The following is a 576716-nucleotide window of genomic DNA, read 5'->3' on the forward strand; positions in this document are numbered from 1 at the left end:
TTCCAGAAATACAATTTTTTATTTGACGAATACTGTGCCATGATATATTTGCTCTTCGTTATGATGTACCTCTGAGTTCAGAATTGGCAGAGCAACAGAAGACTGATATAATATCCACATAAAAATTCTTACAGATTTGCAGTCTTTTGTTTAATTCTGTAAAAATACTGTAACTGTGCAAACATATTTTTGCTGTTGTAATGTCTTAAAAACTGACTAAATTTATACACAAGTTTCTTGAGCGAAATATGGGTGGCACCATCTTGGAAAATTTCTGCTTCGAACTTCCGGTTTAGAAAAAAAACTCATGAGTTGCTGTTGAAGTTAGCAGTGTGTTTGCGAAGTTAAAACTGCAAAATCAAGCCAGAGGAACCTACAAAATTACGAAATTGATTCAGCACAAAATAGATGAGACGTAGATGAGATTGTATGATTGTTGTTTTCACTTCGTTGATCATTCGTGGACAAATTATAACAATCTGTCAGCCTGTGTTGACGTGAGGTACAGTATAGATTGATAAACCGGCCAATTGAGTGACCAAAATGAAATGAAATTACATATTATATTACATTTGCCGAATGCAGAAGGGCTGACACAGATTTTGTTGTTGCAAGGAAATACTACAGGGTATGTACATATAAACAAAAATACTATGTTCTTTTTTATTGCAGATATTGATCGCAATAAAAAAACATTTAGACAATATGATCCCATTTCTTACTTTATTTAAAACCATTGGTCCATGTGCAAAACCGGTCAATAAATCACAATTTATAAAATTATTTGAACATTTTTAACGAATGTTGAGCATTCGAGGAATGTGTTATCAGACAGCAGAGTTTAAGGGAGCTTCTCCAAACTTTCACCCGACATCACGGAGACCCTCGGCAGCATCCACACGAACTTTATCCCGCTGTCCTCAGTAATTCCAGGTCCAATAGCGTATCTTAAAGTTGCTGCAGTTAAGAAGCTTGAAGTTGGATCTTGGGATTGAGCTGACAGTCCGCCACGAGAAGAGCCAACGTCTCCAGGTCCAGCCTCTCTACAGCCCCCGGGTAGAACGCACGTAGTCTTGATATACTGTATGTCCATCCACGTACAGGAGGTGTTGTTGCGAGGCACACTTATCTTCCCTTGCCTAACTACGTTTTCCACATGTAAACAAACGAACAAAAAACTTGTAACACTTGCATTTATACGATACCATCCAACACGTACTGATTAGCAACAGGCTAGCAGCAGCAGTAGTAGTTGTAGTAAAAATGATTAAACTTCAAAATTACAATCATCATCATAATATCAATAGCAAAGGCTCCTTTTTGGAGCACATACCTTCCAGAAGACAGCGGCAGCATGACTATACGAATGCCCGGGACCCGCGATACATGTACAGCCTGCAGTTTCGACGTCTCCCTCCTCTGTTACCAGCACCCATGCTTTGTGGTACAGGAGCAATGAGGCACCAGCTTGGTTCTACATCCGCCTTCATGAAGACAAAATTCCTGTGTCCGTGTATGAGGACACATCCAACCTTGTGGCTGTGCATGTACTGGAATGCTTCGGAGCTTGTCAGGTTCCTGATGGCGTTTCCATCCACTGCCATAGAGTGAATAAAATACGATAATAATTTACTAGTGGTCACCCTTGACCATTTATTGATGTTGTCTTCCCATGTTGAGATGGCAGAATGATGCAGTATTTCCAAATCGTGTTTTTTCAGCGTTTTTAGTGAGAGATGACACTCCAGCACTATTGAAGTCAGTGGTAAAAAACTTGAAAACGGATGTCGCTTGCAGAAATGCGGAAGTAAAGCAGAAGTACCTCAGAAACATGTCTATAATAATGGATGATTTCTTAGTGTTTTCTAGATGTCTGCTAAATGTTGTGCTCGATGTTCACTCACATCCTGTGGATCCCCTGGCAGTTAAGCGCCCGTATCCTTTAATTCTTAGTGACGGCACTGAGCATGTTCCCTAAACTTGACGTAAAAGCTAAAAGAAAACAGGTAAATTTTAGGTTGACAGGTGCAAATCTGCCGGTTTGCTCGGTGCGATCTATTCAAATTGTTTGTGGTCATTTTTGGAGGACGTTTTAGGCAAAACTTTTTTTTTTTTTTTTCCAAATATGCCCAACATGGGGCCTTTTGAGGTGGATTCACTGACGCAAAGTAAATGTTATATTCCTTTACATCGATTTAACACTAGATTATACATCCCGACGCCATTTTAAGATTTTAAGATGGAAGTTGCGATGGACTTGTACACAGGTAAAACAGCCGTTGTACCTTGTTGATGAAACTAAATAAAGCTGTGGGGCGCTGTAAAGGCACCCCCCAAATCACATTTTGGAGGTCGGGCACATTCGTGCACCTTAAATGACGAGACCGAGGTATGACTTATAGATTGGCAATGTTCACAGGTTGGATCGATGTGGTCCGTGAAGTCAACTTGCATAAGTACCCGATACCAATACTGGATTTATCGGCCCCATATCTCATTATCTTCAATTAAAAATCGCTAAATCCTATCTAATTGTGCCTTTAATGGCAAATGGCACACTGCAACTGAACGTGCTTTAAAATCTAGCTCTTCTCTTTTAAGGCAAGGAGGGGGCAGCATTGTTACTAACAAATACACAATGTATGTAAAATAATAAATGTACATTTGGAGGTGGCTTTGCTGCAGTCCCCATCTATTGGTTGTATTCTCAGTTACATAGTTTTAAAAATGTATTGTGAATGTACTTCTGACTTGTCCTGATTCCATTCCAAGAGAATTGTTACTGGGGGGGGGGGGGGGGGGGGGGGGGGGGGGGGGGGGGGTGACATTGAATAATTCATGAAGACGCTGCGGATTTGCAAGGATCATTAAGTCCATGAGCCGGGTTTGAGTTTTATTTCAAGTTAAATGAAAACCTATCAATTCAGATTATAAAACTGAGGTTCTTATAAGAGAATTCAAGCAAGCGTAAGTGAAAATCCAGTAAAACGTTGACATAAAAACATCCAGTGACCTAGTTTTACTTTTGTTACCAAAGAAACGGGAGGAAAAACAAAACAAAGTGAGGCGTATCGTATGGTGACACATGCTTTTTGCTTCTTGCACACACAGACACACATTCTTTTTCTCGGTGGGTTTGCTAATCGTTATATAACTAGAAAATGCAATTTATGGGGAAACATTGCTCTCCCATGGGTCACTCCTTATTAATTTGGGGGAATTTTCAAGTCACTTCCTTGTTAACTCATTAGTTGCTATTGATGAAGCGAGACGTCCAATCTATTTGGAGTGGGACTATTCTGGACTCCTAGTCAAAATGGTTTGGACATCTAGCGCTATCAATGGCACTGAAAGATGAGCATTCACACTAGTCCTACCAGTTTCAATGAATAGGATCTCTTCCATTGTCAATGGTGGGCATTGAGTTAGCTTTGTGTCAATTCCTTGTCAATTTTAGGCTACTTACAGATAATTTCCTGTTGATTTTGGGTCACTTCCTGCACATTGGGACATTCCGGGGTCAATTCCTGTGCATTAGTCACTTCCTGCAGATTTTGGGGCATTTGCAGGTCACATCTTGTTGATTTAGGGTAGTTTTCTGTTGGATTTGGGGCACGGCCTTCCCCCACATTTTGGGGTATTCTGTGGTCATTTACTGTACATTTTGAATCATTTCCTGTTGGTTGTAGGGTATTTCTAGGTCACTTTCTGTTCTCTGGTCACCTCCTGTAGATTTTGGGGCTTTTTCAGGTAATTTCATGTTAATATTGAGTATTTTTGCAATTGGAAATAAATGGCGATGTTTATGTCAAATTTTGGTGGCATATGCGGTTTTGGCAAAAACTAGAGAACTTTTGTACGCCTTGATTCACGGAATTTTTTAATATGTAAATTATGTGAATCAGATAAAATAAGTTCAAAATGTTGCATTTTAAATATTTTAACATTGGAAATGAATGAGGCTTTTTAGTTAAAAAAACAAACAAACATGTTTTTACCACAACCGTAAACGTTAGGAGGCAAAATTGAAAGAGAGCTTGCGTCGGGTGAATTTGGGGAAAGTTTGAACGAAGTTTGAACGGTGAGAATCGGTCAGAGTGTATGGAAAGTGGACAAGAAAAAAGTACAAATTTTGTATGTGGAAAACTTTGCAAAGCATCCCCGCAATGCTCGCTCATTTCGTCATCGACCTTTATGTCCTTCCCCAAATTCCTTCTATCATTGTCCTCTTTTATGGCGTTCTTTATGAGAGAAGAGTGTGTAAAAGCCGCAGGGAAGTTGTAAATAAATAAAAAAAAAAAAAAAACAGACGAGCAGAGGTGAGTAACTTAGGAAGGGATTGTTTTAAAAAAAAAAAAGTGTAACGCAAAGTGAATAGGTAAGAGGAGGAGCTATGTTGGAGGAGGTATTTTACATCTCAACCTCTCCTTAAAAGGTAATCTAGTCCAGGTAAATACCTGCAGTTAACAGCCAATCACTGCAAAGAGTTGTCGACACTAGAATCTGTGTTTACCGCTCCTGATAAGACACGTTCAAGACGACATACTGAGCATACCAGAAATTTAAAGTTGCACATTTCCTTCTGCCTGTGCCTGTACATTCAGACATCTGATGTTGCACTGCATACGTGGAAATGTGTGATTATGTAACAGCGCAACCAGGGGAAGTAGTGTGACTCTTGACCTGTATCGTTGGCCCCTCAAACAATGACCGCTTGGGCTCAAAACAGCTGGGGGAATCCCACAAAATTAGCTACATTATGCTCTCAAGCATGCACACGCTTACCGTGTCTGAACATACAGAACAAGCTGTGCCTCTTTTGTAAAACAAGAGATTCCACTTTACTACCCTGCTCCTCTGCAAGAGGAAGTGAATACCACAGCTTGTGCAAACCTTCTCAGAAACTGTGCCGAGAGAGAAGCCAACGTCTTGCGATCGAGAGAGGGAGACGGAGGGAGTGGTGCTTTGTTTTACTGAACACACTTGTAAGCTAGTCTTGACACAAATACAAGCGTGTCACAGTGATAACTACGGTTGTTGACAATATATATGATATATCGCGATACTTTGTATCCCAATAGGTTATTGTTATGCTCCTGCCAAGAATTGATATATCACTTTAAGAAGATGTTACTGTTTCATAAAATAATCAACAGGTTGCTACCAAAATTCCACTAGACCGAAATTCGCCACTAGAATAGTGTCTATGTTAACTCATTGGCTGCCATTGATGGTGGTAGACATCCAAATTCATTTTGACTTAGAGGGACAAATGAACGAAAGTCATCAATAGCAGGTATTTAATTTAAATAATAAATTAAAATAATAGATAAAATGCTAAATGTTATGTTAGGCTAAATCAGATAGGTGCAGTATCTGAGTCAGAGTTCTTGCCAAAGTTGCCTAAAACATCCTTTCTCATGACTAGCATGTATGTTGTCAAAGCAGTAGATGAAAGTGGTGACAATCCTAAGTCCACTCAGATCCATCTATGTCAATGTCGTAAAGACTATACCTGCAGACTTCTCACCTTATATGGTGCCTTGTCTTGAAGGAAGTGGAGGAAGCGCCCCACACAACTGCAGCCAAAGGGGAAGGTGTGTTTTTCCATGTCTTTTAACAGCACACCCACCTGAATGTATATACAGTGGGGCAAATAAGTATTTAGTCAACCACCAATTGTGCAAGTTGTCCGACTTGAAAAGATTAGAGAGGCCTGTAATCGTCAACATGGGTAAACCTCAACCATGAGAGACAGAATGTGGAAGACAAAAAACAAAACAAAATCACATTGTTTGATTTTTAAAGAATTTATTTCCAAATTAGAGTGGAAAATAAGTATTTGGTCACCTACAAACAAGCAAGATTTCTGGCTGTCAAAGAGGTCTAACTTCTTCTAACGAGGTCTAACGAGGCTCCACTCGTTACCTGTATTAATGGCACCTGTTTTAACTCATTATCGGTATAAAACACACCTGTCCACAAGCTCAGTCAGTCACACTCCAAACTCCACTATGGCCAAGACCAAAGAGCTGTCGAAGGACACCAGAGACATAATTGTAGACCTGCACCAGGCTGGGAAGACTGAACCTGCAATAGATAAAACGCTTGGTGTAAAGAAATCAACTGTGGGAGCAATTATTAGAAAATGGAAGACATACAAGACTACTGATAATCTCCCTCGATCTGGGGCTCCATGCAAGATCTCACCCCGTGGCGTCAAAATGATAAAATGTGAGCAAAAATCCCAGAACCACACGGAGGCTACTATCAGTAACACAATGCGCCGCCAGAGACTCAAATCCTGCACTGCCAGACGTGTCCCCCTGCTGAAGAAAGTACACGTCCAGGCCTGTCTGTGGTTCGCTAGAGAGCATTTGGATGATCCAAAAGAGGACTGGGAGAATGTGTTAAGGTCAGATGAAACCAAAATAAAACTTTTTGGTAGAAAGACAGGTTCTCGTGTTTGGAGGAGAAAGAATACTGAATTGCACCATACCCACTGTGAAGCATGGGGGTGGAAACATCATGCTTTGGGGCTGTTTTTCTGCAAAGGGACCAGAACAACTGTATAAAGGAAAGAATGAATGGAGCCATGTATCGAGACATTTTGAGTGAAAATCTCCTTCCATCAGCGAGGGCATTGAAGATGAGACGTGGCTGGGTCTTTCAGCATGACAATGATCCCAAACACACAGCCAGGGGAACAAAGGAGTGGCTTCGTAAGAAGCATTTCAAGGTCCTGGAGTGGCCTAGCCAGTCTCCGGATCTCAACCGCATAGAAAATCTGTGGAGGAAGTTGAAAGTCCCGTGTTGCCCAACGACAGCCACAAAACATCACTGCTCTAGTGGAGATCTGCATGGAGGAATGGGCCAAAATACCAGCAATAGTGTGTGAAAAGCTTGTGAAGAGTTACAGAAAACATTTTGCCTCCGTTATTGCCAACAAAGGGTACATAACAAAGTATTGAGATGAACTTTCAGTTGGACCAAATACTTATTTTCCACCATGATTTGAAAATAAATTCTTTAAAAATCAAACAATGTGATTTTCTGGGTTTTTCCCCCCCACATTTTGTCTCTCATGGTTAAGGTTTACCCATGTTGACAATTACAGGCCTCTCTAATATTTTCAATTGGGAGAACTAGCACAATTACTGGTTGACTAAATACTTATTAGCCCCACTGTACAATAGTGTCAAGATGACTCATTAGGGCAAGAGCAAAGGCAGAATTTTCTACTATGATTGATAATTTTGAAAAAAACAAACAAAAAAACCTCCCTCTAGTCTCAGGGTTTGAATTTTTTTTCTCTGAGGGCTGCTTTCAGAAAAACTGAAAGATCCAAGGGCCAACTTGAAATCCTTCTGTTTTCAATTGTTAAACATGACGATGTATATACCATCATATTATACAGCACAAATAATGTATCTATATGAACATACCGTGGTACCTTGAGATACAAAAGTAATTGTAATAATAGTAATAGATGTAATAGATAATTCCCACTCGCAGCAATGCAATAATATAACTACGCTTGACTATTAATGTAAACAAATGAAAAAACAAACCTTATATATATATATTTCACATGACAATGAAATGAAGACTACTCTGTTATTACATATCTCGGTTTCCTACCTTGATTTCAACATGATGTAAAGTTTTGACCCCTGAGCTAAAGGAGAAACAACATTCAGGCGACAAGCTCCATGTAGTGTTGAAGCTGAGAAGAGTAAAATATTGTAGGCTGAACTCTAGCTTCTTGTACAAGCCATATTCTTTTATTTATTTACCGTATTTATAAACCTGTCCTGTTCAACTGCTTGACACGGAGAAAGGGAATCTAGTGTCCGATTGGTCTGAACCGTTTTAATGTATCACATCATTCACATGGGAGTATGACATACTCCCATTGTGATCATTTAACATGCCTCGTATATAAGGAGAAAATAGCGAACAGGAAGGGGTAATGGGGGACAGGAAAAAAACAGAATAGGAGAGGGACAGAAGAAGCACCAACAACAACAAGAAATACATTGAGTGCCTACTCTAACTATGAATATGTAGGTGCTATCGTTAGCTAGTTGTACCGTATTGGCCCGAATATAAGACAGTGTTTTTTACATTGAAATAATACTGAAAAAGAGGGGGTTGTCTTATAGTCGCGGTCTAGACATTATACCCATTCACAACGCTAGATGGCGCCAGATATCATTGAAGCGATGTTCTGTCATGACAGATCTCAGCTACTCTCCCCATTCACGACGCGAGATGGTGCCAGATATCATTGAAGCGATATTCTGTCATGACAGATCTCAGCTACTCTCAAGTTTAACCAGTTTGCATTATTTTATTGCAATGTTTTTCCTTGTTCAGATTTGTTTCAAGACTACAGTTACAGTTAGACTTCACTTTGATGGTTAATGCAGTTATTGCAATTTTGTTGTTTTATCACAATAGATTGGTTTATTTCAAAAACCAGAAGCCATTCATTTACGAATGTGATTGCACTTTAGTTTACATCAGGGGTCCCCAAACTACGGCCCGCGGGCCGGATACGGCCCGCAGCCACATTTGGTCCGGCCCCCTGAACAAAACAAAAAAAAAAAATTGTAAAAAAAAAAAAAAAAAAAAATTTTTTTTTTTTTTTTTTCAATAGAGTTATTTATGTCCTGGCTTTTTTCTGTGAAGAACTGAGTAATGGTTATTTGGTTATTATCTATTTAATTAATACAGTATTATTATATTATATTATATTACATGATATTATATTATATTATATTCAGGGGTGCACATAAGTGGTCCGCACATGCGTACTGGACGTAGACAAACGCGCTGGCCCTCAACGGCTTCCATACGCTTTTGCGTACCGATGGCTGACCACTCTATTTGCGGCAGACACGAGAAAATAACTTCTCAAAATGTCGATGAGGCAGGCCACACTGAGTAATTACTTCCGTGTTCCCCCACCCCCGTCAAAAGACAGACAGACGACAGAGACGTCACCGGAGCTACCGAAAAAAAGGACTTTTGCTGAAAAGTGGCTACAGGAGGTACCGTGGCTAGAAGCGAATGATGCTCGCACGGAAATGCGGTACAAAATGTGCCGTGAGAATCCCAATGTCGCCGATTAGAGCAACGCATTTTATGTAGGGTCAAAGAATTTCAGCCATCCAAACTTTGAAAAGCACGAAAAAAACAGAAGCAAACTATCGATGTCAAACAGGACCCCACTCGCCCTATGGACATGTGGCGGAATAGGGCGGAATAAAGGTAATGAACAGCGACATGCACTGACAAACGTGTTTTTGCTCACATTTTACAAAGCTAAACATGCACGTTCAATGAGGTCTTATGAGGAGGACATCCCACTTTTAAAAAGGCTTGGAGTTAATGTGGGAGCCGCATAATGCCCTTTATTTTGAATTGGTGCTTTTATGTTTATTTCTTTACATTTCACTTCAACGTAATGGCAATTTTGTTGTGCCAGTTGATGTTAATCAAGCATTAACTGTTAATATAATTAATCAAAGTTAATTGGCTCTAAGTAAAGCTTGTCATAAATTTATCGCATCAGGTGGGTCGGTTCTCAAGCTCAATGAGGACCAAGTCACATCTCCAGGTCCTCCTCTGAGAACCTGGGCAAAAAAATTATGTGCACCCTTGATTATATTATATTATATTATATTATATTATATTATATTATATTATATTATATTATATTATATTATATTATATTATATTATATTATATTATATTATATTATATTAAGGGCTGTCAAAGTTATCGCGTTAACGGGCGGTAATTAATTTTTTTCATTAATCACGTTAAAATATTTGACGCAATTAACGCATATGCCCCGCTCAAACAGATTAAAATGACAGCAGTGTCATGTCCACTTGTTACTTGTGTTTTTTGTCTCCCTCTGCTGGCGCTTGGGTGCGACTGATTTAATGCACCATGAGCATTGTGTAATTCTTGACATCAACAATGGTGAGCTACTAGTTAATTTTTTTGATTGAAAATTTTACCAATTTTATTAAAACGAAAACATTAAGAGGGGTTTTAACATAAAATTTCTATAATTTGTACTAAAATCTATCTTTTAAGAACTACAAGTCTTTCTATCCAGGGATTGCTTTGACAGAATATTAATGTTAATGCCATCTTGTTGATTTATTGTTATAATAAACAAATACAGTACTTATGTACAGTATGTTGAATGTATATATCCGTCTTGTGTCTTATCTTTCCATTCCAACAATAATTTACAGAAAAATAAGGCATATTTTAGAGATGTTTGAATTGCGATTAATTACGATTAATTTTTAAGCTGTGATTAACTCGCTTAAAAATTTTAATCGTTTGACAGCCCTAATTATATTATATTATATTATACTATATTATATTATATCATTTTTATTTTATTTACTTTGGTTCCGTGAAGAATCCAGAAAGGGTTATTTGATTGTGGCTTTCTGAAAAACAATACATTTTTACATTTAGGCACTCCTGCAATCGTCACACTTTTTCTGTTACAAACTGACCCCGGCCCCTCATCAGAGAAGAGAAGGGTTATGTGGCCCTCACAGGAAAAAGTTTGGGGACCCCTGGTTTACATATTTAAATGCTCAGATATTAAGATTTGAATGAGGCAAAATAACATGCCTTTTTCTCACAAATATGTTGTTATAATCATTTGTTTCGGATGTACTGTAATTATTTTCTGTATAAAAATTAATTTGGTGTTCAAAAAGTCTTTTTTCAAACTTGAGTCTTAGGGCCATCTTATATTCGGGCCAATACGATATTTCTGGTTGACACCATGTGGGGTGCCCGATGACCAAGGAGGGTGTGTGTGTGTGTGGGGGGGGGGGGGGGGGGGTTCAGAAAGGTGTGAGGTGCAGAACCCAGTATGAGTGTGGAAATGTTGCCATTCTATTCTATGCTACCTGATCTCTAACCCTGACACCGAGTTTCTCTACTTGGGTGTGTGTCTAATTACACCTCGTCATGCAGACGAGTGGAAATGCTGCGCAGGAGCCGCCCCAGGGCCACAGCCCTTCCCCAGCCAATTGGGGGAAGGTGTGAGCCGGCACAGCCCATCCCTCCTCCCGCAGCGCCACAGCCCATCCCTCCTCCCGCAGCACCAGCAAGAGGGCCTCCGTCATTCCCCCGGGATCCAGAGTGGTACCCCAGATCATTCGCGCCACCATCAACTGGCCTTCAGGGAAAAATGATTGGATGCCCCACCCCCCCAAAGCCACGCCCCGGGAGCCACGCCATAAAGAAAAAGTGTGGGACCCACCTACCCCTCTATTATTGTGGCTGCCAGGTCCCCGACTTGCAGTCATTACCCAGCACCGTGATGGGATTGTGTGGGGAAGGTAGTGCATTGTATGCCTAAAAATACGAGAGCCCGGCTTAGGGCAGTGGGGCTGCAGCATAGACGTTCTTCCCAGCCTGTGCAGGCCATATTCAATGATATGAATTTGCTGCAGGCCACTAAAAATTGGGCTATGGGCAACAGTAGGCCCGTGGGCTGTATTTTGCGCACCCATGCTCTAGTCAAAATATACTTAGTTGCAAGCAACATTTAAAGCAAAAAATTACTCATCTGATTATGAAATTACACTTTCAATAGGTGGAACAGCTTCTCAAAGAGAAGTGAAAGTTTCATTCGCACACGCACATACACAAACACACACACACGGCATGACCATAAACTCAGTACAAGCACAGTCACGGTGTGCAACGCAATGACGTGCACATCGTTTCATAGTCCTGAGGGGATTTGAGATTGCACCCCATGTGACCGGCCTTGCATTCCTCAAATTACTGTCATGTGACAAACCTAAAGATCTCCTTTTATGGACGTGAGATTTAACAAAAGGGTGTGGTCCCTGCTCATTCACATCCAAATCAACAAATACATATAGACAAGATTGCGCGGAGGTTTTGCACATGCTAATTCAAACACTAGTAAACAAAGACACAGTGGTGACATCATGACACTGTGCCTGCTAGTCTGATACCAGTGTGATTTTTAATGTGTTGCATTGATGACATTAACTGTTTCAGGACCAATGATAATGATAGCTGTCCAAACATGTGGCTCAATTTCTTCTTTTTGCTGTGAATTTCAATAAGTTTATCACTACTAGACGTCCAATCCGTTTGAAGTGTCGCTATCATTGGCAGCCAATGAGTTAAAATCAGCATTTGTTCTGTTTTTATAAATTGTAATTTGTCGAAGTTACTCTGTGGTCAATATAAAAACAATTCATTTTTAGAGCAAGTCTGGTTTGTCTTCATCTTTACTGGCATTCAATGAGTAAATGACTCTTAAAAGGACTTTGAATACTTTGAAGGGTGATTTATCAAGAAAGTAGTGAGCATGAGTACATGAGTTGAAAAAGATGAAGAAAATGTTGAAATGACACGCTTTCAGCCAGGGCGCGGGTTCACAGTTCACACTTCCCTTCAACCAACTTCCTGCCTCCGCTGCTGCTGCTGTCGTTCCCTTATATGGCAGGCGGTTTCAGCCAATCAAAGCAAAGTAGCTAGCGCCACCAACAACCAATCAGATCAGAACATTTTGTTCATTCAAACTGCAAAGAACCGCAAGTGGAAACAAATGGCGATGCTTTTACTGATACGTTCAAAGTGCTTATGAGTCCGGGAAAATTCTACTCCTCTTCATATTTGCAGCTATAGGATAGTTTTCTTCACTTTGCTCGTTCTTTGTAAGATAAACATCTAATCTCTGGTTAGATGTCTACAGAAACAGAACCCTAAAGTTGTTGTGGGGGAAAACAGACTGATAACATACTACTGTGTAAAAATAAGTTGCCTCTGTTACGTCATACAAATCAAGAACATTAGAGAACATCAAAGAGTTTGTTTGAAAATATCTCTGTGGTGCGTCACACAAACATGAAAGAATCAAACAGGTTTCCTTGTCCACGAATATTATTTAAGCTATTCATTTCTCGTGCTTGCACATTCTGAATTCCACTGGCGCTGAGATCGTCGCTGCTTCGATTGAGAACCCGCAGAACTTTCTCCTGTTTTCATCTTTTCAAGCACCTGACTGAGGTAGGATGGATGTATTTGTTTAATGCTGTGGCTGTCTTTTGTGTGTAATTTGACTCTTATGTAGTAACTAATCATGATTTTATTGAATTTTTAACTCATTCATATTCATTTGCCCGTCCTATCACCGTAAATGTTAGCCAATGAGTTAAATTACCCAAAATTTATTATCATTATAAACGCATTTGCTGATGAAGGCTTGTCTAAGGTCATGTAAAGGAATTTATTTGGTGCATATTACATATTATAAAATCAGTGGTTATATTCATTCATGTTTTTATTAATTTATTTTGTTATTATTATTTTTTAAACACAATTTGAGAATTAAATACGTCTTAGACTGATGAAAGACAAGGTCTGTGATGTTATGTAAATGCAAGACCAAACGGGAAGGATGTGCTCATTGGCCAGTGTAGGTGGCGGAATTGTGTCATTTGTTGGTCTGTGCTGCTGATGTGAAAGATCAGAAAATTACCATCTGTATTAATGCAAATCTTACATGCAAAAATCTAATGAATACTTGCATTTCAAATATCTCACTTTGAAAAGTATCGCTAAAGTTTTTTCAAAATACTGCATGATATGGAATCTGATGGAGTTTTACTGTTTCATTGTGGAGGTTAACTCATTGGCTGCCACTGACAGCGCGAGACCTTCAATCCAATTGGACAGGGAGTGGTTTCGCCCCTCCCAGTAAAATGGATTGAACACTGAACGCTGTAAACGGTTTGAACCCTGAGCATTCGCAGCCAGTGATTTCAGTTTCAATCAATTGGACGTCTAGTGTCGTCAGTGGCAGCCAATGAGTTAAAAGTTGCTCAGTCTTGTTGGGTGACAGACTTCAAAGGCAACAAAGCCTTTTACTAAGGAAAGGGTCGCTATTGTGAGTTTTTGAGGAACCAAGGCCTTAAAGCGCTGCAAGTGCTTATTATGTTTGCTTGCTACACAAAAACTGGGTTATGTTCTTAAAGCATGTGATCATTAGGTCATAATAGTCATATTGTACTAATAAAAAATTTCAAACGGGCTGAGCAGCTTTTGTGATCATTAATTATTAGTTAAGATGCTCATGTCCGGTTTTGATCCTGATTAACTGCCAAAAGTATTCAGACTTTATGAGTGGTTTCTTTGATATGTATTATGTTCGAGATTGGTCAGAATCCTTGATGTGCTGTTTGTGTTGTAGTGGGTAAGAGGTAAGGGTTGTAGATCAAATTGGGCCTAAATGGGAAGCTAATCCAATCGTAGGAAGGGAACTACAAGCCAGCTGGCAGACGCATGCACGCATACACGCCCCCAACACACACACACACAGCTGGTAACTGGCCTGTGCCTTGGAGTAAGACTATCGCTGTGGTGACCCACGGATCAATGACGCCGCAGATAACTAATCTATTGGCTGTTTCATGAAAGGCTGGGCAGAGATGAAGGGGAGGGGGGAGGAAGGGGGGCTACAGATGCAGCAAAGTGAATGGTGTTTCCCTGCAACTAGGCACAGATGGCAAACAATAGGTGACTCGGTTGATTTGCATCTGGCTTTGGTTCCTTGCTTATTTTGTACGATTGAAGAAAAAAGTCAGAACTTGTGAGTCAGTCTTGTGAGTCTTTTTTGTGTACACATATGAATCACTATCCTCTAATCCGGTGACAGTTGAGGTTTTTTTGTCATTATTGCAAATAGGTTGGCAATTTACATTGTACTGCATGGCTTTTTTGAACAACAGTCTTTATTGAATGCTACATAGTTGCTAATGGAGTTGTCAAAAGTATCAAAGTGTCAAAAATCTTGTATCCGGGCATAATATCGGAAATGGGAGGGCTAGCACCAAATGAAGTTTAAGTTAGTTTTTAAGAGCCACATGATTGGACGTCTATCATCGTCAAGGGCAACAAATGTTGATTTATGAAATAAAATTAAAGACGTTTTGCCATTAGGCTGGTTGTTTATGTGTTTCCTTAGTTTGACTGTTTGAAGTGGTAATTTTGACAAAGTGAGGTCAATGTAAAAACAACTCTTTGTTATAGCAACTCAATATAATATATCAGTATCAAGCATGATGCAGTGATTTTCTAGACTGCAGTAAAGTACATTGAATGTGTAACTTGTAACAGCCCAACCCCCCTCCCCATCTCAGTATTGATCAGTGTGCCTTTAGGCGTGAATAGAAACTTGTAGCAGGGAGTGGCAATGATTGCGTGGCCCAACTTGGCTGACAGGCTAGTCGGTTTTGCTCATTTGACTTGCGCTGATGACGTCATGCGAGAGTGTGTTGCAACACTTTTTTTTTTTTTTTTTTAAACAAAAGCAAACTATTTTCTCTGGGGAATGCACCGTATATAGCTTGGTAGATTTGTTAGTGTGTGGGTTGATGTGGGTGTAGTCGTTATATATTGTTTAGCTGACATGGGTCAGCACAAACCAAGGCTCATTTTGCTGTCAGAATGCAAACACATGCACTGTCATCAGAATGGGCTTGTGCTTATTATTGGCTGTTGCCCTTTTGAGTTGCACACTCATATAAACACACGTGCCTCAGTGGATAGTTACTCATTGACTTATATATTGACACAACAGCTGAGCGATCACCTGTCAATTGAATAGGATTATAAAGTCATATAAATTATGTACTAGATCCCTAAGTCAGCTTTAGTAGTATTCTACAGGTAATACATTGAACTTTTTATTTTTGTTGTAATTTATCGGGATTTCAGTTTTGTAAATTACATTTTATTGGTCTTCGAGTTGAAAATGGAATGGTCATCGTCATATTGGTCATTGATCACATTTCAACAACTCGTGTGAACTAGGCTTGTCAAAGGTATCGAAAAGTAAAAAAGGATCAAAATATCGATACTGAAATGTTATATCTGAATACAATATTTGGTTGCAAAAGTACAGCTACTCATTGTTTTTGCACTACTACATAGAGGGAGGTCACCAGAAATATGTTGTCATGGGGTAAATTTTTTCATTTTCCTTGTTAACTCATTGGTTCCTAGTGACGGCGCTCTGACTCAAAATGAATTGGGTGTGTAGCGCTATCAATGGCAGTGAAAGATGAGCATTCACAGCTAGTCTTCCCAGTTAAAATGAATCAGATGTCTATTGTTGTCGATTTCAGGCAATGAGTTATTAATTTGGGGCACTACCTTGTTTATTTTAGATTTATTATCGGTCACTTCCTAGGGATTTGGGATCATTTCCTGTTGAATTTAGGGCATTGCCTGGTCAATTCCTGCTCATTGGTCACTTTTTTTTGATTCTGAGGCATTTCTGGGTCACTTGCTTTTGAGTTTGTGTCACTGTTGATAGTCTCTAATAATTTTAGGGCAATTAGAGTAAGTTTTTTTTTGTCAAAGATATTGATCACAAATGGAGAAACACTAAAAGAGTTAATTTATATAATAATAATGTAGTATCAAAAATTGCATCGAGTATTTTTTTCAGTATCGATATTGAGTTGAAAATTTAGTCGTATTGTAAAAACTGTAGTTCAAACTAAAGCAGTAAATGTGACATTCTGATATAGCGTATTATCCGGTGCTGGTTAGGAGAGTGTGACGTTATGCTGGCAGTCAGGTTGTAAATACTCACACACACTGTTATGACACGTGAGATGAGTCCGCTCAGGACACTATGCCCAACACTTGACTGGATAAAATTCCTTTTAAGAGGTGTTGACAGCACACCACTTGGGCTGAACAGCTAGCCACATAAAAATAGCATGCATATCCAAAAGCCTTCTCACTTACACCCACTGGCAGTTCATTTAAAACAATGATTAAGTAACATTGTTAAATTTTGTCACATTGAGGTGTGTTTCATTATTGTCACCATTATCGAAGTGGGCTCCACAGGAACCATGAGTCAGTCACCACTCATATCCGTGGAAACCTCGGGGCACTCCCTCTTGACTAGTTAAACATTTCCCAGCCAATCCTCTTTATTCTGTTACAGCGGCAACATGGAGGAGAAATCCTCTTCTGAGTGTCATTGAGATTTATCACAAGTCAAATTAATAGCATCCCCGTAAAATATGAGGCAGATTATTAGAGTACTGGGTAAACGGTTGAGTTTAAGGCCTGTAAATCAATAAGCGGTCCCAGTAGACCTTTGGACAAGCCTCTAACCTTGCGCTTCTTTAAAAGTATCGAAAAGTATTGCATGTTGATTTTAGGGCACTTCTGGATCGCTTCCTGTTCATTGGTCTCTTCCTGTTGATATTGGGGGCCTTTTCAGATCACTTTCTGTTGATTTTAGTAATGACCAACAATGAAGGAAACAAAGTTAACATTTAATTAAAAAATATATATATATTTATGAAGTACCAACAATGTTACTGAACTATTTAGTATCGTAGCACCCATAACTTGTCACTTGCAGTATGAGTGAACAGCTGATAGTATTTCCTGTTTGGTGTAATATTAATTTAATTGCATACATTATACTGAATTACAGACTACATTGAATGTATTGGAATTGTGCTGCTTAGGTCATCATGTTTGGTCATTATTTTGCCTAATATTGTTTTTGGTATTGGTAAACGTGTCATGGCTGTAAAGACAAGGAGCTGTTGCAATGTAGGTAGTAAGAGGAAGTGGAAGTGTTAAGAGGAGGAAGAAGAGGTGGAGATGCTTCTCGCCGCAACTTTAAATGGCAGTACAGTATTCTTTAAATGTGAAGGCTGGTGTATGTTAAGTGGGTTAAAGTTGGGGTATAAGATGGAGCAAAAGGGTCGCACTGCTTTAAAATTGGTTAGATAAATATTGTAAACACGTTTCAATATTGTGAACATACCCAAGCAGGCAAGGGGTGGCCGACATATATGGTAGGGTTGTCAAAAGTATCACTGTAGAACTGTTGTTAATGATAATGGATTGCGAAAGTATAGATACTCAGCCATATTTTTATCCTCCTAGCATTTGAGTGTGTTGCAAAGGATTACTCCTTAGTATTGTTCGAATTGGTGACATTTGTTTATTTGTTTTTGCACAGGTCATCAGAAATTTGTTGTTTTGAGATACATTAGATTTTGCTCTACTCTTGATAGTTTTGGAAGATATCTTTTCCTCACCCCTCCCAGTCAAAATGAATTGGACGTCAAGCGCCGTCAATGGCACAAGAACAAGTGCAACAAATGCTCATTTTAATTCATTGGCTGCCATTGTTGGTGCTAGATGTCCAATCCATTTGAAGTGGGAGGGCGAGCAGGGAATGAAAAGTAACATGTACTTGGGAGTTTTGATGGATGGACAACAGTAAGTCATTATGTGTATCATACTAGTAAATTGGCGATGCTGTGTCTCAGACTGATCTCACAGCAGCTTTGCAAAAGTGCACAGTAACATCAGCATCACCTCATGTAAATCTGGTGAATCAGACAGCATTTGGTTATTGCTCACTTTGCCCTCTTTTCCATCTAAATGTAAAAAAGACCGCTTTCATTCTTGTGACACTTTATGCGTGTCTTACTTTAAAGTGTAAAGTGCTCTTAATCGAGGGATTAAGTTTGCTATGTTCTCGAATCAATCCATTACCACTTTATTTTCTTCAATCCATGCGCTATGATGGCCTCCCTCTCTTCTCGCCCTCAAATCGCGAGCGCTCAGTGCAGCGCGGCGTGCACGCGACGTGCCCGGCGCATGACGCTGAACCAATCAGAAGGCGCGATTCCCAAAGTTTACCTTATATGGCATGAGCCGGGCCACGAAGGCGGTATAAAACCCCGCGCCCTCCTCTCGCTGATTCACTCTGAGCACCATCACAAGCAGCTCGTGCGGGATATCATTTGCCTGAAACCACTTCCCTGAAAGCAAAAAACAAACAAAAAAAAGCAACACCCAAAGGTAAGGAAAGGCAACTTGCGTTCTATTTAAATATTTACACAGTTTTGTTGAGTTTGTGCTACATATTTTAAATTGGTGTGATGTACGGGTTAACTAAATGCTACCACGAGGCGATATTTTATGAACAAACGACACTGTGCTGATATGACTCCCTAAAAATACTTGAACTCGTACTTTGGGTTAAAATTTTGATCTTTTATTGGAAGGCTACCGGCCTGCCTAGCAGGCCTTGGCGTCGCTACTCAATCAGCCTTGTAACCGGCTTATGCTGAGTGCAACCTTGCGAATTGCGCTTAACTGTGGCTTAGCCGTTATTTGACGTCGTGTATTTGCAGGCAACCAGTCTGGGGTAACTACGGCTTAATAGTTACTGTCGAGCAAGGTGCTTCTTAATTGAGCTTGTGTCTGGACCCCGGCTGCTCCCTTTGTGCGCGCTGCAGTGGGGTGTGACCTACTTTAGCATGTTAGCTTAGCGCCGCCATCGTGCTGTCTGCCACCGCCCTTCATTCAACTTGCTTCGATTCATCCAGTTCCGCTTCCTGGTGCCCATTGGGCCTCGATTAACTTTAAATGAGCACGCTTTCTACTGAAATTCACTTAAAGGATGCCAAGAGCGACATGAAGTTAAAGTTAAAAATAAAAATTGCGAACCACATTGACAAGACTAATAATCACTTGAACATGACTCTGGGCAGCCGGTGCCGTAGGCTACCTAAGATAGCGTCAACTCTAAAATATGAACTTCCGAATGCCAGTAGTGAGTGACGACGGCTTCTGAGACTCCTTCCCTCCTAAAAAGGCAACGAGCGTAAGGTCGGAACAATGGGCTGGAGGGAGTGGTCGCCGCAGTACTAGTTGACTGCTCTCAGTATTCTACCGCCCTGGCTGTGCGCCATGGCGCCGGTAGCGGCAAAGCTGCTCAAAACCCGAACCATGCCCTTATATGGTAACAAGAGCACACAGCGCCACTTCCTTTTGTCTGGCCACAAGGAATGTAACTCGCGCGCTCCCCCTAGTGGTGCATCGTCTCAACATCCTTACGCAAGCAGGAAGTGAGACAAATAGGGAAGCTCTCGAAATACGTGAGTTAATGGGTTTTTACTTTTTTCTTTTTAGTTCAACCATGTCTGATGAGGAAATTGCCGCACTTGTTGTTGACAACGGATCCGGTATGTGCAAAGCCGGATTTGCTGGAGATGATGCTCCCCGTGCTGTCTTCCCCTCCATTGTCGGCCGCCCCAGACATCAGGTGAAAATTTTTTACATTTAAGACAAATATGTATTTTTTAATATAAACTTTTGACATTGGTAGTAATTCCTTTGAATTCTTGCAGGGCGTTATGGTCGGCATGGGACAGAAAGACAGTTACGTTGGTGACGAGGCCCAGAGCAAGAGGGGTATTCTCACCCTGAAGTACCCCATTGAGCACGGTATTGTGACCAACTGGGATGACATGGAGAAGATCTGGCATCACACCTTCTACAATGAGCTGAGAGTTGCCCCTGAGGAGCACCCTGTCCTGCTCACAGAGGCACCCCTGAACCCCAAAGCCAACAGGGAGAAGATGACCCAGGTATGTACACAGAAACAATGTAGGCATACTCATTTCCTCTTCCTCTATCTGGGTCTCATTTGCCTTCCTCCCTCTCTCCAGGATCTCTCTATGAGATGATCTGTCATCAACAGGTCTCTTGACTGTGTGCCTTTTCCTCCCTTAGCTATACAATAGATTGACATGCACATGCACAAGTGTGAAGGAATGTTGAATTTCTGCACCTTTTTTCTACTAACTTCAATCTGATCCTCACCATTTATGCATGTCGAAATGCAGTGATCACTGAAGGTTTAAGAACATCTTGTGATGAGTTACTAAAGTGTTGTCTTCTGCCCCACAGATCATGTTCGAGACCTTCAACACACCCGCCATGTACGTTGCCATTCAGGCTGTGCTGTCCCTGTACGCCTCTGGTCGTACCACCGGTATCGTCATGGACTCCGGTGATGGTGTGACCCACACAGTGCCCATCTACGAGGGCTACGCCCTGCCCCACGCCATCCTACGTCTGGATTTGGCCGGCCGTGACCTCACAGACTACCTCATGAAGATCCTGACAGAGCGTGGCTACTCATTCACCACCACAGCAGAGAGAGAAATCGTGCGTGACATCAAGGAGAAGCTGTGCTATGTCGCCCTGGACTTCGAGCAGGAAATGGGTACCGCTGCCTCATCTTCCTCTTTGGAGAAGAGCTACGAGCTGCCAGACGGGCAGGTCATCACCATCGGCAATGAGAGGTTCCGTTGCCCCGAGGCCCTCTTCCAGCCTTCCTTCCTTGGTACGTTCAGTCTTAAAAGTGCTTCTAAAATGTCTTGCACGCACACTTGTTAATAAGTGCTTGTGCTCTTAGGTATGGAGTCCTGTGGCATCCACGAGACCACTTACAACAGCATCATGAAGTGCGACGTTGACATCCGTAAGGACCTGTACGCCAACACTGTGTTGTCCGGTGGTACCACCATGTACCCTGGCATTGCTGACAGGATGCAGAAGGAGATCACAGCCCTGGCCCCATCCACAATGAAGATTAAGGTGCGAAATTATTGTTTAATAATATCGAAGCAAATGGAAAGTGATGGCAAATATGCTAACTGTCATTTTGTCGCCTCTGCAGATCATTGCCCCACCTGAGCGTAAATACTCTGTCTGGATCGGAGGCTCCATTCTTGCTTCTCTGTCCACCTTCCAGCAGATGTGGATCAGCAAGCAGGAGTACGATGAGTCCGGCCCCTCCATCGTCCACCGCAAATGCTTCTAAACAGACTGTTCCTCCTCCCCTTCCCCCAACAAAATGCCCAACATTTTCAGCTCTGTGCAAAACTACCACATTCTCATTCATATTCAAGCGCAGAGCCGGTTGACCAATTAATTGGCATGGCTTCTGTTAGTTTTGGCGCTTGACTCAGGATTAAAAAAAAAAAAAAAAAACTGGAACGATTGTGACAGTAATGTTTGGCAAGGTTTAATAAAGCACCCCAGAGTTTCTGCAGTTGCATCTGGGGACTTAAATGTACATGCTTTTTCTTTGAGTCATTCCAAATGTCTAACTGCGTATTACACACGAATTCCAAACGGTAACTGCATTGTTCAGACACGTATTTGCCTCTGTGAAGGCTGCCCAGTGGTTGGTGCATACTTACATGGTGGTAGTATCGCTTGTATGTAAATTATGTCTGGGTTTTTTGTACTTTCAGCCTTAAAAATATCTTGGTCCTGTTTAATTTTTTTTGTTTTATGCAAAACCCAGTTGTGACCTGTTCTTCCCCCTGTTGGCAGTTACATCCCCAGGGTGGTGGGGCAAGGGGTCTAGAGGTGGGGTGCCAGACAAGTACACTGACTATCCCAATAAAGTGCACATGTGTTCAGACCAGAATGTGTTTTTCTTTTTTTTTCCCCCAAATGTGCATTTAATATGTAAACTATATGCAACAATTTGACATGCATCATCTTGTTGGTTCTGTTTTTAATCAGATTTATTTCGGTACACCTATATTCAATGTGTAAGTTAATATTTTAATGAACTGGCTGATTCTGATAAATTTAACCAGTCTGTGGGCTTTTCCTAGATTAAACATAAGGGGCTAATTTTCAGCAACCAATTTGAGTAACTTGCTACAAATCCTCTGCAGGGGCGCATTAAACCTAAAATGTCAAGTAGATCAATATTCTGATTAAATGGGTTTATTCCTAACTGCAGAATACAGAAGTTCAGAAGGTGTATACATTTTTTAAAAGCATGCAGTTGCAACTTTGGACCACCAAGTGGAGCCACATTAAATTTTAAATCCGCGCATTGGTTAAAATACTGTTGTATAGTGTCGCACGGCGATTACGACCACTACTTATGGTTTGAAAAACCACTAGGATGAGCGGGTAATATTGAAGCTTTGTAACAGTTTACAGGTTAACTCCCCAAAATGATTCCTACATTTCGAAATCTATAGCAAGCAACGACAAGGTATTCTAGCAGTAGCTAAAGTCACACGGAGCCCTTTAATCAGGCGGTCTCAGTCCTATTACAAAGTACGGTCCAACTGCTGCAAAGTGGAACCTGATGATGAATGACCACCCTAGTTTGCTGTTTGAAGAAAGAAATGAGCGTGAGCGTGCATTTATATACCAGGTGCATACTTGGGTTGTATGCAGTGCTTTTATGCATCTATTATGGTAAGATGCATGCAAGCTGCGTGCTGCCTTCACTTATACGCTGTGTGAAGTGGCTTCAGTATTGGAAATGTATTTAATTCCACTGCAGCCCCCACCGCCCTATGATTCTGCTGAGATTGCTTCCCTCTGATATCCTTTTACTGCCCTGCCAGCAAAACACAAGCAGAGGAACAGTGCTTGCTGGGCGTTTAGTGCAGTGTAGTGTATTTTTGATGTGATGGCGCATACTTATACCTATGTGAAAGATGTTTTAAAGACTAAATACAATGAAGATTTTATGTGGTCATCCGTTCAGTTACTACAGCGGCAAGGCCTGTTTGCTGTACAAAGCCTACGACAGGCTGCACATGCAGTACTGATTTTACCCAGCAGATGAAGCCAATGCTCTGCACAAACCGAGTTTTGTATGTAAACTAGAAGGCAAATAGCAGACAGGAGGCCTTCTGAAAATAATACATCATTCTGCAGCTCCTCCTCTTCGTATTATCCTCAAGAGTGTTCAGAAGTACACTGAATGAGAAAGTACTCCCCCACTGCTCAGTTTTTCTTGAAAATAAAATTATTTCGATTGACTGACGGCATCAGATGTGTTTTTTCCCCCCAGTGAGGTCAAACTGAGAAAAATGTCTGAATATTGAACAGTAGACACAAGCTGTGCATTTATTTTATCTCCCTTTCCATATACCTATTTGACAGCATGCTTTGCATAAATGTGTTGGGTAAATAATGCATGAACAGAAAGTAACTGTGACTTCAAAATTCCACTGGGCGAGCAGGGGTAAAAGTACTTGACCAAATACAAGTACTAGTATAATTAGTGAGTACATTTTTCCTGCAGAGGTCACAAAGATTTCTATAAATAAATAAATAAACTGACATCTAGGGCCGGCAATGGCAGTCAATGAGTTATAAAATGTACAAAGATTATTTAAAATAATTTTAGGTTTAACCTTTGAAGGAAAAGTTATATAATGACGTTTTGTGGTATCTCTTACATGTCTGACATTATCCATCCCGATCTTTTAGCCCAGTTACAATAAGCTTATGTTGCAGGTTCCCCTAAACATCGAGTATCTTATTCTTTGTGATATTTTCAAAGTTGTGTCTCACAGTTCCGAGATTCAGGGTTTTAATCTCATGTGCCATTTGACTCCCTGTGCTTGAGTGAATTTTCTAAGGGTAATCCAGTCTCCATCTGGGTTCAAAATAACCTTCAGGTTAAGTTGGCGGACGAATGTATACCTTGCCTCTCCCCCAAAGTCGTCTGGGGATCAGTTCACACACTATTGTCACTCAACTGGGGAAAATATCTTTAATACAGAACGGAAAATAGTAGTAGTGGTCATTGTTTTGTTTAATGGAGTGACCAAAGCAAAACAGTCCAATATTGCAGCATCCTCGCTACTGAACGGGAGCCAAAAACACTAGAGAATGTTAGTTTCAATTTAATAGATTGCTTATGGCCCTTAGTTATTTAGTCTTGATCATTTTCGATTGAGTGTCTTGATTATTGCAGCTTTTCATGGCTAAAAGCAGTGAGCTGGAAACTGTAATATCTATCTGTTGCCTGGCAACAACAATAAGACAGTAATCGAGTCAGAGTGTTGAAGATAATTAGAGAAGGAATGAGGACTGTGCAAATAGAGGAAACACAAATATAACAGCAATCCTAATGGGAAACTCCAAAACAATAATAGAAAAATAATGTGAAATTTGTACCGTGTTGGAAACATTGCAGATATTTTTGAATGCATCATTGTACGACAGTGTGTCACACGTATTAGGAGTATGACAATATATCGATCTGGTGATATATCATTATATTTTGCATCCCAATATATGATCACCAATAATCGATATATTGTATTGATGCCACTATTTATTAAAGGAAACAATATATTGTTACCAGAAATTTCCACTAGAATAGTGTCTATCATAACTCTATCTAATTCATTTTGACTGGGAGAGGAACCCCCTTCCCAACGTCGAGTTCATTTTGACTGGGAGAGGCCCCCTCCCAATCAAAATGAATTGGACGTCTAGCATTGTCAAAGGCACTCAAGCATGAGCATTCAAAGCCAGTCCTTTCATAAATGAATTAGACATCTAGTGCCATCAATAGCAACCAAAGAAAGACTCTCTTGTGTACAAGAATGTTCCAATATAATAGTGTTTTTATGTTTTATTTGTGTATTTATTCACAGAAATGTTGAACTGAAATAATCCCATAGTTCTGTGAGAAAGACAAACATTTTTTGTCAGATTTTCTGCAACAATGCAAAAAAAATATTGGTAATTTTTTCCATTTAGTAATACCTTTTCTCTCTAATAGTTGTATCTTAGAATATCGTAGATTGATTTCCTGACCCATCTATTGATAACTGTTGTATCGCCATAATGTGAGATAATCATTATCGTCAGCCATATATCACAAATTTTATTGTATCGGGAGGCACCCAGATGTTCCCACCCCTATCTTGTATTGCATTTGTGCATGTTTGTGCTTTAACAATTGTTGGTTTTAGACTAAGAAACCAATGTTTTCTCAGAATTCTGACCACACTCCTCCTGCGCAGGAAGACACATGACTCAAAAATAATAACAGTTCACTGAAGGCTTGCTAATGTGCCTTGCATGCAACTGTAAATATTATAAAGTCGATTGAATGGCTCACGCAGTTTTGTAACATGACTAAATATGTGTGTGTGGCCACAACCTCACATCTAAGCCCCCAAACACACACACTACTGCCACCACACCCACTTCCAGTAAAACCCTGCGAGGCACCATCCAGTGATTGACAGGTATCCCATGAGACCAGTTTTGTTTGTCCAATTGCTTCATATTGGGGGTTGGTGTCACTCATGGCAGAGGGTCGTTTCTATTCTGTTCATATGTTTGTTCTTTGTATATCTCTCAGCCCATCGGAAACCACATTGCTACAATTAAGCCTTCCTCAGATTAGTCGTGCTGCAATGCAGTGGTACTTGCCTCTAACATAACAGTATGGACTGGAGCATGTGATGGTGAAGGATTTAGCCCCATGGGCATGCAAGCTCTCTCTCAGTAAGTCTATGAGGGAGCAGAATGGGTGGGGTCACCTCAAAGATATGCTATTTATTGCCTCTCCAGTGGTTGAGCAAAATATCTGTAAATGTGTCTCTTCTGGCTTTATTATGAACTGAGGGGTTGGGTGCTTATGCAGGGGACACATCTTCATGTATTTATTTATTTATACATCCCTTCCAGAGAGCAGTGAACCCCCAACTGAATTAATCAATGCTGTCTCTGTGCTCTGTCCCTGTGGGTTTATGCAGCCACATGTCCAATCAGATATTCTTGTCACCAACTCTAATCATTTACAATGTATTGACAAGAAAACCCCAACAATATTATTTGAAGATGTGATTTCATTAAGGTGGAATTGGTAATAAACGTGGATTCTGTGTAGCTTATGTTGTGATATTTACTTACTGGCATTAAAAAAAAAAAAGAGAAAAAAAAAAAAAACTGGTGGGGGTTACGGCTTCTGCAGCATTTGTGGCTATCAATCATGATTAATATGCTGTTTTCTTCTGTAGCTCGACAAGGATTTGTGTAAGGCAGTGAAATGAGTAAGTAAATATGAAGGGTAAAAAAACATTGAATATACTGTATGTTCCACCGTATCAACCTTGAATGTATAATAACTGAGATGTTTCTACCATTACATCATATAACAAATGACGTTTTGAATTATATTGCACGAGTCTGTCTTGCATGGACAGTTAGTTACATTGTTGCCATCCAATGCAGCATCTAGTGACATACTTGAGTTTTTAAGGGTCAATTTTTGTCACAAATAATACCAATGAGCGTGCTTTAAATGATATGCATTATGTAAAAAACGGCCTATTTTGTGAACTGTTCTTCGTGAATGAGTTGCACAAACCACGCACCTCCAAAGTGGAGATAAGACCACCGCCGCAATATTTGACAAGAAAAACAAGGAGAAGATGAAACCTGCCACATGCTTGTGGGGTGAAGAGAGCAACAATAGGACCCTAATCTGCACCCATTGTCTGGATTCTCGGTTGGAGGGAGGAGAACAAAGGGTTGCTTCGGTCCCCTCGGAGGGCTAAGCGCGGGACATCGCGCACATCTGATCCCAATCTGGGCACTCCCTCCCCGGTTCCCGTCGAGGGTGAGCGTCGCCGTCAGGGCTCCGGATGATCGGCCTCTACTTCTACCTCATCCGTGATATAATGTCCTTTTTGTGACTAGTAGTGATCTCATAGAAGCGCGTGTATGTAATTTGGGGTTGTTTATCCCTCCATTTACTGACGAACCAGGACGCGACTCCTTTCACCGACAAGCAGGCTCCTGGTTTACGCTACCGGAGGATCGCCTTGAAACCGACACTACCAAGAGAGGAGGGGCTGGAGGAGTGGGGTGGGGTGTTACATGGGCAGCTTGAAACCGTGTAGGATTTTTTAATCAACATTTGTTGGAACTGCGTAACGCGCACTCGCGCAGCTTCGGAGGCAGTGGGAAGAAGTAAAGGATGGGGAGCGCAGTGTGAAGTTTCGGGGTCCCTTCGCGGTTTAGATTGTGCATAAGGAAAATAAGGCAATAACGACAGTTTCCTCCTCTTCAGATGCAAATTTGAAAGTGCAAAGGAGGCATACAGCGTTGCACCACCTTCCTTCGGCCTGATATGGGACATTTGCATCTCGAAAGCACCGTTGGTTAAAACCTGAAAAGCAGTCACTGAGGTTTAGCATATTCCTCTTACTATGGTAAAGACCCTTGATGGCTTAGGTTCCATTTAGATGACTTGACAAATGGTGCGCAGATGGACTATATGCACTACATTACTATAATGTATATACACAATTTATGTGCATATGTACAGTCATGGGAGAAAGTAAGACCACCAATGTTTCTTGTTAAATTTCAATCCATAGTGCAACAAATGTAGATTGCTTGGGAATTATATTTCAATAACAATTTAAATAACTCATAAGAATGTAGTTGAAGAGTGAACCTGGACATTTTCCATGGTTTCCCAACAATATGCAAAATCACCTACGCTTACATAATGACTGCAAATCAAAACAAAACCAATAAAGTCTTTTATGCATTTTTGTCATTTTCTGCCTGTATGTCATGATTAACCTTTAGGTATCAGACATTTAAACTGACGAAAAATAGAAGAAAAAAAAGTGGCCTATTTCCCACCATGACTGTATATACGCACACACATACTATGTAGTTCATAAATGGAGGAAAATCAATAAAACATTGATTAATGCCATCGCAGTATGTTTAGTACAGCACTCACAAGTAAAACATTTTAAAAGCAATGCAGTGTTTTCCTCTCTCGTCCATTCTGATATGCGTGATAATGGGGGACGTGGGGGTCGTTTTGCAACCTTACTACTGTTCCCAACCAGCCCAGGCTCCAGCACCCCTTAATTTTGTGCAGCCCTAACAAGCGGAGAGAGAGGGGACCTTGAAACGGCCCTGCCTTTCTCGCTCCATAATAGCTTTTATAGTGCTGGGAAGAGGCCAGCGTATGGAATTTGATTGACGTGCATTTCAGCCAATCAATGAGAGGTTTACACTGGCTAATAGGCGGGGATTTCTAAGAGGGCGGTGCTAATGAAGAGGGCGGAGCTTGTAAAACAATGCTATGTTTCATTGCCGAAGAGTAAACGGACGAGACGAGGGCTCTCTCTTCCCCCCTTTCCCCCCCAATTCACCTTCGAGTGAGCCAGGAATGGACTACAGCAGTTTTCTGAGCAACTTGGACACACTTTGCGAGACTCGTTGGCATTTTTGAACCGCGTCCTCGCTTCCTCATAGCACCCCTCCCTTTTCAAGTAAGCGCTTTTGACTTTGTTTTCCTACTTTAATTTCTCGCCTTGTACAATTGTTGTCATTCCTCGCTATTTTTGACGTGCTACTTTTGTTTGTAGTCGGGCGCGGAGGCTCTTGGCGCTTCTCTGAGCGGTGAAACCCGGATTTTTAAAACACCCCCTCTACGATCGAGCAAGTTTAACCGTTAACGGAATGGTTGCAAACTTTGAAACGTGGCTCTTATGTCGTGTTTCCTTGCCACCGAACCACGTAGATCACAGCCCCCTAAAATACACTTAAAACTCGGGTTCATTAATGGTTGTAAAACGCGTCTTTGCTGTGTCGCCTTGAAGAAAACAGAACGCAAGTCTGTGTTGTCGAGGAGCTGCGTGGAAGCGATTCAGCCTGCCTGGATATCACGAGTCATTGCTGTAATGTTTGCTTGCAGCATTCGAAGGTTTTAAGTCCACTTTCGCTCTGTTTTTCCCCACTTGTAAACACGTCGTGTTCAATCACATTATGTTAAGGGCTGACTTTGCCTTATTTGGGTTTGTTTAGATCCATTCTATATAATTTTAAATGGCTCATAAAGTACCAATTACACAGCGCCTCCTATAAAGTTAACTGGAGTATTTCGCATATAGAAGCCTTTTAATGTATTTTAAATTTTATTTAAAAACGCCGCGCTCGCTCGCGCACAGAAAGCTGATTTACATTACAATGTAGGTCAAACTCCTATAAAGATATCGATTCAAATCATATACATTCGCGACGTCGTTTGATGTTAAAAAAATGACATTTTATTGACTGTATAGAAGCACATATACACGATTGCGACTAAAATTGTTTGCAACAAAACGCTACATCGGCTCTTATTAACGACGGCAGCCTGTTAACAACTTTATTTTTAACACGTTCGGAATGTGCATTTGCTTTGTACAGTATTAGGCTTCGTTGAGTTAAAGTGTTACTTACGCTGTCTGATGTGAAAATGCATTAATAGATGGATTGCCGTTCAATAATCGACGTTTATGTTCATGGTGGTTCGGAGTAACTGACCGGTACGTGCTGGTTATGTTTCCCCGGGAAGAGAAACCCGGTAGCGGCCGACTACTCACTGCGCATCGGGGGGCGGAACCCCTCTTTTACGCTTAAACATGGAAACACAACGTTGTTGTTTTGACTATAATCGCGATAAAATGATCTAACTGGGGGTCCGATCGTATAATAGCGAAACAACAAACCGTTTTAAATGTTTTTTCCGAACTGCGTCATTGCACATATGCGCCGCACGGTCGCTGAAATAATTAAAAAAATACTTAGTCGAATCGATCGCTTTTTAAAAAAAATTAGATTTTGCGTTACTGTGAATAGAGTGATTATTATTTTTTTGTTTGTTTCTCAGGTCAGCAGAATGGCTGAAAATCAGCACGAATCTCCCGGACAACTAAAGACATTATTATTATTTTTATTATAGCCACAAACGGGCTTTTTCGGAATAATTCTTCTTTCCGAAAGGACAATTTCTTTTCCTAACTTTCCCTGTTCTGGATAATGGATGGCAGAGATTTTGGAGCTCCCCGATCCGTCCACGTTCCTCCCCCGTTGTTGTCGGGGCTCGCCGTGGAGCCTCACCGACTCGGGGCTGCAGGAGCAGCCGGGAGGATAGCTTCTTCACCCGGCCACTTGGCAGCGAGTCACCCGCCACCTCTCCACTCCGGCAAATTCTTACCATCGGCCATTAACCTGCACGCGCACCACAGTGAGTAATATATAATCGTTCACTGCTTTTTTGCCGTTAAGTATACTCCATTGAATTAACTATTAACTTTAAAAGCGGAGAGTTTGTGTAACTTGGCATGCTTGTTCATGACTAGATTATACAAAAATGTTCTACTCGATATAGATACTAGAAAAAAAAAGCTCCATAACATTTTCGATACTGCAGTAAAATAAAGAAAACAAAGCGTTATTTTTCTTACGAACTCTTTCAGCGCTTTTGACTATGATAGAGGTCCAATCATGTGTAGTTCTTAAAAACAAAAGTCTTTCGACGTTAACTAGTGATAGGATCATTTAATCTGTTTGAACTTGGTGGGTGGCAGCGACTGAACGAATCTCTCACACTTTTTAAATCGAATTTACCCCATGACCACAAATTTCTGTAGACCTGAGGTAATGAAAAAAAAAAAACAGTAATTGAGTATCGATAATTTTAGAATCAAATATTGTATCCGGATACAGCATTGCAGTATCGATACTTGATACTTTTTGGTACTTTTGAAAACCCTATTAGGCTATGTTATAATGTGGGAAACTAGACCAGATGTCCACTTGTTTTATGAACAGCAGTGGCAGTAAAAATGATAATAACAATAAAAAAGAACCCGGGCCAAGTTTGAGATATGAAAGTAAGGCTCATGTGGAGGATTCCCACGGTTTTGGTGGGCAACACATGAGTGGAAAAGTACAAGTACTTGGCCCAAACAGAAGCATGGCAGTGGGTAGGCCAGAGTGCAGTGCTGTTGGATTGCACGTGAACCATTAAACCGCCGTTCATGATCCAAATCTCGCTAGTGCTTGTTTGTCAGAACTTGACTGCTTGATGTGTGATGTTGCAGCATTGTGATACTGAACAAGATTGCAGTGTTTATTAAAGTCGAACAGTGCATTTGTACAGATCCGGAGAACTCTGTCAATTCCTCCTGGTCTGTGAGCTTAGAATTCTAACATTGAGAAGTCCAACTGCATGTTTTAGATCTTTTGCTGGATAAAGGGAGTTTGATGTCACCCATTTAAGTAATTTCCATGCATTGTTTTAACAGATTAGTGAGTGTTTTTGCATTATTTGGCCAGTCAATAGATCAAATGCAGTGTGTTTGTTCCCTTGAGCTAGTGATTTATCTTTTAGTTGCACAGCCATGTCATGTCTGTTCTGCTATTAGTAATGGAAGTTTTGTATATGTGTATAGTCTTGTGGTGAACCAGGGGAACGTCAGAAGCCTTTAGGTTCTAAACATACCTTGTACGGAGTAAAGGTTACAGCTGTGGGGTTTTTTTTTTTTTTTTTTTTTGAAAATGGAAAGTCTGACAAATACTGTCATTGTGTTACATGCACCCTGAAGTCATGTAGCTGGAGACAGATATACAATTACAGTTTCTCTGGTTTCTGTTCAGGGGTAAACCCCAAGAGATGCTAATGTTTCAGATGAGCACCATTCTTCAATCTTATTGTCGAACCCGGTTTATGTGTAGTTTGTGTCACGTTGGGTGCTTTGTATGATGAAACCTATGTGGTAAAAACAGTACTTTTTTAAAATGCTGGTTGATTGATGCTGGTTGAATCCAGACATAACTTAAACTGTCACCATTATATTCTTTATGAAGTGTACCGACATTGTTTTGTGTCATAGTCTTAACTTCCAAACAAGTTAAAAATAAATCAATTACAGTTAATATTCTGATGTAAAAACAACACAAATCCGTATTGGGGAGGTCACTTTAAAGGTGCACAATCTAGAATTGATGGGCGAAAATGGTACTGCAACTAGATCGAAATATTGGCTAGCACAAAATGCCCACCCCCTTTGGGTTGCCAGAATATATCACATTGGAGAACCTGCAGGGAAAGAAGTGGCAAGCGCCGAGTCCTCTGCAGAAAGGATATATTTTATTTTTTAATTAAAAATTTCATTCAAGATATTTTCAATTTAACAATGCCAATATTTAGAAATGACGACTAAAAGAGCCGTGATACGAGGTCCAAGTTAGTTTCTCACCATGACTGAAGCGAGGGAGGGCTGATTTTCTCATTTTATTAGCACACTGGCAAAGAAATGCTGTGGTACCTCTACATAGGAAGTTAATTCGTTCCAGGACCTTGTTTGTAAGTCGAAATGGTCATATGTCGAGCAGGATTTTCCTATAAGAATACATTATAATTCCATTAATTTGTTCCACAGCCCAAAAACTTACACTAAATCCTTAATAAATACTGCTGGTACTATTACAAATGGCAATTACACACAGCAAAACAAATAAATTACAAATAAAAATTGGGATAATAATATAATAATAATAATAATAATTCCTGTAATAATGTAACGAATCGGGTTCTAATGTGGCGGACGTTTTTTGCTGTACCTCAGACATGTCCAAAGTGCGGCCCGGGGGCCAAATGCGGCCCGTGGTCAAATTTCATCCGGCCCCCAGCCACTGTCATAAGATCAATAACGTCTGGCCCACACACAGACTTAATAAATCGGCCAGCAGTACTGCTACCAGCATATGAAGTAGCTTACACATTAAATGTTGCTCCTCATTTACCCACTAAAAGGCAGCAGTACTCTAAGCAACATTACCTGGTGTGACCCTTGACCTCCCAGTTTTCTAAAATGGCAACAATCAACAACAACAAAAAGGTTAACTGCGACGGCCGACGCTTCAAGGATAGGTGGAAATTGGACGCAACATGCAATACGCAACAACTGTGTCTGCCTCATTTGTAAAGAGACAGTCACTGTTTTTAAAGAGTTCAATGTGAGGCGATATTACCAAACAAGACACGCTGACATGTACGACAAGATTACAGGGAAGATACGCAGCGAGAAATTGAAGCAACTTGAAGCTAGTTTTATTTCACAGCAGCAAGATCCTGAGAGTCGAAAGAGAACGCCACAAAGGCTAGTTGCGAGATTGTTGAAATTAGTAATTAAAAAAAAAAAATAATAAAGCAAATGTGACACACAGAATGGCTAGCTAAAATTTGCATAAATATATTGTTCTACGTAAAGGACGTCAGCCGAGGTCGGCCCCCCACATTTTTACCACACCAAATCTGGCCCCCTTTGCAAAAAGTTTGGACACCCCTGCTGTACCTGAACGCAACGCGTGGTCGACGTGACAGAGAGAGGAGGGTGGTGAGGTTGAGAGTTTACTTTCACTTTCAATGTCTTGTTGAGAACACCGTCAACTGCGGCGGAGAGTAGGCGTTTTGTGTTGGATAAGTTCTGAAATAAATGATAAAAACCTGACGAAGCTGGCGATTTCTTTGGCGAAGTTACCACAATAATAATTGTCACCTTAACTTATAAAGACTGGCGAACGGTGGTCTGAGGAGGACCGTTGAGATGTATTGTTGAGCGGGTTCACGGATGCGCACCCCACGCTCCTATTTTTCTATAAATTGCATCATTATTTCAATGGTAGGCTTTGTCCTTGTTTCACCACCTGTACCAACCTTTTTGAAACCTATGGTTATTTCTCTCAGAAGAAAATCCACCGTGTTATATATAACATATATATTTCGAGCATATCGTCTGATGTAGAAACAAATGGTGAGTCAAATTTTACATCGGATGTTGAAAAGATCGTGTGTCGAAGCGATCGTATGTCGAGGTACCACTGTATATAATTTGGTAATGCAATGACAGCATCCACGAGGATGATTTAATGGCTCCATCCATTTTAATTTTAATTACTGACTAAATATATACATGCGTAAAGACTTTATCTTTGCCCCGGTCAATGGATCCATATGCTAAATAGCCTAGCACAACCACGCCAAATGAATGCATATCCTTGTTTTGCTTCTCTTGTTTTCATGAATCCTTTGAGATTTGTAAAGGAGTTTTTTTGTTTAAGTGGTAGACATAATTTAGACTTTCAAAGTTGACGCAGTCTTCGTTTTCGGGGCATACAGAGCTCTGGCAACCCAGATGTAGACTGGAAACTGGTCTCGTGATTGGCTGATGATGAACATTGAAGCAAAACAACAACAAAAATTGCGACGTGTGAATCTTATTTTAAAATAGGAAAATCTCCGCTTAACCACTAAGAAACATTTCAGAAATATTTCCCCCCAAAAATGTTTCTCTAATGTCTATTGAATGGCCATTTCATGAATAATTGAACTGAAAACTTACATTGTGCACCTTTTAATGTGACAGACATTGCAGATTTCACAAATTTCCTATGTATAGTGATACCTCAACATACGATCCCTTTGACACATGATCTTTTTGACATTCCAATGTAAAATTTGACTCGCGGTTTGTTTCTACATCCGGCAACATGCTCGTAATGCGACGATTTATGACAGCGCCGCAGTTTCTATGTTTTCCCACAAGACTGATGCACGGCGGATTTTCTTGTGAGGAAAAATCAACATGGGTTCCAAGAAAGTTAGTGCAGGTGGTGAAAAAGGAAAAAGTTACCCCTTACCATTGAAATGAAGATGGAAATGATAGAAAACTGTTAGCCTGATGTGCGCATCCATGAATTGGCTCGACAATACCCTTCTGACCTCTGTTCGCAGTCTTTATAAGTTAAGGTGACAATTATTATTGGTGTAACATCAGCAAGGAGGTAGCCAGTTTCGTCAGGTTTTTAATCATTTCTTTTAAACTTGTGCAGCACAACACGCCTACTGTCCCCCGCCGTATACGACAAAAACAACAGTAATAGTGAAAGTAAAATCTCTACCGCACGCACCTATCTAACTGTGACGTTAGCCAAGCGGTGCGTTCAGGTACAGCACGCAAAACGCATCCGCTGTGGAAAGAATTAATGGAAGTATAATGTATTTTTCTGGGGAAAAACCTGCTCCACATACGACCATTTCGACTTACAAACAAGGTTCTGGAACGAATTGACTTCTTATGTAGAGGTACCACTGTAGTCTTTCATCAGCGACATCTCCGATCTAGATTGGTAGACAAAGAGTACATTTTGTCAAACAGGTCTATTTCAAGGGCACCGATGGTAGATTGTAGAAGCTCTGCATATGTGGAGTTCACAGGCCCCAAACCAGTACCGTCAATCGGGCCTGCCGCGGCTTGATTTGTTTGAATCCGTTTTAGGACGGGAGGAAGTCATTGCTTGGCGAATCTTGGAGTTATCGCTCAGAAAAGAATATAACAAAAGTTTCAGGCAACAAACGAGCCCAATAGAGTCTACCCACGCACCACGTGTTCGCTGTAGGGTTCCGCCCACTTGTCCGTCAAAACATAGTGTTAACCTATTACGGCTACGTACATTTCTCCTATTTACAGCGTGTTTTTCTGCTCCTTAACATTAATAATCAAAATGGTGAAGGCGTGTGTGGCTGTTGGTTGCACTAACAGAGAAGATGGAAGGAGAGACTTGAAATTTTACCGTATTCCGAGGGATCCAAATAGAAGAGCGAAATGGACGGCTGCAATTCGACGTGAAAATTGGACACCAAAAAATCACCAGAGACTATGTAGTAGTCATTTTATATCCGGTAAGATGCATTTAATATATATTTAGAGGGTTTTGGCCTGACAACCACAATTAAGATCATTGCTAGGCTAATCGCCGACAACATACGACGTAGTACGACATAGTTTCAAATTCAAGATGTTTGTGACTTCCCTATCTTCCACCATCGTTATTTTTTGAACAATATTTAGCTGGTACCAAGTAAAAGAAACTGGCCTCGTCTACGGGGCTGACAAATAACCACAATTAAGATCATTGCTAGGCTAATCGCCGACAACATACACGTATGTATGTAGTGCGTGCTATCGCTAAACCATATAAACATTGAAAGCCTTAACTCCATTGACAAACGACATGAAATACATTAGACTTGACAGTGGATGTTAGCAATAACAGAAGAATTCGAATGGAAAATTTCGTAACTCACCTTTCCAAGCACAAGATAGATTCCTGCCAAACGAGGACCTGTTTCACCCAACCAGCAACGAAGTATTTATAAGCGTCCAAGCTCTTGAAGTTTTTCGTGAGAATAGGCTGATTTTGTGTGGACAAGATCATTTTAAATATCAGCGTAGCAGATGTCAGGCAGACAGGGCGAAGACATTGGGTTGAAAAACATCGATTTGGGCATCAAATATGGATCTGGCGACTGTATAGAACGAAGCTTTTCCTCATAACGCCTTTTATGCAACAGATCCAGTGAGTTTGCGGCATCAGAAAGCACCGGGTCTTCCATGAAATGCATTTTAAATTGCGCCATCAATTGAAATCAATGCAAATACAGAGTCAAAATGACGGACAAGTGGGCGGAACCCTACAGCGAACACGTGGTGCGTGGGTAGACTCTATAAAGCACGGTTTGGCAAGTTTAAATATATAAATTGGTCATCAGCTCAGGTTGTAACGTGTCCTACTCCTCGCCCATCCCCCTCTTCTGAGGTACCACTGTAGTCTAAAGTCAACTGCCATTGACCAATTCAGTACTAGTGATAAACACATTTAAAGAGTGTTAATTTATGATTGGACGCCTATCACCGTCACTGGCAGTGAAAGAGTTAATTGCCAATGAAAGATTTCAATGTTCAAGTCCTTCACAACTCTTATGAAGTCATGAGTTTCCTATTCATTCCAAAATCATTTCATGTTGTCTTTCTCCATCGGTAGCAAGTTTACTTGGCAAGATATTCGCTGTAGAACAGTTTAACCTAGGCAAAGTTATTTCTGAATAGAAATGCATACAGTTTAAAGTCCCATAAATTTCCATCTGTGATTTCACTTCCATTACTGATGTTATATATTTTTATGGTATTATTTTCGTATTGGTATTGAGTTGGGTTGTCCCGATCACACATTTTTCTACCCAAGTCTGAGTCATCAGATTTTTTAGGATCTGCTGATACAGAGTACCGATTTGATAATTCGGCAGTGTAATAATGAGAAAAAAAGACATCGAAATGTAAAATATTTTCTTATTTCAGACTTTATCACTCTTACATGATGCTATCTTACTGTTAGCTTCCAGAGACAGCTAGCATAACATTCTCCTATAGCAACATTTATTTCTGCTTCTGCTGTATCCGTTTGTGTCGTGATGTTGCGTATTACAAAAGATACATTTTTTGATTACTTTTGAAAATATCCTTGTACATATTGATTATTTTGTAGCCCTTTATAAAATACAACTTCATCTTGAAAACCCGATCTTTTTCACCTGATTTTGATCCTCTGATGAATACGTGATTGGGCCCGATTTCTGATCATATGATCAGATCGGAGGCATCCTAAGTATTGAGGTAATTTATGCAGGTATAGGATCAAGAAACATAGTTGTACTATCATGAGTTGAGACATTACTATTTTTCCCTTTGAATTTTTTGCCTTGCATCGTGTTGAACATGTCCATGTTTATCAATAGGAAGGGCTGTGAATTGACACTGGCCCAATCACTGTTCTACTTCAGGCTGGCAGTTCAAACTCTCCTCATGAAACGTGGCTAGTTTTTTTTTTTTTTTTTTTTTTTTTTTTGTCCCTGCCTACACACGGACCCACTCACATGCTGAATCTTCCCCTCTGCACACTCGCCAGCCTACACACTACCGTATGAAACAGGTCGTTTGGCTTTATGGCTTCTCTTCAATATCAAATCCCTACAGATTACATCAACCAAGCAGGATTGAGATACCAGTTCCACTTGCAATGATAAAAACCCTGACTCCGTGACATGACAGTTATTTGGTAATTGCAAATGATTGCACTGTTCCACTTTTAATTATAAGAGACTGCTTGAATCCAGAACCCAAGCACCCAGTGAGCAATCATATAAACCCAGATTTGTTTTTTTGGACTATCTCACAGAGGGTCTGCCTCAACGAGGGTTGTCAAAAGTATCGAAAAGTATTGATACTGAAATGTTGTATCCGGATAGGATATCTCATTGCAAAAGTATGACTACTCATTTGTTTTTTTTTTTCACCACCAGAAATTTGTTGTCATGGGGTAAATTTGATTTTGCGCTACTCTTGATGGTAATGTAGCACCATGTCAGTAATCCTACTTTAATGAATGTGATTGGCAGGCAATGAGTTAATTTTGGGTCAGTTCCTTGTTCATTCTGGGTATTTATTGGTCACTTCCTGTTGATTTCGGTCGCTTCCAGTACATTTTGGATCATTTCATGATGATTTTAGGGCATTTCCCGGTTATGTCCTGTTGATTTTGGGGCACTTATGAGTTACTTTTGGAGTAATTAGAGGAAGTTTTTTTTTTTGTTGGTAAAAAATAACGACTTACAATGCGGAAAAACAAAGATTCAACATTTTAATTTAGGTTTTTTTTTGTCAATGTACTGTCAAAAATGATAGTTTTTTTGTGTATAGTTATGGGCAAGTTGTTTATTCCGCGTAAAACCATGCTGTGGCACAACATGCAATTCTACTTCTGTTAGCATTAACACATTGGCTGCCATTAGAAGTCCAATCCATCTGAAGTAGGAAGGTTGGCAGCGAATGAACAAATGTCAAATAAATTGGACATTTACAAGTAATAAACTCATTTGAAGAGTTCTAATTAAGTTTTTAAGAGCCACATGGCACCTATAGAGTTCAATAAGAAATGTAATTTAAAAAAATGTAGTATTGAATTTAGTTTTGTTTTTTTTTTAGTATAAATTTCTTGAGTTGAAATTTTAGTGTTGTGACAACAATTGCTTTAATATCCTTTGACACTACCTAAGAAACCTGGCAAGCATCCAACTTTTGTCCATGCTGCTATGTGGAAAGGGAAACCAATTTGTTCAAAGTTACTATCGGAGCTATAACAGAGCTGGGCCGCCGCCCTTGTGCAGTGGTATTCTGCAGTGCCAAGAACGATATGTAATGTTTAGCACCTGACACTCACTTCTCCTTCCCTGTTGAAAGTAATTGTTACTGTACCGCAAGTATATTATACACACCAGATGCTGGAGTTTATGTCGTCCTGTGTTTAATTATGTTTTGTTAGTTGATATGCGGCTGCATGAAAGCACGTACAGTTGTGGTAAGATCTCGCTTTACTGAGTTATGTGTGGAAGACACAGACAGATAAATATCTTCTGTTATTCCTGGTAATTCATCCATTTTGAGAAATGGCAGTGCAAAAGAGGCTTTAAATTTCTACCTGACACGATTAGGCACACTTCTGATCCTTAGCTTTCCTTTTGATTTACTTTGAAACTGTAAACAACTTCACATCTACAATGTTTCAGTCAGAGTTGTTTTTTGTGGCTACACATTTTTTTCTATCTACCAGAGGTCTGATGAAGCCTCTCGTTACCAGATTGAAGCCATCTGTCCTGCTAACCCCCCCTGTGCGGGGAGGGCAACAGATGTAGAACCTACACAAATGTAACTACACTGATGAATGAGACAAGGCCAGAAATATCTCTGCTCACCGTTACAATTAAACCTAAAGACATTTGAAGGCTATTAAGTGTGCTAACAATCAAGACGGTGTATATTGTAGTTGCCAAGTCACTAAAAATGCAGCCTTTCCCACCTTTAGCAACAACCATAAACCTATAGGCTGCCCCCCCTCCCACGTCAAATGGATTGGACATCTTGTAGTGATAAACTCATTTAAATTGCTTTTAGTTTTTAAGAGCCGTATGATTGGGTGGCTGTCATGTTCGACGGCAGTGACATTGTTAATGCTCACTTGTGCTGCATTTCCCAGAAAGTGTGATGTGTTTTTTCCTTTAAACAGCTGCTGTAGACATGGTGCACGACACCACCACAGAGCAATGAGTGTTGTGGGTATAAATTCCAGATGCAGACTAACTGGATGTCAGTTAACTTACTGTTGTTTTACAACAATTGTGTATTACGACCAATGATTAATTCTAACCAGATCTAAACACAATTTTTAGAAGTAACTTTTGGAACAAAGACAGGACCGAGATGTAACTCATGATGCTAACATTTTCAAGTCAATATCGGTACTCAGAAAAATATTCGATACCAGTGTCGATACAACATAAGTAGAAAAACAGGAGGTCACCTGAAAATTCCTCAAAATCATCAGAAAGTGTCAAAAACTAACAGGAAGTGCCCTGTATGTGTCCCAAAACCAACATAAAATGACCTTATATCAACTGTGCCCTTTTAAATGCCCAAAATCAACAGGAAGTGACCAGCGAACCGGACGTGACCGATAAATGCCCTATTAACAATAGGAAATGATCCAAAATGTGCAGGAAGTGACCTTTGAATTTCTTACAATGTACCAGGTTTGATTCAAAATTACCCATTCTGCAGCGCTTTGTTTACATTTGCAGCACTCGCGACATTTGCTTTACAGCAGATAAACTGATACACGGCAGTACTATTTGGACGGAGTTGGAGCTCGCAAACCCGTGCGTGTTGTTTTGTGCTTGAGTTTTGTTAAGCCGAAAATAAAGGCAGTGTTACAAAGTCATCTGACCGCTCGTCATTTTACATACTGAATGCATTATTGACTGTCTGACTTCGTTTTCTCCATGTTTAAATTATCATTTAACCACTGTGCCGTCATGATAAGCTTGCTTACTGGACATCACTTTTCCAAATGTCCGTGTTGAAAATGTGATTGGCATGTTTTTCATAAAGAATGGTGGTCGTATAAACTGCATTATTTTTTTATCCAGGGCTTTGGCTCCCGGGTCATTTCGGTAAAAAAAAAAATTGTGTCTTGACTCGGCGGCGGCAGCTACGTTTGCACCGGATAATCCGGCCGCACCGGCCGGTTCGCCGCGGCGTATTCAGGGCCTGGCTCTGCTCGCACGCCGTGGGGGAACGCTCGAGAAACCGGGGTGTTCACCGGAGGTCCCAAAGCTGGGGGACCAAGCCCCATTCCCAAACAACCCGACTCTGTATCGTCACAAGCCCCGTAGTTTAACTTAGTTTGTGTTAACAATAGCTTTAGCATTCCCGCTAGCAGCAGCCTCGTACTCGTTCCAAAAATCGTTGTGATGCAGTTTTAAATGGAGGCTGGGTAAGTGGTTTTGAATGAGGACACTTTCTTTCCACCTCGTGGAACTTCTGCGGTACATGTTTCGCAGATGGCGAGAGCGTCGTTTTTTTTTTTTTTTGTGACAGCCGCCATAATATTCAACTACTTGTTGTCGTGTAACTCCACCTCCTCAGCCCCTTCTCTCTCTGGGGCTTCAGAGAGGGGAGGGGTTGAGGAGGCGGCGTGCTGAATTCTTCGGGTTTGCACATTTGGAGGCTAAATCAAGTATATAATTATCGGATTGCATTACCGGTTGAATTTTTTTATTATCTGGATTATCTGTGTGACGTCATAATTGCCATTATCAGCCGATAATTATCGGTGACCGATATTATCGTGTATCTTTATTCAAAATCAACAGGAAGTGACCCAAAATTAACTCATTCCTGCCAATCCAGTTCATTTAAACTGGGAGGACTGGATGTAGATGCGCATATCCCAGTACCGTTGACAACACGAGATGTCCAATTCATTTTGACTGGGGGGGACGAATGAAACCCTCGCCCCTCCCAGCCAATAAGCTAACAGGGAAAATACAAAAATATCCTCCATTAATATCAAGAATAATGCAAAATCAAACTTGACTCATGACAACAAATATCTGGTGATTAATAATTGAGTTTCGATACCTCTGGAATCAAATATCATACCCGGATACAGCATTTCGGTATTGATGTTTCGCTACTTTTGACAACCCTACTCTTCTGTGAGGCTGTTCTGCAGCGCCACACAGTGATCAAATGACCCTGGTGAGAATGAGGCACCAATGAAGGTGTTGAGGTGAAGGCTTTTGAACAAACTGTATAAGAAGACTCAATTGGCACTAAATCCCCAAGGTGCGAAGCATCGTTTTTTTTACCCCACTGGATAAAATCTGAGATTTGTTTGTGTGGGAAGCGATGTCTTGTGCGTGGGAATGGGAGCATGTGATTGTGCTTATTGCTGCTCCGGCCAGGGGTTTCCCCTGGGACTTGCTGCAGAGAGATTTATCCTGACCACAACACAGTTGTATACAGTCAGATGAATATGGTAGCCCTTCAAATGCTCTTTCTGACTCACTCTTATATACATGCACACCGAGCTACTCAAGTGCAAGTATAATTCATGCAGCTCGTAGGGCAGGCCCGTGTTGTTTCAGCCAATACCAATTTGTCTTCCATGGTGCTTGGATTGCGTCTGTTTACGTTAATATTAATGTAGTGACTAGTGAGTGTGTGTGTTTTCATATGTGAGCAAGGCACAGTCCTGCGTGTGTTGGGGTGTTCGTGCGCACACGCACGCAAGACGACAGAGGACACGTCGCCTCTCAGATAAATTGAATCTTTCAGGAAAGAAAACAGGCTCTTTAAGAGAAAGCGCAAGGCACTGCTGGCCTGCTACAATAAACCTGTCAGAGGTAGACAAACGGCACACAAGCATACCTAGTACACACAGCTGTCAAGCAGGAGACTGATGAATCCATGTGTGCACAAATGTGCACACACGCACGCGCCCATTGGATGAGACACAAATGAGCATGCTCTAGCATGTTGAAATATCCAGTGTGTTAGCTAACTTGTCCTCTCTGCCAGAAACATGCCTTAAATTCAAACACACAAAGGTCACATGCAGCGTGGTGTCTTGTTTTTTTGCTTGCCTACTGGGTCTCCGCAGGTCCCTGTACAAAAGGTTACATATTTGTAATAAGACTCTAGAATTACTGTAAAGTAGTGTTGTGAAAGCGTCAGAGAAGGAAATGTGTTTATCCAGCACACTGATCCCTCCTTTGTTTAGTCGACAAGTAATTGTCATCCCTGTATTGGAAGAGTTTAGTGTTTATTATAAGTGTACAGTAAAATGTAGGAAGAATCAGTACAGTATTACCCCCACCCAAGGTAACCCATATAAATTTAAATGATAATGATGACGATAAATTTGGTAAATTACATTGGTTTGGGTGGTGAATGGTCAAAGTACGGAGTTCAGATTTTGTCGGTAGATCTGACAATTTGACTAAATAAACATGTCACAAAAAGATGAAAAAATAGCATACCGTAATTTCCCGAATATAAGGCGCACCCATGTATAACGCGCACCCCAAATTTACTTGTAAAATCTAGGGAAAATTATTGTACCTGTGTATAACGCGCACCCTAATTTTAGCACCTATAAATAGAAGAATACAAGAAAACAGAGCTCGTGTACAGATACAGAAATGTCATTTTACTGACTGGTGAAACACAGCACAAGCATAGCACATTGGTAGTTTAAAACATTACCGTAAATTGACAATATGTACGGTAATGATATGATCTGACAACTTCAATTGACCAGAATCCAGGAGAAAACAAAACAGCTGTGTCTTTTCTTTTAAAGGCTGCTGTATAACTTGCTCGTTTCATCATGATGAATAAATGTTTCTTCCATGGATTGATACGGTAAAATAAAAGTGGTGATTTAGGTCGGAAATCAGAAGAGCGCATTGCTGTTGACTAGAATGTAACAATAGGAACTATTGTTATTTGGATTTGAGTTTCCCGAGGGACAGATATAGTTGACGGACACAGAAAGTGTGTTGTGTTACTTTTGTTACCGTCCGAGTTGCGGAGCTGCAATAAAAGTTGACTCAAATGAGTTCAAGAAACTAAATTCTGTGCTTTACGAAGAGTGAAAAAAGCAGGATTTAACACAGACGAAATCATTTGACCAATCAGAGTGAAGTATTACCGTGTAGCGAGTTACAACAGAATTTACCGGCGGAACTTGTGTTGGCATGTTGTATAGTTCCCGGGGGGAGGTAATTTGTTGAGGGAACAGCCGGAAAGATAGTTATATTCTGCGAGTTGCATGTGGGACAGACATTGCTACCGTATTTTGTTGCAGTCTAAATGTCAATAAAGCAACGTGGATTAGCTCAGTTGTTTGATACTCCGCCTCCAACTTCTTCCCTAGCTCGCCACGACCGAAACAAAATGGTGACGTCAAGTACCATAATGGTCGGCAACAGATCGCCGCATAAGTTTCTTCAACACAGCATGGCCATGTCAAAAAATAAATAAATAAATAAATAAATCGGTCTTATATGTGTATGTATGTATGTATGTATGTATGTATGTATATGTATATGTATGTATGTATGTATGTGTATATGTATGTATGTATGTATGTGTATATGTATATATATTTTTTTATTTGTGTCTCCATCCCTGTACCCGTTTGTAATGCGCACCATGATTTTACAAGTTGATTTTGGGGGAAAAAAGTGCGCGTTATATTCGGGAAATTACGGTATATTCAATATGCTATTGTCATCTCAAGCTGTTTAATCGAAGAGCATTTTAATGGTCTGCGTGCCAATATAGATTCCTGCCAACTAGACATGTGCTGATTACCGGTTTCAATGTATACCATGGTATGAAAACGTCACTGTTTCAAAACCGCAAAAATTTTCCATCATACCGGCCCTAAGGTATTAGCTATTTTTTATGTCCCAAAAATGCAGGGAGAAAATCCTTCATTTGCAGCTGCAAAGCTCAACCCTCCCCCATCGGTTGTTGCTCAGTCTGTCAGCTGTGCTACACAATGGCTGGAGGAGGTGAAACTCCTGAAATTTTACCCCCATCGAAGAAAACGAAATCGCTGGTATGGGAATACTACGGCTACGGAAAAGTTACAGACGGCCGCGGCTTAGAGGAGGAGGGCCAACCGACATGTAAATAATGTATGCGGAGGGTGGCTGCCAAGGAGGCAATACCTCCGATATGATTTCGCATTTATACAAAATTAAAGGTTACTAAACACCATCATGAACATTTCCCACCAGCTACGAGAGTTGACTCCAGCGTGTTTAGCGTGTCTAGCAGTGGTAAACATGCTTTTTTCTTTCTCTGGCAACTGTCTGTGTTGAGAAAGAGAGTGTGTGTATAATGTAAACATGATGAGTCATACACACATGCTTTTTATAGAAAATATTTCAATTATTTTTGTTCTGATGGTAATAATGTAACACATTTTGGAGTTGTAATTGCAATACTGGGAAACCGTGATATTTTGGCTTAAGGGAATCATGCAGTCAGAATCTCATACCGGCACATGCCTGCTGCCAACAAAGATAGAATATTTGAAATGAAGAAAAAAAGGTAATTTTTGCAACAATTAAGTGAGATTGCATTGGAGTTTCTGTAGCACACTATATTCTGTCACTAATCTATGGTGGTTAAGGATAATCTAATATATGGAGTTACTGATAGATGTAATAATGCCAAGACGTGTTGTATTTATGTTATTACATTGATGCATTTACATGGGTGGACCTCAAATGCATACAGACACATTACGTACGTTGCATTGATCAAAGAGTGAATATTTTGGTGTTAGTATTTTTGCATACTGTGTGGCTACCACTTGAGTTCAAATATACTGTAAGTACTGTATTTTTTGGACTATAAGTCCCACCTGAGTATAAGTCGCACCAGCCCAAAAAATGCACTCTGAAAAGGAAAAAAACATAAGTCGCACCGGAGTATAAGTCGCATTTTTGGGGGGAAATTTATTTGATAGAATCCAGCACCAAGAACAGACATGCCATCTTGAAAGGTAATTTAAAATACAATACAGAACAACAGGATGAATAGGTGTTTGATATTTTAACATTACATGACGCTAGAAGTTAGATCAGGCCAAAAAAATCCAGCCCGACCCGACTGGCCCGCGGGTATTAAAGCCCGACGCGGCCCGAGCCCGATCAATGAACTTAATTTGCTCGCCCGAGCCAGAAAACCCCCCAAATTTTATGTTTTATTTGTGAGGACTCAGGAGAAGGAGGAAATGCGGGGATGCGATGCGTTGTTGCGTTTTGTGTGATCACGTTTGTGACGATGGCGGTGCATACAGTGGGGAGAACAAGTATTTGATACACTGCCAATTAGAGGTGTGCAAAATTTCCGATTCTTAGATTATTCGCGATTCGGCCGTGGAAGATTCGAGATTGATTCACAAACATTCAAATTCCGATTATTGAAATATGCGAAGTAAAGCGGAAGTACACAAAACTCAGCGCGCCGCGCGGTCTTCGGAACGGAACGGAGCAAGAGTAGCTAAACATCATGCTTCCCATTACCCGGCCCTTTGGGTAATGCCAATTCGCAACTCACGGCTCTAGCTCAACTCATGCAACGAGATAAAAAAAAACAACAACATACCTGACTGCTGCAAAGTACATTCATATGTTACCGTGGATATCATTTATATAGGACTAGATGCAATATAGATTTGGTAGTGTTAGCAGCACATCAACAAAAAGCTAGATGCGGACGTTATAAACGGCCGCCATCTTAAAGCAGTACACTTCCCTGCAAAGCTGTTGTAGCGAACCTTCCAAGCAAACCTAATTAACTTTTTATCTAAAATACTCCTAAATCGGTAAAATATTGACTTGAATCTATCTTTAAAATAGTTTTAAAACTTTCACATGTCGAAAGTAGACAAAAGGGAAATTATGGAATAATGGGAGCAATTTTAACAAATTTAACGGTTGATTCACAACATTAAATTAATTGAATGTAGTTTAAAGCTGCTGATGCAGAATGGGGACTGGAGTTTTTTATTTAATGTTATTTTTGTATATTTGTTTACTGCTATATGTTAACTTGATACTGAAATGGTAGTGTGGTTTAGCCTGAGAGTATTTTTGAACAATTTTGGAACTAATGTACAAAACATTAAAAAAAAAAAGAGAAAAAAAAAGGAGGGGGGTGCATCAATAATCGTTTTATAATCGAATCGGAGCCTCTGAATCGTAATCGTAATCGAATCGTTAGGTGCCCAAAGATTCCCAGCTCTACTGCCAATGGGTTTTCCCATTGTAGTTCAATGGGTTTTCCCATTGGCAGTGTATCAAATACTTGTTCTCCCCACTGTATATGCATAATGATAACAAATTAAAGCCTGTATTTTGTAACTAATTCTCCCATTTAACTAGACTGTAAGATGGATAGTCAATAAACATTTATATCTTTTATATTTGCGTGTCTGTTGCAACAGGCGGATGGTGGATTTGACATTTATTTTAATCTCCTCGAGTTGGCAGAAAAAAAAAACGCAAGTTTTAGTCTACACATTTTTATGATCATTATAAATGCATTTACACAACAAACTAACACTGGAAAAGTTTGTTAAATATATTTCTCGTATGAGACCAAAGCACCAAATTCGTTTACATTCAGCGAAGCCGACACAGGTTCCCGTATAGCATCTTGAAAAATCAATTTGAATCCTTTTCATATCCCACTCCTACCGCAGTTGTTTGCTTTTCAATTCCCATGTCTTTAGTTTGTTTTTCACTCCTAGCTGCTCCATGTCGAAAAGGAAATACCAGGATGCTCGCGGAGGGCGCCAGGGCGGGAGGGGAAGATTGAAAAGAGAGTGGGGTCACTGCATGCACGTGCGCAGGCATGCACAGTGCCTTCTCTGTTTTATCCAAACTATACCATTTACCATTTATTTTATTTAACATCCGTACATCGTTTTAGTATAAATATATGAATATATATTTATTAAAAAAAAAGTTAGCGAGAGAGAAGTCGGCCCGACCCGACCGTAAATAATCGCACATAAGTCGCTCCAGAGTATAAAATGCATCCTCTGCCAAACTATGGGGGGAAAAAAAAAACCTGCGACTTAGTCCGAAAAATACGGTAGTTGAAAAGGTTATCATTAATTATTGATGATACTTTTATTTGGCCGTCCACATCATTTGGCATTGTTTTGCAGGATTAAGCTAATGAATTTACGTATGATAAAATTAATGTAATTCACAATGTTCAACTAAACTTAACTAAAGCTTTAAACAAAGTTTTGTCTGAGATAATGAATAGATTGTAAGGCAAATTGTCAGTAACAACTCAAAATATAAAATGTTACTTATCAAGACTAGTATTTCAAAATTTATAAATCAAGTTAATTCAAATTTTGGTGCACATAGAAAGGCACAGTTCATGGGATTTATTTTTACTTTTTGTTGTCACTATCTGCTTGCATTGTAGTTTCCTGCAGTGAACTATTAAATCCAGCAGCTGGAGCACTGGTCAAAAAGCTTTGTGTGTGTGAGACGGTCAGTGATTTCGTCATCTGTATTAGGGTATTTAAAGGATACTGAAATGTTGTATCCGGATACGGTATTAAATTGCAAAAGTATTGATGCTTTGTAATTTTTTTGTGTTTGTACGACCACAACTCACCAGAAATTTGTTGTAATAGGAGGTGTATTTTTGCATTTTCTTTATTAACTACTTGTCTGCCATCGCTGGCGGTAGATGTCGAATCCATTTGAAGTGGGAAGATTGACAGCGAATTAGCAAAAGTTATATATAAATAACATATATATATATATATATATATATATATATATATCGTTTATCGTAAATAGCACTGAAAGAGTTCATGAAAAAATAATAATTTGAAGGTTTTAATTTATATAGTACCAAAAATTGTATTGAGTATTTTTATTTAAGTCGAGTTCAAGTTGAAAATTTTAGTCTCTTGACAGCAATGATTAGTATTACCACCACGTGCAGGATCGGAGTGTAAGCGTATCGCTGAGCATGGGGTGGTTTTAAACAAAAATTCAGACGGTCATAAGACTGAGATGATTGATTGGCCTTGGCAGAGGCCTACGCACTACTGACTAGCTTTGTTTGTGAAGAATGTGGTGTAGATATTTGAGATACCAGGACGGTCTTGTCGCTGACAAATGCCAACTTTTCAAATTTTCAAATACTAACTCGGAAAATTGTCTGTGCTGTGGATTTAAAGCTTTGTATCAAAGGGCTGTAAATGGCAGCCTGTGATAATTTAAAACACATCAGCTGCGCGATATTTTCGGTAATGCCACTCTGTGCTTACACGTCTGTGTTGTAAATCTGCATCCGCCTTCTCTTGTTTAATGGAAAAAGTTTCTTGTTACGGCTTCCAGTGGCAGTGTAATCCACAGTGGTGGCAAAGACTGAAAGCAGAGCAGTTTTATAGTTTGTATGTTTTTTTTCACAGGGAATAAAAAACAGAACTCAATTGATGCCCCCCCCCCCCCCCCCCCCCCCCCCCCATTTCTTCGACTACTGATGAATAACAGATGGTGCGAGTGTGTGTCTGTGTCGGGAGAAAATTTCAGTGTTTTTAATTTTTTATTTATTTATTTTTATCTGTTACGGTATTGCTTTTTGTGATCTGAGATTTTTATTTAATCTTTTATTCATTTGTGCTCGTGATTCTTGTTTAGCTTAAGTCTAATTTGATGATCCCGCAGATGTCCATGGCAGCATTGTCCCTCTAAATTTATTTCCAGAAGACCTTTCAGTCCCTTTTATCGAGGATCTGAATATTGAGGCTCAGAAGATGTTTGGAGTCCTGCTAGCTCACTCATACCAATATAGCAAAGTAACCTCTTGTGAAGAGGGAGTTTGTGTGTTTGTTTTTGTGATTTTATTTTTCTGAGGGGGGGGAAGGGTCTTAAAAAACTGAAAGATGAAAGATAGAATAGCTTGTGAAAAGTAAAAGAGGTAATGAGACTTAAATTGCAAAACATTAAAAGACAAATTTCCCTTCAACCTACTTTGGATGTTGTTTTTGGAACGAGGAAAACTATTATTTTTTCTCTCACTCTCTTACCCGCCACTCCACTTTGCGGAAAGACAAAAAATGGAATATTGGATAGTATTTTTCCCACCTTTCGTTGTGAGCCAGACTATCTAGCAACACATCGACCAAGAGATCATGCTTCATTCATCGTTTGAGAAGAGGGGAGCGTCGTTCCATGACAAATCACAATGAAAGAGCTTTGCCCTGAGCAGCCAAAAGCCATGTTGGAAAAGCGTCCTTGCACACCTGGCCTTGGTCTGTGTGACATCAACTCCCATCTTTCCTAAGCGCAATAGGTTTATGAAGGGATCTAGTTTTGAGGACATCAAGATAGCCATGGATCCCAGAAGAGTCCATCAGGAATGCATGATGAAGGCTAGCATAGTGTGTTTGACTCCTAAAATTCGGAATAATTGTAGTTGGTACTAGAAATATATCTGTTGTGACACAAGTCTTGTAACTGTTTGCCACATAATGTGTGTGAAGATAGAGCTTGTCCCTGTAGGCATCATTGATGCTTCGCGTTATCCATCCTCTACTGAGGTAACTGCAATGCTTAATTCACTGGCTGCCAGTGGACATTTATAGACTTCCGATCTATTTTCGCCACTTCAAATGGATTGGACATCTACTAGCGATAACCTCATTTAAAGAGTTTTAATTTAGTTTTTAAGAGCCACATGATTGGATCCCTATTACCGTCACTGGGAATGAAAGAGTAAATAATATCTGTGTTTTTGTTGAAATCCTGCTTTTTGGACATTGTTGTGATAAAGGGGTAGATAAATAATAGAGGCAACCCTGAGCTGATTGTGTTTTGGGAATTCTGGCCCGCATGTTATTTTCCCGGGATTTGAATTGAGTGATCAGGGTTTTAAAATGTAGTTACTTACCGTACTTTTATTTTTAATTTTTGAGGTCCACAAAGCAACAAAATAATCAAGATGTGCAAGCATATTGTCAAAAGAAACATATTTTTGTGTACTACAAAACACTATGACACAGCAGAATCGTAACACTGCCTGCCGGAGAATTTTATGCTGGCTGTCGTGGTTAGGGAATGGTAAGATTAGTCATTTCTTTATACGGAAATATTTTACATTTTGATGTGTTTTTTGCTTCCTCCTTAATACATTGATGAAGTATCGGATTGATAATCAATATTGGCAGATCCTCCAAATCAGGTGACTCAGAGTCAAACTCGGGTGCAGAAATTTGCAATCTGGACAGCCCTAATAAATAAATGTGAATTGACTCTGACATTTGCAGGTGGTGATTGGCTGCAATTTCTAAACATACAAACACCAATACATCTTTTGAACTCATTGGCTGCCATTGACAGTTCTTGACGTTGAATCCATTTGAAGTGGGAGGGCTGACAGCACATGAACACTCATTCACTCGCTGCTACCATCCCACGTCAAATGGATTGGACGTCTTCTAGTGATAAACCCCATTTAAATTCACAGCAAAAGGATGAAAACAGCCACATGATTGGACATCCGTCACCGTTAATGGCAGCCAATGAGTTAATAGTTCCTTTATAAGTCAATTATTACGATTTAGGCTATTTTGCTGTTGCAGTTTAGTGTTGTGATGCAGGTACAATTTACTTGTTGTGATGTGACTGTAACAGGTTCTTAATCTGTCTTATATTTACGCTATCAGAGATGTTACTGGCAGTTTTGTTTTTTTCCCTTTTTTCCTTTGTTGCTGACTTGTTGCTGCTTAATTGACAAGAATGGTAATGAATGAACAAGAAAATTCCTAGTAATAGCACAACCACTTCTTTACAACAAAAGAGTTTGTGGGTAAGAAAAGTGGAAAATGTTTTTGAATGTAAACCTGAAATGAAGTACTGTAAACAATTTGCATTTGTTTGGTTGGTCAAAGATTCACCAAGCAGCATTTTGATGCTTAAGAAGTGTTTCCCACAATAAACTTAAAAACTGAATAATAACCTCTCATGTAAGTCTCTGCTTTGATAGTCATTATTTCCCCTCAAAACTCCATAAATTCACTCTACATACTGAAAGAAAAATTACGTTTGTCATTACATGAAGAATTCACAGAATAGTATAATGTGAACATTGCTTCAGATTAGGAATGTTTCACGTTTTTCTTTTATTTGGAAAGATGTGTTTTGGGAAAACATCATGATATGTGCTATTGTATATTAACATATTGATGAGCCATGGAAGAATACATTTTTAATGATTTGGTTAAAAATGATACAACAATTATGGTTGCTATACACATTATTTTGGAATTGATATCAAACTGACCTGCCACAAATGTTAAATGTATCAATATCTAATTATCTACTAATACTTGATACTAATGGTTTTGACTTTTAAGACTGCTGAATATTAGCAAATTATCATTAATATTGATATTGGAACAAATTGTGTTGTCTGTGTTCTTTGTAGATTTTTTGGATTTGTGCTATTTTCAATTGACTTGAATGCATTACTCATGTACGGTTAGCAGGGGAGCCAATTTGCTAACTCTTTTGTTGCTATAGCAACATCTTGAGGCTGGTTGGTGGTACAACTATGGTATATGGAATTCCAAAATGTAGCAAGTCTCAAATTAGGCGCTCTCCGCTGTCAAAAATGTGCATTGCAGGAACAGGTCGCTTTATGGCGATCATGACGATGGACATAAATGTCGATAGAACATGGTGACTATTTGAATTTGAGGTACATTTATTGCCTTTTCATTATTTGCAATGGAAGACTGGTTTTGAAATTGGAAAACCTTTGAAATCAACTGTCGCCTATGACTGGTGTTCAACTTTGGAGGTTCTGCTGTAGTTCAAATGTCCAATGATGCTGTTCCCTCCTGAGGTGGGGGAAGTCGGTGGATTGCGTTGCAGTAGAGTTAACCGACTGAGACAAACTGAAGGTTAATCACACTTCTCTCTTTAAGAGCATTCATTTCGAAAACCACACAGAGCTGTTTGCACATGTTGGTGATCATACAGTTTCCTTCTTTATGTCTCACACATGCACACTAAACGTATACTGATGTGGCAGAGACCTGATACAAAGATGGAGAGTCTTGACCATATCTGAGTGTGATGAGCAGTTCATGGAGGGATCCACGTAACTGCTGAATGCGAGTGTACGTGTTTGTCGGGGATTATTATAGTTTTTTTTATTAATTGAAAAAATGCCTTGGTGTGCTGACAGTAAGGATTGTCAAAAGTATAAGTACTGAAATGTATCCGTACAAGATATTAGATATAGAAATATAGATATAGAAATGATCAGTTCCCTGTTATTCATCTGTTTTTGCACTACCACAGTCACCAGATCTTTCTCGTCATGGGGTAAATTTTGTATCGCACTGCAACTCCTGATAGTATTCAACATATATCCAGGTGAATTTTTTAGTATCGTGACAACAATAACTGTAGACTGTAGTTTGAATGTACTTATAGTACTTAGATGCAGAATTCCATAGGACTGTTATACACGTGTACACACAAATTCCCTCTCCTGCCCCCAACCAAAAGAGGCGAAGCACCCTTTCCCCTACACACATGGGTAGTTTTATCAGTCTAATGGCTGTGCACTGCGTTTAGTTAATGGTCTGGGTGGGGGTGGGGCGGGATGGTGGTGGGACACCTCAGTTGAACACGAAACCCTTTTCCAGCTCTTGAGATGTTCGACTTGGGGAAGCATAGTTCAAAGGTTCAAAGCTTGCGAATGATCTGATAGTGGTAGGAGGAATGTACTTAACTCATTGGCTACCACTGACGGCGCAAGATGTCCAATCCATTTGAAGTGGGAGGGTGAAAGCAAATGAACGTTCAAAGTATGAAATGGGTCACATTATTGGATGTCTATTAAATAAATTCTTCACTCGGCACTGATACATTTATCAGGCTAGTTTTTATTACGAGGATTAGGACTAAAGGTTGTTTAATTTAAGCATTCTTTGAACAGAATGTCCTGCGTGTGTCTATAATAAGGTTAGTGTGAGTTAAGTAGACCCAGTGTACATCATGATCTGACTGATATCTGTTTGTTGTGATAATCGAGTTAGGAATGATGTCTGCTGAATCTGAAATAAACTTAATAAAACCTAATTAAGTTGAGCCCTAATGGGAATACTATATAGTAGATAGACACAATAAAATATCCCAGTTATACTTTCTCCGTTCCTGTATAAACGTTGCCCACTGATTTGTCTATATTTAAAAATTAATCGCTATCTGTTCCAAATGCCAAATCGTCTCCATCATAACTTTGTTTTAATAAAAATTGTGACATTTGCAATAACATTTAAACATTAACTGTCACAAGTATCAAAATAATTTAACTGCAGTATATGAATGAAACATTTTCAATCCAAACTTTGATATCGACAAATGAGTTGATAATGACAGCGGTGGGACCTTTGGGATTTTGTTTTGCTCTTAAGTGCATCAAAAAGTACTACAACCTAAAACTATCCAGTGTAAACACAAGCAGCACAGTAGCATACAAATTTTTGCTGAAATATAAACATATCCATCTATGAATAGATGTGACTAATGGTTTTGACTTTAAAGACTATTTTATATTAAGTTAGCATAATATCATTAATAATAAAGTAATTAACATTGATTTTGGAACAAATTGTGTTTGTGTTCTGTGTGGATTATATGTGTTGTTATTTTCAATTCTCTAGCATGCATTACTCACAGTTGACACGTGGAGCTGATTTGCTAACTATTGAGGGGGGATAGGGACATCTTGAGGTGGTTGGTGGTACTACCACGGCATATGGAGTCCTATCATTGCAGCACATCACCGCAAATTGGTTGCAGGAACAGGTTTATTTATGGCGATAGATATGTAAACTGTCGCCAGTTTCATTTTTTTTATCGTCATATTGTACAGCACTGCCTAAAAGGATTGTTTTAATTTTGAATGGCATGACCTTGGCAACGTCATTAGAGGTGATAAGCTAATACGGTTGTTACACCTTGAAATGTCTGTGAAGCATTAAACTTGCCGTTGAAATGCAAATCCTTGCGGCATAGTTTGGCTTGGCTCAGCTCAGCGCAAGGTGCCCTTCTGTTAAAAAAGAAACTTTGTCACGTTGAGTCAAGCCAAATTCCCCCATATTTTCTCCCCATAAAGCTGGCGTTTCTATTAGATATATTTAATGTGATTAACTCATTGGCTGCCATTAACGCTGATAGACAATCGTGTGGCGTCCAGTCATTCTTCTGCTGTGAATTTAAATGAGAATCATCACTAGTAGACGTCCAATGAATTTCAAGTGGGATGGTGGCAACAAATGAACGTTCGTTCATTCACTGTCAACTCTACCACTTTAAATGATTTGAACATTTACTGCTGTCAATGTCAGCCAATGAGTTAATTATATACACAGGCTACTGCCGTATTGTCTGTAAGAATGATAGGTATACAGTACTGTATTCTGAATGGCTTTTCTAGTCATTGTTACCAGCGAGACTGACACGCATCATTCTTGTTCGCAGGTGATGCCTTTCCAACAGGAGCCAATCCCTTCCTGGCGGGTTATCCATGCCCCTCCCCCTTGACCTCTGACCCTGCATACAGATCAGCCAATCCCAGTGGCTTGCCGATGGCTCAGCTCTGGGCATCACACGCTCACGAAGGTAAATACATGCCATCGAGTCCATCAATCCTCACAATAAAAGACACAAATGGCATTGCGTTGTCGAGAGGTTGCTGTCACTCGGCACTTGCCATTTGGCCCCAGAGGCCTTTTCCTCTTTCTCCCCGTCTCATCACCTCTACTAGTGGGATTCTTTTTTTTTTTTTCTCATCTCTGGTGGTAGTACTGTTCCTGGCTCTGTCCTAAATGTGTCTCACTTCCCCTTTCCTCCAGTCAGCAAGTCTCACTTTCACCTGCCACATCTTTTTGTAATGTGTTATCTTCTTTTGTTCTTTTTCTTTTAAAGCCTCCTGCCTAACATGCTCTCCAGCTCTCTCTTGCTGTCCCACTTTTCAACTCTTCACTTCTCTCTCTCTCTCTCTCACTGACCTAGCTTTATAACACATACGTGTATGTCTTTGTCCTGTGTCCTCCATTTTTTAAAACTCTACTAAGTGATTGAATGTGTGCCCTCCTTACATGTCCCCTGTTTAAGTCTCGCTGGATTGATAGATAGTATTGAATGAGGAACATCTTGTAATGCATGTGGGAAAGCTTATAGAAGGACAAATCTGCCAAACATAGTAGTGCTGAAGGATATAACACCCGTACGTGAGTAATTCATGCAAAAACAATTGAAAATAGCAAAACATAAAATCCACACACTCAGACAAAATAATTAGTTCCAATATTAATTAATGAATTATTAATGGTATTATGCTAACTTTAATATACAGTAGTCTTAAAAGTCAAAATCACCAGCCACACGTACTAGAAGATAATTAAATATCATTACATTTCAGCAAAAATTTGTATGCTACTGTGCGGTTTTTGTTTACACTGGATAGCTTTAGGTTGCAGCACTACTTGATGCATCAAACATTTGTGGCAGGTAAGTTTAATGCCGATTTAAAATAAAGTAGGGGTAAAGCTGTCAAAATGTATTATTACTCACCAATTAAAACTATTATATCGTGGAACATCAATATCTTGACTCATACTTAAACACAAAAATAATATTTTAAATAAAAATTTAAAAAAGGCAGAAGGTAAGCTTACAGCCACAGCTCAACATTATTACCATCAGAACAAAAATAATTTAATTATGTTATGTAAAAAGCATGTGTATATGACTCGTATCATGTTTACATTATACACACTCTCTGAACACAGATAGTTGCTAAAAAGAAAAAAAGCATGTTTTATTACCACTAGACACACTAAACATGCTGGAGTTAACTCTCATAGCTGGTGGGAAATGTTAATGACAGTGTTTACTAACCTTTAATTTTGTGTAAATACGAAATCATATTGGAGGTATTGCCTCCTCGGCAGACACCCTCCGCAAACATGTTTTACATGTCGGTTGGCCCTTTTCTTCTAAGCCGCGGCCGTCTGTAACTTTTCTGTAGCCGAAGTATTCCCATACCAGCGATTTCGTTTTCTTTGATGGGGGGAAAAGTTCAGGAGTTTCACGTCCTCCAGCCATCGTGTAGCACAGCTGACTCACTGATACTGAGCAACAACCGGTGGGGTAGGGTCGAGCCTTGGAGCTGCAAGCAAGGGATTTCTCCATTCATTTTTGGGACATAAAAAAATAGCTAATACCGTAGGGGACGGTATGACGGAAAATTTTTATGGTTTTGAGGTATACCTTGAAACCAGTAATCGGCACATGTCTACATCATAGTGATAAGTAGAGGCGTGCGAAATTTCCGATTCTTAGATTATTCGCGATTTGGCCGTGGAAGATTCGAGAACAATTCACAAATATCCAAATTCCGATTATTAAATTATACCAGGTAAAAGCGGAAGTAAAACACGGTCAGCGCGGTCTTTGGGACGCAATGAGGAACGGACCGAGAGTAGATATGTTCAACTCATGCCGCTAGATAAAAACCAATCATACCTGACTGCGACTGACAGCCGCTACAAACAACGCCCAGTTGCTAGTTGCTACAAACATACGGCTACAGTAGATATCATATATATGTAGAACTAGATGCAACATGACAGACGACGTCGGTGTTAGAAAATGTATTATTGATCAGAGATGCGAAATGACAGACTTTCCGGTGTAAGTAAACAGCTGCCATCTTAAAGCAGCAGACCTCTCTAGAAGGCTCTGTTGTAGCAAACCTAATTAACTTTTTATCTAAAATACTCCTAAATCGGCAGAATCTTGTCTTAAATCTATCTTTAAATGATGAAATAGTTTTAAAACTTTGACAAAAAAAAGACAGAAGGGAAATTATGGAATAACGGGGGCAATTTCAACAACTGTAACAGTTGATTCACAACATTAAATTAATTGAATGTGGTTTAAAGCTGCTGATAGAGAATGGCGACTGGAGTTTTTTATTTACTCTTATTTTTGTATATTTCTTTACTGTTATATGTTAACTTGATACTGAAATAGTAGTTTGGTTTAGCCTGAGAGGATTTTTGAACAATTTTGGAACTAATGTACAAAACATAAAAAAAAAAAAAAAAAAGAGGGGGGTGCATCAATAATCGTTTTATAATCGAATCGGAGCCTCTGAATCGTAAACTTAATCGAATCGTTAGGTGCCCAAAGATTCCCAGCTCTAGTGATAAGTAATGGGTTTGTCCCACTTCATCCCTATTTTTTTTCAGTTAAGGCAAGTCATCACTGTCATGTGAACCTTCCTAAGATTATTATGAATTGCGTACAATAAGCTTTTGTACATCAAAGAAAAATTGAGACAAATCCTATCAGACCTAATATTCAGCGAGATGATGGAATGGATGGAAATTTGACTTAAAACCCAGCCTGAATTATCTTGCTCAAACCCCACGCTGACTCAAGAGTTCACAGACATGGATATAAATAGAATCCTTCAGGGTCTAAAGGTTCTTAAAACCCTTGCTGCAGTAGCAACTGAAGGTAAAAACTAAAAGCATTTCTGGGCAGCAGCTAAGAGTCAAAGTTTGGATATGGTTGGAACTCACCCACGCTTTGCAGAAATGAAAGCTGAGAGAGACAGAGATCAATGCTAGCTGTTTGTTGTGTTTAAATGAAGCTTAGTGATTAAGCTACCCTGCGTTCATTTCCCCTCTCAGTGAAACACTGCCGTTTAATGTTTTAAGTTTCGAAGTAGCGATTCTGAGATGTTGTATCCAGATGCGATATTTGATTGCAAAATTATCGACATGTAGTTATTTATTTGTTTTTGCACTACCACAGGTCATCAGACATTTGTTGCCATGGAGTAAATTTGATTTTGTGTTTCTACTACTACTACTAATATTAATGTAATGGAGGATATTTTTTTACATTTTCCTTGTTAACGCATGGCTCAATTCATTTTGACTAAGAGGCCTGAATGAATAATCATTCACCCCCTCAGTCAAAATGAATTGGTTGTCTCTTACCGTCAATGGCACGGAAAGATGTGCATTCACAGCCAGTACTCCCAATTTTCGATGATTTCCTTTTGATTTTAGGTCATTTCCAGGTCACCTCTTGTTATTTGGTCACTGGAGTTTGGGGTTTACGAGTCACTTTCTGTTCATTATGGGATACTTTCTGATCTTTTTCGGGCAATCCCAGGATCCTTCCCCTACATTTTGGGTCACGTTGTTAATTTTTAGGCAATTCTAGGAAGTTTTTTTTTTTTTGTCAAAAATAATGATCACCAATTGAGAAACCTGGTGAAAACAGATAAATGTTATTCATTTATTTTTAAATTGATGTTGTATCAAAAAATGCTTTTGAGTACTTTTCACTTAGTATCGATATTGAGTGGAAATTTTTTGTATCGTGACAACATTACTGCCTTTTATATATCCACCTCACTGTGCGTTCGTCTATGAACCAGCACAGCTCGTTTCTCAATTTCTGCCTCTCACAGTGTAGACCGATTTATATGCCAGTTCTGCTTCTCAGTACGTCATGCTGGAATGACTGCAGCATCTTTGTAAATGCCTTGGCAAGGCGGTTTGGCCATGTGCAAATGTGTGGCAACACCAGTCAACATAGGAGTTACACCACTAGCATGGAAATAAAGGGCAGAGCCTTTTTTCTATATTAAGAGCTGGTGTCTGAGAGCAACAGCTGGCTTTGAGGCAAACTTGAACCCACTGCTGACCCCACATAGGGAACAACTAAGTGAAAGGTGGAAAAAATACAAACCAAATACAAAAAAATAAAAAGAAAAAGAAATGAGTGAAAAATTTGTTCGGTACGGTAGTGTATATATAGTAACCAAATTGTAAAAAACATCCAACACTGAGCTAATATTATAATGATCCAGGAGCTCTATGGAATAAATGCCATTAAAAATTCGTGCTGTAATTACTCTTCTGCATATTCATGAAAACAGCAATCTATCTTTGAAATCTGTTGCTTTTGCCAGATACAATGTTCTGTAATCAGGCCAAGTTTCTTGAGTGGTTCGAAGCACAGGCACATTTTCTAAAGTGGATCTAACCCGCAAGTATTTCTTTTAATTAGTGTTTTCTCCTTTAGGCACTTAAATATTAAGACTAGTTGGTAACATATCAAGTGAATGAGGCTAATCATTAATGCAAGGATAAAACCTTCTACCAATACAAAAGTGCCATGGGAAATCCTTAATATTCTAGTAAACCTTGTATTTTGGAATGTCAAGAAGATTTATAATACTGATAGGTTATTATTGTAACAGCCCTGATTGCCATTCTTGTCTGTTCTGTCTTCAAACAGCTCAAGAAAATTCTCAGAGGACCCAAAAAATTTAGTGTTTGAATTATTGTGAATATTTTTACTCCTCTAAATTGAAATGTAGCTTTAAAGTGGGAGTTAGTGCTGGCTGTTAATACTCTTCATTTAGTGCCATTGACAGCGCTAGAAGTCGAATCTATTTTGATAAGGAGGGGCGAATGAACATTTGTCTAGTGCCGTCAATGCTAGCCACTGAGTAAAATATAAATCTGCTGAGTTGAACTTATTTATGTAGATCTATGTACATCATAATTTAAATGATTGAGTGTATTAAATAGATGAAAGGTAGAGTTCTGCTGTAATATTTTTAAACATAATCGAATTATGTGTTCCGTTTGTATCTAGCCTACCCTCTTCCTGGCAGCCTATACTCAAGCCCCTACCTATCTCTGGGGCACTTGGACGCACCATCAATCTCCCAGAGTCACCTATATGAATCACATAAAGGTCAGTCACTCATAGGTTTTTCCTTTTTACCTCCACTCATTTTAATATGCTTTGCACTAATGTAGTTTAGCATCAAACATGCCCCAATGTCCAAAGATTTGCATTTGAGATTGCTGTTCTTGTTTTTTTTTCTTAGAGAGCTTTTTTCTGCCAGCTGCTATCAGCCAGTCGCCCCTCCACCCCCCATCGGCTCCTCAAAGCACACTGCCCAGCTTGACACCGCCCCAAAAGGCGTCCCGAGACGGAGGCAGAGAAAGGTCCTGTCGGGGAGAACGTGAAAGAGACCGAGAGCGATCACGAGAGGAGCTGCGACCTCACAATGTGGTGGATCTCACGCTGGATGGGAGGAGCGAGGAAGACCGTCGGGGACGCCTTGGGGATAAGGAGCGAGAGAAAGAGAGGGAAAGGGACACACAGAGAGATGGTTGGTCTTTACATCCTCACCACCATCAACAGAAATCAAACCCGCAGCCCTCCACTGCGGAGTCAAGGTCAAGGCCATCACCTGCGCTTCCCTCAATGTCTCCAAGCAGGGGTGGAGGGATCACCCGGCTTCATGGACACGAAACGGACCGGGGAAGTCGGGAGGGGGAGGGCGTCTCAAGAGCCCACCATCACTCTAACCGTTACTCGAATAACTCAAACTTCCTGACAGCCTCTGTCTCAGAACGCCAAAGGAGGAATGACTCAACACTAGCAGGGACACTCCAGTTCTCCTATGCCCTTCCTCCTTCCCTGCAATCCTCCATCACTGCGGTGCCCCTCCCTCATCTACCCAGAGAGTCTACAAGAGAGCAAAGAGTTAGCGCACCGACATATGTACCTTCTGTGGAGGTTTATGATGAGCGGGTTGGCCCTATCCAGATTGCGTCGCAGGCACGAGACAAGCACGGTGACAAATACAGAGACAGGGAACGGGAGCATGATAAAGAGCTGGACCGGGAAAGTTACAGGTTTCCTGAGAGGAGCCTGACAGAACATCCTCGACTTTCCCAGTCTGGCGACTCAGGCAATCATCGGGAGGAGGGTTCTGTAATTTGTTCCAACGGTTCCAATGGAAAACGAGGCCAGGACTCTTCTCACTCTACTAATCAATCAAGGTTTAGCCCAGAGGCACGGGACATGTCCAAATACTCAAGTCGTCTGGGCTTAGAGCAGACTGGCACGGACAGGAATTGGAATTCCATTAGTCCACTGACTAACTATGCTACCAATCACATGGCGGCCCTCGCTGCCCAACACGGACGCACGCTGTCTTCTCCACACAGTCAGCAATCGCACACACAAATTTCCCATTCCCCTCACACAACCAACCGGCCAACCACTAACTCAAACTCACACAGGCATTCCCCGCAAACAGAGCGTGGACAGAGCCGTACGGGTGAGGAAGGGAGTCAGAGAATCTACCTGGACCCTTCAGCCCTTTACCGACCAGGAGTCTCTGTTGGGGCGGAAAGACCTGCTGGCCCCTCGGAGGTGTCAGCCATGCAGAGTCTCATCAAATACAGTGGGAATTTTGCTTCTGAAGGGCCTTCCTCCTCTGGGCTCGCGGCAGACACCCGAGGGCCCTTCGGGGGTTTGGCGAGTATTGGGCTGGCAGCTGATCGAGAGCGGGAAAGAGACAGGGAGAGGTCAGTCATCGGCTCAAATGCTTCTGGTTCCTTACGTGTGCCACCTCAGCTGAAAAGAGAGCAGGATCGGCCCGACAGCGCCCGCTCCTTTGGTCGAGAGATTGAGGGAGAAGTGCGCCACCCGCCAGTTGGCATTGCTGTTGCTGTGGCCAGGCAAAGAGAAAGCACCAGCAGTAAACAGGCCCCTGGATCTTCAGACCCCCAGAGATCTCTTCTACCGACAGCTATTAAAGGTAATGATTGCTTTTTCTTTGCGTTGGGGCTAAATTATTTGCGGTACATTTCTTTTTCACACTTATATATCGGATAATTAGTCACTTCAAATCATACATTATGTGTATTTAACACTGCATGGTCAGGAACAAGCACCTAGATTTTGTGATATTTTATAATAAACATCCTTTCACGTTCTGCTTTCAAATCGCATGCTCCTCTACAGCTGCCCCAGCGGTACTGCAGGGAAATCAAGATGTACTTCGTTAAATGAACCAAGAGCAAATGATCCCTCATTTTGCTTTCTATGAATTAATAATGATTCATTTTTCTTTGGCTCAAAGTCATATTTTCTCAGCTCTGTTTGACTTGAGGGCATTCATTGCCATTATATGATTGGACAGTTTTTTTTGCCCAAATGACTAATTGCGTCATGTGATGCATTTTTGTTTTTAGGTCCTTTTTGGCGAGTCAGTTGGCTCTCTCGTTCTACACCCTTCTGTCTGCGGTCTTCTTTTTGTCTCTATCCAAATGTCTCTTTTCAGTCTATCACTGCTCCAAGTGCTTTTTCATCCTCTACTCTCTTTTCATTTCCTTCAATGTCTCTACTTCTGAGTTATTTGGCAAAGAACTCCCTCCTTGTCCCACCTCAGGCCCCCCCCCCCCCCCCCCCCCCGCTCTTTTCTGGGCTGCCTACAGTTCCCAGCCTCACCTCCACCCACTTTGCATTAAACATGGTATTGCAGAGTGCAGCTAAAAGCTACAAATAAGCCTTGAACGACAGGAAGACCATTGGGTTGTTGCTAAGCAATGATGCTCCTCGAGAGTGATGGACTTTGTTAATGTGTGAAAGACTATTGTGAGTTTTTGTGAGGTACAATAGATGACTCATGGAGTGTTTATTAGCATGTGCTTGTGCATGCACGTCCATCCCCGACAGAGGCTTTAGTCTATGCCTTGCTGGGTTACACATCGGGTTACACATTTTCAAATAGTCCCCCTTTCTAAAAGAAACTCTGTACAAACAGCTGAGGATTTGCTTCGGAAAAATGCAAACAGATGGAGATGGGCAGCACTGTTGAGATGAGACCCGCTGATGGATGAGATGAGAGAATTCTCAGGGGTGAAAAGAATTGAGTATTAGGGAGGTGAGCAAGGGAGAAAAGGTGGTGGCTAATCACTGGCTTTGTGATGCACAGAGGAGGATAGCATGTGGGGCAGGCTCCCTGTAACCTTGGTAACAGTCTTGAAATCTTTCCTGCGGAGCATGTCAGGGTTGGTTAAAGTCTCTTGTCCCTACACACACACTCTCACTCTCGCGTTCTCTCTGAATGGTTCAGCACAGTTGTATAAAACCTTTCTCTCCATCTTTGTACCTTGGGGACCTTGAGTCAGCTTAGCTGGGTGGAGAGCGAGAGTGCAAAAAGATCTTCATGTTTATTCTTTCCTGGATAGAGTGAGAGCATTGCCCACTGAATTATCGTAGTTTTAGCAGCATAGTAGGTTTAAAGTTCACTGTGTATACAGACAGCCATTAATGTACTGTGACGCTTGGCTAATTAGCCATGAAGGTTGATAGACCAGAAAGACCACATTGAAACTGAAGTAGTCCTTTTATTTGATGCCTATGCTTTTGCAATATGGAAAAAGTATTTAGAGCTGTTACCTAAAGTTGCCGAAAATTGTTTGAGCTAGAGTAGCTAGCTGGATATTTCAGTCTTGGTTTAAAAAATGCATTTCTTTGACTCATTGGTCTTAACCCGCCTGTTGCCCAAATTTTTGTCTGTTCTCCAGTTTAAATTGACCTGTCTTCACTAAACCCCGATTCAAGCAGTTTAATTGAACTTTAAACACCAAATTTCATATTGCTTGAACCAACATCTTGTCCTTTGCCACAATATGTGTAAATGCTCTCCAAAAGAAAACACATTGGCGGGTCATTTTGGCCAGTGGACAACATGAGGGTTAACCTAGCTAAAGCTAAAGACACAAAAACAGAAGAAAGAAGGCTATTGAAGGGATTTACCGTAATTTTCTGACTATAAGGCGTAAGTGACTATAAGCCGCCACCCACCAAATTTGACCCAGAAACGACATTTGTTTATAGATAAGCTGACTGGACTATAGGCTACAGCTGTGTACTCACTGTATTATGAGATATTTACACCAAAATATATTAACCGGTAACACTTTATTTGACAGCGGCATCATAAGACAAATGAACCACAATGAAGCTTTGAACCAACTGGCTAGCAAAGCTTCATTGCTTCAAAAATCTTCATTTGGGCATCACTGCTCGGGGGAGGCAGTCAAACTCTGCTGCTACCTGCTGTCAACGCTGTTGTCGTCCAACATGCCTCTTAGCATGCATTACAGGTGTAAATAACAGTCAAAATTCATGTTGTGTGCTAATTATTTGTTCAGTTACTGTTCCAGTTGTTTCATTTATTGCTAGTTATGGTATTTGGTAACTATTTATTTGACAGTGGCACCATAATACTGTCATTAGACAATCATACTTAAGACATGAATCTTTCATGTGCATTAATGAATGGTTATAACAAATGTTATTCAGTGTTATCTGGCAAATGATCTCACTTTTGAATGGATGTAAGATCCGAGCTAGACATAAATGTAGTTAGTGACATGATTTGCCGGATGACACCTAATGAAATCGGTCATAAGCATTTAGTAATAGAGGTGGGAATCTTTAGGCACCTAACGATTCGATTACGATTCAGAGGCTCTGATTCGATTATAAATCGATGATTGATGCACCCTCTAGCAGCATGAGTTGAACATGATATTTACTCTCGGTCCGTTCCTTATTACGTCTTGAAGACCGCGCTGACTGTGTTTTATTTCAGCTTTCGCTGGTATAATTCAATAATCGGAATTTGGATGTTTGTGTATCGTTCTCGAATCTTCCACGGCCGAATCGCGAATAATCTAGGAATCGGAAATTTCGCACGCCACTATTTAGTAATTAATGCCCATGATAGTGTCATGTCATAATTATGACGGTCTTATGACGCCGCTGTCAAATAAAGTATTACCTACCAACCCAAATAAATAAATAAATTAGCCGCAGTGGACTGTCAGCCGCAGGATTCAAAATGAAAGAATGTAGATGCTTATAGTCCGAAAATTACGGTACTTGGATAGCCATATACATCAAAATAATTGCACATCTGAATTACTGTTGTGAACTTGTCACAATACAAAATGTTTCAACTTGATATTGATACCCAATAAAAACAACTCTATACTCAATACCATTTCTGGTACTACAGAAATATATAATGCTCTTTTGGTGTTTCTCCATTAGTGGTCATTGTAAAAAAAACAACAATTAATTGCCTCCTAAAGTCTTGAATAATGCTTCTGAGTTCCGGTGAAAGCGGAGTGACTGCGTAGACCCTAAGCCTTCATTGCTCATTCGAAGTTCTGCCTCAAGGGAACGCGTTGCTCTGTAATTAACCGCCATGCCACTAGAGGGGTGTGGCTTTGTCTTTGTATGGTTTTGGGGGACTCCTGTCGAATTCCATTTTCCTCCAATCATTGACAGTCATGGCAATGGAGATGGAATGTGTGGATTTGCAGCTGCAGCTAATCAATATTGAACAACAAATTTTGTTAATACAAATGTTGAAGTGTAGGCGACACAAAAGATGTTTGTGAATGTTTTAAAATGCTGGAGTTGTGCTGAACCAGAAAGGTCCGCCGTCACAATCAGCTTTAAAATGTACAGGAAGAGACTCAGAAATGCCCTAATATCATTGGAAAGTGGCCCAAAATCAACAGAAATTGACCTGGAAATGCACTAAAATCAACTGAAAGTGACCAATGTACAGTTCTGACACAGAAAACCCATAAAATCAACATGACATGATCGTAAATGTAGAGGAATTGACCCCGTTCGCCCCAAACTGTAGCGGAAGTGACGCAAAATCAATAGGAAGTGACCTGTGATTACCCTAATATTAACAGGGAAGGCCTGATCTGAATGCAAGCTGAATTGTATTGTGTTGTCAAATTATTGACCCAGATTTTTAACTTTTCTGGCAAGACTCTCTAGATTTTGCTCCAGCAATTTTTATCCATTCATCTCTAAGAAAATTTGTGAAGTCAACAGTTGATGATGTTGAATTTAAAGGGGCCTTGGCTTACAGTTTGTTCTGGTTCATCTCAAAAGTGTTCAATGATTTTAAGGTCAGGGCTTTAAATTTGTTTGAAATTGACCGTGGTTTGATTCATTAAGGGATTAATTATGTGTTCCAATTACCCTTATTTGTACTTTATAAAGTATACTCTCTACTCTGCAAATACGCCATTGTAAGACTTCAAACTGCATTCAGTTTGAATTCATGCCTGACTGCTCTGCAGAATCTATGACAAATGGTTTGAGCAGAGCAGCAGGAAGCTGCGAGACATCAAACACTGCATCCTGTCAGGTCAACATTGTGACGATGCTTTTTGATGGTCGGCCAGATTGAGGTCAGCAAACTGACCTGCAGTGAATTAACCTCTCGTGCACACTGCCTTGTTGTCGTGTTCTATAATGAAGCTTTGATATTCAGTGGTCTATACAATTTGCTTCCTGTGTTGTCACTATAGATGAAGAACGAGGAGAAGAGCGTGCGCGTCATCATGACGACAGACTGCTCGCAGGCCGATTGGAACGTAATGACAAAATGCTCAGGTGAGGACGACTTCTAACCTGTCTAACATATTAACGTCTTGCATGTTTTTAATACAGATGATAGAGATGGAAGTTTGATACAATTTCCCTACATTATATTTGCAGCCCAAAAAAAATCCTTAGTTTGATATGATTATGTAGTTTGCTTTTTGATTCATTACAGAGACCCCAAAGAACTACCCGACTTCACCCAGTTGCATCCGCCACTGCTTTCTAGTAGCTTGACACCTAATATGATGACAACCAGCCTCATGACCCCCAACCTTATGGTGACGGGTGGAGCAGGGCGGTGGCATCCCGACCCATCAACACTGACCTCTAACCCCTGGCTGCCTCGGCCTGGAGCCCCTCCAGTCTGGCTCTCCAGCTCACCATACAGTACGTAAACAGCATTATCTGCTTTTGTTGGTTGTTACACATTTGTCTGTCTTACACTTCGCAAACACAAGCCATCATTTCTAAAGTCGTTTATTCACTTATGCATTGTAAAGTAATACTACTAGTTTTATGTGTACATTAGGCCCCACTGCAACAGTGGACCTTTCTAAATAGTTTGTGTGTTAAATGGGCTACCAATTCCCTTTTCAGCTGTCGCCCTCTTTGACATTTGAGTTATTCAACCCAGTGCTAAAGACGGGCTGATTCCATTTAAAACTAGCATACGGCATGCTTGCGAAATTCTACATGTGGCTGCTTAGCAGTCTTCAATTGGTGTAGTAACAGAGGGAAGTGTTGGCGTTCTTTCAAATGGCAGCAGCAGCAGCCTCCCGGGGTCAAGTACCGCAGACATTCCTGAACTTTGCCGGACGTTCCAGATCTATGTCTCATTCCCATTCCAAAAATAACCATTTCAACACTCAAATAGTGCTTCAGGCTTGCATTTTAACTGTACACACAAAACATGCAGGCGTACAGTGTTCTCCAAGGGCCATTCCAGTCTAGACACTTGGGGAAGAAAAACAAAATCTTAACAAAAGGAGCTAATTTTGGCGTGAGCCTCCTGGTATAACTCATTACATCCTCAAACGGAGTATAAAACCAGGATTAAAAGAATAGTTGTACAAATGTTAGTTTTCAGCTTTGTTATGAAAATATTGTCCTTGTGTATTCTTGGGTTTCCCGTCTCTGCTCTTTAATCCCCACTCATAACCTTCTCTTCTTCACAGATTTGAGCTCTTCCTCCCTTCACCAGACGCTTCCCCCAGGCTATCCACCATCCCTACCAGGCTCCATACCTCCTCCCTTCCAGTTTGTCAGAGATTCACAGACTGGAAAGCTTATAGTGATCCCGACAGAACACCTGCCACATTATGGTATAAAAACCCTTTTCTGGTTCTCTCAATGTAATTCTTGTAATTTTTAACAATGGTCATTTGGCATCCCGGACCTAAAGTAATCAATTGTGATCTTGTTATTACACAGTACAAAGCACTAAGATTTTGCATTTGATGCTAAACAAACTGCTGTTTTAGTAAAGCCACGTTCTAATGTTCCCCTTATTTCCATTCCATTGCGTCCAGGTGGAGACGTATTGGAGCGCGGGACCCCTGTGTGGCCTGGGGTATATGGTGCGGGCACTTCCCTTCAGCATGCAGCCCAGCTCCAACTCCTCTCCCAGCAGCAGATGCTCCGACAACAGGAGCTGCTCATGATCCAGCAGCATACGGCGCAGGTTTTGGAGCTGCAGAGAAATGCACAGCTTGTTGTAAGTGCTTCTTGTTCTCCTAAAACACAAAACGGCCTTATTCACTAAAGTGTGCAAGGAGTTCATGCAAAAAAAAAATAATTCAGCATTTGCAATATGTTTCATCAAATCAAAATTGAATTGTGATGGCTAATTTTGTTTAACAGTGCTTTTGAAAGATGGCTTAAAACCAGTATGTGCAGTGATGACAATGTAGCACAGCGAAATGACGGGCACTATTGAGAAGCTTAAAACCAGTATGTGCAGTGATGACAATGTAGCACAGCGAAATGACGGGCACCATTGAGAAATTTTCTGCTTGTATGAACATTTTTGAAAAGATATCACGACATATGGTTTATTCAGCGACGCAATTCTGGCACATTGAGTAATTGAAGGGCTGACCTATAGCCAGTTGCGAGAAGGAGTCATGCAATTCTATTTCAGTTCTGTTTTGTTTAATGTTGCCGATACCGATACTAGTGTCGGTACCGATACGGCACAAAAATGACGTCATCAGTATCGGGGAGTACTAAGTAATATAAGAATAACACGCTGATGCTGGGACATTTATTTTGGGACCTAAAAAATAGCTAATACTATAGGGACGCTATGACGGAAAAAAATTTCGGTTTTGAAACTGTGACGTTATCATACCACGGTATACCTTGAAACCGGAAATGAGTACATGTCTAGTCTCCTACTAATACTCAAATTCAGTCACATTTCAATGGTAAAAACCACCTACTGTACTTCCAAATCAAAAAAATTTAATATATGGCGGAAAACACTCAGATGACTTGAAGTTCCGCTCTGAGACCCCCAATTTCATTCATTCATTCATTTTCCATGACGCTTTTCCTCACGAGGGTTGCGGAGGTGCTGGAGCCTATCCCAGCTAACTACGGGCAGTAGGCAGGGTACACCCTGAACTGGTTGCCAGCCAATCAAGGAGTCGTACGACCATTCGCACACACACTCATACCTACGGTCAATTTAGAGTGTGTTTAGAGTGTTCAATCAGCCTACCATGCGTGTTTTTGGGACTTGGGAGGAAACTGGAGTTCCCGGAGAAAACCCATGCAGGCACTGGGAGAACATGCAAACTCCACACAGGAAGGCTGAAGCCCGGGATTGAACCCTTGATGTCAGAACTGTGAGGCGGACGTGCTAACCACTCAGCCACCGTGCCGCCCCCAATTTAGCCAACTTTCAGAATTGTCTGATATGCATGTTTTGTGATACATCATTGGAAAGCTTAAAATCTCAATTTTCTGGGGGAAGAAACATTTTGAGCAGGAGGGCATTTTTTAAAAAATATATATTTTTGAAACAGTAAAACCCTATATGGAGGTGAGAGCACACGAGAACAGAATTACAGACGCCAGATATTATCACGTACTTACTTCGTTTCGATCCAAAAACTCCATGTAGCATGTATCACTGAGTGTCAAGACAGCTGTGAATGGCCACAGCTGGATTTTTTGGGGATTTTATGGGTGAAACATGGTAATATAGAAAGGGTCGCGATGCAGAAATCGCAGACATGAAGGAGTGGTCGAGATTTTCTTTTTCATATATTTACCCTTTTAAACGTTGTTTTCCAACTTTTTTATGTTTGGATCAATTATTTATCATCTAACATATCGGAGAAAATGCCACAGTAACAAAAAAATACAATTAAGCGATAGTAATGAGGTAGATATCCGTGACTTTTTTACAGACGCCATTTTTTTCATTGTGACATAATTTGTTTAAAAGTTTAAAATAGGTGAGTGAATAATTTTTTAAAGTGATTTTTAAAAACAAAACAAAATATGAGACATCAAGGAACGATTCTAAGCTAAAAACGACAGACATTTTGAATAATAAATATATTTAATTACCTTCGTTTCATGGCTGGGTTGAAACAAAAGCGTTTGTGCGACGTCTGTAAACGGGGGTTTTCAGGGTAAAACGGACAAATTAAAAATAGTTCGGGGGCCTAATGTGCCATGAATCTGCTATGGCAGCATATAGACATATTGTTCTATTAAACACAACAGTTGTTTTGGCTTAAAACACAGCAGTTTCTTTTGAAGAGGAGTGCAAGAGCAGAAACTGCTTTTTCAGTCGTCTGTGCTTTCCGCCATATATATAATATATATATATATATATATATATATAATATATATATTAGGGCTGTCAAACGATTAAAATTTTTAATCAAGTTAATTACAGCTTAAAAATTAATTAATCGTAATTAATCGCAATTAATCGCAATTCAAACCATCTATATACTATGCCATATTTTTCTGTAAATTATTGTTGGAATGGAAAGATAAGACGCAAGATGGATATATATATTCAACATGTGGTACATAAGGACAGTATTTGTTTATTATAACAATAAATCAACAAGATGGCATTAACATTATTAACATTCTGTTAAAGTGATCCATGGATAGAAAGACTTGTAGTTCTTTATGAAAAATGTCAGTACAAGTTATAGAAATTTTATATTAAAACCCCTCTTAATGTTTTCGTTTTAATAAAATTTGTAAAATTTTCAATCAAAAAATAAACTAGTAGCCCGCCATTGTTGAGGGCAATAATTATTTACACTATAAAATCAGTCGCACCCAAGCGCCAGCAGAGGGCAGCAAAACTCCGCAAAACACAATTAACAAGCGGGCCTTTCACTCTACTGTCATTTAAATCTGTCTGAGCTGGGCCAAGTGCGTTAATTGCGTCAAATATTTTAACGTGATTAATTTAGAAAATTAATTAACGCCCGTTAACGCGATAATTTTGACAGCCCTAATATATATATATATATATATATTGCTGGTCTCCGCCTCTTTACACCTTTTTCCATTAGTTAGCCACCTCTTAGATTGATTGAACTTGCAATTTAGCACATGGCATTCGAGAATTTTACTTTAATCCATCTTGGAAGTAAGTAAAAAAAACAAAAAACACTTCCATTAAATTGGAAAGCACATTTTTTTCATTAGTGTATCATATGCTTTTCAGGAGCATTTAAAGGCCACTGAGCATCGGCCAAACACTGATGACAAAGCAGAAAAGCAGAATGCTGAACCCAAGGCGCGACAATCCTCCACATCTTCCCCATCTCCCTCACCCGTCCTCCAACCCCGCAAGCCACCCCCTTTGTCTCGCTCGCCGACACCCTCAACGTCTTCCCTTACCCCGCTACCGCTGCTGTCCTCACCAGTGACCCATCTGAAGTCAGAGGAAGGGAGGCAGAGAGTATTGTCTCACCCTCCCACACCCCTGCCACGCACTTCCTCCCCATGTTCAGCCTCACCACCTCCATCCTCACCGCGGCTGCCGAAACACGAGTCTGCTGACAACGCGCAAGCGGATAGGGGAGAGCGGAGAGATGGACATAAGACTGCTTTTCAAGACATCTACTCAGGTAAGTATTTCAATCACAGTTTAGTTAGGGCTCTTCCTTAACTCTTTGGCTGGATTGGGAGGAGCCAAGTCTATCGTCTTCAGTGTTGTTAATTTTACTTTAAAAAAGTAATTAATTACAGTTACAAATTACTTCTCCCAAAAAGTAATTGCGTTAGTAACTCAGTTACCTGAATTTAAGAGTAATTAGTTACTTGGCAAAGTAACTAGTGATAATTTTCATGTTTCAAAAAAAAAAAAAAAGGTCACACAATGTGAAGTTTAAAGGGTTTTTGGGACAATTGGCCCTAGCACAATTCTTTACCCCCCACTTAACTAGACACAAGAGTATTGCGATAACTAGATAGTAACCTTTGCTATGTGTGGAAGACATTTAAAGTTTTGAATCAACCTTTAAAGTTGTTAAAATTGCTCCCGCTATTGCATTAGTTCCCTTCTGTCTACTTTCAACATGTGTAAGTTTTAAAACTGTTTCATCATTTAAAGATAGATTTAAGTCAAGATTTTGCCGATTTAGGACCATTTTAGATTGAAAAAAAAAAAAAAAAAAAAATGTAGGTTCGCTAGGAAGGATCTCTACAACAGAGCCTTCCTGAGTGGTGTACTGCTTTAAGATGGCGGCTGTTTACTAACGCATGTAGTCTTTAAACATGTTGCCAATGCAGCCGTGTCTAACATTTGCATCTAGTTCTATTATATGTGATATCTACCGTATCATGTGGGCGTAGTTTGTAGGCTACAGTCAGGTATTATTGGAGCCACCTCGCATCGCCTTTGCAACGGCGTCTTCCCCACTCCTGCTCTGCTCTCTCGTCTCCGTGAGTCCGTCTCTGACTTTTTTTTATTCAACCAACTTAGTAACGCATAGTAACACACGCCTTTCCCGCCTCAGTAACGGTTACGGCGTTGCCAAGATGAGAAAAGTAATTAATTAGATTACTCACTACTGAAAAAAATAACGCCGTTAGTAACGCCGTTATATTGTAACGCCGTTATTAACAACACTGATCGTCGTCAATATGAGCATTTAAAAGAAGCTAACACTGTTTCTTTTACTAACTACTATAACACGAGTGGAGTGAGTACACACATTCTAGCCACAGTACACTGTCAAAAAGGGATTTATTTGACAGTAGTGCTGTACGATATGTCGATATATATACTGTGTATTGCCAAGATGATATAAGACTATCGACATTTTACTTGTTTATAGTCATTATCACCATAAATAGACCTGTTCCTGTAATGCACATTTTAGCCAGCCAATTGCGCCCAATTTACTCTGACTTGCCACATTGATTCAATTTGCCATAATAATAAGACAATTGAAAATAGCAAAACATATATTCCACACTGAACATAGACAACACAATTAGTTCCAATATCTATATTAATTAGTTTATTATTAATGTTATGCTGACCATATACAGAAATATGACATATGATACTCAAAAGTATTGGTAGATGATTGGGTATCTTTAGATTTGGGCATAAAATAAATACTACTACGCTGCTGTTTACACTGGTTTTACATTACTTTTAACATTTGTTGCAGGTCAGTTATGTCAATTAAAAAAAAAGTGAGTGGGGTAAAAGCTGTCATAATTATTGGATAATTTTTCACCAAATAATTAAAAATGTATCATATCGTGGCATAACGATATTGTGATAGATTTTTCTCTATATCGCATAGCACTGCTACAAATATACCTGAGCTGGCAGTGAATGAGTAAAGAAAGTCAATATTATGCTTAGAAATATGTGCACCTATTGACTTGACTTACATAAACATTAGCGGTATGCCATCTATTGCACCCCGCTATTCAATTACGATTCAGGCTGCTACGATTCGATTATTGAACGATCATCACGGTATTAACGATGATCAGAATTATTAAGATTTTCGATGCATCTTTCCATCGTACCTTTCAAGATGTCTTTTTTCTTACTTCTGGCTACTTCATACAGGGTGACCCAAAAAAAAGTTTACACTGCCATAATACAACTTAAATGCCATGTTTATTCAGTTTAGAATTAGAATTTAATCACAATTTATACATTATTGTAAAGAACATGTACAGTACACTCTATTTTTCAATGTGTCCTCCCTTAAGTGTCACAACAGCCTCCAGGCGTCTGCGGAACGCTTGACAGGTCTTCTTTATGTAGGATGCTGTCATCTTTTCCCAAGATCTAACAATGGACCTCTCCAAGGCTGCCACAGAAGTTTGTGGCTTCTTACAGGCACTGTCCTCCACAGTTGCCCATATGCTATAATCCAGGGGATAGAGATCTGGAATCTGGGTGGCCACATATCACCTTGTCAATCAACTTTTTGGTCCCCACCAGAGGTTGCGCTAGACATTTTCGTTGTCTGTCATTTTGACTGACAGGGTCATAAAAATCCGGTCATAGTCTATTTTTACCCGTCACTTAAATTTTTTAAATGATAATGATGACATATTCAATAGTATTTAGTTTTCATTCATTTTTAATTAATATTGTAACACTTGCTTGGCGGCGAAAAATTAGACACGGAAGTCGTGGTATTTTTCTCCCTTTTTACTCTGCTTACCAATAACTCCGCCCCCAAAGAAAAAGAGGCAACGATATAGACCCCAATCACCAACGTCACACAATGATCTTAATTGTGGTTGTCAGCCCAAAATCTTCTAAATATATATTAAATGCATCTTACCAGATATAAAAAGACTACTACATAGTCTGTGGTGATCGTTTGGTGCCCAGACTTCTTGTCGAATTACAGCAGTCCATCTCGCTCTCATCTTCACCATTTTGATTATTAATATTAACGAGCAGAAAAACACGCCGTAATAGGAGGCATGTACGTAGCGGTAATGTGTAAATATGACGAGCTGACACACAATATGGCGGCTCCGGTCAGGGGGGCGGAGTTGTGACGTCATGTGATTGGGTGATTGGATGACGCGCTGGCACACCGGGTGCACCAATAAGAACCTCGCGTTGATGTGTCAATCACGGTGCCGCCGCCAGACCCCGGTGACGCTACAATCTTCTGACAGAAGAGCCAACGACGTCATGCATTAAGAGGGACAATAGCTAATATGCTGACTCGCCACCCTGTGGTCTGGGGTGTGAATTGCAACCTGTCAAAATGACGGACGGATTTCAGTTTTTTCCGTCACCGTTTTAAAAAACCGGTCAATGACGGAAAATATCCGGTTAACGCGACCCCTGGTCCCCACAGATCGGGCACTTCCAGACCCAGGTTTTCGTGAGGCTGTTCCAGTATCTTTCAGCTTCTTTTTAACTTTGTAGACTGCACATCTGGATATTCTCAGATTTGCTGCAATCTCAGTAGGTGTCAGACCGGCACGCAGCAATTCAGGTACAGCTAAAGTTTTCTTCATTTTCAGCAGAAGCACAGGAATTGTAGAGACGAGAGATTACCAGCTGCATTGAGTGACCTTAATGAATCACTTAAGCCTGACAACCTATTTAGATACGTATGTTTCAATGGCTTTTAAACAAGCAGTCAACTGAGTGTAAACTTTTTTTTGGGTCACCCTGTAGTTCATACTTTTAAGCTACTTTTAAGGTATATTTTTCAGTATTCATTAATTAAAGTAGCCCAACAAATTTATGTCTATTACTTTTTATTTCCAATCGCCTCATGATCCGACAGGAACGATGGAAACATGTCCATACATCACAAAGCTGCCCTTAAGCTGCTCTTTTTCACAAGAAGGTGCAAAAACATTCACTGTTTTAAATGCAGTACTTATTTCTCTATTAACAAGACAACAAAATTTACTCTGGTGGAATAAATTCCAAAGCATAAATCCCTCAACATATTATGCAGTTTGCTATCCACACTCAAAACTGCTTTAAAAACAATATTCTACAATATCAACTGTCTTAACATACAGTATAATGCAAGTGCAACATGGGGACAAATCATCTCCTACTCATCGTCCTTGTACTTAAACCTGGTGTACGTGTTTTACATATGGAGAAACTTTTGTCAATGCCTTTTCCATTGTCATGTTGATAAAAAACAAATTGTTCTAAAACGCTTGGTTTTAATCCTGAGGAGTAAATCTCTTGCTCAGCAACTTTCGCTGCAGCCATCACCTTGTGGGTTCCTTTAGGTGTATGGGCAGCAGGCGTCTTTTACTTTCGTTCTGCTAGCAGTAGTAGGGTTTTGTTGTTAAGTAATTATGGAAAACAGTTGTTTTTGGATATTTATGAATCTAAATCGAATGGTCACCTGTGGAATCTCGATGAATCTAATAATCGACGTATTGGCACACCGCTAATAAACATGTATTTGTGCTTATTTTTTTCTTTGTGATCTCAGAGCTCTCACCCGGTTACCCTTACCAGTCGATCACTACTCCTTTTGGTCAGACCGTCCCATCTTATCATATCCCAGGAAACACAGAAGCGCTTCCACGGCGCCACTCCCACACTTTGGACTTGAGTGCCTCCTTGCCCTCAACCCACCTCCATTCAAGGCTGCTGGATGCTGATATCAAACCACAAAAACTGACAACAGAGAATGAGTCATTCCTGAAACAGGAACCGACCGTAGAAAAACATCAATCGGACTTGATGCCAGAACCACTAATTCCGCTATTGCGTAGCTGCAGTCCCGTCGGAGCTCGACAGAATAGACGGGATGAAGGGGCTCCGTTGAAACTTCAGTCGATTCCTCAGGTTCCTAGTCCTTCCCCGCAGCAGAGTCAGATTGTTGATGATGTCAGATTAGATGACAAGGATGGACAAATCAAAACAGAGGTGCAATCATATCAGTGTCAAGAAGCTTATTCTTCTCCACGCAATGGAGCTGAGCCTGAAGCAGTTGTTTACAAGGATCCAGAGCGAATGCAATACCCGTTGAACCTCACAGCAGATCTGGACAGCCAGGAATCTACTAAGCAAGCTGTAATTGAATCCCAACAGCGGACTACACCAAAGCAACGCACTCCAAGTCAGAAGGAAGACAGGCCTAAAATTGCAGACACCTCGGAGTCACCGCTCCCTCTGATCCTCGGTCCTGAAGATCCAATGTCGGGGATGCTCGCTCTGCTCAAAGCCAGCGAGATGTCTCAGCCGTATCCTCTTAGTCAGACCACGTCAACGCTCATCCAGTCGAATCAAATTTCTGTAGACTGCGGCAACGCTGGTCCGCTAGAGATTGTGGCACTGGAGGGCATGGCTTTGCTCAGTCAAATGGCCCAGCAAGAGATGGAGAATATCAGCACAGAGCAGGGTAAGGAGACTTTTAAAAGTAGAGATGATACACAAAAAGCTAGGGATACTTTTCTGAGATTAATTTTAGGATGAATCTTTAATGCACTATACCCTTTATGAGTGACTTAATTTTACTTTGTCTCAACTTTGGAATGCAAATATCTTTGTTGAATGTCTCAGTATTTTATTTAGAAATTGCTAGAGAGCAGCACTTGACACATTTGCTGGTTTAGAATTTATATTTTACTCATTGGCCGCTAATGACCAATAGATTGCCAATCACGTGGCTGTATTCAACATTTTGCTGTGAATTTAAATTAGTTAATCGCTAGTAGACGTCCAATCGAGTTGAAGTGGGACGGTAGCAGTGAACGAACCCTCTCACTTCAAATGGATTGGATGTCTTGTTTCCATCAATGGCAGCGAAAGAGTTACCAAATATACAGCGGAGCAAATAAGTATTTAGTCAACAGCTAATTGTGCAAGTTCTCCCACTTGAAAATATTGGAGAGGTCTGTAATTGTCAACATGGGTAAACCTCAACCATGAGAGACAGAATGTGGAAAAAAAACAAGAAAATCACATTGCTGGATTTTTAAAGAATTTATTTGCAAATCATGGTGGAAAATAAGTATTTGGTCAATATCAAAAGTTCATCTCAACACTTTGTTATGTACCCTTTGTTGGCAATAACGGAGGCCAAACATTTTCTGTAACTCTTCACAAGCTTTTCACACACTGTTAATGGTATTTTGGCCCATTCCTCCATGCAGATCTCCTCTAGAGCAGTGATGTTTTGGGGCTGTCGTTGGGCAACACGGACTTTGAACTCCCTCCACAGATTTTCTATGGGGTTGAGATCTGGAGACTGGCTAGGCCACTCCAGGACCTTGAAATGCTTCTTACGAAGCCACTCCTTTGTTGCCCTGGCTGTGTATTTGGGATCATTGTCATGCTGAAAGACCCAGCTACGTCTCATCTTCAATGCCCTTGCTGATGGAAGGAGATTTTCACTCAAAATCTCTTGATACATTGCCCCATTCATTCTTTCCTTTACACAGATCAGTCGTCCTGGTCCCTTTGCAGAAAAACAGCCCCAAAGCATGATGTTTCCACCCCCATGCATCACAGTGGATATGGTGTTCTTTGGATGCAATTCAGTATCTTTCTCCTTCCAATACGAGAACCTGTGTTTCTACCAAAAAGTTCTGTTTTGGTTTCATCTGACCATAACACATTCTCCCAGTCCTCTTCTGGATCATCCAAATGCTCTCTAGCGAATCGCAGACTGGCCTGGATGTGTACTTTCTTCAGCAGGGTGACACGTCTGGCAGTGCAGGATTTGAGTCCTTGGCGACGCATTGCGTTACTGATAGTAGCCTTTGTTACTGTTGTCCCAGCGTCTGTAAGTCATTCACTAGGTCCCCCCGTGTGGTTCTGGGATTTTTGCTCACATTTTATCATTTTGACGCCACGGGGTGAGATCTTGCATGGAGCCCCAGCTCGAGGGAGATTATCTGTGGTCTTGTATGTCTTCCATTTTCTAATAATTGCTCCCACAGTCGATTTCTTTACACCAAGCGTTTTACCTATTGCAGAATCAGTCTTCCCAGCCTGGTGCAGGTCTACAATTTTGGTGTCTGGTGTCCTTCGACAGCTCTTTGGTCTTGGCCATAGTGGAGTTTGGATTGTGACTGACTGAGATTGTGGACAGGTGTCTTCTAAACCGATAATGAGTAAAAACCATTACTACAGGTAACAAGTAGAGCCTCGTTAGACCTCGTTAGAAGAAGTTAGACCTCTTTGGCATCCAGAAATCTTGCTTGTTTGTAGGTGACCAAATACTTATTTTCAACTCTAATTTGGAAATAAATTCTTTAAAAATCAAACAATGTGATTTTCTGTTTTTTTTTTCCACATTCTGTTGCTCATTTTTGAGGTTTACCCATGTTGACAATTTCCTGCCTGTCTAATCTTTTCAAGTAGGAGAACTTGCACAATTGGTGGTTGACTAAATACTTATTTGCCCCACTGTAGATAAGCAGTGGAGAAATACATAGTACATAAGATTGTAAAAAAAAATAAAATCCTAAAATAAGAAAATACGAAGATTTAAAAGTAAATAAGAAAATTCTATAATAAATAATAAAGACAATAATAATATAAATTTTTATATTTGCCAATCATTTTTTCAACATGTAAATGTTTTACATTTTTAAATTTCCATTAATTTCCCGTGTTTTATTTTCTTTTTTTAATGTTTTGATTTTGAGTTTATTTTTTTGTTTTTTTTCTATTTTTAATTTATTTTTATAGTTTGTTCGATTTTCTTCTTTGATCTTTTAAAGTTAGGATTATCCATTTTTTGAAAAGTATTTTTCAGTTTAAATTTCCTATATTTTGATTATTATTATTATCATCAGTACAGTGGTACCTCTACTTACGACAAGAATCGGCTCTGGAAGTAGTCTCATAACCTGAAAATTGTCAGTAGACACACATTTTACATGTATATGCCCTAAACCATTAAACGTTGAATTTTATAATTGTGGTAAAACTGGAATAGAAAAACAACCAAACACATTTGAATCATAATACCTGTAATGAAGTAGATAATAGAACAAAATGCAAAGAAAAAAAAAAAGGAAAAATATATATCTTACCTTTTCGAATGAGGCAATTTCACGAGATCGATGGTGCCTATCGCCTATCTCACTCCTCTTGACACAAAAATGCAAGGACACCTATGCTCTAATGTACTACTAATGTAATGAACCATCTGTGGGTTTAAAAAAAACTCTTCATGAGACAAAAACACGAGGAGTCTTGTGTTCATTTGGCTCAGACATCGGCCCGCAATATCAACAAAACACCGTCGCGTCTGTGCACGTCATCATACTCCGACACCCAAATTAAAACGTCATCAACAATAGGCCAATAGGAGAACGATATTCCATTACTAAGCAGGATGGTAATATTCTGACCAATAGGCAGCTGGATCATATGGCGCGATATTTTAAAAGCAGAAAGCAGGGCGTACATATGTATCTTTTACAGTATTGTTTAGTATTTTTTTAGGGCTGTCAAACGATGAAAAATTTTTAATCGAATTAATCACAGCTTAAAACCGTTTGTGTCATGTCATTGCTGTAAAAGCGCCTAATTACCATTTATTTACGTCGATGCAAACCTGTTTGGTATTGAGGACGAAATTGATTCAGCAAATTATACGGACGTCCAGCATCGTCATTTGGGAGTTTAGCCCGCTGAATAGCAAGGACCGAGCCGTAGCGTCCTGGTGAGGACATTATATTTGCATTTCGTTGTTCATGCACTGTACACTTATTCAGCATGTTGTTCTCTATTGTATTTTTATATTAAATTGCCTTTCAAGATGACATGTCTGTTCTATGTGTTGTATTTTATCAAGTAAATTTCCCCCAAAAATGGGACTTATACTCCGGTGCGACTTATGTTTTTTTTTTTTTTCTTCGCTGGACATTTTATGGCTGGTGCGACTTATACTCAGGTGCGACTTGTAGTCCGAAAAATACGGTACTGTATTTGTTTATTATAACAATAAATCAGCAAGATGGCATTAACATTATTAACATTCTGTCAAAGCGATCCATGGATAAAAAGACTTGTAGTTCTTAAAAGATAAATGTTAGTACAAGTTATAGAAATTTTATAGTAAAACCCCTGTTAATGTTTTAGTTTGAATAAAATTTGTAAAATTTTCAAACCAAAATTAAAGTAGTAGCTCGCCATTATTGCTGTCAATAATAACACAATGCTCATGGATGGTGCTGAAACCCATAAAATCAGTCGCACCCAAGCGCCAGCAGAGGGGGCGACAAAACACACAAAAAAACACGAGTAACAAATGGACATGACACTGTAATTTTAATAGTTTGAGCAGGGCATGTGCGTTAATTGCGTCAAATTTTTAAAAGTGATTAATTAAAAAAATTACCGCCCGTTAACGCGATAATTTTGACAGCCCTATTATTTTAGCCTCTTGTAACCTGAAATGTCTTCAACAAGAGACAGTATTTACCCGTTCAAACCTGTCGTAACCTGAAAATAACATTTGTAGAGATGTTCGTAGAGGTACCACTATAATTCAAATGGACTGTTTGTCTCTCGCTATATACTATATCGTTTTTTTTTCGTCTTTTTTTTCTTTATCCCATTTAGATTTGCCAAAACAAGGTTTTGACTATCTTCTTGAGGCAAGCAGACAGATTCTTCTGGAGGCCATAGAGAAACAGTCCTACATTGATCTGCCCCGAACACTCGATCCCAACAGGAAGTACAGCTGGAGGCAGAGGAAGGAGGAGCCGGTAGGAAGATAAATATGGTCATCCACCAAGGAAAATGTGGAGAAAAGGCTTTAACTTTCTTTTTCCCCTTTTTCCCCCGCAGCTCTTTAGCAAAATGTCCATGGATGTGTTGGATGCGGTGGAGGTGGAATACCGCATTCGCTTGGCTGAGCTACAGAAAACATACAAGGAAAAGCAGCGAGAGATGAGCAAGCTGCAAAGACGCAGAGACAAGCAGTGAGTGCACACTACGCTACTGTTGTCATATGCTAAGATTTTTAACTTGACATCGATACTCCAAACAATACCATTTTTGCTACTAAATGAATAGAAATCAAAATGTTATGTTTTAAATGAACTTTTTCAGTCCAATTGGTGATGATAAATGAGTTTATCGCTAATAGACTTCCGATTTATTTGAACAGGGAGGCTGGTAGTGAATGAATATTCGTTTATTTGCTGCCAGCCCTGCCACTTGAAATGACATGGACATCTAGTCCCCTTAATGCTAGCCAATGAGTTAATATTATTTTATAATAATCACTTAAAGACACTGTTTGAATTTATATTTTCCACTTACAGTAATGTTTGAGCATCTTCTGCACTGTCATGCTCATGAAGGGATGAAAATTAAAGATTTTGACCCAGTTCATCGGAAAAAAACCGACAAAAAAAATATTGCGGTACTCAATTATTAAAAATAATTGTTAGTTGCAGCCAATGTTCCCTCTAAGCTGGGCGCGTGCGCGATCACGTACTGCTTGACCATACTCTGCGCACAAGAAAATCTTTGCAGTGCACAAAATGAAATTCAGCATAAACGTATTGTAGCGTCACTACTACTGTCAGCGGGACACTCCTATAGGTGCGTTCGATACGGCAACGCAACGCTCTATTTGGTGGTGAAAAGAGAGCTACTCCTGTGCTAATTTAATGAAGCAACATTCCGCTGTCAATCTTCGCAAGCGCTACAGTATTAATTAATATCTAATTTTAGAACTGATATAATCTAGTTAATTAGACCAACCGATCACCTTAGAAAAAAAGAAAAAAAAGGATCACCAGGATCACCGTAAAAACTTTACCTCTTCCAGAGGGGCCGCTGCAGCTGTATTATAGTGTATTTAGTAGAGGTGTGCAAAATTTCCGATTCTTGGATTACTCGCGATTCGGCCGTGGAAGATTCGAGAACGATTCACAAACATCCAAATTCTGATTATTGAAAAATGCCAAGTAAAGCGGAAGTACAACACACTCAGCGCGCCGCGCAGTCAATGAGGAACGGAGCGAGAGTAGCTAAACATCATGCTTCTCATTATACGGCCCCTCGGTTAATGCCAATGCTCAACTCACGGCTCTAGCTCAACTCATGCCACGAGATAAAAAAACACAACAACATACCTGACTGCCTCCGAAAAGCTGAGTACATCCACATAATGTTACGGTAGATATCATTTATATAGGACTAGATGCAATATAGATTTGGTAGCGTTAGCAGCACACCTACAAAAAGCTAGATACGGGCGTTAGTAAACGGCCGCCATCTTAAAGCAGTACACTTCCCTGCAAGGCTGTTGTAGCGAACCTTCCAAGCAAACCTAATTAACTTTTTATCTAAAATACTCCTAAATCGGTAAAATATTGACTTGAATCTATCTTTAAAATAGTTTTAAAACTTTCACATGTCGAAAGTAGACAGAAGGGAAATTATGGAATAACGGGAGCAATTTTAACAACTTTACGGTTGATTCACAACATTAAATTAATTGAATGTAGTTTAAAGCTGCTGATATAGAATGGGGACTGGAGTTTATTTACTGTTATTTTTGTATATTTGTTTACTGCTATATGTTAACTTGATACTGAAATAGTAGTTTGGTTTAGCCTGAGAGTATTTTTGAACAATTTTGGAACTAATGTACAAAACATTTTTAAAAAAAAAAAAGGAGGGGGGTGCATCAATAATCGTTTTATAATCGAATCGGAGCCTCTGAATCGTAATCGTAATCGAATCGTTAGGTGCCCAAAGATTCCCAGCTCTAGTATTTAGTATACCATCATATACTGTATATATGGCCTACTGTATATATGGCCTTGTCATGATGCTAAAACTTTCAACTCGAAATCGATACTCCAAATAATGCTGGATACCATTTTCAATTTTAAAAGTAAATAAATAAATTAATTTAAGAACTCTGTTGACGATGTGGCTCTTAAAAACGTAGGTAAAACTCTTTAATGTGTTTATCTCTAGTAGATGATCAATCCATTTGAAGTGGGAGGGTTTGGACATCTAGTGCCATCAATGGCAGCCAATGAGTAAACAAGGAAAATGCAAAAGTATCCTCCATTACGACCGAGAGAGTGCAAAATCAAACTTGCCCCATGACATCTAATTTCACGTGAAAAAACAAATAACCAAGTATCGATACTTTTGCAATCAAATATCGTATCTGGATACCAGTGGCGTTCCTAGCCTGTATAGTGCCTGGGGCAACACGACGCTTTGGCCCCCACCTCCCAATGAATAAAAAATAATCACAAAAAAAACCCAACAACAGTTGACCCACAAAATACAGCGCATGAAGTATACTTAGCACAACCCAACAACCAAAACGCAGTATTTGCTAAGAATCTTACATTTATTAATGCTATCAAACCAGTTGAAGTTGCACAACAATAAATATGTTCTAGCAAATATTAATTTAACATCACAAAAATGAATAAAATATTGTTGAAACACTAAAAGTGTGGAAGTTTCTACTTGTGAATAGTTGGCTCTGATATGTTGACCACTAGAGGGTCTCCGGTTAGGGGGCACAGGAAATGAAATTGAATATTTTTGGGGCTTATGTGCAGGTGTGCATGCATTTAGTATCTGGTGAATGACATGGAGATATATAGTTAACATTCACAGACCTCTTAATTTGATAAGCTTATTAAACATTAAACTACATCATTTTAACTGTAAACCAACTACAGTGGTATGAAAAGTATCTGAACCTTTTGGAATTTCTCTGCATAAACTCACCATCAAATTTGCTCTGATCTTTGTCAAAACCACACAGATGAAAAAACAGTGTCTTCTTTATCTAAAATCATCCAAACATTTATAGGTTTTCATATTTTAATGAGGATAGCATGCACACAATGACAGAAGGGGGGGAAAATGAGTAAGTGAACCTTCTGCCGAGGGAGACTTAAAGAGCAATTGAAACCAATTTTTACCAAATACTTTAAGTCAGGTGTGTGCTCCAATCACCGATGAGTGGTTTAAAGCTGCCCTACTCACTATAAAACACAAACCTGGTAAGAATTGTATTGATGAGACACATTGTCTGATGTGCATCATGGCTTGGTCAGAAGAGTTGTCTGAAGACATTGGAACAAGGATTGTTGATTTGTATAAAGCTGGGAAAGGATATAAAACCATCTGTAAAAGTCTGGATGTTTATCAGTCGACAGTCAGAGAAGTTGTCTACAAATGGAGAGAGTTTGGCACTGTTGCTTCTCTCCCAGAGAGTGGCCGTCCACCAAAGATGACGCCAAGAGTTCACGCAGAATACTCAGAGAGGTAAAAAAATAACCCTAGAGTGTCTGCTAAAGACTTACAGAAATCACTAGCACAGCCCAGTATCTCTGTGAACACATCAACTACATGTATGGCCAACAATGGTGTTCATGGGAGGACTCCACAGAGGAAGCCACTGCTGTCTAAAAACAAAACAAAACATTTTTACTCGTTAAATGTTCGCAAAAAGGCACTTGAACACTCCACAGATGTTTTGGCAAAATATTTTGTGGACTGATGAAACCAAAGTTGAATTGTTTGGGAGTAACACACAACGTCATGTGTGGAGGAAAAATGGAACAGCTCACCAGCATCAACACCTCATCCCCACAGTTAAGCATCGTGGAGGGAGCATCATGATTTGGGGCTGTTTTGCTAACTCAGGGCATGGACAACTTGCATTCATTAATGCAAGAATGAATTCAAAAGAATATCAGGATGTTTTGCAGGAAAACCTGAGGCCGCCTGTCAGGCATTTGAATCTAAAAAGAGGATGGATGCTGGAACAAGACAATAATCCAAAACACAGAAGTAAATCAGCTTCAGAATGATTTCAGAAGAACAAAATATACGTTCTGGAGTGTCCAAGTCAAAGTCCAGACTTGAACCCCATTGTGATGCTGTGGCATGACCTAAAGACAATGATTCTTGCCAGACATCCCAGGAATCTGACTGAACTACAGCAGTTTTGAAGCGAAGAATGGGCCAAGATTAGTCCTCTTTTATGTGCTGGACTGATCTGCAGCTACAGGAAGCGTCTGGTTAAAGTTATTGCTGCCAAAGGGAGGGCCGCAAAATATTAAATGTGATGGTTCACACACAGTTAAAGCAGACACTGTTTAAAAAAATAAAAATAAAGATTTTCACGTAAGAATCAAAGTAAACCCTATGTGAGTGATCGATGATCCACACTCGATGTGGCGTTGCGTACAAACAGTACAGACTAGTATTTACAATTACAATACAGTGGTATCTTGACATGCAATTGCATCGACATATGATCCTTTCGACATCCGACGTAAAATTTGACTCGTCATTTGTCTCGTCAATTTATAACAGCTTCACAATTTCATTGTTTTCCGCAAGACGGACGCATGGCGGATTTTCTTGTGGGATAAATCAGCAGGTTAGTGCAGGTGGTGAAAAAAGGAAAAAGGTGACACTTGCCATTGAAATTAAAAAGGAAATGATGGAAAAATATGAGCGTGGTGTGCATGTCAGTGAACTGGCTTGAGAATCCGGCCAGAATGTGTCTACGATCATGAGGACGACTCATTATTATTGTAACATCGGCAAGGAAGTCGCTAGCTTCCTCAGGTTGTTAATGATTTATTTCAGAACTTGTGCAGCACAGCACGGCTACTATGCGCTGTAACCGTGCTGTGCTGCACAACTAAAACAGAACATGGAAAGAGAAAGTAAAAATTCTGCCACAACTCTCTCACTCTCTCGTCAGTCACACGGTCTGTTCAGGAGCAACATGATAAAACACAACCGCCACACTAGTAACCAATTTGTTACATTATTATTATTATTAGTGCGATTTGTGTTTATAATATGTTTTGCTATGTGTAATTGTACCTGCAGTATTTATTAGGGTTTGACAGGTTTTTTTGAGACGTGGAGCGAATTAATCGAATCATAATGTATTCCTTTGGGAAAATCCTGCTCTTCATACGACCATTTCGACATACAAACCAGGTCCTGGAACGAATTAAATTCGTATGTAGATTTACCACTGTCGTACACAATCACAATCAATGGCGTGCATGCGTCCTATCAATTTGCTACCCCGGGCGACCGCCCAACCCGACCGTGCTAGTAACCACCATTGCTGGATACATGTAAATAATGATACTGCGATACTTTTAACAACCATACACTACACATGACGTGTACGCCTCTCACTTTTATATCTTCTTGTCTCGTCAGTGAGCGGCTTCAGGACGATGACAGACGGACACTAACCAGGCGGGGCAGAGGCCGACCCAGGAAGAGAAAACACTTGGCCACGCCTCCCAAACTGGACGGCAGGCCTGCAAAGTGAGTGTGTCCCACTTGCTTTTGAATCTATAAATTGCAACCTGGCAGATTTGACCCATTTTGCAGTTTTGACTGTGTCCTAATGTACAAATATTTCCTTGTCTCAGGGTGGGAAGGACAGTGCAATACTCTGGGGATTCTGAAACGGGGGAAGGACACAGAAAAAAGTTTCGGCTGTCCAGAGAAGACGAGGAGACAGAGTTGGGAAATTTAGGCGTGAAAATAAAAAAGAAGAAGATATACAAAGGCTGGAAAGACCAGGATGCATCTTGCAGTCATGTTCCGGAGGTAACACACTTTGTGTTAAACAATCATGCATTGTTTTTAGATTCCCAACTGGTCTACGCTTGAGATTAATGATGTATCTTTGCCGTTCTCAGGGGCTGAAGGTGAAACGTGGCCACTTGTGTGAGCAGGAGCAGCTCGCGTCCGACCTTGATAGAGCGCTTTCGCTCTCGCGGCTTGACTCCATGGGCGCATCCTGTAAACTTGCTTCTGGCTCGAAAGGAGATCGGCCAAGGGGCAAGTCCACGGACAGCCAACCGAAGGAGCGAACCCTCCACTTGACGTCTAAAGGCAAATACAAGGTCTCTACGAAGGCTTCGGAGGCCACACGGAAGGTGAAAGGTCAGAAGAAAAGCGCTTTTTGCTCCCCAATGAGATCAGAGCTCAGCAGCTGCTCTAATAGTGAGTACCAACTTGGGAAACAGTGTCAACACAAATGAGGCACTTCACCATCTTTTAAAAAAAATACATATTTTATGTTTGGTCTTGGTTTGTAATAGACTAATAACTCATTTACTGCCATTGATAGTGATAGACGTTCAATCCAATGAGTACAAAAAAATTGGGCAAATGCAATAATATATCAAAAGCATTGCTGATAAAAACTAATTCAATAATAGCATTGCAAATATTTGATTAATACAAAAAAAGGAATGTAGCAATATTAAGAAAAATTGTGATTTTTTTTTTTAAATATACAAAAACTCCATAATTATTAGGGTTAAAAATATTTGATGGGTATTAAAAATTGCTGGAGTAAAAATAATATTAGTAAAAAAAAAAAAAAAACATGAATTTTATCACTATACAGTGCCTTGCAAAAGTATTCGGCCCCCTTGAATCTTGCAACCTTTCGCCACATTTCAGGCTTCAAACATAAAGATATGAAATTGAATTTTTTTGTCAAGAATCAACAATAAGTGGGACACAATCGTGAAGTGGAAGAAAATTTATTGGATAATTTAAACTTTTTTAACAAATAAAAAACTGAAAAGTGGGGCGTGCAATATTATTCGGCCCCCTTGCGTTAATACTTTGTAGCGCCACCTTTTGCTCCAATTACAGCTGCAAGTCGCTTGGGGTATGTTTCTATCAGTTTTGCACATCGAGAGACTGACATTCTTGCCCGTTCTTCCTTGCAAAACAGCTCGAGCTCAGTGAGGTTGGATGGAGAGTGTTTGTGAACAGCAGTCTTCAGCTCTTTCCACAGATTCTCGATTGGATTCAGGTCTGGACTTTGACTTGGCCATTTTAACACCTGGATACGTTTATTTTTGAACCATTCCATTGTAGATTTGGCTTTATGTTTTGGATCATTGTCCTGTTGGAAGATAAATCTCCGTCCCAGTCTCAGGTCTTGTGCAGATACCAACAGGTTTTCTTCCAGAATGTTCCTGTATTTGGCTGCATCCATCTTCCCGTCAATTTTAACCATCTTCCCTGTCCCTGCTGAGGAAAAGCAGGACCAAACCATGATGCTGCCACCACCATGTTTGACAGTGGGGATGGTGTGTTCAGGGTGATGAGCTATGTTGCTTTTACGCCAAACATATCGTTTTGCATTGTGGCCAAAAAGTTCAATTCTGGTTTCATCTGACCAGAGCACCTTCTTGCACATGTTTGGTGTTTCTCCCAGGTGGCTTGTGGCAAACTTTAAACGAGACTTTTTATGGATATCTTTGAGAAATGGCTTTCTTCTTGCCACTCTTCCGTAAAGGCCAGATTTGTGCAGTGTATGACTGATTGTTGTCCTATGGACAGACTCTCCCACCTCAGCTGTAGATCACTGCAGTTCATCCAGAGTGATCATGGGCCTCTTGGCTACATCTCTGATCAGTTTTCTCCTTGTTTGAGAAGAAAGTTTGGAAGGACGGCCGGGTCTCGGTAGATTTGCAGTGGTCTGATGCTCCTTCCATTTCAATATGATGGCTTGCACAGTGCTCCTCGAGATGTTTAAAGCTTGGGAAATCTTTTTGTATCCAAATCCGGCTTTAAACTTCTCCACAACAGTATCTCGGACCTGCCTGGTGTGTTCCTTGGTTTTCATAATGCTCCCTGCACTTTAAACAGAACCCTGAAACAATCACAGAGCAGGTGCATTTATACGGAGACTTGATTACACACAGGTGGATTCTATTTATCATCATCGGTCATTAAGGACAACATTGGATCATTCAGAGATCCTCACTGAACTTCTGGAGTGAGTTTGCTGCACTGAAAGTAAAGGGGCCGAATAATATTGCACGCCCCACTTTTCAGTTTTTTATTTGTTAAAAAAGTTTAAAATATCCAATAAATGTTGTTCCACTTCACGATTATGTCCCACTTGTTGTTGATTCTTGACAAAAAAATTCAATTTCATATCTTTATGTTTGAAGCCTGAAATGTGGCGAAAGGTTGCAAGATTCAAGGGGGCCGAATACTTTTGCAAGGCACTGTAAATGTGAGTATTAATAAAACTAACACATTGTCTTTTTTACATGCACAAATTATTTTTTACAACTTTTGTGAACACAAATTGTCTCTGCCACTAATTTAACTGGTAGTCTGCAGCTGCACATTTGGGTGTTAGTCAATGTCGTCAATTACATAGTTATGTCACTGACAACTATAGTTGTTCAATAATGACTTTTTAACCGATATTCCGATATTGTCCAACTCCAAAAATCCAATACCGATATATACGGTCGTCCACTTCACGTGCTATTGCTAATTGAATTATGATGCCCCCCTGGATACTTTAATAATGATAAATGTAACAACTTCAAGGTTTTCCATATAAAATAAATAAAAACAAATGAGCAACTTCAACTGAAGTTAACAGAAAATAAATGTCCCATATGAATAATATAAATCAAAATGAACCAAAATATCCATAATTAAATATAAGCAATCATTCACAATTAAATTATGTTTACAGTAGTTACCCCAAAGAGTCACTACGGGGCGACCAAAGCATTACAAATACAGGCGGGCAACCATAGGACATGCCGGTGCAATGACAATTCCAGAGATGCCTTTTGCTTGGCTTTTGCACAGATTTTTGTATTTTATTACTTTTCTAGTTTTCTTAGGGACTATTTCTTTCTGGTAACATAGTAATTATATGTAATGAGTTTATAATTCATTATTTTTCAGTAATTTATTGTTTATTTATTATTCATTTGATTTTTGCACCATGAATACAAATATAACTAACACATAACAAATTCCAAGCATCTTTGTTTGAAGACATCAAATGGTCAAAAAGCATAACTGTTGTGCTAAACTGGGATTAGTCCTAGCACAAAGGCCTCTGCATTCACTCTCAAATCAAAATGGTTATGGACCTAAAGCCAGGAATGAAAAATGGATGGTTAAATTCGATATTATTGTAAAAATGCTTTTCTTGGCTGATATTGATTCTTTCCTTCCTGATAATATTGGACAACTCTTCTGACAACCCTCCCAGTTCAAATGGATTAAATGTCTATAGCAGAGGTGTCCAAACCGGTCCTCATGGGCCGCTGTGTGTCTTAGTTTTGTTCCTACCAATAGAGCAATCAACTGATTACACTTTTAAGACACCAGATTGGTGAAAAGGTGTCACCTTGTTTTGTTGGAATGAAATCCAGCACCCACAGCGGCCCTATGTGGAATTGTTTGGATACCCCTGGTCTATAGCCTTCAGTGGTGCCAAACAGTAAATCAGGGGTGTCCAAACCGGTTATTTTTCCTATCGATCGAGAACAGACTATTTAATCAATGACGTTTCTGCTAAAACAAGCAGGACTTGAGTATAATCAACTAATTACACTGGTAAGACCCCAGATTGGTGCAAAGGAATCCAGCACCCACTGCAGCCCGATGTGGAATAGTTTGGGGACCCCTCCAGTAAATGTTCACAGCCAGTCGAGGCATATGTACAGTGGGGCAAATAAGTATTTAGTCAACCACCAATTGTGCAAGTTCTCCTACTTGAAAAGATTATAGAGGCCTGTAATTGTCAACATGGGTAAACCTCAACCATGAGAGACAGAATGTGGAGAAAAAAAAAACAGAAAATCAAATTGATTTTTAAAGAATTTATTTATAAATTAAAGTGGAAAATAAGTATTTGGTCACCTACAAACAAGCAAGATTTCTGGCTGTCAAAGAGGTCTAACTTTTTCTAACGAGGTCCAATAAGGCTCCACTCATTACCTGTATTAATGACACCTGTTTTAACTCATTATTGGCATAAAAGACACCTGTCCACAACCTCAGTCGGTCACACTCCAAAGTCCACTATGGTCAAGACCAAAGAGCTGTCGAAGGACAACAGAGACAAAATTGTAGACCTGCACCAGGCTGGGAACAACTGTGTCAACTGCGGTTCGCTAGAATGTAGGAATGTGTTATGGTCAGATGAAACCAAAATAGAACTTTTTGGTAGAAACACAGGTTCTCGTGTTTGGAGGAGAAAGAATACTGAATTGCATCCAAAGAACACCATACCCTCTGTGAAGCATGGGGGTGGAAACATCATGCTATGAGGCTGTTTTTCTGCAAAGGGACCAGGACGACTTATTGTGTAAAGGAAAGAATGAATGGGGCCATGTATCGAGAGATTTTGAGTGAAAATCTCCTTCCGTCAGCAAGGGCATTGAAGATGAGACGTGGCTGGGTCTTTCAGCATGACAACGATCCCAAACACACAGCCAGGGCAACAAAGGAGTGGCTTCGTAAGAAGCATTTCAAGGTCCTGGAGTGGCCTAGCCAGTCTCCAGATTTCAACCCCATAGAAAATCTGTGGAGGGAGTTGAAAGTCCGTGTTGCTCATCACTGCTCTAGAGGAGATCTGCATGGAGGAATGGGCCAAAATACCAGCAACAGTGTGTGAAAAGCTTGTGAAGAGTTACAGAAAAGGTTTAGCCTCCGTTACTGCCAATACAGGGTACATAACAAAGTATTGAGATGAACTTTTGGTATTAACAAAATACTTATTTTCCATCATGATTTGCAAATAAATTCTTCAAAATCAAACAATGTGATTTTCAGTTTTTTTTTTTCCACATTCTGTCTCTCATGGTTGAGGTTTACCCATGTTGACAATTACAGGCCTTTCTAATATTTTCAAGTGGGAGAACTTGCACAATTGATGGTTGACTAAATACTTATTTGCCCCACTGTATAGGTTTCAGAGTGTGTGCTGTGGTATTTAATAAAAAGAATATTGGACGTATACCACAGTCAATGGCAGACAATTCATTTTTCATGAATTGCGGCTCAATTTTTGAGGATGTTTGCTTTCCTAACTATTAACCACTCTGTCCTTGTAACAGACTCTGATTCTGAGGGTCACAATTCTGCAAGAGGGGGCTGGCCCTCTCTCACTGGGACACGGCCACTCGGCAACCTGACGCGCAAGAGACACGCCGCATTGTCGCCGACCTCCATGCTGTCCAATGCTAAGTCGCAGAAGAAAAAGAAGAAGAAAAAACATAAGAAACACAAGCACTTATCCCTGCTGCTGGAAGAAGCAGACCTGAGCTCCTCTGACGACTCCTTCGATCAAGGTTACTGACCCCCGTCTTAGAAATCCGCACTGTTAAGTCAGACGATACCTTGTCTGTTGAGTCTTGTCGCAGCTTGTCTGTTTGCCCTGTGCTAAGGCAGCGTTTTACCCCCAGATTGTGCTTTAGCTTGACCATCGCTACCTCTCTCTTGCTGCTGGTTTCTCTGCAAAGTTGCCTTTGTTTTTTGTTTTAACAAAAAAAAGTTTACATATTTCGATGGTGTTTTTATTGCCTGGATTGCAAAGCATTTTTGTAGAATTTGTACATTGAATTGAAAAATTGTGTGAATTTGTGAGATTTTTTTTTCATGAAGTTGTATTGCAGTTTGGTACCTATGAAAGCTTTATTAAAGGTTTGGACCTGATTAGTACGGAAAGCGAAACGCTGTGGTCCTTGTGTCGGCTTCATCAGTCTTGTTTGTCTGTCTTGAGTCATTCTGTCCAACTGTACCTCCACATGTCCTCCTAGAGCCTTTTGTTTGTCCAATATCCCGCTGCTTGGCCCAGGTTGGAGGTCGGAAAGACTGTTTTATGTTGCAAAGAGATGTTTATTCAAGAAGCTTTTAAAAATCTATTGCAGTAGCCCATTTTAAATGAATTATATTGATCCAGATGTTGCCAACAAAGACTTTTGGGATATTTGGACAAAAGAGCTCCTCATCTGTCTACTAAAACTTCCAATAACACTTTTCCGTATTTACTTTTGCTGTCAACGTCTTTGCTCTGTCAGACACCCCCCTCCCCCACCTCAAATTGTCTTATCCGTTATGCTTTGAGTGTCTCTCTGCCTGTTCCACGTGCTTGCGCTGCTGCTGCTGCCTCTGCTACTACGACATTACAGAAGTTTGGCAAGGACTTGCTCAGCCTTAAGCCTGAACGCTTCCTCGCCACGGCTAGTCTATGCTGATGCTGTAGCTAAAGCGTAGCTTAAGCTAGACTGTGCTAAGGCGTGGCTGCGCTAAGGCTAGGCTGCACTCTCGCCACGGTGCTGCCCCGCCCCGCCCCGCCCTGCCCTGCCTGAGGCCACACCCCTGTCACCTGCTCTGTAAGTAGGATGTGCCCCTCTATTTTCTCCACCGCTAACATGGACAATGCTGTATGGAAAGCCAGTTGAGCATTTATTCTATATCGTTAACTCCTAGCTTAAGGTCTGTACTACTAGAGTGCTCTGTCCTCACTTGTAGGACCGCTAAGTATTACTAGTGAGGTATAACTATCTATGGGTGTCACATACCTACAAGTGAGACCTCTGTGTGCGGCAAATTAGTTTGTTAGCAAGTTTTGATAGCATATTAGGCCAAAAGTTTGTGTTAAGTGTTTATGGTGGTAACATGTACTAGTAAGACTCGTTCTGGTAGTATTCTGAAAAGTCTTACTAGTGAGGGCAAAGCGCTAGTACATGGACATTAAACTGGATATCAAAGATATTTAATGAATTCTCAAGCGACTAACCATAAAGCTAAAATTAAAATCAATTCACAGAATATCAACTTTCACTTGATTTTTAATTATTTCACTGACAAATTCAAAATTATTTTGAGATCCACGGTTACGCCATCTTAGTCTGTTTTTGTTTCTCATGTTGCGCCGAGACGAAGGCTGTCACCGTGGCTACTCAAACTTTGTACGAAACGGAAAGCAAGGGGCCTCACAGGGCTGTCCTCTCAGTGCCTGCCTTGTCCTCTCTGTTGTCTGCCTGCGGTTGTTAACACTCAGCGGATTCACAGTACCACTAACTTACCACATCTGCTTTCCAGATTTGCTAAAACTGGAATATTCATTTTAAAATTGGCTTTCATGGTTTCACAGCATTATACGGCCAATTTTATCGACCTCAAGTGGTTCTACATGCACTTTTTGTAACTGGTCATTTCAAATTACATAAATACAATGTACACTTACAACCAGCCATGAGATGATGACCACTTGCAAAATATAATGATTACCTTTGCAAGGACTGATTCAAAACATCATGCCTTTACAAGTATGATCATTTCAGTTTCCATTTGTGCTATCAGAGATGTACCAATTAGCACTTAAAAAAAAAAAAAAAAAAAAAAAAAAAAACTAAATAAATAAATTGTGTTTGCAGCAGTGTAGAACTGAACTGCAACATGAAGTATGTAATATTGAAAATTAGTAAAAAATATTTGTAGTAGCTCTTATGCAGCGCAGTTATACAGTAGGGTTGTCAAAAGCATTTACAATGAAATGTATATTTTACGATATTTGTATCGATACTCATTTATTTTTGTGTTACCACAGGTCAAAAGAAATTTTTGTCATTGGGTAATTTTGATTCTACCATTGATGGCGTTAGACGTCCAATCTATTTGAAGTGGGAGAGATCGAAGCAAATGAACGTTCAACAGCTTGGCACTGCATTAATTAAATAAAAAGTTTTTTTAAATTAATTTTTTAATGTATGTAGTATAAAATTGTATTTTTGAGTATCTGTAGCGAGTTGAAAATTGCAATGTCGTGACATCAGTATTATACAGCAACACAATCTTCAACTGAACGCAGTCATCTTTGTAAAGGCAACCATTTTGATGCAGCTCTTGAAATAGATTTTAATTAATATATAATGACACTCCTGTACTTTGCATCCACTCCAGTGTTAACACTCTTAACCCCGCAAAGAGACGATCCTCCTGCTCATCTTGTTAGACCTAACTGCTTACTACCAGCAACACGCCGCTAACCAGCATTATGCCTCAGTGAATGTGTGTGGGGATTTTGTTTGTTTGCTGCAGTCTTGTCACCCACTGTTGGAAGAGGAAGTGGATTCTTTTTTTTTGTTTTTGTTTTTTTGTTTAATAAAGGCTAGTAATATCTAGGTCAGAGGTCACATGGGCTTTTCTGTAGAGGGTGTGGATGTACAGTAATGTATGCCTCGAAATGTAAATATGCTATTAGGTAGAGGTTCTGCAGCAGAATTTTGATTACACGGCATACAGCCTTTTGGATTGTGTTGTTCTCTTTGTGAGTTTCATCTGTCGACATTGTGTGAAAGAGTGTTAATTCAGTGTACGTTGCTGTGTCATAGACTTCACTATCAGTTGACAGGGCTCGAGTTCGATCCGTAGGGGGCCTATTTTAAAAAAACTTAAAGTATTTTCAAAACCAAAGCCGCTAGTGACCTAAAACCAAAACGGGCACCTCCCTTAGGCATATGATTCTCCATGGGCAGACATTAAAAAAAAAAAAAAAAAAAGTCATTTCCTAATCTAATCCCGCATACTTTTTATTTAAGTATAACAAAACTTAAAATGGCTATAAAATTCTTAAATTTATGCTAGATGCACAAAAATCACCTATATTTCCAGGATCAATAGCAATATTTAACAGATCATATAAGTTTTTGCCCGAAATAGCGACATAGTTTTTTTTTTAATTTTTTTTTTTTATTCAGTGCAAGTTTTCAACAGCTAATAAATAACTCTATTTTCACATCAGAAACTTAATACTATAGGAAAGCATGCAGAATCATCTTAGTTTTAATCAACAAAAGCAAAATTTGTGTTTTCTATATACAATCACAACTTATGTAGGTTTAATTCCGATGTTACTATTGCCTCAGCACGTCTTGAAGGTTATCTGGCCATTGTCGTTTCTCGATTGAAATGTTACATAAAATACGTAAAATGCGATTTATTAAAATTTTTTTTTTTTTTTTTGTATGGACGCAGAAATTTTAAATTACTAATTTGTTTGTCCACAAACAGGCAGTTGGCCAAAAATTACCTGATCATTTAAATGTAAAGTTACGCTACTGTGTATGGATACAACATTGCAGCCATCACAAAACAAAGAGGTTTTTAAGTTGAAAATTCTTCTAAATAAATTCGTACATCCAGGAATTTCCATAGATATGAACATAAAACAGTCTAGATTCTCGGTTAAAAGCGAAAAACTAGGCAGTTATCATTCCTTTTACGTAAATATTTCAAGCTAAAGTTACGCTATTGTGTAATCCAACGTGGCGGCTGTCACAAAACAAAGAGCTTTTTAAATCGAAAGTTCTTGTAAATAAATACGTAAATCCCAGTTACGCAAATTTTTTCCCATTCATCTTTTCTCTCAATGTTTCAAAGTGCATGCATGGTGCTATTTTATATAACTACCTGGAATCCTCGACCAAATCCCTCTTGAGACCATGCTGCCTGCTTGTATGCAGTAAAACTTTCGCCCTTTTCTACCGAAATCCGGCATTTGTATGCAGTGTGTGTTTGAGTTTATAGCAGTGAAAGTTGCACGACTCTCTGCCTGGCCCGGCCCCCTGCGGGAAGGCGTGGCACAATGTCTAGAAGCTGTCTAGTCAACTAATGGTGAAGTCTATGGCTGTGTCGTTTTAAGCAGGGTACAAAAGTTAGGTTTTCAGCACGATATTTAACTTTCTATCGTCATTTTACTTGTCTATCGTCATTATAGCCATAAATAGATCTGTTGCTACAATGAGCATTTTGGTCAGCTGATGGCGCCCAATTTGCGCTGACTTGCCACACAATGGGATTCCATACGCCAAGATGGCACTACTGGTAGCACTACCTACACTCCATTCAATAGTTAGCCAATTGGCTCCCCCTGCCAACCGTATTTGAATAATGCATAAAACACAATTGAAAATAGCAAGGCATATACTGTAGTCCACACAGTACATAGACAGCACAATTTTATTAATGTCAATGATTATTGATAATATGATCCTAACTTAATATACAGCAGTCTAAACCACTAGTCACAAGTATTGGTAGATAATTATATATCTTTATATTTGAGCAAAAATATGGATGCTACTGTGTTGCTTCTGTTTACACTGGATAGTTTTAGGTTGCAGAACGTTTTGATGCGTTTGACATTGTGGCAGATCAGTTTAATGTCAATTAAAAAATAAAGTGAGTGGAAATGTACTCTATTGTGGCATATCGATATCGTGATATTATATGCTCCATATTGTGATAGGAGATTTCTACTATATCGCACAGCACTGGTAAAGTGTTATCGTATTTAAGGCATTGGCTGCCGTTGATGGTGCTAGACCATTTGAAATGGGAGGGCGGGGCATTTTCAATCCACAACAAAATAAGGAAAATGCCGCATGATGGACTATCATTGTTAATGGCAGCAAGATCTATTTTTTAATGCTCTTGTGAGCACTGTGACAACAGAATAACCATCACACCACCTCTGAGCAAAAATGTCTTTTCTGGAACAGAATCTTCGGAGGATGATTACGAAGACGACTACAATGAGGAGTCCGATTCGGAAGACGAGGAGAGCGGCCTTGGTCTGTTGGCCAGGTTCGCAGCGAGCGCTCTCCCCGTCAGTTCTGTCCCTTTGAGCCTTCTTCCTGATGGCAAACATCATAGCCGGCCAAGCACTTTGGGTAAAAAAAACAACAACAAAAACACAAACAGATGAAAGCAGTGTTGTAATGTGGCTCCATGTATATTGTTTTCCTGATTTTATCCTCTACAAAAAATGGTAAAAAGAGTTCCATTAATGAACTGTGCGAACAAGATGCCAACAGATGTGATGCTTCCTACTGATTGTGCTTTTTGTGGTTGAGCCTGTTTGTCTGCCTGTGTATTTTTTTCCACCATTGTGGTTTGGCAGTATTGTTAAATATTCATCCTTGCCTAATTGTCACATTGTGGTAAATGTAATGTTTTAGTCTTTAATAATGCATTTGTTGAGATGTTCAATAGAGCAATTCACATAATTATTGATTGGAGACAATCCAACACATTTGCATGGCTTTTGCACAACTGACCACATTATGAACACATTAAGACACAAATTCAAAGATAATCACATTCACCTGCATCAAACGGGAAGCTTTGTTTAATATTTTGCTTTTATTTCAGTAGCGGCCGGTGATTAAAAGGGCAGTCGCACAGGCAGTACTATTCTGAATATTTAATATTCTGAATAATATTAATTACTTTTATTATTTCATTATGTCCCCCCCCCCCCCCCCCCCACATACACACAGACACACACACTTAAATTTTGATGAGGGGGCACCCTTGCACCCCCTATTGACGAGCTGGCATTTTTTTTTTTTTTTCTAAGAAAGCTATAGTACAGCTACGACATACACCCCTGCAAAGTAAAGATAAAACATCAATAAGTTAAACCTCAGTTCACAAATTTAATTCGTTCTGAGATGGGGTTTACAAGATCAAGTTTTCCCCATTGGAATGATGAAATATAACTAATCCGCAATCACCAGAAAGGTCTTAGTCATTTATCCACGCTGTCAATTTCACACCTTTTCTATAATTTTAAAGTCTGTGCTCCGTTAAAACTACTTTAGTCACGGTAGCTGCATTTATTGCTTCTTTCATTTAAAATATAGTACAGAAAATGGAAATTGTCAAACCAGCATTTGCAGCCAGATTGGAAACTCTTACACCATTCATGTGTTTTAGCTATTTGACTTTTCATCCTTCTGCTGTGAATTTAAAAGAGATTTTTAGCACTTGTAGACATCCAATCCATTTGAGGTGGGAGGGTGGTTCTCCACTTCAAATAACCGCCAATGTTATACAGTGGTACCTCTACTAACAGCATTAATTGGTTCTAGAAGTAGTCTCATAACCCGAAAATTTCATAAATAAAGACGCGTTTTACATCTAAAGGCCCTAATCCGTTCCAAGCAGTAATGAGATGCCACATTTATTTAATCTCATAAACCTAACCTAACCTAACCTAATTAGGGCTGCAGCTATCAAATATTTTAGTAGTCGATTAATCGATGGACTAGTTAGTTCAAATAATCGAGTAATCGGATAAGGAACATGAAAAATTAAAACACCTGAGCTGAGCCTCAAACGATATAATTTTTCTTTTAAATGAGGATGTATGTACAATAAAAGAACAATTGGCTAATTTACAAAAAAAGTCAGCTTAAATTCTATAAAATGCTAATTTTTTTTTACAGTGCTCTTAACAAATGGTTCAGACACATATTCCCACAAAAAAAAAATGCTAAATATACCTATAAACTAAATTATGAATGCATTGAAAAACATTAGCTCAAACAAATATTTAGCTTACGTTGGTCTTAACAGGGAGCAGTTGGATTCAGCATGTGAAAAGAGGCAGACCAGAGGGCAGTGTATCCTCCCTAATCAATAAAACTAAATACAAAAACCTTTAAAATAAACCATTACAACGCCACTTTAACTAAACGAATACTCGAAGCAACAGAATTGAATTTGAATATTTTTTTTCTAATCGAATACTCGAGTTAATCAATTAATCGTTGCAGCTCTAAACCTAACCTAACCTAACCTAACCTAACCTAACCTAACCTAACCTAACCTAACCTAACCTAATCACTAATTCAAACTTTTTCCTGTGAGGGCCACATAACTTTTCCCTTTTTTGATGAAGGGCCGGGGTCAGTTTGTAACAGAAAAAGTGTGACGATTGTGATCGATTATTGTTTTTCAGAAAGCCACAATCAAATAACCCTTTCTGGATTCTTCATGGAACAAAAGTAAATAAAATAAAAATAATAATATAATAATAATACATAAAAATAACACTATTAATTAAATAGATAATAACCAAATAACCCTCTCTGAGTTCTTCACAGAAAAAGGCCTGGAAATAAATAACACTATTGAGAAAAAAAAAAAAAATGCTCTCTGGTATTGTTCAGGGGGCCGGACCAAATGTGGAGGCGGGCAGTATTCGGCCCGGGGGCCGTAGTTTGGGGACCCCTGCACTAATAACTGTAATGACGTAGATAATTGAACAAATCGCAAAGAAAAAAACCTTTCGAGTTAGGCAAAGTCCTCTTTAACGAGATCGATGGTGCCTATCTCTCTTCATGAAACAAAAACGCGAGGAGACCTATGCTCATTTGGCTCAGACGTCGACCCACTAAAGCAATAATAACGCCATTGCGCGTGTGCACGTTGTCATATTGAAACGTCATCAACAATCTTACAACTCTCAATCCCAACTCTTACAGTATCATATAGTATTTTTGACTCTTGTAACCTGAAATTTCTTTAACGAGGCAATATTTTCTTGTTTAAACGTGTCGTAACCTGAAAATAACGTTTGTAGAGGAAGTAGAAGTACAGTGATCACTTGTTTTTCGCGGCTAATAGGGACCGGAACCCGCCGCAATAAGTAAAAAACTGTGAAGTAGCGCCCCCCTCCTCCAAAATATTTTTTTTTTTTTTGCATGTTCAATGTATGTATTCAGATTTAGCATTGGAAAGAGATACATATAAGACATGATTTTTCACTTTTTTCCCAAAGTATAATAAAAGAAACCCTTATGTATATATATATATATATATATATATATATATATATATATATATATATATATATATAATATTAGATAGTTTTATTAGCACTTCTATTGCAATAATTATAATTTTTAAAAATTTTACTGTCCCACCGAATTATTTTAAAACAAGAATAAAGTATAAAAATGCTTGTCTTTATTACATGCCTCATTGAGTGAGTCCACTCAAATCCGCTGAAGCTGCTCACTTACATACAATGAGTTTCCACAGCAACTGTTTAACAAGTTAAATGATGATTGACACATGCGGCGCTTTGAAGCTTCGGGTTCCAGGCATCTGTGGCAAGATCAAACATGAAATGTCTGTCAATCATCGTTAACTTTAATAAGCAATTCCAGTGAACTGCCTGAGCAACAAAGAGCACGGAGTGGGAGGGAGGGAGGTAGGGAGAGTGAGACTACGCGATTGGCTCAGGACAGCTCATGTTTTTTTTTTAATTGAAAAAAAAATTCGCGATGGACTGAGGGCGCTAAGTTTGAAGCGTGAAGTAGCGAGGGATCACTGTGCCACTGTAATGCTAACATACTGTACTTAGCACAGAATAATGTGACAAAGCATGGTTCTATACAGAATTCTGACTTCCCCATATGGCGTAGACTTTAAAACATAGTGGTGGCGTGAATGCTAATCGCAGTATAGTGTACAATGACATATTGGTCATATTTGAAACTTCAAGACCCTGAGACTTTCTCCTCCCGCCATCAGGTTCATCAGAGTGCGAGTGGTCTGACTCTGGTTCCGACTTGCGATTGAGGAAGTTCCCGTCTTTGCTGCATGGCAAACGCTCCGCTCCGGAACTCCCCCTGCTGCCCCCGGCGAGCCGTCGCATCGAGCAGGGCAGCCCGAGCAAGCGTGACGAAACGCAGCCCGTCAAACGCAAGCCTCTACCTATTAAACAGCGAGCCTCGCAGCGGCGGTTCAGCTTCGATCTGGCAACCGCTTCCGGCTTGGGTGGCTTCAGCGAGGACGAAGCCTGGAACCGCCGACGCAGCGAGAGGATCTTCCTCCACGATGCCAACCAGCCAGTCAATCACTCATCCTTGTCCAACACCAGCCAGAGCTCCTCCTTTAGCTCAACCACTAAGCCCGTCTCCAGACCAAAACAGTCTCCTCCCAACCGAGAGGGCAAAGATGCAGTGAAAGTACGTCAATTTTTCATCTAGTGGTTATTCAGAAACCGGGGGAAACTCCTTTTCTCTTCCATTATACCGTCAAAATCCGCTCCCTGGCACTTTTTTGTCTAGTGTATGTGTCACAGTTCCAGCAGGGTTTCCCAGCACTTCAGTCACTAAAGCACTCCCCTGCTGTCTTAAATGCTGCTGACAAGAAAGGACAACTGCAGGCTTCTCCCCCCCTGTGCGCACATGCGTGCGTGTTTGTGTGTCTATGAGCGTGTGTGTGAGTTCAACAGCTCAGTAGATATTGTCGTCATTCTAACGATGCGTGTTCTGACATGTGTAAAACAGAAAAAGAAGACAAAGGAGTCCTCTTCTATGCCTGTGAGCCCATCCTCTCTGGCTAGTCCAATAAGGGACGGCACCACGGCTCTAAGCCTGAGCCCGGCGCGGAAGAGCCAATCGAAAACCAAGACCAAGGCCCGGGAGGTCAGTAGGATGACTGATGAGCTGAGAAGTCATTAGCAGCATAAACTAATAGCTTATTACCCTGGCAAGGACAAAACTGTACAGTGCTCCATTTTGATATTAATGTGCGCAAACACATAATAGTTTTTAGAAGTCATGAAGTGCCTGCTTGCTTCTGTTTTGTCCGCTCAAATAAGCCACATGTTGATCGTGCCATTAAATCCATCTGTCTTTGAGTAATTCTGTAATTGTTGAAGGCTGCCAAAGTGTTAGTAAGACTGTTGGTGGTTTGACGGGGAATTTCCCATAAAGCATTCTCTAAGTTAGTGTTTCACTGATACCATTTTTTGGCTCTTGATACCAATTCCTGTGTGGTATCGACCGATACTACAGGTAGTCCCCGGGTTACGAACGGTTCCGTTCCTACGCCGGCGATGTAACCCGAATTTCCGCTTAAGTCGGAATTAACCTTTTAAATACCCCTAAATACCCCCCAAATCTCAAACTAACTATCCAAAAACATGTCCTATATGCAGTGTTGTTAATCTTACTTTAAAAAAAGTAATTAGTTACAGTTACAAATTACTTCTCCCTAAAAGTAATTGAGTTAATTACTCGGTTACCTTAATGTAAGAGTAGTTACTCAGCAAAGTAACTGACATTACTTTTCATGTTCTACACATTATTACATGGTCCATTCTATAATGTCTCTTACATCAAATATGTTTATATCAACTGGTTGAATTGAACTGAACTGTCTTTCATTCAAAAAAAAAAAAAAAAAAAAAAAAAAAATCATCGGTCACACTTTTTTTTTTTTTTTTTTTTTTTTTTAATTTCGCCTATATAAGCATGTAATGGTATACAAACTTTAACTTTCAAATGCTGTGAGGGAAAAAAAGCCTTTTGTATTTTGCCTGTTGTACTGAACCCACACCAAAACGTGACCCATGTACCGAAGTACGTACTGAACCGTGACTTGTGTGTATGGTCACACCCCTAATTATATATACATATATTTTTTAATATGCAGGTGAGGCTCTGAATCTCTTCCCTCTCCTGTCTTTGCTCTAGTTGTTTTAGTTTAAAAAAAAAAAATCATTATGGATATCTCATTCAAGAAAAGTTTAGGACAAGTTACTTTTTTGGTAATAAAAAACAAAAACAAATTATTAATATATTGTAGCATTTACAAGGACAACGCTCACTTGGTGATGTCAATGCATAATCAGCAGGAAAACAGTCCATTAATTTCAATTAATTGTAACCACCTGAACGCCACAAACAGTATGTAAAAAAAAAATAAAATAAAATAAAGTTGCCCGAGAGCTTAAGATGACGCTTGCCACGCTAAATGCTAATGCTAGGGAGAACCCGAATGCTATGCTAACACTCCATCCCACCTAGCATTGCGTTTATGACGGCGTCACAACCTCCTTCCCTCTCCACCCTCCCGCTCTGCTCTATCCGTGTCTCCCACATCATTCACCCAAATTGTAGTGAAGCGCGTCTTCACATCCTCAGTAACGGTAACGTTGTTGCAAAGATGGGAAAAGGATTTAATTAAATTACTCACTACTGACAAAAATAATGCCGTTAGTAGCGCCGTTATACTCTAATGCCGTTATTAACAATTCTGATTATATGTCATTGTACTGTCCTCGCCAAGACGTTGACGCGAAGTCCTTGCTAGACAGTGAACTAAGCTCCGAAATGACGATGTTAGACGTCCGTGTGGTTTGCTGACTTTATTCAGCTGCTCATGACAGCAACACTTGGAGAATGAAATTAAAATTAAAATTGCATCAAATCAGTTTCATATTTAATGACAGCAATTCCAGTTGCGTTTATAACTAGCTGCTGATCCAGCAATAACACTACACACAAACAATTAGCATGTATCAGTTAGCGTCCGCACATCATCGAAAACAATCACATCAACTCGCCCCAAGTTTTTGACCTCAATTGAAAAACACACAATAAACAGTACAAAAGGTGTTATACACAGGTGTTGCCTCTGTGGATGCTGGATTTAACGTCTACTCAAGGGCATAGGTTTGGCCTCAATGTTGGTAGGGACAATATAACAGCATAACCTGCATGTACACGTTTTGCTGGGGACGGGACATTAATAAGACTAAACAGATTGGGTGAAAGGCGGTCAGGGCTACATTTCTCTCCAATAAGAACCTAATTAATGGATAGGCTTGATGATTGATGCAAAATAAATCTGTGTTGACCTGTACTAACCTGCACACTGCAAATTTACAGTATAACGTCTTAATCTGATAATTCTTCTTTAATCTAGTCGAATAATTTTCATCTTGGTTTGAGTTTTTAAGTCTAGTTAACAGATTAATGCGTCAGATTATTCCACTTACTTTTAAATATTACGATTTTTTATTAAGCCTATACATCTAAAAGTCGGTCATTTTTCACCTAAATCAAGAAAAAAATGCTTCCAATAATGTTTTGAAAAATATCTATTCTTGAACTAAGAACATTTCTTTTTCTTTTTTTTCTTTCTATAACCGGTCCTGTTCAGCTGCTTGACACAGAGAATGGAGATCTGAGTGTCCAATTGGTCAAAACAGTTTTAATATATCACATGGGAGTATGACATGCTCCCATTGTAATCATTCAACGTACGTCGTTTTTAAGGAGAAAGCAGCGAACAGGAGGGGAACAGAAGAAAAGAGGGAAAGAGACAACAACAACAACAAATACATTTAACACCTACTACACTTACAATGAATATATAGACCCTACTCACATGATGTCACAACCACGCCTCCGCGCCATATTGTCCGTCTACTCGTCGTTTTAACGCATTACCGCTACGTAAATTCCTCCTATTATGGCGTGTTTTTCTGCTCGTTAACATTAATAATCAAAATGGTGAAGGTGTGTGTGGCGGTTGGTTGCAATAACAGAGAAGATAGACGGAGAGACTTGAAGTTCTACCGTATTCCGAGAGACCCGGAGAGGAGAGCGAGATGGACTGCTGCAATTCGACGAGAAAACTGGGCTCCAAACGATTACCACGGATTATGTAGTAGTCATTTTATATCTGGTAAGATGCATTTAATATATATTTAGAGGGTTTTGGGCTGACAACCACGATTAAGATCATTGCGAAGCTAATCGCCGACAACATACAGTTTCAAATTCAAGATGCTTATTTCTTCCACCATCATTACATTTTGAATAATATTTAGCTTGTACCAAGTGAAAGAAGCTGGCCTCGTTGACGGATCATCAGTTAAACAGGTGTGTCCAAACCTTTTGCAAAGGGGGCCAGATTTGGTGTGGTAAAAAATGCGGGGGGCTACCTTGGCTGATTTACATAGAACAATATATTTAAACAAATGTTAGCAAGCCCTTCTGTGTGTCACATTTGCTTTATTATTATTTTTAATTCATAATTTCAACAGTCTCGTTTTTGTGGCATTCTCTCTCGACACTCGGGCTCTTGCGAAATACTGCTGCTGTAGCTTCAAGTTGCTATAATTTCTCTCTGCGTATCTTCCCTGTAATGTTGTCGCACATGTCAGCGTGTCTTGTTATTATCGCATAACATCGAACTCTTTGAAAACAGCGACTGTCTCTTTGCAAATGAGGCAGACACAGTTGTTGTGTGTTTTATTGAAGAAATAGTCCAATATCCACCTATCCTTGAAGCGTCGGCCATTGCAGTCAACTTTTTTCTTTTTTGGATTGTCGCCATTTTTGAAATCACGCAGGGTAATGTTGCTTAGAGTGCTGCTCTTAATGTTTTTCAAAGTTTCGTGAGAATAGGCCGAGTTTCTGTGGAAAAGATAGTTGTAGATATCAGGGTAGCAGATGTCAGGCAGAGAGGGCGAAGACAGTGGGTCGAAAAATATCGATTTAGGCATCAAATATGGATCTGGCGAATGGATAGACTGGAAGCTTTTCCACCTAACGCCTTTTATGCAGCGCATCCAATGAGTTTACAGCGTCTGAAAGCACTGGGGCTTCCATGAATTGCTCTATAAACTGAACGACTAATTGAAACCAGTGAGAATATAGGGCCAAACAGAGACGGACAATATGGCGGCCGGATACAGCGACACGTCATTGTGTGACGTCGGTGAGTAGGGTCTATTGGTGATATCGTTAGCTAGTTGTATTATTGAATTAGGAACATTTCTGACGAACAAGTTTTTTAAAGTTTAAGAATACAAACTTTTTGCTTAACACTAAGAAGTCCCAGAGAATTCAGGTAATCCTACTAGTCCCAAACAATGGCTGATATGGCCTCTCCCCCGGAAAACCTAGAGGTGGCAAAAATGACCCAAGTGCTTTTGAATTGGCAAGTCGTTGTCGGACAGACAACAGCCGTTCATATGAAAATGCAACCACTAGACATACATTAACTTCAGACACAATGACCACAATCCATACTCCATGCCCCTGATTCAGTCCTTCTAAACTATAGACACAATTCCTGATTTACACTCAAATTGCAGTTCCAAAACGCTTTTTTTTTCTTCTTCAAAACAATGTACACATTTGGGCCATTCTTTCTGTCGTTATGTGTGGAGTATAGGAGAGGTGAATTAAAAAATGTGTAAAAAGTGTGAAACTTCATAAATAAATGTAATTAAATAAATGCAGCTTGACTGCCACGGAGGAAAGGCCAAATCGGCCATTGCTAGGGAATATTAAGAGTGCTTGTCTTGGGAAAGGCCAAGTCGGCCTCTGCTGAGTTTTCTAGTGTTAAAATATGTCCGTTACGCTTATTTTGAGCTAGCCATTTTTGTTATTTCATGAAATCTGAGTAAAATTTACTTGAAGCACTGGCAGATAATTTCACTTATTTCTAGTACATTTACACTAACAACAAGGGAATTTATTGATTGATTGATTTTTTCAGTTTTAAGGAGGTGGGTTTTTGCAGTGCATATGTATTGGTTCAAGTGCTCATCGGCACATTAGATTTTAGTACTCGCCAATATGGATGACGTCTCCTTTTTGCCGTATCGATACAGATAATGGTGTCTGTTTCAGGTGTCAGACAAGAAAATGGAAAAAGCAAAGTATTTTGTAGTACAGTGACACAGACTTGATACAATTATGAGCACGATTAAAAGAAATCTAGAATCCACCTTTACGAAGGTGATCATTTATTGTCAGGTTTGTTTTAATAGTTTTAGATTGCAGTTGTGTGGTATTCTTCACAAATACCAAGAGCTATAATATATTAACCCTCGAATGTAGCTTGGTAAACATAACTTAAGGACCATCTCTTTGTATGATGCAGTTTGGTACTAAATCGCTGTAAAAATCACCCACGATAAAATAAACAGTGCCAATCAAAATCATTGCCCCCACCCGCCCAATCAAACTGCACTGTGCGCGTGGTTATGATTCCAAATAGTATAAATAACTAAAAATCCAAGACAAAAGCCTATTTCAACAAGAAAAAAATACTTTCTTCTGAAGCCGAATCGAGGAATACTGTTAGCCGAAAAGTCAGGGACCTGTGTATGTTTTACAGCAGTCCAGGGGAGCAGTGAGCCGCCTGATGGAGAGCATGGCTGCCGACGAAGACTTTGAGCCCAATCAGGACAGCAGCTTCAGTGAAGACGAGCTCCTCCCACCGCGCAGCAATAGCGTGCCCGAGAGGTCCTCCACACCAGGTGAGCATTTACACATTGAGACAGTCACTACTCACACAGAAGAAAATGTAGTCATGTGCTGTATTTCATGTTTAATCTATCCAGCTCCAGTGCAGTGTGTGTTGGACAAAGACTCTTTGGCCGACGGGCTTCGTGTTTTGATCCCGATGGATGACCAACTTCTATATGCAGGACATGTTAACACCGTGCACTCACCTGATATGTGAGTATATACTTGATTTATCAATGTTATGACAATTTTGGATAGTGCTGTATGATGTGATGTAATATATCGTCAAAACAATATACAACTTTGTATCGACATTTTTTTTGTTTGTTGTCATTATCGCCATCTGTAGACCTGTTCCCACAATGCACATTTTGGCCAGCAGATGGCAACCAATTTTCACTGACTTGTTACATTGATCATATGCCAAAGTAGTGCCACAATTCGGCCTCAAGATGTCCCTATCGGCACTCAATAGTATGTGCCAAACGTATGTGAGTAATGCATGCAGGCCAATTGAAAATAAAGACCCATAGGCTAGGTTCATTCCGCAGGTCTTAGTGCACAAATCCAATCGCTTTTTGCCAGATCTAAGCATCACGTTTTGCCCGGACTACTTTTAATGCGGGACAACGCACTGACTGTAGAGGTAGAAGCAATAATACCCGATTGCAGCCGACAGCCGCTACAAACTATGCCAACGTTTCTACAAACTACGCCAGCATGATGCTACGGTGGTAGCAGGTAGCGTCTGAAAAATATCACATGCATATGGAACTAGATGCGAAATGACAGACTTGCCGGCGTTAGTAAACAACCGCCATCTTAAAGCAGTAGACTTCTCAGCGCTAATAAATAAGAGTAATGTTATTGTACCTTGCTAATGTAACGTTAGCCCTGCGGAGGGCTAGGTTTCTATTAATTAAGAACACTGTCGACGGTGGCAAACGTGTTTTATATACAGGCTTTATTTAATCTGTAAAAACACAGTGCTGTACAGGGATGAGGGTGTAAAATAAAAAGGTAACTCAGTTATAGCTCAGTAGTCATTGCTGAATAAAACACCTAGTAGCACTGGTGCCTAATGTACTCCAATACAGCAGGTATCATACATTTATTTTGAACACTGCAAAAAGTCAAAATCCTACTAGGACTTACAATTTAGACTAATTTAAAACTCATTTAGAACTTAAAAATAGCTTGACACAAATGGAAATTCTATTGAAACACATGGGAAAAACACCTTACTTTTAAGTGATGTGTGTTATCAAGTGTAATGACATTTTAGGTATGAATTATGTTGTTTTTTTTTTTTTTTTTTCCCTAGAAGTTTTTTGAGTGAAAGCCGTGAATTTGTTGTTGTTGTTTTTTTCTAGTCACATCTGAGATGCAATTGTTGGCTGTTTTCAACAATGTGCATCAAAAGGAAAGACATTGATAGTCTGAAAATGGTTATTAGGTGAAATGTTTTGTTTTTGTCATGTACATTTGTAAATGCTCTTTACCTAAAAAAAAATGTTTTATCCGATTACTAGATTAACCCATAGAATTCTAAGTCAAATACTCGATTACTAAAATATTTGATAGCTGCAGCCATAATCTGAACTCTCAAGTCTCCCAAATTGGAATTCATGCAGCAATTACGTCAGCAAAGAGAAAGAGGCAGGGAGGACGGCAGCGATTGAGCTGTGCATTATCGTTAGCGCCTAGCTTGAACAGCACTTTTAAGGAGGAGGCGGGCTTGACTAAAGTCATTAAAAAATAATAATAATAATAATAAAAATGAAAATAAAAAAAGGGTAAGCCTGAGAATGCACGGTTTTCCATATGAGCAATATTTCAATATTGCTTACATGGCCGAGCGTCGGGGCAACTGAACATATGTGTGTGTGTGTCATTCATATAAACAATCAGTGCATATAAACTTTGAATGTAAAAGGGGATTATTTATGTCTGTTATTATATAACATATAATATTATAACGTAGGGCCAGCATGTGTAGTCATTTGTTTTGATGCTTCTGCGCATGCGGGTCAGTTTGCTCAGTGTGTGCCAAACTGCGTGTTAGTGCATAATACTTGAACGACTCAATGGAAAAAGGCTGTATGAACCAGCATGCCCAAAAAACAGATATTAAGAAAAATCGGAATTTTGCAAAAAGACCTGCGTCCTGAACCTAGCTATATAATCCACACAGAACGCAGACAACACAATTCCTTCAATATCTATATTAATTCCTTGTTAATAATATTTTACTACGTTAAAATTACAGCAGTCTTACAATTCTAAATCACTCACAAGTATTAGTAGATAATTACATGTCTTTACACTCAAGCAAAAATATGTATGCTAGTGTACTGCTTCTGTTTACACTGGATAGATTTAGGGGCCGTTTACATGATGACGCTCAGAGAATACGACACATTTCATGTTTATAACTACATGTTTCCGTCTCCATTCGAACGATGTCGCAATTCCGTGTGAAAACGCTGCAGTTATTCATGCCAGGCCCTAGTGGGCAGTGCAGTTTTACAAGGCAACTGCACTTCCTTGACGACAACCTCCTCAGCCTTGTTGACAACATACCCGGCCACTTGAAGCAATGGCGTCCACGTGATTTTTTTCTTTTGGAAAGGTTTTCTTTTCAAAAGGCACAAAAACGAGAACATAAAAATTATTCAAATTAATAATATTATAAAAATGGTAAATTAAAACCAGTCTTTGGCCATGTTTGCTGTTTTGAATGTTTTGTAGCAGCGACTGCGCATGCCCGAAATGTTTTGTGCGAGTGCTGACGTCATCTGAGCGAGAGCGTTCCATTCATAAGGTTGCAGCGCAATCCCTGCAATTGAGTCGTTCTGCTTTGTAAGCCGGAATCGAAAGTTCGCGTCTTCGCTTTCCGTTTTCGTCGTCACCGTGTAAAGGCGAGGTCATCCCGCAACACAATTGATGCGTCTTGGTGTCGCACCCTCACCATGTAAACGGCCCCTTAGGCTGCAGCACAACTCGCTGCATTTAACTTTTGTGGCAGGTCAGTTAAAAAGCTGTTATAATTGGATAATTTCTCACCATACAATAAAAAATGCTAGTATGATATAAAACACAATTTTTTGGGGCTCTGCTGTAGACAAGTTTCTTCGAATCAAAACCGGTTATTGATTGATTGAGAGAAATGTTACAGGTCGTCCGAGTCTATATGGAAGCTGTCCTGTTATCAGTGATATGACTTTATACAGTACACTTTACCCTTTGACTTATCAGTTATGCCTACAGTTTGACAGCATAACTGTTGAAGTTTTGACATTACAGTGTAATGTTATGTCATGCAGAATGAGGCTTGCTGTTTACTTTTTAAGTTGTACATGCCAAAGTGCCTCAGGAGGCAGTGAAACGCGTACTTAACGTTTTAATCACTGGAAGCAAATCAATAAGAGCGTTTGACAAACTCTAAAAGGGGGAAACAACATCAGCTCTCATTTACTCACTTATGTGTGCTCAAATCCAGTGTGGCTGAATTAAAAGAAAACTAGTTTTAATACCCTTTAAGGCAAGATTAATATTCTAGACTGGGGAAACGTAAATGAGAGCTGTGCAACAATAGAGGGAAAAATACTGTGGCTCAATAGCTTAAAGGCCACACATTATACTTTTTTTTAAATCCAGAGTTAAAATGTTTTTCAGTATATAAAGTTGCTATATGCAATTGAGTGTGTTCCTAGAACCTCAAGGATTTTATAGATGACGTTACTTCCTGGCTGAATTTTGAACATACATACAGTGAAGAAAAAAAGTGTTTGAACACCCTGCTATTTTACAAGTTCTCCCAGTTAAAAGCCATGATTCATGAAGGGGTCTGAAATTTTTATCGTGGGTGCATGTCCACTGTGAGAGATAATCTAAAAAGGAAAATCCAGAAATCACAATGTATGATTTTTTTAACGATTTATTTGCGTGATACTGCTGCAAAAAAGTATTTGAAAAACCTGGAAAAACGAATGTTAATATTTGGTTCAGTAGCCTTTGCTTGCAATTACAGAGGTCAAATGATTCCTGTAGTTTTTCCACAGATCTGCACACACTGCAGGAGGGATCTTGACTCACCCATCAGTCAGGTTTCTGAGCTGTCGCTGAGAAACACGGAGTTTGAGCACCCTTCAAAGGTTTTCTATTGGGTTTAGGTCTGGAGACCTGCTAGGCCATGCTATAACTGTGTTGTGCTTCTTACGGAGTCACTCCTAGGTTTTCCTGACTATTTAGTTCTGGTCATTGTCATGTTGGAAGACCCAGGCACGACCCCTCTTCAATGCTCTGACTGAAGGAAGGAGGTTGTTCCCAAAATCACAATACAGGGCCCCAGTCATCGTCTCTTGAATGCAGTGCACTCGTCCTGTACCATGTGCAGAAAAACACCCCTAAAGCATGATGCTTCCACCCTCATGCTTCACAGTAGGGATGGTGTTCTTGAGATAGTATTCAACATTCTTCTTCCTCCAAACACGGTTAGTGGAATTTTGACCAAAAAGTCCTATTTTACTCTTATCTGACATCAAAACCTGCTCCCATGACTACTCTGCATCATCCAAATGGTCATAGGCAAACTTAAGACGGGCCTTGACATGTGCTGGTTTAAGCAGGGGAACCTTCCATCCCATGCATGATTTCAAACCATGACGTCTAGTGTATTACTAACAGTAACCTTGGAAACAGTGGTCCCAGCTCTTTTCAGGTCATTGACCAACTCCTGTCGTTTAGTTCTGGGCTGATTCTTCACCTTTCTTAGGATCATTGAGACCTCACGAGGTCATGTCTTACACGGGGCTCCACTCTGATTGAGATTGACCGCTTAGCTTCTTCCATTTTCTAATGATTGCTCCAACAGTCGACCTTTTTTCACCAAGCTACTTGGCAATTTTCCGTAGCATGTGGAGGTGAACAATTTTGATTCATGTGGTTTTGGACAGCTCTTTGGTCTTGACCGTGTTATAAGTTTGAGTGTTACTGATTGTATGGGGTGGACAGGTGTCTTTATGCAGCTATCGACCTCAAAAAAGTGCATCTTATTCAGGATAATACATGGAGTCGAGATGGACTTTCAATAGGCGGACTAACAGGTCTTTAAGGGTCAGAATTCAAGCTGATAGACAGGTGTTCAAATACTTATTTGCAGCTGTATCACACAAATAAGTTGTTAAAAAATCATGCATTGTGATTTCTGGATTTTTCTTTTTAGATTATCTCTCTCACCATGGACATGCACCTACAATATAAATTTCAGACTCCTCCATGATTTCTAAGTGGGAGAACTTACAAAATAGCAGGGTGTTTAAATACTTATTTTCTTCACTGTATTTTATAGTCCATATTTGGATCAGTCTTAAATTGTCATACTAGGCTTCCAGTTCAAGTGTATTGTACATTTACTAGTGATAAACCCATGACTGGAGTTCTATCGTCAATGGCCGTGAAAGCAAAAAAAAATCAGTCAGAAATGATAAAATGTCCCAAAAGGAAATTGAATGTCTCTCGTCCATTGTCTGCTGAACATTGACCCTCATGTAATTCCTCTCTGCAGATACAGTGTGGTTGTGGAGGGCGAGAGAGGAAACCGGCCGCACATCTACTGCTTGGAGCAACTGCTGCAGGAGGCTGTGAGTAAACCGGACGTCACTGGCATGAGAACGGCAGGGTTAAATGCGCCACATCGCTCCTATTCCTAGTGACACATGAGAAGGGAGTCGCTTGGAGCTGAAAGTGAAACATGAAACATGCATGAAACAAAGTAGGTCATACGTCATGTGACGGCCACATGCGCTAAACCTCCCAGAGCGCTCTTGCTCGCTCTCCCTCCCTGCATGGATTATTCAAGTTTGTCTCAGTAGTCTTGATGAAAAAATCAACGTCGCTCGGGCGATGTTGGCAAGAAACACACATGTTGTGCTGACATTTTAAGTCTTTTATTCTTCTCACTGTTCAGATCATTGATGTGAAGCCTCCGTCGGTGCGCTATCTCCCCGAGGGCACCCGCATCGCTGCTTACTGGAGTCAGCAGTACCGCTGCCTTTATCCTGGCACAGTTGTCAACGGTACACAGGCACACACTCACACGGAAACAGTGCTTGGATGCCATGAGTCATAGTCAATTTACAATTTAATTGTAGCTGGCAGCACGGACAAATGTACAATACCCACGAAGCTTATTCAGTACTACAGTTTATTGTTATATCTTACTTTTGTGTAAGTGTAAATATAAACTAGAGTACACACATACGCGATACAACATACTGGCAGAGAGGGATTTATTTGGCAGTAGTGCTGTATGATATGACAATATACATCGCCAAAACAATATAAAACTTTGTATCGACATTTTACATGTCCATCGTTATTATTATCATCATATATTAACCTGTTCCTGTGATACACATTTTGGACAGCAGATGGCGTATCGATCATGTGTACCATAATTTTCGGACTATAAGGTGCACCTGACTATAAGCCGCCACTTACCAAATTTGACCAAAAAAAATGGATTTGTTCAGAGATAAGCTGCACTGGACTATAAACTGCAGCTTACACCTAAAGATATTAAGCGGTAACAAGTTATTTGACAGTGGCATCATACGACCGTCATAAGACCAAATGAACCACCATGAAGCTTTGAACAGATTGGCTGCAAAGTTTCATTGCTTCAAGAATCTTCATTTGGCCAACACTGCTCCTTTAGGGGAGACAGTCAACCTCTGCTGCCACATGCTGTCAACACTGCTGTTGTCCAACATGCCTCCTAGCATGCATTGCAGTGCTACAGATATAAATAACAATCAAATTTCATGTTCTGTGCTAATGATTTCTTCAGTTACTGTTCCAGTTGTTTCATGAATTGCTATTTGTGGTATTTGGTTACACTTTATTTGACAGTGGCGCCATAAAACTGTCATTAGACAATCATAATTATGACATGACACTGTCACGAGCACTAATAAATGCAGAAAATAAAAACAGATGTCATTTTGTGTTATCCAGCAAATTATTTCACTTTTGAATGGATGTAAAAGATCCGAGCTAGACATAAATGAAAACTTAATTTGCCGGATGACACATAATGACATCTGTCATAAGCATTCAGTAATGCCCAAGATAGTGTCATGTCATAATTATGACAGTCTGATGACGCCATGGTCAAATAAAGTGTTTCCTAATAACCCAAATACAAATACTGTTCATTCGCTGCCATCCCTTCCACTTCAAATGGATTGGACGGCTAAAAATGATAATTTCATTTGAAGGGATTTTATTTTTAAAAATTTCAATTTTAAACATCCGTTCTTTCACTGCCACCCTCCCAGTCAAAATGGATTTGACATCTACTAGTGTCAATTAACGTCAATCATCCGTGGCAGTGAAAGAGTTAACAGGGTTAATGAAATACAGACAGTTCTTCAACTGTCAACTGCTCATTTGCAATTCACTGTTTTCCTCCCAAACAGGAAGTTCAGACATCGACGAGAACGACGATCTCATCACTGTGGAGTTTGACGATGGCGACACAGGACGCATCCCCCTCTCTCACATCCGACTTCTGCCTCCAGACTACAAGATCCATTGTGAGCACATACTCTACATAGAAACTGCACATGCATGATTGTTCCTTTTTCTTTTCTTCCCCATTTTAACACAGAACGAGGAGCGTAAAAATAGAAAACTCAAATCAAGGGCGTAGGTTCAGTTTTCAACATTGGTAGGGACGATATAACAGCATAACCTGCATGCACACTTTTTGCAAGGGACGGGACATTAATAAGACCAAACAGATTATTGAATAGTGGTCAGGGCTACATTTCTCACAAATATAAACCGAATTAATTGATAGGTTAAATGATCAATGTAAAATAAATCTGTATTGATTTATACTATCTTTCATGTGTATTGGTTCAGGTGATACAACGTTCGATTCAGACCTTTGTTTTAAAAAACTACTAAAGAAACATTTTGAAATGCAAGTCCCTTTATTAAAAAACATGGAGCTTTAGGGAATGGGTCCACTTCTGGGGGACACTGGAGCACCCCTATAATAGACTTCATAATGATATTGACGGGGTGTGGGGCGATTAATATGGGGCCTGCATTGTCGGCGTGGCTGTCAAAGCTGACCGAGTGGAATCACAAAGAGCTTTTTTCGTTGAAAATTCTTGTGAATAAATACTTAAATCTGTGAATTCTTTATAGATATGGACGTAAAACAGTCTCAATTCTTGGTTAAAAGCAAAAAAATGTGCAGTTAGCATTTATTTTACGTAAATATGTCGAAGTACAATGCTAGTCTGTCAGTCAATGTGAGAGCCGCCATATGTAAACAGAGCTTTTCTGTTGAAAATTACTGTGAAAAAATTCTTAAATCCCTGAATTCTTTATGGATATAAAATTAAAACAGTCTCGATTCTTGGTTAAAAGCAAAAACCCGTGCAGGTAGCATTTATTTTACGTAAATATTGCGAATTATGAGCCTAGTCAGTAAGGAAATTGTCAGCCGCCATGTGTAAATAAAGAGCTTTTTCCGTTGAAAATTCTTGTGAATAAATGCTTAAATCCCCTAATTCTTTATCGATATGGGCGTAAAAGAGTCTCGATTCTTTGTAAAAGCAAAAAAACGTGCAGGTAGCATTTATTTTACATAAATATTGCAAAGTATAGTGCCAATGCTGTAGCGGCTAATTTCTCCCATTGATTTTTTTCACGTTTCAAACTGCATGCATGGTACAAAAAAAATATTATAATTACCTTAAATCTTCGAACAAGTCACTCCTGAGACCATCCTTCCTGTTTGTATGCGGTACAGCTTTCGTACTTTTTCAACATAAATCTGGCGTTGGATCGCTGCACGTGTTGCTGCGACCGACTGCGAGTAACTGAAGCGGATTGTGGGAAGGCCCCCTACTTGAAGGCGTGGCGCACTTAAGGTAGAATCTGACCCGTCAGTATCATTATGAAGTCTATGTCCCTAGACTCAAACTGAAGTGTTGTAATATAAAAGGGATTTGGGGAAAAATAATGAAAAAAAACACTGAGATATCCAAGGACCGATATACATCTGAGGCATACTAGACTACCCCAAGATTCGGACCAAAGTACTCTAATGAAATTCTGATGTGCAATTTCATTTCTCAGATTTTTTTTTTCATGTCAGTGTCACACTGAAGTGGACCCATTTTTGGATAGCTCCGCATTTTGTTTAATAAAGGGACTTGCACTCTGAAGCCATTACGTTGCATTACCGTAATGCACGTAATGCAAACAATGATCCAAATAGCTAGCTTGACTTCGTTGTTCCTTGTGGAGGCTGGTCTGACCGCAGTGGTTTTGCAGGTTAGCAAGTTCACACAGTTTAATATTATGCTTACTGTGATGCAGGTTGGACTCTCAGTAGCAAAATTAGTGGTGTTTCCCCCACCTCCACAACATTGACATCTTTTCACAATACTTACAGTGGCTGCTGCTGGCTGAACAAAAACTAATATCCCTCTTCTAAGGGGGCAGATAAGGCGGCATGTTGTTGACATGAATCTTTCAGTGCTGTGTGGGTGTGTGGGTGTGTGGGGTGTTAAGTCATCAGCCAACCAAACAGGCGTATGGGGAGGTGAGGGTGGACGGTCACATTTAGCAAGTGAAAAGGGATAAATGTAAGTCTGAACATAATGCAAATAATTCACTTAATAATGGTAGAGTCTGTTCTATCCTTACGACATATGGGAAGACAATCTAAATTACCTATATAACTGAACTCATTGTATAATGCAAATAGGGTGGCTTAAAAGTTGGTGGGGACAAGTTGAGCATCCTGAAAGGTTGGCCTCTACCGTCCCTTTGCAAATCTACGCCCTTGACTCAAATGGTTTCACGCAGCAAGCATTTTGGCAAAATAATCAATGTTTTTAAAGCCTACCGTAATTTTCGGACTATAAGGCACACCTGACTGTAAGCCACCCACCAAACACAAAAACAGTATTTGTACATAGATAGGCCACACTGGACTGTAAGCCACAGCTGTCCCCACTGTATAGTGGGATATTTACACCAAAAGACATTAACCGGTAACACTTTACTTGACAGTGGTATCATACTGTAAGTAGCGTATGTCATAAGAACAAATGAACCACAATGAAGCTTTGAACCAATTGGCTGCAAAACTGAAAAAATTGCTTAAAAAACTTCATTTGTCCTCCTGCTGTCAACACTGTTGTCGTCGTCCTCCTAGCATGCATTGCAACGCTACAGATGTAAATACCGTAATTTCCCGAATATAACGCACACTTTTTCCCCAAAAAATTTACTCGTAAAATCATGGGTGCGCGTTATTCACGGGCACAGGGACGGAGACAAAAAAAATTCATCATGATTCCTGCTCCATTGTAAGCATGGACCAGCACAATATCACCTAATCCGAACAACAGTCATATAATAATCAAGTTTCATGTGGTAAATAATTGTTTTCGTGATATTTTTCACATCTAATAAAATTAAAAAAAAATTTTGTACTATTCGTTTATTATTTACCGGTACATTTTTCTTACCTTACCGTTGCAACACGCCGGCACATGGCGATGTTGTCTTGAAGAGAACGTAACAGCGATTCATTTCGTATAAATGTTGACCGTGTGGTGAGCTAGGACAGGAGTCTGAGGAAGAGAGTCGAACCACTGAGCCAAGCCGCGTTGTTTTATTTACCCTAATTTTCGCACTATAAGGCGCATCTGATTATAACGCCCCCCACCAAATTTGGCACAAAAACGGCATTTGTTCATAGATAAGCCGCACTGGAATATAAGCCGCAGCTGTCCTGTAGTATGTATGTATGTATGTATGTATGTATGTGTGTAAGTATGTATTATGGGATATTTACACGAAAAAGATTTTAACCAGTAAGACTTTATTTGACATCGGCATCATACCAATTACTTTGAGCCAATTGGCTGCAAAGCTTAATTGCTTCAAGAAGTTTAATTTGGCCATCACTGTCAAACAGTCAACCTCTTCTGCCACCTGCTGTCAACACTGTTGTTGTCCAACATGCCTACGAGCATGCATTACAGCGCTACAGATATATATACAATCAAAAGTCATGCCCTGTGCTAATAATTTCTTCAGGTACTGATCCAGTTGTTTCATTAATTGCTATTTATGGTATTTGGTAACACTTTATTAGACAGTGGTGCCATAAGACTGTCATAATTATGACATGACACTGTCATGAGCATTTATGAATGCTTATAACAGATGTCATTTAGTGGTATCCGGCAAATTATCTCACTTTTGAATGGATGTAAAAGATCCAAGCTGGACATAAACTGAGTTACTGACATAATTTTCCGGATGTCACTTCACAACATAAGCATTCAGTAATGCCCATGATACTGTCATGTCATAAGTATGAATGACGGTCTTATGACAATGTTATGATGGCGCTTTGTAATAAATTGTTACCTATTAACCCAAATAAATCTTCAAATAAGCCGCACTGGACTATAAGCCGCAGAATTCAAAATGAAGGAAAAAAGTAGCGGCTTATAGTCCGAAAATTACAGTACATTGAAACTCACAAAGTAACAACGTACGTCATTTGTTTACTTCCGGCTGTTCCCTTAACTAAACTCTCCCCCCAGGAAACTACACAACTTGCCAACATTAGTTCCGCTGGTGAAATCTGATAAAACTCGCTACAACTCCTTACTTTGTGAAAATTTTTATCGTATACTGTGAGCAATTTTACCACAGAAAATTAATATTCTATTTTATAGAAAAAATATTTGACAAAAGGATTAAAAAATGCTGCAACCACTTACTTTATATAAGTTCGAGACACGAGATGTATTTATTGTTGCTAAAATTAGGGTGTGCTTTATACACGGGTACAAGAATTTTCCCTAGATTTTACAGGTAAAGTTGGGGTGCGCGTTATACACGGGTGCGCGTTAAATTCGGGAAATTATGGTAACAATCAAAATTTATGTTCTTTGCTAATTATTTCTTCAGTTACTGTTCCAGTTGTTTCAATAATTGCTAGTTATAGTATTTGGTAACTCTTTATTTCTCACTTTTGAATGGATGTAAAAGATCCGAGCTGGACATAAATGGAGTTAGTGACATAATTTGCCGGATAACACTGAATGACATCTGTCATAAGCGTTCAGTAATGCCCGTGATAGTGTCATGTTGTAATTATGACGGTCTTATGACAGTCCTATGACGCCCCTCTCAAATCAAGTGTTACCTATTAACCCAAATAAATCAACAAATAAGGCGCGCTGGACTATAAGCCACAGGATGCAAAATGAGGGGAAAAATTAGCGGCTTATAGTTCGAAAATTATGGTAGTTTGTTTTGTTTTACTGGTTTAACCTACAACTCCATGTATTCACAGATACACATATTTTCCTTCATTTAACCTTGTTCTCAAAATAACCTGCTTCATTCTTTTGATTGGCTGCACTGACTTTTGGGTTAGGGGTTAGAGCACCACCTGTTGCTTTGAATTTAGCTAGGCAGTCTACTAGTGTTTTTGTCCCACCCCAAAAAATATGTATAAAGCTTACAGTAAATATCAAGCACAAAGACTCAAGGTTCCTTGTCTATAACCGTTACAGGGCACTTATTTAACTCATTGGCTACCATAGATGGCGCTCGACTGCGTAGGGCGAATGAACATTTGTTTATTCAACCCTCCCAGTCAAATGAATTTGACGTCTCTCCCTGTCAATGGCATGCAGTGAGCTAAATACCATGGGGGAAAAAAAATCAACTTTAGAGTGTTACAAGACTGTAACAAGACAGCACTTTTAACCACAACTGGACCACATTACTCGACGTCCTGTGGTGTTTTTGTGTTTGTTTTTTTGGTTTGGTTTGTCGGTTTTGCATTTTTCAAACAACGTTAAAAAGTCTTGAATTTAACTTGGCTCGAGTTACAGGAACCCTGAAATGACATTTCTTACTCGCTAACCTCTGGCACCAATTTTGCAAGAGGAAAAAAACCCTCTTAGCCTCAGGAGAGTTATGCTTCATTCTACGAATAAAAATAACAAAAAACATTCAATCCACCACTTTAATACAACTTTATGAAAGAGAAAAATAACTAGAAGCATTCCAAGCTATAACTTACTATGTGCCAGATGCTTGAATTTATATATTCACTGTTAGCAGCTAAGGGGCTTACAGCATACTTTTATGTTGTGAGAGAGATAATGGGGGTTTGTGTTGTCCTGGTTGCGGATGAAATGCTTTATCATTTACCAATAAACAGTGATAAAATGTACTGTTATCTAAACTATAGACTCAGCAGTGTTGTTTTTGGTTGCCCTTTCAATTTATGTCTTAGTCTGTTGGACGAAAATACTTATTATTCTTAGTCATATTTTAGTCATTTCAAAATGTGTTCTTCTTCGTCTGATTTTAGTCGAGGAAATCCCAAACAAATTTCGTCCAATTTTAGTTGATGACTCATCCCCTTTTTTTGTCTGTAAAATTCAAAACTTTTAGTCCAAAACTAAATAAATAAATCTTTCCAACTATTACGAATGAACTTTGACAGACGAGCACATTGTAACGTATACATGGAATACGGCATCTTCGCGATGATAATATACACTCAGCAGGAAAACCGTACATTATTTTCAATTATCTACCCACCTGGACCTTAACTGTGTGTTTAAAAAAAAAAAAAAAACGTTCGAGAGTTTAAGACGACATTCGCCATGCTAAACTTTTAAAGCTAATGCGAATGCTATGCTAACGCTAAGAGTGACATTTAGTGTTTGAAGCAAAATTGCATATTCTCTCTTGCCAAGGTAAAAAAACAAATCCTACTACATCCTAACACCGGTGTGGATTGGGGTGGGGCAGCACATTTCACATGAGTGACACGACTCATGTAAAGTATGAAAATATCACGCATTGTGAACATATGACAGAAACTATGTCACATTTTCATCTCGTCGTCTCATCAGATGAAAACTGGCAATTGTTTCGTTATGTTCTAGTCTCCCAAGCCACATTTTTAGCTGGTCATCGTCATGCAAAAAAATTGGTTTGTCAATGAAATATTTTCGTTTTTGTTATCGTTGACGAAAACAACAATGATATAGAGAATACAACACACATCTAACACATCTCCATGATTAACAGTGATAATTTTACTCTAAGTCAAGTTTGCTGTTTGGTCAAAATATTAATGCCATCATTGGAAGTACATTTTGGAGTATTTTGCATGCATGAAAATTCATTTTTGCCGTTAGTAATTTCTGATTAACTCATTGCCTGACTTTTACGGTGATAGACGTCCAATCCATTTGAAGTGGGAGGGTTGGCAGCGAATGAACGACTGCCACCCTCCTCCATGTTTAAATGGATTGGATGTCTACAAGAGATAAACTCATTTGAAGAGTTTTATTGAATTAGCTATGTTGGTTTTGTGATTCCTGAGCAGGCGCTGAACCTTCCCCGGCACTTCTGGTGGCCAGTTGCTCGCGCAGGAGGGTGCGCAAATGCAGCAAAGAGGGCAAAGAGGCCAAGACTGATGAAAATTCACCAAAGGTCAAGGGGAAACCTGGTCGCAAGCCCAAACCCAAACCAGGTGAGATTTGTTAAATTCGGAGGATTTTAGTTAAAATGGGGATGACAAAAATGACAAAGACAAGTTAGTATTTCCCATTGGAGGTCAACTATGGAGGCCATCTAAAAATAAATCTGTCACTTGGGGTAATAGCTGCTGCCATCACTTTTACCTTTATTCTCCTTGCTTTGCCCTTTTCTTCAAGTAATTCCTTGGGACCCGTAAAGTATGATTCCTCTCAAATGAAAACTAAATGTGTCTGCATAAAAATCGTAAATAATAAGATGGATTTCACATGATTTGGCTCAGTGCACATAAAGGATGTTTTTCCTTTTAGTACTGTCCTTATCCCTTGAAAACCAAGGCAAGCATCATTTGTGTTGGTAATCTGAAAGAAAAATGGAAGGAAACCGTGTGTTTAACTCCTACAGACTTTTCAAAGGCAGACATTTGTTAGGAAACAAAGCAAGAAAAGCTAAGAATAAACTAGAAAACTGCCTGAAGATGCTTGGGTCACTTCCTGTAACTTTACGGTCACCGATTAATTTTAGGGCATTTTTGGCTCGTAAATTAAGTGGCAGCCATTGATGGCGCTAGATGTCCAATCCATTTGGATTGGGAGGTTTGACGGTGAAGGAACAAACTTTAATTTGCTGCCACCCTACTACCGTCTACTACTGATTAAAGATGCACCGATACCAGTATCGGTAGGGGGGGGGCTGATCCGGCCCGAAACGGTGATATCGGTATCAGGGAGGACCAACCAAGAGGGTGCCAATACCATTTACCGGTCCAGTATTATAACACTTCACCGCAGCCTTTTTTTCTCCTGAAGCTCCATACACTCTCTGTTGTGTGATGACACGTGATCACTTTGCATGCCAAGTAGCTATCGCTATTGGCCTGCTCCAGACCAATGAGAGCGCGCCACTAGCCGCTCTTAACCAATGCTGGGGCAGCTTTTCAATATGTAGGAAAAACAAAGTATGAGAGGAAAGTGTTGACGGTCTGGAAATATTTCAGTTTATAATCTCGGTCGCGTACAATGGCTGCATGCAAGATTTGCGGCCTTGAAGTTTCGATAGGTTGATGTCAATCGGCCAGTTTCAATACCTCGAACCTGATAAAACATTTGAAGACAAAACATGTGAACACAAAGAGGAAGGGGGCTGGACCAGAGCAACAATCTTTTGTCAGTTCAGTTCGTCAACTTTACTTTTAATGTCTTTTACTGAAAGAAATGCTGCAATAATTTGAGACCTATTTCAAAAGTAGCATTACCTTTCAGAAATAGAAATAAGGGACGCTCCCCTCGCGCCCAAAGCCTTACAAGCGACGAAAAAAAGGGACATCCCCAAAACTCCTAAAACGCATAGAAATATATCTGTTTATATATATTCCGTATTGGTCAATTCGGAACGCAACTTCCAATTCCCAATTCAGAACGATTGCTTATTTTAAAGGACGGGTGGCAAGCCTATTCAAAGGTGCTGTAGAAGTAAGCAAAGTAAGCCAAGCTAAGTGGCTAAGTGTGTGTTGCTGCTGGTGCACAAGGAGCCTAATAGAAAGACATGATGCTGTGGTCAATTATTATTACTTATAATATCATGAAAGTTGCACTGTTTTGCCTTTGAAAGCCAAAACTCAAGGTTTAAAAAAAGTTTAGTAATTATTCATTCATTTTCATTTTCTTACTGTTGGGCTAGTATTACACATGTTTCAATTTCACAAATTTCTCACTATTTTGGCCTTTGAGAGCCAAAGATTTATTTAACTATTGTCACCTATAGCAGGTATGCAATAAAAAGTATTAAAAACAAAGTGGTATCGGTATGGTATCAGTATCGGCCGATACTGCACAGCCAGGTATCGGGGCCAAAAAATGGTATCGGTGCAACACTACTAGTGATAGAGTTGCTAATTTCATGGTACTTATGGGTACTATCTCTTTATTCGTCACTCTCTGTTGATTTCGCTTCACCTCCTATTGATTTTTGGTCACTTTTTGATGGTTTTGTTCTTTTTCTGTACTACTTACTGTTTTTAAGTGCCATGAACTAGACAAGGAAGTGCCATAAAATTACTTCATTGATAATGATAGTTGAGTTTCATTTAAACTGGTCGGGGTGGCTGTAAATGCCAATCTTTCAGTGCCATTGGCATCATTTGCTCCCAATAAGTTAACAAGAAAGCATTGTTGTTTTTGCAGCCCTTTTAATTTTTGTCTTAGTCTTTTGGACGATAATACTTATTAGTTTTAGTCATATCTTAGTAAAATATGTTTGTCTTAGTGTAGTTTTGGTTGACGAAAACTCAAACTAATTTTGTCTAGTTTTAGTTGACGTTTACTAAATATTTTTTTCTGTAAAAGTCTAAAGTTTCACTCTAAAACCTTTGAATGAACATTGACAGACCAGCACATATTGCAGCATCTACAAGCATCTACAAATCTACAGTGGGGAGAACAAGTATTTGATACACTGCCAATGGGTATCAAATACTTGTTCTCCCCACTGTATCACGTGATAATACACACCCAGCAGGTAAACAGCACATTATTTCCAATTAATTATACACACCTGGATGCCACGAACCTCATGTAAAAAAAGTTTTCCGAGAGTTTAAGAGGACGCTCACCATTAGCAATAGCTTAATGCGAACGTGAAGGCTATGCTAATGCTAAGTTACATTTAATGAGTGATGATCACTCAGCACAGTTTTTTAAAGTGCCAGTGACACAAGAAAGCATGTTTATTTCCTATTACACGCGATATTTTATGCTCCTGAATTAAACCACCTGAATGTGGGCAGAAGCAATCAATATATTTGTTCAGATTTTTGAACCCCGTGCTACGAAAATGAGAGACTTCCGGCCAGAGTCTCAGACTGAGGAAAAGGCGGATGTGATGTCAATGAGAGACATCATCTTTGTTTTGCCCATTACTCGTGGTGAACAGGATCTTTTGGAAACCGAAAAACGCTCTCACCACTCTTCCTGGTATAGCAGCTACGGTCTGCGGCATATTGGGCTGGCGTGATGCAGAAAAAAAAAAAAAAATTTAATCCGCAAAATCAGCTGATTCCGCAGTCCTTCTGCATACGATGGTATGGCTTTGTAGTGAAGATGATCTCATTCGCTGACGTCACATCCGCCTATTCCCTCAATCCTAGACTCTGGCCAGAAGTCACTCATTTTCATGGCGTGGGATTCAAAAAGTTGAATAAATATATCGATGGCTTCCACTTTCATCTAAGTGGTCCATTTCATTCTGGAGCATAATATACCCCGTGTAATATGAAATAAACATGCTTTCTTGTGTCATATGAACTTTAAAGACTAAAGCAACTTTACATATTCTCTCTTGCCAAGATAAGAAGACCAATTTTACCATGTGAGTCTTAAAACAAGCAATGGGGAGACTGGAGAGCACACTAGTGAGTGAGTTGGGAGAGCCCAGCACGTCACATGAGTGGCACAATCAGACACTGCTATGATGCAAGCTAACTACACATGAAATGTCACACATTCTGAACATGTGACGGAAATTATAGCACTTTTTCGTATCATTCTCGTCTCATCAGACAAAAACTGGCATTCGTGTCGTTATGTTTTAGTCTCCCAAGACACGTTTTTAGCTCGTTATCGTCTCATCATCATCATGAAAAATTTTTTCGTGGACAAAATATTTTCGGTTTAATCATCGTTGAGGAAAGCAACACTTCAAGGAAGTGACCCCAAATGCCCCAAAATGAACAGAAAGTGATTAAAGCTCTACAGGAAGTGATCCACTGGAGAGCAAAGCATCCCCACGTGATATCTTCAGAAATTGCATTGTCTTGTGTGTTATAATATTTGTTATAATGTTTAATAGTTTGTTATCATATTGATCATGTATCAGACCACCCAAATTTATATTTAATTTGTTACCTGTTCTGGAAAAAATCGTGCGAAAGACTGCTCGTATCTTGAAAAACAAACTGTAAACTAATTTTTACCTCAGTGATTATGGATGTCTGAGTACTGCCACACTGATTTAAGTAGTGTTTGTTGAAATGTTATACTGTCGTCTCCCCACCCAGAGAGCTCCTTAAACTCTGACTGCAACGAGAAAACAGAGTCTCAATCATCTGTCCAACCTGCAGACAAAGCCCAGGATTTGAGCAAAGGAGCACAGGAGAGGGCATCGTCAGTCCAGAAAGCAGCTCAGGAGAAGCCTCGGCCTGCCTCGAGGCCCGCGGTGGGAGCACAATTAAAACCAGGCCAAAAGAGCGCCATGGCATCCCCTTCAAGTAGTCCTACCTCGGTTGGACCCAGAAAGATCAGCTTGTCTTGTGGTGCTAAAGCTAAACCTAAAGCTAAGCAGTCTTCTTCACTCTATCCTTCCACGTATGGAAAGGTGCTGACTGTGGACCTGTACAGCGAGCCCAATCTGACCTCGTATAACGGACAGAGTAAAGAAAGAGAGACCAGCAGTAATGTCACCTCCAACAGGGCTATGTCCAGACCCAGCATGTCAACATTAGCAAGTGCAGTGAAACCTATTTTATCCTCAAATCCCAGGTCTGCTTCCAATCCTGTATCCAAAAACAAACCCTCCTCTGATCACCACGGCAGCTCCAGGCCCATTGGGTCTGTTCTCCTTCCAAGCCCAGGACCGAGGCTGTCAGCAGGCAAATCCGGCTCCTCCTTGACGCCAAGGTCATCATCAACAACGCTCCCTGGACCCAAACTGAAGATGTCATCTGAGCAGTTAGCATCCAGGACTAACTCAATCTCGAGGCTGAAGCCCACTTCCAGACAGGGGGACCCAGGAGCGGTGATGAAGCGGAAGCCTATGCCGGCCGAACCTCTTGTGAAGCTCGATCACGAGGGCGTGACCTCGCCCAAAACTAAAAAGACCAAAGCGCTGATGTTGCTAGAGGGCCAGAGTGTCAGACGGGAGCCTACCCCCGTGAACACAGCCGACCAGAAGCTGCTCAAATCCAAACCGAGAGCTCCAAAGTGCGATTCCGGCCTGCGGGAGAAGGAGTCAGCCTACGCCGCGCAAGTGCTCGCTAAAGAGAGAGGCGAGAGCCGCGGTAGAGGACAGGAAACAGATGCCAGGGACGAGAAAGGCGTGAAGGAAGAGCAAATTGAGGAAGACAGACGGCGGGAGATGAAGATGAAGGAAGAGTCTCAAAGTAGCAGCAGCAGCAGCTCCGAATCAGAAGAAGAAAGTGGGAAAGGCAGTGTGAAGCAAAAGAAGAAATGCACCTCAAGCTGCTCTTCCTCTTCATCTTCCTGCTCCGGCTCATCCTCATCTTCATCATCATCATCGTCTTCCTCCTCATCATCCTCGTCGACCGATGACTCTTCCTGCAGCTCAGACGAAGAGAGGACCCCCACCCCTCCTCCGGGCCCGCCCTCTCCTGTGCCATTAGCACAGGACCAAACGAAAGAAGAGCAGCAAATGGTAGAGGAGGACATTAAAGTTAAAGAAGAGGTGGATGTCAAAGTGGAGGAAGAGGAGGAGGAGTCTCCTCGCTCCCGTTCCCCATCGACCTCGCCGACACCCTCCGTTCCAGTGAAAGCAGCTAAACCGGCCACCGGCAAGGGTTCCGGACAAAGGGGCCGTCCTCCGAAACCGAAGCCCAACGGAGGAGAGGGAAAAGTGGGCAGGCCAAAGCGGAGAGAGGGGGTCCACCTCCCGACCACCAAGGAGTTGGCCAAACGCCAACGCCTTCCTAGTGTGGAAAACAGACCTAAAATCTCGGCGTTCCTTCCAGCCAGACAGCTGTGGAAATGGTTTGGGAAACCCACTCAGGTGAGCAGTGAAACCTCACGCAAATCGGAGAATCATCCGCCGTATTTCACGGTCTTTCCTTTCGCAGAGACGAGGGATGAAGGGCAAAGCCAAAAAGCTGTTCTACAAGGCCATCGTGCGAGGCCGAGAAATGATCCGCATCGGCGACTGCGCCGTTTTTCTTTCCGCCGGAAGGCCCAACCTCCCCTTCATCGGTCGCATCCAGAGCATGTGGGAGTCATGGGGCAGCAACATGGTGGTCAGGGTCAACTGGTTTTACCATCCGGAGGAAACCAACCCCGGCAAGAAACTTACTGACAAGAAGGTAGAAAGTAGTCCGAATGAGTCTAAATTGAAGCATTGTTCTAATTTTGAACGTTTCTCCCTTTTAAGAACTGGGAACAAATTTGCGGGCAATCTTTACCAGCAGCTCTGCATTCTTCTATACAACGCAAGGACTTTATGGAGGTGAGAATGCTGATTATGATTTAATAGACGTCCAATCATGTACCTCTTAAAAGCAAAATTAAACCTCTTTGATTGAGTTTATCACAAGTAGATGTCCAATCTGTATCAGGTGGAAGGTCTTACAGTAAGACTGTCGTGATATGCAATAAGTTAACAAGTCGCATAATAGGGGCATCACAGTACAATTAAAAGTAATATGTTAAGTCCACAACAGCATACATCTGTATCGGTTTGATGTCGGTATCAGATATTTGGAGTTGGATAATATCGGTATATCGGTTAAAAAGTCATTAACGGACGACTCTACTTACAATTTGTGTGTGTGAAACTATCTGCAGTAGGGCATGGGCATTACCGTATTTTCCGGTCTATAAGTCGCACCTGAGTATAAGTCGCACCAGCCATAAAATGCCCAACGAAGAGGAAAAAACCCATATATAAGTCGTACCGTTGTATAAGTCGCATTTTGGGGGGGAAATTTACTTAATAAAATCCAACATATAGAACACATACAGTGGGGAGAACAAATATTTGATACACTGCCGATTTTGCTGGTTTTCACACTTGCAAGCCATGTAGAGGTCTGTAATTTGTATCATAAGTTCTCTTCAACTGTGAGGGACGGAATCTAATATAAAAATCCAGAAAATCACATTGTATAATTTTTAAATAATAAATTTGTATTTAAATGCATGAAATAAGTATTTGATACATTACCAGCTAGTAAATATTTCGGCTCTTAGTTCTTTTTTAAGAACCCCTCCTGTTCTCCACTCATTACCGGAAGTAACTGCACCTGTTTGAACTTGTTACCTGTATAAAAGACACCTGTTTACATGCTCAAACAAACAAACTCCAACCTCTCCACAATGGCCAAGACCAAATAGCTGTGTAAGGACATCAGGGATAAAATAATAGACCTGCACAAGGCTGGGATGGGCTACAGGAAAATAAGCAAGCAGCTTGGTGAGAAGGTAACAACTGTTGGAGCGATTATTAGAAAATAGAAGAAGTTCAAGTTGACGGTCAATCTGCCTCGTTCTGGGGCTCCATGCAAGATCTCACCTCGTGGGGCATCACTGATCATGAGGAAGGTGAGGGATCATCCCAGAACTACACGGCAGGACCTGGTCAATGACCTGAAGAGAGGCTGGGGCTGCTTCTCTGCCAAGGGTACTGCACCGTATTGAGGGGAGGATGGATGGGGCTATGTATCGCCAGATCTTGGCTGACAACCTCCTTCCTTAAGTGAGAGCCCTGAAGATGGGTCGTGGCTGGGTCTTCCAGCATGACAACGACCCAAAGCACACAGCCAAGGCAACTAAAGAGTGGCTCCGTAAGAAGCATCTTAAGGGCCTGGAGTGGCCTAGCCAGTCACCAGATCTGAACCCGATAGAAAATCTATGGAGGGAGCTGAAAGTCCGTGTTGCCCGGCATCAGCCCCGAAACCTGAAGGCTCTGGAGAAGATCTGCATGGAGGAGTGGGCCAAAATCCCTGCTGCAGTGTGTGCAAACCTTATCAAGGACTACAGGAAACGTTTGGTATCTGTAATAGCAAACAAAGGTTTCTGTACCAAATATTAAGTTTGATTTTTGTGATGTATCAAATACTTATTTCATGCAATTAAATGCAAATTTATTATTTAAAAATCATACAACATGATTTTCTGTTTTTTTCCATTAGATTCCGTCCCTCACAGTTGAAGAGAACTTATGATACAAATTACAGACCTCTACATGTTTTGCAAGTGGGAAAACCAGCAAAATCGACACTGTATCAAATACTTGTTCTCCCCACTGTATGTCATCTTGAAAGGCAATTTAAAATAAAAATACAGTAGAGAACAAGATGCTTAATAAGTGTACAGTAAAATAATGTTACATGTTGCATCAACAATGAAATGCGAACGTGGCCGGTATGTTAACGTAACATAGGTATTAAGAGTTATTCAGATAACTATTGCATAAAGAAATGCTAACAAGTTTACCAAACCACCAGTGTCACTCCAAAACACCAAAATAACATGTGAAATGATATAATAATGTGTTAATAATTTCACACATAAATTGCTCCAGAGTATAAGTCGGAGCCCCAGCCAAACTATGAAAAAAACGTACAGTCCGAAAAATATGGTAAATATGTTCAACGTGGCATTAAAAGTGGCATTAAAAGGCATTAAATGAGATTTGCTGATACTTGTGGAAACCCTGTAATACTTGTGAGGGGTTTTAACTTCCAGTACTGCTGTATATTAAGTCAGCATTATATCATCAATAATGAAGGTATAGGTATTAAATTTGTTTAACGAGGCATTTTTGAGGGCGCAGTGAGGAAGGGGGGTAAACTGAGTGTGTTTTGCCGTTGACTTCTTCTTATGGCCGGCGTGCGGAGACCCATCGTTGAGACAGCGTTGGTTGGGGAAAAAAAGAGAGGAACTAAAGCATTTGCACTAAATCTCCCCTTAGGTGAAGTTTTTTTCATGATTATACTTTCATTTTGCTGGATAAATTTGTGTGAGACTATGGGTGTTTACCTATAAGAGTTACATTATCTTAAGCCGAGGAATTGACCTTATGTTCAGGTAGCTACTCTGCCTGCTAATTTTAGGGCTGAAGGTAATACCTATCGGCTGCTAGTGTTCCTGCCTGCTCTCCTCCATGCATGCATGGCCTTCCGGAGCCTTGTGTTCTCTCTTGAGCAGAAGTTGCATAAAGCTGTTAGTTGTGTTTAAGTTGCCTTTTTTAATGAGTAATAACATTCATTGTTTAAAGCTTGCAATTAGAGTTGTTCCATATGATCGGGTAGCCAATAACATCTGTCGATAAAAGCATTTTAAAATGATATCGGGTAATGTCAACATTGGTTTTTAATTATTGGTTTCGGGCCAATATGCATGTTACCTTCACAGTGAATGTCTTCTGCCATTGTACAAGGGTTAGTCAGTGCTTAGCACAGCAGTTATGCTTACTGACCATTAAATGTCTTTAAACTAAGATGCTTTGGGTTTGTTATGTGCGCAGATCATTTGCCTTCCTGGTGCAAAAACTAAATGAATAACAAATGATTGAAAAAAAATGAATTATGAACTCATTACATACCTCATTCATTGTACTTTGCCTTGGCTTTGGCCTTTGTTGTTATTTTGAGCCAGAAGCACTGTGTGAGCCATATGTGATATGACAGTGCCTTATTGGCACTTTGCATTTGATCCAAAAAACTGATGTTTGCCCTATTTTCATTTCAACAATGAAGATAGTGGTGAAATATGGGTATTTTCCCCAAAATCTCAGTTGAAGTTGTTCTCTGTTTCACAAATGGTTTATTGGGAAACCTTGAAGTTGTTACACTTCTCATTATTAAAGTATCCAGTGGGGCATCACAATACAATTAGCCATAATATGTTAAGTCTACGACCGCCTATATCGGTACTGGATTTTTTGATATTGGGATATCGGTTAAAAAGTCATCATTGGACAACTTTACGTACAATTTGTGTGTGTGACACTATCTGCAGTTGGATATTGGCATTAAATTAGTTTAAAGTGGCATAAAAGATTGCATTAAAAAGCATTTAATGAGGTTTGCTAATAACTGTGGAAACCCTGTAATACTTGTGAGTGGTTTTAACTTCCAGGACTGCTGTATATTAAGTTAGCATTATATCCATAGGCGGAGTTTAAGGGGGGGGGGGGGGCAGGCCCCCCCATTTGGCTGAAAAGTGTCATTGCATGTAATTGACCTTCCTATATTTTATTACAAAATTTTGAGTTTTCCGGTAAAATATTGTCTATAAAAGTTATAAAGTAATAAAACAAAAACAAAAATGAATGAACTGAAAAAAATAACAATTTCGAACAGATCATGTGACTAGCAACTTAGACAGTCATTTGCTTTGCTTAGCCAAAACCGCCTGAGGACCGAAAAGGCAAGATGGATATACGTAATTTTTTTAAACCTAAAATTTCAAAAGTGACATCAACTACTGAGCAAGAACCAAGGATTGAAAATGTGGACCATGAAACGCCGGACAAAATGGTGACTGGAGTTTCAGTTTGCCCCACTAAAGACGGTGTCTTGCCAATGTAGTTACCACCGTCAAAAATTGCATCCCCTGTCTGCTGGAGCGCGCGCACACACACACACACACACACACACACACACACACACACACACACACACACACACACACTAGTTATCAGTTATGTCGATTTAAACAATTAATTGAAGAAAGAAAAGAACCACAGGATATATTTTGGACATCGACATTTATTAAACTGGAGAAACTCAATACAGGACTTTATTTACAGTATTAACAGTTATAGGTCATCCTACGAGTAAAACAATAAAACATTGCTTTTTTTTAATGTTCAGTATGCAGTTACGTTATACGACAGAATTATTATTATTTTTTTCAATGCATGGGCCATATTTTAAAACCTCGTAGAAACGGTGGGGCAAATAATCACTAAAATCACTAATTGTGCAAGTTCTCCCACTTGAAAATATTAGAGAGGCCTGTAAATGTCAACATGGGTAAACCTCAACCATGAGGGACAGAATGTGAAAAAAAAAAAACCCAGAAAATCACATTGTTTGATTTTTAAAGAATTCATTTGCAAATCATGGTAGAAAACAAGTATTTGGTCAATACCAAAAGTTCATCTCAATACTTTGTTATGTACCCTTTGTTGGCAATAACGGAGGCCAAACATTTTCTGTAACTGTTCACAAGCTTTTCACACACTGTTGCTGGTATTTTGGCCCATTCCTCAATGCAGATCTTCTCTAGGGCAGTGATGTTTTGGGGCTGTCGTTGGGCAATACGGACTTTCAACTCCCTCCACAGAATCTCTATGGGGTTGAGATCTAGAGACTGGCTAAGCCACTCCAGGACGTTGAAATGCTTCTTAAGAAGCCACTCCTTTGTTGCCCTGGCTGTGTGTTTGGGATCATTGTCATGCTGAAAGACCCAGCCACGTCTCATCTTCAATGCCCTTGCTGATGGAAAGAGATTTTCACTCAAAATCTCTCGATACACTGCCCCATTCATTCTTTCATTTACACAGATCAGTCTTCCTGGTCCCTTTGCAGAAAATATAGCCCCAAAGCATGATGTTTCCACACCCATACCTCACAGTGGTTATGGTGTTCTTCAGATGCAATTCAGTATTCTTTCTCCTCCAAACACGAGAACCTGTGTTTCTACCAAAACTTCTATTTTGGCAGACTGGCCTGGATGTGTACTGGCTTCAGCAGGGGGACACGTCTGGGAGAGCAGGATTTGAGTCCCTGGCGGCGCATTGTGTTACTGATAGTAGCCTTTGTTACTGTGGTCCCAGCTGTCTGTAGGTAATCTTTGGGCACCTAACGATTTGATTACGATTACGATTCAGAGGCTACAATTCGATTATAAATCGATTATTGATGACCCCCACCCCCGCTATTAGCTACTAATGTTTTGTACATTAGTTACAAAAACTGTTAAAAAAAAAAAAAAAAAGCCTCGCAGGCTTAAATAAACGACTATTTCAGTATCAAGTTAACAGTTAAAAACAATAAATAATATACTCAAATCCCCATTCTGTATCAGCAGCTTTAAACTACATTCAATTAATTTTATGTTATCAATCAACCGTTAAAGTTGTTAAAATTGCTCCTGTTATTCCATAATTTCCCTTTTGTCTACTTTCGACATGTGAAAGTTTTAAAACTATTTTAAAGATAGATTCAAGTCAATATTTTACCGATTTAGGAGTATTTTAGATAAAAAGTTAATTAGGTTCGCTTGGAAGGTTCGCTACAACAGCCTTGCAGGAAAGTCTACTGCTTTACGGTGGCGGCCGTTTACTAACGCTCGCATCTATCTTTCTCTACATGTGCTGCTATCGCCACCGAGTCTATTCTACATCTAGTCCTATGTAAATTTGATATCTACCTTACTTTATGTATTGTGGACGTACTTTGTAACAGCTTTCGGCAGCAGTCAGGTATGTTGTTGTATTTTTTTATTTCGCGGCATGAGTTGAGCTAGAGCCGTGAGTTGAGCATTGACATTACCCGAGGGGCCGGGTAATGACAAGCATGATATTTAGCTACTCTCGCTCCGTTACTCATTGTGTCCTACAGACCGCGCGACGCGCTGAGTGTGTTTTACTTCCGCTTTACTTGACATATTTCAATAATCGGAATTTGGATGTTTGTGAATCGTTCTCGAATCTTCCACGGCCGAATCGCGAATAATCTAAGAATCGGAAATTTCGCACACCTCTAGTAGCCTTTGTTACTGTGGTCCCAGCTCTCTGTAGGTCATCCACTAGGTCCCCCCGTGTGGTTGTGGGATTTTTGGTCACCGTTCTTGTTATCATTTTGACGCCACTGGGTGAGATCTTGCATGGAGCCCCAGATCGAGGGAGATTATCAGTAGTCTTGTATGTCTTCCATTTTCTAATAATTGCTCCCACAGTTGATTTCTTTACACCAAGCGTTTTACTTATTGCAGATTCAGTCTTCCCAGCCTGGTGCAGGTCTACAATTTTGTCACTGGTGTCCTACGACAGCTCTTTGGTCTTGGCCACAGTGTAATTTGGAGTGTGACTGACTGAGGTTGTGGACAGGTGTCTTTTATACCGATAATGAGTTAAAAGAAGTGCCATTAATACAGGTAACGAGTGGAGCCTCGTTAGACCTTGTTAGAAGAAGTTAGACCTCTTTGACAGCCAGAAATCGTGCTTGTTTGTAGGTGACCAAATACTTATTTTCCACTCTAATTAGGAAATAAATTCTTTAAAAATCAAACAATATGATTTTCTGTTTTTTTTTTTCACAGTTTGTCTCTCATGGTTGAGCTTTACCCATCTTTTCAAGTTGGAGAACTTGCACAATTGGTGTTTGACTAAATACTTATTCGCCCCACTGTAACTACATCACCAAAACACGAAATCAAGCAAATCAGTGCAGCGCAGTGGTTCTGCCCAGGGGATACTATTTTTGACGGGGGTAAATACATTGGCACGACACCGGCGAGTGTACCATATTCAATGGATGACAATCTTGGCGAAAAGTATAGCTGTCCTAAGCAGCCTGATTTTGAATTTCCCTCAGGAACGATGGGAAACAACAAAAAAGCGCTCATTTTAAACTTATTATACTGTAAATATTGTATGTTAATTTTATTGTTGACACTGAGTTTCCGGGTCATCAACATGTTGTGCCCCCCCTGCCCCAAAAGTCAAACTCCGCCTATGATTATATCATCAATGATGAATGAATTAATATTGATATTGGAACTCGTTTGTTTGTGCCTGTGTTCAGCGCGCCCTCTACCAGTCGTCTCACAGCGATGAGAACGACGTTCAAACAGTCAGTCATAAATGTCTGGTGGTTGGAGTGGAGGAGTACCAACAGATGACACACACACGTCGTTACGCCGAGAGCGAGGACCTCTACTACCTGGCCGGCACCTACGAGCCCACCACGGGCATGATCTTCAATACGGACGGGGTCCCGGTCATCTGCTAAGCCAAAACACACAAACTTGCTGGCAGTTCCCTACAACCAAAATGTGACCCGACCAGCAGTCTGGTGATCTTTCCGAGATCATTAGTGAGAAGACACTGCAGATAGTATTACAAGGACACAATTGATGAGCTCGTTAAAAAACACACAAACACTTGGAATGACTCACATGAACACACTTGTGTAAATACTCACGTGTAACAGAAAGCTATTTAGAGGCAAATATGAGTGTCTTATTTTTCATGTAATAGCTATGTCGGAGTACATTTATTCTAAGAGGTAAACAGTCGAGAAGCTTTAAATGAAATGTGAATGACGACACAGGTTGTGATTCTGATGTTGTCGTGGTGATGTTCCAGTCATGTCTCAGTCATTTCGATGTATCTAGAGAACAGCAGGAGCGACAGATGCAAAGAGAGGAAGCAATGCACAGAAAGGCAAAGAGGTAGACTCCCTCCAATTTGCTGTCCAAAAAGAGAGCACTTAAATAATAAGATACACTTACGTTCCTTTAGCCTCTCAACTCCCCTTGACAATCCAAACTCAGGCAGGTTAAACTGTCTCAGACTCCCTCGGACACTCAGGCAAGAGAGAGATAGAGAGTTGACTTGTAATATATTTTTTTAAAGCACTTGTCCGTTTTCGTCCACCTGACAACCCAAATCCACCCTGAAATTAATATTGACAAGATGAGTTTGGGGAGGGAGACAAAGCAATAGATTTCCACATTTTGTGGGAAACAAAACTGGGTTAACCAAACAACCAACCAAATTGCACAAATGTACGATGCTCAGGGTGGATTTTTTTTTTTTCATTATAGTTTTTAGTGTTGCACCGACATTTATACGGCACTAAAATGACCTCGACGGAATCAGGGAGTACTAATAACAATCCGATGTAGTGTAATATGTACTCGTCAAGATTTAGTTTCCAACCATTGGTCGCCCTACTCAAGATTGTCACCGTTTTAGCATCCCATCCCACAACTGTCCCCCTTCCCAAGATTATGCTATACGTCCAATCACGTGGCGTCCAATCATCCTGCTGTTGTGAATCTAAATGAGTTTATCACTAGTAGATGTACAATATAGGGATGTCCCAATCATATATTTTTGCATCTGAGCCACCTGATTTTCAGAATCTGCTGATACAGTCACGATCCGGTACCGGGGTAAAAAAAAAAGTTTTTTTTTTTTTTTTTTTTTTTTTTTTTTTTTTTTTTGAACAAAAGTTCCAAACATGTTACAGTACTGTACTTTTTAAAGTACTGTATGTCCTCTTCCGCTTTTCCTGGGAGTGTCGTGGAGTGAAAAACGTATAACGGAAAAGTTCCGCTCTAAGACCCCCAATTTGGCCAAATTTCAAAATTGTCCTATATGCATGTGTGATACATAATTGGAAAGCTTAAAATCTCAAGAAAGAAACATTTTGAACAGGTGGCAATTTAAAAAATATATGTTTATTTTTTTTAAACAGCAAAACCGTGAGAGCATGAGAGAGCATATTTAAAGACGCCATGATTTTAATTAGATATTATAGCGTACTTACCTCTTTTTGATCCAAAAACTCCGTGTAGCATGTATCACTGAGTGTCAAGACACAGCTGTGAATGGCCACAGCCGGATTTTGGGGGGATTTTATGGGTGAAAAATGATAATATAACAAGGGCTCGCGATGCAGAAATCGCAGATATCAAGGAGTGGTCGAGATTTTCATATATTTACCATTTTAAACGTTTTTTTTTCTTTGTTTGGATCAATTATTTATCATCTAAAATATCCGGAAAAATGCGACAGCAACAGAAAAAAATACAATTAAGCGATAGTTATAGTTATGAGGTTCATATACGTGATTTATTTACATACTTTTTTTTCATTGTGACATAATTTAAAAGTATGAGGTTCATATACGTGATTTATTTACATACTTTTTTTTCATTGTGACATAATTTAAAAGTTTAAAATATGTATATATATATATATATATATATATATATTTTTTTTTTTTTTAATTTTAACTAAGTATTACACATCAAATAATGATTCTAAACTAAAAATGACAGACATTTCAAATAATAAATATTACTACTTACCTTCTTTTTATGGCTTGGTTGAAACAAAAGCGGTTGCGCGACGTCTGAACGGGGGTCTCAAGGCTCTCAAACGGACAAATTAAAGATAGTTCGGGGGCTTAATGCGCCATGAATCTGCTATGGCAGCATATAGACATATTGTTCTATCAATCACAACAGTTCTTTTGGCTTAAAATACAGCAGCTTCTTTTAAAGACAAGGTACAAAGAGCAGAAACTGCTTTTTCAGCCTTGTCTGTGTTTTCCGCCGTATATATTTTTGTATCTTTTGGCAATGCCATTGTATTTCTGCATTATTTTGTTACTTTTTTGCTTTAAAAATTAAAAAAAAAAAAAAAAATACAGTGGTACCCTTACTTACGAAATTAATTGGTTCTGGAAGTATTTTCGTAAAAATTCTGCAAGTAGAGATGCGTTTTCCATGCGAATGCCCTAATCTGTTCCAGGCCCCCCAAAATTCAGGCATAAATGTTTTACAATGCATAAAAATGCATCAAAACATGTAACAAGTACATGTTACAATTAGATTATTGCACAATAAACATAAAATCAGAGGTTGTGCATAATATTAAAACCAAGTATATATACTAAAAGTTAATACACTCACGTAAAGCTGTCGGAACACAAGGGGCAAATGAAGAGAACACTGGGTACACACATACACATACAGTATAGATCGATCTTAGCCAATTGGATGCGCGAAATGATAGGCAATAGCCAATGGCAGAGCAGTTCTAAGTATGTTACATTCAGTAATTCTGGGAGCTGCGAGTACCAGCCATACTGTATTTTTTCCTTTCGTATCCTGAAATTTCTTTCATAAAAAGAGGCACTATCTTCCCGTTTAGGCGTGTCTAAACCTGAAAATTATGTTTGTAAGTGGAGGTGTCACTATATAAATTACGGCTGAACTATACGGGAAACTTGCGATTTTAGGGGGGTTAGAATAGAATAGTCCTTTATTGTCATTATACAGTTGTACAATGAAATTGTGGAGCATCTCCCTTATACAGTGCAGGACAAGTAAAAATCTCTATAGTGACTTGCAAGATTAAAAGTATAAAATCTAAATAAATTGAAAATGTGTATGAGGTAGTCCTATGTCCAGGATGCATTTGGGATGCATTGCCATATTAAAACTCGAAGATAACTGAATAGCTCTGTTTGGGATAGGCCTGAATGATATTGGATTAGTTTTACCACGCAATACTTTTTACTTTTACTCGAGTAAATTTGTGAAGAAGAAACACTATTCTTACTTCGCTACTTTGGGCTACACTAGAGACGTTACATTTTTCCTCTTTAGTCTCCATATTGACTTTATTTTTGGCTAAAAATGCAGACAGTTGCTCTCTCAGTTGCACCAGTGAGATGTCGCAACAATAACCACGTGACTCCAGTATACCAATCAGATGTATTAATGTTTTTCCCCATTAGAGGGCACTCTTTGGACGAGTAATGGGTCATAGTGTTCTGGTCTGAATTTGATTATTTTTTGTGTCATCCTAATATGGTCATGTAATATAGGTTATAGTACAGTATAATAATAACAGTTCATATAGATGAAGTTGTGCTAAGAATTTTTTTTTAATCAAACATTGTAAGCAGTTCTTCACAATGTTACTCATTTTTTGAGTATTCTTTTTAGTGAATACTTTTTTACTTGTACTTGGGTATTTTTTTTGTATCAATACTTTTCCTTTTACTTGAGTAATATCATTTAAAAGTGACGCTACTGTTACTGGAGTAAAAGTTTTGACTACTCTACCCACCTTTGTTAGAGGGAGGGAGGGTGAGACGCAGTACGAGCATGGATATATTTTTAAATTAAAAAACCTGATCCCTTTCACGCAATTCCGATCCTCTGAAAAATGGCGTGGTCAGCCCGATTTTCGATTTTAGGGACATCCCTTGTTCAATCCATTTGAAGTGGGAGGGTGGCAGCAACTCCCAATTCAAATCCAGAATGGACGTCTACCGCTGTCAATGGCGTCTGACCAAGCCATGATAGAATTATTTTATATTCAATTGAGTTGCAAATTAAAAATAGTCAGGGGGCATAATGCGCCATGAAACTGCTATGGCAGCATATAGACATAATGTTCTATTAAACACAACAGTTCTTTTGCCTTATACAGCAGTTTATTTAAAGAGGTGCAGAAATTTAGTTTTAAAAGAAAAAAAAATTTTTTTTTAGAACGTGGAATCGGTACAGCGTATATATAAGAAATGTGATATCCCTCAGCCGGGCCGCAGCATCGTTTTTGGGAGCCACAAAATGGTATCGGTGCAACACTAATAGTTTTCCCAGAGTATGAACACATCAACCTATACATGTCCAGAGTTCACTATCCCCATACATTTTTCCTTTGCCGCCTTTCAAGCACGTTTCGGCCTCTAAATAGTGTTTAACACGAGTGCACTTTTTCACAGCTTTTCAAAAGATGATCTTATATATATATACAACTGGAGTTTTTATGATAGCCCCCTGACCTTCCTCCTACCCCCCCACACATACACATGATTGCCTACTTTCGCACTCATTTTTCCCCATCCCAATTTTTGACGTGCCTAATTTGATCGTTTTCAGGGTTCTATTGTTGAATGTCGTGCTGAAGAATATCCAGTGGCCGTACTCTCCCAGCCAGGCCTTATGACGAGAATGATTTTTGCCAAATCGTTATGCTCACCCAACCCCGTCACGGCTCTTTTGTGGGCTCTAAATAGAAAACCGTTAACTGTATTTTTGCTGAATAATAGGCATTGACTTGTTTATATCCAATAGGTTTAATTCACCATCCTAGGATTATTTTTGTTATGGCTGAATGATTTCCATTTAAAACAGAGTTCCGAAGTACTGATGTGCATTTAAAAAAAAAAAAAATACAGGAACGTTCGATCGTATGCTGCTAGTTATGTTAATATTTGAGGTTTGACAAGGTACAGAGAGACTAAAGCAAGATGACCCACACTAAAGTGCAGGTCACACTATATGAACACACAAATCGACAAGAAGTGCCCGTTCTGAATGTTTGTTTAAAAGCACTTTTCTCTGTTTGCGTTCGTGTGAGGCTCTCATAAATACCCGTATTGATTTTGTAACCCATCTGGGTATGTTAAGGCCTTCCTTTTCCTCTTGGCCCCGACTCCATCCAAAGCCCAGCCTTACAGGGTCCAACATGCACACCCTCATTCCCCAATTTGTCCTCATTGTTTTCATTTGCTGTCACGTTGCTATTTTGTATTATCATCTTGTACATGTTTTTCTTTGGCTTGCATTTGCTGTGACTTTTTTTGGGTATATTTTATATGCATATGTCTTATTTTCAACCCCTCTCTGAATAATCGTCCACGCCTGCTGACAGGCACTGGGAGCTAGCTGCTAGAGAGAAAAAGAGAGCGTCAGAGAGAATGAGAGCGAGCGAACGAGAGGTGGACTGGAAGCTGGTTCTTCGTCTGCTGTTCCTTCAATATCGTAAATCGTCCTGTTACAAAAACAAAACAAAAAGAAGATTATTTTGAAAATGAATGGGAAAGAAAAAAAATCTACGTTTTGTAAATGTTCCTTCAATGTCGAGGGACAAAGAAAAGCTTATCGGAATATACTTTGTACACGTTTAATCATGTAAAAATGCAAAATACATTTTAATGCAAAATCAGACACCAGATATATATATACTGTTGCTCTATACTGTATGTGTAAGAATTTTTTTTTTTTTTTTTACAGACAATGACCAGGTTTAACAGTGTTTCTTTTTAATGGTTTTAGTAATTCAAGTATTTTATAGTTAATAAACAGATGGAAATGTACTTTTTGTGTTCTGTGTGGTTGTTTTTTTCCCCTATTTAAAGAAAGTTTAGTCATAGACTTCATAATACTTGACAGTACACGGGAAACGGGGCCGATCCGTAGGGGGCCTATTTTCAAAACCTTCGAATTCGAATATTTTCAAAACTAAACCTGCTACCAACCTAAAGCCAAAACAGGCACCTACCTTGGCCATAAATGAGTCTCCATGAGCAGCAGCATAAAAAAATTCAAAGTCGTTCCCTTATAAAATCCCGATTAAATATTTTTTATATAAATATAACAAAACTTAAAATGGCTATAAAATTCTCAGATTTTACACAAGATGCACAAGAATCACCAAATGCAGAGAATATACAATGTCAACTTAATTTAAAGTAGAATAGCCCTGTATTATCATTATATAGGTATTCAATGAAATTGTGGAGCATCCTTTTACAGTGCAGGATAAGTTAAAATCTCAAAAGTGAAGTGCAAGTATGAAATCTAAATAAAAATAAATATAAAATGTGTATGAGATAGTCCTATACTTCAGGCAGTGCAAATAATCAATGTTGTTTTCAACAATCACATAGCCTTCCTTGCGTTTTCTGGTCACCACGACTTGTACAAGTGTACAAGTCCCTGTTCCTCGCCGTCTCCTGTCTGCCCTCCTCGACTCTGCTCCTTTTCCTGCTGGCCACCCACTCCAAGGCCTTGTTCTTCCTCGCTTCTGAAGTCACATCCTTTGAGAAGTTCGCACCAAAACAGTTGACGAGGGACCGCCAGGAACTCCAGCAGGTGCTCTTGTACTTCCTGCACATCAGCGAGTCCCACAGCGACATTCCGAAGGACGCCGTGTGGGCCCTGGGAAGAGATGGCTGCTTGAGGACCACCCGGCCCGTCTCCAGGTCTCCCTTGTCCTCTGGAGCACCTCTAGGATGTCTGCCTGTGTATCCCTGTGTTCCTCCTTGCTCGTGCGACCGTGTTGGGGTTGACGACCGCCATGATGAGCCCGACGCTCTGCATCTCGATCGAAGAGCGCGCCAGCATCTTCTGGGTCAATTTATAGCCGGCCTTTACAGACTTGTAGTTCTCCCACCTGGCCAGCACCTTCTGGCTCGAGAATTGGGCCGTACTCATCCTCTCAGACTTCTAAAAAACATGTCTGTTTGAGAAAGATAAGTGTTTTGATTCATCTTTTTTATAAAGTAAATAATGCTGGCCACTTCAGGCCCAGGACACCTGGGCAGCACCGTACAGCCGTTGTTGTGGAAGCTGCTGAAGATGTTCTTCCAAAGGTGCACGGGGTCAAAGTAGACGAAGATCTGCTTGTTGCCATTTATGTAGGGGTTTGTGTAAGACCATGGTGTTTCAATGAAAGTTATTAGATTGAAATATTACATAAAATAAAAGACGTACAAGCTTGTTTTTTAATATACTTCAAACAGGCTGTAGTCAGACCCCTTCTTAAAAAACCCCATCTCGACTCCTCCGTGCTGTCCAATTTTAGACCCGTCTCCCACTTGTCTTTCCTTTCTAAAGTTTTAGAAAAAGTTGTTTTTATTCAATTGCAAACATTTCTAGAGACAAACTCCACCCTTGACAAGTTTCAATCAGGCTTCAGGTCCAGACATAGCACTGAGTCAGCACTGTTAAAAGTGCACAACGACATTGCCCTTTCTGTAGATAATGGAAACCCAGCAATCCTTGTTTTACTAGATCTCACAGCAGCATTTGATACAGTCGACCACACAGTCCTTGTATCTCGTCTAGAACACTTTATAGGTATCCGTGGTAAAGCTCTACAGTGGTTTAAATCGTACCTGGAACATAGGACCTTCTCAGTAATGATTGGGGAATTTTCCTCCTCACAAACCTCTCTGTCTTGTGGGGTGCCACAAGGCTCCATTTTAGGGCCTGTTCTCTTTGCACTTTATCTCCTACCTTTAGGATCAGTTATAAAAAAACATAATATCTCTTTTCATTTTTATGCTGATGACCTGCAGCTGTATCTCCCCCTGAGACCCAACGAACAAACTGCTCTCACTAAATTAATGGAGTGCATATCCGATGTGAAGCAGTGGCTAGCGCAAAACTTTTTACATCTTAACGAAAGCAAAACTGAATATATTACTTTTGGCACACCTTCTATGTTAAATGCCCTTGAGCCCAACCCTGGCACTCTGGCTCCCTTTTTTAAAACACATGTTAAAAATCTCGGAGTGATATTCGATTGCAGGCTCAACTTTGAAAAACAGATTAGTTCTGTTGTAAGAGCAAGTTTTTTCCAGCTCCGTCTCCTGGCCAAAGTGAAGCCTTTTCTTACTCGCCACGACTTGGAAAAAGCAATTCACGCTTTTATAAGCTCAAGGCTGGATTACTGCAACGCTCTTTATGTTGGTCTTCCCAAATCCTCAGTTTCTCGTCTCCAACTTGTTCAAAATGCTGCTGCTCGATTTTTAACAGATACACCTAGACGTGAACATATTACCCCCGTGCTATCATCGCTCCACTGGCTTCCAGTCCATTTTAGAATTGATTTTAAACTTTTACTGTTTGTTTTTAATTCTATTAATGGCCAGGCTCCTTCTTACTTATCAGAAATTTTAACCATCCGTAACTCTGGCAGGAGTCTTCGCTCTACCGGCCAACTTCATTTGCAAGTCCCAAGGTCCAAACTCAAACAGTGGGGAGACCGATCTTTTGCGGTTGCTGCACCCAGGTTATGGAATAGTCTTCCCCCGGAAATCCGCACCACTACAAATTTGGGCCTTTTCAAATCTCGTTTAAAGACACACCTTTTTAGACTCGCCTTTCCCCAAGATTAGTTTAGCCTGGTTTTATTTCTTTAGGGTTTTTAATGTTTTCAGATTTTATCTGTTTTATTGTTTTGTTTGGTGTCTGACTAATCGTGATGCGATGGTTCGTTTTTTTTCTTTTCTTTTCTTCCTAATGTCATTTTATAACACTTTCCTGCCTTTTATTTACTATGTGCCATGTTTCTCTTTGTTGTAAAGCACTTTGGGGACCTTTCGGGTTTTGTAAAGGGCTATATAAATAAATTTGATTTGATTTAAATTTGATGCACGCAGAAATGTCTAAAATAAAATCTAGAGATACAAAAACCAACATGGCCGTTGTAGCAAAACAATTAGCTTTTTATGTTGAAAATTCTTGTGAATAAATGCTTACATCCCTGAATTTTTTATAGATATGGACGTAAAACATTCGCTATTCCTACGTTAAAAGCAAAAAAAAAAACAAAAAAACGTGCAGGTCGCATTTATTTTACGTATATATGGCGAATGTGCGGCTCGTCTTTAAGTTCACTGTGGCGCCGCCTTACCACAATTCCACAATAAAGAGCTTTTTACGTTGAAATTCTTGTGAATAAATGCTTGGATCCTTGAATTCTTGATAGATATGGACGTAAAACATTCTCGATTCTTGGTTAAAAGCAAAAGAAACCATGCAGGTAGCATTTATTTTACGTAAATATGGCGAGTGTGCGGCTCGTCTTTAAGTTCACTTTGGCGCCGCCTTACCACAAGTCCACAACAGAGAGCTTTTTACATTAAAATTCTTGTGAACAAATGCTTAAATCCCTGAATTCTTTATAGATATGGACGTAAAACAGGCTCGATTCTTGGTTAAAAGCAAAAACAAAAACGGGCAGTTAGCATTAATTTTGCATTAATATGTCGAAGAATGATACAACTCTGTTAGCTCTTTGTTATGATAAGGGGGCTGCCACAATTTCCATTGAAATTCTTGTGAATAAAAGCTTAAATAACAGATTTTTTTTTTAATAGATATGGACGTAAAACAGTCTCGATTCCTGGTTAAAAGCAAAAACCGGGCAGTTGACAGTTATACAGTGGGGCAAATAAGTATTTAATCAACCACCAATTGTGCAAGTTCTCTTACTTGAAAAGATTAGAGAGGCCTGTAATTGTCAACATAGGTAAACCTCAACCATGAGCGACAGAATGTAAAAAAAAAAAAACAGAAAATCACATTGTTTGATTTTTAAAGAATTTATTTCCAAATGAGAGCGAAAAATAAGCATTTGGTCACCTACAAACAAGCAAGATTTCTGGCTGTCAAAGAGGTTTAACTTCTTCTAACAATGTCTAACGAGGCTCCACTCGCTACTTGTATTAATGACACCTGTTTTAACTCATTATCGGTATAAAAGACACCTGTCCACAATCTCAGTCAGTCACACTCCAAACTCCACTATGGCCAAGACCAATGAGCTTTCGAAGGACACCAGAGACAAAATTGTAGACCTGCACCAGGCTGGGAAGACTGAATCTGCAATAGGTAAAACGCTTGGTGTTAGGAAAACAACTGTGGGAGCAATTATTAGAAAATGGAAGACATACAAGACCACTGATGATCTCCCTCAATCTGGGGCTCCATGCAAGATCTCACCCCGTGGCGTCAAAATGATAACAAGAACGGTGACCAAAAATCCCACAAACACACGGGGGGACCTAGTGAATGACCTACAGAGAGCTGGGACCACAGTAACAAAGGCTACTATTAGTAACATAGAGCACCGCCAGACGTGTCCACCTGCTGAAGAAAGTACACGTCCAGGCCCGTCTGCGGTTCGCTAGAGAGCATTTGGATTATCCAGAAGAGGACTGGGAGAATGTGTTATGGTCAGATGAAACCAAAATAGAACTCTTTGGTAGAAACACAGGTTCTCGTGTTTGGAGGAGAAGGAATACTGAATTGCATCCGAAGAACACCATACCCACTGTGAAGCATGGGGGTGGAAACATCATGCTTTGGGGCTGTTTTTCTGCAAAGGGACCAGGACGACTCATCTGTGTAAAGGAAAGAATGAATGGGGCCATGTATCGAGAGATTTTGAGTGAAAATCTCCTTCCATCAGCAAGGGCATTGAAGATGAGACGTGGCTGGGTCTTTCAGCATGACAATGATCCCAAACACACAGCCAGGGCAACAAAGGAATGGCTTCGTAAGAAGCATTTCAAGGTCCTGGAGTGGCCTAGCCAGTCTCCAGATATCAACCACATAGAAAATCTGTGGAGGGAGTTGAAAGTCCGTGTTGCCCAACGACACCCCCAAAACATCACTGCTGTTGAGGAGATCTGCATGGAGGAATGGGCCAAAATACCAGCAACAGTGTGTGAAAAGCTTGTGAAGAGTTACAGAAAACGTTTGGCCTCCGTTATTGCCAACAAAGGGTACATAACAATGTATTGAGATGAACTTTTGGTATTGACCAAATATTTATTTTTCACCATGATTTTGCAAATATATTCTTTAAAAATCAAACAATGTGATTTTCTGTTTTTTCCCCCACATTCTGTCTCTCATGGCTGAGGTTTACCCATTTTGACAATTACAGGCCTCTCCCCACTGTATATGTAAAACTATGGCCAAGAATGGCGTTCATGGAAGGACTCCAACGAGAATGCCACTGCCGTCTAAAAAAAACAATGTTGCTTGGTAAAAAACACAAAAAAACAAAAACAACACTTGTACACTCCACAGAGGTTTTTGAAAAATATTTTGACGATTGATGAAACGAAAGTTGAATTGTTTGGGAGTAACATATAACGTCATGTGTGGAGGGAAAATGGTACAGCTCACCAACATTAACACCTCATCCCCACTGCAAAACATGGGAAGCATCATGATTTAGGGCTGTTTTGCTACCTCAGGGCCTGTAGAACTCCCTTAATGGAAGAATGAGTTCAAAAGCTTATCAGGATGTTTTGCAGGAAAACCTGAGGCCGTCGGTCTGACAATTGAAGCTAAAAAGAGGATGGATGCTGCAACGAGACAATGATCCAAAACACAGAAGTAAAAAACTTCAGAATGGTCAACGCCAATGAGATGCTTGGGCATGACATAAAGACAGCGATTCATGCCAGACATCCCAGGGATCTGACTGAACTACCGCAGTTTTGTAGAGGAGAATGGGTCAAGATTATTCTTGATCGATGTACCAGACTGAAATGCAGCTACAGGAAGCATCTGGTTGAAGTTATTGCTGCCAAAGGGGGGGGGGGGGGGGGCACAAAATATTAAATGTGATGGTTCACTTATTTATCCCCCCCCCTTCTGTCATTGTTTGCATACTATCCCCATTAAAATATGAAAACCTATAAATGTTTGGGTGGTTTTAGTTAAGATCAGATCACATTTGATGGTGATTTTATGCAGAAATGTGCAAAATTGCAAAAGGTTCAGATACTTCTCATACCACTGTAGAGATTGGCAAACAGAGGTCTGAGGAGACAAGCCATATTGTCGAGCCAGTTCACTCACATGCACACCACGCTAATATTTTTCCATCATTTCCTTCTCAATGGTAAGCGTCAACTTTTTTCACCACCTGCACTAACCTCCTTGGGACCCATGTTGATTTCTCTCACAAGAAAATCCGATGTGCGTCCATCATGTGGGAAAACAATAAAATTGCGACGCTGTCATAAATCGTCATATTTCGAGCATGTTGTCATATGTCGAGACAAACGACGAGTCAAATTTTACGCCGGATGTCAAAAGGACCTTATGTCGATGAGATGGTACTAGTCCTTCTCAAAAAATTAGCATATTGTGATAAAGTTAGTTATTTTCTGTAATGTACTGATAAACATTAGACTTTCATATATTTTAGATTCATTACACACAACTGAAGTACTTCAAGCCTTTTAATGTTTTAATATTGATGGTTTTGGCAAAAATGTCAAGGAAAAACAAAATCCCTATCTCAAAAAATTACCATATCATGAAAAAGTACTCCAAAGAAGCTACTAACCTAATCATCTGAATCAGCAAATTAACTCAAAACCCCTGCGAAAGATTCCTGAGGCTTTTAAAAACTCCCAGCCTGGTTGTATTTTGTCAAGGGCAGGGTCAATGCAGTTAGCTATCGGGAGATTTTGGAGCACTTCATGATTCCATCTGCTGAAAAGCTTTATGGACATGAAGATTTCATTTTTCAGTAGAACATGGCACCTGCTCACAGTGCCAAAACCACTGGTAAATGGTTTACTGACCATGGCATTACACTGCGCAATTGGCCTGCCAACTCTCCTGACCTGAACCCCATAGAGAATCTGTGGGATATTGTGAAAAGGAAGTTGAGAGACACCAGACCCAACGCTGTGGATGAGCTTAAGGCTGCTATTGAAGTATCCTGGGCCTCTATAACACCTCAGCAGTGCCACAGGCTGATTGCATCCATGCCACGCCCCATTGGAGCAGTCATTTCTGCAAAAGGATTCCGACCAAGTATTGAGTGCATAGCTGATATAATTAATTGAAGGTTGACTTTTTTTTGTATTAAAAAACACTTTTTTGTATTAGTCGGATGAAATATGCTAATTTTTTGAGAAAGGGATTTTTGATTTTTTTTTAATTACTTTTTTGCCAAAATCATCAATATTAAAACAATAAAAGGCTTGAACTACTTCAGTTGTGTGTAATGAATCTAAAATATATGAAAGTCTAATGTTTATCAGTACATTACAGAAAATAAAATGAACTTTATCACAATATGCTAATTTTTTTAGAAGGACTAGTATGTCGAGGTAACACTGTATAGTAAATTATTTTGAAACACGCAATGATTTTGCTGATTGGAAATCACTGTGAAGTACAGAAGTAAGAAAATGAAGCTGTACAATAGTCAATACAATTAAACAAAAAATAGGTCCTTTTAAAAGTTCATCTTTATTGCTGGTCAACAAGAACAAGTGTTCAAATGTTCTTAGCTGTTACAATGACTTTTTCCACTTAAAGTGATGTAAGATCCTGGCAAAATGTATGAATTAAAGTTAAAGTGAATGTTTGGCAGCTTGAACATTTGTATTGGCTGCACTGCTCCGTTCCAAAGTGCTGCTGTCAGGCTTCTACTTCTCATTTTGTTTCCTTCCTCGTGTGCCCTGTGTGTTTGAGTGGACTGCCCCTTTAATCATCAGTGGACTCCATTTTGGCAGCCTTGTAATGAAGCTGCTGGTTGTGATAAAATGGAGGGAACTTCAGCTTCCTCTGCTCAACTGCACGGCTGACCGCAGGACACACAATTTCTACCGCCAACCCTTAAATATAAGCGCGTGTATGTGCGCCTGCACCTTTTTGGGATTCCACTGTGTCTGTGGGTAATTAAATATTTGCTGACATGCAGTGCGTGTGTGAAAGATGGAGATCTAGTTTCATGGAGAGCGCCGCAGTCTGGGGTTTGGCTGCCTCTCAGTTTCTCCCATAGGACCAGCATCAGCATAACATCTGCACCTGCTGGAAGAAATGCTGGGAGAATCTTCTCTCTCACGCACATGCAATGGAAAGGCACTGCCTAGTACATGTACACATTGTCTCACATGGGCTGTCAAAAGTATCGAAATTGAATTTTTGTATCTGTATACGATATTAGATCGCAAAAGTATTTCTATTTAGTTTTTGCACTCCCACAGGCCTCTGAATATTTGTTGTCGTGGGGTGAATTTGATTTTGCAATGGTAATGGACAATATTGTGCTTGGTAACTCATTGGCTGCCATTGACAGCGCTAAACGTCTAATTCATTTTGACTGGGAGGGGCGAGTGAGCGAACGTTTCGTTCCTCCCGTGCAGTCAAAATGAATTGGGCAACTTACGCCATCATTGGCAGTGAAAGATGAGCACTCACAGCCAGTCCACCCAGTTTAAACGAATTGGATGTCTATCGTTGTCAAAGACAGGCAATTAGTTAACACCTGCTTGTTAATGGGGTACCGCACGCTACACTTCCGCTCATTAATATTTATGACATTAGCTTCTGTGGCGTTGTGCTTCTGCTGTTAGCTAAGGGGGGACAAGCTCTTGTTTGTCCCCAATAGACCCCAATCACGTGACGTCACAACTCCGCCCCCCTGACTGGTGCCGCCATATTGTCCGTCAGCTCATCGTGTTTACATATTACCGCGATGTACGTTCCTCCTATTACTGCGTGTTTTTCTGCTTGTCTAAGGAATCACCGCCTAGTAAACGAACCCAAAAACCTTCCTGACAATCCTTAACATTGATTAATCAAAATGGTGAAGGCATGTGTGGCGGTTGGTTGCAGTAACAGAGAAGATAAACGGTCATTTTAGTAGTTGCTGTATGCCCATTGTTAAAAGGGCAAATCTCAAAAGCAGCACGGTTTGTTTATCTCGGTCCATGATGTGTTTGTGTCGACAGCTGTTAGACAGTGACAAAAACATCAATATGATGCCAATACGATCGCAGACATCATCAGATGGAGACTACGAAGCTCGTCACCACGGTCGTGCAGCAAGAGGGTGAGCGCAACAACAGGTGTTGTGCCGAAAAATAGCCGCCCTGCGTGAAATGTCCCCTTTGACAGAAGCGCCCACACGGAAACGACTTTCTTGTTCCGTGAATATGTATTATTATACTCTGTTTGAACTAATAAATGTCATACCTCTGTGACTGTCATTGGGATATGGTCCTGAAAACCTGTAGACTAATACATTTCTGTTCAAAGATGGTTATGTGGCCCAGTCCATGATTTGTTACTAAAATAAAGTACTAATATTTTGTGTAATTTAATTATCTAAAACTGATCTTACAGTCGTAAATTCATTACTGTAATGCGTCCATGAAAACATTTGATGTTTTCACGTCAATAAAGCGTTATAAATAAGCGCTCCCGTCAGGGGGGACATTTCACGCGGGGACGCTATTTTTCGGCACACACTGGCCCGTTGTCGATCAAGTTTCATTTTACAATCGTGACAACGGTGACGCTCAGCTGACCATATGTCGCTTTATATCGGAGCCGGTGCCGATTTTGGGTACCCGACCCCTCATCGTGACATAAACTGGAGTATGATTGGAAATTTTGTGGTCTCAGGATGAGCTCTGACGCACGGGACGGGAGGAAACATCGGTTTGGGCATCAAATATGGATCTGGCGATTGGATCGACCGAAGCTTTTCCAAATAACGGCTTTTATGCAACTCATCCAATGAATTTACAGCGTCTGAAAGCACCTGGGGTTCCATAATTTGCAAGTGTATCCACCTTTAGAAACTACGACCATTGACAATACGGACACACAATGACGGACAATATAGCGGCACAATACAGCGATCACGTTATTGTGTGACGTTGGTGATTGGGGTCTATTGGAAATGAATGGGAATAGTGTATGACGGAGATGTTTACAGAGCTAAACTCACCAATTCTGTCCCAAAATAATGTCCCTGGTGCCAAATTCAGTGGTAAAGATATGAAAGAACATACAAATGTTCAGTTAAAGAGATGGCTTGAGTGTCGACGGCTGAAAAAGACGGAAAAAAACGAGCTGACCTAAGCTTCCCTTAGCTTTTTTATTGACACCCTTTTCTTATGCAACTGACAATGACATTCTCCTGTTTCAAGAATCTATCATTTACCACCATAAGCCCCATCTTTCTTATATATTATATCCCCTGGTTGTCTTACGTCTCTGACCGTTCTTTTGGGGGACATTGCTGTTTTGTGTAGCGATTGCAAATGCTACTCGTTGACAGCCAACGAACACTTCATTTTTTCATTAATAACAAATCTTAATTTATTTACACTTCACCCTTACTAAAGTTGTTTCTTTACAACAGAAAAGGTAACAACGGTGGCAGTCAGATACCACTTTTTTTCCCCAGGTCATTCCTTGTCAGACAGAAGCAGCACGAAAAACGCCACACTAAAAAAATAACTCAAAAAATCAAAATGGCTTACCTCTTGGCTCAAACAAAATATTTACTCCATATGAAATGTGAACGCTTCACTTTGCTGGCATTAAACTGGTCTTTTAGACGTCCGCGCCATAGTGGCATAGTCGCTCCATTCGTCACATTTTTTGTTTCTGGGAGAGTATGAAGAAAACATCCTTTATACCAGGGGTGGGCAAACCGGTCCTCGAGGGCCGCAGTGGGTCCTGGTCTTTGTTCCAAATGACCCAACACAGACAGTATAACCAATAAGGTTTCAGCATAAATGAGAAGCACCTGACTGCAATCGACTGATTGCACTTGTAAAACAGCAGATTGGTGAAAATGTGTTCTCTTAATGGGTTGTAACAAAAACCCGCTACCACTGCGGCCCTTTGTGGAATAGTTTGCCCACCCCTGCTTTATACAGTGGGGCAAATAAGTATTTAGTCAACCACCAATTGTGCAAGTTCTACTACTTGAAAAGATTAGAGAAGCCTGTAATTGTCAACATGGGTAAATCTCAACCATGAGAGACAGAAAGTGGAAAAAAAAAACAGAAAATCACATTGTTTGATTTTTAAAGAATTTATTTCCAAATTTGAGTGGAAAATAAGTATTTGGTCACCGACAAACAAGCACGATTTCTGGCTGTCAAGAGGTCTAACTTCTTCTAACGAGGTCTAACGAGGCTCCACTTGTTACCTGTATTAATGGCATCTGTTTTAACTCATTATCGGTGTAAAAGACACCTTTCCACAACCTCAGTCATTCACACTCCAAACTCCACTATGGCCAAGACCGAGCTGTCGAAGGACACCAGAGACAAAATTGTGGACCTGCGTGAGGCTGAGAAGACAAGTCTGCAATAGGCAAAACGCTTGGTGTAAAGAAATCAACTGTGGGAGCAATTATCAGAAAATGGAAGACATACAAGACCACTGATAATCTCCCTCGATCTGGGGCTCCATGCAAGATCTCACCCCGTGGCATCAAAATGATAACAAGAACGGTGAGCAAAAATCCCAGAACCACACGGGGGGACCTAGTGAATAACCTATAGAGAGCTGGGACCACAGTAACAAAGGCTACTATCAGTAACACAATGCACCGCCAGGGACTCAAATCCTGCATTGCCAGACGTGTCCCCCTGCTGAAGCCAGTACACATCCAGGCCCGTCTCCGGTTCGCTAGAGAGCATTTGGATGATCCAGAAGAGGACTGGGAGAATATGTTATGGTCAGATGAAACCAAAATAGAACTTTTTGGTAGAAACATAGGTTCTCGTGTTTGGAGGAGAAAGAATACTGAATTGCATCCAAAGAACACCATACCCACTATGAAGCATGGGGGTGGAAACATCATGCTTTAGGGCTGTTTTTCTGCAAAGGGACCAGGACGACTGATCTGTGTAAAGGAAAGAATGAATGGGGCCATGTATCGAGAGATTTTGAGGGAAAATCTCCCTCCATCAGCAAGGGCATTGAGGATGAGACGTGCCTAGGTCTTTCAGCATGATGATGATCCCAAACACACAGCCAGGGCAACAAAGGAGTGGCTTCGTAAGAAGCATTTCAAGGTCCTGGACTAGCCTAGCAAGTCTCCAGATCTCAACCCCATAGAAAATCCGTGGAGGGAGTTGAAAGTTCGTGTTGCCCAATGACAGCCCCAAAACATCATTGTTCTAGAGGAAATCTACATGGAGGAATGGGCCAAAATACCAGCAACATTGTGTGAAAAGCTTGTGAAGAGTTACAGGAAATGTTTGGCCCCCGTTATTGCCAACAAAGGGTACATAAGATAGTATTGAGATGAACTTTTGGTATTGACCAAATACTTATTTTCCTCCATGATTTGCAAATAAATTCTTAAAAAATCTAACAATGTGATTTTCTTTTTTTTTTTCCACATTCTTTCTCTCATAGTTGAGATTTACCCATGTTGACAATTACAGGCCTCTCTAAATATTCAAGTGGGAGAACTTGCACAATTAGTGGTTGAGTAAATACTTATTTGCCCCACTGTATGTCGTAGTGTCTAGAGTCGTTTCTACAAGTTCCATAGTAGCAGTGAATAATCGGCATGTCAGTTTTTTAAAGATTACCGGAGAAAGAAGTCCGAAATATAATGGTTTGCATGCGAGGGCGTGTAAATAATGTCCTACTTCTGCTTTACGATGCGACGTCATGGTCTAAAAATAGCCTGCGTGCGGTACGCTATTTCAGAGTACTTACAGGTTACTTCCAGTTGAGTTTGGACCATTTCCTGTGGATTTTGGGATATTTCCTGGTCACATGCTGTTCATTGGTCACTTACTGTTGATTTTGGGCCATTACCAAGGCAATTCATATTGATTTCCAGATTATTTTGTTACTAGGTTACTTTTACTAAGTCATTATGAGTCACTTTAGGATTATTTCTGATTCTGAGGCATTCCTGGGTCATTTACTGTTACTTTTATGCTGGAGTGAAAGTGGGCTGTAATGGTCTGGTACGCCGTTCTGGTATAAAATTCGGCGGCGGAACGGTGCTTTGATCCCGAAAAACCTCGATGACATGTTTTAACAACAAGCCTAATAAAGTGCTTGTTTAGAATCATCCGTTTCTACTGATATTTCTTATTCATTTATTCCACGGAGTTCTCCCAGCGTGCGTTTCGGAGTCGACTAGTGTCGATACGCGCATGCGCACAGCAAACCACCTGCCCTGCCTCCAGTTGTCCGTTTAATTGGCTGAAATACTGACATGTGATCAGCATGGATAGTTAGCTCTGATTGGTTCAAATGCATGTTTCTGGAACAACAAAAAAAAAAAGAATGAGCTTGCAAAATTAATGCGATAAAAAAGGGCAATGCAACGGTAAATTAATCAGATCTTCAAGAGAAAGGAAAGAGTTGAAGAGGCTCTTTTTGTATGTTTTTTGTTTTGTTTTGTTCTGATGGTGTGGTTCAGACCCCAGAAATAATGAATTGAAAATTCTGATTTGCAAATTTGAGAGCTTTATGTGGTCCTTAAATATAACATAATAATAAAAAAAAAACAATATTAAAAAATTAATTTGTATATATACAGTATGTTCTCTACTTTGTATCATAAATGATACATTAAGCATTACATGCAGTTCTCATGGTAAAACAAATATAACTAAAGTGAGATTGAAAATATTAAGGTTTTAAACAAATTTTTTTACTGCGATGAGATCTGGAAATGCTTGTCTCAAATGCGATACAGTTGTCAATATAGTTAATGTGCACTTTGGACCTATTTCTGTTCATTTAACTTTGTTAGGCTACTTATTTTATTCTAATAAAATAAAACAACATTCGTGTAATCTTCAAAATATATTCCATTTCACTGTGCATAATGTAGGTCATTTGTACTTATTTTTTGTTCATGTATGTTACAATTTTTTTTTTTTTTTAATAATATAGCGGAAAACAGACAAGACTGAAAAAGCAGTTTCTGCTCTTCCTCCCCTCTTTAAAATAAACTGCTGTATTTTAAGCCAAAAGAACTGTTGTGCTTTATAGAACAATATGTCTATATGCTGCCATAGCAGATTCATGGCGCACTAAGCCTCCGAACTATTTTTACTTTGTCCGTTTTACCCTGTAAACCCCCGTTTACAGACGTCTCGCAACCGCTTTTTTCCAACCTAGCCATAAAAAGAAGGTAAGTAATTATATATATTATTCAAAATGTCTGTCATTTTTAGCTTAGAATCATTAATTGATGTCTAAATTTTAGTTATAAAAAAAAAAAAAAAAAAAAAAAAACGACTTTTAAAAAATTATTTACTCACATATTTTAAACTTTTAAACGAATTACGTCACAATGAAAAATTTGGCGTCTGTAAAAAAGTCACGGATATCTACCTCATAACTATCGCTTAATTGTATTTTTTTTTTTGTTACTGTCGCATTTTCCCCGATATGTTAGATGATAAAGAATCGATCCAAACAAAAAAAAAAACGTTTAAAAGGGTAACTGTATGAAAAAGAAAATCTCAACCACTCCTTGTTGTCTGCGATTTTTGCATCGCGACCCTTGTTATAGCACCATGTTTCACCCATAAAATAAAGAAAGAAATCCGGCTGTGGCCATTCACAGCTGTGTCTTGACACTCGGCGATACATGCTACATCGAGATTTTGAATCGAAACAAGGTAAGTACGCAATAATATCTCGTTAAAATCGTGGCGTCTTTAATTCTGCTCACGTGTGTTCTCGCCTCCAATTAGGGTGTTGCTGTTTAAAATGTTTTTTTTTTAAATGCCTTCCTGTTCAAAATTTTTGTTCTCTCAGAAAATTGAGATTTTAAGCTTTCCAATGATGTATCACACATGCATTTCGGACAATTTTCAAAGTTGGCCAAATCGAGGGTCACAGAGTGGAACTTCAAGTCACCTGAGTGTTTTCCGCCATACAGTGCCTTGCAAAAGTATTCGGCCCCCTTGAACCTTGCAACCCTTCGCCACATTTCAGGCTTCAAACATTAAGATATAAAATTTCAATTTTTTGTCAAGAATCAACAACAAGTGGGACACAATCGTGAAGTGGAACAAAATTTATTGGATAATTTAAACTTTTTTAACAAATAAAAAACTGAAAAGTGGGGCGTGCAATATTATTCGGCCCCCTTGCGTTAATACTTTGTAGCGCCACCTTTTGCTCCAATTACAGCTGCAAGTCGCTTGGGGTATTTTTCTATCAGTTTTGCACATCGAGAGACTGACATTCTTGCCCATTCTTCCTTGCAAAACAGCTCGAGCTCAGTGAGGTTGGATGGAGAGTGTTTGTGAACAGCAGTCTTCAGCTCTTTCCACAGATTCTCGATTGGATTCAGGTCTGGACTTTGACTTAGCCATTCTAACACCTGGATACGTTTATTTTTGAACCATTCCATTGTAGATTTGGCTTTATGTTTTGGATCATTGTCCTGTTGGAAGATAAATCTCCGTCCCAGTCTCAGGTCTTGTGCAGATACCAACAGGTTTTCTTCCAGAATGTTCCTGTATTTGGCTGCATCCATCTTCCCGTCAATTTTAACCATCTTCCCTCTCCCTGCTGAAGAAAAGCAGGCCCAAACCATGATGCTGCCACCACCATGTTTGACAGTGAGGATGGTGTGTTCAGGGTGATGAGCTGTGTTGCTTTTACGCCAAACATATCATTTTGCATTGTGGCCAAAAAGTTCAATTTTGGTTTCATCTGACCAGAGCACCTTCTTCCACATGTTTGGTGTGTCTCCCAGGTGGCTTGTGGCAAACTTTAAACGAGACTTTTTATGGATATCTTTGAGAAATGGCTTTCTTCTTGCCACTCTTCCATAAAGGCCATATTTGTGCAGTGTACGACTGATTGTTGTCTTATGGACAAACTCTGTAGATCTCTGCAGTTCATCCAGAGTGATCATGGGCCTCTTGGCTGCATCTTTGATCAGTTTTCTCCTTGTTTGAGAAGAAAGTTTGGAAGGACGGCCGGGTCTTGGTAGATTTGCAGTGGTCTGATGCTCCTTACATTTCAATATGATGGCTTGCACAGTGCTCCTTGAGATGTTTAAAGCTTGGGAAATCTTTTTGTATCCAAATCCGGCTTTAAACTTCTCCACAACAGTATCTCGGACCTGCCTGGTGTGTTCCTTGGTTTTCATAATGCTCTCTGCACTTTAAACAGAACCCTGAGACTATCACAGAGCAGGTGCATTTATACGGAGACTTGATTACACACAGGTGGATTCTATTTATCATCATCGTTCATTTAGGACAACATTGGATCATTCAGAGATCGTCACTGAACTTCTGGAGTGAGTTTGCTGCACTGAAAGTAAAGGGGCCGAATAATATTGCACGCCCCACTTTTCAGTTTTTTATTTGTTAAAAAAGTTTAAATTATCCAATAAATGTTGTTCCACTTCACGATTGTGTCCCACTTGTTGTTGATTCTTGACAAAAAAAATATATTTCATATCTTTATGTTTGAAGCCTGAAATGTGGCGAAAGGCTGCAAGATTCAAGGGGGCCGAATACTTTTGCAAGGCACTGTATATACGTAAGTCAATGTTTACATTATCTTAAATCTTTAATATACTGTACATCCCATGTTCTTGAGTAGTTAAAATTGAGGTTTTGTATTTAGATGTGAACAAATGAAACGTGAGGTTGGGGCTACTGTATGGTCATAAACTTCATAACAATAACATAAAGCCCTAAATTCTTTGTAGATATGGACGTAAAACAGTCTCAATTCTCCTCGATTCTTGGTTAAAAGCAACAACAACAAAAAAAAAAAGCGCAGTTAGCAGTTTTTTTACGTAAATATGTCAGATGTGCTGCTAGTTTAGTCACTGTGGTCACCCCCTTAGTAACACAGAGCTTTTTGCGTTGAAAATTCTTGTGAATAAATGCTTAAATCCCTGAATTCTTTATAGATATGGACGTAAAACAGTCTTGATTCTTGGTTTAAAGTAAAAAAACGGGCAGTTAGCAGTTTTTTTACGTAAATATGTCAAATGTGCTGCTAGTTTGGTCACTGTGGCTGCCCCTTCGTAACACAAAGAGCTTTTTGCGTTGAAAATTCTTGTGAATAAATGCTTAAATCCCTGAATTCCTTAAAGATATGAACGTAAAGCAGTCTCGATTCTTGGTTAAAAGCAAAAAAAAAAAAAGGGCAGTTCGCAATTTTTTAACGTAAATATGTCAAATGTGGTGCTAGTTTGGTCACCGTGGCTGCCCCTTCGTAACACAAAGAGCTTTTTGCGTTGAAAATTCTTGTGAATAAATGCTTAAATCCCTGAATTCCTTAAAGATATGAACGTAAAGCAGTCTCGATTCTTGGTTAAAAGCAAAAAAAAAAAGGGCAGTTAGCAGTTTTTTTTGTTTTTAACATAAATATGTCGAAGTATAATGCCAATGATGTAGCCCCTATTTTCTCCCATTGATTTTTTTCACAACGTTTCAAAATGCATGCATGGTGTGAAAAATCTAATAATTACCTTGAATCCTGGAACAAATCACTCCTGAGACAATCCTTCCTGTTTGTATGCGGTACAGCTTTCGTACTTTTTCAAAAATCCAAGCTTGGGCTCGCAGCGTGTTCTGTCTTCGACTATTACTAAAAAAAAGCAGACTTTGGTACAGCCCCCTACGGGAAGGCGTGACGCAAAGAATGTGTCAGGTCAATAGATTTTCGAAGTCTATGGTACGGTGTTTTTGTTAACTGTTATTTTGCATATTATTGAAAAGATACCATTTTGAATAAAAATCAGTTTCTCATGTATGTCTTGTTTCAGTAAATACGTTTCAGTAATGCATTAGCCTCATGCATGTGTAAAACATGTTGTTTCATTGTATGTTGTAGTTATAACTGCCAAAAGCAGATTTCTTTGGTTATAGGAGGTTTTATTTATATATTTATTCTTCTTGAGTATATCAAGTTGAAGAATTTAGCACCGTAACAACAGTACCATACACACACAATTCTGTGGGTGTGTAAGCAGGAGGGATTTTGATAGGCTGAAATAGCATAAACAGAAGTGTTCTATTGGCTGAGGCTTCTTACACGAAGGGAGGTGTGTGAGTGTGTGTTTGTGCCATTTCTGTTCCTCTCGCTTCTATATTTTTTTTTCAGTAGTCCTCAGCCCCCTCCAGGCAGTGTCAGTATGTGAGTATGTGTGTGTGTGTTAAGCAGCAGTTTCCCAGGAGACAGGTGTCTAAGTGAGGGGGCGTTCAAAAGAAGCACAGTGCACAAGCAGTTGAAAAGCTTTATATTAGATTCTGACTTTGAAAATGTCATGCCATCAATCCTCTGTTTGTCCTTCTGTTTTGTCACAGTGCAGAGAAAAATTGGAAAAGTTGGGTCTCACTGTCAGACACTCTCAGCATAGCAGTTGTCGGTCCTCCTCTTGGTTTGTTATTCAGACTGACAACAGTGAGTTGGGCAAAGGACCTCAAAAAGGATGTGCCAAACAAACTGTCAGCAAAAACATGCATCCAGTTTTTGTGTGTATCAGACAAATACAATCTTTCTGAATATGGAATGAAACACATTATTACCCACCTCTTGGTAAACCCACAGTTAATTGATTGCATTACCATTTAGAAAAAAATAAGGAGCAGCAAAAATATATATCATGTATTACGCCTTAAAGCAATTATCAGAGAATCCCAAAATCTGAAAAATAAGGTCCTAATGAAACCTTTTTGTGGGTACAGTTTAGTAATCTGTTCCCACAGATAACTAATCTGTACCCACAGTTTAGCAATCTGTACCCACAGATTACTCATCTGTACCCACAGATTACTAAACTGTACCCACAGTTTAGCAATCTGTGGGTACATTTTAGTAATCTGTACCCACAGTTTAGCAATCTGTGGGTACATTTTAGTCATCTGTACACACATTTTACTAATCTGTACCCAGAGATTAGTAAACTGTACCCACAATTTAGCAATGACCCGGAAACAGTAGTCACCAATGATTGGCGGGGACTCCAAACGCCGAGGGACCGACCGAGCAAGCACCTGCACGTTTTGCCCTCAGCGAACAAAGGGATTTTAAAAGGTAACTATTGCACGTTTTCTTTGGTAGCTGTAGTTGAATTAAGCACGCAAGGACACGACAGCAGCACACAAAATGTGCAAACACAACATGCGATATTGATTGATGACACCTGAAAGTGAAATTTTAGATGGCTACCAAAGAAAACGTGCAATAGTTACCTTTTAAAAACCCTTTGTTCACCGAGGGCAAAACGTTCAGGTGCTTGCTCGGTCGGTCCCTCGGCGTTTGGAGACCCCGCCAAACATTGGTGACTACTGTGGGTACAGTTTAGTAATCTGTGGGTACAGATGAATAAACTGTGGGTACAGATTACTAAAATGTACCCACAGTTTAGTAATCTGTGGGACCAGATTAGTAATCTGTGGGTACAGATCGCTAAACTGTGGGTACAGTTTAATAATATGTGGGTACAGTTTAGTAAACTGTGGGTACAGATTAGTAATCTGTGGGTACAGATTACTAAACTGTATCCACAGATTAGTAAATTGAGGGTACAGATCAGCTATAATTTTTTTTTTTTTTTTTTTTCAACCCTGGCACCCGGGGGGCTCTGTAAGATGTCGACTTGCATCCAATCCTTTTTTTTTCTCAAAAAGAAATGTCAAAATTCTGAATTACTCTCAAAATCATGAAATTGTAGGTGTATCAAATGTGATACATTTGGCAATAAAGGGTTAGTATTCAAAGTATTCATAGAGGTCCATAACTCGCAAGTCCAGTTACAAGAAAAAAAAAAAAAAAAAAAACTCGTGATAGAGAGTTGGTACACTTCAGAAAAACAAAAATGAATACATATATTGTAAATGCATTTTTCTCAAATTTTATGTTTGAATCAGAGCCCCCCCCCCAAAAGTCAAAACAAAAAGTATTTATTTTTTATTTTTTATGTATATTACCTGGTCAGAATTTGAGCACCCCTTCTGCATTCCATTTTACCACACCTTTGGATGTGGACTGCTCCAGCTTCTAACGAGAAGCACTCGTATAGAAGATGTTCATAACTGGGAGATAGCGAGTGCGGCTTCAACGCTTTCCCTGCGTTCCTTCTCTTCCTCGTCACCAGCTACAGGTTTTAGATCCATCTGTTCCCCGCTTTTCATGCTGGCTAGAGCTGAGAGGTACAGGTCACCAGATGAGTCGATCATTTGGGTGAGCATGAGGAACCTGTGAAGACGCTGTCCTCCTCTCTGGCTACGTGAGATGTGCAGTTTTCCCCAAGAGGCGTAATAGATCCTCAAGGCCTGGGCGCTCACCTCCATGTCTGTGGGCTTCAATCCAAAACATTACTGAATAAGTATTACCTCATGCCCATCTCGTAAAAACTCCACGGTCACGTTATTCCCAATTAATTTTTTTTTTCAATGAACATACCTTCTTAGTGTGGCGAAATCTCCCATCAGTTGAACGAGTTTGTTTGCTTAGCGCATTCCAAGCACGCGGTCGTGGCACAACTAAAGACTTTATGACAACTTGCCTTTTAGCTTTGAAGCTTTCCTGTGATGTCACTGACAATGTCTGTCAATGTCAGATCTGTCATTGGAAAAAGATACATATAAGACATGTTTTTTTTCTTTGTTTTTTTTTTACCTTTTTCCTCAAAGTATAATTTAAAAAAACTATATATGGCGGAAAACACTCAGGTGATTTTGTAGTGACCACTCCCTCTTAACAGAAATCCCCTAGGGAACTTGGGTGGGGCATGTTGTGTTCCTGGGGGGAACTATTTTTAGCCGTACGCGTTTCCGGCTGAGACACTAGAGAGTCACACGAGACACAAGCGGCCGAACACTGCGAACTATACTCGGCGGGCTACGAGACTCAACAACATCATCCGCTACACTGGTGACCCCGACTTGCCACGTTGACGTCTCAGAGACATTTTACGAACACTTAAAGCAATGGCGAACACTAGCTTTCTCCAGCTAACGATGTTCGACGAGTCTTCTGCGGCCGTGTAGTTCGCGTGCACGGTATAGCCAACGATACAATGTGCTTCTACCACGTGGTGGTCGCGCTCGGTTGCTCAACCGCGGTCAGAGCTCAGCGAGTCGTTGCTTTTCCGCTTAAAGTGGACAAATTTGGGGCGCTTAACCCTATATTGCCATGTGTATCACATTTGATACACCTAAAATTTCATGATTTTGAGACTACAGTACTTCAACACATGCATCTGCAGGTTCCATTTAAAAAAAAAAAAAGGATATAGCAAGGGTTATAGATATCTGAGCGCTTATTACACATATTTATTTTGACTTTTCTTTTTACAAATTTGAAGAAAAGGTTTCATTTGGACCTTATTTTTCCAATTTTGGGATTCTCTGATAATTGCTTCATATTTATTTATGATATTTTATTGTCATCATCATCGGTATCATTGACAATCATTGACAATTACAAAATGTGATATGATTTGCCCGAAGGAAACGAAGAAGACGACAAAGGCGGACGAGATGAAGCATATGCTTATCAGTTTCCCGTCCCCCATACAACTAAAGACGCACATTCAGGCATGGAACATACATCAAAACTGTAAAATAACACAGTCAACAATCTGGGTTTAGTAACTAAGCGTCCAGTCAAGCAGCTCGATTAATTTTAGGGCGTACAAGGTTATGACTTTGTCATGTCCCTGACATTTTTGCATCTGTTTGCTGTTGAACATTTTGTTGTGGCTATGTGTGTGACATGTTATCACAGCTGGTGTGATTAGTGACTCAAAATGCTTTTCTTATAAGTCTCTTATGATACATTGTTGAGGTGTACATGGTGGCAACAATTGGTGCACACACGGTCATATTGCTGGCATTAAAGGGTTAAGGCGGACCTTCTCTGGTGTTACCTTCTTCAAGAAGTTTGATAATCCTCTCCTTGGTCACAAGAGACATCTCTCTTGTTGGAGCCAATATTTTTGTGAATCCACTTGGTCCAGCAGCCCTCCAAGGTGTGATAATTGCACTGTATTTAACTGCTGGCTAACGAGCAGATCTAATCTGAGGCAGGGGCCCAATTAATGAAAGGAAATTGACTGGGTGTGTCTGTATTTTCTTCTCAAAATGGAGTGATTCCATATTTTGTTCTTCAGAATGGAGTGATTGTATATTTATTTCCCTGCACTTGCTCTATAAAAGTAACATTTACTGACCACCACAATGTTTTATTCATTTCTTTTAGTGTTTCTGAATGCCAAGGAGTTGCACTTTTGAACTAATTCATTAATTTTTCAAGCTTTCCAGCTGCTCACTTACGCACAATGAGTTACCACAGAAACTCTTTAACAAGTTAAATGATGATTGACGCATGCGGCCCTTTGAAGGTCGAGTCTCTGGCAAGATCAAAGCTTAACTGTCTGTCACTCCAATGACATGCTCGAAATACGATGATTTATGACAGTGCCGCAGTTTCTTTGTTTTTCCGCAAGACGGACGCACGGCAGATTTTCTTGAGAGAAATCAACATGGGCTCTAACAAAGTTTTTGCAGATGGTGAAAAAAGGAAAAAGGTGATGCTTACCATTGAAATGAAGATGGAAATGATAGAAAAATACAAGCGCGGTGTGCGTATCCGTGGTGAACTGGCTCGACAATACGACTGTAGAATGTCTACGATCTCGATGGTCCTCCTCCAACCTCTGTTCGCCACTCATTAACCAAACCAAACCAAACCAAACCAAACCAAACCAAAACAAAACAAAACAAAACAAAACAAAACAAAACAAAACAAAACAAAACAAAACAAAACAAAACACAACACAACACAACACAACACAACACAACACAACACAACACAACACAACACAACACAACACAACACAACACAACACAACACAACACAACACAACACAACAAAAAATATACATACTGTATAATATACACTCACCGGCCACTTTATCAGGTACACCATGCTAGTAACGGGTTGGACCCCCTTTTGCCTTAAGAACTGCCTCAATTCTTCGTGGCATAGATTCAACAAGGTGCTGGAAGCATTCTTCAGAGAGTTTGGTCCATATTGACATGATGGCATCACACAGTTGGTACAGATTTGTCGGCTGCACATCCATGATGCCAATCTCCCGTTCCACCACATCCCAAAGATGCTCTATTGGATTGAGATCTGGTGACTGTGGAGGCCAATTGAGTACAGTGAGCTCATTGTCATGTTCAAGAAACCAGTCTGAGATGATTCCAGCTTTATGACATCGCGCATTATCCTGCTGAAAGTAGCCATCAGAAGTTGGGTACATTGTGGTCATAAAGGGATGGACATGGTCAGCTACAATACTCAGGTAGGCTGTGGTGTTCCAACGATGCTCAGTTGGTACCAAGGGGCCCAAAGAGTGCCAAGAAAATATTCCTCACACCACTACACCACAACCAGCCAGAACCGTTGGTACAAGGCAGGATGGATCCATGCTTTCATGTTGTTGACGCCAAATTCTGACCCTATCATCCAAATGTCGCAGCAGGAATCGAGACTCATCAGACCAGGCAACGTTTTTCCAATCTTCTATTGTCCAATTTCGATGAGCTTGTGCAAATTGTAGCCTCAGTTTCCTGTTCTTAGCTGAAAGGAGTGGCACTTGGCGTGGTCTTCTGCTGCTGTAGCCCATCTTCCTCAAAGTTCGACGTACCGTGCGTTCCGAGATGCTCTTTTGCCTACCTTGGTTGTAACAGGTGGTTATTTGAGTCACTGTTGCCTTTCTATCAGCTCGAACCAGTCTGGCCTCTGGCATCAACAAGGCATTTCTGCCCACAGAACTGCCGCTCACTGGATATTTTTTCTTTTTCAGACCATTCTCTGTAAACCCTAGTGATTGTTGTGCGTGAAAATCCCAGTAGGTCAGCAGTTTCTGAAATACTCAGACCAGCCCTTCTGGCACCAACAGCCATGCCACGTTCAAAGTCACTCAAATCACCTTTCTTCCCCATACTGATGCTTGGTTTGAACTGCAGGAGATTGTCTTAAACCATGTCTACATGCCTAAATGCACTGAGTTGCCGCCATGTGATTAGCTGATTAGAAATTAAGTGTTAATGAGCAGTTGAACAGGTGTACCTAATAAAGTGGCCGGTGAGTGTATATAAAATATATATTATTAAATTTTATTTTATAGATGTATATTTATTATGATTATTTATATATAACAAAATATATAACATAAATAATATTTTTAAATAGCTATTTTAATGTTTTTTTTTTCCCAAGGTACCATGTTTGTGACCTAAGACCAGCCTTGTTTCTTTACTTTCTTGTTCATTTTAAATGTCTAAAGCATTTCTTCGGACAAATGCTGACAAAAATAGATCTTAAGAGTTTGATCCATGGTTTTCTGGAAAATACAGTATATATATCTTTACATATAAACGATAAACACACTATTTCAGTACCTCTGACGATGATGGACGTCCAATCATTTGGCTCTTTTAATCCTTGGACTGTAAATTGAAATCTGTTGTTGTTGTTGTTTTTTTTTTTTGCAAGCAAACCATTCATTTGCTGCAAGCCCTTTTAGTCTAAATATATTAGACATCTAGCAGCGTCAATGGCAGCTAATGATTTAATAAAAATTTTACATGAAAACAAACTAAAATAATTAAAATTAACTGCATGGTTGTGGTTGATTTTTGTTTGTTTGCTTATTTCATAGTATTTAATGAGTGCCCTGGTTAATTGTTTTGTGTGTGTCGTTGGCATTGATAGTTTAACTTATTTGTAGCAAGAAAATGATAATTTTGGGAATAATTAAGTCAAACTTGGATGCGCCATTCGTAACCTTAAAACTTGCTACGTGACCTAGTATCCCTGTAACTGTAAGTACTGTATTTTACTGTGAACATTACGTCATCACCATGAAAACGCTCGACTGTCATGTCTTCTTTGGGCCTATGTTGCCGCCTGCAGGCCAAAACACGACACCACGGACAAAGTAGCTTCATTCATGAAAAGAACGCAATTATTTTTGTTTTGATTTTTAAAAATAATCATAAAATAAATAAATAAATAAATAAATAAATAAATAAATAAATATTATTCATGGATATTTTTAATGAGCTAGTTTTGTTTACTTTAAATTATTTGTCATGTTTTTAAATTTTTAAAGAAATGTAATTTAATAAACAAAACAAGTGGTGGAACGTAACGAAGTAAAAATACTTTGTTACCGTACTTAAGTACATTTTTGTGTATCTGTACTTTACTTGAGTAAAAATATGAAGTGATTACTTGGGTTTTTTGTTTTTTTTCTTGGATACTTGTAGTACCCCCCCCAAATTCCTTTGACAAGCAAAAGCCTCCATTCTGTTTGGCTTGACGTCAGTATTTTTTACTGCTTACAGACACTAGGGGGCAGATTTATGGGTATTGCAAGTCTGATGCCAACTCATTACCAGGAACATGATTTGCTGTTCTGCAATCATCTCGTCTCAAATATTCCTCAATATTGGTGGTAATATCTTATAAAATATCAATTCAATCAAATAGTTATTCACTTCATCTGCTAGTTTAAGAGGGCAATTGGTTGACTTTCTTCTTGTAATTAATTTGCATCAAATTTAACGTCACACATTTTGTTATGAAAAGACCGTTAAATTGTAAAACGTGTCCATAGAATCTCTAAATAAATTTGGCTATGTAATTACTTTTTGTTGTTAACACAGCGGCAGACATTAATTGCACCTAAGAATAAATGACATTTTTCATATAATATATTTAATTTATTATTTTGCTTGTATTCTCAATCAAACACCTGTCAGTTTTGCTGACATACAAAGTGCACTGCTATTTTTCTTTCCACACACCAACAGAAATATTCAACAAATAATCAAAACAGCTTTCAAAAGCAACCAAAAACACTAGTAAAACTTGAATAAATGACTATTAGATTAGATGAGACGGGACAAGAGAAAGCTTGGGATTCAGCGATATACGTTTTGCAATATTCCATGATTAAAGGAAAGATTGTTTGATACCTTTGGAAACATGATGTGAGTGGGCATGATCATTTCTAGGGGCTATTTAAAGCAAGGGAACTGAGAATTGTATCGAGGTTGGCTTCTTCCCTTGCTCAAATATGGTAAAAAATGGACGAAAGTGACAAGCATTTACCATAAGAAACTGGCCATTGGTCACACAATTTTGATTTTCTATCATACCATCAGGACGGCATTAGGAAATTCTGTCCAGCACTCTTCCTCATAATGTAGTATAAACTCTCAACTGCACATAGTCCCACTGCACCACAAGATAATTGCATTGTTGTCACAATCCTAATCTTTTCAACGAGATATCTATACTCAAAAGATAATCAATACTCAATACCATTTTTAATACAACACAAATTAAAACCTCAAACTAAACATTATTTTAATTCTTTCAGTGCCACATCATTAGGCATCCAATCATCCTGCGGCTATGAATTACAGTTTTTTCTCAATTGCATTAGTACGTTTCTCAGATCAGAATTGAAATTCTCAAAACAGTATGCACATTTCTCAAAACGTAGCAAAACAACATGGATTACCTGCAACAGCCAGTTTTTTTAGGCAAAATTTTTCGCTCAAAATTAAATTTCTGTGTCAATGAACATGTCAATGCTGTCAGAATGACAAATCCTTGTTTCATTGTGTGCAAACAAGACAGTCAAATTGCTGTGTCATGCTCTTAATAAAACAGTTACTCTAGTGGAACGCTCTGATGCTGAAGATGGTTTATGTAAGTTTTGATTAAAACTGTTAGTAAATTACACCTTTGTGTGTGGGAGATTGATTGCTAGGAACTGGAAAAGACTCAGTTTACACTTTTTACAATGTATTCACAGACCGCGTCATTGCGACACAGAGAGCTAAAGATAGCACTGAGTATCACAAAGAAAAAAAAACACAAAACCAAATTGTGAACATATGACAATCAGCACAACTAAACTTCGAGTGCTGTCAGAATTTCCCCCCCTCATTCTTTCGACACATCTTGATGTACCTCTCTGTTGAGCCACAAATCTTCATCCACATAACACCAGATGTCCTCTCTTGCGATACAGCGTGGAAAGAATCTTCTTGAATGCCTTATCCAGTCTCTGCAGGTACAGTGGGGGAAATAAGTATTTAGTCAACCACCAATTATGCAAGTTCTCCTACTTGAAAAGATTAGAGAGGCCTGTAATGGTCAACATGAGTAAACCTCAACCATGGGTTAGGGTTTAGGCAGACAGAATGCGGAAAAAAAAACTGAAAATCACATTGTTTGATTTTTAAAGAATCTATCTCCAAAGTAGAGCGGAAAATAAGTATTTGGTCACTGACAAACAAGCAAGATTTGCGGCTGTCAAAGAGGTCTAATTCTTCTAACGAGGTCTAACGAGGCTCCACTCGTTACCTGTATTAATGGCACCTCTTTTAACTCATTATCGGTATAAAAGACACCTGTCCACAATCTCAGTCAGTCACACTCCAAACTCCACTATAGCCAAGACCAAAAAGCTGTCGAAGGACACCAGAGACAAAATTGTAGACCTGCACCAGGCTGGGAAGACTGAATCTGCAATAGATAAAACGCTTGGTGTAAAGAAATCAACTGTGGGAGCACTGACAATCTCCCTCGATCTGGGGCTCCATGCATGATCTCACCCCGTGGCGTCAAAATGATAACAAGGACGGTGAGCAAAAATCCCAGAACAACACGGGGGGACCTAGAGAATGACCTACCGAGAGCTTGGACCACAATAACAAAGGCTAATATCAGTAAGACAATGCGCCGCCAGAGACTCAAATCCTGCACTGCCAGATGTGTCCCCCTGCTGAAGCCAGTACACGTCCAGGCTTGTCTGCGGTTCGCTAGAGAGCATTTGGATGATCCAGAAGAGAACTGGGAGAATGTGGTATGGTCAGATGAAACCAAAATACAACTTTTTGGTAGAAACACAGGTTTTCGTGTTTGGAGGAGAAAGAATACTGAATTGCATCCAAAGAACACCATACCCACTGTGAAGCATGACGATGGAAACATCATGCTTTGGGGCTGTTTTTCTGCAAAGGGACCAGGACGACTGATCTGTGTAAAGGAAAGAATGAATGGGGCCATGTATCGAGAGATTTTGAGTGAAAATCTCCTTCCATCAGCAAGCGCATTGAAGATGAGACGTGGCTGGGTCTTTCAGCATGACAATGATCCCAAACACACAGCCAGAGCAACAAAGGAATGGCTTCGTAAGAAGCATTTCAAGGTCCTGGAGTGGCCCAGCCACATAGAACCCCATAGAAAATCTGTGGAGGGAGTTGAAAGTCCGTGTTGTCCAACGAAAGCCCCAAAACATCACTGCTGTTGAGGAGATCTGCATGGAGGAATGGGCCAAAATACCAGCAACAGTGTGTGAAAAGCTTGTGAAGAGTTACAGAAAACGTTTGGCCTCCGTTATTGCCAACAAAGGGTACATAACAAAGTATTGAGATTAACTTTTGGTATTGACCAAATACTTATTTTCCACCATGATTTGCAAATAAATGCTTTAAAAATCAAACAATATGATTTTGTTTTTTCCCCCACATTCTGTCTCTCATGGTTGAGGTTTACCCATGTTGACAATTACAGGCCTCTCTAATATTTTCTAGTGGGGGAACTTGCACAATTAGTGGTTGACTAAATACTTATTTGCCCCACTGTATATGCTGTGATGTCACTGCATGCTGCATTCATCGCATCCAGGAGAGTCATCGGAGTGGGAGGCTGGCGATCATACACTTGCCATCTCCATGTGGAGAAATATCCTTCTACGGGATTGAGGAATGGGAAGTATGATGGGAGAAACTCCATTACCATTCTGTTGTGGGTTGCAAACCATTCCCTGATTATGTTGGTGTTGTGGAAACTCACATTGTCCCAAACTATTACAAATTTTGGCAGGTTAGAATAAGTTGCGTAAAAAAAGTAATGAAAATGCTTGGAAATAAGCACACGCATGTTGACATATTCTGACAAGTTCATCCATTTTACATCTAAAGACTTATGCAATGAAGTAATGACTAAATGTGAGTGGTGAGACTACTGAATAGAGACCCATGGTCATCCACTCTGACCATCACGACAGTTGCAACTGATAATGCAGGGAACAGCAGAGAATTGTCCAAGTCATTTGCATGGATGTATGAAAACATCTGCAACTTGTTCAACAAAATGAAAAACTGCTTTTTTCGATGTGCACTAGTGTTAACAATGTTGCGAGGATTGAACAAGTAGTTTTGAGAATTTCAAGTCTGAGCTGAGAAACGGACTAAAGGAATTGAGAAAAACTGTAAAACGATCCAGGTGAAGTGGATGGATTGGATGTTTAGTACTCTCAGTGGCAGCCAATGAGTTCATAAAACCTAAATTTGAAAACACATGCGCATCTGTTTCTGTCGATTTTGGGGCATTAACGAGTCACTTCCTGTTGATTTTGGGTCACTTTTTGTTAATTTTAGGGCATTTAAACAGTCACCTCCTGTTGATTTTGTGTAACGTAATTTTTAGGGCATTTACAGGTATCTTTCTTTTTGTTTTGGGTCACTTTATTTTTATTTTGGGTCATTCCGAGGCAACTTTCTGTTCATTTTGGGACAATTCCAGGCCATTTCCTGTTGATTTAGCTTAAATGTAATGTCATTTCCAGTTGATTTTGGGTCACTTCCTGGCTGTGAATACTCATCTTTCAGTGCCATTGACATTCATTCATATGCCCCTCCCAATCCAAATGAATTGGACGTGAGTAAATGAGTTAACAAGGAAAATGCATAAACATTACCATTACCATCAAGAGTATTGCAAAATCAAATTTACCCAATGAATACAAAATTTTTGGTGACCTGTTGTCATGCAAAATCAAATATCTGAATATCTATACTTTCCTATCAGGATACAACATTTCAGTATCGATACTTCGATACGTTTGACAATCCTAGATGATAGTAGAAATGAATCAACAGTAAACACAAGCAAGGTTCCGTACCTTTTTAAGGCATACAGAAATTAAATAACTAAAACATCAACCCTGGCATATAAACATCTCCTCGCTGTTATTATGTCATTCCTAAAATATTTTTTTACAAGGTACAGACAGTGGCACTGTTGATTATACATTCACTCTTTTTCAAATAAAAAAATACTTAAGCGTAAGATAGATATATTTTTGGGCATTCATTGCTTTCACCCCACATAATGCAACTGATTCAGAAGAACCTCCAAACATGAACACACGAGTACCATAACGCTAAATGATTTGATTTGAATGATCGTTAGATCGCTGCCAGCCCCTCAGTCAAATTAGATTGGACGTTTATCGCCGTCAATGGCAGTGAAACATGATCACTCAGTGTCGGTCTTCTTAGTTGAAATGGATTTCATGTCTGTTAAAAATCTTGACTGTTTAAAGTTCTATTTGCAGAGCAGAGCATTTTGGTTCACTTCCAAATTATCCTAATACCTAGAGTGTGCTGTTTTGGAGTTTCCAATCACATAGAAAGCACTTAGCAAACAAAACAAAAACAACACACAACACGAGGAACATTGATTAGAAGCTGAAGATCAGATGATCAGGGTGCAAGCCATAAAGAATCCAATACGTCAATGTTAATCCAAACATCCATCAATTTTGTATGCATATCACAAGGGTGCACCCACTAAGCAATCCCATGACCCTTATAGACAAACAAGCCTTTTGACTCACATTCACACGTGTGGAATTTTAGAAATTTCAATGAACATAATATCCATGTTTTTTTTTAATGAGGGAGGAAGCCCCTCATAGCCTTGAGGAGACCATACAAATGCCACACAAGAAGACTGGAGCCAAAGTTCAAACCTCAAACTTCAGAACTGTCTGGAAGGTGCTGCCCCAATATTAACTTACAGTTGTGTTCAAAATGTGTTCAACTCCTACAGTAGATAACTGTTTTTGCCAGTTTGACATTTATTTTTCATCTTATTTATCACAATCACATTGAGAGTCTGACATACTCCCTTTGTGATCATTCAACATACCCATTTATTATGACGAAACAAAGAACAGGATGGGGTTATGGGGGAACAGAAGAAAAGAAACACAACAGAAGAAAGAGAAGAAACACAACACCAAGAAATACATTGAACGCCTAACTACACTAACTACTAATATATAGAGCCTACCCACGTACCACGTGCTCGCTGTATGGTTCCGCCCACTTGTCCGTCAAAACATAGTGTTAACCTGTTACGGCTACGTACATTTCTCCTATTTACGGCGTGTTTTTCTGCTCCTTAACATTAATAATCAAAATGGTGAAGGCGTGTGTGGCTGTTGGTTGCACTAACAGAGAAGATGGAAGGAGAGACTTGAAGTTTTACCGTATTCCGAGGGATCCAAAGAGGAGAGCGAAATGGACGGCTGCAATTCGACGTGAAAACTGGACACCAAAAAATCACCACAGACTATGTAGTAGTCATTTTATATCCGGTAAGATGCATTTAATATATATTTAGAGGGTTTTGGCCTGACAACCACAATTAAGATCATTGCTAGGCTAATCGCCGACAACATACGACGTAGTACGACATAGTTTCAAATTCAAGATGTTTGTGACTTCCCTTTCTTCCACCATCGTTATTTTTTGAATAATATTTAGCTGGTACCAAGTGAAAGAAACTGGCCTCGTCTACGGAGCTGACAAATAACCACAATTAAGATCATTGCGAGGCTAATCGCCGACAACATACGACGTAGTACGACATAGTTTCAAATTCAAGATGTTTGTGACTTCCCTTTCTTCCACCATCGTTATTTTTTTGAATAATATTTAGCTGGTACCAAGTGAAAGAGACTGGCCTCGTCTACGGGGCTGACAAATAACCACAATTAAGATCATTGCTAGGCTAATCGCCGACAACATACACGTATGTATGTCGTGAGAGTGCTATCGCTAAACCATATAAACATTAAAAGCCTTGACTCCATTGACAAACGACATGAAATACATTAGACTTGACAGTGGATGTTAGCAATAACAAAAGATTTTGAATTGAAAATTTCGTAACTCAGCTTTCCAAGCACAAGATAGATTCCTGCCGAACGAGGACCTGCTTCACCCAACCAGCAACGAAGTATTTATATGCTTCCAAGCTCTTGAAGTTTTTCATATTTTCGTGAGAATAGGCTGATTTAGTGTGGACAAGATAATTGTAAATATCTGCGTAGCAGATGTCGGGCAGACAGGGCGAAGACAGTGGGTCGAAAAACATCAATTTGGGCATCAAATATGGATCTGGCGACTGTATAGAACGAAGCTTTTCCTCATAACGCCTTTTATGCAACAGATCCAGTGAGTTTGCGGCATCAGAAAGCACCGGGTCTTCCATGAAATGCATTTTAAATTCCGCCATCAATTGAAAACAATGCTAATACAGAGTCAAAATGACGGACAAGTGGGCGGAACCATACAGCGAGCACGTAGTACGTGGGTAGGCTCTATTGGTGCTATCGTCAGCTAAATGTATTTCTGGTTGACACCATGTGGGGGGCCTGTTGACCAGGGAAAGAGGGGGAAGAAGGTGGGGGAGTCTATAAGCTATGTGATAGAAAGGGGTAGAGTGTACACAAATCATCTCTGTGATTTAGAACCCAGTAATCGTGTGAATCCCTGGTGAGTGTAAGCCCGTTGGCTACCGACCCTGCGCCGCCCCGCCACCAATCCCGGCACCGGGACCCCCCGCCCGAGCGCGCCAAATAACGTTCAGCTGCATGCGGGCCCCCCCGGGAATCCAGGGTGGTCCCCCGGGCCACCCGCGCGCCCATCTACCGGCCCTCGGGGATGGCAATAGGGGACGCACCACCAACCACTACGCCCGTCCCCAACCCCGTCTGCCCACCCGGGCCACGAACCGCCGCCGCAGCCCCTCAGCCGACGCGACACGCCAGGGGGCCCCCAGCGGCCCACTAAGCCCAGGGCAGGGTCCCCCGCCGTAGCAGGCAACATCCAGCTGATACGGCGCCCAGCCAGCGATCCGCGGTGGAGCACAGGGCGGATACCCAGTTAGAGAAGAGAGGGGAAGGCGGAAGCAGGAGAACACCGAGGAACCGCCGCGGGGCGACGCGAGACCGGAGCCCCGACCTTCCCCCATTCCCGCGGCCGGCCGCCCAGGCAGAGAGGAGGTCACGCCTCGGGAGCCATGCCATAGAAAAAAAGTGTGTCATGTCAAGTAGACAAATACAACTGAAATAACAAAAATATTTTTGGGGAATATTCCGATTTTCTGTGATTACTTCTTTGACAAAATTATTCAACCCCTTAGGTTTGTATAACTTTAGTACTTAGTACAACATCCTTTGAGACATTAACATCCTTTAGACCTGAAGCATTCCTTGACACAAGTTTCTTGCAGTGGTCCACAGGTGTCTTTGCCCATTCCTTATGGGCAAAGGCTAACATTTTTGGGCTTGCGTTCTGCAACTGACTTCTTCGAGTACCACCAGAGATTTTCAATGGGATTTAAGTCTGGTGATTGCAATGGCCTCTCCAGAATCTTCTAGCACTTATTTTGCAACCAAGATGTGGTAGATGTTGAGGTATGCTTAGGATCATTGTCCTGTTGGAAGGTCCAACCTCACCCAAGCCTCAGCTTTGTCAAAAACTGCATGGCATTTGCATCCAAGATCTCATGTATTGAACTGAATTCATAGATTCCCTGTACTTGAAGAAGCAAAACAACCCCAGAGCATGACTGACCCCCCACCGTGCTTCACAGTAGATAGGGTGTTCTTTTCTTTATAGGCATCATTTTTTGTCCTCCACACGTACCGTTGATCCATTGGCCCCAAAAGTTCCAGTTGGTCTTATTGCTCCAGAGAACAGTATCCCAAAACCTTTGTGGTTTGTCCACATGGTTTTTGGCATACTTCTTGTGCTTTGGAGTCAGCAGGGGGGGTTTGCCTGGAAGTTCGTGCATTGCAGCCATCATTTCGCAGTGTGCGTCTTATTGTCTGGGATGCAACCTAAATACCTTCCTATAACATGTCGTGTCGTACTTCCTCAACTGTCACACAGGGATTTTCTCCACCTTTCTCTTAAGGTATCGCACAGCATTTGCAGGCAGTAACCGCTTTCTACCACGCCCAGGTAGTGTTTCCACTGTGCCTTTGCTTTAAACTTGTGGACTTTACAACTCTTCACTTAGTGACGAGAGCTGTTGTGACGTTAGTTACTTCTCCCAAGATAAGTGCCCCTTTGTTTGTGTTAAAACGGATCATATGCTCCCAATTGTGTCTTTTGAAATTTTTAGTCCTTTTGCTATCTCTTTATATCCATATCCTTGCTTATGGAATCAAATGACCTCCTCTCTGAACTGGACTTCACCGTGTTGTAAAGATGTCATTAACTGCCAAGAAGAGCCATGTGTCACAGTCCTTCACATCTACAGATGTTTTCATCAGCTGTTTGACAACACCTGATGAAAAGTTTTGTTCTTAAGAGTGGTGGACGTAGCGGGTTGAATAATTTTGTCAACGAGGTAAACACAGAAAGGCCAGTAATTGGAATATTCCCATTTTTTTTTTGTTATTTCAGTTGTATTTGTCTATTTGACATGTCATTATGTGATGTTTTTATAAACAAGATGAAAAATGAATGTCAAACTTGCAAAAACACTTATCCACTGTGGGGGTTGAATAATTTTTAACACAACTGTATCGTCTGCCATTGATGGCAATAGACGTCCATTTCATTTGAATGGATTGGACGTCTACTTGTAATAAACTCATTTAAAGATGATTGGACGTCACATGGTTAGATGTTAGAATTTCCATTTGTTTTTTGGGGTGAGAAAATGTCAGTCACTAGTTAGTAAGGTCCAGATATTTCAACAACCTTTTTAAAGTCATCTCCATCTCTTATACATTTAATCGTTGCACCCTTTGACCAATGTATAGTGGTACCTCTACTTACGGACGTCTCTACATACAGAAATTTCTGACACGCCTCAACGGGAAAATATTGCCTGTTCTTATAAAAGACGTTTCAGGATAAGAAAGGCAAAAATACAGTATGGGTGGTATTTGCAGCTCCAGGGGTTTACTGACAGTAACGTACTTATAGCTGCTCTGCTATTGGCTATTGCCTAGCATTCCTGGCATCCAATTGGCTAAGAGGGACCTCTACGGTATGTATCCCAGCGTCCTTTTCATTCATTCATCCCTCATTTTCCGACACATTTATATGAGTGTATTTACTTTTATTCTTCACTCTATTCTTGGTGTTTTACATTATGCACAACTCTGATTTTATGTTTATTGTGCAATCATCTAATTGTAACATGTATTTGTTACATGTTTTGATGCATTTTTAGGCATTGCAAAAGATTTATGTCTGAATTTGGGGGGCTTGGTATGGATGAGAGCATTTACATGGAGAAAGTGTTTTTACTTACAGAATTTTCAGGTTACGTAACTACTTCCAGAACCAATTAATTTCGTAAGTAGAGGTACCACTGTATTGCAGATTCACCTTAATGATAACTGTCCCAAACCTGTTTTTATAAATGAGGCATTCACGGACTGTTTGTATTTCACTTTCTGCACTGACACAAAAAGTGACAGAGAATGAATGCCAGTTGCACACCACACCAGTATGCTGAAACTCATTTCACAGTGAAACTCCAAAGATTGACCACTGAAGAGTTCGGGAAAAAGTTCATCAACATCTCCGAATTCTTCACTCATCCTGATTGGAGAATGGAAAGATATGTCACGCTACATCATTTCCTTAAAATGGGAGGACGCCACCCTCTTCTGCTGCTAGCCTTTTTACATACATATATGGATTTTACCATGTGAAGACATTCAAATGCTGGTAATGTTAACATCTAAGTTGACCCTGGAGAAGCCTGTTTCTGGTGGAGCGGTGAAGCTGTAAGCTGCGTACGCCACAACGGAGCCCACCATCAAGCCTGTCATGTAAGAGACCGTCATAACGTTCCCTGCATACAGAAAGGAGCACATCAAAATGATCCATGCATCCAGTTTGGGACAGACGTAAGATAGTAAATAAAACTACATTATCTCTTACCAGCGAGTTCCCTCTGTTCCGGTGCCACTTTGCCAGCAGCCTGAATCATAGGCACAGACCCAAAGTAGCCGTTGGTGACACCCATGAGCAGGGAGAAGAGACAAGGCCAGGCAGGGTGGGCCAACGTAGGCGCGTGTGCTGGGTACACGCACATGATGAAGAGAGGGATGAAGACCACTCTCAGGCATGAAAAAAAGAGCAGGCGGCCTCCAGACCAGTCGTAGGGGAGGGCTGCCAGGATCTGAACACACAGTAAGTTGACGTAACATATCAATTCTTATCAAAACATTAGCAACCGTCTGTTTTGAAAATGAAACAAAAAGCTTATACAGTGGTATCTCATCATACGAACACCTCGACATATGAACCTTTCAACATCCGACGTAAAATTTGACTTCGAGATGCTCGGAATACGACGATTTAGCATCACAATTTCATAGTTTTCCCGCAAGACGGTAGGTAGCACAGTGGATTTTCTTGTGAGAGAAATCAACATGGGTTCCAAGAAGGTTAGTGCAGATTTTGAAAAAAGGAAGGATGACGCTTACCAATGAAATTAAGGTGGATATGATGGAACATGTCTACGATTGCAATGGTCATCCTCCGACCTCCGTTTGCCAGTCTTTATAAGTTAAGGTGACAACTATTATTATTTTAACATCGGCAAGGAAGTCACCAGCTTTGTCATATTTTTAATAGGGCTGTCAAAATTATCACGTTGTCGGGCGGTAATTAATTTTCAAAAGTAATCACGTTAAAATATTTGACGTGAAAAATTTTAAAAATTTAGTTAACGCACATGCCCCGCTCAAACAGATTAAAATGACAGTGTCATGTCCATTTGTTACTTGTGTTTTGTCGCCCTCTGCTGGCGTTTGGGTGCGACTGATTTTATGGGTTTCAGCACCATCGATGAGCATTGTGTAATTATTGACATCAACAATGGCGAGCTACCAGTTTATTTTTTGTTTGAAAATTTTACAAATTTTATTAAAACGAAAACATTAAGAGGGGTTTTGATATAAAATTTCTATAACTTGTACTAACATTTATCTTTTAAGAACTACAAGTCTTTCTATCCATGGATCCTGTTAATGCCATCTTGTTGATTTATTGTTATAATAAACAAATACAGTACTTATGTACAGTATGTTGAATGTATATATCCGTCTTGTGTCTTATCTTTCCATTCCAACAATAATTTACAGAAAAATATGGCATAATTTATAGATGGTTTGAATTGCGATTAATTACGATTAATTAATTTTTAAGCTGTGATTAACTCGATCAAAAAATTTAATCGTTTGATAGCCCTAATTTTTAATAATTTATCAGAACTTGTGCAACACAACATAGCTCCTATCCGCTGAAGCCGACGCCAACATCAACAGAACATGAAAAGTGAAAGTAGAAACTCTAACGCACCTCTCTCACGCTCTCGTCAGTCTGTTCAGGAACAGCATCCAAAACACAACCGCCACATTAAAACCCGATTTGTTAGATTATTATTATTATATTATTATTATTCCGATTTGTATTTATAATTTATTAGTTTCGCTATGTGTAATTGCTATTTGCAATTGTACCTGCTGTATTAATGATGGATTTAGCATAGGTTTTTGAGCAGTGGAAGGGATTAATTGAATTATAGTGTATTTTTATGGGAAATCCTGCTCGACATACGGCCATTTCGACTTACAACTCAAGGTCCTGGAACGAATTAAATTCGTATGTAGAGTTACAACTGTACATGCTTATCTGTTTGTCAAGGAAAAAACAATGATGTCCAGTGAATGAAAGGAAAAACATTTCATTGCTTTGGCTGTCACTATACTTTGCTGGCATTGATAAATGAACAAATATTTATTTATAATGAACACATTTTTGGAAGAATTGAGTCTAATTGGATCATCTCCCACAGAACCTCTAATGATCACAACTATGGAAGTCAAAAGTATCAACAGTGTTGTTGATCTTACTTCAAAAAGTAATTATTTACAGTTACAAATTACTTCTCCCAAGAAGTAATTGAGTTAGTAACTCAGTTACCTCAACCTAAGAGTAATTAGTTACTGGGCAAAGCAACTAGCGTTACTTTTCATGTTCTACACGTTCTTACATACCCATTCTATAACATCTTTCACATCAATTATGTTGAATATTATCAGTTATGGTTGTTTTGATTAAAAAACAAATCACACAAGGTTTATGGATACGTCATTCAAGAGAAGTTTAGGGCAAGTGACTATTTTTGGTAATTAGCATTTAGCCACGCTAAATGCTAATGTTCGCGAGAACGCGAATGCTATGCTTACGCTCCGAGCCACCTAGCATCGTGTATGCAACTGCATCACAACCCCCTTCCCTTCTCTCCTCTCCCGCTCTGCTCTCCTTGTGTCTCTCACATCTCTCGTCATTCAACCAAATTTTAGTAACGCACACCTTCACATCCTTAGTAACGGCAGCGGCGTTGTAAAGATGGGAAAAGTAATTAATTAGATTACTCACTACTGACAAAAATAATGCTGTTAGTAAAGTCGTTATACTCTAACGCCGTTATCAACAACACTGGTTATCGTAGTATCAAAACTGAAATGTATCTGGATACGATATTTGTGCGAAAAAGTACTCAAATATATTTTTGCACAATCAAATGTCACCAGAAATTTGTTGTTGTGAAGGATATTTGATCTTTAGTACTCTTGATAGCAATGGTAATGGAGAATATTTTCCTTGTTAACTCATTAGCTGCCATTGACGGATCTAGAGGTACAATTCATTTTGTCTGGTAAGTGCGAATGAACGTCAATGACACTGAAAAATGATCATTCAAAGCCTGTCCTGCCTGTTTAAATTAATTGAATGTCAATCATTGTCTGTGGCAAGCAATAAGTTAATTTTCGGGTCACTTCCTTGTTTATGGTACTTACGGGCAGGGCTGTCAACAGACTTGCAGGGGCCCGGGGACAAGAGACCATTAGCCTATAGGGCCCACCCCCTACCTCACCCCACCCCTGCCACTGGCTAGTCACGACAACATACGCAGTACTTTTAATGCTTTGCAAGCAATGACAGCTTAAATTTTCAAATTATTTGAAATGGGCAGTTAAATTTAACAGACCGTAATGTGTTAGTGACGGGATCTGTCGTTCACTTGAGTAAACGAATCCATTCCGGTTCGTTCAGTAAAAAGATTCGTTCAAACAAATCGTTCAACGAATCGTTCGCCCCCCCTCATCTCCCTCCCCGCCAAAATGAATCGTTCGGTTAGTGAACGGGAAGTGACGTTGCCGAACGAATCACCAAAGACCGCTTCGCAGTATAACTGAACGGGAAGTGACATTGCTTGGTCCCTCCCTCTCTTGCACACAGGCTCCTCATTGACCACTCGTCGTAGTTTCAAAAATGAGTGACAGGCGACATCATTCTGCTTTCACAGACAGCCTCGTCTCCCTCCAGCTGCTGCAAAAGTGAGGGAGAACTTCCGCGTCGTCTGTCCTAGTGCAATGGGATCAAAGTCATGGCTTGTGCTTGCATTTCGATTTAGGACACGGTTAAACATTTTCCTTTTGTGGGGGTTTGGAGTCGGGGGCGCACGGATTTTCTTTAGCATGATCTTGATCACATATACAATGCTGCTGCTACCAGCAAACGCGGCATGCTTGCTGTCACGAAAATAAAAATAAATCGAAAGTTTAATTTCTAAATATGGAGCGACCAACACATCATATTTACCTCTCGCTCTGTTGTATTTTAGTTTTTATGCTCATCACTATTATTTTTGGTCTCTATCGTTAAAACTAAAGTGTAAATAGCTAGTTGTCAAATGTGCTGCTCTGAAATAAAAACAATACTACATTTTGATAGTTGCCAGTTTAATTGCAAATCAGTATTGAGATGATCGTATTGAATTTTTGCACTGGTATTAATAAATAAAATAATCCGGTCAGCTCCCCTGTCGCCCCCTCATCTCAGATCGTCAAATGCTGACGAGAAATAATTGTTTGCTCTTTACGATGTTGCCTTTCTACTCTCATTAGTCTGTTAAGAAAAATGTAGCCATATTGCGACATCTCCCGTGTCCGCGTGCGTTGTTTTTGGACGCTTGAGTAGCACATGATGGACATAATTTGTCATACCAACAAACACCCGACACGCTCTGACACGAAAAAAAAAATAAAACAGTCGGAAAAAATTGACATGTATATACACTTTCATTGCAAATCAGTATTATGGTGATCATACTAAATATTCTTTTTTTCTGTGCACATGAGGTAAATATCGCTGCGATGAAGCCTCCATATAGTGACAGTTCTCTGCCCCCTTCACTGGCGTCACACGACCACAGCTCACTTTGGCTTGCCTCGTAGCTACCCGTGTTTTAAACTACTGTAAATGTGATAGTATGTCATCATAGGTAGTCCCGAGTCTGTTGAGAAAAGTAAAACACCAAACCATGCTCGCTAGATTTGTGTGGTGTTTTTGTCTGTTTGAGCAGCATTTGATAGGCTCCACATTAACAAATATGTGACAAAGTAATTTCCTTCGATTTTTTGACTCGTTCACCGCATTACTGGAAAGTCAAGTTAGCAGCAAGCTAGGTCAGGAACCGGAGGACCGAGTCACTGAACGGGAAGTGACATAACTCAGTCTTGCCCCCTTGCGTGCACGCTGGCTGCTTATTGGCCACACGTGGAAGTGAGTGACAGACACCCTGATTCTGTTTCCGCCCCCTCCCCTGCCCGCGATGAGGCTGGCGTCTGATTGGTTGTGTGCGATGTCAGAAGACGCTGCCGCTTGCTCAACGCCCTCCCACGCAGGGAACAAGCCCTAACTTCATAGAACGAATCAGTGCAGATGGTGATTAGTTCGGTCTCGTTCACCCAAACAATTCGTTCAAAAAGAACGAATCATTCGCGACCGATACAACACTATAATGTGTATGGGGTGCCGTTTGTAAAGCAGTACATGCTGAAAATTACGACAACATTTTCTCACATTTAGCGCCACACAGTGTTTAAAATGTGGTGTAAAATCTTTAGAGTCACTTTTTTTGCACATTTAAAACATTATTTAGTAACTTAATTTTTTTTTTTAAAATAAGAATTATTGGACCTGAATGTTTAAATCCAGAACTGAATATTTAATTTAAATCTTAAATCTATGTCCTGCATCCCAAATGTTAAATCTGGAAACGGTTGGAACTAAATATTTAGCTCAATATGCAAATTGACATGACTGGAGACTGGAAGTAACAAAATAAAAGCTGGCGCACACAAAATACTATTTAAATAGTTTCTCCTAAATGTGTATTTTAGCTATATATTGTTATAATCACAAAGGCTCATGTCCAAGAGCCGACCGACTGCCACCGTTGAGTAGGTTTTATTCATTTTTAATCAATGTAAATAGACAGTCTGAGTTGCTCCAGCTTTTATTTCGTTACTTCCGGTGTCCAGTCACGTGAATTTGCATATTAAGCAAAATATTTAGTTCCAACCGTTTCCAGATTTAACATTTAGGACATAGGTTATAAATTTATGACTAAAATTAAATATTTACTTCTGGATTTAAACATTCAGATCTAAAACTTCTTATCAAAAACTACATATTTAAGTTGCTAGATTGCGTTGAAAATGTGCACAAAAAAAAAGTGTCTCTAAAAATTTCAAACCATTTTAAACACTGTGTGGCGCTAAATGTGAGAAAATGATGTCGTAATTTTTAGCATGTACTGCTTTACAAACGGCGCCCCATAAATGTGATGTGACAAAATATAAAACAATTTCCATCTATTGTCACATGTAGGCTAAAATACAATACAACTGAGAGTGCTACGTCTGCCTGCTAAGCAACAAAACAGTATAACTAAACATCCTGTGCCTGCCCCCCCTCCATATCCCTGGGGTTATCAAGCCCTCAAACGGTGATGGATTCGTATAAGCGTTTGCTATAATACACAGTGTGTTGTAAACCCAAGATAAATCCAGCCGCCGGACCCGAGTCAGTTCAGCCTTGCACACTTGCTCCCCACAGACCAACATGTATCCCTGATCTCCCATCACCTTCCCTCTCCTCGGCTCAACGCGAGCAGCATGTATTGTCATTCCGCAGCTCAATAGGCTACAAGCGGCCGGTGAGAGACTCAAATCGGGTTTTGGTCACGGTGATCGCGAATGTAAACGTTCAGTGTTAGCGGCTGTTGTTCACTTACCGACATCACCGTCCACAGCCAACTCTAGCCCTAATTCTCTGGCTTCTTGTCCCCCTTTTAAAGACTTCATCATTTTTTCTCGTTCATCTCTGTGATCTTCATCTCTTTTTCTTTTTTCTTTTCTGCGCACCCGATTTATGACAACTCGCCATGTTTAGAGTTTATAACAATGACAGATTTTAATTTCCCGCTTCAGTGCACGTATGTAGTGTAGCCTTGGTGTGCCAGAGCGGGGTCAAACCATTCTCTGCTAAGACAGAGAGAGTGGGAGTGGGTTGTTCAAAAAAAGGAAAAAATACAGTATTTAAAATATTTAATATGTTTAAGTTTTAATAATATATTGAGTAGAAAATAATATTTAATCAGACAATGATTTAAATAAAAAATAAATAAATTAATGTAAAGTAAAATAAATTAAGGGTCATTCAGGGGCACCTGTGGTCCTGAGGCCTGGAACAACATACCCAGTTGCCCCCCCGTCGACGGGCTTGCTTACGGGTTAAATTCCTGTTGAGTTTTAGACATTTGCGGGTCACTTCCTTGTCTTTGATCATGTCCTGTTTATTTTAGGGGATTTGCGGGTAACTTCTTGTTCATTATGTTTTGTTGTTTTTTTTGTCAAAAATAATGACCATGAATGGGGAAACTGCAGGAGTTAACATTTCTTATTATTTTTTATATATGTTGTATCGTTGTATCAAAAATGGTATCAAGTATTTTTTGGGAGTATCCATATCAAATTGAACATTTTTGTATCATGACAACAGCAATCACAGTACATTAAGTGCCATGGAATCCTCAAATTGAATCTCAGATTTCATCCATCAAAGTAAGTCCAAATTCCAATTTATCACAAAGTGTCAACAGAGCTTCATTTTCTATCCAGAGTTTTTTTTTTTTTGTGGTTACTATTAAATAATAAATATACAGCTACTTTCACTTACCTTGCCAACAAAGTCAGACATATTGAATGTGGCCATGATGAGGATGGGCAGCCACTCTCCTAATGTGTCATTCCTCATTTCTGACTCGAGGCCGGGGAACAGGCACAGGGTGATGCTGTAGGTCACCGCTATGGACAGCATGTAGGCCCAGATCACACGGGACACCACGTAACGGTGCAAAATCATGTCTGGTAGGACAAGATGACCATACATAATTAAATTATTAAATTAAATAAGATTAAAAACATGTAACAGGTAAAGATGATTTGAAATAACATTAGCACAATAATGAAGTTACCTCGGACACCGGGCCAGGTCCTTCTGATTTTTATTTTGGGGGCATCAAATCGAACATATGTCCCACCAACAAAGTCCTCAAGGGCATCTTCTGTTGTGGGCTGCCCCATTGCACCATTCCCCTGAAAGGAGAACAGACAGTTTAATTAACCATCCTGGTTGTATCAAATACAATAGCCTTTACAAAACATTGATATTACCATCTATATACTAAACAATGTTTGAAAAAGATGAAGATGAGTAGCGCAACTGTGCAAACATTCAGGTTGGACCTATTTTGGTAATTTTTGGAACTAACACGAGCCAATGCAATTAAAAGATGTCAATTTGTATCACTGAGGGCATAGATATAGACAACTCCATTCACTGCCAATCTCAGCGGCTCCACTCATTCCCTTTAAAAGAATCGCACTTACAAGTGGAGTACTGTTGCCACGATACTAAAATGATACCAAAAAAATGATTTGATATCATTTTTGATACTACATAAATACAAAAAAAAAAAAAAAAAAAAAAAACAAAAGTGCAAAATGTTATCTCTTTCTATATTTCTCTATTGGTGGTTATTACTTTCAACAACAACAAAAAAGGTTCCTTGAATTGCTCCCAAATTAGCAGGAAGCGACCCTGGAATGCCTCAAAATCCTCGGAAAGTGACGCAAAATTAACTGAAATTGACCCATGTGCCAAGAAACCAGAAGAAAGTAACCTGAAAATGCCCCAAAATGTACCGGAAGTGAACCGAAATCAACAGGAAGTAACCTGTAAGTATCCTAAAATTAACAAAAAAGTGATACACACAGTAATTAACTCATTAACTGTCATTAACAATTAGCCAATTCAGTAACTCATCAACTGTCATTGACAATTAGCCAATTCATTTAAACTGGGAAGATCTGATGTGAATGCACATCTTTCAATGCAATTGACAGCACTAGACGGCAAATTTATTTTGACTGGTAGGGGGCAACATTTGTTTATTCACTGCCAACCCTTCCACTTCAAATGGATTGGACGTCAAGCGCCATCAATGGCAACCAATAAGTTGAAAAGGAAAGTGCAAAAATGTCCTCCATTACGATCAAGAATAGTGCAAATCATATTTACCACATGAAAACAACTTTCTGGTTATCTGTGATAGTGCAAAAACAAATACTGTAAATAATCAAATATTAATACTTGCATCCAGAGGTGGGTAGTAACAAGTTACATGTGATCCGTTACATTTACTTGAGTAACTTTATGAGAAAAATGTACTTCTAAGAGTAGGTTTACTAAGCTATAGGCCTACTTTTTACTTTTACTTGAGTAGATTTGTGAAATAAAAACGCTACACTTTGCTACTTTGGGCTACACAAGAGTTGTTTAATTTTTCCTCTTTATTCTAGATATTAGATTTATTATTTTTTTAAACAGCAATGCTAAGAGTAGCTCTACCGATTTCACCAATAAGACGTCGCAACAATAATCACATGCCTCCATTATACCAATCAGACGCAAGCTTGCCGTTCTATCTTGATGCCAGCGTGTTCAATCATGCGGCGTCTTAAAAGCACTGTAAGAAAATGAAGTATTTGATATAGAGCACTACCCTCAAAATGACTCAAAAGCGTGAATCTTGATCTCTCTCCCAGTTTTTATTTGGCACAGATTGACCACGGAAAACCGGAGATATGATCCTTTTAATTTCAAAATAGTAATTATGAAGGAACTCTTCACTATTCAAACTAGAACTATTTTCTCCACCAGAGAGCACTCACGCTCGTTGGACGAATAATGGTTCATTAATGTAATTTTTTATGTCTTGTCGGAATTCAAATATTTTTTTTTGTATTTCTTTGGCTTAATGTGGTTATGTAATGGGTTATTTACGGTATTATTACAACAACAGTTCGTATAGATAACTTTGTGCTCAGGAAAACAAATACCATCGTTAAAAAATCCAACAAAAATATAAGCAGTTACTCCCAAGGCAAGGCAAGGCAAGGCAAGACAAGGCAAGCCAAATTTATTTATATAGCACAATTCAACACAAGGCAATTCAAAGTGCTTTACATCACATGAAGATCCTAAAAATCATGTTAAAATCAATAGGACAATGTTACTTATTACTTGAGTATTCTTTTCACCAAATACTTTTTTTTACTGTACTTAAGTACATTTTTTGGATGACTACTTTTACATTTACTTGAGTAATATCTTGAAGTAACACTATTCTTACTTGAGTAAAATTTTTGGCTACTCTACCCACCTCTGCTCACATTTCACTTCTTTGGGTATTGATACTTGAATACTTTTTTTTACTTTGGCAACCCTGAAGTTGCAACCTAACTACAGTTAAATATGCTGAAATTTTCACGTGACCAATGTAAAATCAAATAACATAAAACGGTATCTTTGTTAAAAGAAGCCTGTACAGCTAGCAACCTTGTATAGCTTCACATAACAGAGACAACTCAGCAAAAGATAACTGATTATTACACAGCGACACACATTAATCTAACTATGGCTTGTGTGTCTTTCAAGATTTTTGAGGCTCTTTTTTAAAAATCATTTGTTATTTCTTATAATAATAATTATTATTGTATTTATATATTTTTACTAGAAGGCAAATTAACAAAACTTTTCCATTATATGTATCACTTCAAAGCATTTCTTCTCAAATGGAGAGATGAAGATTTAAGACGTGGAAATATGACAAAACGTATGTAGCGTTTAGCTTTGACTTTTAATACAGTGAGAGACGAGGAAAGACATTGTTCATTGTGTTTAAAAATGGTTGCAGTGGACAGCAGGAAGCCAAATTAATAACAGTTTTTCTCAATTGCTTTGGTACGTTTCTCAGATCAGAATTGCAATTCTCAAACTACTTGTTCAATCCTCACAACATCGCATCACTAGTGCACGTCAAAAAAAGCAGTTTTTTCATTCCTTTGAGCAAGTTGCAAATGTTTTTGTGAATCCATTCAAATGATTTTGTACAACTCTCTGCTGTTTCCTACTTTACCAGTTGCATCGGTCATGATGGTCAAAATGGATTATCATGGGTCATTACGTCATTGAATAAGCCCTTACTTGCAAAATGGACGAACATGTTGTCAGAATATGTCAACATGTGTGTAAATATTTCTGAGCATTTTCATTACAGTGATCCCTCGCTACTTTGCGCTTCGAATTTTGCGGTTTCAGCCTATCGCGGATTTTTTTTCAGTCAAAAATATATATATATATTCATGCATAAAAAATTTAAATAATGGAGAAAATATGGTGTAAAATCTGTCCATTCCCTAACAGAAAGCAGAGCCCGCCTAACTCATATTCCACCGCTCCGATTTGCTGGCCAGCATCACTTGGGAATATCAAAGCTGATTGGCCGAGATGTTTAACCTTGCTGCTATCAAAGGAAAATGGCTCCAAAGCGCCATCCACCTGCCCAATCCTCTAGCGAACCCAAGAAGAAAATAAAAATGATGACTGTGCACGAGAAAGTTCAATTACTGGACATGCTTAAAGTCGGCCACAGCTATGTGTCTGATGCACGCCATTACGGACTAAACGAATCAACCGTTCATTACATAAAAAAAGACGAGGCGAAAATCTGAAAGATCGCCTCAATGTCGTTTTCCAGGGACACTAAGCGAGTCGTGACTCCTTGCAACAACACGATTGTATAAATGGAAAATGCACTAACAGTGTGGATATCGGACTGTCGGGAAAAGAAGGTGAGTCTTGACACAAACATGATTCGGGCAAAAGCCAAAGCGCTGTATGACAGCCTCATTCCTGAAGGAGAGTTGAATCAAGGTGGCGGTGATGCCGACTAAGATGAAGATGAACCACAGCCTAGTACCAGTGCTTCAAGTGAAGAAAATTGTTGTTTTGTTGCCAGCAAGGGCTGGTTCAAAAAATTCAAAAAGAGGTTTGGACTTTGCAGCGTTACATTGCATGGGGAGGGCTGCTCGGCTGTTCATTACGCTATCTCCCGGAGCAGGTGTTTAACATGGACGAGACTGGCCTTTTTTGGAAGAGGATGCCATCCAGGATGTTCCTTTTCAAGGAAGAAGTGAAGAGGCGAGGCTTTAAGGCCCACAAAGATCGCGTGACTCTCAAGCTTCTCAATAAATCATCTTTATCTTCATGACCATTGTTCTGGAGTTTTTTTTTTCATTTATCAAGATCATCAGTGTGGTGAGTACATTTTATTCATCTTATGCATGTTATTAATATTGCATTTACTTTTCTAACTAGTGTACTGTATACACAAAAAATATATAAAAAATGTAATATACATAAAATAAAATTCTCCTGTATCCAAGCAGCTGAACAGGACAGGTTAAAAAAAAAAATAAATAATAATAATAATTTTGTTTGCTACTTCATGGTTTTTCAACTATCGCGGTGGGTTCTGGTCCCCATTAACTGCGAAAAACGAGGGATCACTGTACTCATTTTATGTAACTTATTTTAACCTGCCAAAATGTGTAATAGTTTGGGAGAATGTGAGTTTCCACCACACCAACATAATCAGGGAATGCTTTGCAACCCACAACAGAATGGTAATGGGGTTCCTACCACTATACTCCACATTCCTCAATTCCATAGAAGAAATTTTCGCCACATGGAGATGGCAAGTGTATGATCGCCAGCCTTGCAATCAGATGACTCTCTTGGATGCCATGAATGCAGCAGGCAGTGACATCACAGCAGATGCCAGCAGAGGCTGGGTAAGGCATTGAAGAAGATTCTCTCCACGCTGTATAGCAAGAGAGGAAATCCATTGTGACGTGGATGAAAATTTGTGGCCATACAGAGAGGAACGTCAAGATGTGTAGAAATAATGGGTGAATAATCCTGACAGCATTTGAAATTTAGTTGTGCCGATTGTCTTATGTTCACATTTCTAATTTAACTTTTATGTTATATTTCTTTGTGATACTCAGTGCTGTCTTTTGTTTTCGGTATTGCAATGACATGGTCTGCAAAGGTTGTAAATACAGTAAAAATGTAAACTGAATCTTGTCCAGTCTTTTGCAATCATTCTCCCACACACAAAGGTGTAATTTGCAATTTTCATCAAAACTTACGTACACCATATTCAGCATCACGGCCTTCCACCAGAGTAACTGTTCATTTGAGAGCCTGACAAAGCAATTTGACTATCTTGTCTGTACACAATGAAACAAGGACTTATCATTCTGACAGCACTGACATGTTCGTTGACACAGAAATGTAATTTTGGGCGAAAGACTAAGAATTTTACCTAAAAAAACAAGACTTTGCAGGTAATACATGTTGTTTTGCTATTTGTGCAACATGTTGTGAGGATTGGACAAGTAGTTTTGAGAATTTCAATTCTGATCTGAAAAACGTACGACGTCACATAAAGACATTAGACCCCAAACACATTGATAAGATGCTTGATTTTGTTTTCAGCGAAAACGTGCCGAACATTGCCAACAATTGTCTCTCATTGTTTCGCAGTGTTACATCAGTAAACCAGTGAGCACTGTTAGCATCATATAAGGTGGCATACCAATTTCTCAGTGTAAAATAAACCCACAGCATAGCAAAGGAGCTGATACTGCCTGCAGCAAAAATAAAAACTGTCTCTCTGTTCAATGACACTGTCGTTTTTGTTCTATTTTGTTTTTTTTCTTTTGGTCAAATCATTTGGCATATTGTCCTCATGAGTTAATGTTGCTAATCAGTTTGAAATTATTATTATTATTGATTTTATTGAATTTAATTTTTCAGTATCAATTGGTCAAAAAATGTACTTGTGTTTTTACAGTTTGTATGTGACTTTTCTTTTTTTTTTTTTAAATTCAGGCAAATTGATGCGCATTAAGTCTTTTCTTTTCCAAACAAAACAATATTAATAAAGTTACACTTTTTTGTAAGTTCGTCTTTTTCGTACTTTTTTTTCTTTATTAATAAATAGGACACAATGTTATGCAGAAGCCGATCGATCGGGTCCGATCACGTCATTTTCAAAGTATCGGAATGGGCAAAAAAATATCGGCCATGCCTTTTTTTTAATATATATATATATATATATATATATATATATATATATATATATATATATATATATATATATATATATATATATATATATATATATATATTTTTTTTTTTAATTAAATCGTTTTCTAATTGTATTTAACGTTACAGACATAATATGTTACACTCATCCAGAGTCTTTAGCTTAGGCTTAAGGTGGGGTTATCAAATTTATCCCGATAACGGCGGTAATTAATTAAAAAAAAATGTATCACGTTAAAATATTTAACGCAATTAATGCATGCGCTGCACGACCCAGTCACGCATTGTCACGCTCAATCTGTAATGGCGCCGTTTTACCTAAAAAGAGAGATAAAAGGCAGCGTAAAATGAGTAGAGTGAATTTTGGCAGCATTTGGAGCCTTTTTTTAATTGGCTAAAGCCTTACAATCCCTCTCCCTACGATTAGAAATATCATGGGAAGTAATGTGGGTGTCACATCTCCTCCCCCCTTACATAACATGTCCCAGAAATAAACACAAAAATACCACCGGTTTTTCCCTCATTACTAATTACTTACAAATCCAGTCTATCAGGCGGTCGCTTGTTGCGTGTAGGATAACGACGTTCAACAGTCACTTCCGATTTTCCACTTGTGGAAACAGGTTCCGATACCGGTTCAGTTTCTGTTTGTGCATTGGTTGAATTAGACACAATTACAGCAGGATTGTTTGGGTTTGACACATCCGGTAAGCTAGACATTTCTGGTATTTCTGACACATCCGGTAAGCTAGACATTTCTGGTATAATTACACTGCTAGCATCATCACAATCAATAGACAGTTCTGGAGTAGTGTCTGGTGTTCCCAACAACTGATCCACATGGCGACGCCAAACACCATCAGCTGTCTGAACTGTGTAGGAAACAGGCCCAGTTTGAGCAATGATGGTGGCAGGGGCCCACTTTTCCTTACTCTGGTAACTCCGGGCCGTAACAGAGTCACCAGGTGCAAAAACTCGGTTCTTGGAATGCAGGTCTCTGTACTTGACTTGCTTCCGTTGATCCATTTGAACAATCTCGCTCAGGGTTGGTGGTTTCAGAAGATCCATGCCAGTTCGTATCTCTCGAGAAAACATGAGGCTCGCTGGCGATACTTTGGTAATTGCATGCACAGATGTTCGGTATTTGAGGAGAAATTCGTGTAGTCTCTGATGGAGTGTACTTTGCCCTTGTGATGCTTTGAGAGCATGTTTGAGGGTCTGCACAAACCTCTCTGCCAAGCCGTTGGTTGCCGGGTGATAGGGAGCTGACTTAATGTGTTGAACCCCATTGGCTTGCAGGAATTCACCCATTTCTTTCATTTTAACAATACCACTGTGACCTGCATGCAGTTGCGCAAGCATTTTAGTACGCAATGACTGTGGCAAACCGGTGGTATTTTTGTCCTTATTTCTGGGACATGTTATGTAAGGGGGGAGGAGATGTGACATAATTATGTCACACTGCTGTTGCCATAGTGTGCACTTCCTGTGGGCGTGGTATTACAGTATAAAAAGGAATCACTGTTATGTCTCTGACATATATGATGAGAAGCACACTGAATAAAGAAGTGTTGTTCCATTCAAGTCTCGGCCTTACATGTACTTAGATCAGGGAAGTACATAACAGTGGGGAAGCAAGGTAGCGATTGATCTTTTTCTTAACACCTTATGTTGTTTCCCAGTGCAGAGAAGATATATAAATTGGTAGCACTACGCACAGTCATGGTTCCACTTCCCATCATGCATTTGGGCATGGCTACAGTATCATTTACTGAAAGCTCAACAAATACACTAGATGGCAATATTTAGTCATAATATACAAAGTCACAAGTCTTTCTATCCGTGGATCCCTCTCACAGAAAGAATGTTAATAATGTAAATGCCATCTTGAGGATTTATTGTCATAATAAACAAACACAGTACTTATGTACTGTATGTTGAATGTATATATTCGTCCGAGTTTTATTCATTTTTTTCTTAATGCATTGCCAAAATGTATATGATCGGGAAAAATTATCGGGAATGATTGGAATTGAATGGGAGCACAAAAAAGCAATCGGATCGGGAAATATCGGGATCGGCAGATACTCAAACTAAAACGATCGGGATCGGATCGGGAGCAAAAAAACATGATTGGAACAACCCTAATAATAATAATTTTATAGCTTTAGTGGCAACAGAGAGTTGGGGGCACGAAACTTTTATGTCTTCCTGGTGCTGGCGTAACAGAAAATAATTGTGATCACTGCTTTAAATGGACCTTAATAATAATTTTAAAAATATATTTTGTGTGAATGAAACCTTCACTGTCCAATGAAAAGCATGATCATATACAGTATTTCCTAAAAACAAAAGCTTGTGCAAGTATGACTTGACATTTTATAAGCCGTGTCGCTGTGAAACAGGTCTGATATTTTGTCATTTCCCTTTTGAAGTGTGAAATTTATTGACACTAGAGGCACCATATATCACAGTTCATGAATATATTCATATCTTGCAATGGTCTGTTTTCCCCCTTTGTTACAGCAGCACCATACAATATTGGCAGCATGATTTCAGCTTCTTATCGCAACATGGTTTGTCGGATCGTTGTGAATGACTGCAGGTTGACGTCAACACACGCACACACACACGAGAGAAAAATCCATTAGTTGATTAAAAGGTCTCAGGAGCCAAAAGGAACCACTCTTCCTGATTATAGCCCTAATGTGGAGCACTGCCTTAGTTGCCATTGGCAACCAACACAAAGAACTCCCTGAATCATCCCCCGGATTCAGAGGCAAAACACAGACACACACGCACGAACAGTGCTTTAAGTGGGATGTTCCTCTCACACAACAGGACAAATGCACAAATAAAAAGAGGACAGCCTGAGGTCATGTCGCGCCCTTACAAGGCTGCACACACATACTTATTTGTGATACTCAGCTTGTCTACAGGTGCAAGATGGTGCTTCAAATAATAAAGCACTTGTTAATAACCTGTCTTGTACTTCCTGTCTGACCTTCTCATGTTTATTTAGTAGGATGCTTTTGCTTCGAGGCCGTTGGACTCATTCACTTCCATATCTCGAAAGCTCCATCTGCCTGTCTGTCTGTCTGTCTGGTTTTTTTTTTTTTTTTACCCATTAAACCCTCGAGTGACACTCATTTCTTGTTCCCTCTCAGCGTTCTTCCACCTGAGCAGTAACCCAAAAGCAGCTGTGGTTTAAATTAATAATTCTCAGAGACAGCCTTTCCCGCTTTAGTGCTAACACACACAGAGATGCTTGTAAGGAATAAAACATTCACAACCATTGAGAGTGATAGATGTCAAATCCAATTCAACTGGGATGGCCAGCATTGAGTGATCACGTTTCACTGCCATTGATGGCAAAAGACATCCAATCAAACTTGACTAAGGGGCTGGCAGCAAACGTCAGAGGCAGCCAGAGGTGGGTAGTAATTAGGCCTGAACGATATTGGAAAAAACTATTGCTGCGATTTTTGGGGGGTTTGCGATATTATATTGCGATATTAAAAAATATATATATATATACATATTTTTAAAGAAATTTTCACTAAATGAATTGAATAGCTGTTTGGAAAGACTTTAGATGACTCGCAATGACCAGTGTACAGTGATCCCTCGTTTTTCGCGGTTAATGAGGACCAGAACCCGCCGCGATAAGTGAAAAACTGCTAAGCTGCGCCCCCCGCCCCCCAAATTTTTATTTTTTTGTGTGTGTGCTCAATGTATTTATTCAGATTTAGCATTGGAAAGAGATACATGTCAGGCATGTTTTTTTCTCACTTTTTCCCCAAAGTATGATTTTAAAAAATGTATATACATATGAATAAATGGTTTTAAGGACTTCAAATGTAATAATTATGATCAGTTTTAAACATAACTGTCCAACCAAAATAATTTTTGAACAGGAATGAAGTACTGTAGTAGAAAAATGCTTGGCTTTATTAAATGCTTCTGTTTACCTAACATGGCTGGGACTTTTGGTGGACATGTAGAAATTACAAACTCCTCATGATCACTTCTGGCATTTAATTTATATCTCAAACGTCTCCAAACGCACACACATTCATTCCAAAGCGGCTTCCTTGCAGAAACTGTTTAACAATGATTGACAGCTGCTGTGCTGTGATGTCCGGCTTCTTTGGCAAGATCAAAGATACAAGCATCTTAACTTTAATAAGCAAGTGCGGCAGTGACTGTGAGGTTCAAAGAGTGTGTGAGGCTCTGCGCAGAGCAGAAAGCAGGGCGTATGTGGATTAAAAAAAATAAAAACTATCGCACATCTTTGCGATGGGACTATCGCGCACGCACACATCGCGATGGCGATGTTTAAACGATATATCGTTCAGGCTTAGTAGTAATGCATTATATTTACTCAGTTACATTTACTTGAGTAACTTTTTGAATAAAATGTATTTCCAAAAGTAGCTTTATCAGGCCATAATTTTTACTTTTACTTGAGTAGATTTGTGAAGAAGACACGCTACTTATACTCCGCTACATTGGGCTACACCAGTCGTTACATTTTTCATCCTGATTTTACATTTTAGATTTGACTTTTTTTTGCCAGAGACGCCAACAGTGGCTCTACCGGTTTCACCAATAAGACGTCGCAACAATAATCACATGACTCCATTATAACCAGTGTTGTTAATAACGGCGTTACAATATAATGGCGTTACTAACGGCGTTATTTTTTTCAGTAGTGAGTAATCTAATTAATTACTTTTCTCATCTTGGCAACGCCGTTACCGTTACTGAGGCGGGAAAGGCGTGCGTTACTATGCGTTGCTAAGTTGGTTGAATAAAAAAAAGTCAGAGAGACGGACTCACGGAGACGAGAGAGCAGAGCAGGAGTGGGGAAGACGCCGTTGCAAACGTGATGCTAGGTGGCTCCAATAATACCTGACTGTAGCCTACAAACTACGCCCACATGATACGGTAAATATCACATATTATAGAACTAGATGCAAATGATAGACACGGCTGCATTGGCAACATGTTTTAACACTAGAAGTCCCAGCGAATTCTGGATCATGAGGATTTGCCATTGGGAAAGGCCAAATTGGCCTCTGCTGGGCATTCTAAGGACTACCTGTGTTAGTAAACAGCCGTCATCTTAAAGCAGTAGACATCTCAGGAAGGCTCTGTTGTAGACATCCTTCCTAGCGAACCTACTTTTTTTTTTTTTTTTTTTTTTTTTTTTTTATCTAAAATGGTCCTATATCGGCAAAATCTTGACTTAAATCTATCTTTAGATGATGAAACAGTTTTAAAACTTACACATGTTGAAAGTAGACAGAAGGGAACTAATGCAATAGCGATAACACATAGCAACAGAAGGGAACTAATGCAATAGCGATAACACATAGCAAAGGTTACTATCTAGTTATCGCAATACCCTTGTGTCTAGTTAAGTGGAGGGTAAAGAATTGGGCTAGGGCCAATTGTCCCAAAAACCCTTTAATCTTCACATTGTGTGACCTTTTTTTTTTTTTTTTTTTGAGGAAAAAAAAAAAAAAAAAGAAAATTATCACTAGTTACTTTGCCAAGTAACTAATTACTCTTAAATTCAGGTAACTGAGTTACTAACGCAATTACTTTTTGGGAGAAGTAATTTGTAACTGTAATTAATTAGTTTTTAAAAGTAAAATTAACAACACTGATTATAGCAATCTGACTCAAGCTTGCTGTTTGATGATCACGCCCGCCTGTTCAGTCACGTGGCATTTTTAAAGCACTGTGATAAATTAAGTATATGACATAGAGTGCAGATTTTAATCGCTCTCCCAGTTTTTATTTGGCACCGATTGACCACGGAAAACCGAAGATATGATGCTTTTAGTTTCATAATAGGAAATATGTTTTCGCCACTAGAGGGCATTCATGCTCTTTGGGCGAATAATGCTTCATTTCTGTAGATTTTTCAAAGATTCAAAGATTGTTTTTGTATTTCTTTGGATTAATGTGGTTACAGTGTATCACAAAAGTGAGTACACCCCTCACATTTCTGCAGATATTTAAGTATATCTTTTCATGGGACAACACTGACAAAATGAAACTTTGATACAATAAAAAGTAGTCTTTGTGCAGCTTATATAATAAAGTTGATTTATTTTCCCCTCAAAATAACCCAAAATATAGCCAGTAATATCTAAACCCCTTGCAACAAAAGTGAATACACCCCTATGAAAAAATGCACATCCCTAAGTGTCCAAATGGAGTACTGCTTGTCATTTTCCCTCCAAAATGTCATGTGATTCGTTAGAGGAGTGCTGTCAGCATTGCTGCAGCGATTGAAGAGGTGGGGGGTCAGCCTGTTAGTGCTCAGACCATACGCCGTACTCTGCATCAAATTGGTGTGCATGGCTGTCAACCCAGGAGGAAGCCTCTTCTGAAGACGGTACACAAGAAAGCCCGCAAACAGTTTGCGAAGACATGTCAACAAAGCACATGGATTACTGGAACCATGTCCTATGGTCTGATGAGACAGGCTTTCTTGTGTACCGTCTTCAAAAGAGGCTTCACCCTGGGGTGACAGCCATAAACACCAATTTGATGTAGAGTACGGCGTATGGTCTGAGCACTAACAGGCTGACCCCCAACCTCTTATGTCTCTGCATCAATGCTGACAGCACTCCTGTAACTTTTCATTGTGTCAAAGTTTCATTTTGTCAGTGTTGTCCCATGAAAAGATATACTTAAATATCCTCAGAAATGCGAGGGCTGTACTCACTTTTGTGATACGCTGTAGGTAATAGATAAGAGTACAGTATAATAATAGCAGTTCATATTGATAACTTTATGCTAAGAAATGAACACCATTGTTTAAAAAAAAAAAAAAAAAAAAAATCAAACATCTTAAGCAGTTACTCACAATGTTACTCATTACTTGAGTATTCTTTTCACCAACTATTATTTTGAAGTAACGCTACTCCTAAATTTTTGGCTACTCTACCCACCTCTGGTGGCAGCCAGTGAGTTAACCCCTGGTTGCCTAAATTTTTTATTTAACAAATATACAGTACATAAAAAAATGGGGGAATATTTAAGTTCAATAATAATAATAATAATAATAATAATAATAATAATAATAATAAAACATTCAAATAAAAACAAATTAATTCAAGAAAATACTTTTTTTGGAAAATATAAAAATAAATAAGGAGGAAGTTATTTTAAAAATTCCTGCATTTCTTTTTTTTTTATTTTTATATTTTTTATTTTTTTTATTTTTTTTATTTATTAGTTTCAATTAATTTTTTTTTAAAATAAGTAAACGGAAGCACTGGAGACTGGAGAAAAAAATGGGAGAAAAACATGTCAGTTTTCGATTCTACAATGTACAAGTACTTTTGTAATCCTATGACAAAAACCCTTTTCAACATAGGTATAATCTGAAGATAGCACTTGGGAACACATTTTTGGTTGTTTTGAGTCCGTCAGCTATATTTAACTGATATTTGGGTACAGAATCCACAGCTAATATCAGTCTTTCGCTACCATGTCAAGTTTTTTTTTTTTTTTTAAACTTTATTTCCAGGATCCCTGTTTTATCAAAAAGAAGAATAAGAAGCCAGAAAAACACTGTACTTAAAGGAACTAAAGTAGTCCCCTGGGTTAAGAACGAGTTTCCGCTTAAAACGGAATTAACCCTTTAAGTACCCCTTAAAAAAAAAAAACCAAAATCCCTAAATACCTATTCAAAAATACACTGTAAAAAATTGCTGTAAATTTACGGCCAATTTTGAACACTAAAATACCGTTTTTGTGTTAAACAGTTTATTACTGTAGTTAGCAATGCATTGTGGGTTACCAGCATTAAAGCAACAAGACAAATGCTGTAAACCAGGGGTGGGCAAACTATTCCACAAAGGGCCGCAGTGGGTGCGGGTTTTTGTTGCAACCCATTAAGAGGACACCTTTTCACCAATCTGCTGTTTTACAAGTGCAATCAGTCAATTGCAGTCAGGTTTCTCATTTCTGCTGAAACCGCATTGGTTAAACTATCTGTGCTGGGTCAGTTGGAACAAAGACCAGGACCCACTGTGGCCCTCAAGGACCGGTTTGCCCACCCCTGCTGTAAACGGTATGTTAATGTTTCAATTACATGACACTACTGTATTTTTTGGATACTGAGTTTTGACTGGAAATTTGGACCATGGTCAGAAATCTGACATCTTTTACATTGTGGCAATACAGACTGTGTTTTTTGCCAATTTAAATTAAAATAACTAGATACCGCAAATAATTTGCAATCAAATCCTGGAGGACATAATTAGCCATAATTTGGATGTTGGAGACTCTTCAGAGGATGACTTTAGATGACATTTGCTCTTCAGTGCTTGTTCTTCAACTTATATTGGGATTTATGTGTACCAATTATTGTATATTAAACTAAAGTTTGGAGGATTGCTGGATAGCGATATATAATATTGATGTTAATTCCTCTGGAGTGCCAGTAGAGGGCAGTTTTCTATTGTTTTGCAAAAGATGCAGCTGAGTGAATTTTTTTTGGGAAATAAATAAAAGGTGTTTGCAAGTGAGCGGTTAAAAAGGCAAAATCTGAGTGTCTCATATGTATCCAACAGTGGAATTACAATACGATAGAATTTATTTTTAATTATTTCTCTATTCATATTATTATTTATTTAAAGGGTATGTAGCGGCAAAGGGGGTGTGGGACATCAATAGAACCGTTATGTGCCAAAATAACAAATATTGATAAAGTTAACAAAAAAATCAATCAATTTAATGAGCAATTATCGAAAATAGATCGAAAATGACGAACATTCCCGAAAGTGTTCCGGAAACAGCCGAATGGGGCGGGGACGTCATGACAAGTGATTGACAGTCGAGGCGGAGCCAGGTGCCATTGTTTTTTAACGACGAGAGAGTAGCGTTGGGGTTTGTTTGACGAAAACGTCACAAAAATGGTTCAAAACTGCTGTGCTATGTGGTGTACAAATAGTTATTTATCGGAATATAGTATCCATGAGTTCCCGAACGCGAAAAAAAAAGCTGGACTACGCAGACAATGGGTAAAGTCGTCCGTGCAAAGAGGGCTAATTTTCTAGACACAGCCTCCGGCACGCTTTTCTGTGGTGCGCATTTTCCACCTGAAAGCTTCTCGAACTATGGACAAGTGAAATCGGATTTTGCTAAAAGATTGCTGCTCAAAGGAGATGCGGTGCCGACCATACACGCGCAGCCACCTAAATGTCCCGAGATATCAAGAAAGAGGACGATGACTAGCAAAGGAGGCTAAGGCTACAGGAGGGGAGCAGCCAAGCTCGAAATGGCCAGAGTGAGTACTCTTTTATAATAAAAAAAATGTCACGCATTGGATACAGGACTGGACACATGTATAAATTATCGTTCGTAAAATATATAGAACAAATCCTCTGATCCCATTCATATTTGTGTCTGTTGGCAGAGCGAAAAGCTATGATAGCGCAATAAATGATAATTATTCAATGCATTCCTTTATTTTGCAGTCACGGTGTATCAGCTTCACAAAAAGAAATGCAAAACAAATCATTGGTGTTTCCCACACGATCTGCTGCCGATGTTTCATCAATGTCATTGCTCCCCTCAATGACCGTTTCATTACGCTGCATTGGCGTTCGTTTGGGCTCAAATTGGTAACCTAAAACACCGATTAAAGCTTCGTAACTCTCCTCGTCACCATTAGATGAACATTCGTTACGTCCTTCTACGTCGGATTCGTCGCTGAAACTAGAAACGAAATTGTCTGCCATCATCGCCGCCATTCAGTATTAAAGCACTGAGCCTTTTTCTTGTTGAAGAAACACCCCTCACTGTCAATTCTGAATTCTCTTTTATTGACAACGAGGGGTGTTTCTTCATGAGGGAACCTGGAATATGTGCAGGACGAACACAATGCATCAGCATAAACAGCTCAAAACACCCCTAATTCTCCCCTCACTAGAAGGAATTATATTGATGCAGACAGGCGCTGCCCCCCTAGTGGCCGGTGGCACTCTCTTCACGCACACAATCTGCCAGATCTCGGGCGCCGGTCGTTTTAGCTTGACAATCGAGCCAAATTTCTCTCATTTTCTTGTGTGTAATTACACGAAGTGGCATGATATGAATACAAAAGGCATGTGTTTATGGATAAATGATGGAATATTAACATTTTCCCAGGGCATGACATACCCTTTAATACATTTATTATGTTTATGTTTTGATTGTTAGTAGTTTTAAATTTTGATGTTGCAAATGTTAGCTAAATCCATTAGTCTTAGCTGTAGCGGATGATGTCTGGGGCCTCAGACTAAAACACAATCACATCGACGCAAACACCAGACTGGATGTTTTGTTGGCCTATAGGCTATATTATCATATTATTTGACGTCGCCTCCATTCTATTCTACTCATATGTTTCTTGTTGTATCCCCACTCTGATCTAAACTGGCCCTTCTCCAAAAATTGTAGTATTCCATCACCCTGAAGGCAGATTTACAGTATGCTTCTGTGTAGCGGTGACGGCGGACCTACGCCATTAACGCAGACCTGATTATGACCCTACACCATAGCCTGACGTGCACCTCCAAAAAGTCCTGACAACACATCACGTCAACGCACTTGACGTGAACGTCGAAGGACTGTGATTGGTCCGCTCAGAACATTGTTTCCGGATCAGCACAACAACAACACCGTTTTCAAACATTCGCAAACGACTTCTGTGTCGCCTACGCTTCAACATTTGTACTGACAACATTTGTTGTTTAATATTAATCAGCTACAGCTGCAAATGCACACATTTCATCTCCATTGCCATTGCTGACAATGACCGGAGGAAAATAAAGGAATTCGACAAGAGTCCCCCAAAACCACACAAAGACAAAGCCACACCAATCTATTGGTATGGTGGTGAATTACTGTGGAAACGTCACTGGCTGCGACAAACTTTGTCCCTACATCACACATGAGACCAATGTTTACATTTGGAGTAAATTAGACAGGTGCTTTTTTGCTTCAATTTTTTTTTTCTTTTTACAAACTCCTAGGGCCCAAGTACACCAGATGCATGATCGTTGCATTTCCGGTCCGACTCCGGTAAAAAATAGCGCCGGAGCCAATCCGTTCCCATTATATCCTATTGTTCAACGTATACCGGCCGCGTCAGTCAGCAGCCAACAGTCAACAGTCAACAGCCCTGTTGCTTATTCACGGTTTAAACACCAGCGAACATGGACGAAGAACGTTTCATCATGGAGGTAGAAAGTCACAAAGTGATATAAGATGCAGCAGATCGTTATTATAAGGACAGCATTAAAAGCGAAGCTGCAAGGTGTTTTTCTGGCAATGATATCAAATACATGACGTGCTGACAACTGTGAGCGAGGACAAAAAAAGCAGCAGCGTGTCTGGAAGTGGTTCCACTGCAGAAATTCTCGTGCCCGGCGCACACACAATGTCGGTTTGTATTAGGCTTGAGCGTATGACGTGGCACTCGCGAGGTTTCCGCCGCTATCGCCATTTTGGAAGCGGGAAACATAAACAGTGAGGCATTTCAACACAGGTCGCTCTTTAAAAATGGTTGGAAATTATTGTGCGGTAAAGAATTGCAACAACCGATCGAATAGAAAGAAGAATGTACAGCTCGACGGAACACCATTGAGTTTCTTCCGAAGGTGAGGGAAAGGTCATATGTGAACTTACCAAACGTCGAAGAATGGCATGGGTGGCCTCGATCAGAAGGAAGGGCATAACGTTTGATTCTCCAGTTACACACAGAGTTTGCTCTATGCACTTCCACACCGGTAAGATAATTTCATTTGTTTACACAAATTTCGGTACCTTTATGCCCTAAGTCGTCCTGTTGTTAGCTATAGCTACAGCTAAACAACTAGCATGCATTCATGTGCGTTGTCTTCATAAGACATAATTCCTGTCGTTGCTAAATGAAAAAGCTGTAATATTTTGACGTGAGAGAGTGGCAAAGAATTTGTACACAGGCTACATTTTCTGCGACAAAAAATTTGTACATCCGTGGTCACAGATTAATGTAAACACATATTGCCTACCTTTGCTAGAAAGATGGTGTTGCCGTTTGCTATGGTCATAATGTGCAGATCCTGCACCCATCCGCAGCAAAACTGTTCGTAGCTTTGTAGCGATTTGTAGTGTCGGAATTGCTGATGAGTGTAGTAACTTACACCAAACACTAAATACAGCATGATGTCCATTTCGCGTAGTGGTGGAAGCTTGTCGACATCTTTATTCCATTTGTGTTTGGCTTGCTCGTAAGGGTCAACATTGTTCACATCCTTAAAATTGCTCATATATCTGTCCTTTGCCGTGGTAACAAGTTTGTCTCTGTATCGAACTGGCAAGTTTTCCTTACTTTTTTCCATCTTTGGCACTCGTAGTTGAATTGTATTTGCCGTTAAGTTTAAATGTCCCGTGATGCAGACGTGCTTCCGAAATGGCTGCGTTGTCGCAAATCTCGCATGATCCCGTGCTGCTGTGACGTAAACGCTCAAGAGTCGAGGGGGAAAAAGTACGAAAAGAACGAAAGAGAATAAAGAGACACCCACAAGTTTCAACCTGGTGGTCTATTCAAGACGTTTCTCTTTCCTACATTTTACTTGACTTTTCATTGAAAAACCAACAGTTTGCGCTGGGCACAGGAATCTGCAGTGTTGAGACACCAATTCCAAGTATGCTGTTTTTTAGTTCATGTAGTATATAATTCGCTATCCGTTTTATAAATATTACAGATGATTTAACAGTTGTTCATAACAGCTCTATCAGATGGTATGTCCCATAAATTCTTAATGTGCACAAAGATATAAATCCACCGACACAACCAAGGGTAAGCTGCCATTTCTGTTCAACCCCTTTTTTCCTGTTTTGTTTATTGTAGGAAGCCAGGGTAGAGGCTGTCTTTTTGTTATTTCAGTTTTACGATCAGGATTTAGTTAGCGGGTGGGTTTTAAGTGTACATTCCTTTTGTTTGTTGTTTTGGCCTGGGCTTACCCTGAAGCCAGCTTTTTCCACATTTTGTATTCATTGTTACTTGTGATTTGGACTTGTGTGAATAAATTGTGTCCACTTGTAAACACGTGGCTCGTTGTATGTGGGACGTAATTAATAACAACAACAACAACAACAAACGGATCGGGACTCGCAAGAGGAGTCGGTGCCGGATGAGAAGTCACGTAAGTCAGGTACGTTGTCACCCAGGGACTACCTGAATGTGGAGTTTGTCACTTTTTTACCTGCTACTGTCATCTCTGGCCTAAAGCTTAACTGCAGCTCAAGCAATAAGCATCTGGCCCATCAAATCAGCACCAAAAACATAAAAACAGTTAGTAGCAAGTCTTAAGTCAATGTGAAAAGTGTTTTTGCCAAGCAGCGAGTAGGCAGAAGCTTGGTAAAACAGCACTGCTGTCACGGGACGCGCATGGACGTTCACAGGCGTGTGTTCGCCCAGAGTGGTCGACCTGAACCCGAACTCCCCCAATTCAGCCTTCAACTAAACAAGTCCAAGATTTTACACAAGTATTCATCCCCCCCCCCAAGTATTTATTTGGTGGTTTGCTTCGATATTTTTCTTCCCGTATAAAACATGTTCCTAAATCGTACAAAAGACGGGAAACACAACAGTTGTGCAAACTTACAAATTTAACCTCCTCTGCAGTGACATCATGATGGACCCTGTAGCCAGTAGAGTTGCCACGGGGGTCGTGGCCTTTGTCCAGAACTTTGCCTTGGGTGCGGCTGGTGTAATAGCGGATGAACCGTGAGCGACGCACCAGCAGGTGAAGAAGAAAGCACAGCATTTCCATGCCGATGGAGATGAGGAAGAAGATGAGTGTGTTCCTCCTCTCGTCTGGGATCAGCAGCTTAGTGAAGATGCGAGACAAAGAGATGATGACTCCAGCAGTGCCTGGATGAAGGAGAGCAATGTTTTGAGACACTTTAGAGAGGATGATGGAAGCAAAAGGATTGTTTTGATAGTTTTGTGCTTACTCTCTCCAGTCATCACCCCTTGTGTGTACCTCTTAGGTAGCATCCCCATGTAACCATAGAAACTGGACTGCTGCACTGAGAATCGATGAAGTGGATTTGAGTTGTTATGCTTAATGATAACAAATACATAATAACATTTGCTATTCTATTGATGGCAGTCAAGCCGGTTTGCTTACCTGTACATCCAAAGGCAACTACTCCTACTGAGACCAGGTTGATGACATAAGCTTGATTGGTAGTGAATTTAGCTAACCAGACATCAAACACACTGACAAATACCAGAGGTCCCAAAGCTAAAATGTAGCCTGCACAATGAAAAAAGATAAACACAGAACATTATATATTGTAGGTCAACATAAACATTATTTGAAGCCCTTACCACTACTGCATCCTACTGTTACTTGAGGATGATAGATGAACCAGAGTTGCTTTTACAATGACCACACATAACTTTGCCACTTATAACACTCAAACTAAGGAAAAATATCAACATCCTTCGCTTCCAAGCCTCCCCATTCAAATGGATTGGATATCTATTGCCGTCAATGGCAATAAAACTCTGAGTTAACTCACGATTTAATTAAGGTAGCTATTTATTTTAATCGCACATTAAAATAAGGGCCACCAAGGAAAAAGTTGTTTATTTTAAAATCACTCAAGAGTGTGCTGCTTTTACATACTACGACTGTATATTAGGGTGACCAAATGTCCTCTTTTGCTCGGACATGTCCACTTTTTACATCCTGTGCGGGGGTTCCGGCAGGGTTTTATAAATTAATATGTCCGATTTTCATTAAATTATTATATTATATTTCATTATATTATGTTGAATTAGTATTATTGTAAGGCTACATTTATATTATTTTACTGGAAACAGAAAAGAGCTTTTTGTTAAAGCTGGATTATATACAGAAGAGGTTTTATTTTGAACATTATTTCAGATTATTTATTTGTACAAATTTTTAAGAATTGAAAAGACAACTATTATTTTTTTCAAGGATGATTCGCTAATACAGAAGAGGCATTTATAAACAAAAACAAAAAACAAAAAAAACAACCCAAACAAACAAAAAAAAACCCCCATTATTTTATTCCAGTTTTTTTTTTTTTTTTTTTTTTTAACGTTATTATCGTTCTACTATTTTAGGAATAATAAAGCCTGTTGAGTAACCTCTGAGAATTTGAATTTGTGTCCATGGTTATGGTCCTATTATTTAGTTATGCAGTGGTATGAAAAAGTATCTGAGGAATTTCTCATATTTCTACATAAAATCACCATCAAATGTGATCTGATCTTTGTTAAAATCACGCAGATGTAAAACCAGTGTCTGCTTTAACTAAAACCACCCAAACATTTATAGATTTTTATATTTTAATGAGGATAACATGCAAACAATGACAGAAGAGGGAAAATTAAGTAAGTGAACCTTCTGCCAAAGGAGACTTAAAGAACAATTGAAACCAATTTTTACCAAACAATTTAAGACAGGTGTATGCCCAATCACTGATGAGTGGTTTAAAGCTTCCCTGCCCACTATAAAAGACACACCTGGTAAGAATTGTCTTGATGAGAAGCATTGTCTGATGTGCATAATGGCTCAGTCAAAAGAGCCGTCTGAAGACCTGAGATCAAGGATTGTTGATTGGTATAAATCTGGGAAAGGATGCAAAACCATCTCTAAAAGTCTGGATGTTCATCAATCGACAGTCAGAGAAGTTGTCTACAAATCGAGAGAGTTTGCCACTGATGCTTCACTCCCTAGGAGAGGCCGTCCACCAAAGATGACGCCAAGAGTTTAGAAAGGTAAAAAAGAACCCTAGAGTGTCTGCTAAAGACTTACAGAAATCACTGGCACAGTCCAATATCTCTGTGCACATATCAACTACAGTATATGTAAAACTATGGCCAAGAATGGTGGTCATGGGAGGACTCCACAGAGGAAGCCACTGCTGTCTATAAAAAAACATTGTTGCTCGGTTAATGTTCGCAAAAAGGCACTTGGACACTCCACAGAAGTTTTGGCAAAATATTTTGTGGACTAATGAAACCAAAGTTGAATTGTTTGGGAGTAACACACAACGTCATGTGTGGACGAAAAATGGAACTGCTCACCAACATCAACACCTCATCCCAACCGTGAAGCATAGTGGAGGGAGCATCATGATTTGGGGCTGTTTTGCTACCTCAGGGCCTGAACAACTTGCAACAGTTAATGGAAGAATGAATACAAAAGTTTATCAGTGTGTTTTGCAGGAAAACCTGAGGCCATCTGTTAGACAGTTGAAGCAAAAAAGAGCATAGATACCGCAACAAAACAATGGTCCAAAACACAGAAGTAAATCAACTTCTAAATGGTTTCAGAAGAACAAAATACATGTTCTGGAGTGCCCAAGTCAAAGTCTAGACTTGAACCCCATTGAGATGCTGTGACATGACCTAAAGACAGCGGTTCATGCCAGACATCCCAGGGATCTGATTGAAGTACAGCAGTTTTTTGGGATAACAATGGGCCAAGATTAGTCCTGATTGATGTGCCAGACTGATCTTCAGCTACAGGAAGCATCTGGTTGAAGTTCTTGCTAGCAAAGGGGGCCACAAAATATCAAATGTGATGGTTCACTTTCTTATTTTCCCCCTTCTGTCATCGTTTACATACTATCCTCATTAAAATATGAAAACCTAAAAATGTTTGGGTGGTTTTAGTTAAAGCAGACAATGTTTTTTCATATGTGTGATTTTGACAAAGATCAGATCACATTTGATGGTGATTTTATGCATAAATGTGAGAAATTCACAAAGGTTCAGTTACTTTTTCATACCACTGTAAAACTGAATTTTCTATCCAGACGGAGGAGGCACACTTTAAATATCTTAAAGTGATAAGGCATCTTTGAGTGAACTTTGAGTAAAATTTAAGTATCCTGTTTTTTGGAAATCAAAATATGGTCACCCTACTGTATATACTGTCCTAAAATATATGTTAACAAACTAGAAGTAGCTTTACAAGCTCATTATTTCATTTACCGAAGGGAAGCCATGTCGGCAGGGATACACCTGGTAATTGACAGGACAGAAAGAGGGAAGCCAGGAGAGATTTGGGTATGACTATCACTACGGTATCAGTACTGAATTTGTTATTGCTTTGCGTGTGTGGCAATGCAATTAATCACAAGAATCTCATGCAAGTAATCATAATTAAAAATCTTAATCATTGCCTAGCCCTCCTAATTTTTATTCATATCTTATCATATTTTATAATTGTGTAATTTAAATGACTTCTTTCATGCTTTCAAGTCCCTTTTCTTAAATTGTTATGCCTGTATATTTCTGATTACCTAAAAACTGGTTTGTTTTTATAAATTGTAAAGCACATTGCTTTTATCTTATGTATGAAATGCTGCTTTATGAATACATTGATTGATGTTGTATTATGCTTGTTGTGTGGCATTATTTATAGTACTTTTATTCTTTTGATATTGTTCATATGATAGTAAATATTAAATCTGGACTCTAATTGCAAGCAGCAAGAGCAGACATAAACGTACGCCTTTTTATGGCTTCTTCGTGTAATCAAAAAGATCAGACAGAGATGTTCAGTCGGATAATATGTGACTGACCCACTGTGATCCTGGTGTGCATGCTGAGCCTCTCCACCAGCACGTTATTGAGGAGGACAGCCATAAGCGCCACGAGGATATACGTCAGACTCATGTCAAACACGATGGACGTCCCTGGAACAGGCAATACGTTACATTCTTTAAAGTTCTACTCAAATTCACAGTGATGTGTATTTGTACCTCTGAACTTGTGGTGGAGGTAGTCTACGTCTGTGATGAAGCTGTTGTAGGGCAGCAGGAAGCCGACTCCCGCCAATAGCATTGCAAAGTAGATGCCATGGTAACGGTCGTCAGGGATCGGCTCCTCAAAGTCTGAGCGGGAAGGTAGGAGACGAAGGTTATTAATAAAAAGAATATGAAATCACAGTCTCGGGCAGACACAGTAGATCTTCATTAAAGCTAATTAAGATGAAAGATGTACATGAGAAGAGAAATGATTCTGTTCTTTGGTATTTTTAAAGTTTTAAAGTTAAGTTTTAAAATATTCTATAAAATTAGAATTCATTTATCTGAATCATTGGTTTATCCACATGGACATTAGGATATGCTTAAATGACATTATACTGTGTTATTCCAGACTGTACATGAATAAGAGCAAGAAAAGCAGTAGAAAATGGATGGTGTACTAAACAAACACTTAAATAATGTTCAGTCATAAAGTCACTCACCAGGCTCAGACAGTGCCAGAACCCCCCTCTCCGGGGCATCTTTGCTGATCTCCTCCTCCTCCAACTGGTAGGAGTCAAAACTGTAGCTCTGCACTACTCCGCTCTCTCGTCCATCCCTCCAACCCTCTCTGCCTGCATCCCTCCATCCAGCTCTACCCCCATCCCTCCACACGTCCCTCTCCTCGGGAGTCTGTGCCGGGGTGGGCCTGCGTCGCTCCGCTCCCACTACGTCCATCTTCTGCAGCCAAGTCGGACACACGCTAGACACTTCTGGGGAAGTGCATGTTGCACACAATTCCCAAGAGAGGCCCTGTTCCAGCAGAGAGTGAAGCAGAGAGGCAGGAAACCTTAAGATGATGGAAGAGCTGACAGAAGGGGGAAACCATGGGAACCAAAAAGTAAAAGATGGTTAGCTTGAAAAGAACAGACATCTGTCATAAGCCTTAATAAATGTAGACAGAGTCAGACAAGTCAAGGTTATGTGAGATTTGTGTGTGTGAAAGAGAGCCAAGGTATGCGCGCATACGTGTTTGAGTGAGAGAAAGAGAGAGAGAGGACCCTTTTTACTGAGAAAGTGCGAGTGACAAAAGAATGTGACTGTGGCAAGCGAACTGAGGTGAATAAGGTATTCATCTAAGCATGGAAGCATAAAGGCAAAAAAAAGATTGTTATAAATTAAATATTGAGCTAAAGGTTTTGTAAGATTGGAAAGTTAGGTGTTCGGTTTTTTGTCACATATTACAAGTGTAGTGGCTGTACATCAATACAGTGTAAATTGTATACATCTTTATTTATGGCGGAAAACACAGACAAGACTGAAAAATCAGTTTCTGCTCTTGCACTCCTCTTTAAAAGAAACTGCTGCATTTTAAGCCAAAACAACTGTTGTGTTTGATAGAACAATATGTCTATATGCTGCCATAGCAGACTCATGGCGCATTAAGCCCCCGAACTATTTTTAATTTGTCCGTTTTACCCTGAAAACCCCCGTTTACAAACGTCGCGCAACCGCTTTTGTTTCAACCCAGCAATAAAACGAAGGTAATTAATTATATTTATTATTCAAAATGTCTGTCGTTTTTAGCTTAGAATCGTTTATGATGTCTCATATTTCGTTAAAAAAAGAAAAAAAACGACTTAAAAAAATTATTCACTCACGTTTTTTAAACCATTAAACAAATGACGTCACAATGAAAAAAATGGCGTCTGTAAAAAAGTCCCAGATATCTACCTCATAACTATCGCTTAATTGTATTTTTTTTTGTTACTGTCGCATTTTCTCCGATATGTTAGATGATAAATAATCGACCCCCCCCCAAAAAAAACCTTTGAAGGGATAAATATATGAAAAAGAAAATCTCGACCACTCCTTGATGTCTGCGATTTCTGCATCGCGACCCTTGTTATATTACCATGTTTCACCCCAAAAAAATCCCCCCAAAATCCACGTCTCAGAGCGGAACTTCAAGTCACCTGAGTGTTTTCTGCTATATATTTATATACATTATATAGTCTACATTTGTTTTTAACTGAAGCACAGTGGCCTATAATCTGACGTTTAAGAGCGAAAATATTAAATAATTCATGAAATATCATAATTTAAACAAAAAACACTCATTTTTACTGTAGGAATGATGAATACTTTTACTGCCAGCATGTGCATTATTGCCAACAGTTGGGCTTTAAATGTGGATTAAAACTTTGTCAGCAATAAAAAAAAAAAAAAACTGTCCAAGAATAAAAGGGGAAAAAGTGTTATATTCCCCTATAAATGCAGCTTGTATATTCTGTTCTCTGTATACTGTACTATATATACACAGTACACACAACAAGGATGGGCAGTGCGGCTTGTTTCACAATCTTATTAGACATTTGACATGACATGTCTCATTGGTTTGCCACCATGCCATTTATTGGCGTAGACAGATATCTTTGCAACCTTTTTTTCTTCATTTCCACTCCCCAGAGCTGCATGTGCATCCATCATAACTGCATTACACTGACCTTGGCCATGTTTTCTTTGCAAACATGTACTTGTGTAACACGGGTAGAAGCGAATTTAACTCATTCCGTGCCAGTGACAGTGATGGACATCAATTCCATTAGAACTGGGATGGCTTGCAGCGATTGATTTTTCACTGCCATTGGCAGCGCTAAACGTCCAATCCAATTTGACTGAGGGGCTGGGTTCATAAATTCCAGGTATCCAGTCCACATATTTACTTACCGTTTAGCATTACTATAGAATTCATAAGGCACTACACTAGCGACCAAAATCATGCAAGGACTAAATGTCAGTGGAGCAGCCAGGCTCAATCTTTCATTGGCTCTATTTAGAAAACATTGCAAGGGAGAGGTGAAGTATTGATGTGACACAAGCTCATCTACTTGTATGCCATATACATACAAAAGACTTGCGGCCAGCTGCACAACCCACACAGCTGCCACAGCACATTTTCAACCAGACTGCAACCATTACCTCTACAGTACATAACCTGAAACAAATGACAATGACAAATGTGCAGCCATTTTTTGTCCTCATATGGGTTATAAGTAGTGATGTGCAATATGGAAAAAATATATTATCACCATATGGGCCACATTATAAATTACAATATTGATACGCCATCATATAATACATTTTTAATTATTTGGTGAAAAATTATAGAACAATTTTGACAGCTTTTCTGCCCACTCACTTTTTTAATTGAGATTAAGCTAACCTGCCACAACTCGAGTCAAGCCATATTTATTTACAGTGTATCACAAAGTGAGTACACCCTTTGCATTTCTGCAGATATTTAAGTATATCTTTTCATGGGACAACACTGACAAAATGACACTTTGACACAATGAAAAGTAGTCTGTGTGCAGCTTATATAATAGAGTTGATTTATTTTCCCCTCAAAATAACTCAAAATATAGCCATTAACATCTAAACTCCTGGCAACAAAAGTGAGTACACCTCATGGAAACTACGTACATCCCTAAATGTCCAAGTTGAGTACTGCTTGTAATTTTCCCTTCAAAATGTCATGTGACCTGTTACAGGAGTGCTGTCAGCATTGCTGCAGAGATTGAAGATAGAGGTGGGGAGTCAGCCTGTTAGTGCTCAGCACTCTACATCAAATTGGTGTGCATGGCTGTCACCCCAGGAGGAAGCCTCATATGAAGACGGTACAAAAGAAGGCCCGCAAACAGTTTGCTGAAGACATGTCAACAAAGCACATGGATTACTGGAACCATGTCCTATGGGCTGATGATTTTTTAATCACAACAAATGTGTCAAAGGGCTTCACAAGCCCAAAGTTGACAGTACGTCTTCCTCTGATCTGAACCCCCAAAAGAGCAAGGAAAAAAACGAAAATGCCACCGGTAAAAAATAGGAAACATTGGGAAGGAAATACTCAAGTAATGAGTAACATTGTGAGTAATTGCTTATATTTTTGTTGGATTTTAAAAAAAATTTATTTAAACAATGGTATTTTTCTCTGAGCACAAAGTTATCTATATCGACTGTTATTATAATTATAGTGCACAATAACCCATTACATAACTACATTAAGCCAAAGAAATACAAAAAAAAAAAAAAAATCATTGAATTCTAACGAGAGAAAATACATAAATGCAGCATTATTCGTTCAAAGAGCATGGCTGCCCTCTGGTGGAGAAAATAGTTCCTAGTTTGAATAGTGAAGAGTTCCTTCATAATTACTATTTTGAATTTTTTTTCAAAAGATATAATATAAAGTAATAGTTTTCCGTGGTCAGTCGGTGCCAAATAAAAACTGGGAGAGAGGTTTAAATCCGCGCTTTTGAATCATGTTGAGAGCAGCGCTCTATATCTATACTTCATTTTTTACGGTGCTTTAAAGACACCACGTGATTGAACAGGATGGTGTGAAGCTAGAACGGCAAGCTTTCGTCTGATTGGTATAATGGAGTCATGTGATTATTGTTGCGACGTATCATTGGTGAAATTGGAAGAGCCCGGTATTACAGCAGGCACGTCTCTACTCTTGATATTGCTGGCAAAAAAATATATGTATCTAATATGTAGAATACAGAGGAAAAATGTAACGACTCTTGTGTAGCCCAAAGTAGCGGAGTAAAAGCAGCATTTTTTCTTCACAAATCTATTCAAGTAAAAGTAAAAAGTATGGCTTACTAAAACTACTCTTACAGGTTCATTTTTCTCAAAAAGTTACTCAAGTAAATGTAACGGAGTACATGTACCCCGTTACTACCCACCTCTGGCGAAGACAGAGATATCTTGAGGCCAATTGGTGGTACTACTGTAGCATATGGAATCCCAAAATATAGCAAGTCAGCACAAATTGCAGGAACAGGTCTATTAATGACGATACTGACGATAGACATGTAAAATGTCTATAGAAAGTTTTTGTTTTGACGATGTATATCGTCATATTGTTTAGCACTCGTTATAAGTAAATTGGAGTCAATCTGAACTGACTGAATGACGGGTGGGAAATGCTCTGAACTGCACAGGGCACATAGTGTAGACAAACAACCATAAATATTGACATCTCCATCATTCTTATATGTACTCTATATTTCTTAATTTGACTGCTTCATATCAAACTACAGCCACAAAGGAAAACACCATCTTAAAAATAATTACAAAATAAATGCAGTTGCAATATGTTATACAAAAAAACAACTGAATTTTTGACCGAGCAAAGGTCACGTCAGGTTTATTCACCTGGGAGGCAACGATTGGGTTAAAAGCTTCTGTTTGTTTGCAGCTGTAAACCATTCCGATGGCAACCTAGTGAGGGCGCTTGCGAGCTTGTTGGTAAAATTTAAAGCCAGTGACTTTAATTGAAATGTCATGGATTTCACAGCTATTTTATTCCATGAATAAATACATGTTCTCAATTTAGTATATGCTGATGTTATTTTGTACGTGACTAATGCTGTGCATCTAGTTGAACACGCATGAATAATAAGACATTGTGCTTGCTTTTTATAGCTTGCTTAAACGCCGTTTTAAAGAAAAACGCTAAACGCGCCGGTATATATGGCGAGTTCTGTTTCTTTCTAATATTTTCCGTCCAGCTGCACTCGCTCTAATTATTATCTTTCACGCAAGATTTTGTGCTTTATGGAATAAAAGTCAGACAACGAAAATATCAACAACAGGTTATTACCTCCCTGGCAGCCCCCGCTCAGAACGTCCCTTCTCTTTAGCCCAGGTTGCGCCTCAGTCGGTCCCCATCCAGACGGAGACTCGCTCCCCCTGACGCAGCATCCAGCGGCAGAGGAGAAGGAGGAGCACGAAGGGATAGGTGAAGCGGGAGAGAGAGACAGGGAGAGAGAAAGAGAGAGAGGCTATACGTCTTGTCATGGGAATTCCTTAGACCTTTAATAAGCTTTTAAGGCAGCTTCAGCACATTTGACATTTTGCCAGTTGACAACTGCCAACCAAATAGTTGCAATATACAGTGGGGAGAACAAGTATTTGATACACTGCCAATGGGAAAACCCATTGGCAGTGTATCAAATATTTGTTCTCCCCACTGTATGTATGGCGGAAAACACAGACAAGGCCGAAAAGCAGTTTCTGCTCTTGCACCCCTCTTCAAAATAAACTGCTGTATTTGAAGCCAATAGAACTGTTGTGTTTGATCGAACAATATATCTATATGCTGCCATAGCAGATTCATGGCACATTAAGTCCCCAAACTATTTTTAATTTGTCCGTTTTACCCTGGAAATCCCCGTTTACAGACATCGCGCAACCGCATTTGTTTCAACCAAGTCAAAAAAAAGAAGGTAAGTAATCGTATTTATTCTAAATGTCTATCATTTTTAGCTTAGAGTCATTAATTGATGTCTAATATATATATAGATATTTTTAAACGACTAAAAAAATATTTATTCGCATATTTTAAAGTTTTAAACAAATTACGTCACAATGAAAAAATTGGCGTCTGTAAAAACGTCACGGATATCTACCTCATAACTATCACTTAATTGAATTTTTTACGTTACTGTCGCATTTTCCCCAATATTTTAGATGATAAATGATCGATCCAAACAAAGAAAAATTGAAAAAAATAAAATAAAAAATAAAAACGTTTAAAAGGATAAATATATGAAAATGAAAATCTCGATTACTCCTTGACGTCTGCGAATTCTGCATCGCGGCCCTTGCTTCTCGGTAAGATGCCACGGCGGTGTGTGGCGATGTATTGTTCTCAATCTAAAGAAAAGTTGTATGAGTGGCTGAAACATAGCAGGGCACGTAAATGGATATCTTTTGTTCGCACTAAGCGAATGAATTTCACGCCATCATGTTCTCGTCATGTTCTCTGCTACAAAGACTTCGGAGATGCCTGCTTCCTCAACCGGTCTGCTTATGATCAAGGATTTGCAAAAAAGTAATTGTGATTTTTGGATAGATGACTGATGACTTTGTCAAAGCAGAGCTGCCAACTGTTGTGGAACAGTGCTTTGTAAATCATAAGGTGCCGGAACACAAAGTACATATGACAGCTCAGGGATGACGGCACGTGGACAGGTCCCGGAACATATTGTACTAGCCTGAATAGGGAAATAGAAAGGAGAGGAGTGAATGATGGCTTCCTTCACTTTATTGTGGCAACAGTTGAATAACAAATTACAAAAATAACAGCGGACTGCTGCAACATGCGACCGCCAACTTCGCTCTCTCGCCGCACTCTTCTCCTCACTTCCCGCTACGTCACCACTCTGCTGTTCGATCGGCCCTTCACAGGCCCGAACACAGTTACGGACATTACATTATGCAGAAAATGGTGCTGAAAACAAAACGCAAATGCCCACTTGCCATGCTGTGAGACTTTCCTTTTTTTCTTTCTTTTCTATGTGCTTTTCTGACTCGTTTTGAACCATCTTCCTTCTTTTTGAAAAAAGACAGTAAATGCAACAGTCTTTTTGGCAAGTTGAAATACCATTTGATCCTGGCTGCTTGCTCCCAAGATAACGAAATTTCAAGTTTTTTTTTTTTTTTTATGTCAGGAGTATGATTTGTTGGTCCAGCTTCTCAGTGCACCAACAAATCTCCGACTCTTTCATATGACGTTTTCATAAACTACATGCAATTCTTGGGATTTGTTGTGTAAATGAATTTATGCACATAATTATTTTATTTTATACTGTAATGTCCTAACTGCGTGTAATATTCTGATATGATGTTTTTTGAAGAACCCTGAAGTGCACGCAACATTACTCTTGTTTTGGTCACGTGACGCGGGAGTGTGATAGAGAGGCACAGGCTCTATCTATCGCTCCGCACAGCCTGCTGAGAGCCCCAAGCTGTGTTCGTACTGTTAGCTCCGTGTGTTAATAAAAAAAAAAAAACAAAGTTGTCAGCACGTCGTGTATTCGATACCTTTGTCAATAAAAAGCTGATAACAAGACACTGTGCACGATCCGTTTAAGAGACGCTGGGACTGGAGAGCTGTGAGTAGTAGGAGGCGAGGGGGAGATGAGCAAGAAGCAAAACTTTGCGGTCGAATGTGGCGGCAGTCCGCTATTATTTTGTTTTCTTATTGTTGCCACAATAAAGTGGAGAAAGCCATCAACGACTCATCTCTTTCTTTCCCCCCAACGTTTTTATATTATTATTTTATATGCACGAGAGCTGCCGGATCTGCCAAAATGAACATGAAGTCTGATTATTATTATTTTTTAAACAATGTCATCAGATACAAAAACATAAAATTATGTGCAATGCCTGCATTTTCAAATCATGAAAATAATAACAGCCTATATCTGACCAATCTTGTAATCTCGATGGGTCTTGTCTCCATTCCATGTCAGGTAGTCTAGGCACATTGTTTGCATCCTGATTAGCGTCTGGCTAATACATGTTAGGTCCAACATAAAATTCCAACCTCCTCTTCTTCCTCCAACTCTTCAAAAACTTGGATCTCCTCCCTTGCACTTGATCTATCGCTTATATCGCGTTTTGAATCATTGTTTGAAGGGCTTTGTATGGCAGCTGTATGGAGCGCTGCCATTGCTGATCTCGATGTGACGTATCACTTCCGGGTTTGTCCACTTTCAGGCTCGAACTTCGGAAACGCGATTATTTTGTCAAATATACAACATATACATTATTTTTTCATGCTTTATTTGTTGGACAATGTTTAATTACTTTAATTGTGACCCTATTTGGCATGTTATGAAATTACTTCACATTTGGTCTTTAAACAGTCAACAAAATATGTCAATGTTGTTTATAATTTATGGTTTTATTGTTTTAATGTAATTCATGCTTCAGCCTCCTCAAGTTTGGCTCTCACGTCTGGGATCTCCTGACGACACAGGCATTCTCTTGAAAGGGTACTTACTTGAAGGTTTACAGCAACACCTGGAAAATAAAATTGCTTTGTTATTTATTTTGAAAAATCAATACCATAAATCATTTATTTAGCCACATTTGGGCTAGCTTTACCATATTTAGATGGGTAGGAGCTGTCCCATAACCTAATATCCAGTTTCAGCTATGTGGAGAGCATGGAAAATGTGTACAACCATGTAATTGCATTCCCTCAAATAGAAAAATCACGATGCTGGACATAGGCTTACCACTCTCCTGTTCGTGAAATGTCGAGCTGTCAATTGGCGTCATGACGACGTCTGCTGTGTCAAGTAAATCGTCGTCATCTGACGCCTCAGGTACAAATATGTAGGGATTAATTGTAGATCATATTTCCTGGAAGCCTTTGCCATCGATAGCGTCACGAAAAGGCAATCCTGAATGGTTACCTTTGGTGGAAATATCAATGACATCGTTGTTGTTGCTATGGTAGCTGTGGATAGTCTTCTCTGCTGCGTCGGGGAATCTACGTCACACTTCCGGGTTTGCGAAGGGACCATTAACAGAGTGCAAAAACCCCCCCCAAAAAACCCCGCAAATAATCCTTGCAAGTACGCGTTAATAATGACATGGTTGTTTTGACGAACTCGTCCAAAGTTTATATTAGTAAAATTACACCAAAATCCGAAAAGCTCTTCAGCTGCCCTTTAATTGGTAAAATGAAGAGAAGTTATCCTTCTGGAAGCAAAGAAAGAAAGCAACAAAAAAAAAAAAAAGCAGAAGAGGAGAAAAGGAAGCAAGACAGCGGTGAGTGTACTATGTTACTGTAGTTTTATATCTTAATGTAGTAGAAGCACTGCAGACTAGTAGTAGTCGTAGTATTTTTATGTCCTAAACCAATTAACTGCCTTGACTTGTAACTAGCTTGTTAGCGTTTGCTAACAGCATTGCAGCATGCTAGCGTTTCTTCATAGATAAAGATGTTACCTAGAACATAAAATCAGTGTTTAGAATCAACATACACACTGATCAGCCAAACTGGTAAAATGTTACATGATTCACTTCTGTGCCAGAATGTTATCCTTACTAAGTAAAAGCAATATAACTTACTAGCTGGTCAGTAGAATACGGTATGTGTAAAGGTATGTGTACTAAGCACAATAATATTAATAATAATCTGAATTACATTTTGTTTATTAAGGCAATGTGAAAACTGAGTTTGGAGTGAATGAATAATGCAATTGGGGGGGGGGGGGCACTTTGAGTGTCCTAAAAAGCGCTCGATGAGAGCGAGGCGTTATTAGACTTTTATTAAATATGCTAATGCTCCAAGTCCAACTTTCCCCCTTACTTGCACACGCTTGAAGGGCCCCATGTTGCTTGTTGCCTGGGCCCCCCGGGGACACTTGCTACTCCTCTGGTTGTAGCAATTATTAGAAAATTAAAGAAGCTAAACATGACGGTCACTCTCATTTGGAGTGGAGCCCCATGTAAGATATCACCTCGTGGGGTCTCAATAATCCTGAGAAAGGTGAGGAATAAGCCCAGAACTACACGGCAGGAGTTGGTCAATGACCTGAAAAGAGCTGGGACCACCGTTTCCAGGGTTACTGTTGGTAACACACTAAGACGTTATGGTTTGAACTCATGCATGGCACGGAAGGTTACCCCGCTTATACCAGCACATGTCAAGGTACGTCTTAAGTTTGCCTACCATTTGGATGATGCAGAGGAGTCATGGGAGCAATTTTTGTGGTCTGATGAGAGAAAAATAGAACTTTTTAGTCACAATTTCACTAATGGTGCTTGGAGGACGAAGAATGGCGAGTACTATCCCAAGAACACCATCCCTACTGTGTAGCATGTGGGTGGTAGCATCATGATTTGGGGGTGTTTTTCTGCGCATGGGACAGGACGAGTGATCTGTATTAAAGAGAGGATGAGTGGGGTCCTGTATTGTGAGACTTTGGGGAACAACCTCCTTCCCTTCAGTCAGAGCATTGAAGAGGGCGTGCCTGGGTCTTCCAACATAACAATGCCCACAAGCACATAGCCAGGAAAACCAAGGAGTGGCTCTGTAAGAAGCATATCAAGGTTCTAGCATGGCCTAGCAAATCTCCAGGCCTAAACCCAATAGAAAACCTTTGGAGGGAGGTCAAACTCAGCAACAGTCCAGAAACCTGACTGATCTAGAGAAGATGTGTGGAGGAGTGGGCCAAGACCCTCCTGCAGTATGTGCAAATCTGGTGAAAAACTACAGGAAATGTTTGACCACTGTAATTGCAAACAAAGGCTACTGTCTCAAATATTAATATTCGTTTTTTTCAGGTGTTCAAATACTTGTTTGTTTGCAGCTGTATCACACAAATAAATAGTTAAAAATCATACACTGGGATTTCTGGATTTTTCTTTTTAGAATATCTCTCTCGCAGTGGACATGCATCTACATACAATAAAAATTTCAGATCCCTTTTTGATTTCTACGTGAGAGAACTTGCAAAATAGCAGTATGTTCAAATACATATTTTCTTTACTGTACTTATGCTAACTTTAATGTGTATTGGCTAAGGTGATACACCATTTGATTCAAACCTTTGTTTCCAAAAACTACTACAGAAACATTTATGAAAACCTCCAGAATAAATGTCTGGATTTTATTAGCAAATTTAAATTGCAATATTTGGACATAAATTATATTAGCATACACAATAAATACAAACTTGTTAACAATCTCTTAACTATCCAGGAATGCAAAAGATAAACATTTGTCTTAAGACCACTCAACATTGTCTGCATAAATAAATAAATAAATTAATTAAATATAACCGAAACCTTCCGAGTCAGGGAATAACAAAACTCAATAAAAATGGAGACTTCCCTTAGCTAAAACACTGTTTACGTATACAGTATATAACTGAACTCATTATAATGCAAATAAGCCTGCTTAAAAGTTGGTGGGGACAATTTGAGCATCCTGAAAAGTTGGTGGTGTTATGTCTCTACTGTCCCTATGCACACCTACGCCCTTGCTAAGTTTTGGTCGATTTTAGTGACGGCGGCAGACAAAAGCGGCAGTATTTTGCCTTAAGGAAGACTGCATTTCGCATGAGGACCAGCATACACCCAAACAGTGTCGTAAAATCATCAATGAATCAAAAATCAATCTCCCGGTCACCTTCAGATGGATTAAAAAACATTTCTGTTTCCAGAGGCTGTGTGAAGGACGAATAGTAATAAGCAGAGGCGTAGCAAGGGTCCCAGGGGGCCCCAGGCAACAAGCAACATGGGGCCCTTTGAGCGTGTGCAAGTAAGGGGGACAGTTGGACTTGGAGCAATAGCATATTTAATAAAAGTAAAATAACGCCTCAGTCTCATAGAGTGCTTTTTAGGACACTCAGAGTGACCGGCTTCTACTACATTAGGACATAAAACTACAGTAACATAGTACACTCACCGCTGTCTTGCTTCCTTTTCTCCTCTTCTTTTTTTTTTTTCTTTTTTCATTTCCAGACGGATAACTTGTCTTTATTTTGTCAATTAAAAAAAGGCCCGATCGCCACCCACTCTCGATCTGAGTCACGTGACACACATACATATTTGCGCAGTAAAATGAACACAAAGGTGGGGGGTTTGAGTGCACGCTGCGTGCGGTCATCTTGGCCATAAAAGTGGCGAAAACTAAGCACTTTACACTCACGGATGTACAACATCATTTTAAGATGCTAAACTAACACCTTCCCTCTTAAAGCAAATGTGCAATGCGAATATAATGTAAAGAATGCTCTCCTCGACGCAGCGAGATGGAGTGGGATCAACCAGCCGACGTAACAGGAAAAACACGAAACGGTCACGCTGATAACGGCTCTAACTTATCATAAGAACTTTATGGCATGAAGAGGAAATACTTACATTCGTTCATGGATGCACAGATTAATCCTCAGGCGGGGTTGCTGTCATCTGCTCGAAATGCGCACTTTACGCTTACGCCTATTCTCGTTCTCAGAATATGCAGCGCTTGGGACGTAGGACAATAACAGGACTGGTTGCTATGGGAACGTACGCAGCGGCATACCGCATACCCAAGGAACCTTGCTAAAAGGAGTATTAAAATTGCTAATAAAATCGTTTAGGATTATTTTAGATGCATATATGTTATATTTTTCTTATAGAGTATTCAACGAGGATTACGATAGACCCATTAATAGACTTTCTTGGAAAAAAAAATCACCATTTCTTTAAGTAGTCACATGAATGATGAGGTGGCCTGTGAAAACCTACGTTAAACATTGTAACAAGGACTTTTCATAAAGTTCTTGACAAATCACTTTTGGATGAATCTTTAAGTTAGTTTTGTTGGTGGTAAAATGGTAAAGTGCTTGGGTTGTGAAATCGATTACCAATCCTGATGAACTCTCTTAAATATCCTTGAGTAAGATGATTGACCCGCCTCACTTCTCGTGCAGTGTCACAAGAAGGCACATAACAATATAAGCGCTATATAACACCATTTAACACCTTTTACATTCATACATTGTTAAAATTGATTGGACTTGCATAAAACATGTATTCTATTTGGGACTGACAACACAATTGATAGTAAATCTGCCAAATGATTCCATGGTGCTGAATCACTCCCAATATTTGCAGCTGCAACAGTGTGGTGAAGCTGAGTGTGCTAAATCTTTGTGTGCCAAATCTGTTGGCCCTCTGGGGGCCCCTGCTGGCTGGGGGCCCTAGGCAATTGCCTGCGTATGCCTAATGGGACGCAACGCCTCTGGTAATAAGGTAATGAATCCAGTTGTTGCTAAACAATAGCGTATGACGGTTAGCAACCGTGTGGCTTAGTGTGGCTAATCCCCCCACCCCACCTGAACTCGGCGGGGAAGTGGGGGGGTTGTGGCGGCAGGGGGTTGTCACGCCAGCGATGGAAAGCCGGACCAATGTTTAGTCTGTCCAGTATATCCAGGTAAACTCTCTTTATTTCCCTCCTTAGACAAAACTTTTTGTCTCTTTTATTGCTCTGCCATCTTTGCAGCATTCACGCGAAAGCGTTCGCATCGACGGGGAAAGTGACGTATGCCGTAAAGCAGTCAGCACATTTGTATTTTTTTTTTGTGTGTGCGGCAGGGGTTCCTGCCATTTTCCTCAAAGTTAATTAATGCCGGTGAAAGCGATATAGACCCCCTCAAGATATATAAAAGGTGTCTGTCAACTAGTTGTCAGTCGACATATTATCACAAATGCTATGAAAATATTTTATAAAGGTTGAAAAGTTACATTGTGTTGCTTTAACTCAATAATTTAAACTCTTTTGAGCTGGGATGGCTGGCATCAAATGATTATGTTTCAATGCCACTGAATCGATCACTGCCAACCATTACCGTCAAAATGGATTGGACGTCTATCAAAGTCAATAGCAGCCTATTACCTAATTAACTAAAAAACAGCAAATGCTGGTGCAACATTCAGAATTTTGATGATCTGTTTTCTTAGTTTTTGCGTTGTAAGTAAACATGCCAACGTTACTGTGACTTCAATGTGAAAAAAAAAATCATTTTAGAGCAGATTTTGTTTGACTACCACAGTCAATGGTAGCAAATGAGTTTAGAAAAATGTTAGATAAGTGTTATCCCAGATGTCACTTGACTATCTCAACTCTCAGAAGAAAGACGGAAAATGGAGTGAGAGATAGAGGCAAAGTAGCAGCAGGAGTCAACAAGGTGAAGAATTGAGATAAAAGCATGAGAACAGGTGCAGATGTACAGTACAGATAGAGAGATCAAAGGAAAAGACAGATGGAGGGAAAGAGGATGGGGAAAGAGGAGTTTATTTGAGAGGTGATGAAGACAACTCGTGGAAAAGCTGCAAAAAATTAGGAGAGTTCATCGACGGCAATAGATGTCAAATCCTGGCAATGAGTGTTTGTTTTATGGGTATCACTGTCTGTCAATAGTGAGACAATTGGCTTCTCCTGCCAACCAACGCAATTCGCTTCAATAGCAATATCACTGAATTTATTATTAACGATATTCTTCTTCTTAATGATTAATATAATTTAATTATATCATGCTAGGTTAATATACAGCAGTTCTAAAGGGCAGATGAAGAGTTTTTTGGATTTCGGTGTAATTTGATTAAACTGGACGAGTTCGTCAAAGCGACTACTATCTAGTAATAAATGTATCAAATTCACATGAATAGACCCTACCCACCGACGTCACAAAACCACGTGCTCGCTGTATGGTTCCGCCCACTTGTCCGTCATTTTGTCTCTGTATTAGCATTGGTTTCAATTGATGGAGGAATTTAAAATGCATTTCATGGAAGACCCGGTGCTTTCTGATGCCGTAAACTCACTGGATGTGTTGCATAAAAGGCGTTATGTGGAAAAGCTTCGTTCTATACAGTCGCCAGATCCATATTTGATGCCCAAATCGATGTTTTTCAACCCACTGTCTTCGCCCTGTCTGCCTGACATCTGCTACGCTGATATTTACAATTATCTTGTCCACACAAAATCAGCCTATTCTCACGAAAATTTGAAAAACTTCAAGAGCTTGGAGGCTTATAAATACTTCGTTGCTGGTTGGGTGAAACAGGTCCTCGTCCACGAAAATTCGGCAGGAATCTATCTTGTGCTTGGAAAGGTGAGTTACGAAATTTTCAAATCTTTTGTTATTGCTAACATCCACTGTCAAGTCTAATGTATTTCATGTCGTTTGTCAATGGAGTTAAGGCTTTTAATGTTTATATGGTTTAGCGATAGCACTCTCACTACATACATACGTGTATGTTGTCGGCGATTAGCCTAGCAATGATCTTAATTGTGGTTATTTGTCAGCCCAAAACCCTCTAAGTATATCTTAAATGCATCTTACCGGATATAAAATGACTACTACATAGTCTGTGGTGATTTTTTGGTGCCCAGTTTTCACGTCGAATTGCAGCCGTCCATTTCGCTGTCCTCTTTGGATCCCTCGGAATACGGTAAAACTTCAAGTCTCTCCTTCCATCTTCTCTGTTAGTGCAACCAACAGCCACACACGCCTTCACCATTTTGATTATTAATGTTAAGGAGCAGAAAAACACGCCGTAAATAGGAGGAATGTACGTAGCCGTAACAGGTTAACACTATGTTTTGACGGTCAATTGGGCGGTACCATTCAGGAGAGCGGAGTTGTGACGTAACCTGGGTAGGGTCTATAGACGACTTGTCAGCTGTCCTATGAGCCTATCTACTGATGACAGAATAGCAACAACAAGAAAAAAAAAAACATAGGTCGAACTTCAACGAACAGGCAATAGGATTTGCCCTCCAACATCAGCAGCATAGGATTAAATTTGGGAATTAGAAAAGCCAGTAAGGGTCTTTATACGTCTTTGAAAAACCTAGGTTGTGTTCTCCTAAGTTTTGAAAGCTGTCGTTGCTGAAATGTAGAAAACAAAGAAGCGATCGAGGAGCAGGGGACAAGTTCTTCTGCTTGACTCTCACAAAGATGTCCAAATCCTTGCAGAAGAATGTTTTTTGGGCCACTGATATTCTCGAGCCTTCGTGTGAGCAATTCATCACGCCACATTGCAACAGCATGATGAATCTCGTGAGCAAAACCCGGAAAATATTTGCAATATACCAGTATGGCGAGGATAGCGTGGTACTATACATCAGTATTTGAGTGCTGGCGAGTTCTTCTGTAAATTACGTCATCAGGTAGTGGCCGGCAGCGAGCCACGTCCTTCGTTGCTAAGGTGCTGCTATGGCAGTAACTCAAAAACTACGTGGTCAATTATTATTATTTTTTTAATATGAGTTTTGAGACAGTGAATGATGCATTAAAAACAATTTAAACAAGTAAAACGCTCAAGAATTGAACTAATCATTTGCCCTTCAAATGTCAAAACCACCAGTCAGAAGTATTAGTAGATAAATAGATAATGATACATTTAAAATTTGTTCCAGGTCAGTGAGAAAAAATATGGCATACTTATTGTAGAATTTTTCAACAAATAATTAAAATTTAAAATGGCCTATATCGAGAGACAGAGTGAAATGGCCCCTCGCGAATGACAATGCTGGATGGAGCCAATTAGACCAGGACCTAGATAAGGTGCTAGAGACTACACTAGCAGGATCAGCTGAGAGGAAAATTGACAGTATGACGGCAATCATCTACACCATGGCCAGAGATCGCTTCGGCACAGAGGAGAGGAAGAGCAAAAGCACTACACCTGGTATACAGCCAAACAGGAGGGCAAGACAGATCTCGCAACTGAGAAGGGAGATCAAGACCCTTAATAAACAATTCAAAGGAGCAAGTGCCGGAGAAAAGGAGGGCATAAGAGATCTGACATGTGGACTTCGGGAGCAACTCTGCAGGCTGAGAAGGGCAGAAAAGTCTCGGAGACTGAGGAAGGAGAAGGGGTTTATGGACGACCTAACAGTAACAACATCACCCCATGTACAGGCAAGATGGATCCTGAGGGCACTTGAGGATGTGGCAACATGGGCTCGTATGAAGTTCAAGCCAAATAAGTCAAGAAGCATGGTGATCAGAAACGGAAAAGTGACCAGCAAGTTTCAGCTCCAGGTCCAGGGAGAGACTATTCCATCAATCGAGGACAACCCAATTAAGTGTCAGGGGAAGTGGTACGATTCATCCCTTACTGACAGAGATAATGTTTCCAGAACGAAGAAACAGGCAGTTGACTGGTTGAAGAAGATTGAGAAGTCAGGGTTGCCAGGGAAGTTCAAGGCTTGGCTCTTCCAGCACGGGTTACTGCCAAGACTCATGTGGCTGTTGACAATCTATGAAGTGCCTATGACATCAGTGGAGGAAATCAAGAGGCAAGTAAATAAACACATCCGCAGCTGGCTCGGGCGGGATTCCACCAAGCTTCACTTCAGTCGGCCTATACACTAGGTCTGGGCAGTTACAGCTACCCCTGTCTTCAGTGGTGGAGGAGTTTAAGGTAGCCAAGTGCAGAGTCGAAATAATGTACAGAGACTCCGGCGACGGAAAAGTTAGAGGCGCAGGCGTCACAACAAGATCAGGATGCAAATGGGCAGCCAATACAGCAGTGGCCCAAGCAACAAGCACGCTGAAGTTAAAGGACATCATGGGGAACCCGTGCATAGGCAGACAAGGACTTGGATCCACTCACTTCCAGCAGTGGGGCAAGGCAGACCTAAGGCAGAGAAGCCATATGGTCCAAGCTGAGGTCCGACACTTGGAGGAGGAAAGGCGGAGGGTGAGGGCTGTGGAACTTGGACTTCAAGGAGCCTGGACAAAGTGGGACCTGCCAGAGAGGAAAGTCACGTGGGCTGAGCTCTGGAGACTGGAGCCATTTCGTATCTCTTTCCTGCTACGATCAGTGTATGACACCCTACCGTCACCATCAAACCTCCACAGATGGGGTATGAGGGAAGACCCGTCGTGTAGGCTTTGTGGCGGGAGGGGAACCATGGCGCACATTCTGGCAGGGTGCAAGACTGCCCTCAGCCAGGGGAGATACAGATGGCGCCATGACAAGGTCCTCCGGGCACTGGCAGATATCTTGGAGCGGGAAAGGGTCAAAAAGCGGCAGACCAAGGCAAGACACACGCCAGCTATCCAGTTCATTAAGGAGGGGGACAAACCACCAGCCTCCAGGACAATCAAGAAGAGCCTCCTGCAAGCGGCACAGTCGTGGGAGATGAGGGTGGACCTGGGAAGGAAGTTATTCTTCCCCCAGGTTGTTCATACTTTGTTGAGGCCGGATGTGGTCATCTGGTCAGAGGAGGCAAAGAAGATCATCTTGATCGAGCTGACTGTACCATTGGAAGACGGGTGCGAGGAGGCTGCGGAGAGGAAAGCAACCAAGTATCATGACCTCATCCTTCAATGTAAGGAGAAAGGATGGCAAGCTTGGCTCTTTCCGATGGAGGTTGGCTGCAGAGGTTTCCCAGCACAGTCAGTATGGAAGACACTTACTGCCCTCGGAATTGCAGGACGTGAGAGGAGGGCAGTGGTCCGTAGGTTGGGGGAGGCTGCAGAAAGAACATCTTGTTGGCTTATGAGTAGGAGGGAGGAGTTAAGCTGGGGGCCAGGAGAAGGTGGGCAGTGACTAGCCATCACTGCCGGCCCGCCAACTGGAGGGCGTCGTGGTTCAGGGTCGAAACGCCCAATGAAGGTTGGACACCACCTGACGACACCTTCTCCTGGCTGAAAGCTACAGTCATTGTAACGCGACTGTAAGAGGTAGCATCGATGTAGATGTATTCATTAGTAGTGATATGAGTAGGCCTGTCGCGATAACAAATTTTAGTGGGCGAAAAATTCTCTCACAAATTATTGCGATATGCGATATTATTGCGACCCCCCCCCCCCAATTTTTTAAAACCAATGTACAATAACACAGTAAGAATACAGTATATATTAATAATACTAAGTAATAGTAAGTACACCCATTTAAACGCAATAAACGCTTACTCTTAAATTCATAAACACTTTTTAAGAAATCCCAACTAAAAAGAATAGACCATGCCTCTTTTAAGTAAAAGACAACAATATCAATACCGCACAGAAACAGAGAATAAACAAAATGTCTTTTTCAAGGAAAGATAAAATTGCACTTCAATAACTTAAGCATTTAGGCACAGAGGTATAAAGATGTAGTAACACAAACAATTGCACTTCAACAACAACAGAAAAAAAATACGTTAATTAAGTAGCAGTAACAAAAATTTGGCTTCACGAAGGCTAGGTTCATACTGCATGTCTTAATGAACAAATACGATTTTTTGTCATGTCTGTTTTTTTTGGCATGCCCATCAGACTGCCTTCGTCCATGGAGCCCGTTCAAGTATCACGCATACGCAGTAATTCGCAGTCCGAGTGACCGCATGCGCCGAAGCATCAAAACAAATTACACATGCTATCTGTATGTCATTCCAGGGTGATCATATTTTGATTTCCAAATAGATGACACAAATAACAGACATTAATAATCCCCGTTTAGTCCTTTATTCAAAGTTTATATGGACTGATAGAACGCATACACGCACGCACATAAGCCTTGACTTGTGTGCGTGACATGACGTGGGTGTGTCAATTTGCCCCGTCTCGGCCATGTAAGCAATACTGAAATATTGCACATTCGGTGCATAAAATTAAAATCGAAAACTGTCAGGCTTATCCTTTTCTTCATTTATTTCTTTTTATGACCGTGTTCAAGCCCGCTTCGTGTATAAAAGCAGAGTTCAAGCTAGAAGCTAATGCACAGCTACATCGCTCCCGTCCTGCCTGCCGCTTTCGCTTTGCTGATGTCATTGCTGCATGAATTCCGATTCGGGAGACTTGAAAGTTCAGACCGCCAGCCACATTCTGGAAAAATGTGGCCCAGATCGGATTTAGACCACATACGAAAGTGACCCAGATCGGATTTGAAATGATCCAGTTCTATGTGACTTGTCACGTTCAGACAGTCAAGTTAATGCCTCACTCGAGTCGGAAAAACACGAAAAAATCAGATTCATGCATTAAGACCTGTAGTATGAACGTAGCCTTAGGCTAGGTTCAAATGTGTAATACGAACATACCCAGAAGTCAATAAAACAGAGTGAATCCTCATCACAGCATATTGCTCTGTTGGTAACAAGGAAACCGAACTTTTAACAGCACGTCTACCGCACATCTGCTGCAAAATTACCGCCTTCATTTTCATTTACCGTGCGATAAATGGTATTATTGCATATTGCGACAGGCTTAGATATAAGATAGATTTTTTGTTTTTATCTTGCACAGCACTAGTTATGAGTGAGAGTTTCATTATCGGGCCAAGCCCAGTATCACTATTCAGTAAGAGATAATCCCTCGAGAGTTTTCCCACACAGACTACCTTCTGTCTCCCTTTCTCCATATCTTTCATGCCACTCGTAAATTTCCTTAGGGGCAGTGAAGGACTCACAGCAGGTCCCACAGCTCTAATGAGACTGTTGTAGCAACGGGGGACAGTCCTGTGAAGCATGTTTGATGGATATATCTCATGTTGATTGGCCACAGAGGAAGAAAATAGAAATTGACAACAGCAAAGGACACAAAGGAAATAAGATGCAGAGCATGATGGACAGATAAACAGAAAGGTGATGTATATTAGAAAGTCCCCTTTTTCTTTATCCATTCTCCTTCTTTCATCTTTTGGGTTCGAATTGCTATTTCTTCTTGTATTCCCTGGCATCCTTTTCCATTCTTGTCTACTCCGCACCCAAATGTCTTTTCTTCTCTCTAGTCTATTTCGACCGAGCGCTTCCTCGGCCTCCTCCTCTTCCTCCACCTCCATCTCTCTCCATCAGCTTCAAAGAGCCGTCTCTGTGGCAGACCTCCAGGGCACCTGCCTCTTCAAGCGGAATCAAATCATCAGTCTCACACTGGTTTACTGCATTGTGTGTCCGCGTGTAGCCAGTACAGACGACTGTGAAGTATAGTACAATAAGGCCCAAGGCAGAGCCACAACAAACTAACCAAACACAAAAGCAAGCAAGTGAACCTGGACAACAGGGTCATTTCTTCTTATAGATTTACTCCAGAAATGTTGTAAATCATATTGCTGCTGACATTAACTGATCAAATCAAGAGTATGTTTTGTTGGAATATTGATTGTTTCAATATTCAGAGCATGTATGGGTTTTCGATCAGGGCGTCAGTGTATTGCTGTTTAGATCTGAACTGGTTATTTTTCTCAATGTGTGTGTGTGTGTGTGTGGTTTTTTTTTTTTAAATTTTTTTTTTAAGTAAGCTGTATCTCTTTGCAATTGCAGTGTTTAGTATTGTGTTATATATTTTCATGTTTATTTGCTCATGTTTGTTTCAAGTTTATACCGGATTTTTCAGGCTACAAGGTATATTTTAGTGAAAAACATGAAGTCGATGCATATGGTTTATTTTCATGGGCCACACAAAATCCTGTTTGACTCTCCTAATTAAAGCCATTGCAGAGAAGCCGGCAAATTACTTTAATAAAAGGAAGGGAAGAGCCTTGGATGAAGGCCAAAACCACTACTGTGCACAATGATAGTGTATGTACGCGCATGGATGTTTATTGATCTACACTCCATCTTGCTTCCGAGCGCCTGGCCCCTCCACTCACAGACCAGCTAGATTTAGATCTCTATACCTGCAGCTATGATGGAGTCAGTATATTCAACAGTGCTGCGGGCAGGTTTGTTTTTTTGATGAACCACTTTCACATCAATACAACACCCTTTGAGTCTCTGGAGACTTCACCCCAAGTAGTACAACTGCTTTTATGGAAAAGCTCTGTGATTGGCCGGTGACTAGTTCAAGGTGTACCTTGTCTAATGCCTATTGTCAGCTGGGATAGAACTCAACTCACCTGTGATCCTAGTTAGAATAAGACCAATAGAAAATAATAAAAGAGTGGATCGCTTGATAAAAGCTTCAGGGCATTATTTGAAAACCAATGTTTGACACCCGCAAAGCAGGAATAAAAGGTTAATGCACAAAAACACATTATGAAAAAAAAAATTAGATAAAAAAAAAAAAAACCCAAAAACAACTAAAAGCAGTAAAGCAAAGAGAACAGACTAAACGCAATAAATTAATAAAATTTATTAAAACCATAATTTGGATTTTAAATGTCCTGTTCTTCTGACCGTATTTACGTCAGCGTAAAAGACCAAGAGAGCTTAACATTGCAGAAACCAGGGGCGTTACCAGGGGGAGGGCAGGTGTGGTGGGCAGTGCCCACCCACGGACACGCTCTGCATGACCACCCAAAGAAAACTGGATGTAGTACTAAAGGCAGTCTGGGCACCGCGTATGGTAACCCATTCATATAGTACTGATGTGTTCTAAGTTTTAACCTTTGCGTTGGTATCTCCTCTTTCAGCTTTAAAAAAAAAAAAAAAAAAAAGAAAAAAAAAAATGTTGGTTTTTTTCCTGGGGGGCGCTACACACATTTACGCATATTTTGATTCCCCCCCCCCTTTTTTTTCTTTTATACATTTTATCAAAGTTTTCGCCAGTGTTCACCTGGCTGTTGAGTTTGGTGAGTTTTGAAGCATTCTGAGGGGGGTCAAAGTAGGGCTCAAAGTGTCGCCGAGACAAAGAATGACTGCTTGGGGGCGCTACATAGTGTATTTGCAATTTGTCTTTACACGGTATCAAAGATTGCACCTGTCTTGACCTGCCTGTCGATTTTGGTGCATTTTGAAGCATTCCAAGGGGGTCAAATTGAGCTCAAAGGGGCTGCGGAACAAAGAATAACCATCATAATAATGATTATAATACAACCGGGGAACAATAGGTAACCTAAAAAAAAAAAATTGTCACCTGCATGTCCATACTGTTCACTTATGGATGTGTTCTAAGTCAAATAAAAATCAACTTTTATTTGTATAGGCCAAATCACAACAACAGTTATCTTAAGGAGAAAACAAGATTTTTTAACGTGCAGTAGCCCTATGCTGGATTTTGACCTACTTGAGCATTGTAGCCCCCCTCACCTCAGGTAAGACTAATGCCCAACCACACCTGGCATCCTGGTAACACCACAGATACAGAAGTCACAGAGACCAAGACATGACCAAGACTTTTTGGAGCACAGATAGACCATCAAATACACCAAAAAGCAATAGGGCAATACAAAAGTACTTTACATAGAAAAAAAAAAAAGTTTTGAAAATGAAATGAATGAATGAAAAGAAAACAATTAAATAACGTGGAGGAACTTATGGATATATTCTTGTTTTTGTTATTTTCTAAATATAATATTCATTATCTTTTTACTTTTACTTTTTAAAAATCTTTTTTTTTATTTTGGCGTTTTGTAATTGAAGCTATATTTTTTAAATGTCTTATATTTATCAATTGTCAAAATCAATACTATATAGAATTATGTATTCCTCCAATGCTCTATGAATATTTGTTGAACGTGATGACTACTTGTGCTCACCATGTTGCTGTCCTCTAGCGGAAAGACTATAGAACTACAATAGCTCCCATAATGCACCTTACCCTGTTCCCATAATTCTCTGCAGCTCCAGTCGGACTCCACCGGTCAAGATGGCGGACAGACCAGGTAGCATAGCGTGTCCTCTGTTCAGTAATCATATCGTGCATTTTTTGTTTGCTGTGCTTTATCAAGAATCAATGCTGTATGTGTGTATATTCGACGTGTCGCTTGTCACACCATGAACTAATCTTTTTTTTTAAAAGATTGTTTGATAGGCCAAAGACCGCAGTAAATCCCGCAAGTCAGGTCAAGGACTTTGCGTGTCATTGCTCCTTATGTTTAAAAATGTATATATACGCTCCGAAAATGCATGGTAGTTAAAATAACCATAAGATTTGGTTAACGCAAGTGCGAGTATTGTCTATTAACGCTTTGTTTTGAAAAACATGCAGTAATTGTCTCCCGTTTCCTCGGGAATTTTTATCGTGATAAAAACTTATAAACCGTTAATATTTGTTCATTCTTACTTGGTGTTGCCATTCAAAGTGATGTCAAACTAACTTTGCATTAAAAAATGACTATATTAATTGGCTGCGATAGACGTCTAATATTTGTTTGTAGTAATCGGACTTCGTAATAACATATATGGCCATTTGATGACTTTATTTGGTGATCTCTGGTAATATGACAATCTGACCGCTTATAGGTGGGTAAACGAGGACCATCAGTTACTATGTACATTGGAGGCGGTATTTTTAGAATGTTGTATATCACAAACTTTACACAATACATACAATTTAGTTTTATTTGGGTCAATATCTGCTGATGAAAGGGACAAAGAAATGAATTCATCGACTGTCATTGGCGAAAGAACGAACAAACGTTCATTCGCCCCTCCTTGTCAAAATGGATTGGACGTCTAGCGCTGTCAATGGCATTGAAAGATGAACATTCAAAGGCGATCCTCTGTTTAATTGAATTTGACGCCGATGGGTGTCATTAGGAGGCAGTGAGTCATAAATAAACTTAATTTGTATACTATAACGCTTTAATATGCAGTGTTCAGTTTTACGAGTTGTCTTCAAACATGTTGCGTCCTTACAATAAAACAAATGCACACCGTGGTACGGGGGTCAGGTTGACTTGGCCAGATTTTATAATTGTCCCATCCTATTAGTTCCTGTTGCTGAGAGGCGTCTGATGGATGTGAAACTGGGCGAGTTGGGAAGCTGGCTTGGAGCAAGAGACTTCACCCCCAATGGAATCATCTCTGCCATCCGCAGGGGTGAGATTACCTACTTTGACTAAAAAGCAATGCTTTTTTGACCTTTTTTCTAAATTCAATCATCCTATCTAGGCCACGACAGATACTTCAACAAATACATTAACGTAAAGAAGGGAGGCATTGGCGGTGTTGCTATGCTGCTCGCTGGTTACGTGGTCATCAGCTACATTTGGGAGTACGACCACATCAGTAAGTATTTTATTTTTGCTTTCTACCAAAAGAAAAAATGTTCATCTTAAGCCCTGATTTAAAAGAAATTTATATATTACTTTCACAATGCTCAAACATACGAAAGAGGATTAGGGGCCACTGAAGAAGAAAAAAAAACGGTGGCCAAGATTCTGAGAAAAAAATAATTCTGAATTTAAAGAATTATGACTTTAAAGTTAGAATCTTGGCCAATTCAGTGGCCTTAATCCTCTTCCATACAAACACTGGTGCTTATGATTACATTCTTTGCTCTGTCTTTCCTTGTAGAACATGATCGTTGGAGGAAGTACCACTAACAAGCCCCATCAGATTTTCTGGGTTGGCAACTTTTTGCTTTCCCAGCTCTTGTTCAGTATGTGACCAATAAACAAATTTAAGAGTTATTGTGGCCTTTTTTGTGGCAAAAAAAAACAACTGTTTTAGGATCTTAAAAGCAACATTCACCAGTAGAACATTTATTTCCACACTGAGTAGAAAATTTCATCACGCACTTATGTTGACATGGACATCATATGAAAGCAACCAGTACTGATCAGTGTAGCAACTGTCTCATGGAGAAAGCTAACATAAACAACTAATACAAATAATTCCAGATTAGACACAATTTTAAAGTGGAAGTTCAGGATTTTTAACATCAGTTAGGGAGGGTTTAATTAGTCTCTGGAGTTGATTTAAAGAAAATTCCAGTTTTTTTTTTTTTTTTATCTTTTATTTTCAGGGCTCCAGAGTTGCTAAGCTAACACAAGCCAATAGTGCCCTCCTAGCATGCCAACAAAAATGGATATTAACAGATCTAACATAGTCCCCTGAATTTGACTATCGACTTCCGTTAGCTTAGCCGCTCTGGAGAAAAAAACCCAAAAAAACTCCCCCTAAACTTTAAATCAACTCCACTGACTAATTAACCCTCCCCCCAACTCAAAGATTAAGCCTGATGTCAAAAATTCCGAACTTCCCCTTTAAGGTGTACGTTTTTCATCAGTGATTATTCCACTGAAGTACTCTACACAAGATGACAATAGCGTCTTGGTTTTTTTCATTCTGTATAAAAAGGATACAAATTGAAACAATGTAAATTCATGTACCTGTGTATGACTACATTGACCAAAAGAAATCACAGGTTCTAGGGATTTCATTTGAGAGCTCAAACTGTGAGTGTCCATTTTCCCTGTTGACTCGGTACACCATCTTGTAGGTCACTGTCCACTCAAGAAGGCAAGGTGGCCCTTATTACACTTGTTGGCGTAATGGCCCTTTTCTCCGCACTGCACACACACAGAAAAAATGTGATCATGGGGTTTTGCATTTCCACTGAACCCAACCAGCCCCACCTCAATCTAGATTGATTTAAAGAAACCAGCAATGACAAGCACAGTCACCTTGTAGCAGGTGACCTGGTCAAGAGGTCGAGGCCCTCTGCTGGAAATGACATGATTCTGTTGCATCATAGGCATGGAAGAGTTGTTATGTGACCGTGACCCTGGGCTTGCGTTAGTCAGGTGGATGACCGAGAATGACGAGCGACCCATGATTGGACCCGACTGCTGGAATCAAAGCAAGGAGAAATAATTATTTAGTCAGGGTACCAAAACCGACACATGTGATGACCACCACATCACTTTATCTATGAGCAGGAGTCTCACCTTTGACTGATTTTGATTTTGTGATGGCAGTGGAGGCTGCTCGGAGGTTCCCATTGGCAATTCGAAACGAGGGCTAGAAAAAGGGAGGAAAAAAAATTAAATTTCAGGCTCAACAGAATGGGAAAAAAATTCTGCTTGTTCCCATACTGCATAAATTTGCACGATTTTCCTTCTGGACAGAAGCCCACCAGGTAGTTGACACAAATCACCCTTCTTGTGTGTCTATGTCTGCAGTCAGGACCTGAAACATATAAAGAAGAGGACCAACTCTTGTGACATGACGATTGAATCTTAATTACCTTTAGTAAGGTTGAAGGATATTGGAAAAAACTGACATTGTGACTTTTAGGGTTTTACGATATTTAAACAAGAATTTTCACCAGATGACTTGGAACAGCTATTTGAAAAGACTGGTTGACTCACCATGACCACATTGTATTGATATAATGAATAGTATTAAGGATGTACCGAAAGCAAAATTCTTTGAAGCCGAAAACGGAATATTGGAAACACTTGGTCGAAAACTGAAAGCCCGAAAATTACACATGTACCAGTATATAATTTAATTTTTTACAAAAATTATTTCATTATTTTCCCGATTGATATCCTTTGCCTTGGCATTAGTTCTATAACCATGGAGAATCGAGAAATTTAGTTTGAAAGGTGCCGATTCTGAAACCCCATGGGAGGGTGCGTTCCAGGTTTTCTGTCAGATTTTGCACTCCATCAGAAATTGCAACTCGCGGCAAGTTTGAGACACTGGAAAAATGGGTCTCACGCCTCCAATTGCTGAGCTAAATGAGGTCTGGATATACGTTTGTGTAATTCACAACAACAACAACAAGCTATTCCATTTTCGACCCACAAAAAAAAAAAAACGCAAAAAATTTCCGTCATACCGTCTCTCCGGTGTTAATTATTTTTTTATGTCTAGAAAATTATAGGAAGAAATCCCTTGCTTGCAGCTATAAGGCTCAACCCAATGCGGAGCTGTGGGTTTACGCTCATCTAAAGGACTGCATTTATTTATTTTTAGAATATTTCAGTTTTTTTTCATTTTTTAAAATTAATTTTAACTTTACACTTTACACACTAACTAAACACTTGTGTTCCAATTTCGTAATATGTTTTGAAAAATAAAAATCCTGTTCAATGGAGGTTATTGATATGCTCCTGCCAAAAATCGACATATCGTTTTGAAAAGGTGTCAATGTCTTAAAAAAAAAAAAAAAAAAAAGAAAATGAACCAACAAGTTACTACCAAAATATTCTACCATAATAGTGTGTCAGTTAACTTTAAGGCTACATTGACGGTGCTCGACACCCAATCCATTTAGACTTGGAATGTTCGTTCATTCGAAACCAGATCATTCACAGTCATTCTGTCCGATTTTCAGGGCATTTACAGATCACTTGCTGTTCATTTTAGGGCATTTACAGGTCATTTTCTGTTGAGTTTGAGTCACTGCCTATTCATTTGGATGATTCCCAGGTCATTTCCTGTTCTCTAACTCAAAATAAACAGGAGGTGACCCATAAAATACCCCCAAATCAAAAGAAAGTAACTGAAAATCAAAAGGTAAATGACACTTAAATGACCCAAAATTACCTCATTGCCTGGCATTGGCTGTCACTGACAGCCATAGACGTTCAATCCGTTTGAAGTGGGAGGGATGGCAGTGAATGAACGAATGTTCATTCGCTGCCACCCTCCCAGTTCAAATGGATTGGATGTCTACTAGTGATAAACTCATTCCAATTCACAGAAAAAGCTTGTTTTTCCTGTTTATTAGTTGTTTGTAGAATATCCTAGAATGATTTCCTGCCCAATGCATCGATAATCGTTGTATCACCATATCGTCAGAGCATCGTTATCGTGAGCTTTGTATCGCCAATCGTATCGTATCGTGAGGTACCAAGAGGTTCCCACTCCTAGTAGAAACCATATATTTTAGGGGTGCACGATATCCATTTTTTGAAACAGATACCGATAACTGATAATAAATATATAATATTTAAATGTATATTCACCTGAGTTTTTGAACACCTGGAGGTTAAAAGAAAAAAAAAAAAAAAAAATAGTGGTGCACTCAACATAGATTTGCCTTTGACCTAACCATTTTTTTAATGATGACATGAACATTATTATAATGAACGAAACAAAGACAAGAACAGTCTTGACTTCAAATAAAGTGCCAATATTTATTTTTTCAAATATAATTGAGTCAATCACAATCAGTTAGTCAATGTCATTGGAGATGTGTTCCCCGAAAGATGAGCACTGAACTAAAACATAAACCCAACAGGTATTGTGCCTCGTCATCAGATAAAAACACTTGGTGCAAAAGGACTACAGACTACTAGGCCTGTCGCGATAACAAATTTTAGTGCGATATGCGATATCATTGCACCCCCCCACATATTAAAAAAAACAACAATTTACAATAACAGTGAGAATACAGTATATATTAATAGATCAAGTACACACATTTAAACGCGATAAATGTTTACTCTTAAATTCAAAAATACTTTTTAAGAAATCACATCTAAAAACAATAGATCATGCATCTTTTAAGCAAAAGACAACAATATTAATACCGCACAGAAACACAGAATAAAATGTCTTTTTCAAGAAAAAAATAAAATTGCACTTAATAACTTAAGCATTTAGGCAAATGAAAACTTTTCCCCTCATAGCTTCTGCTATGGCATTCCATGTGTAATATTCTGATTGGATGTTTTCCGAAGCTCCCTGAAGCGCACGCAACGGTGATGTTTTGTTAATGTGTTGCGACAGGCTTACACACTACTGTTGTGGTCTTGGTCCAAAAAAACAACTTTCTTAACCTGGCAATTATAGGACAGCAAGCCTATCAATAACCAAAAGGCCTCTCAATAACTTACTAACTTATAACTAACACTGTAAAATGCAACCATTATAAAGTAAGGTCCATCACTCATTCCTAATTATCAAAAATATGGTCGAACAAAACGGATTAATGGCTTGCCTTATAACAATCCATATAAACAGCAGTGACTGTACCCATTTTTAATAAAGCATGAGGTTTCTTCTCTGCACAGTACAAAATCCTTGTCCAGCTACTGCGCCGTCATACCAAGCATGCTGACAGGACTAACATTACATGTCCATATGTCCGTGGTGAAACTTACGTGCTCTGTATGGTTGCCAATCGAAGTATGGAAGCGTGTGGCAATTTCATACTTTGCCGGTAAACATTCGGCTTGCATGATGAACCTGGGCTCTAAATGACGAAGTACCCGCCTGAATCCTATGTCTTCAACGAGGGAAAAGGGTTGGTAGCGCCATCATTTCTGTGATCGCTAGAGCCCTTGGTCATCTTTGTGAAACTTTTCAGATTTATTCGCAGCTCGCCCGTCCTCGTACTCTTTTAAAATACCATCAAAGCGATTGTGATCTTTTAAGTGGCTTATTAAGATGTGTTTAGGGATGGGAATTGATACGATTTTTACGATTCCAATTCCATTATCGATATTGTGTAACGATTCGATTCTTTATCAGTTCTAATTTAGGGAAAAAGAAGAACAAACGTTTTGATTGGCATCGAGTTTGTTTAATCAGAAGTCACAACCTTACAAACTCACAACGAGGTCAAATGAGGTCCAAAGCCTCAATGTCAACTGTGGCAATAAGTGGCAAATGCACAAGAATGTATAACATTTTACTGAAACATTTTTCTAATAAAAATAAAAAATATTGGTATATATTGGCATATAGGTCGTTGTTCTGCCTTGGGCAATATGTGTTAAAGGGGTCCCCAAACTTTTTCCTGTGAGGGCCACATAACTTTTCCCTTCTCTGTTGTAACAGAAAAAGTGTGACGATTGCAGGTGTGCCTAATAGTAAAAAAATCATTGTTTTTCAGAAAGCCACAATCAAATAACCTTTTCTGGATGCATGGAACAAAAGTAAATAAAATAAAAATGATAATATAATAAATAATATTAACACTATTAATTAAATAGATAATAACCAAATAACCCTCTCTGAGGTCTTCACAGAAAATTGAAGGAAAAAAAAAAAATTCAAAATGCTCTCTGGTATTGTTCAGGGGGCCGGACCAAATGTGGAGGTGGGCCGTATCCAGCCCGCGGGCCGTAGTTTGGGGACCCCTGTGTTAAAGTGTATTATTTACCATTATATTGAAATGCATGCCTTTTAGTTTTTATGGTGCTTTCATGCTCAAGTGGGGGCGCCCTTGCGCTTCCTCACGTGAAGAACATGCTCACGTGAAGAAGAACGCGCTTACACGCGAAGAAGACGTGCCGCATCCAAGCGAGTTAGTGAGAGAGGGAAACACTGCTACGAGCCTACGTTCTTTGTTAATGTTTGTAAAATATCTACAGAGACAACGCCTGTTTGTATCATCTTTTGTGTTGTTGTTGTGTTTCCACTCGCTATCGGAAACTTAAATCCAGTTATGCAGTGGTTTGAACGATGTGCTAATGCTAGCGAACGCATGCTAACAGTTTGTGTTATTAATGTATTAGCAGCTAATCATCGCTGATTTACGTTGATGCAAACCTGTTTGTTATTGGGGACGAAATTGATTTGTTTCATTTCTAGTTTTAGTTTCACTCTTCAAGTGATGGTTGAATAAAGTCAGCAAATTAAACCAACGTCTTCTGTATCGTCATTTGGGAGTTTAGCTAGCTGTATAGCCAGGACTGAGCCTTAGCGTCTCGGTGAGGACATTGCAGTCGCATTCCCTCCCGATGCAGTTATCTCCACCTTGCAATGACTGCAAGTCGCTTTGTTGTAAATTTTTGTCGTGAAGCGAAGACACAATTTCGGGCGTTTTAACCTACGTGCTGTCATTGTTATGTTTACAGCTGCAATGCTCGTGCTTATCCATCGTAACCTTTCATTTTCACCCTCTTTCCTGATGATGTGTAGCCAAACTTTGGAGCGAGTGGTTCTTGGTGCCATGCTAGTTTGATGCGTCTGGACAACAAGACACGTAACGACGCAATATGCGTCTTTAGGAATTGTAAAAAGGGATCGTTAAGGCTTTTTCATTGTGATGTCGAGGCCTCGAAACACTAGAAACCGGTTTGGAATTGGATTTCGATTCCCATCCCTAGATGTGTTGTAGCTCGACACCCCCCCCCCCCCCCCTCCTTGTGGAACTTCGGCTTTGCATTTGTTACAAATTGCGAGTGAAGCGTTTTCCACTGACAATTTAAAAAAACATCCCACACTACCGACGCCATGCTTTTTTTTTTTTTTCTGCCGTCGTTTGAGTGTTACGTCACAGAAGGGAGCGCTTGATTTGTGGCACAACTCCCTCTTCTTCTCCCACACACAGTCACTGGGCTGGCAAAACAGGAGTGGAGACGAACACACACATCCCAATCCGCGGACACCGTGCCATAATAATCATATTGTATATTAACGGGCCTATTAATAATGTTATTGTTTTTATTGGGATGACGTTATAATTCCTATTATCGGACCAATAATTATCGTGTACTAGGAGGGGGAACCTCTTGGTACCTCACGATACGATTTGCGATACAAAGCTCACGATAACGATGATCTGACGATATGGCGATACAACGATTATTGATACATTGGTCAGGAAATCATTCTAGGATATTCTACAAACAACTAATGAACAGAGAAACAAGCTTCTGCTGTGAATTGGAATGAGTTTATCACTTGTAGACGTCCAATCCGTTTGAAGTGGGAGGGATGGCTGTGAATGAACGAATGTTCATTCGCTGCCACCCTCCCAGTTCAAATGGAACGTCTATGGCTGTCAGTGACAGCCAATACCAGGCAATGAGGTAATTTTGGGTCATTTAAGTAGGCCTGTTGCGATAACACATTTTAGTGTGCGATAATTATTCTCATAAATTGCGATATTATTGCGCCCCCCCCCCCCATTTTTTTTTAACCAATTTACAATAACACAGTGAGAATACAGTATATATTAATAGATCAAGTACACCCATTTGAACGCGATATTTACTTTTAAAAACTCTTCAAAAATACTTTTTAAGAAATCACAACTAAAAACAATAGACCATGCCTCTTAAGTAAAAAACAACAATATTGATACCGCACAGAAACACAGAATAAATAAAATGTGTTTAAAAAAAAAAAAAATTGCACTTAATAACTTAAGCATTTAGGCAAATGAAAACTTTTCCCGTCATAGCTTCTGCAATGGTGTTCCATAGGGATGCAACGATACAGTCAAGTCATGGTTCGGTACGATTTTTGATAAGGGGGACACGATTTTCGATCCGATTCAATACATTTAATGCTCTGTAAAAAAAATAACAATTATATATATATATATATTTTGCTAACGAGCAAAAATTAAATTGCCATCATATAAACATGCATTTTAGTGCATAATATTTATGTGCTTACCGTGATTTCCGGACTACAAGCCGCTACTTTTTCCCCTCATTTCGGGTCCTGCGGCGTGTGCAATGATGCGGCCAATTTGTGTATTTTTCTGACGGCCGCCAGGGGCGCTCGAGCATGGAATGTGGGAGTGAGACACGAGGAATATATGTGTCGAGGAAGACGCTAGTTTGCACTATTTCCGGTAGTTTAACTTTGTGCGTTGTGTATGAATAAAGGTGGCGGACCCTCGTCTTTGTGCATGAGTAGAATTGGCAGACCTGCATCATGGAAAATGCTAGAAGAAATTAAATTGGCCATCCGAGTTGTATGGGACGCTTTGATGGCAAGCGGCGAGAGATCGTTTGCCAAGACTCGCCGCATGCGAAGAGTAGCTTTTGCACAGGTTTGCCGGGGGAGCCTGGCAGCGTGAAGTACTGTGAAAGAGTCCGCCATCACCAACGGGTTTGGAGGGGCCAGTCTGCTGCGTTACGAGGCGAGGAGGACGGCACAGGCTGGGAGTGAATATGCCTCATTATGGGAGACATTGAAGGCGACGGCGAAGGAGAGGCTGAGTAGGTGCGTGGCGAAGTGCATCTGAGCGTCTTCATATCCGACACTGAGGGTGAAGACTTCCATGGTTTGAATGCACAGGAGGAAGATGAAGATTGCTAACAAAGACTTTTATGTTTTTATTAACCAGCACAATTAGTGCTGCACCGCCATGCTGATGCTATGTAACTCCCATGCCGCTGCTATATAACTGCCGTGTTTGCCGGCGCTGTTTGGAACGAAAAGTTAAGGTGTGTTATTATAAGTTTGAAAACTGTATTTCTTTGTCAATGTCTCTTGTTACTAAGTGGGCACACGTGGCTTATAGGCAGGAGAGGTTTATGTATGTACAAAATGGTTTTTCCTTTAAAAATGTACTGGGTGAGGCTTGTAATCAGGGGCGCCCAATAGTCCAGAAATTACGGTACTTCTTACTGATCTGAAAAAAATGTGTATAAAAGTGCTGAGAACAATCTTTACTGTTTGTAAAGTGAGGCGGGGCACACTGTTGATTGCTACAGCTCTCTTAGCAGCTAGGTTTACTACATGAGCAAGACATCCTATTTGTGGCCCGAATCCATCTGTGTCACATACTGAATTAACAATATTTGCAACATTATCTATAGTCACTGGTATGGATTGATTTGGCCTTCTTAACTTCCATTCAGTCATGGCAGTTTAGAATTCATCGATGTAGTAAATGGACTACGTGTCCCATAATCATTTTGGGCTCACGTAGCCAATGGCATGGGACGTAGCACATCTAGTTTGCCATTTCATGATATGTAGTGTGTGCGCGCATTAAAAAAGTTAGCAAGCGCCGCTGAAGTCATGTCTGCTCATTACTACACAGCATCAGCATGTGACAATCGACTTTCATAAACAGGACGAGTTTGAAGCACAGCGCTCTTAATTTCATTCAGCTGTTCGTTGTCAAAGCGAGGTTGTTCGTAGCAGCCAAGTCGGTAACAATGTTTTGGCGGACTTCGTTGTAAATATCCGGCGTTGTGCCGAAAAATAGTCGCCCCGCTTGAAACGTCACTCCTGACGGGAGCGCCCACACGTCAACAACACCGGTGCGCCATAGATGGTCCACAGTCACTCAGGAGCACTGACGTGGCCGGTATACGTTGAACAATAGGATATAATGGGAACGATTGGCTCCGGCGCTAGTTTTTGCCGGACCTGGAACGAAGATGCATTTTGCGCAGTTGGTAACGAGGAATCCGAACTTTTAACAGCACGTCTGCCGCACGCGCGTGCACGCGAGGCGATAAATCGCAGCGGAAAAATTACCGCCTTCATTTTTATTTATCGCGCGATAAATGGAATTATTGCATATTGCGACAGGCTTACATTTAAGGTCATTTACCTGTTGATTTTCAGTTACTTCCTGTTGATTTTGGGGTATTTATGGGTCACTTCCTGTTTAATTGGACTTACAGAACAGGAAGTGACCAGGGAATCACCCGAATCAATAGGCAGTGACTCAAACTCAACAGAAAATGACCTGTAAATGCCCTAAAATGAACAACAAGTGACCTGTAAATGCCCTAAAAATCAGACAGAATAACTGTAAATGCTCTGGTTTCAAATGAACAAACGTTCCCAGTCTAAATGATTGGGCGTCGAGCACCATGAATGCAGCCTTATAGTTAACTGAGACACTATTATGGTGGAAGATATTGGTAGCAACTTGTTGGTTCTTTTTTTTTTTTTTTTTTTTAAAACAGTGACACCTTTTTAAAACGTAACTCGATTCTTGGCAGGAGCATATCGATAACCTTCTGGGATACAAAGTATCACAATATATCACCATTTCGATATTTGTCACACCTCTATCGTGTACCTATAATAGATTTCAGAAATGTAGGTGCGCATGAAATATAGTTATTTTTTACATGCAGTTGTTCCAAATTATTCAAGTACCACTGCAGTTGAGCCTAGTTTTTTTTTTTTTTTTTTTTTAAATTTTTTTTTCAACTACTTTAGGAACCTTGCACACTGTAATTTGTGACTGGAGTGTTCGGTGGTGTGGCACAAAATATGTCTGGCTTATGAACATACCGTGTTTGCAGAATCCTCGGTCATACCACGGGCAGTCCTTGATCTTGGACTCCGGATCAATGTGCAGGAACGGACATTCCTTGTTGCTACACTCACCTAAGGGAGGTGACATACAAATATATATGTAAAAACCAGTCACTAAGCTCTTGTGTGCAACAATTCCCAGCTTCTGTAGTGTGAACACACCAAACTTGGAGTAGAAATAGCATTCTGGCATCTTTGTCATGTCATATTCGTGAAGGAACTCGCACTGATCTCCTTTTTTGCAAAGCCCTCTCAGCCAGTGCTTGCACACTACCGTCTTCTCTCCACTTATGTGACGAAAAGGACACATCCCACCTAGCAGTACAGTGTAAAAGGCATGATAAATGCACTTTCATACAGTCTTCTATTGTACTCTGTCCATGTATAACAAAAACACCCATCAAACATCATTCATGATCGTTGTGATTCTTGGTGTTTTGCTTAGATTTTCACCTTTTATGCAGGCAGCTCTCATGAAGAACTCACAAACAGCAGACCCGGATTCTAAGGAGGTGGGGGGCACATGTTAAAGTTCAGCATCAACCTCGAGTGGCCTGTACCGTTTCGTTGTTCTCGGTGCCATCACTTAGCTGAAAATTAGCATGCGAGCACTTACTGTCCATGCCGGGGAACGGTAGAGGCTGAGCCCCTAGCTGTTGCTCCACCGCAATCTCCAGGTCAAACTTGATATGGTCCGCGTTAGCTAGTATGTCCTGCATGGTTGAAGGAATGAGTTCGTGGGAGTCCTGCTATGAAACAAAACCTCGGTTAGCTTACTACTACCGCTCAAGTTAACAGGTCATTGTATTCCCCCCCGTTCGCCAACCAAGGCTAGCCCTTCAGCTAGCCAGATAAATTCCCACGAAACCGTAAAACACTACTGTATTTTTTTTGTTTTTTTACATGAGATGAACAAAATCCAGGACTGGTTTGAAAGTTTGTTTTGTCAAGGAAAGCTTCCCTGCGCAGCACGAGAGGCGCGCAGACCGACCTTTGACCGTATCGTCACTTCCGTTTCCTTCGAGTAACTTCTTCTAATTTTGCATCCATGATTACAGCGATCCGTCTTCCCTTCGTAGGTTTAATTAAATGGATTCTATCGACCTCAAAGTCTATTACTTTGGATTTCCCATAGCTCTGAATTGAGCCATACCAGTTATAGTACTGTCTTTTCGAAATTCTATTAAATAAATCTTCTCCAAATATGTCATATTCTTAATTTTGACACCAATAACTTAATGTTCTGTAACGACATTTAAATTCTGATCATCTGTTTTTTTCATTGTGTTTTCCAAATCACTCCGGATTGATGTACATGACTGGCTGCATACGAATGGATCCTTTTTCTTAAAATGACATCTGCTGACAAGTTGTACAAAACACAAAACAAAGAGGTGGATTTTCTCATGAACAACATACTCATCCTCTGTAAATTTCATATACATAATTGGTAATTTACGAACGTGAAACCTATGTATACTGCGTTTCATAACGAACTCCTTTACAAAAAGCCTTTAAAAAAAAAAAAAAAAAAAAAAAAAAAACAGCAAAAAATGCACTGAAAATATGACATGGAAAAAATACCATAGCCATTTAATTGTTATTATTATTATTATTCATACGCAGCATTCTGCACCGGGTCAAGTGTGTCATAAAAAAAAACAAAGACGTTTTAGCCAAATTGTTTGTGCATGGTACCGTTTCTAATTCTTTTTTCTGGTTTGCAAGTCTGTTTCGCAACCAAGGTGTAGTTACAACATTTCAAATTCCACACTCAACTTCTTATGTCATGGTCTATGATATAGAAACACAATTTTTCACCACAGATATTACATTTGGAACAACCAAGATATACAGTATCGAAACAGATCTTTATATATTGAAAGATGGGTCAAAAATAACATATTCATAGTTAGCCAATTATTGAACGAAGATGGTCAACTTTTCACTTATCAAGAATTTTGTTTATCTTATAGTATTGTTGTTATGCCTCGTGAATATTCTGTTGTGTTTGATGCGATACCAGAGGGCTATCGAAGATTATTACAAAATTCTCCTAAAGGTAGAAATTATAACGTGCCAATCTTTGATCCAAAGTCTCTGTTTATTGGTTATAAATGTGCACTATTAAGCTCTGAAGCCTCCAACCATTGTTTGAGAGGACTTATTCAAAAGGAGATAGTTTCCAAACCTGCTGCAATTTCTTATTGGAATAATTTATACGAAAATATTGAATGGAAAATTACTTGGCTTTTGCCTAGAAAATATTTATTAAGAAATAAAGTAAAAGAAATCACACTCAAATTACTTCAAAGGTGTTATCCTGTAAAGATGACAATGGTTATATTTAAAATTAATATTTGAGACATTATGTTCTTTTTGTGCAAATGCAGAGGAAACTATTTCCCATTTGTTTTGGGAATGTACTTACTCCCACATATTTTGGGTTGACCTGAACAATTATATTAATTCCAAAGTTGTGCCATCATTGAAAATTGTTATTAGACATATTTTGTTTGGCCTATCCAACGTTGAAGAACCAGAAATGGATAAAAGATATGTTGTAAATCATATTTTAATATTGGCAAAATTTCACATTCACTGTGTAAAATATATTAATCAAAGACCAAATTCTCATGTTTTTGGGAAACAGTTTTCTTTATATTTGGACGATTTATGTTCCTCTTTGAACCCCAAAGCTATAAGGACCAAAAGACTTTGCAAACAGTACGGCTTGTGTTAAAAATGACCCCGACCATTTTATTTTATTTTATTTTATTGATGATGTTGTTGTTGTTGTTGTAATCTGTTGATTGTATGTGAATTGTTCGCCCATTATTTGTAGTTGTTTTTGTGTAAATAAAGTAAAAAAAAAAAGTGTTTCGCAACCTCTCTATAAGCACATTACCGCCACCAAATGGAGTGGAGAAGCAGTTAATTAAGAGAACGGCTGCAACCAATCAGTATGCCATGGATTTTTGCTTAATTTTATGCGTAGTTTTGGCGCTAGTTGCCCCCCCCCCTTTTTTTTTTTTTTTTGGCTTGAAGACATACCCCCCAAAATGTCTGTGCACGTGCCTGTATAGATTGGAGAATTTTCAAACGATTTTCAAAAGGCTTTTCCCCCTTAAACATCAGAGCTGCAGTAATAATTTCACATTGTAAAAAAATAATAATTTAAACATAACATTTGCGTGTGAATACGGATTACGGAGCCCGTAAGGGGACATCAGGAAAAATATATAATTTTTAGGGCTGTCAAAATTATCGCGTTAACGGGCGGTAATTTTTAAAAATTAATCACGTTAAAATATTTGACGCAATTAACGCACATGCCCCGCTCAAACAGATTAAAATGAAAGCACAGTTTCATGACCACTTGTTACTTGTGTTTTTTGGTGTTTTGTCGCCCTCTGCTGGCCCTTGGGTGCGACTGATTTTATGGGTTTCAGCACCATGAGCACTGTGTAATTATTGACACCAACAATGGCGAGCTACTAGTTTATTTTTTGATTGAAAATTTTACAAATTTTATTAAAACGAAAACATTAAGAGCGGTTTTAATATAAAATTTCTATAACTTGTACTAACATTTATCTTTTAAGAACTACACGTTTTTTGATCCATGGATAGCTTTAACAGAATGTTAATGTTAATGCCATCTTGTTGATTTATTGTCATAATAAACAAATGCAGTACTTATGTACAGTATGTTGAATGTATATATCCATCTTGTTTCTTATCTTTCCATTTCAACAATAATTTACAGAAAAATATGGCATATTTTATAGATGGTTTGAATTGCGAATAATTACGACTAATTAATTTTTAAGCTGTGATTAACTCGATTAAAAATTTGAATCGTTTGAGAGCCCTAATAATTTTTAATGTTTCTCATTAGGACGAGAAACTTTCCAGTCGGTCAGCAAAATGTGGCGAGAACGACGGTTTCGTTTCAATTTATGTGTGGTGGAGGGCGAAATTGGACTTTTCACAAATATTGTACGCCACCATTTATATTTGTACACGAATACTACATTCCCCCTTTCTCACGAGGCTGAGGTTGGCTCCACCGTCGCTCTACCAGCTCCATTTAATTAAAACGGCTACAGTTGCGCCATTTTGCCTGTGAGTGGCAATGTTTGCACGTGTAAAGACGTTGGCTGCGTTCTAGTAGCTACAGATTATAATACTGTACACTATTAGTTATTCTTTTGCCGTATTTCCTGCCTTTTCCACAAGCTATACTTACATAGTTACATTGCTTTTAAATCAGACAGTTTATGAAAAGCATTAAGCGGCAAACTATGGAATAATCGGGGATCAAAGTATCCAAGGTTATCACTTTGCTTGGCAAGAGGGTACCGGTAGAAATCTTCGACCAGATCGATTATTTTTATGGCAGTAGGAAACATGAGGAAACCAAGTTCGAATAACTGCACAGGTTTTAATCAGTAGCTACTGTCTGTGAACTCACCCAACGTTTTTTACACGTGCAAACATTGCCACCCACAGGCGAAATGGACCAACTGCAAGGCTTTAAGGTGGAACGAAACGGACGGGAGTGCGACGGTGAAGCTAATTTTGCGTCTTAAAAAACAAAACAAAACTGTAGACCCATACAGCTTTTTTTTTACGTCTACAATTTGCAACTGGAGTAAAATAATAGTTTTCAATAAAACTTAGGTGTTGAGGTGGTTGCAGCTCAACGTTGCATTCGTAGGACGAATTGACGGAGAATAAGTTGTCTTTTAGCCAAAACTTGGCGTGTTTAATTTCCATCGATATGCGGATACATCCTCTCTCATTGCTGTCTTCACAGGCAATCCCACAAATCAAAGTAATCAAAGTCAAACACAAAGAAGTAATAAAAGTAGCACTTTAGACAATTAAGTCCCATCCTGCCATCTTGTGGCGAAAAGATAATATGTCAATAATGACAAGCAATAGGAACATTATTTCAACATCAACTGAGGACACATTTATGAATACAAAACATTTCTCCCACAATTTCTCTCAACACCCCCACTTGTTCTCATGTTGATGCCTTTTTAACAACCAAATGAACTTTTACATTTCAAATTCCAAAAATAACACTGTCAAACTTCTTCAATTTTAACTTTGTTACATGTTTTGTCATGATATCAGCTATCATGTAATCCGTTGGACAATACGTCAATGTGACTCTTCCCTGATTTACAGTAGTTCTAATAAAATGATATTTTATGTCTACGTGCTTGCATCTCTGTCTGTTAACAGGATTTTTGGCAAGAGCGATTGTCCCTTGGTTGTCATCGTGTACAGTTGTTGGATTGTACTGATAATGATCAATACTACCTAGTAGTTGTTCCAAATATAGGCATTCTTGTATGGTTGAAGCCAGTGCCAAATATTCAGCTTCACAGGTAGATAGTGCGACTGTAGGTTGTTTCTTTGTTTTCCAAGAAATTGGAGAACTATTCTTGCTCAAGAAAACACAGTATCCTGAAGTACTGCGCCTGTCGCTAGTATCAGCTGCCCAATCAGCATCACTATATGCCTGTATACCAAGTTTTGCATTGTCGTCTCTTTTGAAACTAAGGCTCTTTTCGGAAGTACCTTTATCTCTCCCATCTTCATCTTTTTTTGAGTGTATAAACCCATTTACCCCCGACTGTTTTCTTGTCTTTTGGCAGTGTTGTCAAGGTAAATGTTTTATTTTCGTTTAGTGACTGAAGTTCTTCATCCATGGCTTTTGACCAAGCTTTTGAGTTATTGGAACTCATGGCCTCCTGGTATGTTTGAGGTATACCAACTACCATCCTGTAGCAGTAGTCTACAGTGGTATGAATTCCATCACTATCTCTGACTTCTGTTACGAAGTCTTCTAAATGACTCGGTTTTTTCTCCTCTCTCTTGAGGAATACCTTCTACTCTCAATTTCACATTGTGTCACTTCCTTTGGACTCTCACAATGTGCACTTGGTTCTACAGGATCTTCATTTCTGTTTTTGACCTCTACACTTGCTCGATCAGCCCTTGGCAACCCCATCATGTTGTATTCTTCATCTTGATCCATGTCACATGTCTGTGTCTGCTTTTCTATGACTTCCTTGTTCACAAACTTTACCAGCTTATGTTTTTGTACTTTCTTTGTGTCTGGATAGTAAACTAGATATGCTGGACTGTTTTTGTCATAGCCAACAAACTGTCCCTGGCCACACTTAGAATCCAAATTTCCCTTGTCTTGTTTGTATGTGTAACAAACAGACCCAAATTTTTATATTCTGGAAATATTTGGTTTCTTGTTTGTCAACATCTGGTAAGGAGTTTGCCCTGTACGTCTATTATAAAATCTGTTGCGTACCATTGCTGCAGTTTTTACTGTATAGTGCCATAGGTATTTTGGTAGCCCACTTTCGACTAGCATGCACCTACACATTTCAAATAGTGTACGCCATCCTCTTTCAGCTGTCCCGTTCTGGTGTGGGGAATACGGCGCTGATGTTTCGTGTCTTATTTCACTTTTTCTCAACAATGTTTGGAACTCATTGCAAGTATATTCAGTCCCGTTATCAGATCGGATGCACCTTACTTTCCCATAAGGAGCTATATCTGCGAGAAATTTCTCTGTTGCTAGAACAGTGTCACTTTTCTTTTTCAGGAAAAATGTGAAAATTGCACCAGAGTAATCATCTGTGAATAACTGCACATATTTGTAACCATCAATCGATTCTGGAGTTATAGGACCCGCCAGATCTGAGTGTACCAATGTATCTGCTCGAGTATCTGGGTCTCTATTTCGAGTCTGGATAAATTTTCCTTGTATGCATATCTCACACGTTTGTTCAGGTCTTGTTTCTTTTCCCTTAATCTGCATTCCATCAACTACTTTCTGTAATTTGATCACATCCTCATAATTACAGTGGCCTAATATTTGGTGCCATGTGTGAATATCATAACATGCATTGCACTTGTCGGACTCACCATTTGTATGCAAAAAAATACAGCTTGCCATACACATAAATATTGAATTTCGTACTGTCTTTGGTTATCAGTGCGTCTTCACCTTCTTTGAAAAGTACCGTGGCTCCACTCGATGTTGCTGCTTTCACCGAAAAAATGTCTTGTGGGTACGATGGTATGAAGAGTGCGTTTCTGAGTGTTGCCTTGCGCTGTTGTCCTCTGTTGTCGATCAGGTAGCACTCTGCATCTCCTCTTTTTAGTGCGACTCCACTGCACCATGTACCATCTGCCAACTTGACGCTGTGGTTCTCTGGTTTGAACGTCTCCTGGAAGCTTTTCGTCAGTGATGATATGAAATGTCGCTCCCGTGTCCACCATCAGGCCTCGTTCCCGGATGCTGTGTGTATCCTGCCGCCTGGTATCGGGCTGTTCATCTCTCACCTTGAACGCGAAGTCAGGATCTCCATCTTCAGCAATTTTTCTCGCTCCGTCCGGTTTTTCCCTGCGTCTGCAAGTGGCGTCTTTGTGCGTGTCCGTTTTGCAACGACGTCTTTTGCCGACATGATTTTGCACGGTGGCCTTGGATGCCACATTTGAAGCACACCAACTCTTTGTCATCTTTGATCCGGTCGCGAGCGTTTGCTTTTGTGGTTTGCTTTGAAGCTCTTGCTTGAGTCTTCATCATTCTGTCGCTTGATTCTGCTGCATTTAATTTTTCAGTTTCTTCAAAACTTCGGAGTTTGGTTTTGAATCCTGAAGATGTCATGTTCTCATCAGTATGCGCCACATGAACTGCAAATGGCTTGTAACTTTCTGGCACCCCCTTCAAGACCATTGCGATAAGTAGACCAGCTCCCAATGTTTCACCTGCATTTCGCAATGCTGTGATGGCGGTCTCAGCTCTTATTATGTAGTCCACTATGCTTTCTTCGTTTCCCTTTTGAAGAGATGTTAGCATGGTGTACAAATTTATAATCCTGGGTTTTCCCTTCCCAGCATAATATTCTCTTAATATTTTCAGAGCTTTTCTACCGTCATTTGGCGCATCTCTCATTATTAACGAGAGGCTTTTATCATCAAGAAGTTGTATCATTTCAGCATAGGCGTCCGCATTTTTCATTTCATCATTTTCTCTCTCGGCTTCAGTGTTTGGTCCTACCAGCACTGTATTCTTTAGCCCGATTAGATGAAAATGTCCCAACATTTTAGTTTCCCAGAGTTCATATTTGGCTTCATCTCCGTCAAATGCCAGTCGAGGTAACCTACTTGTTCCTCGTGGATCCATGTTGCTTGTTAGCTTTTTCCGCTAATCAGCAGTCCGTGAGCACGCTGTCCTTCGCAAACTTCTACACGGTGGAAACTGACTTTACCTTCGAATGACTCACGGGCCCATAACCTGTTGAGGTGGTTGTAGCTCAACGTTGCATTCGTAGGACGAATTACCGGAGAATAAGTTGTCTTTTAGCCAAAACCTTTAATTTCCATCGATATGCGGATACATCCTCTCTCATTGCTGTCTTCACAGGCAATCCCACATATCAAAGTAATCAAAGTCAAACACAAAAAAGTAGCACTTTAGACAATTAAGTCCCATCCTGCCATCTTGTGGCGAAAAGATAATATGGGAAAATAAAGTAAAAAGAAAAAAAAGCAATCCTTGATATTTTTCTGTCCCATAATTTTAGCAAATTTTGATACTTGTGCCCAGAGGTGTAGCAAGGGTCCCTGGGGGCCTCAGGCAATAAGCAACATGGGGCCCTTCGAGCGTGTGCAAGTAAGGGGGACAGTTGGACTTTGAGTAATAACATATTCAATAAAAGTATAATAACACCTCGGTCTCATAGAGCGCTTTTTAGTACACTCAAAGTGCCCGGCTTCTACTATATTAGGACATAACACTACAGTAACATAGTACACTCACCGCTGTCTTGCTTCCTTTTCTCTTCTGTTTTTTTATTCTTTCTTTTGTTGCTTCCAGAAAGATAACTTCTCTTCATTTTGGATATACACCAATTTAAAAAAAAAGCCAAATCGCCACTCACCCTCACTCTGAGTCACGTGAGGGGTTGGGGGGAGTGTAGAGCGAATAAAGGGGCCCCTTCAGGGAACTCAGACACAAGGCTTTCACTGGCACTGTTGCAGTTGTCGCTGCGACAGTGCAGTAAAGCTGCGTGTGCTAAATCTGTTGGCCCTCTGGGGGCCCCTGCTGGCTGGGGGCCCTAGGCAATTGCCTGGTTTGCCTAGTGGGATGTGACGCTTCTGTAAGTGCCATCAAACAATTAAAAGATTAATCACATGCAGTCCATAGTTAAATCGCATTTTGTTTTAATGTATTTAAATGCCAAAATGATTATATATTTTAAGTTTTAAATACACCTATTAGCACAGGAGTTGACCAATGTGCTTAACTTAAATAACTCAAATTTAAGCCTCATTAGAAACAAAAGTTGGGCAACTTTACACCTGTAAAGATGAGTTAAACATCCATTTTCCCCAAATATGTTTAGTATAGTTTTAAAAAAATGTTTACATTAATTATTATTATTATTTTAATATTATTTTAAGATAACCTATCTTACCAGTTTACAGTTTTTAACAGTTCAATCTTCGCTCAACCAGGTGCCCATAGAAGTACAGAATGTATGAAATTAGTAGCTCTTCACATTAATGACCCAAGTATTAGCTCTTAGTTTCAAAAGGGTTGGTGACCCCTGATCTACAATGTTCTTCAACTATACTGCATTCCTTTGGTAATATGAGCTGACCTTCCCGCTGTTTGTACTCCTTTCCTTGCCATGAGCTTCACATATGTAGATGCTTTACGGCACACCACAGACGTACTTTAAAAAAAAAAAAAAAAAAAAAGTAAACAAATTTTGAGGCAACAGGACAATTAATCTTATGATATTTTACTGGCTGATATTTCATTTGTCAATTTCTCAAGAATTTAGGTCACTTAATTCCTTAAAAAGAGCATCAGAGCTTTCTTCATGAGTACATGAAAAACATCTTAACATCTGTGCTTGAAGAAAGGAAGTAATAAAGTATCATTTTTTTTTGCAAGGAGGCACAATACTCTACATGTTTTGCTTGAGCTCTTGCTTTTAACACTTTCATACAGTGAAGGAAAACTAAATCAAACAACAATTAAGGTCACTGTGTAAATCTAAGCAGCTTAATCTGGCAAGAGAACACAGAACATGCTATCTTCAAACTGGAATTCAGCCCAAATTCCCTTTCTCTCCATTCTTTGTCGCAGAATAGCGAGAGTGTGCAGGGCAGATGAAAACAGCGTCAGTTCTTTCTCTCCCACTATTTTGTTTCTTCACTCCTTGATGGAATCTTGGTATGAACCACCATGTGCAGACCTGTCCGAATCAGCACAATGAGAGAAAACGAGAAAATATTGAAAGAATAGTTTCTACATGATCTGACCATATCAATCTTGATACCAGAGGCAAACATTTGGTTTACCATCAGTAGAATTATACGGGGTTAGAGACCAACAGCTCAAAATGTATTCATTGTGTATTTACTGTATATTTGGATCTGAAACGCAATAGAGACCATTTTTATTTGAGCAACAATATTGAAACAGGTGTAGTGTGTTTTGTAAAACAAAAAATAACTTTAAGGCTCCTATTTTCGTAGACTGCGCCCATGTGTTTCAGCGCAAAAGGCAACGCAAACGTATTTTCGTGCCAGCTCACACTGCTCTGCACATTTGGAATTTTGTAGACCCGTCTGCACCAATACAGATGGGCTAGCATAGAGAGAAAGAGTTTTAATTTCACAGACAAAAAGCACCCATTTTCTACGCCGCATGTTTTGTGGCAGGGTATACACGACTGATCTTGCATGTGAGCACATGAGGCACAGGCTGACTGATACACAACTCAGCTAAGGGCGATGTCAATGTATTGCATTCATAATCATGTAAACAAAGTGCACCAAACCTTTTGGAACATTGTATAAGTCCATTCATTTAACGTATAATTCTTATCATCCTTGTTATATTTTGAAAATTCATCCAACAGTTGGGGATTGATGGCCGTTGGTCACACATGGATGTGAGTGATCAAGTGAAAGGCTTACTTACAGTACTCATACCCAGGCAAATCACACTTGCAGTAAAAGAGGAGCTACGCAAACAAACCACCACTTTCAAAGGAGATGCAAAAAAGCATACATATTGGTTTGGAAGGGGTAGACAGTGTTCACTCCCTTAACCAAAGCATCCTGCATTCTTTCCAAAGCACAGGCATATCCACAAACTTAACAAAACCTTGTCCAAGACACTCTTTCACCTGATGCAGACACAGGTCATTAAAAAAGCATTAAAAGTCATTAAATAAATATTGTCAAAATTCAGACCTTTAAAAGTATTAAAAAGCATTAAACTAAATAGTCAAGGCAATAAAAATTATGTAAACTTGACGGTTAAAAAAACTATTTTTACATAATTTAACAGAGTTGTGTTGTAGAAGCCTTCTGCCTTTGTACAAGGGCTGGTCACAGCTTAACACAGCAGTTATGCTTACTGACCATTAGATGGCTCCAAACTAAGATGGTACTAGCTATATAAGAGGCAATTAGCCATAATATCTTAAGTTTACTACTGTGTATATCGGTATCGGTTTGATATTGGCATCGGATTTTTGGAGTTGGACAATACGGAGATATTGGTTATCGGTTAAAAAGTCATCATCACACAACTCCATAATTTATTCATATGAATATAATTTTGATTATGCGTGTGAGTGGGTGCAGAGAAGTTGTCAGAGAGAGGTTATGTTTTTTTTGGGGGGAGGGCGCGGTGAGAAGGGGGCGGGGAATAAACTGAGTGTTTTGCCGTTGACTGCTTCTTATGGCCGGCGCACGGAGACAGAGCGTTGAAACAGAGTTTGGGGGAAAAAGAGAGGAACTAAAGCATATGTACAAAGTCCCCCCTTAGGTGATGTCTAGTTTTTTTCATGATTATAATCTCATTTTGCTGGTTGAGTTTGTGTGAGACTATGGGTGTTTATGCTTCCTATAAGAGTCACATTATCGTAAGCTCAGGAATCGATCTTATGTACAGGTAGCTTGCTACTTGCTACTCTGCTTGCTAATTTTAGGGCTGAAGGTAATACCTATCGGCTGCTATTGTTCCTCTCCAAGCTCTCGTCCATGCATGCACATATGGCCTTCCGGAGCCTTGTGTTCTCACTGGAACAGAAGTTGCATTAAGCTGTTTGTTGTGTTAAGTTGCATTTTTTAATTAGTAATAATATTATTGTTTAACGCTTACAATTAGAGTTGTTTGATATGATAGGATAGCCAATAACATTGGGCGATAAAAGCATTTTAACAGTTTTTTTCACACAGTTTCTTTGTGTAGATTATATTTACTCCGTCTTCTCTACTATAATGAGGACCAACACGGTAGGACAGTACAACCCAGAAACGTGAATGGCGCGACAATGTGGCCGCCGCGAGAACGCAGTGAAACGCGGACGTAAAATCAGCCAATGCACATCAGTTGCTGTGCGGCCGCGTGTTAGACGCGTTCCAGAAGCGGGTCAACGCAACGCACGAGAAAAGAACGGCAGAGTTTATTATTTGACGCAAGACGCGGCCCTCCTGCGTCAATACTATTAGCTAGGCTCGGGCAGACCGGAAGTCACTCGTGTAAAAATACGGTGGATCCGGTCGATTTTCAAACTAATATGCAATCGTAACCCATTTTTGAGTCCATCAGATCTCTTGAGTGGTAGATCGGGGCACAGACTTGTCTTTGTTGATTTACTGCTGTCTTCTCTGCTATAATGATAACCAACACGGCCCCATGTTCAATACAAAACCCTCCTACCACAACAAAACAAGTAGGAACTAATATTCACATAGGAATTAAAGTTATACAACATAAAATATACAATATAAATTAATACTACATCACATTTGTAAAATATAAACACATAATAAAATAAATAGCAGCCCATTTAAATAAAATAAATTGAAATGAGCTAAAACACCTGTAATTAAATAATAAAAATAATATACAGCTCCTGCTTTCACAATTAAATTTATTAATTTCTGTGTGGCGCTTTAACTTGAGAAAATCCACCAATAAAGCTTTTGAAAACCGTTCATAAGAAAAAAAAATGATTCATTAAGGCATTTCATTTGTAAAATACATGTTAAAATCTTTGTCATTGGGATTGCTTTTCTCTTTAACACAGGACTTCTTTTTTCTTTTTTCTTTCAGAAAGAAAGCTGACCAATATGCGGGGTCTGAAAGGCAAATTGTTGTTGGATTATCTTTAAATACCCGATACCTTTTGAGCAGAATTCTAGATTTGTATAGGCTAATGTTCCTATTGTTGAAAGCACAAAGGTGTGTAATAAACAACTTGCACATTTATATTTTGCATTTTGTTTTCTTACTGTACCGAAAATGAACCGAACCATGACCTCAAAACCGAGGTACGTACCGAACCGAGATTTTTGTGTACACCCCTAATATCGGTCTAATATCGACATCGGTTTTTAATAATTGGTTTTGGGCCAATATACATGTTGCCTTCAAAGTAAATGCCTTTTGCCTTTGTACAAGGTTTGGTCACAGCTTGGCAGAGCAGTTATGCTTACTGACCATTAGATGTCTCGAAACCAAGATGCTTGGGATTTTTTTTGTGAGCAGATCATTTGCATTCATGGTGCAAAAACTAAATAAATGATAAATGACTGAAAAATAATGAATTATAAACTCAATACATACCTTGTTCACTGGACAGAAACTGAGTGCCTTTGTTGTTATTATGAGCCAGAAGCACTGTGTGAGCCATATGTGATATGGCAGTGCGTTTTTGGCACTTTGCACCTAATCCAAAAAACTGATGTTTGCACTATTTTGAATTAAACAATGAATATAGTGGTGCAATATTTAGGTGCTTTTGCCATAATTGCAGTTGAAGTTGTTCTCTTATTTTTCACAGAATGTCTATTGAATATTGACCATAATATTTTAAGTCCACGACCGCATATATTGGTATGGGATTTTTGGTGTTGGACAGTATCGGGATATCGGTTAAAAAGTTATGATCGGACAACTCTACTTACAATTGGTGTGTTTGAAACTATGTGCAGTTTGGCATGGGCATAAAATTAGTTTAAAGTGGCATGAAAAGTGGCAATAAAAAACATTAAATGAGATTTGCTAATACCGTTAGAAACCCTGACTAGATTAGACAAAGTACGAAAATAGGGCGATTTCACATTTGTGTTCTGCCTGTCAAGACTACATTCAAAGTTAAATAAATGGGCAGCACGGGGGTGACAAACAATTATGAGGCAGACAGGGATAATGGAAACTCCCCCGGAGCTATTTTTTAAATATTTGCCATAACCATCATACCCATTTGAAAACTGAAGAAGAAAAACATTCCAATAGACGTTGGACTCGCCCAACGGGTAGACGAAGAAAATCAACAACCCTTAATGATAAATATTTCTAGAGCTGTAAAGAAAGACCCCAACATAACCATTAATAGCATTACCATTTATCTATTTTCATTGAGGACTAAGTATATACTAGAACAGTACACTTGAGACTCACCAATCAGAGATATTGTACACAAATAAAATAAAATAATTATATTTAATGTGGTTTAAAATGTTTAACTTTCTTTCCATCGTTTGTGCAATAAGGCTTGTGGCAAGAACATTTAAGTTTTGCCATAGGACATTAATTGAATTATGGCTACTTATGCTTTACTGTCATTTTTAATTGATTATGGCTACTACGGTAATTTTTTCCCATCTCAACCATAGTTCAACAGTATGATTATTTACTTTTTTGGCCAGGAGAGGAGTAATTTTAAAATTGTGATCATGTTTTCATTAATGTTGAATTACTCCTGAAACGCTGATTTAAAAAATGAGGACAATTTTCTTTACCCCCCAGTAGAACAGGTCTTTATTTATTTATTTGTTTATTTATTTAGTCAATACATGATAGCTAGCATCAAAACTCCCTCTGATGATCAAACTTTTGTCCCTTTGTTTTCTACCTACAACTACACAATGATGGTATTTTCTTGTGAAAGTTAAACAGTTGAGGAAATCTAAATAAATTGTTGTAAGCCTAAGTTGTAATGCCTTATCATGACTTTTTTAAGGAGGAGAAATGCTTGAAGCAGGTAAAAAAACTGCTAGGTAGGAAAATAATACCTCAAGAACAAGCCTATTTTCCCTTGATTTGCGATATTCAATCTTTGTGGGATTTTCGTTTTGCTATGTAATTTGGCATTCTGACAGCATGAAGTCAACATGGTGTTTGTGTGGTGTGTTCTTTCTGTGACTTACAACAAATGTGAACGTTGAAGTTACCACAGGGGATTACACCAAGCACTATATAAAATATTTAAAATAGATGTTTAAGGAGCATGTATTAGTGGGATGAGCAGCACAGTCGAGGATGTGGGTTCTGTCTCGGTGAAATGTGCCACATCTTCACTTTCTCGGGCAAAAAGCTGATTATAGTTTTCTTATCTTCCTTTCAGATCTTAAAAGTAACAAGGATGAAACAGGACATATTGTTGCTATTAAGATTAATATACGAGTAAAAACAATACATAGCCTCCCCTTGATAGTCACATACTGTTGAAGGATGACGTTTCACTTATAAAGCCTGGAGGGTAAGTTATCGCGGGTCAGTCAACAAGGTTGTGTTGAAACATGTCCAAGCTGCAGTGTTCGCTTAAGGTCAGCATGGTTGGCAGGCTACACCCTTCTTTCCGTTCTGAAATTTTGGAAGTAAACTCTCACCACTCTGTGGGGACTAGTGTTATTTTGGTGGATGGAATTTGGCCCCAGAGTGTGTTGATTTCCGAATGTTTTAGTTTTTCCAGGGATAAGCTTGGTGCAGGACAGGAACCATGTCAGCATCTTGTCATAGTGGAAAGCCAAATCAATAATAAAAGATAACAGGTAACACCAGGGGTGAAAGTGGTTAGAATTTCTTGCCGGAACTCCCCGACGTAAAGGTCGCCACGGAGGCAGAAATTTTATTTATTTATTTTTATTTTTTCTTTTGGATGGGGGCAAAACTACTTAAATGCAAAGAAACTGTTTTGGTCAGTTATTCTATAACACATACAAAAACCGATTTTCATTCAGTATTTTTTCAATGATTTGCAATATAAAAGTTAACAAAAACAACTACGGTATGACCCCAACCGCCATCTCCTAATTATTTATTTTCTCTCATTTCCTCACATACTAAATGCCAAATCTCAATTTTAGCTACTTAAGAACATGGGGTGTATATTAAAATTAAAGATAATAATAATACATTTTATTTATAACGCACTTTACATTTGAAAAACAAATCTCAAAGTGCACCTTGCCATGTAAAAAAGATAATAAAAATAAAAAGACTAAGAATAAATGATCCATTTTCTGTTGAATTGGCCCCTTTTTTTTTCTTTTTGCTGTTTCAGAAAACATGCATGTTTGAACCAATCAGAGCTTACTATCTCTGGTGATCACATATCAGTATGTCAGCCAATTGAACGGATAAATGAGTCCAGGCGTTTTGCTTTGCGGCATGTATTTGCACATTGACGTGACTCGTCATCGTCAGACTCAGATAACTGCAGCAGCTGGGGAAACGTCCATGCTGTCCGTGGAATAAAATAAATGATAAATATCGGTGGAAACGGATTACGCTACACAAGCACTTTACTATGCTTGTTGTTAATACTTGTGTTTGTAAATCTGATGTTGGTAGACTTTGCATCTTGGAGATGAAATGCATGTGTGGCAGCTTTGTATTTTTTTTTTCCATAGCGTTCGGACAGTTGCCGTCATATTTTGGGGATCAAAGCACCGTATACCGGAACAACGTTCCGGCCCTGAATGTTATACCGGAACTGCGTTCCTGACTGTTCCCGCCCACTTTCACCCCTGGGTAACACACACCGTGCCATTTGGCGTAGGTGTTAAAATTTTTACATCGGGCAATATACAATGCACATACTCAGACGTCCTGCTTAAAAATGCATGCTCTTTTAGCATACAGTACTGGAGGTAGGACATTTACTAAGAAATGACTTAGCAATGATATAACATTGGTATTTCTAGATCCAATTAGTCATTTTATTTTCTTAAAATATCATTTTAGGAATAAAAACCTGTCTTTTGTTTCTCAAATATCCATGTAAATATATTTATAACCTCAAATTCCTAGGTGCATTAATACTTGTTATGTATCACATTTCCTACAGCTGCAGATGTGGAAGGCAATGTATTTGTAATAACCCTCCGAAGTGATGATGGATTGTTGTTCAGCCTTTGAATCATTTAGTGTTGGTAGAATTGCAGCCAGTGCGTAAAAGCAAAATGTGGGACAGGCATCTTTGCACTCTTAGCTCTTTATGCATCTGTGCCTCACTAACATGCGCCACTGCTCTACTTTCTGCCCTTGTCTGGAGCCCCTCCTGAACCCCTTCCCCAACCCCCACTCCTAATAACAATGTATTCCTGAACTCTCTTTGCTGCTTGTTTTTGTTTTTACCCACTTCCAACCCTAGTTCTGCATTGTTAATTAATTTTAAAGAATTTCATATTTTACATTGTTTCAACGCTAATTTCAATGAAATACTACGATTGCTCGTTCCTGACTCCGTATTTGATACTCACTGTCATTTATGATCGTCTGCTGCTTGGTTGCTCTTCACATATGGCACCTCTTCCTCCATCTGCCTGCATCCGATGGTATGAAGATAATATTTTCAACATCAATAGCTAAAACACTGCTTTTACATTAAGTGAAAAAACTTATATTGTATATTCTTTGAAGAATTGATGGCTATAAAACATTCATTTGCACAAACATCCATACAATGCAGTGTGTAAGTGGTTGAGTAAGCCTATAAGCTGATAAGGTTGCAATTTGTTACTTAAGACCTATTATTAAGTAATCGAATGGTGTAACCTGAGCGTCACATTAAAGTGCACAATAAATTCTAAAATAATTACAGGGAACTAAAATTACTATGTGGGTGCATTATCTCGTAAAATGTAGCTGCCTGTCCTTTGATAGACATCGACTTTCATTGTTCTAATGTTCCTGAGGTGACAGCTTCTAATGAAAAAAAAAATCTACCCATTTTACTTTATAAGTCATTCATGCTTTTGGTCTGCCAAGATACTCTGCACATAAAATGTAAAACAAATAATGCCTGTCGATAAATAGCCACATGGAGCGCAATAGTGAACTTTGCTTATTTCCTACAATGCCTAATCAGATGACAGGAGAGAATTGCAATTAAATGCAGCATTATCATAATATAACGGTAGCTTGATATTGGGCATACTGAAAGCTGTGATTAATCCCTATTTTGCATAAACCATATACATTTTAAATGAAAAAAAAAAAAGCACTAGGAGCTTGATCATTTGTAGAACTTGAAATGTTTTATGGTGTTTCAGTAGATATGCAGTGTTGACATTATATGGAGAATACCGAGAAGTAAAAATTGTGAAGTATTCATACTAGGAACTCAAACAACAAAGGGTGCCAACAGGAATTTCAGTTCATGTAAATATATCACTTTGGTGCGCATGATCATAATGACTCAAATTGAAAAATATTTTCTAGGGCCGATGCAATTCATGTGCCTGTTATTTGCCCTGATTGATTTCCCAAAAAAGAGTCATGATATTAAAATAAGCCTTTTTTTTTTAATCCTAACTATAGCATAGTATATTATATCAGTATTTTGTCCCAAACACCATTTTCCCTATGATACTACTAGTCGCTAATACTTACGGATTGATTTTACTGGAGAATCTATGTCGTAGAATGAGACCGATGCTAGTAAGGACCATCATTGTGGTGCACATGGTCCTACCCCAAGGATCTCCCTGTGGTTAGAGAAGTGAGACCTCCGCTCCCATCAAAAGCCTGGACCTAAAAAGGCAAAAGTCTGTGGTGTAACAATTGAACTACTCCTGTCTCCTCCTTGGCTGTGACTCCTGGTGGAGAAGATTAGCTCGAAGGATTAGCTGGGATCAAGGAAGGGTTAGATCTGGCTGGCAGAACTAGGAGGCAAACAGAGCCTGCTGCGAAGTTCTGTTCTAAAAACAACTATCACGACATTGTTCGTCAGCACAGCAAACCAAAGCCGCCTATATATCTTGTTCATAGAGTAATTAAAAAAAAAAAAAAACCCAAAAAACCGCCAAACATGATCTGATACTTCATATTTATAGCATGACAGCAGGGTTTACAAATATAAATCAATTTCATGTATTATGTCTGTACTGGCAGCATGTTAGGTGAAATATAAGGGACACTTCATTGGTAGAGCCGACCGACCAGATAACAGTCACCCTTTAATTATTTTTCTGTATGCGAAAAGTGAAAAAAAAAAAAAAAAAAAATACAATAATATTAAAATCATTTTACTCAAAGCTGAATTAATTAGGTACATATTTGAGTTATATCAGCACATTGAAAAACAATTATCACCAATTTATTTTTAATACAAAATATACTAGAATTAAATTTGTACAGCTAAATTTACCATTGTATAGTTTAATGCTTAAGGTCCTGATGTGTGTGTGTGTGTTTAAAAAAAATTAGTGCAAACAAACTCTCAGGAAAAGTATATACTGTATGTATATATATATATATATATATATATATGTATGTATATATATATATATATATATATATATATATATATATATATATATATATATATATATATATATATATATATATATATATATATATATATATATATATATATATATATATATATTTATTTATTTTTTTTACAGTTTAGGTGCGTTCAGAGTCCCCTCTGCAATTACATTTTCACAAATGATCACTCCAAATATAATGAATTTGACTTCACTCAAACCTCTTATAACCTCTTATGCTGTCTTCCGTTAGCGACAGGACCTCGACCAATGAGATGAGTGGGATTTCGTAATGTCATTGTTCCGTCAACTCGTTTGGTCAAAAAGCAGGATAGATGGAGGAATGTGTTTCCCTGTATATTGTAAAGCACTATTCTAGTATTCGTTCGTCCCACGTCCACGTCCCATGGAAGCTCAATAAGAGACACCTTCTGTTGTTTCTGAATACAGGATGATTCCGTTTAGCAACCCTAATGTCCTCCCAGTGCGAGAGCAGTTTTCCTCTTGCTACTTCAGCGACTCAATGGTTGTTTGTATAAATGTACCCTACAAATTGCGATTGGCTTTGGAACCAGTCTAGGGTCTCTGCTAAAAACAAAGCAAAAAACAAACAAAACATCATATACATACAATATACTGTATCATTGGTCTAAATAGTGTACCAGAACTTAACAACTGGTTAGCTATGTGTAACAGGATAGCTAATAACTCTGCGCATCAAAGCTCTGCAGTATATTACTTGCAATACTGATCCCAGACAAGAAAAAAATATATAAGCTAAACTGGACAACAAACAGGTAAATATGGAGAGCAGTCGTATATATCTCAGATGTAAAAGAAGTCAAATAGCCTTTTCTTATTTTTTATTTTAAAACATTGGTAAATATGAATACAAAGGTGCGTCATGATGAGAAAATATACAATCATAACTGTTATAAATGTAAAAATGTTATTATTTTCAGACTCATATAGTGCACACAGGTGAGTACAGATTTGAATGAAACATCTCGTGACATTTACATGGCAGTTTTTAGTAAGTACTATACACATCCATTAAAAGGCACATTCATTGCATCAAATGTGCCCTCTTGTCCATTGTTACAATTTATCTTGAACTGCGGTTCCAGTTTTTTTTGTTGTTGTTCCGTCTTTTAGTCTAAACTAATTTGATGAATACAAACTGGGAAGTCAAGATAAATGTAGTGATTCATACTGGTTTACATCAAGTGTTCCCCATATGCACTGTTTCCCTTAAATTATTCCAAAGCCAACAACAGATAAAATGACAAGGTTGTTCTGAAATATGTCAGGTTCGGTGAAGATACTTCATTTCAAAGTTTATTTGTTCATCCTTGAGGACACACTGTCAGAGGTCAATAGGTTCGCACCATTCAATAACTTTAAACTTTATCCGGTTGCGGTTGAGAGCTTTGACCAACCCACTTCCTCATAGGTAGTTGTGATGCTGCAGTAGAGTATACCCAAGAGTTTAGTCCACGCTTCAGCCACTTCTGCTGCCTCTGGGAACGCTTCCCCCAAAACCTCCAGGATAACACCACTTAGGATCTGACGGACACACAAATGGAGCATTTAAGAAGAAAAAAGCGGTACTTAAGAGTAATATTCAAATATGTTAACTCGTACTGACAGTTCAACACTCACACACACTCAAAAAGATTTTCACATATAGAATTTAAAAATTGTAATGCTCTGAAAATTGCATTAATTTGGAGAACAGCAGATTTCCCCTCGCCAGAGAAACTAAGCCTCAAAATTATTCAAACCTGCAAAACATCATTAAATCTTGCTGTACTTAATTTGAATGAAAACTTCACTGAGAATAGACTAAACGACTGTGACTAAACGAGTTCTAAATATGAGAGTTTAGTATGAATTGCGGGATTTACAAGTATTCTAAACCATGACTATTTGCTTTTTTTCCTCTGGCTTTTTGTGTATATTTTGTGATATGATAACATGGTCACGATTATAGTCTAACTGACATTTAACTTCAATACAGAGCGGAACCTGCCCCCAGTTCGGACTTTGGTCCATTCGATTGTGGACCAAACATGCAGGCTCACACAACAGGTTTGCCTTGTATGCACAAATGTGCTTCGTCATACATGCAACGAACTAACTAACTGACCGACCGACCGACCGACCGACTTACTGACTGACTGACCGACTGACCAACCCAAATTTGATGTATTATGTAAAGTTTGTGATATAAAAGCATTCGAAAATTGCTGCCTCCCATGTACATCGTGAGGGACATTTCTCCCTTACCTATGAGAGTTTGAGAGTTATGATCATTATAATTAGTGTTGTTAATCTTACTTTAAAAAAATAATTAATTGCAGTTACAAATTACTTCTCCCAAAAAGTAATTGCGTTAGTAACTCAGTTACCTGAATGTAAGAGTAATTAATTACTTGTAAAAGTAACTGGTGATAATTTTCCTGTTTTTTTTTTCTCAAAAAAAAAAAAAAAAAAAAAAAAAAAAAAAAAACGGTCACACAATGTGAAGTTTGAAAGGTTTTTGGGAAAATTGGCCCTAGCCCAATTCTTTACCCTAAACTTAACTAGACACAGGAGTATTGCGGATATTGCGATAAATAGATAGTAACCTTTGCTATAGACCCTACCCACCGACGTCACAAAATCACGTGATCGCTGTATTGTTCCGCCCCATTGTCCGTCATTTTGTGTCTGTATTATCAATGGTCTCAATTGATCGAGCAATTTATAATGCATTTCATGGAAGACCCGGTGCTTTCGGATGCCGTAAACTCACTGGATGCGTTGCATAAAAGGCGATATGTGGAAAATCTTCAGTTTATCCATTCGCCAGATCCATATTTGATGCCTAAATCGATGTTTTTCGACCCGCTGTCTTCGCCGTCTTTGCCTGACATCTGCTAGCTACCCTGATATTTACAACTATCTTGTCCACACAAAATCAGCCTATTCTCACAAAAGTTTGAAAAACTTCAAGAGCTTGGAGGCTTATAAATACTTCGTTGCTGGTTGGGTGAAACAGGTCCTCGTCCACGAAAATTCGGCAGGAATCTATCTTGTGCTTGGAAAGGTGAGTTACGAAATTTTCAATTCAAAATCTTTTGTTCTTGCTAACATCCACTGTCAAGTCTAATGTATTTCATGTCATTTGTCAATGGAGCTAGGGCTTTTAATGTTTATATGATTTAGCAATAGCACTCTCACTACATACATACGTGTATGTTGTCGGCGATTAGCCTAGCAATGATCTTAATTGTGGTTGTCAGCCCAAAACCCTCTAAATATATATTAAATGCATCTTACCAGATATAAAATGACTACTACATAATCTGTGGTAATCGTTTGGAGCCCAGTTTTCTCGTCGAATTGCAGCAGCCCATCTCGCTCTCCTGTCCGGGTCTCTCGGAATCCGGTAGAACTTCAAGTCTCTCTGTCTATCTTCTCTGTTATTGCAACCGACCGCCACACACGCCTTCACCATTTTGATTATTAATGTTAACGAGCAGAAAAACACGTCGTAAATAGGAGGAATGTACGTAGCCGTAACAGGTAAACACGATGTGTTGACGGACAATTGGGCGGCACCAGTCAGGAGGGCGGAGTTGTGACGTCACGTGGGTAGGGTCTATATGTGGAAGTCATTTAATGTTGTGAATTAACCATTAAAGTTGTTACAATTGCTCCCGTTATTGCATTAGTTCCCTTCTGTCTACTTTCGACATGTTTAAGTTTTAAAACTGTTTCATCATTTAAAGATAGCTTTAAGTCAAGAGTTTGCCGATATACGAGCATTTTAGATAAAAACACTTGGGTTCGCTAGGAAGTTTCTCTACAACAGAGCCTTTCTGAGAGGTCTACTGCTTTAAGATGGCGGCTGTTTACTAACGCATCTAGTTCTTTATACATGTTGCTAATGCAGCCGTGTCTGTCATTTGCATCTAGTTCTATATTATGTGATATCTACCGTAGCATCATATGGTCGTAGTTTGTAGGCTATCGGCTACAGTCAGGTATTATTGGAGCCACCTAGCATTGCGTTTGCAACGCCGTAACAACTCCCTTGCCTCCTTCCCACTCCTGGTCTGCTCTCTCGTCTCCGTGAGTCCGTCTCTCTAAAACTTTTCACGCGTCATTCAACCAACATAGTAACGCATAGTAACGCACGCCTTTCCCGCCTCAGTAACGGTAATGGCGTTGCCAAGATGAGAAAAGTTAATTAGTTAGATTACTCACTACTGTAAAAAATAACACAGGTAGGAACGCCGTCATATTCTAACGTCGTTATTAACAACACTGATTATAATTAGTACATGAGACTTCACCAAAAAAAGAGATAAAATGTGTTATTGAAAGTCCATATACTTCACTATCCCCGATACGGCAAACAATTGGACGCCTATCACCGTCATTGGCAGCCAATGAGTCAATACAAGGAGATTTACAATAAAAGTTAGCTGAGGTGATTGATTCACATTACCTTAAAGTAAACGGGCTCCACTTTGTGTCGAAGCGCATGGGCTTTGGCGAGTAGCTTCAACACTGAGGCCACCTTGTCCGGATTCTCGAGGTTCTCCACCAGTGTATTGATGCTGTTCATCACTCTTCGAGCGTGATTCCTTAACTGGGCACTTTTTTCCAGTTCCTCTGGCTGTTCTATGTTCTTAAAATTGCTGAAGTATTGCTTTGATGAGGGAAAGTTGACAAAGAACCTGACAGGGGAGGAGAAATACTGTAAATGGGAGATGCCAGTATTAGGTTGCAGAGCTCCTCTTAACGCTATCATTTGTGCGTGCACCAGCCTGTTGACTGGGATACTATGAGCAAATGTATGCACTTACAGCACATCTAAATGTAGCATAATTATATGCTTTTTTTGGGTGTATTGTTGATTCATTATATATTTGATATATTCATTGAAGAACATAAGTCTATATATACACTGTAATTTTCCGACTATAAGGCGCACCTGACTATAAGCTGCCAACCACCAAATTTGACACAAAAGTGGCATTTGTTTATAGAAAAGCCACACTGGACTATAAGCCACAGCTGTCCTCACTGTATTTTGGGATAGTTAGACCAAAGATATTAACTAATAACACTTTACTTGACAGCGCAAGACTGTCGTAAGACTGTCATAAGAACAAATGAACCACCATGAAGCTTTGAACCAGTTGACTGGAAAGCTTCATTGCTTCAGAAAGCTTCATTTAGCCATTTTGCTCCTTTGGGGGAGACAGTTGACCTCTGCTGCCACCTGGTGTCAACACTGTTGTTGTCCAACATGTCTCCTAGCAAGCCTTGCAGCGCTACAGATGTAAATAACAATCAAAATTAATTTTCTTTGCTAAATATTTCTTCAGTTACTGTTCCAGTTGTTTCATTAATTGCTAGTTATGGTATTTAGTAACACTTTATATGACAGATGTGCCATAAAACTATCGTATGGCCATCATAATTATGACATGACACTGACATGAGCATTAATGAATGCTTATGACAGCTGTCATTTTGTTGCATCCGGTAAATTATCTCACTTTTTATTGGATGTAAAAAATCCGAACTATGTAAAAATGGAGTTAGTGACATAATTAACTGGATGACACTTAATGACATATTTCATAAGCATTCATTTATGCCCATAATAGTGTCATATCATAGTTATGACGGTCTCATGGTAGTGTTAAGAGGCAGCTGTCAAATAAAGTGCTGCCTATTAACCCAAATAAATCAACAAATAAGCCGCATTGGACTATAAGTCACAGGATACAAAATGAGGGGGGGGAAGCGTCTTATAGTCCGAAAATTACAGTATACTGTATATACTGTATATATGCATCTAAGAATTATCGAGAATGCAGTTTATTAATTTATTATTATTTTAGGATACTTACAATTTAGATATATATCATATTCCCAAAATATTAAAAACAGAGCATTTGATTCTTGATTTTGAAGGAATTTTAGATCACAATCATGTTTTGGCTTTGAAATGCAGACAATTGCAAGCAAACCTCATACTGCATAATTTTAATAGTTGCTGGAGAAGATAATGTTACTGTTGAACTTCTGGAATATGTAGTAAGTGCATGACATTTTATTACAAACCCTAAGGTATCATTTCACATGTAAGGTATTCTGGCTTTTTCCCGCAATGAGTTTCAGTGGTTGTTAGCCTCAAAGTGCCCTTTTGACTCTTCTTCCCTCGCCTAGCCCTATATATCCTATAAGATTCAGTTTGACAGCAGTCCTAGTGAGAACAAGCAGTATAAGAACTATGTAGATGTGTGGGTGTTTTTAAACTATTTTCAACAGGCCATTTTATTGCAAAAATGCAGTTATGTGACAATATATTAACTTTGGTCAGGCTGCGAGTGACACTGATACATTTGTTTCATAAAATTCCATATCATTCAAATGAAAACAAATATTCACTTGGAATCAGAGCACATTTTTCTTTTTAATTTTGAACTTCTCATTTCTTTTTATCCAAGCTGGTAAAGTGTCAGAAAAGGCGGGCTTAAAAACTCTCTCACTACTGTTTTGGAGCCAAAACATCTGGTAATCTAATCCTGATGTACCGTTCCATATTTTCCGTTGGTTATACAAAAACTACTAATTAACTTTTAAACAGTAACTCCTTCTTTAAGAATTTCATTCATGAATTGAAATTCCAGAAAATGATATGGGATAGCTCATAGACTTCATAATATATTTATTTTATATTTATAGATAATTATGAAGTCTATGGATAGATCCAGCTCGATGTAGATGGAGGGCCTCTGTAAGTACTTCAATTTGACTCTCAGAAGCTAATGAAGGACCGTGATGTTTAATCTTTCGCGCTTGAAATTGCACCACCTGTGGTTGCATATAAATAGCCTCATTAGTATTTTATATGGCCATTGGCGTCCTAATCCTTCGTTATCTATTCTTCAAGATGAACCAAAAGAGCTAAACCCAGAGAAAGTTTTTTTTTTAATTTCACAGGCTGTGTCATGGTCTGCTCTTTTAGATATTATCTGCAACCCGTGCATTTCAAATGCGTACGGGCAGTTTAAAAGTTTATTCTGAGGTTTGATGGCGAGGCCTCTTAGTGCAAAGCAGGGAATTTACTATGGTCACACTTATCGATTGAGATTCATTCTTGGAATTCCTGAAGGTTGCAGGAAGTAATACACATTAGAGGTAGAAAAAGATATGCAGTATTTCAAATCAAAACTAGACAGTACTGTATTTACTTACTGGGAATGACCTACTTGTTACATTAGTACAGTACACTATACACAATCCAGTCATAATATTGTGAGCACGTCATTATGAAAATAGGCTGTATTACTTTTTTAACATATAGAATTGTTATGTGGAGCCTTTACTAATACTTCCTATCCTACTTCCTACTTATTTGATAAAATAAAGCAACTAAAAATTGATAACTTCTCTTGGTATGATGTATTGCAGTTGTACTCAATGCAAAAATACAACCAAGATAGAAAACATATGAAATACATACCATATACATATGCATCTATTCTTGTGGATTTCAATGATTTGTATGAACATTGTTAGTTCAGGTTACAGTGAATGTTTTCTTTTTCATGAAGGTTCTCTCATAGAACCCTAAAATCCACTTATCTGTTAGCAATACATTGACAACTAAGAGTGATGAGGAGGAGTTATTTGTTATGCATGCCATCTAAAGTTGCTTTAAGATACTTCATACTGCAAGGTATGAAAATATTTAAAGCCTAACAATAAATGACTGCATCAGAATCGTTGGACAAAAATCTTGATAAACCTTCAAAACATCTTTCGCTGATTCCATTTACACAATGAAGAGACAATACTGACAGCTGTGAAACCCTTAAGAATAAACCATAGCAGATTGCATGGTCACCACACTTGGATGAAGTAGCAGTTTACATGATGGCTTAACAATTCAATGATGCGGATGGGAAAGAAAACATCCCCATTCTCAAAAAAGGGTTCGAAGGCCTGATTTCTTGTGATACAGTCTAGCCACCCTGGGAAGCCTGGCATTCAAAACATAACCTGCTCCAAAGGAGGGAGCCCTTTGAGAGCCAAGGGTGTCTGACTGATGGATTATTGTTTATCCCCTTGCCTCTACTATTTGATGAATAGGATTATGTACAAGGCGGAAAGCGAGACTATTAAACAAATTTCTAACTGGCTGTGCTCCTTCATCCATCATGAAAAAGCCCCCAAAAGTTCAACTCTAGACACATGTCACAGCCAATATCTGCATAGATTTCTTTAACAGAGAATTATCCAATTACGATGGACAATAGACAAAGAGATTTAAACTAGATGAATATACAACGAATGCTGTTTCACAGTGGTAAAAAATGAATGAATGTTCAAAGTAACAATTAAGTGTTTCATAATTGTTTAATATTTGCACAAATAATCATCCCTGCTTTTCGTGGCTTCCTGAAAATATAATAAATACTAGTTATTTAGCTCAACACAGGAAATAGTTTCCCTTATCTATGTTGGATGTTGTAAACATAACATAAACACAAGAGAGTAAAAGTAAATACCTGATGAGTATGGCCACTCCAACATCATCACAGTTCTGATAAACCTTTGCCCAGGAATCCTGGAGGACCACCCTTTCCTTGTCAGTCAGTGGGCTTGGTCGCTCCAGGTGATCCACCTCTCTCTCGCCCTGCATCCTCTCCATCTAGAAACACAGCTCATCAGTGTTAACACATGCAGGACAAAAATCAGTCTCCCACTCCCAAAATAAATATCAAATATCATAACAATCTGGGTATACATTAAAAAGAAAAAAAAAAAACAGTCACATTTTTACCTTTTTTTTGTATCTTCTATTTGCGGATGAGAGCAGGACAAAGCTGCTTCTCGTTCTGTCTTTGCCCAATCAGATTCGTTACTCTCCAGCACTGAATCTCAGTTGAGCGATAGTGTGAGTGAACACCAAGCTGGTAAAAACACAAGAAACACACGCAGCGAACGAGGAGGAGCTTCTGTACTCCCTCTTTCACACACTCTCTCTCCTCCCTGCTCGCTTTCTACCTCACTTTTTTATAAGTGCTGTTTGATGAAAACATGATGAGATAGAAGTTTGAAAAAATAATCCGTCGACAGGGATACAATGTGAGATTAAGACCTCTCAAAAAGATGGATACACTCTGCGACCTGTTCCTCCACTATTCCTACTCTTGACTGTTTCAGAGCTTAACCTCTAATCATTTTCAATTCCACATAAAGCCTGACCAACTTAAATGTATAAGCACACCAATGGGTGTAAATTAAACAGAACGACGTCAGTAAGAAATAGGACAGACTCTCATTCATTTTGATTTTTTTTCTCTTGCAGGCTGCGTCACACCATGGCTTCAGACTGTTAATTCCCCAAAAACCCTCCCTACACAGCCCATGATGCACTTCTTGAAATGTATAGTATTCACTCACTTACTGTGAGCCAGTGTCAAAGGTTATCCAAGGGAAGTCGTACAGTATATCTTGGTTTTGTTGTCACAGCTGAGAATGTGCTCAGATTTCACTGTTGGAAAGAACACCAATCAGTCAAAAATTATTCCATGACCACCTGTTGAAAGAAACAAGTGTGGACTTCATAAATCGCAGGCTTTACTTGGGAGCTACAATGTGTATGGAGTAGGTGTGAACAATGTACAGACACTGGTTAAACATTGACAAGTGTGTCATTAATGATCAAGCTGGTTCGAACGAAAAAAACAAACAAAAGAAAAACAAGCAACACTGAATGATGCATAGTGTACGTACCACTGCCAACGTTGTCTAACAAGGTTGTCACTCTATCTTAGAAATGTTTGAAGATCTCACCTGTTGATTTAGGTTTGTGTCAGTCACATGATTGATCATGGTCACAAAATAACATTTGGTCAAATTATGGATTTGGGTTTGTGTCAGTCATATGATTGATCATGGTCACAAAATAACATTTGGTCAAATTATGAATGATATAAATCAAATCCATATTAAAACCAACTAGGATAATATCTATAGGAAATACCTAAAACCAATGTTGACTTTAAGAAGGTGAATCAAAAAGATAGAACTTACACACATAAGGCAGGCAATTCAGTATAACTTATATGAAGCATCTTGGGCTTTATATCTGGAATCTTTTTTTTTGCTGAAGCGATCACACTCTGCTTGTTGCTATTGTCAAGATGCTCTTGAGCAAGACACCATCTCCATCTCCCAAGGCATGGGGTGCAACACCATTGGCAGTTCTAGTATGGATGACTCCAGGGCCGGCCCAGGCCATTTGGGGGCCCTAAGCAAAATAATGCCAAGGGGCCCATATTTTTGTAAAAATGTATTAAAATTGTAACTCAATGTGCATCTTTCTTGATTGTTGATCTTATAACTATGTACACGACATTGCCGAGCATTACCTTGAATTGTACATTTGGGGAAATCATTTTGTGAAAAGGACGGCACTCCACCTCCAATTCCAAGATACTTCTCCATAGCTCCTTTGAATCATACAAAGTACAAAATATGATTACATGGAACAAAATTTAGGCCAGGAAAATATTCGTCAATAAAAACGTGTACTGTGGGAGTGCGCAACTAATTAAGTAGATTCACCATAGGCTGATACATGACAGCAATGAATACACTAGGACAGTTAATTTTGTCCAGGGTATTTTGCCGACTATTTTTTATACCTGTCCACACTTCGTTTAAGGTGTTTCTTATCTTCTCCAATTTTCTTATTCTTTCGTTTCTCTGCTCCAGAAGGATAAATTCTCTTCGACATATTCATGCATCTATTTTCCAAGCAAGTTTGAGCACCAATCATGGCAAAGCAGGTTCAATGTCACTCCCAGGTTGCCAGATTATAATGACAAAAAATGGATGTTTGCGTAGATAAACGGCAATGTGCGCCACGTTATTTACGATGCTCTATTAACAACGTATAAAATGAGGTTGCCAGATTGGGGGCCCCTAGTGGTGGCCCTAAGTAGCTGCATAGTCTGTGTATAGGCTGGGCCGGCCTTGGATGACTCCAATGGAAGGCAGCCACACGAACCCCCCACCCCCAATTGCTTACAAAGGACAACAGCCCTCAAGGAGCACAGAGAAAAGCAACAACAACAAAAATTTTAGTTATTATTATGCCTTTATTGTGCTGTGCCTTGACATACTATAACATATCAAGTAGTGCAACAAAAAATTTGTAAATGCTGTACAGAGTTACAAATAATGGACAATAATGTGGATGTCAAACAAGTATCACACATATGTTAACCAAAAGTTTTCAAAATACCTTATATTAAGAATAAATACTGTAATAAATAAATGCAAAACAAATGTGTTTTATGCAATTGCTTCAAACTACATATAAGAACCATAAAACACACTTTAAATTTGGTCCAACACCAGCTATGTTTGTAAAATACATTTGTAAATACAATACTGCAATGCACTCGTCGCGGCACATATTGGGTTGGGGGGTTGATACAAGGACAGATACAGGACAATTTTGGTGGAAGATCTGCTTGTAATTCTTCAAATCAAGAGCGTGTCAACCTTCCACTGAGCAAACCAGTTTCTCTTTCCGTCAGGCAGAGAACGAGTGGTGAGGACAGATGTGGCAGTGTTACGCAGGCTCTTAAAGGACACGCAAAGGAATTGGCAGTTCTCTTACCTTTTACTGGCGCACTCTGCCTTCTTTTCAAACTGCATGCTTGGGCCTGTCCACATAATTAACAAAACCTAAGTCTAAAATGCCCCTTCATTGGCACAGAATCGCACTTATGTATGTGCATCAAATTAAAATTGAGTGAATATTTGCCCCCCATAAAACATTTAGCAGTTTGTGCATTAAATATCTTATCTGTGCAAGAGACCTTGACATTTTCAAGAATGCTCCTCCTTACTTGCAGTGCAGTGGAGAAATAAACAATAGAGTCTACCACTGTAAGTGCATCGTACTATTCAGGTAGTTCCCATGCCAGGTTTTTTTTTTTATTTTTTATTTTTTTGGGTGGTGGTTGTTGCAATGCCATCCTCTGTGACCACATTTTTTGCATCTTCTACGAAAGGTTAAGGGTCAGGATAAGGCTTAGGGTTAGCTTTAGGCTTGGGCGTTGGGCTAGGGTTTGGGCAAGGGGTTCTGGTAATGATTAGTGAATATTAGTCAATTTAATCTACGGTTATATGTAGCATGTATCACCGAGTGTCAAGACACAGCTGTGAATGGCCACAGCCGGATTTTTGGGGCATTTTATGGGGGAGACATGGCAATACAAGAAGGGTCGTGATGCAGAAATCGCAGACATCAAGAAGTGGTCGAGATTTTCATTTTCATATATTTACCCTTTTAAACGTTTTTTTCAATTTTTCTTGTTTGGATCGATTATTTATGATCTAAAATATTGGGGAAAATGCGACAGTAACGAAAAAAAAAAAATACAATTAAGCGATAGTTATGAGGTAGATATCCGTGACTTATTTACAGACGCCAATTTTTTTCATTGTGATGTAATTTGTTTAAAAGCTTAAAATATACATGTGAATAATTTTTTGAAGTTTCTTTTTTTAAACTAAATATTTAGACATCAATTAATGATTCTAAACTAAAAATGACAGACTTTTCGAATAATAAATACGATTACTTACCTTCTTTTCTAGGTTAAAACAAAAGCGGTCGCACGACGTCTGTAAAGGGGGTTTTCCAGGGTAAAACGGACAAATTAAAAATAGCTCGGGGGCAAGGGCGTAGGTTTGGTCTCAACTTTAGGGACGATAGAACAGCATAACCTGCATGTACTCTTTTTACTGGGGACGGGACATTAATAAGACCATACGGATTGGGTGAACGGGGGTCAGGGATACATTTCTCACGAATATGAACCTAATTAATTGATAGGCCAAATGATCAATGCAAAATAAATCTTTATTGACTTATACTAAATTTCATATGTATTAGTTCAAGTCAACCTATTTTTTTCAAAAACTACTAAAGAAACTTAAAAGAAAACTTAAAATGTCTGCATTTTTTTCCCTAGCAAATTTAAATTGCAAAACTTGAACGGAATTTAAATTATATTAACATACACAATAATCTCTTAACTATCCAGGAATGCAAAAAATAAACAATTGTCTGAACACCACTCAACATTGTATAAATAAATAAATTAAATATAACTGAAAAAACATCTTAGCGTATAACAAAAAAAAAAAAAAAATGGAGCCTTCCCTCAGGTAAAACACAACTGCTTCTGTCCACAAACACAACCAAACGCAGCTTCCTACTCGAGTTTTGCAGGTCAGCCATTTTATACAGTTTAATGTTATGCTAACTCTGATGCAGGTCGGACTTTCAGTAGCAAAATTAGTGTTTTGTTCCCCACCTCCACAACATTGATGTCTTTCTATATTACTTACAGTGGTTGCTGCTGCTTCTGGCTGAAATAAAATTCTAATTTCGAAGGGGGCGGAGAAGGCGGCATGTTGTCGACATGTTGTATCTCTGTCTGGGCTGTGAGTGCGCGTGTGTGTGTGTGTGTGTGGGGGGGGGGGGGTGTCATGTCATCAGCCAATCAAACGTGTGTTTGAGGGAAAAAAATGGACTGGCACATTCAGCAAGTGAAAAGGGTTAAACGTCAGCCTGAACATAATGAAAGTAATTCACTTAATAATGGTAGGGTCAATTCTATCCATACAACTTATGGAAAGACAATCTAAATTATCTATATAACTGAACTCATAATATAATGCCACTAAGGTTGCTTAAAAGTTGGTGGGCACAATTTGAGCATCCTGAAAAGTTGTTAGTGTCATGTCCCTACCGTCCCCATGCAAATCTACGCCCTTGTTCGGGGGCTTAATGCGCCATGAATCTGCTATGACAGCATATAGACATATTGTTCTATCAAACACTACAGTTCTTTTGGCTTAAAATACAGCAGTTTATTTTAAAGAGGGGTGCAAGAGCAGAAACTGCTTTTTCAGCCTTGTCTGTGTTTTCCGTGCATATGCTGGATTTTTTTTAGCAGTGTTACGCAGGTACAACTGTAGATCAAACTATTGGCAAGAAAGATTGGTTGGTAGATATTTGGAACGGGGACCCGCTGATCGTGGCGTTCAATATTATTTAACTGATAAAGATACAGTACAACATTCTGCTAGATCTCGCAAGAAATCGGCTCTCACGAAAAAATAAATGACCACTGTGTCAATGAGACAAAAATAGGATGACTGGCGTGGAGCAGCAAAGATTGACCCAAAGCGGATCCCGTAGGAGGAAAATATGTCGGCTCCTGTTTGACAAGCAGCACGCTACCTGTTAGTCAGGTTGGAACACCAAAACACGTCTGAGAATTTTTCAAATGACGCGCAACGGTTCAGTTCCATCACTGCCATGCCTTGCTTCCGTTTTTAACACATCGAAATCTGTATTTGCGACTGTCGCGGTTGAAGAGAGCGGGCTAACCCACGAACAGCGACCACGGAAGCTAACGTCAACGTCATCAGAAAGAAACTGAAAATATACTGAGTTTTTACCCAAAGTCAGTGCAAAGACCAGATCTTCAGCAACAACAATGAACGTAGCAAAAAGTGGCTATCGTGTTTTCTCGGCAAACTCCTCAGTTGCATGCACAGAGCTGGCGAAAAAGATAACGGAGTAAGAATCATGTTAGAATTGATCAGCAAACTTCATCGTGCATGCTAAAAACCGTGAGCTATTCAAATAGCGTTATTTGTCTCGATGTTTTGCTATTCTGTCAAATGCCTTTGACTAGTTCTTTACTACTGGTTCAAAAACCCTATCAGCACTTTAGAATGGTTGTAATGGCAACTTATTCATTATTCATTTATACTGATTTTTCTGTGTGTGTTTGTTTTGTTTTGAAAGACCGGTTTGTGTTTGCAACACTAATGATGACTATGATCGCCTTCCTTTGGTCTTTAGGCGACTTGGAGTTGAGCTGGGAAAGTCTGTTGTCTTTCAAGAGTCCAATAGTGGTAAGAGAAAACATTGATCTTCATTTTATTGATTTATTGATAATCTAAAAGGACTCTGGGCTATTACAAAAAATATATTCAAGACATTTAGCTAGAAATGTTTTCATGGAGTGCATACTGATTTCAGCGTATTGCCATAGAGAAGATTGTGATTGTATGAATATCGAATTGACTGTAATTTGAGTTCAGATTATGAACAATAATGGTGTATATTAATTATTTGTAGCAGACAATGATACAGTGGTATGAAAAACTATCTGAACCTTTTGGAATTCCTCACATTTCTGCATAAAATCACAATGAAATGTGATCTGATCTTTGTCAAAATCACACAGATGTAGAAACAGTGTCTGCTTTAACTAAAACCACCCAAACATTCATAGGTTGTCACATTTGAATGAGGATAGCATGCAAACAATGACGGAAGGGGGACAAATAAGTAAGTGAGCCCTCTGCCTAACGAGACTGAAAGATGAATTGAAACCAATTTTTACCAAACAATTTTAAGTCAGTTGTGTGCCCAATCACTAATGAGTGGTTTAAAGCTGCCCTGCCCACTATAAAACACACTCCTGGTTAGAATTGTCTTGATGAGATGCTTTGTCTGATGTGCGTCATGGCTTGGTCAAAAGAGCCATCTGAAGAACTGCGATCAAGGATTGTTGATTTGTATAAAGCGGGAAAGGATACAAAACCATCTCTAAAAGTCTGGATGTTCATCAATAGACAGTCAGAGAAGTTGTCTACAAATGGGGAGAGTTTGGCACTGTTGCTTCTCTTCCAAGGAGTGGCTGTCCACCAAAGATGACGCCAAGAGTTCAGCACAGAATACTCAGAGAGGTAAAAAAGAACCCTACAGTGTCTGCTAAAGACTTACAGAAATCACAGGAACAGTCCAATATCTCTGTGCACACATCGACTAAATGTAAAACTACGGCCAAGAATGGTGTTCATGGGAGGACTACACAGAGGAAGCCACTGCTGTCTAAAAAACATTGCTGCTCATTCAGTGTTCGCAAAAAGGCACTTGGACACTCCACAGAAGTTTTGGCAAAATATTTTGTGGACTGATGAAACCAAAGTTGATTTTTTTGGGAGTAACACACAACATCATGTGTGGAGGAAAAATGGAACAGCTCACCAACATCAACACCTCATCCCCACCCTGAAGCATGGTGGAGAGAGCATCATAATTTGGGGCTATTTTGCTGCCTCAGGGCCTGGCCAAATTGCAATAATTAATGGAAGAATGAATTCAAAAATTTATCAGGATGTTTTGCAGGAAAACCTGAGGCCGTCTGTCAGACAGTTGAAGCTAAAAAGAGGATGGATGCTGCAACAAGACAATGATCCAAAACACGTGAACACGTAACAAGTAAATGAACTTCAGAATAGTTTAAGAAGAAAAAAAAATACACGTTCTTGAGTGACCAAGTCAAAGTCCAGACTTGAACCCCATTAAACCCCCACCTAAAGACAGCGATTCTTTCCAGACATCGGACTGAACTACAGCATTTTGTAGAGAAGAATGGGCCAAGATTAGTCCTCATCGATGTGCCAGATGTGATCTGCTGCTACAGGAAGCGTCTGGTAAATGGTGTTACACTTGTATAGCACCTTTCCACCTTTTAAGGCCCTCAAAGCGCTTTACACTGTCTCGTCATCTACCTACTGTTGACGCGGCACCAGGAGCAACGTGGGGTTCAGTATGTTGCTCAAGGATACTTAGACGAGTTCATCAGGGGGAGAATAGAACCCACAACCTCTGGGTTGGGGAAGGACTACACTACCACTGAGACACGTCATGGTAGAAGTTATTGCTGCCAAAGGGGGCCTACAAAATATTCAATGTAATGGTTGACGTACTTATTTTTTCCCCCTTCTGTGATTGTTTGCAAACTGTCCTCTTTCAAATATGAAAACCAGTAAATGTTTGGGTGATTTTAGTTAAAGCAGACAGTTTTTTTATTTGTGTGATTTTGACAAAGATCAGATCACATTTGATGGTGATTTTCTGCAGAAATGTGAGAATTTCCAAAAGGTTCAGATACTTTTTCATACCACTGTATGTGGCAAATGTATACTTTGCTAGCACAATTTAAATTTGAAACCTGTCAGATTTGTGTAAGGACTACTGTCAATTATTTGGCAGAAAATAGACTTTTTGAAAATTGCTTTGTTTGGCAATGGCACAGTTGGTACCTGGAATTGTCCTTGGACAGAAGGGTCAGCGGTTCGTTTCCCGGCTACGACTGCCCACTGTCGAATTACCCTTGGGCAAGGCACTGAACCTTAATTTGCCCCAAATGGGTTGGCAGCACCTTGCATGGTAGCAGCACCGTTGGTGTGTGATAGTGTGCGTGAAAGGGTAAATGTGTGCTAATGTAAAGCGCTTTGGGCATGGTAACCATGTAGATAAATATGCTATATAAGTACTGTCCATTTACCATTTTGGTTTGCAGAGACGAGAGTTGATGTAAAAGAGTCTGTACGTGGGCAAACCATCTTCATCATCCAGACCATACCAAGGTGAGTGTAGCATCATCTACCCACTGCAGCTATAAATTCATAATTCATATTCTGTCATTCAACTTCCGGTGATGGGTTATTATTTTACTCCAAACAGAGATGTAAACACTGCAATCATGGAGCTGCTGGTCATGGCCTATGCCCTTAAGACCTCATGCGCAAAGAACATCATTGGCGTTATTCCATACTTCCCTTACAGCAAACAGTGCAAAATGAGGAAGAGGGGCTCCATAGTATGCAAACTGTTAGCGTCTATGTTGGCTAAAGCAGGTAACGTGATTAATTTTAATCATCTTATTCGTTTATAAATAAATCATTTGATTTGGCAGCTTTTGACCCTGTTTTTCTGTATTTATTGCATGTGAAAACCCATGTTTTGTTTTCTAAGGTATCCAGTCAATTAATCTGGGTCGGTTGAATTTAAAATGAGAGTAGTATGGGCAGTTGTTTTGTTTATAGAGTATGTTTAATTGGGTGGTGACCAGTTTAGGGTGAACCCTGCCTCTTGCGCACAGTTGACTGGGATAGGCTCTAGCAGACTTGTGACCCAGGTGAAGATGGATGGTTTAATATACTGTGTGTACGCCTATAATCGGCGACCTTTCGGTGAATTGTTTGTCACTCTGTTTAGGAATGAGTCAGTTGTGGTAAGAGCACAAGCAATATTTTGGTCTCTCTGACTAGTCACGGCAACATGGCAGTGAGATACGCCCTTAAGACGTTTATTCATCAGCCTATAGACAAGTTTCCTGAGCGAAAATTGGGAGGCGCAATCTTCGACATTTTCTGCTACGGACTTCTGATTTAGACAGAACAACATGAAGTGCGGCTGAAGTGAGCAGTGTGTAGACAAAGTTAAAACTGCAAAATCAAACCAGAGGAACATACGGAATCTCCAAAAATGGATTCAGCACGACGTAGATGAGGCTCTGGGACTTTCTGTGTTGTGCGGTTGTTCTTATCACTTCGTTGATCATTCGTGGACACAATTCTAACAATCTGTGCTGCTTTTATTAACATGAGGTTTAGATTGATATGCTGGCCACTTGAGTGACGAAAATGAGGCAAAATTGCAAATAATATTACAGATGCCGGATGAAGAAGCGCTGACGCGGATTTTGTCGTTACAAAGAAATACTACAAGGTATTTTTCATATGGTTAGATTATTGTTATGGTGTTATGAGATCATCACACATGATATAAAACCAATAGTATGTCATTCTTTTTTTTATTGCAAATATTGATCGTAATAAAACTTTTGGACAACATGATTCCATTTTTTGTTTTATTTCAAAGGATTTGTGCATTTGCAAAACAGGTCAATAAATCACAACTTATAAAATTATTAGAAAAATATTAGCGAACGTGGAGCATAAGTCGAGCCTTCCATCATCAAAGTAGAATGCACGTAGTCTCGATACATGTCCATCAACGTAGTGTTGTTGTGAGGCGGTGAACATTTGTGTCAAAATTTCAATTAAAAAAAGTGCCTTCAAAACTTTTAAAAAAGTTTACTTTTTCCTCTTCAATCAGTTTTTTTTACTAACTTATTTTTTGATTGAATAATAAAGACAAAAATGTCCTAGCCAAAATGTGGCCCAAACCCAAAACGTTACTTCAACTAAAAGTTTCAATAAAAAAAAAAAAAACTTGACTTCAGTAAAAAAAAATTCAAAGAAAAATAGTTTTCAAATGCATTTTTTTTATTTAAAAATTTATTTTTGCATCCAAACACATTTTTTATTGAAAATATATATTTCGATTGAAGAGAATTTTTTTATTTTTTATTTTCTTGTTGATTGAAGCGACTTTTTTTGGGATTGAATAATAAAGACAGAAATCTACCTCCATACTGGTGCTGAAAAATTTGGTTGTACTAGTGCCTCCAGTGTTATTATTTGTGTAGATCCTGCCAATTCAAGAGCAATTTTCTGTTAGCATATAAAGATCTCATGACCATGTCTTTTACTTTAAAGGACTAGCACACATCATCACCATGGATTTGCATCAGAAAGAGATCCAGGGTTTCTTTTCTTTTCCCGTGGACAATTTGCGGGCCTCCCCATTCCTGATCCAGTATATCCAAGAGGAGGTGATAATTCCACCCAAGCAATAATGTTGCCAACAGACTAATGTAGCTGTATTATGATGTGATGTGCATTTTCTCCTTTGATCATAGATTCCGGATTACAGGAACGCCATCATTGTGGCCAAATCCCCAGCAGCAGCTAAGAGGTAAAGACACTGAAAAAAAACAAAACAAAACGATGTTACATTTATGTTACCAAAACATAATCAATCTTGGTATTCAATTCATATATATGAGGACGTCTAATTGATTTAAATGCCCCCTGTAGGAATTCAGTGTTTTCGTGAGTGGTGGTGGCGGTGGCAAATTTTTGCTGAATGGGTTGTCAGGAAAAGATAAACCTTTCAAACAAACAAACAAAAAAATACTTATTTCCAGGTGGCAGTTTTGCAAAATGGCACAAGTGTCAGTTAACAACACTGCAAAGCCCAAACTGCCAAATGGTGATGGCTTTGTGCCTGTTTAAATCTGTTTAAATACAACCTGAAATGACAAAAATGAATAGAGAGTGACTTTTGAAACAATCTGCATATCCATCAATGTGCCTAATTTAAATAAAAAAACAACAACACACAATGGGGTAAAGGCAGTGCATTAATAATAAGATATACACTCACCAGCCACTTTATTAGGTACACCTGTCCAACTGCTCGTTAACACTTAATTTCTAATCAGCCAATCACATGGCGGCAACACAGTGCATTTAGGCATGTAGACATGGTTTAAGAAAATCCCCTGCAGTTCAAACGGAGTATCAGTGTGGGGAAGAAAGGTGATTTGAGTGACTTTGAACGTGGCATGGTTGTTGGTGCCAGAAGGGCTGGTCTGAGTATTTCAGAAACTGCTGACCTACTGTGATTTTCACGCACAACCATCTCTAGGGTTTACAGAGAATGGTCCGAAAAAGAAAAAATATCCAGTGAGCGGCAGTTCTGTGGGCGGAAATGCCTTGTTGATGCCAGAGGTCAGAGGAGAATGGCTAGACTGGTTCGAGCTGATAGAAAGGCAGCTGTGACTCAGATAACCATCCGTTACAACCAAGGTAGGCAGAAGAGCATCTCTGAACGCACAGTACGTTGAACTTTGAGACAGATGGGCTACAGCAGCAGTAGACCACGCCGGGTGCCACTCCTTTCAGCTAAGAACAGGAAACTGAGGCTACAATTTGCACAAGCTAATCGAAATTAGACAATAGAAGATTGGAAAAACGTTGCCTGGTCTGATGAGTCCCGGTTTCTGCTGCGACATTCGGATTGTAGAGTCAGAATTTGGCGTCAACAACATGAAACCATGGATCCATCCTGCCTTGTATCAATGGTTCAGGCTGGTGTTGGTGGTGTGGGGAATATTTTCTTGGCACTCTTTGGGCCCCTTAGTACCAATTGAGCATCGTTGGAACGCCACAGCCTACCTGAGTATTGTTGCTGACCATGTCCATCCCTTTATGACCACAATGTACCCAACTTCAGAAGGCTACTTTGAGCAGGATAATGCACCATGTCATAAAGCTGGAATCATCTCAGACTGGTTTCTTGAACATGACAATGAGTTCACTGTACTCAAATGGCCTCCACAGTCACCAGATCTCAATCAAATAGAGCATCTTTGGGATGTGGTGAAACGGGAGATTCGCATCATGGATCTGCAGCCCACAAATCTGCACCAACTGTGTGATGCCATCATGTCAATATGGACCAAACTCTCTGAGGAATGCTTCCAGCACCTTGTTGAATCTAAGCCACGAAGAATTGTGGCAGTTCTGAAGGCAAAAGGGGGTCCAATCCGTTACTAGCATGGTGTACCTAATAAAGTGGCCGGTGAGTGTACAGTATAATGTTAATTCTCAATCAGACATACAAATGGTGTTGTATGCTAATACCATTATGCCAGCAAAAACATGCAGCTACTAAGTACAGTAAAGAGTGCCCTGTGTTCTCATTAATTTTTCTAGAGCTCAGTCCTATGCAGAGCGCTTGCGCTTGGGTCTGGCAGTGATTCATGGTGAGGCTCAGTGTTCTGAGTCCGACATGGCTGACGGAAGGCATTCACCGCCGTCCGTGCGCAACACCACAGGACACACAGGATTAGAGCTTCCTTGTAAGAGAGCTGTTTTTTTAAAAATTGCTAACCTTTGTTGTCTCTTTAAAATGTATTTCCTGACTCTGTAGGTTGGATGACCCCAAAAAGCAGCACTTTTTTTCCTGTAGTGGAAATGGGATTTTACAGACTGACATTTATCCCAGTGTTCTATTCATTTGTCATACGTGAATCGAAAAACTGTTTTAGTTTTAGGCTGTTTTTCACTCATGCCATCCATCATACATAAATAAATAGGATGTGTTGTTTTTTGTTCTTGTTGCGTGCTTTGGTTCCCTAAATATTCCATAATCACATTGTAATCTTAACCTTAAAAAACAATTAAAATTTGCATATTTTTTGCCTTCTAGTGTTAGCAGTTGTAAAGAAATTACGATATATTAAAACTAGAAACCTATTTATTTTAGACAGGACCTTATTGCTCGATTTAGCAAAATTTAGTGGATTAGAATATTTCAATCTTTTCACTGTCTCAGTTACTGGTAATATTTTTCTGTGTCAAAAACCTCAATGATTTTGGATAGAGTCCATATCCTTTATGTAATCTAACCAGGGTCAGTATCATATACAGGTAGTCCCCTGGGTTACAACGTACCCAACATACCGGTACTTGATCTTGACTTTATGTCGCTAGAGTCTCATTCGCCATTTTGTCTCCAGCCGTTATATAACCCCTTTTGAACTGTTTATTGTATATTTTCAATTGTGGTTAAACACTTTGGGCGAGTTTGTGATTATTTTTGATGATGTACGGACGCTAACTGATACATGCTAATTGTTTGTGTGAATTGTTATTTCTGTATCAACAGCTAGTGATAAACGCAAGACTTATCTCCAAAGTCATGGTGAGGACAGTACAATGACCTATAATGCATGTTTTTGGATAGTTATTTTGAGATTTGGGGGTATTTATGGATACTTAAAGGGTTAATTCTGACTCACACGGAAATTCGGGTTACGTTTCCAGCGTAGGAACGGAACTCGTTCGTATCCCGGGGACTACCTGTACTTAACACAACACTGAACTCGTTGCATGAACTATGAATTGATGTGGTTGCATGGACTATAAATTGACAGCTGTGTGTTAAGTTTTTATTCGTAGTTAACCATTTAGTATACATTCATTTATAGATTGGACTTTTCCTTGCTAACCAACAACAAGAACAACAAAAAACCCTAATATAAATGTGTCATTGGCAAATGACTCCAAAAAGCTTATATCCCACATCCCCTTTATTTAACAGATATGTTTCTATTTTTACGTATGGTTTTTACTCTTACCATTGACTTTAAAAATCCTCCCCAGAGCTACTATTGCCAAATTCAATCAAATAGCAAAAGAAAGAATATTGACTCAACAAATCCAAACTATTAATAAATCATTATTCTGCAAGAGGATTTTCCAAGTCTTGGCATCATGTGTTTGTGAATTACTTGTGCATTCGTGTTTAATGTGGTGTTTATTTGTTGGCAATAGCAGGCAAACAACAAGCTCCGTTCCCTGGCATTGAGCTTCCAAGTACGAGCGTAAACCTGACCTACATCAAATTGTTCCTTTTCAAATGGTTCCTCAGTTGTTAGTGCATGTGCCTACAAAGGGTTTGTCACATCTTGGGAAAAATAGTCTGGATTGAAGGACAACTGGTGCAGAGAAACAAGAGTCATTTCCTTTTATATAGTACTTTATGTGTGGCACTTTTTAGAAATGTTAAAAAAAAAAATATTCTCCCTCATCCAATATTCCAGACACTTCTGCAAGATGGACCAAACCTTCTTTGTTTTGTAGCGTTCTGATTTTATTTTCTATAAATCAAACCAGAACCATGCCAAACATCTTTTTGAATTCTTATTAATCTTTACCTAAATATCTGGAGTCCGGACTCATCTTGCCAATCAGCACATGTTGCATCCTTGTTAGACCTGCTCTTTCAGAACATCTGATTAACACTTTGCTCTTCTCGACTGCATGTGATGAGACCGATGAAGCATGCTTTTCTAATTTAAAATGTGTATTTGCAGAAACAGGAAATGCAAAAAAATAATTTGCTTGACACGTGTAATTATTCAACTAATATCCTCAATTTTATTTACTAGCTTAGGGTTTTGTTTGTGTGTGTGTATGTCCATTTGTCTGTTTGGAGAAGTACTGTTATACCCTTTCAAGCAATTTCAAGATTATACATCTCATGTTTCAAAGTGTCTCGCGAAGTCGTCAAGAATTTCACAGGAGTGTGTTTACTGCTAACATGGCTATCAGTTGTTTCACTTAAAGATGTTTATGTGACTGACTGATGCTGTGAGCCTCGCAGTATTCAGTAGTTTTCCACTAGGCATGCACTTCCTTTCTACTTTCCCACTTACAATTGGCTTGGCTGGCTGATTGTTTCCTTCAACCTTTGAATTAATAAAAAGCATTTACATGGCACAATTCTCGCAATGCAGCTGTATTTAGAAGAAAATGTAATTTATAACAATGATAACATTGCTTTTACTCTGTTGTGTCATTATTGTTATACAGTGGGGCAAATAAGTATTTAGTCAACCACTAATTGTGCAAGTTCTCCTACTTGAAAAGATTAGAGAGGCCTGTAATTGTCAACATGGGTAAACGTCAACCATGAGAGACAGAATGGGGGGGAAAAACAAAACAAAACAGAAAATCACACTGTTTGATTTTAAAGAATTTATTTGCAAATTAGAGTGGAAATAAGTATTTGGTCACCTACAAACAAGCAAGATTTCTGGCTGTCAAAGAGGTCTAACTTCTTCTAACGAGGCTCCACTCGTTACTTGTATTAATGGCACCTGTTTTAACTCATTATCGGTATAAAAGACACCTGTCCGCAAGCTCAGTCAGTCACACTCCAAACTCCACTATGCCCAAGGCCAAAGAACTATCGAAGGACACCAGAGACAAAATTGTAGACCTGCACCAGGCTGGGAAGACTGAATCTGCAATAGGTAAAACGCTTGGTGTAAAGAAATCAATTGTGGGAGCAATTATTAGAAAATTGAAGACATACAAGAGCACTGATAATCTCCCTCGATCTGGGGCTCCATGCAAGATCTCACCCCGTGGCGTCAAAATGATAACAAGAACGATGAGAAAAAATCCCAGAACCACACGGGGGGACCTAGTGAATGACCTACTGAGAGCTGGGACCACAGTAACAAAGGCTACTATCAGTAACACAATACGCCGTCAGGGACTCAAATCCTGCACTGCCAGACGTGTCCCCCTGCTGAAGAAAGTACACGTCCAGGCCCGTCTGTGGTTCGCTAGTGAGCATTTGGATGATCCAGAAGAGGACTGGGAGAATGTGTTATGGTCAGATGAAACCAAAATAGAACTTTTTGGTAGAAACACAGGTTCTCGTATTTGGAGGAGAAAGAATACTGAATTGCATCCAAAGAACACCATACCTACTGCGAAGCAAGGGGGTGGAAACATCATGCTTTGGGGCTGTTTTTCTGCAAAGGGACCAGGATGACTGATCTGTGTAAAGGAAACAATGAATGGAGCCATGTATTGAGAGATTTTGAGTGAAAATCTCCTTTTAATCAGCAAGGGGATTGAAGATGAGACGTGGCTGTCTTTCAGCATGACAATGATCCGAAACACTCAGCCAGGGCAACAAAGGAGTGGCTTTGTAAGAAGCATTTCAAGGTCCTGGAGTGGCCTAGCCAGTCTCCAGATCTCAACCTCATGGAAAATCTGTGAAGGGAGTTGAAAGTCATTGTTGCCCAACGACAGCCCCAAAACATCACTGCTCTAGAGGAGATCTGCATGGAGGAATGGGCCAAAATACCAGGAACAGTGTGTGAAAAGCTTGTGAAGAGTTACATAAAACGTTTGGCCTCCGTTATTGCCAACAAAGGGAACATAACAAAGTATTGAGATGAACTTTTGGTATTGAACAAATACTTATTTTCCACAATGATTTGCAAATAAATTCTTTAAAAATCAAACAATGTGATTTTCTGTTTTTTTTTTTTTTTTTTCCACATTCTGTCTCTCATGGTTGAGGTTTACCCCTGTTGACAATCACAGGACGCTCTAATATTTTCAAGTGGGAGAACTTGCACAATTAGTGGTTGACTAAATACTTATTTTCCCCACTGTACCTGTTGCAACTTGACTTTAAAAGACAGGCTAAATTAAATGCCCTTGTTTATAGTTTGTTTGCTTTATTATTTTTGGTATGATTATTTCAAACTCACTCAAATGAACCTGAAATTATAATTTGAAATACATTGCCTGTATTGCTCGTGTTAGGATTCAATTGCCATTTGCACGAAGAAATAAACAGTTCAAATCTGTGATTGTTAGGTGAGGTGCATTGTGATTATTGCGTGCATGTATGCCAATATTTACTGGAAGCAGTGATGTTGGACTGATGAATGACCCATAAGATTGGCAAGCGCGAATGAAGAATCCCTTTGCAGTGGTTGTCATACACTTTTGTTCAGTGTCAAATAAGTTTCTCTGGTGCATAGTTTTTCATATGCACACTGCTGTCATATGCCTGCCATGGGCAGTTCCCTTCCGATTGGGTATCCTGGGCTGAAAACCTTCTTGGTTCTTTGCATGGCATGTGCTTTACGTTTTGGCATTTCAGATAAACCTCCTAGGGGGTAGGTGGGGTAGAATGGGGGGAAATAATTTGTTCCATTAGTAACTTTCTATTGCCAATTTACAGTTGCGACTGCTTCGTATTGCCAATTATATTATTGGTTGTAGTCCATTATTAAGAAGGAATTTGGCACACTAATTTTCCCTATTTTGCAAACCATTTTCTCAACCCATTTTACCCAATCTACTGAGTGACTTGTAATGAGGTGAAATGCAAAATCTTCAATGTCCCTTACACAAAGTAATTTGCTTTTCAGTAATGATGGCCAAGGAGAAACCTCCCATTACTGTTGTTGGGGACGTAGGGGGAAGAATTGCCATCATCGTGGTAAGAGGTTGCTACAGTGTTGTTGTTGTTGTTGACTGTATCCCATCAGAGGATTCATTTGATTATGTGCCGCTTCGATTTTTGGGGGGGGGGATCAAGTTCTCTTGTTCTGCTTAAATATGTGCACAAACATAGAGTCAAATATGGGGAGTGCACTTATTATTGGGCACCTCTTATCATACAGCTTAAAGGTGTTGGGTGTGCTGTATCCTCTTCGTTGTCTATATTCACTATTATTGTATTTTTTGTTTACACCCCATTTCTTCTCAAAATAATTTGATAGGAAACATTTTCTTCATTTTAAATTTGAGTGATTTCAAGAATTCCACATTATAATAATTTTTTTTATGAGTCCTACTACTGTGTGTGTTTGTATATGCTTACAGTGGTTTGTAACAGAGATCGACCAATATGGGTTTTTCCAGTACCAATACGGATTATTAGTAGTTAGAGGGGCCAATAACTGATTTTTGGAGCCGATATTCATTTGTAGTGAAGGTTTTTAAAAAAATTGAATAAATCAAACACTGAACTTCATTAAAATGCCTAATACGTCTGTATTGAATCACACAAATAGAAAATAATAGCTCCAGAAGGGCCTGAATTTCCTAGACTCAGAAACATCTCTTATAAAGTTGAATAACAGGTTAAATTAATAGCTCACGAAATTTTTCCACAGAAAATATATTACCGCGATTATAAAAACAGCTCTCGACTAATGGAAAAACTAATCATAGAAATAACAAATATTTAACCCAGTTTTAATTGGATTTTTACATATCGGCCATTCGGATTAAAAAAAGGCATATACCGATATTAGGGCTGTCAAACGATTAAAATTTTTAATCGAGTTAATTACAGCTTAAAAATTAATCGTAATTCATCGCAATTAATCGCAATTCAAACCATCATTATAATATGCCATATTTTTCTGTAAATTATTGTTGGAATGGAAAGAAAAGACACAATATGGATATATATATTCAACATGTGGTACATAAGGACTGTATTTGTTTATTATAACAATAAATCAACAGATGGCATTAACATTATTAACATTCTGTTGAAGCGATCCATGGATAGAAAGACTTGTAGTTCTTAAAAGAAAAATGTTAGTACAAGTTATAGAAATTTTATATTAAAACCCCTCTTAATGTTTTCGTTTTAATAAAAAATTTGTAAAATTTTCAATAAAAAAATAAACTAGTAGCCCGCCATTGTTGATGTCAATAATTACTTGCACAATGATCCTGGGTGCTGAAGCCTATAAAATCAGTCGCACTCAAGCACCAGCAGAGTGCAGCAAAACTCCGCAAAACACAATTAACAAGTGGGCCTTTCACTCTACTGTCATTTAAATCTGTCTGAGCTGGGCAAGTGCGTTAATTGCGTCAAATATTTTAACGTGATTACTTAAAAAAAAATAATTACCGCCAGTTAACGCGATAATTTTGACAGCCCTAACCGATATATGTCAAATTTTTCTAATATTGACTAGTGATCTCTAATTTTGTAACCTTGCTAAAGGTGCTGAACCCCACAAGTTTAACATATGAACTCACTGACATATGAATTCACTGAATCCTTTGGATATTAATAAGAAAGCAATTTTTTTCAAAATTAAAACCGCTAAGCTAGCAACCTAATACAGGGTACCCGTGGGTTATTAAAAGTATTAAAAAAGCATTGAATTTAGTTTTCCATTATTAAAGGTATTAAAAGTATTAAATTAGCTGTTGTAAGTCTGGAATTTTTTCACCATGGTCTTAATTTTCAAGAACATCTCAGTGCAACCTAAATTATATCCGTGTTTTTTTTTTTTTTAAATCCATAGCGAAGATGACACATAGAGTTTTTACGATGCACTGCACTACAAATCAAAATGCAACTCGTGCGTGCCAAACCACCACAACCAGCAAAACGGAGAATCCATCCACCTCTGCATCAGGAATGCGTCCGTTTGTCGGTGGAACGAAAACCCTGCAGGCAGAAGTATTGTGGATTCTGAACACCAAAACAGACCACCATTCATATACTTCAAATGAGTCCATTGATGATCTGTTTCGGATATTACGTCATTTTTGGTCGGCATCGACTGTCACAATGTTGGTCATATTGCGTTTTGTTCCAGAGGGAGCGTTCCCGATGTCTTAACTGTCTTTTGTAACGAATTTTCAGTTGGCAGAAAAAAAACTCACATTTTCTTAATGTTTAAATATTCAACATATTTTTATGACCATTATAAATGCATTTACATAATGAAATAACGCTGGAAAAGTTTGTTAAACATAATGTTGCTCAAGTCGTGTTTTTTTTTCCCCCGGAGGGAGCATTCCCGACTTCGTAACTGCAGCCAATTTAAGCTCATCAAGACTTTAAGATAGAGGTAAAATCGGGCCTAAAAAGTCCAGCCCGACCCGAACTAGTCCGCGGGTATTAAAGGCCGACCCGCGTTTTGTGTGATAACATTTGTGACGATGTCTGCATAAGAGCCTGTCTTTTATAACGAATTCTCATTTGGCAGGAAAAAAAAACGCACATTTTCTTAATGTTTAAATAGACTACATATTTTTATGATCATTATAAATTTATTTACACAACGAAATAAAGCTGGAAAAGTTTGTTAAATATAAATAAACAGATGCGGTTTTGCAGACTCGCAGAGGGGAAGATTAAAAGGGCGTATAGGCACGCTCTGCGATGACCATACAGCGCCTTCTTTTTTTTTTAATCCAAATTATTTATTTTATAACAAGTATTCCTTAGTTTATCATTTGTACATCGTTAATATATACTTATTTCAAAAAGTTAGCGAGAAAGAACCCTGGCCCGGCCCGGCCCGACGTAATAATTGACATTTTAATTTTGGTCATGTTTTCAGTTTAATTTTGCTGTTTCCAGCGTGCTATGTTTATAATTGCGATGTTTGTTTACCGCTTTTCCTCTTACTGCGAAGAGGGAGGACGTTACATCGGCCGCCGCTATGATATTTAAGTCATCAGCCATGTGCTGTGACCCGGGAATTTAACGCCTGCTTTCACGCACAATTTCGACACGGGAAATTGTTTTCACACACAACTGCTGCACGGTTAAGTCCTGCGATATTCCCGTTGTTTTGGAGTATGTGATAGGGGCTCAAGTTACATCCAGATACTTTAGGTTGCAATTGATGGGTCATGCGAAGGCAGTGGACCTGCTTAAACATTTCGGTTTGCCTTTCGAATGAATGTGAATTTCGCCGTTTTAACTCAAGAGTTAGCCATGTTCACTGGGTTTTTGGCAGGTGCACAAGCAGCTAGCCTGTTACAGAAGATGGCTGGTCTGAGTCCTGTCCTCCTCCTTTTTTGTCCATAATTATTGTGTGCGTGTGTGTGTTTACAAAAATTCTGACAGACTTTATAATGTTACTTTAAATGTGTTTTAATTGTATCTTCAATATATAGGGATGGGAATCGAAATCCGATTCCAATTCAGAACCGGTTCCGAGTGTTTCGAGGCCTTGACATCACAATGAAAAAGCCTTAACAATCCCTTTAACGATCCCTAAAGACGCATATTGCGTCGTGACGTGTCTTGTTGTCCAGACACATCAAACTAGCATGGCGCCAAGAACCACTCGCTCCAAAGTTTGGCTACACTTCACCAGGAAAAAGTGTGAAAATGAAAGGTTACGATAGTTTAGCACGAGCACTGCCGCCGTAAACATAACAATGACGTAGGTTCAAACGCTCGAAAGTGTGTCTTCACGAGGAAAAAATGACAACAAAGCGACTTGCAGTCATTGCGAGATGGAAATAACTGCATCGGGAGGGAATAGACTGCACTGTCCTCACCGAGACGCTAAGGCTCAGTCCTGGCTATACAGCTAGCTAAACTCCCAAATGACGATGGAGAAGACGTTGGTATAATTTGCTGACTTTATTCAACCATCACTTGAAACTAAAAATAGAAATGAAACAAATCAATACCGTCCCCAATAACAAACAGGTTCGCATCAACGTAAATCAGCGATGATTAGCTGCTAACACAGTCATAACAAACAGCATGCGTTCGCTAGCATTAGCACATCGTTTAAACCACTACACAACTGGATTTAAGTGTCCGATCGCGAGTGGAAACACACAACAACAACACAGAAGATGATACATACAGGCGTTGGCTCTGTGGATATTTTACAAACATTAACAAAGAACGTAGGCTCGTGGCAGTGTTTCCCTTTCTCACTAACTCGCTCACTGGCTTGGATGCGGCATTTCTTCTTCTTCGCGCTCTTCTTCGCGTGAGGAAGCGCAAGGGCGCCACCACTTGAGGGTGAAAGCGCCATTAAAAACTAAAAGGCATGCATTTCAATATACTAGTAAATAAAAACAGGGGTCCCCAAACTACGGCCCGCGGCTCCATATTTGGTCCGGCCCTCTGAACAATGCCAGAGAGCATTTTGAATTTTTTTTGTTTTTGTCTCCCTCAGTAGTGTTATTTATTTCCTGGCCTTTTTCAGTGAATAACTCAGAGAGGGTTATTTGGTTATTATCTATTTAATTAATAGTGCTATTATTATTTATTATTATTTTATTATATTATTATTTTTATTTTATTTACTTTTGTTCCGTGAAGAATCCACAGAGGGTTATTTGATTGTGGCTTTCTGAAAAACTTTTTTTTTTTTACATTTCGCACTCCTGCAATCATCACACTTTTTCTGTCACAAACTGACCCCGGCCTCTCATCAGAGAAGGGAAAAGTTATTTGGCCCTCACAGGAAAAAGTTTGGGGACATTGCCAAAGGCAGAACAACGACCTATATGCCAAAATATACCAATATTTTTTATTTCTATTAGAAAAATGTTTCAGTAAAATGTTACACATTCTTGTGCATTTGCCACTTATTGCCACAGTTAACATTGAGGCTTTGGGCCTCTTTTGACCTCGTTGTGAGTTTGTAAGGTTGTGACTTCTGATTAAACAAACTTGATGCCAATCAAAATGTTTGTTCTTCTTTTTCCCGAAATTAGAATCGATAAGAGAATCGATAAAGAATCGAATCGTTAAGCAATATCGATAATGGAATCGGAATCGTAAAAATCGTATCAATTCCCATCCCTATCAATATATGTGCATTCTTGGGTCAAACACACTTAGTAATTGAGGTTAAATTTGATGTTCAGTGCTTTATTTATTCAATATGATTCAATATGATCTAAATAATGGGTGCGAGAAAAGTATTAATTTTCAGTTGAAATGGCATTAAAAAAGGTCTTAAAAGTCTTGAATTTAGATTCATCAATCCTGGGGGACCCTGTCAAATTTCAAATTTACTGAAATATATTCTGCCTTTTGCTGTTGATTTTCACACTGGAAACACACTGTTCCTTTTTTTTGGTTTTCATGTCTACATTCTAATTTTATCGTCGCATGACATAACTATTTTCATGAAGTAAAATGACACAGATGTTTTTCATTTTCTGCTCAGTCCACATTGCCTATAGACCCTACCCACGTGACGTCACAACTCCGCTCTCCTGAATGGTACCGCCCAATTGTCCGTCAAAACATAGTGTTAACCTGTTACGGCTACGTACATTCCTCCTATTTACGGCGTGTTTTTCTGCCCCTTAACATTAATAATCAAAATGGTGAAGGCGTGTGTGGCTGTTGGTTGCACTAACAGAGAAGATGGAAGGAGAGACTTGAAGTTTTACCGTATTCCGAGGGATCCAAAGAGGAGAGCGAAATGGACGGCTGCAATTCGACGTGAAAACTGGGCACCAAAAAATCACCACAGACTATGTAGTAATCATTTTATATCCGGTAAAATGCATTTAAGATATACTTAGAGGGTTTTGGGCTGACAAATAACCACAATTAAGATCATTGCTAGGCTAATCGCCGACAACATACACGTATGTATGTAGTGAGAGTGCTATCGCTAAACCATATAAACATTAAAAGCCTTAACTCCATTGACAAACGACATGAAATACATTAGACTTGACAGTGGATGTTAGCAATAACAAAAGATTTTGAATTGAAAATTTCGTAACTCACCTTTCCAAGCACAAGATAGATTCCTGCCGAATTTTCGTGGACGAGGACCTGTTTCACCCAACCAGCAACGAAGTATTTATAAGCCTCCAAGCTCTTGAAGTTTTTCAAATTTTCGTGAGAATAGGCTGATTTTGTGTGGACAAGATAATATCAGCGTAGCAGATGTCAGGCAGACAGGGCGAAGACAGTGGGTCGAAAAACATCGATTTGGGCATCAAATATGGATCTGGCGACTGTATAGAACGAAGCTTTTCCACATAACGCCTTTTATGCAACACATCCAGTGAGTTTACGGCATCAGAAAGCACCGGGTCTTCCATGAAATGCATTTTAAATTCCTCCATCAATTGAAACCAATGCTAATACAGAGACAAAATGACGGACAAGTGGGCGGAACCATACAGCGAGCACGTGGTTTTGTGACGTCGGTGGGTAGGGTCCATAAAGGTCTTTTATACCTCCTCATACCAAGGAGTTAGTTTAAAACAACACCTCGGCTTTTGTCAGTGGATGTCCCTGTGTGTCTTAACCTTCGCCAAACCTCTTAGACTTACTCTGCAAACCTCAGGGGTTTGGAGAGGGGTAACCACTGTTCAGTATATGGCGGAAAACACTAAGGTGACTTGAAGTTCCTCTCTGAGATCCCCGATTTGGCCAAATTTCAAAATTGTACGATATGCACGTGTGATACATCATTGGAAAGCTCAAAATCTCAATTTTACAGGGGAAGAAAAATTTTGAACAGGAGGGCATTTAAAAAAATAAAATAAAATTTAAACAGCAAAACCCTAACTGGAGGTGAGAGCATGAGAGAGGATAATTAAAGACTGATTTGACATGATTTTAACGAGATATTATCGCGTACTTGTTTCGATCCAAAAACTCTATGTAGCATGTATCACCAAGTGTCAAGACACAACTGTGAATGGCCACTGGCAAATTTATTTGGGATTTCATGGGTGAAACATGGTAATATAACAAGGGTCGCGATGCAGAAATCGCAGACATTAAGGAGTGGTTGAGATTTTCTTTTTCATATATTTACCCTTTTAAACTTTTTTTTTTCCCAATTTTTCTTTGTTTGGATTATTTATCATCTAACATCGGGGAAAATGTGACAGTAAGATAAAAAAATACAATTAAGCGATAGTTATGAGGTAGATATCCGTGACTTATTTACAGACACCATTTTTTTCATTGTGACGTAATTTGTTTAAAAGTTTCAAATATGCGAGTGAATATTTTTTTAAAGTCGTTTTTTTTTTTTTTAATGAAATATTAGACATCAGTTAATGATTCAAAACTAAAAATGACATTTTGAATAATAAATATAATCTTCTTTTTATGGCTGGGTTGAAACAAAAGCGATTGCTCAACGTCTGCAAACGGGGGTTTCAAGGGTAAAACGGACAAATTAAAAATAGTTCGGGGGCTTAATGCGACATGAATCTGCTATGGCAGCATATAGACATATTGGTGTATTGGACACAACAGTTCTTTTGGATTAAAATACAGCAGTTTATTTTAAAGAGGAGTGCAAGAGCAGAAACGGCTTTTTCAGTTGATTCTGTGTTTTCCGCCATAAATATATGTGGCTATATAATATACACACTCACCGGCCGCTTTATTAGATACACCTGTCCAACTGCTCGTTAACAATTAATTTCTAATCAGCTAATCACATGGCGGCAACTCAGTGCATGTAGGCATGTAGACATGGTTTAAGACAATCTCCTGCAGTTCAAACCGAGCATCAGTATGGGGAAGAAAGGTGATTTGAGTGACTTTGAACGTGGCATGGTTGTTGGTGCCATAAGGGCTGGTCTGAGTATTTCAGAAACTGCTGATCTACTGGGATTTTCATGCACAACCATCTCTAGGGTTTACAGAGAATGGTCCGAAAAAGAAAAAATATCCAGTGAGCGGCAGTTCTGTGGGCGGAAATGCCTCGTTGATGCCAGAGGTCAGAGGAGAATGGCCAGACTGGTTTGAGCTGATAGAAAGGCAGCTGTGACTCAAATAACCACCCGTTACGACCAAGGTAGGCAGAAGAGCATCTCTGAACGCACAGTACGTTGAACTTTGAGGCAGATGGGCTACAGCAGCAGAAGACCACGCCGGGTGCCACTCCTTTCAGCTAAGAACAGGAAACTGAGGCTACAATTTGCACAAGCTCATCGAAATTGGACAATAGAAGATTGGAAAAACATTGCCTGGTCTGATGAGTCTCGATTTCTGCCGCGACATTCGGATGGTAGGGTCAGAATTTGGTGTCAACAACATGAAAGCATGGATCCATCCTGCCTTGTAGCAACGGTTCAGGCTGGTGGTGGTGGTGTAATGGTGTGGGGAATATTTTCTTGGCACTCTTTGGGCCTCTTGGTACCAATTGAGCATCGTTGGAACGCTACAGCCTACCTGAGTATTGTTGCTGACCATGTCCATCCCTTTATGACCACAATGTACCCAACTTCAGAAGGCTACTTTCAGCAGGATAATGCACCATGTCATAAGCTGGAATCATCTCAGACTGGTTTCTTGAACATGACAATGAGTTCACTGTACTCAAATGGCCTCCACAGTCACCAGATCTCAATCCAATAGAGCATTTTTGGGATGTGGTGGAACGGGAGATTCGCATCATGGATGTGCAGCCGACAAATCTGCACCAACTGTATGATGCCTTCATGTCAATATGGACAAAACTCTCTGAGGAATGCTTCCAGCACCTTGTTGAATCTATGCCACGAAGAATTGAGGCAGTTCTGAAGGCAAACGGGGGTCCAACCCGTTACTAGCATGGTGTACCTAATAAAGTGGCCGGTTAGTGTATATATACAGTATGTGTGTGTATTGTTCATCCCACACAAGTGTTTCTATTTGAAACGACCGATGTAGAATGATTCTATTGACTTTTGCAAGGTAAATCGGATTGAATAATAACAGGACATTCTTTTTAACACAATTTAGTATATCCAAAGTTTTTGCCAGATGATATATGATTTGTCATTTATATTCGAGATGTAAATGAGCTTTGATCTTGGTTTCAAAGGTGGTTGCAATCTATTGACAAGCCACACAGTTGCCGGATTTAAACTCGGTCAATGACTCATTCTGACCTATGTTCTGCATAAAACAGTGGAGAAAATACATTTTGATGGTAGAGGACCTTTGAGAATATAAATCTTTTTGTAGCTACCTAGGCTTGTCTTTATTCCTGAATTATTTCCTAAACCTAAACTTTCTGAGCAACTACAAGCAATAACATCTTTTCTATTACAGACAACAAGTCTTTCTCATCTCTGTGCAGATATTTTGGTCTCCACCTGAATTGTTATTATTCAGCAACACTGGAGGGTTTTCAACTCTGAGCAGAAGATCATACCACAGCATTTCAATAGTATTCAAGTTCAGAAGTTGAATGGGCTACTCCAAAACCTATGTTGTTTCACCTAAGCCATTGAGAAGTTGATTTATTAAGATTTATTGATGTGTTTTGGATCAATTTCCTGCTGCAAAAGCCAAGAGTGCTTCAGCCTGAGGTCACAAACTAAACGCAGTCTTCTCCTGAAGGAATTTTTGGTATAGCGTAAAATTAGTATTTCCATCAATCACTCCAAGGCATGCGGGTCCTGAAGAAGAAAAACTAACCCAGACATTACACAAGCACTACCACCATGTTTGAGTTTGGAGGTCTGGATGTAATAATGATTGGGTGTGTTCAGTGAAAATGGACTCAACTTTCCCAAAAATTGTGATTAGCTTCAGTTAATTTATGATCTTACAAGGTGTGGGCAATTACCTTTTCCACACGTCCAGGTAGCTTAAAATTGGAATTGAATAAGTCAGTCAGTTTTCTTTAATAAATAAAATCACCATTTAAGTCCACTAAATGTGCAAAAACAGTTGAGGTAACATGCTATTATGTCCTAACAAACTATAAACACTTAGTAATCTGTATTAAATCCTGCTAGACTTAACAGAAACACTCTGAGTTTTTGGAGGGTGCTTGAAGCATCAACATTCACTAATTCATGACTGCTCGATTTATTTTCCAGGATGATATCATTGATGATGTAGGAGATTTTGTGGCAGCCGCTGAGATCCTGAAAGAAAGAGGTGCTTATAAAATTTACATCATGGCAACACATGGATTACTGTCAGCTGATGCCCCACGTCTCATAGAAGAGTCAGCCATTGATGAGGTAAGGACAACTGAACTGCTTATCAATGTGTCACCATTATAGCATCCAAAAAGAAAAGAATATCGTGAAAAAGTACTGTATTTTAAAGTAACCTTTCATTATTATTATTATTGTAATTAAAAAAAAAAATGAAATAACAATATAATTTTATCAGGTTTGCAGTACAATTTTCATTGAAAATGCCCAGCATGTCATTTTTCAATCTTAAGCTTTTAGCTTGCATATGCAAAAAGCTATACCCTCATTAATATGTGGCTGACTGGATAGAATTTGAATGTATGATTTCTCTTTGCTAAGGTCAGCCGTTGGGAACTGGGTGTGTCATTGGTATGTGTTTATATTAGGAACACATGTAGCCATTGGCGAAAGGCTCAAGATACCTTTCCATCTGTTTTGAGTTATTTTGCTGGTTGGGGTGTGACACCACCACTAAATTTATTTTCTGAGATACTGAATTTTGAGATTTCATTAACTGTAAGTCCTGCTCATAAATGATCAGGAAGTGAAGGCTACAAATAATCCACACTGTGTAATGACTCCATATAATTTATAGGTTTCACATTCTGAAATGAGTTATGATTTCCCCCCATTATATATTTTAATTTCACAATTTTTATAAGTACCAGTAGTTTTCCTTATCAGTAGACATTCAAAATAGTGAATGATGGGGATGTCCCGATCGCATAATATTGCGTCCAAGTCATATGATTTTGAGAATCTGCTCCACGGGCATTAATAATAATAATAATAATCCTTTATATTACAATAGGGCTCTCGCGCCAGTTTGTGCTCGGGCCCTAATAATGATCATGAGCCAGTAACCTTGATAAGGGCACTTGCTCAGTTAAGAGGGCAAGGGCCAGTGCTTGAGCAAAACCAGGCGTCTATGTGTGCACGCCAATGTGGGCATGTAAGACCGGCCTGCCAGTCTGATTTTGACCATTGGGTCCTACCTGCTGCAGCACATCACTTTCATTCGAGTCCGAGTCACCCGATTTTGAGAATCTGCTGATACAGAGTCCCCATCCGATACTGGGAAAAAAAGTTTTTTTTTTGTTGTTTTTATTATTGTTTTATATGTTAAAGTACTGTACTTTTTACAGTACTTCCTCTTATGCTTTTTCCAGTAGTGTTGCGGATTATAAAACATATTGTTTGTATCTTTCGGCAATGCTTTTGTATTTCTGGATTATTTTTTTTTTTTTTTTAAGCCCTTAAAAAGTAAGAAAAAAAAAATCCTGATTATTTGAATCAGGTGTGTTGGAGGATGGAAAACAAGCTGGATAGGGGCCCTCAAGGACCGACGTTGGCTACCCCTGCTCTAGACAATGAAGACTGACTGAACGATGATTAACACATACAGTATGTGCCTTTGATTGTAGAGCTACAGAACCTTCACTCGCCAGATCAAAGCTACAAACCTGTCAATCATCGTTAACTTTAAGTATCAAAACTCCATCTGCACTGCTGACCAAGAAAAGCAGCAGGAGGGAGAGTGAGAGGCCGCACGAGCTTGAAGCAAAAAAACAGATATATTTTTTAAATTAAAAACCCGGTCCTTTTCACCCGATTCCGATCCTCTGCAAAATGGCGCGATCGACCCGATTTCCGATCACGTGATGGGATCTGGACATCCCTAGTGAACAACAACAACAGCACTCATGGAAATATATGAGTAGCAGATACTGCTGTCATCAACAGAGTTGACTTGCAAATCTATTACAACATCATAGTATGTTTGTGTTAATACTGCATTTGAAATAAAGCTTATGTATGTATTTAAGGTGGTGGTGACCAACACAGTCCCACATGAAGTGCAGAAGCTTCAATGTCCAAAAATCAAAACTGTGGACGTCAGTATGATCTTGGCAGAGGCCATTCGGCGTATCCACAATGGAGAATCCATGGCCTACTTGTTCCGCAACATTGCAGTGGACGACTAGGGTGTGAATCTGTGAAGTGGATCTGGCTGTGACTGAAGGAAGGTGCACTTTTTATAATTTTCCTGCTACTTCAACCATGATATAGTGGAAAAAAACAAAACATTTTATGCATTGCCTCTAAGTCCTTGTTTGTCTACTTACTTACCGTGTCATTCCTCAAATCTCTATTTTAAATATGTGAATAAAATCGCTAAATTCTAATGAAGTACAATTCTAATCTGCAGTGTATTTCTAAATTATTTCAATTTCGTTAATAGACGTAGCCCAAATTAATATTTCTTAAAACAAATAATAGCTGAGAATTAGTCAAATGTGTATTCTTATTCTGTTTTTCCTCTTACTCTCTTTCTGGCATTTGTGGTCCTACCTGCATTACACTGTGATTAGTTTGCATTTAATATGGGGCATGTGGTATCCAGCTACCAAAACTAGCTCATTGCTGACAATTTTGAGGAGTTTTTGCACCATTTATTATACAATTATGGTCAGGTAGGGTATGCTAAGTGAGTTGCTAGGAGGCTTTTTACACCCCTCATGAAATAGTTTTTGCAGAGAAGAAGAACCTCACCCGTTTATGAATGTGTTGATTTTTATCTAGGTGACAATCCTCTGTTAGACTCACACAGATTCAATACATGCACTGAATAGACACTGTAGCATCATCACTTATATTTGTATTCTTAATTAATCTTATAGTTTGCAGCAATCCTGTTAGATCAGAAGTTATACCAGTGGTTCTTAATCTGGGTTCGATTGAACCCCAGGGGTTCGGTGATTCAGTCTAAGGGGTCCGGTGAAGGTTGAGACACGCAGGGCCCTATTTTTGGAGGCTGACTAAATCCAGGCAAAGTGGCATTTTAGACCAGGTTTTGGACTGGTTAGTCCACAATATACAGGCTTTATTCCAGTTCTTTCAACTGCTAGACCTCTATCTGATGGGAGGAGAAGCTGGTTTGCTCAGTGGAAGGTTGACTCTCACTTGGAATGAGGAAATATAACAGACCTATGGGTAACGTGTACTGCCCTGACATAAAAAACAACAACAATTGCGCCACAATTTAGGCCATGAAAATAATAGGTGAGGGAAGGATGCGATAGAATGAGCATTTTGACATTAAAACAAAAATAGAAAGTGGTGAAATGAATTGAGTTTATTTTACTTTTCCAATGTGAAAAGCAAATCAAAAGATTCATGTCTATTTTTTTATGTAACTTTATGTATAAATTTGGCGATCATTTTGTGTGGGGTTTTTCATTAAATTTGATACCATATGAGATGTAAACATGACAGAAACTGCACAGTCATTATTAATGCAACACAGCAGGTTTAATATCGAACAATATAACATATACTGTATTCCTCCAAATTTGAATGAAAAATTTTAACATACTGTACGTGCATTGGGCCAATCTTGGTTTGGTGGTCTGATGATGCTGGAGGCATAAATGTATAAACATACATTTTGGCCTGTTTAAAAACATGCTGTCTAAATGAGAAGAAATTTGAATGAAAATTTACTTAGGTTTTAGGTTTCTAGCTTAGATATATCGATAAGGAATTTGAGAAAGAAAGAAAAAAAAGATTTTTCTAATTCCAGTGGGTTCAGTTAATGCACGTGTGAAACTCGTGGGGTTTGGTACCTTTAGCAAGGTTAAGAACCACTGATTTATACTATTGTTCTGTGGTGCTACCGCGTTAAAGTATGTCCCTCTGTTGGATTAACTTAGCATTTAGCTCAGCTATACTTTCTAACTTAGCATTTAGCTCAGCCATACTTTCTAAAGAGTATTTTCTGAAGTCAGTTTGTGCTGTTTGTGCTAAATGAATGCCTTTTTCAGTGTTTTAAATGTCGGTCCTTAAGTCTAAATATGAAGTAAAGACACTTTTGGCTATATGATCCTGTCAAAGCGTACTTTGATTAAATCTCGAAAAGCAATGTTGTTCGTCCACCCTAAAAAATTCTCGCAATGTGGCATTACTGAACTAAAGGTATTATACCACTGTGCTCCATCACTAAGTATGATTTCTTATTATGGGAAAATCTAAAGTTTCTCTTCAGCTCCATATTAAGACTGAATCAGCTTTGCATACGTACAGTACGTGCTATGAGTCTAAAATTAACTTGAGACAGCTTATTTCAAACCAAAACTGGCGTGATTTTTAGACTTTACCATAATAAAAGCGGATAACTATCGGGTGCCTCGAAGTTGAGTTTGACATTGATGATAAAATCAGTGGTAGGATTATCAAAAATGTGCAAATAACATGTATTTACAGTCTAAGTGTACAGTTAAGTTTAAATGTTTCCTGTTGACCTACTGTATGTATATTTTGAACATGTGCACCTTTTGAGCATTAGTGCTTAATGCTTAGTCTGTATATTAATATATATCTCTGCTCAGCGAGCTCTTTGCTCAGGGATATATCCTCTTAAGCAAATGCAAAAATATGTATTTCCACATTTGCTGATTGTGTGCTTACCTTTTTGCCTTTTGTTTAGTTTTCAATGCCTTGTTTCCTCTAAGCTATACTGCAAATGCATGTGCTGATTCGTAAGCAGGAAGTTGCTGTAATTTAATGTCTTCCCTTTTTTGTTTTTTTGTCAAACTTCCTCCTTGACTGTATGTCATTGTCTGTTCAATAGAATAAAGTACAATTGGGGGGAAAAACTGTTTGCCAGATTGGTGTGTGATTTATTCACAGTTAATGTTTATATGATTTTGATGCCTAGTTCATGTAGGTTTTCTGTGTAGCAGAACTATGCTCAAGGAACTGAGTAACTTATCAGAGAAGATCAGAGTCACTACTGACGGGTCAAACTCAGTCAACTGACTGGTCAGTATGATGGCCATTATGCCTGAACGATATTAGAAAAAACTATTGTTGCCATTTTTGGGGGGGTTTGCAAGATATTGCGATATTAAAATGCGATATTAAAAAAAAAAAAAAAATTCAGAAATTTTCACTAGATGACTTATATAGGGTGTTTGGAAAGACTTTGGATGATTCACCGTGACCACAGTGTACAGTGGTCCCTCGTTTTTCGCAGTTAGTGGGACCAGAACTCGCTGCGATAAGTGAAAAACCGCAAATTAGCGCCCCCCCCCCCCCCCCCCAAAAAATAAATTTTTGGGTGTGTGTTCAATGTATTTATTCAGATTTAGCATTGAAAAGAGATTCATATAAGAAATGTTTTTTCACTTTTTTCCCCCCAAAGTATGATTTTAAAAAATCTATATATATTACATATTATTATATATTTTAATAATTGTTTTTTAAGCACTTCAGATGTAATAATTATGATCAGTTTTAAACATTACTGTCCCACCGAATCATTTTTAAACAAGAATAAAGTACTGTAGTTGAAAAATGCTTGGCTTTATTAAATGCTTGTTTCCCTACCTTGGCTGTAATTCCTGGAGTCACATTTGGAAATTACAAACTCCTCAAGATCACTTCTAGCGTTTATTGCCACGACATACACACACATTCATTCCAGCGTCCGCTTCCTCGCGCAGCAACTACTGTATTTAACAAGTTAAACAATGAATGACATATGAGGCGCATGCGAAGTAGGCGTCTCTGGCAAGATCAAAGACAACAATCTGTCAACATCGTTAACTTTAATAAGCAAGTGCCAATGTGACTAAGGAACAAAAAGCTGGGAGAGGGAGGGAAGGAGGCTGTGCGAATGCATGAAGTTTGTGGGATTAAAAAAAAACTAAACAAAAAAACTATCACGTCCTTGCAATGGGACTATTGTGCACGCGCACACCCGGATGGCGATGTTTAAACGATATATAGTTCAGGCTTTATGGCCATTCACTTATTTGTTTGTCCAGGAGGTGCCTTAAAGTGATGATTTCCAAAATGGCAGGAAGTGAACACGTTAAAACTAGGGCTGTCAAAATTATCGTGTTAATGGGCGGTAATTATTTTTTAATTAATAACGTTGAAATATTTGACGCAATTAACACACTTGCCCCGCTCAAACAGATTAAAATGACAGCACAGTGCAATGTCCACTTGTTACTTGTGTTTTTTGGAGTTTTGTCGCCCTTTGCTGGCGCTTGGGTGTGACTGATTTTATGGCCTTCAGCACCCCATGAGCATTGTTTAATTATTGACATCAACAATGGCGGGCTACTAGTTTATTTTTTTGATGGAAAATTTTACAAATTTTATTAAAACGAAAACATTAAGAGGGGTTTTAATATAAAATTTCTATTACTTGTCCTAACATTTATCTTCTATCCATGGATCGCTTTAACAGAATGTTAATAATGTTATTGCCATCTTGTTGATTCGTTGTTATAATAAACAAATACATACTTATGTATGTTGAATGTATATAGCATCTTGTCATATCTTTCCATTCCAACAATAATTTACAGAAAAATATGGCATATTTTATAGATGGTTTGAATTGCGATTAATTAATTTTTAAGCTGTAATTAACTCGATTAAAAATTTTAATCGTTTGACAGCCCTAGTTAAAACTAAATTTTTAAAAAGATTATCTTTAAAAAAGTATTCCAACCCCACACATTCAAAGTTTCTGGGAAAAATATGACCAGTGCTGCAAGGATTAATCAATTAACTCGAGTAATTTGATTAGATAAAAGCTTCGAATAAAATTTTGCTGCTTCAAAGATTCGTTTAATTACAGTAGCATTTGAATACACTGCCCTCTAGTGAGAAAAGTGAAAATGACATAACTTGGCTAACATCACTGGATCCAGTTGCTCTCTGTTAAGACCAAAGGAGACCATAAGGTTGTAAGTTTTTTTGTAAGTTTTTGTTTGTTTTTATGATTGTTTATGCATTTTTTACCTGCATTGTAAAAAAGCAAAAAATTAGCATTTTGTAGCATTTAAGCTGGCTGACTTTTTTGCTGTATTTCGATCCGCTTTTATTTATTTAGTTTTTTATACTGTTTGAGGCTTAGATCAGTTATTTTAATTCAGTTTTAAATGCATTTATTGCTCTTTCAAAATAAAAGTGCAATTTTGCAGTTTGACTAACACTCAGGAATTTTATTTTGTATATTCATTTGTTGCTCTTTTGAAAGTGCAGTCTTACCTGTGCCTTTCTCATAAAATTTAGTCTGCAACGCATTAAATGTTCCTAGTTTGATTAGTCAAACTAATTGATAGATTATTCGATTACTTAAATAACAGCTGCAGCTCTAATATGAACAATTCCTTTGTCTACTGATGTGGGTACTGGTGCCTATTCCAGCTAAAAACAGGCAGGAGGCAGAGTACACCCTGAACAGGTAGCCACCCAGTCACAGGGCACACGCAGTCAAGGGTTAGGGTTATTACATCATTTCATGCACCCACCCCTACAGACAATTTGGGGTGTTTTTGGGAAGGAAGCCAGAGTACCCAAAGCGAATCCACGCGGCATGGGGAGAACATGCAAACTCCACACAGGGAGGCTGGAGCTGGGATTGGACCAACAGTCTCAGGACTGTGAGGCGGACGTGCTAACCACTCTTCCGCCAAGCCGCCCTCTATTAGCTTTGTGTCAATTAAATATAACAGGCTCATTTCTTTTTGACTTCCACTTATCTACACTCATATGTTTTATAGTTTTTCAATGACGTTATTTAATAGTACTGGTTTCCCACCTGTTACACAGAGTATGTGTGGGAAAATGTATTTTATCATTAATTTCGATTTACTTTTTGAATAGGTCTTCAATCTACATACAGGACTGTCTCAGGAAATTAGAATAAGAACTTTATCACAATATTCTAATTATCTGAGACAGTCCTGTACATTTCGTCTCTCTTACTTCAGACTGCCCATGGTAGACAAAGAGGATTGATCTCCCCCAGTACAATAAAAAAAAAATAAAAATAAAAAGTTACTAGGTTCACAGAAAGAAATTGACATTGTAGATTACTGCTTGCTTACTGCTGTTTTTGTTCTGATAAAATTGTTGTGCTTGAAATAACAGGTTCTGTTCCACCCCTTCTATAAGCAAACATTGCAAAGACTGGGTAATTGACTCAATAACATGCCCTTAAGCAGACACAAAACAAGCCTGTCAAACTTACATTCAACCATCCGTTTTTTAAAGACTTGTCATGGGTGACTTGGACCCTATATCCTGAAATGGATGCCTGCCAATCGCAGGGTACACATAAACATTCCACAATGGTTCATTCGAGGTAAGTGGGCTTTTCTTGGCTTCATCAGTTCAAGAAAAGTGCAGCTGCCTCAATTCAACCGCAGAGGATTAGCATGATTTATATGACTGACAGTGTTGGGAAATATTTTTTCCCTACACTTCAAATTTCACTTCACAAATTTTAAAAATAACTAGCTCAGTTCATAGTTCGTAGTTGAGCATTTTGAACCAAGTTGATTGTTCGAAAAATAAGTTTATAGTTCTTCCCATGACCCCAGCGAGGTACATAATACATTAGAATTTGGGTCATAAAAGTGTCATACAGTATTGGCATAACAATAACTAATAACTTAAAAAGAGTGAGTCAGAGTACAAGGCCATTAACAATGCTTCAACATATTCTCCCTTGGGCAAAAAGCCCCACAGCATGCTTGACCAATTCCAGTGGCAATCCTTGATTACTATTTGAGGATACTTTATGATTAGCTGAGACTGGCTGTGTGGTGCTGTTAAGAAATGTAATTGATAACTATATGATTTAATGGTTATTAAAAATGTTTACATAAAATACAATATAAATATTGTGCAAATGTGCTAACCACTACATCATTACGGTTTCCCTCCCATTTCTTTAAATTTGTCCTTTTGGTCAGGAAATACTTCGTTCTTGGTACAGTATTCCAGACTGTGCCAAAAGATTTCACCAGCAAAGTGAAGCTTCATTGGAAATTTTAACACATCCAAAGCAGTGCTGCAGACGACACAGACTTACTTCCCTGTTCCATGAATCCCAACATGATGACGACGTGAGAACAATGTGAAAATGAGGCCAACTAAAATCGGGACTCTTCAAGAGCTTGGAGGATAATACTGTAAAAGCTGCCATCTTTGATTTTCACTCCACTATGATGTGAAGATTGAAACTGCTGTAACCTTTCAGTGCTTTACCTTTTACCTTACTTTTTTGAATATATATCTGCATGCTTTTTTCCCATTGATGATGGCAGAGTCGGACCGCAGTGCATCCCAAAGATTTTCAATGGGGTTAGGCTCTGGACTCTGTAGTGGGCAATCCATGTGTGAAAATGATGTCTCATGGTACCTGAACCAGTATATCACACTTTTAGCCCGATAATTCCTGGCATTGTCACCTTGGAGTATCAGGGAAAAATATTTTCCATTGATGGAATAACCTGGTCATTCAGTATATTCAGTTCGTCAGCTGTCCTCATTCTTTGAGCATGTACTTTTGCTGAACCTACACCTGACCAGCAACCCCAGAACATAACACTGCCCCCGCAGGCTCATTCATTTGGCACTACGCATGATGGGAGCATCACTTTTTAAAAAGCTGACCATATAGTACCTCCCTCATCGCAAAAGATAATTATTTTTGTAGAAATACTATGTAAATTGGTAAACTGCAAAGTCTTCCCACCATTTTAGCTTTTGAGTCAGCATAAAATACGTACAATATTCTGGCACAGTGGTCTTTAACCTGGGGTCGATCGAACCCAAGGGGTTCAGTGAGTAAGTCTAAGAGGATCGGCAAAGGACCCGCAGTGCCCTATTGTCGTACGCTGACTAAATCTGAGCAAAGTGGTGTGTTAGATTAAGTTTTTGACTTATTTGCCCCTGATTTACATGCTTCATTTCATTTAAACTGCTTGTCCTCTATCTGATGGGAGGAGAAACTGTTTTGCTCAGTGGAAGTGACTCACACTTGGTATGAAGACATATAACAGACTGATGGGCAGCAAGGACTCATATTTTGACCCGTTTAAAAACATGCTGTCAAAATGAGAAGAAAGTTGAATGGGAATCCGCTTAGATATTAGGTGAGATATATACAGTCCCCGACAAAAGTCTTGTCGCTTATCCATTTTGTCGAAACAATTGCTAATAACCTGACTTTTAATTATTCAGTTGGTTTCAGAAATGGCTCATATGAAAGGTAAGACCCTCCCAAATGATGTTGAATGTACAAAAATATACGTTTCACTGGAAAAAGATTTATCATCTAATGAAGACATAAAGGTCAAATTTTGTCAAGACAAAAGTTTTGTTGCCTAGAGAAAGTAGTGTGAAAATTGAACAAAAAATGTACTTCAAATACAAAAATATGTTACATAACATAAGCGAATTAAGTAGTGGTGCTGTGAGATCCAAATTTAATATATTGTATGACTTCCATGGGCTTGAAGAACTGCATCCATCTGGTTCGGCAAGGATTCATACAATTTATTGATGAAGTCATCAGGAACATCAAAGAAAGCAGTCTTGCATGCCTCCCAGAGTTCATCAACATTCTTGGGTTTCGTCTTCCATGCTTCCTCTTTCATCATGTTCATGTCTGGTGACTGGGCTGGGCAGTCCTGGAGGATCTTGATCTTCTTTGCCTTGAGGAACTTTGAGGTAGAGATTGAAGTATGCAATGGAGCACCATCCTGCTGCAGAATTAGTTCCTTTTTAGGGTTAGGAATGTGAGGCAGCTCACATTCCTAACCTAAAAGGGGTTAGGAATGTATAGTGACTGTATGACTGTACAGTGATGTTGAATTTTTTTTTTTTTTTAAATTTATAATTCCAAAGGTTTCCGTGAATGCATATGTGAAACTCGTGGGCTTCGGTTAAGAACCACTGTTCTGGCATTATTACCAAGAATGCTTCAGTGAGAATGAGATGAAGCAACTCTTCACCGTTAACACATAATGCAAGACAAAAGTTCACAAAATCCTTTATTATTACTGGGTGATTACTATAAAAGACAAGGACAGCCAGTAGCATAGCGTGGTTCATTCTTTTTTTTTTTTTTGTCAATATTTGTCTTGGCTCAAAGATAACAGGTCCGTTAAAATGATCAAAGGAGTTTCAACCCAATCTCATGACCAGTCATTATAACAGTGAATTCCGTTTTCCCTCCAATGGGGACACTGGGCATTTTAGCTTAAAGACACCATTGCACCGGAACAAAAACAACCATTTAGAAGCAAAATGTGACTTAAAGGATAGCAATCATTTGATGTGCATGGGCACCGTCTTTTCTTAATTAAATTTAAATGCAAGATGGAGCGAACTTATTTTTCATTGCTCACATCATGTAATACTATCAGGGCAGTTTGCAGTAAAGGGTTTTGTTGAGGGAACCCCCCCCCCACCACGCCCCCCATTTTGTTAAGATGAAATCAATACTGTAAACAAATACAACAAGCAAAAAAGATATAATGTACCAACAAATGTCCTTTCCAGAGGTTTGCACTCAGGTACACACAGAATCATCATGTGAAATAGTTAAGGACATTTAAAAGCACTGCAGTACTTCCGAACAGTTACAGTGTATCACAAAAGTGAGTACACCCCTCGCATTTCTGCAGGTATTTAAGTATATCATTTCATGGGACAACACTGTCAAAATGACACTTTTGTTCCTTTATATATTGATTGCTCTTATTTATCTGTCGTGTTTCAAGACTCCCCTCTTTACTAAACATATATTTTTTAATGTGCCCAAATAATGACTGGTCATGAGATTGGGTTGAAACTCCTTTGATCATTTTAATAGACCTGTTATCTTTGAGCCAAGACAAATATTGACATATGCTTTTTTATTTATTTATTTATTTTTTTGTTATCAAACTTTTATTTATCCAAGTAAATCAATTTGAGCAATAATTCTAATGTGCAATGCCAGCCTGGCTTCAGACAGCAAAGTAAAAATTGTTAGAATTAAGTTTTGTTTAAACTGAAATGGAAAATTAACCTATATTTTGATCAAATATGTTATGTTTTTTAGTCCTGAGCCGTATGTAACTCTGACAGATGTCTGACCAGAGCTCATATATACCACAGTTAAGATCTGGTACTCTGCCCTTCTCTGGAGACTGTATGATTTCATTTCGTTTTAGAGGTGGAGAAGATATGTTGTCTATGTCAATTAAATAATATTTATAAATAAAATGCTATTTTTTGGTCTTATTGTCCTGTTTGTCTTGATTTGAGGAGTCATTTATTTAGTAAATTGTCTGATGTAGCTGTATATTTATGTGCAATGTCAGATGAATAAAAGTTTGACTCTTTGTTCTATTACAGTATATCCCATTTTGTCTTGCCCAGGTAAATCAATTTGAGCAATAATTCTCATTTGCGATGCCAGCCTGGCTTCAGACAGCAAAGTAAAAATTGTTAGAATTAAATTTTGTTTAAACTGAAATGGAAAATTAACCTATATTTTGATCAAATATGTTATGTTTTTTAGTCCTGAGCCGTATGTAACTCTGACAGATGTCTGACCAGAGCTCAGATATACCACAGTTAAGATCTGGTACTCTGCCCTTCTCTGGAGACTGTATGATTTCATTTCGTTTTAGAGGTGGAGAAGATATGTTGTCTATGTCAATTAAATAATATTTATAAATAAAATGCTATTTTTTGGTCTTATTGTCCTGTTTGTCTTGATTTGAGGAGTCATTTATTTAGTAAATTGTCTGATGTAGCTGTATATTTATGTGCAATGTCAGATGAATAAAAGTTTGACTCTTTGTTCTATTACAGTATATCCCATTTTGTCTTGCCCAAATTTTTGTTAAAGTTGCTACACAACACTATTTCTGATTGTGAATGTCTACCTAATACCTATTTTTGTGTTTTCTAAAACCATGTGGATTAGATTAGATTTGTGTTTCCTCACAATACCGTACAGTTCAGATTAAAATACTTTTTTTCGTATTTTAGCACGACGTTATTAATGGTTTTTTTTTTTCCAAATTAGTAAGGAGTCAAGAGGGTTAGAATCATGGACAGGGTTAGAATGACCCAATTTTCAGGCTGGAAATATTCAATTGATGCAGTACAAAAATTGACCACAAGAGAGCAATATCAGACAGGTATGCTCCTGCTCCATGTTGACAGTTTTTGATTTTTTTTTTCGTTCAAATAATATAACAAAATTGAACAAATGCAAATAATAAATTGGGTGTAAATCTTTTCATATATGTACTTATGATGGATAGACACAAATATAGCTGTGTTCACAGTATAAAATGTAAAGACAGTATATACATTGCAAAAACAGTATTTCACACAAAAAAACTAACAAACATTCTGCACTTGTATACTTAAACTGCAAACAGACTGCAAATATTTAATACAGTATCTGTTCACAGCAGTAATGTATGTAGTGATATGTAATCCTTTTCTTGGTTCAGATTTTATTCATTTATTTGATCTGGACATGTTGCAACGTTGGACTCAACATTACTTTAACACATTCTTAATTATCACTTGTCCATAGACTTTTACGGAGGTCAGAATGCAAGTGGTTTGACAGAGTTCGAGGACGTACAGTAGATAAAAGAAAAAAAGGCCCCTCTGATGCAGTTCTACATTTTAGTGCAATTACATTTTGGTATCCTGATACCTCTTAACGTCATTAAGAGAGAAGGCAACTGTTAGTCATGTTCATTGGAGATATCTTGCTTTTAACCTTGGGAGTTTTTTCCTGCTTGTGGAACAGTGCTGGGCTAAACCAACCGGGCATATTGGCTTGTTGTAAGAGTTCCCGGAACGCCTGTAGCACATTAATGTTGTCTTTAGCAGATGCCTCCACAAAGCTGTTATTCCACTCCAGCTCCACTGTTGAGAGAACGTCCTCACTTAACACTTGACGCTCACGGTGACAGTCAATCTTATTAGCTATCACAACAATGGGTGTGTACTTGTCCTCCTTGACCTCCAGAATCTCATCCCGCAGATGCTTAACTGCCTCCAGGGATGCTGGGTCATTCACTGCGTAGACCAGTGCAAAGGCATCACTGTTTTGAATGGAGAGCCTTCTCATTGCTGGGAAAGAGTAGCTGCCACTGGTGTCCATGATGTTGATGTTTAATTTGATACCTCCAACCTCCAACTCCTTTCTGTGGAGTTCTTCTACTGTGCGATGGTGCTTTGGCTCAAAGGTGTCCTCTAAGAAGCGCTGGATGAGGGCTGTCTTCCCCACACCTGCAGCACCTAGAAACACTAGACGCACATTTGTCCTCTCTTTTGCTTCAAGAGTCATTTTAGGTGAGTTGCTAAACTCTTGTTAAAAGTCCTCTGATCTTGTTTGCCTGTCTGTAGCTTTTAATATATTTTTATCTCAATGTGTTGAAGACGGATAATGACTTTTGACTCTGCAGTGTATGAGGCCAGACAATCTTGCACCCTGTATTTATGTTCACTCACGTCTGCCTCCTCCGTCTTGCAACCAATCATGAGATGGCTTGTCATGTGATATCAAAGGTTCAAACAATCACTCTAGCTTAAATTTCCATCTCATAACACAGTTCAATTTTCTCACTTTTTTTGAGGACGAAAAAACTCAATATTTCTATATTTTTTAACAGGACAAAATAGATTAAACTCAATATTTCTATATTTTTTAACAGTACAAAATGGATGAAAAAGCTAAAATCCTCAATTCGTATGATACTGTACAAATAGTGTAATAGATTTTTGTGTCCTAATAAGGTTCTGAAAATCTGATAATCATAACTAATAGGCTTTAGAAATGCATCCAAAGTTTCATGTGATAATTAGGAAAAACTGACACTTGCTAAATCTGAATTTAAGATGAATTTTAACAATGTTTTTAAAATGTAAAGTGTCTTATGCACTTTAGATGGATTCTATGAATTCTCTAGGAACTCCAGTTTCTTCATGTCTATTTTATATTTTTAATATTTAATATACAGTATTTAAAATTTAATACACTTTAAGGGTCAAAAGGAGCTGCATCCTATGAACACGCTGAACCAGTTCAGTTATTTTTTACATTTAGCAATATCCCTCTTTATTTTCTTTAAACGATGTTGTTGGACTACGTACAGTCCTGTAAACAAGTACCTAAAGGGCATGTGCACCGATATATTCCGCTCCCTCTTTCTAATCCAGCCTTTCACTCTGTACCCTTGTATATTCGCACATAATGAGATTGCACATGCGTGTTGCCTACTGCAGTGTTTTTAGACCTTCTCTCCTGCAGGTTTTCTGGCAGGGAACATCCAGTCCTGGTAACAAGAGGCATGGTAGTGCTGGTACATTGTTTGTATCTCCTCTTATTACATTCGGTGTCCGTGCTGTCCCTACTCCAGGAAGCATTTGTAGTGTTAAATACGCTTAACCTTTAATTGTGTTGTTTCTGCAAATTTACATTCAGTTTATAAATAAAACCCAACATTCCTAGCATCTATGACCCCAGTAATGCAGGTTCACTATCAGTAAATTGTCTTTTTTCTTCTTGAGAAATTACAGTATGTCATACATATGGTTAATTTTACAAGTAACAAACACAGACCTGCAAGGTTGGTATTTAAACCACACCCATCCTTAAATTACAAAGCATGAATACTTGTGAAAACCCCATTACAACAGAACTACAGTGGTATGAAAAAGGATCTGAACCTTTTTCAATTTCTCACATTTCAGCATAAAATCACCAAATGTGATTTGAGCTTTGTTAAAATCACACAGATGAAAAAACAGTGTCTGCTTTAACTAAAACCACCCAAACATATATATGTTTTCATATTTTAATGAGGAACGTATGCAAACGATGACAGAAAGGGGAAAAATAAGTAAGTGAACCATCACATTTAATAATTTGTGGGACCCCCTTTGACAGCAATAACTTCAACCTGACGCTTCCTTTAGCTGCAGATCAATCTGGCACATCGACTAATCTTGGCCCATTCTTCTGTACATAATGGCTGTAGCTCAGTCAGATTCCTGGGATGTCTGGCATGAATGTCTTTAGGTCATGCCACAGCATCTCAATGGGGTCCAAGTCTGGACTTTGACTTGGCCACTCCAGAATGTGTATTTTGTTCGGAAACCATTCTGAAGTTGATTTAATTCTGTGTTTTGGATCATTGTCTTGTTGCAGCATCCATCCTCTTCTTAGCTTCAACTGGCTGACAGACGGCCTCAGGTTTTCATGGTAGGAATGAGGTGTTGATATTGGTGAGCTTTTTCATTTTTCCTCCACACATGACGTTTTGTGTTACTCCCAAACAATTCAACTTTGGTGTCATCAGTCCACAAATTATTTTGCCAAAACTTCTGTCCAAGTAATTTTTTGCGAACATTAAACAAGCAACAATGTTTTTTTTAGACAGCTGTGGCGTCCTCCGTGGAGTCCACCCACGAAATCCATTCTTGGCCATAGTTTTACATATACTTGTAGTGTGCACAGAGATATTGGACTGTGCCAGTGATTTCTGTAAGTCTTTAGCTGACACCATAGGGTTCTTTTTTTTTTTTTTTTTTTTTAACCTCTCTGAGTACTCTGCACTGAACTCTTGGCATCATCTTTAGTGGACGGCCACTCCTTGGGAGAGAAGCAACAGTGCCAAACTCCATTTGTAGACAACTTCTCTGACTGTCGATTGATGAAGATCTAGACTTTTAGAGATGGTTTTGTATCCTTTCCCAGCTTTATACAAATCAACAATCCTTGACCGCAGGTGGTAAAAATTGGTTTCAATTGCTCTTTAAGTCTCCTTAGGCAGAGGGTTCACTTACTTATTATTCCCCCTTCTGTCATTGTTTGCATGCTATCCTTATTAAAATATGAAAAAGGGTTAAGGGTGGTTTTAGTTAAAGCAGACAGTTTTTACATCTGTGTAATTTTGACAAAGATCAAATCACATTTGATGGTGATTTTAATGCAGAAATGGGAGGAATTCTAAAAGGTTCAGAAATCGGAGGAATTCTAAAAGGTTCAGATACTTTTTCATACCACTCTAAGAATGACATCCAAGGCAAAGCGATTTTCGACAACTATATCAATATCAGAATTCGTCACCTACTTCTCTAAGCTAGTTAGTTTTTGAGTGTCCAAGAATACTTAGTGAAATTGGGTTTTCAGGTACAATATACAGGTAAACCCCGGGTTACGACGTACCCGACTTATGTGATTTCAACTTTACAACGCCGGAGCCTCGTCCACCATTTGTCTACAGTTGTTTTTTTCTTTCTTTCTTTTTTTTTTTTTTTTTTTTTTAAATAATGTTGACTTTTGTTTTGTGATGCATGCTTTTATTTTGGCGCAGGAAGCATAGAGCAGGTAGTACCCCCACATGCGAATAAGAGCGCATGTACACACGAAGAAGAACGATTTGCGCACACACGAGAAAGAACCCATTTACACGCATGAAGAAGTCGCGCAGTCGAATGAGGGGGGATATTTTGGAGCTGCAAGTCTGCGAGCACATTTGTTGCTTTTGAAGCCTCCACAGAGGCAACAATTATACATAACACCTTTTGTACTGTTTATTGCGCGTTTTAAATTATTGTCAAATACTTAGGGCGAGTTTATGTGATTGTTTTTGATGACGTGCGGACGCTAACGGATGCATACTTTGTGTGGACTGTTATTGCTGTATCAGCAGCTAGATATAAACGCAAATCATAACTGCTGTTCTTAAAGATGTAACTGATTTAATTCCATTTTTATTTTAGTTTAATTCTGCAAGTGTTGATGTCATCAGCAGCTGAATAAAGTCAGCAAACCACATGGACGTCCGACATTGTCATTTCGGACCTTAGCTCGCTGTCTAGCTAGGACTTAGGACCAACAGCTTGGCTAGGACAGTACAGTGACGTATAATACATGTTTTTGGATAGTTATTTTGAGATTTGGGGAGTATTTATGGGTACTTAAAGGGGTACTTCAATTCTGACTTGGGCTGAAATTTGGGTTGCGTCACCATCGTCGGAACGGAACTCGTTCATAACCTGGGGACTACCTGTAATTTGAACAGCTTTGCAAAAATACCATTCACATGGTCAGTAAAGCTAGGTTCATACAGCAGGTCTTATTGCACGAATCCGATTTTTTCGTGTTTTTTCGACTCGAGTGAGGGATTAAATTGACTGTCTGAATGTTGCATAGAAGTGGACCATTTCAAATCTGGGTCACTTTCGTATGTGGTTTAAATCCGATCTGGGCCACATTTTTCCAAAAGTAGTGGCTGTCTGAACTGTCAAGTCTCCCAAATCGGAATTCATGCAGCAATTACGTCTGAAAAAAGAGAGAGACAGGGCGTAGCGTAGCGTAGGGGTAGCGGTGCATCTGTGCATTAGCGTTAGCTCCTAGTTTGAACGCGGCTTTTGGGGAAGGAGCGGGCTTGACAGTCATAAAAGTAAAATTGGTTGAGGATAAGCCCGAGAATGCTCGGTTTTCTCTCTGCTCCAAATAAGCAGTATTTAAAGATTACTTACACGGCCAGTATTCTGTCAAATTTTTCACCCCATGAGAAATTGCAACTTTGCGGTCCTGCGCATGCGCATAATGTTAAAGATGGCTGCGAATGCAGCGGTTCCAAAGTAAACACTACAGACGTTCTTTAAAGAAAGGAATATTTACTTACGTTTGATCATGGACGGACATGTAGAAACGTTCTCCTCAGACACATCTTGCCATTTTAGCTGCACTCAACAACTGCACACCACTCTCTGACTGTTAACGTCTTTGCCATGTCCTTAAGCATTGATTTACTCCAAATTCGTGTTACACTTGTATGTTTATAATGTAACTTGTTTATTTAGCCCAGGGGTGTCCAAACTTTTTGCAAAGGGGGCCAGATTTGGCGTGGTAAAAATGTGGGGGGCCGACCTCAGCTGACGTCCTTTATGTAGAACAATATATTCAAGCAAAATTTAGCAAGCCATTCAGTGTGTCACATTTGCTTTATTATATTTTTTTAATGAATAATTTCAACAATCTTGCAACTAGCCTTTGCGGCGTTCTCTTTCGACTCTCCGGCTCTTGCGAAACACTACTGCTGTGAAATTAAACTAACTTCAAGTTGCTTCAATTTCCCGCTGCGTATCTTCCCTGTAATCTTGTCGTACATGTCAGCATGTCTTGTTTGGTAATATCGCCTCACATTGAAATCTTTAAAAACAGCGACTGTCTCTTTGCAAATGAGGAAAGACACAGTTGATGCATATTTTAGTGAAGTTTCCACCTATCCTTGAAGCATCGGCCGTCACAGTCAACTTTTTTTTGTTGATTGTCGCCATTTTAGAAAATTGGAAGTAGAGGGTCACACAGAGTAATGTTGCTTAGCCCTTAAATACCTGCAACATGAAGCAATTATCAGAGAATCCCAAAATTTGAAAAATAAGGTCCTAATGAAACCTTTTTTTCAAATTTGTGAAAAGAAAAGTCAAAATGAATATGTGTAATAAGCGCTGTAATATCTATAACCCATGCTAAATCATGTTTTTTTTTTCTCATGGAACCTGCAGATGCATGTGTCGACTTGCATCCATCATTTTTTTTCAAAAAGAAACGTCAAAATTCTAAATTAGTCTGAAAATCATAAATTTTAAGTGTATCAATTGTGATACATTTTGCAATAAAGGGTTAAAGTGCTGCTGCCTTTTAGTGGGTAAATGAGGAGCAGCATTTCGTGTGTAAGCTACTTCATTTGCTGGTTGCAGTACTGCTGACCAAGTCTGTGTGCGGGCCAGATGTTATTGATTTTATGACAGAGGCTGGGGGCCGGATGAAATTTGACCACGGGCCGCATTTGGCCCCCGGGCCGGACTTTGGACATGCCTGATTTAGCCCCTTTGGATAACATTGGGAGTCCAACTGAATGTAAAAGAGGGCTTATTCACCGCCACAACAGCTTTGGGAGCAAAATATTATAAGGGTGCAAAATTTGAAGGAACACCTGAAGTCGGGGCAAATTGTACGTATGTGTATGTGGGCCTCATGTGTCGTAATTTGTCTTGATCAGTGCTTAATTTGTATATCATAAGGTGCTGGAACGCAAAGTACATATGACAGCACAGTGATGACGAGACGGGCGCAGGTCCCGGAACATACGTATAAAATGGTGCTGAAAACAACACACAAATGCCCACTTGACTTTCAAAGCTCAATTTCAGATAATATCCTTGGTATAAATGTTATGACAAAAATTTACAATTATTTAGGCTATTCTCTGCACAGCACGGGCAATTGCCCACATAACCACAGGTGGGACAGTACACAGTCAGCAACTAGTTTCTCAAGAGGTCTAACTTGTAAAACATAAAAAAATAAAATAAAAAAAAACAAAACAATAATAATAATAATTATCCGAAATTACTATAAATAACACAAACCCATTCCTTTGCGAGTTTCATCGCCCTGTCTTCTCTGGCCCCAAAGTTGCCAATGCCTTACAAATTGTGCAGCCAAAACCCGAATTTCCCATAAGGGTACTGGCCTGTTGCTCAGGCTGTTGGTGTTCCACCTGGCTGACTGCTGGCGCTGTAGCTGGCCCACACTCCAGGAGGCGCTGAACCTGACCAGCCTCCTGCCCCGGCTTGGCTGGCTGTCCGTGAACCTGGCTAGCTGTTGCGGCGCTAGCCTCCTGCTGAACCCATTAGCATGATCGCTGCAGCTGCCCTCATTGCTGGTTGTTGCTGTTCTGACTCCTTTTGAACCATCATCTTTCTTTTTGGAAAAGGACCGTAAATGCAACTGTCTTTTTGGCATGTGGAAATACTGTTTTATCCTGGCTGCTTGCTCCCCAGATGCCGCAAATTTCCAAAGTTTTAAAAACTTTTTTTCAGTGCATCAACAAATCTCCCACTTTTTCAAATGAAGTTAAATTTTTATGAATAACATTTTAACCGGCATCCCCAAGAGGCAGCTCTCCCATTTCAGTGTGACCGGCATTGCCAATTTGGCGTAGAAGAAGAAGTGGGCGAGCGTAAGGGGGAGAGAGAGAGGGAGCGAAAAGGAGAGTTTCGCAGAAGCGCGGTGTTGACTGGCTTGCTGTCCCCTGCTGGTTTTGTTAATAAAACTCTCCATGCAACAGCCATTCGAGTCATCGCTGTGTTTTTATAACTACACCACCTCCCTGTAGGAAGAACCGGACATAGGAGTGACGACGAACAAGCCACGGAAATCACCAGTCCACATATTATTTTCTATACACGAGAGGTGCCGGATCTGCACAAATAAGTCCCAGAACACAGGGAGGCCAAAATCAAGAGGTGCCGGATCTTGTCCCGGTAGGATCCGGCACAAATTAACCCCTGGCTTTGATGATCTTGCACATGCGGGTCAGTTGTTCAGCGCGCCTCGGACTGCCAAGTGGTGCGCATGCTTGATACTTGAACGGGCTAAATGGACAAAGGCAGTCTGAATGGGCACGCCAAAAAAACATGACAAAAAAAAATCGGAATTATGCATTAAGACATGCATGTAGGAACCTAGCTAATTGACAGAACCTTTAACTAACTTTCTGATGATACGGCTCAAGTTTTGTAAAGTTTTTTTTTTTTTTATTGAAGCCACATATTCTTTGTGGTTTGACTGGCCACTTTCTATTTCATACATTCCGCTACAAATTCAACATGCACTGAATTGTCCTGTTCACTTTACGAGGATTCAAATTGGTCTATCGAGTAGAGTAGAGCTTTTCAAAGCTAAACTACTTCATTATTGTTCCTTCAATAATCTTGTGTGCAACAAAAAAAAAAAAAAAACATTCAACAGAAGCAAGCAAATCTATAATAAGTTTTTGAAATGGAACAAGGCCTTTTTGGTTCACTATGGCAACAGTGTCTTAGAAACCTCAGCTCATCTTGGCCGATTCAAAAACTGGTCAATTGCAAACTTTGTATCCAGCTTGGATATTCGATTTTCATCTAATGTGTGCATTTGCTTTTTTGTTCCAAGTCATGTTGTTTTGTTCCCAGTGGTCTGATCATAAAACATGCATTTTCTTTTTTAATTGATATTTTTAAATCTTCGCTTCTGCTTTCTTACAGATAGTGAAACCAGTGCATTGGTAGTAAAACCTAGGAACAATCCCATCAAAATTTAGCCTGGTATCGAAATCAAGAAAGGCTTTGTTGTGTTGTATTTGATTGGAAACCCAACGACTGGATGGTATTGTTTTTTACATGACTTTTTTCACATATAAGTCAGGAAAGTGGTTTGGAACTATTAACCAACAGTGACCTTTGCAGTTGAATCAATCGAATAACACACACAAACATGCTCAGTTTATGTGGTTTTTGCCCGGCCTTTATTTTTATTCGTATCAAAAAGTTCCCAATCTGTAAATAACAAATTAAAAACCCTTCCCATATCTTGGTGTGATGTCAGAGCAGGCAAGGACAAAATTTGCTGTACAGATGGTCTGCACAATAAAAATGGAATGTCATGTATTAAAGAGCTTACCTGTGGTTCCAGAGACGGAGGTATCTTGACTTTGGATGTGCCCTCTTTCTAAAGCGCAGGCTTACGCCTGTCTATGAAATGAGCTGTCTGATTTAGAGACCGTCTGAAATTAGGACGCAATAGGTATGTATTACATCAAATTTGTCAAGTTGACAGATTACAAAAGAAAGTCTCAATAAATCTTACATGAAAAGTTTATTGTTATTTATTTATTTATTTATTTTCCCTTCAGGCATGACAAATCCAAACATACAGCATTTATATGTGTTAACAATTAATTCAACCCGAAAAGAAAAGGGCTCACGGGAGAAGCCGAAGCTTGTTGAAACCCATCCCCAGTATAGACCCTACCCACCGACGTCACAAAATCACGTGATCGCTGTATTGTTCCGCCCCCTTGTCCGTCATTTTGTGTCTGTATTATCAATGGTCTCAATTGATCGAGCAATTTATAATGCATTTCATGGAAGACCCGGTGCTTTCGGATGCCGTAAACTCACTTGATGCGTTGCATAAAAGGCGTTATGTGGAAAAGCTTCAGTTTATCCATTCGCCAGATCCATATTTGATGCCTAAATCGATGTTTTTCGACCCGCTGTCTCCGCCGTATTTGCCTGACATCTGCTAGCTACCCTGATATGTACAACTATCTTGTCCACACAAAATCAGCCTATTCTCACGAAAGTTTGAAAAAGAGCTTGGAGGCTTATAAATACTTCGTTGCTGGTTGGGTGAAGCAGGTCCTCGTCCACGAAAATTCGGCAGGAATCTATCTTGTGTTTGGAAAGGTGAGTTACGAAATTTTCCATTCAAAATCTTTTGTTATTGCTAACATCCACTGTCAAGTCTAATGTATTTCATGTCGTTTGTCAATGGAGTTAGGGCTTTTAATGTTTATATGGTTTAGCGATAGCACTCTCACTACATACATACGTGTATGTTGTCGGCGATTAGCCTAGCAATGATCTTAATTGTGGTTGTCAGCCCAAAACCCTCTAAATATATATTAAATGCATCTTACCAGATATAAAATGACTACTACATAATCTGTGGTAATCGTTTGGAGCCCAGTTTTCTCGTCGAATTGCAGCAGCCCATCTCGCTCTCTTCTCTCCGGGTCTCTCGGAATCCGGTAGAACTTCAAGTCTCTCCGTCTTCTCCGTCTATCTTCTCTGTTATTGCAACCGACCGCCACACACGCCTTCACCATTTTCATTATTAATGTTAACGAGCAGAAAAACACGTCGTAAATAGGAGGAATGTACGTAGCCGTAACAGGTAAACATGATGTGTTGTGACGTCACGTGGGTAGGGTCTATACCATATAGGACGCAGAAAGTATCGAATATCAATATTTGACATTCAGATTTTGTAGTGATTACAAGTTTTTTTTTTTTTTTTTTTTTTTAAATAATAACAATCCCCTCTGATTGTTTATTTTCCCAATAGTCCATTGTCGATCGTGGCAATGTGCTTGTTATACAGTGGCCAATCGACCAGTTCCATATCGTTACAGAATTTGAAGTCACTTGTCTGTGCATTTACACGTTCAATAGCCACCTAGTTTACTTGAATGTCTAGATGTTCTTTCAGTCCTTTTTTGCCAAATAGCATATATTTAGTTTTACTAAGGTTTAGTGACAGTTTATTGGCATTGAACCATTCTTGTAGCTTGTCTAATTCCTCATTCACTTGTTGGGTCATTCTGTTTAGGTTGTTACCTGAGAAAAAGATTTTGGTGTCATCAGCAAAAAGCACCATTTTTAATTCAGAATTCAAGAATTCAGCCATAATTTGCTCTAATTTTAGCTCTAATTTTTGCATAGATTTTAAATCTTCCATTTCTTCAGTCTTGTCAGTCTTTTCTCCTCTTTTCGGTGCATTAGGCATATTTTGGAGGTTTTCTCTTCCAGCTGGTGCCTGAGTTATCAGAGACAGATAGCGGAGCTCAGGAAAATGCGTCCTTCGCCTTCGAGTGTCTGTGAGTTTATAAACACTCTCACCTTTTCTCTTTCACACATTTGTTGCATAGTTTTCAAATCAAGTCATGCTTTTTTGCACCTCAAAAATGAAAAAAAAAAAAAAAAACTGTTTATTTTTCATTTCTTTACTCACTGGTCAGGTCCACTTAAGATCAAATTGTGCCCTCATCAACAAAATATTCATGCCCCTCTGAAAAAGAACCAGGCCATCGAGAGAAAACTAGCATTGAAGAGCTACATATTTCAAACAGAAAACAACAACAACAAAATCCCGGTCATTTATAACACACGTTTGGAAAAATACTGTACGTTAACCTCACTGAAAAAAATCAAACTTGCACGTATCACAAAAAATCAAATACTGTATCACCAATATTGGATATAACATATAGATCCACTGAAAATTTCTCCCGGATGAGCTAGTTAAATCTTTAATCATGACTACACTTTGATTGTAGACATATTCCTTGAGCTCAGGTATCCATAATGAGCAGCTGTAATTTTGGTTTTCTTCCGGTGATTTTAGAATACTTGTGAAATTGTAGCGGCCGTTATGGTCATCAATCTGCTTTATGCTTTTTGTGTCCGTTAACTTGTCAGCTCCCTTGAACCAGTGGATTTCACCATTGCTGAAACCTCCATAGAACCAACACTCTGCAATAGACTCATTGATGGTGTAGTCTTGATTTCCGAAGCAGTCTGAAGAGTAAAGAACCATTTGAAAAATAATAAGAAGGCAGTAGTTTATACAAATACTAATTATACAAACGAGTAAACTCACCTTTTACAGTGACGAACGTGGGCCTTTCATAGACCCCTACTTGTGAGCGAAATTTACAAAGGTACTTCCCTTGGTGGTTAAGCATGATGTTGACAATTTTCATATTGAGGTGATTGTGGGATCTCCATGTTTCGTTAGAACACACAACTGCAGGGTACTTGTGGGAGACCTCAGTGCCACATAATGTTTTGTTTTGACCAATCCAGTGAAATGATTTAACATCCAATAACATGGTGGAGGTGGCATTGCACGTTAATGTTACATTGTCCCCACAATGGGCCTCTGTGTCAGGGGTTGTCTTCAGATCCATACCTACCCTCACAAAATTTTGTAGAAATCAAAGAAATCGCATTAATCATCAAATAAAAATATAAATAAAATTGAACGTGTTTTTTCCAATGATATGAAAAATAATGAACTCATTCACTGCCATTGACAGTGATAGACATCTAATCCAATTCAACTGGGATGGCTGGCACTGAATGATCATGTTTCCCTGCCATTGAGGGTGATACACGTCCAATCCATTCTGACTGGGTGGTCTGACAGCGATTGTTTGTTTGCTGCCAAGCCCGCAGTCTAACTGGATTGTACGTCTATTACTGTCAATGGTAGCCGATGAGGTAAATGGAGTAACTTCACACCCGATATCAAGGGTTCTAATATGAGTGTTACTAAATTTGTTTGGTGGATAATTGCGGTGATAAACATTTTCATCATTACACTACCTCGACTATAAAACTACAATTAGCCCTCATCAAGAAATTTGAGATGTGAGTCAATTTTTGTGTGTTGTAAATCATATTTTTTCCTAATCATCAAACACTTAAAATGTGACAGATTGTGAGGGTATCTGTTTTCCACTAGAAATAGTATACAGTGGGGTAAATAAGTATTTAGTCAACCACCAATTGTGCAAGTTCTCCTACTTGAAAAGATTAGAGAGGCCTGTAATTGTAAACATGGGTACACCTCAACCATGAGAGACAGAAGGTGGAAAAAAAAACAGAAAATCATATTATTTGATTTTTAAAGAATTTATTTCCAAATTAGAGTGGAAAATAAGTATTTGGTCACCTACAAACAAGCAAGATTTCTGGCTGTCAAAGAGGTCTTCTAACGAGGTCTAATGAGGCTCCACTCATTACCTGTATTAATGGCACCTGTTTTAACTCATTATCGGTATAAAAGACACCTGTCCACAACTCAGTCAGTCACAGTCCAAACTCCACTATGGCCAAGACCAAAGAGCTGTCGAAGGACACCAGAGACAAAATTGTAGACCTGCACCAGGCTGGGAAGACTGAATCTGCAATAGGTAAAACGCTTGGTGTAAAGAAATCAACTGTGGGAGCAATTATTGGAAAATGGTAGACATACAAGACCACTAATGATCTCCCTCGATCTGGGGCTATATGCAAGATCTCACCCCGTGGCGTCAAAATGATAACAAGAACGTGAGCAAAAATCCCAGAACCACACGGGGGGACCTAGTGAATGACCGACAGAGAGCTGGGACCACAGTAACAAAGGCTACTATCAGTAACACAATGCGCCGCTGCACTGCCAGACGTGTCCCCCTGCTGAAGAAAGTACACGTCCAGGCCCGTCTGCGGTTCGCTAGAGAGCATTTGGATGATCCAGAAGAGGACTGGGAGAATGTGTTATGGTCAGATGAAACCAAAATAGAACTTTTTGGTAGAAACTCAGGTTCTCGTGTTTGGAGGAGAAAGAATACTGAATTGCATCCGAAGAACACCATACCCACTGTGAAGAATGGGGGCGGAAACATCATGCTTTGGGGCTGTTTTTTGCAAAGGGACCAGGACGACTGATCTGTGTAAAGGAAAGAATGAATGGGGCCATGTATTGAGAGATTTTGAGTGAAAATCTCCTTCCATCAGCAAGGGCATTGAAGATGAGACGTGGCTGGGTCTTTCAGCATGACAATGATCCCAAACACACAGCCAGGGCAACAAAGGAGTGGCTTCGTAAGAAGCATTTCAAGGTCCTGGAGTGGCCTAGCCAGTCTCCAGATCTCAACCCCATAAAAAAAGGGAGTTGAAAGTCCGTGTTGCCCAACGACAGCCCCAAAACATCGCTGCTCTAGAGAAGATCTGCATGGAGGAATGGGTCAAAATACCAGCAACAGAGTGTGAAAAGCTTGTGACAAAACAAAGTATTGAGATGAACTTTTGGTATTGACAAAATACTCATTTTCCACCATGATTTGCAAATAAATTCTTTAAAAATCAAACAATGTGATTTTCTTTTTTTTTCACATTCTGTGTCTCTTGGTTGAGGTTTACTCATGTTGACAATTACATGACAATTACAGGCCTCTGTAATATTTTCAAGTGGGAGAACTTGCACAATTAGGGGTTGACTAAATACTTATTTGCCCCACTGTACATATTGTCTATAATCTACTACTGCCATCTGTAGCTCAATGGGTCAACCACCAACAGTAAACAAAGTGAAACAAAGAACGGATCCTTGCAAAAAACTTCAAATGTTTCGTTGTTATACTATACTATTATATGTTCAGTATAATATATACAGTATATTCCTTTATTGTATTTGTGGCATAAAATCAAGCGAGGCTAACAAAACAAGTCAACTGAACTGACACGTTCAAAAAGAACAGATTTACACACAATCTTTGTTTCCTTGTATTAAAGCATTATAAACTGCATGCATATGCATTATGTTCTACGATACTGTATATTCGATTCTAGGAAAGCACTTACCTCTAGTGGCAACTGCCAAAGTGAACCACATGATGGAAAACCAGTTGATAACAATTGCACTCAGACCAGAAGAGAACATTCTTGTTTTTATCTGTACAATTGTACCAGTTGTTTTAGAAGAAAGGGAAATTTGCAAGGTTCAGTTTGTTGATGGTCTTTACTTACCATGCTATTCTTCTGAACACAATGACAAGGTTACTTATGTTATTGAGGTGAAGCTATCTCCTGTGATAAATCCACTTAATCTGAGAGATACCCACGCTTTACTTCTCATGACAGTTGAAAGCAGTTAAAGCTCAGGTGTGGTTGGTGGGTTTGACTTTACCTGAAAGAACATGTCCTGGAATGACAGTTGAGGCAGTGAGGGTTTCTTTTCAAGTTCAGACATGATGACACAAACTGTTCTATATACAGTGGGGAGAAGAAGTATTTGCACTCCTTGTGATTTTGCAAGTTCACCTACTTTGAATATGGGTAGATGTCTGAAATTTCAATCATCGATGCATTTCCACTCATAGAGACATAATCTTAAAAAAATCCATTAATAACATTGTATGTGTTCTTTTTTTAAAAAATAATTTATTTGTAATTTACTAGGGTTTATAAGTATCTGTACCCCTGAGAATTAGCAGTAATGATGACACTCAAAGAGCTGTCAGTCTACCTTAAAAAAGTCCACCTTTACACCATGAGTAACCACCCGTTTCAGCTCTTTATTGTTACCCGTGCACCCCACAGTCAGTCATAATTCAACTGCTACCATGGGCAAGACCCGAGAGCTTTTGAAAGACACCCCAAAAACATTTCTTGAAGGCTATGGGACAATTGGAAAGCAGCTTGTGGAGCATAAATCAAAAGTTAAAAGCAATTGTTAGAAAATGGAAAAGGCTAATAATGACTGATAATCTACCTCGGACAGGGGCTCCATGTAAAATCTCTCCTCGTGGGGCATCACTCATGATGAGAAAAGTGAGGGTTCAGCCTAAAACTTCACGGCAGGGGCTGGTCAATGACCAGAAGAGAGTTGGATGTACAGTTTCAAAGGCTACCGTCAGTAGAACACTACGGTGCAATGGTTTAAAATCATGCATTGCTCAGAAGGTTCCCCTGTCGAAGCCAATACATGTGAAGGCCCGTCTGAAGTTTGCCATGGTCCATCTGAATTATGCAGACGGGTCATGGGAGAAAGTCATGTGGTCAAATGAGACCAAAGTAGAACTTTTTGTTGCAAACTTTACTCATTGTGTGTGCAGAAAAAGAATGACGAGTACAATCCCAAGAACATAATCTTCACTATGAAGTATGGGGGCAGAAACCTCATGCTTTGAGGCTGCTTTTCGGCAAAGGGGACAGGAGGTTGGGTCAAACCTGGACCTCTTAAACTACTCAAATGCAAAGAAAACAGTTATTTCTATAACACATACAAAAACTGATTTTCATTCAAAACTGTATTTTTTCAATGATTTGCAAAATAAAAGTTAACAAAAAACAGCAATAACCCCAACCTCCATCTCCTAAATTTTATTTTCCCTCATTTCCTCACATACTAAATGCCAAATCTCAATTTTAACTACTTAAGAACATAGGATGTATTTTAAAATTGAAGTTAATGTAAACATGTACTTTTTTTTTTTTTTTTTACTAATAAAGATATAAGTAACAAACATTCAGAAAAATTAGTACAAATGACTTATATTATGCAGAGTGAAATGGAATGTATCCTGAAGACATTGCAAACATTGACTTTTTTAAAAAAAATCATATGGAAATGACTAAGTGGCCTAACAATAAATTAACAAATATAAGTCCAAAGTGCACATTGGCAGCTAGGATGTTCTGAACCTCCCCATCAGAGCAAATAAAACTAAATATGATAAATAAGCCTCCTCAACTCTTTCGTTGCTCTTAAAGATTTGATCCATTTTATGTTGCATTGCCCTTTTTTTGTCGCATCAATTCAACCTTTTTTTTTTTTTTTTCTGTTCCAGAAAACATGCACATTTGAACCAATCAGAGCTAACTATCTCTGCTGATCACATGTCAGTATGTCAGCCAATTGAACGGATAAATGAGTCCAGGCGTTTTGCTTTGCTGCATGCATTCACACATTGACGTGACTCATCGTCAAACTCTGATAACTGCAGTTGCCTTCATATTTTTGGAATCAAAGCACCGTGTACCGGAACAGCAATCCGGCCCTGAATCTTATACCGGAACTGCGTTCTAGCCCTAAATCTTTACCGGAACTGCGTTCCTGACCGTTCTGGCCCACTTTCACCCCTGCTTACAGGTATATTAGGATTACCAAAACATTTCTTCCTTCTAATCACTTTTTAGAGATACCCACCTCCTGACATAGAGATCGACTCATTCCTCATAAGATCAGCTGCCCTGCAACTGGGTAGAAAGTGAATGGTTCTTACCAGATATGCATTACGCATGGTGCTGTGTGCTTGTTAGGAAATTACACAATATTAGGAAAATAGTCAAAGGGGAACAGTGCTAAGTGATTTTCACCCAGCAGCCAATGAAACGTAAAAGGAAGGAAGTCATGAAAGAATATCACATTATCATGTATTTGTATAAACATTTGTTTGGGACTACTCCAAATTGCAATGTGCGTTTTGTCCAGAAGGTGGCAAAGACAAGCTGCTGTCGCTCCACCACTGACGCAGGCGCTCTCCAAGGTTCTACAACTTGTGCATTGCTGCAATCTTCGAGTGTTTTTTTTGTTTTCTTTTGGAGGTTGAATAGCTATATCTAACCAGCAAATTTGACAACGCAAATTTTTTAAATTAGGGTTTTTACTTTTTTTCAAATTGTTTCGAAACCTCATAACTGCAACTTTACATTATTTTTCTAACCATTCTCGTCGCTTTTCTCCATGAACCCTAAATTATGCAGTTATAACATTTTTACTTCACAATATATAGTTTCCTAATACTGTACTTCGTTTTTAGACATAATAAAAATGATTGCATTGCTATGTGTTTTTTTAATTTTTTTAATCTATATTTATTCATATTACAGTACATGTTTTTGTTGCTGTTATTGTATACCTTCGTATATGATAATCTCACATTTGATGCTACTTGGAATGTTGTGTAGGTCCCTTTCAATCACGAATTATGACTTTTTTTGTTTTTACCATCACGGGATATCTCAGTTAACTCATTGGTTGCTATTTACGGCACTCGACGTCCATTTCATTTTGACAGGAAGAGTCGAATCACCCCTCCTTGTCAAAATGGATTGGACGTTTAGCACCGTCAATGGCACTGAAAGATGAGCATTCATGGCCAGTCCTCCCAGTTTGAATAAACTGTATGTCTATCACTGGCATGCAATGAGTTCAATATTAAGGTGAAAAAAATAGTGTTACTTGGGGCTGTATCCGGAATATATTTCTGTTTTCATCCATTTTAATTGATATAATTTCGCTTTTCTTAACATTAAATAATTTCTAAATGTTTCACAATTAAATACAAGTTTCTTGAGCGAAGCATGGGGGGCGCCATCTTGGAAAATTTCTGCTCTGAATTTCCGGTTTATGAAGAACAACTTTGCAAAGTTTAAAACTGCAAAATCAAACCAGAGGAACCCACAGAATCTCCAAAAATGGATTCAGCACGATGTAGATGAGACTCTGAGATTTTCTGCGCTGTGCGTGAACTCCTGGAAGCACCTACTGGACTGTCTCAGAAAATTAGAATACACAATATTCTAATTTTCTGAGACAGTCCTGTATATTGTTCTATGTAAAGGACGTCAGCCAAGGTCGGCCCCCCACATTTTTACCACGCCAAATCTGGTCCCCTTTGCAAAAAGTTTGGACACCCCTGCTTTAAATGGTGGATTAATGTACAGGACTGTCTCAGAAAATTAGAATATTGTGTATTCTAATTTCCTGAGACAGTCCAGTATATATATGGTTTGAAGTGGAAAGTTTTGAACAGCTTCCAGGTTTAAAGCGTCAGTGACCTACCTCGCCATACGCCCGGTCTTTGTGGTGGCAAGACCTTGGCTCCATATCTGCCTTCATGAACATGTTGTCCTCCCCTGTCGTGATGATGGCAGATGGATGCGATATTTCCAAATAGTATTTTTTAAGGGGTTTTGATGAGTAGTCTTACTCCAGCTCCACTGTTGTTTTGGATGGAGAAATTGTGAAACGGAAGTTGCGAGCAGAAATGCAGAAGTAAAGCGCAAGTACCTTGGAAACTTGCAATCATTATTAATAATTACAAAACATATCACATTGATTCCTAATTTAGACTTTTTCTAATGACCAAATATAGTCACTTGCCTTATGAGGGGTTAAGGGTCTCAATCGCCACCCCCCCCAAATAAAACAAATAAATAAATACAAATAGTATCTATAAAGGGCATAGGTGGAGTTTGACTTTTGGTGCAGGGGGGGCACAACATGTTGATGACACCGAAAAGCAGTGTCAGCAATAAAATTAACTTACAAGAATTAGCGATACTTTTCGCCAAGATCGTTGTCATCCATTGTACGCCATCCACCCATCCATCCATCCATCCATCCATCCATCCATCCATCCATCCATCCATCCATCCATCCATCCATCCATCCATCCATCCATCCATCCATCCATCCATCCATCCATCCATCCATCCATCCAATATGGCACGCCCGCCAGTGTCGTGTCAATGTAGGTACCCCCCGTCAAAAATTGTATCCTCTTGGTTAGCTACTGCGATGCAATGATTTGCTTAATTTCTGTGTTTTGGTGATGTAGTTATCTAAGAGGTTTTAAAACATGGCCCATCCATCCCAAAAAAAGGGATTTTTTTCTGTCGTATAACATACGTACTGAACGTAAAAAAGGCAATATTTTACTGTTTTACTTGTAAGATGAACTATCACTATTATTACTGTAATTCAAGTCCTCTATGGAGTTTCTCCAGTTTAATAAACGTCGATGTCCAAAATATATAACTGTGGTTCTTTTCTTGGCTCAATTGTTTAAGTGGACATTACTCATAACTAATGTGTGTGTGTGTGTGTGTGTGTGTGTGTGTGTGTGTGTGTGTGCTCCCGCAGCCAGGGGATACAATTTTTGACAGGGGTAGCTACATTGGCAAGACACCGGTGGTGGCTCTGTTGTACAATTAGTGACTTTAGTGGGGCAAACTGAAACTCCGCTCAGCATTTTGGCAGTGCTCTCTGGCATTTCATGGTCTGCATTTTCAATCCTTGGTTCTTGCTCAGTAGTTGTAGTCGCTTTTGAAAGCTTAGGTTTGAATAAAATTACGTATATCTATCTTGCCTCTTCGGTCCTCGGGTGGTTTTGGCTAAGCAAAGCAAATGACAGTCTAAGGTGCTAGTCACATGATCTGTTTGAAAAATAATTGTGACCCATTATAAAAATATCTTTTATTTGTTCATTATTTTTGTTCATTTTATTGCTTTAAAACTTATCGAGAATATTTTACCAGAAAACTCTTAATTTTAAAATCATACATATGAAAGTCAATACATGCAATGACCCCATGATAAAGGGGTTAATGGTCTCGTGTCAACTTTTGAGTAGCTGTCCACTTTAATGACCCCAGACCATACGCGGATTTTAAAGGGGGGCCAGGGGGGGCCAGCCCCCCCAGTGTCTGAAAAGTGTCATTGCATGAAATTGACTTTCCTACATATGTAAAAGTTGTAAAGCAATAAAACTGCAACAAAAATGAATGAAATGAACAAAAAAAAAAAAAAAAAATTTATAATGGGTCAAAATTATTTTTCGAACAGATGTGACTTTAGATGGTCATTTGCTTTGCATATATTAAAAAAAAAAAAAAAAAAAAAAAAAAAAGGGCAATTTTATTTTTCAAATTATTTTTTTCTTTGAAAATTTTTTTTTGATTGAAGCAACTTTTTTGGGGATTGAATGACTGACACAAATGTCCTACCATGATATGGCCCAAACACAAAAAGGATTGCTTCAAAAAAAGAAAACTTTTTCAATGAAAAATTAAGTGTTCAAATGCAAATCTTTCAATCTCAAATATTTTATCTTATTCCAAAACGTTTTCTGTGATTGACTTTTTTTCTTTTTTTGATTGAAGTGATGTTTCTTTTTGAATGTATATATTTTTGATCGAATAATAAAGACAAAAACGTCCTAGCCAAAATGTGGCCCAAACACAAATCAACATTACTTCAATCAAAAAAGTTGCTTCAATCAATCAAAAAAAAAAAAAAAAAAAATCAATCAAAGAAAAATGGCTTTCATATGCATTTTGTCACAGAACGCAGGCAGACAGGTGGTGTGGACCCAAATGCAGGGAAACAAAAAGCAGCAAGGCAGGTGGCAGTGAACTCAAAAAACGTTTTAATAATAACTAACAAAAACAAAGTACAACCAAAAGGACTGGGGATCAAAAAGGCAATGTTCAACCAAAACTTACTTTATCGAAGGCACTAGTACACGTGCTTGGACAGGACTTCGACTTTGACACTGACAATGATGCAACAAGGAGTGAAAAGAAACTGGGAGCTTATATGAACACAGAGACAAGGAGTAACGAGACAACGAGGAACAGATGGGTAACACAGAAGGATGCAGGTTGGCGGACACACTAGGAGCAGGTACAACAGGTGAAATCAATGGGTAATCACAGGAACACACAAGGAGGGAACCAACACAAAACCTAACACATTTTTTTGAGTTTCAAATTTATTTTTGCATTTAAACACATTTTTTTGTATTGAAGCGACTTTTTTTTTTTTAATTGAAAATATATATTTTGATTATAGCAACTTTTCTTTTTATTAAATCAACTTTTTTTTTGATTGAATAATAGACACAAATCTACCTCCATATGGCTCCGCTCAGGGGATACAATTTTTGACTGGGGTAACTACATTGGAACGACACCATCGGGCGTACCATATTCAATGGATGACAATCTTGGTGAAAAGTATAGCTGTCCTAAGCAGCCTGATATAGAATTCCCCTCAAGAATGATGGGAAACAAACAAACAAACAAAAAAACGCTCATTGTCAATTTACTATTATAAATATTCTTGTAAGTCAATTTTATGGCTGACACTGCATTTCGAGGTCATCAACATGGTGTGCCCAGAGGCGTAGCAAGGGTCCCCGGGGGCCCCAGGCAACAAGCAACTTGGGGCCCTTCGAGCGTGTGCAAGTAAGGGGGACAGTTGGACTTGGAGCAATAGAAGAAAGAGTAGCAACACAAAAATACCACCATCAGATGCGGAGGTATATACCTTTGTGTGAAATCAGTAGCCAGATATGCCCTACGACCCCCCCCAAATTCAAATTATTCCGTAAAAACCACTGATTGGTGGACTACCGACTGAAATGAGTATTACATTTGCAAATAAAATTGTTTAGGATTATTTTAGATGCATATATGTTGTATTTTTCTTATAAGGTATTCGACACGGAATACGATAGACCCATTAATAGACTTTTTTGGAAAAATCACCATTTGTTTAAGTAGTCACATGAATAATGAGGTGGCCTGTGAAAATCAACATAAAACAACTCGTCAAGGACTTTCGAGAGAGTACTTGGTGAGTCACTCTTTAAGCAATCATGTGGTATTAATAACTGATTGGACTTTCTTAAACAGGTGTAATCTATGTGACATGGTTAGTGCTGATTGGGATTCATAACAGAATCATTACATAGTCTGGCAAATGATTCCATAGTATTGAAACACTCCCTACACTTATCGCTGCGACAGTGCAGTAAAGCTACGTGTGCTAAATCTGTTGGCCCTCTGGGGGCCCCTGCTGGCTGGGGGCCCTACGCAATTGCCTGGTTTGCCTAATGGGTTGCTACGCCTCTGGTTGTGCCCCCCCCCCCCTCCCGGCCCCAAAAGTGAAACTCCGCCTATGCCCCAGACCCTGAAAGAGTCAATCAAACCTACTCTGCTCCATGGAGGTTTAGGGTCGATGTTTTTTTTTTTTTTTTTTTTTTTTTTTTTTTGCCTGGTCCCAGTAGGGTCCACCAGTGTCTGCCTGAGCAACCACCTTGGATCACTTACTAAATTACATTGCATGCTCGCTTCAATATATATATATTTTTTAATTATTTTATTTTTTAATCTTTTTTTTTTTACGCTAGATGGCGCTCCCAGTCATATGTTGTTGCTGTTCTCCACACACCGCTGTGAGTCCTGGAGAAACAGTTGTACACAGGATGCGGGGCTAACATCCGCACAGTGCTGTAGGTGAAAAGGCATCACCCGGAGCCACTGAGCCGCTGTAAGCATCGGAGGAAAAAGTGCAGAGAAGCGTGGAAGTTGCGTTTTGAGGACACTCTTTCGCTGGGCGTCACTTTCACCGCTTTAAAGTTATGCGTTCGAGTCCCGTGCTTCCCCGCACACACAGCACGGTGAATGGACCCGCGTGTGCACAATGATGGGCAGTGACCTTTCCATTATGACGAGGAGATGTCTTCTCACTTACAAACCATTCAGGTAAGCAAAAGCTATTCAGCCAGTCACGTGTAGAGTCCGGTAGTCCTTGTGGTAAACGCGTCGTTTCAAATTTCCAACCATGTTAACGAACTAATTCATCATGGATTCTACGCAAGATACTAACAAATAGGGAAAGAGTAATTAGTAAATAAAGTAACACAATGTTATTGTTCAATCAGTGGTGTGAAATAGCACAGTAATAGTAATTTTATTGGAATTTTATATATGTATCTCTTTATAACACTACAGTACTTTATTTATTATTATTATTTTACTTCATAGTCCACATTTGAAAACAGATTTAAGGACTGCCTACTCCTTACTTTGTCAAAACGGGCTGGTTGTTTTTCCGACATTCATGGATGATGACATGACTAGACAATATATAAATAGAGGAAGATAAATTAAACTGCGGTTGAAAATTGTATCGATTGATTTATTGACATCGTGGGGACTTAGCAGTAGTGAAGCAAGATATTCCCCATGCATGGCCGTTTTTGAAACATTTGTTTAAAGCTGTCAACTGAAGAATGACTGGTTGACAGTCTTTAATCAGCCAGTCAAAAAAAAAAAACAACAAAAAAAACAACTCTGCCTAATCTTGAAAATATTTGTTTTTTCATTTTATCTAAAGCCAATTCAACATAATATCCATTCATTCATTTTTTCTATTGCATATCAAGTAGTTTTAATGACCGGCTTAACAAAACAAACAAACTATAATAGTAGTTTGTTTTGTTGTCTTGCCAAGTAATCTAATGGGAATTTCATGTGCTATAATTTTAAGATTATGAAGCACACTGGGTTGGAAGTCTCACCCACCATATTAAAAAAAACAAAACAAAACCAAAAAAAAAACATTATTTGCTCAAATGGAGTTACACTTGTATAGTGCCTTTCAACCATTAAGGTACTCAAAGCACTTTGACACGATATCCTCATCTACCTACTGTTGACACAGCACCAGGAGCAATGTGGGGTTCAGTATCTTACTCAAAGTGCTTAGACAAGTTCTTCAGGGTGAAGAATTGAACCAACAACCTCTGGTTTGGGGAACGACTACTCTACCACGGAGCTACAACACCTTTAACTACCGATATAAACCGCTATTAAGACACAGGTGTCCACACTATATTGTGGGATATGCTAAAATGCATGCAATTGTATTCTGTAGCCTGTAAAAATCCATAAATTATTAATATTAATTTTGTTTATTTGTTCGGTTTTGCTTTAATTTATGTAAAAGAGTTAAATCTGTACCTGAACCTTTACTAATCTTTAGTCCAATAAGTGACTGTTCTTCTTAAGTACATAGTTTGAATACTTATGCTACCTGCACCTTTAGTCAACATATCCATAAACTGAGTTCAAATTAAAAGTTGTCCAAGAAAATCTCATTGATAATGCTTAAACCTTAAATTACAATATTTGTATTGTTGTGTTTCCGAATGCCTTCCATGATACAGAGCAGCTCTACATGAACAATTTTAACGGTGTCTATCAGAAACGACCATTATTTCAGTTGCTGTGGTCAGTGAGTGTTGTTTTGGAAATAGGGCTCACCTAACATTGATGTGTTGCTTCAGCATCATGCACTGCAGCCTTAATCATTTTTACTTATTGTAATATCACATGGCTGCTTACTATTTGACAACTTTTGTCAAGTGAAGACATTCATAATGAGATGTGTGAATTTCATCTGCTGCTTGCAGTCTGTCTGAGTAACTGGAAAAGATTGCTCATTCATACCACCACCTGCAGCCTGTCACTTAACTGTCACTATTTTTTATGTATGCATATTGCATAACAGAAAAGCGTACAGGTTTTTGGTTTACAGATGTGACAGTCCTGTGGCTTAGTAAGAGCATAGTGTGCAAACACATTTTCAGTGTTTCAAGCTAAGATCTAATTGCTACAAAGCATTTCTTTCTAGGCTATCAACCTGAGTTTGCACTCTTCTCCAACTATGGCTCATTCAGCACAATGGAGTTCATCTAATAGGCAGAGAGCCGTGCAATTAAGCAATTGGCTCACATGTGGGTTGATTGGTAGAGTGTAAAAGTCTCAAGATAAACATTTAAAGGAACTAGAATCAAATACACCGTGTGTATCTTCTGTCTCTTTTCCTCTGATGTTGTCTCTTTTGTCTCCCCTTCTCTCCTTTTAGGATTTTTGTGTTAGGGATTGGTTTCTTCAGTATATGCTTTCTAATGACCTCTCTTGGGGGCCAATTCTCAGCCAAGCGACCCTCAGATTTCCCTTTCACAACGCGAGCAGAAGGTAAGCCTACAGTTTAACGTCAGGGCTTTTTGGCAATGTCTATAGTGGCTGAAATTGACAAGCGACATCATGCTGAGAGCTGCAAGGTGCTTCCTTGATTGCTGCATAGTAGGCTAGCTGACCGCCTGCTTTGTTCATCAGGAGTTCGTCCTGTTTGGCATCAGTTTCCGAGTTCAGTTTTTCGTATTTGATCGACACTTTCATTTCATTTTTATTTAATATGCACATCATGATCAATAAAACAATCAGAAATTTGGATGCTTTAGTTGGACAAATCCGTAACTAAAATGTTTTCCCCAATTTTATGCAGCATCCTTGGGCAACTGTTTCCAGGTATAATTCAGAAATCGCAATCATTTGTTCCACAATGCCCAGACATAATAACAGAGTACGTTAGCAACAGCACCCGTTCATTTGAATGCAAAACAAGTTTATTGAACAAAAAAAAAAAAACTGTGATGTATACCAAAGGCTAGGTAAATATTTGATTTCATTGATTATTGGAGTTCATGTCTCTCGTTGATCATTTAACACACATTATTATTTAATTTAATACATATTGCAAAAGACATCAATAGCTGAGTGTTGCATTGCCATAGTATGTGGCAGGTTGTTTCCATCGAGATACTGTAGATCACCTGTACAACTGAATATGAGAAATCACCATGAGAGAATTATGCCATGCATACACACTCAATGTGAGAGATCCATACAGTTTGACGGAATGGAAACTTTTCCAAGTGAAAGTCTTATAAATGTGTGAATTTCTATTGTCTGTTGAAAATGATAGTATTTTTTCCAGCATTAAATTGTATGTCTCATACCTTGATTAGTCAGGAGAGGCTAAGCAAATCCCATTAGGATAAAAAAAAAACAGCAAAACTCATTTTGAATTATTTTGCTATCTTAACTAGAAATAAACATTATGAGATGACTGTTTCTCTGTCTCCATGGATACTGATACACAGTCATGGAAAATGTGTTGAAACCGATTCCTTCTTCCATTTTCAATTGCACGTGGCTGTGTTTCCTAGTCCTGCACTTACAGTGGTATGAAAAAGGAACTGAACCATTTGGAAATTCTCACATTTCTGCAGGAAATCACCACCAAATGTGATCTGATCTTTGTCAAAATCACACAGATGAAAAAACTGTTTGTTTTAACTAAAACCACCCAAACATTTATAGGTTTTGAAATTTTAATGAGGATAGTATGCAAACAATGACAGAAGGCGGAAAAATAAATAAGTGAACCATCACATTTAATATTGTCTGGGCCCCCCTTTGGCAGTAATAACTCCAACCAGACGCTTCCTGTAGCTGCAGATCAGTCTGGCACATCGATCAGGACTAATCTTGGCCCATTCTTCTCTACAAAACTGCTGTAGTTTAGTCAGATTCCTGGGGTGTCTGGCATGAATCGCTGTCTTTAGGTCATGCCAAAGCATCTCAATGGGGTTCAGGTCTGGACTTTGACTTGGCCATTCCAGAACGTGTATTTTGTTCTTCTGAAACCATAATGAAGTTGATTTTCTTCTGTGTTTTGGATCATTTTCTTGTTGCAGCATCCATCCTCTTTTTAGCTTCAACTGTCTTACAGACGGCCCCAGGTTTTCCTGCAAAACATCCTGATAAACTTTTGAATTAATTCTTGCATTAATTATTGCAAGTTGTCCAGTTGGCAGTAAAACAGCCCCAAATCATGATGCTCCCTCCACCATGCTTCAAGGTTGAGATGAGGTGTTGATGTTGGTGAGCTGTTCCATTTTTCCTCCACACATGACTTTGTGTTTTACTCCCAAACAATTCAACTTTGGTTTCACCAATCCATAAAATATTTTGCCAAAACTTCTGTGGAGTGTCCAATTGCCTTTTTGCGACCATTAAACAAGCAACAATGTTTTTTTTTTTTTTTAGACAGCGGTGGCTTTCTCCGTGGATTCCTCCCATGAACATCATTCTTGGCCATAGTTTTACATATGGTTGATGTGTGCACAGAGATGTTGCACTGTGCCAGTGATTTCTGTAAGTCTTTGAAAAACACTTTTTTTTTTTTTTTTTTACCTCTCTGAGTATTCTGCGCTAAGGAAGTTCCAAAAAAGCGATTATTAGATGCATCGCGATTTGACACGTGACGATTTGATTACGATTCATAAAGGTTCAAAAACGATGATTTTCCCTAATAACTTATGACAGCTGCTCGTCGCGGAAGACACGTCAAGACACGTCTGCCGACCAGACACCTATAACCAGGGGTTAATTTGTGCCGGAACATGTTCCAGTACCTCTTGATTTTAGACTCCACGTGTTCCGGGACTTATTTGGTCCGTTCCGGCACCTTTTGAGTGTAAATATTCATGATAAAAATATGCAGGGTGTTTTAGAGGAGAGCGTAAAGCGACGTACGTCTCCTTTGATGCTGGCGCCCTCTTCAGTACATTATGCCACGACTTGCAGTAGTTTAAAGCACAAAGCACACATTAAATAACACTGGAAACCAACCACCACTCTAAAGTCATGGTTGTTTTCATCGAGCATTTGGGCTTAACAGAAAACAGTTGCTTTAAATTGTAACACTTGCTAGGTGAAAGCTTGGCAGCGAAAATAACACAGGAACCTTGACGCTTTTTACCCCCTCATTTTATTCTTCTTTCCGCCACCCTAATGCAAAACAACAAGTCACTGGCGGGCGGCTATGCAGTCCACCAATCGGAGCGTCGTGCTGGCGCACCAATAAGAGCCTATAATATTATATAAAAAATTTTTTTTTTTATTAATTAATAAAAAAAAATAAATATATAAATTCATTTACAGAAAAAAATCCCAAGAATTGTATGCTGTTTATTTAAAAAAAAAAAAAAAAAAAAAAAAAAAAAACTTCATTTGAAAGAGTTGGAGATTTGGTGATGACAAATTACGCCCCTCCCCGACATAAAAAAAAAAAAAAAAAAAAAAAAATCGGCGGCATCTGGAAAGCACGCAGCCAGGAATCGGATTAAACATTATTTCAACATGCCAAAAAGGCAATTGAATTTACAGTTTTTCTTTCAAAAAAAGGAAGATTCAAAACGAGTCAAAAAAGCCACAGCTGGCGAACAGGGAAGCTGCAGCAAACATGCTAACAGTGAGAAGCAGGTGCAGCAGGAGGCTAGTGCCGCAGCAGGTAGCCAGGTTCACGGGGAGCCAGCCAAGCAGAAGGCTACTACTGTGGCAGCAGCTGGTCAGGTTCAGCGCCACCCGGATTCGGGACCAGCTACAGCGCCAGCAGTCAGCCAGGTGAACCATAGATATTATCTGAAATTGAGGCTTGTAAGTCCCACAGTATGGCAAGTGGGCATTTGCGTGTTGTTTTTGACAGCAGTTTTTGCCTGTGTTCCGGGACCTGTGCGTGTCTAGTCATCCCTGCGCTGTCATATGTACTTTGCGTTCCGGCACCTTATGATTTACAAATTAAGCACTGCCTATAACGGACGCGCGCACAACGTTTTGATGGATGCTGCCGGTTACTGAATGAGAGATTTACTCCTTTTCAAAAGACTGGAAAAAAAAAATGTGTATGGGACAGGCAGGGAGACAGGAAGGTATGTTTTAGAGCAAGAGGGGAAGAGAGACAGTTCGTTGCTCCTTGTCTTTCAGATGTCCAGCAGTAGTTTCAAGTCATGTAAATTGAAAAATGCCCTGCGTATGTTGCTAAGACTCGTGTGCGTCTATATGAAGTGAGTACACGGCCCCTCTTGTACTTTTTTAGCCTTTATTGGTGTTGTTTTTGAGATGTTAACAGTTAGCGCTTAGCTGATTCGTGAACGTGTATTTCATATGCAGAACGTGTAAAACCATGATTAAGCACAGCAGTAACACTACAGACATGCGAAATAGTACAGAAATCTGTGAAAACAAAGTATATTGGTTAAAAGAAGTTTTATTTCTAAAGACACTTTGTTACCAGAAAATGTGGAATTCATTTCACCTGTGTAAATTTTATAGTATTGTTGAGAGAAATAAGTACTGCCTTTAAAATGGTTAATGTTTTTGCACTTTCTTATAAAAAAAAAAACAACAACAAAAATAGCAGCTTAAGGGCAGTTTTTTGTTGTATGGGCATGTTCCCATCGTTCCTGTTGAGTCATTAGGATATTTTGAATAAATAATGGACATAAATTTGTTTTGGTTACTTTATCAATTAGTATTGTACGGTGCATCGATAATCGTGATAACCGTGATCATCGTCAATACCGTGCTCATCGTTCATAATCGTTCAATAATCGAATTGCCCGTAGCACCCTAAATCGTAATCAAACCGAATCGTTGAGTGCGTAAGATGGCACACCCCTATTCTGCGCTGAACTCTTGGCTTCATCTTTGGTGGATGGCCACTCTTTGGCAAAGAAGCAGCAGTGTCAAACTCACCATTTGTAGACAACTTTTCTGACTATCGATTGATGAACATCCAGACTTTTAGGGATCACTCATCAGTGATTGGGCACACACCTGACTTAAAATGTTTGGTAAATATTGGTTTTAATTGCACTTTAAGTCTCCTTAGGCAGAAGGTTCACTTACTAATTTCCCCCCCTTTTGTGATTGTTTGCATGTTATCCCCATTAAAATATGAAAACTTTATAAATGTTTGGGTGGTTTTTGTTAAAGCAGACACTGTATTTTCATCTGTGTGATTTTGACAAAGATCAGATCATATTTAATGGTGATTTTAGGCAGAAATGTGAGAAATTCCAAAAAGTTCAGATACTTTTTCATACCACTGTAATGTGTTTGTAAAATGATAAAAAAAGACAATTAAAAACAAGCCAAGCCTAGCCATTCATTGTAAAGAGAATCAACTACTTTTTGTTGATTTAGCCTCATTCAGTAAATTATTTCATTTTTGATTCAAAGTTCCCAGTGTTTCAAATGTCTTTGGGTTAAGGTTTAAGAATTTTGTTTGGCACTCTGTTACGGTTATGGTAAGGACACTTATAACTCATTGACTGCCATTGACATCGACAGAAAAACCAGAGTTGCTATTTAAAAAAAAAAAGAGAGCTATTTTTACATTGATCATCATCAAAATGGCTTTAATTTTATTTCATTAATTAACATTGGTTGCCATTGACAACTATAGACATCCAATCCATTATGGCTGGGAGAGCTGACAGTGATCAAGCAATCACTGCCAGACCCTCCCAGTCAAATTGGGTTGGACGTCTATCACAGTAAATGGCACTGAAACATGATCATTCCATGCCAGTCATCCGAGTTGAAATGAATTTGACATGTATCGGCTGTCAGTGGCAGTTAATGAATTAATGCAATCTGTCATGTTCACGACAAGTGCCATGTTATGATTATGACAGTCTTATGACAGTTATAAGAGGTATTCAACTATAGTGTTATAGAATATTTAAGTGTCACAGAGGATGGAAATAGGACATTATATGTTAATGTTTCTTTCTCACAAGACTGAAAAAGTAAACTCTTTTTTATAACATTGACTGGTTACTGTTGACAATCTTCCATAACATTAAAATTGAGAAAGCTGTTATCTTTCTAAGCACGCTGTCAGTGTTTCCGCTTTGTGTCTGTGCATATAAATAGGACCAACAGCATAAACCATTTTTCAGGAGTCACTGCTAGCTTTTTGGACTACTGTCTCACCTTTTATCGGTGTCCGACATGCTGTTGACACAGTGTGTCATCCTTTGCGGCGGATAACGGCCGGCGGGAAACTTGTGAACGACGCCTGTGTGTGTCACAGCCTATTTGTCTTTTATTGACCAAATAATTGGCATAATTTCCTCATTCGTTTGGGCTTTTGTAATAATAAAGACAATTATGTTATCGTAATCCACCTTTTGCTTTTATGTTGTTAGTTACAATTGAAATTGTATTCAATGGGTTTACATGGATGGGTGAATAATTGTTGCAGTGGCGTCGAGTGCAGTTTTAAGTGTAGTAAGCAGGGGAGGCTCCAGTGATGTGCACTGGGTGCTCTTACATAAAACAATTCTAAGGTTCCTGCTCATTAATGAAGCCCCATATGCAGAATTGTAGAAGACTGTGGGTTGTAGACGACAGGAGAGCTGTCTGATTAATTTAGCACTCACGCGCTACAGTCAGGGGAAGTCTCGTTTGGCCTTGAGCTCATTAAAATGAGCTTTACTGCTAGCCATGGGACATGAGTCCATGTAAATTCTCACATGTATGTTTTGTGTGTGTCTGACTCAGAAAACACATACTCACACTTATTATTAATATGGAAAGTCCTATCAAATCAGATGAAACACAGTTGGAGACCCACTAAACGATCTTTTGTTCTCAAGATTCTTGTTCTCCTTGCTCTTCACAATAATTTTTTAGCCCCCCCCACCACACACACACACACAATTTCCTCTGTCACATAGCTCAACAATGGTTTAATGAGATCGTAACACATTTTCCGAGTTTTCCGAACTTTTGTTTCGATCAAATAAAGCAATGGTTGGACTTTTTGGGCCAAAATTCCTAAACAGCAGCGACTTTAAGCACACAACTTTTCGGCTTCTGATACAGGGTTTATGCGGGTCCGGCTTCTGATACAGGGTTTGTGCGGGTCATTAAAAAGCATTAAAAGTCATTAAATGAATTTTGTCCAAATAGAGGAGCTTTAAAAAAAAGAGAAAGCATTAAACTAAACAAGGGGTGCCCAAGTCCGGTCCTCGAGAGCCCCTATCCAGTTTGTTTTCCATGTCTCCCTCCTTTGACACACCTGAATTAAATTATCAGCTCATCAGCAAGTGCTGCAGGAGCCTGATCATGATCCTGATTATTTGATTCGGATGTGTTGGCGGAGGGAGACATGGAAAACAAGCTGGATAGGGGCTCTCGAGGACTGGACTTGGGCACCGCTGAACTAAACGTTTGAGGCATTAAAAATAAAACTTGTAAACTTGGTGGTAAAAAAAACTTTTTTTTTTACATTATTTGAGTTGTCAGATATTATCGGGTAGATAAGAGAACATAAGATCAATACGGGATAAGAGCTGATACTATCAGCTACCTGATAATATTGGTAGATAACTGCACTTTAAAAATGATATCTGAAAATATTGACATCGTTTTTTCATTATCAGTTTTGGGCCAATGTGCATGTTACCTCCAAAGTGAATGTAGAAGCCTTCTGCGTTTGTATAACGGCTGGTCACAGCTTAGCACAGCAATTATGCTTATTGACCATTGGATGTCTCTAAACTGAGATGCTTTGGATTTGTTATGTGAGCAGACTATTTGCATTCATGGTGCAAAAATTAAATGAACAATAAGTGATTGAATAATAATGAATTATAAACACCTTACATACGTCATTCACTGTACTGAAGCTGTGTGCCTTTATTGTTATTTTGAGCCAACAGCACTGTCTGAGTCATACTGTATGTGATATGGCAGTGCCTCATTGGCACTTGCACTTCATCTAAAAAACGAATGTTTGCACTACAGTGGTACCTCTAAATACAAAGTTAATTCGTTTTTTAAGTCGAAATAGTCGTATGTCAAGCAGGATTTTCCCATAAGAATACATTTTTTCATACAAATTCCATTAATTTGTTCCACAGCCCGAAACCTACACTAAATACTGCTGGTACCATGATAAATTGCAATTACACTTAGCAAAACAAATAAATTATAAATAAAAATCTGAATAATAATTCCTGTAATAATGTAACAAATCAGGTTCTAATGTGGCAGAGATTACTTGAAAAAGTAATTTAACTACTGATTAAGCCTCAAAAAAGTAGTCTAGTTACTTTACTGATTACTTCATTATGAAAGTAACTAAGTTAAAGCAATTTATCAGTTACTTTTTACCAATTTTTCACCCTTTGCCGCCTCAACATAAGAATGACAACAGAAAAACGTCATCGCATGTAATTGACTTTCTGATAATTGAATTTAAAGGGGAAGATTAGAATTTTTCACATATGGCTTAATTTTCGAGTCAGCGGAGGTTTAATTAGTCGATGGAGTTGATTTCAAACACCATTGACTCGTGCTAGCTAAGACACTCCGGAGCCCTGAAACTAATAAATACCGTATTGGCCCGAATATAAGACGGCCCTGATTATAAGACTCAAGTTTGAAAAAAGACTTTTTGAACACCAAATTAATTTTTATACAGAAAATAATTACAGTACATCAGAAACAAATGATTATAACAATATATTTGAGAGAAAAGGCATGTTTTTTTTGGCCTCATTCAAATCTTAATATCTGAACATTTAAATATGTAAACTAAAGTGCAATCACATTCGTAAATGAATGGCTTGCAGTTTTTGAAATGTAAATAAACCAATCTATTGTGATAAAACAACAAAATTGCAATAACTGCATTAACCATCAAAGTGAAGTCTAAATGTAACTGTAGTCTTGAAACAAATCTGAATAAGGGAAATCATTGCAATAAAATAATGCAAACTGCTTAAACTTGAGAGTAGCTGAGATCTGTCACGACAGAACATCGCTTCAATGATATTTGGCGCCATCTAGCGTCGTGAATGGGTATATTGTCTAGACCTCGAATATAAGACGACCCACACTTTTTCAGTCTTATTTCAATGCAAAAAAACACTGTCTTATATTCGGGCCAATATGGTAACTGAAAAACTGCATGGAATTTGTTGAAATCAACTCCACCGACTAATTAAACCCTGCTAACTCGAAGATTAAGCCTAATGTCAAAAATTCTGAATTTCGGGTTAGGGTTAACAGCATATCAGTGCCAATGTAAAACTATGCAAATTGACTCCACAATAATCAACAACACACAAATGAATTGCACCGTGCAATAAATACAATGGTACGGGCGGGCGCTGATGCGTGCGCACAACTCGGAAGTACGCTGTACACACATGCGGTCAATTTGGCGACAATAGGTGGTGGCAAATAAGCACTTTACACTCACAAAACACTTACAACACATCCCAAAAATGCTAAACGAGTACATCACCTAACGCCATAAATGTGCAACACGAATATGATGTAAATAATGCTTGCTGACTTGGAGCGATGACTGCCCGTCATTGCAACAGCAAAGCTACAAAACGGCCGCGCATGTAGGGGGTCCAACCTAACGCTGCCTGAGACCCTCCAGAATTAAAGAAAAATACTCACGTTCATTCATAGATGTACACAGATCAATATTCCCTCGCACTTCTCAACACTCGGCTCGAATGTGCACCCGCCTGGCCCACACCTCACCCAGTCCCACAACATGTAGCACGTGTGACTCGAGACCAAAAGAAGTAGCTAGTAGGAAGTAGCTGTTCCATGGAAACACATCCCGGGAACTTTTCTAGCATTTTCTATTAGAAAATGCCTTTCGTACATGACTGCAATTTTTCTTCATTCTACATACATGATGGGGCAATAACTAAATAGTCACGCACAGACACTAAGGAAACTAACTTTAATCAAATTAATGGTTTAGAAAAATGAACGCGTTAGATTACTCGTTACTGAAAAAAAAGGAATCAGATTACAGTAACGCGTTACACTGGTGGCGGATGTGTTTTGCGTGCTGTACCTGAACGCACCGTGTGGCTGACGTAAGGCGTCAGAGTAAGAGAGGTGCGGTAGGTATTCTATTTTCTCTTTTAATGTTATGTTGTTGTTGTTGTCGTCAACAGTGGCGGACCGAGGACGTGTTGTGTTGCACAAGTTTTGAAATAAATCACTAAAAACCTGACGAAGCTGCCCATTTCTTTGGTTATGTTACCAAAATAATAGCTGTCACCTTAACTTATAAAGACTGGCGAATGGAAGTAGGAGGAGTACCATCAAGATGAGATCAAGAACTAGACATTCTTCGGCCGTATTGTCGAGCCAGTTCACCGACGTGCACTCCACGCTCATATGTTTCTATCAAATCCATCGACATTTCAAAGGTAAGCACCACCTGCACTAACCGTCTTGGCACCCATGTTGATTTCTCTTACAAGAAAATCTGCCGTGCCTCGTCTTGTGAGAAAACAAAGAAACTGCAGCGCTTTTATAAATCGTAGTATTTCGAGCATGTCGTTGGATGTAGAAACAAATGGCGAGTCAAATTTTACGTCGGATGCCGAAAAGATCGTGTGTTGAAGCGAACGTATGTCGAGGTACCACTGCATTTTGTTTCAACCACGAATATAGTGGTGCAATATAGGCACTTTTTCCATAACTTCAGCTGAAGTTGTTCTCCTTTTTTTCACAGAATGCTAATTGGAAAACCTTGAAGTTGTTACATTTATCATTATTAAAGTATCCAGTGGGGAATAACAGTACAATTAGCCATTATATGTTAAGTCCACTGATTTTTGGAGTTGGACAATATCGGGATATTGGTCAAAAAGTCATTGTCGGACAACTCACAGGTTGTGTGTGTGAAACTATCTGCAGTTGGGCATGGGCATTAATTTAGTTCGAAGTGGCATTAAAAAGCATTAAATTAGATTTCCTGATACCTGTAGAAACTATAGAAGGATGGATAGATAGATTAGATAACTAGATTAGATAGAGATATAGCCTTTATTGTCCCATAGGGAAACTATCATCACCAACATTAACCTCTTTTGCCAAATGTATCACATTTGATACAATTACAATTTCATGATTCTGAGACTAATTCAGAATTTTAAAAATATCTTTCCTCAAAAAAAAAAAATGGATGCAAGTCAACTCATGCATCTGCAGGTTCCATGAGAAAAGAAAAAGGATTTAGCAAGGGTTATAGATATTAGAGCGCTCATTACACATATTAGTTTTTTTTTTCTTTTTTACAAATTTGAAAAAAAGGTTTCATTAAGACCTTATTTTTCAAATTAGGGGTTAATACAAAGCCACATCACTTCATAATAGACAAGGAGAACACTCAGAAAACTGGCCACTACAGGGTTATCCTGGAAGGTTATCGAGAGCTGAGATGGCTGAACAGACAAAGCTTTTACTAAAGCAAGCCCGAAAAGATGCAGTTGTGCAACCAAATTAGTTCAGTTATTTAACTTCTACTTTAAATTTCAAAAAGATAAACATAGAATATTCTTTTTCTCATGATGAACAGTAGTTATACATTTTCTACAAGGGACATAAACCTGACCTAGATGACAGCCTAGGTGAGTGCTGTATCCACTTTTAAAATGCATGTGTTTCCTTTAATACGTTCTCTTGAAGGTACAGGCAACTAATGATGTGAAAAAGAAGAAGGGTGGCAAAGAGATACATTTTCTCCTAGAGCAGGAAGCATTAAAGACAGAGACGTTTGATCCAAGATATCGTAAAAGCTCCAGAGGAGTACTGGCACTTTCTAATAAGCTCTTTGAAGAACACCTTCAGAGTGTCCTTTTAACCTGAGGGTCTTAATGCAATATTGCCTCAAAGGGCTATGATACTTATCCTGGGCAAAGTACACTAAATGGTTTGCATGTTAATGCCACAGTCTTTTTCCTGCAACCATTTAATGCCGGCTGACAAACCAATGCATAATTATGCACGTAGACATGCACAGCATGTTGCATAGATAGCGAAGTTGAACTGTGAATTGAGTTTGTGGCATCGTCACACTGAAAGGTCTTTATTTTCATCTTAAGGTTCAGGTTCCACATTAACTTACATTTTGTGCTGTCACTATATTGTGATTCAGATGTTCAGATAGTGATGGCAATCTTACACATCATGTTGGAATCTACAGTATTTATAGCTGACTCTTAGCCCCTATTGCCTTAGTGAAATAAGCATATTGGTAGGCTACATCTTTGGAGATGTTGAGGCAAACACCACTTTCTAAGTCCTGTAGTGATTTCAGGATGACCAGATTGTTTACGTATAATGAGATTCATTCACATATAAATCCATAAACGAGCAGTGGTGTGTATCACTACCAACCTCACACTCGTCAAAGCAAAGCACTCCGCAATGTCCACATAACACGCTACAGTGTACACCGTTAAAAATAAGACCAAGGGATATTTGCTTGACATTTTAAAATTGGCTCACTGACTTAAAAAAAAAAAAAAAAAAATCCAGCTTATAGGAGGCCCTCAGGATGCTTTGTAACACTTGATTTTGCCTCAAATTCTGCAAGACTTCTGTTGTTCTTTTAATTGCAACATCATATAATTTTTTCTCCATAAGGTTAATGTACTCCTGATCCATTTCCCTCCCCTCTGATGTTCTAATATCACATAACAAAACATGTTTGGTCGACATAAGCTCCTTCAAGGCATGAGTTAAAGTGCCTGTGACAGCATAAAAAAAATCTTAAATAACATTATTATGTGGATTAGAACCATTTTTTGAGACGATTCGAGTATATACAACGATTTGGCAAAGCGCAGATGACGAGAAATTAGTCTTTTAATCTGCCGTTTAGCCCTGCCTGTCATACCGCTCAAGCATCCCCAGCTGGAGGATGACGTCGGCAGGGTCACAATTTCATCTGATTTAGAATGCAAACCATTGAGGGGGAATTATTCAGAATCAGGGAAAATGTGACGAAGAGGGCAGCAAAATGTCATTTCTTCAATCTCTCCAATATTTTTTACAGGATCTTCTTTTTCCCAATTGCTAAATAAATGGTAAGGTTATGACAAATAACAGTCTTGTGCTAAATGGAATATGAAATATTAAAAATGCATTTATTAAGTACAACATGGCAAAATTACTTCATAATGGTCAAAACTGTCAACTTTTTGCACCTCCCAAATGATATTTTATGCCACCGGAGTCAGTCCGGCTTTTATTTCCCTGCCTCCGGCTTCAGAGAGCATAAAAAAAAACCAGGAGGCGTGACAGCTAGCCGAAATGCTAACCCGAACCAAGAGGCGTTTCCACGTCTTATTCTCGCCTTTCGAAGTGAAAAATCACACAAAACTACCCCGGACCATATCGCACAACAGCGGGGTTGTTGATTGTCTTCACTGATCGGCAATCCCCCCGGCGGCGAGCAAGGTACAGCTTGTCGTTCCCCTGCTGCGGGCAGGAGAGCTTTTTTGCCGGGGAAGCAGCTGGAGAATGACCGTCAACCGACTTTGGAGGAGCGCGTAGCTGCCCGAGCCCAACCCGAGGATAGTGGTCTATTGCCCGGCACATGAACAGTGCAGAGGAGGCTAGAAGTCTGGACGATATGGAGAACCGCACGAGCATAAGCCGAGTATAGCGCTCTCCTGGCGGGCACGCGAAGAGGACCGAGGGCCGTGTGCCGGTCGTCGGCCGAGTGGCCTTCTCGGTGGACAGGAAGCATTGTCACCCACAAAATGCAAGCAACCTCCTTATCAAAGCATGTGCCATGATCCCAGTATTTGACATAAAACAAAACACGATGTTTGCTCACTTCCTCGTAAGTCCAATGGTTCCACAGTTGTCAGACTTGTCTTCTCCACGGTGAACGGGAATTTTTGAAACCCAAAAAGGCTACATGCCTCTCATGGTGCAGCAACAAAACCCTGCAGCACATTTGGCTGGCGTGATGCGAAAAATAAATGAATCAGCTGAATCCACAGTCCATCTGCATGCTATAAAGCAATGCTTTATTGTGAGATGCTGACCCGGGTGACGTCACATTAGCATTCCTCCTCAATCCAGGAAGTCAGTCATTCTCATGGTGCGGGACTCAAAAAATTGAATATATAAATTGATCGCTTCCACACACATCCAAGTGGTCAAAATTTCATTCAGAAGCATAAAATACCACGTGAAATATGAAATAAACATTCTTTTTGCTGTCATAGACACTTTAAAGTACCTGTTTCTGGGTGTATATAGGAAGAAAAATAACTTACACTTCTTAGCAGCCATCAACGGTTCTCCTGTCTTCTAGCATGCAATTTCTTAAATTGTGTCTCTCATTAAATGTATATGACGGAAAACACTCAGGTTGAACACTTGAAGTTCTGCTCTGAGACCCCCAATTCGGCCAAATTTAAAATTGTTCGATATGCACGTGTTATACATCATTTGAAAGCTTAAAATCTCAATTTTCTGTGGGAAGAAAAATTTTGAACAGGAGGGCATTTAAAAAGAAAAAATGTTTTTAAAACAGTAAAACCCTATCTGGAGGTGAGCGCACACAAGAGCAGAATTACAGATGCCATGACTTTAACGAGATATTATCGCGAACTTAACTTGTTTCGATCCAAAAACTCCATGTAGCATGTATCACTGAGTGTCAAGACACAGCTGTGAATGACCACAGGTGGCTTTTTTTTTTTTTTTTAATTTTATGGGTGAAACATGGTACTATAACAAGGGAAACGTAATTTGTTTAAAATATGTGAGTGAATAATTTCTTAAAGTCGTTTTTTTTTTTTTTTTTGTAACCAAAAATTAGACATCAATGAATGATTCTAAGTTAAAAATGACAGACATTTTTAATAATAAATATAATTAATTACCTTCGTTTTATGGCTAGGTTGAAGCAAAAGTGGTTGCGCGACGTCTGTAAACAGGGGTTTCCAGGGTAAAACGGACAAATAAAAAATATTTTGGGGGCTTCATGCGCCATGAATCTGCTATGGCAGCATATAGACATATTGTTCCATCTAACACAACAGTTCTTTGGGCTTAAAATACAGTAGTTTCTTTTAAAGAGGAGTGCAAGAGCAGAAACTTCTATTTCAGTCTTGTCTGTGTTTTCTGCCATATATATTTTTGTAATCGCTGACTTCAATGCTGGTTCTATTTCTGCACTCTCATTCGTCGTTTCAATAGTGTTGATCGAATGTTTTAAGATCAAAGTGGGTCAGGATGCTCACTTCAAACCCTGGCTAAGATAACATTTGCTTTTCTCTATTAGTATTTTTATGTTGAAAGTGTGTACAATTTTTCTGCAAAGGAAATAGGAAATGTTTATGCATATCATATTGTCCTGGTTTGGCACAATGGGAGCACTAAGAGCATGAAAGAGAATGAACTCATATAACTCATTTCCTCATTGTTTGCTGAGACACTGGAGTGAAATGAGTTGTGGTTTAACAGCCTCAAATTTCATCGGCTGAGCTTCATGTCTAGATTTTTTCTTCTTCTACTTTTTTTTTCTTTTAAGATGAAAGAAATTTTACTGCAACTACCAAGTGACAACAGGATTCCTAATTCTGTTATCGACATAAAACATAACAAAACAAAAGTGCTGGCTTATATTTGCAGACAACACAAGGTTTTGATTGAAGCTATTTAAATAGCAGTGTGTGTTTCCATTTTAAAGCTGTCAGACAGAATAAGAGTGTTGAGTTGCACTGAGGATCGGGGACAGTCATTCTGCTCAGTTAGCTTCTGCATCTGACACCCCCAGATCTCAATCAGTCTCGTCTGTAATGAATCTTTAAATTAGGAGTGAAAGCACACGAAAAGGGTTAATTTGTGTGTGTGTGTGTGTTTATTGTTAGGATTGCTTCATGGTGAGATGAAGACCATTCAATTAACAATTTGTAGCTCAACTCGAGATAAGAGCATGAGAGAGCATGATTAAAGACATGATTTTAACAAGACATTATCGCGTACTTACCTTGTTTTGATCCAAAATTAACAATTTGTAGCTTAACTCGAGGTGAGAGCATGAGAGAGCATGATTAAAGACAACATGATTTTAACGAGATTTTATCGCGTACTTACCTTGATTCGATCCAAAAACTCAGTGTAGCATGTCTCACCGAGTGTCAAGACACAGCTGTGAATGGCCACAGCTAGATGTTTTGGGGATTTTATGGATGAAACATGTTAATATAAAAGGGGTCGCAATGCAGAAATCGCAGACATCAAGGAGTGGTCGAGATTTTCTTTTTCAAATATTTACCCTTTTAAACATTTTTTTCCCCAATTTTTCTTCATTTGGATCGATTATTTATCTGAAATATCGTGAAAAATGCACCAGTAACAAAAAAAAAAAAAACCCCAAACAATTTAGCGAAAGTTATGAGGTAGATATCCGTGACCTATTTACAGACACAATTTTTTCATTGTAACATTATTTGTTTCAAAGTTTAAAATACTCGAGTGAATAATTTTATAAAGTCGTTTTTTTTTTTTTAAACTAAATATTAGACATCAATTAATGATTCTAAGCTAAAAATGATAGATATTTCGAATAATATTATTACTTACCTTCTTTTTATTGCTGGGTTGAAACAACAAACGGCTGCGTGGTGTCTGTAAACGGGGGTCTCCAGAGTAAAACGGGCAAATTAAAAATAGTCTGGGGGCTTAATGCGCCTTGAAACTGCTATGGCAGCATATAGACATATTGTTCCATCAAACACAGCTGTTCCAAACGCCATAGACTCAAAACCTTGAATTAAAACACGTCCTCAAATGATGCTCAGGTTGAAGTGTCAGAAATCTGGCATCTCTTTGTGCAAAGCGGTAACTACATAAGCACTATATTTGCAGTTCCGGCTTGTTAAAGTCTGCAATGTTGCCAAGCTCCTTTTTTCGATTTTGACGCTTAAAGGGCTAAGATCGGGAGCTAATTTTCATACATTAGAAGTTGTTACGTTAATGCAATACAACGGTGCAATACTGCCAACTATAACCTTACTAATGAATGAATACCTACAGTAAATTCTTTAAATTCTTAAACTTTTCGGACATGCAAAAAATGTATACCTTATAGGGCAGGGGTCCTCAAATACAAATCTTGAATGTCCACAACTGCTTTTTTTTTCCATACAAGCATGGGTCCATTTATTAATGTTGGTCAAGTACAAGGCAGGTCGAAGGTGGTAAAAGGGGGTTTTCTTTTGACCACACAAAAATTCCATGCACATTCTGATTAAATAAAAATAAATTAACAAAACATTTTCTTGACTTAAAATGAAAATACACACAAAAAAACATGCAAGAACATTGTTTACACATGTACACTAAATAAATGACAAGATCTGTCAATAAGGTGCAAACATAATAATTAATGACGGTATCTTTAACTGTAAAACACTGCTCAATGAGAGAAATGGCATTTGGGGGTCACAAAGCTTTTTACTCACATCATCAACCAGTACTTCAGTGCGTCTTGTGGTTGATGAATCTGAGAGTGAGATTTGTTTGATTTTTGTTGTCATTTCCTCCTTTTCTTTTCCTTCGAACATTGCAGCCATCACTTCAGTCATACACTCTTTTATTATTTCTCCATCATAGAACGGCTTCTTATGTTTGGCCAACACCCACGGCACTCTGAGTGAGCACTCCGTTGCAATTTGTTGTTGTGTCGTAGATTTAACAATAACCTTGCTTCACTGTTGATATGACTGCTTCAACCTGTTAATTTCTTTCCTTCTCAATTCTGATTTAGGATGAAACTTCTCTTCAAAGAGCTGTGCTCTGTAACATAATGGCGTTTCACATTTTCCCTTTTTATCATAGCAACTGTCTTTTAGCATATTAAGTAGCCTACATAAGATTGTTACTTGCAGTTGCTAAAGGGGACGCATATTTGTTAGTCCATTCCTCATTTAAACGGTGATTTTCGTTGTCCACTTTTCTTCTCTTGGTCAGAGGTTGCGCTAGACTTTTTCGTTGTCTGTCATTTTGACTGACAGTGTCATAAAAATCCGGTCATAATCTATTTTTACCCGTCACTTACATTTTTAAAATGATAATAATGACATATTCAATAGTATTTAGTTTTCATTCATTTTTAATTAATATTCCGTCTGAACAAGCTTAACAAGAGGCAAACAGACAGCGGAGTGCACCAATCAGCGATGGGCAGACGTGCCGTTAGCAAAGTGACGAGGGCAGGACGAGGGACTTGCGCGCGGAAGTAAACATACGAGGAGAACGGAGTTTATTCAACATGGCTAGCGCGAGACAGACTGTTGTCAATGACTCGTGTCGATTTGTTTTAGCTCATTTAAAACTGAATTTACCGCGGATTGGAACATATTCTCGGCTCTCCCGTCGCCATCCGTGTTGATGTAGAGACGACTTTCGGCGCGCAAGAGTGACGTTGCTCGTGAAGAACACGTCACGCAAATAAACAAATCTGATTTGTCGATTGATTTTGTACCTACTCGAGAGGCTGTGTCCCAGACTTTTCTCTCAGTGTTTGAAAAATACAGGGAGAACAGTCTGGCCGTGCCAGGCAAACACTCAGTTGCCTTCACATTTTTCCGAGTAAGGCCAACGACGTCATGCATCAAGAGAGACAATAGCTAATTAATATGCTCACTCGCCACCCTGTGGTCTGGGGTGTGAATTGCAACCTGTCAAAATGACGGATGGACTTCAGTTTTTTCCGTCACCGTTTTAAAAAAACGGTCAACGACGGAAAATATTCGGTTAACGCGACCCCTGCTCTTGGTCAACTTTGAGCATTATATTTTGGTTAGATTCAGTCTTCTACTATTGGCATGTAAAAAACATTGCAAAGTGCCGGGTGCGACTAGTGTTTCACACATGCTACTCTAGCAGCATGCACGCTCTCTCAGCCAATCAGCGCATCCATGCACGCTTTCTCAGCCAATCGGCGCATTGTTGTCATAGAGATGATAACAGAAGTAGAAACATGGAAGATATTTGACTAAAAATGACACAGAATTTAGCGATAGAATAGTAGCGCATAGTAATAGATCGGCGACTCATACAAATAATATATTGTAACAAATCGGGTTATAATATAGCGGGGGTATTTGCATGCGTTCCTGAATGCACCGCTTGACTTACGGGGGTGAAGGGGGTGAGGGAGGTGCGGGAGAGCGAGAGTCGTGCCTTCCTGTTGTTGTTGTTGTTCCGGGTGTTGCTTGTGCGTCGGCTGCGGCAGATAGCAGTCGTGTGTTGTTCCACAAGTTTCCAAAATAAATAATAGCAACCTAACTAAGCAGGTGACTCTTTGTCAAAGTTACAATATGTTACACATATACTGTATATACCGTATTGGCACGAATATAAGACGGTGTTTTTTTGCATTGAAATAAGACTGAAAAAGTGGGAGTCGTCTTATATTCGGGGTCTAGATATTATACCCATTCACGACGCTAGATGGCGTCAGATAATTAAGCGAATGCTGAACTTGAGGAGTAATGTTCTGTCATGACAGATCTCAGCTACTCTCAAGTTTAACCAGTTTGCATTATTTTATTGCAATGTTTTCCATTATTCAGATTTGTTTCAAGACTACAGTTACAGTTAGACCTCACTTTGATGGTTAACGTAGTTATTGCAATTTTGATGTTTTATCACAACAGATTAAGGTTTATTTACATTTCAAAAACCAGAAGCCATTCATTTACGAATGTGATTGCACTTTAGTTTACATATTTAAATGTTCAGATATTAAGATTTGAATGAGGCAAAATAACATGCTTTTTCTCTCAAATATATTGTGATAATCATTTGTTTCGGATGTACTGTAATTATTTTCTGTATAAAAATTAATTTGGTGTTCAAAGTCTTTTTTCAAACTTGAGTCTTGAAAAAGACGGGGTCATCTTATAATCAGGGCCGTCTTATACTCGGGCCAATACGGTATATATATTATTTTTTTTTAAAAGTGCCATGGTCCGGTTGTGGACCGTGGTCCGCTAATTGAGGACCCCAGCTATAGTGTATACACAGAATTATACAGACAGAATTTTTGGCAAGAGTCAGAATGTTGTGGTTGTTCAGTGTTTGTTATTCGGCCAGATTTTTTCATTTAGCTATTAAGTTACCTTTACAGCCATTTGATCTCAGAACACAAAGCAGACTGCAGTGCAAATAGGGTACTAATGTAGGAAGTTGTACAATATTGATGGTGCTGTGGCACTGCCGGCATATAGTCATTAAAGGAGATTAGCTGCTTCTTTTCAAACTCTTTATTAACCAGCAGATGAGGAATTACACAGTGAAGGTTTTACATTGTCAGAAAAAGTCTAAAACACAGTGCGTTTTTAGTTCGGAACACAATGTTTCCCAAGAGGCCCTAAGAATAAATGGTCAGAACGGTGGCCTAATGAACACTTAATTGTAAACATATGCTATATAGGGACTAGTTCTAAAAACGTACTGTGTAGGATGGGTGTTTGTTCTCGGTAATGGTGATTTATGAGAAGTATTACTGTGAAGAATTGTGAGTTCTCCTTCCCACACTTTAGCCCAGAGGCTTTTAGATTTACTGCAGCACTGCAGCTCGGAGACCAACTTATAGCAAATATCTGGATTCCTTCTCAGAGAGCCTCAGTCTCTTATTTTAAGTTAAAGCCATTATTCTCAGAATAACTCTGCACGGCATGGAGGAAGATAGTGAAAGCATATGCCACAATAAGTACTGTGTTGGTCAGTGAAGCATAGTGTATTTTACCTAGCAGCACTTGAGTCTTATTTAAGCTCTTGTCCTTTTTCTATTTTGCTTCATGCTTTCACATAAAATGTTAAGCCGCTGCTAAATAACTGTCATCCGTCTACGGAAGTGAACAATCGTTGGCAAACTAATGAATTATTGAAAGGAGGGTTTCTGTTGGCCTATTTGACTGCATACATTCTAGGAATGATTGAAGGTGTGAAGAAAAGGAGAAAGAAATATTTACAGTCTCTCCTTCTCAGCTGAAATTCTCCAACTTTAACGCTTTTACACCCGGGCAAATGTTTCTTCATTTTTTTATTATTTTCCTCCACGCTATACACATTGAGAAGTTTTTATTTTTATGTTTTTTTTTCTCTGTTTGCCTGAAATGTAATGTGTTTTTCCTCTGGGAGAGGTGACTTTCTGTTCCCCTTTTAAAACCAGAACTCAATGTTCTGCTAAGTTCATGTTTTTTTAACTGAAGTTTGTAAATCCTTGTGATATTGGACCAAAATTATCTTATGTGGGTGGCCTTGCATAGATTATTTTAGACCGGAGATGCTGCATTTTTCATGTATCTTTTTTTCTTAGTACGCCTATATTGGTGCAGACTGATCTACCAAATGTAAAATACATGTGACGCATGCTGCACTGACACAAAAATAAATACTGTATGCATCGCATTTTGCGGCGAAGTGCAAGGGTGCATTCTATGAAAAAAGAACCCTGAGTCTTTTTGGGTGGGATTTTTTTCCGAAGACACATTTGTCTTTAGGTCCAAAACTACAAAATAAATGCCAATTTATGTTGTATTAAACGTGCCAATTAAAGTGCCTGCGACAGCATAAAAAAATCTTAAATAGCATTATTATGTGAATTAGAATTATATTTTGAGACGATTTGACTATATACAACAATTTGGCTAAGTGCAGATGATGAGAAATTAGTCTTTTAATCTGCCGTTTAGTCACGCCTGTCATTACAGTGCTCTAGCGTCCCCAGTTGGAGGATGACGTGGGCAGGGTCACGATTTCAGCTGATTTAGAATCCAGCCCATTGAGAAGGAAGATTCAGAACGAAGAAAATATGACACAGAGCAGCAAAATGTCATCATTGTTTCAATCTCTCTACCCCAATATTTTTACAGAATATTCTTTTTTCCCCAATTGCTAAATAAATGGTATGGTCATGACAAATGACAGTCTTGTGCTAATATGAAATATTAAAAATGGATTTATGCAGTACAACAGGGCAAAATTACTGCATAATGGTCAAAACTAGGGTTGTTCCGATCATGTTTTTTTGCTCCCGATCCGATCCCGATCGTTTTAGTTTGAGTATCTGCCGATCCGGGTATTTCCCGATCCGACTGTTTTTTTTTTTTTTTTTGCTCCCGATTCAATTCCAATCATTCCCGATAATTTTTCCCGATCATATACATTTTGGCAATGCATTAAGAAAAAATTGAATAAAACTCGGGCGAATATATACATTCAACATACAGTACAAAAGTACTGTATTTGTTTATCATGACAATAAATCCTCAAGATGGCATTTACATTATTAACATTCTTTCTGTGAGAGGGATCCACTGATAGAAAGACTTGTAATTCTTAAAGGATAAATGTGACATTGTATATTGTGACTAAATATTGCCATCTAGTGTATTTGTTGAGCTTTCAGTAAATGATACTGTAGCCATTTAACTGTTCTACCCAAATGCATGATGGGAAGTGCAACCATGACTATGCGTAGTGGCACCAATTGATATATCTTCTCTGCGTTGGGAAATAACTTAGAGTGTTAGGGTAGTAGTTGATCTTTTTCTTTCTTCCCCACATTGCTACCCACGATATTTCTAATTATTGAGAGAGGGATTGTAAGGCTTTAGCCAATTAAAAATGGCTCCAAAGGCTGCCAAAATTCACTCTACTCATTTTACGCTGCCTTTAAGCTCCATATATAGGTGAAATGGCGCCATTATAGGTTGAACGCGACAATGCGTGAGTGGGTCGTGCAGCGCATGCATTAATTGCGTTAAATATTTTAACGCGATTAATAAAAAAAAAAAAATTATTACCGCCGTTAACGCGATAAATTTGATAGCCCTACTTTAAGCCAAAACTAAAGACTCTGGATGAGTGTAAGACATTTTGTCTGTAACATTAAATATATTTAGATAACGATTTAATAAAAAATATATATATATTAAAAAAAGGCATGTCCGGTATTTTTTTGCCGATTCCGATACTTTGAAAATGACGTGATCGGACCCGATCGATCGAGACATCTTTAGTCAAACTGTTGCTTGTTGCACCTCCCAAAAAGTATTTTATGCCACTGGAGTTAGTCCAGCTTTTGTCAGTTCCTTGCCCCGGCTTCGAAGACGGAGGAAACAGCATAAACAAAGCAGGAGGCGTGACAGATTGTCGACATGCAAACCCGAAACGAGCGGCGTTTCCAAGTCTTATTCACGCTTTTCGAAAACGAAAAAGCACACAAAACAACCCCGGATCATATCACGCGGCGGAAGGGTTGACTGTCTTCACCGACAACTTGCGGCGAGCAAGTTACAGCTCGTCGTTCCCCTGCTGCGTGCAGTAGTGTTCGTTGAGGGGAAAGCAGCTGGAGAATGACCGCCGAGCGGCTGTTCCAATCTTTTTCACCTTTCAAAAACGAAAAAAAGCACAAAACTACCCCAACTCATCTCACACATGGGGGCGAGGGTGACAGCCTTCACTGATCGGCGGCGAGCAAGCTCGTCATTCCCTTGCTGCGGGCAGGAACGCTTGTTGTGGGGGGAATCAGCTAGAGAATGACCGCCAGACAAACCGGCTGACGTCCGAGGAGAGTGTGGCTGCCCGAGCCCAACCCGAGGATAGTGGTCTATAAGGCTGCAGCTATCGATTATTTTAGTAGTCGATTAATCAATCAACTAGTTAGTTCGAATAATCAAGTAATCGTATTAGGAGCATTTAGTGCGTTGCAGAATAAATTCTTGGAGATGTAAAACAAAGAATTGCTAAGATTGCACTTTCAAAGAGCATTAAATGCAAATACAAAATAAAATTCCAGAGTATTTATTCAAACTATGCAGAACTGCACTTTCATTTAAAAATAAAATACCTCAGCTTGGCCTCAAACGGTATTAAAAAATAATAAATGAATCAGGATCTACTGTAAGTACAACTTAAGAACAATTGGCTGCATTGCAAAAGTAGCTGTAAAATGTTAAGTTTTTTTTTTTTTTTTTTTTTTACAATACTCTTAACAAATCGTTCAACACAAAAAAAAAACCTGAAAAAAAAAAAAAAAAACAACCGCCAAATATACCAATAAACTAAATTAGAAATGCATAAAAAACATAGTCGCTCAAACAAAAACTCACCTTATATTGGTCTTAACAGGGATCAGTGGGATTCAGCCATGTTAAATGAATTATGTCATATTCACGGTTGCCACTAGAGAGCAGTGAATCCACCCAAATCAATAAAACTAAATGCAAACATTTTCAAAACAAATCATTATAACAGCACTCTAATTAAACGACTACTTGAACCAGCAAAATTTGATTTGATTAATCGAATTACTCGAGTTAATTGATTAATCGTTGTAGCACTAGTGGTCTATTGCCGGGCACACGAAAAGGGCAAAGGGTCTGGAAGTCTGGACGATATGGCAAACCGCAGATGAGAGCGGGGGTTTCACGAGCATAAGCAGAGTATAGCGGTCTCTCGGCTGGCACGCGAAGAGGACCGAGGGGGGAGTGCGACAAGCTGCCTGTTGTCGGCCGAGTGGCTTTCTCGGTGGACAATCAGCCACAAAATGCAAGCTACCTCCTTATTAAAACGTGTGCCATGATTCCAGTATTTCACATCATACAAAACACTTAGTTACTCACTTCCTCGTAAGCAATGGTCCCTCAGTTGTCGGACTTGTTTTGGCCAATCTCCGGGATGAACTGGAAGTTTTAGGAACCCAAATAGGCTCACATACCTCTTCCTGGTGCAGCAACAAAAACCTGCAGCACATTTAGCTGGTGTGATGTGAAAAATAAATGAATTACTCTGCAAAATCAGCTGAATCCGCAGTCCATCTGCATGCTACAAAGCAATGCTGTACTATGAGATTCTGACCCGGTGTTCTGCCAAAATGTCCTACATCGGCGAAACGTTAAAAGTATGCGTACGGATGCTTGCGCAAGCGCGCTGAGCATTGTGTAAGACCAGGGCCGGCGCTAGCTATTTTGATGCCCTAGGCATAAATGCTTTGTGGTGCCCCCCCCCCCCCCCTTCCACCAATACAAGACAAAACATTCAGGGATTATACGGTGAAATTTTGTTTTGAACCATGGTACAAACATTTTCTAAATTATGCAGGCTATTTTACATCTGAGCATGTGTACAAATGGAAAACGGATGTCGCTAGCGAGGCCTTAGGGACGCCAAACTGATTCGCTTTCTATGGGCCTACTCTGCAGTTAGCGAGCTTGTGTAACGCAATCGCCACACTCGCATTTGAAGAGGTTCAGTGGGACAACTTCAAGCAAGCATGGGTTTTTGGTAGACATGGAGGAAGGCCTATGCTGAGACCAAGAGTTTTACGTCATGTACTTGGAAAGAAATCGAACTATTGACTTAACATGTAAACCAGGTTTTTCCTGATTATCACATCACTGAAGTGCACGTAAATGCGTCAGATCTCATTATTGTCATTACCTGGTTATTCCCAGTCATCAGATTATTGTAGTCATGTAAACGTAGCTGATAATAAATAAACAATTGTTTAAAAACAACAACAACAACAACAACATTCTTACCTGCAAGTGATGCGTGGGCATCATCTCGCTCCTTTTTCCTCTTCCTTTTTTCCGCCCCCGACTCTTGTTGTCTTTTATAGAGTTAAAAAGAATAAACTTCTGCCAAATTTGCGACCGAAGCATAATGGAGCAAACCACTAGGGAATTGGGGGGGGGGGGGGGGGGCACCAAAGATAGACTGACGAGAGGGCCGTTGCCTGGCACGGCCAGACTGTTCTCCCTGTATTTTTCAAACACTGAGACACGAGTCATTGACAACAGTCTGTCTTGCGCTAGCCATGTTGAATAAACTCCGCTCTCTTCGTTTGTTTCCTTTCGCGCACAAATCCCTCGTCCTACCCTCGTCGTTTTACTAACGTCACGTCTGCCCGTCGCTGATTGGTCCACTCCGCTGTCTGTTTGCTGTGGCTTGCTCCGCCCTGGAAATTGTATCCGCTGAATGGTGGCCAGACTCTATAGACCCTACTCACCTACGTCACAAAATGTCGCTGTTTCCGGCCGCCATATTGTACCTCTTTTTCAGACCTATTCTCATTGTTTTCAATTAGTCGAGCAAGTTATAGAGCAATTCATGGAAGCCCCGGTGTTATCTGACGCTGTAAACTCATTGGATCCGTTGCATAAAAGGCGTTACGTGGAAAAGCTTCAGTTTATCCATTCGCCAGATCCGTATTTGATGCCTAAATCGATGTTTTTCGACCCGCTGGCTTCGCCTGACATCTGATATCCTGATATTTACAACTATCTTGTCCACACAAAATCAGCCTATTCTCACGAAAGTTTGAAAAACTTTAAGAGCTTGGAGGCTTATAAATGCTACGTTGCTGGTTGGGTGAAACAGGTCCTCGTACACGAAAATTCGGTAGGAATCTTGTGCTCGGAAGGTGAGTTACGAAATTTTCAATTCAAAATCTTTTGTTCTTGCTAACATCCACTGTCAAGTCTAATGTATTTCATATCATTTGTCAATGGAGCTAGGGCTTTTAATGTTTATATGGTTTAGCGATAGCACTCTCACTATATACATATATAATACGTAATAAATATGAAGTGCGATAGCACTACTCCAGATTGTCCCTAGTTGAATTTATTTTTTGGCTTTTGACCTCAATAGTGAAATTGTAAATTAATTGTATGACAACTGTCTGATTATCCCCTTATAATTATATATTTTCAGGTAGTTCATTCACAACGTCTGAGTGTATGTTGTCGGCGATTAGCCTAGCAATGATCTTAATTGTGGTTCTCAGCCCAAAACCCTCTAAATATATATTAAATGCATCTTACCAGATATAAAATGACTACTACGTAATCTGTGGTAGTCGTTTGGAGCCCAGTTTTCTCGTCGAATTGCAGCAGTCAATCTCGGTCTCCTCTTCGGGTCTCTCGGAATACAGTAAAAATTCAAGTCTCTCCGTCTATCTTCTCTGTTTTTGCAACCGACCGCCACACACGACTTCACCATTTTGATTATTAATGTTAACGAGCAGAAAAACACGCCATAATAGGAGGAATTTACGAAGCGCTAATGCATTAACATGACTAGTATCCGGACAACATGGCGCGGGGGCGTGGCTGTGACGTCACGTGAGTAGGGTCTATAGCTGGAACAGCGGTGAGTCTTTCTGGTGTACCAGGCAAAGAGGGCCGCACAGGAGATTTTTTGTGTGTAAATAATGAGCCTATGTTACTTATACTTTATTGCTTACATTTATCAGTTATAAGTTTTATTTTAAATACTATATATTGTTGTTATTATTTCAATTACTATTTTTTAGGATTTTTTTACAAACTTGATTTTTTTGGTGCCCTACGCGCAGTGCGTGTTATGCGTATGCGGAGCGCCGTGTCTGTGTAAGACGTTTCACCACGTAGTAAGGAATGGCCGAACACCGGGTCACGTCGCATTCGCATTCGTCCTCAACCCGAGACTGGAGCCGGAAGTTACTCAGTCAGTAAAAAAAAATTGAATAAATAAAATGATTGCTTCCGCACACATACAAGTGGTCCATTTCATTCAGAAGCATAAAATACCGCGTGAAATATGAAATAAACATGTTTTTTGCTGTCATAGGCACTTTAAGGTTTAACAATTGGCTCCGTGTAAGAGTCAGAGTTGAGGCTGTAGTTGAGTTTGTGGCTGGTGACATTATAGTGTTGATAATGTTAATTTCAAATACATGTCACCCTTAAATGTCTTGATTTGCAATCACATGAATATCTGAAAACATTACCTTTCTTTGGACGGGGGTGGGGGGTGGAATGTGCTTTTGTGGCATCGGCTTCCATCAACTTTGGTAATGATGTGACGATTCAAATTATTTCTGCTGGGACAAACCGCGGTCGTCCGCTAATTTTTATTTTCTTAGCTGCAAGGATGTTTACCGCTTGACTACTGAGGGTACTGTTTGTTAATTAGCGTTTGGAGCTTAGTGTGATCAAACAACAGAGTGGGGTTAGGACCTGAAAATATAGCAATGCAATCTTTTGATGTTTTTGTCGGCTACTGAAGGTTACCTAATGGACGAGGTGTCTAACAGCATTACACCATCACTTGGGTAATTAATTATCTGAGTCGAGCAAGAAAGCAAAACCAATACTGTAAGAATATATTGCTGAATCTGCCTTTTCACCTCCTCAGCTAGAACACTGGCTCCTAGTGAGCTGTTGATTTAGTAATGAAGGACAGTGGGGGGAAAAACTCCACTTTTATACAGTACCTATAACAGAGTAGCAGTGGAATATAGAAAAACAAAAGGTTGGCCTTGCTGTGTTTTGATTGAAGTGATGAGAGAAATGTAGTTGAAATCAATAGCATGAAATTCATTTTGTTGGTACTAATTATTTAAAACTGTTACTTGATTATTTACTCAGAGTATCTAATAATATTTTGCTACCTCTTTCCTCCATTTTCTTATTGCTTTTCAGTTCTCGGTGGTCAAGAATCTCGCGCCCTCAGAAAAATCAGTAATATGCTGGAAGTCATCATGAAGCGGATGGACGCGCTGTCTAGACTTGGTAACACCAGTGAAACGCACAAGTTGGATGAGCTTGCCTCCGTCCTTGACAGGTACATCGAATGTGTCTTCTTTACTGTTCAGGCTCAGCTGTAGAAGTGTTGTACTCATCTTGTAGAAGCAAATATTTCTGCTTTCCTTGCAGCTATTTTAGAGTCTTTACTGCAGCTCTCGGATTATGACAGTTAATTCTACAGTACAGGGAAAGCCTGGGCACTCAGTGGTCCTTATAAGCTTCCATTCCTGAGATGTTTTAGGTGTAGATATTTCTGAAGTAAAAATTCAGGACATGCATAAAATACTGTAACTAAAAATAAAATGTAGTTCGTATTCTTATGCCGGTCAAATAGTCTCCAAATTATTGCCAAATAGTTCTGAAATATATTGTTTAAATGAATTTATTACCATAGATTAGGGCTGTCAAAATTATCGCGTTAACGCGCGGTAATTAATTTTTTAAATTAATCACGTTAAAATATTTGACGCAATTAACGCACATGTCCCGCACTGTTCCATGTCAGACAGTATTCTGCCTTTTGGTAAGTTTTACAGCAAGGTTGTTTGTGCTGTCTAACAGCGAACTCTTGTTGTCGCTTTGCGACATGGTTTATTGCTTTCTTGCCAGTTCAATATGGCTGCATGACGTCTCGGGCTGACGCCTACGTTGTAATGTTGTGCTTATATGATCCTTGGACAAGATTTGTCCGTAAGTATGGTTGTTGTAAAGAATGTACATATTATGTTAGTAAGCGAAATGTTATATTTTTTGTATGAGACGCTTTTTGTTTATGTTTAGTGAACCTGTATAGCGTGCTAAGCTAACGTTGTTGCTAATGCAATGCTTGTGTACTTTTTTTTTTGTAGTTTCACTACGGTCTAAAGAGAACAATGGTTTGAGGCCATTTTATTAATAAATCAGATGAAAAAGGAAGAAGTCTGATTATTAAGGCGTCGTTCACTAGCTGTCTAGCTTTGGAAAAAGTAGACGCTTCGGAGTGAGGATAGCATAGACAGATTTAAATGACAGTAGAGTGAAATGCCCACTACAGTCCTTATATACCGTATGTTGAATGTATATATCCATCTTGTGTCTTATCTTTCCATTCCAACAATTTATTTTTACAGAATATATATATAATTTACAGAAAAATATGGCATATTTTATAGATGGTTTGAATTGCGATTAATTGCGATTAATTACGATTAATTAATTTTTAAGCTGTAATTAACTCGATTAAAAATTTTAATCGTTTGACAGCCCTACTATAGATACATGTATATTATAATTAATATACGTACAGTTGTGATTAAAATTATTCAACTCCCACAGTAAATAAGTGTTTTTGCAAGTTTGACATGCCATGTCAAATAGACAAATACAACTGAAATAACAAAAATATTTTAGGGGAATATTTCACTTTATGGCCTTTCTGTGATTACTTCATTGAAAAAAAATATTCAACCCCTTAGGTATGCATAACTTTAGTACTTAGTACAACATCCTTTGCAACAATAACATCCTTTAGATGTAAAGCATAGCTTGCAAGTTTCTTGCAGTGACCCACAGGTATCTTTGCCCATTCCTCATTGGCAAAGGCCTCCAGTTCATTACCATTTTTGGGCTTGCGTGCTGCAACTGCCTTCTTCAAGTACCACAAGAGATTTTCACTGGGATTTAAGTCTTTTCGATGGCCACTCCAGAATCTTTTAGCACTTCTTTTGCAACCAAGATGTGGTAGATGTTGAGGTATGCTTAGGATCATTGTCCTGTTGGAAGGTCCAACCTCACCCAAGCCTCAGCTTTGTCGATGACTGCATGGCATTTGCATCCAAGATCTGCTAGTATGGAACTGAATTCATAATACCTTGCACACGTTGAAGATTCCCTGTATCTGAGGAAGCACAACAAACCTAGAGCATGACTGACGCCCCACCATGCTTCACAGTAGATAGGGTGTTCTTGTCTTTATAGGCATCATTCTTTCTCCTCAACAAGTACCGTTGATCCATTGGCCCAAAAAGTTCCAGTTTGGTCTCATAACTCCAGAGAACAGTATCCCAAAACCATTGTGGTTTGTCCAGTTGTATTTTGCCATATGCCTGGGAGTTCTTGCATGGAAGCCATCCTTTCGCAGTGTGCGTCTTATTGTCTGGGATGAAATCTGAATACCTTCCTATGACATGTCCTGTCATAGTTCCTCAGCTGTCACCCGGGATTTTTCTCCACCTTTCACTTTAGGTATCGCACAGCAGTTGCAGACAGTAACCTGTTTCTACCAAGCCCAGGTAGCGTTTCCACTGTGCCTTTAGCTTTAAACTTGCGGACTATGCTCCCAGTTGTGTCTCTTGAAATTTTTGTCCTTTTGCTTTGTTTTTATATTCATATCCTTGCTTATGAAGTCAAATGACCTCCTCTCTGAACTTTTTTGACCATTTCTTGGACTTCACCATGTTGTAAAGATGTCATTAACTGCCAAGAAGAGCCATGTGTCACGGTCCTTTTAAATCTTCTTAATTGCTGCCTCAGTCCTCAGTGTGCTCAGGGAGCTTGTGTGTCAGCTCAGACACATGAAAAATTAGAGGGAACATTGGGGGGATGAATAATTTTGTCAATGTGGTAATCACAGAAAGGCCGTTAATTGGAATATTTCCAAAAATATTTTTGTTATTTCAGTTGTATTTGTCTATTTGACATGTCATTATTTGATGTTATTATAAACAAGATGAAAAATAAATGTCAAACTTGCAAAAACACTTATCCACTGTGGGGGTTGAATAATTTTGAACACAACTGTATATGAGTTTAAAATCCTTTCATGCACGAATAAAGATTTTTTTTAAAACCCTTACAGGGCATTCATCGGTTGCCATTGACGGAGCCAGACGTCTAATCCATTTTAACTGGGAGGAGCGAATGCCGTCAATGGACCTGAAACATGAGCATTCACCACCAGTATTCCCTGTTTAAATGATTTTGACGTCAGTCCCCCTCAATGGCATGCAATGAGTTGAATATTGTACAATGGAAAAAAAAAACTCAACCTTAGAGTGTTAGGAGTGTGTATTTCTGTTTTTATTCATTTTAATTTCACTAATTTAGTTTTCACTAATTTAATAAATGTATTTTGTAACTGTACAAAAATAAAATAAAAAATACAATAACAAAACGACTAATAAAAACAACAACAACAACAACCACCCTAATCATAATTACTAATATTTAATTTTTTTCAAATGACCTAAATAGTCATTTGCTCTATAAAGGGTTAAAGTTCATTGGTGTGTCAACTTTTGAATAGCTGGCCACTGTAGTGACCACAATCTCTGAGAGGGTTAACTAACAGAACAGACATCCCTTTTTGTCACAAAGCACAAAAAAGCGGTTTAGATGACCCGCCCATTTTTGAGTCTTCGGAGGGGGTGCTGGAGAGTCTTCCCGCATTATACTAGGAGACTGCACTTCTAACATAGGCAATGATATTAAGACCTATAACCAGGGGTGCACATATTTTTTTTGCCCAGGTTCTCAGAGGAGGACCTGGAGATGTGACTTGGTCCTCATTGAGCTTGAAAGGCGACCCGCCTGATGCGATAAAATTATGACAAGCTTTACTTATAGCCAATTACCTTTAATTAATTATATTAACAATTAATGCTTGATTAACATCAACTGGCACAACAAAATTGCCATTACTTTGAATTGAAATGTAAAAAAATCAACATAAAAGCACTAATTCAAAATAAAGAGCATTATGCGGCTCCCACATTAACTCCAAGCCTTTGTAAAAGTGGGATGTCCTCCACATAAGAGCTCATTGAACGTGCATGTTTAGCTTTGTAAAATGCGAGCAAAAACACGTTTGCCAGTGCATGGCGCTGTTCTTCATTACCCTTACCCTTGTCCATAGGGCGAGTGGGGTCCTGTCTGACATCGATAGTTTGCTTAATTGCCACATGCTGTTTTTTTCGTGCTTTTCAAAGTTTGGATGGCTGAAATTATTTGACCCTACATAAAATGCGCTGCTCTTATCAGTGACATTGGGATTCTAACGGCAAATTTTGCACCACATTTCCGTGCGAGCATCATTTGCTTCTAGCCATGGTACCTCCCGCAGCCACTTTTCAGCAAAAGTCCTTTTTTTCGATAGCTCTGGTGACGTCTCTGTCGTCTGTCTGTCTTTTGACGGGGGTGGGGGAACACAGAAATAATTACTCAGTGGGGCCTGCCTCTTTGACATTTTGAGAAGTGATTTTCTTGTGTCCGCCGCAAATACAGTGTTCAGCCATCGGTACGCAAAAGCATATGGAAGCCGTTGAGGGCCAGCGCGTTTGTCTAAGTCCAGTACACATGCGCGCATGCGGGCCACTTATATGCACCCCTGCCTATAACGGTATCATTGGGAGGAACGACTACTTAATTTGGAACCTTGGCACTGCTGTCCATGATGAGTGCTATGTTCAGACATACATGCACTTACTCTTAGCCGCACCGCAGTTCGATGATCAACTTTGTGATCGTGTCATTATTATTATTATTATTTTTACCTATTCTGTTCAGCTGCTTAGACACTGAGAATAGGAATCTGAGTGTCCCTACGATCTGAACAGTTTTAATGGATCACATGGGAGTTTGATATACTTCCATTGTGGTTGTTCATTACGTTTTATTTATTAGGAGAAAGCAGCGAACAGGAAGGGGTTATGGAGGGACAGAAAGGAAGGAAGCATACAGAAGAGGAGAAGAACAAAATACAACAAGACATACATTATTACATATCTATGCTACCAATGAACATAATGCCATCGTTCGCTAATTATATTTACCCGTGGACACCATGTTATCATGTCATTAGGACTTGTGGTCGAATGTCTTTGATTTTTGGCTGAAGAGAAGAGTGGTGCTGTCCACCAATCACATACTCAGTGGTGTTTTGGCTTCAAAGGTGTGGGAAGATGCCAGTCTTCTACAAACATCTGGCAGAGTCCGCTGCCAGAAAATTCTTAATGCCAGCCTCCGGGATGTTGAGACAATGGGTCCGAGTTGACCATGTTCTCTGCCTTTGAACAGTTCCTAAATTCCACCGATGTGTCTTCTTATGAATTCGAGAGCAACCAGATTATGTGGCTTGAGCATCTGATTTTGATCCCTCTTTGGCCAGGTTTTCAGTCTTCATGCACAATTCCGATTTTTCCTGGTCTGTTTTTTGGGCATGCCCATTCAAACTGCGTTTTTCCATTGAGCCTGTTCAAATATTACATATGCACACTAATTTGGAGTCCGACACGCACTGAGCAAACTGACCAGCATGCGCAGAAGCATCAAAACAAATGACTACATATGCTGGTTGTACGTCATTCTAGGATCATCATATTTTGATTTCCAAAAAGAGGACACAAAAAACACATAAATAATCCCCGTTTAGTCTTATATTCAAAGTTTAAATGGATTGATAGAACACATGGTGACTCAGCCATGTAAGCAATATTGAAATTTTGCACATTTTGCGCACGGAAAGAAAACTGAGCATTCTCAGGCATATTGTTTTTTATCATTTTATTATTTTTTTTGTTGACTGTGGTCAAGCCTGCTTCCTGCCTAAAAGCCGAGTTCAAGCTAGGCGCAGGCACTAATGCATGTACTCCCAATCTCTCTTGCTCTTTGCTGACGAAATTGCTACATGAATTCCGATTTGGGAGACTTGAGAGTTCAGACTGCAGCCACATTCTGGAAAAATGCGGCTCAGATCACAGATTTTAACCACGTAGGAAAGTGATCTAGATCAGATTTGAAATGGTGCACTTCTGTGCAACTTGTCCCATTCAGACCGTCAAGTTAATGCCTCACTCGAGTCGGAAAAACACGAAAAATTGGATTTGTGCATTAAGACCTGCGGTCTGAACCTATACATTTACACATGCATTGAGAAAGAGTATGGATTTTGGTATGGTATGAATACCAGACACCTCCCCCGGTACCATGGATGATGCAGAGCATGTTGAAGAGACTCTCTTGGCTATATCGGCTCTAGCAGCATAAGAAAATAAATGAAAACATGGGTTGTATAAAATGCTTGCCCTGGCTAAGTAAGGGTTAGGAAACATCAAGTGTAATCTATTACGTATACATTTACACATGTATTGAGTAAGAGTATGGATATTTTTGGACAGAACATTCTTAAATTACATTGTAAATAACATTGCACAGCTAAAATATACTTATTTATCAAGTAAAGGGAAAATGAATCTTTTAGAGATCAACTATATGCAGGTAAATGCAGCGGAACACAAAACATTCAAAGACAACAATAAGAGCATTGGTCTTTTACGAAGTGCTGGAGCTGCAAGCCCAGATTTGAGTGTTGTTGCCACAGCAACCGACCTCTCATACTTGAATCTACTCATGGGCTTGAGCAAAGCAGGCTCCTTCCTCTTTATGTACTGTCCATTTCGATCACCCCTTAACCCTGGTAATAGATTTTACCACTACCTTAGATCCTTGTACACAATTGCATAATCATCTCATATTATGACTATGCGGTCTTCTAATACATCTTACATTAACAGTAATACCACAAACTAATTAAGTAAAAAAACTTTTAGGTCATCTGAAATGACCCAAAAACTAAAGAAAACATTAATGAATATTAAGATCAGTCCCTCACATTGCAACTTTGGTGTAGCTCAATAGTTGGCCACAACATACTCAGTGATGTTTTTGGCAGCCGTTTTAATATTTGTCTTTTGGATGATAATACAGTGCTATTCGACATAGGATCGCTTCGACACACGATCTTTTCGACACATTTGACTCGCTATTTGTTTCTACATCCTACGACATGCTCGGAATACACCGATTTTTGACAGCGCCGCAGTTTCTTTGCATTTGCGGAAGACGGACACACGGCTGATTTTCTTGTGAGAGAAATCAACACTGGATCCAAAAAGGTTAGTGCATGTGGAAAAAAAGAAAAAATGTGATGCTTACCATTGAAATGAAGATGTAAATGATAGCAAAATATAACCATGATGTGTGCATCCTTGAACTGGGTCGACAATAGGGCCATAGAATGTCGATCTCGGCCGGCGGTCCTCCTCCGATCGCCACTCTTTATAAGTTAAGGTGACAATTCTTATTGTGGTAACATCGCCAAAGAAATCGCCAGCTTCGTCAGGTTTCTAATAAGTTATTCCATCAACTTGTGCAACACTTAAGCCAGCATCAAAACAGGAAGTAAAGTAGAACCGTGCTCTCTTGCTCAGCATCACGTCAGCAGCCGCGGTGGGTTCAGGTACAGCAAAAAAGTCCGCCACACTAAAACCCGATTCATTACATTATTACAGGTATTATTATTAATATTACTATTATTTTATTATTATTATTCTCATTTTTATTCATAATTTATGTGTTTTGCTCTTTGTAATTGCTATTTGCAATGTAACAGGAGTATTTATTAAGGATTTAGTATAGGTTTTTGGGCTGTGGAACGAATTAATGGAATCATAATGTATTCTTATGGGAAAATCCTGCTCGACATTTCGACTTACAAAGAAGGTCCTGGAACGAATTAACTTCATATGTAGCGGTACCACTGTACTTATTAGTGTTAGCCATTTGTTAGTCATCTCAAAATGAGTTTTTCCTTGTCTAGTTTTTGTTGACGAAAAGTCAAGACTAATTTTGTCTAGTTTTAGTTGATGTTTACTCAATATTTTTGTCCGTAAAGTTAAATAAATGTACTTCAAAAATAAATAAATAAATAAATTAAAGGTTTTCAACTATTTCGAATGAACATTGACATTGACGAGCACATATTGTAGAGTCTACAAGGACAATGCCAACTGTATGTAAAAATAGTTGTCTGAGAGTGTAAGAGGACGCGCGCCGTTAGCATTAGCCTAATGAAAGCTCGAACACTAATGATATGCTAATGCTACAAGTTACATTTAGTGTGTGAGGATCACTCAGCACGGACCTTAAATGATAAAGCAATATTGCGTATTTTCTCCGGCCATGATAAGAAAACAAATCATACCTGTGTGCAAGCCTACATGGCGACTGGAGAAGACACGCTGGTGAGTCATGGAGGGGGGGGGGGGGGGTGCAGCACGTCACATGAGTGACACAACCAGACACTGCTACGATGCAGGCTAACTACACATAAAATGTCACACATTGTGAACATATGATGGAAACTTTTGCGCATTTTCGTCTCGTTCTCGTCTCGTCAGACTAAAACTGGAATTCATCTCGTTATGTTTTAGTCGTCCAAAACATTTTTTAACTCATTTCATCATCATCATGAAAAAAAAACTGTTCATTGATGAAATATTTTCGTCATCGTTGATTAAAACATCACTGCATACTCATACTTCCCCCCCCCCCCAAATTTTTGCATGACAATAGAACTAATGAAGTATCAAACGCCTCCTCCATGAGTGTTATGCAATTGACAGCAATAACCTACCCCATTCTCCTATTGTAACCTATGCACAACACACAGACCAGACTAGTATTTCAAATGAACATTTAATTGGCCTCTTACTAAACGGTAAATGTTACAGTGGCAAAGGCCACCAATTTGGTGTTTCAAATTTCTGAATAATTATAATGCCAACGTCCATTTAATCTGACGAAGCTGGTTAATAGACAGCGACCCCAGAGACAGCGCTGTTGTGCTGCTACATTATCGGTGCGTGTGTGTGTGTATGAGTGTACACAATAAAGTTCCTGTTATGCTCGTGTCTCTGCATGAATGACTTTTCAATTTTGTTTATCTGTTTATCTACAGTATAGAGGACATCATTCCCCTACCACATCTACCTAGGGTTGTGAGAAAAAAATAAGTTTATGCTAGGTTTGAATCTAGTTATGCAAACGAGCTCTGCGCCCACAGAACCCAAAAGAACCACCATTCTATTACTTTGAAGAGATTTTCAGAGAGAAGGAGAAGCAAGAGAGCTCATTAAAAGAACTCTTAAAGAGGAGAAGCACAATGTTTAGACAATTTAACGCTCGTTGAAAGTAGTGCGTGAAAAAACGAGGATGCAACTATGCAGTCATTAAAATCTTCCATTGTGTGTGATTAACTTAAAATCTTTGCCATAGTCAGTGGAAAAAACTCTCATCAATTATTTATGACACGATGATTTGTAATATTACTGTAGCTTGTTACTTTTCTGGAAAAATACTTCCTTATTTATCAGTTAGACCTACCTGTCAGTTCAAATATTTTTACAAAGCTTTCAAATGTATACATTTGATTTGAAATTGTGTGTGTTTGTGGTTGAAGTCGTGGCATTTAATAATATTCCCAGACTGAAAAATGTTAAAATTAAGAGGGCACATTTTAGATAATCTAGACCAGTACGTGTCAAATAGTTGGCCCCCCCACTCCAAACACCTCGGGGGCTCGCCGAACATACTTTTTTTTGCCGAACTAGAATAACGTGTAATTGCACATCCATTCAGTGGGTGGCAATGGCGCTCTCATTTTCAGAGTGTACGCAGTATTTTTGAATTAAACAAGAGCACACAGCAAAGAGTGGGATATATGAAGTCTCCCGAAAGCTAAAACGAGGAAATATGACAAAGCGTACGTAGCGTTTGGCTTCACTTTTAATACATTAGGAGACGAGAAAAGATCGGTATTGTTACTGTGTCCAAAAATGTTGGCAGCAGAGAGTGTGAAGCAAAATCAATGAAGCTGTCACTTAAAGACATTAGACCCCAATCATATTAATAAGCCACTTGAATTTTTTACAGCGATAACATGCCGAATATTGCCAACAATTGTCCCGCTTTGTAAGCGCTACATCTGTAAATTAGGGAGCACTGTTAGCATCATGCAAGGTGGCATTGCAAGTTGCTCAGTGTAAAAAAAAAAAAAAAAAAAAAAAAAAAAAAAAAAAAAAAAAAAAAACATACCATACCATAGCAGAGGAGCTGATAATGCCTGCAGCATTAGACATGGTGTCAGTCATGCTGGGCGATACAAGTGCTGGAAAAATAAAAACTGTCCCTCTGTCCAATGACACTCGTTTTATTAATTTTTGCAGCATATTGTGCTTTTAGTTAATGTTGCTAATCAATTTGAATTTATTAATTATTTATTGATTTTATTAAGTTTTATTTTTGTTTCAAATATTCAAAAAATGTGCCTCGTGTGTATGTTTTTTGTTTTGTTTTTTGTTTTGCTCTCCAAATTCAGGCAAATTGAGCGCTTTAAGTCTCTTCTGTTACAAACAAAAACAATGTTAATAAAGTTTTCCTTTAGTGTAAGTTGATCTTCATTTTTTTCTTTATTGTTAACAAGGAAACAATGTTATGCAGGGGTGTGCTCATAATAATTTTATAGACAAATGATACTATTTACAGTGTTGGCAGAAAGTTGGGGGGGGGGCATGAAACATTTACTTCTACCCTATGCGTAACAGAAAATAATTGAGAAGCACTGATGTAGACTAAGATGCACAAAAGCCAATTCAGCTTTTAAGACCATATAACGTGAGAATGAAAAATGTATTTGTTAAAGACAACACCTGACAAATTAGTTTTAACTATTATTAATTCCAGAATTATTCATGCCTCATGAGATCCCTATTTTAATTTTGCAAATACCCTAATTTGTGTTTTTGTGCATCAAGGTTTCCACAAATCTAGATCCCTGTAAAGCTATTAGATGAATGTTATTTCTATATTATACATAAGAAATTTACGTTTTTTATCAGAATGTGGAACGTTCTGTGTGTTTGTGTGTCAGAATTCAGCCAATAGGTCTGGTGGAGCGGATCCAGGCCATTGCCCAGAACATGTCAGACATGGCTGGGAGGGTGGAGCAGATTCTACAGCGCAGTACTGCAAGTAAAAGAGGTGAGGTGATTGAAGCCTGAACACACACACGGACACCCACACGCCCACGCACACAGACCTGTCATGCACTCACACACCTTGTGTGAATGTTACATATAGCTGTAGCCCTTCAGACGAATCCCACCCATCCATTTCAAATCCTTGCAATTTAGAAAACACTTTCCCCTCTGCCCACACAAGCCAAACTGTCAAGTCTGAATGTTCTTGAATGCACGATTTATGAGTAACTTGCACTTGCTGGTTGAGCTCACGGAACATGACAGGCATTATTCACGACACATTGCCCATTCAAATAGCTAACCCTTCATTTATGTCATAACTGGAAGCACTCAGGTGATCAGCACAACACATTCTCTAGTGTTACAGCGTTACTACTTTGAAGCAGGATATTTAAATCATAATGATGAATAACCTTGAAGCTAATAACATGTGGCTCTGTCAGCATTTTCATTAGCTGTCACTTTCAATTTCTGCATCGGATACAAAGCGGAATCCCGCTTTAATTCACACTGCTCTTTGTGACAACAATCCAACTTGCTGTCTCATTAATGTGTCATAATGTCTAATATAATTTAAATGGGCTTGATCCAAATGCAGTGCTACAGAAAGTTTCTTTTTAAGTCGTGCTGCTATCATGCTAATAAGACCTTGTGACTGATGAGGTGCTGCATGGGGGAGAAGCTGCAACTGCTCCCCTAATTGGGCTCACTAGTGCCTGGGCTTTGAGGAGAAGGATGGATGGAGAAGGAAGGAGGTGTAAAGAGATAAAGAAAGAGTGAATTAAGTGAGAAGGGAGCAAAAAAAAAGAGGACACTGCAAATGAAGCCAGGGGCTGACATGGTCATTAAGCACATGAGCCATGTAAGGCCAATAACTCACATGTGCTTGGTAACTACTCATAAGCTTTGTAACTACTCATATTATGTAATTTGTCTTTATTGAAAAGGAGTGTTAATAATTACACATACCAAAATATTAGGTACAATTATATAGAATGGGCTTTTATCAGAACTTGAATGGACATTGGTCTGGTTTTATATTGGTTTGCAACAAGGGCGTAGGTTTGCATAGGGACGGGAGGGGTATAAAACTACCAACTTTTCAGGACACCCAAATTTTAAGCAACATTATTTGCATTATATAATGAGCTCAGTTATATAGATAATTTAAATTGTCTTGTAGTAAGATTTTGTTAGAATAGAATTGACCCTACCATTATGAAGTGAATTACAGTACTTTCATTATGTTCAGACTTACATTTACCCCTTTTCACTTGCTGAATGTGCTGGTCCCCCCCCGCCCCCCTCCCAAATGCACGTTTGATTAGCTCAGGGGTCAGCAACACGTGGCTCTGGAGCCACATGCGGCTCTTTAGTGCTGCCCGAGTGGCTCCATGGAGCTTTTTCAAAAATGTTTGAAAATGGAAAATGATGGGGAAGGGAAATGTATTTTTTTTGTATTGTTTTAATATAGTTTCTGTAGGAGGACAAACATGACACAAACATTCTAATTTATTACAGTTGTAATGAAGTTAAACTTGGGAAGGCATCGTACAACAGAGTTGTCACGTGGTGTGTCATTCTCTATAGGATGCACTGCAGGGAAAATAAACATTTAATCATGAAGGCTCATTATGTATTTGTAGCTTACTTAGTCATTTTGATATTAGGCTAATAGAGATACATACATCATTTGTTGCCTTCATTATAATGCTTATATAAGCCTGTTAATTTTTTTGCGGCTCCAGAAATATTTGTATATTTTTTGGGGGGTCCAATTTGGCTCTTTCAACATTTTGGGTTGCCGACCCCTGGGTTAGCTGATGACTTGACCCACACACACGAACACAGACCCGACACAGACAGCATACCGACAATATGCTGCCTCCTCCGTCCCCTTCGAAGAGGAGGGGTATTAGATGTTTTTTTTTTTCGTTTAGCAGCAGCCACTGTAAGTGATGTAAAATGACATCAATGTTGTGGAGTTGGGGAACACACCACTAGTTATGCTACTGAGATTCCAACCCGCATCAGAGTTAGCATAACATTAAACTGTGTGAACTTGCTAAACTGCAAACCTCGAGTTGGAAGTTGCTTAGACAGAAGTGTCCTCCTGTATGTGATTTCTACTGTTAACTAGAGCTGTCCCAAATGACTAATTTCCTCCCGATTAGTCAGCCGACTATTTTTACGATTAGTCGACTAATCTAATAATTTATTTTTTATTTTTTTACTACTTTAATAATGACATTTTAGTTCAAGCTTATTAATTCACAAAAAACATTTTGGAACACCTAAATCCTTTATTAACGTATAAATAAATAACATAAATACCAATAATAAATCACAAACAATGAGGTCAAATGCTGCTGGCATTAACTAGTGCAAAAAAATGTAAACGGAAACACTGTAACTTCACCTCTTTAACAGGAGTCAAAACAATTCTTACTCCTTTTGTGGTATGTCATTGTCTATATTGTTCTTGTCACGTCTCGGAAGTCTTGTTAATGTTTTGTGTTGATTCATGTCAGTTTCTTTTATTTTGGTAGTGGCGTGCCTCCTACAGTTAACTTTACTTCCTGCCCTTGCCAATCAGGCGGATTGCATCCACCTGTGACCCTCTGTATAAATAGCCTGCTTCTAACCTTGCCCAGTGTCGGTTTGTCTGCTATCCTGCCACGTCCTACACCACGTCCTTGTGTAAGCCCCTTTTTTGAGAACGATTCATGTTTTTGAACCAATGCCTTTTTTGTTTCTATTGAACTATACTCAGTTGATTGAGGTCCAGCTGTTGCTGTGAATTTTTGTTGAATAATGTCCAGCCGTTGCTGTGAATTTTTGTTAACTTCCATTTTTGAACTTTATGAACTGGAAAATAAATCTTTGTTTGGACTGAACTGTCGAGCATTTGGGTCCTTTAGTGCATCCTTGTCAGTTCTAAATGTTAAAATGAATTGCAATGTCCCGGACAACCATTTTCAGAATAATATGTGAGAGTTCAGATGCTTTTTCTGATGTCCATTCTTCATTTTTTGGGGATGGAAAAAACTGATCAACTTTTGTTTGTTTTAACCTGAAAATAGATCAAGTAGAGGGCACACTGAAATATTACCACAATTATTTTGAATGAAAGGCACACATACCCACAGTAACAAAAATTAAATATATAGTATTAATTTTGTAGTATACTACTATATGTAATACTTTATAAAATTAAGTAACATTAGTGCAGTCATGTATATATTTTCCCCAAGTGAGAGCTTCCATGATCCTAATAAATTTATTAATAATTTGAAAAAAAATTATATAATTATATTATACATGTATTAATTATTTTATTAAATAAAAATGCACGTTGATCCGATGCACATAAAGGCAACTTCCATTTAAAAAAAAAAAAAAAAAAAAAAACGTTAGAAAGTTGTATGGACTTACAATCCGCTAGCTTGTTGTTTCTTGTTGTCTTCAAAAATTACACTTGGGTGACGGCGCTTCAAGTGTTCGTTCATAGCTGACGTGCTACCGTGGTATGCGAGCTCAGCTTAGCAAAGAGTACACGAAGTGGTGGCACCCTCCATATTTTCCTTGAAATAATTTCAGGCTCTGGCTAGTCTGGTCCGCTTTTTTGGCTTTATGCCGCTTTCACCGTGTTACCAGTTCTGCCCTTCTTGGTAATTGGCGGTGTTTTCAACTGATCGCCGCAGTGAGGAGTGAACCAGCGATTCACTTGACTCGTCGTCGGTTCGTCAGATTTCCTCAGGAAGGCGGCGGCGTGCATAAAAACACAGAGAGGCGTCGGATGGCTCTTTATGGATACTTTTATTGACCAAAACAAAAACGTGGGGGATGCAGCCACTCAACTCGGGGATACCCGCGCACTTTTCCAACTCACCGATCTCGCTCCCTCTCTCTCTCGCTCGCTCACCCACTTTCTTCCTCTTTGCTCAATCTGACAACGCCGATCACATTGAAATAACAGCAGCCCCCTTGGGTGTGCCAGTAACAACCGCTTGTATCGCGAGCGCCTGCCATTCTAAACTTTATCCGCATGTTATTTATTTTTTTAACCCGTCATTACCCGTCGACGGTATGTTTTGCCCGTCGACGCATTTACGTCATTGATGACGTCGACAACGTCAACTAGTCGGGACAGCTCTACTGTTAATGTTAATTAAACTGGGAGAAATGTAGTGAACCGAGGTTTACCCCCTTCTCCCCAGTTTTTTTTTTTTTTTTTTTTAATTTATGTGGTCTTAAAGCAGCCCAAAGGAGCTTTCATTTTTTTTGTTGAGTTTGGCAGTGCTTGTGGACAAAACCAGTGTTTTACCTAAAGGAAGGCCGCATTTTTATTTTTCCTACTCCCTAACTGAGAAGTTTGGTCAGTCATATTTGATTTATTTATTGAGACAATGTTGAGTGGTCTTCAGACAAATTTTTATCTTTTTTCATTTCTGTATAGTTCAGAGATTAATAGCACGTTTGTATCTGTTGTGTATGTTAATATAATTTATGTTCAAATATGGTAATTAAAATTTGCTAATAAAACCTATATATTTATTCTGAAAGTTTTCAAAATATTTTTTTAGTAGTTTTTGCAAACATAAGTTTGATTCGAATGGTATATCACCTGAACCAATACACATCAAAGTTAGTATAAGTCCGTACAGATTTATTTTGCATTGATCATTTAGCCTATCAATTAATTAGGTTCATATTCGTGAGAAATTTAGCCCTGACCCCCATTCACCCAATCTGTTTATTCTTAGTAATGTCCCGTCCCTAGCAAAAATTGTACATGTAGGTTATGCTGTTATATCGTCCCCTACCAATGTTGAGACCAAACCTACGCCTATCAAAACTGTTGCCATAATAACACCTTCATCCACGACATACTGTAAGGCAATATTTTGTGGAACATTTAATATAAGTTCCGCTGTCGATCTTATATCGTTGAATCAACGTCACTTTTGTACCCTCAATTAATGTTGTTTCAACGTTGAAATCCTTGCAAAACCTGAACGTCCTTTCGATTATTAATAATATCGGAACAACGCTGACTCAATATTGTTTTCGACCAAAATGCCCACTTATGGACCCTAACTTCAATGAGTCATTGACATTAATTCTGTAGGATATTCTTCTTTGTCTCTTCTCACTTTCCCTTTCTCTTACCGTATTGTCAATCAATCAACTTTATTTGTATCGCACATTTAAAAAATCCGCAAAGGAGTCCAAAATGCTTTACATGCCATAAAACCGCAAAATAAGTGAACATTTAAAGATAAAAGAAACACATAAAAGAATAAAATAAATAAAAGACGAGGTCATAAACAGTCATTGCACATTAAAAGCTGAAGAAAAATAAAATGTTTAAAGGTGTGATTTGAAATCCGTAAGTGAAGGGGCCTGTCTAATAGTAAGTGGTAATTGGTTCCACAGCCTGGGCGCCATCACCGCAAAGGCACGGTCACCCCTAAGCTTCAGCCTTGATCTTGGGACTTCTAGAAGCAGGTAGTCAGCTGATCTGAGGATTCTGGTTGGACTGTAAGGCTGAAGCAGTTCTGACAGATATGGCGGCGCAAGATTATTCAAATATTTAAAAACAAATAATAATATCTTAAAATGTATCAGGTATTGTACTGGGAGCCAGTGAGGAGATGCTAAAATCGGGGTGGTATGTTCGCGCCTGTGGGTTCTGGTTAGGAGTCGAGCAGCAGAGTTTTGTACAAGTTTCAGACGGGCCAGTGCATCCTGACCGACTCCTGCATACAAAGAATTACCATAATCCAGCCGAGGTATGACAGAAGCATGAATCAATTTCTCCAAATCAGAGCGTGAAACAATAGATTTCACCTTAGCAATCTGGCGAAGCTGATAAAAAAAAGTCCCGTACAACACAAGAAATCTCTTTCTCAAATTTAAAATCAGAATCAAATTGGACCCCCAGATTTTTGACATTGTTCTTAAGAAACAGAGACAATGAACCGAAGTCAACAATCAGGGAGACCTGGCTCCTTGGTCTGAACACCATGACTTCAGTCTTGCCTTCATTCAAACTTAAAAAATTACGTGAAAGCCACGACTTTATATCGTTGAGGCATTCAATGATTTGACAGAAAGTGCCATTTTGCGCCATTGGAAAATAAATCTGACAGTCATCAGCATACAAATGAAATAAAACACTATGTTTCCTAAAAACAGAACCAAGAGGCAATAAATAAAGCGAAAATAAAAGAGGGCCGAGAACAGATCCCTGGGGAACCCCGTGTGGAAGTGGTGCCTTTTTGGACATGAAATTGCCCATTTTTACACAAAAACTCTGTTCATTTAGCTACGACTTGAACCATTCAAGAGCGACACCTTGAATGCCCACACTGTGCTTAAGACGAGAATTTAAAATCTCATGGTCTACGGTATCAAATGCTGCAGATATACAAATGCTGCAGATATATCTAAAAGAACTAAAACAACAAACTTGCCAGAGTCTGTTGCCAAAAGAATATCATTTGTCACTCTTAAAAGTAGTGACTCAGTGCTGTGGAGGGATTTAAAACCAGACTGGAATGGTTCCGAAATCTGGTTTTCTTCCAGGAATGGTAGCAGCTGACTATTGATAACCTTTTCTAGTATTTTAGAAATCTATGGAAGATGAGAAATAGGCCTAAAATTTGAACAGAGGGTGGAGTCTAGGCCTCTTCATTAAAGGTTCTACTACTGCATGCTTAAAGTCACATGGCGTTGTGCCAGTAAGGAGACTACCGTTAATAATTTTTAAGACATGTGGGCCAATGATGTCAAAAAGCTCTTTAAATAAGCGAGGGGGAATTACATCAGAGAGGGAACCTGAGGGCTTTATGTTACTAACAATGTCACAAAAAGCTAAAGGAAAAAGGAAAACACAGTTGAATCATTTGACGCAGGCCGAGCTTAGGTCTAAAGAGTTGGTCTGTGTGTGTGTGTATGTATACAAGCTCTGATAACCACCCGCTTTTCTTGTCTCCAGTTAGGCAAGGAACATTCGGACAGTGTGACATTCCTAAAGACCCTCATTATCCAGACTGCCCCGGCAAGATGGATGTAAGTCTGCTTTAAGTGTAGATTTCCACTATTTGACACACAGAAAAACACATTTTTGCCCTGTCCATCTCAGTGCTGCAAGAATTTCATATCATACAAACCGAGATGAGCAATCTTTGTGGAGTTCTGGGTTGTCAAAATCAGTACAATTTCAAGTGGCAAAAGGTATCCTACTGTCTATCCCGTGGCTAGCGCTACATGTTGCAGCTGTTCTCAAACATCTGTTCGACTACAGAGATATACTGTATGCCATAAATGCCTTAAGCAATAGACAACACTTAGTATAAATGACCATTTGAAATACCGTTGTACATGGTATTAGGGTTTGCAAATCGTGTGTTTTTTTGACTCTCATTATGGAGAGAATATTGTTTAAACACAAAATATGACGACACTTAAGAGAGCAGCTACTGTGTGGTGACCACTACACGCATTCAGGACATAAACACTGATACACTCGAAACAGGTAAAAAGTAGCTTAGAATATTGGCACACACTCATTAGATTTCTGTACCTTTTCAATCTGTTGGTTACCTCTCTATCCTGCAATACCACCTCGACCCTCAAGAGAGGATAATGAGTATCTTGTACCACCTTTCTCAGGCTGAATCGACACTGCAGCTCCAAATGCTCATTTTCAATTAAAATCCAATTTTTGGATGTGTATCAATTGTGACTGTGTTTGCACTGACGATACACACGAATCAACTTGTAACAACATACAATTATGTGTCAACATTAGCTAATACCAGGGGTGAAAGTGGTTAGAATTTCTTGACGGAACTCCATGACATGAGGTCTTCACGGAGCCAGAATTTTCCATCCATCCATCCATCCATCCATCCATCCATCCATCCATCCATCCATCCATCCATCCATCCATCCATCCATCCATCCATCCATCCATCCATCCATCCATCCATCCATCCATCCATCCATCCATCCATCCATCCATCCATCCATCCATCCATCCATCCATCCATCCATCCATCCATCCATCCATTATCTTGGGCTTGCTCCGGGGTCGGGTCGCGGGGGCAGCAGCTATAACAGGGAAGCCCCGACTTCCCTCTCCCCAGCCACTTCAACCAGCTCCTCCGGTGGGATCCCAAGGCGTTCCCAGGCCAGCCGAGAGACACAGTCTCTCCAGCGTGTCCTGGGTCATCCCCGGGGCCTCCCGCCAGTGGGACATGCCCGGAACACCTCTCCGGAGAGGCGTCCAGGAGGCATCCGAACCAGATGCCCGAGCCACCTCAGCTGGCTCCTCTCAACGCGGAGGAGTAGCGGCTCAACGCCGAGTCCCTCCCGGATGACCGAGGTTCTCACCCTATCTCTAAGGGAGAGCCCGGACACCCTGCGAAGGAAACTCATCTCGGCCGCTTGTATCCGGGATCTTGTTCTTTCGGTCACGACCCACAGCTCGTGACCATAGGTGAGAGTAGGAACGTAGATCGACTGGTAAATCGAGAGCATTGCCTTTCGGCTCAGCTCCTTCTTCACCACTACGGACCGGTGCAGCGTCCGCATTACTGCAGATGCTGCACCGATCTGCCTGTCGATCTCTCGCTCCCTCCTACCCTCACTCGTGAACAAGACCCCAAGATACTTGAACTCCTCCACTTGGGGCAGGACCTCCTCCCCGACCCGGAGGGGGCACTCCACCCTTTTCCGACTGAGGACCATGGTCTCTGATTTGGAGGTGCTGATCTTCATCCCGACCGCTTCACACTCGGCCGCGAACCGTTCCAGTGAGAGTTGGAGGTCACGGCTTGATGAAGCCAACAGCACCACATCATCTGCAAAAAGCAGAGATTCAATGCTGAGGTCACCAAACCGGACCCTCTCAACGCTTCGACTGCGCCTAGAAATTCTGTCCATAAAAGTTATGAACAGAATCGGTGACAAAGGGCAGCCTTGGCGGAGTCCAACCCTCACTGGGAACGAATTCGACTTACTGCCGGCAATGCGGACCAAAGTCTGACACCGGTCGTACAAGGACCGAACAGCCCGTACCAAGGGGCTCAGTACCCCGTACTCCCGGAGTCTTCACGGAGCCAGAATTTTATTTATTTAAAAAAAAAAAAAATTAATTTCTTTTTTTTTTTTTTTTTTGGGAGTCAAACCTCCTAAAACCACTGAAATGCAGAGAGAACTGCTTTTGGCACAGTTATACCTATAACACATACACACACAAAAAACTGGTTTTACACATGCATTAGGCTACTTCTTACTCATACTGTCACAAGGCAATCATGAGAAACTGATTTTCATTCAAAATTGTTTTTTTTTAAATGATTTGCTAAATAACAGTTAACAAAAACACCAGTTACGCCAACGTCCATCTCCTAATTTTTTATTTTCCCTCATTTCCTCACATCTAAAATCAAAACCTCAATTTTAACTACTTAAGAACTTACACATTAAAATTGAAGATAATGTAAAAAAAAATACATATTTTTATAAATAAAGATGTAAGTACCATACATTAAAAAAATAAGTACAAATGACTTACATCATACACAATGAAATGGAATATTTTTGAAGATCACGCAAACATTGATTCTTTAAATTATCAGGCATGCAAACTGGTTAGGGATGAAAAAGGTGACAAAGTAACATGGACACACGGCATGTGCGGAAAAGTGCATTTCATAGTGCAACCAGAGACATCTCGAATTAAACACAGTACATAATAATTTAACATATACAAATCTAAATCTCTCATCCTGAAATCAGAACATATAAGACGCATTAAGTAGCAAATTATGCAAAATCTAAATGATAAAATATACAGTATGTCCCATTTGCATTAAGCAGAGAACAGCTGTACAGCATAAAATATGAATATACAGGTACAGTATAAATTCCATTCACTTAACTATTATGCGTTAGATAAATAGATAGAATAAAAAAAATACAAGTCTTCAAAAGCATTAACTGTAGTGATCATAACTTTATTTACATTCAACCAAAGCAATTAGTCCCATGGTCCTTAACTTCAATTGATAGGGCATCATACTGGATAAATAGAAGTACACCTGTAGGCTGTTTTATGAACGGGGGGGGTGTACGAACAGCGCGGGAATGGTGGTACTTTTAAATGCGACCTGTAGCTCTCCGGTTTGATAAACTCTCGATGGCTAAACAAATGAAACAACCTCTACAACAAGGCAAAATTCTTCCCTTTCGGTAATTATCGGAGAGTATAGAGGGGCCTTAAATAACTCGTTGTCAAAAATAACTGGTGACCATTCAGAACTTTACTAACAAAGCCCTGAACATGACTTGTATGGAAGGCACTAGTTCATCACTCTAGTTACCTCATCGCTAATGTTTTATTTATTTTTATTATCGTTAACAAGCGCTTTACAAAGGGTCCTTAAATCACTCGTCACAACGCCAACTGGCGACAATTCAGATCCCAGCTGACGTTCGCTAACTTTACTAGCAAAGCCCTGAGTGAAAGGCGCTAGTTAGCCCCTCCTGAGTTAGAGCTACATCGAGTAACTACGTTCTACGAGGCGGTGAAATATCGAGGACTATCTGAAGTCAGTTATCAAGAAATTAAGCGAATACTTGTGTTATAGACATCATTACAAGCGCAGGAATTGACTGAACGACACGATTGAATGATTTATGAAGACTATTATGGCCATCACTCAAATTTTTGGCTTTAAGAAGTTAACAGTTTTTGACAGTAATCCCTTACCTTGCCGCAATTTCCAATGGGTCCGGGCGAGAAGCTGAGATGGAGAAGGGTTCGGCCTCCTCATTGCTGATTGGTGATAACTGTGCTCCCGTCTCTCACGCTTGTCAGTTATTTGTTGTCACGAGAAGAGAGTGGCGGTGATAGGTCTAGGACATAGGACTAGAGCACAGGTGTCAAACCGATTCCAGAAAGGGCCAAGTGGGTGCAGGTTTGCTTTCCAACCAATGAAGAGGACACCTTTTCACCAATCAGATCTTTTACATGTGTAATCAGTTAAACTTTGTCAGGTGCTGCTTGTTTCAGTAGGAAGTTCATTGGTTAAACTCTCTACATGGTATCGGTTGGAACAAAATCCAGCACCCACTTGGCCCTTTCTGGAATCGGTTTGACACCTGTGGACTAGTGTAGTGTTGAGCATGGAGTACGGTTTTGAAGTTAACGGTTTCACTCGCTCGTTGACATGCCCCCCCCCGAATTTGTTTCTCTTCGGATCGACATGATTAAGAAGAATGACCCATTTTGATTTCAAAACGGCGAAATTTCGCCGAAAGGTGGCAAGTTTGCATGCCTGATCATAAGGAAATAGATAATAATAATAATAATAATACATTTTATTTATAGAGCGCTTTTACCGGTGCTCAAAGGCGCTTTACAGTTGAGGAAAAAAATTAATAAAGCTCACACAACATGGGCAGTACAAAACAATAGAGAAAAGAATTACACATTAAAAGCCAGTTTAAAAAGGTGAGTTTTTAACAATTTTTTGAATGTGGGAAGATCAGAACAGGTGCGGATGGTTTTAGGGAGTGCGTTCCAAAGTGAGGGGGCAGCAACGGAGAAGGCTCTGTCCCCCCAAGTACGGTGTGTTATTTGTGGGGGCAGTGCGAGAATGTTTCCATTAGATGAGCGGAGGTGACGGGAGGGGGTGTGGGGACAGAGAAGGTCCGTGAGGTAAGGAGGAGCCAAGTTATTGAGTGCTTTGTATGTGAGAAGCATGATTTTGAAATGTATCCTCTGTGAGATGGAAAGCCAGTGCAGTTTGTGAAGGACGGGGGTAATATGATTCCTGTAGGGGGTACGGGTGAGAAGGCGTGCAGCGGAGTTCTGGATATATTGTAGTTTATTGAGGTGTTTGGCTGGAGATCCGAAAAGAATGCTGTTACAATAATCGAGTCTGGAGGTGACGAATGCATGTATGAGGGTTTCTGCAGCAGAGTAGTATAGTATAGAGTATAATAAGTAGCCTAACACAACATAACATAACATAAATTAACAAAAATAAGTCCAAAGTGCACATCAACATGTAAGATGTTCTGAACCTCCTCATCAGAGCAAATAAAATAAATATGCCTCTTCAACTCTTCATTTTCCCTTAAAAATCTGATCAATTTTCTGTTGCATTGCCCTTTTTCATCACATTCATTCATCAAGGTTTTTTTTTTTTTTTTTGGCTGTTCCAGAAAACATATACATTCGAACCAATCAGAGCTAAACCACTATGCTGATATCATGCCAATATGTCAGCCAATTGAACGAACAACTGAGTGATTTGCCTCGCACATGCGCACATCGACTCGACTCGTCAGACTTAGATAACCACTGCAGCTTGGGAGAAATCCGTGGAATAATTAAATAATAAATTTCGGTGGAAACAGATTACACGACACAAGCACTTTATTATGCATGTTGATAACACTTTTGTATGTAAATCTGACGTTGGTAGATTGTTTTCTTCTTGGAGATGAGATGCGTGTGTGGCAGCCTGGCAGGTTTTCTTTTTTAACATAGGGTTTTGACAGTTGCCGTCATATTTTCGGGATCAAATCACCGTTCCGCTCCGTTCCGGGCACGAATCTTTTACCGGAATGGTGTACCGGATCGTTCCGGCCCACTATCATCCCTGGGTAATACACTAGGTAATTAAAACACACTGATGACCAACCTCTCATGTGTGTATTAGTATTGGACATTTATACCATAATTATGTGTCTATGATTTTGCGCAACTCGACTTTAAATACAGAATGTCAGAATTAGTTATATTTGGATGTTGACAAGCTGTTATCTGGGATTTTTCCATTGACTGTTCTTTGTACATACATTTAATGACACATTGCGCCACTCACTCTAACTTTGTATTTACAAAGACATTTAGAATTTGCAGTAGGGTTTTCTTTTCTTCACATCTCAAAGTTTACGACAGTTTTGATCAAAACTACAGTTTCTTTCAGTTTAGGAGTAATGTGTTTTCAATATTTTTTTTATTACAGTGGATGCGTGCCCGTTGGAACTCTGACCCGTGCTATGCTTTTTATGGAGTCGACGGTTCAGACTGCTCCTTTCTCATCTACCTAAGTGAGGTGGAGTGGTTCTGCCCCCCACTCACCTGGAGGAACCAGACTGTTACACCCACTTTGAAGCCTCCACCCAGAAAACAAGTATGGAACAAAGCACAGCTGTTGGATGTACCGGGTTAAAATTTATTACCCCTGCAAAGATCTTTGTCTTGGAAAGCATAAGCAATTGGGTACAGAGCTGACAGTGTGAGAGCTGTCGGGAGTAAATATTTCAAAATGACAAGCAAAATTAAGTAGAGCAGAATACTAAACATCAAGCTGCTCTACTCCCTTTATTTATATTATTTGGTCCTGTGCTTCTTTCTGCAGCATGCTTTTAAATTATTCAGGTCAAGCTGATCATTTATCACTTCTTAAATCAAGCCATAGGTTTAATTTATGATCAATACCATCTTAAAAGGCAGAATATGCAGAACATAACAAATCTTTCATGAAGGACTAGCTGCTACTCCATTTTGTCTTTGCCCTCTTGTGTCATTTAATCGTCATATTCACCAGTTCCAAACGATGTAGTTAATGTAAAATAATAGCAAAAGGTCCAAATTCCCACATAGTCTCTCGTCTCTTGTGAAGGCTTGTCCCAAGAGGTTTTGTGTCACTCTGCAATTTTGATGTGGAGTCAATCTTCTCTTTTGCACTACTGTATTTGTAGCCTGACGCCACCAAAATGTATCAGTTGGGAACTCAGCATATGCATTATTTATTCATTTAACACTGCCATTAATGGTGATAAACATCATTCTATTAGTGACAAACGAATCTAAATTCCAGGGTGGGTAGTAACGCATCACATTTATTCCGTTACATTTACATAAAAAACATTTTGAGGAAAAATATACTTCTAAGAGTAGTTTTGCTAACATATATTTTTTACTTTTACTTAAGTAGATTTGTGAAGAAGGAACACTACTCTTACTCCACTACTTTGGGCTACACTAGTCGTTACATTTTTACTCTGTAGTCTACATATTAGGTATTACTTTTTTTTTTTTGCCAGAGATGTCAACATTGGCTCTACCAGTTTCACTAATGAGATACCGCAACAATGATCACATTATACCAATCAAACTCAAGCTTGGTGTTCTATGATCACGCCGGCCTGTTCAGTCACGTGGCGTCTTTAAAGCACCGTAAAAAATCTGACGTCGACCGCGGGCCTGAACATGACTCGAAAGAGCAGATTTGAACATCGCTCCTAGTTTGTATTTGGCACCGATTGACCAAGGAAAACAGGGAGATATGATCCTTTTAGTTTCATAATAAAGATCTTTTTCTTTTCTCCACTAGAGGGCACTCATGCTATTTGGATAAATAATGCTTCATTTCTGTCAATTTTTTTTTCTCTCGCCGAAATTCCAAGATTTTTTTTCTTGTGTTACTTTGGCTGAATTAGAGGTTAGATCGGGCCTAAAAAATCCAGCCCGACCCGACCCGGCCCACAGGTATTAAAGCCCGACCCAGCCTGAGCCCGATCAATTAACTTGATTTGCAGGCCTGAGCCCGAAAACCCACCAAATTTTATGTTTTATTTGTAGGTGCTAGCCCGAAACCCCCCCCACAAAATGTTATGTTTTATTTGTAGGCCCGAGCCCAAAAAACCCCCCAAATTTTATGTTTTATATGTGAGGAGGCGATGCGTGGTTGCATTTTGTGCATTTGTACATTTGTGACGATGCCTGTGCATAATGATAACAAATTAAAGCCTGTCTTTTGTAACGAATTCTCTGCGGTTAAACAAGACTGTAAGATTCATATTCAATAAACATTTATATCTTTCATATTTGTGTGTCTGTTCTATCAGGCAGATAGTCGAGTCAACATTTATTTTAATCTCTTCGAGTTGGAAGAAAAAAACGCAAGTTTCTCAATGTTTAAATAGTCGACATATTTTTATGACAGTTATAAATGCATTTACACAACGAAATAACACTGGAAAAGTTTGTTAAATATATTTATCATATGAGAGCAAAGTGCTACATTCATTTACATTCAGCGAAAACGGCAGGTTTCTGTATAGCATAGGTGTCCAAACCTGTCCTCAAGGGCCGCTGTGGGTCCTGGTTTTTGTTCCTACCAATCGAGCACAGACAGTTTAACCAATGAAGCTTGGTCTAAAACAAGCAGCACCTGACTGCAATCAACTGATTACACTTGTGAGACACCAGATTGGTGAAAAGATGTCGTCTTGTTGTGTAGGAATGAAATCCAGCACCCACTGCGGCCCTATGTGGAATAGTTTGGACACCACTGCCAGTGTGTAGCATCCTCAACAATAAATTTGAAGCCTTTCCATACCCCACTCCTACCGCGCTGCATGTTTGCCTTTTCACTTCCCCGGTCTTTAGTTTGGTTTCCACTTTTTGCTGCTCCATATTGAAAAGGAAATACGAGGATGCGGACTCGCGGAGGGGGCCTGGGCGGGAGGGGAAGATTAAAAAGAGGGAGGGCCTACGGCGTTCATGTGCGCAGGCATGTGTAGCGCCTTCTCTGTTTCATCCAAATTATTTATTTTATAACAAGTATTCCTTAGTTTAACATCCATACATCGTTTTAGTATACAAATATGTGCTGTGTATATATTTATTAAAAAAAAGTTAGCGAGAGAGAAGTCCGGCCGGGTTGGGTTCGGGCTCAAGATCTAAGCTTTAGGCTGAATGTGATTATGTAATAGGTTATAGCAGGGGTCCCCAACCTTTTTTGCACCACGGACCGGTGTGATTTCGGTCTTTTTTTCACGGACCGGTGTCCTGTCAAATTATGCATCCTTATAAAATTTAGCTCCCAAAGCTTTTGTGGCGGTGAAAAAAGCCCTCTTTTATATTCAGTTGGACTCTCAATGTTATCCAGTGGTCCTAAAAAACTATTTACATCATAAACATACAAGTGCAACATGGAAATGGCGTAAATTAATGCTTAACGACACGGCGAAGTTGTTAAGTGAGAGGGCTACGTGCAGTTGTTGTGTGCACCTAACATGGCAAACGTAAGTTAATATTCCTTTCTTTAAAGAAAGTTTGTAGTGTGTAATTTGGAATCGCTGCATTCGCGCCTTTTTAACGTTACGTGCATTCTAACTTTGTCAGAACACCGGCAACGTGCGGCAGAAAAATACAGCAAATATAAAATAGCATTTGTTTTTAGCCCCGTCGTGTTAGTGCAGGGAAAAAATACAACTCACCAGCTGAATCAGTGGGAGGCCTGAGTTTGTTTCGTTGAGACGAGATGGTCCCAAGATGGGAGAGTGAGAGAAGCTAGCATCACAAATACACGATGTTGGAAATTGTAGCACAGCTCCTAGCGATGTCAAGATATTCCGAAATGACTTTAATCCAGAACTACGGTAGAGTTGTTGTCTCAAATGTACGTTTAAATCGCCGGGATTTGCGATCTCTACAAGCTGATATTCCTGTTCCACAGACATGCTCGAATCACTGGTTTATTCACATACGGGTCACGAATTCACTCCTTCGCAGTTCGTGGGTCTTTAGTGATTGGGAAGTAGCATAAATTTTGTTTTCTTCGAGGTTGTAGACACATCTTCTGGCTCGTCAGGTTCCCTTTTCCCCGTAAGAAGTCTGTCCAAAGACTTCTGTTCTAGTGTCATTCTAGTGTGGGGGCTAATTATTTCCGGGAAGAAATGTGATTGGCGACGACCTTTGTCATACGTTATTATCGAGTCCAAGCGCGCATAGATATACAAAACGAGATTTAGTGCTAACAGCCCAATCAATGCATTTCTATGACGACCTCCTATCCTGTAGTTGTATATCTAAAGTAGACAGATATATTGGTGTGTTAAGCGGCACAGGCCAAAGTCAATTGGCCAGAATGCAGTCGTTAATAAATTATTTATTAATTCTGTGCGGCCCGGTACCAAATGTGCCACGGACCGGTACCGGTCCGCGGCCCGGTGGTCGGGGAGCCCTGGGTTATAGTACAGTGTACTAAAAACATTTGTGCTGAGAAAAAACATTACCATTGTTTAAAAAAAAAAAAAAAAAATCAAACATCATAACTACTTACTCACAATGTTACTCATTACTTGGGAATTCTTTTCACCAAATTTTTTACTTGTACTTGAATACATTTTTTGGATGACTACTTTTACTTTTACTTGAGTAATATTACTTTGAAGTAACCCTACTCTTATTTGAGTAACATGATGAGAGAATGATGAAAATCGCATGACTGGACATATACTTCTTCAATGGCACTGAAAGAGTTAAGCTTTTTCCATACAAATAAGTACAACTGAGAACAGATTCTGAATTGCAATGCTGCCGAAAGAAAGCAGTGTAGAACAAAGCCGAAATAGTTTACAGTAATATGTCTCGAAAGAGTAATGTTCATTCTTTAAGTGGAGCAATTCATACAGATATATTACATGAATGTTCTCAATGTCTATGTACGACACATTATAATATTCTTTCTTTTTCCCCAAATAAAATCTGTCACAAAAGTGCTATTAAAAATAATGCCCCCATAAAGCCCTCTCTGAGATGCTTTGAATTAATTATCTCTGGCTAACAACACATTTTTGCTAATTGATTTATTAGATATACTGTACCTGCAATATGTTTCCATAATCAACAATCACTGAAAAGAAGTGAAATTTCCTCTATCTGCTGCTCTAAAACAACTGTAACTGCTTCTTGCTTGGGACTATAAGCGGATTTTAAGGGAGGATCAGGGGGGCTAGCCCCCCCCCCCCCCCCGGTGGCCGTAAAGTGTCATTGCATGTAATTGACTTTCTTATATATATATATATATATATATATATACACATATACAGTGCCTTGCAAAAGTATTAGGCCCCCTTGAATCTTGCAACCTTTCGCCACATTTCAGGCTTCAAACATAAAGATATGAAATATAATTTTTTTATCAAGAATCAACAACAAGTGGGACACAATCGTGAAGTGGAACAACATTTATTGGATAATTTAAACTTTTTTAACAAATAAAAAACTGAAAAGTGGGGCGTGCAATATTTTTCGGCCCCTTTACTTTCAGTGCAGCAAATTCACTCTAGAAGTTCAGTGAGGATCTCTGAATGATCCAATGTTGTCCTAAATGACCGATGATGATAAATAGAATCCACCTGTGTGTAATCAAGTCTCCGTATAAATGCACCTGCTCTGTGATAGTCTCAGGATTCTGTTTAAAGTGCAGAGAGCATTATGAAAACCAAGGAACACACCAGGCAGGTCCGAGATACTGTTGTGGAGAAGTTTAAAGCCGGATTTGGATACAAAAAGATTTCCCAAGCTTTAAACATCACAAGGAGCACTGTGCAAGCCATCATATTGAAATGGAAGGAGCATCAGACCACTGCAAATCTACCAAGACCCGGCCGTCCTTCCAAACTTTCTTCTCAAACAAGGGGAAAACTGATCAGAGATGCAGCCAAGAGGCCCATGATCACTCTGGATGAACTGCAGAGATCTACAGCTGAGGTGGGAGAGTCTGTCCATAGGACAACAATCAGTCGTACACTGCACAAATCTGGCCTTTATGGAAGAGTGGCAAGAAGAAAGCCATTTCTCAAAGATATCCATAAAAGGTCTCATTTAAAGTTTGCCACAAGCCACCCGGGAGACACACCAAACATGTGGAAGAAGGTGCTCTGGTCAGATGAAACCAAAATTGAACTTTTTGGCCACAATGCAAAACGATATGTTTGGCGTAAAAGCAACACAGCTCATCACCCTGAACACACCATCCCCACTGTCAAACATGGTGGTGGCAGCATCATGGTTTGGGCCTGCTTTTCTTCAGCAGGGACAGGGAAGATAGTTAAAATTGACGGGAAGATGGACGCAGCCAAATACAGGAACATTCTGGAAGAAAACCTGTTGGTATCTGCACAAGACCTGAGACTGGGACGGAGATTTATCTTCCAACAGGACAATGATCGAAAACATAAAGCCAAATCTACAATGAAATGGTTCAAAAATAAACGTATCCAGGTGTTAGAATGGCCAAGTCAAAGTCCAGACCTGAATTCAATCGAGAATCTGTGGAAAGAGCTGAAGACTGCTGTTCACAAACACTCTCCATCCAACCTCACTGAGCTCGAGCTGTTTTGCAAGGAAGAATGGGCAAGAATGTCAGTCTCTCGATGTGCAAAACTGATAGAAACATACCCCAAGCGACTTGCAGCTGTAATTGGAGCAAAAGGTGGCGCTACAAAGTATTAACGCAAGGGGGCCGAATAATATTGCACGCCCCACTTTTCAGTTTTAATTTGTTAAAAAAGTTTAAATTAGCCAATAAATTTTGTTCCACTTCACGATTGTGTCCCACTTGTTGTTGATTCTTGACAAAAAATTAAAATTTTATATCTTTATGTTTGAAGCCTGAAATGTGGCGAAAGGTTGCAAGGTTCAAGGGGGCCGAATACTTTTGCAAGGCACTGTATATAAAAGTTGTAAAGCAATAAAACTGCAACAAAATTGAATGAAATGAACAACAACAACAAAAATAATATATATATATATATATATAATTTTTATGATGGGTCAAATTCATTTTTCGAGCAGATCATGTGACTAGCAACTTAGATGGTCATTTGCTTTGCATATAATTTTCAAATGAAAAAAAATAGGGGAGGGCAATTTTATTTTGCAAATGATTTTTTTCTTTGATTGAAAATATTTATTTTGATTGAAGCAACTTTTTTGGGGGATTGAATGATTTTGGCACAAATGCCCTACCCATAATATGGCCCAAACACAAAAAGAATTGCTTCAATCAAAGAAAACTATGAAAAATTAAGTGTTCAAATGCAAAATTTTCAATGTCAAATATTTTTTCGCAATCAAAAACTTTTTCTATGATTGAAAATTTTCTTTTTTTGATGGAAATGATTTTTCTTTTTGAAAATATATTTTTTTGAAGCAACTTTTTTTTTTTTTTAATAATAAAGTGGCATGGAAAATGAATGAATGAATAATAAAGACAAAAATGTTCTAGCCAAATGTGGCCCGGACACAAATCAACATTACTTCAATCAAAAAAGGTACTTCAGTCAAAAAAAAAAAAAAAGTTGTAGAGTAGTAGAGTTTTTTTGCGTTTCAAATTTATTTTTGCATTCAGACGCATTTTTAAATTTTTTTTTATTGAAGCGATGTTTTTTTTGGTTGAAAATATATATCTTGATTGATGCAACTTTTTTTTTTTTTTTAATTGAAGCAACTTTTTTTTGATTGAATAATAAAGACACAAATCTACCTTCCATACGGCGCTGCCCAGGGAATACAATTTTTGACTGGAGTAACTACATTGGCACGACACCGGCAGGTGTACCATATTCAATGGATGACGATCTTGGCAAAAAGTATTGCCTAAGCAAAAATTTAGAATTCCCCTCAAGAATGATGGGAAACAAAAGGTGCTCATTGTCAACTTATTATTATAAATATTCTTTTAAGTTAATTTCATTGCTGACACTGCGTTTCAGGGTCATCAACATGTTGTGCCGCCCCTGCCCCAAAAGTCAAACTCTGCCTATGCTTGGGACACAGATAAAAGGTTCATGGAAATCTGTCGTTGTTGCCTAATACTTTTCACTAATTTAGGCCAAAATAATAACCTTTGCGTTTTAATGCATAATTGTTTTTAGCATGTGTCCCAAATGTTGTAGCGAGTACAGTTTTGCTGACACAACATACAATATCCTGCCTGGCCACTATTCCACTGAGGAAATGGAGTGTACCGTATATAGTTCGGTTGAGTCGGTAATACATCATGCATTTTGTTAGAGAGCTTGTGACCAGTGGGTAGCTGCAAATAGATGCAAGTGCCTTTCTTTAATACACTCTTAAAATTTCTTATTGTCTTCAGTGAATCAGGCCAAGTCATAATTCTAAATGCTTTTCATATTATTATAATATCACTCACGATTAGCTGGATAAAATAGAATAAAAGTGTGTGCTAAAAACAACCAAATGAATTACAATACTAACAAAGGCCTATTTTCTCCAGGCTGTTTTCCGGTTTGACACAGGTGCTCTGCTGGAGCTAGTGGGCACCGGGAAAGAGTCGCTTAACTTCATGAAAAGACGCATACGTAGGCTGGCAGCACAGTGGGCTTCTGCTGCTCGACGACTGGATGACAAACTGCGCAGTCACTGGAGGGACGAGAAGCGGGTGAGCATCGAGCATTTCCGCTCATGAATATGCAGTTGACATAATTTGATTTCAGATAAGCGTCTTGATAGTATCATAACATACAGTGAGACGGTTCTTGAGTACTTGAGTTCTACAAGATTAGTAGAGTAAGCATTGATTGCTTAGAATAAACTTTGACCTTTTACATTTGGAGGGACAGGTCCACAGCAATAAACTGTTCTGCTGCTCTGATGACATTTTTTGATGGCTGCCGAGAATGTCAAATGGGTCAGTCCTCCTTAGAGACAAGAGAAAAGCCACGATTCCTTGTAATTGTGTTTTATGAGTATGTTTAGTGTGAATGGGGCCACTTATACAACAGTGTTTAGAATCTAACAGCTTGGTGGATTTTGCTAATCACAGGGTAAGGATTTCAGCTCTGACCTTTCTGTAAAGGTTTTTTTTTTTTGTCAATGTGATGGGTTTTATATGGGTAGTGCTGTTTGCTCCCACATATGATTGTCAATGCTTTTTCCTTGACTCCTATAACGTACCTTCTCATTTACATGTTCAATAGAAGTATTTCCAATCGGCAGATGATTAATTTTTTTTTATTCACCCTGGCTTGGTAACCATTCCAGAGAGTACAAAGGAATCAAGACAAAAGTCGGCTGCGATAGGCATCAACTCGCACGAAACTCTTAACGGTATAAGGAGCAGAAAATGAATGTATAGGTGTGTGCAACAGAAAAATAACGAACATTTGAAAACTTCTCTGTAAACACGAAAACAGAAAACAGCTCACAAGTCCGCGTCCGTACAATGTAGACAAACAATCAATAATGATCGACAGAAAAGATACAACCTGTCTGGCATGCTTATGCTTGGTCCTGAGGAGTGTTTTGGCAACATTGTTTTGAAACTGAAAGATAAAAACTTTGTGTTTGTATTACAAGTCCTTCGCCTTTATCAAACAAACTAGCTATCCAGATTTTACCATTATTGCTTCAAGCAATTTGAATACTTCTGTCCAATTGTTTGCATATTCATGCACAATACTAAATGTTACAACTAGGGCTGTCAAACGATTAAAATTTTTAATCAAATTAATCACAGCTTAAAAATTAATTAATCGCAATTAATCGCAATTCAAACCATTTCTAAAATATGCCATATTTTTCTGTAAATTATTGTTGGAATGGAAAGATAAGACACAAGACGGACATAAACATTCAACATACTGTACATAAGTACTGTATTTGTCTATTGTAACAATAAATCCACAAGATGGCATTAACATTGTTAACATTTATGTGTATTTTGCATAGCTATTTGATTGGGAATGCCAGTTCTCTTTGCATTGTGCGCTTTCCTTTTCGTGAACATAATTTTTTTTTGAGAGATATTTTGAGAGAATATTATTTTTGTTGTGCTTTCACTAAATGATACTGTTGTGACTTAACTGTTCCGCTCAAATGCCTGATGGGAAGTTGGGCAACCATGATTGTCAGTGGTGGCTGCAAATGGTATACAATGTGTTCTGCATTGTGTCCAATTAATCATGTTAGAAAAAGATCGTCTTTTGCTCCACCCAAATGCATGATGGGAACTTGGGCAACCATGACTGTCAGTGGTGGCTGCAAATGGTATGCGGTGTGTTCAATTAGGCGTGTTAAGAAAAAGATCGTCTTCTGCTCCGCCCAAATGCATGATGGGAAGTTGGGCAACCATGACTGTTAGTGGTGGCTGCAAATGATATACAATGTGTTCTGCATTGTGTCCAATTAAGCATTTTTAAGAAAAAGATCATCTTTTGCTTCGCTCAAATGCATGATGGGTAATTGGGCAACCATGACTGTTAGTAGTGGCTGCCAAAGTTTAAGCCAATAGAAGGCGTGGTCCAATGAACGCCTGTGCCGACTCGCATTTCTCTGCCTTATCACTCTCAATGTTATAAAACGGCATCACTGTAAACTGTTTGACAGCCCTAGTTACAACTGATGAAAAGTAATTAACTACTTTTATTATTGCATGTAAACCTTATATTTCGTCATGAGATGTGTGACACTGACACAGCTTGCACGTACATGTGAACAGTGTACGGCTTGTTTGCATTTTCAACCAATGAGAGTTAAGATAATTGCATGACATGCTCTTAGCCAGTAACAAGTGTTACCCTACTGATGTGTTGTTGCAATGCTCAGTACATGAAGAACCACGGATTATAGAATTATGCAGCATTGTGTTCATGTGCAGCTCTAAAAAGGAGGACAACTAGTCGTTCAGAAAAGGCATTTAAATTCTGAACTGTCCGATCTAAATCCAAACATATGTCCATCCCGCAATTACCGTGAATTTTCTGCATTCGGGGCTTGAAAGAAACAGCCAATTGTTTCTTTACTCTCCCTCATTCCCATTTGATTAAAATTGCTGTAGTTTTCATTACATTTGAAAACACTTTTTGCATGAAGTCATTTCAGGGAAGGAATAGGAGATAAGAGTGTAACATTTTGAAGTATTCGGGCAAACTGAAGTCACTCTTTAACCCTTAGATCAGGGGTGGACAAACCGGTCCTCAAGGGCCGCAGTGGGTCTTGGTCTTTGTTACAACTGATCCAACACAAGCAGTTTAATCAATGAGGGGTCCGGGGAAACAAGAAGGACCTGACTGCAATCAACTGATTGCAGTTGTAAGATACCAGATTGGTGAAAAGGTGTGCTCTTGATGGGTTGCAACAAAAACCTGCACCCACTGTGACCCTTTGTGGAATAGTTTGCCAACCCCTGCCTTAGATGCACCAGTGACTGGACCCTACAAAAAAAAAAAAAAAAAAAAAAAAAGAAAAGAAAAAAAGAGCCATATTAGAATCTATGTGCTTTTATGCCATTTTGGTGAAAAATAATAAGAGCAATAGACTTTATCCCCTCTTGTATTACAAGTATATCATCGGTGATGAAGAGCTCCCATGCATCTTTTTGGTGGGACAGTGGTTTTAAGCCCTTGTGCTGGGCCTGACTGACTTCTGAGGATATTGTGGCTCTGTGTTCTGACCTGGGTGGGAGGTAGCTCGGTTCAGTAAGAGCCCTACAAATTAATTCTGTTGGCCATGATTTGGACACTTTCTTCTTCAGAGGACACATAAGTGGAATCTTTTAAGTCAGATTGATCCTGTCCAGGTGGATATCCAGGTGGATGACTGCCACTGCCACCTGGACAATAGTCTGGGTCCTCATCATCAGAAATTTTGGACTCTTGAGTTCAACTTCGTTACTGCTTCTCTATCATTCAGCATCTGCACGTCTATTTTAGCTGTGTATCTTTAAGCTGTGACTTCTTGAATAAGGAAACATAAGAGCAATGTTTTCAATAGATCAATATGTGGCTATTTAAATACACACACCACATATACAGTAATGTTAGCTAACTTAGTAAGCTAGTTATGAAGTAGGCTAATTTGTCATGAAACAGTCAGATATGAAACACACAAAAAATACTATATGAAGATAATACTTACAGTACATGTATCTGCTCTTGCTTTGTAAAATAATCTTCCTGAGTGGTGACAGTTCTTATATTCGTAGTCTGTGTGGTCCACAGTTAATTTATTCCTGACAGCCAAAGTTGAAAAGAATTAAAGCTTCCTACTGGATTCCATAGAACATGCATGTGGGTCATTTTTGACCCACTTATGGAAACTTGGGGTAGTAAGATAAAAATTACAATTTCTTCAAATGTATAAAAACTTTGTTTAAAAAAAATGAATGGCATTATATCAAAAGCAGGTTTTTTTAGGAATACCTGGAATGTGAATTGTTAACAATTTTTCATTACGATGACATTTCAAGAAAACAACTTCATCGGGTCATTTTTGACCCACTTATCCATCTAAATGTTACATTTCATTTTGAAAATTGTTCACCGGTCACAAAAAAAAACAAAAAAACAAGTGAATATACGAACGATTTTCCAAACAGTGATTTAAACTACTGTAATTTTTGTACTATAAACCGCAACTTTTCTCCACTTTGAATCCTGCGGTTTATAGTCCATTGTAGCTTATTTCTTTTTTTTTTTTTTTTTTTCTTTTTTTTTTTTTTTTTAAACCTGTCCTGTTCAGCTGTTTGACACAGAGAATGGAAGTCTAAGTGCACGGGTTGTCTGAACAGTTTTAATGTTTCACATTGAGAATCTGATATACTCCCATTGTGATCATTCAAAATACCTTTTTATTATGACAAAGCAGCGAACAGGAAGAGATTATGGGGGGACAGAAGAAAAGCAACACAAGAGAAGAAAGAAAAGAAACACATACACAAACAACAACAACAAATACATAGAACATCTAGACTAATTATTAATATGCTGGTGCCATCATCAGCGAGATGTATTTCCGGTTTACACCATGTGGGGGCCTATTGGCCAGTGAAAGAGGGGGACAGGGGTGTCTATAAGCTAAGTGATTGAAAGAGGTAGAGTGTACACAAATCAGTTCTGTGATCTAGAACCCAGTAATCATGTGAATCTCTTATGAATGTAAGCCCTTTGGCGACCAACCCTACGCCGCCCCATCGCCAATCCCGGCACCAAGACCCCCAACCCGAGCATGCACTACTGCATCCCGCGGCACGCAAGCCCCACCGGACGCGCGACAGCCACGCAGACGGGCGGAGAAGCCGCACGGGAGCCAACCCAGGGCCACGGCCCCCACCCAGCCAGCCCGGGGAGGGAGGGCCGGCTGGGGGTCAGGGGGTCCAGCGCAGCCCATCCCTCCTCCCGCAGCCCAGCAAGGGAGCCATCGCCCCCCCCTCGCCCCCCCATGATCCAGGGTGGTCCGCCGGGCCACCCGCGCACCCATCAACCGGCCTTCAGGGATGGCAGGAGGGGACGCACCACCAAACCCACATCTATCCCCACCCCCGCCCGCCCACCCGGGCCACGAGCCACAGCCGCAGCCCCCCAACCGGCACGGCACGCCACGGGAACCCCAGCAGCCCACTAAGCCCAAGACAGGGCAGGGCCCCCCGCCGGTGCAGGCAACACCCTGCTGATACACCGGTGCCCAGCCAGCGACCCGCGGCAGAGCGCAGGGCGGATGCCCAGCCAGAGAAGAGGGGAAGGCGGAGGCAGGAGAACGCCGAGGAACTGCCACGGGGCGATGCAAGATCGGAGCCCCGACCCCCCCACCCCACTCCCGCGGCCTACAGCCCAGGCAGAGGGGAGGCCACACCCCAGGAGCCACGCCATGAGGAAAAAGTGTGGGACCCACCTACCACCCTATTACTATGGCTGCCAGGTTCCCGGCTGGCAGCCATCACCCAGCACCGTGATGGGATTGTGAGGGGAGGGTAGTGCAATGTATGCATTAAAATAGGAGAGCTTGGCTTGGGGCAGTGGGACCGCAGCATGGATTTCTGCCCAGCCGCCCGTCCCACCGCCCTTTGCCGGAGCTCTCCTGTGGAGTATGATGTGTGTGGTGCATTTAAAAAAGGTGCAGGGATGGCGGGGCCTGTCGTGAGGGGGCAACCGTGAGGTACCCCCCCCCAACAGGTCCCAACCATCCCACAACCTTGGTGTGTGGTGCATTAAAAACAGGGGGGAGCCGGGCCGGGACTGTAAAGCCCCGTCCCAACTCTCCCCGGAGAAATGTATGAGCATGCAAGTGCCAGAGTGAAAGATATTTACAGTGCCGGAGTGAAAAGTGCGTAAGTTAAGAGGCAGGCTCCCGCGGGCGTGGCCCCGTCCACCAGAACCACCGGCCGCAGGGCGGGAGAAGCGTCAGGGCCCCGATCAATCCCCGCCCCAGACCACCCGCGGCGCCTCTGCGACCGCCCCCCCCCCCCCCCCCCCCACCCACCGAGCACCCACCCCGCACCCCGAGCAGGCGCCACGCCGAGCGCCGGCGACCAGGGGACGTCCACCCCACCGGCAAGGGACAACAAGCCCCACTCAAGGCCCCGCGGGCCCCAGGAGGCCCCGTCACCGGCCCCGCCGGTAGGGGGGCAGCGGCAGCCGCGGCGGCCCAGAGAGGCTGACGGGGCCGGGGACAGACCAAGGGGACGGAAGTGCACCCCCCATGACCCACCCCCGGGCCAGGAGGGCCGCGCGGTATGACACCAGAGGGCACCTCCCCGGCACCCGGTACAGGGAGACGCGGCTCCGGCCGGGCGGACCCGGGAGGGAACCATGGCCGCCGCATACACCCCCGGCCTCCACCCCAACTCCACCCCACCCCGGCCGGCCGGCCGGGGAAGGGCCGCGGCCCCAGACCGGCACCCGCGCGGCACCCTCACCCGCCCACGTCACCAGCGCGCGCCCGGCGGGACCCCCGCACAGCCAGACGCAACCAGACAAGCCCCGGCCAAAAACCCCGGGGGCCAAGACCGGCGACGGGACGGCCCAGGACAGGACGCCAACAAACTCCACCTGTAAAGCTGACAGAAGAAGAGGTTTATCAAACACCATTAGATATGTGCCAAGGGCCAGTGAAGTGTATTATTTAAGCATAGTTCCTTAATTGTTCCAAGTCTGATAAGTAATATATAGGGTGTTCCAAAAGAGTTGCATACGTTCCCCAGCAGCTGGAAACCAAATTGTCTGTGGGTTTCTTTGTACATTAAACCCATTGACTGACTAAACTGTGAAGGAAGAAAAAATATTTATTATATGCTGCTGGGATGTGTATAAAACAGTTCGGATTTAAACATATCCAGTTTCCAGCTGCAAAAGGATGCATACAACTTCCCTGGACACCCCGCATACATCAATTTATGTATACATGTTATTATTTTTTTGACATTCCTTCGCAGGCGAGAGAGAATCCTTATTCTATGTTCATCATTCTTGCGACCGTTCCCCACTGTTGTTCGTATTTGTCCATTTTATTTGTCTGTTTGGCAGATATTTTCTCTAATGTTATATATTCAATGATTAGATTTAGCCATTGGTTAATGCTAATGTTTTGTTTGTTTTTCCAATTCAACAATATGGTTTTTTTGGCTATCATTAAACTTGCTAGTAGTGGACGGGTTTGATGGTTAGAGATATTCACTGTATTCAGATCGCCAAGCAGACAAAGAGTTGGAGACAATGGAATCCTGCAGTTCAATAGGAAAGAGAGTTTCTTCGTTACCTGTGACCAAAACTCTCGCACTGATTTACATTGCCAAAGAGCATGAAAGTATGTGTCTGAAGAATCTTCGTTGCAGCTTGTGCATTTATCTGATTGGGAGCACCCCAAAAAAAAAAAAAAAACAAGTGAATATACAAACGATTTTCCAAACAGTGATTTAAACTACTGTAATTTTCGTACTATAAACCGCTACTTTTCTCCACTTTGAATCCTGCGGTTTATAGTCCATTGTAGCTTATTTCTTGATTTATTTGGGTTAATAGGTAACACTTTATTTGACATCGGCGTCATAAGGCCCTCATAAGACCGTCATAATTATGAAATGACACTATCAAGGGCATTACTGAATGCTTATGAGAGATGTCATTAAGTGTCATCCAGCAAATTATGTCACTAACACCATTAATGTCCAGCTTGGATCTTTTACATCCATTCAAAAGTGAGGTAATTTGCTGGATAACACTAAATGACATCTGTTATAGGCATTCATTATTGCTCATTACAGTTGCATGTCATAATTATGATAGTCTTATAGTGGCACTGTCATATAATGTGTCACCCAATACCATAACTAGCAATTAATGAAACAACAGGAACACTAACTGAAGAAATAATTAGCACAGAACATGACTTTTGATTGTTATTTACATCTGTAGCACTGCAGTGCATGCTAGGAGGCATGTTGGACAACAACAGTGATGGCAGCAGAGGCTCACTGTCTCCCCCAAGGGAGTAGTGATGGCCAAATGAAACTTCTTGAAGCAATGATGGTGGTTCATTTGGTTGTATGACAGTCGTATGATGCCGCTGTCAAAGAAAGTGTTGCCAGCAGCGGCTTATAGTTCAGTGCGTCTTATCTATGAACAAATACCGTTTTCGTGCCAAATTTGGTGGGTAGCGGCTTATAGTCAGGTGTGCCTCATAGTGCGAAAATTATGGTAATCCCAGAGCACTATATATTTAATAGTTAACTTATAAATTTACGTAAATGAATAAATACTCTGCTGCTTAGTGTGTCGTGTTTTTGCATCAGTTGACCAAATATGACTTTGCTCATGTGTCTGTCTCATTTTCAGTAGGCACCCAGATATGTTACAAATTAAGTATGCCATTACTATATTCACAGCGGTAGGCTGTCTGGGAATCTTCTGAAGCATGATGTGAAATCATCACTTCCTCCCCACGGAGAAGCACATGTCGTCTAGACAGACAAATCTTAGTGTTCTAGCAAGAACTTGGAATAAGAATTTCACAGAAACCCAACCACGCAACACGCAGTAACAAATATTGAGTGTGCTTTACTTTACTTTCCTCGGCTCACTCTTGGCCATTTCTCTGAATACAGATTCTTGTCCACGTGGGATTTCTGACAGAAGAGTCCGGTGATGTGTTCAGTCCAAAGGTGCTGAAAGGGGGTCCGCTGGGTGAGATGGTCCAGTGGGCTGACATCCTCACTACTCTTTATATTCTTGGACACAACCTGAAGATCTCTGTTTCTGTCAAGGAGCTGCATGGGTATGGATTGATTTTAAATTAAGCAACATTTAGGAACATTCATTCATTCATTTATTGTCTACATTATACTGTATCAGTTATTCTCACAAGTTACGTGGGCATCTTCAAAACTAAAATACACTAAAATACAAAGTCATAAGCTAAAGGAGGCACTGGGTGGGAAACAATATTGAGATAACATTTACAGGAACTATAAATACAGTGAGAAAAATAAGTATTTGAACACCCTGCGAAGAGTTCTAACTAGGGTTGTTCCGATCATGTTTTTTTGCTCCCGATCCGATCCTGATCGTTTTAGTTTGAGTATCTGCCGATCCCGATATTTCCCGATCCGATTGCTTTTTTTGCTCCCGATTCAATTCCAATCATTCCCGATAATTTTTCCCAATCATATACATTTTGGCAATGCATTAAGAAAAAAATGAATAAAACTCGGACGCATATATACATTCAACATACAGTACATAAGTACTGTATTTGTTTATTATGACAGTAAATCCTCAAGATGGCATTTACATTATTAACATTCTTTCTGTGAGAGGGATCCACGGATAGAAAGACGTGTGACTTTGTATATTGTGACTAAATATTGCCATCTAGTGTATTTGTTGGGCTTTCAGTAAATGATACTGTAGCCATGCGCCAATGCATGATGGGAAGTGGAACCATGACTGTGCATAGTGCTATCAATTGATATATCTTCTCTGCGTTGGGAAATAACTTATGGTGTTAAGAAAAAGATTATTAGCTACCTTGCTTCCCCACATTGCTTCCCATGATATTTCTAATCGTAGGGTGAGGGATTGTAAGGCTTTAGCCAATTAAAAAAAGGCTCCAAAGGCTGCCAAAAGTCACTCTACTCATTTTACACAGCCTTTTATCTCTCTATATAGGTAAAACGGCGCCATTACAGATTGAGCGCGACAATGCGTGGGTGGGTCGTGCAGCGCATGCATTAATTGCGTTAAATATTTTAACGTGATACATTTTTTAAAAAAATTAATTGCCACCGTTATCGGGATAAATTTGATAACCCTACCTTAAGCCTAAACTAAAGAATCTGGATGAGTGTAACATATTAGGTTTGTAACGTTAAATACAATTAGAAAACAATTAAATTAAAACATATATATATATATATATATATATATATATATATATATATATATTTAAAAAAGGCATGGTCGATATTTTTTTGCCGATTGAAAATGACGTGATCGGACCCGATCGATCGGCTAGTTCTAACTCTTAGAAATGATGGGCGGGTTTAAAGTTTTCGTGGTAGGTGCTTGTCAAATATGAGAAACAATCCCTCCCCCCCCCAAAAAAAATCCAGAAATCATCGTGAATGATTTTTTGTTCTAGATCAATCAAGTTTCTGGACTGTCACTGAGAAACAATGAGTGTGAGCTTCCTCCAAAGATTTTGTATTGGGTTTAGGTCTGGAGACTGGCTGTTAGAATGTTAGAAGACTGAGTCACGACCCATTTTTAATGCTCTAACTGAGGGAAGGAGGTTATTCCCCAAAATATAAGAATACATGGCCTTGGTTATCCTCTCCTTAATACAGTGCAGTCGTCCAGTCCCATGTGCAGAAAAACACCCCCAAAACATGATGCTACCACCCCCATGCTTCACAGTAGGGATGGTGTTCTTGGGATGGAACTCATCGTTCTTTTTCTTCCAAACACTGTGAGTAGAATTAAGACTAAAAAGTTCGATTTTAATCTCATATGACCAAGTGACTTTCTCCCAATACTCCTCTGGATCATCCAAATAGTCATTGGCAAACTTAAAACAGGCCTGGATATGTGCCAATTTAAGCAGGGGAACCTTCCATGCCATGCTTGATTTTAAACCATGACGTCTTAGCGTATTACCAACAGTAACCTTGGAAATGGTGGTCCCAGCTCTTGTCAGGTCATTAATCAGCTCCTGCTGTGTAGTTCTAGGCTGATTCCTTTACCATTCTTAGGATCATCGAGACCCTATGAGGTAGATCTTGCATGGAGCCCCAGTTTGAGGGAGATTGACAGTGATGTTTAGCGTCTTCCATTTTCTAATAATTGCTCCAATGGTGGATGTTATAGCACCAAGCTACTTGGAAATTGCCCCTTAACTCTTTCCAGCCTTGTAGAGCTCTACAAGTCTGTCTGTCTGTCTGTGTCTGTGTCTGTCAGTCGTCTCTTTGTTCAGCTCTTCGGGATGTATGGGGTGGACAGGTGTTTATACCTACCTACCTATGCCTACCGCCTCAAACAGGTCAAATAGTCAGACTCAAAAAGTCCACCTCCACTCCACTCATTTAGGAGAATAAGTGAAGTGGAGGTGGATTTTTTCAAAGGCGACTAACAGGTCTTTGAGGCTCACAATTCTGGCTAATAGACAGGTGTTCAAATACTTATTTGCAGCATTATAGTACAAATAAATTGTTAAAAAATCATACATTGTAATTTTTCTGTGTTTTCTGCATTTTTTTAACTTATCTCTTACATTGGACAAGCACCTATCATGAAAATGTCAAACCCGCCCATTATTTCTAAGTGGGAGAACTCGCAGGGCGTTCAAATACTTATTTTCCTCACTGTATGATTAGTATTTTTTTCTCACCTTAGCAGTAATAACTGCTTCCACTCGTCTGATAAAAATACAAGATTATCAAGTGTGTGTGTTGTTTTTTTTTTTTCAACACGCATGATGACGAAGTTTTCACTCACAATCTCGCTGATTCTTGAGTGTTCAGAGTTGATGAGGTTGTTCGTGGCAAATTGTCCCCACCAAAGATGGAAAACTATAGTTATATTTTCAATTCGGGGCAAAAATTGAGCAGCACTCAACTCTGAACAGCAATATTAACCCTGATACAAGTTTTAACATAACCTGTTTGGTCCCACCTATTTGCTTACCATAGGAATGGCATTTGCTCCATCCTCAAGTCACTGTGCTACTGACAGGAATTCTTAAAGGGATCCACAGATAGAAAGACATGTAGTTCTTAAAAGATAAATGTTAGTACAAGTTATAATAATTTGATATTAAAACCCCTCCTAATGTTTTTGTTTCAATAATATTTGTAAAATTATTTTAACTATTAGGTTGCCGTATTAAAACCCCTCCTAATGTTTTTGTTTCAATAATATTTGTAAAATTATTTTAACTATTAGGTTGCCGTTGTTGTTGACGTCGCTGGGCAGTGACGCCACAGAGCCACACTGCCGTTCTTCACAGTGTCACTCTAAAAACAAAAAAAGTGTCACAATTTAATTATGTAAGGTAGTGATTTAGATATGCTACAAGGTGTCAATGGCGAGTTTTAAATTAATCAGGGATCAAGCCAATGAACGGTTTTGTCCCTTGACTGACGCAGAAGTTTTCCTTTACTGCACAATGGGTGTAAGGCGGAGAGAAAGAAGAGTGGACACAGGCGTTCAGATTCGTAGCTCGGACCACCCCGTTAATTGGCAAAAGCTTCAGCAACTCCTTCACAACAAATATAAGTATCATATAATGAAAATACAACAAAAATAATATATACATCTCTCAAAAAATAATGTTCACAAAAAGAAAAGGACTTCAATCTGTAATAACGATGCCCTAATCTCACACAGTTAAACAACAATGCAAAGAGAACTGGCATTCACAAATTTACAATCAAAATACACAGTAAATGCATAATAGACATAAAACTTGGAGTTCAGTCAATTCTATTTAAACATTTTAGCAACTTGTATAGCTCAACAAATACACTGGGTGGCAATATATTTAGTCACAATATACAAACTATGACGCTGGGAGCCATTATCAGAAGTCTTGTTTGTTGTGACTGACTCTGCTACGGCGTTAGTCGAGGGACAAAACGCACTCATTGTTTTGAGCTCTTAGTAAATTAAAACTCGCCAATGACACCTTCTGGTGTATTTAAATCATCACCTTACATACAGTAGTTAAAGAGTGACACTGTGAAGTATGAGGTCAACAACAATGGCGAGCTGCTAGTTTTTTTTTTTTTTTTAATTTTTACAAATTTTATTAAAACGAAAACATTAAGAAACATTTATCTTTTAAGAACTACATGTCTTTCTATCTGTGGTACCCTTTAAAAGTCTAAATTATGTTTTGCTTTTCTCTGATTAGATTTAGCTTGTTTTTGCATGTGTACTGTAATTTCACCTGATTATAAGCCTCACCCAGTGCATTTTTAAAGGAAAAACATTTTGTACATACATAAGCCACACCTGTCTATAAGCTGCAGGTGCCCACATTGTAACATGAGATATTTAGAAAGAAAGACAGTACACATAAAGAGTTTTCAAAGTTGTATAACATACCTTAACTTTTCTTTCAAAACAGTGCTTTGTAACGCGGCAGTAACACAGCAGTCCACCTGTCTCAGTCTTATCTTTTCTGCCCGAGCGCCCCTGGCTGCCGTTAGAAAAATGTATAAATTGGCCTCATCATTGAATAAGCCGCATGGTTGAAAGCGTGTCACATAAGTCGCGGCTTACAGTCCGGAAATTACGGTACATTTAAAATATTTTTATAACCGTATGGATCATTAAATTGATCTAACACTTGATATTGACTCATTTTGCACAGTTTTTTTCCTGTTCTATACACTAATTATGTTCTACATGCACAATATACCAGTGTTAATCATTTCTACTTCCTGCAAAGAGCATTTTCGCCCTAGGGCTTGACGGCATCACTGCAGTTTGCGCTCCTCCTCCTAGCTGCAACTCACTCCAGAGTGATAACAGGCTTGTTGCTTGTCATCGGTCCCCCACACACTAACACATATGCAGAACAGGTATTTCAAGCAGGCAGGTTTCGCTGGTTAGATCTTAAAATCAAAGACATAATCAATTGCCACATTTACAGGGTGCAATGCGGGTAGCTCAGGCAGCTGACAGGTCCATGAACTTTCAGAATTTCTCCACCTTCGGGAAAACGCCTGTGTGCAATATTTGATTTTCTGTGGGTGGTGGGAAGTCGGTGCAGACAGGCTGATGATAATGTGTGCTTGTTAGTGAGCAAAGTATCCGCTGTTGTAGAGAGGACGCAATGGCGTTAATGAGTTAGGGCTGCCCTTTGAGCTTAAATATCAGGCGGAGAGGAAAAGGTGCTTTGATAAGGGCAGAGTCAAGAGATCCACAAGGTGGGAAATATGTCGCAGTGGGAATCTTACTGGTGGCTACGCCATTATTTACCTCACTAATTGGTGTCACAGTGTATTGAATGGAGGCAGTGAAAATGCTATTGGGAACACTATCGTGACACTTAAGAGAATCGCACAGGGTCCCACGTCACATGAACTCAAATTCTTGACTTACTGCTTGAACAAGGTCTTAATTCCTAAATTTGATTGATGCTTGATGCTTCTAAAATTTATTTAAAAATGTACTTTAACCTAAAATCTGATCATGTTGACCTTTACTGAAGATGAGATGCAACCTGCATGTGGCCAACAGTATTGGGAAAGTTCATTTTCTACTAGTCACAAATTTTAAAGTCAACTATTTAGTTCATAGTTCATAATTCAAAATTTTGAACTTAAGTTCATGGTTAAAAAAAAATTGAACTTTTGTAGTTCTTTCTTCTACCCAATAATTTTTGCAAGCTATTATTGACGGAGTAGATATTTAAACAACAGACAGCAATTACTGTATTTTTCGGACTATAAGTCGCAGTTTTTTTTCATAGTTTTGCTGGGGGTGTGACTTATACTCTGGAGCGACTTATGTGTGAAATTATTAACAAATTATTATATCATTTCACATATTATTTAGGTCTTTTGGAGTGACACTGATGGTTTGGTAAACTTGTTAGCATGTTCTTTATGCTATAGTTATCTGAATAACTCTTAATAGCTATGTTACATTAACATACGGGCCACGTTTGCATTTCATTGTTCATGCATCATGTAACATTATCATACTGTACACTTATTCAGCATGTTCTCTATTGTATTTTTATTTTAAATTGTGCTTCAAGATGACATATCTGTTCTAGGTGTTGGAATTGATCAAGTCAGTTTCTCCCAAAAATGCGACTTATACTCCGGTGCGACTTATAGTCTAAAAGATACGGGATTTTATCCACTTAAACAATGAAACTGTGTCAGATTCATCTGCATATTCAATTTCAAATCTGCATCAGTACTGACCTGTTTGTAAAACTCACTTACATGTTGTTACTGGGCAAGGTTTCTGTCAGATTTTGTAGCCCAGCAAAAATTGCAACTTTGCAACATTACAAACAGCTGCAAATGCAGCGATTCCACAGTAAACACCAAAAGCTTTCTATAAATAAAGGAATTATGTACTTACGTTTGGTCATGGACGCACACGAAGGATAGTTCTCTCTCACATCGTCTTCCCCGTGCTGTTAAGCATTTTTTTTTTTTTTTTACACTGTATTAATGTTGCAGAAGTATATTTATGATGCAACTTGTTTGTTTAGAATTTTTGGATAATATTTGAAGTCCAACTGAATGTAAAAGAATGGTTATTTGCCAAAATATAAGCTTCGGGAGCAAAAGCTGCGATATTTGCTAAAACAGCCTCAGGCATATATATATATATATATATATATATATATGTTCCCAACCCCATGCGTCACAGTGGGTATGGTGTTCTTCAGATGCAATTCAGTATTCTTTCTCCTCCAAACATGAGAACCTGTGTTTCTACCAAAAAGTTCTATTTTGGTTTCATCTGACCATAACACATTCTCCCAATCCTCTTCTGGATCATCCAAATGCTCTCTAGCGAACCGCAGACGGGCCTGGACGAGAACTTTCTTCAGCAGGGGGACACGTCTGGCAGTGTAGGATTAGAGTCCCTGGCGGCGCATTGTGTTACTGATAGTAGCCTTTGTTACTGTGGTCCCAGCTCTCTGAAGGTCATTCACTTGGTCCCCCCGTGTGGTTCTGGGATTTTTGCTCACCGTTCTCGTTATCATTTTGATGCCACGGGGTGAGATCTTGCATGGAGCCCCAGATCGAGGGAGATTATCAGTGGTCTTGTATGTCTTCCATTTTCTAATAATTACTCCCACAGTTGATTTCTTTACACCAAGCGTTTTACCTATTGCAGATTCAGTCTTCCCAGCCTGGTGCAGGTCTACAATTTTGTCTCTAGTGTCCTTCGACAGCTCTTTGGTCTTGGCCATAGTGGAGTTTGGAGTGTGACTGACTGAGCTTGTGGACAGGTGTCTTTTATACTGATAATGAGTTAAAACAGGTGCCATTAATACAGGTAACGAGTGGAGCCTCTTTAGACCTTGTGAGAAGACGTTAGACCACTTTGACAGCCGGAAATCTTGCTTGTTTGTAGGTGACCAAATACTTATTTTCCACTCTAATTTGGAAATAAATTCTTTAAAAATCAAATGATGTGATTTTCAGTTTTTTTTTCCACATTCTGTCTCTCATGGTTGAGGTTTACCCATGTTGACAATTACAGGCCTCTCTAATCTTTTCAAGTAGGAGAACTTGCACAGTTGGTGGTTGACTAAATACTTATTTGCCCCACTGCATGTCATCTTGAAAGGCAATTTAAAATATAAAATACAATAGAGAACAACATGCTGAATGAGTTTGAAGTATGATAATGTTGTATGAACAACGAAATGCGAACGTGGCCGGTATGTTAACATAACATCGCTATTAGTTATTCAGATAAATATAGCATAAAGAACATGCTAACAAGTTTACCAAACCATGACTGTCACTCCAAAATAACATGTGAAATGATATAATAATGTGTTAATAATTTCACACATAAATCGCTCCAGAGTATAAGTCGCACCCCCAGCCAAACTATGAAAAAAAAAAACTTCGACTTATAGTCCGAAAAATACGGTATATATTATGTTTTTAGCCTATGGCTTTATCTGCAGTTTTGTCGGAAAGACTGAAAATTCTGAACTCATGAAATTTGTATACGGATTGCGTGTCCCATTATCACCCTGAGTTCACACAGCTAATGGGATGAGACTTGGGGGATGTGAAAAATCACTGTTCAGTTATATGATATCTAGTGAGATGTGCGCGAGAGTTACGGTGCATACTAAAAGTTAACATCACATATACCGCAGTAGTCGCGTATGTTCTTTGCTGCACTACACCAGTGGCCTATACTACGAAGCCGGTTTTCTGGCTTAGCAGGGTAACTTCGAGAGTAACTTTATCACGTGCGACGTAAGTTCGCGGCTATGCGAGACTACGAAAGGTGGATATGTTGGAACCGAGAAGTGTTGCCATGGCAACACACGCCACACGCCAAACCTGGTCGTGTCAGAGTTAGATCTTGCTTAACATCAGGATTCCAATTAACCACGCTCTATTTAAACAGCACTCCTCCGCGGACGTGTCCTCCTGACAATGACAGCGTACTTGGACGACCCATACGACATTGGCGCGCGGATTGTGAGGGGCTCTCTCCGGAGGGCACGGGTATTTCGGGACCGCCAGAATCCGCTGGCGTACCCGGAAGATGTTCTCCATGAAAGATATAGATTTTCAGCAGAGGGAATTCTTTACCTGTGCCAACTGATCTAGGCAGACGTCACTAATGTAACCCGCCGAGTCAGGCCCTCACAACCGCGCAGATTGTGTGTGCCTGTCCGTGCGCTCTTTCGCCAGGGACACTATATGTATTCCATCGGTGATGCTGAATATCTGCGTAAGAACACTGTATGCCGTGCGATTCGGAGTGGGGTATGGAAACGCTTCAAATTGATGCATTTATAATAATCATAGAAATATGTAGACTATTTAAACATTGAGAAAACTTGCGTTTTTTTCTGCCAACTCGAGATTAAATTAAATGTCAAATCCACTGATAGGACAGACGCACAAATATAAAAGATATAAATGTTTATTGAATATGCATCTTACAGTCTTGTTTAACTGTGAAAAATCGTTACAAAAGACGGGCTTTTATTTACGCAACAACGCATGGCATCCCCGCATTTCCTTCTTCTCCTGAGTCCTCACAAATATGACATAATTTTTTATTTTTGGGGGGGGGATTGTCGGACTCGGGCCTGCAAATCAAGTTTATTGATTGGACTCGGCTCGGGTCGGGCTGGATTTTTTAGGTCCAAACTAAAAAAAAGAACATACGTATTCGTACAGTCAAGGGGACTAAACATACAATCATCCTGTTTCGTGTGGTGATGCGTGACAATTATTTCTTACTGTTAATGTCCCAAATCTTATTTTATTGTCCTGACAGCAGGCTTTATTTCTTTTCATGGACATAAGTAAACTGGCATATTGACGCATTCACAAATCACACGATCTGTAAATTCGCTGTCAACAGACCCATTGCGCTCTACTCGTCGAAGCGGTGTTGGATTTCGCGGTGAGGGTGGATTTTAATTCCTCATAATTCCACATGATCATCGCGCATTCCTCCTCCGTGAAGTAAGGTGCCCGTGCCGTCGTCACAAGTAGTGTTTGACTCTGGTCACCGCCCCCTTTTATGTGAACGCGCAGTAACTCTGACTGGGTTGACACAGGTTCGACTAATCAACCTCATAATCAGCGTCGTAGCACCGATTGACCACAAACTAGACAACCAGGTTTTGTCAACTCCGGTTACCCGATGGTAAACTGGATTACTTCTGGGGAGGTTGAACTCGGTTCGTAGTATAGGCCACAGTGCTTGACAATGAACGAGGTTGTGAACGCCGCTCACAACCGCTAGAATGAGCGCATTCACTGTAATGTTCATCATACAAAAATATGATGCATTCAGTTCACATTCGCCCATAATATGAACGTGTTCATGAACGATTGTTCATTGAACGCGTTCATGCACAACAATAGTGACCAAATGGCCAAAACAAAAACAAATGTAAACTGAGTGACATGAGGCAGCTATGACATACAGTGGTACTGCTACTCCCGAAATTTGTTTCTGGAAGTAGTTCCGTAACTTGAAAATTCTGTAAGTAGAAACGCATGTCATGTAAATGCCCAAATCCATTCCAAGCCCTCCAAAATTCAGACATAAATCTTTTATAATGCATAAAAATGCATCAAAACATCTAATACACGCTACAATTAGATTATTGCAGAATAAACATAAAATCTGTTAGGGTGCGCTGGGAAATGGACCCCAAGCAGGCAAGGGAGAATGACTGTGCTGGTATGCAACGTTTAATTAAATGAGCACGAGGGTTGCAGTCGCGCACGGGCACGCTGGGTCGTAGCTGGCAAGAGTTGACGGTAGGTCAATCAGGCGACGGTACAGATCAGGGATCAGGCAAGGGGAATTCTGGGACAGAACAAGAAGTCAGATTAGCCGGGTATGATACAATTCAAGAATTACCTGAATGCTGGACGTGACTGACAGGGATGCCGAATGTGTTGGTCTGGTGATGAGCGGCAACGACGAGCAGGCTTAAGAAGGCGGTTGATTGTGATGGCTTGCAGCTGTCGTCGTTCCTGCGTCTGGCCTCCTGCCTGCAATCAGGGAGCCCTAACAAAATCAGGGTTGTGCATTATGTGAAAAACAAGATTAAAGAATAAAAGTTAATAGATTCATGTAAAGCTGTTGGAACACGAAGGACTAATGAAGAGGATGCTGGGATACACACATACAGTAGAGGTCCCTCTTAGCCAATTGGATGGCAGGAATGCTAGGCAACAGCCAATGGCAGAGCAGTTAAAAGTATGATACGTTCAGTAAACTCTGGCCGCTGCAAGCACAAGCCATACTGTATTTCTGCCTTTTGTATCCTGAATTTTTTTTGTAACAAGGAACAATATTTTCCCGTTGAGGTGTGTCTTAACCTGAAAATTTTGTATGTAGAGACGTTCGTAAGTAGAGGTACCACTGTACAACCAAAGATAATTCTCCTATTTATTAATCTCAATACTGACAAGCATTCATTGCAACTTTGTTTTACAGCATATTTGTTTTAGCATAGAAATGCTCTCTATACTGTATATTTACACTCTGCAGTTATATTGGCAGGTTCAAATAAATAGTGTTAGTCTGCATATGTCATATTAGTTTGTCATTTCTTTGTTCATTAAAGATGAGTAACAGAGGGGTTTTGTCATTATGATTCTCAGTGGTGGACATTTATTATTGACACCCTTTTGACTGTTATAGTGGAATTAAATTATTGATTCGTTGTATGATTAATTAGTATTGCCAGTAATACTTTTTGTTTAGCCCAAACTTCATCTATCTAAGTTATTATTTCATCCTGACAAAATGATGCCTGTGGAAGAATTCATTAAAAACAACAAAGCTGTATTATTGATGCCTGACTCCACATGGCATGAAAAATATTGGAATTGCGCCACTTAAACCGTGCAGCCAGAAAGGAATTGCCAAAGAAACATATGCTGTGGTCAGGGTTATTAAATTGTAACTGCTAATGTCCAGTGTTTGTGCATCAGCAGATGCTGCTTTAGAGACACAAAGTTGATAGCTTGTTAGTAAATACAAATTTATAGATGCAAGCAGCGTAGCATTCCTCTGGTGCTGATATTGGACTCTATTCATCAGGAAATAAAATGTGCTGCCTGAGGGGAAAATATAATGGAAGGTTGAAATTGAAGCCAAGTGAATTTATCAACCTCTAAGTTTGTTCTTTAGGTCGCAGCTGAAGTGTAAGTGTGCAGTACATCCCACCTGGAGTCATGGCATTTCTAAATTGTCCAATTACAGGCAACATTTTAAAATCTATTTTACATAAATATTACTTAGTAATATGTGTACATGTCTCTCGGTTCCTTATTTTTACTCACCCACCTGCTATTAAATTGACTTATCGTTATGTGGGTTGTGCTCCCACAGATTCCCTCAGGCTCCATTCTATTTACATCTCTTACACTTAGCTCTCACCATCCATGCTTTGGGAAGAGGCTCACGATGGCACGAATATGAATAGTTAGATTTTAGCTTTTCCCCAGTTTATTCACCCCACAAACTGAGAAGAACTGATTTTTTTCCCCGGGCTTTTGATTAAACCCATTTTGAAGACAAAACACTCATTAACTGGTTGCCTGCCATAATTGAGAGTATGATAAGCTGACTACTTAAAAAAGAAATGCAAACTTGCTGCCTTAGAAAATGTAATTCATGTTACTTACGTTAATTAGGTGCAATTTACTTAATTATTTCAAGTTTCAAAGTCTCAAATTAACTTGAATGAATTAGATTACTGTAACTTATTTATTGTGAGCTTCCAGTACTGAACTGATACCTTAGTTAGCTTTAGTGCTTCTAAATGATCATATGCAGGTAAACTTAATTTTTTTTACCTGAAATAATTCTACAATATTAACAGCACTTGATAATTTAAATTAACAACACATTTTCAAACAGTAATGACCCTACCCCCAAATAAATGAAGGGAGAACACTTGATGGATTACCTCAGGGGAATTAAACTGTTTTAAAATGCTCAACTATGCATTTAAGAAACATTGGCTCTTGACACGCTGCTGAATATTTTCTTGGCAGAGGTGGGTAGCGTAGCCAAAAATTGTACTCAAGTAAGAGTGTTGTTACTTCAAAATAATATTACCCAAGTGAAAGTAAAAAAATGTACTCAAGCACAAGTAAAATAGTATCCAGTGAAAAGAATACTCAAGTAATGAGTAACATTGTGAGTAACTGCTTAATTTTTTTTTCTCAGCACAAAGTTATCTAAATGAACTGTCATTAAAATCATACTTTACAATAACCCACTACATAACCACATTAAGCCAAAGAAATCCCCCCCCCCCCCCCAAAAAAAAAAAAAAAAGGCGAAAGAAAAAAAATGACAAAATTGAAGCATTATTCGTCCAAAGAGCTTGATTGCCCTCTAGTGGAGAAAATAGTTCCTAGTTTGAATAGTAAATAGTTCCTTCATAGTTACTATTATGAAATTAATAGGATCATATCTCCGGTTTTTCGTGGTCAATCGGTGCCAAATAAAGACTGGGAGAGAGGTTAAAATCCGAGCCCTTTCGAGTCGTGTTTTTTTTTTTTTTTTTTTAACCTGTCTTGTTCAGCTGTTTGACACGGAGTATGGAAGTCTAAGTGTCCGGTTGGTCTGAACAGTTTTAATGTTTCACATTGAGAATATGACTTACTCCTGACATATCTCGTTTATTATGACAAAACAGCGAACAGGAAGGGGTTATGGGGGGACAGAAGAAAAGAAACACAAGAAAAGAAAGAAAAGAAACACAAACAACAAGAAATACATAGAACGCCTACACTAACTATTAATATGTTGGTGCTATCGTCGGCTAGATGTATTTCCGGTTGACACCATGTGGGGGGCCTGTTGACTCAGGAAAGAGGGGAGAAGTCATGTTGAGGGCAGCACTCTATATCAAATACTTCATTTTTCACGGTGCTTTAAAGAAGCCACGTGATTGAACAGGCTGGCGTAATCATAGAACGACAAGCTTGCGTCTAATTGGTATAATGGAGTTGAGATTATTTTTGCGACGTCTCATTGGCAAGTTTGGTTGAGCTACTCTTGGTATCGCTGGCAAAAAAAAAAAAGATCTGATAAGAATAAAGAGGAAAAATGGCTTTTGTGTGGCCCAAAGTAGCGGCGTAAGGGTAGTGTTTTTTCTTCACAAATAAAAGTAAAAAGTATAGCTTAGTAAAACTACTCTTAGAAGTAAATTTTTCTCAAAAAGTTAAATGTACTCCGTTGCATTAAGTTGAGTAACGCGTTACTACCCACCTTTGATGCTTGGTGTGAAAAGAACAAACATTAGCATAACCTTATGTAGTATAACCAGCACTCGCTTCCTCACCTTTACTTACTTCACATTGATTTAGTAAGTAATTATTGTATTGTGGTGAGCAACATGTAGAAGAATGACAGGAACTGGCTTTTGTTTTTAAAGCTTGCTGTTCTTGTGCCCCATACACCGCACATACCCATTAAACAACACACTTTATTGAACAGAACACACATGACATAACAACAGCAACCACTACTCTCAGTCATGGTTGCCACAATTACGCATCAACGGTTGCGGCAGAACAGATAAATAACAGTCGCTACAATATTTTACTCTTTTGTAAACTGTCACTTTGCCTTCTCTGGTTGTTCACCGTTGATGTGTGCAGGAATGTTTTGGTGTCAGAAAAGTGCGAAATAGACGAGGCTGATCTGCGCGTGTCTGAAAGAACGCCTAAAGAACACTGGATACAAAAAAAGTTTTTTTTTTTTTTTTTTTTTTTTTTTTTTTTTTTTTTTTTTTCTAATTTGACTTAGATACTTAGATACATCAAGTTAGGTATGTTTTCCAGCCCCAAATTACTACAAAATTAGTGTTCACAACTGGTTGATATAAATTGAGTTTGGTCTATTTATCATATTTAATCAAAATGTATTTTAGCATTTACAGTGGAGGACTTAGTTATACTGCATAGCATTTTCAAATGTCAATTATTTTGTCTGGTTCTGTCTGGGCTGTTTGATTAACAGTCTTGATGCGAGAAGCGAAACATCAATTTTCCCCCTGTGGCAGCACTACTTTTTTTTGGCCTCACAATGGACTTGCAAAATGAATGTTAAATTATCAATCATTTTAGCTGTAATCACCAGCATATTGATTAACTTGCCAAGTATACGAATGGACCATACTTTGAATGAATGTTGTACAGTCTTGAACAGTTTTAATATACCAAGCATTAAGTAATAGGAATATCAGCTTGCAATTCGTGTTCGTTTAGAACAATACATGTTCAAACATGTTTTTAAGTTAAAGAATAATGCATCTCTTATTGACAAGGGGTTGATTGTGTTCGAATCTCAGGTACACTAAATACAATAAATCTACTAAATTACCATTCATAAGTAAAGAAGTGTAACCTTAGCTGTTTAAACAGTTTTATAAGCTTTAACTAATTTTCTTAAACCCCATAGTATACTTCCTATTTGTGTCCCTTGCATTCTATTAGAATTATTCTGTTTATATTTGTCCTGATAGCTGCAAAATGTAAGCATGCTAGTAAGCTGTTGCTCTACAAAGCTTTGCCTCTCTTGATGTAATAAAGTAAATACAGTGTTACCTCTACATATGAATGTAATTCATTCCAGGATCTGGTTTGTAAATTGAAATTTCGAGCAGGATTTTCCCCTTAGAATAGATTATAATTCGATTAATTCGTTCCACAGCCCAAAAAAATCTACGCTAAATCCTATGCTAAATCCTTAATGAATACTGCAGGTACAATTACAAATAACAATTACTGCATTTTCCGCTCTATAAGGCGCACCTTCAATGAATGGCCTATTTTAAAACTGTTTTCATAGATTATAAGGCACATAGAATAGACGCTACAGTTACAGTTACAGTTGCTAGGGTTACGTTATGCATCCTTTGGATGGAACTGTGCTCCGAGTTGACGTGAGACTTGTTGTGGCTCAGTATTGATTCAAATATAAGGCGCACCGGCTATAAGGCATACTGTCGGCTTTTGAGAAAATTTACGGCTTTTAGGTCAAATTATAATGCAGAAAATACTGTACACATAGCAAAACAAATAAGTCATAAATGCAAAGTGGAATAATAATAAATCGACAAGGCGTTTTTATTGTCACCTCAACTTTGTAGAGACTGGCGAATGGAGGTCAGAGGTGACGGCAGGTGGAGGACTCTTTATCCTTAATCCATGTCAGCAAAAGGCTTTCCATCTCTTCCGAAATAGCGCTAGAACGTTTATAGAGGCTAGTCGTCAACCTGGATGCTTTGACCTTCCATCTGCTTGAGGACTGTCGAGATCGTAGCCAAATCCCTGCCATATTTAAAAAAAAAAAATTTTTTTTTAATTCATTTCATTTCATTTCAGGCAGTTACATTCATCTTCTCAAATACAGATCTTTGCTTTCAAGAAACAACAGAGAGACAAAAAAAAAAGACACAAAACAAAACAAAATGCCTGAAAGGGAGTGGGACGAAAAAAACTTATCAAATCCCACCCCGATTTCTCAATTATGATCAAAATAAATAAACTATTTTCCTGCAACCTGTTTCTGTTTAGAGATCTAGGAAGATCTGTTTAGAGATCTAGGAAGTACGAACTCCCTGTAAGCTCTTAAATTGTGAGCTCTTTCACGAATGGTGAAATGTGTTTGTAACTTTGCGGGTAATGTGTTGTTAAAAGCTTTATATAGAATTATGGAAGTGTTGTAATCGACTAGGTCTTGAAATTTAAACAATTTAGATTGAAGAAATAGTTCATGGGTGTGATCCAGAAATCCAGTCTTATGAATGATGCGAACTGCTCGTTTCTGTACTATGACTAAAGGATTTGTCGTATTGCGATAGGTATTCCCCCACACTTCCACACAGTATGTAAGATATGGTAGAATCAAGGTACAGTGCAGAATACGGAGCATTGTGATCAAGATATATTTTAACTTTGTTCAAAAATTGAAAGGCTTCTTGAAATTTTGGTTTTTATATGTCTGATGTGGGGTTTCCAAGACAGTTTGTCGTCAATTATAACTCCCAAAAATTTATTCTCTACAAAATTTTCAATTTGTATACCTTCAATACTAAATGTTGGTATTGTATCAATTTTTGCATTCCCAAAAATCATTGCTTTAGTTCTACTTATATTCAATAATATATTTATATCCATCCATTCTTTAATCAAGTTTAGTTCCCTGTTCACGGTAGTTACAAGTTCAGTGTAACTATCACTACTGTAAAAAATATTTGTATCATCTGCGAAGAGAATGAGTTTTATAACTTGGGATACATTAAATATATCATTTATATACAAAGAGAAAAGCTTAGGCCCCAACACTGACCCCTGTGGAACCCCACATGAAATAGCCAGTTTATTTGATGAATAAGAGCCGATGTTGACATATTGCTCCCTGCCTGTTAAATAACTTTTCACCCAGTCCCCAGCTACCCCGCAAATACCATATTTTTCTAATTTTTCAAGTAAGATTGAATGAATTATTGTGTCAAAAGTTTTCTTGAGGTCAACAAAAATCCCAACCGCATATTTATTCTGGTCAAGTGCATTAACGAGCAAGTTCACTGACGAGAACATAACGCTCATATTTTTCTATCATTTCCTTCTTAATTTCAATGGTAAGCGTCACCTTTTTCCTTTTTTCACCACCTGCTCTAACCTTCTTGGGACCCACGTTGGTTTCTCTCACAAGTGCTACCGTCTTGAAAACAATGAATGTGCCAAACTGATGTAAATCGTCACATAATGAGCATTAAAGGTGCGGGAAATTTCCGATTCTTCGATTATTCGCGATTCGACTGTGGAAGATTCGAGAACATTTCACAAACATCCATATTCCGATTATTTAAAAATGCCAAGTAAAGCGGAACTAAAACACTAGCGCGGTCTTCGGGACGCAGTGAGGAACGGACCGAGAGTACACATCCACAACTCATGCCGCTAGATACAAAACATGCATACAAGGCAAGGCAAGGCAAGGCAAATTTATTTATATAGCACAATTCAACACAAGGCAATTCAAAGTGCTTTACATCACATGAAGACCATAAAAATCACATTTAAATCAAGCATGGCTGACCTAGCCAACCAACCTCTCCGTGAGATCAGACCTGCTCCCATAAATTTAAAAGCAGACGTGTGGAATTATTTTGGATTCTACGAGAAAATCTTCTAGATAATAGGGGGATTTCGAAGAATGTTGAAAGCCGAGTTACGTCATCCCATACGGATGCCGTTTCACTGACACGGCAGTCTGGCTCTCTACAAGCAGACGAAAGTAGAAGTCATGTCATCGCTTTCGAATGTATACAGAGTTGCTGTTATGTGTGATGCGTGGACATCTGTAGCCCCTGAATTGTTTGTTACAGTAACAGCCCATTTCATAACCGATAAGTAGGAGCGATGAACAAGGTTGCAAATACGGTTAAGCTGCTAAGCAGTGCTGTAAATGAATGCATCGCAAAAAAAGGCGTTTCTGTTGTTACAGACAATGCAGCTATTATGGTTGTCGCTGCCCAGGTGGGTAACTTTAGCCATCTGACATGCTACGCCCACACGCTGAATCGTGTTTTTTCATCTGCAGGAGTAAATGCCCAGCACACAAGAACATGGAATTTTCTTAGTAGCTAAACACACTTCACCTGTCCTGCATATTATTGAGGTTTGGATGCAAAAGGACTTGAGGTTTATTTTATTTTATTTTTTAAATTATTTGTACCTCAGAGAAACCCGTAAATGTTTACAGGTTCATGTTTTCACAATTTAAAGCAGAAAAGCACTTTTTTGAGCCATTTTCAAAGAAGTAGTACATATTTTCTTTTATTTATAGCTGAGTTCACTTTTAGTTGGATAAAAACATATTTCTGCGAAATGGTACAATTTATTCTGTTGAAGATTGAATGTAGTTTAAAGCTGCTGATACAGAATGGAGACTTGAGTATTTTATTTACTGTTTTGACCTGTTAACCTTATACTGAAATAGTAGTTTATTTAGTAGTAGTTTATTTTTGTACTATTTTTGTAACTAATGCACAAAATATTAAAAACAGCTAATAGCTGGGTGGGGGGGTTGTGCATCAATAATCGATTTATAATCGAATCGTAGCCTCGGAATCTTAATCGAATCGTGAGGTGCCCCAAGATTCCCACCTCTAATGAGCATGAGTCAAAATATGACCTCTGATGTCGAAAGGATCCTATGTCGATGCGTTCGTATGTCAAGGTACCACTGTATCTGCAATATACATTTTTCAAACCGTGTATAAATATTCACCTAGTCAGTGGCTTCTTTTAAGCTTTTTCCCCCCCTTCTTTACCTTGAAATGTGACTCAGGTTCTGACTCAGACTGCAGGTCAAAAGAGTGACTAATGGCAAAGTATAATATGGCAACCAATCAGTGTGGGTGATATGAATTTGGGAATACAACTTAAGTGTTTACAACATGTAAAACCTATTAATCGTTTGAATGCAATTTGCATGATGACAGTACGAGTAATTTAAATGAACTTTTGCATACTGCAGTTACTGGCAGTGGAATCGTTTCCTTGCCCTCCGTGCAGGAGTGATTGTCTGCCTCTATACTGTATGTGCCAGGTGATTGATTGGCAGCCAGTCTGCAGGCTTTCGCCCAGTGCCAGCAGGGACAGGCTTCAGCTCTCTGCGACCCTGAAGAGGATAAGGGGTCTTGAAAATGTGCATACCTCATTGCCAGAGTGTGCTATTTCTGCAAGCATTATCTTGGATGTTAATTTGGCACCGAGTCATGTGGGAAGCAGAACAGGTCCTTGTAAATACACAGCAGCAGGAGTAACATGAATAAGTGAGGACGAAGGCTCTCAGTAACAGTGGTGATGACATTGTTGCTGTTTGGTCACAGTGGCACTGGTTGAACTCTGACTGAAGGTGTGCGTTGGTGTGTGTGTCGTATTGAGTTTGCATGGGGGCGCAGACGACTGTCACATTTGCAGGACCCAAGAGCAAGAATGGCTAATTAACCTGCAGCATTTCAAGCGAGACACTGTCAATGAGACGATGCAATGAGGAAGTGACTGTGTCTAGGGACATAAAATACACATACGGGTGTGAAGTAATGTTGTCATCCAGAGATAATCTGAAGACACAGTGGCTTCAGTGGTAATGCTTTCAGTTAGACTCCCTGTCACTTGATTGCACAGAAGGCACCACAGGCTCTTACCAGAAGGTTCTAATCTCTTCTTTTTCCTTTCTCTCATTGACACTGGCATCACCTTATGCTATTAAATTTCTTCTTTCTTGTGGCTTTACATACTCAATTGAAGTACTGCTTTGCATTTTGCCTATGGCTTTTCAATTACTATTCTGTGGGCTCCATAACGGCATTGAGAGTAGCCACTCTTATTAAGTCTGATACTGACACAGGAACTACGAATTCTGAGGAATGTTTTTCTGTCAGTCAAAGAATGGGTGAAGACTAAAGCTGCGTTCACACCAAATTTAAACCGTGGTGCTACTAAGCCTAGCTCGCGCTATGCCAGTCGTCAAAACCAATTCACACAGACCTTACGTCGCCAAAACTCGAAGCCCACAAAACCAATTAACTTCCGGTTCGGGTTCACACAAAGGCGTAGTTTTGCATAGGGGCGGTAGGGACAAAACACTACCAACTTTTCAGGATGCTCAAATTGTCCCCACCATCTTTCAAGCAATCTTATTTGCATTATATAATGACTTCAGTTATATATGCATCATTTAGATGGTCTATCCACATGTTGTATGGATAGAATTGACCCTACCATTATTAAGCGAATTATTCTCATTATGTTCAGACTTACATTTACCCCTTTTTCTTGCTGTATGTGCCGGTCCATCCCCCCGCCCCGTCCAACGCACGTTTGATTGGCTGATGACTAGACTCCGCCCTTACTCCCCATCCCAACTCAAACACACACACACAACCTCGACAGAAATGCATGCCACGTCCTCCACCCCCTTCAAAGAGGAGGGATATTAGAATTCCTTTTTGGCCACCACCACCAGCAGCACCAGCCACTGTAAGTAATGTAAAAAGACGTCAAATATGTGAACGGTGGCGAACACGCCACTAATTTTGCTACTGACAGTCTGACCTGCATCAGAGTTAGCATAGCATTAAATTGTCTGAACTTGTTAACCTGCAAAAATACACCTCCTTAAAACAAGTTAAATTCCTTTGTTTTCAGTGTAAATATATGAGAAATAAGTGAAATTATCTGCCAGTACTTCAAGTAAATTTTACTCAGATATCTTGAAATGAGAACAACAAGTAGATGAAAGTAAGATTGACAGACTTATTTATGGTCTAATTATAAATTTGCAGTGTGTTTTCTATAGTCATCGTTAATTGAACTGTGAGAAATGTAGTGAACTCCGCTGTAAACTATAGAACCAGCAAAACGTGAACAAGAAGCAGCTTAGTGAGAGAGGTCCCAGGACACGGTCTGTGTTTCACAGGAAAGTGTTGACTGTCATAAAAAAACACATGCTGCTTCTTTTCTTTTTGTAAATGGCCTAGTTTAGAAGGAAAGAAGTCTAGAGCATATTGTGACTTTTTGAAACTATATTGAAAGCATATTGTGACACTTTTGAAACCAATTACCTAATGCATTCATTCATTCATTAAAATGTATTCATTTATTTTCTACATGATTTATTTAAAAATATTTTTATTTGAGACTTATGCAAACATTAGTTTCAGATAAGCATACAATAATCATTATCGAGATAAAACGTTTAATCTCGATTGAGATTTTTTTTTTTCCATAATTGCTCATCCCACTGGGCACTTTAGAGATGAAAATAAGGGAAAATAAGATGAAAGAGACAACCAATTGAAGCAATGTATTACTCTTGTGGTGAAGGACAATGTAGGCTAACATGTAATTCCATGTATAGGTTAAGTAGTATCTCCCCCCCGCCGCCCCCAAAAACAAAAAACAACCACTGTAAATGAAGCAAGGGGGAATTCCTCTATTTTGAAGAATGACTTTCTCCCATCAAAATAAAAACTTTTTTCATTTTTCCGTGGAAAACACATCAGCATATTCGTTCACCTAATCTGTTTGGTATTAATAACTCATTTGCTCCCAAAAACGTATAAATACGTTCTATTTTTAATTGTTTCACTGTCCCAAAAACATTTATACGTCTTTTCCGTTTTTTTTTTGTTGTTGACAAGAGACATCTCTAGGTTCTGATGCAAGTTCGCTCCAAAGCACAATGCTCAAAATCCATTTTAAATCAATAAAACTGGCCACTGGAGGGCAGTACGCATTTGGTAAGAACTCATAACGGCCCGTGAAAGGAAATGAATGAAGAGAAATAGTCAGGAAACGGAAGTTGGAAGAAGTGAGAAGCCTGAGAAAAATGTGGAGAACGATGTAAACGCAAGGCACATGCCCCACACAAATTCCCTAGGTGAATTCTGTTATGAGGTAATGGTCACTACAAAAGAAAGATTAAAAAAAATCTTGATGAGACAGACAGGCGGTGATGAGGGAAAAATTTACCCCGTCTGCTGATACAGCCGCGGCCACAACAGCGTAATCTCTCAGTTCAATAGTTTAATTATGTGTAAATAAATTGTTACCTTGCTATTAAAAGCTCTTTTTGTCTTGTTGTTTATTTTGTAGAAGGAAAACGTTATTCAGATGTCTGAGATGTCACAAAAGCAGAAAATAGCTGTGTTAAAGTCAAAAGTTATGTTTGAAATATATGCTTTTACAAAAAGCTCAATTTCTCTGTTTTGTCACCAGAAATTGGAAAATTGCTCAAACTAATTATATTATGATATAAACTAATTATAAAATTATTTTCCAACGCTGATATCTAAAGAATAGAAAAAGATATGAACTTTTTTCTTCCTGCTGAAAGAAGAGAGTCTAATCTTTCTTTTGGTGGGTTCCGTTTTTATATAGCAATAGAACAGAATTTTCTGTAGGCCTTACAAAATCAGTCAAAATCCAGTAAAAAGGCCGGGAACGAAGGGGGTTGCTCCGGTGAAAATGGCTGGGAGTGAATTAGTGTAATGTCATGTCCCCAACAAAAACTGTACAAGCAGGTTATGCAGTTTTAGCATCCCTACAAATGTTGAGACCAAACCTACGGCCTTTAGTTCTCGTTTCATAAAAATTCGTAATATAACGGTTTTAATCTTGTAATAGTCAGTGTTTTTTGTCATGATATTAAGACTTTAATCTCTGAATGTTCTGACTTTATGCTTTGTGTCTTATTTTTCTTATTGTTTGTTTGACCTTTTTTTCACCGGATGTTGAGGCAGTGTTCCGGCTCCCGCACCTATAGTTACGTGGCAGCTGAAGTCACGTGATTAAGAAAAAATATTTGTTTGGCTGCTTTATCATCGTGACTCAAATCCTTTGCAGAAAGATAACCAATACCATTTTCTTGCGGCGTAAACTGTCATGTACGAGACGGAGGAACCAGTTGCGTATCACAGACACAGGATTTTATTGATTTTGACAGGCAAGGGAAACAATCAGGTCAAGCGGTAATGGCTAGTTGGCATGCAAACATATGCTGAATCGCTGACGACCTGACAATGCTGTTTGTTCGAGGCTTATAGTGTTTTCAGTTGTTCTTTGTGACATAATAAGGGGTACGCAGTACATGTGACGAAAGCTTTGCGATGCATGAGTGTGATGCAATATGCTGAAACATTAATAGCTGCAACCTTAATACATGCAATATGATGAAACATTAATAGCTGAAAAATTAATACATGCAACATGATGAAACATTAATAGTTTAAACATTAACACATGACAGCAAACATTCTCCAACATCGCATCTCGCTAGACGTGCATCGCTGATTGCCAGGCCGTCTATCACCCTTCAATGCGTGATTACATTGACTTTGTATGGGAACCCATTGTGGGATGAGAATTAAACTTGGCCGGTGAACACGCGGCTCAAGAAGTGTCAATGCCAGCATGTGTTCACCTTGCAAACTTCTCATTGATCTTGTCATTGATTTACTTTAGTTTAATCCGCCTACGTGGGCTTGGAATTGTAAAGTTTCCTAAAAATGTTGGCGTTGTTGCAGAAAAGAAAGCATGTTAGAATTAATGTGGAACTGAACTGAGCAATTTATAAACAGTATGTATTTGATGAAATTCTGATTATAAATCTGTCGTTAGTGAGACTGATTCACATGGTGATATTTCTTAAGTGTGTTTTACAATTAATAATCAAAACATAATAACAATAACGATATAATAATAAGGTATTTATTTATGTCACTGCAGAATCATTGGTTCCGAGGCATTTTAATTTTGTGTTATAAAAGCATACACTGCCAAATGAGACAATCTTAAAAATGAAAAAGTGGTGAAATATGTTATTTTAAATCACTTCATAAGTGAGCCCCCATATTATTAAAAACTAACTTAATTTCATTGTCAAACATGTCATCCTTAACTAATCAATTTCTTACGTAAGTGAGTGATGTGTTCTGATGCAGTGGTGCTTGGGGGAACATGGAAATATGGAGAGAATACAAATGAGTTGCTGACTTTGCAATGCAGTTCCTTACCCCACCCCATTCATACCATTTGATCCTCCGCAGATCATTTAATACTGAGGCATAAAGGATCTTTACCACCTTAACTGACCACATATTGTATGTCATCTACTGGATAACATTTCCAATAACTGAGGTCATTCATTTGTATATATTGCACAAGTCTTGGGTTCAGGGTCTATCCTGCCCATACTTCTGTGGTTATAATGGATGTGCAGCCAGAGGCTGGGCGGAATCAGAGAATGACAATAGCTCTGTACAACTTGAAAATGACACTATTGATGGTCAAATCAATAAGAATGACAATAATGGCTGAGGTTTGGACATTAACCAATCAATGAACACCCCTTAGTTGTCGACGAGAGCCTATGATACAGTTGAGAATGTTTTTAAGTCTTTGTTTTTCATTGATAGTGCTAGATGTCCAATCCATTTGCAGTGGTAGGGCTAGCTGTGAAGGAATGAATACAGTATTCATTCGCTGCAACTCTAGACGTCTGCTATTGATAAACTAATTTAAATTCAGCAGAAGGATAAAAAGTGCCATATCTTTCATCATCAACTTTGAATGCACGTGTTTTAGTTCCACTGACGGTGCTAGACGTCCAATCCATTTTGACTGTGAAAGGGCGAATTAATTCATTCGCCCCCACCCACTCAAAATGAATTGGATGTCTGACGGCGTCAATGGCAGCCAGTGAGTTAAATGTTTTACGAAAATGGTTGAAATCTCAGTGGAGTGCTGAAATTATTCTCCTTTTGATTATTCCAAATTGTAGGTCTGTGCATTGCCTCATATCTTGCGATACGATTCGTATCACGATTCACAGGTCACGGTTCGATTCTACACTTGCAGACAATTATTGCGATATTTGTATACCACTTTAGAAAACAAAACAAATCATAATGGACATTAAAGAAGAGGCGGAATTTGACTTTTGTGGTGGGTTGCAAAACATGAAACAAAGAAATTCCATATAACCATCTTGCCTCCTCAGGTGAAGTTTTGGCTAAGCAAAGCAAAGGACCGTCTCCAAGGTGCTAGTCATATGATCAGTTCGAAAAATAATCTTGACCAATTATGAAATACTTTGTAGGATTCTTGTTCATTTCATTCATTTTCTTTGTTTTATTGCTTTACAACATTTATAGACATCTTACCAGCTAGGTCTTTATTTTAAATTCTTATATATAGGAAAGTCACAGTGACTTTCTTCAACTGGGGGGCACTGCCCCGCTTGCCTCCCCTTAAAATGCATAAAAGTACATTTATATCAATATATTTCTGAAACCACATCCAGCACTCAAGTAAATATGTTTTTGTTTTAGTATGTTTGAACAAGATATGGCTTTTTTAGTGCAAACCTGCCTTAGTCCAAACCTGCTTAAATGCAGAATTCTAAATTCTCCATGCCTCCGTTTGTGCAGTTAAAGCCAAAATGATCCCAAATTGACTAATCCAACCAAAACGACCGGAAGTACCCAGCCCGCCATTGCTGAGGTTTGCCGCCCCCAGCGCACACAGGCAACAGCAGCTAATGTTACGGTTTACATTGACTGATGCTGGGCTGCTTTAGGGGTGTAAACACCCCAGTAATGACAACCAACCACTAGAGGCTCAGAATCAGGTAAAATTGATAGTGTTTTTAATAAAGATATACTATATTATCTTTTTTTTTTTTCTCGCAATTTCTAATGTCTTCAAAGCAAAAATATAATCAAGATGTACATGGATGTTGTCAAAAGTCACAAAAAAAATGTTTTATACTACACAACATCGATATTATAGTAGCTGTCGTGGGAAACAAATGATAAGACCGTGATAGAAAACTTATAATTTCTGTAATATGCAAATACATTACTTTTGGATGTGCTTTTTCCCTCCTTGATACATTGCTGAGGTATTAGATTGGTACTTGATATCGGCAAATTCCTAAAAATCATGTGAATAGGAGCCAAACTCGGGTGCAAAAATATGTGATCCGGACAACCCTATACCAAATACTCAGTTGTGAAAAGTGCGTCACTGTGACACATTTTGCTATATTACATTTTAAAACAGATGTATGCTTAAGAGAGGAAAAGAACAACACATTTCGGTGAGAAAGTAGATACTGTAAATGTGTGGATTGTATGTAATGTAATTTTCGTCAATTGAGTCATGAGAAAATTAGAGGTCTCAGTGTAATTTCTCTTGGGGAAAAATGTGTGTTCCGTGTGTACACCTTCAAACTATTCGCTGCACTTTAATCCTTTTACTATCACTTCCTTCCAAATTTGCATATATCCAATTAAACCTCCAGAAGCATCAGTGGATCTCTTAGGAGCAATGTCACGTAACACTTCACTCATGGTTCCCGTAATACTACATGAGCTTTTACATTAATGCAGTTCAGCTATGCAACATTAAATTATTGTCTTTTTGTATTTTAATGTAATAAAGTCACAAAAAGGCGAACTACCACAACTGCTGCTGTCCTCTGGGTGTATGCAGAAAAACAGTTGCTTAGGCAAACAGAACTTTTGTAAGCACGAGTGCAGAAATCCAACTCTTTATCTTTTGATTGAAGAAAGGGCAGCTTAAAGTGCTATTAGCTGAAATATTCCTGCTAATTGGCCCATTTAGTGCCAACAACCAACAGCAGCAAATAATTGTACTGACTGTTCGATACATGGAATAATGCATAGATTAAAAAGACTGAAGAAAATGGGAGAATTTTCAAGTGTTCCTCACAATATCCACATCATGGATAATAAAAAATGCACTTTTGATCAATCTTGTATTACTAAGGCAAAACTGTAATGTTGTCAGTTCCTCAGCTCTCACTCATTTATTTGTTTCACCTACAATAGGCCTGTCACGATAACAAATTTTAGTGTGCGATAATTTCTCTAATAAATTATTGCGATATACGATATTATTGTGCCCCCCCCCCCCTTTGCAATAACAGTGAGAATACATTATATATTGATAGCTCAAGTACACCCATTTAAACCCCATAAATGTTTACTCTTAAATTCAAAAATACTTTTTATGAAATCACAACTAAAAACAGTAGACCATGACTCTTAAGACTCTTTAGTAAAAGACAACAATATTAATACCGCACTGAAACACAGAGGAAATAACATGTCTTTTTCAAGAAAAAAAAATAAAATTGCACTTAATAACTTAAGCATTTAGGCAAATGAAACCATCCCCCCCATAGCTTCTGCTATGGCGTTCCATGTGTAATATTCTGATTGGATGTTTTCCAAGGCACCCTGAAGCGCACGCAACGGTGGTGTTGTTTTGTTCATGTGACGTGGCACAGCCTGCCGAGAGCCACAGGTTGAGGATGTTTTTTAGCGCTGTGTGTTAATAAAAAACAAAGTTGTCAGCACGCGGTGTGTTTGAATATCATTGCCGGAAAAACGCACATAGTAGGACACACATCCTCCTTTTTAATGTTGTCCTTATAATGATGATCTGCCTATTTTGACGGATGCGTCTCCGGCAAAAATAAAAAATAGCCTAAACCATCCGGCGGGCTCCGGCACGCCGGAGATGGTCCGCAGTCTATCCGGAGCACTGACGCGGCCGGTATACATTGAACAGTAGCATATAATGGGAACGGATCGGCTCCGGCGCTATTTTTTGCCGGACCCGGAACGAAGATACATTTTGCGTAGTTGGTAACAAGGACTTTTAACAGGACGTCTGCCAAACGCACGCACGCACGCACATGCACGTGAGGCGATAAATCGCAGCGGAAAACTTACCGCCTTCATTTTCATTTACCGTGCGATAAATGGAATTACTGCATATTGCGACAGGCTTAACCTACAGTATATACTTTTCTTTTTTATGGTCACTTTAGCTCAAAGCCTCATTTGTGAACTGCTCAACAAGTTATTTGGGAGACCATTTTAAGTAGTTTGTGTCCTTTAAAAAAAAAAAAAAAAAGTGCAAGCAGAAGTAGGCGCGCGTGTCTGATTAGATACTCATCACATTCTATAAATTATACACGACTCAACTAGGTCATGGGCAAATTCAGGTGATACATCTCTGTCTTAACTATTCTATAATTAATACATCATGCATTGTGTATGACTGCTTATAATACTTGTAAGAGAGTTTTTCCTCATCCTGCTCTCATTTGTTAACAAACTTACTTACTCTTTGTCGGGTAAAATATTGTACAACTAGTTAATTAATTACAGCACTGTATATTATGATGAGGTGGGTGAGTGGTTAGCACGTCCGCCTCACAGTTCTGAGATCAAGGGTTCAATCCCGGGCTTCGGCCTTCCTGTGTGGAGTTTGCATGTTCTTTCCGTGCCTGCGTGGTTTTCCTCCGGGAACTCCGGTTTCCTCCCACATTGCAAGAACATGCATGGTAGGCTGATTGAACACTCTAAATTGTCCGTAGGTATGACTGTGTGCGTGAATGGTTGCATGTCTCCATGTGCCCTGCGATTGGCTGGCAACCAGTTCAGGGTGTCCCCTGCTTACTGCCCGTAGTTAGCTGGGATAGGCTCCAGCACCTCGTGAGGAAAAGCGGCATGGAAAATGAATGAATGAATGGATATTATGATGATACATGTGATAAAAATAAAAATAGTGGATGGCTTCATCAAGTGAAACCTAGACTTTACCAACACTTAGTCACTGCCAGTTTTTCGTCTTCTTCCTTGATCTCTCTTAAAGATTTTAGAGAGAAATTGAAGAGGTACACAAGAAAGCCCACCTGTCTCATCAGACCACAGGACATGGTTCCAGTATTCCATGTGCTTTGTTGACATGTCTTCAGCAAACTGTTTGCGGGCTTTCTTGCGTACCGTCTTCGAAAGAGGCTTCCTCTTGGGGTGACAGCCATGCACACAAATTTGAAGTGTGGCGTATGGTCTGAGCACTAACAGGCTGACCCCCCACCTCTTCAATCGCTGCAGCAATGCTGACAGCACTCCTCTAACGAATCACATGACATTTTGGAGGGAAAATGACAAGCAGTACACAGTTTGGACATTTAGGGATGTATGTAGTTTCTAAGGGGTGTACTCACTTTTGTTGCCAGGGGTTTAGATATTAATGGCTATATTTTGAGTTCTTTTGAGGGGAAAATAAATTAACTATATTATATAATCTGCACACAGACTACTTTTCATTGTGTCAAAGTGTCATTTCGTCAGTGTTGTCCCATGAAAAGATATACTTAAATATCTGCAGAAATGGGAGGGGTTTACTCACTTTTGTGATACACTGTATATATACAGTGTTGTTAATAACAGCGTTATTTTTTTCAGTAGTGAGTAATCTAATTAATTGCTTTTCCCATCTTTGCAATGCTGTTACCGCGACTGAGTATGTGAAGGGGCGCGTTACTACAATTTGGTTGAATGAGACGCGAGTTGTCTGATTTTGTCACAGCTGCCTGGGAGAGATCAGCGGGGGGCAAAGGGCGGGGGTGGTGACGGCGTTGCAAAAACGATGATGATTGGCTAGGTGGCTCTGAGCGTTAGCATAGCATACGCGTTCTCATTAGCATCAGCAGTTAGCGTGGTGAGTGTCATAGAATGTTTTCCGAGGTACCCTGAAGTGCACGCAACATTAATTTTGTTTGGTCATGTGATGCAGGAGTGAGATAGAGACACGGCCTGCTGAGAGCCACAAGTTGTGTTAGCGTGTTAACTCCATCTGCTAATAAAAACAGTTGTCAGCACGTTGTGTGTTAGATACCTTTGCCAACAAAAAGCACGAAACAAGACAACGTGCGCAAAACTTTTCTTGAGCGATGTATCCATGCTACAATACAATAATAACTTGTTATTTTTACTACCAAAAATAGTCACTTGCCCTAAACGTTTCTTGAATGATGTATCAATGAACCTTGTGTGATGTTTTTTAATCAAAACAACTAGAGCAAAGATAGGTGAGACAGGATTCAGACTCTCACCTGCATATTGAAAAATATATCTATGTATGTTATGAGTGTGACGATAAACACAAGTTACGGTTCAATACGTACCTCGGTACGGGGGTCATGGTTCGGTGCGCATCCAGTACAACAGGAAAAACAAAGTCTTTTTTTTCTTCACAGCATTTGAAAGTTAAAGTTTGAATACCGTTACACTAATTATTAAGTGAGATTAACAACACTGTATTTATATACACACATATATAAATATAAAAAAACAAAACCATGATTTCGAGGAAAGTGACTGACATCGTTATGCTTTTTGTTGGCCTTGGAAGATGTCTGAATTCTCCTAAATGTCATTCATGCCTTGTTATTTCTGTGTAGCACATGCAAACAAAACACTGTTGAAGACATGTTACGTGATGTGACAGGAAGCACTAAGTCATTGTGACAAACAGATTCAGCAGAAATAATGCTTGAAAGCAGTCATCCCAGGGTTCTGTCAAAGATGTGCTGTTAGTTAATGTTGCACAGGGTGCGTGTGTGTTTGTGTGTGTGCGTGTGTCTTCTTATGATATCCACAACCAGCTGTGTGGACAAATTGGCTGACTCCCCTATTGTGAGACTTGCTCTGTTTGTACCCTTGAACAGCCTCACCATCATCTTCCTGAGAGCACTGACATGATTCACAACGCAATTGGACTCTTTTATTCCTACAGTTTGAAATTTCATTGTCTATCTATACATCAACCGGAATGATTTCATCCCCCTTTACCAGACACGCGCGGACGCACGCTCACTTTCTTTGAGAACATCTCATTGATCATGTCAGAGCATCAAAAGATGCATATGCAGTATTTCAACCAGACTGATCCAAATTAGCTACTTTGATGGTTCTTTTATGTCCGGTACTTATGGGTGGAAGTTAACTGAAGGGCAACGCTGAGTCTCTCTGCAACTGAATAAATTACAACTTTTTTTTTAACCCATATTCATGTCGTGCAATATGTTAACTTTTTCATTGGGTTTATGGAATAGATCCATAGTTTGGCTCCTGATTCGTTTTATCTGATCTTTTTCACCAAGCATTGTGTTTATCAAAACTTGTTCTTTTTTGTCTATCATGCTAATTTTTACTGTTTGCTTACTAACATTTTTTTTCATAGTGACCCCTTTCACAGCTGTCTTTTTTACTTTGAAGGCATTGACTTGCCTTATTTTTCGGACTTTAAGTAGCAACGGAGTCACAAGGCATACTGTACATGAGAAACTAATTTTTATTCAAAATTGTATTTTTTTTTCAATGGTTTGCAAAATAATTACAAAAACACCAGTAACGCCAACCTCCATCCTGATTTTTATTTTCCCTCATTTCCTCGCATCTAAATGCAAAACCTTAATTTTAACTACCTAAGAACATAGGATGTCTATTAAAATTGAATAAAATGTAAACATTGACTTATATATTTTTGTAAATAATAAAGATATGTGTCATACATTAACAAAAGTTATAATGAAAGCCGAACATAAATGAACAAAAATAAGTCCAAAGTGCACATTTACATGGAAGATGTTCTGAACCTCCCCATCAGAGCAAATAAAATAAAATAAAATTGGCCTTTTCATTTCTTTCCTTTCTCATAAAGATCTGATTAATTTTCTGTTGTGTTGCCCTTTTTTATCGCATTAATTCAACAACTTTTTTTTTTTTGCTTTTCCAGAAAGCATTTGCGTTTGAACCTATCAGAGGTAATGATCCATACTGATTACATGTCAGTCTGCCAGCCAATGGCGTACCGCAAGCAACACGTCACTTCCGCTCATTAATATTCATGACATTAGCTACTGTTGCTAAGGAGGGACAAGCCTCTGTTTGTCCCTAATAGGAAATGAATGGAAATCGTGTACGAAGGAGATGTTTACAGAGCTAAACCTACCAATTCTCTCCAAAAATGATGTCCCCGGTGCCAAATTCACTGGCAAAGATGTGGAAGAACATAAAAATGTTCAGTTGAAGAGTTGGCTTGAGTGTCGAAGGCTGAAAAAGACGTGAAAAAACGAGCCGACCTTAGCTTTTTTATTGACACGACTGACAATGACATTCTCCTGTTTCGACAAGCTAGCCTTTACCATCAGCCCTGTCTTTCTTATATATCCTCTGGTTGTCCTACGTCTCTGACCGTTCTTGGGGGTAATTTAGTTAGCTTTGTGTAGCGATTGCAAATGCTACTCAGTGACAGCCAACGAACACTTTTAATTTTTTCATTGATAACAAATCTTAATTCTATAATTTATTTACGCTTCCCCCTTACTAAAGTTTTTGATAACAGAAACGGTAACAATGGCAGTCAGATACCATTGTAATTCTTTTCAGGTCATTCATTGTCAGACAGAAGCAGCATGGCACGTCACGCCAAAAAATAAGTTAAAAATATCAAAATGGCTTACCTCTTTTTCCTTTGACAGACAATGCAAACCCAACAAAATGTTTACTGCAAAAGTGTTTACTGCAGAGCTGGCGTTGAAAGTCCGCGCAAGGTGATTCAGTCTTCACATTTTCTCCTCTGAGTTTTTAGTTTCGGGAAACGTATGAAGAAAACATCCTTCATATGTCGTAATGTCTAGAGTCTTTTCTACAAGTTCCAAAAAAGCAATGTGTGCTCGGCATGTTCATTTTTGAAAGATTACCGGAGAAAAGTAGCACAAATTATGTTGTTTCTATGCGAGGGCGGGCCTATAATGTCCCACTTCGGCTTTACTTCTGCTTTACGATGCAACGTCACGGTCTAAAAATAGCATGCGTGCGGTACGCCATTGAATGGACAATTGAGTCCAGGGTGGTTTGCTGCGCGCATGCATGCGCACACCGACTTGACTCATCACTGAGTCGACTCAGATAAACTGCTGCAGTTTGGAGAGCTCTATGGAACAATAAATAAATAAATATCTGTTATTTATATTGTTAGCATTTGTGTATGTAAATCTGACATAGGTAGATTGTTTTCTTCTTGTAGATGAGATGCGCCTGGCAGTTGTTGTTTTTTTAACCATGGGGTTTTGACAGTTGCCGTCATATTTTCATATTTAAGCACCGTTTCGCCCTGTTAAGGCCCCGAGTCATTTACCGTAACAGCGGTCCGGCCCACTTTCACGCCATGTCCTAACAGTAATACAAACCAGTTTGTCTTTACATTCCTGTTTATTGTATAGTTTTGTCACAATACAGTGTTATTTTTCTGCATTTGAAAAAAATCTAATTAAAATTAATTTCACAAGGCCAACTTGATTGAGTAACCTGAGTTACAGCTTGGTCAGAGAACAAACTGAAATCATAGGTCCAAGTGTTATTGCAGTTACTGTATGTCCATTATGGCGTAAATCAGGGATGCTTAAATCCGGTCCTCGGAATCACCAGCCTCTTTTTCTCCCTCCTCCAACACACCTGAATCAAATAAACGGCTCATCAGCAAACTCTGCAGGAGCCTGATAATAATCCTGATTATTTGATTCAAGTGTGTTAAAGAAGTGAGACATGGAAAGCAAGCTGGATAGGTGATATCAAAGACCGGACTTGGGCACCCCTGGTGTAAATATATTTGCACAATACTGTGAATTGATAAATATGTGCAGGTTTTTGGGAGTCCCACCAGGAAGAGGCAGCTGCCCTCTGACCGGCCCTCTGCCCTTTGACCTCATCTACACAGACTACCATGGCCTTCAACAGATGAAGCAGCACTTGGGGCTGTCACTGAAGAAGCACAAGTTAGTAGTTTACCCTTTCTGAGTGTGTTGTTTTTAATATGATTTAAAATTATTCAAGAAATTGAGGTTACGTATTGATCCTCACAGTGGGACTCGTGACTGTTTTCCTTGCTTATTGAAACGGAGCCAGCTACTTTGCATTCATCAGCAGCTATAGGAGGTGGGGAGAAATCCAACTACGCCTCTATACACATTCATTAGTGTACCAGATGCAGTTTTGTGGCTCGATAAGTTATTTTGCCGTTGCGTTTCATGTATTTGTATAATTTTACGGCCACATTATCATAAAGTACAGTTAATTTTGGTTCACTACTTGGCTGCTCACAAGAGCATTGCATTCTTTGATAGTAATTACAGTATGTTCAGGAAATACTCCTACTACTACTAGAACTACTACAAACAATTTCTAACAAGTGTGATAATACGATATATCACTGTAGTGGTGAGTTACTTTAAGGGGACAGTAGATTTACAGTTATAAGTGGGAACTTTGTGGCAAAATGTCATTTCCTTAGTTTTGCGTTGTGGAAAGTCATGAAAATATATTTTTGTAAATTACCGTACAGGGTGGATGATGTATCACAGTTTGAATGAGAATTTCAAAAAATATATTTTATGCAAACTGTAATGTTGTTCAAGTAGCCCACTCAACTTAACACTCAAGGTTTGAAATGATTCCAAATGGAAAAATATGGGTAATTTCAGGCTTGTTTTCATTTATTTATTTAACTAAAATCTCAAAATGATACATTGAGCCAAATTCATTTAACACAATATTCTACAATAAAAAAACAAATTATAGCAAAAACAAAAATCAAACATTAAAACAAATGCATACCTTAATTTCTTGCCTATAAAGCGCACCTGACTATAAGCCGCACCGTTTAAATTTCACAAAATTAAAGAAGAAATCCGCTCCACCTGACTAGAAGCCTGTTTTCCACCTTTCATATCTATACAGAAATACAAATAAATATCTGATAACAACAAACACACATCAGTACACAGAGTTACGTTCTCATTCATATGAAATGGCCTGTCACTCGGGGGAGCCAGTCCAACTCGTGTTCTCTGAAACCTTAGCATAAATAAATAACTGTAAAGACAGGTCACTACATTTGCAAAGAAGAGTAAATATAATCCACTTTACCTTGCCTTCTTAGCTTGAAGTGGACGAAGTCCTCTTAAAAATCTTCGCCACAGCATCTGATTTACCCAAGCTCCAGGGCTAATTTCCTTAGTATGGCAGCTTTGTTGTAGCACACTTTAGCAACACCTCCTTTTTTAATCAAAACAAAGTCCAAAAACCCAGGGCTAGCCTTGAACTTTTCTTCTATAATGGGATCAAGCATTGGAAAGAAAAATCCTGGGCAATAATGGTGCTGGTTGAAAACTGCTAATGAACTCTACCGTTTTGTCCTCTTTTTGTACCAGGCAGTGGAAGTCCAACCTTTTTAAATTTTTCTTTTCGAGTGACATACAGTATAGCAACAGATGGAGTCCTATTCATCTGTAGATTTTCCAGTGTTTTTGATGAATTCTGAAAAGCTGGAAAGCTTTGTCAGTGCTAGTGTTGCAGAGAGCCCTGTCATGGCAAAATTTGAATATCCATTCTTTTAAAATATGCCTAATTGGCTAATTATCCATGGTTGGACCTAAATGGCTTTTCTGTAGTGGCACAAGGGTTTTCTCTTGTCAACAAATTGGTATGTACATGAAATTAACTACCGGTAGTTTTTGCACACACGGACCCTAACTAGTTTAGGGTGCATTTTGAGGATAGAAAACACACCGAGCGTGCATGGATACGGTAACTCAAGAGTGTAATCAAAATGGCACACTGGCCCTAGTGGTTAGAGATTTTGAACACAAGTGGTAGCGTCATGATGCGAAATTAAACTAAAAGTTTTTTATTTTTATTTTTTAATTATAATTATTTTTAATGAGAAAATATGAAGCTCATTTGTTTGAAAAAAATCCACAAATAAGCTGTTTCGTTATAAAAGGTATATAAAACAGTACTACAGAAAAAAAGTAGTAGCTTATAGTCCGAAAAATACAGTACATTGTATGTAACGATGGGTAAATACCTTATCAATTCTACAGCTTTTGTTGGACTAAATACAGATCCCTCGTTTTTCGCGGTAAATGGGGACCAGAACCCGCTGCGATAAGGGAAAAAACTAGGGCTGTCAAAATTATCGCGTTAACGGGCGGTAATTAATTTTTTAAATTAATCACGTTAAAATATTTGACGCAATTAACACACATGCCCCGCTCAAACAGATTAAAATGACAGCAGTGTAATGTCCGCTTGTTACTTGTTTTTTGGTGTTTGGCGCCCTCTGCTGGCGCTTGGTCCCAAATGATTTTATGGATTTCAGCACAATGAGTGAGCATGGTGTAATTATTGACATCAGCAATGGCAAGCTACTAGTTTATTTTTTGAATTGAAAATTTAACAAACTTTAATAAAACGAAACATTAAGAGGGGTTTTAATATAAAATTTCTATAACGTGTACTAACATTTATCTTTTAAGAACTACAAGTCTTTCTATCCATGGATCGCTTTAAGAGAATGTTAATAATGTTAATGCCAGCTTGTTGATTTATTGTTATAATAAACAAATACAGTATTTATGTACCATATTTTGAATGTATATATCCAGCTTGTCTTATCTTTCCATTCCAAAAATAATTTACAGAAAAATATGGCATATTTTATAGATCGTTTGAATTGCGATTAATTACGATTAATTAATTTTTAAGCTGTAATTAACTCGATTAAAAATTTTAATTGTTTGACAGCCCTAGAAAAAACTCAAAGTAGCGCACCCCGTCCCTTTTTTTTTTTTTTTTGTTCAATGTATTTATTCAGATTAAGCATTGGAAAGAGATACATATAAGACATGTTTTTTCACTTTTTCCCCAAAGTATAATAAAAAAAAAGTTAATAAATGTCTTTCAAGCACTTGAAATAATAATAATAACAATACATTTTATTTAGAGAGCGCTTTTACCGGTGTTCAAAGGCACTTTACAGTTGAGGGGAAAAAAAACAAAATAAAGCTCACTCAACGTGGGCAGTACAGAACAATAGAGAAAAGAATTACAAATTAAAAGCCAGTTTAAAAAGGTGAGTTTTTAACAATTTTTTGAATGTGGGAAGATCAGAACAGGTGCGGATGGTTTTAGGGAGTGCGTTCCAAAGTGAGGGGGCAGCAACGGAGAAGGCTTTGTCCCCCCAAGTACGGTGTGTTATTTGTGGGGGCAGTGTAAGAATGTTTCCATTAGATGAGCGGAGGTGACGGGAGGGGGTGTGGGGACAGAGAAGGTCCGTGAGGTAAGGAGGAGACAGGTTATTGAGTGCTTTGTATGTGAGAAGGATGATTTTGAAATGTATCCTGTGTGAGATGGGAAGTCAGTGCAGTTTGTGAAGGACGGGGGTGATGTGATTCCTGTAGGGGGTATGGGTGAGAAGGCGTGCAGCAGAGTTCAGGATATATTGTAGTTTATTGAGGAGTTTGGCTGGAGATCCGAAAAGAATGCTGTTACAATAATCTAGTCTGGAGGTGACGAATGCATGTATGAGGGTTTCTGCAGCAGAGCAGGTGAGGGAGGGGCGGAGGTGGGCTATGTTCTTGAGGTGGAAGAAGGCAGTTCTGGTGATGTGGTTGATGTGCTGATGGAATCTTAGTTTATTGTCGAAAATGATACCTAGGTTGCGGGAGTGTGTTGAGAGAGGGAGGGTGCAGTTGTCGATGGTAAGGGAGAATTGACTGTTTTTGATGTGAGCTGTAGGGTCTATGATGATTATGTCAGATTTGTTGCTGTTGAATTGAAGGTAGTTAAGTTGCATCCAGGATTTAATTTAGCTGAGGCAGTTGTGAAGTGTAGATTTGGTGCTGTGTGAGATGGTTTTTGTGGAGATGTATATTTGGATGTCGTCGGCGTAGCAGTGAAATTGCAGTCCAAATTTACGGATGATCTGACCAAGGGGGAGGATGTAAAGAATGAAGAGGAGGGGGCCAAGAACTGAACCTTGGGGGACACCTTGTGGTAGGTAAACAGCAGGGGACGTGCAGTTGTTAATGCTGATGAATTGTTGTCGGCCAGTGAGGTAGGAGTGGAACCAGGAAAGTGCAGTGCCAGTGATGTGTAGTGACTCTAGTCGGGAGAGCAGGATGGTGTGGTGAAATGTAAAAAAGTTTTAAATATGTTACTGTCCCACCAGGAAAGTGCAGTGCCAGTGATGTGTAGTGACTCTAGTCGGGAGAGCAGGATGGTGTGGTGAAATGTAAAAAAGTTTTAAATATGTTACTGTCCCACCGAATTATTTTTAAACAAGAATAAAGTATTGTACTGTAGTAGGAAAATGTTTGGCTTTATTAAATGCTACTGTTACCTCCCTTGGCTGTGACTCTTGGAGTGACATGTGGAAATTACAAACTGCTCAGGATCACTTTTTAACATGTGGCTTTTATTGCCACGAACAGAACACGTCTGGCTGCATCGAACGTAGCCACACACACACATTTATTCCAGCGCGTGGTTCCTTATGCCCCCACCCGCGCAATGTGCCCACAGAGCCTGTCTGTTCCAAGGCAGCACTTCATTGAGTGAGTCTACTCAAATCCTCTCACTTACACACAATGAGTTGCCACAGCAACTGTTTAACAAGTTAAACGATGATTGACGCATGACTGACCCTGGCAAGATCAAACAGAAACATCTGTCAACATCGTTAACTTTAATAAGCAACTCCAGTGCACGTGCACTACCTGCCTGCAGAACATAGTGCAGGGAGGGAGAGGGAGGGAGGGAGGGAGGGAGTGAGAGTGAGACTAATTTGCGTGGGACAGCTCATCGGCATTTTTTTTAATTGAAAAAAATCCGCGATGGACTGAGGGCGCAAAGTGGCAAGGGATCACTGCACTTAAAATATGAACAAGTATATACTGAACATGCCATTGGAAAAGTTATTCACTGCCGCAAAGAAAATCCAATCATATACTACACCCAGGAAGAGGCAGTATATGTTAATATCCTTAAAAATGGACCAGCTTATCAAAACAGCTGATAAACCCTACTCATCTGAGCGAGCGACATGCTATTTGTATTTTCTTAATTGCTATTTCCTCTTGAGGCCTGACACTGATTATGGATGGAGGCAGGGAACTGATAAATATTCTTCAATTGGATTACGTCAATTGATTTTAGGCTTCCCTGTGCGATCATTTTGTGTTTAGTGCTGATCTAACTAGCTGTATTAGCCCATTTAAAATTAAATGTGAAAGTGGACCCCAAATGGATTTTAGCACCTTTAAAAATAGCGGCCTTTAACGTTAAAATATTTTTTACATGTTTTATGTGAAGCTTTATTTAGGTGGATAATTAAGAAACTGCAGTTTTTAGACAAGTCTTTTCCTGTATGTGACCAGTTAAAAGCCATGCATGCACAAGATTCAAGCTCTTCAGTAAGGCCATATCCAGCTGAATTTTCCTAATAAACACTACAGTATAAACATGCCAAACTATTCTGTGGCACATTCAAAACGGCCCGGCTGGTCAGCCTTACACTAACCAAAGCAGTTTCTCTTTCCATTTGGTTGAGGATCAGTGGCACAAATACATGCACTGCTGCTTAAAGGAAATGTTAAGTAACCTGGTTATTAGCAGTGTTGTCACAGATTACTTGAAAAAGTAATTTAATTACTGATTACGCCTCAAAATGTAATCTAGATACTTTACTGATTACTTTATCAAAGTAACTAAGTTACTTTATACTGTAAGTAATTTATCAGTTGCTTTTTACCATTTTTTATCCCTTTGCCGCCTCAATATAAGAATGACAACAGAGAAATGTCATCGCATTTAATTGACTTTCCAATAACAGAATTTGAAAGGGGAAGATCATAATTTTTCACATAAGTCTTAATTTGCGAGTTAGCGGAGGTTGAATTAGTCAGTGGAGTTGATTTCAACCACCATTGACTTGTGCTAGCTTAGCCACTCCAGAGCCCTGAAACTAACAAATAACTGACAAACTGCATGGAATTTGTTGAAATCAACACCACCGACTAATTAAATCCTGCTAACTCGAAAATTAAGCCTAATGTCAAAAATTCTGAATTTCGGGTTAGTGTTTACGGCATATCAGTGCCAATGTAAAACAATGAAAATTGACTGCACAATAATCAACAACACACAAATGAATTGAACAGTGCAATAAACACAAAGGTGGGGGCGGGCGCGGATGTGCATGCACAACCCGGAAGTATGCCGTACACACACACGATAAATGTGGCCACAAAACACGGCGGCAACTAAGCACTCAATCGGACTTACAACACATACCAACGATGCTAAACGAACACATCACCTTACGGCATAAATGTGCAACACAAATATGATGTAATCAATGCTTACCAACTTGGAGCGATGACTGCCCGTCTTTGCAACGGCAAAGCTATGAAACGGCCGCGCATGTAGAGGGTCCAACCTAGCGCTAATACCCTCCAGAATGACGGAAAAATACTCACGTTCGTTCATGGATGTACACAGATCAACATTCCCTCGCACATCTCAATGCTCGGTTCGAACCTGCACCCGCGCTGGCAGCCTGGCCCATGCCTTTCTCAGTCCCAAAACACTTAGCGCGTGTGACTGGAGACCAAAACAGGAAGTAGCTGTGACCGGTTACCATGGAAACTAACTACCAGGAACGTTTCTAGCATTTTCTATTCAAAATGCTCTTCGTGCATGACTACAATTTTATTAATTCTACCTTTGAGCGCCTTGAAAGGTGGAAAAGCGCTATATAAGTGTAACACCATAACCACAACCATAACCATACATTATGAAGCAACTACAAAATAGTAGAGCACAGACACTAACGAAACTAACTTTAATCAGATTACTGGTTTGGAAAGTTGAACGTGTTAGATTGCTCATTACTGAAATAAAGTAATCAGATTACAGTAACACGTTATCAATAATGTTACTGACAACACTGATCATTAGTGCGAAGAAGCTAGCAGCGTTCACTTACTGTATGACTGACCTATCCCTCTCTCTTGCCAAGGAGTGTATATGCCAGTGACCATTTCATCATATTAATTAACTCCTTAATTAATATTTAAGATGAATGAATTCATTTATGAACTTCTGTGTGATGATGTTCAATGTACAGCAGGTACTGTATCTAAGATAGTTACTAGGTACGTATACTAATAGCTTAAATAGAAGTGTTTCTTGTTTCGTATCAGCTGCTCTGACAGAAAGCCAGATAAAGCTGCATTTATTTTTAGTCATTCAATTTATCAAGGTGCGTGCATCTTAAAGCAACCAAGTTCTTTGTTCTTATTATAGCTCCTCTTCACATTTTGTCCCAGGTGCCACATCCGTGTGATTGACACTTTTGGCACAGAGCCAGCCTACAACCACGAGGAGTATGCCACTCTGCATGGCTACAGAACCAACTGGGGCTACTGGAACTTGAACAGCCAGCAGTACATGACCATGTTCCGTATGTGGATTTTCTTGTTATATGGTTTGGCATGATATGACTTACCTGCATTCATCTACCACAAACATGAAATGTCTGCTCAAATTGGCACAGTGACACTGTGACTTAAGCGTTTTGAGTTGTCAGTTTGCTACAAACTGAGCTTCGGGGCAAAGAGATTTGAGCGCCCTCAGAACAGCTGCTTCTGCGCAAAAGTGTCAAGCCACCAACTGTGGCCAGTACTTCCCTGGTCACATTCACACTGTCTCATGCCCACATTATCATCTATCAAGCCATACAGGGACACATTTGTTTGACATTAGTGTTGCACTGGGCTGCTTGGTGGCCGAGTGGTTGGCACGTCTGCCTCGCAGTTTTGACCCGGGCTCTGGCCTTCCTGTGTGGAGTTTGTATGTTCTCCCTGTGCCTGCGTGAGTTTTCTACGGGTCCTCCGGTTTCCTCCCACATCCCCCAAAATATGCATGGTAGGCTGATTGAACACTGTGCATTATCCCTAGGTATGAGTGTGTGCATGAATGGTTGTTCGTCTCCTTGTGTCTTGCGATTGTCTGGCATCGGACTCAGGATGTACCCAGCCTACTGCCCATAATTAGCTGGGATAGGCTTCAAGATCCCCGCAACCCTCGTGAAGATAAACGGCTTGGAAATGGATGAATAGTGTTGTACTGATACTGAAAGAATAGAATAGAATAGAATAGAATAGAATAGATTAGAATCGTTATTGTCATTGAAATAGTCATGTTGTTGTCACAGTCCGATCCGTATCCTGATAACTGTGTGGCAATCCGATACGTATTGCGATACTTCAACTACTATGGCAATGTACAATGATCCCTCACAACTTCGCGCTACAAACTTCGCACCCTCAGTCCATCGCGGACTTTTTTTCAATTAAGAAATAAACAAATAAATGCAGTATTTTATAGAGTTGTCCTGATCCGATCGCATAGTCTCTCACTGTTGCTCCTGCTGCATTTCTTGATCAGGCAGTGCACTGGCGTTGCTTATTAAAGTTAACGATGATTGACTTAGTTAGTGTTTGATCTTGCCGGAGACGCTTGAAAGCCGAGACTTCAAAGCGCCGCATGCGTCAAGATCGTTAAACTTGATAAAACAGTTGCTGTGGCAACTCATTAAGCTTAAGTGACCAGCTTGAGCGGATTTGAGTGGACTCACTTAACGAAGCATCTAATAAAGACAGGCACTTTTGTACTTTTTTAAAATGGATTGGGTGTCCACTTTTTTCTTGTTTGAAAATAATTCAGAGGGACAGCAGCATGTTTAAAACTTATCAGATTTATTACATTTGAAGTCCTTAAAAAACAGTGGGGCAAATAAGTATTTAGTCAACCACCAATTGTGCAAGCTCTCCTACTTGAAAAGATTAGAGGCCTGTAATTGTCAACATGGGTAAACCTCGACCATGAGAGAGAATGTGGAGAAAAAACAAAAAATCACATTGTCTGATTTTAAAAAATTTATTTCCAAATTAGAGTGGAAAATAATTATTTGGTCACCTACAAACAAGCAAGATTTCTGGCTGTCAAAGAGGTCTAACTTCTTCTAACGAGGTCTAACGAGGCTCCACTCGTTACCTGTATTAATGGCACCTGTTTTAACTCATTATCAGTATAAAAGACACCTGTCCACAATCTCAGTCAGTCACACTCCAAACTCCACTATGGCCAAGACCAAAGAGCTGTCGAAGGACACCAGAGAGAAAATTGTAGACCTGCACCAGCCTGGGAAGACTGAATCTGCAATAGGTAAAACGCTTGGTCTAAAGAAATCAACTGTGGGAGCAATTATTAGAAAATGGAAGACATACAAGACCACTGATAATCTCCCTCGATCTGGGGCTCCATGCAAGATATAATCCCATGGTGTCACAATGATAACAGGAACGAGCAAAAATCCCAGAACCACACAGGGAGACCTAGTGAATGACCTACAGCTGGGACCACAGTAACAAAGGCTACTATCAGTAACACAATGCGCCACCAGGGACTCAAGTCCGCACTGCCAGACGTGTCCCCCTGCTGAAGCCAGTACACGTCCAGACCCGTCTGCGGTTCGCTAGAGAGCATTTGGATGATCCAGAAGAGGACTGGGAGAATGTGTTATGGTCAGATGAAACCAAAATAGAACTTTTTGGTAGAAACACAGGTTCTCGTGTTTGGAGGATAAAGAATACTGAATTGCATCCGAAGAACACCATACCCACTGTGAAGCATGGGGGTGGAAACATCATGCTTTGGGGCTGTTTTTCTGCAAAGGGACCAGGCGACTGATCTGTGTAAAGGAAAGAATGAATGGGGCCATGTATCGAGAGATTTTGAGTGAAAATCTTCTTCCATCAGCAAGGGCATTGAAGATGAGACGTGGCTGGGTCTTTCAGCATGACAGTGATCCCCAACAGACAGCCAGGGCAACAAAGGAGTGGCTTCGTAAAAAGCATTTCATGGTCCTGGAGTGGCCTAGCCAGTGTCCAGATCTCAACCCCATAGAAAATCTGTGGAGGGAGTTGAAAGTCCGTGTTGCCCAACGACAGCCCCAAAACATCATTGCTCTAGACTGCTCATCATCTGCATGGAGGAATGGGCCAAAATACCAGCAACAGTGTGTGAAAAGCTTGTGAAGATTTACAGAAAATGTTTGGCCTCCGTTATTGCCAACAAAGGGTACATAACAAAGTATTGAGATGAACTTTTGGTATTGACCAAATACTTATTTTCCACCATGATTTGCAAATAAATTCTTTAAAAATCAAACAATGTGATTTTCTCTTTTTTTTTTTTTCCACATTCTGTCTCTCATGGTTGAGGTTTACCCATGTTGACAATTACAGGCCTCTCTAATATTTTCAAGTGGGAGAACTTGCACAATTAGCATATATATATATATATATATATATATATATATATATATATATATATATACGCACCTCTTTTTTTTTATCATAAAAAAGTGGAAAAACATGTCATATGTATCTCCTTGTAATGATAAATCAGAATATATTGAACACAAAAGATGCCTATTTTTGGGGGGGAAGTGGGGGGCGATATTTCGCAGTTTTTCACTTATCGCGGCGGGTTCTGGTCCCCATTAACCGCGTAAAACGAGGGATTACTGTATTACCTTTAAAAATTTATAAAAACACAGCGGCATGCATCTCCCTTTAAACGAGATGCCATTTGGCATTTATCCTTTTTTTACATAGAAAAGTGCATTAACTGTTGCAGCAACTGTTCCTGTGCAAAATTAGAACAAAAACTATTTAAAACCCTTCACATTTTATACCCGAATCCCGATCCGATATGGAAAAAAAAATTGTTAAAAAAAAAAATTTAAACATATTACTGTCCCACTGAATTATTTTTTTAAACAAGAATTCAAGAAAAATACTTGTCTTTATTAAACGTTTCATTGAGTCAGTCCACTCAAATCCGCTCACGCTGCTGAGAAGACTTACACGCACAAAATGAGTTGCCACTTACACTATTGCTAGTGTTAACAAGCTCAACGATGATTGACACATGGCGGTGTCTTTCAAGTATAGCGCTGCTTAGGAGTGGGAACCTTTTGGTATCTCATGATACGATACGGTTTGCAATACAAAGCTCACGATAACGATAATCTGACGATATGGCGATACAACGATTATCGATACATTGGTCAGGAAATCATTCTAGGATATTCTAAAAACAACTAATAAACAGAAAAACAAGCTTCTGCTGTTTTGTTTTGCTGAATTGGAATGAGTTGGAATGGAATGTTCATTCGCTGCCATCCCTCCCACTTCAAACGGAGTGAACGTCTATGGCCGTCAGTCGCCAGGCAATGAGGTAATTTTGGGCCATTTAAGGTCATTTACCTGTTGATTTTCAGTTACTACCTGTTGATTTTCGGATATTTTATGGGTCACTTCTTGTTCATTTTGTGTTATAGAACAGGAAGTGACCTGGGAATAACCCAAATGAATAGGGCAGTGACTCAAACTCAACAGGAAATGACCTGGAAATGCCCTAAAATGAACAGCAAGTGACCTATAAATGCCCCGAAAATCTGACAGAATGACTGTGAATGCTCTGGTTTTGAATGAACGAACATTCCCATTCTAAATGGATTGGGTGTCGAGCACCGTCAAGGCAGCCTTAGAGTTAACTGAGACACTATTATGGTGGAAGATTTTGGTAGCAACTTGTTGGTTCCTGTTTTTTTTAAAAAGGCATTGACACCTTTTTAAAATGATATCTCGATTCTTGCAGGAGCATATTGATAACCTTTTGGGATACAAAGTATCACGATATATCACCATTTCGATATTTTGTCACACCCCTACCGCTCCCAGGCTTCTCTGGCAACATCAAAATTTCAACGGCTGTCACTCATCGTTAACTATAATAAGCACTGCAGCGCACTGTGGACAAAGAAAAGCAGCAGGACGAAGACATCTGTCATCTATCAATACTTCGTATTGGGACGTAAAGGATAGTGATATATCGTCAGATGATATTTTTTCCCAGCTCTAATATCTACCAGCAGTGGATGCTGGTCTCTCAGTGAGGGGAAGCTCAAAGTGTGTCAGCCTGTGAGTGCTTTGTGATGGTGGAGGGGCTCAGCGGTACCTGCTGCTCGGTAGGTACAGCAAGTGTAGAGCGATAGAAGTCAATCTTCAAACGCAAGCAACTACAAAAAAAAAAAAAAAAAAGTGTTGCTAGGATAATTAGGAAAGTCTCCAGTTCAACTCAGAACAACAGAATGAAAATTGAAAAATTCTACCACGGACGTTTTCACCACAATATTGCTGATTTACTCATTTTCCAGTCAATCAAAAAGGGATTCAGCCCTCAGACAAGTCATCCAATTATCATACATAAAGTGCGTACTCCAGGCCGGCCGAGCCCCGCCTACAGCCCATAAACCCCCAGAGATACTCAGCGTCTGATGGGTGGGGTAAACCCAACCTTTAGCCAATGACTCGTCTCGTTTCAATGTAGTGGAACAATCTACTTTCAACTCTGGAGACTGACTCGGTGCAGTCCGCAATGTTTAAAGCACTGTGAAGCTGCGCCAATGAATGAAAAGCAAGCCGCGTCGTAACCAGAAGAAGCTGATTCTGAACAAAACTTGGGGGCGTTGCAGCACATATTTAGTCAATAACGTAGACACAATTAAATACATTTTTTCCTTGCAGTCCTAAAGCAATCACCACTGACATCTACACAACTAAAATGTAAAAAATGAACTAAAATAAATGATACCACATCTACCACTAGAACTGCAATAGCAATAGCAATTACTTTACATTTAAAATGAATATGCAGTAATTTAGTATTAAAAGAATGTTTTATTTTTCTCCCAAAAAACGTGCTATTTGAAGAGTACCGGTATTTGCTGTTATCGTTATCGAGAGCCAAAAATTGGTATCGGCGAAACACTAGTTGACATACAGTATTCTTGCTGCTCTTGTTTGGTTTTGCTTTGAGTATTTGTGTTACCGCCCACATTTATTCTTGTGAATGGTCACTGTCAGTCAAAATAGAGAGGATCTCTATTGGCATCAATGGTAGCCAATCAAAGATTTCTAAATGTATGCGTGATTGTTACCGTAAATGGTGTCTGGTGATCAGAGGCGTCGCGTCCCATTAGGCACCAGGCAATTGCCTAGGGCCCCCAGCCAGCAGGGGCCCCCAGAGGGCCAACAGATTTAGCACACGCAGCTTTACTGCCAGTGAAAGCCTTGTGTCTGAGTTCCCTGAAGGGGCCCCTTCACTCACTCTACCCCCCCCCCCCACGTGACTCAGAGTGAGAGTGAGCGCCGATTTGGCTTTTTTTTTAATTGGCGTATATCCAAAATGAAGAGAAGTTATCCTTCTGGAAGCGACAAAAGAAAGGGGAAAAAAAGCAGAAGAGGAGAAAAGTACACTCACCGCAAAACAGCAGTGAGTGTACTATGTGACTGTAGTTTTATATCCTAATGTAGTACAAGTCGGGCACTTTGATTTTCCTAAAAAGTGCTCTATGAGATCGAGGCGTTATTATACTTTTATTGAATATGCTATTGCTCCAAGTCCAGCTGTCCCCCTTACTTGCACACGCTCGAAGGGCCCCATGTTGCTTGTTGCCTGGGGCCTCCAGGGACCCTTGCTACGACTGCTGGCCATCAGTGACAGTCTGAATATGAGTCCAAATAGTGGTCTGTTTCTACATGTGGCCTATGATTGACACCTAAATCAGGGTCATTTGGCTGAATATATCCTGGGCTATTCCTCAACCCATGCATCTCAGAACAGGATAAACAGTAAAGAAAATGGAAAGATTGGTATCTGCTGTATACGCTACAAGCCAAAACATAGCACAGCATGCTTAACACAATGGTGTCCAATACTGGAGCTATTTTTCATAAGGTATTTTTAATAACACATCAGCATTATCACCATTTGATTACATCAATCAAAATGATCATTTATTTGACATTAGCAACAATAGAATCTTCTGACATAACTCTAGCTTTTAGCTAAACCTTAGATGAATGCCTAGTTAAATGTCAAGAGCTCTTGCATGATGTTAAATTTCAGTTGGTGGAGATCTGCAGTTTTACTTGAATGATCATGGTTCATTCAATATGTTTGCTTTTCAAAAGCTGTAATGACACTTGTGCCCTCCTAACCTAAATTGTGTCATCTGTGCTCTGGCAGCTCACACCCCAGACAACTCTTTTATGGGCTTTGTAGCAGAGGAGCTGAATGACACCGCGAGACTGAACATCCAAAAGAACAAATTGAACAACATGGCAGTTGTCTATGGTAAAGAGGCCAGCATGTGGAAGGTAAATATAAAGAAAAACTCCCTTTCTCACTCAATAATGTCTGTCTGATCCTAGTAATTGTGCTTCCAGAGAATTGAATACAGTATGTCTCAATTGTAGCTGTATTTGAACCAATTCAGACTGCACTGAAAGGACCATTAAATTATTTATTATTTATTTATTTATTATAAGTGTAGCAAATATAAAAATAATTCTAGCAAAGATCTCTCCTGACACTTTTGTATGCTACCGCTTGCCTGCCGTATTCATACCATTTGTTAACTAGTTTAAATAAGCTACCTAATTGGAGCAGTTGGATCATGTGGGAGCAGATTTGAAATGGGTGGCGATGTGAAGTCACATCGTCACTATACCATGCAAGTAATTTGTACCTGCCCATTTTGTGCTTGCCCCATGCCCACTCAACTCAGTTGGTGCTGACTGACTGACGACATGAATCACCACTACAGTCTGCGAAATATATTTCAAATTTATAATGGCTTCAATTTATTTTGGAAGAAATTTTCAAAAATTTCAGAGCAGGATTACACTTTCTTCAGACACATTTTGTGAAGATGGACATTGTAAACAGTAGCTTTTTCCTGACTTGAATTGTCAGTTTAGCTTTGAATTTTATTCACCGACCTCTGATTTCAGTTATCTCCTTTTACAAAGATCTTATATGTATCGAATGCTGCTTATGAAGCTGGAAAATTTGTTGGTTTACTTCAACCCTTGAGTTTTTTCATCTATTCATTTCACGGAGAACAGTGACACAGCAAATAGCTTGTAAAAACATTTTAAAAATTAATTGTATAATATTTTTTATGAATATGCATTTATTTACTTTAGTACATGGCATCATTGAGTCGCGAGCGAGCTGGAATTTGTCCCACTCACAATGAGCCAGTTGTGGGTGCATTCTCAAGTGGTCACCACCAGTGTTGTTAATAACAGCGTTAGAATACAACGATGTTAGTAACGACGTTGTTTTATCCAGTAGCGAGTAATCTAATCAATTACTTTTCTCATCTTTGCAATGGCGTTACCGTTACTGAGGATGTGAAGGAGTGCGTTAGCAGCGTTACTATTTGGTTGAATGAACTATGAGTTGTCTGATTTTGTCACAGCTGCCTGAGAGGGAGGAGGCGGAAAAGGGGTTGTGACGCTGTTGTAAACGCGATGCTGGGTGGCTCGGAGCCTTAGCATAGCATTTGCAATCTTGTTAGCATTAGCATTTAGCGTGGCGAGCGTCATCTTAGTCTTGGACAACTCTTTTTTGCAAACAGTTTGTGGTGTCAAGTTGAGTACAATTAATTGAAAATAATGTACTGTTTGGATTCCTGTTGAGTATGCATTGTCATCACCAAGTTGGTGTTGTGTTTTTAGATGCTACATTACAATAATAACTTTTTTTTTATTGCCAGAAATAGTCACTTGCCCTAAACGTTTCTTGAATGACGTATCCATGAATCTTGTGTGAAGTTTTTTAATCAGAACAACTAGAGCAAAGGCAGGAGATGCAGGAGATTCAGAGCCTCACCTGCATATTGAAAAATATATCTACTGTAAATATATTAGGGGTGTGACGATACACGTCACAGTTCAGAACAATAAGAAACGAAAAGGTTTTGTTTTCACAGGATTTGAAAGTTTGTATACCATTACACTCTTTACATGTGAAATTAAAATGTAAAAAGTGTGACCTATGTTTTTTTTGGGGGGGGATGAAAAAATCAGTTCAACTCAATCAATTAATATAGCATAATTGATGTGAAAGATGTTATAGAATGTCGATTATATATGCACTTTGTAAATGTGAACTGATGAGACGATAAAAATCCTTGAATCCTTGAAATCCTTGAATGTGAAAGATATTATAGAATGTATCATGTAATAACGTGTAGAACATGAAAAGTAACGTCAGTTACTTTGCTGGGTAACTAATTACTCTCACAAGAAGGTAAATGAGTTACTAACTCAACCACTTTTTGAGAGAAGTAATTTGTGACTAACTACTTTTTTAAAGTAAGCTTAACGACACTAGTCACCACCTAATTGCAAGGCGTCATCAAAAACCAACTAGCTACTGAAAATGTTCGTGATTTCATATGGAAGCTGAGTCACATAAGGGCAAAAAAAAAAGAAAAAAGAAAATCCAAACTTTTAAGAACATTTTATCTAGTTCCCTACACTTAGATCTATACTCAGTCCAATCGTTTCTCTAGATTCTCCTTTGTTCAGCATCAGCTTTTCCCTCCCGAAGTTAATTTTAGTGGGTAGTTTGTTTCATATCACATGCACTTAATGTATGTTTTTTTTCTTACATACTTGCTGTTTCCATCATCTCATCATGCTCAACCGACGCTCTTAGCTTCATGTAAGTATTATTACCTTATCAACACTCTTTTCAGCCACTGAAACCTTTCGTCGAGAATTAGTGACATTTCCTATCTGAGCAGCCTCAATGTTTGTTTTTTTTTTTAACCATAGATGCCTGTTGTCGCTAACTTGCACTATACATAAAATGATATGTAATGTATTATTGTTGTTGTTATTGCTTTTTTTGTTGTATTTTGATTTATTATTCAGATTTATTATCTTATTATGTATTTCAATTACTCCTCTGATGCATGAATTATGAAATCCTTTGTCAAGATTTTTTTCTGATATTTTATCCTTCTAAGGACATGAAAATAATGTTCAATTTCTTAATTTTCAAAAATATGATTTTTTTTTTCATGAAGTTACAGACATGTCAGCCCAGTGGACTCCACGCATGTGCACACTCAACATAAAACAATGTAAATTTACTACAAAAAAAATGTAAAAAATAACTTGTGCTCTATTGTGAATATAGAAGCCCTTGATCCCTTTTATGCTTTGATAAACATTTCAACAGTTTTTGGGAAATTTTAACACTATAGGCACAATGCATAGACCTGAGTAAGAAAATCAATGAAACGTCTAGTTGTGACTCGTACACATTGTCCGCTAGCCACCCATCATCACGATGTAACTACAGTCATCATCACTGAATCTGAATGGAATTTCCTGTGCTATTCTGTAAACTGCCTTATTCTTTGCTGTTTTTGAAGTCTACAAAATAAGATAACATGCATACAGTAATGCAAACTACTGCTAATCTGCACAAAAATGTATTTTCAATAATAACTGCTTATAAATATAACAGTTACACTAGGGCTGCAGCTATCGATTATTGTAGTAGTCGATTAATCGATGAACTAGTTTGTCGAATAATCGAGTAATCGGATAAAGAACATGAAAAATTAAAATACCTGAGCTGATCCTCAAACGGTATAAAAAAATAAGGATTTATGGACAACAAAAGAACAATTGGCTAACCTACATATCAAAGTCCGCTAGCTTAACTGCTATAAAATGCTAACTTTTTTTTTTTTTATTATAATTTTTTTTTACAATGCTCTTGACAAATGGTTCAGACATATACTCCCTCAAAAAATGGCTAAATATACCCATAAACTAAATTACGAATGCATTAAAAAAACATTAGCTCAAACAAAAACTTAGCTTTTGTTGGTCTTAACATGGAGCAGCTGGATTCAACCATGTGAAATAAGGCAGACTAGAGGGCAGTGTATCCACTCAAATCAATAAAACTGAATGCAAACACTTTCAAAATAAACCATTACAATGCCACTTTAATTAAACGAATACTCGAAGCAGCAAAATTTAATTTGAATCTTTTTTTCTAATTGAATACTCGAGTTAATCGATTAATCGTTGCAGCACTAAATTACACACTAATATAACTAAAACAGTCATAAAAACAGTGACACAATTATGTAACGTGTTCAAAAATATACCGGGGGATGCATGATGTCCACTTTATTGGCCACTTGGTTAATCATACATTTCTATATATCATACACAAATATTTCATTTTCCAACCAGATATTATCTTCCCCTAAATTTTACTGTATATATTTTAACTACTGTAGCTCTTCTGGCATAGAAGTATTGCCAGGATATCCCATTCCTAACCCTATATACTTTTAGGGTTAGGGTTTTTTTAACTTAAGCATTTATAATTTCTTAGTTAAGGGACACATGTGCTACACTTTACAATAAGGATCCAAAAAGCATTCAGTAATGGTTAATAAAGGTTGGGGGGGGGGGGGGGGGGGGGCATAACTTAAGCATTTATAATTTCTTAGTTAAGGGATACGTGTGCTACACTTTACAATAAGGGTCCAATAAACATTCAGTAATGGTTAATTAAGGTTAAGTAATACTTATAAGGTACGTTCACGTGAAATAATACCATACTTAAGGTTAGATTATATTATACAGTATAATATATATAATACATTACTTAACTATTTTATTATTTCCAGGTTCGCGGTGAATCAGTAACAGGCACACTTTTGCTCAATAGACAATGTTTATTGATTAGAAAATGCAGAATAAATGAGATTTATTGATTACAATCCCACAAGAGCAAGCAAACAAGTATCAACAAATGTCAACGATGACGCTAGATTTGAGTGGTCAACCCCAGAATCCCCGCGTTCCTGTTACAGCAAAAGAAAATGTCCCTTTAGCAATGAAAATCACTTAACGTGACAAGTGAGTGGGAAGCCAGCAACACTCCAGTAAAGCAGCAAAGGAACAAAGTCAGGCGATCCATACGTGACCCGCTGGCGGACTTCACGGGTCGCCCGGAAATGTCCGGTTTTGTAAGGACGCACCCCTCGGAGGCGGAGAGGCCAACTTCCGCCCCCGAGCGGCGCGGCCCCGTCCAATGATTAACATTAGAGCTACTTTTGGTTCAGCCCCTTCGAAAAAGGACTTTTCATATGGGACAAATGAGCTGTGCTGCAACAGATGCAACAAATGGTAAATATTTGTGCAAAACAAGTTATCTCGTGAGATTCCATCCTAGCTATGGAACTCAGACGCGTACTATGGTGCAAAACAAGTTATCTCGTAAGGTTCCCTACTCAAGCGAGTCTCCTAAATATGGGAACAAGGTGGAAAAACAATAGATGTTGTTACAATCTATGTCACAGAAGCAATGATATATCACAAAGGCATAATGTAATATTTTCCCCCATCAGTGCATTAATATAATAAAATAATAAAAATAGTTATCAATATATACTGGTAGTAGTAAGTGATTGTTATTTTAAAATGAGAAACATTGTGAGTCCTTGGGTGCAGCTAACCTAACCTTAAGTATGGTATTATTTCACGTGAACGTACCGCATAAGTATTACTTAACCTTAATTAACCACTACTGAATGTTTTTGAACCCTTATTGTAAAGTGTAGCACATGTGTCCCTGAACAAAGAGACTATAAATGCTTAAGTCCTCCCCCCCCTTAACCTTTAATAACCATTACTGAATGTTTTTTGGACCCTTCTCGTAAATTGGAGCTCATGAGTCCCTTAACTAAGAAATTATAAATGCTAAGTTAACAAACCCTAACCCTATATATATTTTTTAATTTTAACAAACCATTACTTACTGTCTGGTTATGCATTAACTAATGCATTTCCTAATGCATTAACTAATGCAATACCTAATGCATTAACTCATGTTAGTTAATATATTAATAAATGTTAGATAAGCAAGTATATTATTGTAATGTTACTTAAACATTAGTTATTGTCTAAAAATGCATGAGCTAATGTTAATTAAGGGACCCTTATTGTAAAGTAATACTGAACAATTGAATTGAATAGGGTTTGTAGCACGCTGAGGCAATAATTCCTAACCAGTATAATATATGAAATTATCAGGGGTGCTGAGAAACACAAACCGTTTGTTTTTTCCCTGTATGTTGCTTGGAGACAGGCTAAAAGAAAAGTGTGGAGTTAATTCAGATGAAATTTATAAATGATTCATGACTTGAAGACACAACCAGAGTAAATCATTCATAACATTACTGAGAATCAGTTTCCAACTTTAACTCACAATACATTTCATTTATCCTTGTCCAGCGCTTAAGTAGACACTTTTGTCGGTCAGCCCACTTGATTGAACTTCGGTTTGACTCATCCAAGCTTTTTTTACATTTCCGTCTTGGTGAAAAGTTATTATTAGGGTTGTTCCGATCATGTTGTTTTGCTCCCGATCCGATCCCGATCGTTTTAGTTTGAGTATCTGCCGATCCCGATATTTCCCGATCCGACTGCTTTTTTTTTTTTTCTCCCGATTCAATTCCAGTCATTTCCTATAAATTTTCCCGATCATATACATTTTGGCAATGCATTAAGAAAAAAATGAATAAAACTCAGACAAATATATACATTCAACATACAGTACATAAGTGTAAGTGTATAACTGTATTTGTTTATTATGACAATAAATCCTCAAGATGACATTTACATTATTAACATTGTTTCTGTGAGAGGGATCCACGGATAGAAAGACTTGTGACTTTGTATATTGTGACTAAATATTGCCATCTAGTGTATTTGTTGAGCTTTCAGTAATTGATACTGTAGCCATGCCCAATGCATGATGGGAAGTGGTACCATGATTGTGCGTAGTGCTATCAATTGATATATCCTCTCTGCGTTGGGAAATAATATAAGGTGTTAAGAAAATGATCATTTGCTACCTTGCTTCCTCACATTGCATTTGCTTCCCATGATATTTCTAATCATAGGGAGAGGGATTGTAAGGCTATAGCTAATTAAAAAAAGGCTCCGAAGGCTGCCAAAATTCACTCTACTCATTTTACACTGCCTTTTATCTCTCTATATAGGTATAACGGCGCCATTACAGATTGAACGTGACGATGCGTGGGTGGGTCGTGCAGCGCATGCATTAATTGCGTTAAATATTTTAACGTGATACATTTTTTAAAAAATTAATTACCGCCGTTATCGGGATAAATTTGATAACCATACCTTATGCCTAAACTAAAGACTCTGGATGAGTGTAACATATTATGTTTGTAACGTTAAATACAATTAGAAAACGATTAAATTAAAAAAATATATATATATATTAAAAAAAGGCATGGCCGATATTTTTTTGCCGATTCCGATACTTTGAAAATGACGTGATCGAACCCGATCAATCGGGATGCCGATCGATCGGGACATCTCAAGTTATTATTATTACTATAACAGTGAAGGGAAGTTTTCAATACAGTCAATGCAAGAGGAGTTAACCAATCTTTAATATATACATAAAGTTTATGGACAAAATTCTTTTGGAAACAGCTTTTAATCATTTAATTAACTCTTTCAGTGCCATCAACAATGATAGACGTCCAATCATATGGCGTCCAAACGTCACTCTGCTGTGGAACTGAAATGAGTTTGTCACTCGTAGAAGTCCATTCCATTTGAACTGGGACAGTTTTATGAAAGCTACAGTGTATCACAAAAGTGAGTACACCCCTCGCATTTCTGCAGATATGTAAGTATATCTTTTCATGAGACAACACTGACAAAATGACACTTTGGCACAATGAAAGGTAGTCTGTGTGCAGCTTATATAATAGTTAATTTATTTTCCCCTCAAAATAACTCAAAATTTAGTCATTAATATCTAAACCCCTGGCAACAAAAGTGAGAACGCTGCATGAGAACTACGTACATCCCTAAATGTCCAAATTGAGTACTGCTTGTCATTTTCCCTCCAAAATGTCATGTGACTCGTTACAGGAGTTCTGTCAGCATTGCTGCAGATATTGAAGAGGTGGGGGGGTCAGCCTGTTAGTGCTCAGACCATACACTGTACTCTACATATACAGTGATACCTCAGCTCACGAACATAATTGGTTCCTAGAAAGTGTGCGTGAGGCGAAAAGTTCGTCTTCCGAACATTTATTTCCCATAAGAAACCATTAAAATGAGAATAATCCGTTCCCAGGTCCCCATAAAACATAATTTTCTACTAAATAAGCCTTAAAACTACACAAAAATATACCTTATTTTATGTATAATAAGTGTGCTATTGTATTATAATTAAAGAAATAAACTGTACTGTATAATAAAGTTGTTTTATTTACCTTTGCGATGGTATGGGAGTGGGAGGAGGAGGGAGGGAGTTACTGTTTGGAAGGAGAGTGTTACCGGCAAAGTGCGCAGTTAGCGTAGACTCCACTGCTGTGCCCCCCACATGCTTTTGGTTGTTAATAAAAGTGCCCACAAAAAGCCATCCGACGCCTCTGGGTGTTTGTATGCACGCCGCCTCCTTTCTGGAGAGGAAATCGGGCGAACCGAAGACAACCGACGACAACGAGCCAACGTGACTCGCCGGTCCACTTCTCACGACGGTGGGAAGCTGAAAGCACCGCCAATTACCAGTCGAGGGCGAATTGGTAACACGAGTCACCTTCCATAAGGACTGTATGTAACTCTTTTTCGGTCCCATAATAGCAAAAGTACACTCAATATGGTCCAAAATGTCTATCAAACACAAACCACGTCCGCACTCAACGAAAGGGAGGGGACGAACTGGGACGCCGTGAGCGTGCGTCAGCTTCTCGTGGCGCTGTCCGACCGCGTGGCTTGGTTCGTCCGCCGAAAACTAGTTCGCCAGCAGAGACTATATGCTCGCGAATTTCATGTTCTTGAGGCGAAAAGTTCGTGAGCTTAAGCGTTCGTGAGCCGAGGTATCACTGTAATTGGTGTGCATGGCTGTCACTCCAGGAGGAAGCCTCTTCTGAAGACTGTACACAAGAAAGCCCGCAAACAGTTTGCTGAAGACATGTCAACAAAGCGCATGGATTACTGGAACCATGTCCTATGGTCTGATGAGACGAAGATTGATTTGTTTGTTTCCGATGGTCTAAAGAATGTGTGGCGGCGACCAGGTGACGAGTACAAAGATAAGTGTGTCATGCCTACAGTCAAGCGTGGTGGTGGGAATGACCCCCCAGCTCTTCAATCTCTGCAGCAATGCTGACAGCACTCCTGTAACGAGTCACATGACATTTTGGAGGGAAAATGACAAGCAGTACTCAATTTGGACATTTAGGGATGTACATAGTTCCCATGAGGTGTACTCACTTTTGTTGCCAGGGGTTTAGATATTAATGGCTATAATTTGAGTTATTTTGAGGGGAAAATAAATTAACTCCATTATATAGGCTGTACACAGACTACTTTTCGTTGTGTCAAAGTGTCTTTTTGTCAGTGTTGTCCCATGAAAAGATATTCTTAAATATCTGCAGAAATGCGAGGGGTGTACTCACTTTTGTGATACACTGTATATTGTTTCCTAGCATATGTCCCTTAAAGCACAAAGCAGGCCGCTAAAAGTGTGAATGAGTTCGCTACAGAGCTATTTGTGACTTCACCTCTAATTGCTTATCTTAAAAGGGCAAGGAAACATTCCTGTCCATCCTGCATCGCCACATGGAGATCCATGGGACTGTGTACTATGAAGCACAGCGTCCCCCAGAGGTGCCCGCCTTTGTGAAGAATCATGGCCTTCTGCGTCAGCAGGAACTCCAGCAACTCCTCAGGAAGGCCAAGGTAGTAACTTTGAAATGACAATGAATTGACTACATTGTTTATTGCATTCAGACTTACCTTTTTTCTGCCTTTCATTTCCCCCTGAAAGCTCTTCATTGGATTTGGCTTCCCGTATGAAGGGCCAGCCCCTTTGGAAGCCATCGCCAATGGCTGTATCTTCCTGCAGCCCAAGTTTAGCCCTCCTCATAGTTCTCTCAATCATGATTTCTTCAGAGGAAAGCCCACCTCCAGGGAAGTATGTGCTCCTTCTGGTCTTGGCACATTGAACTAAATCATTTGTCTTTTTTGGAAGACATTACTGATTTAGTGGTGCAATATATGTTTTTCTGACTTCAGCAGAAACATCTTTTTATTTTATTTATTTATTTTAAAGGCTATTAATTTTGTGCATTTTTTTCAGGTGTCCTCTCAGCATCCCTACGCTGAGCAGTACATCGGCAGGCCACACGTCTTTACGGTTGATTTTAATAACTCAGAAGAGTTTGATGCAGCCATCCGTGAAATCATGAAGCTCAATGTATGTTTGCAACACAGCTTCTTCTCTTTCAATACATCTCTGACCTCACGTTATTACCTTCTAAAACAGGGATGTCAAACTCGTCTTTGTTGCGGGACATGTTGTAGTTATGGTTTCCTTCGGAGGGCCATTATGTCGGCCCAACCATTTAAATATTTTAATCACCAGCTGCCGTTGACGGTGCTAGACGTCCACTGCCTTCTAGACAAAATGGATTGCACGTCTAGCGCCTTAAATGACGGTGAAACCAGCGAATAGAATTGAGCTGTCAAATGAATTGACAACTATTTTTTTAGTCAATGAATTACAGTGCCTTGCAAAAGTATTCGGCCCCCTTGAACCTTGCAACCTTTCGCCACATTTCAGGCTTCAAACATAAAGATATAAAATTTTAATTTTTTGTCAAGAATCAACAACAAGTGGGACACAATCGTGAAGTGGAACAAAATTTATTGGATAATTTAAACTTTTTTAACAAATAAAAAACTGAAAAGTGGGGCGTGCAATATTATTCGGCCCCCTTGCGTTAATACTTTGTAGCGCCACCTTTTGCTCCAATTACAGCTGCAAGTCGCTTGGGGTATGTTTCTATCAGTTTTGCACATCGAGAGACTGACATTCTTGCCCATTCTTCCTTGCAAAACAGCTCGAGGTCAGTGAGGTTGGATGGAGAGTGTTTGTGAACAGCAGTCTTCAGCTCTTTCCACAGATTCTCGATTGGATTCAGGTCTGGACTTTGACTTGGCCATTCTAACACCTGGATACGTTTATTTTTTAACCATTCCATTGTAGATTTGGCTTTATGTTTTGGATCATTGTCCTGTTGGAAGATAAATCTCCGTCCCAGTCTCAGGTCTTGTGCAGATACCAACAGGTTTTCTTCCAGAATGTTCCTGTATTTGGCTGCATCAATCTTCCCGTCAATTTTAACCATCTTCCCTGTCCCTGCTGAAGAAAAGCAGGCCCAAACCATGATGCTGCCACCACCATGTTTGACAGTGGGGATGGTGTGTTCAGGGTGATGAGCTGTGTTGCTTTTACGCCAAACATATCGTTTTGCATTGTGGCCAAAAAGTTCAATTTTGGTTTCATCCGACCAGAGCACCTTCTTCCACATGTTTGGTGTGTCTCCCGGGTGGCTTGTGGCAAACTTTAAACGAGACTTTTTATGGATATCTTTGAGAAATGGCTTGCTTCTTGCCACTCTTCCATAAAGACCAGATTTGTGCAGTGTACGACTGATTGTTGTCCTATGGACAGACTCTCCCACCTCAGCTGTAGATCTCTGCAGTTCATCCAGAGTGATCATGGGCCTCTTGGCTGCATCTCTGATCAGTTTTCTCCTTGTTTGAGAAGAAAGTTTGGAAGGACGGCCGGGTCTTGGTAGATTTGCAGTGGTCTGATGCTCCTTCCATTTCAATATGATGGCTTGCACAGTGCTCCTTGAGATGTTTAAAGCTTGGGAAATCTTTTTGTATCCAAATCCGGCTTTAAACTTCTCCACAACAGTATCTCGGACCTGCCTGGTGTGTTCCTTGGTTTTCATAATGCTCTCTGCACTTTAAACAGAACCCTGAGACTATCACAGAGCAGGTGCATTTATACGGAGACTTGATTACACACATTTGGATTCTATTTATCATCATCGGTCATTTAGGACAACATTGGATCATTCAGAGATCTTCACTGAACTTCTGGAGTGAGTTTGCTGCACTGAAAGTAAAGGGGCCGAATAATATTGCACGCCCCACTTTTCAGTTTTTTATTTGTTAAAAAAGTTTAAATTATCCAATAAATGTTGTTCCACTTCACGATTGTGTCCCACTTGTTGTTGATTCTTGACAAAAAAAAATTAAATTTCATATCTTTATGTTTGAAGCCTGAAATGTGGCAAAAGGTTGCAAGGTTCAAGGGGGCCGAATACTTTTGCAAGGCACTGTATTTAGAAGTGTTTCCGACCTCAAAATTGTCCACATTTTTGAGCCTCTGAATAACAAGTATTTCATTTCATTTCATTTTAATTTATTTAAAAAACTATTTTCTTTTTTTGTTTATTTTATTGTTGTTTTTTATTAAAAAAGGAAGAATGTAAATATTTCTTTTTATTTCATTTATTTTTCATTTTTATCTGTTATTTACAATCTTTAAAAAAAATGGGTAAAAACAATAATTCGACAACAACAATTCTCATATATACTTCTGGGATTTAATTTAATAAAGACAAAAACAGTTAATATATATATTGTTTTCATTAATTTTGGGATAAAACACAAAATATTCTCCTAAAATATGAAATCGATGCACATGACTTATTTTGCGGTCAATGCAAAATGCTCTGGCAGGCCAGATATCACCCTTGGGCCGCTAATTTGACCTCACGTTTTCTAGAGTATCCTTAGGTTTTGCTGGCGAAAATGAACTTGGAATAGAGGTACTGATAATCAAGGTTTGAGTTTTTCTAGATATTAAGGTATTAAGGCTGATTTTGCTTCAGTTTCATCTATTCACACATCATCATTCAAGGTACACACAATACATGTTCATAGACAAACAGCTCATCTGTTAAGATGCGCGAATCAGACACTCCAAAGAAGCTATTTAAAGCTTTTAGTAGGGGCCCAGTTGGACAGCATACACATACACACATACAGACATATAGCTACAGAAAATTTCAACATTCTAGTTACATTGGATTTGATATTAGATACCTTAGTAATGTTATTCAGAAAATCAGCATATTAGACATTCATTGCTAGGAAATGAGGTTTGAATTTTTTTCTTAAAAATGGAGATGGAGATCTTAAGTATTCAGTCAAGTTCATTCAAGATCTGTGGTCCTCTGCACATAATTTCAAAGCTTGTACACTTTAGCATTCTTTTTTCCCCCCAGTGATTTAATTTTTTTCTTCTGGTAGTACATGTGTGCTGAGGAGTACAGATTGGGATAAGATCACCTAACTTATGGTTTAGTTTATGGATGATCTGATACATTACACAAGCATTTTGAAAGTAGTTGTATTCTTTTGGCCTCAGAAGGTAGTGGCGGTGAAAGATTGTTTTAGTTGGAGCACTAAACTCAGACATTGTTAGGGCACGTATAACTTTTTTCTGATGTACTTTAAGCTTTTTTAGATAAGTTGCACCATATGATATTACAGCAGGGGTGGGTAAACTATTCCGCAAAGGGCCGCTGTGGGTTTCTGTTCCAACCCATCAAGAGGAAACCTTTTCACCAATCTGGTGTCTTGCAAGCGCAATCAGTTGATCGCAGGCAGGTGTTTTTTGTTTCAGCAGAAACCTCATTGGTTAAACTGTCTGTGCTGGATCAGTTGGAACAAAGACCAGGACACACTACGGCCCTTGAGGACCGGTTTGCCCACCCCTGTATTACAGTATTGTAAATACGGTTCAAATACAGCATATTTCGACAGTTTATTTGTGAGTCCATCAATATGTTTTTAAAATTAAGGTACTCATCAATATGGACCCCCAGAAATTTTGTAGAGCCAACTGTTTGAAAGTTTTCTCCATTTATTTTTAGGCAGATTTGTTTAATGGCTTGTTTTTTTATGGGAGTGAAACACAATGTAATTTGTTTTATTGATATTTGGAGAGAGTTTATTACATTTGAACCATGTGTCTATTTTCTCGAATTCACAATTTATGATTTGCTCAAGTGCAATAGTTTGTATGGGAAAAGAATAAATCTGTATCGTCAGCAAATATTACTTTATATGAAAAACAGATGAGGAATTAACAAAGTCATTAATATACAGGATGAAGAGGAGCGGCCCTAAGATGGAGCCCTGGGGGACTCCATGGTTGATGAGTTGGATGATGAGTCTGAATTATTAATGTTGACATACTGATGTCTTCCAGATATATAGCCATAATTCCATAATGCTGCAGTTTTTTATTTAGCATATCGGTCTTAATGGTGTCAAATGCTTTGGACAGGTCCAAAAAATACCAACTCCGCAGTCACCTTTGTCAGTTGAATCGTAGATTTTTTCCCTTAAGTCAAGTACTGCCATATATTTAGTATTTTTCTTTCTGAATCCATACTGTGATGGGACAATGATGTCTGGCTTGTCTAGATTGTTGAGTTTGTTGTGGACTACTCTTTCCAATACTTTGGAAAGGGTAGGCAGAATTGATATTGGTCAGTAGTTGCTCAGATCATTTTTATCCCCAGATTTAAAGATTGTTGTGATTCGTGCAATTTTTGCTATTTGCGGCAACACTCCAGAGAGTAGAGATAGATTGATACAGTGAGTAAGAGGTGCAGTAATAATGTTGGAGATGCTTTCAGAGTTTTATTAGAAATTCCGTCTGCTCCAGCTGAATTTGAATTCTTCGTGTTCATGATTATTTTATGGACTTCACCTTGGTTGGTTGGACTCAAGAAGACAAAGCCCACTAAACAGTCTCTAAAGGTGGCATCATGAGGCTGACTGATTTTAATAGATATATTACTACCAAAGTACAAAGTAATCCTTGCAGTGACGGCGGACATAGGCAATTAACGCAGACATCAATTTGGACCCTACGCCGTAGCCTGACGTGCGCCTCCCAAGAATCCTGACTACGTGTCATGTCCACACATTGTGACGTTACCCTTAAAGGACTGTGATTGGTCAGCTCAGAACATCGTTTCCGGTTCAGCACAACAACCCAGCATTTTCAAACAGCCAAACACTTCCGCAAACGTCTTCTGTGTCTTTTACGCCTCAACATTTGTATTAACAACATTTGTTGTTCATTATTGATTCGCTGCAGCATCAAATACATGCGTTCCATCTCTGTTGCCATTGCTGTCTGACTGGAGGAAAACTAAAGGAATTTGACAAGAGTTCCTCAAAACTGTACAAAGACAAAACCACACCCCTCTAGTGATTTGGCAGTGGATTACAGAGCACTGCATTCCTATGACGCAGAACTTCAAATGTGCAATGACGACGTAGGGTCCTCTCCAGGGGTGCCCAAGTTCGGTCCTCGAGAGACCCTATCTAGCTTGTTTTCCATGTCTTCCTCCCTACACACACCCTAATCAAATGATCAGCAAGCTCTGCAGGAGCCTGATAATGATCCTGATTAATTGATTCAGGTGTGTTGGGAGAGGGCGACATGGAAAACGAGCTGGATAGGGGCTCTGGAGGACTGGACTCTGGCAACCCTAGTCTACGCCGTCGCTCTTCTGTCAACGGAACACAGAAGCATAAATCAGGCCTTAGAGTTGTGATATTCGCAATCTCATCTTGTTATCAATCGAACGACTTGTTAACATGTGATCAAGGTCGCATTTAATTGGGAGCCATTCTTCTTTATCCATCTTTCTAATACTTAAAGCATTGTATTTGATTTTTCTATTAAAGTATTATGGTGTAAAACATCGTTCTCTAAAAAATGCTCAAATACAATCCAGGTAGGGCCCGGATTGCGACTGAATTCCGTTCCTACGCTGGCGACGTAACCCGAATTTCCGCAGAAATCGGAATTAATCCTTTGTTGGTAAATTTTAGGTTAAAAATGCATAATTGATTTCATTGTGAATTATTTTTTACTTTAAAATCAGCTAAAAGAAGTAGTTAAAATATAAAACTTCTGTATTTACATCATTTATATTGACAGTAACCAATACACAGCTAAAATTATTCTGAATATTACTTCCCATTAACAGTTAATATGGTGCTAGAGATTTGACAAGAAGTGCTTTTATTTTGAAGTGCCACCGAGTAAGACGTTGTATTTGCGTTTCCTGATGGAGAGAGAAAGAAGAAGAAAAGCCAAGCTAATGTTATGGCCACAATGCCTATGTTTTATTTTGTGCTGCATTATTTCAAGCAGTCAATGTTCAGGTTAAAAATCGAGCGTCTTGGTCATCATTGGGAAGCTTCCAGTACCTTACACCCTTTTAAGTACCCTCAAATACCCCCAAATCTCAAAATAACTATCCAAAAACATGTATTATACATCATTGTACTGTCCTCTCCAAGACATTTGAGCTAAATCCTAGCTAGACAGCGAACTAAGCTGTAATCTTTCTCTCTCTCTCTCACTCGGCTGCGCGACTTCTTCGTGGGAGCAAATGCGCTCTTCATCATGTGCGCAAATACGTTTTTCGTGTGTACATGCGCTCTTACTCGGGTGCATTGTAACTACCAGCTCTACGCTTCATGCGCTTAAAAAAAAACAGCATGCGTCACAAAACGAAAGTCTACATTACAATCAGATACACATTTCGTCAAAGACCAGAACAGTCATATTGATAAAATAGAATAAAAAATAAGATACTGTAAGGTGCAATAAGGTACTATTTATGCGACTAAAAAAAACAAAACAAACACACAAAAAAAAAAACGACAGAGACAAAGTGGCGGATGAGACACCGGCATCGTAAAGTCGAAATCATGTAAGTCGAGTACGTCGTAACCTGTACACGGGGTTACTGACCGACATTTTTTTTTCTGCACATCTAATTAAATCTGTTTTTTAAGACTATATCATTTAATAATGCACTTTATGCAAAGAGTAACATCCACAAAGCGATTACTGTATACCAAAACTCCCCTGTGGCAGATTAAAAGTGTTCCACTTAACAATTAAACAAGACGGGTAAAAATGAATAAATAAATGATAAGAATAATAGATTAAAAACTAAATTGAAATTTTTAAAAAATAAAACAATAAAAAGGTGCCATATGAGTCAATTTTTTGAACGGCTCTCTAAAGTGAACGGATACTAAAAATCTGGCTCCCTTCAGATAGCTGTAAATCCCACCCAGGTATAACATAGTCCTCACAGGATTTCATTTCATTGAATGAATTTCTTAAAATGCAAATGCAAGGCGAACTTGTTGAAACACTCGATCGTAAACTTCAGCCATGGCTTCTGTGAACTCCCGTGGGAAAAAGAAGGCTACCTGCGTAATTGCTTCCCGGCTCCATCAGCTAATCGCTGTGGCTAAAACCTTTGAGGGAACATAACAACTGACCAAAGGTCTGGACAACCAAATAACGACCCCGGACTTCATTAAAACAACTCTGTAAAATCTAATTATCTGGAGGCTCCTTCCTGTAAACCACACCCCCAATAAATCAGGTTGCTAGGCAATTAGAAGTTATGTGCCACATCTTAGTTAATTTCCACAAGAACTGACTTTGTTTATAAATAACGATTATGATTAGAGAAAGTGAAATGATTAAACAACATTTATCCCCTACATATTAAAAAAATATATGTATATTGTACACTTTAAATAGCATTCATTTAATTTTTTTACACTGACAAGTGTGTTTCTGTTTCACTTCTGACTGCAAATCAGCGTGGAAGAAAAGAGAAGGCCAAACTATTGATCAATGTTCTTTGATCCTTATCAATGTAAATCATTAAAAGCCAGTCAATGACTGACAGGCTCCGACAGCGTTGCTAATAACCGCCCCAGATGGATTCAGGACCCTGTCACTATAATGTATGTTTTTGACATATTCATGAAGTCGTCACTAAAAATATCAATTTTCAAACTTGTCCCTCTGTGATGTATTAGGTCATTGATTTTAATATGAAGCGTATGGAACGATATAAGCCTTTCACAATTACGCTAATGAATATGTCAGTGTTGATTAATTATCTTGCACAGTGACAGTAATTATGCTGGCTTGGTTCTGGAGAAAAACAACAAACGCTCTAGGTCAACTGTTCTTTCAGCTGTGCTTCACGTCTGTGTTTGCAGGTGGAGCCTTTTTTGCCATATGAGTACACGTGTGAGGGCATGCTGGAGAGAGTCCATGCCTATCTTCAAAACCAGGTGGGTCTCCAATAAATTGAAATTAGCACTACAGTAGAATAAATGCCACTTCAAAATTATGTAGATACTGTATATATTTTTTAAACAAGTTACTTATTGCTTTTAAGTGAAAGAAAAAAAATCTACCAATGAAAAAAAAGACAAAAAATGCCTCAAAATAAACCTTCAGTACTGTATATGTTATTGAAATTATATTTAAAGGATTGTACAGTGGTACCTCGACATATGATCGCATCAACATACAATCCTTTCGACATCTCACGTAAAATTTGACTCATCATTTGTTTCGACATATGACGAGATGCTCAAAATATGACGATTTATGACAGCGTTGCAATTTCATTGTTTTCCCGCAAGACGGATGCACTACAGATTTTGTGAGCGAAATCAACATAGGTCCCATGAAGATTAGGAAAAAGGTGACACTCAGTTAAGAAGGATATGATAGAAAAATATGAGTGTGGTGTGCGCGTCAATGAAATGGCTCGACAATACGACCGGAATATGTCTACTATCTCGGCGGTCCTCCTCCGACCTCCGTTCACCAGTCTTTATAAGTTAAGGTGACAAATATTATTGTTGTAACACCAGCAAGGAAGTCAGCAGCTTCGTGAGATTTTTAATCATTTATTTCAGAACTTATGGAATACAACACGGCTATTGTTCGCCATAGCCGACGCCAACAACAACATGAAAAGAGAAAGTAAAAATTCTTCTGCACCTCTCACTCTGTCGTCAGGTCAATTCAGTTACAGCATGCAAAACACAAACGCCATATTAGAATCCAATTTGTTATATAATCATTATCATTATTGAAATGGTTATATTGTTCTGATTTGTTTTTATAATTTATTTGTTTTGCTATGTGTAATTGCTATTTGTAATTGTACCAGCAATATTTATTATGGATTTAGCGAAGGTTTTTGGGCTGTGGAACGAATTAATCGATTTATAATGTATTCTTTTGGGAAAATTCCTCTTGAAATACGACCATTTTGACTTACAAACCACGTCCTGGAATGAATAATTTGTATGGAGAGGTACAGTCGTGCGGGAAGTGGAGTTCTGAGGGTTCTGCAGCACCCCTGTGGTGTTGAGAAGAAAAGGTTTTGGTAGATTATTTTTGTTAAAAATAAGTAAATAAAACACATTGAAACAATAGCATATTAACTTTGGAGAATATATATACATGTTGAACATGTTTTTTGTTTGTTAATAATATGGTCCACCTGACACCTTTCTTTCTACCGGGTCGCGTTCAGTAAGGCTATTGGAACGGAAAAGTTAACTTTTGACAGAGGAAGTGTAAACATGGCACAAAAAAAGATTTTTTTTCTTTACAAAAACAGTGAAATTTTCTAAAATTCAATTCGAGGTCAAAAAATGAAGATGACTATGATGATAGTTCTATAATAGTGCCCAGCGAGGAAAAGTTAGTTGCAGATTTAGACCGTGGAGTCCAGAAAGGAAATCTATCTTTGGTGTCTTCAAAGAGGTAAGGCATGCTTGCAATATCTCCATATTATTGTTTGTTGTTGCTGTTGAGCTTCCGCCGTGCAGAGCGCTGTTGGTTATTCGTGTGCAATTGACCTGTGATCTTTTAGTTTTCAAATGTGTTCGTGTGTCATTGCACCGTCTAGCTGCAGGGATATGCATTAAAATACAGGGGTGCTTTTATCGCCAATACAAAAACTCCAACTCACACTGTAGGGGAAATCGAACATTTCTTTGTAGTAGCGTAGTAGTATTACATAGACTATCTAGCGTGCAGGTGTACTGCCATTGTGCACGCCTTGTATGGAGAAAACGTGCGACCGAAACTGTTGTTTTTGTATGGGGAAAACTAAAAAAGATCCTCAGCACCCCCTGCTGTGAGTGACTTCCAGTACCCCTGTAGAGGTACCACTACACACGATCTTTTTGACATCAACGTAAAATTTGATTCGCCATTAGTTTCTACATCTGACCACATGCTCAAAATACAACGATTTTTGACAGCGCCGCAGTTTCTTTGTTTTGCCGGAAGACGGACGCACGGCTGCTTTTCTTGTGAGAGAAATCAACACTAGATGCAAAAAGGTTAGGGCAGGTGGAGAAAAAAAAGAAAAGGTGACCCCTACCATTGAAATGAAGATGTAAATGATGGCAAAATGTAAGCATGGTGTGTGCATTCATGAAGTGGGTCCACAATAGGGCCGTGAAATGTCGATCTCGGCCGGAGGTCTTCCTCCGTTCGCAAGTCTTTATAAGTTAAGATGACCATTCTTATTGTGGTAACATCGCCAAATAAATCGTCAGCTTCATCAGGTTTCTAATCATTTATTCCATCAAGTTGTGCAACAGCAGCGGACGCCAGCATCAAAACAGAAATTAAACTCTTTCTCACGGTCACGTCAGCCCCGCTCCTCCCGCTCAGCCCCGTTCAGGTAAAGCAAAAAAGTCACAACTGATTTGTTACATTATTACAAGTATTGTTATTATTATTATTATTCGGATTTTTATTCATAATTTATCTGTTTTGCTCTTTGTAATTGCTATTTGCAATAGTAGCAGCAGTATTTATTAAGGATTTAGTGTAGGTTTTTGGGCTGTGGAACGAATTAATGAAATTATAATGTATTCTTATGGGAAAATCCTGCTCGACATACGACCATTTCGACTTACAAACAAGGTCCTGGAACGAATTAACTTCGTATGTAGAGGTACCGCTGTATCTATTTTAAGTGTGAAGAGATATTTATTTCTTATGAGAAACTGACACATATTTTTGGTAAGATTTTGTTTTTGTTTTTTTTTTGCTTTTTTGCGTACAATTTTATTTATCTGCTAGTATTGTCTATTAAAACAAAAAAAAAATCTTTGAATGGCCATGTCTTATTAAACTACATTAATGTAAAGAGTTGTTTCTCATCATTTTAATTGCCATATTAAGCTATGTTACAATATGTGCAGTGTAGTGGATCATGCTAGCCTTTGGTGTCCCTTATAACCACGGACAAATGAATGGAAGACATTGGATATAATTATTTTTGTTTGTGTGCTGAAGCTATGAATTTGCCTTAAAAGAGGCAGTTTCATCATCCAAACGAACAAAATGTCTGCCTCGTTCTGTTTAAAGGATGAGAGAGCAGGAGATGTAGGGAAATTGGAAGACTAGTTATTGCATGTGGACGCTGAAGGCACTTTAATAAACGCCTCTGGAGGCCAGAGGGACATGTCAGAAAAATGTTATTACCTGAGTCTTATGAATAGCTCTTGCTGGAGGGAGGGAATCTAATCCGGGCTCTCGCAGGAGCCTAATTCTGCTTTCAATTCTCATTTGTTGTTGGGTGGAATAACTGCAGTCATATTATTGCTTGGAAGGTTGACAAGCTCTTGTCAGATATGTCAAGCACCTTTTGCATTGTCATGGTTGTTTGATTATTTCTCCTATCGGTTGCCCGCATGCTGGGCATTCTCCTCAGATAAATATGCCATTTGTCATCACTCATGGAGTTTATCCTCGCTGGCAGGCCGATGTGTTTGCATTGTAACGAGGAAAACTGTTGCTCACAGTCAATTTTATTTGCACCCGCAGGACTTTTGTTCTCCTGAAGCTCCATTTCCTCCAGTAAACTCTTCAAAGATCTGGCAGGGCAGCCCTCTCGCTCCTTTCATGCTGCTGCCCAACTCGAGCATCCTAACTTGGGCCTCTAACATCACCTCCTACACGTCCTGGCCCCCCCTCAGCGCCCTGCAGCTCTTGGTTTCGCTGCAGGGCGAGTCATGTGTGAAGGCCTGCCAAGACGTGGGGTTGATCTGCGAGCCTGCCTTGTATCGTTTCATCAACATTAAGGAAGCCTTCAATGCGTAAGATTTTTGGTGCCTTTTACAAATGGGGAAAATGGAAAGGCTAGGAAATGGCTTATAGAACTGAAGTGAAGTGTACCATTTGGCGGATTCGAGACAAATATTAAAGAATTGTCATTTTATTAACCCTCCTGTGAGCCGAGTTTGACCCGAGGTATGTGCAAGTGTCGAAAAATTATTTAAAAATTAAGCTCAGACTCATTGGCTGCTATTGACGTCTATTGTTAAACGTGTCAGATTATGAATTTTTGAAACTTTAATCAAATTGTGGACATGTGCCACTAACTTTCATTAAACCAAGCAGAACACATTTAATACTCAAAAAAACCTATATAATTTTAACTACTAAATTGGTAGATTGCTATTGTAAATTGCTAAATTTCACTTCAGATCTGTAAGCCATTTCCTAGACTATTTTATTAGAAATACATATATTTTTACAAAAAGATGGGTCAACTTGACCTCTATGATTTAATATCCTAATATAAAACAACCCCTCTAATAATTTCATTGCAAAATATGTGTTAAAATGTTTTATAAATATTGAAAAATAGGGAGGGGGGGGGGGCGCGGATCAATTTCACTTTAAAAGATCATACACTTCATAATGGTGTTGACTGGGCGCGGGGTCAATAGGGGGCCTATCTCCGTTAAAGCTAACCAAGTGGAAACACGAAGAGCTTTTTACGTTGAAAATTCTTGTGAATAAATGCATGAATCCCTCAATTCTTTATAGATATGGACATAAAACAGTCTTGATTTTTGGTTAAAAGCAAAAAAATATTTAAAAAAAAAAAAAGGGCAGTATAATGTATTTTACATAAATATCTCGAATGTGCTGCTCATCTTTAAGTCACTGTGGCGCCGCATTACCACAACAAAGAGCTTTTTATGTTGAAATTCTTGTGAATAAATGCCTAAATCCCTGATCCTTATAGATATGGTCTCGATTTTTTTGTCAGAAGAGCAAAGAACCGGGCAGTTAGCATTTATTTTACGTAAATATTGTGACCTATGATGTAAATGCCGTGACGGCAAATTTCTCCCATTGATTTTTTTCACATTTCAAAATGCATGCATGGTACGAAAAATATAATAACGAACAAATCACTCCTGAGACAATCCTTCCTGTTTGTATGCGGTACAGGTTTCATACTTTTATCCTAAATCCGGCTCTGAATCGCTGCATGTGTCTCTGCGACTGACTGCGAATAACTGAATCAGATTGTGGGATGGGCCCCCTGCTTGAAGGCGTTGCGCAGTGGCTGCCCGTTGACCTGTCAATACAATTGTGAAGTCTTTGTAAAAGATTTATTAACATTTCAAACAGGTCATTTTGACCTGTTGACATCATAGGAAGGTTAAAATAGGTTTAATTTTAAATGCTGAATTGGTAACAATTTACAGTATGCGCCATCAGATGCATGATAAAGTGTTGTTTTCACTTTTCAAAAAAAAAAAAACCTCTGCAGTGTTTTTGTTCTGTATTTCTCTGACTGAAAAATAAGTGGTCACACTAAGTACATTGAGTCTTCCTCCTTTGTTTTTGTCTCCAAGGCTAGACTTCCAATGTGCGGGGCTGGAGTCAGAGATGAATCATCTCTTTCCCGCCTTCTCAGCAGAACATGCAGAATGTGGCCTGCAGCAGGACCCTCTGCTCTTCAGCTGTGCAGGTGCTAGCATCAAATACCAGCGCCTCTGCCCCTGTCGAGACTATCGAGATGGCCAGGTGGCCCTGTGCAGCGACTGCTTGTGACCGGTGATGCTCGGCTCTCTTGCCCCAGGAGATGTTGTCTGACTAAGTAGCTTGTAGTCAAACGTTTTAACAGGAGCCATTGTGAAAAATCCTTTACAGTGTGGCTGTCAAAGTAGGCTGGGTGGGTAGCCAACAACTCAGGGATTTGCATGATTGTACTTTGTATCTGTTGGGCTTAGAGTTTTAGTCGAAAAAATTACGTGAAAGCTTTGGGACCATATGAAAGTTTTTGATCGAAGATGCCAAATACTGGATCTCTCAAGTTACAAACACATGACAGTGCACTCAAAGAGGGATATCGTGCTTGACAACTTTCAGTGTGTGTGTCTTGATATTGTGTGAATCCTTTCAGTGATCATAGTGGACATTTGTATCAGATGCACTCGAAGCCATTTACACCAAGTTGAGATGTACTATTTTCCATGTCCTGTATTTGTACATAATTGTTTAATAAAATTGAGAAAACTAATATAATTTGTGATTTTGAATACATTAATCATTCACTGCCCTCAGTGTTGTTTTCGTCAAAGAACTTTTTTTTTCATGACAATGATGAGATGATAACGAGCTAAAAACATGTTTCAGGAGACTAAAACATAAGACGAGTGCCAGAAGGAGACGAAAAGGCACAATATTTCCGTCATATGTCCACAATGTGTGACGTGTAGTTATCCTACAAAGTAGCAGTGTCTGTCACTGGTGACGTGCTGCTCCCCCCCCCCCCCCCCCCCCCCCCCCAACACGCCAGTGTCTTCTCATCCCAAGGCTTGCTTTAGCCTTTAACCCCTTCTTGCCAAATGTATCACATTTGATAAACTTAGAATTTCATGATTTTGAGACTAATTCAGAATTTTGAAATATCTATCCTCAAAAAAAATAAAAAAATAAAAAAAATAATGGATGCCAGTCAATTCAAGCATCTGCAGGTTCCATGAGAAAAAGAAAAAAAAAGATTTAGCAAGGGTTATAGATATTAGAGCGCTTATTACACATTTTTTCCCTTTTTTTACAAATTTGAAAAAAAAGGTTTCATTAAGACCTTGTTTTTCAAATTTTGTGATTCTCTGACAGTTGCTTCATATTGCAGGCATTAAGGGGTTAAAGGTCTGTGCTGGGTGATCATCACTAGTGTTGTCACAGATTACTTGAAAAAGTCTAGTGATTACTGTTTACGCCTTTACTGATTATTATCAAAGTAGCTAAGTGACTTTAAAAGTAATTTTTCAGTTACTTTTACCAATTTTTCTCCCTTTGCGGCCTCAACATAAGAATGACAACAGAAAAATGTCATTGCATGTAATTGAATTTTTCACTTAAGGCTTAATATTCTAGGTAGCGGGGGTAGAAGGAGTTGATTTCAACCACCATTGACTCGTGATAGCTTAGCCACTCCGGGGCCCTGAAACTCACAAATAACTGACAAACTGCACGGAATTTGTTCAAATCAACTGCAACAACTAATTAAACCCCGGCTAACTCAAAGATTAAATATAATAATATAAAATATAAAAAATTCTCAACTCTCCCTTTAAAATAAAGGCCATTAAATATAGCCACGAATATAGCCATTAAAATGTTGTCTATAAAAGTTGTAAAGCAATAAAACAAACAAAAATTAACGAAATGAACAAGACTCCTTCGAAGTATTTCATAATGGGTCCAATTTATTTTTCGAACAGATCATGTGACTATAGCACCATAGAGACGGTCGTTTGCTTTGCCAAGCCAAAACTACAGTTGAGGAGGCAAGATGGATATTTAGAATTTCATTAAACCTAAGATTTCAAAGGCTTCAACAACTACTCAGCTTGAGCCGAGGGTTGAGCACGAGCAGTATCAAAAAGTAATGGCTGTCTCGTTTACTGTAGCCTTTGTTTTGAGTTTTGTCACGTTGTGCTGTAATTCCAAATGGTGCTTGAATTGGATGCATTTAGCGGTCGACAGTTTTTTTGAGCCAGCGCAAAAGTTCACAACGCACGGATCTTTGTCATCTTTACTGGACGAAAATGTGAAGTAATGGCTGTATTTCCAGTGAGCAAATGCAGCCGTTTGTTGTATATCTCCTGCCTCTTTCATTGCATCCTGACGGGGTAGCAAGGCTATGTTGTTTTGGCTCATGGCTCACGCAGCATGGTAATATACATGACCCGTTTTTTTTTTCTATCTCCGATTAAATATGTGACATGTGATATCACTCCCATGACAACAGTATTCTTCATTCTACATACATAATGGGGCAATATCAGGGGTGAAAGTGGGCCAGAACAGTCAGGAACGCAGTTCCGGTATAAGATTCAGGGCCGGAACGCAGTTCCAGTATAAGATTCAGGGCCGGAATGGTGTTCCGGTACACAGTGCATTGATTCCGAAAATATGTCGGCAACTGTCAAAACGCTCTTTAAAAAAACAAAAAAATGTTAAGCTGCCACACATGCATTTAATCTCCAAGAAGAAAACAATCTACCAACATCAGGTTTACATACACAAGTGTTAACAGCAAGCATAATAAAGTGCTTGTGTAGCGTAATCGGTTTCCACCAATATTTATTATTTATTTTATTCAGCGGACGGCATGGAGGTTTCCCCAGCTGCTGCAGTTATCTGAGTCTGACGATGATGAGTCACGTCAATGTGCGAATGCACGCAGAAAAGCAAAACGGCTGGACTCATTTATTCATTCAATTGGCTGACATACTGACATGTGATCAGCAGAGATAGTTAGCTCTGATTTGTTCAAAAGTGCATGTTTTCTGGAACGGCAAAAAAAAAAAAAAAAATGTTGAATTGATGCAACAAGAAAAGGCAATGCAACATGAAATAGATCAAATCTTTAAAAGCAAGGAAAGAGTTGAGGTGGCTTATTTATGATATTTAGTTTTATTTGCTCTGATGGAGAGAGGTTCAGAGCATCTTAGCTGTCAATGTGCACTTTGAACTTAAATTTATGTTAAACTACTTATTCATTTCCTTATGATTTAAAAAAGTCAATGTTTGCGCGATCTTCAAAATATATTCCATTTCGCTCTGCATAATATGTCATTTGTACTTATTTTTCTGAATGTATATTGCTTATATCTTCCATCCATCCATCCATTATCTTCCGCTTATTCCGGGGTCGGGTCGCGGGGGCAGCAGCTTTAACAGGGAAGCCCAGACTTCCCTCTCCCCAGCCACTTCAACCAGCTCCTCCGGCGGGATCCCAAGGCGTTCCCAGGCCAGCCGAGAGACATAGTCTCTCCAGCGTGTCCTGGGTCGTCCCCGGGGCCTCTCGCCGGTGGGACATGCCCGGAACACCTCTCCAGGGAGGCGTCCGGGAGGCATCCGAACCAGATGCCCGAGCCACCTCAGCTGGCTCCTCTCTACGCGGAGGAGTAGCGGCTCGACGCCGAGTCCCTCCCGGATGACCGAGCTTCTCACCCTATCTCTAAGGGAGAGCCCGGACACCCTGCGGAGGAAACTCATTTCGGCCGCTTGTATCCGGGATCTTGTTCTTTCGGTCACGGCCCAAAGCTCGTGACCATAGGTGAGGGTAGGAACGTAGATCGACTGGTAAATCGAGAGCTTTGCCTTTTGGCTCAGCTCCTTCTTCACCACTACGGACCGGTGCAGAGTCCGCATTACTGCAGACGCCGCACCGATTCGCCTGTCGATCTCCCGCTCCCTCCTACCGTCACTCGTGAACAAGACCCCAAGATACTTGAACTCCTCCACTTGGGGCAGGATCTCATCCCCGACCCGGAGAGGGCACTCCACCCTTTTCCGACTGAGGACCATGGTCTCGGATTTGGAGGTGTTGATGTTCATCCCAACCGCTTCACACTCAGCTGCGAACCGCTCCAGTGAGAGTTGGAGGTCACGGCTTGATGAAGCCAACAGCACTAAATCATCTGCAAAAAGCAGAGATTCAATGCTGAGGTCACCAAACCGGACCCCCTCAACGCTTCGGCTGCGCCTAGAAATTCTGTCCATAAAAATTATGAACAAAATCGGTGACAAAGGGCAGCCTTGGCGGAGTCCAACCCTCACTGGGAACGAATTCGACTTACTGCCGGCAATGCGGACCAGACTCTGACACCGGTCGTACAGGGACCGAACAGCCCTTACCAAGGGGCTCGGTACCCCGTACTCCCGGAGCACCCCCCACAGGATTCCCCTAGGCACACGGTCGAACGCCTTCTCCAAATCCACAAAACACATGTAGACTGGTTGGGCGAACTCCCATGCACCCTCGAGGACCCTGCTGAGGGTGTAGAGCTGGTCCACTGTTCCACGGCCGGGACGAAAACCACATTGCTGTAAGGCAAAGGAAGAGGGGGAGGCTACCATGCTGTGACGTCGTTACTCTCGCGAGACTCCGTAGACGCATGACGCAATCAACTGGCTAGGCTAGCAAGTAACTTTGCTCAAGTAGACTTCCAACTAATTTTTACCTCAGATTTTTCACAATCGTGATTCACCTTTTTTCTCCGACTCCGCCACACATCAAGAAAACACCATGGCAACATCTAGCCAACGCAGTGATCTCCCGGCGAAGCGTAAAAAGGCAGATTCTATTGATTCGGCTACATCGACCGATGATTTATTGTTAGCAAGCCCGCCAGAATACACAAAGTCAATTAGCGAGGGAATTGGATCAATCGATAAGAAAATATCGATTGCATTAGAAATCCTTCAAGCCGAGATTAAAGATTTAAAAGAAAGCCTCGTGTTTACACAGCACGAGGTAACGTATCTCAAATCGCAAAACGCTATACTGAGAGACGCCTTCGAGTCGACGACCGGAGCATTAGAATCTATTAAAAAAGAGAACAAGATAATGAAGGAGTCAATGTTAGACATCCAATCAAGGAGCATGAGGGACAATTTAATTTTCTCTGGCATCGAAGAAAACACAGTAGACAAACCAGAAGCCCTCGTCAAGTCATTTATGGCAACATCTCTCAAGCTGCCCAAGGAAATTGTGGATTCGATAAAATTTACGAGGGTACACCGTCTTGGGAAGCCAAAAGGAATCGGTCCGCGTCCAATAATCGCCAAGTTCGAGCTCTACCAGCAGAAAGTACTGGTGAAATCCAAAGGAAGAGAATTACAAGGAACAAGATTCGGTATGAATGATCATTTCCCGCGCGAGATCAACGACAGACGGAAAATCCTCTATCCAATTCTGAAGCGGTCCAGAGCAGAGGGCAAACGTGCAGTTATCGCAGTCGACAAACTTTACGTGGATGGTCAACTATACCGAGACCAAGTGCTCACCCCATGGCGATTCTGACCGATAAGTAATGCCTAAATATTTCTATTATGCATACAATGCTGAATGTAGCTGTCTTGATTTAAGCAAGACAAATGTATAGATTAGGGATGCTTAATACTTAGTTTGCTATTCCTAAACACTTCCAGTATGCATATAATGCTGAATTAAATTGTTTTGGTTTGAGTAAGGCACATATGTAGATTAGGACTGCATGATAACTATTTTGTCTGTACCTTCGAAACACTTCCAGTTCATATATAATGCTGAATTAAGTTGTTTTTTGTTTGAGCAAGGCACATGTGTAGATTAGGATTGCATGATAATCACTTTGTCTGTATTTCCTAAACACTTCCAATATGTATACAATGCCGTATTAAGTAGATTTGATTTCAACAATGCACACGTACAGATCAGGGTTGCATGATAATCACTTAGTCTAGAAGAGTCACGCATGTCTCACACTACACATTTCTATACTGGCGCTCATATCTTTTCTTCTTTTTCTGGGTTATTTGTCTCACCTTTTCCACACCGCTGTTTTCAAACACACACTAAGTACACGCTTTAAAATTGTAATGTTTTGTGTTGATGCTACCCATGTATTTAATCCTTCTAACAACGTCTTAATGTTGTGTGAATTATGCCAAGAGGTTTACAAAAAATTGCATTCAGTTTTATTAGAACTTGATTTATTACATACTCGTATGGCTTCTAATGAATGTGAATGGTCGTTGACATTCAGGACCGAATATTATAACTCACATCCTGAGATCATTACTTTCCTTAAGATAGTTATAAATATCCGCATATGACGTATATAAATTTTGTTTCATTTAATGTGAATGGCTTCCGATCGCAGGCAAAGAGAACTAAAATTATGGAATACATCACCAAATTAAAGGCAGACCTCTTCTTTATGCAAGAGTCACATCTAGCCAAATCCGAAGAGAAATATTTTAAACACTCAAATTTTAACTTGATGTATTCAGCCAGCTATAACAGCAGACAAAGAGGAGTATCAATATTAATAAATAAAAGAATCTCGTTCACATTAAATAGTGCAATTGCAGACACGGAAGGTAGATTCATAATAGTACAAGCCACCATAAGTAATAAACTGTTCACATTAGTGAACATATATGCCCCAAACAACGAGGACACACAGTTCTTCCACAATATATTTGGTAAACTGAGTGACATGTCAGTGAACTCAACAATTATTATAGGAGGGGACTTTAACACAACACTTGATCCAAGTATAGATAGCTCCAATTTTAAACTCACTAAACAGTCACAAACTGCAAGAACCATTAGGAAATATATGGACGATTTCGGCTTAAGTGACGTCTGGAGAGCAAAACATTTAACAAAAAGGGAATATACCTTTCAATCCCTAGCCCATGGTTCGTGTTCAAGAATCGATTTTTTTCTAGCGAATAATTCCGCTATTAATAATATTTCGCCAAGAATACATCCAATAATCATCAGTGATCATGCACCAATTTCTTTAGCCCTTAAAATTGACTCCCGCACGATACCCCCTGCAACCTGGCGCTGTAATGATTCCTTATTAGATGACCCAGCATTTGATACATTCGTTAAGAAAGAATGGAAAGACTTCATGGAACTTAACGATTCCCCAAACATCTCACCATCGCTGCTTTGGGAAACAGGACAATGCGTAATTCGAGGCAAGATTATCTCATATTCATCATATAAAAAAAAACAAGAACAGAAGTTGGAAAACGAGTTAGAAATAAAAATCAAACAACTGACAGAGGAATTCGCCAATAATCCCACGGACAATACCACAAAAGAACTTTTCAGCGCCAAAGAACAACTCAATAGTATTCTGTCTAAAAAAACTCAGTTTCTGTTACAACAACTACGATATACCAACTTTGAGCATAATAACAAATCCGGGAAATATTTAGCAAACCAACTCGAACGTAACAAAGAAAAAACATTAATTACAACAATACAAGATTCAGCCGGCATAATAACACAATCACCAGAAAAAATTAACGAAACTTTCTACAGCTACTACAAAAACTTATACTCGGTGACAAACGATCATAATGAAGACAATGACCTATTCATTAATAATCTTGACATCCCCCAAATAACTTTAGAAAGCCAACAATTGCTAGATACCCCACTTACCCTCGCTGAATTATGGAATGCCGTAAAGGACATGCCAACAGGTCGCGCACCGGGGCCCGACGGGTTCTCGACATCATATTTTAAACACTTTTGGAATATGCTGGCACCACTTTTCTATAGAATGGTTCAAGAAATCAGTGCCAAGGGTCAAATTAGAGACAATATGAACACTGCAGTAATCAGACTACTGCCAAAAGAAGGGAAAGACCTAACCCAACCAGCAAACTATAGACCAATATCCTTAATGAATACAGATATTAAAATTATTGCAAAGGCTTTAGCTACTAGATTAGAACAAACTCTTCCCACTATAATTCATAAAGACCAGACCGGCTTTATTAAAGGACGTAACTCTACAAACAATATAAGACGCTTGTTAAATCTTATTAATATTGCACAGAATTATAAACAGAAAGCAATTATCCTCTCTTTGGACGCAGAAAAAGCATTTGACAAAGTCAACTGGATTTTTCTCTTCAAAGTTTTGGAAAAATTTGGCTTCGGTGAGCCATTTATCCGCTGGATAAAAATATTCTACAACGCCCCAAAAGCCACTGTAAACACAAACGGGGTCATTTCACAAAGTTTCTGTCTTCAAAGGGGAACTCGACAAGGCTGTCCACTCTCACCCCTATTATTCGCTCTATTTATTGAACCATTAGCAATTGCAATAAGACAAAACGCTAATATCAAAGGGATTTGCTCGCACACATCAGAACACAAAATTAACTTATACGCAGACGATATACTATTATATCTAGAAAAACCAGAATCCTCCCTACATGAGACTTTTGAACTAATAAAGACATTTTCACAAATATCAGATTATGCTATAAATTGGTCAAAATCAATTATAATGCCCTTATCAACAAACTCATGGAATCCTGCAAATCAAAATCACAATATTCCAATAGGGAATATAAAGTATCTTGGAATCAACATTTCACCAAAACTTACAGAATTAACTAAACTAAACCATACACCTCTCTTAGCAAAAATATGTGAAGATTTGACACACTGGAATAATCTACCCATCTCACTTTTGGGCCGGATAGCAACAGTCAAAATGAAAGTATTACCACAAATAAACTATTTGTTCTCAATGATCCCCTTTAAACCCACTCAAAAATGGTTTCAAGACCTAGACTCAGCCGTCACAAAATTCTACTTTAAAAACAAGAAAAACAGAATTAGCCTTGCCAAATTGCAAAGAAATAAACCAGAGGGGGGTCTAGAGGCCCCTAATTTCCAACACTATTATATAGCAAATCAAATACAATATCTTATTAGGTGGTTATATCTTAACACTGAACAACAGTCATGGCTAGAATTAGAGCAAACAGACTGCAACCAAATACAATTGGCAAACCTCCCCTTTATTAGCTCTAGTATTAAGCACCATAGCTGCTTCAAAAACCCAATGATAGCATGTACCTTGAAAGCCTGGTGGAGAGGTATGGAAATTACGCAATCACAACAAGCCCCGTGTAAATTCTCACCAATCTGGCACAACCCAGACTTTGGAGTTAATAAAATTCCTATTTATTTCAGCGCATGGGATGATACGGGAATAAACCAGTTACAGCATTTGTTTAAAGATAATACATTCATGTCATATGAAAAAATATTACAACATTTCCAGATCAAAGGGGTCCATTTCCTGCAATACAATAAAATCAGGGCAGCCATCAGAAGCAAATTTCCATCACTAACGGGTACGTTAGACCCACCACCTTTCGTAAATAAAATAATAAATATACATCCTCAACAAAAAAAAATACTTTCAAAAGTATATAAAGCCCTCTCATGTAACAACTCTACCTGCCTACCAATCGAAAAATGGAATAACGAACTTTCGGTAACATTAGATAATAACTATTGGTCCAACATCTGTAAAAATACATTTATAATGACAAAGAAAAAGAACCTTCAGCTTATACAGTTCAAAATACTGCACAGATGGCATATTACTCAATCTAAAATGCACAAAATGGGGTTCTCCCAATCCGATAAATGTACAAACTGCAACGAAGATACTTCAGATACATACTTTCATGCTCTTTGGCAATGTAAACCAATACAAGATTTCTGGGCACAGGTAACGAAGAAACTCTCTTTCCTATTGAACTGCAGGATTCCATTGTCTCCAACTCTTTGTCTGCTTGGCGATCTGAATACAGTGAATATCTCTATCCATCAAACCCGTCCACTACTAGCAAGTCTAACGATAGCCAAAAAAACAATATTGTTGAATTGGAAAAACAAACAAAACATTAGCATTAACCAATGGCTAAATCTAATCATTGAATATATAACATTAGAGAAAATATCTGCCAAACAGACAAATAAAATGGACAAATACGAACAACAGTGGGAAACGGTCGCAAGAATGATGAACATAGAATAAGGATTCTCTCTCACCTGCGAAGGAATGCCACAAAAATAATAAAAATGTACACATAAATTGATGTATGCGGGGTGTCCAGGAAAGTTGTATGCATCCTTCTGCAGCTGGAAACAGGACATGTTTAAATCCAAACTGTTTTGTACACTCCCAACAGCATGTAATAAATACACTTTCTTCCTTCACAGTTTAGTCGGTCAATGGGCTTATTTTACAAGGATACTCATAGACAATTTGGTTTCCAGCTGCTGGGGAACATATGCAACTTTTTTTTGGAACACCCTATATATTATCAGACTTGGAACAATTAAGGAACTATGCTTAAATAATACACTTCACCGGTCCTTGGCATACATCTAATGGTGTTTGATAAACCTCTTCTTCTGTCAGCTTTACAGGTGGAGTTTGTTGGCGTCCTGCCCTGGGCCGTCCCGTCGCCGGTCTTGGCCCCCGGGATTTTCGGCCGGGGCTTGTCTGGTTGCGTCTGGCTGTGCGGGGGTCCCGTCGGGCGCGCGCTGGTGTCGTGGGCGGGTGGGGGGGCCGCGCGGGTGCCGGTCCGGGGCCGCGGCCCTTCCCCGGCCGGCCGGGGTGGGGTGGGGTGGAGTTGGGGTGGGGGCCGTGGGGTGCATGCGGCAGCCATGGTTCCCTCCCAGGTCCACCCGGCCGGAGCCGCGTCTCCCTGTACCGGGTGCCGGGGAGGTGCCCTCTGGTGTCATGCCGCGCGCCCCTCCTGGCCCGGGGGTGGGTTGTGGGGGGCGCGCTTCCGTCCCCTTGGTCTGCTTCCGGCCCTGTCCGCCTCCCTGGGCCGCGGCGGCCGCTGCTGCCCCCCGGCCGGCGGGGTCGTTGGCGGGGCCTCTTGGGGCCCGCGGGGCCTTGGGTGAGGCTTGCTGTCCCTTGCCTGTGGGGTGGACGTCCCCTGGTCGCCGGCGCTTGGTGTGGCGCCTGCTCGGAGTGCGGGGTGGGTGCTCGGTGGGTGGGGGGGGGGGGCGGTCGCGGAGGCGCCGTGGGTAGTCTGGGGCGGAGATTGATTGGGGCCCTGACGCCTCTTCTGCCCTGCGGCCGGTGGTTCTGGTGGACGGGGCCACGCCCGCGGGAGCCTGCCTCTTAACTCACGCACTTCTCACTTCGGCACTGTAAATATTTTTCACCTTGGCACTTACATGCTCATACATTTCTCCGGGGAGAGTTGGGACGGGGCTTTACAGTCCCGGCCCGGCTCCCCCCTGTTTTTAATGCACCACACACCAAGGTTGTGGGATGGTTGGGACCTGTTGGGGGTGGGGGTACCTCACGGCTGCCTCCTCACCACAGGCCCCGCCATCTCTGCACCTTTTTTAAATGCACCACACATCATACTCCACAGGAGAGCTCTGGCAAAGGGCGGTGGGACGGGCGGCTGGGCAGAAGCTCCACGCTGCGGTCCTACTGCCCCAAGCCAAGCTCTCCTATTTTAATGCATACATTGCACTACCCTCCCCTCACACCCCCATCACGGTGCTGGGTGATGGCTGCCAGTCGGGAACCTGGCAGCCACAGTAATAGGGTGGTAGGTGGGTCCCACACTTTTTTATATGGCGTGGCTCCTGGGGTGTGGCCTCCCCTCTGCCTCGGCTGCCGGCCACGGGAGTAGGTTGGGGGGTCGGGTCTCCGATCTTGCATCGCCCCGTGGCAGTTCCTGGGCGTTCTCCTGCCTCCGCCTTCCCCTCTCTTCTCTGGCTGGGCATCCGCCCTGCGCTCCGTCGCGGGTCGCTGACTGGGCGCCGGTGTATCAGCGGGGTGTCGCCTGCACCGGACCCTGCCTTGCCTGGGGCTTGGTGGGCCGCTGGGGGTCCCGTGGCATGCCGTGCCGGTTGGGGGGCTGTGGCTGTGGCTCGTGGCCCGGGTGGGCGGGCGGGGGTGGTTATAGGCGTGGGGTTGGTGATGCGTCCCCTCCTGCCATCCCTGAAGGCCGGTTGATGGGTGCGCGGGTGGCCCGGGGGACCACCCTGGGTCCCGGGGGGGGGACGATGGCTCCTTTGCTGGGCTGCGGGAGGAGGGATGGGCTGCGCATGGCCCCCCGCCCCCGCGCCCGCCCTCCCTCCCTCCCCGGGCTGGCTGGGTGGGGGCTGTGGCCCTGGGTTGGCGCCCGCGCGGCTTCTTCGCCCGTCTGCGTGGCTGTCGCGCGCCCGGTGGGGCCTGCGTGCTGCTGGATGTGGTAGGGCATTCTCGGGTCGGGGGTCCCGGTGCCGGGATTGGCGATGCAGCGGCGTAGGGTTGGTCACCAAGGGGCTTACTCATAGGAGATTCACACGATTACTGGGTTCTAGATCACAGAACTGATTTGTGTACACTCTACCCCTTTCAATCACTTAGCTTATAGGCTTATAGACACCCCCACCCCCATTCTCCTCTTTCACTGGCCAATAGGCCCCCACATGGTGTAAACCGGAAATGCATCTCGCTGACGATAGCACCAGCATATTAGTAACTAGTTTAGATGTTCAATGTATTTCTAGTTGTTGTTTGTGTATGTGTTTCTTTTCCTTCTTCTCTTGTATTTCTTTTCTTCTGTCCCCCCATAATCCCTTCCTGTTCGCTGCTTTGTCATAATAAAAAGGTATTTTGAATGATCACAATGGGAGTATGTCAGACTCTCAATGTGAAACATTAAAACTGTTCAGAATCTGGGCACTTAGACTTCCATTCTCTGTGTCAAACAGCTGAACAGGACAGGTTTAAAAAAAAAAAAAAAAAAAAAAAAAAAAGAAAACCACATTGCTCCTCCTGGATCCGAGATTCGACTTCCCGACGGACCCTCCTCTCCAGCAACCCTGAATAGACTTTACCGGGGAGGCTGAGGAGTGTGATTCCTCTATAATTGGAACACACCCTCCGGTCCCCCTTTTTAAAAAGGGGGACCACCACCCCGGTCTGCCAATCCAGAGGCACTGTCCCCGATGTCCACGCGATGTTGTAGAGGCGTGTCAGCCATGACAGGCCTACAACATCCAGAGCCTTTAGGAACTCCGGGCGGATCTCATCCACCCCCGGGCTCTTGCCACCGAGGAGCTTACCAACCGCCTCAGTGACTTCAACCCCAGAGATCGAAGAGCCCACCTCAGAGTCCCCAGACTCTGCTTCCTCAAAGGAAGGCGTGTCGGTGGAATTGAGGAGGGCTTCGAAGTATTCTCTCCACCGACTCACGACGTCCCGAGTCGAGGTCAGCAGTACACCATCTTCACTATACACAGTGTTAATAGTGCACTGCTTTCCTCTCCTCAGACGCCGGATGGTGGACCAGAATTTCCTCGAAGCCGTCCGGAAGTCGTTTTCCATGGCCTCACCGAACTCCTCCCATGTCCGAGTTTTTGCCTCGGCGACTGCCGAGGCCGCAGTCCGCTTGGCCAGCCGGTACCTGTCAGCTGCCTCCGGAGTCCCACAGGCCAAAAAGGCCCGATAGGCCTCCTTCTTCAGCTTGACGGCATCCCTTACCGCTGGTGTCCACCAGCGGGTTCGGGGATTGCCGCCACGACAGGCACCAACCACCTTACGGCCACAGCTCTGATCGGCCGCCTCAACAATGGAGGTGCGGAACATGGCCCACTCGGACTCAATGTCTCCCACCTCCCCCGGGACAAGGGAGAAGTTCTGCCGGAGGTGGGTGTTGAAACTCTTTCTGACAGGGGATTCTGCCAGACGTTCCCAGCAGACCCTCACAATACGTTTGGGCCTGCCAGGTCTGGCCAGCATCTTCCCCCGCCATCGGAGCCAACACACCACCAGGTGGTGATCAGTTGACAGCTCCGCCCCTCTCTTCACCCGAGTGTCCAAAACATGCGGCCGCAAGTCCGATGACACGATTACGAAGTCGATCATCGAACTGCGGCCAAGGGTGTCCTGGTGCCAAGTGCACATATAGACACCCCTATGTTTGAACATGGTGTTCGTTATAGACAAACCGTGATGAGCACAGAAGTCCAATAACAGAACACCACTCGGGTTCTGATCGGGGGGGCCGTTCCTCCTAATCACGCCCCTCCAGGTCTCACTGTCATTGCCCACGTGAGCGTTGAAGTCCCCCAGTAGAACGAGGGAGTCCCCAGAGGGGGCGCTCTCTAGCACACCCTCCAAGGACTCCAAAAAGGGTGGGTATTCTGAACTGCTGTTCGGTGCATAAGCGCAAACAACAGTTAGAACGGGTTCTCCGAAGGCGGAGGGAGGCTACCCTCTCGTCTACCGGGGTAAACCCCAATGTACAGGCGCCAAGCCGGGGGGCAATAAGTATGCCCACACCTGCCCGGCGCCTCTCACCATGGGCAACTCCAGAGTGGAAGAGAGTCCAACCCCTCTCGAGAGGATTGGTACCAGAACCCAAGCTGTGTGTGGAGGAGAGTCCGACTATATCTAGTCGGAACTTCTCTGCCTCACACACCAGCTCAGGCTCCTTCCCTGCCAGAGAGGTGACATTGCTTATATCTTATTTTTTTTTAAAAATAAGTAAATGTTTACATTAACTTCAATTTGAATATACATCCTATGTTCTTAAGTAGTTAAAATTGAGATTTGTCATTTAGTATGTGAGGAAAAGAGGGAAAATAAAAATTAGGAGATGGAGGTTGGGGTTATTACTGCTTTTGTTTACTTTTATTTAGCAAATCATTGAAAAAATACAATTTTGAATGAAAATCTGTGTTATATGTGTTATAGAAATAACTGTCGCAAAACAGTTTTCTTTGCATTTCAGTAGTTTTTGGAGGTTTGCCCAAAAAAAAAAAAAGAAAAATAAATAAACAAATAAATAAATAAAAACCAATTTCTGGCTCCGTGGCGACCTTCACGTCTGGGAGTTCTGGCAAGAAATTCTAGCCACTTTCACCCCTGGGCAATAACAAAATAGTAATGCACAGGCATGAAGGAAAGTAACTTTAATCAGATTATTGATTTAGAAAAATGAACGCGTTAGATTGCTCGTTACTGAAAGAAAGTAATCAGATTACAGTGACGTGTTACTGTAATCTGATTACAACACTGATCATTAGCACTCCAAATGTAATTTATAGCATTAGCATAGCATTCGCGTAATGGCCAGCGTCCTGTTAAATTCTCGGACAACTTTTTTATCCATATAGTTCGTGTCGTCCAGGTGGGTATAATTAATTGAAAATATTGTACTATTTTCCTGGTCAGTGTGTATTAGAACAAAGTTGGCATTGTCCTTGTAGATGCTACGATATGTGCTCATCTGTCAATGTTCATTCAAAATAGTTGGAAACCTTTATTGTTTTATTTATTTTTTGGGGGGGGAGTAAAATATTTTAATCTTACAGACGAAAACATTTTTAGTAAACGCTGACTAAGACTAGCCGAAATCGGTCTTGGGTTTTAATTAACCAAAACTAGACGAAGATAAACACATTTTGTGATACTAAAATATCACAAAAACTTCAGTATTATGGTCTAAAAGACAAAGACGAAATTTAAAAGGGCTGCCAAAAACAACACTGACTGCCAGTGAGAGTGATAGACATCAAATCTGTTTGAACTGGGATGGCTGGCATTGAGTAATCATGTTTCACTGAATGAGGGGGTTGCAGCAATCGAACAATCAGTGCCATCCCTCCCAGTCTGAATTGATTGGGACGGCTAGCACAATCAATGACAGCCAAAGAGTTAATCCTTTCAGTGTCAGTAGTCATTACAGTGGCGAGCCATTCAAAAGTTGCTTTCGCTGGGGTCGATGGAAAGGATCAAGGATTCACACTGCCTAAATTGTGAGCATAAGCACCACCAAACGTTATCATTATCTTAACTCAGTCACTGAGGTCATACAGTATGTGCTGTAGTAGTTAGTAAAGGAAGGAAATTGTTACTGAAATCATTTGACTCGCTTCCAGCCCCTCACAGTTAAAATGGATTGGACGTACGTATATTGCTGTCAATGGTAGCCAAATAGTTAATTATGTGAGGTCACAAGCAATTTATAAAACAAACAATAAAAAAAAAAACAAAGCAAAATACATATGGGCCACAGTTATATGAATGTCTGTCTTAATTTTTATTCAATTTAAGAAAAAAAAAAAAAATCAAAAATATTTTTTTTACTTTATTTTATTTGGAATTATTAATATTTTAATCACTTAATATTCGTGATCGGACCCGATCGATCGATGCCAATCGATCGGGTCCGATCACGTCATTTTCAAAGTATCGGAATCGGCCATGCCTTTTTTAAATATATATATATATATATATATATTTTTTTTTTTTAATTAAATCGTTTTCTAATTGTATTTAACGTTACAGACATGTTACACTCATCCAGAGTCTTAAGTTTAGGCTCAAGGTAGGATTATCAAATTTATCCCGATAACGGTGGTAATTAATTTTTAAAAAATGTATCACGTTAAAATATTTAATGCATTTAATGCATGCGCTGCACGACCCATTCACGCATTGTCGCGCTCAATCTGTAATGGCACCGTTTTACCTATATAGAGAGATAAAAGGCAGCGTTTAATGAGTAGCGTGAATTTTGGCAGCCATCGGAGCCTTTTTTTAATTGGCTAAAGCCTTACAATCCCTCTCTCTACGATTAGAAATATCATGGGAAGCAATGTGGGCAAGAAAGGTAGCAATTGATCTTTTTCTTAACCCCTTATGTTATTTAAAAACGCAGAGAAGATATATCAATTGGTAGCACTATGCACAGTCATGGTTCCACTTCCCATCCTGCAGTTGGGCATGGCTACAGTATCATTTACTGAAAGCTCAACAAATACACTCGATGGCAATATTTAGTCACAATATACAAAGTCACAAGTCTTTCTATCCGTGGATCCCTCTCACAGAATGAATGTTAATAATGTAAATGCCATCTTGAGGATTTATTGTCATAATAAACAAATACAGTACTTATGTACTGTATGTTGAATGTATATATTCGTCCAAGTTTTATTCATTTTTTTCTTAATGCGTTGCCAAAATGTATACGATCAGGAAAAATTATCGGGAATGATTGGAATTGAATCGGGAGCAAAAAAAAAAAGCAATCGGATCGGGAAATATCGGGATCAGCAGATACTCAAACTAAAACGATCGGATCGGATCGGATCGGGAGCAAAAAAACATGATCGGAACAACCCTACTTAATATGTTTTTAAAAATCTTTTATTTTTCACTATTTAACGATCATTGACCTCCCTAAATGTATCTTTCAAATAATTCATTCATTTTATTTACATTTATATATTTTAAATTGTCAATTGTAAAATATGTGCAGGCAACATTAATATAACAATGGGGTTTTAAATACTGTCCCACAGGCCGAAATTGGCAAGTTTGAGACCCCTATCCCCTATGAATGTCATAAAAATATATGAAGTAATAAATAAATAAATAAATAAAAATCATAATTCCTGCATGAAATGGTTAAGATGCACTCACCTCTATTGTCAATTTTTTTGTTTTGCTTTGATTTGGGAGTGCACACTTAAGATTCAGGTCTGTAATTCATTGGCCATTTATTCTCTTATATATTTCCTGTAAGTCTTGTTAAGTTTTTTCACCTTCTACTACTGTGTCCATGAGACGAGGTCAGGGGCAAGAAGTTGATGAGTCCCTGAGGTTCGTAGGCACAAATCTGGTACTTTCTCACCGGTCCATCCTGTTCTGCCAGCCTACCTTACATTGGTATCAAGGTCTGAGATGTTTTTCGTGTTCTTTCAAGGCTTTCTACAGCTGAATTGTGGAAACTGTGATGCTTTGGAGCATGATTGTTGCCATGGAAAACTCAAATAAAGCTCCCCACTGGGCAAGCTTCATACCCCCTCCAGAGACTCCTTCAGAGCACATCTAACCGGGATGTATTAGATCAGCAATGGGGGGTCAGAATGGAGCATCCGTATTGTGTTATCTGTTTCTTACTCTCTCACACACATATAAATTCAAAAGTTAATTAAACAGATGGCTCAAAAAGTTGCAGGTTATATAGTGTGATGGACCTTCTCACCATGTGAGACTATTGTTGAATGCAAACACGGCACAGGCACAGGCCTTGTGACTGGACAAGATGAAATGACTTCCAGACTGTACTTTCAGCTTGACCAAAACCCCATAACTCCCATAACTAATGGGCATCCGCCATGTTTCTTCACACCTTAGTTGTGTTCACATTGTTTTCAAAACAACTAATAAAGTTTAAAAGTCACACCAAACTCTAGCAGCAATTTAATGGGACAATTTTAAAAACTTTATTATGCAAACCCAAGCCGTGGCATTTCACAGATGCAATTGTTTGCTTGGCTCATAAGCAGATGTTTTCTTTCTCCAAACTGTAGCATTTTTAGCATTTGAGTAAAGGTTAATCTCATTAATCTATAAAAAGTCACCCCTGAATGTACTCAGGCTTGTTTTTGGTCATTTTCAATTAATTTCATCGAGGCCTTTTTATTTATTTATTTAAATTGCTAATGACTGGTTTGTAAATGGTATAGTAACAATCATACTTTAAATCATTAAGTTTAATGTAAAGTATAGATTGTAATACCTTCGCATCGACTGGCAAGTATAGATTATTACATCAGTAGTTTATTTCTTCCACATGGTTCCTAATTGCTTGTATTGGCTATTGACCTTTTTCACGCAATGACTATAATTGTTTTTAGCGTCTTTTCTCCATTTCATATTCACTGACACCTCTTTGTATTCATGTTGGCTATTTCTAAGCAAGAACGTAGGTTTGGTCTCAACATTGGGAGGGATGATATACTGTAACAGCATGTACAATTTGGCTGGGGACGGCACATTAAGCAAACAGATTGGGTGAACTGGGGTCCGGGCGACATTGTTCACGAATATGAACCTAATTAATTGATGGGCTGAAAGATCAATGCATAATAAATCTGTATCGACTTATACTAACTTTCATGTGTATTGGTTCAGGTGTTACAGTTGGATTCAAAACTTTCTTTTTAAAAACTATTAAAGACACATTTTGAAAACTCAAATTCCTGGATTTTATTAGCAAATTTGAATTGCAATAGTTGAACATAAATTGTATTAAGATCAGGAGTGAAAGTGGCTAGAATTTCTTGCCGGAACTCCCCGACGCGAAGGCCGCCACGGAGGCAGAAATTTTATTTATTTATTTATTTTCTCTTTTTTTGGGGGGGGGGGGGGCTCAAACCTCCTAAAACTACTGAAATGCAAAGAAAATGATTTATTGTTTGTTTGTGCACAGTTATCTCTATAACACATACAAAAACTGATTTTCATTCAAAAATTAATTTTTTTCAATGATTTGCAAAATAAAAGCAGCAAAAACAGCAATAACCCCAACCTCCATCTCCTAATTTTTATTTTCCCTCATTTCCTCGCATACTAAATGCCAAATCTCAATTTTACCTACTTAAGATAGGCTGTATATTAAAATCAAAGTTAATGTAAAAATTTACTTTTGCTTTTTTTTTTTTTTTTTTTTTTTAATAATAAAGATATAAGTAACATACATTCAGAAAAATAAGTACAAATGAAAAAAATATTATGCAGAGTGAAAAGGAATATATTTTGAAGATTGCCCAACCATCGACTTTTTTAAATCAGAAGGAAATGAATAAGTAGCCTAACATAAATGAACAAATATAAGTCCAAAGTGCACATTGACAGCTAAGATGTTCTGAACCTCCTCATCGGAGCAAATAAAACTAAATATGATAAATAATCCTCCTCAACTCTTTCCTTGCTCTTCAAGATTTGATCCATTTTCTGTTGCATTGCGCTTTTTTTGTCACATCAATTCAACACTTTTTTTTTTTTGATGTTCCAGAAAACATGCACATTTGAACCAATCAGAGCTAACTATCTCTGCTGATCACATATCAGTATATTAGCCAATTGAATGGATAAATGAGTCCAGGAGTTTTGCTTTGCTGCGTGCATTTGCACATTGATGTGACTCATCATCGTCAGGCTCAGATAACTGCAGCATCTGTGGAAACCTCCATGCCGTCCGTGGAATAAAATAAATAATAAATATCGGTGGAAACGGATTACGCTACACAAGCACTTTATTATGCTTGTTAACACTTGTTTATGATGTTGGTAGATTGTTTTCTTGTTGGAGATGAAATGCATGTGGGGCAGCTTAGCATTTTTTTTTTTTACATAGCGTTTTGACAGTTGCCGTCATATTTTTTTAAATCAAAGCACCGTGTACCGGAACAACATTCCAGCCCTGAATCTTATACCGGAACTGCGTTCCTGACCGTTCTGGCCCACTTTCACCCCTGATTAAGATGCAAAATAAATATGAACTTGTTCATAATCTCTTAACTATCCAGGAATGCAAAAAATAAACATTTATATTAAAACAACTCAACATTGTCTCTCTCTTACTCAGGGAATAAGAAAATGGAGCCTTCCTTCAGGCAAAACACTACTGTTTTTGTGCACAAGCACATCTAAATCCAACAAAAAATGAGAGTTCCTCTGAGATGCTTTAGGACCAAATAAATGAAAAACTAAAATGAAAATTAGGGAGTAGCTCAGTTCACTACATTTCTCACAGTTTAATGAAAACGTTACCAGTAGAAAAGGACATACAGGAGGACACTTCTCTCTAAGCAGCTTACTAGAGTTTTGCAGGTTAGCAAGTTCACACCGTTTAATGTTATGCTAACTCTGCTGCAGGTCGGACTTTCAGTAGTGAAATTAGTGGTGTGTTCCCCACAACATTGACGTCTTTTTACATTACTGACAGGTGCTGCTGCTGGCCAAAACAACCCTAAAATCATTCTTTTTCGAAGCGGGCGGAGACGGTGGCATGTTTTCGTCATGTTGTCTGTGTCGGGCTGTGTGCGCATGGGTGTGTCTGTGTGTGCAGGGGGTCTAGTCATCAGCCAATCAAACACGCGTTTAAGAGGGGAAATAAATGGACCGGTACATTCAGCATTCACATTCAGGGCTAAATGCAAGTCTGAACATAATGAAAATAATTCACTTAATAATGATAGGGTCAATTATATTCTTAAAACATCTGGGAAGACAACCTAAAATTGCCTATATAACTGAACTAATTTTAAAATGCAAATAAGGTTGCTTAAAAGTTGGTGGCGACAATTTGAGCACCCTTAAAAGTTAGTGTTATGTCCCTACTGTCCCTATGTAAACCTATGCCCTTGCTTCTAAGCATATGTTTGTTAAATGTATGTTTTGGTCAAATGTTGCAATATTGCTTACATGAAAATGGTGGTCTATGTTGTCTATTAGAGCCAGTTGTAAGCAGTGTTGTTAATGACAGTGTTAGAGTATAATGGCATTTCTAACAGCGGGCGCGTTACTATAATTTTGTTGAATGCTAGCAAGTTGTCTGATTTTGTCATACATCTATTTGCCCTGGAGAGTGCTGAGCGGAAAGGGGGGAGGAGGGAAGAGGGTGGTTGCAAACGAGATGATAATTGGTTTGGTGGTTTGGAGCGTTAGCATAGCATTGGCGTTGTTAGCATTAGCATTTAGCGTGGCGAGCATTTTTTTTTTTTTTTTTTTACACACAGTTCATGGCGTCCAGGTGGCTACAATTATTTGAAAAAAATGTACTGTTTTTACATTATTTACAGCTGAGTGTGCATTATAATCAAAAGTTGGCGTTGTCCTTGTAGACGCTGCAATATCCAGTATACATATATTTTATTACCAAAAAAATCATCACTTGCCCTAAACTTTTCTTCAATGACGTATCCAGTGTTTTTTAACCAAAACAACTCGAGCAAAGACAGGAGAGGCAGGAGATTCACAGCATCACCTACATATTGAAAAATATATCCATATATATAAAAGGTGTGACGACATAAATGACACACGTCATGGTTCAGATCGTACCTCGGTGCGGAGATAACTGTTCGTTGCAGATTCAGTACAACAGGAAAAACAAAAATGCTTTTTTCTCACAGCATTTGAAAGTTAAAATGTGTAGACCTTTATACTCCTATATCGGTGAAATGGGGGTGGGGGTGGGGGTGCAAAAAGTGTATACTACATTTTATTTAAAAAAAATTTTTAATGAAAACATCTGTTCAAGTCAATCAGTTGATATGAACATATTTGATGTGAAAGATGTTATAGAATGTATAGTGTAATAACGTGTAAAACCTGAAAAGTAACGTCAGTTACTTTGCTGACTAATTACCATAATTTTCGGACTATAAGTCGCAGTTTTTTTTTGTTTTTTTTTTAAATAGTTTGGCTGGAGGTGCGACTTACACTCTGGAGCGACTTATGTGAGAAATTATTAACACATTATTATATCATTTCACATGTTATTTTGGTGTTTTGGAGTGACACTAATGGTTTGGTAAACTTGCTAGCATGTTCTTTATGCTATAGTATCTGAATAACTCTTAATAGCTATGTTACGTCAACATACCGGCCACGTTCGCATTTTGTTGTTCATGCATCATGTAACATTATCATACTGTATTCAGCATGTTGTTCTCTATTGTATTTTTATTTTGAATTGCCTTTCAAGATGACATTTCTATTCTATGTGTTGGATTTTATCAAGTAAATTTCCCCCAAAAATGCGACTTGTACTCCGGTGCGACTTTAATATGTGTTTTTCCTCTTTGTTGGGCATTTTATGGCTGGTGCGACTAATACTCAGGTATGACTTATAGTCCGAAAAATATGGTAATTACTCTTACAATGAGGTAACTGTGTTATTAACTCCATTATTTTTTGGGGAGAAGTAATTTGTAACTGTGACTAATTACTTTTTTCAAGTAAAATTAATGGCACTAGTTGCAAGTACCTATATATAAGACCTAACAGGTTCAACTATTTTATGGTCATTTTTGTCTACTGCAAAAGAAAGGACTCTGGAAGTGTCGACTGTTGTTGTATATTGGCCTTGCATAGAATTTAAATCAGTGTTCCGTTTGATCTTCAATGTCAATTTTGCTCTGTCGCTGGAATTTTCTTCTTCAATGATTGGTCTTGCTCTTGCAACAGTGCTTCAGACCTGACTGATCTGCTTAACACTATGATTCCATCACCCCTTATGCAAATACTTTGATGCACAGAAGACACCCGAGGTAACATGCCATGCTCCATTTGCAGAAGAATCTCTGCTAAGGTATGATAAGGCCAGCGAATCTTAATAAAATAAATAAATAATAAAATATACATTTATATGTATATATTAAAAAACAGCTGAGAACAAAGGTCTGTATGAAGGAGCAGTCAAGAAAGAATAAATATTGGATAACAAGGGTTAATGTTGGCATTTCATCTTCTCATAAACTCTTACTAATTAATTTGTACAAAATAGCTTATCAGAATTCTCTAATTGTTGCTCCGTCTATCAGCCCAGATGCTGTGAAAAGCTGTTTCATTGACATCTTGCTGGAAATTGCACCACTGATGCAAACTGTGAGAATTAGCATAGTCACTGAAGCAATGTAAACTTTTTATCCATATATTTTACTCGCACGCATTACAATGGGAAGTGTTTCTTTGTTTGATTGTTAAACTATTTGAAACTACGGCACTTAATAAATTTTATCTGAAGAATTAAAAAAAAAAAAAAAAGTTTTTGCTTACAAGTGGACGCTAAATTAAATTGAGAAAATTAATTAAAATACATACTAAAATAATAATAAACAATGAATCAAATAATCAAATAAAAATAAGTGATAAGTGATATAATGATAAAGTGCATGTATGTTTAAAAAAAAAAAAAAAAAAAAAAAAAAACCCTGAGACTGCTTTGATCTGGAATGTCTCTAATTTAACAATAGGGGTACTTAGAGGTTAAAATTGCATCAATGTCATTGCAGTTGTCAGGTAATGCGGGCGGGCAGGTGTTGTGAGGACCCAATTGCAAGGAAAGGGAAGGGAGGCAAAAGGCGGTGCAAAAATAAGTTAATTAAGGCCGACAAAAAAAAAAGTACAAACCAAAACCGAGGTGATCCCAAAAAACACAGCACCAAACAAAACTCAGGTTACTAACAAAAGGCTGGGTATCAAAAACTTACTAAGGCGAAGAAACACGAGAGCTGTGACGTAGGAACGGGCAAGAATTGACGCTGGCATGAGTGAAGACATTGACACTGACAATGACGCAACAAAGAGTTAAAAGAAACTGGGAGCTGATATACACACACAGACAAGGGGTAATGACACAACGAGGAACAGGTGAGCACAGGAGGATGTAGGTTGAAGGATACACTAGGAGCAGGCACACAGGTGAAATCAATGGGCAATCAAAGGGACAAGTCACACTAGGAGAAAACCAACACAAAACCTAACAGCAGTTTTGTCTTATCACTTTTTGGGGGGTTGACGAGAGTAGGTACCTGCGATAACGATGCTCTTCAATAAATATCAGATGTGGATAAACTGATCATGAATAAAAATATACACGTACTGTATGTAAAATATAGTAATTATATTTTACAATATTTTAAAATATAGTAATTATATTTTACATAGCTTTAATAGTCTTGTTTTGCCAAGCAGTGATTGAGACATGACAATGTAAGGGCCCTGAAGCGTTGACTTATTCAGTGTGGTATCCAAACCCGTTCACACGTAACCCTTCAAATTTCACTGTAGAATCAACAGCCTGCTGCTTTTTCCATTGCTGCTCAACAGTAGTTACCCTGAGGTTGTCATTGATTTCTTGCCCATGTAAAAGAATTTCTTCATGGGTGATTCTGGCAGTCAAAACCAGCTTGAAGGTTCAGCAAATGCTAAATTGGTTTGAGAGTTCCTGCAGTGGGAAACCACCCTAAAAGGAACAAAAAAGGCTACGCAGCAGTTCTTTTTAGTTGCTTAATCATTATTTTCTGTGGTCACTCAAGAACGAGGGAGAAAATATACTAGTAATAAATATATATATTACATATATGAACAACAACAGTATACATATAAACAACAACAGTATGCACTTTAATAATAAAATAGTATTTTTTTTTTTTTTTTTTTAGTTTTAGCCAACAGAAACAACTTAAACTTTCAGATGCTGTTATAAAAGTAAGCCTTTTTGTTTTCCCTGTTGTACCGAACCTGTACCAAACCGCGATCCCAGTACCGAGGTATGTACCGAGACCTCCTTAAAGTTGGCCTCCCATCAGACGCAAATTTGTATAAAAATTATGTCAATGGTTTGTGCTAGGTTTGTACTTGTTTGTGCTGTAAAATGTTTTGTTTATGCTGCTATTGTTTTGAAGACATTTACAATTGTTTTATAGGTCAGTCTGAGGTCAACCAGCTTCCCATTTTGATTTAATGAGGCTAAAAATGGTGTCAATCGTATAGGCTTCGATTTATGCTATTTTGTGCTGTAAAAAATTTTGTTTGTGCTGCTATAATTTTTGAGATATTCAGATATTAATTTCAAGTGATGACGTCAATCGCAGTCCCTCCGTCGCAGCTGATGGAGCTTACAATTCTCTCAATAACAGAGGGGTGTCATAACAACCATCACCAACGTAGCACAAACGAATTGCACTGTTATGAAACAGCGAGCCGTTAAATATGGATCCAAACACAGACTTGGAAGTTTGTTGTATTTATTACAACACGAAACTGAGGGAGCACGCCAGAACACACAAGAAAAACTACAAAACAAAAATGGCACGAACGGAGTTGGCAAGAGAACCAAGGGAAAGGCAACAATGGCCGGAAAAAGGCTAAAACAAGTAATAGCAAAGTCCAACAAAAATACCAGCACAACAACATGATAACAAAGTATACAACCGTAAAAGGCAATTCGATTGTCTTTGCTGATCGGCAAACCACCCGGTGGAGAGCAATTTACAGCTCGTTTCCCTGCTACTAGGGACAGGAGAGCTCGCCGTGGAACGTGCCCATCCATGATCAAACGTAAGTAGTCCTTTATTTAAAGAAAGTTTGTAGTGTTTACTTCGTAATCGCTATATTCGCGGCTATTTTTAAGTCAAAGTTGCAATTTCTGATCGGTCAGAAAATTTGTCAGAAGGCCGGTCACATGAAGTGGGGAAAAAGCCGAGTACAGTGCTCTCCCGGCGGGGGGATGTGCGACAAATCACCGGTCGTCGGCCGAGGGGGCAATGAGCATGTCAGCCACAAAATGCAAGCCACCTACATTTTAAAATGATCCCAGTATTTGACATAATACAAAACACAATGTTTACTCACTTCCTGGTAAGTCCAATGGTCCCACAGTAGTAGGGCTTGTTTTGGCCAATATCCACCGGTGAATGGGAACCTTTTGAAACCCCAGAAAGGCGCACACGCCTGTCCCTCGTACAGCAAGATTTTTCTGCAGCCGTTTGGCAGGCGCGATGCCAAAAATAAACGTATTAATTCGCAAAATCAGCTGAATCCATAGTCCTTCTCATACAACAGTACGGCTGTATAGTAAAGAGGACTCCTTCCTACGTACATGTCACAGCGCCCCCTTTCTCAACTTGGGACTGTTGCCAGAAGTCACTCATTTTCATGGCGCGGGATTCAAAAAACTAAATAAATTTAGCGATCGCTTCCACACACATCAAAGTGGTCCATTTCATTCAGGAGCATAAAATACCCCGTGTATTATGAGATAAAAATGCTTTTTCGTGTCACAGGCACTTTAAATATTGAGCTTTCCTAATGCTGCACAGGTGTATCGCATTGCCTCGCCCATCCGGCTCAATCAGGTGCTGAATAAAGAAAAAACTGAGAACGCACACAAACATTACAGGCACCCATTTTTACAGCACAAACAATCACAAACGAACCACGAATTATTGACATTGTTAAATAAATTTGCGTCCGATGCGGGGGCCAACTTCATGGCGGTCGTACAGAACCTTTACTTGTGTGTACAGTTACAACCCGCAGAGTCAGGATAACTATTTATACAACTTTATGAACAGAACAGAACTATTTGCATGGAGGCTTTGTAGTGTCGCTAGAGACACTGCATGTCTCCCAGCCATCTTTTTGGCACCATGAATGGCGCAAGTTAAACCGTGGCTGTACATCTGTAATTGGTGAATTGATGACCTGTGTGATTAATGTAAATTAAGATATACAAATAGTCAGCCTGACTTAATCTGTTTACTAAAGGGAAGATGAATTCCCTTGTTAAATCTCAAAAGCACCACAATATATTTCAATCAGATGCTCATTTTTAAATTGTAAAAACTGAACCCCATTGGAGGGATCAAATCACTCTCCCCTTTGACTGTCATCAAGTCAAATCTTGTTTTTCCTGGATTGAACACTTGATCTCAGACTTGTAAGGCTATGTGCTAACCATTCGGCTACTGATTTTACCTAGAACTTTGTAAAAACATTCTACTTTCAGGAAACAAAAAAATATAAATGCGAATTTAATTCCTTCCAGGACTTGGTTTGTAAGTGAAGATGGTCGTATGTCGAGCAAAAGTATAAGTAAGTCGAGTATAATTTAATAATAATAATATAATAATAATAATAATGTAACGAATCGGGTTAAAATGTGGCGGTTGTGTTTTGCATGCTGTTCCTGATGCATCGTGTGACTGACAACGGAGATAGAGTTGTGGTAAAGTGGGAAGTAGGGCTGCAGCTATCGAATATTTTATTAATCGAGTAATCGACTGAAAATTCTATCGATTAATCGAGTAATCGGATAGAACTTTTTTTTTATTTTTAGGTAAAGGGCAATTATAAATATACATGAGAAAAAAAGACATTTAATCCAATATTGAACCATTTTCAGTCAATCAATGTCTTTATTTTCGATGTACATTGGTGAAAACAGCCAACAATTGCATCTAAGATGTGACTAGAAAAAAAAAATTCACTGCTTTCACTCAAAAAACGTCTAGATCTTATTAAAAAAAAACATATTTCTTACCTAAAAATGTAATTATGCTTGATAACACACATCCCTTAAAGCTACATGTTTTTCCCACGTGTTTCAATTTAATTTCCATTTGTGTCAAGCTATTTTTAAGTTCTAGTTAAGTTATAAGTTAGTCTAAATTGTAAGTACTGATAGGATTTTGAGTTTTTGCAGTGTTCAAAATAAATGTATGATGCCTGCTGTATTGGAGCACATGAGGGACCAGTGCTACTTGGTGTTTTATTCAGCAATGACTACTGAGCTTAAACTGACAGTTAGCCTTATTATGTTTTAATTTTACACCCTCATCACTCTACAGAGCTGTGTGTTTACAGATTAAATAAAGCCTGTATGTAAGACACATTAGCCACACATCGACAGTGGTCAAAATCAATAGAAACCTAGCCCTCCGAAGGGCTAACGTTATGTTAGCGAGTGACAGTTATATTTATTAGCGATGAGAAGTCTACTGCTTAAAGATGGCGGCTGTTTACTAACGCTGCCCAGACGCGGCCGAGTCTGTCAATTCGCATCTAGTCTTAAATGCATGCGATATCTATGAGACGCATCGGACACTACCTGCTACCAAACTGGCATCATGCAGGCGTAGTTTTTAGCAGCGTCGGCGTAATTTGTAGCGGCTGTCGGCTGCGGTAAGTTTTTTTTTTTTTTTTTCCCTTATTGCTTCTTCCTCTACGCACGTGACTTCAGCGCGTTGTCCCTCATTAAAACTAGTCTGGGTAAAACGCGATGCTTAGAGCTGGCAAAATTAAACGATTCCTCGAGGTGAATAAAATTACTTGGATCAGTTTTTAAACTCGAGTTGCTCGAGTATTCGTTTCAGCTCTAGTGGGAAGTTTTTACTTTTTTCTATGTTGTTGTTGGCGTAGGCTACGGCGGACAGTAGCCGTGTTATTGTACAAGTTCTGAAGTAGATTATTGAAAACCTGACAAAGCTGGCAACTTCCATGCCGATATTACAATAATAATAATCATAATAAATCAAAAATAAAAAAGTGTTTTTATTGTCACCTTAACTTATAGAGACAGGCGAACGTAGGTTGGAGGAGACCGGCCTTATTGTTGAGCCAGTTCATTCACAGGCACACCAGGCTCATATTTTTCTATCATTTGCTTAATTTCAATGGTAAGCGTCACCTTTTTCCAACCACATAATCTAACCTTCTTAGGATCCATGTTGATTGCTCTCATAAGAAAATCCGTCGTGCATCCGTCATGCGGAAAAGCAGTGGAATTGCGACGCTGTCATAAATCGTCATATTTCAAGCATTTCGTCATATGTAGTGACAAATAACGGGTCAAATTTTATGTCGACGTATGTCGATGTGATCGTATGTCAAGGTACCACTGCACCACACTAGGATTTCCATATGAGAAACGAGCTGTCGATCAGACTCCTAGCAGTTGACGTGATGACTCCATACAATCATCCTCGACAAATAAGGAAGCCTAAGATGCGATAAAAATAAGAGAGAACAAGAAATGTCTGAGAGACAGTTCATTTGCCCCGCTGACCCTTTTTTCTGAGTGGACTGTCAAGTTGTCATCGAGGTGATTGAATGTAAAAGGAATTGTCCACGTGGGAAAAAAAAACCTTGAATTTTCAGAGGAAATGAGTGAAATGAGTGAAAAAGGATGCAGAGAAGCAGATGAATCAGATGCCAGGGGTGATGACTAAAAATGTAGAACTTAAGTGGGAGGGAGATGACAGAAAAGAATTAGCCGCCTGCATATGTGACAGGTTGTATCAGGGTTTTCTGAAGCGTTAACTTTAAAGTTGATCCTCCACAAACATCAAAACGAGGGCATCCAGTAGAAAGTTCATCTCTTACAAATGCCAAAAAAACATGCTTTTGCAGTTCAGAGTTGTCAAAACATTGATGTCAAAGTTCTTGCAGAGGTGGGAGTAAGGAGTGCTGCTTCGAAACTACATGGTGCAACTTCTCATGAGTTATTTAACCTCTCGGTCGATGCTGCAGGTGAAAAGGCTGCAGATGAGTCAGATGGAGGCTGAATATGGCCGCAGGATACAAAAGACATCTGAACCAATATAAACGACTTTATTTGCTACAATATTTTTGCAAATTACTGTCAGCTCTCAAAAGGCTCGGCAGCATAGTTTGCTCTCTTGAGGTTTACATGATTGCAATTCTGCTTAGATTTTTGTCCTTGAAACTATAAGTGGCTTTGCACGAAAACAAACATCTGGGTGGTGAATCATTAAGATGTTGAGCCATGATTAAAGATGCTGTTCATCCCCCGAAAGGCTCCAGTTGAGAAGCCGTGTGTATTTCCAGCTTGCAGAAATCTGTAATACAAGACTCAACACTTGACTAATCAATGCCCAATACTTTCTGAATGTTCCTGCAGATTCCACAAGTAGTCGAGGGTTATTGGATTGAAGAATTGTTGCTGTGACATTTTCAATCGCTGAGATAAACATTATATGTAAACTTTTTGATGATACTTCTCATATAGAGTGGTACCTTAAGATACGAAATTAATTCATTCCGGAGCGGATTTCGTTATCTGATTTTTTTTTTCGTATATTGAATGATGTTTTACATGTAAATGACCTAATTAATAACACCATTTTAAAATTTAATAGTGTAAAAGCTGAATTAAATAAGAGCCAAATACATTTGAATCATCCATTATACTTAACCTAACCGTTAATACCGGCAATGAAGTAGATAATAGAACATAATGCTAAAAAAAAACAACAACCTTACCTTACAAGAGAGGCGATGTTTGAAAGCGTAAGTGATACCAACAATAGGCCAATCGCGCAGCAGGATCATATTACTGAGCATTATGGGAAAGGGTTGTCGCAACCCAATGTGAGTCTCGACAGGATGTGAGTGGCTTATGCGTAGTACAAGCTAAAAGTGGATGCGTTGATTTGAGACCTTTTCACGACAGTTTGGGTATGTGATGTGCTTCGGTGTTTTTTTATGGACGATACTGTACCGATATATATATATTTTTTTTTAATAAGCACAAAATATCGTTTTTTTTTTTTTTTTAAACTTAAATGCTAAATTTCTGCACACTCGAAAGTAAAGTAATGCGATTATGGCTTGGTCAGACACAGCTTAACTCATTGGCCGCCATTAACAGCTGTTGACACCCAATACATTTGAAGTGAGAGGGATGGTACGGTGGCCCTGAAGTGCGAAACACAACGGCTAATTAAAACGCACAATGGCGAATAACATAACAAAAAAATAACAAAAAAAACAAAAACGCCAAATCACATAACAAAAAAGCAAATTAAAAAACACTACGCCAAATCACATAACAAAAAAACAAAACAAAAAAACTAAAAACCACAGTGCCAAATTAAAAGTACAACGGCAAATCACCATTTTACTGCATACTAGTGATGTAACGAGGTGCGCCGAGCGTGTGTCGAGTAATGTGACGTTTCCGCAAAGTGTGTGCCGATGCTCAGTTCATTTAGGAGAGGTTCCGAAAACGATGACGTCTGAAGCCTCGCTGCCTAGCCGTACCACCACATAGCCAGAAGTGTTCATATACTGTAAAGAGCTGTCGAACCGTGCGGCAAAATCTAAAGCACTCCCTGAAGCAATCACATAGCTTTTTTGTTATGTGGTTTGGCATTGTTTTTTGATTTGTGTTTTTATGTGATTTGTTGTTTTTTTGTTATTCAATTTGCTGTTGTTTTTTTTTTTTATTTGCCGTTGTGTTTTGCACTTCAGGGCCACTGTAGGTGGCACCATTTCAAATGAGTTGGACGTCTACTAGTGGTCAGTGTTGTTTTTGGCAGGCCTTTTAATTTTCGTCTTAGTCTTTTTGGCGATAATACTTATTAGTCTTAGTCATATTTTAGTCTTGTCAAAATGCGTTTGTCTTCGTCAAGTTTGTGTTGATGAAAACTCCGGACTAATTTCATCTACAAGTGTTTACAAGGACAACACTAACTTGGTGATAATACACACACAGCAGGACACAGCACTTCATTTTCATTTAATTATATCCACCTGGATGCCACGAACTGTACGTAAAAAAAAAAAAGTTGTCCCAGAATTTTAGAGGACACTTGCTGTAAGCATTAGCCTCATGCTAACGCAAATGCTATGCTAACACTACGAGTTACATTTGGCGATGCGGCTAATTACACATAAAATGTCACACATTGTGAACATGTGATGGAAACTATTGCACATTTTCACCTTGTTCTCATCTCGTCAGACGAAAACTGGCATTCATCTCATTAGTCCCCCAAAACACGTTTTAGCTCATTATCGTCTCGTCATCGTCATGAAAAAAATTGTTCGTTGACGAAATGTTTCCGCTATTGTCATCGTTGACGAAAACAACACTGCTCTAGTGATGAATTCATTTAAATTCACAGCAGAAGGATAATTGGATGCCACAAGGACCTTTACCTTTGTCTTGGGAAGGGTGACAACTGCTCCTTTTTTCACAGGGGGCGTGCGTATCAGGCGGACAGCTTGGGTAGGGTGACTGACTGGTGGCTGGAAACGAGATATCGAAGAGTACATGTTGTGCAGCATCGGCACATTATTTCTTAGTACTCCACGATGACGTCATTGTAGTGCCTCATTGATACCGATAGAGCAACACAACTCCTGGACAGCGTTAACAGCTGCTGGGGAATGCCACCAAAACTCAGTTTTGTGTTTTCAACAGTTTAGACAGTGGCGACAGGGTGTAGCGTTTTCAAGAGTTCCATGCTGGAAGTTCCAGATTTTTGCTGTTTCTGCCCACCAAATAGCCGTCTCCGTTTAAACAATATCTGGGAAAGTTTTTTGCAAGGCCCTCCATGTCCCCCCTTAAACGTTTCAGGCATGCTTATTCCTAATTCAGTGGCATCTGTATGTTATCAGTGACACTGAAAAAACAAATACTGTAAATGAGAGTGACACTTCACTGTCATATGTAGCTGTAATCTTCCATGTAATTGCTTTAATTGGTCTCATTTCAGCTAGTTTGACGTTTCCATCTGCACTGACGGACACAGCTGTTGGCAGACTTTGCTGAGAGTCTAAATGTCATGTTAGCAATTTCGTGTGATTCATTGCAGAGACATCTGGCAATGGTGTGTAGTCGCACAACAATGGTAAAGTGCTTTCACTATCCAACAGGATCGTCTTGTGTTAGTGATTTGGTTTTTGTTCTTCTCCGTTTCTGCTCTACTTTTTATTATATAAATTAGGCTTTATATTGATAATATCTGTGGCCAGTTTTGGGGGACACATTCAGTTTGTCATGTCTCCAAAAAAATGTCTAAACAGACTAGCCTTGTGATAGAAATTCAGTTTTTGGATTGCAATTTCAGAATGCAGACATTCAAAGCAAGCAAAAAGGCCTCGAGCGAGTCCAGGTAGGTGACATTACATCAAATCTAAAAAGTTAAAAAATTGGGTTTTGCCAAAGCTCAAGTGTCCTTGGACCAACTTGAGTGAACACATCCTTCTTAACTTAAAGGCCACCATTATGACTAGTACACATCCAATCCGTTTTAACTGTCTGTTCATTCTCTAAAGTTTTAGGCATCTATTAAAACTTGATGGCAAATATCCAATGGTCGCAGACATAATGAGTTCTGCAATCGAGAAAGGTTTCTTCGCTTTAGCAATACGGTTCGTCACAAAATATGATGCTCTCACTGCATTTGCTTTCATTGCCTCGTTTGCAAGCTTTTAGCCATACATTATGCAGAATGGACTTGGTTCTATATAGGCTCCTTTTCTGGCCCAGCAGGTGGCCTTTTCCCCGTAAAAAAGCTGTCCAAATACATCGGTTTTCCAGTCGTCTTCCCTAACGTGTGGGTTCATTATTTCCAGGAAAAAGTATGATGCACCTATGCCACTATTGAGGACAAAAGCACATACCTGTAGATACAAAAAATAGATGCCAGATGCTAGCCCCATTGGAATTCAATGACAAATTCCTATCCAGTTTTCTTATTATAGCTATAGACTAGACAGGCATACTGATGTGTCAAGAGGCACATGCCAGATTGCAGTTGTTAACAAATTATTATTTCTCTGTGGCCCGGTAGCAAATGCGCCACGGACAAGTACTGGTCCCTGGCCTGGTGGTTGGGGATCCCTGAGTTAATATGATGAGGGATTTTTTTTCCCGCTACCAAATTTAAAGAAGCATTTATAGTCCTTGAAGTCCTCCCTTCACAACTGTGGGCTTGCATCATCAGGACTTGTGTGGAAACTTTGATCCATTTTCCAGTCGATTGTAATTGCTAGTTCTGGTTGCATGATCAAATCAGAGTGTTGTATTTACCGTAATTTCCCGAATATAAGGTGCACCCGTGTATAACGCGCACCCCAAATGTACTTGTAAAATCTAGGGAAAATTATTGTACCCGTGTATAACGTGCACCCTAATTTTAGCACCAATAAATAGAAGAATACAAGAAAACAGAGCTCGTGTACACATCCAGAAATGTCATTTTACTGACTGGTGAAACACAGCACAAGCATAGCACATTGGTAGTTCAAAACATTACCGTAAACTGACAATATGTACGGTAATAATATGATCTGATAACTTCTTCAACTTACCAGAATCCAGGAGAAAACAAAACAGATGTGTTTTTTTTTTCCAAGGCTGCTGTATAACTTGCTCGTTTCATCATGATGAATAAATGTTTCCTCCATGGATTGATACGGTAAAATGAAAGTGAGAACATAAGTCGGAAACCCGAGAGAGCTCATCGCTGTCGACACGACAGTAACAATAGGAACTATTGTTATTTGGGTTTGTGTTTCCCGAGGTACAGATATAGTTGACAGACACAGGAAGTCTATGTTGTGTTACGTTTGTTGTGGTCCGAGTTGCAGAGCTGCAATAAACGTTGATTCAAATGACTTCAAGAAACTAAATTCTGTGCTTTATGAAGAGTGAAAAAAGCAGAATTTAACACCGACGAAATCATTCGGCCGATCAGAGTGAAATATTACCGAAAGAAAATGGTGACGTCACGTACCGTAGTGGTCGGCAACAGATCGCCGCATACGTTTCTTTAACACAACATGGCCGTGTCAAAAAAAGAAAAAATCGTTTTTTATTTATATATGATATACTGTATATATATATATATATTTCTGTCTCCATCCAGGGACCCGTGTATAATGCGCACCATGATTTTACAAGTTGATTTTGGGGGGAAAAAAGTGCGCGTTATATTTGGGAAATTACGGTATGCCACTATCGAGGACAAAAGCACATAGATAAAAAAAAAAAGATGCCAAATGCTAGCCCCATTGGAATTCAATGTCAAATTCCTATCCAGTTTTCTTATCATATCTATAGACTACTGACAGGCATACTGATGTGTCAAGAGGCACAGGCCAGATTGCAGTCGTTAACAAATTAGTATTTCTCTGCGGCCCGATAGCAAATGCGCCACGGACAAGTACTGGTCCCTGGCCTGGTGGTTGGGGATCCCTGAGTTAATATGATGAGGGATTTTTTTTCCTGCTGCTAAATTTAAAGAAGCATTTATAGTCCTTGAAGTCCTCCCTTCACAACTGTAGGCTTGCATCATCAGGACTTGTGTGGAAACTTTGATCCATTTTCCAGTCGATTGTAATTGCTAGTTCTGGTTGCATGATCAAATCAGAATGTTGTATTTAATTTTAATGATTAGTTAATCATTTTGACTGAAGTTTACTTTTACAATGTAATAATTGCTTGAACACAATCCCACTACAAATCACAACATTAACATTTGATTGGCTTCATTTCCTCTGCTCCCATTTCCTTTTTCGTTTCCATTTCTCCCACAATTTAAACATGACATAACATTTTAGCAGGGTCAGATCCTCAGCAGGTTGCTGAGTGAATGTTTACCATGTGCTCGTTATACGAGGGACATTAAAAAAATAATGCACTCAAGTGCATTGCTTGTACAGGATTTTACCAATGTTGTTTGTATTTGGCACAAACATGATAGGACACACCTTTTTGCGATTGTTATATGTTTTTGTTTTGTTTTTTTTCCCAGATTTTTAAAGTTTAAACTAGCTTCCAAAATGGCTGCCCCTCTTGAAGCTCGTCAGAGGTGGATGGACGACCACTACGGGGCTTATCGGCTATGCTAGCTTTACCCACCTCTTCATGGTCTTCAGTACTGTTTTTAAATCGCTGTACCCATCTTTTTACAGTACTAATGTCTATGGCGACATCCTTGTAGACATTTTCCAGCCGGTTGTGAATCCTCAGAGGGGTTTCTCCCTCTGCAACAAGGAATTCTATTACAGCTCTTTGTTTCTGACAAGCTTCAAGAGGGGAAGCCATTTCGGAAACTAGTTTAAGATTTAAAAATCTGAAAATAAGAAAAACATATAACAATCGCAATCTTATCATGTTTGTGCCAAATATAAACAAGATTGGCAAAATCCTGTACAAGCAATGCACTTGAGTGCATTACTTTTTGAATGCCCCTCGTATATTTTCATTCACAAATATCCACCTTGTAAGGAGGCTCACATAATTTGATGATTGCATGTAGCTTGTCAACTTGCAGTTAATTTGTTTACTAAAAGATAAATGCAGAAAATAACATCACTGAAATATCTCAACTTTAGCAGGTGAAATTAGGAATTCGCAAAAGCACTTTATTGTCAGCTGATTAAGCAGTTACAAGTCCTAATGAGCGAAACACTCACTTGACAGTTTTTTCTACTCATCTCAGAAGCAAATGACATTATTTCTTTCTATTTCACTGCTCGAGGTTTGTTTCCCTGCAACAAATGTAGGCTAATTGTTTTAGGCTGCTTCAGGACTGATAATTTTCTATCTATCATACAGCGCTTCCACAAGGCTAAATTTAGTTTTTCCTTCTTCCTATTGATGTGTCTTTGATTATGTACACACAACTGTCTTTTTCTTCTCGAAATGCGAGGCAAGGGATTTGATAAATCACATCTGTCTTCTGTATTTTGATTTGATTCCGTAAGGTGCACTTTGTGCTGGCACCGTTTGATGTGATGTTATACAGGGGTTCATGGGTTGCATTTTATTAACCTTCAGATGTGTGTTCCTGCACCAAAGTTGAAAGTGTAGCTAAGATGAATGGGTTATTCGTCATGCTGTGTGACAAGGTCACTATGATTTGCATTCGTATGTTTGTGTCAAATAAAATGATTCATTGCAAAGTTGCTATTACAAACATCTCCTTACTATGTACAGTGCCCTCCATAATTATTGGCACCCCTGGGACCTTAATGGTAAAAAGAGGAAAATCCAACCTTCAATACAAGTGCATTTATTCAGTGGGGAAAAAATCCCACATAAAGAAATAATTATTTGACATTAAATAATTGTGTCACAATTATTAGCACCCCTGGTGTTAATAATTGTGACACACAATTAATGATTAATCTGATTAATTTTCCCATCTTTGCAATGCCGTTACCGTTACTGACGATGTGAAGTAGCGCGTTTCTACAGTTTGGTTGAATGAAAGGAGAGTTGTCTGATTTTGACAGCTGTCTGGAGAGAGCAGAGCGGGAGGGGGGAGAAGGGAAGGGGATGGTGACACCGTTGCAAACGCAATGATGATGATGACGGTTGGCTCGGAGCGTTAGCATAGCATTAGCGTGGCAGCGTCACCTTAAATAGCGTACTGCACCAATGCTATTTTTAGACCGTGACATTGCATCGTAAAGCGGAAGTGGGACATTATAGACACGCCCTCGCATACAAACGATTATATTTCTGCTAGTTTTCTCTGGTAATCTTTCAAAAATGAACATGTCGATCAAACACTGCTACTTTGGAACTTGTACAAAACACTCGCGACATTACGACCGTCCACACATGAAAGATGTTTTCTTCATACGTTTCCCGAAATCAAAGACTCAAAGGAAAAAGTGTGAACAATGGATCAGCTTGTGCGGACCTCCAAAAGACCAGTTTCATGCCAGCAAGGTGAAGTCCTTCACCTTCATATGCAGTAGAAATTTTGTTGGGGGTCGCTGTCCTACAAATGACAGTCCTGACCCATTGCCTGCCACAGCGTCTGCAGAAGAGGTAAGCCGTTTTAATATTTTTACTTATTTTTTAGTGTCGCGTGTTGCTGTGCTGCTTCTATTTGACAATGAATGAACCTGAAAAAAAATTAAAGTGGTATCTGAATGTCACCTTTTATTACCTTTTCTGTTGTAAAGAAACAACTTAAGGGGGAAGTGTAAATAAATTAATAGAATTAAGATTAAGAAAATTAAGTGTTTGTTTGCTGTCACTGAGTAGCATTTGCGATCACTACACAAAACTAACAATATAAATTACCGTACCCTCAAGAATGGTCAGACAACCAGAGGATATAATATATAAGAAAGACAGGGCATATGGGGGTATAGGATAGCTTGTTGAAACAGGAGAACGTCATTGTCTGTTTCGTAAGAAAAAAGGTGTGGATCAGCTCGGCTCTTTTTCAGCCCTCGACACCCAGGTAATCTCTAACAGAACATTTGTATGTTCTTCCACATCTTTACCAGTTAATTTGGCACCAAGGACATCATTTTCGGTTAGAATTGGTAGGTTTAGCCATAGGCGGAGTTTGACTTTTTGGGCGGGGGGGGCACAGCATGTTGATGACCCCGAAACGCAGTCACAGCAATAAAATTATCTTACAAGAATATTTATAATAAGTTGACAATGAGTGTTTTTTGTTTCCCATCATTCTTGAGGGGAGTTCTAAATCAGGCTGCTTAGGCAATACTTTTCGCCAAGATCATCATCCATTGAATATGGTACGCCCGCCGGTGTCATGCCAATGTAGTTACCCCAGTCAAAAATTGTATCCCCTGGGCGGATTTGTGTCTTTATTATTCAATTAGAAAAAAGTTGCTTCAATAAAAAAAGAAAAGTTGCTTCAATCAAAATATATATTGCAACCCCCCCAAAAAGTCGTTTCAATCAAAAAAATGTGTTTGAATGCAAAAATTAATTTGAAACTAAAAAAATAAAATAAAATGCATGTGAAAGCTATTTTTCTTTGATTTTTTTTTTTTTTGATGAAGTCAAGTTTTTTTTTTTTTTTTTTTTTTTTTTGATGGAAGCAACTTTTTTGATTGAAGTAATGTTGATTTGTGTTTGGGCCACATTTTGTCTAGGACATTTTTGTCTTAGTAGTCAATCAAAAAAATATATTTGCAAAAAGAAAAATCACTTCAATCAAAAAAAAAAAAAAAAAAAAAAAAAAAAAAAAAGAAAAATTTCAATCATAGAAAAAGTTTTTGAATGCGAAAAAATATTTGAGATTGAAAAATTTGCATTTGAACACTTAATTTTTCATTGAAAAAAAATTCTTTGATTGAAGCAATCCTTTTTGTGTTCGGGCCATATTATGGGTAGGACATTTGTGTCTAAATCATTCAATCCCCCCCAAAAGTTGCTTCAATCAAAAAAAAAAATATTTTCAATCAAAGAAAAAAATCATTTGAAAAATAAAATTGTGCTCCCATAATTTTTTTTTTTTTTGAAAATTATGTGCAAAGCAAATGACCGTCTAAGGTGCTTGTCTCATAATCTGTTTAAAAAATAATTTTGACCCATTATAAAAATATATTTTTTTGTTCATTTCATTCATTTTTGTTGCAGTTTTGTTGCTTTACAACTTATACCGTAATTTCCGGACTACAAGCCGCTACTTTTTTCCCTCATTTTGAATCCTGCGGCGTATGCAATGATGCGGCCAATTTATCAATTTTTCTCACGACTGCCAGGAGTGCTCGAGCATAAAATGTAAACATAAAACACGTGGAATATATGTGTCGAGGAAGACGCTAGTTTGCACTCTTACCCGTATTTTAACTTTGCGCTTTGTGCACGAATAAAAGTAGCAGACCCTCATCTTTGTGCATTAGTAAAATTCGCAGACCCGCATCATGGAAAATGCTAGAAGAAATGGATATGACGTGCCGAGTTGAATTGAAGGCTTGGATGAGAGATCGTTTACTAAAACTGGCCGCGCGCGAAGAGCAACTTTTGCACAAGTCTGACAGCGTGGAGCGGTATAAAAAAATAATCCACCATCACCAACGGGTTTCGAAAAGCCGGTCTGCTGCGTGACGAAGAGGATGACACACGCTCAGGAGTGAGCTTGAGGAGTCAACTAAGTGCCGTTTTGCTGGCGCTCTTTGGAAAGAAAAGTTAAGGTATTGTAACGTTGACAAAGAGTCACCCGCTTAATTAGGTTGCAATTCATTATTTTGGAAACTCGTGGAACAACAAACGACTGCTGTCTGCAGCAGCTGACGCACCCCCCCCGCAACAACAGGAAGGAGACGTCTCACACTCTTCCGCACCTCCCTTACTCCCGTAAATCACACGCTATATTTATAACCCGATTCGTTAAAGTATGTTATTAAAACTCCAAAAGCTCTGTGTATTTCTTCATAAATATCTCATGTTACTATGCAGTGGCGCCACCAGGGGGTGGCCAGGGGTGGCCACGGCCACCCCTATAAATTGGTTGGCCACCCCACTGGCCACCCCGCTTGCCAGTATATCGTTAGATTGTTGTAGCATCAGTTATGCATTTCTTCCCAAATGAATCCATTTATTTTGTTTAGTTAAATGTAGGGCTGTCAAATTTATCACATTAACGGGCGCTAATTAATTTTTTAAAATTAATCACGTGAAAATATTTATCGCAATTAACGCATTCGCGGTACGACTCATTCACGCATTGCCGGAAACAGCCTACAATAGCGCAGTTTTACTTATATACAGAGATAAAAGGCAGAGTGGAGTAGATACAATCATTCATTGGGGCTGTGCTTTTAATTGGTAAAAGCTTTGTCATCTCTCCCACAGCAACTATAAATATTATGGGAAGTGAGGTGGGGAAGAATGCCAGGAGTTGATCGTTTTCTTTACACCCTGTAGTGTACCCAACGCAGAGAAGATGTAGCATTTGCAGCCACCACACAGTCATGGTTGCACCACTTCCCATCATGCATTTGGGCAGAACAGTTAGGTCGCTAAAGTATCATTTACTGAAAGCTCAACAAATACACTAGATGGCAATATTTAGTCACAATATACAAACTCACATTTATCCTTTAAGAATTACAAGTTTTTCTATCCGTGGATCCCTTTCACAGAAAGAATGTTAATAAAGTTAATGCCATCTTGTGGATTTTATTGTTACAATAACAAATACACTACTTATGTACAGTATGTTGAATGTATATATCCATCTTGTGTCTTATCTTTCCATTCCAACAATAATTTACAGAAAAATATGGCATATTTTGGAGATGGTTTGAATTGCGATTAATTACGATTAATTAATTTTTAAGCTGTGATTAACTCGATTACAATTTTTAATAGTTTGACGGCCCTAGTTAAATGTACACCTTATGCCTAACATATACATAACACAATAAAACAGAATTGTTGTGGAACTCAAAATGTTGACTGGACAGTTATGGATTATGCACATTCAATAATTAGTAACATCAAATATTACACAATACACCAAAGTATATCAGTAGCCGTGTCCTTAAGGCTTTCTGATAGTTTTCCCCTGACCTTTTTACTGCAATAATATAATGAAAACCTGAAATTATGGCTTTTAGTTTTGGCCACCCCAAGATTTTAAGTGGCCCCATCTGGCCACCCCTATGAAAAATTTCTGGAGGCGCTACTGTTACTATGTGGGCACACGCAGTTTATAAACAGGAGAGGCTTTTGTATGTACAAAATGGTTTTTCCTTTAAAAATGTACTTGGTGAGGCTTGTAATCAGGGGTGCTCAATTGTCCGGAAATTACGGTGTATATAGACCCTACTCACGTGACGTCACAGCCACGCCCCCGCGCCATGTTGTCCGGATACTAGTCATGTTAATGCATTAGCGCTTCGTAAATTCCTCCTATTATGGCGTGTTTTTCTGCTCGTTAACATTAATAATCAAAATGGTGAAGTCGTGTGTGGCGGTCGGTTGCAAAAACAGAGAAGATAGACGGAGAGACTTGAATTTTTACCGTATTCCGAGAGACCCGAAGAGGAGACCGAGATTGACTGCTGCAATTCGACGAGAAAACTGGGCTCCAAACGACTACCACAGATTACGTAGTAGTCATTTTATATCTGGTAAGATGCATTTAATATATATTTAGAGGGTTTTGGGCTGAGAACCACAATTAAGATCATTGCTAGGCTAATCGCCGACAACATACACTCAGACATTGTGAATGAACTACCTGAAAATATATAATTATAAGGGGATAATCAGACAGTTGTCATACAATTAATTTACAATTTCACTATTGAGGTCAAAAGCCAAAAAATAAATTCAACTAGGGAGAATCTGGAGTAGTGCTATCGCACTTCATATTTATTACGTATTATATATGTATACAGTGAGAGTGCTATCGCTAAACCATATAAACATTAAAAGCCCTAGCTCTATTGACAAATGATATGAAATACATTAGACTTGACAGTGGATGTTAGCAAGAACAAAAGATTTTGAATTGAAAATTTCGTAACTCACCTTCCCAGCACAAGATTCCTGCCGAATTTTCGTGTACGAGGACCTGTTTCACCCAACCAGCAACGTAGCATTTATAAGCCTCCAAGCTCTTAAAGTTTTTCAAACTTTCGTGAGAATAGGCTGATTTTGTGTGGACAAGATAGTTGTAAATATCAGGACATCAGATGTCAGGCGAAGCCAGCGGGTCGAAAAACATCGATTTAGGCATCAAATACGGATCTGGCGAATGGATAAACTGAAGCTTTTCCACGTAACGCCTTTTATGCAACGGATCCAATGAGTTTACAGCGTCAGATAACACCGGGGCTTCCATGAATTGCTCTATAACTTGCTCGACTAATTGAAAACAATGAGAATACGTCTGAAAAAGAGGTACAATATGGCGGCCGGAAACAGCGACACGCCCATTTTGTGACGTAGGTGAGTAGGGTCTATAGGAAAGTCAATTACTTGCAATGACACTTTTCGGCCACGGGGGGCCTGTCCCCCCCTTAAAATCCGTTTATGGGTTTAGCTCTGTAAACATCTCCTTTGTACACGATTTCCATTCATTTACTATTTGGGACAAACGTTAGCATGTCCCCCCTTAGCAACAGTTCATCATGAATATTAATGAGCAGGAGTGACGTGTAGCGTGCGGTACGGCGTTGCAAAAAATAGACCTAAACAACAACTGTAATAATGAATACATTTTCAGTCTTTGTTAGCTGTTTGTGAGGTTTTTTTGCTTGTACGCTACATACACTTACATCCTGTGCGTCTCCTGAGGACCAAGCCCCCCTGTTCTTAAAACCTAGTGACGCCCCTGATTTGAATTCAGGCATCAGGGGGTTAAGTGTTTATTTCAATAATCTGGATTAAACCTCTCTGGCTTCATATGTGCTTTTTACTGACTCGTACTGTGGCTCAGGGAATAAAGTATGGAATATGTTTGGGATTTAAATATTAATCTGTCATTTCACCACAGCCTACCGCTTGCCGAGATAAAGGTGGTGCTCCAGGGGCTATACATGGCACACATCTCTTGAATTTAACCACCAGAATTTGTTCTTGAGTACTTCAGCAATGGTGTCCCTCGATGCCTACATATGGAATAGATAAAATGTCATTACTATAAATGACCGAGGACCTCCAGTGGACATAGGATGAACTACACACTCTATTCTATGAGTGCTAGTTCTTGCATTTTCCATTGTAAAATTGCTCTCTCACCAGCTAGATACCAAATAGGGAATAGATTTACGTAATCTATTCGTTGCCCGCGATGTCTTCCTTAAAACATAAGTAAAGTAGGATGAAGTGCTTGGTGGGGTGAACATTTTGATTTGATTCGCTTCTCTTGCTGCTGTTGTAAATCAGTCTCACCATTTAGTGTTCCTATTCTACACACGTCTGGCATGATGGTGTATTTAGTGACGTTAAACATTCAAGCAAATTGATGACATTCAGAAGACTATCCAGCTTGGTGGTAATTAGACATGGTATACCAGGGATTCTGCAAATTAGGTAATGAGTCAGGCAATTGGAAGTGTTGACATTTTACAAAACAATTTCCTTTGGCGTGATTGTTTCCTGCAATCTTTTATAACGGAAAATAATTGAATCTTTGTTAACATTCTGGGGACAATCGTCATAATCTCAACCATCTAAAAATGTGTCATTAGTCAAATTAAAATGATCACGAAAAATGACAACACTGAATTTTCCAACAGTAAGAATATACTTGTGAATGAAGAAGCTTGAACAAATGTGTTTTTTCATGAACGTGACGTTGTGACTTTTGGCATTTAGTTTGACAACCACAAGAAAAAAACGTCAGTTAAACACATGCCTCATATTTAATTAAAAAAAAAAAAAAAAAAAAAAAAAAACTTAGTAATACTTACGCGAATCACAATATACACAAAATATTTTCGAGAAAACTTACAACATAACAATCCACCTGTCTGGCGCAATATGGCGTCAGACTTAATGACGTAAAACCTTTGGAACGATTTATGTCACATAGTATTTAGGCATGATGACAGTGTTCTTCATTTTTCTGCAGCAAACGTAAGCAAATCCAAAAGAAAAAAAATAAATGAATTAAAATTTTGATCGCTGCTAAAACAAAAGAGTGTCAACAGATATCACAGCGGTCACGAGTCTGTTCACTTCCGGTCTCCGATTGCTTTATCACTCAACGCCACAAACTGTCTACAACACGGTAATAGTTAATAATTTTTGTATTGAAAATGATACTCTTTAAGTCATTTGCGTTGGAAACACTTTGACCAGCGATATAAAAGCAGCAACATTAATGTGTTAAATTGAAACTAAGTTTGACTTTTCCTATTTGGTGCAACAAGTCATTGTATAGTAAGGGTATGACAATATATTGATATGGTGATATATTGTGATTCTTTGTATCCTGGTACCCTACCAGGGCGTAGGTTTGCATAGGGACGGTAGGGACATAACACTACCAACTTTTCAGGATGCTCCATTTGACCCCACCAACTTTTAAGCAACCTTATTTGCATTGTATAATGACTTCAGGGTGACCATATTTTGATTTCCAAAAAAGAGGACACTCGGCCCGGCCTCGAGGTACTCGAATTTTACTCGAAGATCACTCAAAGATGCCTATATCACCCATTTTTTTTTACTCAACTGGTTACTCAACAGGCTTTATTCTTCCTAAAAAAAAAATAAAAAGAAAATAAAACAATTAAAAGAAAAAAAGAAAAGAAAAAAAACAACGAATAATGATTAAAAAAAAAAAAAAAAAAATGTAATGCAGACCCATGGAAATGTAGTCCAATCAATACACACACACAGTAGGCTATGTGCCGACTCAACATTTTTAAAAATTACTATCACGACAATTGTCGTTGACAAATTGTTATTCCCACTCAATTTTTATTCTCATTCAATGTTCTAGATTGTACGCAAACAATAACCGAAATAAACTGACAAGCTATTCAAACAGCATGTTTCTAAACGCAGCAGTTCAAAACTACATTGCCCATAATGCCTAGCACAGCTGAGCTCACTGATTGCTACCCTATTAGCGAGTACGGGAGCCGAGGCAAAATAAGACTTTGCTATAAAAGTTTACTATCATTGGCAGCGCAAAGATGCGACAACAAACGGGATTTTACAAATTACGTCAGTGCAAATCTCCGACAGAAGTCAACAGTTGCCATTATTTACGTATTTATCGTAAAAAAATAAAATAAAATAAAAAATCATGAGAAACACAGCTATTTAGCTATACCAGCATTCAACCACTAACTAACGCAGAACAATTACAAGACTTATACAATATACTGCATCTCTTTGTACACATATAACCCTGAATACAACAGAAGACACGTGATCGACATTAACAGGAGATAAACTTACAGAAAGGTGTATGGAGCCACGTCTTTTAGAACTCCTTATTGAACTCCTTACTGTAGTCTGATCTCTTGCCAAACCGTCAGTAGATGGTGGTAATTCCCTATGAAACAAAGGGTAAACTGCCAACAAAAAAGAAGATGATCTACTCCTTCTCCTGCACCTACTAATAGGAGCCACTTCAACGCAGGCAGGCGCAGGCCCCTAGCGGCCGGAGGGATTCTCTTAAAATTGGTCCGTGAAAAATCATAAAAACCGGACATTTTCATGAATTTATGAAACCCGGCCAGACGCTCTGGAGGGCACGTAATAAGGGGACTTGTCCGGGCAAAAGAAGACGTTTGGTCACCCTACTTATTTATAGGTAGTTTAGATTGTCTTCCCATATATTGTAAGGATAGAATTGGCCCTACCATTACTAAGTGAATTACAGTACTTTAATGATTTTCAGACTTACATTGACCCCTTTTCACTTGCTGAATGTGCCAGTCCATTTTTTCCCCCTCAAATGAATGTTTGATTGGCTGATGACTTGACCCCTCTGACAGAGATACCACATGCTGCGGCCTCAGCCCCCTTCAAAGACAAGGCGTATTAGAATTTTTTTCCCGCCAGCAGCAGCCACTGTAACTAACGTAAAAACATCAAATTTTGTGTAGGTGGGCAGCACACCACTAATTTTGCTACTGAAAGTCCAACCTGCATCAGAGTTAGCATAACATTAATCTGTGCGAACCCAAGGAGGAAGCTGCTTTGAGAGAAATATCCTTGTGGATGATTTCTACTGTTAACTTTAATTAAGCTGTAAGAAATGTAGTGAACCAAGGTTTACCCCCTTTACCCTGGTTTTCATTTTTATTTTATTTATTTGGTCTTGAAGCAGCCCAAAGGGGCTGTCGTTTTTTGTTGCGTTTGGCTGTGCTTGTGGACAAAAGCAATAGTGTTTTACCTGAAAAGTACACAGAAACGTGTACATGCAGGTTATGCTGTTAATATTGAGATGTTGTTAATACCAATATTGAGACCAAACCTACGCCCTTACGTACGTTATCGATATGCTCATGCTAAGAATCAGTATATTATTTTAAAAAGATGTCACGGTTTAATGAAGTAGCCAAGAGATTGCTTGCATAATTGACCACTAGACCAAAGTTTTCCACTGGATTATTGTCAATGTTAAATCACGGACTGCCATTGACGGTGGCAGAGGTGGGTAGAGTAGCCAAAAATTGTACTCAAGTAAGAGTAGCGTTAGTTCAAAATAATATTACAAATGTAAGAGTATTAATCAGAAAATGTACTCAAGTACAAGTAAAAAATTATTTGGTGAAAAAAAATACTCAGGTAATAAGTAACATTGTGAATAACTGCTAATGATTTTTGTTTGTTTTGTTTTTTTAAATGGATTTTATTCTTCTCAGCACAAAGTTATATATATGAACTACTATTATTATATTTACACAACAGCATTAGGCCAAATATATACAACAACGTAAATAAATAATAATTACGGCAAGAGAAAAAAAAAAAATAGACTGAAGCATCATTCGTCCAAAGAGCATGAGTGCCCTCTAGTGAATAAAATAGTTCCTAGTTTTAATCGTTGTATAGTATTTTATAAATCATGTTATGAAATTAAAAGGATCAAATAATCGGTTTTCCATGGTCAATCGGTACCAAATAAAAACTGGGACAAAGGTTAAAATCCGCGCTGTGGAGTCATGTTGACGGCAGCGCTCAATGTCAAATACTTAATTTTTTAAGGTGCTTTAAAGACGCAACGTGTTTGAACTGGCTGGCGTGATCATGGGATGGCAAGCTTGAGTCTGATTGGTATAATGGTGTCATGTGATTATTGTTGCCGTGTCTCATTGGTAAAACTGATAATGCTACTGTTGGTGTCGCTGTCAAAAAAAAAAGAAGTAAAATCTTATATTCAGAATAAAGAGGAAAAATGTAACGACTACCAACGTAGCGGAGTAAGAGAAGCGTTCTTTCTTCACTAATCTACTCACGTAAAAAGTATGTCTTAGTAAAACTATTCTTGAAAGTACATTTTTCTCAAAAAGTTACTCAAGGAAATGTAACGGAGTAAATGTAACACTTTACTACCTACATCTGGACGGTGGTAAATGGCAAATTGATTTTAACTGAACGCTTCCTAGTCAAAATGAATTGGACATCTATAGCGCTGTCAATGGCATTCGCACATGACCATTCAAAGCTAAAGCTCTCAATTTAAACGAATTGGACATCTAGTGTTGTCAATGGGAGGCAATGATTTAAGAAAGAGACTTGTTTGAATACAACAGTTTTGCAATAGTATAGATTTGCTGTGTTGTTGTTTGTTTTTTTTTTTACAGAAATGTTGCACTGAACTGTTCTCGTAGTCTGTGAGGTAGACAAAAGTTTTTGATAGATTGTCGGCAGCAGTGTATGAAATAAACATTGTTTATGTTTCCATTTAGAAATACTTTGTTTTCTCTTTAATAGTTGTACTGTACAACATCACAGATTGATTCCTAGACCCATGAATCCATAATTGTTGTATCACCACATTGTGATATAATAAGCAAGGTTTTGCAAATCGTACTGTACCGGGAGGTGAACAGAGGTTGTACTGTATCCAATAGTCTACTTTTGTGTAGGGTTGGAGCTATCGATTATTTAAGTAATCAATTGATCTATATGATTAGTATGTTCGAATAATCGAGTTATCCGATTACAAACATTTAATACCTTGCAGAATGAATTAAAGGAGATATAAAACAAAAGACACAAATGTTTATGCTTACAATACATTAAATTCAAATACAAAATAAAACTCCCGAGTGTTTCAAACTATGCAGGATTTCACTTTGATTTCACAAGAGCAGTAAAAACATTTCAAACCTAATTAAAATACCCGAGTTTAGGCTCAAACGGTAAAATGATAAATAAATCAGAGGTGCACGATAATTATCGGTCCGATAATAGGAATTATGATGTCATCCCAATAAATCCAATAACATTATATATTATCGGGGCTATTTATATTAATTTTGGCACGGTGTCTGTGAAATGGGACGTGTGCATTTGTTTTGCCAGTATGCAAACTTTTGTTACTGTTTTAGAGGCATTATTTTTCCATCACTGAGTGATGAACCTTACTATGGCAATTAGCAAATGTTTGCATTTTACAGTGTTATGTTTACATGTTATTGAGAGGCCTTTCGGTTATTGATAGGCTTGCTGTCCTATAATTGCCAGGTTATAAAATTTGTTTCATTCTCCTGTTGCACCAAATACAACTGCATCTGCTGGCAAAGCACAATACCTGTTGGGTTTATGTTTGTTTTAGTTCTGTGCATATTGTTCAGGGGAACACATCGTCAATGATATTGACTTATTGATTGTGATTGACTCAAATTATATTTATTTGAAAAAATTAATATGGGCACTTTATTTGAAGTCAAAACTGTTCTTGTCTTTGTTTTATTCATTATAATACTGTTCATGTCATCATGAAAATTCTGGTTAGGTCAAAGGTAAATCTATGCTGAATCCACCATTAGTATTTTTGACCTACAGGTGTTCAAAATCTCAGGTGAATATACATTGAAAAAAAAAATCATATATATATATATATATATATATATATATATATATATATATATATATATATATATATATATATATATATATACAGTGGTACCTCTACATACGATCACTTCGACACACGATCTTTTCGACATCCGACGTAAAATTTGAGCCGCCATTTGTTTCTACATCCGACGAGTTGCTCGAAATACGACGACATGACAGCACTGCAAACGACCGCACGGTGGATTTTCTTGTGTGAGAAATCAACACAGTTTTCAAAAAAAGTTGATACAGTTGGAGAAACAAGGAAAAAAGTGATGCTTACCTTTGAAATGAAGATACAAGTTATAGAAAAATATGAGCTTGGGGTGCGCGTCCCTAAACTGGCTCAACAATACCGCTCCATGGTCCTCTTCCGACCACCATTCGCCACTATTTATAAGTTAAGGTGACAATTATTATTGTGGTAACATTGCCAAGGAAATCGCCAGCTTCGTCACGTTTTTATCATTTATTTAAGAACTTATCCAACACAAAACGCCCATTGTCTTAAGCAGTTGACTGCTCTCAAGAAAACGAAAGTATTATCTCTACCGCACCGACCTATCTCACTGAGACGTCACTGAGACTGAGCTTCGCGGTGCGTTCAGGGACAGTAAAAAGTGTCCGCCATATTAGAATCCGATTCGTTACATTATTTACAGGAATAATTTTTAATTCTTCTTATTATTATTATATTATTCTGAATTATTTATTTATAACTTATTTGTTTTTCTATGTTTAATTGCCATTTGTAACCGTGCCAGCAGTATTTATTAAGAATTTAGTGTATGTTTTTAGGCTTTGGAACGAATTAATGGAATTATAATGTATTCCTATGGGAAAATCCTGCTCGACATACGACCATTTCGACTTACAAACAAGGTCCTGGAACGAATTAAATTCGTATGTAGAGGTACCACTGTATATATATATATATATATATATATATATATATATATATATATATATATATATATATATATATATATATATATATATATATATATATATATATATATATATATATATATATATATATATATATATAAAATCAGAGGTTGCGCTAGACTTTTTCGTTGTCTGTCATTTTGACTGACAGTGTCATAAAAATCCGGTCATAATCTATTTTTACCCGTCACTTACATTTTTAAAATGATAATAATGACATATTCAATAGTATTTAGTTTTCATTCATTTTTAATCAATATTCTGTCCGAACAAGCTTAACAAGAGGCAAACAGACAGCGGAGTGCACCAGTCAGCGACGGGCAGACGTGCTGTTAGCAAAGCGACGAGGGCAGGATGAGGGACTTGCGCGCGGAAGTAAACATACGAGGAGAACGGAGTTTATTCAACATGGCTAGCGCGAAACAGACTGCTGTCAATGACTCGTGTTGATGTGTTTTAACTCATTTAAAACTGAATTTACCACAGACTGGAACATATTCTCGGCTCTCCTGTTCGCCATCCGTGTTGTTGTAGAGACGACTTTCGGCGCGCAAGAGTGACGTTGCTCGTGAAGAACACGTCACGCAAATAAACAAATCTGATTTGTCGATTGATTTTGTACCTACTCGAGAGGCTGTGTCCCAGACTTTTCTCTCAGTGTTTGAAAAATACAGGGAGAACAGTCTGGCCGTGCCAGGCAAACACTCAGTTGCCTTGACATTTTTCCGAGTAAGGCCAACGACGTCATGCATCAAGAGAGGCAATAGCTAATTAATATGCTCACTCGCCACCCTGTGGTCTGGGGTGTGAATTGCAACCTGTCAAAATGACAGATGGACTTCAGTTTTTTCCGTCACCGTTTAAAAAAACCGGTCAACGACGGAAAATATTCGGTTAACGTGACCCCTGATATATATATATATATTATCGGTGTTATCGTATCGGTTATCGGCCTTGAGGAGCAGGAAGTTATCGATATCGGTATCGGCTTCAAAAAATGGATATCGTGCACCCCTAAAATAAATAAATAAATAAACGGTGATCAAGGTACAACAAAAGAACAATTGGCTAACTTGAATAGAAGTCCTCTAGCTTAAATGTCATAAAACGCTGACTTTTTTTTTTTTTCACAAAGCTCTTAACGAATAGCACAAACACCTATCCCCACAAAAAAAAAAAAAAATCTAAATATACTTCTAAGCTGAAATACAAATACATGAAAAAAACACATTAGTTTGAACAAAAACCTAAAACCTTATGTTGGCCTTAACAAGGAGCAGTTGGATTCAGCTGTTAGACAAATTATGTCATATTCACTGTTGCTACTAGAGGGCAGTGTATCCACCCAAATCAAAACTAACATTAGATGGACTATGTCATATTCACTGTTGCCACCAGAGGGCAGTGTATCCACCCAAATCATTAAAACTAAATGCAAACACTTTCAAAACCATTATGCCACAAATTAAACAAAGCCTCGAAGCAGCAAAATCTGATTCAAAACTTTTTTCTCTTTGATTTACTTGAGTTAATTGATTAATCGTTGTAGCACTACTTTTGTGCATGTTTTTTTAAACATAATACAACATTTTGGGCTATCCGGTTTTTAAGAAATCTTACAACAGACCTATAGATGTACTAATACCTTTACACATGAATTCAAGCATGTTTTCTTTGAGGGTTTTATCATCTCTCGAACCTCCCTGCTTACTTTTCACTCATGACTGTCAGTCTGTTGTGAAAACAGATTTCTCAAGGTTAAATGCCATGTTACACCTACTACATAACGGTCGTCTTGTACCAGGGTTACTTGATGTGAAAAGCAAGCGTGGCTTCCAGTTGGCTTGAAAGAGGTGGAGTTCACATTCACCATCTGGCCACAGTGCTTGTAATTTTACAACACCCAAAGAGGCATAACAAGTCATTTCCCTCTGCCAGCTGTGACAGTGTGGACGACATTCAAATGGATCAGAAACTTAAAACGTCTTAAACCAAGTGATCAACTTTCCACTGCAGTAAGTCACGTATGTTCTCTCTTTACGATGGACTATTGACGATAGGCTTTATGCAAAGTATTGTGACTACCATTACTAGATCTACCCCATGCAGCATAATCAGTGATAATAACCATGGCAAAGAGTCATATAAATGTGATGGTTGTTGTCGTCTTCATTCAGTTTGTGTCACTAAATTCTGTTATAAAAACAGAGGACAAATTGTCATCTTGTTGTTCAGCAGGGACTGACTGAACTGCAGCCATGGTACAAGAATACCAGTCTCCTGTCCGGGTCTACAAACATCCGTTCGAGTTAATAATGGCAGTGAGTACTATTGTTCACATTTAGTTAAACAGTCACACGGCAAGATGTGCCTTTCTGCGGCAAGTTCTTAGTGTATTTGTCGTATTTGTTGTAGTCAGTGTGACATGAACTTTTGGTGACTTAACCTGAAAATGTATCCCAGTGTGAATGAATCATTGTGCTGTCTGTTTTTTTTACAACTCTAATATATGCTTTGTCTCATCAATTGTCAAAATTTAAACTCTTTTAGAGAGTGATCATTAAAGCGGATCACTATTTAAAATTTGACATTTATGTTCTTTAACCTTTATAGGGCAAGTGACGATTTTTAGTCATTTAAAAAAATAAAATAAAAGTTACAAATTTGCAATTATTTATTTATTTATTTATTTTCCCTTCAGGCATGACAATCCAAACAAACAAACAACATTTATATGTGTTTACAATTAATTCAACCCGAAAAGAAAAGGGCTGACGGGAGAAGCCGAAGCTTATTGAAACCCGTCCCCAGTATACCATAAAGGACGCAGAAAATATCAAATATCAAATTTTTGACATTCAGATTTCGTAATGATCACAATTTTTTTTTTTTTTTAAATAATAACCATCCCCTCTGATAATAACATTATTATTATGTTATTATTAATCATCATTATATTTGTATATTATTTTTTCATAATTATATATATATACATACAAGTAAGAGTTAAAAAAAATAATAACATAATTTGTGCATGAAAGGGTTAAGTTACATTATTTTACAGTTTACATTGGGTAACTGAGCAGCTTACATTGTGGTGGTAGCAATATGATAATCGGTGGCATTTGTTTATACATAAACCTTTCATATGATTGGCCTGATTCAATCAGGTCTTTAGTATATATACAGCAGGAGTTGTATGTAAGGTAAATATTTGTTTTTGTCAGACCAGGTTTTCCACACTCTCTTTTTGCTTTTGCTTCTAGCTTGACGTTATACATTAAACAGGTTACGCAATATGCTCAATGCAGGCACAAGACGGTCACACTTTGCACTGCAGACATCAGCCGTGAAACTTGCAGTACACAGTCCAAGTAAACACTGTTTGACTCCATGAAAAGTTTCTCTTCATATATTTCTCCAAAGTCTAAAGGGATAATAAAATAATACTTTCCCAGAAAATCTGTAGCTCCTTCGAGAGCACTGAATCGTCTCCTGCTTCAGACACTTTTATTTACTTACAAAATGTTTTCAATAAACTTTGACTCAACAGTCTGTTACTTTGTACAGTATTTGCATATTATGACATGTATTTCTCCTCTGAATAGTATTAGTGAATAGTCCACTGATACCCGTATGGCCATTGATCCGGTATTAAAATGACGTCATCGATATTCGAGGAGTACTAAGAAATATCGTGTCCATCCTGTGCAAAATGTACTTTTTGAGATTTAGTTTCCAACTCTCTGTCGCCCTACCCAAGCTGGCTGCCAGCTATGCTCACTGCCGTAAAAGAGTGCTTGTTGTCCTTCCTAAGATGATGATAGACCACCAATTGTATAGCGTCTAATCATCCTTCTGTTGTGAATTTTAATGAGTTGATCACTAGCAGACGTCCGATCCATTTGAAGTGGTAGGGTTGGCAGTTTCTCCCACCTCTAGCGCTGTCATTGGCAGCCAATGAGTAAAAAAACAAAAAACAAACTTTGGGGCAGTTTACATGGTGACTCTCCGAGAAGACGAAAAATTTCGAATTTGCATTTATATGGTTCCGTCTCCATCCGAACAATGTCGCAATTCTGCATGAAAACGATGTAATATTCATGCCAGGCCCTAGGGGGAAGTGCAGATTTACAAGACGACAGCGAATGACTGACCTCCTCAGCCTGAAAGACAACATGCCCATCCTCTTCAAGCTATGGCATTTTCTTTTGTTCAAAAACGCACAAAAATGGAAACATTCAACATATTTAAATTTAAAAATATTGTTCAAACAGTAAATTAAAGCCGACATTCTGCCTTTAGCTGTTTTTAATGTTTAATAGCACAGCTGCGCACGCCCAATGTGACGTGTATGAGTGCTGACGTTATCGTTATCGTTGACGTTATTAGGAGCTTTTGATATTCATGCGGAGCCAGCCGCCCTCAAGCCCCCGCAATCGAATTCTTTCACTTTGGAGGCAGGATTCAGAATTTTTCGTCTTCACCTTCAGTCTTTGCCGACTTCATATGCACGCGAGGCTATTCCACTACTCAGTCATTGCGTCTTCATGTCGCAGAGTCGCCATGTAAACTGCCCCTTAAATTCTTCCTCTGCCTTCCCAACAATTACGTTAACACTAGTAGACATCCAATCCATTTAAAGTGCGAGTGAATGAATGAAAAAACAAATGAACAGTCATTCACTGCCACTTCAAATGGATTGTACATCAATGGCAGACAATGAGTTAAGCAGTGTCTGACCAAGCCATGATAGAATTACTCTACAGTCAAGTGGGTATCCAGTAATTTAGTATTCAAAGAAAACAAAGTATTTTAAAAAATAAATAAATAAATAAATAAAGTTTCAATACCGTCTCAACGTAGGCTGTTACCACACAGTCAAGTGTCAGAATCGGTATGGGGACCCCAAAAATGGTATTGGTGCAACACTACAGTGGTACCTCGACATATGATCGATAAGATCCTTTCGACATTTGACGTAAAATTTGACTCGTCATTTGTCTCGACATGTGACAACATGCTCGAAATCCGACGATTTATTACAGTTTCGCAATTTCATTGTTTTCCCGCGGATTTTCGTGTGAGAGAAATCAACATGGGTGCCAAGAAGGTTCGTGCAGGTGGTGAAACAAGGAAAAAGGTGACACTTAGCATTGAAATTAAGGTGGAAATATGAAAAAAATTCAGCGTAGTGTGCGCGGAAGTGAACTGGTTCAGCAATACGGCAGGACTGTATCTACGTTCTCGACGGTTGTCGTCCGACCTCTGTTCACCCATCTTTAAGTTAAGGTGACAGTTTTTATTGTAACATATGCAAGGAAGTCACCGGCTTCGTCAGGTTTTTAATCTTTTATTTCGGGCCTTGTGCAACACAACACGGCTACTGTCCACTGTAGCCGAGGCCATCAACAACATGAAAAGAGAAGGTAAAAACTCTTCCGCACCTCTCTCACTCTGTCGTCAGTCACATGGTGCGTTCAGGTACAACATGCAAAAAACGCCACATTACAACCTGATTTGTGAGATAATAATTATATTATTCCGATTTGTATTTATAATTTATTTGTTTTGCTACGTGTAATTGCTATTTGAAATTGTACCAGTAATATTATTGAAGTATTTATCGTAAGGTTTTTGGTCTGTGGGACGAATTAATCTAATTTTAATGAACTGTTATAGGAAAATTTCGCTCGACATATGACCATTTCGACTTACAAACCAGGTCTTTGAATGAATTAAATTCGTATGTAGCGTAGGGCTGAATGATGTTGGGAAAAACTGCCATTGCAACTTTTGGGGTTTTTGCGATATATCGCGACATATTGGGATATATATTGCGATATTAAAATGATTAGAATTTTCACAAGATGACTTGAATAGCTCTGTTTGGTAAGACTGACTCACCATGACCATATTGTATTTATATAATACCGTTTAAGCCAGGCTAAGGGGTTCATCTGTGAATGATGAAGTTTGCTGTATATAAAAGGGATCTAGGAGGCTATGCCTCTGCACACTTGCTGCTTTTGTGAAGCAAAATAAAAGTTTATGTGTTAAAAAACAAACAAACAAACAAAAAAAAAAAACGATAAAAATACATTCCTCCTACGATAGGACTACTGCACGTGGGCACATTGCGATGGCAATGTTCAAACATGGAGAGGTACCACTGTACTTATGAATACTGTTGCCATTATCAGTACATGCCCATCAGTGCTGTTTTCGGCAGCCCTTTTAATTTTCGTCTTAGTCTTTTGGACAATAATTCTTATTAGTCATAGTCATATTTTAGTCATCTCAAAATCTTTGTCTTGTTTTTGTCGACGAAAACTGGACTAATTTCGTCCAATTTTAGTCGACGCTTACTAGAAATGTTTTTCATCTGTAAAATTAAAAATTTTACTCAAAAAATAAATAAAGGTTTCCAACTATTTCAAATGAACATTGACAGACGAGCACATATTATAGCATCGACATGGACAATGCGAACTTGGTAATAATATACACTCAGCGGGAAAACAGTACGTAATTTTCACTTAATGTTAACCTCCTGGACGCCATGAGCTGCAAGTAAAAAAAAATTGTCCCAGAGTTTAAGAGGATGTTCGCCATTAGCATTACTATAATGCTAATGCGAATGCTATGCTAACGCTATGACTTACATTTAGTGTGTGATGATCACTCAGCATAGACCTTTAAAGGCTAAAGCAGCCTTGCATATTCTCTCTGGCAAAAAAAACAAATCTTACAGTGTGTGCAAGGCTGCATGGAGACAGGTGAGTCAGGAGGGGGGTGGGCGCAGCACATCACGATTGACACGAGACTGCTACGATGCAGGCTAACTACACATAAAATATCACACATTGTGAACATGTGATGGAAACTACTCGCACTTTCGCCTCGCCAGACGAAAACTGGCATTCGTCTCGTTATGTTATAGTCCCTCAAACACGTTTTTAGCTTGTTATCGTCTTGTCAGCATCATAAAAAAAAGTGTTTGTTGACGAAATATTTTCACCTTTGTCGTTTTTGACGAAAACAACACTAATGCCCACAATGTTTTTATTGTTAGAAGAAAAAGCTAAGAACTGCCAAATGAGTGCAATTTGATCATTTGTTTTGTTCTTCTATGATGCATTTAGCAAGTACACTATGAAGCAACACACTGTGTTCATCTGGATTTAAGATACAATAATTCATTCTAATATTGTGTTAGCTCTGCTGGGTGTAATGGGACATTTCAGAGTGTCCTGCTGTGCTTTCACCAACCTGGCAGCACACTAATATGATTAGAGAATAATAAATGTTGTTTTTGTAAAGCCAAGGCAGGAAAGAAATCTGTTCTTTTGTGCCTGCCCATGTCTTTTTTGTCAGATTTTCCATTACGACATTAAATCACACGACTTAAATAGGCACATATGTTTTAATGTCTCCCTATCAGGCTTACAACAAAAGATTTCCAAAGTGTCACTTGATTCCAGTGTTTGTAGACAGTGAGGTCATCAGTGAAAACCAAAGCCAGGATGGCTCCACAGTGGTGATTGAAAGACGCTGCAAGATTGACATTGATGCGCCTCGACTCCTCAAACGGGTATCTTTGCTTACTTGTCCTTTGTAAACGAAAATCTAGTTTTATGTTATAATCACCTATCTAGGTTTTAAAAGAATACAAATTCACTGTTTGGACAAGTATGATACTATTTCTTATACTTATTGCAAATTGTAGGTGCTAGTCAAAAGTTACAGTGGGTACAAATAGTTAACACACCACAGTTCAAATGCTACTTAAACTAAAAAAAAAGGTCAAAATTAATCATTTAATTTTTTTTCCACCACTGATGTGGCCTACATTTAACAAGTACAACTTAACCCTTTACAAGCTAAAGTCGCAAAATTGCAACACGAACATTGTTGTCGGGCTGAGATAACAAGGCAGACTCAGCTGCAGAGTTCTGGAAACAATTTTTTTTAAAAAGAAAACAAAGGTTCTTCCGCTGACATGTGGGTACGAGAAAAAGGACCAAAATAAAGCGCTCCAAACAGAGGAATAAGTCAGGACAACCACGATCAAAAGTTCAAACAGAAAGGCACTCCAACAGCAGGTAAAGTACAAACATAAAACGCTCCAAATGGAGGAAAAAGCCGAGATAACTATGATCAAAAGTTCAAACAAAAACACTCCAAATGGAGGATAAAATCTGGACAACTATAATTGCTATGAAACAAGGCTGACGTGATCAACATTGGTAGTAAGACACGAGGAGGGTGAGCCTTCAAAATAAAACAGGAAATGACATGGCAGGAAAATTGTTGACCATTAGCAAGCCAGAGCTGCAAACATGGTGCCTCATGTAATCATAAGCGGATTTTGGCCCCGGAGGCCAAAAAGTGTCATTGCATGTAATTGACTTTCCTATTCAGTATATGATTTTAAGATTAAGAATTTTCTGGTAAAATACTGTCTATAAAAGTTATAAAACACTAAAACAACAAAAATGAATGAAATGAAAAAAAAAGATATTTTTATAATGGGTCAAAATAATTTTTTGAACATATCATGTGACTAGCACCTTAGACAGTCATTTGCTTTGCTTAGCCAAAACCACTCAAGGACCAAAGAGGCAAGATTGATAAACGTAATTTTTTCAAACCTAAGCTTTCAAAAGCGACAACAACTACTGAACAAGAACCACTAAAGACACTAATTGTACAACAGAGCCACCACCGGTGTCTTGCCAATGTAGTTACCCCCATCAAAAATTGTATCCCCTGGCCATGGGAGCGCACACACACACATTAGTTATGAGTTATGTCGACTTAAACAATTAATTGAAGCCTGAAAAGTACCACAATTATATATTTTGGACATTGACGTTTATTAAACTGGAGAAACTCCATACAGGACTTCAATTACAGTAATAACAGTTATAGGTCATCCTACGAGTAAAATAGTGAAACACTGCATTTACGTTCAGTACGTATGTTACGTTACACAACAGAAAAAACGTATTGTTTTAATGGATGGGCCATGTTTTAAAACCTCGTAGGTAACTATATCACCAAAACACGGAAATCAGTGCAGCGCAGTGGCTCCGCCCAGGGGATACAATTTTTGACTGGGGTAACTACATTGGCACGACACCGGTGGGCGTACCATATTCAATGGATGACGATCTTGGCGAAAAGTATAGCCTAAGCAGCCTGATTTGGAATTCCCCTCAAGAATGATGGGATTATTATAAATATTCTTGTAAGTTAATTTTATTGCTGACACTCCGTTTCGGGGTCATCAACATCTTGTGCCCCCCCTGCTCCAAAAGTCAAACTCCGCCTATGCATGTATTTACTACTTTAAGGGTTGATTGATTTTTAAAAAATCTTTTGCAACCAGGGTTTATGCAGGTCAATAAAAAGGTTTAAAATTCATTAAATGGATTTTGTCAAAATTCAGGCCTTAAAAAGCATTAAACTAAATGTTTGAGGCATTAAAAATTGTCAACTTGATGGTTTAATTTTTTTTTTTTTTTAACATCATTTATTACAGTTGTCTGACAATATCGGATAGCTGGGACAAGAGAGCATAAGATCGGATAAGAGAGCTGATACTATCGGCATAAAAGCATTTTATAAAGATATTGGATAATAACGTCGATGTTTAAATATTGGTTTTGGGCCGATATGCATGTTGCCTTCAAAGTAAATGTTTTCTCCCTTTGTACAAGGGCTGGTCACAGCTTAGCACAGCAGTTGTGCTTACTGACCATTAGTTGTTTCCAAACTAAGATGTTTGGGATTTGTTATGTGAGCAGACCATTTGCATTCATGGTGCAAAAATTAAATGAAAAATAAATGTTTGAAATATAATGAATTATGAACTCATTACATATCTCACTCATTGTTACTGACGCTGTGTGCCAGCAACAACTGTTGTTTGCACTATTTTGATTTCAACAACAAATTTAGTGTTGCAATACAGGCACTTTTTCTATATCTTCAGTTGAAGTTGTTCTTTATTTTTCGCCGAATATTTATTGGAAAACCTTGGAAGTTTTTACATTTATCATTATTAAAGTATCCAGTGGGGCATCAAAATACAATTAGCAATAATATGTTAAGTCCACAATTGCATTTTTTGGATTGGACAACATCGAAATTTTGGTTATCCATTAAAAAGTCATTTTCGGACTACTCTTTACTTAGAAATTGTGTGTGTGTGAAGCTATCTGCAGTTGGGCATGGGCATTAAAGTAGTTAAAAGTGGCATTAAGAATGGCATTAAAAAGCGATCAATCAGATTTACTGATGCGTGTAGAAACCCTGAGAACGAACAATGGCGCCACCAGTGCGTGGCCAGTGGTGGCCACGGCCCCCCCTATACATTTTTTGACCACCCTACTGGCCACCCTAGTGGCCAGTATAACAGTGGCACGAGAAGTGGGGTGTTGAGGGTGCTGCAGCACCTCCTGATGTTAAACCGAGGCTTATAGGACCTTTTACTTTTCAAATGTGTTAATGTTTCATTGCCGTCTAGCTGCAGGGAATTGCATTATGGTACACGGGCGGTTTTATTTCCAATACAAAAACTCTCAACACACACTGTAATAGAACGCTGCATTTGTAGTAGCCTACTAGTAGTACGTAAACTATCCAGCATGTATGGAGAAAATGACAAATTTGGACCAAAACGGCTCTTGGATGGAAAAAACTAAAAAAGCTGTGAGTGACTTACAGCGCCGCTGCAGTATAATGTCAGATTGTAGTAGCTGTGGAATTCAAAATGTTGACTGTACTATGCACATTAAATCATTAGTAACATTAAATATAGCACAATACACCAAAGTATATCAGTAGGCGTGTCCTTAAGTCTTTCTGATAGTTTTCTTTTGGCCTTTTACTGCAACAACATAATAAAAACCTGAAATTATGGCTTTTAGTTTTGGTGTGCCACCCCAAGATTTTAAGTGGCCCAGTCTGGCCACCCCTATGAACAATTTTTGGAGGCGCCACTGAGAACGAATATCTCAAATTCCTTGGTTGTAAAAATAATTTGTACTCATATACGCTATTATTAACTGTAATATGGCAGAATTTATGAATCACATTCAAACCACTAAATGAGCACTACATTACACTACACCATACTTACAAAATACTTTTTTTTCCAGTTGTGGTGAACAATTTCTATGTCAAAATATTATTGTTATTCTTAAATTATTTGTCTTGTTCTGTTTTTAATCACAAAATCCTGGCATGTGAAAAGGTTGTGCAGACTTTTTAAACCATTTTTTTTTTTTTTTTTTTTAATTTCCTATTGTTGACTATATGAATGTCATTTTTCTCCTCATAGCTTGCCGGTGTAGACTACCTGTATTTCATCCAAAAGAACACATTGAACCGGAGAGAGCGGACTCTCGTCATTGAGATCATAAACGAATCGTTTTCCAGCAGGGTCATTTCCCATGAGTACTGCAAATACTCGGTGAGCATTGAATCGAATCCAGATCACCTAAATCAGTCCAGATATCCACTTACCCTTTCAGGGACTGTGGTCATTATGGTTGACAGCTATTCAAAAATGACACTTAAGACCTTTAAACCTTTATAGGACAGGACAAGTGAGTATTAATTTATATATATATATATATATATATACACACACACATATATATCTATATATATATATAAATATATATATATATATATATATATATATATATATATATATATATATATATATATATATATATATATATATATATATTAGTCCTGTCAACAATAACGCGTTAACGACCAGGATTAATCTGGAAATATTAACGCATTTAAAAAAAATAACGCAATTTACCGCGCACACTAAGTTTGGCCACAACCGCCTCCCGTAGTCCACACGGTGATGTTTACATTCTCCGCGCGGCAATGCAGGACAAAATGCAGCAGGCCACGATGAGTGAGGATGAGACCCAGGACTGCTTCATGGGAAATTCCGTTTTAAAAAGCTGCCTAATGGAAATCTGGATAAAAGAAAAGTTGTGTGCACATACAGTGCCTTGCAAAAGTATTCGGCCCCCTTGAATCTTGCAACCTTTCGCCACATTTCAGGCTTCAAACATAAAGATATGAATTTTTTTTTTTTTTTGTCAAGAATCAACAACAAGTGGGACACAATCGTGAAGTGGAACAACATTTATTGGATAATTTAAACTTTTTTAACAAATAAAAAACTGAAAAGTGGGGCGTGCAATATTATTCGGCCCCTTTACTTTCAGTGCAGCAAACTCCCTCCAGAAGTTCAGTGAGGATCTCTGAATGATCCAATGTTGTCCTAAATGACCGATGATGATGAATAGAATCCACCTGTGTGTAATCAAGTCTCCGTATAAATGCACCTGCTCTGTGATAGTCTCAGGGTTCTGTTTAAAGTGCAGAGAGCATTATGAAAACCAAGGAACACACCAGTCAGGTCCGAGATACTGTTGTGGAGAAGTTTAAAGCCGGATTTGGATACAAAAATTTTCCCAAGCTTTAAACATCTCAAGGAGCACTGTGCAAGCCATCATATTGAAATGGAAGGAGCATCAGACCACTGCAAATCTACCAAGACCCGGCCGTCCTTCCAAACTTTCTTCTCAAACAAGGAGAAAACTGATCAGAGATGCAGCCAAGAGGCCCATGATCACTTTGGATGAACTGCAGAGATCTACAGCTGAGGTGGGAGAGTCTGTCCATAGGACAACAATCAGTCGTACACTGCAGAAATCTGGCCTTTATGGAAGAGTGGCAAGAAGAAAGACATTTCTCAAAGATATCCATAAAAAGTCTCGTTTAAAGTTTGCCACAAGCCACCTGGGAGACACACCAAACATGTGGAAAAACGTGCTCTGGTCAGATGAAACCAAAATTGAACTTTTTGGCCACAATGCAACACAGCTCATCACCCTGAACACACCATCCCCACTGTCAAACATGGTGGTGGCAGCATCATGGTTTGGGCCTGCTTTTCTTCAGCAGGGACAGGGAAGATGGTTAAAATTGACGGGAAGATGGATGCTGCCAAATACAGGAACATTCTGGAAGAAAACCTGTTGGTATCTGCACAAGACCTGAGACTGGGACGGAGATTTATCTTCCAACAGGACAATGATCCAAAACATAAAGCCGAATCTACAATGGAATGGTTCAAAAATAAACGTATCCAGGTGTTAGAATGGCCAAGTCAAAGTCCAGACCTGAATCCAATCGAGAATCTGTGGAAAGAGCTGAAGACTGCTGTTCACAAACACTCTCCATCCAACCTCACTGAGCTCGAGCTGTTTTGCAAGGAAGAATGGGCAAGAATGTCAGTCTCTCGATGTGCAAAACTGATAGAAACATACCCCAAGCGACTTGCAGCTAACGCAAGGGGGCCGAATAATATTGCACGCCCCACTTTTCAGTTTTTTATTTGTTAAAAAAGTTTAAATTATCCAATAAATTTTGTTCCACTTCACGATTGTGTCCCACTTGTTGTTGATTCTTGACAAAAAATTAAAATTTTATATCTTTATGTTTGAAGCCTGAAATGTGGCGAAAGGTTGCAAGGTTCAAGGGGGCCGAATACTTTTGCAAAGCACTGTACTGCCATGATGAACTATCCTTCCATCGAAGCACAACCAGCCTAAAGTACCACCTTCGGGCTAAGCGTATCTTCGCTAGTGTTAGCAATGACGCTAACACCGCAAAAACAAGCCGCAGTCATCAAACTACACTGGCAGAGTGCAGACTCGGACTTGTCAACAAAAGGACAACAAGTAGGTTGACAACTGCTATGGCTAGATGGGTAGCCAGAGACTGTAGAGACCCATTAACTTAGTCGAAGACAAGGGCCTTGAAAATCTCATCCAGATAGCATCGGGTGACCCAACATACAGAACACCTTCATGGGCCACTATTGCCACAAAAATTCATGAACTTTTTGAAAATGAAAAGGCAACGAAGGTGGAGCAACTAGCCAGAGTTACGTTTGTTGCACTGACAGGAGACCACTGGACAAAAAAAGGGTATGACTGGCTAACTTAAGCAGTGTTTTTAAACACCTTTACACACATTTTAGTGTGATGTTTTTCAGTTAACTGTGTGAAAATTGACAAATTATTATTATTATTTTTTTAATATCACACAGCTTTCAGGCCATTTACTGTAAAACTGCAAATGCTGCATTTATTTGTGTAAAATGTTTTATTTAACAGACAAGTTGTTTACACATTTTTTGAAACACTAGCTCTTGTTACTGCATTGTGCTTGTCTGCTCTTTAAGTTGGCAGTTAATTTTGGGCAATATGCCAAACGGTACTTGAGCCACATTGTTAGTCTGAGGCACTTTAATATGTTAAGCTCTTTTCTGTATAATACTGACAATTTATTTTATTTTATATGAGCTGAGTTGTTAAATAACATTTTAAAACCGTATTTGGTTAAGTATTCATTCATTCATACATCATACATTTCATCTGAAAACAAATTTTAGGTCAATTATAGTATTTTCCTAGTTTTTTTTTCTTTTTTTTTCCTGAAGAGCAAATTTATTAATCCCGAGGGATACATTTTATTATTTTATTTACATTTATATTACCAATTACTCTTATATATGGCGGATAACACTCAGGTGACTTGAAGTTGTGCTCTGAGACAACCAATTTGGCCAAATTTCAAAATTGTCCGATATGCACGTGTGTTACATCATTGGAAAGCTTCAAATCTCAATTTTCTGGGGGAAGACAAATTTTGAACAGCAGGGCAGTTAAAAAAAAAAAAAAATTAAACAGCAAAACCCTGTCTGGAGGTGAGAGCACGCGAGAGCAGAATTACAGACGCCATTACTTTAACGAGATATTATCGCGTAATTACGTTTTTTTGATCCAAAAACTCCATGTAGCATGTATCATTGAGTGTCAAGACACAGCTGTGAATGGCCACAGCTGGATTTTTTGGGGGATTTTATGGGTGAAACATGGTAACATAACAAGGGTCGTGATGCAGATATTGCAGACGTCAATGAGTGGTCGAGATTTTCTTTTTTAAATATTTACCCTTTTAGACGTTTCTTTTTTTTTCAATTTTACTTTGTTTGGATCGATTATTTATCACCTAACATCGGAGAAAGTGCGGCAGTAACAAAAAAAAATACAATTAAGCGATAGTTATGAGGTAGATATCCGTGACTTTTTTACAGACACCATTTTTGTCATTGTGACGTCCTTTGTGTAAAAGTTTAAAATATGTGACTTGAATAATTTTAAAAAATCTTTAAACGAAATATTAGATATCAATTAATGATTCTAAGCTAAAAATGACATTTTGAAGAAGAAATATAATTAATTGCCTTCGTTTTATGGCTGGATGTAAACGAAAGCGGTTGCGCGACATCTGTAAATGGGGGTTTCCGGGGTAAACGGACAAATTAAAAATAGTTCGGGGGCTTAATGTGCTATGAATCTGCTATGGCAGCATATAGACATATAGTAGTTCTATCAAACATAACAGTTGTTTTGGCTTAAAATACAGCAGTTTCTTTTAAAGAGGAGTGCAAGAGCAGAAACTGCTTTTTCAGTCTTGTCAGTGTTTTCCGTGTTCTGTGTTTATATTTTTGTGATTAATAATTGTTGTATCTTTTATTTTATGTAATTTTAAACTTATGTATACATTATTATAATAATTAAAGGTAAATTGATGAAATGAAAATCAATAAAAACAAATACACTGTGGTGAGGGCCCCAATTAACACTCTAAAGATGTTTTTTTTTTGTTTTTGTTTTTGTAGCATTTAACTCATTTTGTGCCATTGACGTTAATAGAAGTCCATTTCATTTCAACATGAAGGATTGGGCGTGAATGACCATTCATTCGCCCTTCCTAGTCAAAATGACTTGGACATCTTGCGCAGTTGATGGCAGCCAATAAGTTAAACGAGTGCCCTGTAAGGGTAAAGAAAAAGAAAAATCATTATTCATGCATGAAAGGGTTAACATTAACAACATTCAGACTTTCATACTTTAACAATGTTTACTTCTGTTCTGCTTTTTATGTTATGGACTACCAGAGTAAAGCTGCATTATATAATAAATTCTGGTCTTGTTTTACAGGTACATCCTGAGAATAATGAGTGGACATGTTTTGAACAGACAGCTAGTCTTGATGTTAAATCCTTTTATGGCTTTGAAGGCATGGCAGAGAAAATAGCAATGAAGCAGTATGCCAGTAACATAGAAAAGGTTTGCATTTTCTTTGATCTGGATTTCTAAAAAATGATTTCTGTTCTGAATGTTTGGGCATGAAAAATGGGCTCTATAGTCTTTTGAGCAACTATGCTTGTCTCCGCCGATGTTTAGAGTCGCACTGATGTTAAGTCGTGTGTGTCCAAACTTTGTGGTAGGGGAATGAAATTATCCAGTATCACCTCAAAGAGCTAGAGAAAGAGGGCATAACGTATATACCTCGTTGGACTCAAACAACTCCTACAGAAGCCATCACTGGAAACTGTGTCAAAGCTGTGGTCTCGGCCCGTGTGGAGGACAACACCAAAGGGATATTGACGACCTCTGCTCATGGTCAGTGTTTGTAAGTTACAATTACTGTATTTAAAATACGCAAAATGCTAAGTATCAGAAAGATCGTTCATAGATCTGTTGCACTGTTCTTTAAAATCGCTATACAGTTATCCCTTGTTTTTCGCATTATTGGGGATCGAAACCCCCCCACCCCACCGGTGAAAATCGAAAATCCGCAAAGTGGAGGTGGAGCTTATTTTCCTAGAAAAAAAAAAAAAATTAAAAAGCTTTTGTTTTTTGGGTGTGTTCAATGTTTTTTTTTCCAGATTTAACAGCATTGGAAAGAGATACATATAAGACAGGGTTTTTTCATTTTTGTTCCCAAAGTATAATAAAAAAAAATCCCTATACGTGTTTGTATAGTTTTATAAATGGTTTTAAGAACTGAAAATGAATATAAATGATATATACAGTGGTATGAAAAAGTATCTGAATCTTTTGGAATTTCTCACATTCTGCATAAAATCACCATCAAATGTGAACAGATCTCTGTCAAAATCACATAGATGAAAAAAACAGTGTCTACTTTAACTAAAACCAAAGGGGAAAAATAAGTAAGTGAACCCACTGCTTAAGGAGAATTAAACAGCAATTGAAAACAATTTTTACCAAACAATTTAAATCAGGTGTGTGCCCAATCACTGATGAGTGGTTTAAAGCTGCCCTGCCCACTATAAAACACACACCTGGTAAGAATTGTCTTGATGAGAAGAATTGTCTAATGTGCATCATGGCTCGGTCAAAAGAGGTTTTTGAAGACCTGCTATCAAGTAGTGTTGATTTGTATGAAGCTAGGAATGGATACAAAATCATCTTTTAAAGTCTGGATGTTCATCAATCGACAGTCAGAGAAGTTGTCTACAAACGGAGAGAGTTTGGAACTGTTGCTTCTCTCCCAAGGAGTGGCCGTCCACCAAAGATGACCATTTGCATTCACGGTGCACCAAAGAGTTCTGCGCAGAATACTCAGAGAGGTAACAAAAGAACCCTAGAGTTATTCTAAAAACCACTGGCACAGTCCAATATCTATGTGCACACATCAACTATATGTAAAATTATGGCCAAGAATGGTGTTCATGGGAGGACTCCACGGAGGACGCCACTGCTGTCTAAAAAAACATTGTTGCTCGTTTAATGTTCAAAAAAAGGCACTTGGACACTCCACAGAAGTTTTGGCAAACTATTTTTGGACTGATGAAACCTTGATGAAAAGTTGAATTGTTTGGGAGTAACACACGTCATGTGTGCAGGAAAAATGGAACAGCTCACCAACATCAACTCCTCATCCCCACAGTGAAGCATGGTGAAGGAAGCATCATGATTTGGGGCTGTTTTGCTACCTCAAGGCCTGGACAACTTGCAATCATTCATGGAAGAATGAATTAAAAAAGTTTATCAGGATGTTTTGCAAGAAAACCTAAGGCCGTCTGTCAGACAATTGAAGCTAAAAACAGGATGGCTGCTGCAACAAGACAATTATCCAAAACACAGAAGTAAATCAACTTCTGATTGGTTTCAGAAGAACCAAAATACACTTTCTATAGTGGCAAAGTCCAGACTTGAACCCCATTGAGATGCTATGGCATGACCTAAAGACAGCGATTCATGCCAGACATCCCAGGAATCTGACTGAACTACATCAGTTTTTTAGAGAAGAATGGGCCAAGATTAGTCCTGATCGATGTGCCAGACTGATCTGCAGCTACAAGAAGCGTCTGGGTGAAGTTATTGCTGCATAAGGGGGGGGGCAAAAAATTTTTTAATTTGATGTTTTACTCACTTATTTTTACCCCTTCTGTCATTATTTGCATACTGTCCTCATTAAAATATGAAAAACTATAAATATTTGGGTGGTTTTAGTTAAAGCAGACAGTTTTTTTCATCTGTGTGATTTTGAGAAAGATCAGATCACATTTGATGGTGATTTTATGCAGAAATGTGAGGAATTCCAAAAGGTTCAGATACTTTTCATACCACTGTATATACCAGTATATAAGAAAACAATGATTTGTATGTGTATACATCCATATATCTTAAAATAAAACAGTATTTTACTTAAAAATGTTGTTTTTAAATTGGAAAAAAATCTGCGTTGGACTAAGGGCGTGAAGTTTGAAGTGCGAAGTAGCGAGGGATCACTAATTCAAAACTTGTGTTGCCAATAAGTGTAAAATGGTCGAATTGATAATTGGGTATAAGTATTTGTTTTATTATTTCAATGTATTGTGTATTTTTTACCAGATAAATAGTGTTGCACCATTACCATTTTTTGGTACCCGACACCGATTCCGGCACCACCCATGTGTGGTATCGAATGTTGCCGATACTTTACCGATACCATGTTTTATACATATATATATATATATATATAAATCATTTTTCTTTGAATACTAAATTAATGCATACTTACCAAAGCAACACTACAAATCAAGGTGTGTACCAAATGTTGATAGAGAGGGAAGAGCGTTAGGAAATAAAATAGCTTGGTGGTGGTTTAACAATTGTTTTGTGTGTTTGCAGGACAATCAGATCAACATGATGCAAAAGGTATGTTGGATTCATGTTGAACATTTTTGTGCTTTGTTTAATGAATACATTTGGTCAAATTATTAAATAGATGCTGCTTTGTAGCATTCACACAAGCTTATCAGGGGCACCTGGAGTGTATACAAACTTAGAATTCTTTGTAAGATTCCAACGTGGACAAATTGTAGCATTGTACCTTCGAGTTCATATTTGTACACGAGCATACATTTAACTGTTGGGAAAATTCAAAAATTATTTTTCATGTCATGCTTTACCATAAAAAGATTTGCCCCAAAAGTAGCGTTTTCTTGCACAGCATCTTTATAATCTTGAGTATACAAATACAAATACATAATCTCATAAATCTTGACTTGGATGATTGGCCCACTTGAGACACCAAGCCTAAAAGTACAGACTTGCTACTTTTCGAAATAAAATAAATGATCCTACACATTGCAAGTGTATGTTTTCCAAGCTGGATTTTAGTTTATCCAGTTATATTTCCATCCAAGGTGAACGTGCCTGGGTTTTTGTAATGCATGCGATGGACTATGTGCCAAGTTGACGCTGTGTTTTGGCCTGCAGACAAGTTGGATGCTGATTACATCAGACGTTACCTAGGTGATTTAACGCCTCTGCAGGAAAGCTGTCTTATTCGACTGCGGCATTGGCTCCAGGAAACCCACAAGGGCAAGGTCAGATACATTTTGTCTGAATGGATCAACTTGTTTTTGGCACATCAATCAGTTTTGTTTACAAATCAAGAACTGTTTTTCCCCCCACAAATTCAAATCACATTTGAGAATGAAACAATATAGTCTACTTGTTTCCTCGTTTCCTTATTCAATGTTTTTTCTCTTTGCATTCGTAGATGTATACTATCATGGTGAATTTTTTTGTGTAACAGATTCCAAAGGATCACCATGTGTTGCGCTTTTTAAGAGCCACAGATTTCAACTTTGACAAAGCTCGAGAGCTTCTGTGCCAATCGCTGACATGGAGGAAGAAATACCAGGTGGATTATGTATTGGACTCATGGGAACGCCCTCAACTTCTTCAGGACTACTACACTGGAGGCTGGCACCACAATGACAAAGGCATAGTCATTTTTTAAATTGCCCTTTTCTGCAAATTTAGAATATATTTAGACAGACGCGGTCTGAAGCAACTATGCAAAAGTAACATTTTGTTGTCAATTTTTTTGTGTGGAGAAATCCAGTGGTGGATGAAGTACTCACTTTTTTTTTTACTTAAGTAAAAGTACAGAGACGGGTGTAAAAAATAAAGTAGTAGTATCTAAGAAAAAAAAAAAAACAAGTACAAAAGTACTTGTTTTAAAATTTACTTTACAAGTAAAAAGTAAAATTATTTTCTACCGATGCAAAAATGTAGTCGATATGAGTCAATGTACAAAGGAACAACCAGAAAATTCATTGACTGTTCAGTTTAATTAAAAACAGAATGGAAAAAAAACAGCGAAAAAATTGACTGCACAGTAAACAGAAGCTTAACAAGCTCAAACCTACAAATTTTAGGTTAATGGCGGACTGCAAGTACCTATCAGGTGCATACCGCCACCTACTGTACAAGGGTGTGCAGCACCCATCTGAAGGTGCGCTGCTCTCACTGTTTGTTTTTATTTGTCAAAATGTTCACTTACCTAATCTTGCTTGTAGTCATGTTGCTGCCTCTAGTGTTAAATTACGGTATAGTTGCATGGGCTTATCGATTGCCCCGGAAGCATGAAAATTAAACTTTAAATTTACAATAAGAAAAAAAGAAAACAAACAAACGTAATGAGTAATACAGGCGACAATTTGAAAATGAATGGAGTAAAAATATGTGCTGTGAAATGTAGTGATGTAAAAGTAAAAAGCACGGCTTCATATTTGTTCTCAAGTGAAGTATAGATACAGAAAAATTCATTACACTTTGTTACATTCCACCACTGGGGAAATCTGTGCGAACACGTAGATGCAAAAGTGCATGAGACTTCCAATTTGCTGATGTAGTATGCATGCGCAGTGTATAGGTGGCAACACCACCAAAACTTGATACCTGTGTAAAAATGATTCTCGCCCAGTTGGGCTATTTTCAAAGCCTTGGGGTAGGAGAAAATGAATTGGGTAGGATTGACTTTTCACAAAACATTCTCTTGGGCGGGAAGTTGTAATTTGGGCTCATTTTTATTGAACTGGGCTGGTTTTATGGTGTTATTGGGCTGAAGACTGTCTTTTCGATCTGGCAACCCCGGAGACAGATGCCACTAAAACAGAGAAGGGTCTGTCAGCGGCTTGCAAAATGAAGGTACGTCTGTAAACGGGAACATGTCGAGAAAGTGGGGCAGTAATTTCATCATAGAGAGACCAAATCTTCTCCACTGGCACGTGGTCTGTAGCTAATCCTATTTGTAACCCTGCCCTTAACCATGCTTCTGTCCACTAATGGAATCTAGCAGAAGCTAGCTTTAACAAAATATTTGCGTTATCATTGGCGCTTTGTCATGATGTATTTTAGGCAGGTGAACCTCAGCGCTTTGTTGAGATGTATGGCTATAGGCACGTCCCCATTCCCAGACGCGTCGCTGCCTTGTAAGCTGCAGACAGACACAAGGCCGTTTACATGGTTACACTCTAAGAATACGACAAATTTCATGTTTGCATTTACATGGTTCCATCTTGGTTCCATTCCCATTCCAACGATGTCGCAATTCCGCGTGAAAATTATGTCATATTCATGCCAGGCACTAGAGGGCAGCGCAATTTTAATAATTACAAAATACATTTCCTTGACAACAACCTCCTCACCTCGGAAGACAACGTACCCGCCCACTCGAAGAAATGGCGTCCGTTAGTTTTTTTGTCTTTTGCTTCAAAAGGCATAAAAATGTGAAAATAAAATACATTTAAATTAAAAATATTACAACAACAGTAAATTAAAGGTGTCGTTCTTTTATGTTTGCTGTTTTGAATTTTCACTAGCAGTGACTGCACATGCCCAAAGTGACGTGTGCGACTGCTGACGTCATCGGAGCGAGAGCATTCAGTTCATATGGTTGTGGAACAATCCACAAAATCGAATCATTCCGCTTTGGAGGCCGGAATTGAAAGTTTGTGTCTTCGCCTTCCGTTTTCGCTGTCACGAGGCCATTCCGTAACATGTAAACAGCCCCTTACTTTTGTGTTGCCAGCTGTTTAGATCATGATGACAGGGTGGAGCATTGTCAAGATCTCTACTTAGGAAGGAATTTTATTATTTGGGGGGTTTCAGACACTCAAAACGCCGTCTATTTCTAAGCAATACAGACATCTGGGAAAGTTTTAGTGCATTTTGGCCCTATTACAGTTGCCGGGTAAACAGTCCCTTGGAGATAGGATTCCTCCTTAGCATTTATTGCAACTTGATAAGCAAGTAAATTATTAACTAATGTCTAAGAAACGCTGTCAAAGTTTCTACAAGTCTTTGATCAGTCTTGAACACTTATAATTTCAAAAAATATTAAAAGCCAGTAACATGCAACAAATTTTGATGGAAGTACTTTTCAGTGCATGCTGTTTGATCATTATATTTTTGTGTTTAGATGGTCGGCCTCTTTATATATTGCGTTTGGGTCATATGGACACTAAAGGATTGATGCGCTCCTTGACAGAAGAGGTGCTGGTTCGGCAGGTGAAAGGGTTTAAGGCTACATCTGAGTATCATTCAGCCATTCTTCATACAGGTATCGTGTCTGACATTTACACTTTCCCTTGATGACACAGGTTGTTGCCATCAATGAAGAGGGACTGAGACGCTGTGAGGAAAATACAACAACTTTTGGTCAACCAATCAGGTGCCAGAAATAATACATGGCAGTAAATTAAGTCTTTAGATGCTGTTGTCAATAAGAGACATCCAATTATTTGGCTCTTTTCATGCTTCTGCTGTGAATTTAGATGAGACATCCAATTCACGGGCGGAGCTTGGTGGCGGGGTGTGGCTGGTGGACATGAGCTTACAGTTTGCATAGTGTCGTTGTTTTCACATTCGCCTAACGTTTGCAAAAGGTTCCCAGTTTGAAATTGGGTGGAAACATTGATAGTTCTGTTTTTGTAAAAGTAATGAATCTATTGCACATGAAGCGTCTGTTTCCATAGCGTAGTGCTTATCACATTTGCCCATACCTGTCAACCCGAGGCCATTGGCATTCTTACAAATAGTGAGGTATATGCCCTTACAAAATGGTGACTAATCTTACAATGTTTTATATAGCGTGCAGTATGAAAAAAAATAAAGCTCAATTTTTAAAATAATCTTAATTTATTGGTATTATTGTCGCATATAACCTGGTGCATTCAAAGAACAATCAATATCTTCAGCTACCATACATCATGATTACTAAAATTTAACAGTGACTTTTGTTAGAATTGTATGTAGCACTTTGGGCAATTTCTATCATGTCTTTTGATGGTTACATTTCATGGCACTTAGCTCGCAATTCAGTTTGACTTGAAGGTAGTTCGTTAGTGTGTCCAATTATAAAATAAAAAGGTCAATTGATAAAAATAACTTACCGATGCAGTCTCTGAGTCAGGGAACATTTCTTTTGCTAATTCTGAGAAGTGATCAGCAATAGTTGTCGACAAATTGTGTTCGGCAACAAATTGGCAGAATAAAATCTCCGCTTTCGTCACAGCATAGCTTTTCATTCTGCATACTGCATCTTTAGGACCTTTTGTCTCGAAGTGCTTGCTGAGATCGCAGAATCCTGATGCCAAAATTTCAATGTTCAATCCACACAGCACGCAAAATGAATACTATGGTCCTTTCATAGACTCTTTTAACCATCCAGCGTATTCACCAGTTTGTGTCTCACATTCAGGTAGATGGTGTCCGTGAGCAACAGTTTTTCTTTCCTTACGAGATGGTTCATCCATACTTTTATCACGTTCAAAACTGGGTTGAAACATAAATTGTTCTGTTTTTGTAACAGAAATGAATATGTTGCACATGAAGTCTCTCTTTCCATTGTGTATTGCTTCTCACATTTGCCTCACACTCAAAAAGTCAGCAGGTGGAAAAGTTGTGGATACAAATATAATTCTGTTTCTGTAACAGAAATGTATGTGTTGCAGTTCAGCGGACCAAGCGTAGGGTTCAGTCTGCTACCAGAGTGACAAGCATTTTTCTCGGTCTGCTACTGGAGATCAGTAAAGAGTTGGTTACCTTAGTGTAGAGGCTATCACATTTCCCTCGCATGCAAAAGGTCCCCAGTTTGAAACTGGGTGAAAACATGGGTAATTCTGTTTTTGTGACAGAATTGAAACTGTTGCACTACAGCTGGGCAAACCTTTGGCCGGGCCTTCTACAAGAACAACATGAAGTGACTGTTTCTATAGTGTATTGGTGATTATCACGTTCGCCGCACACGCAACAGGTCCCCAGTTTGAAATTGTGTGGAACCGAATATAGTTCTGTTTCTGTAACTGAAATGGATGTTGCAGTTCAGCAGACCAAGCATTTGGTTGGGCCTGCTACCAGAGAAATTTGAAGAGGCTTTTTCTGAGGTGTAGTGGTTATCAAGTTGGCCTCACACGCAAAAGGCCTCCCGTTCAAAACTGAGTGGAAATATACACTCACCTGCCACTTTATTAGGTACACCTGTCCAACTGCTCGTTAACACTTAATTTCTAATCAGCCAATCACATGGCAGCAACTCAGTGCATTTCGGCATTTAGACATGGTTTAAGACTATCTCCTGCAGTTCAAACCGAGCATCAGTATGGGGAAGAAAGGTGATTTGAGTGACTTTGAACGTGGCATGGTTGTTGGTGCCAGAAGGGCTGGTCTGAGTATTTCAGAAACTGCTGATCTACTGGGATTTTCACGCACAAACATCTCTAGGGTTTACAGAGAATGGCCCGAAAAAGGAAAAATATCCAGTGAGTTGCAGTTCTGTGGGCGGAAATGCCTTGTCGATGCCAGGGGTCAGAGGAAAATGGCTAGACTGGTTCGAGCTGATAGAAAGGCAACAGTGACTCAAATAACCACCCGTTACAACCAAGGTAGGCAGAAGAGCATCTCTGAAAGTACAGTACGTCGAACTTTGAGGCAGATGGGCTACAGCAGCAGAAGACCACTTAACTGAGGCTACAATTTGCACAAGCTCATCGAAATTGGACAATAGAAGATTGGAAAAACATTGCCTAGTCTGATGAGTCTCGATTTCTGCTGTGACATTCTGATGGTAGGGTCAGAATTTGGCGTCAACAACATGAAAGCATGGATCCATCCTGCCTTGTATCCACGGTTCAGGCTGGTGGTGGTGGTGTAATGGTGTGGGGAATATTTTCTTGGCACTCTTTGGGCCCCTTGGTACCTATTGAGCATCGTTGGAACGCCACAGCCTACCTGAGTATTGTTGCTGACCATGTCCATCCCTTTATGACCACAATGTACCCAACTTCTGATGGCTACATTCAGCAGGATAATGCACCATGTCATAAAGCTGGAATCATCTCAGACTGGTTTCTTGAACATGACAATGAGTTCACTGTACTCAAATGGCCTCCACAGTCACCAGATCTCAATCCAATAGAGCATCTTTGGGATGTGGTGGAACGGGAGATTCGCATCAATGGATGTGCAGCTGACAAATCTGCACCAACTGTGTGATGCCATCATGTCAATATGGACCAAACTCTCTGAGGAATGCTTCCAGCACTTTGTTGAATTTATGCCACAAAGAATTGAGGCAGTTCTGAAGGCAAAAGGGGGTCCGACCCGTTACTAGCATGGTGTACCTAATAAAGTGGCCGGTGAGTGTAGATAGTGCTGTTGTTTTGTGACAGATATGAATCTGTTGCATTTCAGCTGGGCAAGCATTTGGCCAGGCCTTCTTCAAGAACAACTTAAAATGACTTATTCCATAGTGTGTGGTTACCATGTTTGTTTCACATGCAAAAGGTCCCCTGCTCGAAACTGGGTGGAAACAATGTTATTCCTGTAACAGAATCGGACCAGGCATTTGGCCCTTCAACAATTGTTTCCATAGTGTAGTGCAGGGGTGTCCAAACTTTTTGTAAAGGGGGCCAGATTTGGTGTGGTAAAAATGTGGGGGGCCGACCTTGCCTGACGTCCTTTACGTAGGACAATGTAAGCAAATTTTAGCAAGCCATTCTGTGTGTCACATTTGCTTCATTATTTTTTTTTTATTTTATAATTTCAACAATCTCGCAACTAGCCTTTGTGGCGTTCTCTTTTGACTCTCGGGCTCTTGCGAAATACTGCTGCTGTAAAATAAAACTAGCTTCAAGTTGCTTCAATTTCTCGCTGCATATCTTCCCTGTAATCTTGTCGTACATGTCAGCATGTCTTGTTTGGTAATATCGCCTCACATTGAACTCTACTACTACTACCACTCTAAAACAGCTACTGTCTCTTCGCAAATGAGGCAGACACAGTTGTTGCGTATTTTAGTGAAGAAATAGTCAAATTTCCACCTATCCTTGAAGCGTCGGCCGTCGCAGTCAACTTTTTTTTGTTGTTGATTGTTGCCATTTTAGAAAATTGGAAGTCAAGGGTCACACGGGGTAATGTTGCTTAGAGTGCTGCTGCCTTTTAGTGGGTAAATGAGGAGCAGCATTTAGTGTGTAAGCTACTTCATATGCTGGTAGCAGTACTGCTGACCAATTTATTAAGTCTGTGTGCGGGCCAGACATGATTGATCTTATGACAGAGGGTGGGGGCCGGATGAAATTTGATCACGGGCCGCATTAGGCCCCCGGGCCGTACTTTGGACACGTCTGGTGTAGTGGTTATCACGTTTGCCTTACATGCAAAAGGTGCCTAGTTTGAAACTGTGGAAACAATTTCTTACTATATTAGTGTGTTTAAGTGGGTGTGCATATCACAGCTGGCATCAAACTCTCTGCTAGCTCATTCATTCCCTTTCAACCCTCCAACTTTATATGGATTGGATGTCTATTGCTGTCAATTGCACCAGATGAATTAAAAAAATATTGTAATATACAGTATTCTGTATAATGTGTTTTCCAGTTGCTGGACTTGCTTGGTTGATCTGGAGGGTCTTAACATGCGTCATCTTTGGAGACCTGGACTAAAGGCACTCTTTAGAATCATCGAAGTGGTGGAAGCCAATTACCCTGAGACTCTGGGCCGTCTGCTCATGCTAAAAGCACCCAGAATATTCCCTGTGCTGTGGGCGTTGGTGAGGAGAAACTGATGCTATGCTTACCAACAACATTAGCAATAACTTTCAATGCAAGAGGTACACCGCATCTGTCAAAGATATGCTGAGACGCCTCATGTCTTCCCATAGTCACTGTGAAGCCAAACTTTAGCATAAGCTTAACTTTCAGGAGACTTTCATTGTCTGAAAATTCTGTCTCTCGTTCTATTCACTACTGTTTAATATAAATAAATAAGCATGTTCCCAAGTTTCATCCACTGCATTTCCTGGTATCCCAGGAGGATCGGACCCAGTGTACCAAAACGTTTGTTGTTGATTTTCAGATTATATGTATGAAATCAACAAGAAAGTTGTTTTTTACAGTTGACTTCGTTTTATATTTCAGGTCAGCCCTTTGATCAATGAAAACACACGTAAGAAGTTCCTTGTTTATGCTGCAAATGACTACCAGGGTCCAGGTGGTTTGTTGGACTACGTTGAGCAGAAATTCATCCCTGACTTTTTGGGAGGGGACTGTGCGGTGAGCTTAGTTGAATTTTTAACTGTGCATATAACTAAAAGAAATACTGCTAGGTTTTGTACTCCTGGTCAGCTCAGTTTTTCTCCTTCCTTCAGTGTGACATTCCAGAAGGAGGTTTAGTTCCCAAGTCTTTGTACAGGACAACAGAAGAGCTGGAGATTGAAGACAACCGATTATTGACAGAATCCATTTATAAAAGTGCCAGTATTTTCAAGGGAGCTCCATATGAGGTACGAGCAAGATTCTCTGGCAACACTGTAACTTGCGTATGCACTATGAGGGAAGATGAATGTACAAGTCAATTTTCACAACTCTACCAAATATGACTATGAATGTATATGCATGTCAGTCTTTTAAATATTGTCTACAGTTTGTCATTTTTATGTAAATGGACATATCAACCCTTTTATTGATGTGACATACACAAAACTAAAGGAGAAACACGTTCGTCTCATGTTAATTTTACTGTCTTTTACAAATACACAAATGTGAACATTTTTCATGCAGGGTATCCACATGGTCTTAAAAAGTATAAAAATTTATTAAATCCAATAATTTGAATTTAAGGCCTTAAAATGTCTCAAATTCTCCAAAATCATAAATCTGATTTTGAAAGGTCTTAAAAATCTATTCACCTCATTTTTATTTAGAAAATGCATAAACCTCAGTCTCGCTTCACAAATTTCGATTTTTGAGGACGCCAAAACCTAACTACAATGCGGGAACCACCTGTGCTGCCCGCTCATTTTCATTCATGTTTTTTTTTTTGCCGGTGTTAATGTGAAATGGGTCTTAAACTGTATTCAATGTAAGTCTTAAAAAGTCTTAAATTTGGCCTGTTGAAACCTGCAGAGACCCTGTCCATGTAATATTGTGCTTTTTCTGTTGACCTGAAAAATGATTGCTTGACAGGGTTAGTGAGCTGATTTAGAAAAGTTGTATTTACACTTAATAGTGCCGTAGAACTGCATTTCTTCCAAAAACTGTTTTTGATATTTAGTGCTTTAGTATAAAATGTATAGAGAGGCACCATTAGAAAGTTTCCAATGTAAGGCAAACAAAATTTTGTATTAATTCTTCCAATTAGCTGATGTATTCCAAGCTGGAAAACATCAACTAAGACAAAAAAAAATAGTAATAATAATAATAAATAGAGCTAAAATATTTGTGTTCATTGATTGTTTGAGTGAATTTATTTAGAAAACATGCATCCAATTATAGAAGAATACAAACAAAACATAAGAAAAAAACATAAAAATACTTATGACTATATGAATTATAACTATATGAATCCTACCCCTTTGTCCGCAACAGAATCCTCAGCATGAATCTGACAAAACAAATACATTTCACAACAGTTCAAAATGATTCACCAATTTTTTTAATTTCCTAATGCCTAAAGAACAATGGTTGGCATAACTCAACATTTTCTCAACATAAATAATATTCGTTTCTGTGGTTACAGAAAAAAACATCTTTATATTTTCTCTTCAACACATTCAAATTAGTGCTTTTTTTGGTCCTCAATAAGTTCATTCCACAAGTCAACATCACAAATTGAAGGACAAAAGTTTTTTTGTTGTACGGTGATACTGCTTTTTTTTAAGTTTAAATCCCCTCTCAGACTATACCCTCCTTGTCTATTTGAAAACAAAACTTGTATATTTCTAGGTAATGTGTTTTTCCGTGTCTTAAACATGATTATGGCTGTTTTAAATTTGGGGTTTAGTTCAGTTTTGTTCAGTAGCCCAACACTCTTTGCCAGTTTTATTTTTATATTCTTTATCTGTGACTTCCAATTCAACTGTTCATCCAGTATTACACCTAAAAATTTGTCTCGGTTTCTTCAGTTTTTGTCATTTTATTTCCAAATAATAAAAATATAGTAGCTACTTTTGATTTAGGTTCTTGAATTACCACTGAGTCATTGAGTTCTGGTGGCCAAATCCCTTTACATGTTTTAAGGCTGCCACCTGCTGGAACGAATGTACACATCATATTTTTGAAAAAATATATGGAGAAGTTGAGTAAATACACCATAAGATTGTGTTTTAAACATTGCACTGTATCCACTGCTATCTCTGTTGTTTTTTTGTCTGTTTGCTTATAGATTTTAATTGAGATCATAGAAGCTTCCTCTGTCATCACCTGGGACTTCGATGTGTCTAAAGGGGATGTTCTCTTCAACATCTACCATTCCAAGAGAGCTCCACAGCTGCCAAAGAAAGATGTAATTGGAGCCAGTGGTTTAACGTCCTTTGGGGGTTCGCAGCTGTTAGACAAGAGCTGGGTGCTGGGTCAGGACTACAGCTTGGTAGAAAAATCCCTCACCTGCAGAGAGGGGGAGAGTGCACAGGTAAATGGAGTGAACACACTTTGTAGCACATAGATCTTCTATTTTTAGACTTGCTTTCAATGTGTCATGTCTGAAAACTGTCCACACTTCCCCATTACTGGAGCAGCGGAGCCTATATTGATCCTGCACCTTTGCTTTGTTCTAACAGGGCTCTCACATCACTCGCTGGCCCGGATGCTACATCCTCCAGTGGTGCTTTCACAGCTGCCCAGCTGCCTCAGCCTCCAGCCTGTCTTACGTGGATGATGTGCTGGCCTCTCTGCAGGTCTCCTCCCACAAGTGTAAGATCATGTACTATACCGAGGTGCTGGCTTCTAGAGACATCAGGTTAGTTGATTTATACAGCTTTCCCTGGTTTGAATGTGTTTATTTAGAGTTCGTATCAAAGTCAATTAAGGAGCAAGTCAGCCTTCAATGGTGTCTGTAAAGCAATCCATATGTCTGCTTTTCCAGCGGATCCATGACCAGCTTGGAGTCCAATCACAGTGGTTTCTCTCAGCTCAGTGTGTCCACTACTCTTTCAAGCCAGTCACACACCAGCTCGACTGTCTCTAGGTAGCAGCAGCTTGATGATGAACTTGAACCCATTGATTTCTAGGTAGTACTGTTTATGAATTCCTGTATTTTTCTTGTCGCTGAAACTTTGCTGTTGCTATTTAAAAACAAACAAACAAAAAACAATGGGCACGTTAGTCAATCTCGGTTGTGTTTGTAATTGCATGAAGGTGTAATCAATCACTGGGCAGTCTTTTGTGCTTTTGATGGGCCAATAAATGATATTTAGGCATTAGTTTGTTCCTTTATTGAAATGGTTTTGATTGTCCACTAGATGTCAGTGTACTTCTCTCTAGAAAATGCTGGCGTCTGTCTGCCGCATTTTTCTTCTCTTCATTTTTCCAATCTCCACATTTAGATAAATTTGTAATAAGGTTGATCAGCACGCAGCTGAGAAAACAGATGCACAATTTGTAATTTATTCAACAGTATTACATGTACACCTGCACGATCTAATCGGACACAATAACCAGGAGCACAACTACCCATTCTTGTTAGGGTATGTGAAAGGAAAACTAGCTCACCTCCCTTCCCCCACATCCACTGTGTCCCAGCCGACACTCACACTTAGTATGTTAGTGATAGGGCTGAAACTAACGTTTTTCTTTTTCTTATAATCGATTAATCGGTTAAATTGAAGCGGTTTGCTTGTTAAGAGTCTTTATTGCTCGAATTGCTGTGTCCAGTAGTGTTGTATCGGTCGCGAACGATTCGTTCTTTTAGAACGAATTGTTTGGGTGAACGAGACCGAACTAATCACCATCTGCACTGATTCGTTCTATGAAGTTGGTGCTTGTTCACTGCGTGGGAGGGCGTTGAGCAAGCGGCAGCATCTTCTGACATCGCACACGACCAATCAGACGCCAGCCTCATCGCGGGCAGGGGAGGGACCGGAAACAGAATCAGGGCGTATGTCACTCACTTCCACGTGTGGCCAATAAGCAGCCAGCGTGCAGGCAGGGGAGCAAGACTGAGTTTTGTCACTTCCCATTCAGTGACTCGGTCCTCCGGCTCCTGACGTAGCTTGCTGCTAACTTGACTTTCCAGTAATGACTATGCGGTGAACGAATCAAAAAATGAAAGGAAAGGACTTTGTCACATATTTGTTAACGTGGAGCCTATTAAATGCAGCTCAAAAAGACAAAAACACTACACAAATCTAGCGAGCATGGTTTAGTGTACTACTTTTCTCAACAGACTCGGGACTACCTATTACGACATACTATCAAATTTACAGTAATTTAAAACACGGGTAGCTACGAGGCAAGCAAAAGCTGAGCTGCGGTCGCGTGACGGCAATGAAGGGGGCAAAGAACTGTCACTATATGGAGGCTTCATGGCAGCGATATTTACCTCATATGTGCAATATGTCTACATTTTTCTTATCAGACTAATGAGAGTAGAAAGGCGATATCGTAAAGAGCAAACAATTATTTCTCGTCAGCATTTGACGATCTGAGATGCGGGGACGACAGGGGAGCTGACCGGATTATTTTATTTGTTAATACCAGTGCAAAAATTCAATATGATCACCATAATACTGATTTGCAATGAAACTGTATATACATGTCAATTTTTTCCGAGTGTTTTTTTTTTTTTTCGTGTCAGAGCGTGTCGGTTGGTTTGACAAATTATGTCAATCCGTCCATCATGCGCTACTCAAGCGCCCCAAAACAACGCACGCGGACACGGGAGATGTCGCAATATGTCTACATTTTTCTTAACAGACTAATGAAGGTAGAAAGGCGACATCGTAAAGAGCAAGCAATCATTTCTCGTCAGCATTTGACGATCTGAGATGCGGGGACGACAGGGGAGTTGACCGGATTATTTTATTTATTAATACCAGTGCAAAAATTCAATACGATCATCTTAATACTGATTTGCAATTAAACTGGCAAATATCAAAATGTAGTATTGTCTTTATTTCAGAGCAGCACATTCGACAACTAGCTATTTACACCTATAGTTTTAACAATAGTGACTAAAAATAATAGTGATGAGCATAAAAACAAAAATACAACAGAGCGAGAGGTAAATATGATGTGTTGGTCGTTCCATATTTAGAAATTAAACTTTCGATTTATTTTTATTTTCGTGACAGCAAGCATGCTGCGTTGGCTGGTGGCAGCAGCATTGTAAATGTGATCTAGAACATGCTAAAGAAAGTCCGTGCGCCCCCGACCCCAACCCCCCGCTCCCCCCACAAAAGGAAAATGTTTAACCGTGTCCTCAATCGAAATGCAAGCACGAGCCATGACTTTGAGCCTATAGAACTAGGACAGACGACGCGAAAGTTCTCCCTCGCTTTTGCAGCAGCAGGAGGAGGGAGGGAGACGAGGCTGTCTGTGAAAGCAGAATGACATTGCCTGTCACTCATTACTGAAACTACGACGAGCGGTCAATGAGGAGCCTGTGTGCAAGAGAGAGGGAGGGACCAACAATGTCACTTCCCGTTCAGTTATACTGCGAAGCGGTCTTTGGTGATTCGTTCGGCAACGTCACTTCCCGTTCACTAACCGAACGATTCATTTGGGCGGGGAGGGAGATGAGGGGGGCGAACGATTCGTTGAACGATTCGTTTGAATGAATCTTTTTACTGGACGATCCGGAATGGATTCGTTTATTCAAGTGAACGACAGATCCCGTCACTAGTGTCCAGCTCTGTGAACTTTCGTGCACTCTAATGAACCGGAACGCGCGCGGCTCTTTATAGTGTCTAGTCACGTGACTGTGACGCAGCCGGTAACTCGCTCGGCCAATCAGACACACAATTACGGTGGTTGAATTATGTCAACAAAGGGTCACCACACAGGTCCCCCCAGAATTCACCCATACATGACGCCAGGCGCAACCAGAATCAACATTACGGAACGGAAGGGTTGCGCGGCCGGGGCGTCTGCGGAAGACGACCGAACGGACTGTCAGGCGGCCGTCCAGGACGCCTGATGCGGGACGCCCAAGCAGAACAGTCTGGCAGACGCCCAGGATGCCAGGCGGCGGGCGACCGAAAGAGACGTTCAGGCGGCCGTCCAGGACGCCAGATGCAGGACGTCCGAGCAGAACGGCCCGGAGGACGCCCACGACGAGCGCGCTGTGCAGCACCGCCCAGGAGAGGCCGGAGAAGCGGACACCGAGAGAGGCGGCACGCGTTGCTCAGCGGCGGTCGAGGAAGAGGTCGAGACGTGCGACGAGCAGCACCACCCGGTCGAGGTTGCAGACGAGGGCGACGGGCGCGGCAGTCGGAATCGACCGGTCGAGGCCGCAGACGAGGGCGACCGGCGTGGCGGTCGGAGTTGCCCAGCCGTGGACAAGGGCGACAGGCAAGATGAACCAAGTCGACTGGTCGTAGCAGGTGCGGTGAAAACGCCGAAACCGGAGCGACGACATCGTTGTCCAAAGGCGGTGGACGAGGAGAGACGTCGGGGGTGGTGTCCACTGGCGCAGGCCGATGTGCAACCTCGGAGACTTCCGGAGGCGCCGGTACAGCAGCAAGGCTAGCGGCGATGGCCTGCGGCGAAGGCTGAGGACTGACCTCGGAGACTCCCGGAGGCGCTGGAGTGAGGTCAGTGGCGGCGGCGACCAGCGGCGCCGGTAGAGAGGCGACCTCGGAGACTTCCAAAGGCGCAGGTACTGGGGCGACGTCGTGAGGAAGGCCAAGAGCAGGCGCAGTGTGGACGAGAAGACCAGGGCCGGACGGGACGCCGTCGAGTAGGCCAGGGCCGGACGGGGCGCCGTCGAGTAGGCCAGGGCCGGACGGGACGCCGTCGAGTAGGCCAGGGCCGGACGGGGCGCCGTCGAGTAGGCCCGGGCCGGACGGGGCGCCGTCGAATAGGCCCGGGCCGGACGGGGCGCCGTCGAATAGGCCGCAGGCCGGCGCAATGGCGCCGCAGCCGGGAAAGCCAGGGACGGGCGCAGCGGCGTCGACGGAGAGCGGCGACGGAGCCGAGGCGAGCGAGAGCGGGGCCGGAGGCGAGACAGCAAAGTCGGCGTCGGGAAGTGCCAGAGCGGAAGCGCGCGGCGGTGGCGTGGGTACCGGGACAGAAGCACGGCTGCGAGGAACCGGGGCGGCAGGGCTCTCGAGGCGGGCACCCTGGGCGCCTCTGAAGTCGATTTGTACGACGGTTCAAAAAGTCTGAGGAGGTGCGCCTTGAGCCCCGTGTACTTGCCCACTTTCGGCGGATAAACCACGAAGCGCTGTGCTCTAACCGCCGTGGAGTACCCGAGCGCGGCCACCACGTGGTAGAAGCGCATGGTGTCGTCGGAAACACCACGGAGGACGAACTGCTCCTCCGCATTAGCGAACCACGCGGCCGCGGAAGACTCGGTAAACATTGCTAGCTCGAGAAAGCTAGAATCCGCCATTGCTCAAAAGTGTTCGAAAATGCCTCTGAGACTTCAGTGAGGCTGTCGGGGTCACCAGTGAAGCGGTTTGCTTGTTAAGAGTCTTTATTGCTCGAATTGCTGTGTCCAGCTCTGTGAACTCTCGTGCACTCTCTCTAATGAACCGGAACGCGCGCGGGTCTTTATAGTGTCTCGTCACGTGACTGTGACGCACCCGGTAACGCGCTCGGCCAATCAGACACACAATTACGGTGGTTGAATTATGTCAACAAAGGGTCACCACAAAATGTCACTTTTTTCAGTTACCTTCACAATTTCACTTGAAGCTGTTTTAGGCATGTTGTAAGCAATGAATAAAAAATGGATTACTATTTCCTTCAAAAAGAATATTTTATTACAGTTTCCTTTAAGTAAATAAAACTTGTTCAAGTTTTTAATAAAGGTTCTGGGTTTAAAACATAAAAATACTTTCTCAGTACATAAATCAGACAAAAGTCATGTTCATTCAAATTTAAAAAAAAAAAAAAAAAAAAAAAAAAAAGGGCTGCTGTGACTTTTTTTCATGTGGGTAATGCTATAATATAAATTGTGTCAATGACCCATTTATTTTTCTTTAAACACACTAAACACCAAAATCGAATGAGGAGGCAGACTGTGATAAATCACTTTTCTTTATCAAACAATTGTGCATAACTATAATCCAAATTCAATTTCAAAGCAACTCTTGTATGACAATTTACAGTTTGAATAGGAGTTTGTGACTGAGCTGTTATATGAATGGGCCTATACAGTATGTGTGGTTTCTTTATAAAAAGAAATGAGACAAATTTAGGATCTAACAATAACTCAAGTGCTAATATGCAATATAAACGGACATCCAAGACACTGATTAACGTAATTGCTAACTAGCTTCACGCTCTCATCAACAAAGAATACAAACAATACAATTGGCTTCATTTACTCAACTCAGATGGAGGTACGCTGGATCTAAAAACACACAAGACAATCTAACTCTTGACACTTCGTCATAATACTGTACTGATTCAGCAACCCAACTTGAGCGTAGCAGTGAACTCTCTCATCGTCTAATCATTGGTGCACTCAGCCTTACTTTACACGCAAACAAGGACTCAAACGTGACAGCTCAGTTACCAGCAAAAATCGATAATCAAATGTGTTGCAACAATCCATTGACTTTCCTAATGAATAATTTAAAGGTGTAAGTTTAAAAAAAAAAAAAAAAAAAAAAAAAAAAAAAAAAACAGGAGTGGAAGTAATTCTGACTTGGACCGGGGGTGTTCAGGGGATTCCTCATGATGGTGCCCCCTGTCGGCTGACAATATTGGCTGAGATTTGGGATGGCCACTTTTCAGTGTTACAAATCCCACTACAAGAAATTAATTACCATACTTAACATGATGCTAGCTTCTGCTAATCATACCAGTGCTTCTACTTATTTTTCGCCTCTTTAAAATAAAACTATTAAACAGCATAATCTGAAACATCACATTTGTTCAAAATTAGCAACAACAACAAAAAAAAAAAAAAGGTTCAAGAAAAGTTCAGTAGATTTACATCGTTTTTCTCACATGAGCTAAATCGCAGAAGGGATAGAAAGAAGAGCTGCATGAATAAAGAATTCATTACAAGAACATAGATTACTATGCCCACCAGAGTCCTTTACAGTGAATTTGAGCATAGGAAATGTTTGCTATAGCTGTGTTGCAGGGTAGCTGTAATAGTTATTCTTTCAACAAAAAGTTATTGAGATGGAAAAGTCTCTGAAATGCTTGTTGCATCCAAAATTTTCATCTGGTATTTTCTGTCAAGACCAGCCCCTCAACTTCATTAATGTGATTTCTTTAGAAAAAACCTGGTTAAAACAACAAATATATTTAATTTTGATTTTATTCACTTACTAAGTAACTGCAACTTTAAGTCATTGGCTGCCATTAATGGTGCTAGAGATCAAATCCATTTGAAGTGGAAGGGCTGGCAGACACCCTCCCAGTTCAAATGAATTGGAGGTCTACTAGTGACAAATTCATTTCAGTTCATGTTCTGTTGAGCACAACACAAGACAATTAGTGCAGTCATGTCTATTTAACCTCAGCTAGTTCACACTACATCTCATATCTTGCAGCATTGATTTTCCCTGCAATAAGAAGGGCCATCAATCTCGCCTCAATTTTAGCCAACGCTTGAGTACCGGCCTCATTTGCAATGAAGAGAGCACTCTGCCTACAAGCCTAATGTTGTTTTATTGCATTTCTCACGCAGAGCTTTGTTTTCTTCTATCTTGTAATGTTGTGCAGGTCAGTGAGAACATGCTTTTTTATTTTATTTTATTTTTTTATTTAATACAGTCTCACATTTATGCATCATGCAATCCATTAAGTGCTCATGTCATCCAATAAAAGCATTGTTTACATTCCACAGAATGTTATGCATTTTTTTGTTATAATAATTTGTATAGTTCATTACTGGCGGCTAGCTTGGAAAGAGTTGGAAACGAAATCTCGAAGAGTGTATATTTTGGTGGATTGGCACATTATTTGTTTGTAGTCCCCGTTACTGAGGCCGGCATTATAGTGTTTTATGCGGCGTCAGCTCGCCAGATTCACATACCACCGACGTAGCAATCACACCTGCTGAACGTCAGTGCACCAGATGACAGGTTACTCACTGTTCAGGGGCGGACCGTGCAGACCGGACGCGCTCAAAATCTGAAATTTAACGATAGATGTGACGTCACAACAGCCGCACCCTGAAGGCGTGTACCCGCGCTGTCACAAACAATAGCAGAACACGCAGGAGTCGAGACTCAGCATCTTGGCGGATGGCAAATTTTTATGGTAAGTGCTTTATTCAAAGTCATAATGGCGTTTTGAAGTCACTGCTTGACTGTTATTCAATCCAGCCTTAATAAAATGTCCGGTGTATTCAAGGGATCTGCCAAGTCTCCAAGTTAAGTAATTCAAACTTTGTTGCAGAACAGCATATGGAGCGAAAAAAAAAAACAATTACCGTAATTTCCCGAATATAACACGCACTTTTTTTTCCCCAAAATCAACTTGTAAAATCATGGTGCGCATTATACATGGGTACATGGATGGAGACAGAAATATATATATAAATCCTTTTTTTTTTTTTTTTCACATGACCATGTGTTGAAGAAACGTATGCGGCAATCCGTTGCCTGCCATTACGGTACGTGACGTCACCATTTTGTTTCGGTAATACATCACTCTGATCGTCTGTGTTAAGTTCTGCTTTTTTCACTCTTCATAAAGCACAGAATTTAGTTTCTTGAACTCATTTGAGTCAAGGTTTATTGCAGCTCCGCAACTTGGACCATAACAAACATAACACAACACAGACTTCCTGTGTCCGTCAACTATATCTGTCCCTCGGGAAACTCAAACCCAAATAACAATAGTTCCTATTGTTACTGTCGTGTCGACAGCGATGAGCTCTCTCGGATTTCCGACTTACGTTCTCACTTTCATTTTACCATATCAATCCATGGAGGAAACATTCATCAAGATGAAACGAGTAAGTTATACAGCAGCCTTTAAAAGAAAAGTCACATCTGTTTTGTTTTCTCCTGGATTCCGGTAAGTTCAAGAAGTTATCAGATCATATTATTACCGAGCATATTGTCAGTTTACGGTAATGTTTCGAACTACCAATGTGCTATGCTTGTGCTGTGTTTCACCAGTCAGTAAAATGACATTTCTGTATCTACATGAGCTCTGTTTTCTTGTATTCTTCTATTTATTGGTGCTAAAATTAGGGTGCGCGTTATACACGGGTACAATCATTTCCCCTAGATTTTACAAGTAAATTTGGGGTGCGCGTTATGCACGGGTGCGCCTTATATTTGAGAAATTAGCGGACTTTGCACTGCTGTAAATGTTTCAATGTTTGAATACTGTTAGGGCCCCTGTTTGTGTGTCACCACCAGTGTTGTCACCGATTACTTGAAAAATTAATTTAATTAGTGATTACGCCTCAAAAAGTAATCTAGTTACTTTACTGATTACTTTATAATCAAAGTAACTAAGTTACTTGAAAAGTAATTTATCAGTTACGTTTTACAAATTTTTTGCCCTTTGCTGCCTCTACATAGGAATAACATCGCAGGTAATTTGACATTCCTAAAATTTAATTTAAAATAGAAGATCAAAATTTTTCAAATAAGGCTGAAAGTGCGTACGACAGGATAAAAAAAAAAGTCTTAAATACCATTATTATATGAATTTGAATCATATTTTGATATGATTCGTCCATATACAACAATTTGGCAAAGCGCAGATGAGAAATTAGTGTTTTAATCCGCCATAGTTATGCCTACCATTATAAGGCTCTAGCGTCCCCAACAGATGGATGACGTCAACGGGAGATTTTCATCTGATTTAGTATGGAACCCATTGAGGCGGAATAATTCATAACGAGGAAAATGTGACGAAGAAAGCCGTAAAATGTCATTGTTCCAGTCCCTCTACTCCAATATTTTTAAAGGATGTTCTTTTTATCAAAGTATTTTTCCCAATTGCTAAATAAATGGTATGGTCATGACAAATAACAATCTTGTGCTAAGTGAAATATGAAATAATGAAAATGCATTTATTCAGTACGACATGGCAAAAGTACTCCATAAGGTCAAAACTGTCGACTTCACCTTTACTGTCGCACGTCCCGAACGCTATATTAAGCCGCCGTAGTCAGTCAGGCTTTTAACATTTCCCTGCCCCACGGCATCAGAGACAGTAAACAAACCAAGAAATGTAAACAAACCAAGAGGTGTGATTGCTAGCCTACATGCTAACCCGAACCGAGTGATGACTCAAAGTCTTATTTTTGATTTTCGAAGCAAAAAAATCACACAAAACAAGCCCGGATCATGTCACACTGCCGCGGGGCTGTCGAATATCTTCGCCGATCGCCAACTCGCCCGGCGGAGAGCAAGTTACAGCTCATTCCCTTGCCAGGGAAGCAGCTTGAGAGTACCGCCGGACAAACCGGCCGACATCGAAAGAACTCGTAGCTACCACATGGTCAACACGAATATAATGAAAAATAATGCTTAACTACACGGTGACGATGTAAACAAAAGAGCGGCGTGCAGTTGTTGTGCAGCTAACATGACAGACAATTTGTCTTAGGAGATCTTTTCTACGTGCCCATCCTTGATGAAATGTAAGTAAATAGTCCTTTATAGAAAGTTTGTAGTGTTTACTTTGTAATCGCTGAAATTGCGGCCATTTTTAACACAAAGTTGCAATTTCTGATGGGGTTAAAAATTTGACAGAACACCAGGCACATGAAAAGGGCAGTAAGCCGAGTATAGTGCTGTCCCGGCGGGGGGGATGTGCGACAAGCCGCCGGTGTCGTCGGCCGAGTGTACAAGGAACGTCAGCCACAAAATGCAAGCCACCTACGTATTAAAATTATCCCAGTATTTGACATAATACAAAACACGATGTTTACTCACTTCCTCGTAAGTCCAATGGTCCTACAGTAGTAAGGCTCGTTTTGGCCAAAATCCACCGGTGAATGGCAACCTTGAAACCCCAAAAAGGCTCACACGCCTCTCCCTGGTGCAGCAAAATTTTTCTGCAGCCGTTTGGCTGGCGTGATGCGAAAAATAAACTAATTAATCCGCAAAATCAGCTGAATCCTTAGTCCTTCTCATACAACAGTACGGCTGGATAGTGGAGAGGACTCCTTCTACTGTACACGTCACAGCGCCCTCTTTTTCTACTCGAGAATGGAGCCGTAAGTCACTCATTTTCATGAGATGGATTCAAAAAACTAAATAAATATAGCGATCGCTTCCACACACATCCAAGCGGTCCATTTCATTCAAAAGCATAAAAACGCGTTAAATATGAAATAAGCATGCTTTTTGGTGTCATACGCACTTTAATCTTCGAGTTAGCGGGGGTTTAATTAATCTCGTTACCTCTAAGCTTTGCTTCGAGTTTTGACGCATTGTGCTGTAATTCCTAGTGGGTCATTGAATTATATATGGAGTTTTTAGCGGTGGACAGGGTTTTTGAGCCAACGCTAAGTTTGCAACGCACGGAGATTTTTTTGTGATCTTTACTGCACAGAAATGTGAAGTAATGGCTGTGTTTCCAGCTTGCAAATGCAGCCGTTTGTGGTATCTCTCCTGGCTCTTTCATTATTCGTGTCCTGACAAAGTAGCTAGGCTATTGTTTTGGCCGCACTCTAAGCGCTGCTCACACGGCATGGTAATACACTTGACCAATTTTTTGTTGTTGTTGTTGTTCTCCAAAAAGAAAACAATACGTGTGATGTCACTCCCAAACTCTAGAGCAACATTTCTATTAAATATGCTCTTTGTTCATGACTACAGTATTCTTAATTCTACATACATAATGAGGCAAAAACAAAATAGTTGCGCGCAGACACTAAGGAAACTAACTTTAATCAGATTACTGGTTTGGAAAAATGAACGCGTTAGATTACTTGTTACTGAAAGAAAGTAATCAGATTAGAGTAACGCGTTACTACGTAACGCGTTAGTGTCAACACTGGTCACCACCTTGATTGCAGGATTGGATAGATGCGTGAGCCTGGGACCAGGTGTTGGCGATCATAATCATCAGCTTTCTTAAACCGGTTCTTGGCCTCACATCATCGCCAGATCAACAACTCAACTACACGAGTTTGTGATTCCATCCTTAAGCCAACAAAGAATCTTCTAATCTTGATACTGAGCTCATTTTTGTTTTTTTCCCCCCCTAGATCCTGTACTGCTTGCCTGCCAGAATGCCTGCCTGCCCATTCACCTTTTCAATCACCAAACTGACCATCGGATTCTTCGGACACTATCTGCCTCTCCTTCTCATCATCAGTAAACTCTTGTTACCGCTGCCAGTTTTCCTCCCGTCTCTGCGCTTAGGTCTCGTTACCCCAAAACCTTAACAAATACAAATTTTACAGTCTTTGAATGGGACTTCTTTAATGTGGATTTGCTTGTTCCAATTAAAATATTTTCTGGAAAAAAAAAAAAAAAAAAGTGATGTTATCGTGTCTTAATATGTTAGCATTAATAAAGGACATGAAAAAGAAATGTTGTAATTATTGCTTTTAGTAGACAAATTTCATTTGCAATATAAAAACATTACAGTATAATACACTGAACAAAATGGACCCCAAATTTAATACTGAAAACAGTTTTGATACAAATCTAGACCAGTGCTGACCCAGATTGGGTAACGTGTGCCATATCGGCCATACATTAATTTGGTTTCTGCTGCTTTGGATCAGTTCTGGCCCAAAACTGTTTGCTGATGGCCTATTGTTCAAAAAGACACTGGGGTGGATCCGTTTAACAAAAATGGGCCGAAATTTGCAGTATATCTGGCCCATGTCCGCTCCAATTATATTTTGCTATCTGAGGTATTGGTATTTGTACAACACAACGTGAAGTTCATCATCTTTCACTCCAGCTGATGTCTATTAATTTTTTCTGTGGAATGTGACATGAATGTCATTTCTGTTCATTAGGATGAACTGAACTAGTGAATACAATGCAGCATGATTAAGACCTTGAGGTTCATTCATTAGCCACACAGACTCAAACATAAACATAAGCCTTCTGTAATTGTCATTATTTTGACATTCAACCACCAGTCGTGCATGGAATCAGACTTTGTGGATATTTGGGGGTGGAGGTACAAGACGGTCAGGTTAGTAAATTCATGGTCCTTCTATAGACCCTACCCACGTGACGTCACAACTCCGCTCTCCTGAATGGTACCGCCCAATTGTCCGTCAAAACATAGTGTTAACCTGTTACGGCTACGTACATTCCTCCTATTTACGGCGTGTTTTTCTGCTCCTTAACATTAATAATCAAAATGGTGAAGGCGTGTGTGGCTGTTGGTTGCACTAACAGAGAAGATGGAAGGAGAGACTTGAAGTTTTACCGTATTCCGAGGGATCCAAAGAGGAGAGCGAAATGGACGGCTGCAATTCGACGTGATAACTGGGCACCAAAAAATCACCACAGACTATGTAGTAGTCATTTTATATCCGGTAAGATGCATTTAAGATATACTTAGAGGGTTTTGGGCTGACAAATAACCACAATTAAGATCATTGCTAGGCTAATCGCCGACAACATACACGTATGTATGTAGTGAGAGTGCTATCGCTAAACCATATAAACATAAAAAGCCCTAACTGCATTGACAAATGACATGAAATAAATTAGACTTGACAGTGGATGTTAGCGAGAATAAAAGATTTTGAATTGAACATTTCGTAACTCACCTTTCCAAGCACAAGATAGATTCCTGCCGAATTTTCGTGGACGAGGACCTGTTTCACCCAACCAGCAACGAAGTATTTATAAGCCTCCAAGCTCTTGAAGTTTTTCAAATTTTCTTGAGAATAGGCTGATTTTGTGTGAACAAGATAGTTGTAAATATCAGCGTAGCAGATGTCAGGAAGACAGGGCGAAGACAGTGGGTCGAAAAACATCGATTTGGGCATCAAATATGGATCTGGCGACTGTATAGAACGAAGCTTTTCCACATAACGCCTTTTTGCAACACATCCAGTGAGTTTACGGCATCCGAAAGCACCGGGTCTTCCATGAAATGCATTTTAAATTCCTCGATCGATTGAAACTAGTGATGCACGATAATGCATTTTTCAGCCGATACCGATAACCGATAATTTCCTCCTCGTTCCAACC

The 576716-nt window shown here is 39.3% G+C and overlaps 11 protein-coding genes and 2 long non-coding RNA genes across 29 annotated transcripts; 6 read left to right on the top strand and 7 right to left on the bottom strand.

Moving 5' to 3' along the window:
• Positions 1-18782: 18782 nt before the first annotated feature.
• actb2 (actin, beta 2) lies at positions 18783-22375 on the top strand. The gene is made up of 6 exons (XM_057860911.1): positions 18783-18945; positions 20062-20194; positions 20280-20519; positions 20842-21280; positions 21353-21534; positions 21617-22375. The coding sequence occupies exons 2-6, from the start codon at positions 20069-20071 to the stop codon at positions 21758-21760; spliced, it is 1131 nt and encodes a 376-aa protein (XP_057716894.1). The 5' UTR covers positions 18783-18945; positions 20062-20068; the 3' UTR covers positions 21761-22375.
• Positions 22376-28837: 6462 nt separating this feature from the next.
• tnrc18 (trinucleotide repeat containing 18) lies at positions 28838-138998 on the top strand. 2 transcript variants are annotated; one of them, XM_057860557.1, is made up of 30 exons: positions 28838-29033; positions 30416-30772; positions 55889-56029; positions 61100-61201; positions 61338-63065; positions 67663-67747; positions 67911-68125; positions 68914-69060; positions 69268-69452; positions 72447-72852; positions 77194-78108; positions 82290-82435; positions 82518-82651; positions 87918-88028; positions 88136-88316; positions 88409-88715; positions 93617-93850; positions 99068-99238; positions 102894-103330; positions 103655-103792; positions 109293-109434; positions 109519-109636; positions 114993-115068; positions 115395-115503; positions 116908-117024; positions 123897-124043; positions 128103-129826; positions 129894-130130; positions 130199-130273; positions 137586-138998. In XM_057860557.1, exons 2-30 carry the CDS (start codon positions 30565-30567, stop codon positions 137790-137792), a joined length of 8943 nt encoding a protein of 2980 aa, XP_057716540.1. In that variant the 5' UTR covers positions 28838-29033; positions 30416-30564; the 3' UTR covers positions 137793-138998. The 2 variants fall into 2 exon arrangements, with proteins under 2 accessions (XP_057716540.1, XP_057716541.1); XM_057860558.1 differs by having other exon boundaries at positions 109296-109434.
• Positions 138999-162147: 23149 nt separating this feature from the next.
• LOC130904544 (uncharacterized) lies at positions 162148-164588 on the bottom strand. 2 transcript variants are annotated; one of them, XR_009060865.1, is made up of 3 exons: positions 164326-164588; positions 163851-164222; positions 162148-162363 (listed from the first exon to the last, which is right to left on the bottom strand). It is a non-coding gene; the product is annotated as an uncharacterized LOC130904544 (long non-coding RNA). The 2 variants fall into 2 exon arrangements; XR_009060864.1 differs by having other exon boundaries at positions 162148-162339; positions 164326-164587.
• Positions 164589-176435: 11847 nt separating this feature from the next.
• slc29a4a (solute carrier family 29 member 4a) lies at positions 176436-217076 on the bottom strand. Of its 3 annotated transcripts, XM_057860539.1 has the most exons (12): positions 216982-217076; positions 211811-212175; positions 211323-211454; positions 211143-211256; positions 207701-207829; positions 207525-207599; positions 207173-207441; positions 187465-187585; positions 187167-187354; positions 180009-180249; positions 179770-179919; positions 176436-179663 (listed from the first exon to the last, which is right to left on the bottom strand). In XM_057860539.1, exons 2-11 carry the CDS (start codon positions 212043-212045, stop codon positions 179783-179785), a joined length of 1641 nt encoding a protein of 546 aa, XP_057716522.1. In that variant the 5' UTR covers positions 212046-212175; positions 216982-217076; the 3' UTR covers positions 176436-179663; positions 179770-179782. The 3 variants fall into 3 exon arrangements, with proteins under 3 accessions (XP_057716522.1, XP_057716521.1, XP_057716523.1); XM_057860538.1 differs by having other exon boundaries at positions 176436-179919; XM_057860540.1 differs by having other exon boundaries at positions 176436-179919; positions 211811-212120; positions 216982-217041.
• An 18088-nt stretch (positions 217077-235164) lies between these two features.
• Positions 235165-236966, top strand: atp5mf (ATP synthase membrane subunit f). Its single transcript, XM_057817660.1, has 4 exons — positions 235165-235214; positions 236266-236373; positions 236446-236562; positions 236851-236966. The coding sequence occupies exons 1-4, from the start codon at positions 235199-235201 to the stop codon at positions 236877-236879; spliced, it is 270 nt and encodes an 89-aa protein (XP_057673643.1). The 5' UTR covers positions 235165-235198; the 3' UTR covers positions 236880-236966.
• Positions 236967-237270: 304 nt separating this feature from the next.
• On the bottom strand, positions 237271-248334 carry cpsf4 (cleavage and polyadenylation specific factor 4). Of its 2 annotated transcripts, none has more exons than XM_057817659.1 (8): positions 247883-248334; positions 247720-247770; positions 247429-247581; positions 247243-247338; positions 238374-238467; positions 238227-238299; positions 237963-238124; positions 237271-237848 (listed from the first exon to the last, which is right to left on the bottom strand). In XM_057817659.1, exons 1-8 carry the CDS (start codon positions 247983-247985, stop codon positions 237780-237782), a joined length of 801 nt encoding a protein of 266 aa, XP_057673642.1. In that variant the 5' UTR covers positions 247986-248334; the 3' UTR covers positions 237271-237779. The 2 variants fall into 2 exon arrangements, with proteins under 2 accessions (XP_057673642.1, XP_057673641.1); XM_057817658.1 differs by having other exon boundaries at positions 237963-238127; positions 247883-248316.
• Positions 248335-256830: 8496 nt separating this feature from the next.
• LOC130904798 (uncharacterized) lies at positions 256831-266168 on the bottom strand. Its single transcript, XR_009060908.1, has 3 exons — positions 266027-266168; positions 264895-264957; positions 256831-257579 (listed from the first exon to the last, which is right to left on the bottom strand). It is a non-coding gene; the product is annotated as an uncharacterized LOC130904798 (long non-coding RNA).
• A 1590-nt stretch (positions 266169-267758) lies between these two features.
• On the bottom strand, positions 267759-275983 carry LOC130904409 (cytoglobin-1-like). The gene is made up of 4 exons (XM_057817144.1): positions 275762-275983; positions 275487-275629; positions 271403-271634; positions 267759-268470 (listed from the first exon to the last, which is right to left on the bottom strand). Exons 2-4 carry the CDS (start codon positions 275627-275629, stop codon positions 268312-268314), a joined length of 534 nt encoding a protein of 177 aa, XP_057673127.1. The 5' UTR covers positions 275762-275983; the 3' UTR covers positions 267759-268311.
• A 5187-nt stretch (positions 275984-281170) lies between these two features.
• LOC130904513 (phosphoribosyl pyrophosphate synthase-associated protein 1) lies at positions 281171-308752 on the top strand. Of its 3 annotated transcripts, none has more exons than XM_057817319.1 (11): positions 281171-281265; positions 281885-281937; positions 284400-284466; positions 284564-284736; positions 286444-286559; positions 286647-286702; positions 288508-288653; positions 290131-290172; positions 293544-293614; positions 303718-303864; positions 305649-308752. In XM_057817319.1, exons 4-11 carry the CDS (start codon positions 284583-284585, stop codon positions 305805-305807), a joined length of 891 nt encoding a protein of 296 aa, XP_057673302.1. In that variant the 5' UTR covers positions 281171-281265; positions 281885-281937; positions 284400-284466; positions 284564-284582; the 3' UTR covers positions 305808-308752. The 3 variants fall into 3 exon arrangements, with proteins under 3 accessions (XP_057673302.1, XP_057673300.1, XP_057673301.1); XM_057817317.1 differs by having other exon boundaries at positions 281200-281596; XM_057817318.1 differs by lacking the exon at positions 290131-290172 and having other exon boundaries at positions 281200-281596; positions 305649-308744.
• Positions 308753-317377: 8625 nt separating this feature from the next.
• On the bottom strand, positions 317378-318004 carry rasd4 (rasd family member 4). Its single transcript, XM_057817758.1, has one exon. It carries the CDS (start codon positions 318002-318004, stop codon positions 317378-317380), a length of 627 nt encoding a protein of 208 aa, XP_057673741.1.
• Positions 318005-328095: 10091 nt separating this feature from the next.
• LOC130904556 (uncharacterized) lies at positions 328096-331999 on the bottom strand. Its single transcript, XM_057817399.1, has 4 exons — positions 331858-331999; positions 331693-331783; positions 328943-329254; positions 328096-328860 (listed from the first exon to the last, which is right to left on the bottom strand). Exons 1-4 carry the CDS (start codon positions 331858-331860, stop codon positions 328478-328480), a joined length of 789 nt encoding a protein of 262 aa, XP_057673382.1. The 5' UTR covers positions 331861-331999; the 3' UTR covers positions 328096-328477.
• Positions 332000-339869: 7870 nt separating this feature from the next.
• LOC130904522 (alpha-1,6-mannosylglycoprotein 6-beta-N-acetylglucosaminyltransferase B-like) lies at positions 339870-483371 on the top strand. Its single transcript, XM_057817336.1, has 18 exons — positions 339870-340167; positions 342335-342447; positions 370452-370593; positions 381301-381410; positions 388413-388486; positions 394465-394632; positions 402538-402702; positions 411139-411308; positions 444869-445000; positions 452396-452529; positions 459231-459361; positions 461715-461720; positions 468671-468826; positions 468915-469061; positions 469227-469343; positions 477077-477151; positions 480729-481000; positions 482558-483371. The coding sequence occupies exons 1-18, from the start codon at positions 340106-340108 to the stop codon at positions 482754-482756; spliced, it is 2373 nt and encodes a 790-aa protein (XP_057673319.1). The 5' UTR covers positions 339870-340105; the 3' UTR covers positions 482757-483371.
• Positions 483372-527077: 43706 nt separating this feature from the next.
• Positions 527078-563867, top strand: LOC130904736 (SEC14-like protein 1). 10 transcript variants are annotated; one of them, XM_057817692.1, is made up of 19 exons: positions 527078-527157; positions 534843-534919; positions 535140-535225; positions 540349-540498; positions 544255-544386; positions 549023-549151; positions 549313-549487; positions 550333-550461; positions 552008-552034; positions 552599-552708; positions 552921-553110; positions 555594-555682; positions 555775-555845; positions 560051-560222; positions 560590-560724; positions 560820-560954; positions 562835-563080; positions 563229-563407; positions 563534-563867. In XM_057817692.1, the coding sequence occupies exons 3-19, from the start codon at positions 535163-535165 to the stop codon at positions 563637-563639; spliced, it is 2238 nt and encodes a 745-aa protein (XP_057673675.1). In that variant the 5' UTR covers positions 527078-527157; positions 534843-534919; positions 535140-535162; the 3' UTR covers positions 563640-563867. The 10 variants fall into 10 exon arrangements, with proteins under 10 accessions (XP_057673675.1, XP_057673684.1, XP_057673674.1 ...); XM_057817691.1 differs by having other exon boundaries at positions 527115-527157; positions 534709-534919; XM_057817693.1 differs by having other exon boundaries at positions 527116-527157; positions 535143-535225.
• The last annotated feature ends 12849 nt before the right edge of the window (positions 563868-576716 follow it).

The sequence above is a fragment of the Corythoichthys intestinalis genome, chromosome 16 (genome assembly GCF_030265065.1).
Source record: "Corythoichthys intestinalis isolate RoL2023-P3 chromosome 16, ASM3026506v1, whole genome shotgun sequence".
Taxonomy (NCBI): Eukaryota; Metazoa; Chordata; class Actinopteri; order Syngnathiformes; family Syngnathidae; genus Corythoichthys; species Corythoichthys intestinalis.

Coding starts and splice junctions, on each gene's coding strand:
- actb2 (XM_057860911.1), top strand. CDS start 20,069: ATGTCTGATGAGGAAATTGCCGCACTTGTTGTTGACAACGGATCCGGT. Junction 21,281..21,352: donor CTTCCAGCCTTCCTTCCTTG/GTACGTTCAGTC, acceptor TTGTGCTCTTAG/GTATGGAGTCCTGTGGCATC. Junction 21,535..21,616: donor CATCCACAATGAAGATTAAG/GTGCGAAATTAT, acceptor TCGCCTCTGCAG/ATCATTGCCCCACCTGAGCG.
- atp5mf (XM_057817660.1), top strand. Junction 236,374..236,445: donor CATCTCTGCCATCCGCAGGG/GTGAGATTACCT, acceptor CATCCTATCTAG/GCCACGACAGATACTTCAAC. Junction 236,563..236,850: donor TTGGGAGTACGACCACATCA/GTAAGTATTTTA, acceptor CTTTCCTTGTAG/AACATGATCGTTGGAGGAAG.
- slc29a4a (XM_057860539.1), bottom strand. CDS start 212,045: ATGGACGTAGTGGGAGCGGAGCGACGCAGGCCCACCCCGGCACAGACT. Junction 207,600..207,700: donor AGTTGCCTTTGGATGTACAG/GTAAGCAAACCG, acceptor ATCGATTCTCAG/TGCAGCAGTCCAGTTTCTAT. Junction 187,355..187,464: donor GACCTGGCCCGGTGTCCGAG/GTAACTTCATTA, acceptor TTGTCCTACCAG/ACATGATTTTGCACCGTTAC.
- cpsf4 (XM_057817658.1), bottom strand. CDS start 247,985: ATGCAGGACATACTAGCTAACGCGGACCATATCAAGTTTGACCTGGAG. Junction 247,339..247,428: donor CTATTTCTACTCCAAGTTTG/GTGTGTTCACAC, acceptor CACCTCCCTTAG/GTGAGTGTAGCAACAAGGAA. Junction 238,468..247,242: donor CCGAGGATTCTGCAAACACG/GTATGTTCATAA, acceptor TATATGTTTCAG/GTCCTGACTGCAGACATAGA.
- LOC130904513 (XM_057817317.1), top strand. CDS start 281,514: ATGAACGTAGCAAAAAGTGGCTATCGTGTTTTCTCGGCAAACTCCTCA. Junction 281,597..281,884: donor CTGGCGAAAAAGATAACGGA/GTAAGAATCATG, acceptor TTTGGTCTTTAG/GCGACTTGGAGTTGAGCTGG. Junction 284,737..286,443: donor GTCTATGTTGGCTAAAGCAG/GTAACGTGATTA, acceptor TTTACTTTAAAG/GACTAGCACACATCATCACC.
- rasd4 (XM_057817758.1), bottom strand. CDS start 318,004: ATGACTCTTGAAGCAAAAGAGAGGACAAATGTGCGTCTAGTGTTTCTA.
- tnrc18 (XM_057860557.1), top strand. CDS start 30,565: ATGGATGGCAGAGATTTTGGAGCTCCCCGATCCGTCCACGTTCCTCCC. Junction 56,030..61,099: donor GGCATCACACGCTCACGAAG/GTAAATACATGC, acceptor GTTTGTATCTAG/CCTACCCTCTTCCTGGCAGC. Junction 63,066..67,662: donor TCTACCGACAGCTATTAAAG/GTAATGATTGCT, acceptor TTGTCACTATAG/ATGAAGAACGAGGAGAAGAG.
- LOC130904736 (XM_057817692.1), top strand. CDS start 535,163: ATGGTACAAGAATACCAGTCTCCTGTCCGGGTCTACAAACATCCGTTC. Junction 544,387..549,022: donor ATGAGTACTGCAAATACTCG/GTGAGCATTGAA, acceptor CTTGTTTTACAG/GTACATCCTGAGAATAATGA. Junction 553,111..555,593: donor CTGGCACCACAATGACAAAG/GCATAGTCATTT, acceptor TTTTGTGTTTAG/ATGGTCGGCCTCTTTATATA.
- LOC130904409 (XM_057817144.1), bottom strand. CDS start 275,629: ATGGAGAGGATGCAGGGCGAGAGAGAGGTGGATCACCTGGAGCGACCA. Junction 271,635..275,486: donor GGAGTGGCCATACTCATCAG/GTATTTACTTTT, acceptor CTCCCCTGTCAG/GTTCTTTGTCAACTTTCCCT. Junction 268,471..271,402: donor TGGAGCCCGTTTACTTTAAG/GTAATGTGAATC, acceptor TGTGTCCGTCAG/ATCCTAAGTGGTGTTATCCT.
- LOC130904556 (XM_057817399.1), bottom strand. Junction 329,255..331,692: donor TTTGGCAGTTGCCACTAGAG/GTAAGTGCTTTC, acceptor TTGTGAGGGTAG/GTATGGATCTGAAGACAACC. Junction 328,861..328,942: donor CACGTTCGTCACTGTAAAAG/GTGAGTTTACTC, acceptor TTTACTCTTCAG/ACTGCTTCGGAAATCAAGAC.
- LOC130904522 (XM_057817336.1), top strand. CDS start 340,106: ATGATGGGCAGTGACCTTTCCATTATGACGAGGAGATGTCTTCTCACT. Junction 394,633..402,537: donor AGCCTCCACCCAGAAAACAA/GTATGGAACAAA, acceptor TATTTTCTCCAG/GCTGTTTTCCGGTTTGACAC. Junction 411,309..444,868: donor TCTGTCAAGGAGCTGCATGG/GTATGGATTGAT, acceptor AAATATGTGCAG/GTTTTTGGGAGTCCCACCAG.